A 491664-nucleotide genomic window follows, 5' to 3' on the forward strand; every position below is an offset into this window, starting at 1 on the left:
AAAGCTGTGGCGAGTGGCAAACGCAATAGCTAAACAGGAAGGTTTAACCGAACAAGATGGGAATATCGAGTGAAAAACACAACACCAAAGGTTCTTTTCAGAACCATCAACATATTCATAAAGAATAAACAGTAAACAAATCCATTTTTCAGGTAGATAGGTAGGTATTCACGTAGGAGAAGAGATAACACAATATATTTAAAATATATATTTAACAAACGCTGTCCCCTTTGTATAGTCCTACGTCACTCCGGTTATGTCCCCGACATTACCCACCCGTCTTTTTTTAGAACTGGCGTCAAAATCAAGAATCGGCTTCGACTACACGACAGACGGCACTATTGGCTTTTGTGGGATCGTTGTCAGCTGAGTTCTGGGCAGATACCAGCAGTTGAATTCCTAATAATGCTTTTTCAGTTAATGTATTCAACAAATTAACTCCCTTACGGCACAAGATGCCCAGGAAAATATTTTTTTTTGACTTTATTTTTTTTGTGGCTTTCATGCTGAGGAACAATACAAAATACTTTTGATGTGTGAATATAAATATGAAATTTGTATTCCCTGTTCAAAGAAAAGACGACACTCCTATAGAATAAACAGATAAATTTGAAAAAAAGCTTTTGATTTTTCAAAGATCGATTCTTTGGTACCGATTTAATCAATGGATCGATCCCTACACCGTTTGGAAAATCGATTCGACAAGATCGACCTTTTCATAAAGACGGGAAAAATCACGCGAAAAAATGCAAAACTGGCTCGATTACTAGCTTAAAAAACAATGAATTTTTGAATTTGAATCAAATTAAATTGTCTGAAACATGAGAAAAATGGACAGCTTCTAATGGCCATTAGTTTAAACAGAATATCTTAATCCAATCAAGAACAACAAACGCGTATTTTCAATTAAAAAAAAAATCCGGTTTCATATGTATACGCTTGAGAGTAGCAAACCATTCTCATTGCGCAAGGCTCGATGATTCCAGCCTCAAATAGCCAATAACGACACCGGCCACGTCCATATAGTCACTCGGGGAAGGGGAGGAATGTTAGTATCCACGGTCAGAAGGGCCACGTCTGTAACGTGGTTCCCTTGCGATTATCATGGAAGTGGTCACAACGCTGAGCTGTGTTATGTCCACTGAAACGAATACGGGAAAAATAGTGATAGAGGGGTTAAATGGATTCAGGTGTTTCACAGTAAAAGGTGTTCGTAAGATCGAGGCCGAAACTAGAGTCCTTACTCATTGCAATGATGTATTGCATGACACCTTTCCCCAAGGGAAACACTTATATTTATAGCAATGCTTTCGTCTGTTTCTGATCTGATTCTATAATCTGAACTGGATTCCTCGAGTCGAGAAAGACGCACCACGCTAGATATGGGGTACAGACTAGGGAGCGTTGCTGATTAATGGTCAGCTGCATCCCAATAGGAAGTAGCCCGTGTCGGGCACACGTATAGAGCATCGAAGACTGCAACATACCAATTATGAGAACACTTGTAATACTAACCTCGATCCAACCGCGAGTAATCGGTTACATATTACTAACATAGTTGTAAGACAAAAATTGTCAAAATATTGGACTCCCGGCCCCGTCAGGCTAACGCCACATGTGCCTTAATAAAAAATATATTTTGGAAAAAAAAAAAAATAATCTGAACTGTCATTTGACAGTGCATCTCAAGCTGGAGACAATTTCAGAATTTAGCTGGTTTCGGTTACTGGATTGTTCGTTGGAAAAATTGTATTGCTTCAGGAGGGGCTTATTTTGAAGGCGATAATATAAATTTAGATGATAAATAAAGTATAACTTAAATACTGGTAAATCGAGTCAGCAACAGAACATTATTTTAGCCGATTTTCTGTCGAGAGGGGTTCCCAGTGCTCCTAAAGGCAGTATTGTAAACGGTCGACTTTTTTGGTGACCATCACATACAGCCCTTGCGCGAAAGTAACGGCTCAATATGTACTGTGAACGTGACCAAGAATGCGTTGCTCGGTTCCAACAGTCGCATCAGGAGTAAATTCACAGCCGCAAACACGGCTATCAGTTGAACGTTTGAATGTTCTCTCTTTCTGTCGAACGCACCCAGAAAAGCGGTGAAAATATGCTATTTTCATTCTGCCATTCGTGGTTATAACCATGCTTTAATTCCGTCTAATTGACTGGAGTTATAGTGTTGTTTGACTTCTAGTGATATGCTTTCCCTCTCTATTTATTCTGCTTTCAAGCGCACACACTCGTACATCCACCTCCTCACACATCCATACACGGTGGATGGTACTTACGCGGTTTGCTCATATCAAAGTAACCGTCAAACTTTCCCCTATCAATTCCGAATGTATTGAATGATCGTTTTAGGCGGTGAGCGTTCCCCGTGAACACTATTGTTTGATTTCAGGACAATGAATATCTAATGAATAAGACGGAAAAAGGTTGAAATGTCATATGACATTTTTAGTACGACGGTCGTTTGAATGTTCATTTTATGATGTTCATTAATGACACAGAACATACGTCTCCATAAATAGTCATACGATGGTGGCCACTAGCAAGACTGCTCAGTGATGCTTTACGCTAAGCTGGAGGGAAATATTGCAACATAAGCACCACATGTTGGTAATTTGTTGCGACGATCGATTAACATTTCCTCAGGTTGGGAGAAGAGAATGCAAAACGGTTGCGCATGCGCTTAGACGTGGTGAATAAATAACGTAACGCTTAAAATCCTGATTTTGGACTATCGGTCCCCCCTTACGGAACGCAATTACTACCTCTAATACACAGAAAGTAACGCAACTTTAACCCCATCATAACACTTTGCCGTCGGAATTAATTTTCATTAAAAGAGATCCCTTCATCTTTCCACGCTAATAAGCTTTTGTTTATACCGAGTTTTCTTTCATTCATAGAAGCTCTCTATTAGTTCGTGAACAAGCTCACTAGACATTAAAATTCGTTCAGAAAAATTGTAAACTATCATTCATATTTATCAATACATTTGTTTTGTTCCTCTTAGCGATAAGATCACTCGCAATCGCACGCTGCATACGAACAAATCAGAAGTTAATTCCTTGGTATGGATACGTAATACGTTCTCCGATTCGGTATTGATTTATTTGTCAATGAAACTAATCGAGCGTAAAAATCATTTGCAATTTTTGTTCTAAGGGATAAATTACTTCCGGGTTGAGGTTCGTAAGAAAAAAAAATAGAAACAGATTATTGTCTCAATACAGCCAGCGAGCAGTAGCAGTTTTTTAGACTGAGAGTTAACTTTAAAAGATTATGATGTGTTGAATTACAGACGCTTCAGAACGAATAAAATAATTATACATATATAGGTAAACCTGTTGAGTTGTAGAGTTGTTGAGTTGTTGAGTTATAGAGTTATAGAGTTGTAGAGTTGTAGAGTTGTAGAGTTGTTGAGTTGTTGAGTTGTTGAGTTGTTAAGTTGTTAAGTTGTTGGGTTGTTGAGTTGTTGAGTTGTTGAGTTGTTGAGTTGTTGAGTTGTTGAGTTGTTGAGTTGTTGAGTTGTTGAGTTGTTGAGTTGTTGAGTTGTTGAGTTGTTGAGTTGTTGAGTTGTTGAGTTGTTGAGTTGTTGAGTTGTTGAGTTGTTGAGTTGTTGAGTTGTTGAGTTGTTGAGTTGTTGAGTTGTTGAGTTGTTGAGTTGTTGAGTTGTTGAGTTGTTGAGTTGTTGAGTTGTTGAGTTGTTGAGTTGTTGAGTTGTTGAGTTGTTGAGTTGTTGAGTTGTTGAGTTGTTGAGTTGTTGAGTTGTTGAGTTGTTGAGTTGTTGAGTTGTTGAGTTGTTGAGTTGTTGAGTTGTTGAGTTGTTGAGTTGTTGAGTTGTTGAGTTGTTGAGTTGTTGAGTTGTTGAGTTGTTGAGTTGTTGAGTTGTTGAGTTGTTGAGTTGTTGAGTTGTTGAGTTGTTGAGTTGTTGAGTTGTTGAGTTGTTGAGTTGTTGAGTTGTTGAGTTGTTGAGTTGATGAGTTGTTGAGTTGATGAGTTGTTGAGTTGTTGAGTTGTTGAGTTGTTGAGTTGTTGAGTTGTTGAGTTGTTGAGTTGTTGAGTTGTTGAGTTGTTGAGTTGTTGAGTTGTTGAGTTGTTGAGTTGTTGAGTTGTTGAGTTGTTGAGTTGTTGAGTTGTTGAGTTGTTGAGTTGTAGAGTTGTTGAGTTGTTGAGTTGTTGAGTTGTTAAGTTGTTAAGTTGTTGGGTTGTTGAGTTGTTGAGTTGTTGAGTTGTTGAGTTGTTGAGTTGTTGAGTTGTTGAGTTGTTGAGTTGTTGAGTTGTTGAGTTGTTGAGTTGTTGAGTTGTTGAGTTGTTGAGTTGTTGAGTTGTTGAGTTGTTGAGTTGTTGAGTTGTTGAGTTGTTGAGTTGTTGAGTTGTTGAGTTGTTGAGTTGTTGAGTTGTTGAGTTGTTGAGTTGTTGAGTTGTTGAGTTGTTGAGTTGTTGAGTTGTTGAGTTGTTGAGTTGTTGAGTTGTTGAGTTGTTGAGTTGTTGAGTTGTTGAGTTGTTGAGTTGTTGAGTTGTTGAGTTGTTGAGTTGTTGAGTTGTTGAGTTGTTGAGTTGTTGAGTTGTTGAGTTGTTGAGTTGTTGAGTTGTTGAGTTGTTGAGTTGTTGAGTTGTTGAGTTGTTGAGTTGTTGAGTTGTTGAGTTGTTGAGTTGATGAGTTGTTGAGTTGATGAGTTGTTGAGTTGTTGAGTTGTTGAGTTGTTGAGTTGTTGAGTTGTTGAGTTGTTGAGTTGTTGAGTTGTTGAGTTGTTGAGTTGTTGAGTTGTTGAGTTGTTGAGTTGTTGAGTTGTTGAGTTGTTGAGTTGTTGAGTTGTTGAGTTGTTGAGTTGTTGAGTTGTTGAATTGTTGAGTTGTTGAATTGTTGAGTTGTTGATTTGTTGAGTTGTTCAGTTGTTGACTAGAGATCGGTGTTGCTGTTGATCAGGCTGTGGACCTTTAGGCTCGGGGGATTTCTGTTATTGTTGCCATCATACGGAACTTCGTCTCGACACATTTGTTGTTCAGTTGTTCCTGGAGCGCTTGCTGCTCGATTTCATCGATTTCTTTTCGAGAGTGCATATCGTTGACCATATAACGTTCATGACGTTCATCGCATATTGATCAAGCTTCTCAGTGAACTGTGAATACACTTCCCTGAACATTGTGAGTATTCGAGGATTACTAACCAAGCAGTGTAGATGAAATAGGCTTAAATCACGTATCTGTTTCAGGTTTCCAGATGACCCTTTCTTTAATGATTACCACAGATCGTCGTCTGGCAGTCGCAACTGCCAGTAGTCTCCGGATTATTAGAGGTGTACCATAGGAAAGTTATCCCTTTCTCAGCTACAATCGAGCTCCCGGTATCGGAGTCAAATATACAGAAGCACTCTCCATTAAACGCCATGCAAATCGACGTGGTGCATATACCGAACAAAATTGCACCACTGTGTGCGATATCTATCATCTATTCTTCCTTTGTATCGAGCAGTTGCATCTGACATCAGCATTGGGAAAGATTGCTGACTGCTAGCTGGAGCGAAACTGTAACTTGAATAATGATGATCGTGGTTTGAATTAACTTCATGAATGGCGCACGTTACCCGTGCTTTTTTCCGTCTCAACGTATATTACCTAGCGTCATTTTTGTTAGTACAGGTCGGACTCGATTATCCGGAGACTCAATTATCCGGGATTCGATTATCCGGAATTTTAGACTCGATTATCTGGAGTATTTTATTTTTGATTTTCCGAAATTTTGAATAATTTGTATAATAATTCCAGATTGAATATCCAATATGGGTATGAAATGAAAGGGCTTGACTAGTAGAACATAGTTATTTATGAAAAATGCAAATCCAAAATAACCGCAACCACGAGATGGCGATATATACATTTTTTCCACAATCCTATCAATATGGATATCAAATGAAAGGGCTTGACTAGTAGAACATAGTTATTTATGAAAAATGCAAATCCAAAATGACCACCAAAATGGTGCCATATTTTTTTCAAAGCCCCATCAATATGGGTATCAATTGAAAGTACTCAATTGGTAGAATTGGCAATTGGCAGTACATCATGAAAAATCCAAATCCAAGATGGTTTGTGTTTGTAGGATTGTCCCACATTAATTGAAATTTGACCTCGTACCTGATCACTGATTGATCTGAAATTTGGAACATACCTTTAATTCTTCTGCCATTATTAAACTGCGTATTTCATGAACTTGAAAAATTAAATTTGGTCGCTGCTAAAAATGACTGAAGGGGGTCTCCGTAGCCACATTTGTTGCGCGTTCGCTTAGTAAGCGATCGATCGTGAGTTCAAAACTCAGGGCCCTCATTGACCATTTTTGTGTTGTTACAGAATAACTACGTCCACGCAACAATCATCAGCGATGGAGATCGATCCACGGTCGAAATAAGATCGATTCATCCATACAACTGCTCTGCTCTGCAAGAAACATCGGGCTACTGTTCTATAAATAACTCAACAATGATCAATTAACTGTCTCCGCTGTCCGGTCTAACTTGGATAATGGAAGAACAGATAGAAAACTCTTACGCCTAAATGGCTACTGTGTAAGTGTACCATATGTAATGGTATAGAAGGAATACTGGCGAATGGCAACCGTGTAATGTACTAATTATAGATATGATAACCATGTGACATGTACACGATTAAAATCTCTCTGTTACAGCTAAAATGCTAATGAGCCTAAAATAAATAAATGGGATAAAAAAAATGATTGAATGGCTTGGCTTGTAGAATACATTACATTATGAATAACATAAATTCGAAAAGGTCACCGCCACAAAACTATGTATTTTTTGCAATCCCCTTAGTATTGGTATCGAATGAAATGATTTGACTAATAGAAAATAGCACATCATCAAAATATTCCGAAGAAAGTTAGGAAGTAAAACTATAATAAAAAAAATTGAATGATTTTATTCTAGAGAATAATACTAATGATACAGATAATTTACTAAAAACTAGAAAATAGAATAAGTAAAAAAACCTTTAAGTTATACGGTTTAATGTACTAAAAGCTAGAAAATAATTAGACAAGTAGCAGTTAGTAGTTATCACATCCGTTCCTTCATTAATCTAGGGCAATGATGAGACTAAAATAAAATGGTGGGGTATATGATGAAACAACTAACTGTGGATAATGGAAATCTAACGTTTATGTCTTAATTAATTAACTAATTACCTAATTTTCTACGGAATATTTTCACTATGCACTGTATTCTATTAGTCGAATCAATTCATATATTGAGAGGATTGCAAAAAATACACAGTCCACCATTTAGTGGCGGCGACCTTTTTGAATTTATGTTGTTTATTATGTTTTGTGTTCTCCAAGTCAAGTCCTGTAGCCATTTTTTAACGGCGGCCAAATTGAATTTTTCAAGATCATGGAATACACAGTTTTATAATGACAGTAGAATTGAAGGTGTTCTCCAAATTTCAGATCAATCAATCAACAGGAACGGGGTCAGTTTTCTATTAATGTGGGACAACCCTACAAACATTCAAACATACATACAAACAGGTCAAGCTGAATGAAACCATTTAAAAAGTAATTAGTTATTTGGGGATTACGGACAGCTTGGATTTGGATTTTTCATGATCTACTATTCTACAAGTCGAGCACTTTTATTCGATAACCATATTGATGAGGTTATGAAAAAAATATATATGGCGCCATTTGGTAGTGGCGGCCATTTTTGATTTACATTTTTCATAAATAACTGTGTTCTACTAGTCAATCCCTTTCATTTGATATACATATTGATGGGGTTCTGAGAAGATATGCAATTCGCCATTTTGTAGCGGCCGCCATCTTGGATTTATATTTTTCACTAGCTAACCCGGCAAACTTCGTCCCGCCCATTTACTTGATTAATTCTCGAGTAATGCAGAAATTTGTGTTTTATTTGTATGGCAGCCACCCCTAAGAGAGGGGGGAGGGGTATCTAACCACCATAGAAACATTCATTGCACCCTAAAGTTTCCATACGCCTGATTTGGTTTAATTTGCTTGATTAATTCTCGGGTAATGCAAAAATTTGTGTTTCATTTGTACGGCAGCCCCCTCTAAGAGAGGGGGAAGGAGTATCTTATCACCATAGAAACATTTATTGCATCCTAAAACCTCCACATGCCAAATTTGGTTTCATTTGCTTGATTAATTCTCGAGTAATGCAGAAATTTGTGTTTCATTTGTATGGCAGCCCCCCCTTTGAGTGGGGGAAGGACTGTCTAACCATCATAGAAACATTTATTGCACCCTAGAACTTTCACATGCCAACTTTGGTTTCGTTTGCTTGGTTAATTTCCGAGTAATGCAGAAATTTGTGTTTCATTTGTATGGCAGCCCCCCCTTAGAGAGGGGGGAGGGGTCTCAAAATATCACGAAACCCTTCCCCGGCCCCAAAAACCCCTACATACCAATTTTCATGTCGATCGGTTCAGTAGTTTCCGAGTCTATAAGAATCAGACAGACAGACAGACATCACTTCATTTTTATATATATAGATAAATAATTGTAATAAATAATTCTACTGGTCAAGCCCTTTCATTCGATACCCATATTGCTGGGGTTTTAGGAAACCCATATTAATGAAATTTAGAGAAAATATGTACATGATCCGCCATTTTGTACCGGCCGCTATCTAGTATTTTCAAGATCATGGAATACGCAGTTTTATAATGACACCAAAGATAAACATGTGTTCCAAATTTCAGATCAAATGGTCAACAGGAAGGGGGTTAAATTTCTATTAATGTGGTACAGCGCTACAGACAAAGTCACAAAGTTACAAAGTCACAAACATACAAACAGGTCCAAGCTAGATAAAACCGTCTAATAAATAAGTGCAAATCATAATTATATTACGTTTACCGAGAGAAACTTGGCTTTTTTATGACTCGATTATCCGGAGTGAAAAAAAAAATCAATACTCCGGATAATCGAGTCCGACCTGTGCTTAGTTTAGTTTTCTTTTGTCAAATAACACGTCTTGAATGTATTTAAAGTGCCAAGCTCTAGAATACGCGTGTACCAGTGCCGGTCGTGAGAACATTCTTTGACGAAAAGTCAGAGCGGTAATCTAACCCGTGCCCCCGGCATGATAATGTGTGCGCATGTTTGAATAGTAGGGGCTTTACAAATAATTGATTAATTCGCCCTAGTCTTGAAACTCTCAGCTATTCGGAAAACCTCGCCTGTATGACTAATGAATCGTGAATGCTGTGAAATCGCGAATACCATGGAACGAACTACATTTTTCCGTCAATTTTTCAATTGACCATTGCATCTCTGAAAGAACATCTTATATTGCAAGGTATCAGAATTTCGATACATACATACATAGCAAAAGTGAAATGTTTTGAAGGCGTTATTTTTTAACGTCGGTGAAAACAGCTTTGCTAATGAAGTTAACCGAATGAAATCCGCTTAGTTATGATCCGCTAGTGATGACTATACCGCTAAAGCATTCAGCACTTCGTGTTGATGATGGACGTTATCTTCTGAGTCAACTACCGGCTTAATTGTGGAGAAGGCATTACGGTTTCTCACGAGGTTTCTTTTCCGGTTGAAATGTAATGACGTATTTGTAACCTGTAAATGTGTTTGAAAGGTTTGCTACACTTTTGGTTTTCAATAATTGAAACATCGTACTTACTCCACAGATACGGGAACCCTTATTCGGAACTAGTTTGTCGTCTCCGCAAAAATCAACCCAGCGCGACTGTAAATACGTTTCCGAGGGTATACGATAAAAGCTAACGCGAACATTTTCACTCATATTCGGGCAGCCTTTCACTGAGCAACACATTTTTAATGTCCACTTTTCCTGATATAACATTTCTCCGAACGAAATAAAAACAAACAAAGTCACAGTCACGTAAATGTTTACTCCTGCGATTTGAAAACATTCCATGAAAAGTGAAACGAAGAGTTGCCAGATGATTTAAAAAAAAAAAAGTCTGTAAAAATATGTGAAAGTCTGTTAAAATGTGGAAATGTCTGTAAAAGTGTGCGGATCTGTAGAAATGTCTTTTAACGTTAATTTTCATAGATTCATTCATATTTTGTACATCGCGATGCACTTAGATTGTATTTTGTATATTATTGTATATTTTGTATATGTATATTTTGTATATATACAGCCATACCATGCCAAACCGATATAGTGGTTCTCAGATTTCGATGAAAAGTGGTAGTTTTGTTCTTTATCGCAAATGATTAGACCCGTTTTTTTTTATTTTTTCGTTAGGGTGACCATTTCCATTTTAGGGTGGTCCGAAAAATAATTTTTTTCACATTTTTTCCCAAAACTGACTTTCTTTTTAAAATTCATAATTTCAGAGCCACTGAGCCGGTTTAGATTATCGGCATATCTAAATAAAGCCAATGAGCTAGCTTTTTATTAAAAAATATCGAATTTACAAAAAATTGATTTTGTTTTCGTAATTATCGAATGCGTTTGTTTTTTTATTGTTTTCATGGCTTTGGACTAAGGGGTGTTATATTTTTTATATTTTTCTTGAAAGATGAGGCTGTTTTACATAACTTATCTCGATTTAAGAGATGCTTTTTTTTAGTTTTTGAGATATGATTCTTCAAAGTTAGCATGTGGTCCGAAAACTAATTTTTCCCCTTGAGAACGCATGGAATGGCTGAGCTGACCCGGCGAACTTCGTCCAGCCCAAAATTATTGTTTTGATATGATTTCTTTAGAACCAATTTCTAAACTTTTCCTCATCATAACATTGCTCTATGGGTAGAATACAACAAATACAGCAAAATGAAGATGGCTTAAAAGAGACCTTTCCTTCATCGGATTTTGCGATTAGCAACACATTTGGCCTTCCATTTTGACAATGTTTATTTATATAGATAGATGGATAGAAGATATAGGAATGCGTTGTTTTGCATGAAAATCCATTTCCACTTTCGAACAAAGATCAACTTCGCTAGTGCAAATATCGAATGGCCTAACAACGCTCATCATGTTGTAATTTTAGGTGATATGGTAATTCAATTTTCCAAATTTTCCGACATTCTTTCAGAGTTTTCCGATTTTTTTTCGATTTTGCTCTCCACTATATTGATCTACGGGAAGAGACAAATACAACAAAATAAAGAATGCTAAAATCGGGCCATCCCTTCTTCGGGTTCTCCGTTTACGAACAGATTTGGCTTTCCATTTTTATTTATATAGATAGATATAGGCTTACAATGCGATGTTGAAGGGATACTCATGAACTGGGATGAAACGATCTCCGTTATTGCTTGGATGTAGTCAATCTTAATATTACTCAAAGATGTTCAGTCAGGGCTTTGAGAATCCACTCATTGTTGTTTGCTCAAAAGAGACCCCTCTAGTAGAGTCATTTTTAAGGAAATTAGCGACGCACATGTTGCCGTCCACACGTTTGCTAAAATATGATTCGCTTGGCGCCGGTAGCGCTTATTCGGATTAGTTTGTCGCCAGTCGTTTTTGACATTATCGGGCAATTACAATCTGTTAAGTTTTACCCATCTCATCGATAGTTCTCATAGGTTCTCGACTCTGTTCCCTCACAGTCATGAAATTTCGAAGTGTAGTATAGTAAATGTATAGCATGTATAGTAAATGAATGCAATTTTTCATTCATCGTGAAGAATCGTATCGTCTCTTTCGCCTGCAATGATGTCAGGGCAAAAGTACTTATGAAATCATAAAAAAACGCAGACGAGTACAAGTTATTGTTACCAAACGAAACACCAACAGAATGCAAAAGATACTGAAGTACTGTCGTCGGCCAATGAGCGATACTATGCTCACGACATCACTGCGGTGCGACCTATTTTGCGAACGTAACCACTGTGGTTACGCCGGACGGCAAAGTGTTAATGAATGACTCAAAAAATAGGTCTAACGTCATGTGTTTTGATTTAAACTAAATATTAAAACTGTTTATTTATTAAAACTATGGAAAAACATCATACGGTGATTAAAATATATTTGATGTGATGAATAGAGCCTCTCATTTTTCCTAAACCTGTGAAATATTGTTATATCCAAAAAGTCTGCAACAAAAATTAAAAGTATTTTACAGGTATGTCTGTGAATTTACAAACATATCTGTAAATCTGGCATCTCTGGTGGTATGAGAATTTATTGCAAGAAATCACTTGAAAAAATGCATGGATTTGCTTGAAAATGAAGTGAATTGAGTCCGCACCACTTAGGTTTATACTAATAATAAATTGAAAACGGATGGAGCTTAAATAGCAATATATTTTCTATCCACATTATCTGTGCCATGTTTCTTTCCAAAAAGTAGATAATTGTTTCAAAGGTTTTCGTTATTTTCATACATACAATTTCGTTAAATATAAAGTATCACAAGATGGGGCAACCAGAAGAGCCGCAGGTTCGGTATGGCTGATCTAGATGAATTGTAGTAAGTGAAATGTTGTACAAAATTCAAAGGTCCAAACACATCAAATGCATAAATTCTTCGTTGCAAATTTTTACCCTTTCTCCGTCCCAAATATTTTTCCTCCATTAGGACTCATTTCCGCAGTTTGTGGGCTCTCGTTCGTATGTTTACACATAAGCATCAGCAAGGCGTGTGGTGGTGGTGACTCCAGCTCGAGCCCAAGCGCCGCTCCCAGAAGTTTGCAGTAGTGCGCCGCGGCGGTGGCCACCAATACACAATCACTAGCACACCACGAACGATGTGGTTGGTGACTTTTTTTTGCCTTCTTCTTCTTCTTCCTCTGCTCCAGCATCCCTGCATCCCAGGTTTAACGGGCTCCAACACACAACACACACGCGGACCCCGGGGCTTCGGGTGTATGAGAAGTAAAAATTGGGTGAATCAAGTGGCGGCGCCCGAGAGAACTCCTCGGATACCTCGGAAGCTCGGAGGTGCGCCGACAGCGTGAGATTGGTGGAAAATTCGAATGGGGCTCGTTGTGTGGTGCCAGGAATTCCACATTTGTGTGTTTGTTTTCTGTTCTGTTTTTTTTTCTGTGTGCCACCGATTTTTCCTTTCTCACCCGCAGCTAGCAGCTATCAATGATGGCCGAACGACCGAACGAGTGGAGATTTTTCTACATTTCTGGGGTTTTTCCGCCAAATCCCTCCCAGTAGCCGCGCGGGCCGACAGGAACTGGGACTGGGTTGGACTACTCCCACATTTGGCTCACCGAAAAGCAGTGCCATCAGCGCAGCGGTGGCAACCAATTTCTGGCCGCGAGAAAAAAAAAACCCTAATGTTTATCTTTATTTATTACGTGTTGTTTATCCCGGCGAACGCGCGCTCAAACACTCGGCCACATACGCGGATCCCGGGGGCCGTTTGGGTCGTTGTCACAGCCGCGAAACTTCGTCATTCCCGTCGTCCCGTCGGTGGGAAAAATCGTCGTGCGATGGGGTTATACATAAATAATAAAATTTATACAGTTTTTTTCCTCACACACCGTTCATGGCGGTTTTATTTTTTATTTTTTTCGTTTGGGTTGGAGATGTCTACCGAGGCAAATTTCCACTGTCTTTTTTCGTTAGGAGCCATAAAAGTAAAAAATGATCGGATTTGGAGTAATGTGTTTGGGTGTGGGGGATGGATAACCGTTTGATGGCACCGGATCGCGTTAGGAAAATGTGGAGAGAGAGAGTGTGTGTGTAGGATTATTTCCGACGGCTTTTTGCCTCCGCTTTTGGTCATCCACTGGGTAAGTGGATTTAATTGTATGCGAAATTTCACTTCCATCAGCGAACGTAATTGGAGATGGGGTGTAATAATTATGGATATAGTGGTTCAGTATATATTCCACGCCATACTCCATTATTCAGCACGAAAAGTGCACCGAACCTCAAGGAAGAATAAATCGGGTAATGGTACCATAAAATATTCAAGTTGTAACATTCGTCGATCCCTGCCATAAAGTAATTCGTCATGGGTTCATTTTTCTGTAGGGGAACAAAACCTACGACCAAAACCCGACACTATTTGCATGCGGTTAATCCCGATGCGGGTTCATCATTTTCAGCTCCTCAAATCCTCAAATTTCCCCTCAACCCGTTGGGTCCAATCAGGGTGCGTGTAAAGAAAAAGAATTGCCGTTTTTAGCCGAAATACCCATTCAAATCACGCAATTTAATTTTCGAAACCCGATGGCATAAAACTAAACCATCACGATTCGGTTTGATGATTATGGTCCCCGAAGCCCCGGTCACCGGTTTCGTTCCACACAAACGAGTGTGTGTGTGTGTGTGTGTGTGCAAGAGAAGAAGGGGTTTCATATCCTTTGAAAACCAATTTACTCAAATTGCTTTACCCTTATTATCAACACCGGGCCTCCGCCGGGGGCTTTTGGTTCTAATGCCAATTTGAACGCCCGCGTGCTCGCTCTGTGTCCAGCGAATCCTGGGAGGCGGGGACGACGATGTGTGGACGATAAAAATCCTAATCAGCTTCAGCTTTGACCTAACCGCTTCTCTACGGTCGGCACGGAAACGGGGGTTGACAGCAGTAGCAGCTTGACCGTTTGCTCTCGAGGCGGCTGTGTGGGCGGAAGAACACAGAGCAAAGCTACCAGCAAAAGAAAATTAATTTTCCATCAGGCTATCCTTTCCAGGCAAGTAAAAGTCATGTGCACGAAGTCACACATGTTTGGATCGGGGGCGATGTATGGGCTGCTGGAGGGCGATTTTTCATCGTCTCATTTGGGAATCAGATTAAAAGTGAAAAATAATTTCCGTCCACATAATAAAATTCTCCTTCAATCTGGCCCAGCAATCGGGGCAAATTGTACACGTCCTGCTGGCGGAAGGGCCAATAAGGAACTGGCTTTCAGTGGGGGATTGTTTGCTGGTGGAGATCGGTTGCGTTAAAAAGGTTTACATGCGGTCGACAATTTTGTGATGTGTAGATTTTAAAAGTGTGGTTTCTTGTGTATATTCATTCCTCATATTTTATCGACACATTCTTGTTCCAATTAGTCTTCTTTTAAAAAATCGAGGCTTCATCATAATATTGTCCATCCCTAACCAACACCTTTTTTCGGGCAGTGTAAGAATTCCGCGTCGGAAAACCGGTTATGAGGCAACACACGAAAGGTATCCAATGGTTTACCTAATTATAAGAACGAAATTACTTGATCTACCAGACCGTGTGCCACTGTTCGAAATTGGTGACATTCAGATGGTAGACGATAATCTGGAGACAAGTTGAATCAGATGCCTCATTTCAACACTTACAAGTATATTTTGTCCACTTCCGCAACACCGTGTAGAACATTGTCATGTTGCTAAATCATTTTATCATTTCTCTCGCTATTTGCCAACCAATTGTTTCTCAATGACCGACTCGAAGGCGTCCAAAATCGTTTTTTTTTTCAAGGCAGAGAGCTTAGATTAAGTTTTCTAAATTGACCTTTTTCAAGGCAAGGGGTGAATGAACTGAAAAAATCTATAATTCAACTTTCTCTCCAATTTTAAATTAAATAAAAACTGCGTTAAGCTGCGTAAAATTTGATTTGTGATTTATTTTTTATTGATTTTTGTTATTTTTTGCCGGGAGAAATCTTGTGTGAATTTAGAAGTGCTTTTGTGCTTGTTGGTGACTTTTTCCTATCGATCATTCGAGTTTTGCGAGTTTGAGTGCGAGTTTCCGGCTTGAAAGTGGCGTCAAAATGCAGCCCATTTTAACCCGGGTGTGAAGAAAGTATTTTACAGCGGCGAGGGCCGTGTTCATCGTTTGAAAACTGAGGGTGGTGGAAATTTGTTTCGCTGCCTTTGCTGTCATCGTCGCTGCCTGCCTTCACACAACAGAATTGGTTCGTATTTTCTGTTGTTGTTCGGCGAAATGCGTTACACAGTATAATTTGTTGATTATTTTTTTGGGATTTATGGTTTCGAGAGTGTTGGAGATGTAATTTTGGTAGGAGAAACTGAGAAATTAGCTGGATATTCAATAGGCCACATGAATTGACATTTCTTGGTGTAGTCCTACCTCTATCCGATTATGTCCTCGATATTATCCAATCGTCTTCCAGTAAGGGTGCCAAATCCGAAAATATGTCGCGTTCATATGAAATAGTTTTAAAGTTAATAACTAATTTTTTTGCAGCATGCTATACATTAAGAATTTTTAAACCTCAAAAGGAATGACATATATCGGTGCAATTTTGCATTAGTTCTAATGCTGTCTGGAGGAGAGTGCCTCTGCATTTCAGCATCGTACGCACACATTGCGAATTTCAGCTTGATTTACTAGTATTCGAGTTTTGTGAGAACCGAACATATTGCCGTTGTTTTCATGTATTGCCGAAAGTGAATTCGAACTGGTTAAGAAATAAGGAAAAATGGTGCTGGTGCAACGAAAAAAGTAGATGGATTTGAGCGAAGAGCATGGACGGAAGCTTGACGTAGGACTGTGATTGTTGGAAGTAATTCAATTTAAGTTTAGATTTTTCATTGGTTGAAATCCGTAAATTCTACTCTTTTAATAATAATTCGATGACTCGAGATCATCTCTCCATTGATTTTGTCAATTGATAAATGCTTGCTGTATGCTAGAATAATTCGTTTCGACTCATCTTGTGACCTGATGCCCGAATGGTAGACAAACATATTGCTCGTTGCGTTGTGGAGGAAAGCAAGTGGCGAGTGAAATCAAAGCAATATACAGGGTTTTCATTTCGGGCTTCCGAAAGTATACAGCCCTGCGCTGACAACCGTTTGACATAGCTGTCAACCAAAGCGTCATATCGTTAGTTGAATGTCTGCCATTTTACAATATGGATCGTTTTAGCACCGCACAACGTGTTAATTTTGTTAAATTATACTATAAAAATGATGAAAAACCGGCAAATGTTTTTCGAGCATTACGGACGGATTTTGGTCGTCATGGACGGCCTACAGAGCACACAATCGCTAATGTAGTGCGTAAATTCGAACAAACTGGATCCGTAGCAGATATTGTGAAACCATTGCATCATCGTAATGTGCGTTCGGCCGAAAATATTGCTGCTGTTGCTGCCAGTGTGGAGGATGACCCGAATGTTTCGATTCCACGGCGTGCTCAGCAATTGGGCTTGTCAAACACATCATTGTGGCGAATTTTGCATTTGGACTTGCACCTACATCCATATGAAGTCCAACTGGTACAAAAATTAGAGCGTGGTGACCATGGAATGCGTCGGGCATACGTCGATTGGGTGAACGAACAACAGCAGCAAATTTTCTTCAGCGATGAGGCACATTTTGAGCTCGGTGGCTATGTGAACATCCAAAATTTCCGTATATGGGGCTCATAAAATCCACACGTGATTGTTGAGAGGCCATTGTATCCGCCAAAAGTCACTGTTTGGTGCGCATTATGGTCTGGTGGAGTCATCGGGCCGTATTTCTTTGAAAATGAGGACAGCGAGACGGTAACTGTGAATGGTGAGCGCTATGGCCGCATGTTAACCGAAATAAAACACACTTAGAATTCGAATTTCGATGAACCTTTTATTTCAAATTAAAGTTTGGTTTATGCCACCATGTGTGGAATACAACATCATTCAAATGTCCACCTAGGGCTTCCTCGCACACTTTGATCCGGAACAGGTAATTTTCGATGATTTTTCGGCACATATGGGGCGGTATCTCGGTCATAACTTCACGAATGTTGACTTTCAAATGTTCAAGAGTTTGCGGAGAGTTGGCAGAGACACGGTCTTTCGCATAACCCCACAAAAAAAGTCTAGCGGGTTCAAATCGCATGATCTGGACGGCCAATTGGCATCACCAAAACGCGAAATTATGCATCCCTCAAATTTTGTTCGCAATATGGCCATGTTCGATCGTGTTGTGTGGCACGTGGCGCCGTCCTGCTGAAACCACGTGTCATCCGTATCCATATCGTCAATTTGTGGCAAAAAAAAAATCGGTTAACATGCGGCCATAGCGCTCACCATTCACAGTTACCGTCTCGCCGTCCTCATTTTCAAAGAAATACGGCCCGATGACTCCACCAGACCATAATGCGCACCAAACAGTGACTTTTGGCGGATGCAATGGCCTCTCAACAATCACGTGTGGATTTTCTGAGCCCCATATACGGAAATTTTGGGTGTTCACATAGCCACCGAGCTCGAAATGTGCCTCATCGCTGAAGAAAATTTGATGCGAAAATTCAGCATTAGTGCTGCTGTTGTTCGTTCACCCAATCGACGTATGCCCGACGCATTCCATGGTCACCACGCTCTAATTTTTGCACCAGTTGGACTTTATATGGATGTAGGTGCAAGTCCAAATGCAAAATTCGCCACAATGATGTGTTTGACAAGCCCAATTGCTGAGCACGCCGTGGAATCGAAACATTCGGGTCATCCTCCACACTGGCAGCAACAGCAGCAATATTTTCGGCCGAACGCACATTACGATGATGCACAGGTTTCACGATATCCGCTACGGATCCAGTTTGTTCGAATTTACGCACTACATTAGCGATTGTGTGCTCTGTAGGCCGTCCATGACGACCAAAATCCGTCCGTAATGCTCGAAAAACATTTGTCGGTTTTTCATCATTTTTATAGTATAATTTAACAAAATTAACACGTTGTGCCATGCTAAAACGATCCATATTGTAAAATGGCAGACATTCAACTAACGATATGACGCTTTGGTTGACAGCTATGTCAAACGGTTGTCAGCGCAGGGCTGTATACTTTCGGAAGCCCGAATAGGAAAACCCTGTATTAAAAGAAAGTTCTCGACTAGTAGAACATAGTAGATAATGAAAAATCCAATTTCAAGATGGCCGCAGTCCCCAAACAACTAATTACTTTTTGAATGGTTTCATTCAGCTTGACCTGTTTCTATGTATGTTTGAATGTTTGTTGGGTTGTCTCATATTAATAGAAAATCGACCCCGTTCCTGTTGAATGATTGATCTGAAAATTGGAACATACATTTAATCCTATTGTCATTATAAAACTGTGTATACAATGATCTTGAAAAATTCAATTTGACCGCCGCAAAAAAATTGCTGAATGGTTTGATTTGGAGAATACACTACACTATGAACAACATAAATTCGAAAAGGTCGCCGCCACAAAATGGTCGACTATGTATTTTTTGCAATCCCCTCAATATTGGTATCAAATGAAATGATTTCACTAATAGAATACAGTACAGGTCGGACTCGATTATATACAGACTCCATTATATGTGATTCGATTATATACAATTTTGGAATACAGGGAAACTTCGATATAACGTACCCTCGTTATAACGTATCCTCGATATAACGTACACATTATCAAAGTCCAAAAAAATATTTTTTTGGATATTTTTTTTCTGAAACAAAAATAAATTATCTCTATTTTGATACTACAGCTTGTGTTGTAACTTTAACCTATCCCGAAATACAATTGTTTTGTGATTCCGGATTCTAAATGAATTAAACTTCAATCAACAGAACGAAGAGAAACATCATGAGAAAAGTTGGCTTCGTCTTCTAATTGAGTGCTTACTCAAACAGCAACACAATAAAGGAATATAAACTACGTTTCAGAGTTCTTTATTATGCTTCGATATAACGTACAATTCGATACAACGTTCAATTTTGAAAGTAAAATGTACGTTATATCGAAGTTACCCTGTATTCAGTTTGGAAAAAAATATTTTTTTTATACTTCTAATATGGCTCATTTCATGAAGAAATGTAACCTTTCAACGTTAAGGTGAAGTTTAAGTGGCTATTACATGTACAGTGGGGTAAAAATCGTTATTTTTGAAAATGTTACTTGAATTTTCAGCAGGAATTGTTTATATCGATATTGAAGCCAAGTTAAGAAAGATAGAAGTTATGCGTCAGAGAACAAATTGTGGAGCGTTTAAAGAACTTCATTTTAATTGATAGAAACAATCTAGTTTAATATAAATTTTTAGGATAAAATCATAATAACACATTAAAAATTATTAACTTTTAAGTGTTTCACTTCAAAATGTTATTAAAATTCACTAATTTAGTTGTTCCACTACTATATCCTGTACTAAATTTTCTCATCTTTCAAATGAAGCATCAGAATCGTCTTCCGTAGCGTACTTTTTAATGTAGAGCCAGTTTGAAGCAACAGAGTCCGAAACAAAAAAAAAAGTTCTGTAACTCTGTCATTGTTGAAATCCTAACATATGCGTAGGAGAATTTTTTTCATCAAATATGATCATCTATCACCTCCTGAGAGAATCTGGATAATTTTTTTTTTTCATGTGAGAAAGGCGTTTTCTGACTTTAAGCGGATGAATCGAAAATCAAATTCCTCTTTTATTTTCAAAAAACCGAATAATTCATGCAAAAAAAAACAAATGAGAAAAAAAATTTTTTTTGGCTCGATTATATTAGATTATATACAGTGAAAAGAATTTAAAAACTGTATATAGTCGAGTCCTCGCTGTACTCTGAAACGTATTCCTTCATCAACTCCTTTGTGGCTACTTATACACACACATTGTACAGGGTAATGTGGGTCCTCAAATTAAATCTCGTTATTATTTCTTAAATTCGTCAGAAAATTTGGTTTCATGAAATCATCTAACACTATTTTGAAAAGCCCCGAAAATTCGTGCGTATTGAAAATAATTTGGGATTTTCATTCTGGAAAAGCTTATTCAGTCGATTCACTACGGTCACACATATTGATAAAAAATGTTAAATACAGCTTTGTTACAGGAAAACTTTGACAGGAAAACCCAGTTTTTTTGACGTAGGACTACGTCTAACCGGAAGATATAGGGGGTGAAATGGAAATCTAGGCACTGAACAAGTAGGAAAAAATGCAAGATTTGGAACGCTTATAACTCGAGCATTTCTCAATAGATCGCAAAGGTTTTTGCATCAATTGATAGGAAATATATCTACGCATCTATCATAACGAATAACATTTCATTCTCCTTGAGATAAATAATTGAATAATTGTGAAATATCAAGCATTGTCAAAATGCACTATGTGCCCATTTTTGATTGGTCCATTTTGTGCTCCTCAAATCGTACCGACCAAAACGGGCAACCAGAGCAGCAGCGAAATAGAATGAAGCACGATTGGAAAGGAAAAAGAAAAAAATGAACGAAACATTGGTCGCAGTCTCACACATGCGTAATTCTCGAGCCAGCCAGTCAGCTTAAAAATCCCCGCTCCGCTGCCGTAACGATCATTCTTTGTGTGGATACCGACTGGACAACATCGTTGCTGGACGAGCTGGACGGCGAGGGATCGAGTGCCTTTCTCAAGGCAAGAGGGCGGAGGTGGTAGCGCTGGAGTAGAGTAATAGAGTAGAGTAGAGTTTTCAAAGGGCCTTTCTCAAGGCTAGAGACGAATGAACTGCAAAAGTTTAAAGTCTCTATAATACAAGACCTTCCTTCCTTCCGTAACGATCATTCTCATTCAAACCGTACACCACATCGGTTCGCATCACAACACATCAACAAACCAACCCAAGCAGCCATGTCTGGACATGGTAAAGGAGGAAAAGTGAAGGGAAAGGCAAAATCCCGCTCGAACCGTGTTGATCTGGAGTTCCCCGCAAGGGTAGCTAGGCCGAGCGCGTTAGTACCAGTGCACCAGTCCACCTAGCCGACGTTATATAGTTTCGGCCGCCGAAGTGATCGAGTTAGCTGGCAAAGCTGCTCGCGACGATAAGAAAACCCGCATTCGGAACAGAACACATTCGGTTCGGTGGACATCAAGACAACAGGCAGTTGCAGCGAGTGGCGAGTGGCAATCGCAATCGCAAAACGGCATCAGGAAGCAGAAGAAAAAAGTTTGTTCTTTATACAAACTGCTTTGGTGGCAAATCTAGAACAAGGCGGCATCGAGGGCGTTCGAAATGGTTTTTTTTCAAAACCACGAGTACTAAGTTTTCTAAATTGGAACCATTCCATAAAACAGCGCTTTTCAGGGCCATTAAACCTTCCAAAAAAGAGTTTAGGAAATACAGTTCAATGCTTTCTAAAACATTATCCAAAAAAATAATAAAAAACGAATTGATTTTTTCATAATTTGTTTGCCAGTATCTGATGAGTATGTGAATTTGGCAGTTGTTCTGAGCTTATTGATAGTTGGGGACTTTCCTGATTATTCAATTTTCACCAATTCTTAAATTATTTCCAGATTTAGGGTACAGTAATTTACAATTAGTTCGACATTTAGCTAATTGGACGGACATGTAATGTGACATATTTAGTTGGACATTTTTATAAACATAGATATCCAAATTATGACCCCACATTGAAAGTCGACACTGTACCACTGTCATCGCAAATGTTCAATTACAGGTTAAAATCGCCTCCAATGCGACACTGAGTGGCGCTTCGGCACGTCGCATTGAATTTAATTTACTGTACAACATGTCACAAAGCTGGATGGGAAGAAATTTTCCAACTCTGAAAGCTGTGGCGAGTGGCAAACGCAATCGCTAAACAGGAAGATTTAGCCGAACAAGATGGGGATATCGAGTGATAACAAAACAATAAACTCTTTAGGTTGAAGATAATTTTGTGATCCTGAAAAGGACCCTTTTTAGCCTGCATGTGAATCCAACGAGCGAACAAATCGTAATGAATGTATTTTTTTGCCATCGCTCCCTTTTAACGCTCCTTCGTTCGTCTCGTTGGACTCGCCCCTCTGGCTGAGTCTGCCGATTTGTCTCTATCTTGTGAGTGTGTACCGCTAGAGTATAAAACACGCGGACCCCAAAAAAATATCTTATTTTCTTTCAAACCGTAAACCCGTGTGGTGTAACAAAGGAGGAAAAGTTAAGGGAAAGGCAAAGTCTCACTCGTACCGTGCAGGTCTCCAGTTCCCTGTTGGTCGCATTCACTGATTGCTCCGCAAGGGTAACTAGACCGAACGGATTGGTGCCGGAGCACCAGTATACCTAACAGCGATTATAGAGTTTCGGCCGTCGGAGTGCTCGAGTTGGCTTTCAAAGCTGCTCACGACAATCAGAAAAGCCGCATCAAGAACAGAGCAGCTTCGGTTCGGCGCTCATCAAGGCAACAATTAGTTTCAGTGAGTGGCAAAGTGTTTCTCCGGCACGTCGCATTAAATGTAATTTACTGAACAACATGTCACAAGCTGGATGGGAAGAAATTTTCCAACTGTGAAAGCTGTGGCGAGTGGCAAACGCAATAGCAAAACAGGAAGGTTTAACCGAACATATCGAACATAAGATGGAAATATCGAGTGATAACAAAAACACAACACCAAAGGTTCTTTTCAGAACCATCAACATATTCATAAAGAGTAAACAGTAAACATCCATTTTTCAGGTAGATAGGTAGGTATTCACGTAGGAGAAGAAAATAAAACAATATATTTAAAATATATATTTAACAAAAGCTGTCCCCTTTGTATAGTCCTACGTCACTCCGGTTATGTCCCCGACATTACCCACCCGTCTTTTTTTTACGAATAACTTCCATTCCAATTTTGCGGTCTTCGAGAGGAACTCTTGCAATCGAAACGAGATATAAATTCTTGTTCAGTAATTTGTTCGAAAGTGATCTTACAGTAAGACCTTAACGTCATGATCACATTTCGTCAGAAAAGTTCTCGTAGATCTTTCTTGAGTGTTTCTTTGCTTCCAGATTTTGCTTCGCGCTACACTCTGGTACAATTTGTGTCTTGAAAAAAACCTCGAAAGCGCCTTCTTTGTTTTTTTTTTGAGTTTGAAAACAACAGAAAATGTGGATTAGAGAAATTCATAAGGTCAGTCAGCTAACAAGCGGATAATTCCGGATTTACATTCCAAGCTTCCTGGATCAATTCACGACGCGTTAGTTTATATCTGTTGTCGTTTTGACATCTGTCAATCCAATTCAAAATATCAAGAGTTTATGCAATAAGTGTTCGAAGATGCGAAACCTGTTAGAGGTGAAAGTTATCGGAAGCAATTGATCGAGTTGAATCCTGCTCTGCTCTAAAAACGACCTGGAATATCATGAAAGGCAACAAAAAGTGGTTTTTTGCTGATGAAAATGCCCTCTCGCATCGAGTAAGATCGACCAGAGAAACGTATGAGCTTCTCAAATGGGATCAACTACCACATGCGTCTTATTCATTATTATTGTTACTCTTTATGAGCAGAATTTTAATTCTTACGAAAATGTGCCAAAATCGTTCGATGACTGATTTGACTCTAAAAACATCCACGAATTGACTGACAAATGGGAAAATTGAACAGCTTCCAATGGCCATTACCTTGAATAAAATATTTTAAATAATTCGAGAACAATTATATAACGAGATTCATTAATTGGTTTATGATCAGTAGAAATCTAAACGGTTCCGCGATTATTAGAAAATGCGAAAAACATTGTGAGGTTATATTTGCGGTCTACTCGTTGCTGTTGCTGCAATGATCTGAATTAATACGGAGTGTGTTCAGCATGTGCGTCATTCTCGCTGATAAAGATAAGTTAACAACTAGTAAAAAAGTAAGATTACATTCATAAGGTTAGCGACCCAAACTCAATTCATTGGGGCAGCCAATCAAGTTCAAGGCTATTATGCAGTTTGAGTATCGCACAGCATCTCCTGGCGTTATCTACTATAAAATGGATATAAAAGATCAACAGTTTTCCAGTTTCTCTTTGGGAGATGAGAATATATTCCAAGATGTAAATTCGCCTCTCCCAACACTTCATCCCATTGAAAAAGAACCAATTCCACTAGCGAAAGAGAAACTGGATGATCTTAGAAAGTTGATGCCATTTATCAAAAATAAACAATATTACGACACGATGCTTAAGAATCTCGTGGTACCCAAACGTGGTAGGAAGAGGAAACTCGACAAAAATGACCACTTCGACGCGGATTTGGATGCAGACGATGAGGACTGGCCGGTGGAATATTTGGATACTGAACTAGACGATGACGAGTAGTCAGTTTAGAGGAGACTACCCACAACATACTGTCTCATCAACCTACATATTTAACATCTATCAATCGTTGTTCTCAACACATGAGATGTCATCAAAGATTATCCATATGTACCAATGTAAATATATTGTTAACAAAAAATTTCTTCCGATTATAAACTTTCTCAAAAAAAAAAATGTTCACGTTGATAAAATTGAGTTAAATCACAACTATTGCAGATCGCATATATCTGGTATGCTTTTACATAGACATAAGTTTCATATGCTTCCAGATATGGAACAACCCACGCATTGATCTGGTCCGTTGTTAATAGTTGGATACTCCATCCAGTCGACGTACTCTTTCGAATTCCATTTGGTCACCAAGTATACTCCTCTGTGGAATCGTTCGCTAGTGGCGTCAGGGCTTTACGGTGTAGTTGATTTCGAAAGGTTGCTCGTCCAGACGTTATAAAAAGCAGTATTGATGAAAATTTGCTGAGCTGCAATGAAGTTAAAAATTAGGATTCGAACAAAATTGTCTCTTTTTATATTAACGTCATGAGCAAGCAGAATTTTTAGTAATTTTTTTCCTTGTTTAAAGTACGGTTTAAGTAAGTATTCATACCTTTGATCGTTAATAGTAATTGGGTTCACCGCTCAAAGTATCTCGAAAAAGATTTAATTGAAATGTCAAATCTCAAAAGGGCACATCTTAAAGGGTCTAACTGAAATCTATAAGTATAAAGGGACTACATATTTATGTCTTCGTTCATTCCGAAAATTTGTGATGTTAGTGTTGGATTTTCGTACAGTGCCGTATCAATAATTGAAGTATACATTTTCGCGCTTACGTTGATGCGTCATTATGATTATAATTACGTTACTGTTTTAAATAGGATTTGCAAAAAAGAGTTGAATTTTCCAACCCATTTTTCTCGGAACTGTCACATTCGAGATAGGCCCTATTGACATGTTGCTCTAGATGTGTGATGAACAAGAAGAAGAGGAAGGCAGGCCGAGCCCTGCAAAAAACGAACGCAAGCATCATCTAATGATGCACGCGATGTTGGCGCACTGAACCGAGCCTTCGCGAGTGACACCGCAACGAACAACAGTGAAGTAGGCGACTTCGGCGCGTCAGTCGAAAATGTAAACGCCGTTACCCAGGCAGCAACCAAAATCAAGCTCCCCCCGCTGGTGGTGAAGGCGGTCGCTCTTGACAAACTCATCAGCGAACTCGCATCGATGGGTGTTACAGCAAAGTACAAGCTGTGTGGCATAATTCAGTATTTTTCCAAGCAGGGCTTCATTGGTGCCTTTGACATTGCATCAATGCATTAAACTGACATTATGGCGAAGCAGGCGTTAAGGTTGTGTGCCAAAAAAATAGTTAGGGAATACCAGGCATCTTGAATGTCGTACTGGAATGTTATAAGTTATTTGGGTTCCGGTGCCATTCGCAAAACTGCCCTCAACTAGGATTGCATTTGCGCTAATCTTGATCATAATGAAGCAATGCTACTGTTTTCGAGTTTGTTGATATCAACAAAAAGAGTTTATTTTGAATGTTTAGTCACCAACAAAAAAGTAAATGTCGTTCTGGAGTTTTGTATGTGATTAGGTTTCGGTTGCCAGTAGCAAAACTTCCTCCACTAAGGGTGGCAACTGTGCTTATCTCGAACATGAGAAAGTAATGCAACTTTTTTCGAGGCCAGTAATATTAACAGAAGCGTTTCTTTTGAGAATAGCGCAAAATGATGAGAAGTGTTTATATTCCTAGTAGCTTCAAGCCACCAATGTATGGCTCTGTATGCATGCTATGGCGAACGCTTGTTTGGCGCTTGGTTTACGTTATACGAACGATGCCTAGAGGTGCGATTCCACTGAGGCAATACTTTGATACTTGCAAGTGTTGTCATTGTTGTTGTTTCCATGCGTTGCCAAAGATATATTGATGTAGTTTGAGATGTGGAATAATGGTGCTGGTGCAACATATATATAATCGACTGTAGCCGAGTTTATGTCAATTGCGAAAGAGGCCACCGGAATAGCGTTCGAGTTAAATTTTCAATGCATTGACATGAAATAAATTGCGACATAAGATCAGCTAGTGTATTGTTCTGCGAGGGCAAGAATGAATCATCAATCAATTATCGTCAACTGATTCTACAATGAAAAAACCATTTCAGAGATTATTCAACTATGCAGTTGTTTCTAAAATTTCACTGCATTATAGAATAATATCCCAAGGTATAAACGAGCGACTTATATAAAATAACAGTGTAATTCTACGTCAACAATGCGGTCGTATATTGGATACAACCTCCTATAATTTTTTTGCACAGCTGTATTTATTCCTCAACATAGTATGTTTTGAGGTCAATACACTTGGTATAGCGAGTTTCCAACATTTCGATTCCCTTTCTGTAGTACGAAACGTCTAAGCGTTCGAAATATGCCTTATATGCCTTAGTGCCACTCTGCAGACTGCCTATAGAATTTAGCAGTGTGGTGATGAATACACGTTTCATGCATTGTCACAAAACGTCGAAAGAAGTCCACTCGATTACGCTTCAACAACGCCAAACTGGCTGTTGAATCTTCAACGCGCCGCTGTATTTGGTCGATGGTCAACAAACGCGCCACCCATCGCGCGGACAACTTTTTCATGTTCAAAATACCGTGCAAAATGTATGCCATTCATTCTTTTGAAATGCATTCGGCCTTAGCTAACTCACGTAACTTTACTTTACGATCGTTCAAAACGAGTCGATGCAGTTGTTTTACGATTTCTGGATTCGTAGCCTCTTTTAGCCTTGCAAAGGAAGGTGCATCTGCGATGCTCGTACGGCTCATTTTAATTTCAGTAAACCACCGTTTCAGTAAACTACAAACTTCTGCTAAAAGAAAAGATAAGACAAGCTTAATCGGATGTCCATTTATCCGTGTATGTGTTAACACCGCAGATCACTCACGCTCTTGACCGGTTATTTAAAAAGAGTTCCCTCTCAAACACATTCTCAGATCACAACTACACGTGTATTTAGCTAAACCACTACTCACATCGACTAAGTAGGTATCGCTAGATTCAGTGCAATGGGATGTATTACCTGAACATGTGTTGACAAGAGCCCCACGCACCATCCAGGTCACCAGCAACTGATGGTAGACCATAATTATAAACTGATTTCAAACCACACCTCCAAAGGATCCTCGTGCGCTGCATGTTAGGGGAAACAATAGTTCCCCATTAGGCAAAATTTTGCTCATCATCGTGGAAGAAAATTTGTTTTCGTCACAAGAAACCGCCCCCCCCCCCGATTTTTTATTAACCTTTAGTCGGGTAATCGGTTCATGTTTGGGATCGTGTTGACAAGCCTCCTTTCAGTGGACGCTGCTGGTATTCATAGTAAAATACTTTTTCGCGTAAATCGCATTACGACTTGAAACTGCGCTTTGCGAGGAATTCGAGTTATGTTTCATTTGTATCCTTTTTTTCCTGCGAAGATAAATCCGAACGATTTGCACTTATTTGCACAGATAATTATGTAATTTATCGCCAATTTGCAAGCAGAAAATCCTGAAAAAGGGACACTGTAAAACCAAAAAGGTTCTGCACCATAATTTGCCTGGCAATAAAACCGCACATAAGCCAACACCGTAGTGAACAGGTAGATCTCCGAGATGGACCGAGGTGGGGAACGAAGTAAAACAAAACTCCCATCGTTCTGGGCTCAAGGAACCAGGTATGGTTGCCAAAGGGTAAGCGCGCTCTAAAGCAAATTGTTTGTTATGATTTAAATTCGAGACGAACACAAAGCGAAAAAACATAAACATTTGCTGCCCACTTGGAATTGGTTTGTAGCATTTTTTGGCTAAGTGTGCTTCCTACCCGGATTTAAAAAACCAACTTTTCGGTGATTTTTTTAAACACAAATCGATAATTAAGAGCACTGACAATTATGGTTGAGAATGAGAACTGCCCACTAGGAATGAAGATGAATCAGTTTTACCTTGATTCAAGAAGCCATCATTTTGGTGGTTTGCTTTCCATCAATGGATCATTGAGTATACTTCCGATAATGTTAGGAGATGTAGTGTGAAATTTGAATCTTTCATACATATTTACATTTTCAAGTTTCAGAAAAAAGGGGGATTGTTCTTAACGAAACAATGCGAACCGACTCAAAACAACCATTCCGTAAATCTCGCAAAGCCGAACGCCAGTCGGCCAGTCATCAATTAGGTCGGCAAATCGTCGCACCCACGCGCGCCGTTCCGCGACCAGACGATAGTAATTCGCGGAAAATAAACTCACACCAGAAACAACGCAAACATTTGGCCACCAAAAGCCATTCCATTATGGCCGTTCCGATGGAATAGCCGTCGCGGCCGCTGCCACCGCCGCTGGGGTTCGACAGAGTCCACAAACCATCCGCGTGTAACCGCGCGTGAGATGAGCAGGGAATGTGTGTCGTTTTGGTGTATATATATGTTTGCGAAAAGCAAAACATTGGCTCATAAATTTTGATTACCCCTCGCGTCCCCTGTCCCATTGGCGGAGCAAAAATAAAAAGATGGAGGACATTTCGGAAGCGGCTGCTGGCTGCCCTGCCGCAATAGCGTGGCAGCGGTTTAAATATAGGTTGAATTTTTGCTCCTACGACTGTAAACAGCGATTAATCTTGGTCCGACTTGGTCTCGAATCTCTGCCGACCGGAATCAATGGGTTAGGGCTGACGACAGGAGAAGGAGGAGGATGAGTAGGTCTTTGAACTTGGCGTTTCAAGCATCACTTTTTTGAGGTCCATAAATTCCTCGCTTGCTTTTAATAATTTCAACAATATTCTTTCCCTCCGCCGGCTAAACACCCCCACCAAGAAAGAATCGGTTGTACAAGTTGCAAGAAGCGCTAGAACATATATCATCGCCTTTGTGCTCCCGAACCAGTCACAAAAATACCTTTAAATCGTTTAACACACTTCTCGACGAACCGAGCATGATACAATCATCAAACATATGCTGCCTTCCGCGTCCTTATGCTTCTTCCTCCACAAAAGACAAGACAAAGTCGTCGGCGAGAGGGCAAAAAAGATGAAGATTTGAAGTCGAACTTACACTTGCCTCGCGACAGCTGTGACATTTTACGACAGTCCCCTTTGATCTGTGTGTTGCCACGAGATATTGGAAGTGGCAAAGACAACACGTGGCCATTATGGCTTTCTCCCTCCTCCGCCTCCACCTCCCATTCCTCCGAAATACTTTGGAGTCGAACTTAATCACGGCACAGTCGTTGCCGTTGCCATTGCCATGATTGAGTTCGAGTTTTCCTACTCGACCACTGATCGTCTGTCGGCTTCATAAAGTAGCTCAACAGTAAGCAATGTGTAGGATTTTCACAATTATTTGTTAGGATGAACTATTGCTATTGTTACAATGTACAATGATTTCAAATCTCTAACGAAATATTTGTCTTAAATATTATATTGTAAATATTTTTTTCCCGAATCACTGAAAAGTGAAAAAAATATATTCAAACAAAAGTTACTCAAAGTTACCTTTTTACAAAGCTCCGATTGGGATCAAGTAGTACTTCAGTAGATGTCGACATTGCATTTCCGATATCGCGAACTTTTTTGACAGAACCGGCGATGACGCCACCCAGCAAACATTAAATCGTATAACTAGTGTATATACAGCATCATACATCCTATATTCTGGGTGGAATATGAAGCGCCTAACTGGGTTATACATGCAAAAGTGGAGGTGATATACATACATGACGATTGCTTGCGAAATAGTTTGGATGAATATACGACTTCGCATGTATCTTGTACGACTATTGTCATACGTGTATACGATTCACTAAAGGCAAACAAATAAACGAATGGCGGGAAATGTTCGTGAGGTTATATTTTTTTTAAAAACCTCACGAACCGCCATTTGTGTATATGACAACATTTATGTTCCTAAAAATAGATAGTTCAATCGAATACGTAATTCCTGGTCGTCTGTTGTATTTTGGTGGAAATGTTTTGAAATTTGTATAGAAATGGTCAAGTAAGGTACAGGGCTTAAGTGATCAAATAACATGAAGTACACATTTTCATTCAGATTGTACCAATTTAAAGCTGCTTTCGAGACTAATTTGTCTCCCTAAATCACCACCAGACATCGACACATTGATTCAATTTACATCTTCATGCGACTCACAAAACGGCATCACCCAGCAAACATTAAATCGCATAACAAGCGTATAAATAACATCATATGCCCTGATTTTGGTTGGCATATAATGCGCCTAACTGGCATATGCATGCAAAAGTGGAGGCCATATACATACATGGCAATTGCTTACCGAGTTAGTTTGGATGAATGTGCAACTTTGATCGGCCATAATAGCGATTATGTTGAAATTGAATTGCGATCTAATATGAATATATTTATGAATTGTCAACGCACCTAATACGACTTTTGCCATATTTATATACGACTTATTACAGATATAGAAAAAAAATGGCGCAAAATATTTTCGTAAAATGCTTATTATAGCCTCACGAATCTCCATTTTAATATATGAGTATTTATATTTGTAGAAATAATAATTATTTAATTTACTTGTGTTGGGAGTGCAGTAGGATCAATCATTCCTGGTTGCCGATTTTATTATTTAACTTTGTTCCAAAGAAATGGATCTTTGATTTCCCTATCATAGAAATCAAATATATAATATCATTGAACTGGAATAATCTATATATATATATAAATGGATTTCTGTCTGTCTGTCTGTCTGTCTGTCTGATTCTTATGGGCTCGGAAACTACTGAACCGATCGACATGAAAATTGGTATGTAGGGGTTTTTGGGGTCGGGGAAGTCTTATGATATCTTATGATATTTCCAGACCCAGGGGGGTCATACAAACGAAACACAAACTTTTGCATAACTCGAGAACTAATCAAGCATAAATTGGGATGTGAGGGTTTTTGAGTATAAGAAATGTTTCTATAATTTCTATACCCCTCCCTCCTCTGGACTGAAGAGGGGGTCCCATAAAAATATAACACATATTTCAACCAAAAATATTCCAACCAAACATGACAATTGAAAATTTTCGGAAAACTCTGAAGGAAAAAGGGAAAATTCGAAAAATTAAATTCCCATATGTTCTACAATTGCATAGTGACAAGTGCTGTTAGTCCATTTGATGTTTCCACTAATTGATCTTTGTTCGAAACTGGGAATGGATTTTAATGTGATGAAACGTACTCCTATATCTTCTTCTATCTATACCAAGAAAAAGGATCACCGGATGTGTTGATAAGAGCAGAAATGGAGGAAGGAATTGTCCGATTTAGGGCTGTCTTCATTCTATCATATTTTCTGTATAAAACATTTATTCCATGTAACGGAGAAACATGTTATTTACAAGTGGTTGAAATATCTTGAACGAGAATTGTGTCTGAAAACAGTCTGATATTATAATGATGAGTTTTGTTAGAAATGCTAGGTATTTTAGGGTGAAAGCTAAATTCAACGTGATTAAAAGCTGTCAGAAAGTCAATGGACAGTTCTGCGATTGGACCCATGGACTTGCTCATAGTAAGAAAACGTGCATGTTTGAAGGTATTGATAACAAAAAAACAATTTTTTGGCGGGACGAAGTTTGCCGGGTCAGCTAGTAAAAAATAAATGATTATCAATGAAACTATCTCAATTTTAAATTATTTTTATTGCAATTTTCACTGTACAATTTGTTTTCACAATCATAGCCAACTAAATTCTGATTACTGGGCAGCCTGCCCAGCAAACATTAAATCGTATAATTTTGCACGTGCCAAGTCTTACAAGAAATCCGAATAAATCATAATCGCATATAATATCAATCAAAGTATGTATCGTGTATATTTGAAATCGCATAAAATGTGAAAACTCGATTTTATATACCATTATCAAATTAAGTCGCAATTTGGTATAATAATATCAATTTTATGATGTACATTGTCGTAAAATATATTTGATCCGCATCATATGCGTATATAACGCTGATGCAGTTTGTGTGTCGTATAAGCGTGTAATTCAAATCGATTCAGTGCTGTAGTAAATCGTGTTGCATGCTGAAGAAAATCATGAAACAGTAAATCATATTAGATCCTAATAAAGAACATATTACGTCATATTGAAATGTCAATGAAATGCTGATGCACTCGAAATTGCTGATGATCGATGAAAGTAACAACGGCATCACTTCTGCTGAAACATGCAGCAAAACGAAGTGAACTACGCCATTGAACGGCAATCTTAGATATATACCACATCGAATTTGGCACATTGCATCGCATCGCTTTGCAAGATTGCCAGATTGATTTATTATATTTATTATAATAGTAATCAGAATTTAGTTGGATATGATTGTGAAAACAAATTGTACAGTGAAAGTTGTAATGAAAATAATTTAAAATTGAGATAGTTTCATTGATATTCATTTATTTTTTATTATTCCAGTTCAATGATATTATATATTTGGCTCCTATGATAGGGAAATCAAGAATCAATTTTTTGGGAACAAAGTTAAATAATAAAATCGGCAGCCAGAAATGACTGATCCTACTGCATAGAATGTATTAGGTTATATCATATCGAATCATATGTATGTGTTTTAACCGCTGTTGAATTAAATTTCAGATAGCCGTGCGAGATAGCTGGTGGACGATAATCCAGACAACCGGAGTTCGAACCCACATCGGAGCAGTTTTCATCCAAAAACAAAATCTGTGCCATTTTAAACATTTATATTCCACTCCCAACACAAGTAAATTAAACAATCATTATTTCTACAAACATAAATACTCATATATAAAAATGGCGATTCGTGAGGCTATAATAAACATTTCACGAAAATATTTTGTGCCATTTGTTTTTTTTATGTCTGTAATAAATCGTATATGAGTATGTCAAAAGTCGTATTAGGTGCGTTGACAATTCATGAATATATTCATATTAGATCGCAATTCAATTTCAACATAATCGCTATTAGAGCAGGTCAAAGTTGCATATTCATCCAAACTAATTCGGTAAGCATTTGCCATGTATGTATATGGCCTCCACTTTTGCATGTGTATGCCAGTTAGGCGCATGACATGTCAACCAAAATTTAGGGCATCTGATGTTATATATACGCTTGTTATGCGATTCAATGTTTGCTGGGTGATATGCGTTTCTGATTTCGTATGGATCGATTTTACGATAGTGTTTGTCATAAAACCGATGTTTGTTACACCTAATTGAGACTTAATCTGAAGTGATAAATAAAATCGACATTTTCGCATTTTATACGATTTTAGATGTACACAATGTATCCTTTGATCGACATTATATATGATTTTGGTTCGATCTTACTTCATATGCGACTTAGAAAATGCCAAGTTACGCGATTTAATGTTTGCCGGGCAGTACGGTGTAGACATCTGGATACGATATGAATTTTTAAAAAACTAACTACTCTCTCATATATTAGTCCAACGTAAAAAGAATAACAGGTAGAAGGAAGAAGAAGAATTAAATTTTAAAAATTACAGGAGGTTGTGTCCAAGGTACGACCGCATTGTTGACGTAGAACTACGCTGTTATTTTATATAAGTCGCTTGTTTATATCTTCGGATATCATTCTATAACGCTTTGGCGCACAATTTAACGTCTGCATCGCCATAACGTCAGTTTAATGCATTGATGCATCCTCAAAAGCACCAACGAAGCCCTTATGATGACGGAAAACAAACAATGTTAACTGCTTGGAAAAAGACTGAAATATGCCACACAGCTTGTACCCTGCTGTAACACCCTTCGATGCGAATTCGCTGATGAGTTTGTCAAGAGCGACCGCCTTCACCACCAGCGGGGAGAGCTTGATTTGGTTGCTGCCTGGGTAACGGCGTTTACATGTTCGACCGACGCGCCGAAATCGGCTACTTCGCTGTTGTTCGATGCGGTGTCACACTCGCGAAGGCTCGTTCAGTGCGAGCGCTTTTCACTGCACCAACATCGCGTGCATCATTAGATGACGCTTACCTCGAAATTTTATTGCCCCTGGCAATGCGTTCGTTTTTTTTTGCAGGGCTCGAGCCTGCCTTCCTCTTCTTCTTGCTCATCACACACTATGCGAAGTGTCCAATTTATGACGCGGAAAGAAAAACACATGATACGAATAACGCCAAAAACGAACTGAAAAAACCACACAACCATATCCAAGTTGGATTACCACTGGTGGGGTCCAATCTTAGATCGAAGCGCAGCGAAAGTAAAGTGAACTGGATTGCTCAACAGTCCGATGCCGAATGAAAGTTTGCCTCAGCGAGATCCACTGTTTATACTCTAAGCAAAAATTCCCCTTGGTAATGGTAATGGTATTGTATTATAGAGACTTTAAACTTTTTCAGTTCATTCGTCTCTAGCCTTGAGAAAGGCCCTTTGAAAACACTACTCTATTTTACTCCAGCGCTACCACCTCCGCCCTCTTGCCTTGAGAAAGGCACTCGATCCCTCGCCGTCCAGCCCGTCCAGCAACGATGTTATCCAGTCGGTGTCCACACAAAGAATGAAAAAAAAAATTCCCCTTCATTCTTCTACTTTTTCTTTGTTCACGGAGACTTGAAATCCTACGACTTCCCCTCCGTTGGTCGTCGATAAGTTGCTCGTTACTGACTGCTCTGTTCGGGAAAGCACACAAATGTACAGAACAAATGTATGGGAAAATGAAAACGCTGAAAGTTTTCATGATTTTTAACCATTTACAAACCTGGGAATTCTAATGTATGGCATATTAAAAAAATCTTACGGAATTTCCGATTCGTTTAATATGCAAATCGCCAAAATCCTTTCGTGGCAAAAATAGTTATTAACGTTGACTTTATTTCATAAAAACGTGACCTGTTTTCTGATTTGACACCCTTAATGAAAGACGTAGTTCTACGTCAAAAAATCTCGATTTGTTCAATGTCGTGAAATTTTTTGAACATTGTGTGTTATTGCTTGTTTCAAAACTAAGGAAAAGTGATCACATTTGAATTATCAACGAATGACAAATACGACAATGTATCGACTTTTCACTGCAGGGATCCCTTTTTATTTACTTCTGCAAAATATCGAAACGCATTCTGAAACAATAGCAGAACTGAAAGTGAAAAAGGAAGCAGTATATCTTTCCATCGTTTTCCGACAGACAATTCGTTGAGATGGAAACGGCTGTTTTTTTAGATGCGAAAGCCATATTTTTACCGACGAGAAAATTATAGTGCTTAAAATTTTAGAATGATCCTGATTCCAATTTAACTAATTATTCTTTTTTTCGATATTCCTACTAAAACCTACCATTTTAATAAAAAAAAATTACAGACACAATTTCCACCACCAGATTTTTCCACCACCAGCAAAAAAAAGTATGTTTTCCAGAGAAAAATGATTATATTCACAGAGTGAAGCATTGACACAAATCGTTCCCAGCAAACGTTAAATCGAATAACTTTTGCTCACGGTAGGTCACATATGTATTCGTATCGAACCACAACCGTATAAAATATCAATCAAAGTATCCATCAAGTGTATTCAAAATCGTATAATTTGCCAAGAAAACACGATTCTCTATATCGTCGATGGATTAAGTCGTGCATCGTAATATCGCCATGTGCAGCATTATTTACGTTCATTCTTTTCATTTTATATAACATTGTTGGGGCAAATTTCATATCATTGTAACATACATCGTAATATCGTCATATACGGCACTTTATACGTATATAATATGGCATATATGTACATACGTATATCGCTTCCAATATTTGAATTGATACGATCTAATGTTTGCTGGATTTTTTATGATCCAACATTGCATTAGCTTACATTGTACACTTATAGATTGTTGTTTGTTGACAAAATCGAAGCCACAGGCCTTCTTTTGCGGGAATACAGTAAAACCTGTTTTTGTGCGGTTTTCTGTTATTGAGCGGTGTATGAAAAGAAGCATATTTGACGAAGTTATCGTCCATTTAATTTTTTTCGATGGTTTATATGCATTTCAGTGCGGACAACGCATATTTGCTTCTCAATTATTCACTCCTGAAATCATTCCCTTCCTCTCATGACATGATATCTAACAGCAACACGTTTCGACATGCAACTAAGGCGGCTCGCACACCGAAGCAATAAGCAACTTGCAACTGTCAACATGCAATAAGCAATATTATCGCCAATGGATTTTTACATTTAATTTTTGTTGATCTCGCACACCGACGCAATACGATATCGCTGTCGCCTTTACAGAGCAACACATGTCGCTAGCAACACGGTGTGTCGGTTGAAGAGCAACTTATTGCCCATATTTTGACAAGTTTCGTACATTAAGCCGATTATTGCATAATGTCAGGGGTTTTCATTGCTCTGGTATGCGAAGAACAACAAAATATGTTGCCTGTTGCATATTGCGTATTGCAGTTTGCTAGTTGCTTATTGCTCCGGTGTGCGAGCTGCCTAAAAGCACAAAACAGCCACGCGCAACCGAAAAGGCAAAGTGTCCCATCGCAAAGCAGGGAAACAAAATGAAATTGAACGGTGAATGGCGTGGATTTGAGTTATTTTCTTGGGGGAAACTTTTTTTATGCGGTCCCTTTCTACCGCACAAAAAAAGTTTTTTTTCCAAAATGTGTACAGAACACGATTTTTTGAAGCTGCTAGTGAAGTTTTGCACGATTTTTTTTTACGACTTTCTTTGTGCGGTCCCTATCCCCCGCACAAAAAAGGTTTGCCTGTATATCACATTGTATTTATGTACACCGTGGATGATTTAGTTGGCATCTGGGACTTGCGGATAGATTCAAATTGGTTGTCAAAAATGAATCCAATAGAAATGTCAAAAGAGATCCAACAATCAGGAGGGGAAAAAAGTGATACTTTTCTGATAATACTCCACTTCTTAGAAAAAGTTTTGTTATTAAAGTCCAAAATAATCGAATTAATAAAATTGAACGAACTAAATTTTTTCATCAATTAATGCTAGCGTTCAAAATCATAAGAGCACAACTGACATTTTGACAGATACTGAAATTTCGGTATTTTTGACTTTCAAACTTCTCCAAACTTAATTAAAATTAAATTTTATTTCCCGCCAAATGTGAGATACTTATAATTCTGAATGCTAGATTTATATTGATTGAATTTTTGTCTATTAGAACATTTACTTCATTCGAGTTCATTCAAAACAGGTGCAGTGCATTATACTTGAATGAACATATTTCGATTGTCGCGCACATTTTTTTTTCTCATTTTCAGAAAAAAACGCTTCAAAATATGGCAGTTAGGTATATGAATTTAGATATTTCGAACGAACGATTCCTGAATTTTCGATAACTTCGTTAGCTAGACAATCTTTCTTGGGTGAATTCCGGTTCGGTCAAAGCGGTTAAAAAACAAAGCCCGAGTCACGAAAACGATTGTTCCTTTGATCGAAGAGCAGCAGAATTTTTTTTCGAGCAAAAAAAAAACTAGAAAAATAAATTCAATTGACTCCGCATGACCTAGGTTCGAACGTTTAAGCGAGAAAAAACAACAACAATCAATTGCAGTTATTTTAACATTTGACCGTCTTAATCCCCAAAGAAACTCTAACCTAATAATTTACTCAATCGATAGCCACCGATAACCGATTACTGAACTGTGTGGTTCATTGAAGGAGTGGGCGATTCATCATGACACGAATGATTTTCCTTCATAACGATAATCGGAATTCGGTTTAATGTGTGGCCATTGTTAAAGACCCATTGATGGTGTGGATTGACATTAGTGAATAATTATGGTGAGGCTTCTGTTGACGTTTTTTGTACTGTCAACCGATTGGAGTGAGAGATAAATGTTGAGTTGTAAGACAACTGGAAGGTCTGTAAAACACGGAGAAAGTATTAGCAACGTAACGAAACACCCACATCTCCAGTGATAGAACACTCACAGGTCGCCAAAGACAACTTCATCATCTGCCGATTTGGAACCACACCCCCAAAGGATCTGCATGTGCTGTAACGTAAGCCGATTAGCCGAATGTGAGTTGATAGAGTGTGGGGGAGGTTTATTATGACGAAAACATTGTTCCTCCCCAATGATGAACCAAACTCGGTTTAATGTTTGACCATTTGGTTCTGCACATGAGCAATCGTTGGAGGTGTGGTTTGAAATCAGTTTATACTTATGGTCTAGCTTCTGCGCTGGAGAACTGGATGGTGTGGCTGAATTTTTGTTCTCTGCTAATTCTGTCATAATTAGTTGGCATCCGAAATGCGTTGTCCGGAATGTTCCTGCCGATTTTTAGGAATAAATTAAAAAGTTTAATTTTTGTAGGCAAACGCACAATTATTCAATTGTACGACCACCTGCTGAGTCGGCAAACGTTGTTCTAATTTAATTCTAAATTAATTTAACTCTAAAGAATATTTTGGTTGGTACAAATAACGAATATATTTCAAGAGAGTTTGAATGTTATCGTTCTGATCTGTAAATTTGATCTAAATGATGATTTTCACTGCAGAACATACATATGCGTTCTTCTTATTTTCGTACCTTCCCTTTTTATTTTAAAAATCCTTGTTTTATATATAAAGCTATGCATAATCAACTTTTTCGATTTTTTTCAATCATCTCAAATATTTTCCAAAGTATTCTATCATTCTAATTTGTGTAAATACAAACTCAACGATATAAAAACGATGCAGATCTGATCAGCCGGTTTCCTGTGATGATATTTCACACGTACGTGTGAAAATCCATCTTTTATGTATATATATATATATATATATATATATATATATATATATATATATATATATATATATATATATATATATATATATATATATAGATTCCATGCCAAACCGATATAGTGGTTCTCAGATTTTCGGGAAAAGTGGTAGTTCTGTTCTTTATCGCAAAATATTAGACCCATATATTTTTTTTTTTTTCTATCAGGCTACCCATTTCCATTTTAGGGTGGTCCGAAAAATCAACTTTTTTTGTCCTTTTTCCAACACAAAAATTCCTAACTTTGGAACTAATGGGCCGATTTACATGTAATTAAAATTTATGAGATAGTCTTCTTTAAAAAATATTAAACTTTCGAAGAAAAAAAAGGAATTTTGTTTGTGTAATTATTAATTGTATTTTTTATTTTTATAGTTTGCTCGGGTAAAGATAGAGGGCGCTATATTTTTAAATATTTTTTCTGGAAATGTTAGGTTTTTTTTACATTATATAGGGGAACTGCGTGTAAAATGAACAGGTGGGGTAAAATGAACAGGTAGTCAAATGACCGAAAAAACAGTAGAAATTATTTCCAAATGCTTATCCACCCTGTCCTATAAGTATTTCAAGTCTTTTGGGCCACCCTGTACCGATCAAGAACTGTCAAAAAGTGAAAAAGGTAAACAAAACCAAAATCACCTGCTCAGTACTGGCTGTGATGTAAATTTCTGCTCGTGATTAATAAGCTTTTTTGAGGTGAAAAATTGATATCCGTTCAATTGGTTGATCCAGTTTTGTTCACACATCGTATTGTCGTTGATCTATCGAAAGAAGTCGTAGGTACTTAAGTATTTTCATCAAAAAAATTTTAAAAAAAGTTTTAAAAAAGCCCTTGAAAAAATAAATTGCTGCGGGGGCAAAATGAACAGTGAACGATGGGGGTAAAATGAACAGTGTGTCTAATCACAGATTCTTCTCCAGATGACTCGGGTCTACAAACGAAAAACCGAAAGGCAGAGTTGGACAAACACACAAATGGCAGCAGCAAAACATGCTGTTGGATGTGGAATGTCCGTAAATGCAGCATCCATCAAGTACCAGATCCCACGAATAACGCTCGCCAGGTGGATAGTGTCACCACAGAAGAAAAAAGGCCCGGGATCGAAAAAGTCGGTTTTCTCAGCCGAACAAGAGACGGAGCTGGTTCAACACTTGCTGTATTTGGAGGCCCGATTCTATGGGATCACTATGAAGGACGTACAAAAACTGGCGTATGAGTTAGCTGAGAGGAACGGTATTCCCCATCCATTCAACCACAAGCTGAAGATGGCCGGTAGGAACTGGCTTGATGGTTTCCTTCGACGGAATCAAACCCTTTCCTTCCGGAAGCCGGAAGCCACATCTGCAGATCGTGCACGGGGCTTTAACAAGGTTTTCGTGGGAGCATTTTTCGACCTTCTTCGGAGCACGCTGGACAGCCATCAGTTTCCGCCGGCGCGTATATTTAACGCTGATGAAACCGGAATAAGCACCGTAAGCTAGACAGCTTTTTTATACCTGCTCATAATTTACTTAACATAAATTTAACAATTACAAGTTCCTCCGAAAAAGCTAAAAATTGCTGCTAAAAGGGAAAGAAGCAAGTAGGTTCCTTAACATCGGCTGAGAGGGGCGTACTGACGACGGTTGTTATGTGTATGTCCGCAACCGGACAGCATGTGCCACCGTACATGATTTTCCCCCGTGTGCGCATGCACGATGCGCTTAAGAGTGGAGCACCGAATGGGACAAAGTTCAATTGTAACCCTTCCGGTTATATGACCAGTGAAGTCTTCCTCGATTGGTTCGACCATTTCCTGGAGAACGTGAATCCCACCAAGGAAAACCCTGCACTCCTAATCATTGATGGACACAGCTCCCATACGAAAAATCTGGCATTTGCCGAAAGAGCTCGTGCAAATTTTGTCACTGTTCTTGTATTGCCACCACATTGTAGTAACAAAATTCAGCCCTTGGACGTGGCGTTCATGGGGCCTTTCAAAAGGTACTACGCAGCTGCTTCTGAGAATTTCATGCGTCAAAACCCTGCAAGGACTATTGGACTTTACGACGTCTCTGAGCTGATGGGTACCGCGTTTCTCAAAGCAGCTTCTGGTAGTGTGGCAACGAGCGGCTTTCGTAAATGTGGCATTTGGCCATATAACAGACATGTCTTCAGCAACGATGACTTCGCTCCATCTGAAGTAACTGATCAACCAGAAGCCACTGTGATGCCAATTCCAATGGTAGTTGATGACTCCACTGTGCAGCAAGTACCTCTTCAGGTTTCTACCAATGTTTCAGTTACTCACTCAGGAAACCAATATTGTACTGATGAGGTTCAAACGGATGGACCCGATCCTGCTAGCGTTCAAGTTGGCCCAGTTTCTGAAATTTCTTCGAACACATCGTTCAATATTAACACCGTCGGAAATTTTACCTTTGCCGAAGATGTCAGTTCCCAGAGCAACGAAGCGAAAGCGCAAGTCGGAAAAAGCTGTGGAGATTACCGGCGACGTCTACCGTCAAAACCTGGCTTCTGCTGAGGCAACAAAAACTATCAAGTCCATCAAAAAAGGACGAAAGCCGTCAAAGAAGCGAGCCAAGGGTAAAACATCGGATGAACAGTGCGAGGATACTTTGTGTGAGCTGTGTGGAGATTGTTTTTCTGATTCGACCGATGGTTATGGCTGGAGGAAATGCCTATCGTGTCTTAATTGGTTCCATGCTCAATGTAGCAACGATGATGGGTTTCAATGCCGCATATGTAACTGATTTTTAATTGATTGTTTTGAGTTTCTTCATGGCAATAATTGCCTTGCAAATGATCGTCCTGTTATTTGAATTTGTTTTATGATTTTTGTTGAACGAATAAATGATTTTACCCCTGATCTTATGTTTTATTTCATCACATTTTAGAACACATTTGTCATCTCTATTCAGAACATTTTCCTAACGTCTTAATTATTTCTGAAAATTTCCGCCGAAGGTTTCCTTGTGTATTGTGTGTAATCTTAAGTGTATACATTCTTCTATACATTCCACGTTTGACGATAACAGTATAAAACAAAATGTTTGAATAACCCCTATCACATGTTCATTTTACCCCCAGTACCTGTTCATTTTACCCGCACAGAAAAAAACAGTATCGTTTTTGGTGTTGTTAAAAATACAAAAATTATCATTTAAAAAAGTCATTATTCAAACTTTGCGTTATGCATGCAATAAAAATAAGACTAGAACGTTAAATTTATGCGATTTCCGCAATGTTTTGTTAGTTTTTCGAAGAAAAAAGCCTAAAATTGCTTAGGGTGTTCATTTTGCCCCCAGTTCCCCTATCCTAAAATCAGATGGGCACTTTCTTGCGTTCTTGAGTTGTAATTTTTCAAAGTCACCGATGATTCAAAAATGATTTTTTTTAACTTTGAAAAATACTAATTCAAAAACAAAAGGAAAAACCTCTCGGATTTCTAGATATGTTATGTAAAAAAACCTCAGCTTTCAAGAACAAATATCTTTAACTGCGTAAACTATGAAAAACAAATACAATAAATAATTACGAAAACAAAATTGCTTTTTTCTCGCAAATTAATTATTTCTTTAAAGTAGACAGAAGACCAAAGAAGACATCTCATAGGCTTTAATTTGATACGTCAATCATCTGAATCGAAAAATACCTTTTTCCACTTTCTATACGAATGCTAAGGTAGTGACACTTAAACAACTGTAGTTTGTGAAAAAATAAACGAAATGTCACGAAACTTCACACATAAGGCAGTGACAGATGAACCGCTCGAAATGAATCTTGTTCATTTTTTAGTGGCGCCATCTGTTGAAAAATCTCGGGACTTTTCAGTCCATGTAAAGGGTGTGTCACATCAAATTGCATCACGGAAAAAACGCTGTAGAAATTCGCCCAGTAGACCGATCCTTTTGAAAATTTTAGACAGTAAAATAAAAACTATTAAACAACTTTTGGCATTTTCTTTTTATTCATACTTCGAGCCCAAGCCCGTATGCTCGCACCTTCCTCTTTACCCCGTCCATAAGGTTCTGTACAACGTCAGGTTGTAGTTTTTTTTTGAACAGAAATCCATTTTCTCTTGAAGTCCGCCTCCGATTTGACAACTTTTGGGTTCTACCGGAGGGCCTGCTTCATAATCGCCCAATATTTCTCTATTGGGCGAAGCTCCAGCGCGTTGGGCGGGTTCATTTCCTTTGGCACGAAGGTGACCCCGTTGGCTTCGTACCACTTCAACACGTCCTTTGAATAGTGGCACGAAGCGAGATCCGGCCAGAAGATGGTCGGGCCCTCGTGCTGCTTCAATAGTGGTAGTAAGCGCTTCTGTAGGCACTCCTTAAGGTAAACCTGCCCGTTTACCGTGCCGGTCATCACGAAGGGGGCGCTCCGCTTTCCGCAAGAGCAGGTCGCTTGCCACACCATGTACTTTTTGGCAAACTTGGATAGTTTCTGCTTGCGAATCTCCTCCGGAACGCTGAATTTGTCCTCTGCGGAGAAGAACAACAGGCCCGGCAGCTGACGAAAGTCCGCTTTGACGTAGGTTTCGTCGTCCATTACCAGGCAATGCGGCTTCGTCAGCATTTCGGTGTACAGCTTCCGGGCTCGCGTCTTCCCCACCATGTTTTGCCATTCGTCGCGGTCAGGAGCCTTCTGAACCTTGTATGTACGCAGGCCCTCCCGCTGCTTGGTCCGCTGGACGAATGAACTTGACAAATTCAGCTTATTGGCGACATCCCGGACCGAACTTCTCGGATCACGTCTAAACTGCTTAACTACGCGCTTGTGATCTTTTTCACTGACGGAGCATCCATTTTTGCCGTTCTTCACCTTCCGGTCGATGGTTAGGTTCTCGAAGTATCGTTTTAGTACTCTGCTGACCGTGGATTGGACGATTCCCAGCATCTTACCGATGTCCCGATGTGACAACTCCGGATTTTCGAAATGAGTGCACAGGATTAATTCACTACGCTCTTTTTCGTTCGACGACATTTTTCCAAATTCACGAAAAAATGACAGTGAAGCATGGCCAACGTGATCTATACACTCTTATACGATTATAAGCGAAAGCTGAAGATATAATTCCTAAAAATTAAATTTCTACAGCGTTTTTTCCGTGATGCAATTTGATGTGACACACCCTTTAGTACAAATGCTATGTCAGTATGGGAGAGTAGCGTATTTTTTTGTTATTTCTAGGCTCACCTAATGTAGGAGCAGTTGGGGCAAGACGGACATGTCAACAAACTTCAATTGTACCTTTGGGAACTCATGTTTTCCAAAACTTAAAAGTTCAAACTGGTTTTCGAAAAAATTGGCCAAATGTTTTATAAAAAATTGTTTTTTCATGTTTTTACTGAAAGCCGAAATGTAGAACATTTTATCGATGCGGGTATAATGGACATGTAGTGGGGGGAATATGGACAGGCTAATAATATACGAAGCGTAGAAGTTTATCGCTCGCGAGAGGAATAATTTCGCTCTCTCTCTCAGTGTTTGTGTGTCCAGTAACTGAAATAGAGCAAACAGAGAAAGCAATATGAAAAGTTGATGGGTCTGGGCCTAGGGGCACGGACGGGATCTTGACATAGGACTGTGATTGTATGTACTAATTGCCTTTGAACTGAGTTTTTTCATTGCTCAAAATCTGTATTTTTTATTTTTTGATACATTAAATGGTAGCCCATAAAAATATGTGTGAGTGTACCCTTTCGAACTTCTAAATCATTTTTTACTTAACCGATAACATGCTCGATATAATGACATCCTGGACCTGGATTAACAACCTGAACTTCAATCTGATAAAAGCTCTATCAACGTTTTACCTTTTGAGCCAGGCTCTTGTCAAATCTTTGGGGAGTATAGAGTGAAATCATCCAACATCATCTTCAAGATCATTCCCAGATCATCCCTCCATTGATTCTGACAACTGATAAATGCCTATTATCGGCAAACCGAGAATAATTCACATTACGCATCTAATCACATTGTGAGCTAATGCCGAATTGTAGGTAAAAAGATCGCTCGTTGCGTTTTGGGGGAAAACGAGTTGCTAGTAAAATCGAAAAATAACAATGAAACATAAATTTCTGCATTCCTCGAGAATTAATCAAGCAAATTGTAAGCGTAGAAGAGAAAGAAAAACAAAACTTTTGACAACCCCTCGAATGTGCAAGTAGAGTCAACCCTGAAATGTACACACCCCTGACTGTAAGGTTCCCCTCCATTATAAAATCGTTTGTCAGTCTGAGAAAATCATCCGAAGAGAATACATTCAAAATATAATATAACGTTGAAACAGTGTAATTTGTATTTTTTGAACACGAGTCTACAAAATGAAACGAAATTTGGCATATGGGGGTTTTAGGGTGTAATAAATGATTCCGTGGTGGTTAGATACTCCACCCCCCTTTCTAAGGGTAGCTACCATACAAGTGAAACACAAATTTCTGCATTGCTCGAGAATTAATCAAGTAAATGAAACGAAATTTGGCATGTGAAGGTTTTGGGGTGCAACAAATGACGCCATGGTGGTTCGATACTCCTCCCCTCTCTCTGGGGGGTTTGTACTCCTCCCCCTCTCTATGGGGGGCTACCATACTAATGAAGCATACATGTGTACATAACTTAAGAACTTATCAAGCAAACAGAACCAAATTTGGTATGTGGAGGTTTTAGGAGACAAGAAACGTTTCTGGTTGGTTGACTCTCCTCCTCCTGATAACGAAACATAAATTTTGGGCGGGACGAAGTCGCCGGGTCAGCTAGTATAGAATATTTGTGGAAGGATAACATTTGAATCTACCACAATAACGCACCTGTTCAGCTAATCGATCGATCATTTTGAACGTATTTTTGACCAAAAATGGCACGAATGTGATTGAACTGTACTCTCCAGATATTGTCCCGTTTGCTTTTTGACGTAGAACTACGTCTTTCATTAAGGGTGCCAAATCAGAAAACAGGTCACGTTTTTATGAAATAAAGTTAACGTTAATAACCTTTTTTGCCGTGAACGGATTTTGGCGATTTACACACCTAATGAATCGGAAATTCCCTAAGATTTGTTTGATATACTATACATTACAATCCCATGGTGTATAAATGGTTAAAATTCATAAAAATTATAAGCGTTTTCATTTTCTCATACATTTGTTCTGTCCATTTGTGTGCTTTCCCGGACAGAGCTATCAATATCGAGCAACTTATGGTTGAGCAACGAAGGGGAAATGTTTATGCCTAGACTTTCATTCTTCGTGAGGACAACGACTGAACAACATCGTTGCTGGGCGAGCTGGACGGTGAGGAGTGAAGGAGTAATACGAGAAAAAAGTAAAGTTTTCCAAGGGCATTTTTGAAGGTTAGAGACAAATGAACTAAAGAAGTTTAAAGTCTCACGTGTCTTAGTTTCGGATTGAGCTGTGGACGCGACCAAATTACTGACTCGCCGATGTCTCTAGCTTTGCAATAATTGCATCAAACTGACGCCATTGCATTAAGGTTCTGAGCTACATAATTGTGTGGGGAATCATCAAGCTTGGCTATTGTCAGCTGGAATCTGTGTCTGTGATTTGGTTTCGCATTACGGTAGCAAAACTCTTTCCACAGAGTATTACAGCTAAGCTAATCTAGACTGGCAATATTAACAAAAAGGGCTTCTGTTGAGAAGAGCGCAAAACGAAGATAAGTGTGTGTATAATTAATTGCTTCAAGCCATCGATATATGGATATTTGTGTGCGTACGTGCGTACGTTTTAAGGTATTGTGCTGTTGCGAGTGAACATGATCAATGAGGGGAGATAGCGGGAGGGAAATATTTGCGCTAGGGTATTAGTAATGAATCTCTACTGAGGCAAATATTCAACCTTTTTCCGAGCAGTTGACATTGTTTGTTTTCCGTCATCATGAAGGCTTCGTTGGTGCCTTTGACATTGTATCAATGCATTGAACTGGCGCTATGGTAAAGCAGGTGTTGAGGTTTTGCACCAAAAAATTATTTGGGAATACCAAGTTATTCAATAAGTTATAAATTTATTTGGGTTCGCGTGCTAGTTGCAAAACTAAAATTTCGTTGGTTCGGGTCGATCACGGAGAGCAACTACGAATTGTACAGTCAACCCAAGCTCAAGCTCAAGCTCGCGTGCTAGTTGCAAAACTCACTTCAACTAGTATTGCATTTGCGCTAATCTTGATCATAATGAAGCAGTGCTATTCTTTTCGAGGTTGTTGAGATTAACAGGAAGAGTTTACTTCGTTCATTTAGTCACCAGGAAAGTAACGACATTTGGAATTTTGTGTGTGATTTGGTTTCGCTTATCAGTAGCAAAAAATTCTCCGCTAAGGATGATAACTGCGCTTATCTCGAGCAGGTATTGTTCTGAGTGGACAAGAATGAATCATTAAACAATAATCGTCAAATGCTTCTACAATTAAAAAATAATACAGGGCGACCAAACTGGTAGAATGGTTATTTCTAAAATATCGTAACATTATAAAATAATATTCGCAGTTATAAACAAGCGATTTTAATTAAACTACAGCGTAGTTCTACGTCAACAATGCGGTCGGGTCTTGGACACAACCTCCTATAGTTTTTTTTTCCTTTTCCCGAAACTCAAACTACCAAAGGCAATTCCTGAATATTTACAGCTGTAAAAAGTATTTCGATGACTGGATTGTTAGTTGGATTTGGATTTCTTCAGTAGGGGGCCTTTTTTGAAGGAATAATTCAAATTCAAATGATAAATCAAGTATTTTCTTCAAAAACACAAATTCACGCTATATTTTCAACTGAATGTATAATGATCGATTTTGTTGCGATTCAATATCATTTCGCAGTTGGGGACTCGATCAAAAGGGATTTTTTTTTTGCGTTAGCTCGTATGGAACCAATTGAATAGGGCGTATAGAAAAAGGTCGATGAATTGATTCCAAACGATTTTCAGTGTAATTTTTAACTCAGTTGTCTCGATGACTCCTATCATCCAATCGACATTTTCGGCAATTTACAGTCCAGAGACCAATCATTGCGCTTCTCTGACATTAAACTTACCGGAAAGGAATCGACGAAACTAAAATTGCATCACAGTATCACGACCCTAAACTCCGTTCACAATTTTCGCTTTACCATGGGCTTACTTCATTAAAAAAAATAACTCGGAGACTATTGGAAAAAAAACTATTTTGGAAAAAAAAGATAAAATGAATTTTGAATAACTCAAAAACCATTCTTTTTTTTTCATTCGCCATCCCAAATGGAGAAATTTCGAAAAAGAAAACTTTCAATGTCTACTTTTGGTGATTTTTCGAAATTTACACTATTTGCAACAACAATTAAGTAATGTTATCATTGTGATTATCTCAAATCATAAAGGATTTTTGTTTCCCAAATGCTAAAAAATCAATTGGAACCGAGTACGGTTTACCATTTTAGAACGAAAGCTCTTTATACTCAGTATTGCATTATCGCTATTAAATTGCTCAGTCTACTCGTGTTATATGTTTCTATCCAGTTAAGTTTCACAATCCTGAACATTATCAAGTTATCAACGTCAAGCACAGTTATCAACGTGAAATGTCACAGGCAATTGGCATTCGTCAATATTTCAGCATCATCTATGCACAATAAGCTGCATAATTTCCAGAAGCCCAATTCATCCACGTCTTTGCTCTTATCTCCAACATCTTTATGCTCCGTCGGCGATCGCATCTCTCATAAATCAATGAACGAAGGCGTTTTATTTATCATTTCACTAATGATTAACACGTGTTTGTTTTTCACTCATGCTTCGCGAACAGAAGCAAGCGCAGATAGAAAATGTGCATCTGCCTGCAATGCTCCGCTGAATATTGCGCCCAATGCGTTCCGGGTTTATAGCTACTATGTGCCGATAGAGAAGGGTTCAGCAAATTGACCAACCCTGGAGGATCATCAGCATCGATTATTTCACTCCTTCCGGGAATCGATTGGTTCTGTTTGTTTTGAAAGGAACCGCCGAAAGTGTGTGCAGCATTTACTGCTCTGTGAAATTCACGGCCCCGAGGCAGATGCAATTCTTGGTCCAACGAACCAACAAAAATAATAACAACGGCACCCACAAATTCTTTTTTCCCACCAAAAACCCGAATCAAACCCAAACCAAAGGCAGGGAGGTTGGGTAAATTGAGTTAACCAAATACGCATTATATTGAGCATGAAATTTGCCTCCGATGAAGCTTACTTTCTTTCGGATACTCACCGAATCTATTGCGGATAAAATCGGGTTTGGCAAAAGCCCAAATCCCATGTCGTCGTGTCGATTTTTTTCCTGCTTCTTCTTATTGTCCGGAGTGTCACGGAGTAGCTTCAATAGCGTCGTAAAATTGATACTTTTCTTCGCATCTGGGAAGCTGGCTTGTGTGTGCTTTGGGAGCCGGAAAATTGATCAACTCGGTTCAACCCGTGCGAATCCCTCGAATGGGGATGACATCGCCAAGGTACAGCGGGAGGGAAGGGGAAAGCATGAAGACGAAATTGAAAATAATACCATTTCGATAGATAACGAAGATCAGCATACGCTTTTCATCGACTTTGGGGTTGGGATGCAGGGAAAGCTACCAGGGAGACAGAGAGAAAGGACCAAGCCAAAGGCGTAAATAAATTTCCCAGAGATAAGGAAGAGTCTCAATAAAATGCGAGTAGAAGATGGGAAAAAAAAGGAAAATTCGATTCCCGCCAGTAAACGGCGGTGGGATTCGTGGTATTTTTCCAAAGTCTTATTCGTGGCATTTTATCGCGCGCTATCTTTATCGAGATCGGTGTGCCTTCTTACCCAATTCCCCGGGTTTGGGGTTTTTTATTACAAGTTTGGATTCGCTTTGTTGGCTTCTATTCGCCCTCGCAGCAGACATAAACAAGATTACGCGGGAGCACGCACCTTCACGAGAATCTAGTAAATTTTCGCTTAAATCGAACAGAATCAGTGACTTTCGCAGCCACACTTATTGCATCTATTTCACCGTTGTATCCGAGATGACGATTGAGTTATACACAATTATTGAAAGTCAAGGGACATAGAGAACAAAAAAACTATTAAAATGCAAAGCTGCCTAATGAACCGTTCTCCGAATTCCTACGAATTCATCAATCAAACCACACACAAAAAATATGTATGGTATGACTCGAGAAATGTTTGCAAACTGGCACATGAATACATTTGTCATCATATGTTTCGCCACAGGATCACCCATGGCGAATTCGGTCAAATGGGTTTGGCACTTTTGGCACTGTCACTTTGGTCTAAATGGCAGCAAAATTACTTCCTGCAACGCTTTGTTCCTTCGATCACCCACAAAACTGCAGCCCTGTTGTGTCCTTTTGGCCAACTCCTCTTCAGCGTTTATGAGGGAGCGAAGAAATGCATTCCCGAGTGACATCAACAAAGGTCCATTGAGGAAGAAAGTTGCCAATAATTAAAAGTCAGCAACTGCTCGGTCAATGATATTCTTTCACACACTTTTGGCGAAACATTTCACTGCTCAATTTGGAGCGTCAGTGGTGATTAATTATTTCCATTTCCATGTTTTCGGAATTCCAGAAGAAATGCTGTCAATGCTGGATCAAAGATCGTTTTGCTATTGCTGTTCTCGGTATCCGGTTGTTCGAGTGCGCTCTGGTTTGCATGGGTGGCCACACACGGATACTCGACGGAGAGTATGCATTTTCACCGGTATTATGCTGTCGTTCTACGCATAGTTGTTCCATGTTACTTTTTGACGATTTTCACTTTTCTTTATAGAACGTTGTTTTTGACGTAGGACTACGTCTAACCGGAAGATATAGGGGGTGAAATGAAAATCTAGGCACTGAACAAGTAGGAAAAAATGCAAGATTTGGAACGCTTATAACTCGAGCATTTCTCAATAGATCGCAAAGGTTTTTGCATCAATTGATAGGAAATATATCTACGCATCTATCATAACGAATAACAATTCATTTTTCTTGAGATAAATAATTGAACAATTGTGAAATATCAAGCATTGTCCAAATGCATTATTTGTTCATTTTTGATTGGTCCATTTTGTGCTCCTCAAATCGTACCGACCAAAACGGGCAACCAGAGCAGCAGCGGACTAGAATGAAGCACGATTGGAAAGGAAAAAGAAAAAATATGAACGAAACATTGGTCGCAGTCTCACACATGCATAATTCTCGAGCCAGCCAGTCAGCTTAAAAATCCCCGCTCCGCTGCCGAAACGATCATTCTTTGTGTGGACACCGACTGGACAACATCGTTGCTGGACGAGCTGGACGGCGAGGGATCGAGTGCCTTTCTCAAGGCAAGAGGGCGGAGGTGGTAGCGCTGGAGTAGAGTAATAGAGTAGAGTAGAGTTTTCAAAGGGCCTTTCTCAAGGCTAGAGACGAATGAACTGCAAAAGTTTAAAGTCTCTATAATACTAGACCTTCCTTCCTTCCGTAACGATCATTCTCATTCAAACCGTACACCACATCGTTTCGCATCACATCTCATCAACAAACCAACACAAGCAGCCATGGTTGGATATGGCAAAGGAGGAAAAGTGAAGGGAAAGGCAAAATCCCGCTCGAACCGTGTTGGTCTGGAGTTCCCTGCAAGGCCGAGCGCGTTAGTACCAGTGCACCAGTCCACCTAGCCGCCGTTATATAGTTTCGGCCGCCGAAGCGATCGAGTTAGCTGGCAAAGCTGCTCGCGACGATAAGAAAACCCGCATTCAGAACAGAACACATCCGGTTCGGTGGACATCAAGACAACAACAGGCAGTTGCAGCGAGAGGCGAGTGGCAAACGCAATCGCAAAACGGCAGCAGGTAGCAGAAGAAAAAAGTTTGCTCTGTATTCAAATTGCTTTGGTGGCAAATCCAGGACAAGGCGGCATCGAGGGCGGTCGAAATGGTTTTTTTTTTCAAAACCACGAGTACTAAGTTTTCTAAATTGGAACCATTCCATAAAACAAGGTGCTTTTCAGGGCCACTAACTCTTCCAAAAAAGAGTTTAGGAAGTACAGTTCAATGCTTTCTAAAACAATATCCAAAATAATAATAAAACACAAATTGTTTTTTTCATAACTTGTATGCCAGGATCTGATGAGTATGTGAATTTGGCAGTTGTTCTGAGCTTATTGATAGTTGGGGACTTTCCCGATTATTCAATTTTCATCAATTCTTGAATTGCTTCTAGATTGAAAGTACAGTAATTTACATTTAGCTCGACATTTAGCTAATTTGACGGATCAGTAATGCGACATATTTAGTTGGACATTTTTGTAAACATAGAGTTCGGGGTCCAAATTATGACCCCACATCGAAAGTCGACACTGTACCACTGTCATCGCAAATGTTCAATTACAGGTTAAAATCGCCTCCAATGCGACACTGAGTGGTGTTTCGGCACGTCGCGTTAAATGTAATTTACTGTACAACATGTCACAAGCAGGATGGGAAGAAATTTTCCAACTGTGAAAGCTGTGGCGAGTGGCAACCGCAAATGATAAACAGGAAGCTTTAGCCGAACAAGATGGGGATACGAGTGATAACAAAACAATCAACTCTTTAAATTAAAGATAATTTTGTGATCCTGAAAAGGACCCTTTTTAGCCTGCATGTGAATCCAACGAGCGAACAAATCGTAATGAATGTATTTTCTTCTTCTTCTTCTTCATTGTTTTTGAGAGGCTTTAAACTTTGCAGTTCATTCGCCTCTAGTCCAGTGAAGAGCCACAATAAAACCAGCCCAGAGGGGACTGGCGAAAGGGAAACCAAAAACAAAAAATACACCCATCAGATCTGTCCGCTTGATTTTCGATTCAAGAAGAAGGTAGGAAGGAATCCTATGCTTCATAAGATATTTGAGGGGCTTAGAATGCAAGGGGTGTAAGTGACTTGATCGATTTCTCTTCATCAACTTTTTATTTAGATAATAACTCAACTGCAAAAACGTTCCAATTTAAGTTTGCTATAGAATCCGATAGATGAGGTTCTGACCTACCTTCCACATTGTGAAAAACAGTTGGGAATGTATTTGCTGCGAAGTTATGACCAAAAGAGAGAGTCGATGTAGAGAAATCGATCAAATCACTTACACCCCTTTCATTCTAAGCCCCTCATTTAATATATGTTGTAAAGGAAAGTAAATATTCACTGATCCGAGGACCAAAGCGGTAACGAAGCACAAGTGACCTAGATTTCAAGCGAATGGTGTGTTCCGAAATCCAAAAAAAACGGCCCTTCTCAGGAGGATAGGAAGAAAAGGAGTGGAAAAGATTTGGGTGGGATTAGAGGAGTGGAAATGTATTTTTTAGCCATCGCTGCCTATTAACGCTCATTCGTTCGTCCCGTTGGACTCGCCCCTTTGGCTGAGTCTGTCGATTTGTCTCTGTCTTGTGAGCGTGTACCGCTAAAGTACAAAATGCGTGGACCCGCTGAAAAATACATCATTCTCTTTCAAACCGTAAATCAATGTGGTTGTTTGGCATCGTTTCACATCGCATCGCATCACATCAACAAAGCAACACAAGCAGCAACGTGGACGTGTGGACGTGACAAAGGAGGACAAGTTAAGGGAAAGGCAAAGTCCCACTCGAACCGTGCTGCTCTGCAGTTCCCTGTTGGTCGCATTCACTGATTGCTCCGCAAGGGTAACTAGGCCGAACGGATTGGTGCCGGAGCACCAGTATACCTGCAGCGGTTATAGAGTTTCGGCCGCCGGAGTGCTCGAGTTGGCTTGCAAAGCTGCTCACGACAATAAGAAAACCCGCCTACAGAACAGAATACATTCGGTTCGGTAGCAACAACTAGTTTCAGCGAGTGGCAAACACAATCGCAAAACGGCAGCAGGTAGAAGAAGGAAAAAGCCAGCCACCGTACAACACGGCGCTTTTCAGGGCCATTAAACCTTTTAAAGAAGAAATTATTAAAAAAAATATTTTAAATTAAAAGTTATTCACAATACCAATGCATTCTAAAGTGACATAATATGGCATATAATATGAACTGATTTATTTTGTTTATGCTTGTTTTTGAACTTATTGGTGGTTGGGGTCTTTCAAATTGATCATTCAGTTTTCACAAACCCATGCATGGTTCCCGAATTGAAAGTGGCTTCAAATTACAACACTTTCTCGGTAGCAAGAACTGCTTTCTTTGGTTGATAACTGATGTTGAAAATTGACTGACATTACATCTGCATTGTATAACTAAGGAGCAACATGATGAGCTATGTATTTCTTTCTTCTTCTTCTTCTTTTTGGCTTTAAGAGGGTTTAAACTTTTCAGTTCATTCGCCTCTAGTATGTATTTCCTGCTGTTCTGTTCTTATTTTAAAGGACTTTAATCCGAAGGTCATCCGTCCCTGTATTCACTGTTGGTTTTTCAGAACGCTTATAGCTCGTCTTTTTCTCGACAGATCGTAGGTCGCCAAAACCTCAGTTCTTTTTCATTTTTATTTACATTGTTTGCGGAGACTACAAATCTTACAATTCATTCGTTTCCGAAACCACAGTTTAAGGTACAGTAATGTGCTCAATAGTGAAATATATGATAGTGAACGAGCTGAGGACCACTGTGCATTCCCTATCATAGCCATCATTTTGATTGTACGATATGTGCATACGCCAAAAGATGACCGGAGTTGAACACTTAATAAGTACAAAGCCTTCAGAAAAATATCAAGAAGCAACTATAAGATAGTGAGAAAAAATTGAGAAAGTTTGTAAAAAAACTAAAAAAACACAACATCAAATGTTCTTTTCAGAACCTCCAACATGTTCATAAAGAGTAAACAGTAAACTAATCCATTTTTCAGTTAGATAGGTAGGCATTCACATAGGAGAAGAAAAAAGACCAATATATTTAAAATATATATTTAGCAAAAGCTGTCCTCTTTGTATAGTTGAGGGTGGTACGAACAATAAGTTTTTCCCCATTTATTCCCAAAAATGACTTTTTTCAAAAACTCATCACTTTTGAACCACTGGACCGATTCAGGCATATAATATATCTATCTATATATATAAAAATGGATTTCTAAGGGGGAGCTGTCATACAAATGGAACACAAATTTCTGCATTACTCGAGAATTAATCAAGCAAATGGAGCCAAATTTGAGATGTGAGGGTTTTAGGGGCCACGAAACGGTTTCTATGGTGAATAGACAGTCCTCCCCTCTCTCTGAGGGGGGTGGACTGCCACATAGCATCCTCCCCTGTAAAGGAGAGGGGGTTCCATATAAATAATGCACATATTCCAACCGAACATGACAATTGAAAATTTCCTGAGAACTCTGAATGGGAATGGGAAAATTCGAATTTTTTTTTTCTTTATTATAGTGACTTTCAACACATTTCGGCTGGTTCGTCACTTCTACTTCCATTTTTGGAAGAATGTCGGGAGTGAGAATTGAACTCGTGATCTCTGCGTGAGAGGTATGGATGTTACCACTACGCCAGATCGTCTCCTCAATTCGAAAAATTCAATTCGCATGTGTTCTACAATTTCATTCGACACTCCTCCCCCCTCTCTAGAGAAGGGAGAGGGGTGGTTAGTTTGCATAACTCGAGAACTAATCAAGCAAATTGAACCAAATTTGGCATATGGAGGTGTCAGGGAACATTAAATGTTACAGGGGAACTTCGATATAACGTACCCTCGATATAACGTCACTCGATATAACGTACACATTATCAAAGTCCAAAAATAATTTTTTGAATATTTTTTTTGGAAGAACTGGAAGAACAATAAATTATCTGTATTTTGATACTAAAACTTGAGTTGTAACTTTAACCAATCCCGAAATACAACTGTTTTGAGATTCCGGATTCTAAATGAATCAAACTTCAATCAACAGAACGAAGTGAAACATCATGAGAAAAGTTGGCTTCGCCTTCTAATTTAATTTATTCATCAACCTTACTCAAACAGCAACACAATAAAGCAATATAAGCTATGTTCCAGAGTTCTTTATTATGCTTCGATATAGCGTACAATTCGATACAACGTACAATTTTGAAAGTAAAATGTACGTTATATCGAAGTTACCCTGTACTATGGTGGTTTGACACATCTACCCCCTGCCATACAAATGAAACACAAACTTCTGTATAGCTCGAGAAGGAATCAAGCAAATGGAGCTAAATTTTGGGCAGGACGAAGTTTGCCGGGTCAGCTAGTATGATATATAATATCAGCCATTCCATGCCAAACCGATACTGGTTCTCAGTTTTTCGTGAAAAGTGGTAGTTTTGTTCTTTGTCGCAAAACATTAGACCCGTATTTTATTATTTTTTCAGTAGGGTGACCATTTTCATTTTAGGGTTGTCCGAAAAATCAAATTTTTCCCCTTTTTCCAAAAATGACGTTTTTGAAAAAATATTACACCTGCAGAAAATTCGAATTCTGTTCTCGTTATTATTGATTGTATTCGTTTTTTATTGTTTTCATAGTCCATAGTATAGGACCAAGGGCGCTATATTTTTTCATATTTTTTTTCTGAAAAGCCGAGGATTTTTCACATAACATATCTCGAAACCAGAGAGGCTTTTTTTTCGTTTTTGTCAAATGTTTTGCGATGAAGAACAAAACTACCAATTTTCACCAAAATCTGAGAATCACTAAATCGGTTTTGGCATGGAATGGCTGATATATAACATATAACCTAAAAGCCAATTGTTACTTCAAAAGAATATTACAGTTTTTGAGTTATTGTTTTTCAAAGTTAACCAATGGTCCGAAAAATATTTTCCCCCAAAAAATTCCATAAATGGCGAAATTACATCTCTGATTTTCGGATATGTTATGTAGAAAAACCTCAGCTTTCAACAAAAAATATGAAAAAATATAGCGCCCTTCTTCCCGAAACCATGTAAACTATAAAAAACAAATACAATCAGTAATTAAGGAGACTAGATCCAATTTTTTGGTAAGCTTAATACTTTTTCAAAAAACTAGCCCATTTATTCATTATTTGATACATCGATCATCTAATTCGGTCCACTGGTTCAAAAGTTATGAATCTCCCAGGGAGTAATTTTTTGGAAAATTGGAGAAAATTTTGATTTTTTGGACCATCGGTTAAATCATTGCTCAAAAACCATAAAAATGACATCTCAGATTTTTGCATATGTTATGTACAAAAACCACAGCTTTTAAGAAAAAATATGAATAAATGTGGTCCCCACTATCTCTAAACCATGTTACCTATAAAAAAAACAAATACAATAAATAATTACGAAAACAAAACCAAAAATTTTTCGCAAATGTAATATATTCTCTTTTAAATGACTAGTCAATTGGCTTTAAGTTGATATGTCGGTTATCTAAATCGGTCCAGTGGATCAAAAGTTATGAATTTTTTGAAAAAAGTTATTGACGTAGGACTACGACTTTGATTTCTATATAGGGGGCTCACTCTACGAAAAATGTAACGTTTATTAAGAGTTTTCAAATGCATATCACGATATTACGATATATGTTATAATATATACCATTAGACGGAAAATTTATCCAGCATTTTTGTTGCCTTAGACATCAACAGTGGAAATAATAAAACAAATGAGCTATTTAACAAATAAAAGAGCTATGTTTTGCGAGCGGATGCGAAGGTAAATCATGTATTATGCATTCTCTCTTCCAACTTCGTTCCCATGAATGTTGTATGTAACACAAAATTGCGTGCAATAATTCGTTCTATCTTACAAATTAGCAAGATGTAAAGTAATCAGATGCAAGATTTCATGCATCATTCAAACTTCATGCAAGATTTCATCGAAGTAACCCATACAGTAATCGTTCATTAATTAGAGGGAGACAGCGATTATCATGCGAAGACTGATTGAGATCGGCATTACATCGCATCACAAAAATGAAACGAAATGAAATATTAATATTCTTCATAACTCATATTCATTCTATGATAGATTGAGCAATAGAACCAATACGACTTGATTGTGCTCCCGATGACTTAGAATAGGAATAAGACAATGGAAAGAAAACACAGTACCATAGCTATCCATTAAAATTAAAGTAACTTCATGATCTCATGTGTATTTTACCTCAAAATATTACGAAATCGTGAGTATTTTCAACTTGTTTTTTCGTTTCTTCCCCATAAATTTCGTATTCAATGTAATCACTCGTAATTGAACTTCCTGCGAGAAGCTTATTGTCTTTATTTGTTCGTTACAAACCGTTTGAAGGTTATGAGTACTCACAACAAACGGCCCTTTTCAGGGCTACTATTTAGAGTTTCAAAAGAGTCAAACTAACAGTTTTATGAACAATGAAAAGAATTACATTTAAAATAACCAAGTGTTCTGAACAATCACAGTTCTACGTCAAATTTCCGTCCGTGCCCATAGGCTCAGACCCTTCTACTTTTTTTTAGAAAAAATGGGAAAAAATGATTGTTCGGATTGCCCTAAAATCAAATTGGCACCCCAATGAAACAAATAATTCGGGTCTATTCATACATATTTATACATTTTATATTGACGTAGGACTACGTCTAACCGGAAGATATAGGGGGTGAAATGGAAATCTAGGCACTGAACAAGTAGGAAAAAATGCAAGATTTGGAACGCTTATAACTCGAGCATTTCTCAATAGATCGCAAAGGTTTTTGCATCAATTGATAGGAAATATATCTACGCATCTATCATAACGAATAACATTTCATTTTTCTTGAGATAAATAATTGAATAATTGTGAAATATCAAGCGTGGTCAAAATGCACTATGTGCCCATTTTTGATTGGTCCATTTTGTGCTCCTCAAATCGTACCGACCAAAACGGGCAACCAGAGCAGCAGCGAAATAGAATGAAGCTCGATTGGAAAAGAAAAAGAAAAAAATGAACGAAACATTGGTCGCAGTCTCACACATGCGTAATTCTCGAGCCAGCCAGTCAGCTTTATAATCCCCGCTCCGCTGCCGTAACGATCATTCTCATTCAAACCGTACACCACATCGGTTCGCATCACAACACATCAACAAACCAACCCAAGCAGCCATGTCTGGACATGGTAAAGGAGGAAAAATGAAGGGAAAGGCAAAATCCCGCTCGAACCGTGTTTAGTTTCGGCCGCCGAAGTGATCGAGTTAGCTGGCAAAGCTGCTCGCGACGATAAGAAAACCCGCATTCGGAACAGAACACATTTGGTTCGGTGGACATCAAGACAACAGGCAGTTGCAGCGAGTGGCGAGTGGCAAACGCAATCGCAAAACGGCATCAGGTAGCAGAAGAAAAAAGTTTGTTCTTTATACAAACTGCTTTGGTGGCAAATCCAGAACAAGGCGGCATCGAGGGCATTCGAAATGGTTCTTTTCGAAACCACGAGTACTAAGTTGTCTAAATTGGAACCATTCCATAAAACAAGGCGCTTTTCAGGGCCATTAAACCTTCCAAAAAAGAGTTTACGAAATACAGTTCAATGCTTTCTAAAACATTATCTAAAATAAAAATAAAACACAAATTGATTTTTTCATAATTTGTTTGCCAGGATCTGATGAGTATGTGAATTTGGCAGTTGTTCTGAGCTTATTGATAGTTGGGGACTTTCCTGATTATTCAATTTTCACCAATTCTTAAATTGTTTCCAGATTGAAAGTACAGCAATTTACAATTAGTTCGACAGTTAGCTAATTGGACGGACATGTAATGCGACTTATTTAGTTGGACATTTTTGTAAACATAGAGATCCAAATTATGACCCCACATTGAAAGTCGACACTGTACCACTGTCATCGCAAATGTTCAATTACAGGTTAAAATCGCCTCCAATGCGACACTGAGTGGCGCTTTGACACGTCGCATTGAATGTGATTTACTGTACAACATGTCACAAAGCTGGATGGGATGAAATTTTCCAACTGTGAAAGCTGTGGCGAGTGGCAAACGCAATCGCTAAACAGAAAGGTTTAGCCGAACAAGATGGGGATATCGAGTGATAACAAAACAATAAACTCTTTAGATTGAAGATAATTTTGTGATCCTGAAAAGGACCCTTTTTAGCCTGCATGTGAATCCAACGAGCGAACAAATCGTAATGAATGTATTTTTTTGCCATCGCTCCCTTTTAACGCTCATTCGTTCGTCTCGTTGGACTCGCCCCTCTGGCTGAGTCTGCCGATTTGTCTCTATTCTGTGAGTGTGTACCGCTAGAGTATAAAACACGCGGACCCCAAAAAAATATCGTATTTTCTTTCAAACCGTAAACCCGTGTGGTTGTACGGCATCGGCATCGTGGACGTAACAAAGGAGGACAAGTTAAGGGAAAGGCAAAGTCTCACTCGAACCGTGCAGGTCTCTAGTTCCCTGTTGGTCGCATTCACTGATTGCTCCGCAAGGGTAACTAGGCCGAACGGATTGGTGCCGGAGCACCAGTATACCTAACAGCGATTATAGAGTTTCGGCCGTCGGAGTGCTCGAGTTGGCTTGCAAAGCTGCTCAAGACAATCAGAAAACCCGCATCAAGAACAGAGCAGCTTCGGTTCGGCGCTCATCAAGGCAACAATTAGTTTCAGTGAGTGGCAAAGTGTTTCTCCGGCACGTCGCATTAAATGTAATTTACTGAACAACATGTACAAGCTGGATAGGAAGAAATTTTCCAACTGTGAAAGCTGTGGCGAGTGGCAAACGCAATAGCTAAACAGGAAGGTTTAACCGAACAAGATGGGAATATCGAGTGATAACAAAAACACAACACCAAAGGTTCTTTTCAGAACCATCAACATGTTCATAAAGAGTAAACAGTAAACTAATCCATTTTTCAGGTAGATAGGTAGGTATTCACGTAGGAGAAGAAAATAAAACAATATATTTAAAATATATATTTAACAAAAGCTGTTCCCTTTGTATAGTCCTACGTCACTCCGGTTATGTCCCAGACATTACCCACCCGTCTTTTTATATTCGGGTACATTCATTTATTCATTTTCTTTGAAATTGGGAGTTTGGTTGTAAGTTTCCTATCTTTTGGAAATAGTACATCTTCAATGTTCCCAAAGCTGTAATTCCCTCTGGAAAATCTTAATATATAAAAGAGAGTTTTTCTCACGTGCGTATAACTCATCATCACGGGAGAACGGCTGATCAGATCTACGTCGTCCATATATTTTGTGAGTTTGTCTTCGCCCAAATTAGAATGATAGAGAACTTTGGAAAATATTTGAGATGATTTGAAAGATTCTAAAAAATTGACTATGCATATCTTTAATTCAAATTTCTGAATTACTAAGGATATTTAAAATAAAAAGGGAAAATTCGAAAATAAGAGGTACGCATATGTATGTTTCGCTGTGAAGATCATAATTAAGATCAATTTGACAGATCCGAACGATAACATTCAAACTCCCTTGAAGTATATTCGTTATTTTTACCAACCAAAATATTCTCTATAAATACATTATATGGTAGAACAACGTTTGCCGGGTCAGCTAGTAAACCATAAAAATCAATTTGCTCTTTATTGGGTGTGCAACTTAATTCGTTCCAATGTTTTGGCACGAAAAACACATTTATTTAAATAGTACAATGAGTTAATACATTATTCAAAAAATTGACCATAGCTAGTCACTACTTTTTCTCATCTTCTTGGTGATTTCGGATTCCGTCGCGAAAGAAGCGTTCATTTGAAGCCAAGGATGAAACCAGCCAGTTTTTGATACCCTGGTCTGAAGTAAAGCTTATTCCATTAGTTTGAAGCGAAAATGTCAATGAATGGAAACAATTTATTCACCCGCCATATATACAGGGTGGCGCATAAGTCACGCAACGCTCGCTGAAGGAGAAAAAAATCACGATCGCGCGGCAACTATCGAGCGTGTTGGTTCCTAAGCGGTTCAGTTGTCGACTTTGTATCGTTTTTTATTCGAGAATAAAGATTTTGTATCATGAGATATTTTTTTGGTCGAATTGGCCTACGAACTGCTGCCCCATCGACCATATTCTCCAGATTTGGCCCCGTGCGACTTTTTTTTTTGGTTTCTATGCTTGAAAAAGTCACTCGCCGGACAGAAATTTAAGTCGAATGAGGAGGTCATCGCCGCCACGGAGGCCTACTTTGCAGACCTTGAGAAAACCTATTTTTCAGACGGATTAAAGAAGTTGGAGCATCGCTGGGTCAAGTGTATCGAGCTAAAAGAAGACTATGTTGAGAACTAAATCGCCACTTTTACAAAAAAATGTTTTTTTTTGTAGGCTACGACTTGTCGGACTGCCCTCTTACGTACACAGGTTTGCTTGCGAGAACTCGCCGCTTCCGACGGCGGGTCAGGAAATGGTCGACCCCATTACAGTGATCTCAGAATAAATTTTATCATGAAAAAAATAAATTCATAGTCTAAACTGCTATTCAGTGCCATAATACGTCTGTACCAAAATTGTCAGCTTTCTTTTAAGTAAACGGGCTGCGTCATCCATATGAATGTATAAACTTCATGATACGTTATAAAACTGCATTCTTTCACTTTCCATTATTTTGAATTTTTTTTATCCAACACCACTATTTCTCAAATATTTTTTTGAATGGAAAAGAACGAACAAGACAAATATGATCTTTATATAATACTCATCAGAAAAAATACACAAATACTTCCTAATAATAAAATTTGCGTATTATTCGAATATCCTTCTTTCATGTAAGTGTTACACTCGGGACTCCGTCGCATTCGGGTAAATGCTACAGTCGGGTAACTGTTACATTCGTGTGATTGTTGCATTCGGGTGAATGTCGCATTCGGGTTAAGTGTCAGTTCGGGTAGATGGTACATTCGGCTAGCTGTCGCATTCGGGTATTTGTTACATTCGGGTGAATGTCTTTCAGGAAACTGTCTTTCGGGCGAGTGGGTTTCGGGTAAATGGGACATAATCGCTTGAATATCCTCTTAACAGAGAAGCGATATTAGATGTGTACGGAAAATTAAATTCAGTGTGGATAATTTAAATTATTGAAATAATTGTACTGTTGGGGCGAAATGAACCGGGAAATGTTGAGATCACAACCCGTGTTGCTACATTTTCATCTGTACCAGAGGGTTAAAGGGTTCAAAGTCTTTCTAATCTGTACTTTTTGTTCCAAAAATATGTACCAAAAATCTGTACCATCGAAAATATTCGTTGTATAGAAAAAACGAATTTATTAGCATGAAAAAATATGCATTTATTTACTACAAATACTACATTTACGTGCTCCCGTGGCCGAGTGGTTAGCGTCATAACTAACATGCCGGGTGTTCGGGTTCGATTCCCGTTCTGGTCGGGGGAATTTTTCGTCAAAGAAATTTCCTCCGACTTGCACTGTGATCACGCGTATTCTAGAGCTTGCCATTCAGAATGCATTCAAGGCGTGTTATTTGGCATAGAAATCTCAACTAAGTACTAATAAAAATGACGCAAGTAATACTACGTTGAAACGGCGAAGTTCCTCTAGGAACGTTAGTGCCATTGAAGAAGAAGAAGAACTACATTTACATTTGCAAGTCATTAGTGTGTTAGTGTGTTTGATGACGTAGTTTTTCTGAATCAAGATTGCATATTATAATTTACTAAAACTTTCGAGTTGCCGCCACGATGTCGTATCGTTGCTGAACCGATTTCGAAGCTTATTTCTGTTCTGTGTTTTAGTGTACGGAATTAATTCTCCAGATCTTGTATATTTCCATCGTAGAATCCAGGAAACGCCTCTAACACATAGTTAATGCTTGTCAAATTGGAAAAGTTTCTGAGATTCGTAATTGCCGCAGTCTTGAGCATCGGATCATCAAAATAGATTCTTTTTCTCATTTGCTTGATCAGCTCCACGGAAAACTGCGGCAAATATATCTAAAAATGATCTGTCTTTCGTTGCCCATTGTTTTGATTGTTTCTTCTGCCGCTATTGTGACCTAAAAATTTATGCCGCTACTCAAATGGTCGGTGTTTAGTCAGACCGGATTAAGTAACATAATAATGATTTCGAGTAAGTCGAACCCAAAGTTTGTAGCGGTGTTGTTTCAGTAGCTTCCAATCATTCTCCCTGATTGTCTTTCTACAGTTCTTAGTTACTGTTTTAGACCAGTGATTTTCAACCGGTGGGGAACTCCCCCCTAGTGGGGATTTTGGTCATTAGAAGGGGGGAATTGTGCAAGGGAATATTGCACATTAGTTCGCATTGAAGATGACAATGATTAGCAAAAATTACCACAAAAATTCCAGTGGATACGCTAAAATTTGCGATTCTCGGCAAACATTTCCAAATCTGAAATGCAATGTTCAATTGAACAACTTTTTTTTACAACAAGTTAAACATGAAACATATTTTCCTTATTTCAAAGAACAAATTTAAACATGGTTTGAAATGCCTTCCGACTGTCAGTGACGAAAGTTTCGGATCAATTTCAGATTGAACTCATCGATCTACAAATGATCGATTCTAATTCTGATATGCGGAATAAACGTTACGAGTGTTGTTGTCTTTTGCGTAGAATTTATGTGAATCTGGATTTCCTACAATGCTGCTGATGGGAACAAAACACCGTAACAGAGTGGATATCGAAGACATGAGGTGTGCTTTTCGACCACGTTTTCAAGAATTACGATTTTAGCGAAAATCGTTCAGGCGCATGTGCTATACTGACTTACCATGCTTTATATACCTTTTTTGTAATCAGATACAAGTACACTCTGTCCAACTTCTATTAGGCTGTCAAAAAAGTCCTGCGGTATTTCCGCGAGGTGTCGTTGTAAGCGCGTAGTTCTAGTTGTATTCATTGTATCGAGTCATACTATAGCTTGTTAGAAAGGTATTTTTGCGCGCTATAATATTGACAGTGTTTTGTTTGGTTAAGTCGTTCGTAAGTTATAGTGTCGCAAATATGGAGCAAAATAAAGAGAAAATCCGACATGTTTTACAGTACTACTATGACAAAGGCAAAAATGCATCTCAAGCTGCCAATAAAATTTGTGCAGTTTATGGACCCGATACAGTTTCCATTTCCGCCGCACAACGATGGTTTCAACGTTTTCGTTCTGGTGTAGAGGTCGTCGAAGATGCGCCATGCTCCGGAAGGCCTGTCGTCGAAAATTGCGACAAAATCGCTGAATTAGCGGAGAATGACCGGCATAGTAGCTGCCGTAGCATCGGGGATAAGTCATCAAACCGTTATTAACCATTTGAAGAAGCTTGGATTCACAAAGAAGCTCGATGTATGTGTGCCACACACGTTGACGCAAAAAAACATCTTTGACCGTATCGACGCATGTGAATCGCTGCTGAATCGCAACAAAATCGACCCGTTTCTGAAGCGGATGGTGACTGGCGATGAAAAGTGGGTCACTTACGACAACGTGAAGCGCAAACGGTCGTGGTCGAAGCCCGCTGAAGCGGCTCAGACGGTGGCCAAGCCCTCATAAACGGCCAGGAAGGTTCTGCTGTGTGTTTGGTGGGATTGTCAAGGAATAATCTACTATGAGCTGCTTCCCTATGGCCAAACGCTCAATTCGAACCTGTACTGCCAACAACTGGACCGCTTGAAGGTAGCACTCATGAAGAAGAGGCCATCTTTGATAAACAGAGGCCGCATTGTCTTCCATCAGGACAACGCCAGGCCACACACTTCTTTGGTGACGCGCCAGAAGCTCCGGGAGCTCGGATGAGAGGTTCTTTTGCATCCGCCGTATAGTCCGGACCTTGCACCAAGTGACTACCACCTGTTTTTGTCCATGGCGAACGAGCTAGGTAGTCAGAAGTTAGCCACAAAAGAGGCCTGTGAAAATTGGCTATCCGAGATTTTTGCCAATAAGGAAGCGAGCTTCTATAACAGGGGTATTATGAAGTTGGCATCTCGTTGGGAACAAGTAATTTCTCTATATATTTCCATGTTTCCGAAATTGCGACCTTAAGCTCGTCAATCGAGGTGTGCCGTTTTCCCTCAGTGTAGATCCTGCGTACAAGGATTGCCCTAAGATTTTCAACAGGATTCAAGTCTGGAGCCAGTCCAAAAAATTGAGTTTTTGGTCCTTAATCCGTTGCTTAGTTTACTTGCTGGTATGAATAGTAGCATTGTTTTGCTGGAATGTGATTTTTTTGTGACGGTATCTACGCAAAAACGGTAGGAGAAAGAATTCCAGAACACGTGTGTAATTCTTGAATGATGTGAAACTATCTTGAGCTTCCCGGTTGCACTTAATCCCGCCCAAACCATGCACGAGCCTCCACCAAAATTCCTGGTTGACAAATACTGTTCCTTCTTCCATAAATCACGCCAGTACCCGTTGAAACCATGAGAACCATCCAAATTGAACTTTTTTCGTCAGTGAAGATAACCTATACATTAAAGAATTTTCTGTTAAAGTATATAGCAAAATGTATTCTTTTGGGAACATTTTTTGTCACAACATACCATGTCCCACTGTCGGTTCATGTGAGTTTTGGCAAACTCAGACGTCTTCCGATGTGAGATTGGGTAAGATGAAGAGTTTTAATCTTTTAAGCCCTCTTTACGTGAGAATATTTAACCAAAATTTGACGAATTATCACCCGAGCAGTTGATTAGTTGAAATATTGCCTTATTTGCACATGCGATTTTGAGGTATTCGAACCTGTAGCTATTTCCCGCTTATCCTGGTCAGAGAGCATAGATTTACGTGGAGCTCTCTCCTTCTTACCGTATACTTGAGGATTCGCCAAATACCAACATTTTCTTGGTGAAATGCATCGATTTGTCTTTCTTCTCTCTCCATGAGGACTTTTCCCTTTGGAATTTCCAGATTTAATTTATCAAAACAACTAAAACAACGGAAAACATAACTGGTCTTATAGAAACTTGACAGTTGAAAATACGAAAACATTCGTTTACGCTCAGCGCTTGCACACACACATATGAAAATCATGTAGTGTATGGTAATCACCAATATCTACACACTAGAATGTAAATTGAAGTATTGTTTATTTACAATGACACAAAGCAGCAAGATCATCACCTGGTCTTATAGAAGTTGGACAGAGTTTATAAAATCAAATTTGTTGCGAATATATCTTGAAAACCGTTTGTATGCTACAGACGTTCTTACAAGATACTGATAGGGATGAAGCACTGGGATTAATTTTCGTAAAGGGGGGAAACAAGCAAAAAAGGTTGAAAACCACTGTTTTAGACGAACCAGCCTACGGCTGAAAGTCTCTTAAATAAAGACAAAAAAAAGTTACTGTTTAGTAAGGTCCTATAATGGTATTATTACAAAAAAAAACTGTTCTATATCAATCAAGAGGATTTTATGAATGGGTATGTGTACTTGGTCCGGTGTTCCCGTGGTTCAGTGGTTAGTGTCATACCTAACATGCCGGGGGTTTGGGCTCGATTCCCGTTCTGGTCGGGGGAATTTTTGGTCAAAAAAAATTCCTCCGGCTTGCACTGTGCTCACGCGTATTCTAAAGCTTGCCACTCAGAGTGTATTGAAGGCGTGTTATTTGGCATAGGAATCTCAACTAAAATGATATAAATGATCAAACTGTGGGATTTCCTTATATTGCCAAAACCAGTTAAAATTCCACGATTTTTCCACAAGTACTCATATTAATTTTTATGACGTTAACCCGATTGTAAATTTTTGTAATTTTCGGGTACTTGCCCCAACCGTTCGAACCAATTTTGCGAGAACTAAATCTTATCTTGGTGTTCTCAACACCGAATAACTCCTCTTCCTGGAAAGCCTACAATCAGAAGCATGACCAAACGCTCCTGTTGCACACTTTATGGCAACCTTCATTGTCCCGCTCACTTCGGTAGTCGTCCCAAACTACTGTACATTCTCTCCCGTAATAAATTGCCATTTAGCAGAAACGATCGTCACCGGAGGGAATAGCAGTGGAAAGTAAACTCATCGATAGTTGCCTTTCCGTTTCCGAACGCCGAACCTTTCACCGGGTTTCGCTTTTTGCTGTTGCTGTTTCGCCAATTTAACTTTCCGACCCGATAGCTGCTGCTGCCGTTTACAGCTCAATCTGTCATCATATAGTTGTTACCGGTCCTTTTTATGGGCCCTTTTCCCAAATCTCTCACAGACACACACACACGCACCGCAGCTACAGCTCGGATTTTGGGCAACAATTTCAGCATGGTCCGTCCACAAGTCAGGAGTAGCAGCAGCAGTGGTTCGCCTCAGCAAGGGATGTCGTGTTGCGCCCGGGAACCAAAGTACAAGATCCTTATGGGTAAATGAATTTTCTTCTTCTAAGTTTGCACCATTCATACACAATCCGTTTGGAAAGTGCACGCACAAAGCGTGGAGAATTTCCCATCCACTGCCAAGAAGATGGCATGCTGACATTCGGCGGCACAAAAATCTCCCGTTGCGTGTTATGGCAACAAAGGTGATTGTTCGCTCCAAGTCAAATTATTGAGAAAAACTTCAACCGACCGGCGATCGTGTCGTCGGGTCCCGGGTACCTGGTGTGTCGTGGTGCAAATGAAATCAAGACATCTTGCTCGGGAGGGCTCCAGGATTCGTGGAAACTGCTAAAAGTCAACTTCAATCAGCTCCCGGGAGTCAATTGTATGAGTTTATTGCGTTTTGCTGTGCCCGCGAAGGACCACTTTTTTGCCACCGCTCCTCCTCCTCTCGCGACCAGAACACGTTTCTGTTCAATTTGCTTAACTAGCAGGACTAATTCAATTTTTCGCTTCATTAGCGAATGCAGCGATCGGAGGCGCAGTCACCGTCGCGTCAATTCCCACCAGCGGGATTTCCCTTTCTTTGGCATTGCGTTGGAAATGTTCTAATTTATGCAATCAGTATCGTGTCGCGGGAAACAGAATCCATGTGCGAGATTGTCGATTGGATTGGCAAATAAAAGATTTTTCCGAGTCCCGCCAAGTGATGAGGGGTGGTTTGAGCTGAACATTCCCAGGCAGTAACGCTACATCAAAGGTTGTATTCAATGATACAATCGGCAGAACTTCTCATTTTTTCAGTAATTGGTGCTATGTTAGCATTTGTTTATATCCGGAGCTACATTTGATGGCTTTCCCATCCTCAACTATTTCCATTCATCGCCAAGTCGAGTGCTACCGTTTTCACTCATATTCCGAACACTTAATTCTTAAATGTAAATTTACTGAACATTATGGTACAAATAACTAGCTGACCCGGCAAACGTTGTTCTGCCATATACATTATTTCTAGTTAATATTTTGGTTACTAACTAGAACTGAATGCATTTTGTGGAATATTCACCAACGACCTAGAAAAATTATCGAATGTGATTGATAAAATAAAACTTTAGGTTATCTATGAAACATTACGAATGAAACGAATGAATGAATACGTGGTAACATAACACTTTCGGCTCGGAGTTTACCATTCAAAATGGTGGCTTCGATTATGTTTTTTCATTAATTTTTAATAAACAATTTTTCAAATTTCAAAGTAAAACAACCGAATATCCAACTTTCAGTAGTAGATGCCAGGTGAATCCAGAAAATTCCAAAACTCTGATGGATAATTTGCAGCTACGTTGGTATCGCAACTGTATCGATCGATACCGAGTTGCCTGGCAGCAATTTGATGTTTGAAAAGTCGAAGTCCACATTTATTCCAATCGAAATTGCTCTTTCCACCACTTCATGATTTTTTGTATGGGCAATGAAAGCATTCTACGATTGTACAGAAATCAAAGAGCAATTTTTCTAATACATTAAAAACGCACTCACAAAATAGTGGGGAAGATAAAAATTTGGGGTCTCAGTCAAACCTGTTTTTGTGCGGTCCTGTTTTGCGTGATTCCTTAAAAAGATGATGATGGTCCCATCTCTTTCCCCTACAAAGGCTTGAGCGGGACGAGTTATCTTATTGATAATAATTGAGTTACTGAGTTTATTACATCATACTAACCAGTGAGCACATTAAATTGAAAAGAAAACGGACTGGTTATCCCGCAGACATAGATTACTAATCGATAGAACAATTTAAGCCTTTGTCTAAAGTATTCATTCCATGGCATGTCGAGAGAATTTCCAACCCGGGAAGACCCTGGACCGATCGGGAATTGAACCCCATGCCTATGTCAATATTAGCCATGAACTCACAAGGGAAATCCCACATTATCAGATCCCCGGTCACGGCCTGCAATTGAGATCGTTTCCGAGTTCTGGTAGCTGAGCAAACCCAAGCCTAATTCTAGCCAATACTTCAGGCCCATTACTTTACATATCCCAAGGCATGTCAAGAAAATTTCCAACCCGAAAAAATCCTTGACCGATCAGGAATTGAACCCAATACCTATGTCAGCATTAGCCTAGAATTTACAAAGGAATTCTCGCTTCACTGGATACCCGACAACGGTCTGTTAATCGTTTTCGAAACCAGACAGCTGAGCAAACCTAAGCCTAATTCCAGCCGATACTTCAGGCCCTACATTCAATCTGGGGTATAAACGTGTCAACCTGAATCTGCAATAAGATCTGCCACAACATAGAAAAATCTTGTTATAATTATCTATTGAGAAGATGAATTTACAAGTATTCCGATTGAGCTATCCCTAGCTTACCTCTGGTTTCCACTTTAAATCAATTTGAATGCTTTCATTAAAAAGAATTGTTTTTGCATATGTTCTATCTCAAGTTGTCTATGTGTGCTAACGCGCGCGGGCTCAAGCTATTGAAGATTTCACAAATATTGTTTAAGTTAACCATCATCATTATAGTCTAAAGATAAGAAAATACAAATATCCGTTAAACTTCGTCATCTTACACACTAACATTAATTATATGCAGGGTCAAAAATCTGAATCATGCTTCAAAAACTCTTTACAAATACTACGGAATATTCGAAGGCTTGTTGCTGTCTTTGCTTCATTTGGTAATGTGTTATACAGGCGATATCCTTTATAAAAAAGTGAGTTTTGGGTACATGACATTCGAAAGTTCATGGTTCTGAGGTCACTTGCTTGCCTTGTGTTATATCGGTGCATATCTCTTCCATACGTTATCGTGTTTTGTAAATAGTTCGGTGTCATGCCGCTAACCATCTTATATATGAACGTAAGAGTGCAAAATTTGATACGCTGTCCCACTGACATCCATTGTAGGCATTCAAGCATAAATCTTCGTGGAGTAAGTCGATCGCATCTCAATATCAAGCGCATGGCCTTTTTTTTTTTTTTTATTTAAATCGTTTATTTTTACAGGCTCAGTTACATAGGTTTAAAGGAGCCGAACTCCTTACTGTATTGTTACTAGTATATATATACATTTTTCCTTAATTCTAATGTTAATAATATAGGAAACCAATTACTCGCGGTCAACTCGAGTTTAGAAGGGTGACATATTTTCTTCAGGAAAAGGAGGGGATATGAGGATATGTTGACATTGATCACACTCACACTCTCAATCACACTCATCACACTCAATTCTTAAACCTATCTTATATCTAATATGTATTTACATTTCATCTTATTCTTAAGAAGGGATCCGATCTCTCACAAAGGAAAAGGAAAAGGAAAAACTAAGGGTATAAGGACAATCACACACGAAGATCGATAGCTTTAAGGAATACATATATTTGGGACATGTAATCAAGGTCTAACCGAGCCAACACGTCTCTCACCGGCACATTGGGCTGCCTTCCTCGGGCCCGAAGGGTGACTACTAAATTCGATCTGGCGACAAGATACAGCTCGCACGACCAAACAACGTGCTCGATGTCGTGGTAACCTTGGCCATAAACACAAAGATTGTTGTCGGCAAGATTAATACGAAAGAGTAGCGCATCTAACGAACAGTGATTGGACATGAGTCGGGAGAAGGTGCGAATAAAGTCCCGGCTCAAGTCCAGACTTTTGAACCATGGTTTGAGGCTAACCTTAGGGATAATCGAGTGGAGCCACCGGCCCAATTCATCTTCGTTCCATTTGCGTTGCCAGTTAACTATGGTATTTTTGCGGACTAAAGAATAAAATTCATTGAAGGCGATTTGACGCTGATAAATATCGCCTTCAATTGCACCTACCTTTGCTAATGAGTCAGCCCTCTCATTACCCAGAATTGAGCAATGTGAAGGGACCCAGACAAAGGTAATGACATAACAGCGTCTGGATAAAGCACTCAAAATTTCTCGTATTCTCTCAAGGAAGTACGGCGAGTGCTTTTCCAGCCTCACTGAACGGATAGCTTCGACAGAGCTAAGACTATCCGTTACAATGTAATAGTGTTCAACAGGTCGTGAGGCGACGCTGTCCAGCGCCCAATGAATTGCTGCCAATTCAGCAATATACACTGAGCAAGGATTCTGAAGACTGTGTGAGGTGCTAAAAAATTCGTTGAACACTCCAAATCCTGTGGACTCATTCATAGAGGACCCATCAGTAAAGTACATATTATCACAATTGATATCCCCATACTTTGCATCGAAGATCGTTGGAACGATCCTCGATCGAAGATAATCTGATGTTCCATGGATATCCTGCTTCATGGACAGATCAAAATGCACAGAGGAATTGATGTAGTCAGGAAAACAAACACGGTTGGGAATATACGAAGAAGGATCAACCTGCATGGAGACGAATTCATGATATGAGCTCATGAATCCAGAATGAAAATTTAGCTCGATCAGCTGCTCAAAATTTCCGATCACCAATGGGTTCATAACCTTACACCGGATGAGGAACCGAAGAGATAATAAATTGAAGCGATCTTTTAGTGGGAGTAGGCCTGCCAAAACCTCGAGACTCATGGTATGCGTTGAGGGCATACATCCCAACGCGATACGGAGACAAAGATACTGAATTCGCTCGAGTTTAATGAGGTGTGTTTTGGCAGCTGATTGAAAACAGAAACTGCCATACTCCATCACTGAGAGAATAGTTGTTCGATACAACATTATAAGATCTTCGGGATGGGCTCCCCACCAGGTGCCGGTAATTGTACGGAGAAAGTTTATTCTTTGTTGACATTTTTTACTCAGATACCTAATATGGGCCCCCCAAGTACATTTAGAGTCGAACCAGACCCCAAGATACTTGAATGACATAGCATGAGTGATCGGTTTACCCAAAAGTTGAAGCTTTGGTTTTGCTGGTTTATGCTTCCTAGAAAAAACCACCATCTCTGTTTTCTCCGTGGAGAATTCGATCCCTAGCCCAATGGCCCAGGTTGAAAAATTGTTCAAAGTATCTTGTAAGGATTCTTGCAGGTCGGATTCGTTTGATCCTACGACAGACACCACTCCATCATCTGCAAGTTGTCTTAGGCTGCAATTTTGTGTAAGGCAATTGTCAATGTCGCTTACGTAGAAGTTGTACAAAAGGGGGCTTAAACATGAGCCCTGGGGGAGTCCCATGTAAGAGACCCGACTTACTGCCGAATCTCCGTGAGAAAAGTTCAAATGTTTCTCACAAAGCAAGTTATATAACATATTATTCAATAGAGGCGGCAGACCCCGAGATTGTAATTTGTCTGACAGGACCTCTATTGAAACAGAATCAAAGGCCCCCTTTATGTCCAAGAATACTGAAGCCATTTGTTTTTTTTCGGCGTAAGCCAGTTGAATTTCTGAAGAAAGCAACGCAAGACAATCATTCGTCCCCTTGCCCCTGCGGAACCCATATTGTGTATCTGAGAGTAGGCCATTCGTTTCAACCCATCGATCAAGGCGAAACAAGATAATTTTCTCCAACAATTTCCGTATACAAGACAGCATTGCTATTGGGCGGTACGAATTGAAGTCGGACGCGGGTTTTCCGGGTTTTTGAATAGCTATAACTCGTACTTGTCTCCAATCATCTGGAACAATATTATGCTCCAGAAACCGATTGAATAAGTTCAACAAGCGATGTTTCGCCACATCAGGGAGATTTTTCAGCAAGTTGAACTTAATTCTATCCGATCCCGGAGCAGAATTGTTACATGAAAGGAGAGCAAGAGAGAATTCTACCATCGAAAACTCGGAATCAAGATCGCACCTATCTTGTGGTATATCTCGAATAATTCTTTGCACAGGAGCGGAATCAGGACAAACCTTCCGTGCAAAATTAAAAATCCATCGATGTGAATATTCTTCGCTTTCATTCGTTGAAGAGCGATTTCTCATGTTTCGAGCCACTTTCCATAATTTTTTCATTGACGTTTCTCGTGACAAACCTCCCACGAAATTTCGCCAATAAGCACGTTTTTTCCCTTTGATCAAGTTTTTAAATTGATTTTCAAGGTCCAAATACTTCTGAAAATTTTCAGGGGTTCCACGTTTCCGAAAAGCTTTAAATGCATTCGATTTATCTCCATAAAGCTTGGAACACTGGCCATCCCACCATGGATTGGGAGGCCTTCGACGAATAGTGGAACCTGGGATGGGTTTCGTTTGAGCGCGAACCGCGCTGTCATATATCAAACGAGAAATGAAGTTATACTCCTCCAATGGAGGCAAACCATCTCTGGAATTGATGGCTAGAGCAATCGCGTCCGCATATTTTTTCCAGTCAATGTGTCTTGTGAGGTCGTATGCCATGTTTATAGATTCAGAAGAATTCAACCCATTGGTGATAGAAATTTTGATTGGCAAGTGGTCACTACCGTTGGGATCCTGGATTACATTCCACTTGCAATCTAACGATAGTGAATTCGAGCAAAGCGAGAGGTCAAGAGCACTTGGTTTAGCAGGAGGTTTAGGTACACGTGTTGTTTCCCCAGTGTTCAAAACGGTCATATTGAAGCTGTTACAAAGGTCATATATCAACGATGAACGATTGTCGTCGTACTGTTCCCCCCAGGCAGTTCCGTGAGAGTTGAAGTCTCCCAAGATTAATCTTGGCTCAGGAAGGAGTGAGCACATGTCAACAAGTTGCTTGCGGCTAACCGCAGCTCTCGGAGGCCAATACAAGCTGACTATACAGAGGTCTTTGCCTCTGATGTTTGCATGACAAGCAACAGCTTCGATCCCTCCAATAGGTGGAAGGTCAATTCTAAAAAATGAGTGACACTTATTGATCCCCAATAGTACCCCTCCGTATCTGTCATCACGGTCCAAGCGTATTATATTAAAATCGTGGAAAGAGAGATCATTTTGAGTAGAGAGCCAGGTTTCGGATAGAGCAAAAACATCACAATTGAGTTTATGAATTAGAAATTTGAATGTATCCAATTTAGGGATAAGACTACGACAATTCCACTGTAAAACAGTGATATCTCCGACCTCTCTATTTAAATTAGACATCAAGAGAGATAATCATTGCAAGGAGGGGCCATGTTTGCATCAATTGCTGCAAAATTGTCTTTAGTACTGGAAGCATTGCGGTGACAATGGTTCTGATGGAGTCGGAAACATTAAAACACGTGAAGATTTGATCCACAAGGTCAGACAACTTTATAAATCCCGATTGGGAAGTTGAACTTGACGGAAAAACAGGGACAGTTGGGGTTTTTGATGTCCCCTCGAGTGCTGGGTCGTTCGAAGGTGAACTATTACCACGGAGGCCAGGAGGGACCTGATTTTGCTTATCCGCTGCACTCGATTTTTTGGGCAAGCTAACAGGGGGTATCACCGGAGGGACTTGTCCTTGAACTTTGGGAGTGGTCACATTTTTGCGCCGGGGATTCCCTTGAGAAATAAACGGCGTGCCCCCGTTAGCTGTATCCGCTTCCATTTCGTCAACTGGCAACGTAGCGAAGACATTGTGTGTATTGATTGGTTGTTGTTCTTGAGCCAGTGGAGAAGCGCCCTTCAAAATTTCTGCGAAAGTGCGTTTAGAGCGTTCCCTCAAAGAGCGCTTCTGTTTCTCCCAGCGAGCCTTGTATGTTTCACAAGCTGAGAGCACGTGTGGGGATCCCCCGCAATATGGACACTTATGCTCAGTCGCACTGCAGGATTTCCCCTCATGTTGTTCTCCGCAAGTGGCACATCGTTCTTTATTGGCACAATAAGCAGCCGTGTGACCAACTGACTTGCACTTTAGACAAGTCATTGGCTTTGGAATAAAAAGTCGCACGGCTAACCTCAATTTATCTACCATCACGTAGTCAGGGAGAGCTGAACCAGCGAAGGTGACTCGAAACGAGTTGGACGGCGTAAATTTCTTTTCTTCTCCTTCATGGGAGACTGTTCCGAGCTGGCGGCAACCCAAGATCTTAACAGTCGTCGAGGGCAGTTTTTTAAAACGGCCGGTACCTTCACTCGTAATGTATTCGCACGTCAAGCCCGTTTCGGTTATCACACCCTCAATTTCGACTATGTGAGAGGGTATGTAGACCCGATACTCAATTGAAAAATGCTGATCGACAACAATCTTGTTTGCGTCTTTTCGATCATTCACGACAACTCGCAATTTGTTTGGTCTAACCTTCGAAATTTCCGAAACGGAGGTATACCTTGCCAGATCTTTCGCGATCTGCATGACTCTCAACGCCTTTCCATTTGGCTTAGGCCTGAAGAAAACAACCCAGGGACCAGTTCCGGGCGCATCTTCTGGATAAACCTTTACACGGGGAGTGGGAATAACAGGGGGGGAAGGCGAGGACGGGGATTGAGAGTGGGAAGGCGAAGGTTGAGAAGAAGCGGGAAGAACAGAGGGAGAAGACGAGGTTGAAGGTAGAGTGGGATCGTTAAGGGCAGATGGGAGATTTGCTAGTTTTTTGGAGGGAGGCTTGGTAGGGTTAGCTGACTCGTCCCCAGAAGAAGTATCTTCCGTATTTGGAACACGTTTGAGTGACTTTTTTTTATCCGTTAGGAGGGAACTAGAGTCAGAGACCTCCATATCCGAAGGTCCCCCACTCTCTGCCATTTTAAATTTTCACTTATATTCTAAGTATTTTTTTAAACAATATTTCACAATAAAATAATTCACAAAAACAAAAAAAAAAAAAAAACTTATAATTATTAAATATTTTCTCTCAGTATATTCAATCTTATTCACCTATGAACGCACTCCAGTGCAGATGAACGGGAGCGTGCTGAAAGCTCGTTAGGTGGGAATGTGCCAACGACACCACTACACACAGTCGTCGGTGAAAGCTTACCCGCACTGTCACTGTTGGCACGATGACTCGGCGAAATCTCCAATGTCGGCGAAGCAGCGACAAAACAAAAACCAATGCTTGGCTTTCCGAGGATGAAAGCCTTTATCCACTTGCAGGCAGGGCACTTCACTCACTATCCAGATAGTGAAATGAACTCTTCAGCGGCAAAAAACAACAATCACGCGGTAACCGATAACGGAACTTGGACGCGACTTTCCTTCGTCTGGTTACTTCGGGCAATCGGCGAAGAATGAAGCGCATGGCCTTGTTTTGAACAATTTGCATTCTATTCATTTGCCTCTTATTTGCGAGAAATAGCACAGATGAACAATAATCGAAATGTGGAGCGATCAATGCTTTGTAGATGGTAATTTTACTTTCAAAGGTCAAGAATAGATTAATTCTACAAAGCACTCCATATTTTTGAGCTGCCTTCTTTATAGTATAGTTTATATGTTCGTCGAAGCGCAGCGTTTCGTCAAGAATAACGCCAAGATATTTGATTGAAGTCGTTCTTTCCACAGTTTGCCCATCGATAGTTATACTAAGACTATCACTGTCAAGATTGCGTGTCGATACTACCATATACTTTGTTTTGCTAATGTTTAACTTAAGTTTTTTTCCATCTCAAGCATTCGTCTAAGTTTTGCAGTTCACGGTTCATCTTGACGAAGCAATCTTGCAATGTCTCAGCAACAATGAATATCACTGTGTCGTCAGCAAACAAGTTTACGTCACTGTCATTTAACACCTGTTTGATGTCATTAATATAAAGCAAGAAAAGCAGCGGCCCCAGAACACTTCCTTGAGGTACACCCAGATTCACTGGTCCCGCCGATGATTCACTGTCCCTGTAAATAGTGATTTGTGTTCGCCCGTTCAGGTAACTTTCAAACCAGTTCAATACAGGTCCAGTTACATTATAATTGGAAAGCAAATCAAGTAATTTCATTCGATCTACTGTTTCAAAAGCCCTCTGCAAGTCAATAAATACAGCCAATACTATTTTTTTCGTTTCGATAGCCTGTTTCCATTTCAGGAGTAATAAATTGAGAGCCGTTTCACAAGAGTGGTTTTTCCTGAACCCTGACTGTTCCTCAACCAGAATTCCATTTTTCGTTATATGTTCCAACAGTTGGTCTTTGATAACGATTTCGAGGATCTTTTCGTATAATGGCAACATATTAACTGGTCTCCGGTCTTCTGGCTTGGACGATTTCGGATTTTTTGGAATCGGTATGACAACAGATTTCTTCCAACTATGAGGGCATTCGCCACGAAGCATAGATTCATTTATTATATATAGTAGATTTTCTTTGATTAGATCAAATGCATCTACTAATACGGTTTTATTGATATTCTCAACACCTGCACAGTTTTTCAAATCCATTACTACCTTCCTAAGAGTTTCCATGTTGATAGTTTTAAAGCATCTCAATTGTGAAGACAGGCCAGGGAAAACAAAATTCAGTCGATTTGATGGAGCTACAATACCATTGTGGATTTCTTCACACTTGAAGTGAAAAAATTGTTGAGTTTCTCTGCTGTTATATTGTTATTTTCCTTTTTACCGTCAAACTCAATGTCGATATCCTTGCTGCCGCCTGGATTACATAAAGATTTGATTTTTTTTCCATAGCTTCATTTTGGATAAATTTATTCTTGGAATGCTTAAGTTCACGTACATAAATATTTCTCCATATTCTGTACGTGCTCCAATTTCCAATAGTTTTTGTGCGTTTAGCTATTATTAAGTAATAATCTCTTCGTCTCTTTATGTTAGCCAACGTAGAGTTATACCAAGCTTTGTTACTAATATTTCTGAGTACTGGAACGGCAGTCTGACTACCGGCAATTATCTGTTTCATTGAAGAACAAAGCGCTTCTTCTAGATTTTTTGCAACATCATGAAGAGAGATTCGTTCTCCAATCGGATTTATTTTGTTCTGTAAAACAGATTGCAATATTCGTTTTGAATAATTGTTCCAACACTTATATGATTTTTCCTTTTTTATTTCAGAAAAGTCAACATCAGAAAATTGGTAGACCATTCCAATTGTTTCATGATCCGAGATTTTGCTATTGTAAAAAATTTCAATCACACCATCGTCGAAATTCGTAAATACTAAGTCAATGGTCGTCGAAGATGTTCTGGTTATTCTAGTGTGATCATTTATTCTTTGTCTGAATCCAGCGGCTTAGGTGATTCCTCGTTTGTGCGTTTTTTTTTGTACGATTTTATTATGACATCGGGTCTTGACAGTCACACAAATGAGAAATTGCACAAAAAGCAACCGCACAAAAACAAATAAGAAAAAGGAAATACGAATTTTTAGGACAGATTTTATCTACATTGAGCTACCCTAATCATCTAGCGGTATGAAATATATGTTACGACCTATTCTCATACGTATCAAATATAGACAAAAAATAAAAAAGGTCGAAAATGTCTAAGAAAATTGTGTCTGATTATATAATAAACAAAAGTCGCGTGTCACGGTCAGTGCTGAAAATTATCAATTCATTCATTTCAATTCGAACGAAAAATTACTATCAGTCATACTTGACAATATTTCTCTTCTCACGAATATCGCGGGCTCATGAGCTGCTTTGACGAATGGACATATTTCATTGATACGGATCTCTTCTCACTGTATCCCTTCCATCCGATTGAATAACCGCATCTGCATTCAAGTCGCTCGTTATGCTGTTATTTGAGATTAGCGTTTATCCTGGTGACCGAGACTCAATTGAGACCCGACGATGATTTGATGGATTGTTTCTAAAGAGAAACATACGAACAGCTGACGAGAGTGAATTTTTTGACGTAGAACTTCGTCTTTCATTAAGGATGCCAAATCAGAAAACAGGTCACGTTTTTATGAAATAAAGTTAACGTTAATAGCTATTTTTGCCGCGAACGGATTTTGGCGATTTACCCACCAAACGAATCGGAAATTCCCTAAGATTTTTTTGATATGCTATACATTACAATCCCATAGTCTATATATGGTTTAAATTGATGAAATTTGGAAGCATTCCCATTTCCTCATAAATTTGTTCTGTCCATTTCTGTGCTTTCCCGAACAGAGCTGAGCAACTTATCTCCGTGAACAAAGGAAAAGGAGAAGAACGAAGGGGAATATTTGCCTAGAGTATAAACAGTGGATCTCGCTGAGGCAAACTTTCATTCTTCGTGAGGAAATCGACTGAACAACATCGTTGCTGGGCGAGCTGGACAGCGAGGGATCAAATGCCTTTCTCAAGGCAATGGGGGTGGAGGAGTAATATTATGGATAAAGTAATGTTTTCGAAGGGCCTTTTTTAAGGTTAGAGGCGAATGAACTGAAGAAGTTTAAAGTCTCATGCAAGGAAGGAAGTCAAACTTTCAGTATCGTTCTGTATTCAGAGCAATGAATATCGCTTGTTCTTCCTTGTTTTGCGTCATCACATGTCTTCGTTTCGGATTGGGCTCTGGACGCGACCAAATTACTCACTCGTATATATCTGGCATTGCAGTCATTGCATCAACTGATGTATCTGGCATTGCAGTCATTGCATCAACCTTACGCTAGGGTATTGGTAATGAATCTCTGCTGAGGCAGATATTCAGCCTTTTTCCAAGCAGTTAACAGTGTTTGTTTTCTGTCAACAATGCATTGAACTGTCGCTATGGTGAAGCAGGTGTTAAGGTTGTGAACCATTTTGATTGGGGAACACCAAGTTATTCAATAAGTTATATTAAGTTATTAATGCTGCTTTCAACTAGGATTGCATTTGCGCGAATCTTGATCATAATGAAGCAGCGCTACTCTTTTCGAGGTTGTTGGGATTAACAGATAGAGTTTATTTCGTTTATTTAGTCACCAAGAAAGTAAACGTCGTTCTGAAATGCTGTATTTTTGGTTTCGCTTGCCAGTAGCAAAACTTTCTCCACTACGGATGACAGCTGCGCTTATCTCGATCACGTATTTTTCTTCGAGCACAAGAATGAATCATCAAACAATTGTCGTCAAATGATTCTACAATAAAAAAAACATATTTCAGGGTGACCAAACTGGTAGAATAGTTATTTCAAAATTTTCGTAGCATTATAAAATGATATCCGCAGTTATAAGCAAGCGACTTGAATTGAACTACAGCGTAGTTTCACGTCAACAATACGGTCGTGTCTTGAACACAACCTCTTATATTTTTATTCCTTCCATTCTTACGTATCTCGAATTACTGTGAGTAGAGACGTCGGTTAATCGTTCGATTAATTCAAATAACAGAATATCTGAAATTATAATCGAGTAATTTTGTATCGAATAATTTAAAATCAAAATATGAATACATCGAATAATTGTCACTGTAATCGCGATTAATGAAAGAGGGCATTTTTCTCAAGGTTAATGCATTTTTAGGTTAAGAATTAGGCTATATATTTTTTCTATCCAACATTTTTTTATCCAATAATGGAACATCGACAACTTCTGGACCACGCAACCAGAATGACAACATGATACGTGATTATTACAAGAAAAAAAATATTCGCTCGATTAATCGAATATTGAAAGACGATTATTCGAATGAATCGAATATTGGATAATTTCCCAACGATTAATCGATAATCGAATAAATGAAAAATTTAGACATCACTAACTGTGAGAGTGTGATGCTTACACATGAGTAGTGATCCCCGAATTTTGAAATAAATCGTTCATCAGATAATCGAATACTTTTCAGCAGTTTGTTATTCGATACGATTGATCGCCTAAAATAATCGATCAATCGATTAATCGTCACAATGAGAGAAACAATTAGTTAGAATAATATTTTTCATTCGATAGAAAGCCATCTGAAATCAAAAAAGTGTTCATTTCGCCTGAAAATCAACTATTGTCTTTTACGCTCCCCTGAACTTGTAAACGAAGCTCAATTCGCGTTGACTGCACTGAGCTTCGTTTACGAGTTTAGGGGAGCATCAAAAATAATGATTTAATTTCAGGATAAAACTGCAGCGGAAGTACATTTTGTCTATGGATTTGGATCGATTAATCGACGTAAATTATTCGTTCGCTTCGATTATTGGTTGCGCAGTATTCGTTCGATTAATAATTTATTTCTTTAGGAAGTATTCGATTAATCGATTAATCGAACGATTATCGGGGATCACTACAAATGAGTAAGGGGGCACTAGAAAATGCACTCCCATCGCTTGCTCTGTGTATGCTTTGCCTATATGGCAGTAAATAAACTAAAATCATGCTTCAATGTGGACAGGCGAGGTTGTGAAAATGAATTATTCGTTTGCGTTCTACTCAATACATTCATCACATTCAAATGAGAAGGATAGCTTTCGTTTGACAATAAACCCTTTCCACATTTCAAAAAAATTCAAACGATCGAGCAATGCTTTCTTTGATGACGAATTTTATTCCTTGTCATTATCGCCGATTTCTTTCGAATGAGATTGAGTTTTCACCGCATTTTTTTTGTTAATATATTAGATTATCAGACACAATTTACTTCCAAGATTTCTCTCACTTGCCGAAAATGTAATAGTTACATAGAACATATATTTAATATGGTAGAGCTAATTGACATTTATAATTTTTGTTTTAAATCCGTGTTTATTCCACCCAAAAATTCATTACCATTTTCGCTCAACAGATATGGAACACGAAGCTCAATGTCATCTATTTCGAATTGCAGGGCAAGGTTGCCACATTTGCACAACTCGATTGTACTTTCATCGAACTATTTACAGAATAAAACAAGAATACGGGTGAGTAGATGATCAGTAGAAGGATCTGGATTTCCCGAGAAAATTTCACTATTGATTTCCTCAGAGCGTATTTTGTCGACTAACCACCAAAAATGAATGTATAGGGTAAATTTTGCCATTGAACTGAATACTACCAGCAACGCGTGGGACCGCATAATGAATACGCGTAGTGTTGTAATGCTGCTCGTTAAGGACTTCATTTTTTGTTTGTATACACGTGCGGTAATGTCATGAAAATACATTGCGTTTTGATCTGGTAATATCAAAGGCTGTGTCGGCGTTACTCATGATACACTCTGTCCAACTTCTATAAGACCAGGTGATGCTCTTGCTGCTTGGTGTCATTGTAAACAAACAATGCTTCAATTTATATTCTAGTTTGAAGGTATTGGTGACTACCATACACTGCATGATTTTCATATGTGTGTGTGCAAGGGCTGATCCTAAGCGAATGTTTTTGTATTTTTCAAGTGTTAAGTTTCTATAAGACCAGTTACATTTTCCGTTGTTTTAGCTGTTTTGATCAATTCAATCTAGCAAATGCCGAAGGGAAAAGTCCTTACGAAGAGAGAAGAAAAACAAATCGATGCATTTCACCAAGAAAATGTTGGCATCAGAGAAACTTCTCGTAAGATTGGACCATCCTATCAATTAGTGCTCAATTATTTGACGAATTCTCGAGGATACGGTAAGAAGGAGTGAGCTTTACGCAAATCGAAGCTCTTTGACCGGGATAAGCGGGAAACAGCTAGAACAGGTTCGAATACCTCAACATCGCATGTACAAATAAAGCAATATTTCAACTATTCAACTGCTCGGGTGATAATTCGTCAAATTTTGGTAAAAAATCCTCACATAAAGAGGGCTTAAAAGGTTAAAACTCCTCATCCTACACCATCTTACATCGGAAGACATCTGAGTTTTGCCAAAGCTCACATGAACCGACAGTGGGACGCGGTATGTTGTGACAAGGAATTTTTTCAAAAGAATACATTTTGCTATTCATACCAGCAAGTAAACTAAGCAATGGATTAAGGACCAAAAACTTATTTTTTTGGACTCACTCTCTAGACTTGAATCCTGTTGAAAATCTTAGGGGGGATCCTTGTACGCAGAATCTACACTGAGGGAAAATGGTACACACCGATTGAAGAGCTCAAGGTCGCAATTTCGGAAAAAATGGAAAAATATCGAGAAATCCGTTCAGCTGAATTTGGTAAATTGTATTCCAACACGAATTTTCGAGATTATTAGTCGAAATGGCAAGGTTACTAATTATTGACATGTAAATCAGCCTATCGTTTTGAATTTTTCATTGATAATACTTATGAGTACCGTCTTGTGGTCTTATAGAACCTGGACAGCTGAAACTATCATATTTAAGCACAATAAATAAACAAACAACTCTTTTGAACAAAATTGACGTTAAATATACTTTATTCCAAGCATTCGACAATGTATTAATGTATCTTGTTGAAATTTGAACTGTTTGTTTGGTGAAACTCACCATATTATTTGCCCTATGGATGATTGTATTATAATGATCAATATATATTCCAGCTTTGGGCGAATTGGGGTTACTTACGCATGTGAGGATGAGCGTTGGAAAAAAGCTGACGTAGGACCATTTGTCATTCTTTAACGTAAATAAAAACTGAGCAAAACATTCAATGCGCATATTAATGTTGAGTTTTGCAAATCGGTGAAGATCAATTAATATACAGTATGCAGAGAAAGTTTACTCACCCCCAAACGGGTACTACGATTTAAGTGTATTTTAGAGAATTTTAGGGCCTTATTCCCGTATCCACGTACACTTACGTTCCCACTACGCTTACATCTCACTTCACTTTGTTGTACTTATTCCCGTTTCGTGAAGTGTAAAAATGAACTTCGTGTATTAAGTGGAGTGGATACCAAAATGACCGTGTCCATTTCCAATGTCGTTTCTAAGAGAAACGTCAGTTGTATTTTATTTTGTTTATCCTCGAGTTGTGTCGATACACCCAGAAAATGGATTACTAAAAAAAAGCTTCCAAATCTTTTGTAATTCAAACATTAGTAGATGTACATATTTTCTTTAAATATTACCAATCGTTTGTAAAATGAATGTCAGATGCAATACACATCCCTACCAACGATTGATTCATTTTACTTCGCGGTGTTAGTAACTTTTACGATTGTCATTACTGGCAACCGCGAAGAAAATGTGAATATAACATTATTAGTCTAATTACCGAGTAGATAATTGAGTTGAACGGCATTACTTTCCGATATTGATTTCTTCACAGAAGAAGGTCGAATTAACCCGAATTCAGTACAGGTAAGTAATATTCTTAAAAATCAATTCAATTTATGTTCTATAATTAATATTGATACATATTGGATAGCAATGATTCGTCCTCGTCTGCTGCGGGAGAATTTGAAGACATTACTTCAATAATAAGGAATCTGGGTACTTCGAAACACAAAAACGAACCCTGTCGAGTCCTAGATTCATCTTTATGCTATTGGATTTGGTCAAGGACAACTTCATAAACGCTTTGCAGATTGTGATAGGTGGTTCGATCAATTGGATGTCCTTAGTGTGTATTCTGGAACTTCCTTGAATGTAAACATTGTGTCTAGCTGTCGTTTAGTGCTTTTGAAGTTTTTGTGCTCGAAATTGAAAGTTATTTGTTGCAAAATGCCCAAAAAAAGCACAAATTTCGATCGGCATCAGAAATTATATTTTTGAACATCACAAAACTGGTAAAAGCTACCGTGATATTGTCGATATTGTCCAGCTTTACAAATATACGGTCGCTAGGATTGTGCAGATGCACACAAAGCGGGGTTCGACCTCACCAGCAAAGCGATCGGGGTGTCCTTCAAAGACAACTGGCCGAATTGACAGAGCTATCGCGAAGAAGGCGGAATTGGGCCGGGGAATATCCGCTCTGGCAATTGCGAAACAGGCTGAAAGCGAGTTTTCCATTCAACTGACATTACTAATCGTACGAAATCGTCCTCAAAAGAAATGTCTTAAGGGCATATTAGCACTGAGGAAGCCATGGTTGTTCGCAAAAAAATATCAAAAAAAGATTGAAGTGGGTTCAGGACTACATTTCATGGACCAGTGATGACTGGGATAAAGTGATTTGGTCAGACGAGACGAAAGTACTGCTGTTTGGGTCTGATGGTATCTCAAGAAAGTGACGGTGAACCGGTGGAAGTTTGAAAAAGGAGTGTTTGCAGCCTACAGTCAAGCAGGGCGGTTGTGAATTACTTTACCAACATTGATTTTCAAACCAACTGAGCATGACTTTGATTTTTTCCTGCTGGCACACACGCAAACCGATGAAAATAAAATTAATGTTTTATCAGATTTTCGACTTAAACGACTATAACATAATAACCGAATTTCTGAAGTACGTTTTAGAGATAATCGAAATCTAAATCTGTGACTCAAAAACAACGTGGTCCAATATGCTGAAAATTTGGGTAAAGAAAATTTCCTCCGACTTGCACTGTGGTCACGCGTATTCTAGAGCTTGCCACTCAGAATGCACTCAAGGCGTGTTATTTGGCATTGATATCTCAACCAAGTACTTGTAAAATAGACGCAAGTAATACTACGTTGAGACGGCGAAGTTCCTCTAGGAACGTTAGTGTCATTTAAGAAAAAGAAGAAGAAGAAGCAGAAGAAGAAGAATAATAATAATAATAATAATAATAATAATAATAAGGTTAGTTAAGCCTGGTGCACGTGTCTCGTAGTTCCCATTGCGACCTTCAGCCTCTGCCCAGGAACTCCGATCCCTACCTTCACGAGGTACTAGCTGAGATGCGAGCAACCCTTGGAAAGATCGGGTAACCAACCCCGGTGGGACCTTGGGTCGTATGCAAACAGGGAAGGGGGACTAGTGTAGCGTCTGTTCTCCATGTTAGGAGCGGCCCACAACAGCGTCTGTATTCCAGGTTAGGAACGGCTGAGATACCGTCCTTCAGGCAGGTTGAGGACTCTAAGAAGCAACCTGTGCCAACCCGTGTTTTCCCGGGAAAAGGAAAACTACCAATAATGCAATTGAGAAATCGGAGAATTATAGTAATGCGATCGCCTGAGGAGGGCCCCCGGACTGGAGCTGGTCCTGGAACGGGCGTACATGCGAGCGGCCAGCGGCTAGAGGAATTGGTGCAAGAGCGGACCCCTAGTCATCGGGCTCAGCCCGTAAACCGAACGCTAAACAGAACCCGCAGCACAAGAAATCACAATGGCAATGCTGCACCTGCAAATGATGCTGCGATTGGACGACGTCAGTCGCTCACATTGACAGGCCGCCAACGGCAACGAATCATGTGGACGAGAGAGATGAATGAATTCGTGATTCGTTGCTATTATGTCTGCACAAGATTGGAGACGGACATGACCGGCAGACCAAGAATGCTGGAAATGTTCAACGAGCAGTTCCCACGATTTGCCGGCCAACTAGATCGGAATAAGCTCTACACACGGAGACGAGCGATTTTGTCACACAACATGCTGTCCCCGGCTGAAATAGAGGCCATCAAGTTGGAAGTGCAACGAGAACTGCGTAGAGAGAGTGGAAGATCGAGCGATATGTCGAGAAGGAGCTCTGCTAGACTGAGTGCATCGTTCGCTAGTGAAAGGCGCGAATCTATTGCACCATCACCGGATCCAGTGGATGAGCCTAGAGGACAAGAGCCGGCAGAGGATCAACAACGAGGTCAACTAAAGAACGAATTGGCTTTCCACATGGATGCAGCAGTGACCCAGTTTTACGGAACGGACCCCTTAACCCGACACAAGATTCCGAAGTTGCAGTATTCCCACCGACTAACGAGTGCCGTCCAAGTACTCGACCAGGAAGTACTACCTGTGTACCTGGAAGTGGTAGAGAATCTAGAGGAGCTGCAATTTATCGTTTATTGTGGAACTGTAGCTGTTGTACGGACGTTAGGAATGCGCACCTTTCACCAAGACGATAGACAGAACCGCGTACTCTCCAAAAAACCGAAACCTGCTTGGATGAGACGCCTGGAAGGTCGTATCCAAACGCTCCGAGTGAAAATCGGTCGACTAACGCAGTACAAGAGGGGAAGTCGATCGCGAAAGCTGATTCGTGGAGTTGCTGAAATTGTGAAGTCGGCAGAGCTCTCTGATCTTAATGAAAACCGCATCATTGAGATCCTCGACACCCATGTACAACGGTTGGGTGCTCTATCAAAAAGGTTAAGACGTTATACGGAATGTACGAAAAGGCATGCGGATAATCGTATGTTCAGTATGCACGAAAGGGAGTTCTACAGCCGCATCAAAAAGAAATGCAATAATTACGATGGTGGTCTTCCTGAGATTGACGAAGTTACCCAGTTTTGGTCAGGCTTATGGGAGAACCCTATTCAACACCGAAGTAACAGGATGTGGCTGGCAGAAGAAGAGGAATATGGAAACGGACTTGAAGCAATGCCTGCCGTTATGGTAACCGCCCATGATATCAACGAAGCCATTCGATATTCCAGGAATTGGGCTGCGCCAGGACCAGATTTCGTGCACAATTTCTGGTACAAAAAGTTTTCTTCAACTCATGGGCGAATGGCAGAGTGCTTCAATAAGGTATTAGAAAATCCCCAAACAACACCGGAGTTCGTGACCAGGGGAATTACTCATCTGATGCCAAAGGATCAAGACACAGCGAATGCGGCGAAGTATAGGCCAATAACATGTCTAACGAGCCTGTACAAGCTACTTATGTCGGTGATTAATAAAAAGATACAAAACCATTGCGATGTAAACGAAAGATTAACAGAAGAACAGAAAGGCTGTAAACAGAACACGCGGGGCTGCAAAGATCAAGTCGTTATCGATGCAGTCATCGTCGGACAAGCAAGCCGAAACAGAAGGAACCTGAGTATGGCGTACATTGACTATAAAAAAGCATACGACTCAGTACCGCATACGTACCTGATAAAGGTACTAAAAGTGTACAAGATACATGATGGCGTCATCAGGTTTATGGAACACGCAATGGTAAACTGGAGCACCTCGCTTAGTATCACCGACGGAACAACTATGTTGAGATCCAGAACTCTCAATATTCGCAGGAGAATATTCCAAGGTGACACATTCAGTCCTTTGTGGTTTTGCCTTGCGATGAATCCCTTGAGCAGAGCACTCAACCGAAGCAGCCATGGCTACCATATCAACAGAACAACGACAATAAACCATACCTTCTATATGGACGACTTGAAACTGTTTGCGGAATCAACAGAAGCGCTACATAGTCTTCTACAGTGTGTTAGCGACTTTAGTTCCGATGTGCGGATGGAACTCGGAATCGAAAAGTGTAAGGCAGGGAAGGGAATCGCTGGTTTGGGCATTCGGAATGACTTCTGCTACCAAAGCATAAACAATACCACTGATATGCACGCTTGTATTGCCAGAATTGGCGATCCATGGAACATAACTGTCATTTCGCTGTACATTCCAAACAATGCGAACAACGAAAACCTGGTCAACGAGCTCAACGAACTCATAAGGACAAGTGAACCTCCTTACATAATCTGTGGAGATTTCAACGCGAAACATGAAGCTTGGGGTGCATCTACTTCCACTACTCGAGGTCGCAGGATTTTTGAATGGGCTGTTGATAATAATCTTGTCTCGCTGAACAATGGATCACCTACTCATATACACTGCACGTCAGGATCATTTTCATCAATTGATATTTCTTTTGTTTCTGCTGGCCTCGTGTCAAACTTTACATGGTCAGTTGAGCAAGACAGTTATGGAAGTGATCACTTTCCGATTCTCATACGGTCCCACAATACGCTCCGCAACATTTACTATGGCAAAAGATGGCTTTACAAGGATGCAGACTGGACTGCTTTTGAAATGATAATTGATGAAAAAATTCCAGCTGGTGCCACCATGTCGCTAGACAATATCACTGCTAACATTATCCATGCCGCATCACTTTCAATTCCAAAATCAAGTGGGAAAATCGGGAAGAGGAGCCAGTTTTGGTGGAACCAACAGATAGCGATGGCGGTAAAAAAACGAAGGAAAGCTTTGAGGAAACTCCGCAAATTAAGCATAGAGAATCCAAGCAAAGAAGCTGCGCGTTTGGAATATCTAGAAGCAAATAAGCATGCCAGAAAAATTATCACGGAAGCCAAACAATCATCTTGGGAACGATTCGCGGAAATCTTCAATTCGAATACTAACTCGTCGGAATTGTGGCAAAATTACAACAAACTTGCAAAGAAAAAACATACTGGAGCCCGTAGTATCTTCATCGACGGGAAACAAACGGATGACCCTCAGGAAATCGTCGAACACTTTGCCGAGTTCTTTGCGTCAACCTCATCTACAGCCAACTATTCAGAAGAATTTCAACAACTAAAACGAGATCGTGAAAAGCATAACTTGAACTACAGCTTTGAAGTATCCTCACCCCTAGACAAGGATTTTTCAATTGACGAACTACTGCTAGCCCTAGATAACACGAAAGGTTCATCAACGGGTCCTGATAACATCGGCTACCCGATGCTGAAACGGCTTCCACTCCATTGCAAATACACCCTTCTAAAGGCATTCAACCATATCTGGTCTCATGGAGTAATTCCGAATTCATGGAAACAAAGCATCGTGATTCCAATACCAAAATCGGGAAAAAGCAGCAAGGATTATAACCAATTTCGTCCCATTTCTCTGACCAGCTGTATAGCCAAAACCATAGAAAAAATGGTCAACCGTAGGCTGACTACCCACCTAGAAATAAACGGAGTATTCCACCCACATCAATTTGCCTTTCGTAAAGGTATGGGCACAAGTGATTATTTTTCGGAATTAGACCATGTGATAACGGAAGCAGCAAAAAATCGAGAACATTGTGAAATTGTAGTTCTCGACTTGAAAAAAGCTTATTATCGTGTATGGCACCGTCACGTGATGGATAGAATTATCAGCAACCACCTGGGGAAGAACATGACGCGATTCATAAGAAATTTCCTCGCAGAAAGAACATTTCAAGTAAGCTATGGAGGATCGTTGTCGCGAGCAAAAATTCAAGAAAATGGTGTGCCCCAAGGGTCTGTGCTTTCTGTGACACTATTCTTGTTGGCAATCAATCCTATCTTTGGTGCTGCTCCTAAGAACGTCCGTATGTTCGTTTATGCTGACGATATTGTGGTCGTTGCTACAGGCAAAATGGTCAAACACTTGCGCCTAAAGTTGGAGAGAGCAGTTCAAGCCATCTCGAAATGGGCTTCTAGCGTAGGGTTTGAAATCTCGGTCGATAAGTCTTCAACCATGCATTGCTGCAAACTACAAAAACACCGAAAATGGCACCTTGACGGAGGGAAGATAGACCTGGACGGAGTCGAACTCCAAAGGCCAAAAACCACAAAAATTCTTGGTGTGATATTCGACAGAAGATGCTTGTTCAACAATTACACCAAAAAGTTGATCGAAGACTGCAGAAGTCGACTAAATCTGCTGAAAGCAATTTCTCGGTGGGCTGACAGGAAAACCCTCGAAAGAATTGGATACGCTATTGTTCTCTCCAAATTATTTTATGGACTTGAAGTACTCAAGTGGCAAAACATCATCCAACTTACTCCAACCTATAATGCTGTCATTCGGATTGCATCAGGTGCCCTCCGAACAACTCCAATACAATCGATGATGGCAGAAGCAGCACGGCTCCCATGGGAATTTGTGGCAACCTTAACATTGGCAAAAAAGGCTTGTAGAATCATGGAGAGGGAAAACGCTACAACCAAAACAATATGGAAGAAAACCAATCAAGCACTTAATGCTCTAACCAATCAAAAACTCCCGATGATCACAAAAATCCACACTAAGCTAGGTAGACCCTGGTATGAAGCGTGTCCTAAAATCGACTGGTTTTTGAAAAAACGGGTCAGAGCAGGTCAAGGACGTCTGATAGCCCAAAAATTATTTGAATCACTAGTGGAAAAAAATACGCTGATTACGACCTTTGGTTCACAGATGGTTCGTTATCACAATCCAAAGTTGGAGTTGGAATTGTAGGCCCGAACTACCGGCTTAGTGGAAGCCTTGGTAATCAATGTTCCGTTTATTCCGCCGAAGCTTTTGCAATTGCGAAAGCTACAAGGCAAATACAAAATAGAAGCGTAATTTTCACAGATTCTGCAAGCTGCTTACAGGAGATAGAAAAAGGGAAGTTGCATCATCCTTTCATTCAAAAAATTGTAAAAGAGATGAAGGATAAACAAATCATTCTATGCTGGGTTCCTGGTCACCAGGGAATCGACGGAAATGAAAAGGCGGATGACATGGCTCGCGAAGGACGAAATGCGGAGGTGATTTGTTCCTCGATTCCCGCACAAGATGCAGTTAGCTGGTGTAGAAGGATTTTGTGGCAAAAACATCAATTTATCTGGAACAACGCAGATCCGAGAGGCCTAAAACTCATTAAAGGTACCATAACGAGATGGAAGGACAGAAAAACTAGGCGAGAGCAAATAGTACTGACCAGATTGCGTCTGGGACATACTTGGTACAACAAAAAGCATCTGTTCGAGAGGAAACCTCCCGCGATGTGTGACATCTGTAGCAAACTAATCACTGTGAACCATATACTACTCGATTGCTGTAAATACGCTATTGAAAGGAGACGAAATGGACTACCAAACAATATAAGGGATATATTAAGTAACAACAACAATATGGAAGAAAAAGTACTGAAATTTTTAAAAGACATCAAACTATACAATCATATATGAATTACTGTAAACTCACAAAATAAAATTGAAATACAGAGGCGAATGCCACATTAGGCAAAGTCTCTATAAAAAAAAAAAAAAAAAAAAAAAAAAAGTGTAAGGCAGTACAGCTCCACCCTGGATGATTGGTGGAGACTGAAGGATTCCGCATTAACGAGAGTGAAGTGATTCAAGATTTGGTGGAAGGTGAATCCTATAAGTACCTGGGATTTCTGCAATTGAAAGGGATTTGTCACACAAAAATCAAGAAGGAACTCCAGGAACAATTCTTGATCAGAATCAACCAGGTTTTGAAAACAAACCTCTGCGGCGGCAAAAAAATCAAAGCCGTCAATACGTTTGCCGTTCCTTTACCCACGTACAGTTTCGGGGTGCTGAAGTGGACGAAAACCGATTTAGAAACAATAGAAAGAGCAATGAGAGTGACGTTCACAAAGCACCGTATGCACCATCCAAAGTCGTCCATAGAAAGATTCACCTTGCCACGTGTTGAAGGAGGAAGAGGTGTCACTGACATTAGAGCGCTTCGCAGTTCCCAGATCCAGCAGTTGCGGAGTTACTTCGTGGAAAGTCAGACCCGTCACGATATCTATCGCGCTGTCTGTGAAACGGACCGTGGATTCAGTGCCCTGCATCTGGCGCAGGAACTTAGCTGCAATTTGCAGACCATAGAAGAAAAAACAACATCATGGAAGCAAAAGGAACTTCATGGGACGCACCCCCATCGTTTAGAGCAAGCACATATCGACAAAGTATTATCGAACACGTGGCTGGTGCGAGGTGAACTCTTTTCTGAAACAGAAGGGTTTATGGTAGCCATCCAGGACCGGATAACAGCGACTAAAAACTACCGGAAGTACATCTTGCACGAAAACGTTGTTGACTGTTGCAGAAAGTGCAATAAAGTAGGAGAGACGATTGAACACGTCATAGCCGGCTGTGGAGCGCTAGCCGAATCAGCTTATCTCAATCGTCACAACTCGGTTGCCAAGATTGTTCATCAACAGCTAGCATCAAAACGCAACTTGGTAAATCAGTTGGTACCCTACTACAAGTATATTCCGGATCCGGTTTTGGAAAATAGCTGCTACAAGTTGTACTGGGATCGCGAGATTATTACGGATGTCCGAATACCAGCTAATCGCCCTGATATTGTGGTCTACGATAAAAATAAGAAAGAAGTGCTGATAATAGACATTGCAATACCGTTAGACCACAATCTACAATCTACGTTTGCTGCCAAGATAACCAAGTATCACGACTTGGCAGAAGAACTAAAACAAATGTGGCATTTGAAAGGCATCCGTATTATACCAGTAGTGATCTCTGCTACTGGTTTAGTTCAACACTCTCTCACGCAGTCATTGGAGGAGCTGCAAGTAACAGAGCAGCTTGCGGTTATGCAGAAAGCGGTGATTCTTGGAACGTGTAACATAGTGCGACGGTTCCTGAATCACCATAATTAGAACACGATGATTGTGCAGACACTATTATAAAGAGAAAAAAAGAAAAAAAAAAGATACCACAGAGCCTAATCCCCCTTTGGCATTTAAGAAGCCCGGGGTAGGTGAATATTCCAGCTCAATGCTGAGAAGTGCCATAACTCTATATAATAATAATAATAATAATAATAAGAAGAAGAAGAAGAAGAAGAAGATACGTAATCCAATTCGGAATACCATCACGAGTATGTGTGTGGCGTTTCTTGAAACGACATCCTACCCTCACGAATCGAATGATAAATCCTGTTTCCAAAACTCGTGGGACCAACTGATAGTGGTTGGATGAACTTCGAAGTCTTCTACGAGTATATGACCAACGTATTCTATCCTTGGTTGGTCAAGAAAAATGTTGAGCTCCGGTCGTTATTTTTGTCGAGTGGTATCGGGCTTGCGACTTTGGACACGTTTTCAATTCTGTAGAAATCGCGACATTATTTTGGTCTGTCTGCCTCCTAACCTCACCAATTTTATTCTGTTACCAGTATTCCATTTTTCAAACTAATGAAAGCTGTCTGGGAAACTACACTTGTTAGGTGGCGTTCCGAAAATGGGGGTGCAATGATTTCAAAACAAGAATTCGCTTCACAGCTAAACAAAGCCTTAGAGTAAATGATAAATATAGATTAAATACTGATCAATGGATTTCTAAAGCGCGGTCTGCTCCCATGGAACGCCGAAGTCGTTTAATATGAAACTGGTTCCTGATTCATGATCAATTCTCAAAAATAAACTGCAAAATAAACGTTCTTCGTTGATTCCCGCAGATCATGTTAATAAGACTATCCCTGGCATAATATTTCTGCATATTTGTGCTCAGACAAATATAGTTAAAAATATTGTTAGTTTTTTCACCACGAATATGTATTTTTCAACCAATTGTATTGTACTCAAGTGAAAAACAAGGCTCAATTGTGTTCAAGAATCAAATTCACTCAGCGAAACAGTACGAAACAATATTCTCAATAATGAGACACTATTTGATGACTAACAAAGCTAAAGTGTTCGGAATTTGAGACAAAACGGTACACAAAGCCGCTGACAACTCGCACAGTCCGCGCTGTTTATTTTACCAACTTTGTTTGGCCACATGGGAAACTGCCTCTGCGTTTACGCGTTTTACGACCGCATCGCGTCTTGTTTGTAACCGAAAACCGAATATCAACCGACCGACCGACCGATTCGCGCGCTGCCTTCTCTTGTTGATGAATACCCTTGCGCGCAGCTCAGCTCTAAGGAAACGAGTTGAGCGCGCAAGATTGCCTGCGCTTGCTTCTGTTTATTTATCTAATCATTTGCCGTACTCAATTTACAGTCGTATTTACGATAATGGTTTCAGAGGCAGAGACCCGCGAGCAAGCGCTGCGCTGGCTGGGACTTTACGGTAATCATTAATCCCATACAATGCCTAATTTCCCTTTCATCTCGCGACGGCGCGGATCCGTTTGACGCGGCGCTGTTCGCCGCTGCCCTTCCGGGTCGTCCCTCGACCCCCTAGGCTTCACGAAACACCAACTGCATGTGACACGTTTAACGAGAGTGACAATGTTCTCAGCGACAAATGGGAGCAGAGGAAAAAAAATCATAACAAAGAACGATGCAATAATTCCCCTAGAAGCGGTCTCTTTAAGAGACTTGCCGGGAGAAAAAAATGGTTCAATTTATACACATAATTTTCCCATAAAAATAAGAAACGTGCGTGGCGTGAAGAGAGAGATTCGCTTTTCCGTATGCAACGCGGAAGAGGGGAAAGAAATTCGAAACTATGGGAAGAGGCTGAACGGTTTGTTGACTTGGTTTGTAATTGACGGGAAATGTCCGGATCGTGATTTTGCCATCTCAAAACGACTGTCACGGGTCTAATAGTTTCGAATAAGGTAAATGATGATGCCATTGGGCTAGGGATCGAATTCTCCACGGAGAAAACAGAGATGGTGGTTTTTTCTAGGAAGCATAGACCAGCAAAACCAAAGCTTCAACTTTTGGGTAAACCGATCACTCATGCTATGTCATTCAAGTATCTTGGGGTCTGGTACGACTCCAAATGTACTTGGGGGGCCCATATTAGGTATCTGAGTAAAAAATGCCAACAAAGAATAAATTTTCTCCGTACAATTACCGGCACCTGGTGGGGAGCCCATCCCGAAGATCTTATAATGTTGTATAGAACAACTATTCTCTCAGTGATGGCAGTGGCAGTTTCTGTTTTCAATCAGCTGCCAAAACACACTTAATTAAACTCGAGCGAATTCAGTATCTTTGTCTCCGTATTGCGTTGGGATGTATGCCCTCAACGCATACCATGAGTCTCGAGGTTTTGGCAGGCCTACTCCCACTAAAAGATCGCTTCAATTTATTATCTCTTCGGTTCTTCATCCGGTGTAAGGTCATGAACCTATTGGTGATCGGAAATTTTGAGCGGCTAATCGAGCTAAATTTTCACTCCGGATTCATGAGTTCATATCATGAATTCATCTCCATGCAGGTTGATTCTTCTTCGTATATTCCCAACCGTGTTTGTTTCCCTGACTACATCAATTCCTCTGTGCATTTTGATCTGTCCATGAAGCAAGATATCCATGGATATTCAGATTACCAACGATCGAGGATCGCTCCAACGATCTTCGATGGAAAATATAGGGGTATCAATTGTGATAATATGTACTTTACTGATGGGTCCACTATAAATGAGTCCACAGGATTTGGAGTGTTCAACGAATTTTTTAGCACCTCACACAGTCTTCAGAATCCTTGCTCAGTGTATATTGCTGAATTGGCAGCAATTCATTGGGCGCTGGACAGCGTCGCCTCACGACCTGTTGAACACTATTACATTGTAACGGATAGTCTTAGCTCTGTCGAAGCTATCCGTTCAGTGAGGCCGGAAAAGCACTCGCCGTACTTCCTTGAGAGAATACGAAAAATTTTGAGTGCTTTATCCAGACGCTGTTATGTCATTACCTTTGTCTGGGTCCCTTCTCATTGCTCAATTCCGGGTAATGAGAGGGCTGACTCATTAGCAAAGGTAGGTGCGATTGAAGGCGATATTTATCAGCGTCAAATCGCCTTCAATGAATTTTACTCTTTAGTCCGTAAAAATACCATCGCTAACTGGCAACGCAAATGGAACGAAGATGAATTGGGCCGGTGGCTTCACTCGATTATCCCTAAGGTTAGCCTCAAACCATGGTTCAAAAGTCTGGACTTGAGTCGGGACTTTATTCGCACCTTCTCCCGACTCATGTCCAATCACTGTTCGTTAGACGCGCTACTCTTTCGTTTCAATCTGGCCGGCAGCAATATCTGCGTTTGTGGCCGAGGTTACCACGACATCGAACACGTTGTTTGGTCGTGCGAGGTGTATCTTGTTGCCAGATCGAATTTAGAGAACTCCCTTCGGGCTAGAGGAAGGCAGCCCAATGTGCCGGTGAGAGATGTGTTGGCTCGGTTAGACCTTGATTACATGTCCCAAATATATGTTTTCCTTAAATCTATCGATGTTCGTGTGTGATTATCCTTATATCCTTATACCCTCCATTTCTTCCTTTGTGAGTAATTGGTCCGCTTGCTATAAACAGAAGAATGAAATGTAAATTCACAACTGATGTACGAATAGATTTAAGAATTGAGTGTGTGTGATTATCAACATTGTAATAATTTCCTTATACCCCATCCTTTTCCTGAGAAAATGTCACCCTTTTAATCTCGAGTCCACCACGAGTAATCGGTTTCCCACATTATTAACCATAGATTTAAGAAAATTGTTCATATATATAGTTTTAAAAATATATTTAAGATTTCGGCTCCTTTAAACTTATGTAACTGAGCCTGTAAAAATAAACGAATTTATAAAAAAAAAAAAGGTAAATGATTTTTGGTTTGTCCAGTCGAAAACTGATCATGGTTTGTTCACTTTTTTGAATGCTCTGGTTCAGGGCACCTGTGTCAAATCAGGTATTCGAATGTTTCAAATCATATAAATAAAATTGTCTTTTTCATGATTTACAGTAAGTTTATAGTATATTTTTATGGATTCGCATATTTTAAAGGATTATAAAATAATATTTTAAAATAACATTGATGAGACTAAAATAAAATCGCGGGGCATATGATGAAACCATCAAATGCGTATAATGGCATAATGGCAATCCAACGTGTTCCACGATTTTATTTTAGTCTCATCATTGTTCTTGACTTATGAAGGAAGGTATATGATAACAGCTAACTGCTACTTGCCTAATTATTTTCTAGCTTTTAGTACAATATCTGTATTATTATTATGTTTAATCGCAAAGGAACCGTTTAACTTTAAAAGTTTTTCTACTTACTTTCTTTTCAAATTTTTAGTACATTATTTGTATCATCAGCACATCTCTCTAATAAAATCATTCAACTTTTTTTGTTTTGACGTAGGATTACGTCTTTCGGGAACATATTAGGGTACAAATTGAAAATCGAAAATCGAGCACATCGTGAAAATTGTCCAATTTCAAACGCTTATTGCTCAGTCATTTCATGCTGGATTGATGAAATTTTTGTGTCAATCGATTTCGGCCCTCCATAACAATTTTTTATATTGAAGAAATTTATATATGTCATGAAACTAACTATTGAACAATTGAAAAATTTCAACCCCTATCCTAACGGAAATACCTACTTCTGATTGGTCGAAATTGACGACACATGCGGCGGGTCCCTAACAGAGACATCAAAACCAAGCTGCTCGGAGGAAATCGACATTGTAAATATATGAAAGTCAGGGGAATTTTTATATTGCAAGTAAGGTGAGTGAAACAATGAATTCTTGCAAATAAAATATAAAATTGGATCTTTAATGTTGGTTGCTTCGTGAAATTCCATATGAATGACTGATCGTGTATTGTGAAAAATTTAGCACAAGTGTAAGTGTAAAATTGTATATGGCAGCAGTTGTGTTGAAAATGACTTTATATAAGAAACGATTCATTTAAATTTTGATAAATAAAAACCAATCGCTCGAGAACGGGTCGTTTGGTTCAAGCTGTCTATTTTATTGTGTTCGCTTTCACTCATGGAAAGTTTATACGGCGAGAAAAATTGGAAAAGTTACGAAATATTAGAAAAAGTGATACATATAGTAATAGGTGTTGTTAGTCCAACTAAAATTCGCATTGGGTCGAATAAACACTCAGAAAGTAAAAAATATAAAAAAATACCTTTTCCATTTCAAATATGTTTTCTCTATGTTAAAGTAACATGTTTTTACTGATGAGAAAAAATGATAATTTTGTTCGGTATTGGTAATCATATTATATTACATTAGTGAGTTTATTATTCTTTATTTCATCCATACATATCACAGAAGGCATCGTCTACAATCACAGATGTTGGTTTTAGTCATATCTCGTTCCACTTCAGTATCTTTTATCTGGTACGCACCATCCAACGACTGTTTACCATCCTTCTGTCATCATCACTCGGTAAACACTGGCGGAGTGAACAAACAATACCCAACAACCAAACAAAACAGTCCTTCTCAGGAGGCCATCAAATCATTATCAAAGAGTTTAACGATGTAATTCTTCAAACATTTCCAAAATCAACAGATAGCCTAACGGAATCCTACGTCAACTATGCGGTCGTGTGTCAGACACAACTCTCCTGTGACTTTTTTTTAATTTTTTTTAATTACCTAATTTTCATCTGAATAATTTTTATGATGTACTGTGTTCTATTAGTCAAATCATTTCATTTAATATCGGATTGGATTTCAAAAATACATACAGACAGCTCAAGCTTAATGAAACCATTAAAAAAAGTAATTGGTTTTTTTGGGGACTGCGGCCATCTTGGATTTGGATTTTTCAAGATCTACTACGTTCTAATAGCACTTTCATTTGATACCCATATTGATGGGGTTCTGAGGGAATATGTAATCCGCCATTTTGGGGCGGCCGCTCTTTTGGATTTGCATTTCTTACAAATAACTGTATTTGATACCCATATTGTTATGATCTTGAAAAAAATATATATATATATTTGGCGCCATTTTGTGGTGGCGGTCATTTTGGATTTGCTTTTTTAATAAATAGCTGTGTTATACTTTCCAAGCCCTTTCATTTGATACTCATATTGATGAGTTTTATAAAAATATATATATTAAGCCGTTTTGTGATGGCAGACATTTCGAATTTGCTTTTTCGTAAATAACTGTGTTCTACTAATCAAGCCCATTCGTTTGATACCCATATTAATGGAGTTCTGAGAAAATATGTGATCCGCCATTTTGTAGCGGCCGCCATCTTGGATTTCTGTTTTTCATGTGTAACTGTGTTCTACTAGTCAAGCCCTTTGATTTGATATCCATATTGTTGGGTTTTTTGAAAAACCCATACTGATGGGGTTTTGATGAAATATGTGATCCGTCATTTTGTAACGGCCGCCATCTTGGATTTTCAAGATCATGCAATACGCAGTTTTATAGTGACTGCAGCGATAAAGGTATGTTCTAAATTTCAGATCAATCGGTCAACAGGAAGGGGGTCAAATTTATATCAATGTGGGACAGCGCTACAGACAAACATGTTACAGGATAAGCTAAATGAAACCGTTTGAAATCGAAAAATCTGCCGCATCGCGAAAATTGTCCAATTTCAGGCGCTTATTGCTCAATCAATTGCTGATGGATTTTCGAGATATTTGCCTCAATTGAGTTATGTATTCACTAGTAATTTAATACAATGACGAAAATTATATATTTTATGAAACTAACCATTGAACAATCGAAAAATATGAAGCATTTACTACACGAAAATCCTGCATGCTGGATGGTCAATTGGCATAAACAATTTGTACTCTCCCAGTTGCTTATTCAATACACAATAAATCACATAGCTCAGAAGATTTGGGCTGCAGAAGAAACTCTTGTGTTTCATACATCATAAAAGCTTCAAATCCATGGATTGTCTCGGAGGACTAGAAGTATTTTCACCGCATGGATCGTCCGAGAAATACGTTAAATAAAAAGATTAGGGTGTTTTGGTCTTTTGAAGTGCAAATCACATACAAAGTGTTTTTACTTATTTTTAACTCAAAAGAATGATAATGGTTTGATCATAATCGTAGCTGTGGCAGGTGTCCTGATTTTCAATTCAATATCATATCCTACATGATAGAGACGTGCATTAAGAACGATATGATCAGACAACAACCTTTCTAATGAAAATTTCTTTCAACTTTAACCAATTAAACCAGGCTTTCGTCGAAACATAGGGGATAATAAAGTGTCGCCATTTTCCAAGTCATCTCCTCTCCATTGATTCTAATATGTGCTTGCTATCAGTAAATTTTAATTCTTTTTTCTGATTTGATTTCCCAGTAGAAGGTTATTTGTTTATCCAATTCATGAATTGTCTCAGCTTTCCCCCGTTTTTTCCTGATAAACAGAAAGTATATAAATATTTCACACTAGCTAACCCGGCAAACTTCGTCCCGCCCATTTACTTGATTAATTCTCGAGTAATGCAGAAATTTGTATTTTATTTGTATGGCAGCCACCCCTAAGAGAGGGGGGAGGGGTATCTAACCACCATAGAAACATTCATTGCACCCTAAAGTTTCCATATGCCTAATTTGGTTTAATTTGCTTGATTAATTCTCGGGTAATGCAAACATTTGTATTTCATTTGTACGGCAGCCCCCTCTAAGAGAGGGGGAAGGAGTATCTTAACACCATAGAAACATTTATTGCATCCTAAAACCTCCACATGCCAAATTTGGTTTCATTTGTTTGATTAATTCTCGAGTAATGCAGAAATTTGTGTTTCATTTGTCTGAGACGAACCAGCCCAGGAGGCTGAAAGTCTCAAAAATAAAGAAAAAAAAAATGTGTTTCATTTGTATGGCAGCCCCCCCTTTGAGTGGAGGAAGGACTGTCTAACCATCATAGAAACATTTATTGAACCCTAAAACTTTCACATGCCAACTTTGGTTTCGTTTGCTTGGTTAATTTCCGAGTAATGCAGAAATTTGTGTTTCATTTGTATGGCAGCCCCCCCTTAGAGAGGGGGGAGGGGTCTCAAATTATCACGAAAACCTTCCCCGGCCCCAAAAACCCCTACATACCAATTTTCATGTCGATCGGTTCAGTAGTTTCCGAGTCTATAAGAATTAGACAGACAGACAGACGTCACTCCATTTATATATATATATATATATATATATATATATATATATATATATATATTTCACACTATATATATATATATATATATATATATATATATATATATATACATATATATATATATATATATATATATATATATATATATATATACATATATATATATATATATATATATATATATATATATATATATATATATATATATATATATATATATATATATATATATATATATATATGGCAGTATTCTAGTATAGAAATTGAAAAAAAATATTTTTTTTCCTTCATATTTCTGTAGTTCACACATTCAAGAATATACACCAGAAAGGACTTATCGAAAATCCTATTATTTACCGAGTTAGAGCCATTTTAGTGATGCGGTATCTAACCTGTTACGACCATAACAATGAACTTCAAACGAGTTTTTTTCAAACTGGCGTACACGATATCTCAAGTTCTACCAAACCGATTCATGTCGAATTAATATGGCTACAATCTACAGGCATCTCTCTATCGCATGAACCTCTAAAAAATAATATTTTGAAAATTTTATCATTTTTTAAAAATCGGTAAACATTAGAAAAAACGTTTTAAACCGTATTTTGTTTTTCAAACGGCCGCCATTTTGTTAAAAAAGATGTTTTTGACTTGTCCGAGGTTCATGCGATAGCGGCATCTGTACTGATTCAGAATCTGTTCGATTTTTCCAGATAACCAGAAGTGCTGGAATCGTGTACGCCATAGCACAACTTTTTTTGAACCCCCTCACTTCACTAGCTCTTAACTATTTTCGTAATGATTTTTTTTAATCCGTTCAACTTTTGTTTTATTGTTAAAAGATAGATGAACAAATAATGATAAAAAGTCACAGAAGGGTTGTGTCTGACACACGACCGCATAGTTGACGTAGGATTCCGTTAGGCTGTCTGTTGATTTTGGAAATGTTTGCAGAATTACATCGTTAAACTCTTTGATAATGATTTGATGGCCTCCTGAGAAGGACTGTTTTGTTTGGTTGTTGGGTATTGTTTGTTCACTCCGCCAGTGTTTACCGAGTGATGATGACAGAAGGATGGTAAACAGTCGTTGGATGGTGCGTACCAGATAAAAGATACTGAAGTGGAACGAGATATGACTAAAACCAACATCTGTGATTGTAGACGATGCCTTCTGTGATATGTATAGATGAAATAAAGAATTATAAACTCACTAATGTAATATAATATGATTACCAATACCGAACAAAATTATCATTTTTTCTCATCAGTAAAAACATGTTACTTTAACATAGAGAAAACATATTTGAAATGGAAAAGGTATTTTTTTTCTTATATTTTATACTTTATTCGACCCAATGCGAATTTTAGTTGGACTAACAACACCTATTACTATATGTATCACTTTTTCTAATATTTCGTAACTTTTCCAATTTTTCTCGCCGTATAAACTTTCCTTGAGTGAAAGCGAACACAATTAAATAGACAGCTTGAACCAAACGACCCGTTCTCGAGCGATTGGTTTTTATTTATCAAAATTTAAATGAATCGTTTCTTATATAAAGTCATTTTCAACACAACTGCTGCCATATACAATTTTACACTTACACTTGTGCTAAATTTTTCACAATACACGATCAGTCATTCATATGGAATTTCACGAAGCAACCAACATTAAAGATCCAATTTTATATTTTATTTGCAAGAATTCATTGTTTCACTCACCTTACTTGCAATATAAAAATTCCCCTGACTTTCATATATTTACAATGTCGATTTCCTCCGAGCAGCTTGGTTTTGATGTCTCTGTTAGGGACCCGCCGCATGTGTCGTCAATTTCGACCAATCAGAAGTAGGTATTTCCGTTAGGATAGGGGTTGAAATTTTTCAATTGTTCAGTAGTTAGTTTCATGACATATATAAATTTCTTCAATATAAAAAATTGTTATGGAGGGCCGAAATCGATTGACACAAAAATTTCATCAATCCAGCATGAAATGACTGAGCAATAAGCGTTTGAAATTGGACAATTTTTACGATGTGCTCGATTTTCGATTTTCAATTTGTACCCTAATATGTTCCCGAAAGACGTAATCCTACGTCAAAACATTCTTTGTTTTAGTTTTAGTTAGCTCGAAAAAACGTCCGAAATTTGTGTCTATACACTAGAATACCCTCTTAAATCAAAGCATTAATTCAAAAAATCTAATTTATTTGGAATGATGAATCCAATCCTAATTTTCAATTCAAAATTGAGCATGCATTAAAAATTAAGCCACATTTCACATGCGTTTTGCTAGTGAATTACTTCCACTTCATTCGTTAACAAACAGTTTCATCGCAATATCGTTGGTTCGAAGCTGCTTTGACGAATGGGCATATTTCATTCATCCGTTTTTCTTCGCACTGTATCCCTTTCATTTGATTGAATAACCGCTCCTTCATTCAAGCCGCCCGTGATGCTGTTGTTTGAAATTTATGTTTGTCCCTATCAATTGAACTAGTGACCGAGGCTAAATTGACACCCGACTTTGGTTTATTTTCAGTGAGAAAAAGTGGAACAGCTGGCGATAGTGATTTCTTCATTTTTTTCATTCTGTCGCTTCTTGCCAGAGATCGAAATTCTCGCTCAGCTGCGAGATAAGTATTCAGTATTCAGTATTCAATTAATCTAGTTTTCGATGAGTTGTGCTTGTTGAAATTTTCGTCTCTTCCTTTCCACCGATAATTTTTTTTCAGAGAAAAAGAGATGTGGGGAAATCTCTCTCTCTGAAGTTCAACGAGAATGCTTTTTCGTCTCTCATTCCGAACTGAAAATATGGAGCGAAAAATCATAGCTAACTTTACCAACGTTAGCTTGTTTAGTCTAAACGACCTGCATTTGGACTGCGTCTGAGTTGTACGCGATTCACTCGAAATTAGGCGATCAGTCGCGTAGAGTAAGAGTTCATTGTATTTGTTTTCGCTCGACTCAATACATTCATTACATTCACATGAGAAGAAATAGCTTTCGTTTGACAATGAACCTTGTCAGATCTCAGTTGACCAGGTTAACCAAGTTCCGACGATCGAACAATGCTTTCTTTGATGACGAATGGTATTTCTTGTCATTTTTGTCGAATTCTGTTCGATTGAGATAGAATTTTTATCGCACTAATGGGGAACGACCGTTCAATAATTTTGGCGAACCAATTCTTCCGTACCGTTCGCGAACGGTTTGTCCATCCCTACCATAGAGGCTAACGCTCGAATTGTATGCAAACCTGTTTGTTGCTTTTCTGTTGCGCATGTAGCGAGTACCATCTAGAAAAACATGTCTACTTTATTCGCTAAATTGTTTACCTGTTTGACTATCGTCACTATTTATGTTATAATAAATAAAATGAATAAATTCCTATGTAATGTCATATATTTATTTATTTATTTATTTATTCAACGTCTTTGAGAGTATCGAAGACGATGAATAAATATATATATATATATACTTACTTAGTTTATAACAGCTTGGTCTCGTTCATAAATTGGAAAACAGCGATACACTAGCTAACTTCAATGGAGCTGATTAATCGGCCTGTTTGGAATCGCGTTATTTTATCGTTGTCATTCAATCGAGGAGTATTCTCATCAGTAATCTAAGTTTGAAACACAGCCATATTGCTTCCTTTATTCATGGATGTTTTTATTACTCTTCGCCGATTTGTAGAACTCAATATTCATATATGCATATGAGTGATCGGATTTTACAATTCGATCGAAATCGACTTTTAGACTCTTAAATTCTTTCGCCTTGTCGCGAAACAATGGTCAAAATAAGTCATCCGTATTTGTGGTTCAATTTACTCTCTATCTGATCGGCATAATTCCGGAAATAATTCTAAATTGTTGAAATTTGAATGAAAATTATTATTCGATTTCGTTTGGATGCTATTTTTGCTTCATAGAAATGGAACATGGAGACCAATGTTGTTTACGTCGAATTGCGTGGCAAGGTTGTCACATTTGCTCAACTCGATTGGACTTGAGCTTGAACAGAATGCAAAATTGCGCTTTTTCTATTCAACAGAATACAACCAACAATATGTGGGGACGAATACGATCGAACTTCATTTTGTGTTTGAACACACGCGCAATGTCATGACAATGCATTGCGCTTTGGCCTGGCTATAACTAAAGCTGTGTCGGCGTTGCTCATGATAGTGTCTCGCAAGTGAATGTATTATTCCTCGCACCGCTTTTGTTGATTGTGTAGTAAGAGAATTGGAGTCGTTCAATCTCTACCTTCGCGTATATGTCGACCATAAATTGTTGGCACAGCTTACGATATCTTGAATTGGCGTTTCTTGACCATGTCAAATCACCATATGATAAACATAAAAATCCTTCGAGCGCGCCCTCTGTTTGTTTCGTCGCATGTTCATAAATAATAAATCAAAATGAGAAATGATGTTCATAATGAATTAAGTATCTGTGAAGGGGTCTCGTTGGTCTAATGTTTATGCAAGAGATTTTTCGTTAATGAAACCCTTCTGACTTGCACTGTAGTCACGCGTATTCTTGAGCTTGCCACTCCAGAATACATTTAAGGCGTATTGTTCGTCATAGAAATCTCAACTATTTACTAATAAAAATGACGCAAGTAGTACTACTTTGAGAAGGCAAACCTTGGGAACGTTAGTGCCATTGAAGAAGAACATAGCGAGGGTCGTACGAACGGTGAGTGTCAACGATGAATTCCAGATTATTGTTTTTTCTTCGCATTAAATTTCTCGTGTCACCGTGCTATCATGATTCCAGCAGCGCTTGTGCTTTGGATCTACACATGTGCTTTCCAGCTGATGTTTTGTCAAGGTTGATGGCAATAGCGTGATTGTCATTTTGTAATCCGAGCAAATGTGATTTGAAGAATTTCGATAACTCATTGTGCTCATTCAAAAAGGCTTCCAGCTCGTCGGAGATGCTCCCTGCTTTAGACGAATTGATGTTACTTGCGTATTTGTAGATGGATGTTCAATGAAGCGGGCGTTACGCCATCAGTCATTGAACAACTTAAATAAATTCGTTCTGTTGAAAAAACGAACAACGGTTAAATTATTAGAATATTTTTGACACAAAAATAATAAAATCGCAATTAAAAATAGAGAATTGGGGACAAAATTTAAGGTTATATATATGGTATGAAGTCAAATTTTCGAAAAAAGTATCCAGATCTTTTTTTCTACATAGAGCCACCATATTCGGTATTAAATGTATGGTTATCGGTATCCTACCGGTATCATATATAGTTTACAACCTATTCTCATACCTACCAAGTATTTTGAGTATACTTTCATCAAAATCGGTAGAGCCGTTTCGGAGGAGTTCGGTTACAAACACCGTGACACGAGATTTTTATATATATAGATATGTCATACATCACAATTTTGCACAATAAACATTTGAAATCCCTCAATTTTTCGTTACATTTCTCGTAGAGTGGCCCCCCTATATATAAATCGAAGACGTAGTCCAACGTCAAAAAATTTTATCATTGGGGTTTACACCAAAAATAACACTAATGACTTTGGGACGCTTTACCGGAATGCTACGTAATAAGTGTTATTTGAAGCCTCAACTTTACGAACTCTGTATTACCTCTCGCAACTCAAGAAAGAGTTACCCTAGAAGCTGTATAGCCTGGTTAATGAATACCAGTGGCATGTAAAGGTTTCAGCGAAGATGGCTAGGCCTCTTTGAAACAAACAATTTTCTGGAACCAAAGTGATCATTATCTTTTACTTGAACAACAGAACAGAAACTGTAATGACCTGGTGCATTAAGGAATCTTCATTCCATCAATTTTTGAATGATGTTTTCAATAGCAAAAATTTACCATAATACGACAAATCACAGATGATTATGCAGTTTTATGAACTGTATCGCGTGAAAAAAGAAAAAAAAATACGACAACTGGAGCTACCACCGCTCGCTTAATTTTTCAGCCAAAACTACACATAGCGTAGTATTTGTCGAAGACGACAACCCTTCCGTACCCACATCACCGCACCCGGAATCAACCCCAAACACCAGAAACACACCCAACCAAACCAAGCCAACCCAACAGCCAGCCCCTTGGTGTGGCAGCACATTTTCCGGCCGTAAAACAGTGGGCACAGTTGTGGGCTTAAAGATGTTGTACTTCCACACAGACGCAGCACGGGCACCCCTCTTCCCAAAGCGGTGGATGAGTTTTCCCGAAGCGAAACCCGAGCAAAAAATCGCATTATCCCTCCTGTGTGACCGAAAGTCGCCCAACCGTATCGTGGCACCCTTCGCCAGGAAGCATAATGCACCACCACCCGTTTCGCCAGAAAACGGCGGCAGCAAATGAAAACATAAATTTTCACTCACCGACCGATCGATCGATGTCTGTAATGCGCGTGATGGGCCCGATGTGTGTGAAATCAATTCAACGGCATCGGGCCCCTCGTCGCCAGCAGCCGTATCACCACCGCGTCTTTGTGCGTCTTTTTATTTCGGCTAATTCGATACCAGATGAAACATATTGCAGCAATAGGTTTTCCTTTTCCGTCGGGTTTGCCATCGAGACGGACGGGTTGCGAAGGGGCGTCCTAATCCGAGCAAAATAGGATATGCTATTAAAGTTACACACTTTCGCTACTGATTTGAAACATGATAGGGCCGACAGTTTGGAAAGGAGTAACAGTTTAAATCCCCGGCCCAGGACAAGAGAGGATGATGATTTGAGGAGAGCCCATTGATTGAGGGCTATAACGAATTAGGAAGGGTTGCGTGCGGAAGGGTGCAACGGACGATTTGTCGGAAGGATTTTTATTTTATTCGTCCACGTTCTTTAGAATCCCACCGAAGCATAATGGTGCTCATTAGTTTATTGAACGTTCAAATATTTGGCGCAATTAACGGTTCGTATTTATCACTTCGCTAACAGCCACTAGTGCGGCGCACAGTCAAGCATAATGGGATGGTTGTTACGGGATCCTTTCCGATGGAAATTAGTAACGCTGGTTATCACTGATTTGACAAATAGGTCTTCCGAATTCCTAGCGCAGGAAGCGGGAAAAACCGCGTGCTCCACCAATAGCTGTGGCGAGACGCACAGCCCAAATGCAAAATATGGGGATTTCTTTGGACCATTTTAATTATTATTTATTTTAATGCTGCCCGGGGAAGTGGAATTTATGTCTTAATTAAAGAAATTAAATTACGCACAACGTCTCGCGGCGTATCGTTTCCCCCGAAGGGGCGCACAGGAGTGGAGAGTTGCAAACGACGGCGCTAACTTTTGCACTGGAATCCCCCAAGTCTCTTCGCATCGGAAAGCGTCTTGGCGAGGGGAATATTTTCGCCGGTTTTGTCTTCTCGCCGCTTCGTGCTGCCAATTCCTTTGAGGAAAGACTTTTTAATTACTTTCAGTGTTAATGAAAATATTAATATTAGCGCACTTTTGCACCAGGACCACTTCTGTGGCATTAATTGATTGGGGTTGAGAGACACCGGAGAGGAGGGTGACTGAAGGGGATTGAAGTGAGTGCGAAACTGGGAGCTGTTGCTTAAAGCAGATGAGATGTGATAATCGCCTCCGCGGATGAATAAAATCGAGTGCGTGTTTGTTCAAAGATCTAGTCACTTAGAACCCGGAATCACTCCCCATTTATTGCAGCGCTTCTCGTGGTCGCTTTGCGTTGTATTAAAAGTGTTCCTTTTTTTCAGTGATAATTTGTTGTTTGATTAATTCTACAAGCTTGGAGCTAAATTCCATTCGCTGTTAGGTGAATACAATATTGTCCTGCCCAAACGCCAGAAGCGCTTCGCCGGAAAATGCAAGGAATCCGAGCATGTGGACATACTGCGGATAACAATATCAATCAGCACTGTGAATGTCGCAAAGTAACGAAATAACTAGCTAATAATACACACTTTGTCCCCACTGATGAAGCTGCACTGCGTTGAGCGCTCAATTACCGGCCCGACAAACGAGCAATTCAACATCATCATTATAATCAACCGTTGCTCTGCAGCACCCCGGACATAATCATCATCGTGCGTGCGTGAGTGTGCAGCATCAAGAGCATCATCCTGTGCCACCTATCAGTGTCTAATTCGACTCCTATTTATGTGCTGCATCATTGTCACGACTGTCCAATTTCTATGCCCTGGCACTAAACAAAATGTGTCGTAGGTGGTACCATGCTGCGCATCACCGACGGAAGTGAGGGAGGAGTGCGGTGGTGCAATAATTGCGAAACTACAACTGCATGCGTCATTGTTGCCGAATATGTAGAGCGGGACTGTGACTGTATCGAATAGACAGTCCGACAAGGATGCTGCTGGCTTGATTGCCGCAGTGTGCCACTATCATGTGCAAACAGTTCACCGAACCATGCACTACCAATCTGGTTCCGAAGGCCTGCATCACGCTCTCTGGAGTGGGAATGCGTAGTGGCAATGGAAAGGAAATGAGTCTGAATTTCCCGCCACGTTCTAACATTTCCGGTGCAAATGCGCCGCTGGGTGGGGAACAGTTTTTATTATAACTGGACAAGCATAATTTCTTTATATTTTGACGTGGGACTACGTCTAACCGGAATATATGGGGGGTAAAATGAAAACCTAAACACAGAACATGCAGGAAAAGATGAAAGATTCCGAATATTTATAACTCGAACATTTCTTACTGGATCGGAAAGATGTTTGCATCAATTGATAGGGACTTTTTCTACGCTTCTATCGCAATTAACAGAATGTTATTTTTCATTAAATAAACAATTGAATAACTGTAAAATGTTAAGCGTTATCTAAACGCCCTAACTGCCTCATTTTGATTGGTCGGATCTACGGTTTCCCTAACACAGCCATCAAAACCAAGCAGCTTTGGGTAAATCGGCATTGCAAATACATGAAAGTATGGGGACTTTTGTTCTCACCGAAATGTGTTCCCTAACACAGACTTCAAAACCAAGCAGCGTTGGAGAGATCGGCAATGCAAATGAAAATCGGGGGTATTCTTGCTCCGACTGAAATGTGTTTTCCTAACACAGATTTCAAATACATGGAGCTTAGGGAAATTGGCATTGCAAATACATGCAAGTCGGGGGTGCTTTCCCTAACACAGATTTCTTTCACAGAAATGTGTAGAACCAATGTGTCTGAAGAAATTGACATTGCAAATTAATACAAGTCGGAGCATTTTTGTTCCGACTGAAATGTGTTTCCCTAACACAGATTTCTAATAAATGGAGCTTAGTCAAATTGGCATTGCAAGTACATGCAAGTCAGGGGTTGTTTTGTTCCGACTGAAATGTGTTTCCCTGACACAGACTTCTAATTCATGGAGCGTGGGGAAATCGGCATTGCAAATACATGAAAGTCGGGGGTATTTTTGTTCCGACTGAAATGTGTTTCCCCAACACAGACTGTAGAACCAATGTGTCTGAAGAAATTGACATTGCAAATTAATACAAGTCGGAGCATTTTTGTTCCGACTGAAATTTGTTTACCTAACACAGACTTCAAAACCAAAATGTCTGGAAAAATGGGCCCAGCAAATAAATGCAAACTGCGAGTACTTTTGTACTCGCTTGCCTTTGTGCAAAATAGAATATGTTTCCTTAAAACGGTCTTCCGGGGGTACTTCTGCACTCGCATGTTTTTTTGCACTAAGAAAAGTGTTTTCCTAACACGGATTACAAAAGCGGCCGAGCCATGCTTTGGCTCGGTTATTCAAGATTGCATTGAAGGATATGCCTTCATATCTTCTGCTCACTGAATTCCTACGCATACCATTTGATGATTAGGCAAGATGTTGATAACCAATTGCTGCGATGACGCGATGACAATTAAACAATATGCGTTCGACGTACATGTCAAAATCGAAACTGAGTGTCTGAAGTTCATCAAATTAAGCAAATTTGCGGTTCGAGAAATACGATGCAAACTTCAGAGAAGGAAACGTAAAATAAAACAATCGTTTGATAATTCTTCCGTTCGCATATTTTGTCCTAGGCATCACACCAAACGTAAAAGGACTGTCATTAAATTTACTTGTAACGAAGACATAATCTATCACAATGCATGAATTGACCTTATATGGAATTATACAATATTTTTACTCACAAAGCAAATATATTGAATTCAATTGAATTCGGGAATTGTTTCATTCAATCAAAAATTTAATCAATACAAACGAATGATTGCTACGCTAAGGTAGTCCCACGTCAACCTTGCGGTTATATCATAGATACAACCCACCCTTTTTTTTTCTACGGGTATTTCAGATGATTCGACGTTTGTTGATTTCTCAACGTTTATTTCGGAACAGATGAGGAATCGTTTCAATTTAAAATGTTGGATCCTAGGTCATATGAATAAAAATAAAATTCAGCTTTACTTTACTACAATTGAGCAGTCGAGCATCGAGATTGAGTTTTTACTACGTTTGGTATGAATAAAAGTAACAACTAAGTATTTACGTGTCGGAAATGGAAGTTTGGATGATTTAGTGTGAATAAAACAGCATTTATCAAGTATTAACTTCGTAATTATCAAGTGTGCTCATGAGTATACTTTTGGTCTGAAAACACATTCATTCGTTTTGATGTCATATTCGATTTATGTTTAATGTTGTTATCTTGCGCTCAAAGTTAAACAAGTTAACATGTACCATGCGCGTCAAACATTCCGTTACCACTACTTTGTGGTATCGATCCTGAATTTGTCCACTACGTAGTGCAGCAATTTTAAGCAGTTGTATATATTTAGTCGCGAAAATGTATTTTTTTGACGTAGAACTACGTCTTTCATTAAGGGTGCCAACTCAGAAAACAGGTCACCTTTTTACGAAATAAAGTTAACGTTAATAACTATTTTTGCCGCGAACGGATATTGACGATTTACATACCAAACGAATCGTAAATTCCCTAAGATTTGTTTGATATTCTATACATCACCTGGTGTGTAAATGGTTAAAATTCATGAAAACTATAAGCGTTTCCATTTTCCCATGCATTTGTTCTACTGATTTGTGTGCTTTCCCGAACAGAGCTGTCAATAACGAGCAACTTATCGACGAGCAACGAAGGGGAAATCGTAAGATTTAAAGTCTCCGTGAACAAAGGAAAGGAAGAAGAACGAAGGGGAATATTTGCCTAGAATGTAAATAGTGTATCTCGCTGAGGCAAACTCTCAGTCTCGTTCTGTTTTCAAAGCAATGAACATCGCTTGTTCTTCCTTGTTTCGTGTCATCACATGCCTTCGTTTCGGGTTGAGCTGTACACTCGACCAAGTTATCCATTCGCTGATGTCTCTGGAATTGCAATCATTGCATCAATCTGACGCCATTACATTACATTACAAAATAAATGTTCTTGAATTTGGTCTGTGATTTAGTTTCGCGTGGCGGTAGCAAAACTCTCTCCACCAAGGATGCAGCTAAGCTAATCTAGAACGGCAATATTAACAGAAAGGAGACAGAACGGAGATAAGTATGTGCATATTTAGTCGCTTCAAGCCATCGAAATATGGATATTCATGTGTGCGGATGCGTGTTTCATGACCCTTACGTAAAAATAGTGCGTGAATCGACTGTATTTGAGCGTTCGAGGTAAATTTTCAATGCATTGACATGAAACAAATTGCGACATACAATCAGCTAGTGTATTTTTCTGCGAGGGCAAGAATAAATCATCAATCAATTATCGTCAACTGATTCTACAATAAAAAAAAATTCAGGGCGATCAAACTATTCTACTAAACAGTTATTTCTAAAATTTCACAGCAGTATAAAATAATATCCGAAGTTATTAACAAGCGACTTATAGAAAAAAACAGCGTAATTCTACGTCAACAATGCGGTCGTATCTTGGACACAAACTGCTATAATTTTTTTAACAAGAACAAAAAAGTTTTTCATGTCATTTATTTTCCTCAGGATTTAGTCACTAGAAAGTGACTAAAGTGTAATTGCTGTTGCATCGCCTCCAACGCTGCCTTTTTCCCGTACATGTGGTGTTTAGGATCTGGCAAGCAGAACTCTGCCCATTACCTCCAGGACATCCGCAAACACTGCATCCATTTTTTCTTATTTGGATAGGTTTTCTTCTTTCTGCCGCTATCATTACTTTCCGGTTGTTGGGAATCGGCTACCTGATCAACCGCTTTCCCGATTCTACCTCCGCTGCTGCTAATCGATTTCTCGACAGACACTCTGACTGTGAATTTAAGATTACAAATTACTATTTTTAGTTACATTTAAAAACTCAACTTTCACCATTGTTCACCAGAATATCTCAATTATCTCGATGTTTATGTAGTCAAAAATCATCCTAAATACACTGTCTGTCCAAAAAAAAAAGGTCACAGGAGGGTTGTATCCGAGACACGACCGCATAGTTGACATAGGATTCCGTTAGACTATCTGTTGATTTTGGATATGTTTGAAGAATTACATCGTTAAACTCTTTGATAACGATTTTGTGGCCCTGAAAAGGGCCGTTTTGTTTGGTTGTTTGGTATTGTTTGTTAACTCCACCAGATATCGAAGTGGAATGAAATATGATGCAAACCGCCCTCTGTGATCCTAGACGAGATGCCTCTTGTGATATTTATGGATGAAATAAAGAGAAAAACTCACCAATGTAATATAAGATAATCACTAATACCGAACACAATTATAATTTTTTCTCATCAGTAAAAACATGTTACTTTAATATAGAGAAAACATTGAAATGGAAAAGGTAATTTTCTTTTACAATTTTTACTTTCTGAGTGTTTATTCAACCAAATGCGAGTTTTAATTGGACTTACAACCTCAATACTATATGTACAAGATATGGGAAATCACTTTTTCTAATATTTCTTCACTTTTCCAATTTTTCTCGCCGTATAAACTTCCCTTGGGTGAAAATGAACTCAATAAAACAGACAGCTTAAACCAAACGACCCGTTCTCGAGCGGAAACACACCTTGGTTTTTAATTTTAGGAAATTAAAATAAATCGTTTCATATATAAAGTCATTTTCAACACAACTGTTACAATATACAATTTCACACTTACACTTGTGCTAAATTTTTCACAATAAACGATCGGTCATTGATATGAAATTCAACGAAGCAACCCCCGACTTGCCTATATTTGCAATGCCGATTTCCCCCTGGCAGCATGGTTTGGATGTCTCTGTTAGGGAACGCATTTCGGTAGGAACAAAAGTTCACCTTACTTTTATGTATTTGCAATGCCGTTTTCCCCCAGGCAGCTTGGTTTTGATGTCTCTGATAGGGATCCGCCGCATGTGTCGTCAATTTCGACCAATCAGGAGTGGGTATTTCCGTTAGGATAGGGGTGGAGATTTTTCAATTGTTCGATAGTTAGTTTCATGACATATATTATTTTCTTCAATATTGAAAAATTTTTATGGGGTGCCGAAATCGATTAACGTAAAAATATCATCAATCCATCATGAAATGACTGAGCAATAAGCGTTTGAAATTGGACAATTTTCACGATGTACTCGATTTTCAATTTGTACCCCAATATGTTCCCGAAAGACGTAATCCTACGTCAAAACAAAAACGAAAGGATCACAACACGGACAAGCAAAGTGACGTTTTGAAACCAAACCTAAACAATCAGTTGACAGATGTTTGACAAAGTAAAAACTACGTACGAAATTCGAACATGCGTAAAAATGAAATGAGATGAAATGAAACGGATTCAAGTAAATACTAGTTTACTTTACTTGGAACCGGACAGAATAAGTAAATAGTTTTTTTTTATTCACATGGTCTTGAGAAAGTTTGGGTATTTTCTTACAGATGACATTATGTGAATTATGTGTATGTCATTTTAAATGCAAGAGTATCTGTAAGGTTGTACAGTAAGTTATCTCTAATTTGGCATCTAGCTAATTGGAACATTGGACACGAATAATTGGACATTTTCGCCTCTAATTGGACATTTTTATAAACATCGAGTTTAGGACCTGAATTATGACCACAGATCGAATGTCGCCACCGGACGTCGCGTTGTGTCATCGTAAATGTCCAATTACAGGTCACAATCGTCTCTATTACGACACTGAGTGGTGCCTCGGTATGTCGAATTAGAGGTGAATTACCCCCCGCGTGGCGAATGACGTGGAATGGCTAAAGTCACGGTGTTCCCGAAGGCGAATGGCGTGATTATAGTTTGTTACTAAGTGAGATTTGAAGTCGTGTCCTCATATTTTATCGACTCGGGTATCAAATTGGAACTGAAAAGTAAGTTGGCTTCCACAATGAAGCGAGAAATTCTGCTGTCTTAGGTCATTCGCCGCGCGGAATAAAGAGGACTATACATGTTTTCGCTTGAGTGTAAATAACTTTTTACAGTGTTGATTATTCGGACCAAAGAAATCACTTATATCTCGGGTGTTGGCGAGATTTTCTGGATCTTTTAAGCAGATCACGTATCGTTGTTGGACACAGCTAGAAGCAATCAATTTATTCTTCATTTATTCATTCTTTTTATAACCTAACCTCTGTCTACTCATACTTCGTATCCGCTCTATTGAATCAACAATTTCTTCTTCTATGTCCTTAATTTCTCTTCTTTCCAGCCTACAATAATTTAATCAATTCAATCGCTCAATGATGCGTAATTTGAAATACTAACAGTCGATTTGGTAGCAAAAGAGATAATTATTTTTTATGTTTTACAGTTTCCCAATGAACTCACTTTCATATATTTTCTTTGTTTACGTTTTTTCCAGCATCATCTTTCATCATTGTTGCTCATCTAAATGGGCCATTGCTCTCGCGAGGTGACTTTCCACGGCCGGCCAAAGAAGCCTTAACATCGGGGATAGACAACATCATTTGAAATTCGATCAGAACAAACGTCCAAATAATTCATCGATATTTGGGAAGCGCTTTACATGTATGATGCAATCTGAATACTTTGAACACGTTGTTCCGCTAAAACTTTATAAATAACTAGCTGACCCGGCAAACTTTGTCCCGCCCAAAATTAGTTTTTCATTATCAATACCAAACATTCACGTTTCCTTGTGAAGTGCACGTTCACGGGTCCAATCGCAGAACTGTTCATTGATTGATGTTCTAATGGACCCCTTAAAATATCCTTTTGCTATAAAATTCCTAGTACTTCTACCAAAACTCGTCATTATAATATCAGATTATTTTCAGACATAATTCTCGTTCGAGATTTTTCAACCATTTGCCCCCTTGCCCTTAGAGAGGGGTAGGTGTGTCGAACCACCATAGAAACAATGATTGCACCCTTAAACCTCCACATGCTAAATATGGTACCGTAATTTTCGAATTTGTGTTTTATTTGTATACCAAATACACTTCCTCACCCCCCCCTCCCCTCGACATTCTCTACTATAAGTTACTCAGCGGTAGAAGCATTCCCTGATGTGTTCAACGATCTGGAATTTGAAACAGAACCTCGACCTATCCGACAAAAGATACCGCAAAGTACAAGGCAGTTATTATCTATAGAGAAAGTCGATATAGAGAAAAGATCAAAACAGATAGGTCCGATTGAAAAGTTAGGCGTGAATTGTTTGTATAAATAGTTATATATTTGCTTAATATTCCGTACGTTCTGCAATAAGAGAATTAACGAGAATCTGTACAATTGGCGCAAGAATAATCTTTTTGGAGAAATCGCTGTTCATTGATGAAATGGAAGCTATTTTCAGTTGTATGATAATATAAATAAACTATGGTATTCGTTTGACTGTCATCATTCGCAATAACAGTCCCCATTCCCGGTTATGTTTGTTTTTCGGAAGTGAAGTTAAGTTGTTATCACTGATCATGTGTTGAGTCGGATTGAATATGGTCGGTGTTAAGCCAGACCTGGACCATGCGACATTTTTATGATTTCGAGAAGAACGAACTTGTAGCATTAGAGATGAACCAGCCTTTGGCTGAAAATCTCTTTAATAAAGAAAGAAAAAAAAATCGCCACAGGAGGGTTGTGTCTGAGACACGACCGCATACTTGACGTAGGATTCCGTTAGGTTATATATCTTTTGATTTTGGATATGGTGACCCTGAAAATGGCCGTTTTGTTTGGTTGTTTGGTATTGCTTGTTCACTCTATCAGTGTTTACAACCGAGTGGTGATGACAGAGGAATGATAATTAGTCGTTAGATGGTGCGTATCACATAAAAGATGCCGAAGTGGAATGAGATATGATGAAAACCGCGCTCTGTGACCCTAGACGAGATGCCTCCTGTGTTATGTATGGATGGAATGAAGAAAAAAAAAATACTCATCAATGTTATATAAGATAATTCAATACCCAACACAATTATCAATTTTTGTTATCAGTAAAAATATGTTAATTTAATATAGAGAAAACATATTTGAAATGGAAAAGGTAATTTTCTTCTATAATTTTCACTTTCAACCCAATGCGAATTTTAATTGGACTAACAACACCTAATATTATATCTAGAGCATATGGGAAATCACTTTTTCGAACATTTGTTCACATTTCCAATATTCTCGCCGCATGAAATTTCCTTGGGTGAAAATGAACACAACAAAACAGACAGCTTAAACCGTTTCATATATTAAGTCATTTTTAATACATCTGCTACCATATACAGTTTTACACTTACACTTGCGCAAAATTTTTCACGATCGATCATTGATATGACATTCCACGAAGCAACCAACATTAAAGTTCCAAATTTAAATTTAATTTGCTAGAATTAGTCCCCTTACTTGCAATATAAAAATGCCCCCGACTTACATATACTTGCCAATGCCGATTTCCCCCAGGGAGCTTGGACATCAAGTCTCTGATACGGAACACATTTCAGTAGGAACAAAAGTTAACCCTACTTTCATGTATTCGCAATGTTGATTTCCTCCAGGTAGCTTGGTTTTGATGTCTCTGTTAGGGAACCGCCGCATGAGTCGTCAATTTCGACCAATCAGAAGTTGGTATTTCCGTTAGGATAGGGATGGAGATTTTTCAATTGTTCGATGGTTAGTTTCATGACATATATTATTTTAATCAATATGCACAATTATTATGGAGTGCCGAAATCGATTGACGCAAAAAATTCATCAATTCATCATGAAATTACTGAGCAATAAGCGTTTGAAATTGGACAATTTTCACGATGTGCTTGATTTTAGATTTTCAATTTGTACCCCAATATGTTCCCGAAAGACGTAATCCTACGTCAAAAACTTGTAGTTCAGTGCTCTGCAATTTTCAAAGCATTTAATTTTTTTATTAAATAGTATTCTCAGAAATGTTAGCTACTCTCTGGCAATACTTTGACGTATGATAATCGTAAAAAAACATCGAGCATCATGCCAAAAAAGGAACTTATTTAGCTGTCTATACGTACATGGTAAACTCTGACTGAACCAAATGGAGCGTTTTGACGTGGGACTACGTCTAACCGGAGTTTATGGCGGGTAAAAATAAAACCTAAACGCAGAACATGCAGGAAAAAATGAAAATTCCGAATGCTTATAACTCGAACATTTCTTACTGTATCGGCAAGATGTTTGCATCAATTATTAAGGAATATTTCTACGCATCTATCGTAATTAATAAAATGTTATTTATCATTAGATAAACGATTGAATAACTGTAAAATGTTAAGCGTTATCTAAACGCACAAACAACTTCGTTTTGTTGGCCCGATTTACGGGTTCCCCAACACAGCCATCATAACCAAGCAGCCTTGGGGAAATCGGCATTGCAAATGCATGAAAGTATGGGGATTTTTGTTCTCATCGAAATGTGTTCCCTAACACAGACTTCAAAACCAAGGTGTCTGGGGAAATTGGTTTTCCAAATAAATGTAAACTGCGAGTACTCTTGTACTCGTTTGCTTTTGTGCAGGCTAGAATATGTTTCCTGAACACGGTATAAGTTGAAGTTTTTGAATCATGCAAGCCGGGGGGTACTTCTGCACCCGCATGTTTTTTTTAAACTACGAAAAGACTTTTCCTAACACGGATTACAAAAATGGGTAGGAACACAACGCTTTGGCTCGGTTATTCAAGATTGCATTGAAGAATATTTCTTTATATCTTCTGCTCACTGAATTTCTGACACTGAGTACCTGAAGTTCATGAAATCAAGTAAATTCGCGGTTCGAGATGTACGTACACTTGAAAATGTAAAAATGTAAAACAATACATCATACCAAACGTAAAAGGACTGTCATTAAATTTACTTGTAACGAAGAACATAATCTATCACAATTCTTACTTATTTTCAAGACAATCTTTTGTCACTTAATCTGTCAAAAACAAAATATATGTTCTTCCACTCACCTAGGAAAAAAATCATCGTTTGTCCCGACCCAAAGGTCGGGGATAATTCAATTGGCAAGGTTAACCAGTTCAAATATCTTGGAATTCAGCTAGACACGACCTTATCATGGACACAACAAGTAAATTCTTTGGAGAGAAAGATTTCTTCACTCTATGGTTTATTAAAGAGAGTATCCCACTTTGTGGCCAAGAAAGCGTTAATCAATTTCTACTGTGCATGTATACACTCACTTTTGCAATATGGAATAATAGTATGGGGGCATGCATGTAAAACAAAACTAAAAAAAAAACATATACAGACTACCAATTCTTCATCCTACTTCGGACTTGTACTCTGACGATTCTCATAGTATACTGCCTCTTATTGAACTGCGCAAATAACAGACTGTAAAATTTATTCACAGCGTTATAAATGACAATAATATCCATCACAACCTGACAATACCTACAGCAAATCACCAACACTCCACACGACAAGACCAAAATTTAATGCGAAGTCGGGCAACAACCAATGTTGATCAACGGCGCATTTTGTTTTATGGACCGTCCCGTTTCAATGCTTTGCCACCGGAAATCCGACCAATAACACTTTCAGATATTTTTAAAAATAAATTGAAGCTATACCTAAAATCGATCATAAGAGTTTTCCTAGTATAGATTTCGGTCAACCACAATAATCCACCTCAGTGTTTAGCTTTCTTATTTTTGTATACTTGCCAGTTTTTCTTATAATCTTGTACAATCCATGTTTCATATTCAAATTTTTGTTGTTTCTATTTATCTTTTTACTATGTTATATTCTTATATTATATTGGATCCCTTAAAAGAAATACTATTTTCACTGGGATCCATACATCTTTGCTTTACATGTTATTGTCCGCTCACCTCGTACCTAAATATCTTGTTTTGTGCTGTGGAATTGTAAATTGTCTTAAAAAATATTTTTTTTTCAGCAAAAAAATAATTGGTGCCCAACTCTAGAAATCTCGAATAAGAGTTTCTTCGAGATGGGGGTGAGTGGAGGAAAAAAAAAGAAAAATAAAAATTAAAAAAAAAGAATAATGCATGAATTTACCTTACATTGCATTTATTCAGTCTCTTTACTCAAAAAGCAAATATATTAATTTCGAATTCGGAAATTGTTTCATTCAATCAAAAAATTAATCAATACTTTTTAATACTAATTTAATTGATTGCTAAGCTAAGCTAGTCCCACGTCAACTTCGCGGTTATATCATAGATATAACCCATACTTTTTTTTAAGATTGTTCACTATGACTGAATAATTTTGAAATATTTCTCAATCAAATACACTGAAGTCACTTTTTACGCGGCTTTTTATAATTTTGGTTTTGGTTTGGTTTTTGAAATTTACGCGGTTTTTTTACGTGGCACATATTAACCGCGTAAAAATTCAATATGCCAATTGATGTGACTTTTCACGAAATAAGTTTGGATTGTATCACTGTATGGAAGCTGAGAAATAAAAGGAGATACAGATATCATGATTGCAGCATGCAAAAAAATAAAATCAGTTAACCAAGTGTTAGAATATGGGTTGCATTTTAAGTTAATAACTCACTGTTGGTTAGATTTTTCAACGAATTTTGAAAACCACCCGATTTTTACGCGGATTTTGGAATTTACGCGGTTTTTGTTTACGTGGCACGTATCCCCCGCGTAAAAAGCGACTCCAGTGTAACAGTTGTGAGTCAAAGTGTGTCATTCTGTTATGAAAATTAGAGCGAGAAGGGTGTGAGATTGGAACTGGAACTAAACATTTGGTTGCGTTCAGCATAATAGTCTCTGCCATCTATATCTATAGGCATGAATATGATTGCACGGCAAACATGTTAAAGTATAAACTCCACATATTCAATCATCTTAGACAGTATTCGACACTCTGAAATAGTACATTTTGCGTTCATTCACACTGAACACCAACATTTTTCACTGATCCGTTTAGTCAGAGTGGACCAAGTTCATTTTTTAATATACTCAGAATGTGTAGATTTTACAAAAAAAATGGGTGGGTTATATCTATGATTTAACCGCAAGGTTGACGTGCCTTAGCTTAGTAATCACTTGTTTGTATTGATTGAGTTTTTGATTGAATGAAACAATTTCCGAATTCAACTGAATTCAATTTAGTTGCTGGTGTCTATTCTGTATTTCAATCGATTCGAAATATTTCGAACGACTTGGTAAATTCCATTCCCTGTTTCGTTCGAGGTGTTTTCAAATTCGAATACCTTTCGTTCGGACTGTTTTGTTTTCGAACATCTTTCATTCGAATCAAACCAAACGTCAAACCCACTTTGTTTATGAAGGAGTGAATAATTTCCGCAGCGGATGAGCGGTGAACTGCAAAAATGTAAGCTAATTTTTAATCATTTTTTTCTTTAAATTAATTTTAACGTTCAACAGGGAAAAAAACAAAAACAAAACAACCACTAAAAATCAGTTCGAGCGGATTGTGCTGCTTCTGGAGCAAGAGCCGGACATAGCAAAGGGTTTCTCCCGAGGAAATTCCGGACCCTTCTGGGATGATCTGGCGGCAGAAGTCAATAGTTTGGGACCGCCTATTCGCGATGGAAGTGGATGGAAAAAGGTATATACTAAAACGAATCCGAAACATATGTTTATAGTCTTATTTTTGCCCTGGTTTTCTGTGTAGGTTTGGGCGGACTATAAGTCCGGATTAAAGCGAAAACTCGCTCACAACAAACGGGAGCAGAGGGCGACAGGTGGAGGACCCAATAAAATTATCAATTTGTCCGAGCTGGAGGAGCAGGCAGTTCTACTAACTGGGTTACTTGCGACCGTGGAAGGAATCCCGGGTACCTCATCTCATGGAACACAGTTGGGTTCGCCTTCGGGTGAACCTCAAGCTGCAGACCAGGAAAATTTTATATATTATGGTACTTCCGACGAGTGTGACGGTATCAATAATACCATTCACTTCCAGCCCTCTCAGCCGAAAAAATCCAGACCTTCTACCACGAGGCTATTAGAGCTGCAAGTCGAGCAACAAAACAAATTTCACACCAATGTGAAATCCCTGTTAAAAAACAGGAAGTGGGTTATATCTATGGTATAACCGCAAGGGTGACGTAGGACTATAGTTGATTTAGAGATCATTTGTATGAAGTTGAATCTGAATTCATTCTGAATGAATGAATATTTGGAGAACTTCGAAAACGAGAGCGTTACGTTGGAGGCACAAGGTTTTATGCATCCAATATTGGATACGGAAATATCCTACTGATGAGGAAGAATAATCTTCAGAAGCTATCCTGTTGATTGCGATTGATTGAAAAATCACAAAACCTAATGTATTTGGTCACAGTGTTACATGGATAGAAAACATTAAAATAAACTCTTTCACATGAATATATTTTGAAAATTCCCAAAGGAACTGGCAGATTATTTTCCAGCAATGATTAGATCTTTCCGGAACTTTCTCGATGCTGAATGGCATCCTAACGGAAAGAGTTCTGCGCGTGTATGTGTCGATCCTTCGCCATCCACCTCCTCCAGCACGTTAGGCAACGATGTTGTCTTGTCGATGTCCTCACGAAAAATGAATGTGTCTCACCACCAGAATATCGCTTAAGTATGCTTTTTGTGTGTGATTGAATCGAGAGAAGGTGTGGTTTACGATGGCAATTTGGAAGGCAAGCTAGAGGGGAATGAACTCTCTGAGCTCGGAACTTTCGGCGACTGAGCAATAATCGATTGCGGGCGCATCCAATATTGGATACGGAAATATCCTACTGATGGGGAAGAATAATCTTCTGAAGCTATCCTGTTAATTGCGATTGATTGAAAAACCACAAAACCAAATGTATTTGGTCACAGTGTTACATGGATAGAAAACATTCAATTAAACTCTTTCACATGAATATATTTTGAAAATTCCCAAAGGAACTGGCAGATTATTTTCAGTAACGATTAGATATTTCCACATTTTCCTCGATTCTGGAAGCCCACCAGTGGTTAATGCCAACTCGATAACCACCTGTTAATAGCAATTGATTGAAACATATTTGGTCACAGTGTAACATGGATAGAAAACATTCAATTAAACTCTTTCACATGAATATATTTTGAAAATTCCCAAAGGAACTGGCAGATTATTTTCAGTAACGATTAGATATTTCCACATTTTCCTCGATACTGGAAGCCCACCAGTGGTTAATGCCAACTCGATAACCACCTGTTAATAGCACTTGATTGAAACATATTTGGTCACAGTGTAACATGGATAGAAAACATTCAATTAAACTCTTTCACATGAATATATTTTGAAAATTCCCAGAGGAACTGGCAGATTATTTTCAGTAACGATTAGATATTTCCACATTTTCCTAGATACTGGAAGCCCACCAGTGGTTAATGCCAAATCGATAACCACCTGTTAATAGCCGCGCGTGTATGTGTGTGTAGCGGTGTCTTCCCAGGGAACCGTTTGTGGCATCACTCTCCTCCTGATAGATTCCCTTCTGGCCTAGGGTGCACAAACAGGCTCTTGGTGACACCGTTCATCCGCGCTTTCATGATAAATAAAGAGCTTCACCGCAACAGCGACAACATGCTCCAATCGCTGTTCAATTAGAACTGAGTGGATTCCCGAGCGCCGCTCGCTTATATACCGATTGGTGATTTCAATAGCCTGTTTTGAAAGCAATTTTAAGACTATTGAAACAAGTTTTTGGATCAAAAAGTAACAAGTATATAACGCGTAGACATTTTATCTTTCGAATGAAGTGTTTATCATACCATTTCGTTCAGTTGTTTAGGAGCTATTAACGCTCAAAATCTCGGTCTCCGGCGTAACGCTTTCGTTTTCGAAACTTTGATTTTACACCCCGGTATAGAAATGAAAGACGTAGTCCTACGTCAAAACACAAACAAGAATTTGAGTGATCTGGTTCATTATCAGCGCCAATCAGCTCGAGCGATTCTTTCCGTGGATGCCACACTCAAAGAACATCTGAGTGAACAAAAACGACATAACCACGAGATGGAGAAGATCGCGCTGGAGAAATCAATAGCGACAAATCCTTGAAACGCAGATTGCGTATATTTCAGAACATTAGAATAATGTTTCAAAATATCAGTGATCTGATTTTTTATCTTTATATTGTAACTCAAGTATAAAAAAATGAAAAAAGTTCTAATCGTATTTTTATATCTTTCCATGGAAGAAAAATCTTACTTAATTTTTTCTTTGAAGTTTGTTTGGAATAGCATCAAAATTATATAAACTTTTTTAAAATTCACGAATTTCGCCTATAGTTTATGGAACTTCCTTAACCCCTTCACGTACAACATTGAACTTCACTCGTTGTTTCTCGATGTGAAATAATTACATAGCTTCAGGCATATGATGAGGATACCGACAACTGAAGATTATCAAATTTCCGTTATTTAAAAAAAAAATTGAATGAGCTAAAAATATAAAATATAATTTGAATATTATAATTAAAATAAAAACGAACGAGTTAGTACGTAGTAATAACTCCTTCGTTTTTATTTTAAACACAACATGTATTTGCTCATCATAGGGCACCCATGTTAGATACCCACACTCAGCAGAGTAGCGGAACGACTCGAAGTGCTCGTTTTGGGCCGTGCTGTTGGAAATTAAATCGTACAGCAAGGGGTTAAAACAACGCAAAAAGTATTAACAATGGTTATTTGAATACTTGGCCTGCTTACGAGAAATCGATAATGACATGTTCTCAAAGTGTTGGCAGGAATAAGAGTAAATAATTCTGCCGAAACCATAGTTAAGTAAGGAAGACACTTCCTTTTCCGGTGGTTGTTATTTATTTGAGCATTTGCAAACAAGTTAGATGAAATTTAACAGTCATAAATATTAATTTAAACAAAAGTTTATTATGTAAACAGCTGCATAACATATTATAACTACTGAGAACGACCAAATTCTAAGCATATATTGTGAAGTGCACAGCATACATTTATAATTTGAGCGCATTTAGTAGGATTGTAGTGAAGTTGTCTCGCGCCAAGGATGCATCTAAACCGATTTTTTAGTAAACCGATTGTCCGCTCGACGATAGCACGACCCAAGGCATGCCTGCGATTAAAATCGCTCTCCAAACTCCCTTCCTCCGCTGCTCTGAATGGCGTTACTAACCAAGGTTCCGATGGATAACCAGCATCACCTGAAAATATTTTATCACACAGTACATACAAGTATACTAAAATATTGTAGTTGAACATTACCTAGAATCTTAGTATTAACTTCACCATTTTGGTGAAGCTGCTCAAAGTGAGTTCTTGCAGGGCTTACACGCCATATATGAGAGTCATGATTAGATCCCTGGAAGGTAGGATCAACGAAACGAATCCTTTGCTGATCGTCACAAACCTATGTTGATAAAAAAGAGTATTTGTTCATTGATTTGTTAATTCAAATACTAATAATACTTACAATCAGAACGTTGAGACTATAAAATCCCTTCCGATTAAAAAACAAATTTCGATTCAGCTTAGGTGGAATAATTTTTACGTGGGTTGTAGAAGTGTAGTTTAGCACGCCGCTGTTCGTCTTCCGTCATATTTAGGGAAATCCATTTCTTACACAGTGTCCGCTCCAGAATGTTAAGCATTTCAGTCAGCACCTTGGAAAATGTGGGCTGTGCTATGGCAATGTGATAATCTTGCCCTGCTCCATGTTGATAATTTCCTTCAGCAAAGAATCGCAAACATGCTGCGAGTTTCACCTCCGTGGATAGACCACCTTTCCTTGTGGTAAGGCAGTTCTCAATTTCCTCTAAAACGTACCGAAAAGCTTCCTTACTTAGACGAAAACTTTTGATGAATCTGAATAAGGGCAAAATTAATCAATAAGAGAAACAAACATGGGATTTTTGAGACGGATACTTACGCTTCATCAGAAAGTTTTATGAAGTCGGTTGATTTTCGGTGGTTTCGCCGATGGTAGCAAGGCATTCCAATTTCTTCTTGCTCCGCCAAAATCGGTAACAAAACGGAATCCATTGAACGAGAAAATTTTCTCACAAATTTCTCTTAGGATCAAAAATTAACTGAAATTCAACTCGCACTCGCCGCTATTTAATACGGTGTTTCTTTTTGTTTATCGGTTTTTGACAGATCGATGCATATTCGAAATTTTCTAACACTTTCGTTCGAAACGAGCAAAACGATTGGAATAGGGAATGGTAAATTCGAAAACGATCGAAATATCACTTTCGAACGAAATAGAAATCCGTCGGAATACAGAATAGGCACCGCTGTGTGAGTAGAAAGACTGAATAAATGCCATGTAAGGTCAATTCATACATTGTGATAGATTATGTTCTCCGCTACAAGTGAATTTACTGACAGTCCTTTTACGTTTGCTATGATTCCTAGGACAAAATACATGAACGGAAGAATTATCACACGATTATTTTATTTTGCATTTCCCTCTGAAGTTTGCATCTCTCAAGTTAACGTACTTTTCGAACCGCAAATTTGCTGGATTTGATGAGCTTCAGGCACTCATTTTCGATTTTGACATGTACGTCGAACGCATAGTTTATTCAATAGGCGTTATCGCAGCAAACGGTTATCAACATTTTGCCTAATCATCAAATGGTATGCGTAGAACTTCATTGAGTAGAGGATATGAACCATATCCTTCAATGCAATCTTAAATACCCGAGCCAAAGCGTTGTGTTCGTAGCCGCTTTTGTAACCCGTGTTAGGAGAACGCTTTTTGGAGTGCAAAAAAACCATGCGGATGCAGAAGTATCCCCGGCTTGCATGAATCAACAACTTCAACTTCTACTTTTTCTACTATAGATGCTTTAAACTTGAATCTTCATTCGCCCCTAGTGTTTGCACGATTTTCCCAGGTTCTTAAGTCTAGAAGACCGTGTTAAGGAAACATTCTAGACTGTACAAAGGCAAGCGAGTATAAAAGTGCTCGCCTTTTGCAATTATTCGCAAAGCCGATTTCCCCAGACACATTGCCAATTTCCACACGCTCCATGGATTTGAAGTCTGTGTTATTTCAAACGGAACAAAAATACCCCCGACCTGCATAAATTTGCAACGGCAATTTCCACACGCTCCATGGATTCGAAGTCTCTATTAGGGAAACACATTTCAGTCGGAATCAAAATATCCCTGACTTGCATGTATTTACAACGCCGATTTCTCCAACGCTGCTTGGTTTTGAAGTCTGTGTTAGGGAACATATTTCGGTGAGAAAAAAAGTCACCCTGCTTCCATGTATTAGCAATGCCGATTTCTCCAAGGCTGCTTGGTTTAGATGACTGTGCTGGGGAAACCGTAAATCGGGCCAATCAAAACGAGGCAGTTAGGACGTTAAGATAACGCTTAACATTTTACAATTATTCAATTGTTTATCTAATGAAAAATAACAATTTATTAATTGCGATAGATGCGTAGAAATATTCCTTATCGATTGATGTAAACATCTTTCCGATCCAGTAAGAAATGTTTGAGTTATAAGCATTCGAAATCTTGCATTTTTTCCTGCATGTTCTGTGTTTAAGTTTTCATTTTACCCCCTATATATTCCGGTTAGACGTAGTCCCACGTCAAAAAGTTTTGTTGGTTAGAATTCGGCGCTTGGCTTGTTTATAGTCAAGAACAAATGATTGATACATGGTCCATTCTATCTGCACATGATATAGAGCAGAGGTGGCCAAACTTTTGGGCATCACGGCCGACTAATTGTTCAAATGGTAGGTTACGGTCTACCAACGTTGGCTTTATCAAAAAATCATTAGAAAATCAACAGACAATGAAACAAAGTTTTAACCAACCAGAACTCGCGCACAAAACTCGTATACTCGTATACTCGCGCACTGTGTCACCGACTCTGCGTGTCTCTGTAATTTAGTTATTGTGTATTTTAAGTCGGTATTTGTATTTATTTAAAGTAAGAAAAAATATAATTAAATGAAACAACTTCAGAAAATATTTTTTCTTCAACTTCATTCATTATCAATAATCACCAATTCAGCCTCTGAACCAAACTATTTATTCTCGATCTGTGAGATCGTTTGCTCGAGTATAGGAGAGTTGATTAAAGAAAAAACATGGGTCATACTAATAAATATTCAATGATACATTATTCCATAAAATAAAAATAAATATCGGTTGCTGAGAATTGATAAGTAATACTTTATTTTCTGTAAAATCTCATCAATCAATATCGTTGATTTTTCAAGTAAATAGTCATTTATGAACACTCAAGGCATCTATTTTCCATAAAAATCCGCCCAAGATGATTATTATATTCCTCAATTAGCTAAGATCTATCTATTGGAAATATTGGCCCCTATTATGCAAATTGAATCGAACGGTCAATTCGATCCCTATAACTGTCACACCGAGGAATCATCGTATTTTGTAAATCAATAGAATCTTATCGTATCGAGTTCTTTTTCTGAACGTCATGCGTTGCGAATTGCATATTTCGAAATGTTGCCGAAATGTTTCCCAAAGCAATATATCAGGAATGCAACAAGCAAACCAAACAGCTCGAAAAATTATGCCAACACCAGACTTTATCTATAACAGCAAAATTCATTTCAACTAATTACATAATAGGGCCCAATATATAATTTTAGAATTTCCTAATTTCTCACTCTGCACAATTAATTCACTTTACTTATCATAGCTTTAAAATTGAAATAACCATATTTGATTAAAACTCACATTGAAGGCGAAGTTTTTTTTTCAAAAATTTAGTTTTCATTGATGTATCATCATTATCCGATTTCGAAATCTTAAAGAAAGAAGCGATAAACAACAGATGCCGGAAAGCAAAAATAGAAGAAAAAACCAATCGCAGAATGTCAATTGATGTCAGAGTGCGAAGAGATTCTGAAGGTTTCAGTTGTTAAAAATATTTAAAAATAAAATACTAGAATAATTTTTGAATTAGAAATATTATTGTGAACCTCAATTTTCAACAAAAAGGCCTTCTTTATCATCTAAATATGTCTAGAAAACGAAATAAAATTTCGCAAAACATAGTTCGTATCTGCGAGGGGTGTTTTGGTTCTGCAAACAGAAGAATCATTCATTCGAACAACATGACAGAACATGTGAAGAGTTGTACTGAAGAAGAAAAACTTCGTGTTTTGGAAAGAGATTGGAAGAGTTCAACCACAAAGTTACCAAATACAATGCTCAGAGATGAATTTATGCAAATCATTCGATTTGTCTGACAAATTCACTATGATATCCGAAATATGGAATTAGTTTGCACACAATAGTCAATGTTGAGAATATTTCAATAGACGAGCAACTGTTCCCTTTCAATGCCTGCTGCAAATTCACATACTACATGCCAAATGAGTCGCACAAAGTAGGTTTGAAGTTTTGGTTGGCAGTAGATATTCAATTTAAATACGTTATAAATGGGTTACTGGAGGTGACACTATCCTAGACTAAGTGGCGGGCGCCTAGGAATACCTACGCGGGCGACCGGTAGACCGCGGACTACCGTTTGGCCATCGCTGATATAGAGCCATTTCGCCATGGTAAATGGTACATGGTCCGCTCTGACTGCATACTATGAGGGGTTTTCGTTGATCAATCATAACAATTTCGATCAATTATTCCCGCTGTATAATTTCCAAATCTGATAAATGTGGTATGTAACTTACATAATGCTCAACTAAATGTAATCAATAACTCGAAATTTTCGATTTTGCGTGTTGTTCCTCTCTGACTTGACACCGACCATATGATAGGCTGAGTCTAGGTGGAGTAGGTGCCACTTTAGTTTTGGTGTGTCGACAATCAACGTGGTGGAGATAGACCGACAAAAACAGGCGAGGATAAATAGTGGAAAAGTCTTTGGAAGTTATCAATGAAACCTGATGAACATAACAAATATCAAACATTAGAATATACTTTCGGAATGTTTCCAGATATTACCCAGAGCATGATTCATACAACCAGTAAATAGCTTTTTTTAAACGCACGTATGAATCGATTCGGGTCATCGAAGCCATTGATAGCGCAAGCCGAAAAAACACACAACAAACACTCCCCGGCACAGCCGGACACACCGAAAATCCGCCAGGGATCAAAAATCCATCAAGCGAAGCTTTGCTCAAGGGCCAAAGAATGCGTCTCTGTCGACAGGCGAACCCCTTGAGAAATCGCCAAACAAAACATCGGACGAAGAGGCAGTTGAAGCGGTGTATCCTTTTTGCCATTGTGTTGTCCCATTGTCGTAGGTAATGTCATAAAGCATGTAAATCTACTTACACATATCGATTGCATCAAATCCACCTTCCGAGGCAGAGTAAGCACGCATGATCACAGAGCGGCTTGGGATGCTGCAGACAACAACAGAAGACAGCGACAAAAAAAAACTCTTTCCCATGGATTGTGTGTGTGTTGCGGAATAGCAGCGCCCTCGGATGTCACCCTCCTCTGACAGTTGTGAATGGCTAAACTGTCGCAAAACAGACTAACAAAGGAAGACAATTGAAGTATTCGTTTACCTTGCCTCCCGTGCTCTGCACTGATATACTCTTCCCTTTTAAGCTGTTTATCAACGGGTTCCCTCGATATGCGACTTTCAAGTACCTTTTCTGTTCGAAATAATCTGATTCTCTCAAACAGAGATACATTAATCACAATGATTTCATCAACTGGGTAACTTTCTCCTTCTTCGGGCCCCTGATGTTGTTCGTTGCATCCTTCCGAAGGTGAACCTGGAGAAAGAGTGTGAGGCGCGCGCAAATGCACTTCTTTCTCCCCGGTTAGGCCGTAAGCAGACGGCGATCGACGGTGAGAGATACCGGCTGGATGTTTATTGAATAAAGGGATTTACCGATGGTCGGGATCTTGATATCGGGTCCCAGCATGGACTGAGGGATGAGGTTCAACGCAGTGCAACTGGTGACAATGGTTTAATGCTCTGCCAGTCCCGGCCATTTATCGGAAAACACAATGTCACATACGTGAAAAGATGTGATCGAATTAATCTTTTGAGTAAATATTTTGAAGTGGATTTCGACAATGGACAGAGGGCGACCCCGGCGATGATGAATAGCTCACATCTGGGCTGGTTTCGAATCCTTGGCGAGAGGGGGGGGTGTTCTGACAAAGCCTAGCGCACGAATGCAATTAAAAGGAAAACTTTCGCATATCCTTGCCGCTTTTCTTTCGCGTGTCACCGTTTACCTCAATAGCGCAAACGAAGCTGTCAAATATAAGCCCCAAATTTGGGCTTCACCCCATACCAGAGTGTTATAATTCTGCAGCGTTCGATCGAAAGACTTTTAGTCGGTAAAAATTCCAATTTCCGGCTGCCTTGCCTCAACCCGGTGGCCATGCATCTCTCTTCTGCTGGGTATGAATTTATGAAACCTAATATTCCAACCACCGCCACCGCCACTGCTGCATCGCGAAGAAATCGTCTTGAGTGACTTTTTGGGGAAGTGTGCCACTATCTTCGCGAGGGCAAGAAATTCCACAAAGCCGGAATCGGTGCCATGCCACTGTTCGGTGCTTGAAGCCTGAAGCCAAGACAGCCGCCGCCAGCCTTCGGACAGATCGGCGGAGGCGTTGGTAGCTGGGTGGCTCGCGAGAACGCGAGAACTCCTAGCCCGAAATGACAAATAATCAGTGAACCACGGAGGAAAAGGCCGACAACCAAACCAAGCATGCAACCGTCTCCGCTGCCTGCCGCCCGATACCCGTCCACCGTAGCTGGCACTGAACATCGGCCAAACTAACCGACAGCCGGAAATTGTAGGTGTGCGAAATGAAATTTGAACGGGGCTCTGCAAAATTAACTCTTCGCTCCGATGTTCCTGGGCTTTTGAGCGGAGACGATGACGACGCTGCAGCAGCGTCCGCATTTAGCGATTGCTGTTAGACCATGTTTACGGCATTGTGCTGTATAGTTAATGCCACTTGCAGTGACACATTGGCGAAAATTAGGAATGGCAAAACTGCAAAAGTCAATGCATTTAATAAGTCCGGACCAAAGTGATTAACTCAACTAGCGTAGATGCGGGAGTCTCACAAATATATTGATTGGTTATGTAAAGTGTTTTAATAGTAAAATTTCAAACGATTGAACTATTTCATGATTACAGTAATAATAATCAGCTTGAAGCTTGAATCAGGTTTTTTTTTTGTGAAAATCAATCCTTAAGGTGAAGGTGGAAGCTAGCCACAAATGGCTGCCACAATGGCGCTCATTTCTTTCATCTCCCTCCCTCACCTCTCGCCCGAAAATCAATCATTTTGCGAAACAGTCTGAAGATAATGATCGTTTTCGCACACTTCCCATCAAGTAATATCAACCAAACTCTAATCGATTACTCACAAGATATTAAATTTTCATCTGCTTTCGCACCGTATAGTGAAGAACGTCGGAAAACTCGAGCAAGTGCTCTGAAAGTTAAATTTTCGTTTTTCAATCTTCTGCAATGGTTTTGTTTGTATTGGTGGAAGCATCGTTATTTTTTCGACACTGATGCCAAACAACATCATCGAAACAGCTATAAAAACCACTCAATAAAATGTTATTCCGGAGTCATAGCGTCCCATGTCATGAAAATCAATAGAATAAAATTGTGTTGATATCAATACAATTATTATTTTTACGTTTAATGGGTCTATAATGTAAGTTTTAGCAACTTTAACATTGGGTAGGAAAATTGTATTGCAGAGCTCGGAACACTGCCACGGCTGCCTATGCTTTCAAAAACAGTAAACGGAAAAGTATTAAATTCAATCTAAATGCCTCGGCCAACGAAGAGAAGGGTTAAGGCTTTCCAACGTGAATATGTGAAAACAATACGATCAACGAAGGAAAATATTAAGGAATTATCAACATCGAGTTACTATGCGGAAGAACTTGTTAATACAAAAAGTGCCCCAATTCGCATGTGTTATAAATTTGCTCATGTTACGCTCGCGTATAATCAGAATCATATGCAAATGCACCTTCTATATATATTTATATTTGCAATTGTTCATCGGAACATATCGTTCATACATTTTACTTTAGTATTGAATTGTTATTTGTTTTTTTTTTTTCAAATGTATTCAAAGACTCGTGTCAATGAAGCGCCACACAGTCTGATAAGTGAATTGATCTATTTACGTGTGCTTTGCTCTTCTCTCACAAACACTATTACCCCATTTTTACACGAGGGTTTACCTATACTACTACAATGGCTAGCTTCCACCTTCACCTTAATCTTAGAAAACATCTTATTGAACGTATCGTTCTTTGTTAGCAAAATTTTTTTTCCATTTTACTGATAGGATTTCAATTCAACACTGAAAAACGACACGTAATTTGAGGCTACCCAAGAATTTCATTTTTATGGCATCTGCACAACAATGGAGGTCATGTGCCATTGATTATAATGAGTGATAATTTAAAATTGAAGTCTGTGTTAGGGAAATATATTTCAGTCGGAACAAAAATACCCCCGACTTACATGAATTTGCAATGCCAATTTCCCCACGCTCCATGGATTAGAAGTCTGTGTTAGGCAAACACATTTTAGTCGGAACAAAAATACCCCCAACTTTCATGTTTTTGCAATGCCGATTTCTCCAACACTGCTTGGTTTTGAAGTCGGTGTAAGGGATCACATTTCAGTGAGAACAAAAATCCCCACACTTTCATGTATTCGCAATGCCGATTTGCCCAAGCTGCTTGGTTATGATGGCTGTGTTGGGGAAACTGTAAATCGGGCCAATCAAAACAAAGTAGTTAGGGTGTTTAGAACACGCTTAACATTTTACAATTATTCAACTGTTTATCTAATGATAAATAACTTTTTTTTTATCCCAACAGTTTATTTTTTATTTGGCTCATTTAGCGATTCAGCTGTAACAGAGCCGAATTCATTCGTGTACATTTGTTATCTTAAGATAACTTTTGTTGTATATTACACTGTTACCATTTGTGAGGCGTACGAGTGTCGCTATCTATCGATAAACATTTGTTTTAACTATAACACAGTAGCCGTTTAGGCGTAAGAGAATTCCTAATTCTATCGATGCACAACGAAGACCCCCTGATAAATAACATTTATTAAAAAAAATTAGTAAATTGGTGTAATGGTCAGCACTCTCTGGACTTTGATAAATAACATTTATTAATTGCGATAGATGCCGGGTGTTCAGGTTCGATTCCCGTTCTGGCCGGGGGATTTTTCGTCAAAGAAATTTCCTTCGACTTTCACTGTGGTCACGCGTATTCAAGAGCTTGCCCCTCGGAATACATTCAAGGCGTGTTATTTGGCTTAAGAAATTGGCTTGAGACGGAAAAAGTTCCACAGGGAACGTTAACGCCATTCAAGAAGAAGATAAAAAGCGTAGAAATAATGCAACAGGAGCACTCTGTTGAGTGTTACAATATAGGCTTCTATCGACCTTGTGGCGTGTGACCTAGCGTTGCCGTGTTGAAAAATTTTTATATTGAGTCGGCTCATATAGTGACCGTTTTCTTTCACTACTCGATAGAAATACGTCAGTTTTAATCGATAGTGATTTCTCGCAATGATTCCGAAGATAATTGAAGCTAAAGTTGTATGTCTTTAGCTTCAATTATCTTCGATAAATTGAAGCAGTTGAAATTCTTACAAACACTCATTTATGGTACTAAACACGTCATGTGTAAAATGAAATTCGTTTCTACTTTAGCGAATACATCAGAAGCAAAAGAATATAGAAGTCTGTGGTGCGAGGTCTAGGCTACACGGTAAATAGGCCACATATCCAAACTAGTTGTGACAGAGAACAAATTTTCTCCGGACAGTTACTGGAACATGGCGGCGTGCTCATCCAGAAGACCTAATACGGTCATGGAGTATGGATCGTTTTGTTTCCCACATTGTTAAACTGATACATACAGTATCGATACAGTATCGTCGCTTGCGTTTAGCCTTAGGGTGTATGCAATCAACACACAACATTGGCCTCGAAGTCCTGGCAGGAGTTATAGCATTGCAGGTTCGTTTTTCAGAACTATCCTACACCCAAAGGTAATTTTTAGCACATGTTATGGCATCCCGATTTATTACATTAAATGAGCTGAAAAATAACAGAAAATGTTCTACTCCCCAATACATGTATATCATTTATTTTAATATATATGCTAGAGCCAAACAGCGAAGCGAAACAGAAGACACATTTAAATGAAAGCATATAAAATCTTTTCGTATAGTTTGCCAAAAACACGGCCCAGACAGAGAAAGATATATTCTCGTTCATGTTCTTCTTTATCCTCTTAGAAAACACTTTCCAACTTCATTTAATGATGAGGTGGAATATTATCACGCTTCTCTAGAACAGCACTAGCAGTTATATGGATTGCGTGGTCGTGTGAAATAGCTTTGCATTCCAGCCGGCCTTGGTTCGATCCCCATTGACGTCGTATGGACTTTTTTTTTGACACAATCCCAAATGAAATGAGAAAAGAAAACAGAAAGAGATGTCTGCTCGCATACATACAAACCATTTTTAAGCTTTTAAGGTGAAGCTGGAAGCAAGCCATTGTTGTAGTATAGGTAAAACCACGTGTAAAAATGGGGTAATAGTGTTCGTGAGAGAAGAGCAATTTATTTCGTTTGTTTTGATCTTTGTACGTCAATAGATCAATTCACTTATCAGACTGTGTGGCGCTTCACTGACACTAGTCTTAAAATACATTAAAAAAAAATAACAATTCAATACTGAAGTTAAATGTATGAACAATTGCAAATATAAATATATATAGAAGGTGTATTTGCATATGAAGTAAAATTCTGAGCGTAACATGAGCAAATTTATAACACAAGCGAATTGGGGCTCTTTTGTTATCAACAAGCTCTTCCGCACAGTAACTCGATATTGATAATTCCTCAATATTTTCCTTCGTTGATCGTATTGTTTTCGCATACTCACGTTGGAGAGCCTTAACTCTTCTCTTCGTTGGCCGAGGCATTTTGATTGAATATAATACTTTCCCGTGGCTAGCTTCCACCTTCACCTTAAAACAGCTCATTATTTGCGCATTTGACCCTCCAGCACACGCAATGGCATCATTTCTGCTAAAGATGAAATGTTTTCTGCCAACATTAGTTTGGGTGTACTGTCCTGTCCTATGATTTCCGGAGCGAAATCATGAACCAATTGGTAATTGAAAATTGTAAGAAGCTTCTCGAATTGAACCAACGGTCGAGATCCGTGGATCTGCACTCTCATTACATTTCTCAAGAAATAAAACTTTTAGCAGACATCTTCAATAATATTAGCTTCCCGAACTTCTGCAGATGTTCCGTTGGTTCCGATTTTTCAATGAAGGAAGTAATTCGAGACATTTCAGATCATCTTCGATCGTCGTTAAGCCCTAGTATTTTCGCTTCAAAATATAACCATATCAATTCTTCAAGAATGTTTTTTACTGATGGTTCAAGAAGATCCGTCGATTCTGGCTTTGGTATCTTCAATGAACATCACATTAGCTTCCATAAACTTGATGACCTTTGTTCAATGTATGTTGCGGAATTGGCTGCAATATATCACGCAATTAAGACCATTGAAACATTACCCCCTGATCACTATTTTATTTAGTATATCTTAGTAGTATGCCAGCCATTTAATCCTTTAAACATCAGACGAAAGCATCATATTTTCTTATCAAAATTAGGGATGCATCTTGTTGATAAAAGTTTCCGAATCACTTGCATGTGGATTCCTTCCCATTGCTCTATTCCTGGTTATGAGAAAGCGGATACACTCGCAAAGATGGGTAGTATGCAGGGCACAGTTTTTGAAAGACAAATAGCGTATCGAGAATTCTTCTCCATTTCCCGACAGCAGTCACTCACCAGTTGGCAAAACCAATGGAACAGAGATGATCTTGGAAGATGGCTATATTCTATTATCCCCAAAGTTTCAACGAAAGCCTTGCCAGAAATTTTATTATGACTATGTCCAGATTGATGTCCAATCATTTGGCGCTAAATGCGCATCTCTTTCGCATAGGTCTTGCTACTAACAATTTATGTAACTGTGGTCAAGGATATCATGACATCGAGCACGTTGTTTGGTCATGTAGTGAATTTTGCAATGAAAGAACCAAACTGGATTCCGATTTAGAGGCTCGAGGAGTACACTCACGAATGCCAGTAAGTAATGCTTTATTCTGCAAAAATGGTTACAGATTTAATATTCAAAGTATTGCCCATCGCTAGTCACAACTTTTTGGCAATTGACGGATCCCTTTGCGGATACAATCGGCCGGTTTGTCGGCTAACCACGAATCGATCCAATTTTTGACTTCATCTAAATTACAGAAGTGCTGGTCAACCAGGCCATGTTGCATCGATCGAAAAAGGTAGTAATCGGACGGAGCAATGTCTGGAAAATACGGCGGTGGGATAGGATCTTCCATTTCAACAAGCTCTTTTGTTATCAACAAACTCTTCCGCACAGTAACTCGATATTGATAATTCCTCAATATTTTCCTTCGTTGATCGTATTGTTTTCGCATACTCACGTTGGAGAGCCTTAACTCTTCTCTTCGTTGGCCGAGGCATTTTGATTGAATATAATACTTTCCCGTGGCTAGCTTCCACCTTCACCTTAAAACAGCTCATTATTTGCGCATTTGACCCTCCAGCACACGCAATGGCATCATTTCTGCTAAAGATGAAATGTTTTCTGCCAACATTAGTTTGGGTGTACTGTCCTGTCCTATGATTTCCGGAGCGAAATCATGAACCAATTGGTAATTGAAAATTGTAAGAAGCTTCTCGAATTGAACCAACGGTCGAGATCCGTGGATCTGCACTCTCATTACATTTCTCAAGAAATAAAACTTTTAGCAGACATCTTCAATAATATTAGCTTCCCGAACTTCTGCAGATGTTCCGTTGGTTCCGATTTTTCAATGAAGGAAGTAATTCGAGACATTTCAGATCATCTTCGATCGTCGTTAAGCCCTAGTATTTTCGCTTCAAAATATAACCATATCAATTCTTCAAGAATGTTTTTTACTGATGGTTCAAGAAGATCCGTCGATTCTGGCTTTGGTATCTTCAATGAACATCACATTAGCTTCCATAAACTTGATGACCTTTGTTCAATGTATGTTGCGGAATTGGCTGCAATATATCACGCAATTAAGACCATTGAAACATTACCCCCTGATCACTATTTTATTTAGTATATCTTAGTAGTATGCAAGCCATTCAATCCTTTAAACATCAGACGAAAGCATCATATTTTCTTATCAAAATTAGGGATGCATCTTGTTGATAAAAGTTTCCGAATCACTTGCATGTGGATTCCTTCCCATTGCTCTATTCCTGGTTATGAGAAAGCGGATACACTCGCAAAGATGGGTAGTATGCAGGGCACAGTTTTTGAAAGACAAATAGCGTATCGAGAATTCTTCTCCATTTCCCGACAGCAGTCACTCACCAGTTGGCAAAACCAATGGAACAGAGATGATCTTGGAAGATGGCTATATTCTATTATCCCCAAAGTTTCAACGAAAGCCTTGCCAGAAATTTTATTATGACTATGTCCAGATTGATGTCCAATCATTTGGCGCTAAATGCGCATCTCTTTCGCATAGGTCTTGCTACTAACAATTTATGTAACTGTGGTCAAGGATATCATGACATCGAGCACGTTGTTTGGTCATGTAGTGAATTTTGCAATGAAAGAACCAAACTGGATTCCGATTTAGAGGCTCGAGGAGTACACTCACGAATGCCAGTAAGTAATGCTTTATTCTGCAAAAATGGTTACAGATTTAATATTCAAAGTATTGCCCATCGCTAGTCACAACTTTTTGGCAATTGACGGATCCCTTTGCGGATACAATCGGCCGGTTTGTTGGCTAACCACGAATCGATCCAATTTTTGACTTCATCTAAATTACAGAAGTGCTGGTCAACCAGGCCATGTTGCATCGATCGAAAAAGGTAGTAATCGGACGGAGCAATGTCTGGAAAATACGGCGGTGGGATAGGATCTTCCATTTCAGCGTTTCCAAGTATGTTTTGATCGGTTTCGCGACATGCGGCCGAGTATTGCCGTGCTGCAAAATAACTTAATCGTGTCTTTGCTCGTATTGTGGCCGTTTTTCCTTCAGTGCACGGCTCAAACACATCAATTATCGTCGGTAGAGGTCCCCCGTAATGGTTTCATTCGGTTTTAGCAGCTCATAGTACACCACACCCAGCTGGTCCCACCAAATAGACAGCATAACCTTCTGGCCATGAATATTCCGCGCGGCCGACGATGGTGATGCATGGTCGGAGTATCCATACGTTGCCCGACGTATAACCCTTTCTTTTGTGCCGTTGGAGCAGTTGTTCGCACGTGAAAAAACGGCGTTCGACGTCTCGTGGCTTCTATTCATACGGTACCCAATGTCCTATCTTTCGGATCATTCCAATGGCATTTAAACGATCGGATATGGTTTGCTGAGTTACTCCAGGTGTATCTGCAAGTTCTTGTTGCGTTTGTGACGGATGTTCATCGAGTAAAGCCTTCAATTCTTCATCTTCAAATTTTTTTTCGTCTTCCAAGTCAAAATTACCTCTTTTAAACCGTGCAAACCACGTCTGACACGTTCGCTCTGTTGGAGCATGGTCACCATAAACTTCCACCAAAACGCGATGACTTTCCGCAGCTTTTTTCATTATATTGAAGTAATAAAGTAACACTCCCCGCAAAAACACTCTCGTTGGTACGAAATTCGACATATTCGAAGTGGCAAGTGGCTTGTTTACGCTTCATCTTTTTGACATATACTGAAAGAGACGCGTAATGACAGTAGCTTTCCAACGAATGTCTGGAAATTTGATTCACTGCAATAATAATCAAGTTACGCCATCTGTTGTACAACCGAAGAAACTTACCGGTACATCTAACACATTAGGACCATCGAGGTTGAACTTTTTTCGTCGCTAATGATCGCTAATATTATAAAAAAAAGTGACAGACACATTACTTGACTTGTAGATTTTTTAAAGACGATTATAATCACAACGAAGACTTAGGAAAATGATATTCATGTAAACCTACCATACCCCAATGAAGATTAATGTGAGTATAGTGAAACTCCATCGGTTTCCGATATGAAGTAGAGGCGAACGAACTGAAATGTTTAAAGCCTCTAGAATTCATCAGGTTCGTTCGTTCCGATATGAGAAATTAAAAATTAAGCTCCCATCTTTTTAGCTCTTTTGATGTCAGAATCTTTCAATAATCAATATTTGAAGAAAAAAAAAGACTTGAACGTGAAAACATTTTTTTACACATTATACAGTGGTCACAGTGGAAGTTCTGCTCGGCAAGTGCAGGTCCCATTGACACAAAAAAGGCTTGGTCTGCAGAATAAGATGGACGCGATAACGTTCCTGTTCTTACAATCTATAGGACTCTATATGGACTGTAAACGAGAACCGAAACATAAGCTTCCGATTCTGGCTAACTCTACTATATAATAGAGATGGGCGAACCGTTCGCGAACGGTTCGAAAGAACTAGTTCGCCAAAAAGAGTGAACAAGCAGTCGTTCTTTTGACGTAGGATTACGTCTTTCGGGAACATATTGGGGTACAAATTGAAAATCGAAAATCGAGCGCATCGTGAAAATTGTCCAATTTTAAATGCTTATTGCTCAGTCATTTCACGATGGAGATTGATGAGATTTTTGCGTCAATCAATGTCGGCACTCCATAACAATTTTCTACATTGAATAAAATAATATATGTCATGAAACTAACTAATTAAAATATGTCACCCTTCTAAACTCGAGTTGACCGCGAGTAATCGGTTTCCTATATTATTAACATTAGAATTAAGGAAAAATGTATATATACTAGTAACAATACAGTAAGGAGTTCGGCTCCTTTAAACCTATGTAACTGAGCCTGTAAAAATAAACGATTTAAATAAAAGTCACAGGAGGGTTGTGTCCGAGACACGACCGCATAGTTGACGTAGGATTCCGTTAGGCTATCTGTTGGTTTTGGATATGTTTGAAGAATTACATCGTTAAACTCTTTGATAATGATTTGGTGGCCTCCTGGGAAGGGCTGTTTTGTTTGGTTGTTGGGTATTGTTTGTTCACTCCACCAGCGTCTACCGAGTGATGATGACAGACGGATGGTAAATAGTCGTTGGATGGTGCGTATCAGATGAAAGATACCGAGGTGGAACAAGATATGATAAAAACCGCGCTCTGTGTAAAAACCGCGCTCCTAAACGAGATGCCTCCTGTGTTATTTATGGTTGAAATAAAGAGAAAAAAAACTCACCAATGTAATATAAGATAATTACCAATACCAAGCACAATTATCAATTTTTCTCATCAGTAAAAACATGTTACTTTAATATAGAGAAAACATATTCAAATGGAAAAGGTAATTTTCTTTTATAATTTTTACTTTCTGAGTGTTTATTCAACTCAATGCTAATTTTAATTGGACTAACAACACCTATTACTATATGTAGGGCAATCTCTTTTTCTAATATTTCTGAACCTTTCCAATTTTTCTCACCGTATAAACTTTCCTTTGGTGGAAATGAACATAACAAAACAGACAACTTAAACCAAACGACCCGTTCTCGAGCGGGAACACACCTTGATTATTATCATTCACCTTACTTGCAATATTAAAATGCCCCCAACTTTCATATACTTGCAATGCCGATTTCCCCCGGGATCCTTGGTTTTGATGTTTCTGTTACGGAATACTTTTGTTCCTACCGAAACTTTTGTTCCTACCGAAATGTATTCATGTATTTGCAATGTTGATTTCCCCCAGGCAGCTTGGTTTTGATGTCTCTGTTAGGGAATACATTTCGGAAGAAACAAATGTTCCCCCTACTTTCATGTTTTTGCAATGTCGATTTCCCCCAGGCAGCTTGGTTTTGATGTCTCTGTTAGGAACCCGCCGCATGTGTCGTCAATTTCGGCCAATTAGAAGTCGGTATTTCCGTTAGGATAGGGGTTGAGATGTTTCAATTGTTCGCTAGTTAGTTTCTGGACATATATTATTTTCTTCAATATAAAAAATTGTTATGGAGTGCCGAAATCCATTGACGCAACAATTTCATCAATCCATCATGAAATGACTGAGTAATAAGCATTTGAAATTGGACAATTTTCACGATGTGCTCGATTTTCAATTTTCAATTTGTACCCCAATATGTTCCCGAAAGACGTAATCCTACGTCAAAAAATGAAACTAACTATCGAACAATTGAAAAATCTCAACCCATATCCCAACGGAAATACCTACTTCTGATTGGTCGAAATTGACGGCACATGCGGCGGGTTCCTAACAGAGACATCAAAACCAAGCTGCCTGGCGGAAATCGGGATTGCAGATACATGAAAGTAGGGGGGACTTTTTTTCCCACCGGCATGTATTCCCTAACAGAGATTTCAAATCCTAGGTGTCTGGGGGAAATCAGCATGTAAATACCCTCGATATTTTAAATAACGACGCGCACAAATGGATAGTGTTCATTGTAACTAGCTTGGGCATTGCTGATTGCATACGTGCTGGCGAATAAGTTGGGAGCGATGAACGAATGTTTTTCCGTTCCAATAAGAATCTTTCGATGGGTTGATTGAAGAATGATGTTTCAATGAACTGAATAGAACTTATGCTTGATAGAATATAAATAAAATTGAAATTTGGAACTTTTATATTGGTTGCTTCGTAAAACTTTTAGCACAACTGTATGTGTAAAATTGCGTATGGTAGCTAATGTGTTAAAATGACTTGAAATATGAAACGATTTTTTGACGTGGGACTACGTCTAACCGGAGTATATGGGGGGTAAAATGAAAACCTAAACACAAAACATGCAGGAAAAAATGAAAGATTCCGAATGCTTATAACTCGAACATTTCTTACTGGATCGGAAAGATGTTTGCATCAATTGATAGGAAATATTTCTACGCTTCTATCGCAATTAATAAAATGTTATTTTTCATTAGATAAATAATTGAACAACTGTAAAAAGTTAAGCGTTATCTAAACGCCCTAGCTGCCTCATTTTGATTGGCCCAATCTACGGTTTCCCTAACACAGCCATCAATACCAAGCAGCCTTGGGGAAATCGACATTGTAAATACATGAAAGTATGGGGACTTTTGTTTTCACCGAAATGTGTTCCCTAACACAGACTTCAAAACCAAGCAGCGTTGGAGAGATCGGCATTGCAAATACATGAAAGTCGGGGGTGTTTTTGTTTCGACTGAAATGTGTTTCTCTAACACAGACTTCAAATCCATGGAGCGTGGGGAAATCAGCATTGCAAATACATGAAAGTCGGGGGTATTTTTGTTCCGACTGAAATGTGTTTCCCCAACACAGACTTTAGAACCAAGATGTCTGGGGAAATCGGCTCATCAAATAAATGCGAACTGCGAGTGCTTTTGTTTGCCTTTGTGCAAGTGCCTGAAGTTCATCAAATCAAGCATATTTTGTCCTAGGCATCATACCAAACGTAAAAGGACTGTCATTAAATTTACTTGTAACGAAGAACATAATCTAGCACAATGCATGAATTGACCTTATATGGAATTATACAATATTTTTACTCACAAAGCAAATATATTGAATTCAATTGAATTGTTTCATTCTATCAAAAATTTAATCAATACAAACGAATGATTGCTACGCTAAGGCTGTCCCACGTCAACCTTGCGATTATATCATAGATATAACCCACCCATTTTTTTTCTCCCAAGGAAAGTTCATGCGACGAGCAAAATTGGAAAAATGAAGGAATATTCGAGAAAGTGATTTCACATATGCTCTACATATCGTATTGGGTGCTGTTAGCATAATTGAAATTCGCATTGAGGCATGCAGCATCGTGTTCCGTTGGGTTTAAAACGAAAAGGAAATGGGTTGAATGAACACTCAGAAAATAAAAAAATTATGAATGAAATTACTTTTCCATTTCAAATATATTTTCTCTATACTATAGTAACACTTTTTTTCGGGTGAGAAAAATTGTGTTCGATAATGATAATTATCTTATATTGGTTTGATGAGCTTTTCTTCTTTATTTCATCCATACATAACACAGGAGCCATCTCGTCCAGGACCACAGAGGGCGGCTTTGGTACGTGATACGCACCATCTAATGACTGATCACCATCCTTCTATCATTATCACTCGGTTATGGACACAGGTGAAATGAACAAACAATACCTAACAACCAGACAAAACGGACCCAAATCATTATTGAAGAGTTTAACAATGTAATTCTTCAAACATATCCAAAATCAGCATGCAGCAGATAGCCTAACGGAATCCTACGTCAACTATGCGGTCGTGTCTTGGACACAACTCTCCTGTGACTTGTCATATGCCAATGCACAAGCGTACCTGTCCGTACATGTCCGTCTTACTTTTATGATATGTCCGTTTTACCCTCAACCTAAAATTGTTCTACTTTTCGACCTTTTCGGTAATACAACATTTGGAAGAACGAAGTTTTTCTTAACCTGTCCGTATTAACCTCACCTCACATTATAAATTTTATCAAACAAATTATTCCTGATTGGCACCTATCACGTTATAGCTTTCAGTCTACTCCTTCATCAATAAGTAGTAGATAAGCTTGAAGTGTAGTACAAAAAAAAGGTATACCACAATAGTTCAAAATAATAGACACCTGCTAAAATCGACTGAAACAATGGAGAGAGAGTTCTACAGTGAACGGAACGGTTTGAACCCAGTATTGACCGTAAACTATCAGAATAAGAGCCTGACAACTTCATGTTGATATACCGGTTACTACGGGTTTCTGTACGCAGTGTTCAAACAAGCGATTATAAATATGTCAACACAATCTTGTGTTTTAAATTATTGAATGTAGAGTTTAAACTTGCTGTTACCGCTAGGGCTACAGAGCACCACTGAGCTGATTTTACAAATAAAGGGTGTGTCACATCAAATTGCATCACGGAAAAAACGCTGTAGAAATTCGCCCAGTAGACCGATCCTTTTGAAAATTTTAGACAGTAAAATAAAAACTATCAAACAACTTTTGGCATTTTCTTTTTATTCATACATCGAGCCCAAGCCCGTATGCTCGCGCCTTCCTCTTTACCCCGTCCATAAGGTTCTGTACAACGTCAGGTTGTAGTTTTTTTTTTGAACAGAAATCCATTTTCTCTTGAAGTCCGCCTCCGATTTGACAACTTTTGGTTTCTTCCGGAGGGCCTGCTTCATAATCGCCCAATATTTCTCTATTGGGCGAAGCTCCGGCGCGCTGGGCGGGTTCATTTCCTTTGGCACAAAGGTGACCCCGTTGGCTTCGTACCACTCCAACACGTCCTTTGAATAGTGGCACGAAGCGAGATCCGGCCAGAAGATGGTCGGGCCCTCGTGCTGCTTCAATAGTGGTAGTAAGCGCTTCTGTAGGCACTCCTTAAGGTAAACCTGCCCGTTTACCGTGCCGGTCATCACGAAGGGGGCGCTCCGCTTTCCGCAAGAGCAGATCGCTTGCCACACCATGTACTTTTTGGCAAACTTGGATAGTTTCTGCTTGCGAATCTCCTCCGGAACGCTGAATTTGTCCTCTGCGGAGAAGAACAACAGGCCCGGCAGCTGACGAAAGTCCGCTTTGACGTAGGTTTCGTCGTCCATTACCAGGCAATGCGGCTTCGTCAGCATCTCGGTGTACAGCTTCCGGGTTCGCGTCTTCCCCACCATGTTTCGCCTTTCGTCGCGGTTAGGAGCCTTCTGAACCTTGTATGTACGCAGGCCCTCCCGCTGCTTGGTCCGCTGGACGAATGAACTTGACAAATTCAGCTTATTGGCGACATCCCGGACCGAACTTCTCGGATCACGTCTAAACTGCTTAACTACGCGCTTGTGATCTTTTTCACTGACGGAGCATCCATTTTTGCCGTTCTTCACCTTCCGGTCGATGGTTAGGTTCTCGAAGTATCGTTTTAGTACTCTGCTCTACTGTGGATTGGACGATTCCCAGCATCTTATCGATGTCCCGATGTGACAACTCCGGATTCTCGAAATGAGTGCACAGGATTAATTCACGACGCTCTTTTTCGTACGACGACATTTTTCCAAATTTACGAAAAATTGACAGTGAAGCATGGCCAACGTGATCTATACACTCTTATCTGATTATAAGCGAAAGTTGAAGATATAATTCCTAAAAATTAAATTTGTACAGCGTTTTTTCCGTGATGCAATTTGATGTGACACACCCTTTACGTATGTTACATGGAGTGAGTAAACTAATAGGATAGTGAACAACAAAAAAGGGGGTTTGTTTTGGAAAGAAGTTTTCAGTCAGATGAGCTATAGATAGCAGGATATCACACCGAGGTCAAACTGAGCCAAAATTTTTGAGTTGGGATTTCATGTCATGGAAAGGCTTCTCTTGTATCGATTTCACCCAGAACGAACTCTGAAAAGTACGTGGAACTTCTGGAAGACATTCTGGTATCCTTCACAGAAGAGTTCAGGCCAAAAACCTTAATTTTTGAGCAATACAATACGCCAGTTTATGTCATTGAAAGAAGTATGCAATGATGTTCGGAGCAAGACATCAAGGTTCTAGACTGACCAGCACGTAGTCCAAACTTAAATCCGATAGATAACATTTGGGGAAACTTCACGCGATGCATGTACAGCGGTAGAAATTAGTTTTATAGTTTTTGTTATACTTCTCAAAATAAAAAAAATATGATAAAACCTGACGCTCTGACATAACGCAGACCATCTATGAACTGTTAGCTCTCTATATCTTTTAGACTGTGCCTGTGCTCTTTCCATAGCTCCACGATATACTCAATTACTAGGGAAAAAAATTAAGAACAGTAAAAGTTACCGTCGATTAGTTGGTAAACCGTTCACCTGTTTACACACAATGGCCCCTTCTTGCCAGAGCGAATCTGTCAAAACAAAACAACACCAACAATGCAGCTGCCGCGTTGGGCGCAAAATGGGCGAGGGAAAACAAAACAACAAAGCGAAACAACACACAGCCCCAATCATTGGTGGCACGTGAAAACTGTTCACGCTTGGGTGTTCCGTTCCGTGACACGTCGCGCAGCCACTTCCGCCGAACTCAAGAACCGAAACACCGTGACGCGCGGTTGACGTTTCTGGGCAAAGGTTCGCGCCCACGCCCAACGCCCGCTTGGCGGTGGCGGTTGGTGGCGTCCGTTACACCGTTGCCTTGCCGGTGGTTGTCTTTGGGTGAGTGCGGGAACAGTAAGGCACAAAGAGCGAAGACAATCGACTGTGTTGGGGGCGGTGCCCCGGTACCAGCGAAAAAAGAGGTGAGCGTTTTTCCGCACAATTAACACCGCAGCAGAAGTTTGACGTTAGAATGGACCCTTCGCCAAATTGGGGGGAGCTGCAAACGCAAAGCGTCTTGGATCCGATTTGGTACTGGGATCAGCTATTGCAACGGGTAAATCCAATAGTTTTTGGTGCAACCATGCGAATAGCCTAGCGTTACCTTACCTCTTATGATATTCGCCACTCTTTAGAAAGAATCAGAAACAAACAGAACGTCACTAATATTCAATTATCATCTCCCGGAGGCCTCCAACCGTGGCCGTTTTGCTCGGCTCTTCCCTATTTTCCCGTGTCGCTTTCAGTGGTTAACAGCGGAACGCATCCGAGCGCTAACGAAGGTCTAATTATGAGCTGCCGACCGGAGAGGGAAGCTGCAAAAAATAAAGGAGTGTTAAAAAAATCTCCTAATTATTATTATACCCTGCGGAGTGGCGGCGGCGGCTCACTCAGGCTCACAGAGGATATGCCTCAGTGGTTTCACTCGGTGGCAACCAAGAATGGGTATCGTTTTGAGAGTGAGTGTTCGAAAACAAAGCAAAGAAATATATATCGGTGAAGTGCCGGAGGAGAAAAACTTTTAATCCAATTTTTAGGATCATATTTTACCTGGCTGAAAGATGGGAGCAGCGATGATGATTGCTTTCCCTAGGAAGCGGTAATTAAGATGTAAAGAAGGGTATTGTGTGAGAATTAAGAATTGCATGAATCTTCAGTTTTTGTTGGTGGTTCCGTTTTGTTCAAACAAATTAAGAATAATTATTAAAATAACTGTTTAATTGAGATATAATAAATTTCACATAGCGCTTTGCCTAGAAGTATTTTTTTTTAATTCTTTATTTAAGAGGCTTTCAACCTCCTGGGCTGGTTCGCCTCTGCCTAGAAGTAAGATTGGACGCATATAATACATATCGAGTTGTTATTAGAATATTGAAAAAACTCTATGAATGACTGTAGTTGAATAATAATGTTATAAACGGTAGTATTTTCTTTGAATTCGCATGCATTAAAGACTTGAAGAATTGCGCTAGTATGAGTAAATTGATAACATTCTCATCAAGCTGATCAAGTTATGGAAATGTTGATCTCTCTGTAGTCATCACAAGAAAAGGTTGAATTGTGTATGGCGTCTATAAGAAACACAGTAAAAACAACGAACCTGCAATGTGATCGATGGTTTCATCAACCAATGATCTTTCTGTACAAATTGGTAAAGTTTACGAAGTTGGAGTGTATTCTAAAATAGTCCAATTTTCCAATACTCCAATTTTCAGATTTCAATAATCAGTTAACTTACCTTTTAGGTGAGGTATTGTGATATTCCCACAATCAACAACACACAACACTATCAATTGTTCAAAAACCGACATCCATTTCTCTGAAAATGTAATAATCAACACACTCGTGCTGTCATACCAATTACACTCTAAATCTAGAATACCACATCCTCCCCTCACATTAAAAATAACGATACCAGAAAACACTGTACAAGAAACCTTATTCATTCATCGGCTTGATCGATCATATTAAAGAATCTCTGGGGTTTTCTGATCTGCTACGTGTCAAGGCGCTTCGTGATTGATTCTCCGTTATCTGGTAATGCACCTTCAGACGAACAGGATTTCTTAGGATCCTTTGTTAGTGATTCATGTGTTGTCAAAGTGACTGCGATATCTTTATGTTGATTCAGGAACTTCCTCCCGCGCTGTTTGTATAAAAATAAGGGTAAATTTAGAGAAAAAAACAAAAAAAACTTCGCTCGCATGTTTTCTTTAAAAAAAAATTTTTTTTTTAAAATCATCTAATCCGCCGAATTGTTTAATTTCTCTCGTTAACTTCTATCCGAATATAATAAAAGTTGTTACCATTCGCCGTAATCCGTTCCAAATCATTCTTAACTATATCGTTCATCTTAAAGTTTCGTCGCGATCTCCCATGCAGAACATCTGATCAGCGTTTGAATAAATTCTTCCTTACGTTGCTCTGATTCTGCTCTGTGTACATTGAGGGGTGAATTCTCTTAAAAAGGCTTGAACCGCCACGAACCCGATAGCACTTTTGATGCCGATTTTCCCTGCTTAACCTCAATCACTTTTGTTTCTTCCAAAACTCTACGCGATATACCGATCTCCACTAAAGTGATTCCTGGCCTTTCTCCATTCTCAACACTTTCCAGTTCTTCACTTGATTCCTCCGAAGACGAAATATCACTCACCCGCCAAAATCCACTCATATTTAGCAATTTTGAAATTAGGTTGAACGTCAACGCTGCTTATTTTCTCTTGGTTCATTTCATGAGCGGCAGTGTGGCTGTTTTCTTTAATTATATAATTATTTCAATTAATTTATTTTTAATGTTTGTTCATTTCTTTTATCTATTCCCTTGTATATGCTGCTATTGTGCATTACCCGACTCAGCTGTTTTGTTGTAAACAAGTTGGTCTTGCGCTTGACCCGACTCAACTGTTCCTTGAGTTACATTCAATAAATTTTGATTGTTTTATTTTATTTATTTGTTCTTAGTACAAGTTGGCCTTGGGCTTGATCCGACTCAACTGTAACCGAAACACGATGTATAATGTTTCTGTACAAGTTGGTCTTGGGCTCAACCCGACTCAACTGTTTCGGCCTAGAGCTATACTCGACTCAAAACTTTTAGAAAAAGTTGGCCTTGGGGTTGACCCGACTCAACTGTTTTGACCGTGATTTATATTCAGTGTGATGCTTTTTATTTATAAGATGGCCTTGGGCTTGACCCGACTCAACTGTTTTGATCTCAGTAAAATCATTTTTTTGGCATCCCTTCTCGTCAGTTTAATTTCGAAACACTGGAAATGAAGGTAATGAAGATAGTGGAGCAACGAGAGACATCGCATGCACTGCCATAACCACCTTTCACATCGCAACGTCAATACTTGTGTCTGTTTCTTCCCTATTCACAATAACGCCATCACATTTTGCTTACCAATACTGATATACTTCTTCTACTACTCCACCTCGATTTCTAACTCATTGTTTTCATTTGTTTCCCCGTCCAAACTAGAAACAAAATTATTATTTATCGTTTCTCTTGTTATCATTTACCAATCTGAGAATTTGAATAAAATCATTCTCCTATCCAGCGAATCTAGTATGGCAGGATCGCCAATGTGATATTCCCACAATCAACAACACACAACACTATCAATTGTTCAAAAACCGACATCCATTTCTCTCTAACTGTAATAATCAACACACTCGTGCTGTCATACCAATTACACTCTAAATCTAGAATACCACAGGTATTTAAAAAAAATCGATTGAACATGATATGATGTTCAATCAATTTTGCAGAACAGATTTGTTCATATTTTCACATGCCTTCGAAATTGCTGTCTCGAGCTCATCTACAATAGGTTATTGCGTACCCTTCGGAGCCGTAATATTTAGAACTAGAATCCCCCTAAAGCATTCCACTCGGTTCAAGTTCGGCGAACGAGCTGACCAATCCAGCTAATCCATTTGTATCGTCACCGAACCCTGAACCCTGAATAAGTTAGAATAATGAACACTTAGGAAAATGCTATTCATGTAAGCCCAACCTAATGTTACATAAGGGGATTTCCCTTTTTTCCTTTCGATGATAGGCCTTGCGGCCAACACTTGACAATGTATCTCGCGAGAAACGTTTAACATCAAATACTGTTTGATTAACAACTGTGTTTTCTAGAACTTTTATCCAAAAAAAAAAAACAAAATATACTGGATAGTGGCGTGTGCTCCCGTGGCCGAGTGGTTAGCGTCCCACGCTATCATGCCGGGGGTTCGTGTTCAATCCCCGTTCTAGCCGGGGGATTTTTCTTCAAAGAAAATTCTACCGGCTTGCACTGTGGTCACGCGTATTCTAGATCTTGAAATCTAGTACTAATATAAATGACGCAAGTAATGCTACTTGAGAAGGCAAAAGTTCCACTGGAACATTAGTGCCATCCAACAAGAAGTAGATAGTATCCAACACTCGAGCGCTTTGTTCACGTAGGACTACGAGATTATTTTTTCTAACTTGTTTATCTCCTGATTGTGGCTCTGAAAAGGGCCGATGGTATGCGTGGATTCGTAGAATCAGCTGAAGATGTTTGATTCATAATTCATTTAACGAATCATCCATGATAATAACGCAACTCAAATCATGATAATAACGAGGAAGCAATCATAACGGTGATGGTATCACATTTCTTGACCATGTCATGAATTGCGGTCGACTTTCTGGTCCAATCTGGGGTCACCAGAACCGGGTTTATGTCTACTTCTTGGCAGATCTTCCAGGGAACACTGATTGTTAAAGTTTTCAATTATTAAATACCAAATGTGCAAAACTTTTTTGACATGGGACTACGTCTAATCGGAGTATATGGGGGGTAAAATGAAAACCTAAACACAAAACATGCAGGAAAAAATGAAAGATTCCGAATGCCTATAACTTGAACATTTCATACTGGATCAGAAACATGTTGGCATCAATTGATAGGGAATATTTCTACGCATCTATCGTAATTTATCAAATGTTATTTTTCACTAGATAAATAATTGAATAACTGTTAAATGTTAAGCGTTATCTAAACGCCCTAACTACCTCGTTTTGATTGGTCCGATAAACGGTTTCCCCAACACAGCCATCATAACCAAGCAGCCTTGGGGATATCGGCATTGCAAATACATGAGAGTAGGGGGAACTTTTGTTCCCACCGAAATGTGTTTCCCTAACACAGACTTCAAATCCATGGAGCGTGGGGAAATTGGCATTGCAAGTTCATGCAAGTCGGGGATATTTTTGTTCCGGCTGAAATGTGTTTCCCTAACACAGACTTTAGAATCAAGTTGTCTCCGCCCAGAGAGGTATCTGAGCAGAGTTCTAGTAGTAGAGATGAGAGTAGACTGGCTACCCGTTGATGCAGATAAAATTTGATCGAAAAAAGTCAAGACGGTTGAACTATACTGATCGATGAGTTTATTGCGACTGACCATGTACTGAACATTTCTTGCCCTATTTATACGATTGGCCCATTGTCATATGAATAGGCTATAATTGCGATTGATTCTTTGGTCGGGTTCCTTCTCGAATGTTCGCTATAATCAATACGCTTTGTATAGCGGATTCATTTCCATCCGTTCCTATCCTGACAATTGGGTTGTTATTGTTTGTGTGTTGTTATTGTTCACATATTGTTTGTTGTGCTGTTGTGTGTTGTTCGATAATATGGTATGTATTATGTGTGATACAACTAATCAATATTCTTTCCAGGTGATTGTTCCTGGTAATCGAGGTAAGTAAGAATGAATATTTCGATATATCTATACTAACAATTTTCCTTGTCTAGATGCGGATCCAGGCCTGTTGCTGTTGATTTCGTGTAGTGTATTTAGTGTTAAGTGTTTGTATTTTATTTATTGTGTCAATAAAGTGTTTTTTTTTCTGTATTATAGTGACTTTCAACACATTTGACTGGTTCGTCACTTTTACCTTCCATTTCGGAAGAATGTCGGGAGTGAGAATTGAACTCGTGACCCTTAGCGTGAGAGGTATGGATATTACCGCTACGCCAGATCGCCTCCAATAAAGTGTTAAGTAATAAAATTTTGTGTTTTCTTTTTTTGTGTTCGGCTTGGGCCGTAACACAAGGAGTCTGGGGAAATCGTCTTTGCAAATAAATGCAAACTGCGAGTACTTTTGTACTCGCTTGCCTTTGTGCAGACTAGAGTATGTTTCCTTAACACGGTCTTCTAAACTTAGGAACCTGGGAAAATCGTGCAAACATTAGAGGCGAATGAACTTTCAAGTTCAAAGCCTCTATAGCATAAAAAGTAGAAGTTGAAGTTGTTGATTCATGCAAGCCGGAGGTACTTCTGCACCCGTATGTTTTTTTTGCACTCCGAAAACTGTTTCCTAACACGAATTACAAAAACGGGTACGAACACAACGCTTTGGCTCGGTTATTCATTAGGTACGAAGAAGTACGTACACATGAGAGATGTCAACTTCAGAGAGAAAAGTAAAATTAAATAATCGTTTGATAATTCTTCCGTTCACATATTTTGTCCTAGGTATCATACCAAACGTGAAAAGACTGTCCTTAAATTCACTTGTAACGAAGAACATAATCTATCACAATACATGAACTGACCTTACATGGCATTTATTCAATCTCTTTATTCACAAAGCAAATATATTATATTCGATTGAATTCAGAAATTGTTTCATTCAATCAAAAATTTAATCAATACAAGCAAATGATTGCTAAGCTAGTGTAGTCCCACGTCAACCTTGCGGTTATATCATAGATATAACCTATTCTTTTTTATTGTCAACTCGATTAGCGGAATCTTGGAAAAAAAATTGCAAACGTAAACAAGTGACCTGCTGTTATGTTTTTGACAAGTATTAACAAGTACTTGTGTGAACTTATTGTGTAACGTATCAAATCGTGAACCGTGAGCGAGTCAACACGACAATTCGACAACGACACGACAATTGAAAACAATTTGTGTTGCTCAAATGAATAATCCAGTTAGGAACTTTAATCTACTTTTGCCAAAGCATAAAGCAATAAAATGTGCGCGTGTGATGCAAAAAATACCAAAGCACTCTCCACCAGAATCCATGAAAGCCGACGGTTTGTATCATATTTCATCGTGTTCCACCTATTTGTGATGTTGCGAATAAAATTGCACCGCGATTTCATCCATCGACCCTCCGAAGGGAGTCTGCTTTTGAATTTCGTGTCAAACAAATATGTGTAAATCACGATGCGTGATTTTTGGGGCCATCAAAAATTCCTACCAAAGAGAGAGTTGATTATCAAACTTCCTAAGATATCAATTCTCCGAATTAGATCCAATAATTTCGTAGTCCTATGGTAACAATGCGGTCCTATTTTGGACAGCATCCTCCTAATTCTTTTTAGAATTAGAATGCCTTTGACCATTTTTTTGACGTAAGCCTACGTCATTCTTTTCTATACCGGGTTGTAAGTTCAAAGTTTCGGAAACGAAAGCGAGAGCTGGCGATGTGAATGGTAGCCCAATCTTCAGTGGTTGCTTCAGGAGTCTTTAGAAAGAACTTCTTTGGTAGACCCTCGTTCCCCGATTTTATGGAGGCGCCAGATTCAAGCATGCTTATGTCGTAAAGTACAGCATGCAGAATAGAAGTCAGCACATGAGTAAGGGGAAGGTAAATGGTGGCAAAATGTAGGCACCGACATTGCATTAATTGAAATAAGCTTTAGTAGCGATTAGTACATAAATACCTCGCTACCTCGCTACCTCGCTTGACAACGCTTTAGTCGGTCACAACAATGAGAGTTATACTTCATGTACATCCTGGTGGAATTGAAACGGCTGGTACTGATGTAAAACAGGTCAAAAGCATCCATGTAACGTTTGCAATAAAAAATAATGGACAAAAATTGCCGATTTTCCATGGGTTTACCTTGACACGTACTGACGAAACTACCCATGCAGCATCAATCATAGTAACCGATGGGTCAGCAGAAAAAACAGCTCTATTAGTCGAACTCTAATTCGCGACTACGAAGCTGAATTTGACAGCTTGTGTGCGTGAAGCGAATGTCAACAAAGAATTGCAAAAAGAATGTGATTTTTAAACGCACCGTTTTTAACGTTTTTTGCAGAAATTTTCGTAATGGTGAGTATGTATCGAAAGAACTATCCTCTAGGATGCTAATTTAGTTAAATCACATAAATTTACTGCAGGGGAAAACGTTTTCTTACCGCATCCAAAGGACACTGTCTTTACTTGTGAAAAATTAAACAAACTTTCAGGATACTAAATTTTAATAAAAAGTAATAATTTTGTGCAAAATTTATCTTCCAAACGGTTGGAAAATGAGTTTTCCTTATGCAGTGAAAAAAACTTTGCCGTAGCTTAAGCTGAATTTATCTTATAAGTGTTTTTCTGTGACCTTGTTTCATGCATTATCAGGAGCCATCAGTCGGAGAAAATGAAACCTGCTACGTGGCTGTGGAGTTTGCGGATGTGTTCGATTACGCTGCGGGTGGAAGCCGTTTAGTCGTCGAAGGCGAAAGAGTATTCAAAGCTGGACATCTTTTAATAGTTGGTGTTGAAGAAGTTCACGATGAAGGCTTCAGTATTTTCTCGTCCTGCCTCCAGTCAACATCTCCAAGCTCGGAACCCCATACAATAAAAATTCGTACGAAAATCTCCTTCTCCAAATGGTTGTTTTCGTGTTCCTGTAAAGCTGACAAAGGGAAGTGCAAACACGTCATGGCTGTTTTGTATCATTTGCTTTAGTATGTTTTATTTTATTTCTTTATTATTGCACATTTTGCACCAAGTTGGACTGTTTCACACTTTTTCAAAAGTGCGAAAATGTGAATGTGAATACTTGGAGAGTAGAAGTTCGACACGGTGAAATGGAGGCTACAAATACGGGAGGTTTTTGTAGGTTCTATCTTTAGCCGTAGTCGTTAGATCCAGTCTAGATACCGCGATTTGTCCGTTTTCGGAGGGAAGGCATGAAAAGAAATTCCGGGCGATATCTCTGCTTACATCCGGGGACGACACAAACAATACGGCTTTTGAATTTTGCAGATTGTTCGGAGTCAGCTTCAAGCAAATTTCGTCCGACTTGCATGTTCTCCGGGCAATTTGCGCAGCTTTTGACGACCATATTTCACACGTTCTAAGGAAAATATTTTGAAAAGTATTAGAGCACTGCTTGAATAGAAGCCAGATCTTTGTATTTTAGGTATTTTATGAACACTAAACGGATATTTTTATATCAAATATCATTAATTCGGTTTACCTCTCTCGCAGGTAGATTGACAGAGGATGTACTTCAACGGCTTTTTTTCACTACTAAATGACAATACATTTTGGTTCGGAGCATCGAAACAGCTAAGAAAAACTATTTTTCAACAATTTCCACTAATTGTAAGATAAACACGGTACAAGTTTTCGAGAAATCAGTATATTAATTACAGACAAAATATGCAACGGTTTGTTTACATATTTTTCACTCACACGCGAAACTTTCATAGGTGGCGACACCGTACCTTCGATGACGCGAATCGTGATGGCGAAAACAGTGAAGCTATTCCGTTCAGAAGTGTGAGCGTTCAAAGAACGGTACCTCGTCGCGTCAAAAACGGACATCGTGCGGCACTTTGTGGATGCCGGATACGCCCGTTCCGGCATCTACAACATCTTGGCGCTATTGGTCAACAATCAGAGCATCGAAAGAAAGCCCGGTTCCGGACTGCCGACGACCTTGTTCGGAAAAGTTTTTCCGTGTAAATGTGCCCATCGTCCGATGTGTGGAAAACTTGGTGGAAATTTTAAGGGCTATTTATATCTATTTTTTCAGAATTTTAAAAGCATATGTTTTAAAGAAAAAATTAATTTTATTTTTCAAAACATTTTTTTTTCAATTAAATTTTTTTCCAAAAAATTCTTTGATAATTTTTTATGAAAACCTAAGTAATTTCCTACATTTCATTCTATGATCAACTTTTTGTAGATTTTATAGTTTTTAAATTAAGATTTTTCGAAAAAAAGTTGGAAAAACTCAAAACTAAAAAAAAACTTGAAAAAAAAATCTATCAGACCTACAAAATATTAGTCCAAAAATGGAATGTAGGAAATTATTTTAGTTTTCATTAAAAATTATCAAAGATTTTTTTAGAAAAAAAATTCATAGAAAAAAAATATTTTGAAAATTCAAATTCATTTTTCTCGAAAACATATGCTTTTTAAATTCTGAAAAAAATGATATAAATAGCCCTTGAAATTTCCAACAAGTTTTCCATACATCGGACGATGGGCATATTTACATGGAAAACGGTTTTTCGAACAACAACTTTTTCATTTTGTTTCTTTGAAAAAATACTATTAATTATTCGTAACATTTTTATGTATAAATTATCGCAATTTACATGCTCTGTTAACCTTTCTCTATTTAGAAACATGTCAAGAACATGTCAAACGTGAGAATTTATACACAAAAATGTTACCAGCAAAATATATTTTTTTCAGGACTCTTCATACAAAAATGACTTCTATTCCAAAAACTATAAAAGTTAGAAAGTTGATGTCTTCGACAAAAGTTTATATTTTAACTAGATCTAAAACTTTGTCGAATACACTATATCGCTATCTTGACTTTGAAAATGTTGTTGTTCGAAAAACTTTTTCTCTGTAAAAGTACCCATCTTCTGATGTATGGACGACTTGTTGAAAATTTTAAGGGCTATTCATATATATATTTTTGGGAATTTAAAAAAAATACATTTTTGAGAAAAATAAATTTTAATTTTAAAAAAAACTTTTTTGACAGCGAAATTTTTTTCCAAAAAATGTTTGGTATTTTTTTGTAAGAATTTCAACAATTCCCTACATTTCGCCCTTTGACAAGAATTTTGTCGGTATCATAGTTTTCAAATTATAATTTTTTGTAAAAAATTAAGAAAACAAAATTGTCTTTTTCCAAAAAGTAGTCTAATTTTTTCTCGAATATTCCAAGTATGGAAAGTTGCTTAAATAGCTTTTACCAAAAACCAAAATATTTATTATATTTACTAATTATTTTGCTCAGCGATTTAGTGCGACTTTGTTCATTCAGCTATTTGAGTGATATTCAAAAATATAAAAAATGTAATAATGAAACGAAAGTGAAACAGGACGTTCCTTGCTTGTAATAAGACGCTTGTCAACCGAAATTATTTTTCAAAATTATATTTCTATATACCGCATACAATTTTTGTATAAAAAAAATTAAAATGAGAAGTCACAACCTTCGTGCAATCATGATATTTTTCTTTCTCTGTTCTACATCTCAATTACAAAAACCCGTCCGAACCTATTCGGAAGGCTCGAGCTTCCAGAAAAGGCAGAAAAAACATCCTTTGAATCGACCCGCCGCAACACGCGTAAACAAACAGGGCAGAAGTGTAAATATCGAGACAAAAGAAGGCAAAATCTGTCACCCCGACGAGGCGACTTTAACATGAAACATTCTTTCACTTCGTTTTCATCTCAAACCGACGTTTTTTTATGCTTTCTTTCTCTCCAATAGGTATATCGATTCACAATCAAATGATAAATGTTTCTTCTATTTCACAGCTTCGGATGCTCGATTTGTTCTTTTTTTTTTCAAATGAAGTCGTAAACGACAAAATATTTTCGGTAGGGTATGGTAGCGAAAGAACACCTTTCGTAAAGTAAACAAACTTCCTTACAAGTCATGATGTCTTTTTCTACTAGCTTGAACCTTTTGGAGGCTCTTGTGAAATTGCAACAAAACAGGAGAACCCATTTATTCGTAAATTATCAGACGATTAATGTAGGGAGAGTAACGTCCAAAACATTTATTATTCGCAAATACTGTGAAAACATTCAGGGCTCCGGAGTTGTTGCCAATAAATATTATCAGTTGCCATTGCACATGAGAGAGCGCTGATTAAAATCGCGGATAACACAATGGCAACACTTTACCCTCACGCCGATGATGATGAATTAAATCTCGCACCCCCTGTTGTGCAACGTTCGTCCCTAACCCATAAGAGGCTCGGTAAACCCATAACAAATCCGCGCCAGTTGGGAAAAATTAAATAAACAATCGTAAAACTGCATCCATTTATCCAGCGCTCAAGCGCGAACAAAAGATTTTCCCCGATTCTCGATACTCAGCCCCTATCAAAGCACAGTCAGGATTCTATATTTTCCTCTTTTTTTTCTGTGGGCTTTTGTTTTGTCCCACTCTCCGTTTCTGCCTGCAAATAATAACCGACCGGATCGCTGTGACAGAGGGCACCAACATCAACAACACAACTGTCAAATAAGATATCACCGCACGGAATGGTTGGTAGTCTCCGGTTGAAAAATGTGTCGAAAGCTGTTTGTGCCATCCGCTCGAGCAGGAGCAGACCGGGGACGATATAATAAAGGAAAAATTAATAAATCACACCATGTCGAGGCCGAGAGCCGAGCCAAGGAAAAGGGCGAAATGCGCTTCCTTTCATTCAGTCAATAAATAGTAGGCAGTCAGCTGAAAGTCATCGGCTAAAGATCCTTTATTTTTTCATTTTTGAAAAATGGAAAACGAAATGGTATCACGGTGGCAAGAAATATTCCGGTCGAAAGCAGTGGCCCAAAAGGGCGAGTGATGTTTATCATTTTTTGGGGGATTTTAATGATTTTTCGAAACCATTCGGTCTTCGAGAGCGCGGTGTGGAAACAGACCGAAATGTGTCGGCCACAGCCGGGGGCTGAGGGACACGCGTTGGTGGTGAGAGATCCTGAGTATGTTTTGTTCTTTTCTTTGGAGCAATATATTAAGTCCAATCCTTTTTGCATTATCATACTACCGATATAATAGATTATTGGAAAACGACTGTCCGATATAGTTACACCGTTAACGTGAATTTCAATCGACGAATTTCATGTCAACTCGACTGGTCATTGGCAGCAATATTTCAGATTGCAGTGAAATGTTGTGGGTGTGAAGGCATTGGTCATTTAAGCAACTTTGCATACTTGAAATCTGTGAAAAAGAATTAGGCTCCTTTTTGAAAAGGGCGAAATTTATTATCTTTATTTTTTACAAAAAATTAAACTCAAAAACTACTACAATATCTACAAAATTCTGGTCAAAGGATGAAATATTGTAAATTGTTGTAATTTTCTTAAAAATATGCCATTTTTTTGACGAAAAGTTACACTGGAAAAAAAATATTTTAAAAATTTAAATTCATATTTTTCAAATACGTTTTCTTTAATACTTAAAAAAACTATGTGAAAAGCCCTTACAATTTCCAACAAGTCATCCATATATTGGAAGATGAGCATTTTTATAAGGAAAAGTTTTTTTTAACAACATCTTTTTCATGTTTTTTTAACACACCTACTTCTTATTTTGTTTAATGTCAAGATAAAGATACATCGTATTTGGCAAAGTTTTAGATCTTATTAAAACTTTTGTCGAAGACTTCATCTTTCTATCTTTCATCGTTTCTGAAATATATGGCATTTTTGTATGGAGACTCCTGAGAAAGTAAAGTTTTATTCGTAACATTTTTGTGTGTAAATTCTCGCGTTGGACACGTTTCTGAATAGATTTTCTGACACTCGAAAGTTTGGGGTTGATGGTCCCGGATGTAATGAAAATGTTACTTTAAAATCCACAGGTACATACAGTCTGCCAAACCTGATATTCGAAAGTGAACTTTGCATGAAATCGGGGTTTTCAGAAAAATATGTTGATGCCAAATGTTTTAGAATTGCAAGAAACGTCATGATTTATTGTCTTTTCTTCTTAAATGCAGTTTTATTTACATTCGTTTTGATACATGTACAATGTTTTTACAGACTAAGTGAGACCTTGTGGTTTTCATCTTCACTTTAATTATATACTACTAAGTATGTAGTGAATTTGAAAATAAAATTATAAAATAAATTTGTTGGTCAAATGTTCAGACATTTAGTGTTTCAAAGTATTAATTATTAATAAAAGAGCTACCTACTTAACCTAACTTAACCTACTATTTACAAATTTGTATTTAGAAATTTTGTATTATTACATGTTCAGAGGTTGAGCACCTCTCTCGATATTTCTGGATATAGCGTGTAAATTTTACCTCTAGGGTATCCAGGGAGGCCCTCTCATGCACCTCACTTGTTCTCGTCCAGGGTGGCAGATCCGAAATCATTTTTAAGATCTTATTTTGAACGCGCGGAGCCTCAATCTGTGTGTTGCAGCGCAGCTCTTCCAAACGGGGACCGCGTATTCAATCATTGGGTAGATTACCTGTTTGTAGACAGCCAACTGATTCTTCAAGTTCAGTTTCGAATTTCTGCATATAAGAGGATACAGAGACCGGATGAGTATGTTACACTTATTAATTATTTTATAAACCTGAGACCTGAAGATCAGTTGCCTGTCCAATGTAAGTCCTAGGTAAACTATATCTTCGGACCACTGAATAATGGAGTCGCCAAGCCGAATTCTACAATCATCAGCCGGGACAAGTTTTGGCGATTTTGAATGTGGATACAAAATAGCCTGGGTCTTCGCCACATTAACAACAATTTTCCAACTCGTGAAGTAATCAGCTAAAGCATCCAGACCTCTTTGCAGCTTACGGATGAGTGCACATAAAACACGACCTTCGGACATGATAGCAGTATCATCCGCGAATTGAGACAAGACACCACCACCTGGAAGAGGTGGGATGTCCGATGTATATATATTGTACAGAATAGGCCCAAGGATGCTTCCTTGAGGCACATGATTTATTGTTAATTCTGTTTTTTTTTGTAAAAAGATTACTTTGGCGCTTGGTCGTTTTTACGTCTGAAGAGTAAATTTTGGACAATTTTTTTCTTTCAAATAGCTCAAAAATAATAACTATTACATCTCTGATTTTTTTTTATCGCTTCTCGGCCTAAAGGCTAAGATCAAAAAAAAAAAAAAAAAATCTCTGATTTTTTGATATTTTATGTAAAAAAACCTCAGCTTCCAAGAAAGAATATAAAAAAATATCGTTCTGAATCATATAGCTTCATATTTCGGACGAGTGTAATAACATGAAATACTTAATGCCCTGATGATATAACTAGAGGGTTACTCTGAAGAATCAATTGTGATATTGATTTTAAAGTTATATCATCAGGGCATTAAGGGGGTATTCTAGTCTAGAGACACAATTTTCGGACGGTTTTCGAGCTCCGTAAAAATAAAACAAACAATACTTTTACCATTCATTATATCATCATTTGTTCATCTATCTTTGAACAAAAATTGAACCGAGAAAAAATATTCATAACTAGAATAGTTACAAGCTGATGAAGTGAGGAGGTTAAAAAAAAGTTGTCTCATAGCGTACACGATTCCAGCTTTGAATCAGTAAAGATGTCGCTATTGCACGAATCTTGGGCATAGCAAAAACATCATTTTTGACAAAATGGCGGCCGTTCGAAAAACAAAAAACGGTTGAAAACGTTTTATATTACGTTTCCCGATTTAAAAAAAAATAGTATAATTTTAAAAATATCATTTTTAGAGATTCATACGATTGGGAGATGCCTGCAGATTGTATTCATACATGAATCGGTTCAGTAGAACATGAGATATCGTGTACGCATAGTTTCGAGAAAAACGCGTTCGAAGTTCATTGTTATGGCCGTAACAGGTTAGAAATCGCATCACTAAAATAGCTCGAACACGGTAAATAATAGGATTTTCGACAAGGATATAGTCTTGAATGCCCAAACTACAGAAATATGGATTTTTTTTTGTTTTTCTCAAATTTCTAGACAAGAATACTGCCTTAAGTATTTCAAGTTATTATTACAGAGTGTCCGAAATATGATTCAGAACGGTGTATAGCACCCACTATATTTAACCATGCAAACTATGAAAAAAAAACAAATACAATCAATAATTATGAAAACAAAATCCAATTTTTTCACGATTCTGAATTTTGTTTTCAGAGAAAACTTGCTGATAGGCTTCAATGCGGTTCAAAATTTATGAATTTTTGAAAAATGTCATTTTTGGAAAAAAAATAGGGGGTTGTATTCAAGACATCATCAGGGTTGCCAACTATAATTTTCAAAAAATCAGGAAGAATGAAAATGAAAATCAGGAAGAAATCAGGATAGCTCATATTGGGTTGTCCGGAAAGTTCGTGACGATGTTTGAGGAAACGAAACCATCATTTTTATGGACAGACAAATGCACAATTTTGTTCCGCAACCGTTTGGCATCTTTCATGTGGCTTAAAAATTTTCTCCTCCCAGAATGTGTTTGCTTGTACATCGAAAACTGTTCACGGTACTTTCTATGCTGTCCATAGAGTCGATGTTTTTGGCTCTGAAGAGAATTTAGCAAGGACATGAACCTAATGAACCAACGTTTCGATTTGGTATTCATCTGAGGTTGCTTTCCAGACAACTTTATATATATTAATCAATATCTTTATTTCAAAATGTTTCATATACCGATTAGAGGTATTCAAATGTTATTTGCTGCGAAATATAACTGAACCTGTATCTTTTTTTGTTTAGGTCTACGTAATTTTTAATGGCTAACATTCCTTCCATTGTTTCCGTTCCTAGTCTATTCTTTTAATCTTCGTTTGATTAAGATTCAATTGAGAGAAATATAAATATATAAATATATAAATATCAATATGTTAATTGATGTGACTTCTCGCGAAATAATTTAGTATTGTATCACTGATTAGTAGCTGAAAAATAAAAGAAGATACAGATAGCAGGATTGTAGCATGAAAAAGATATCAGGTAATCAGTTGTTAGAATATGGTTTACATTTTAAACTAATAACTCACTGTTTGTTAGATTTTTACACGGATTTTGAAAATAACCCGGTTTATTTATGCGCGGATTTTGGAATTTACGCGGTTTTGTTTTACGCGGATTTTGGAATTTACGCGGTTTTCTTTTACGCGGCACGTATTCCCCGCGTAAAAAGCGACTCCCGTGTATCTTATTATACCTACATTGAAAACAAAATAATTCTCTTGGGTAATTTCACACTCAGAAGCGCATCATCCTCACTAAGGGAATGTTGTACCTCAAACTTAATATCGTTATAATTCCTTAAGGTGAAGGTGGATGGAAGCCATTGTAGTAGTATAGGTAAAAGCCCATGTTTTCAAGGGGCAATAGTGTTTGTTAGAGAAGAGTAAATCACACATTTTGTTTTGATTTTCGTACGTTAATAGATTAATTCACTTATTAGACTGTGTGGCGCTTCACTGACACGAGTCTTAGAATACATTTGAAAAAAAAAACAAAAATTCAATACTGAAGTAAAATGTATGAACGATGTGTTTCGATGAACAATTGCAAATATAAATATCTATAGAAGGTGTATTTGCATATGAAGTAAAATTCTGATCATACGCGAGCGTAACATGAGTAAATTTATAACACATGCGAATTGGGGTTCTTTTGGTATTAACAAGTTCTTCCGCATAGTAAATCGATGTTGATAATTTCTTAATATTTTACTTCGTTGATCTTTTTTTTTTCTTCACATATTCATTTTGGAAAGCTTTAACCCTTCTCTTCGTTGACCGAGGCTATTTGATTGAATGTAATACTTTTCCGATGGGGGTCTCCGTAGCCACATTGGTTGCGCGTTCGCTTAGTAAGCGATCGATCGTGAGTTCAAAACTCAGGGCCCTCATTGACCATCTTTGTGTTGTTACAGAATAGCTACGTCCACGCAACAATCATCAGCGATGGAGATCGATCCACGGTCGAACTAAGATCGATTCATCCATACAACTGCTCTGCTCTGCAAGACACATCGGGCTGCTGTTCTATAAATAACTCAACAATGATCAATCCAACTGTCTCCGCTGTCCGGTCTAACTGGATAATGGAAGAACAGAACGAAAACTCTTACGCCTATATGGCAACTGTGTAAATGTGTACCATATGCAATGGTATAGAAGGGAATACTCTAACGCCGAAAACATGGCAACTGTGTAATGTGCTAATTATAGATATGATAAACATGTGACATGTACACGATTGAAATTCGACTCTGTTACAGCCAAGATGCTAATGAGCCTGAAATAAACAAAAGGGATAAAAAAAAATACTTTTCCGTTCACTATTTTTGACAGCAGAGGCAGCCGTGGCAGTGATCCGAGTTCTGCAATACAATTTTCTTAACCAGTGTTAAGGTTGCTAAAACTTACATTATAGTCCCATTAAACGTAAAAATAACAATTGTATTGATATCAACAGAATTCTATTTCATTGATTTTCATGCCATGGAACGCTATGACTCAGGAATAAGATTATATTGAGTGGTTTTTATAGCTGTGTCGATGATGTTGTCTGGCATCAGTGTCGAAAAAATAACGATGGTCTCACCAATACAAACAAAACCATTGCGGAAATTTGAAAAATTAAAATTTAACTTTCAGAGCACTAGGTCGAGTTTTCCGACATTTTTCATTATACATTGCGACGGCAGATGAAAATTTGATATCTTATGAGTAATCGATTAGAGTTTGGTTTAAATTACTTGAATTACTTGAAGTGTACGAAAACGATCATTTTCTACACACTATTTCACAAAATTATCGATTATCGGGAGGGAGATCAAAGAAGTGAGCGTCATTGTGGCAATCATTTGTGGCTTCGAGCAGAAAAATAATTTTCCTTGTAAGCTGGCGATGATAACTCAGATTGATTTTTTCCTACTTAACGTGGCGAAAAACGTTATAATTGCGCCTGTACTGCCGTGGCTCGGTTCGCTGTGTTGATTGCAATGCCAGCTCCACAGCGAGTGAAATATTCGCTCGCGTCCACAGCTCGAGGCGAAACGAAGATGACACAAAATGAGCAGAATGAGAAAGACGATCAATTCGCCGGCAACGATGTTGCTTCGATGACCACCAAACGGGAAGTCGGATGGCAGTTTTCCTCAGAGGATATGCAATATTTATACGCAAACTACAGGGTGAAGTGTAGGTCGTAAATATTCCCTTTGCGTTATACCCTTCGTTGTTTCTATTTTCGCGCGTAAAATACTTGATATTGATAGCATAATTAGGTAAGCACACAAATGGACAGATGGAATGGAATGTACGGGAAAATGTGAATGCTTCTAGTTTTCGTCAATTTAAAGACTTTATGCGCCAGGGGCTTGTAAGGTATAGCATATCAAACAAATATTAGAGACTTTGCGATTCGATTGGTATGCAAATTAATTATTAACGTTAACTTCATTACATAAAAACGTGACCGTGTTTTCTGATTTGTCACCCTTAATGAAAGACGACATCAAAAAAAAAAAAAAAAGAAAAACATGATTTTTCGAGCCATCGGTTAACTTTGATAAATCATAGCTAAAAAATAAGAAGTGGGTTATATCTGTGATATAACCGCAAGGTAGACGTAGGATTACCGTTGGCCCGGCAATCATTTATTTGAAATTGGATCTGGATCAATTCTCAATGCATGAATGAATGAATATTTTGAAATATTGCTGAAAGTTTTTCTAGTTAGTTATTTCTTGTTAGTGTGTGGAGTATGAAGTTAGTGTGTATAAGTATGGAATTGTTATTAAAATAAAATTCAATTCTTTCGAACTTGTTGGTGGTCCCGAAATGAACTAATGGAATTTGAGTGGTCTTGTAAAAACAACTGAAGATGTTTCATACATGAGTAATTTTTATTTTCGTGAGAATGACACGAGATTTTCCATGATCACTCCATACGCAGAATAGAAACTGAGGGCGCCATTTCACGGTGGAAACGAAAAAAGTCTATATAACCTTGCATAAAATTCATTTCGTTTTTATCGTGGTGTGACAATTCTTCATGGCAATTCCATGCGTAAGCAGAATAGAAACTGATGCTATTGGATTGCATCACGGGAACACCAAGCCGAATGCGTAAATGGGTGCGAATATTCCTTCGCTAGGACGCATTCACACGCATACAATTTTTCATGACTGTTCCATTCGAAAGCAGAACAGAAAGTGATGCGAGTGGAAGTACTCACGCCTTGCGTGTGTCCGCTATGGTTTCCCAAACACTAATGCAAGCGAGCAAAACAATTCACAGCTTGCATGTCTCCGCTATGACGGTTTATCCAGGTGCCTAGATTTAGCGTCCATGTTCGGGAACACATTGCGATCACCAATCATCATCAATGTGCTAGATTGTTATGATTTCAATAGCTTGCTTTGAAAACAATTTTTAGGCTATTGAAACGATTTTTTTGGACCAATAAATGACAATCATATAATTCGTTGACATTTTATCTTTCGGTTGAAGTGATTATTATACCACTCTATTCAGCCGGTAAAGAGGTATTAACGTTCAAAACCTTGCAGTCCAGCGTCACTCTCTCCTTTTCGAAACTTTGAACTTACACCCCAGTACAGAAATGAAAAACGTAGTCCTACGTTAAAACTTGGCTCAGTGATTTTTGGATGTATTGAAAAAGGCTATATAATTGCCTCTAATTTGATATGACGATCATCTGAATCGGCTATTAGTTCAAAGGTTGTGAATTAAAAAAAAGTCATTTTTGGAAAAAAAAATGACTTTTCGGGCCACCCTAAAATAGAAATGGTCACCCTAAAGAAAAAAATATGTATAATATTTTACGATAAAAAACAAAACTACTGAGCACCACAACATCGGTTTGGCATGAAATGGCTGTATGAATGCCCATACAAATACCAACAAGTCATCCGTACATCGGAAGATGGGCACTGTTACAGGAAAAGAGTATTCCTAACAAAACCTTTTTCGATTTTCTTTGAAAAATTATTATTAATGTTTAACTCGTAACATTTTTATCGCGATTGACATAAATAAAAATAAAAATGGAAGGCCAAATTTGTTGGTAAGCGCAAACCCCGAACAAGGAGTCGTCCGTTTTGAACTGTCTTTATTTTGTTGTATTCGTCTCTGCCCGTAGATCAATTCTCTATGATGAGAACAAAATTTGAATTCTTTCAAAAGCATTGAGAGAAAGTTCCAAAAACATTAATTCCCATATGTTCTACAATGACATCGTTGTTAATCCAATTGGATTTCGCTTTTGCGGGATTACACTTCGTGTTCCGTTGGTGTGAAGCAAAAATGGCAATGAACTCTCAGGTGGAATTACGCGCTTTGAAAATAAAAGTTATGGAATCAATCAAGAATCTTGAGCAAAAATTGTATCTGAAAATTAATTTATATTATAGTGCAAAATATTTATCAGAAGTTTCACGATGCCACATTTTGTGTGTATTTAAAATATTGGATATTGTGCCTATGAACTACGATCTACGAACATAATCTATTTTGATGTAGGACTACGTCTTTCATTTCTATACTGGGGTGTAAGTTCAAAGTTTCGAAAACGAAAGCGTTACGCCGGAGAACGAGATTTTGAGCGTTAATAGCTCCTAAACAACTGAACGAAATGGTATGATAAACACTTCATTCGAAAGATAAAATGTCTACGCGTTATTTGCTTGTTACTTTTCGTCCCAAAAACTTGTTTCAATAGCCCAAAAATTGCTTTCGAAACAGGCTATTGAAATCACATTAATCGGTATATAAGCGAGTGCCGCTCGGAAATCCACTCAGTTGTGATTGCGCAACGATTGAGGTACGATCGCTGGAATGGATGAATGTTTCCCTTACACAGCCCTCAAAATCATGAACCTTGGGGAAATCGGCATTGCAAAATACATGCAAACTGGGGGTACTTTTGTACTCGCTTGCATTTCTGCAAATCGAAATGTTTCCCTAGCACAGACTTCAAAATCATGGAGCCTGGGAAAATCGGCATCGAAAAATAAATGCAAACTGCGGTTACTTTTGTACTCGCTTGCTTTTCTGCAAATCGAAATGTTTCCCTAACACGGATTTCAAAAACATGGAGCCTGAGGAAATTGGCATTGCAAAATAGATGCAAACTACGAGTACTTTTGTACCACTTGCATTTTTGTAAACCGGAATGTGTTGTCCCAATGCAGATTTCGAAACCAAGAAGTTGGGAAAAGCGGCATTGCAGATACATTCAAGTCGGCAATACTTTTATACCCCTAAGCATTTTCACACTCCAGAATTCGTTTTGCTATTACGATCTACAAAAGCGGGTACAGATGCAACGCTATGGCTCGATTATTCAGGAGTGCATTGGAATATATCTCTTCATGTCGTCATCTCACTGACTTCCACGCATACCGTTTGATGATGAGGCAAAATGCTGATAACTTTTTGCTGCGATAACTACTACCATAATGCATGATTCTACTCAACTTGGGATTTGTTTGCAATTGAATTCGTAAATAGTTTCATTCATTCACTAGTTTAATCAATAATTTTATTAATACACACAAAGATAGCTCTACGCAGCGGCGATATCATACCCAATGAGGAACATCTAAGGTGGGATTATTGCCAATTGAAGAAATACAATTGATTACTAAATCAACGGCAGTCCTACGTCAACCTTGCGATTATATCATAGGTATAACCCATTCATAGTTTTTTATATTTTTTTCTCGAAAATGCTAAGTCATACAAAAAAGTAATCTAAGAAAGAGTTTTAGGAAAATAATTGAATTTTCAGGAACAAAATTGTTTTTTTTAAATGCTACACCGAAAAAAATCGATTCCATAAACTAAAAGGCGATTTTCTTAAAATGGTCATCTCAGATTTTGATGAAATGGTAGATAAAAATGTGCCCTACAACTCTTCCATACATAGCAACTTGTGCATATTTAAGGCAAAAAAGTTTTTCTAACAAAAACTTTTTCAAAATTTGTTCTGGAAAATTTCTATTTGTTTTTTTTTGGTGAATAGCTATAGAAAAAATCAATAATAGGTAGAAATGGATTTATGGTGGTCCTTGGGTGTTAAGGTACAGTTTTCAGCTATTTGACTTTTTCACAAAAAGTCAAATACAATATGTTTCAATTCAGAGAGCAACAGCAGCTCTCAACCAATAGCCACCTGCCAAAAATCTCTTGATCGGTCGGTCAGGTATCGAATAGATATTGTAGATTTAGGTATCTATTAGGAGTCACTGTAGATATGATAATGAGAAATGGATTGTATAGATACCTATAGGATGAAGAAAATGGCTCTGCAGTTGTTTGAAAATTACCAGTCGTGGCCGGCCGCAAATGTAAAGTGGCGGCAAAGAAATAGCATTATTTGAATGTTATCGATACTTCTTAATTCATGGTCCTCAAACAAAATTGCGGAAGAGTTCAATGCACCATTGTATATGTTTAAGCAAATGAAAAAGTAGTGCAAGATCAGCGCATTCTTTGTAGTTCTAGTGCACAATGTGGAATTGGAATTGATGGAACAGATAATCATAATCAGATAATGAAAATGGAAAATTAATGGAAAACAGCAGGGTTGCCACATACAATTATTAAAAATTTTTAGAAAAAATCTGTATATCTGTATAAAAAATCTGTATCGAAAAATTCAGGGGAAAACGAAAATAACGGTCTATTTTCATTTTGAATTTATTTTTATTATTTATGGGTTGTTAAAGTCGTATCAATACAACAAAATCATGAAAAGATTTTTTCTCATAATCCCCTGAATTGTATGATGTTTATACATGGTTTTGTTGCCTTTTTTCAATTTTTCCCTCAATTTCATTCTTAAAACTTCTCCTTGAGCCATTACATAGTTCTGCTCTATAAAAATAGAATCTCTAATTGTGGGGGCCAACGGATTTCCGGATTTTGTTTCGTTGGCACTGTAAAGCGAAAATATTCACTGAACACACGCAGATTTATATTATCAAAAAGTGTCTTACAAACGATTTCTTGACATCCAACAGCTGGAATATGAGTTTTCGCCCCATTAGATTCCTCTTGAGTAGCTTGAATTCTTTATCCAATCTTTGTCTATTACCTACTTTAACGAATTGAGGAAATTGGCGCATCAAATCACTAAGGTTTGGTAGCTTGACGAAATTTTGAGGATTTATCAAAGTCGCAGTTTTGATAACCGGATCGCTAGAATAAAATCGCTTTGAAACATGTTTCACGAGTTCAATATAGAAGTCACAACAAATCAATTTGAAGGTCAGCTTCCTAGCTGCATCCAATCCTTTTTCAGCTTCTTCTGCATAGATACCAACGTAAAAATCCTCTGGCTTCTTCAGAAAGTCTTCAAAATCTTTCACATCAATGTCAGCATCAGCGAATCGTTGCACGTAGCCCTTAAAACATAAGTTACCCAACATGATCAGCGATAACATTTTTGTTTTATTATAAAGTTCGTAAAATTGAGAACCTTCTGATTCAAAAGTGCAATTGACGTTATTGATGATCGGTAGAACATAGTTTAGGAACAGCATAATCGGTTTAGTCTCATTTAAATGAGTCAATATACGATTGGTGGATTGATTATGGTCATACTTAACTTGGTGCGAAAAGAATATTTTAAGCTCTTCAAATCGCTCAAGATTTCGCTTAACAACTGCCTCCAATGAAAACCATCTCGTTCCGGTGCGATCAACATTTTTATGAATCAAGGTATCTATGTATGCACTGTAATATATTCAAATTTTTAGAATTGAACCAAAAATAAATCTGTACATTCGGTATCTTTGCTAAAAATCTGTAATTCTGTATATACAGATTCTGTATCTAAAGTTTGGCGAAAAATCTGTAAAATATAGAATATTCTGTATATGTGGCAACCCTGGATAACAGCTTGAGAACGATTTCGCATACAGAAGTTCCAAAACGAACGATAGATTGGCATTTTCGTGCTTGTAAGGATGGTGTTCTCAAAACATCAATTCATGAAGAAACAACTCTGCTTTTAAAGTAAAGCGGAAAAGAAGAAATCGTTTTTCGACAATAGCTGACCACAGACCGTTGCAATTTGGAAATGATCAAAAAACCAATCGATGAATTTGTGCCGTATTTCGTTAATAAAGTAGACAAACTCCTAGAGAATGACTTTATTTACAATCAGCAATCTTCTTTTTTAGCGAAATGAAAAATAATATTTGGAGCAAGGAGAAATAATAGTAATTTGTGATTTTTCAGAGAGTTATTCATTCGGAATTCAAAATGCAGCACAGGGTTATCACTGGAATAACTCGCAAGCAACTATTCACTCATTTGAAATATACTACAAAAAAGATGGTAAACTAGAAAACGCAAGTGTTATCCGGAGTACGAAATACAGGCGCGACGATTGACGTCCCAACGAACGATTTTTGAGGTGATTCGATGGGAGATAGAAAAAAACACATGCGACGTGGTTGAAGAATTCAATATAACTGCTTTATTGTTTGCGTATAGAAAGTTCAGCGATAATTTTAATAATAAAGACACTTTTATAGCACTTGATCGATTGGTGATGGATCGTCCATGAATTTTGCACCACCATAAGCCGCCCACCGAATTGCGATCAGCAATTCCTTCTTTTAAAGGGTGTGTCACATCAAATTGCATCACGGAAAAAAACGCTGTAGAAATTCGCCCAGTAGACCGATCCTTTTCAAAATTTTAGACAGTAAAATAAAAACTATTAAACAACTTTTGGCATTTTCTTTTTATTCATACTTCGAGCCCAAGCCCGTATGCTCGCACCTTCCTCTTTACCCCGTCCATAAGGTTCTGTACAACGTCAGGTTGTAGTTTTTTTGAACAGAAATCCATTTTCTCTTGAAGTCCGCCTCCGATGTGACAACTTTTGGGTTCTTCCGGAGGGCCTGCTTCATAATCGCCCAATATTTCTCTATTGGGCGAAGCTCCGGCGCGTTGGGCGGGTTCATTTCCTTTGGCACGAAGGTGACCCCGTTGGCTTCGTACCACTCCAACACGTCCTTTGAATAGTGGCACGAAGTGAGATCCGGCCAGAAGATGGTCGGGCCCTCGTGCTGCTTCAATAGTGGTAGTAAGCGCTTCTGTAGGCACTCCTCAAGGTAAACCTGCCCGTTTACCGTGCCGGTAATCACGAAGGGGGCGCTCCGCTTTCCGCAAGAGCACATCGCTTGCCACACCATGTACTTTTTGGCAAACTTGGATAGTTTCTGCTTGCGAATCTCCTCCGGAACGCTGAATTTGTCCTCTGCGGAGAAGAACAACAGGCCCGGCAGCTGACGAAAGTCCGCTTTGACGTAGGTTTCGTCGTCCATTACCAGGCAATGCGGCTTCGTCAGCATTTCGGTGTACAGCTTCCGGGCTCGCGTCTTCCCCAACATGTTTTGCCATTCGTCGCGGTCAGGAGCCTTCTGAACCTTGTATGTACGCAGGCCCTCCCGCTGCTTGGTCCGCTGGACGAATGAACTTGACAAATTCAGCTTATTGGCGACATCCCGGACCGAACTTCTCGGATCACGTCTAAACTGCTTAACTACGCGCTTGTGATCTTTTTCACTGACGGAGCATCAATTTTTGCCGTTCTTCACCTTCCGGTCGATGGTTAGGTTCTCGAAGTATCGTTTTAGTACTCTGCTGACCGTGGATTGGACGATTCCCAGCATCTTACCGATGTCCCGATGTGACAACTCCGGATTCTCGAAATGAGTGCACAGGATTAATTCACGACGCTCTTTTTCGTTCGACGACATTTTTCCAAATTTACGAAAAATTGACAGTGAAGCATGGCCAACGTGATCTATACACTCTTATCTGATTATAAGCGGAAGCTGAAGATATAATTCCTAAACATTAAATTTCTACAGCGTTTTTTCCGTGATGCAATTTGATGTGACACACCCTTTAGTCTGTCTAGCTGGTACAAACTCATCTTCATCAAGAGGAATGATGCGCACCTTCCTCACGTCACGCCGAGTGAGACCCGTAGAGGTTTTAATTGAAACTACTCGTACTAGTCCATCAGTTCCTGGAAATATTTCCATAACGCGGCCCATTGGCCACTGCCTTCCCTTTTCATTGGTGTCCAACAATAAGACGAAATCGCCAACAGATATGTTCGGTGATGACCTCTGCCATTTCGTCATTCGCTGAAGAGCACGGACATACTCCGTTTGCCATCGGCTCCTGAAGTCCTGTGAAAGCCTTTGCACGAACTGCCAACGAGATAAAGAACTGATTTTCCTTTCTAGCAGATTTACTTCCGGAACAGTAGTGAGCGACCTCCCAATCAAAAAATGGGCAGGCGTAAGCGGCTGATGATCGGTAGGTTCAGATGAAATTGGGGAAATTGGCCTGGAATTTATAGTTGCTGTAATTTTAGCCAGGAAAGTCGATAACTCCTCAAAAGTGAAAGTTTGATTCTTCGTGAGATTTCTGAGTAGCTGCTTAGCGACTTTTATCGCAGATTCCCACAAACCGCCGTGATGTGGTGATCTCGCTGGAATAAAACTCCATTCCACACCCTTATCAGTAAGGAAATCCGTAATAGTATTGTTGTGCTCAGTTGAATTGATTAACTTGTAGATGCTGCGAAGTTGTTGAGCTGCAGATCGAAAATTTGACGCATTGTCGGAGTACATTTTAACAGGTAGACCATAACGGCTCGAGAAGCGAGTAAAGGCGGCCAAAAAAGCGGCTGTGGTCAGGTCTGAAACCGCCTCTAAATGAACTGCCTTTGTTGAGAAACAAATAAACAGTGCTATATATGCTTTGCTTACAATCGCCCCACGCGCTCGGCGCCCGACGGTGTCGAGAGGACCAGCGTAATCGACACCGGTAATTGAGAAAGGTGGATGAGGCTGAACACGATCAGAAGGTAGTTGACCCATCTGCTGGAACACTGGAGCTGGTTTGGCTTTAGCACAAATGATGCACTGACGGTATACCTTTCTAGTGGTACTGGCACCGCGAATAATCCAAAATCGTCTCCTTGACACCGCCAATAATGTTTGTGGTCCGCAGTGGTGGTGTGTAGCGTGAACATACTGCAGTATTAGGAAAGTCAAAATTGATTGTCGCGGTAACAAAATCGGGTGTATAACGTCATAACTGAGACCCGAGTGCTGAAGCCTTTCGCCCACCCTGATTAAACCGCATTCATCCAGCATTGGTTTGAGCTGATTTAGGGAGCTATGACGAGAAACTTCCCGTTTCTGTTGCAGACGCAGTAATTCGCTTCCAAAATGTAGTTGTTGAATATGCTTCACGTATATTCTCAAGGCGCGTTCAATTTCATAGGGCAACAAGCGTGAATTTTCTCTGGAGTTGTAATAACGGAAACGGAGGAGACGAGCAGTAACTCGCAACAACATTTGCAGGTCTGGATAAAATCTGGTCATCATGTTGTCGAGGAAAGAGTTCTGATACGCGGCGATAAGAGAAACGGACATTGTTTTTTGTTCTCGACCGATTTGCTGTGCTTCTTGAAGCGTAACAGATGAAACATAGGAGTCGGTTGATTGAGAATGGCCCGATTTTGGACTCCAGACAGGTCCATTCCACCAGAGTGAGTTGTCCCTAAGCTGCTCTGGTATAGCTCCACGTGATATTAAATCAGCAGGATTCTGCTGAGTGTTGATGTGATCCCAATTAATGGCTGGAAGATGTGTTGTAATTTCCGCCACCCGATTGGCAACAAAGGTTTTCCACTTAGAGGCGCCACCCTTCAGCCACGCCAGAACGACTTGTGAGTCGGTCCAGGCGTGTATTTCGAATATAGTTACATTGATGATACTTTGAACATTTGCAATAAGCCGAGCGAGTAACACTGACGCGCAAAGCTACAAACGTGGGAGTGTTGTTCGATGGTTTCCGATAGGCGCAAGTTTGGACTTCGAACAAAGTAAGTGTGAAGATAAATTGCCGGCTTCATCAATGGTCCGGATGTAAACGCAGGCGCCTATTGCCCTCTCGGAAGCATCACTGTAGCCATGCAGGTAGATTCGGTGTGGCTTGCATCCGCCAATTACTCTCCGGGGAACCTGAAAATTATTGAGAACCGACAGATGTTGCACAAAAGAATGCCAATAGGTTGTCAACTCACCCGGGGGATTCGCATCCCAGTCCACCCTCAGCTCCCACAATTTTTGCATCACTAACTTCGCCTTCACAATGACGGGGGCCAGTAATCCTAGTGGGTCAAACAGGCTGGCAATTTGAGACAATATGATAAGTTTTGTGGGCTGAGAGATCTCGGGTTGATGAAACACGAACTTGAACTCATCGCTGCACGGCTGCCAGTGCATTCCGAGGGCTTTGATTGTAGTGGAGTCGTCAAGATCGATCGCTGTGTTCACTTCGATGTCTAATCTGGGTACGCCAGCTAAAGCCGCTGTACAGTTGGACGCCCATTTTCGTAAATGGAAACCACCTGATTCAAACATCGTTGATAACTGCATTCGAAGTTCCTTGGCCTCCTCTACCGTATCCGCCCCGGTGATTACGTCATCGACATAAATTCCTTTCGTCGACTTCTCGACAGATGCAGGGTAACGATGCTGGTACGAGAGTAGCAATTGTTGCAGGCACTTAGTAGCGAGGTACGACGCACTTCTGGTACCGTACGTAATTGTATTTAGCTGATATTCTTCGATGGGCTCGGTGGCGGACCAACGCCACAGGATTCTTTGATAATTCCGATCGTCTTTGTGTAGCTGTACCATACGGTACATTTGCTGGATATCGCCAGTTAAAACGACTGCTGGGAATCTAAATCGCAGTAAGATGTTTATGAGTGAATCTTGCACAATTGATCCAAGCATTAGGATGTCATTTAACGATTTGCCGCTACTAGTTTTACTAGAGCCGTCGAAAACTACTCGACATTTTGTTGTTGAACTTGACTGCTTTATCACGCAATGATGCGGAAGAAAGACGCAATTTTTGGAGTCAGTAGTAGATGCACGTGACATGTGACCTAGGTCGAGATACTCGCGTAGGAATGAATGATACTGCTCCTTAAGTAGCAGATTCCTGTTCAGTTTTTGCTCGATGTGGCATAAGCGCTTCACTGCAATGTCACGCGAATCTCCCAAGACGGATGGGTTTTCTGAGAAAGGTAAACGAACAGTGAAACGGCCGGCACTGTCACGAGTCGTATGCGCTTCAAAATATTCCTCACATCGCTCCTCTTCTTCGCTCAAATGTAAGGGGGGGATTGACATACTCTTCTAATGACCAGAATTGTTGCAACTGCTTGGAAAGAGCGTCATTGGTAGTCGTCATGAAGCAGGAACTAGGTTTTGTCATGAACGATTGAAAGCCTTTCTTGTACGCCCCCGAGAAAACCCAGCCGAGTTTTGTATTTTGCATAATTGGGAGAGTATTATCTGGGCTGAGGTTAATTGTTCCAGGCTCTAGCAGTTGAAAGAACAATCTATTACCAAGCAGCATACTGATTTTACCCGGATGATTAAACTGTGGATCGGCGAGATGGAGGTCATCGGGAATAGGCCAATCCGTTATCTCAAATGGTTTCAATGGTAATTCCGACGTTATTTTTTCTAGTATGACACACGGAACAATGTCTTGATATGTTGAACAGCGTGATGAAAAGGTGACGAGCACACCTTTGCTTGAAAATCCACCGGATCCTGATATACCACCAAACTCAAAAGCGATGTCTGTTGTGGGCAGCCCCAAAGTTGCACACATGTCTCTGGTTATAGCTTGCATGGGATGCGCAATCAAGTACTGCGCGGCAAGCATGAGGTCTCCCATATTTATCCAGCACGTTTATAGTAACCGTCAGAAGCAGGACGTTGGTATCAACCAAATCCGTTGCTAGATTGAACGATGATATTAAAGACTGGCATACAGGCGCTCTGGTTGAATCTGTTCCGGCTGCAGCCATGTCTACGGTGGAATTTGAATCAATCGACTCTTGCACTGTGAGTGGAACGAAAGCGTCATGTAAAAGAGTATGATGTGATTGACAGCATCTTCTGCAGTTGCCGGATTGGCATGGCTCATTCCGGTGTTGTTTGAGACAATTGAAACACAACCTTTGCTTGCGAACAAAACTTAAACGTTCAGTAGCACCAGAGTGGTTGAATTTACTGCATTGGTAGAGCTGGTGCGGCGACTTAGCGCAATACTGGCAGGACATTCTCGTAGGTTGTTCGGTTAAAGAAACGAGCGTAGAAGTTCCTTTCGGGTGATATTGAGAGAACTTGACGGCTACCGAAGGTCGATGGCGGATATGCTGTACAGCACTGAGTGCGCTACCCTGAGCGTCAATAAACTTGAGAAAACGGTGGAGTGAAATTTCGTTATCCTGCAATTCAGCTCTCTTCTGGCACCATAACTGCTTCGTTTCATGGTCAAGTTTCTCAACGAGGATGTAGAGCAGCCAAATGTCCCGATCCTCTCGTCCCATTGCCTTAAGAGCTCGAACCACTTCATCAGAGACATCGTGAAGCAAACGTAACCTATTCGCGGAGGGTGATGTCATCATAGGCTGACTTAGGAAACGCTGAATGTGCTGTGCGGCGATGCTGAGAGGTTTATTGTACCGTTCCTTCAGTTTTGCGAGAGCCGGCGCATAATTGGCATCTTCAATCCTCAGGTGGGAAACAAGAGATGCTGCTTCGCCAGCCAAATTTGTCTTTAAGAAATACAATCTTTGGCTGTCCTGTAGAGAGGGATTCCTGTCAACGGCACTTTCGAACAAATCATAAAATGAAGGCCAGTCAAGAATATTTCCGCTAAAAACTGGTAAGTTCATTCGTGGTAGTTTAATGTCCGGATGCGGCAAAGTTTGTGAGCTCCCAGCTGCGGATGTGAAGCTACTGTTAGAAACAGCCGGTGCGTTGAAATGGATGGACATTCTACGGAAGAAATCAGCTTGCTGGTCAGCCAATTGTTTGATGGCGTTTCCATTGTTTTCCGTAGCTTCATGGTGACTAGAACAAAGGTCTAACCTTTTTAATTGTTTTCGGATACTATTCTTCTTAGATATGACGCGACGATCAAAGGTTTCAAAATGACTTAACACTTCCTCTTCTTCTTCGTCAGTACAAATCTCCAACATCTGCTTATGCACGATAAGATACGCTGCCCAGATTTGCTCCAGACTGTCCAGCTCAGTGAGAAATTCAACGTCTTCCGTATTTTCGCTAGTCTCCAGAGCTTCTACATTCTGGCTAACCCGCTTAAGTCGAGCCTCGAGCGTTTTCCTTTCACGGATTAGCCTTTTCATGGCGGATTCGAACAATAAAATAAACTTTCGACTGGTGAGAACTCCGGATTACGAATAACGCGGCGGGAGGGATGAAGTATGGTAAGACGCACACTAGATCACCGATTTTCCCGGATCCGGTTCGCGAAGGACCAAAATGTTATCCGGAGTACGAAATACAGGCGCGACGATTGACGTCCCAACGAACGATTTTTGAGGCGATTCGATGGGAGATAGAAAAAACACATGCGACGTGGTTGAAGAATTCAATATAACTGCTTTATTGTTTGCGTATAGAAAGTTCAGCGATAATTTTAATAATAAAGACACTTTTATAGCACTTGATCGATTGGTGATGGATCGTCCATGAATTTTGCACCACCAGCAAGTTTTATAGTTATTTCAGAAGTTTTAACACACGACACTGTGGCAGTGCAGTTGTTTCATAGAAAAATTGCTAGAATTTGTCAGAAAAATAATTGATTTTACTAAAATAACTTTCATGTCCGATGGAGCAGCAGCACACTTCAAAAACAAAAAGAATTTCGCAAGTCTGTATAATTTCAAAAAATTTTACGGACTAGAAGCAGAATGGCATTTCTTTGTCACCTCCCACGGGAAAGGTGACAGGTTGTGATGCAATACGAGGGACTCCGAAACGAATAGCAAACAGAGCAAGTCTCGCCCAAGACTACGGAAACACAATCCAAACAGCACTAGCACCGTATGATTGGGCAGTTAAACAAAATGACAAATGTATCACGAAATTGAATTTCTGTTACGTATCCAAAGAACAGCATACAAAAAAGACGAGTCAGCTAGAGGAACTATTCAATCTCGCGAAAACAATATCGGGAACACAAAAATTAGATGTAGATGAAAACAAAATCGCAGCTAAAACTTATAAAATTCAGTAGATGATCCCAAAATCTTCCAAATGTTAGATAAAAAGGAAAGATATGATGATTGTATCTCTTAGAATGTAAGTTAACATAAACATGGTATAAGATTAGATGAATAAAAATGAATTTGATGTCAAAAAATGTCATAAGTTTTGACGTAGGACCACGTCTTTGATTTTTATATAGGGGGGTCACTCTACGAAAAATGTAACGTTCATTAAGAGTTTTCAAATGCATATTACGCAGAATCGCTCTTACGATATATGTATAATATATACCATTAGACGGTAAATTTATCCAGCATTTTTTTCGCCTAAGACATCAATAGTGGAAATAATAAAACAAGTGAGCAATTCAACAAATAAGAGAGGTATGTTTTGCAAGCGAATGCGAGAGTAAATCATGTATTATGCATTCTTTCTTTCAACTTTTGTTTCTTTTCCATGAATGTTGTATACATAAAACATAAAACATAAGATTGTATGCAATAGTTCGTTCTATCAAACAAATTAGCAAGACCTTTTCCGAATCCAGTTGAAGATAGTCCAGATAGTGAATGACTTCTGTATATGACGGAGCGACGATCATCTTAAGCGAGTGTTTTCCGAGCTGTGGAAACATGGGCAATTGTACATCGAAAAATGATATCAATACCCTAGTATTGAGATAATCATTTCAAGAAAATCGTCTTTTAGCTTTTGAAGTCGATTTTTTTTCAGTGTAGGATTTCAAAAAATATTTTTTCAGTATTTCGAATCCATTCGTTCAAAATTCTAATTGACAATCCAACGCTTTCTACATACACTCACACACTGTTTTTTTGGATCCTACTGACTATAATTATACATCTTCCAACTGTTAATATACTCATCAACTAAACCATCGAAAACATAACCGATTTCGGTTATTCCTGTTTCCGAACCTGCTACCTTTGAATAAAAAAAACTCATTATCTCATTCCACCAGTCCATACTTCCGATCCACCTGACCAATTCTCAGCCACACGTTGTGCAGGAACTCCGGTGTTTCCCGCGAGCAATTACAACACACACACACCCCCTCCGAACATCGTCCCGACAGTTGCCACAGACAAATGATATCCCCCTACAAACGGCGATTCGCCGCGCATCCCTTCCATTCGAACGTTGAGCGCCCATACCCATAGCCGCTAACAAATTAGGTGAAGCTAAAGATCGTTAATGAGCGGTAAAACAGCGCTGCCCAGAAGAAATGCATCCGGAGGAGGTCACAAGCCTGCGTTCCTCCTGCGTTTGATTGATCCAACAACCCTTCTATTCGCTGTTGCGAGTAGCAACTGGTGGCTGGAGCCATCTGCTACTCGGGCGCAATCAGTCATGAAATTTTCGAAAAATAAATGTTTTATTTCGCTGCCATCCCATATATCATCCCGGGGCTTGTGGGAATAAAATATTTGGACATCAAATCAAAAAGGCGGTTGCGTCCCTTCGTCGCTCGAAAAGAGCAGAGAGAAGAACATAAAACCGGACAAAGCGAAACATCTTTTATGCCGTTTAAAAGTTACAAATTTTCGGAAAAAAAAACCTTTTGAATCGGATCCTTGTGTGCATTACACAAAATTGAAATGTTATCGATTATTGTTACGAGCTCAAATTTATGTACATGGCGGCTTTGTTGCAGTTTTTGGTGACTCGTAATAGGGCTGCCGAGGGCTGTTTGTTTGTGCCTCCAAACATTGGTTAGCCGACCGGAGAGGAGTACAAATTTCTTCGGAAAGTGTTTGAAACAATGTGGTGATGCTGCACAAAAGCCGACCGGCCAAAAGATAGCCCATTTTTTCTCGGCCAGAAAATGAGAGGCACACGAAACCAGGGCAAAGCATCCCTTTGTCTCACTGCGAATAAGTTTACCTTCTCCTTTATCTATTTTGACACATCTTTTTTAGAGAATTTCTATTAGTGCGCAAGTTTTTTTGGTCCGTTCGCCTTTGGGCTGTCATGCATTACGACACAAAAGAGGATCGGATAGCCGAAATGGGATTCCGTTGCACAATGTGTTCAATGTACGATGCCTAATTTGTTGATCGCACCAATGATCTTGAGTGAAACGTTCCGATGGCTCCAAAATTAGATTTTAGAAAAACAGAAATTCCCACTGAGGCGCAAATGTTTGAGTGAACCACCTAACAACCAAATGACAGAAATCACCATGTGTGAAAACGAAATTGTAATTTTCGCCAGAGTCGATAATACTCCCCCCATTTTCTCTGTAAGCGCGAAACTGAATTGTAATCGATTATATATGTAGAAAAACTACATCACGCAACGGCAACGGAATGAAGGCAGTGAAGAAAAAAAAACACAACATAAAACACTAACGTATACAAAAAAGTGTCAGTCACTTATGGTGCCGTCACGCGATCCTGTCAGAAAACCACCCGACCGCATAATATGTGTGTTTTGTTCTTCGCCACTTACTTTGCACCCTTTTTCCGGTCAATCGGACGGACGGGCGGATGAAAAGGGATGGGAGGTACTGCCCGAATCGGTTGATTTTGTTTCCTCTGGCCATCCCCCTTCCAATAATGTTTTGCTGTTGATTTGTGATGCGCACCGTCGGAGCATTATGTTGTGAGTCAACGGGTGAAGAGGCCCAACATTCGCGGTTCTTGATTAGATTAGCTGTTAGTATACGATGATGTATGTAATGTAGACGTGTATTCCGGAAGAATGCAAGATCACAAATGTCGAGAAGCTATTAGATTTGTATTGTCGAAGGAATTCGAAAATCTGTAAAATCTATATATTACCATTCAATCTCAACGGACGAAACAAATTTGCTCTGAAATATGCGATTTTCTAAGAAGAATCAAACAAACATTTATGTCTCGTAAAAGGGTTGTTAGTTGAGAATAATCTTCCGTTTGTTGAATACTTCCTGTACATCAGAAAAGCAAAAAAAAAATGCTTACAATTATCAAATTAACAAATAAAATTTAAATTTGGAATTTTAATGATGGTTGTTTCGTGACGTATCAATGATCGATCATGAAACATTTAGCACAAGTGTAAGTGTAAACTTTTATATGGTAGCAGTTGTGTTAAAATGACTTGAAATATGAAACGATTTATTCACACAATTTGTTTCATAAACGAGAATCAATGCGTGTTCCCTTTTGTCATATTCACTCGGTTGTAAACTCTGGTAAAGTGAACAAACAATACCCACCAACCAAACAAAACGGCCCTTTTCAGGGACACCAAATCATTATCCAAGAGTGTAGATTTTCAAACATATCCGAAATCAGCATGCAATAGATAGCCTAACTGAATCCTACGTCAACTATGCATTAAGTAAAATTTTAAAAAATATATAAAAAAATGTATTGGTTCATGCGATGGAAAGATGTGTAAAGATTTATTCACATCAAACCGGTTCAGTAGAACTTGAGATATCGTGTACGCCAGATTGGAAGAACTGCTTTCGAGAAAACCGCATTGAAAGTTTTTTTTTATCTAGGTCGTACAAGATTGGATACCGCAGCATTAAATTGGTTATAACTCGGTGAATAATGGGATTATCGAAAAGTTCTTTCTAGAGTATATTCTTGAATGTCTAAAATTCAGAAAAATTCAGAGGTCTGTATTAGGATTGAGCGATCTATAGAAAAAGATCGATCTTGACGGATCGATTTACTACACGGTCACTGATGCCGATTTACACAAAAGAATCGATCTTTAAAAAATCGAATGCCTTTTTTCCAATTCATTATTTTGTGATTGGTCTTTTTTTAAAACATAGAAAAAAATATAGGAGGTTGTGTCCAAGACACGACCGCATTGTTAACGTAGAACTACGCTGTTATGTTGTGCAAGTCGCTTGTTAATAACTTGGGATATTATTTTAGAATGCTGCGAAATTTTAGAAATAACTGTAGAATTGTTTGGCCGCCCTGAAATAGTTTTGTTTATTGTAGAATCAGTTGACGATGAACAATACACAAGCTTTTTCGCTATTGACATATACGTGGCTACAGGCGATTATATTCTTGTTTACAACATTGTTTTTATTTATTCGACAAATCAACGGGTATACAGAACCCAAATGACGCTTACGTACTAAATTATAATTAAAAACTTAATAACTAGACGGAGTATTTGTGATCGAAGAGATGTATCTCTTTCTAAGTGATGTGCGTGATATCCCGAGGTCAAAATAAATACTGTGTCTATTGAACTCTCGACACATACTCGACATTGGCTCGTAGTATCCGTAATTCGTGCGTGAAAACGGTATCTGGAGGAAGTTATGAGATCTCAGATTCTTTTGCTGGATATTAAAGTTCACAAGTTGTAAAAGCTCTGAACAGTCTATGTGCGACAGTATCAAGTCGGAAATGAAACATATTCTGGCAAGGTTGCGGCGATTACACAAAGAATCAAGCCCGATGAGTCTGCAGCGATGTTCGTAACTGGGAAGGTTGCTGGTATCACTCCAAGGTAGATTTCGTAGAGCAAATTTAACGAATTTGCGCTGGATAGCTTCTAGCCGCAGAATGCTGTTTTGATAGTATGGTGACCAAACAATTGATGCATACTCGAGTATCGAACGAACGAGGGAACAATATACGGCCTTTATGCAGTGTATGTCCCTGAAGTGTTTTGTTGCACGAAACATAAATCCGAGCATTTTGGATGATTTCATCGTTATATATGCAATGTGCTCACGAAATGTAAGCCTAGAGTCGAGCATAACTCCTAGGTCCTTGACACAATTGACTCGTTGTAATATACAGCCCTGCAACTTGTAATTGAAGTGGACTGTAGTGCGTTTACGCGAGAATGAAATAATTGAGCATTTGGTGGGGTTTAGAATCATTCTATTTTTGTCACACCATGCAGCAAATGCATCGATTTGCGACTGTAGAAATGCTGCATCATTTTCACTATTAATTAAATAGTACAATTTAAAGTCGTCTGCGTAAGACAATTTTTGACAATCCAAAACAAAATTGATGTCGTTCAGAAATAGCAGGAAAATGTATGGTCCTAAGTGACTTCCTTGGGGAACACCCGAAGTAACACTGAAGGTCTTGGAAATAGTGTCACCAATTTTAACAGACATCTGTCGATTTACCAGATAGGATTGCAACCATTTAAGAAAGGAGCCGTTGAAACCGAGACGATTAAGTTTGGCAATTATTAACTGGTGATTGATGGTATCGAAAGCCGCCGAAAAATCGGTAAACTGTAACTGCATCTATTTGATAACGCGACTGTAGAGCACGAGCAATAAATGATGTGTAAACAACTAGGTTTGTAGTTGTTGATCGCTTCGAAATAAATCCATGTTGTTGTTCAGCTATATAGCTCTTGCATGTGTAGGAGATGTAATCCAAGACGATGAGCTCTAGTAGCTCAGATATTGCACATAAGCAAGCGATCCCTCTGTAGTTCTGCACTTCTTTCTTGCTGCCTTTCTTAAAAACCGGGAAGACATAAGCCTTTTTCCATATATCTGGAAATATGCCAGAATCTACGGAGAGATTGAAAAGGAGACTCAGTGGGTAAGACAAACTATCGGTACACTTTTTCAAAACAATGGAGGGGACTCCGTCTGGTCCAGGGTTGGAAGAACGTTTCAGCTTATGGCAGGCGTCTTTGACGATGTTCTGGTTAATTATAGGTGGTGATCCAAACGTTGCAAGATGAGGTATATTAGCGGTTGCGGAGACAATTTGCTCATGATTAAGACATTCCTTGACGAAAACACTCTTGAATTGGCACCGGAACAGCTCACAGATACTTTCTCTGCTGGAAGCTACTACATTTCCACGTGTCATCACAGTCGGTAGACCGGACTCTCTCTTTTGGTTGTTGACAAATTCCCAAAATCTCTTGGGGTTACATTTTAAAGTGGATTGCACGCGGTTCTGATAACTGGCAAATAAAACTTTGTTAAGACGTTTGTAATTGCTGTTGGCCAGCGCGTAACGGGTTTTCCAATAATACGAGCGAAATCTAGTGAAATTTCTCAAAGCGGATCTCTTCGCTGCTTTCAAATGTTTCAGATTACGATTTGACCACGGAGGTTGCTGAATATTATGGATTCTTTTCTTCGGGACAAACTGGTCAATTGCATAGAGCAACACATTCGATAAAGCAAGAGAGCCAGATTCAACATCACATGCATCTAAAATGGCGTTCCAATCAATGTTCAGAAAAAATCTATTCATTGATAGAAAGTCAGCCTTGTTGAAGTTGTAATGGACCGATTCAGCTGTGCTTGCAAACATGAGTGGTGGCGAGACACGCAACGAAATGAGGAGCGGAGGGTGATGATGACACACTTTCACCAAAGGAAACGGTGACTCGATCACTGTTGTGTTTGAAATGAGCTCAGTATTGGTGAAGCATAAGTCAAGTATGCGGTTGTTTGCATTGACGATTCCATTCAATTGACATAGTCCAGCGAAGCTAAAACTGTCGAGTAGACACTCGGTCTGGCGGTGCATAGTCGAATGCAGGATATCAGGGTGATAATAATTCGATGTGTTGAGGATCCATTTAATGCCTGGTAGATTATAGTCACCCAGCAAGATAATATTGTCTTTAGGTTTCATTTGTTCAGTAATCCAAATTAACGATGAAATATGTTGTTCAATCACTTGTTGCACCAACACCACTATTCCACAGCTCATAACTACATCAATCTTTATTTGGCACCGAATCATGCTACATGTTATTCAGCTTGGCTTGAAACGACTGAGAATATAAACACTATTATTTTGCGCTATTCTCAAAAGAAACGCTTCTGTAAATATTACTAACCTCGAAAAAAGTTGCATTACTTTCTCATGCTCGAGATAAGCGCAGCTGTCATCCTTAGTGGGGAAAGTTTTGCTACTGGCAAGCGAAACCCATGCACATACAAAGTTCTAGAACGACATTTACTTTCTTGGTGACTATATAAACGAAATAAATTCTGTCTGGTAATCTCAATAATTCCAAAAAGAGTTGTATTGCTTCATAATGATCAAGGTAAGTGCAATGCCATCCTTGTTGAAGGCAGTTCTGTGATTGACACGCGAACCAAAATAACTCCCTTCATTCCAGTACGACATTCACTATGGTTTAACATGATATTCCTCAAATAATTATGTGGCGCACAACCTTAACGCCTGCTTCGCCACAGCGTCAGTTCGATGTATTGATGCAACGAAGCCCTTATAATGACGAAGAACAAGCGATGTTAACTGCTTCGAATAAAGAAAAAGTCTGAATATTGGCCTCAGCAGAGATCCATTATTCATGCCCTAGCGCAAATATCCCTCTTCCGCTACATCCCTGTTTGTTTATATTTATTATCGTGGCTGCATAATTTGCACCACTGAACAATCATCCACTATAGCATCAAAATATTAGGTGATTTTTGCATCGCGACAAGACCAATTGACACAGGATCAGATACAAATGGGGTTTCATCATAGCGGGGATGTACTATTTTCACGTACGTTTTATGAAGCAACTAAATATACACACACTTATCTCCGCTTTGCGCTCTTCTCAACAGAAGCCCTTTCTATAAATATATTCGGTCTTGATTAGCTTAGCTGTCATCCTTGGTGGAAATATTATTGCTACTGTCATGCGAAACCAAATCACACGCAAAATTGCTGAACAATTATTTTCTTGATGATACAAAAAAAAAAGAAGAACTAGCGATGTTCATTGGTTCGTATCTAGAACGATATTGAAAGTTTGCCTTTCCATTCTTTGTTTTTGAGAGGATTTAAACCTTGCAGTTCATTCGCGTCTGAAAAGTTTGCCTCAGTCAGATCCAATATTTATGCTTTAGACAAATATTCCCCTTCGTTCCTCTTCTTTTCTTTGTTAACGGAGACTTTAAATCATTCCCCTTCGTTGATCGCCGATAAGTTACTCGTTATTACACGGCATGGGTAGGAAAGCTCTGATTCATTTGATATGTAAATCGTCAAAATCCGATCACGGCAAAAATAGCTATTAACGTTAACTTTATTTCATAAAAACGTGACCTGTTTTCTGATTTGACACCCTTAATGAAAGACATAGTCTTACGTCAAAAAATATTTCAAATATCTATTCAGACATCAACGGCATTTTACTTTGACTCACAGAATGAATGTCCTAAAAAAACTTGGAAACCCTGCATAATTGTATTTTCCAGTCCATTCATCTTGTATCGTCATGGAATTATTTATTAGAAATTCAACAACTGATATTCATTAGGAATTCCCCTGAAAATAAACCCATAAAATCCAACCGTGCCATATGCCGTTTATTCGAAATCTTGGTAGTTATTCCAATTATAGGAAATTTTCAGTGTCTGCTTAGTGGAAGTGATTTTGTAAATATAACTTGTGACCACTTGCCTTATAATGACCAGGCTTACAAAACTGCTTCTTCTAAATTTACTAAAGGGTCGTTGACTGCCTTGAAAAAGATTCAATGTTTATGAAATTTGTCAAGTGGTTTTTGGTGAGATTTAAAAAGAATGTTCACTGAAAAACAAATTTACGAAAACTATTCTACGATCAAAAAGATCGAAAAGATCGAAAGGAAAAAATCGATCTTCGCGATTTTTTAGACTACAAAGAATCGATAAAAAAATCGGAATTCGGAGAGGAAAAGGTCGATCTTCTAAAAATCGATCCAAGATCACCCAATCCTACTACAGGTATACTTCGATATAACGTAATTTGATATAACGTCATTCGGTATAACGTACACTTTCTCAATGGACGAATCCGGGCCATCTTGAATTGCAGTGAAACGTTGTGGGTGTAAAGACATTGCTCAAATGAGCAACTTTACACACTCGAAATCTCCAAAAAAGAATTAGACTACTTTTTGGAAACTCATTTTTCTTATTTTGACGTGGGACTACGTCTAACCGGAATATATGGGGGTGAAATGAAACCTAAACACAGAACATGCAGGAAAAAATGAAATATTTCGAATGCTTATAACTCGAACATTTATTACTGAATCGGAAAGATGCTTGCAGCAATTGATAAGGAATATTTCTACGCATCTATCGCAATTAATAAAATGTTATTATTCATTAGATAAACAATTGAATAACAGTAAAATGTTGAGCGTTATCTAAACGCCCTAACTGCCTCGTATTGATTGGCCCGATTTACGGATTCCTCAAGACAGCCATCAAAACCAAGCAGCATTGGGGAAATCGGCATTGCAAATACATGAAAATATGGGGACTATTGTTCTCACCGAAATGTGTTCCCTAACACACTCTTCAAAACCAAACAGCGTTGAAGAAATTGCAAGCACATGAAAGTAGGGGGAGCTTTTGATCCCACCTAAATGTGTTCCCTAACAGAGATTTCGGTGCCTGGAGAAAATCGGTATTGCAAATTTATGCAAGTTGGGGCTATTTTTGTTCCGACTGAAATGTGTTTCCTGTGTGATTCTGCTGGCTATAGAGAAAGGGACTACTGTATGCGTCTTACCTACTTCACGGCTTGTCATCAAAAAGGGCAGGATCAATCGCGGTTGTTGCCATGTGCTTGTAAAGTGGGCACTCACAATGAGTGCCCGTGCGCAGAAATGTCATGTTACATTCAGGACACTTCACACTTTCTGGAATCAGTTCAGTCTGCACCACACATTTCCCTAACACAGACTTCAAATCCATGGAGCTTCGGGAAATAGGCATTGCAAATTCATGCAAGTCAGGGGTATTTTTGTTCCGACTGAAATGTGTTCCCCACAACAGACTTCAGAACTATGGTCACCCCTATTCTGCATTCCGTCGGATTTGCATTTCGTTCGAAACTGCGATCTCGAACGAGTTATAATTTTGCTTTCCCTATTTCGAACGTATTGCTCATTTCGATCGAATTATTTCAAACTGTTCGAAAGAAATTCGAACAGTTCGCGTTGACGACTCACCGATGCTGCCACCTGCAATCAATTGCTCTGTTTGTGGGATTGCTGTGAACTATTTAAATTACTATGGCAAAAGACTGTTTTCAATTCAAAAGTGGTCAGTGAAAACTGTTACCATATGTGTTTTAAATGATTGCAATATGCATTGCGATTCCTTTACATCTATTTCATATACAATATAATCGAAATGAAAAGAAAAGTTTATATTAATATTAGGAACCATCATAAATCGCTATTTATGCAAAATTTTATTCCACTAGTTCGTAGAGAACTTGTCAAACTATAGTGTAAAATACATTTTTAATACAGCCAACTCAATTTTCTTTCATAATTTTTGTTTCGATAATTTATATTCATTACGAATGCATCATTTTGTTCAGCATAAAAATGGCCACCTTACGCAACTATCCTATATGTTTTGACATAATTAGCATTGGAGAAGATTACCCTTTCGTTTGATACTTACTTTTATTATTTGTATCACCAAAATCATACAAAACTGCACGATACAAAAGTATCGATTTTCATATGTTTTCCTCACAAATACCAAACGTCAAAACTCAATGTCGTCGAATGGCAAAATAAGCAAAATAAACCTAAAAGACAGTTGTGCCGGGTGCTGAAATTTAAATTTATTTGAATTGTTCTTCGGTGTGAATAGAAAATAAGTGAGAAAATAAATTAGCAAAATGGATTCCGCCTTATTGTCGGTATTGGCAGTGTATGAAGAAATCGGAATACTTCGTTATAATCGACGGAATCTGCGCACATCCGGTAATTTAATGGAGCTTTCAGACGATGCGCAAGTAAAATTTATTTGTCTCTGAATTTCTTAGATTTTTTATTATCGATTTTCCTCTACTATGCAGATTCATTAAAAGCTTTCGTTTGAATAAAGAGGCATTCCGATACGTTTTGGGGGAAATTGAACACGATTTTTCCAACACAAAGAAAAGTGGCATTCATGTTAAGGAAAAGCTGGCGGCGTGTTTGAGATTTTTCGCTGAGGGAAACTACCAGCTTGGAGCGGGAAAAGATTTCCATATTGCGATGGCACAGTCCACTTTTTCTAAGGTGTTATCTGAAATGCTGAACATACTGGAGCGAAGATTATGTTCTAAGTGGATATCATTGGAAATGTCGGAAAATGAACAGCGACGTGCCAAGCTTTATTTCTATGAGAAATCTGGAATTCCAGGAATAATCATGTGTGTTGATGGAACACATATAAAAATAATCCCCCCTAATCAGAATCGAAATTTATTTTATAATCGAAAGGGGTTCTACAGTCTGAACGTTCTCATTGTAAGTACAGCATGCATTAAATTAAAAAATTGTATTTAATTTTTTTTTTGGCATTATAGGTTTGTGACGATCAGCAGAGGATCCGTTTCGTTGATCCTAGCTTTCACGGATCTAATCACGATGCCCATATATGGCGAATAAGCCCTGTACGAACGTATTTCGAGCAGATGCATCGAAACGGCGGAACACAAACTAAAATACTGGGTAAACAAAATTGTTTAAATTTCCTAGATGTGCATGATAAAATTGTTTCCCACAGGTGATGCAGGCTACCCATCGGAATCATGGCTGGTAACGCCATTCAGAGCTCCGGAAGAAGGCAGTTTGGAAAGCGATTTCAACCAGAGGCATGCTTTAGGTCGAGGCATAGTCGAACGAACAATCGGTGTTCTTAAAAATCGTTTTAGATGTTTACTTGGAGCGTGACAACTACATTATACTCCTACAAAATGTGCTCAAATTGTGAATGTGTGCTGTGCACTTCATAATATATGTTTGGAATACGGATGCTCTCAGTAGGGGGCATATTTTGATGAGTCATATCAATAAATTTTTATTCTCTCCAATACTAGCAACTATCATCTATTTTTACTTTTTGTATGCGATAAATAAAATAATACGATTTGGTGATCTAATGTCTAAATCTTGTGTTTATTTTTATAATGCAATATTTGAATGTTCGGAAAAATGTTCTATTTGCATTTCTAATATTCATTTTTTAACCTCCAGCTTCTCTCGAGCGATTTTTTCCATTTCGCGGTTATGTCGATTTTGTTCTTTTAACATTTCTTTGAGACCAGTATCTATTGAGTTGATTGCTTTGGCGAATTGGCGTTGGTAATGTACCATATCATTGAGGTTTTTGTTTGAGGTACCCAACAGCGATTCCATTTCCGAGTGAAATTTCTGTTGTAGTTCAATTTGTATTTGAACTAAATTGAGGGCAGATAGCCTAGGTCTATTTGGTTGGGAGCATTGAGGAATAGCCATATCATTCGCATCGTCGGACTCGTCAATTGAATCGCAACTTACATCTGCATTAACCTCGTTGTTTTTTCCCTTAGGTGTTCCTTGTGAAGAACAACCTGGTATTCCTTCTACGGTTTCCAACAGTCCAGTTAGCTGAACCGCTTGCTCCTCTAGCTCAGACAAATGTATCGTTCTGTTGGGTCCTCCTCCAGTTGCCCTTTGCTCTCTTTTGTTGTGAGAGAGTTTGCGCTTCAACGCTGATTTATAATCCGCCCACACCTGCCGGACATTAAAAGTGAAATACATATGTATTATTTCGGAATAGTTTCAGTAAATACCTTTTTCCATCCAGACCCGTCACGGATGGGTGGTCCCAAACTGTTTAATTCAGCAGCACAATCGTTCCAAAATGGTCCGGAGTTACCACGTATAAATCCTTTTGCGATGTCGGGGTTCTTCTCCAAAAGCTGCACCAGCCGCTCAAACTGTTTCTTTGTTGTTGTTATGTTTTTGGTTTTATCCCTGTGAATAGAAATTTGATTAAAAAATCAATTAAAAGCAACCGATGTAAAACTTTACATACATTTTTTTAGCAATCCGCAGTAAAAAAAAAGTCACAGGAGGGTTGTGTCCGAGACACGACCGCATAGTTGACGTAGGATTCCGTTAGGTTTTCTCTTACATGTTGATTTTAAATATGTTTGAAGAATTACATTGTTAAACTCTTCGATAGTGATTTGGTGGCCCTGAAAAGGGCCGTTTTGTCTGGTTGTTAGGTATTCTTGGTTCACTCCACCAATGTCCATAACCGAGTGATAATGATAGAAAAATGGTGATTAGTCATTTGATGGTGCGTATCACTATGGAAGATGCCTAAGTAGAATGAGATATGATGAAATCCGCCCTCTTGGGCTCTGGACGAACTGGCTCCTGTGTTATGTATGGATGAAATAAATAAAAACAAACTCATCAATGTAATATAAGATAATTATAATTATCGAACACAACTATCAAGTTTTCTCACCAGAAAAAAATGTTATTTTATCATAGAGAAAATATATTTGAAATGGAAAAGGTAATTTGATTTATAATTTTTACTTTCTGAGTGTTTACTCAACCCATTTCCATTTTCGCTCTAAACTCAACGGAACACGATGCTACATGCCTCAAGGCGAATTTCAATTTGGCATTGATATCGGTCATTGATATGAAATTTCACGAAGCAACCAACGTAAAAGTTCCTAAATTTAAATTTTATTTATATTCTATCAAACATAAGTTCTATTCAGTTCATTGAAATATCATTCTTCAACTAATCCATCGAATGATTCTTATTGGAACGAAAATTAAAAAAAACGCATTCATCACTCCCTACTTATTCGCCAGCACGTATGCAATCAGAAATTCCCACGCTAATTACAATAAGCACTATCCATTAGTCGTTAGTTAAACTATCGACCACGAGGGTATTTACATGCTGATTTCCCCCGGACACCTTGAATTTAAAATCTATATTAGGGAATACATTTCGGTGGAAACAAAATCTCCCCCTACTTTCATGTAATTGTAATGCCGATTTCCCCCAGGCAGCTTGGGTTTGATGTCTCTGTTAGGGAATACGCTTCGGTGGGAACAAATTTCTCCGTATCTTCAATTTCGGCCAATCAGAACGAGGTATTTCCGTTTAGAGATTTTTTGATTGTTTGCTAGTTAGTTTCATATGATATATTGTTTTATCAATTTTGATGAATTGTTATGGAGTGCTCAGATCGATGGATGCAAACATCTCGTAAATCCATCAGGAAATAACTGACCAATAATTGTAAGTACATGAGCCGCCGCATGTGACGTCAATTTCGACCAATCAGAAGTAGGTATTTTCGTTAGGACAGGGGTTGAGATTTTCCGATTATTCGATAGTTAATTTCATGACATATATTCTTTGATTCAATGTAAAAAATTGTTATGGAGTGCCGAAATTGATTGACGCAAAAATCTCATCAATCCATCATGAAATGACTGAGCAATGAGCGTTTAAAATTGGACGATTTCCACGATGTGCTCCATTTTCAATTTTCAGTTTGTACCCCAATATGTTCCCGAAAGACGTAATCATACGTCAAAACGATTTCATTAAAAATATATTATTTAGTCCTTCGATGCTTATTTAAAACTATATTTGACGTAACTTTTATCGATGTCTGGTCAACGAATATTCGCTCGATTGATCGAATACTTATAGACATTTCCTCGAATGAATCGGTTATTGCAATATGCCCCTACGAAAATTTTAGACATTTCTAGACGTGATATGATGGTTCCCTGTTAGTTGTTAGTAGAAAATGTAAAAATAAACAGTATTTTTGATCATAGTTTTATATAGTTTTTGTGGTAAGTGGGAAACATTAAAATAAACTCTTTTGTTTCAAAACAAATTGATAGTCCTGAGAAGGACTGGAATGGTTTAATAGGTTGTACAGATCTGCTGCGTTTCAGTCGGATGTAGCAGTTTAGTTTTGGGAGCGGTAGCTTTTACGGATTCGCTGATGCTTTCGTTGACTTTGGCGCCATCGGCTTCTGTGCGTCGATTTGCGAGGGTTTGATTGGCACCACCACGACGAACTAAACGACGGATAGCGGGTATGATACGATGCGATGCAATGCACTTCGCTCCTCTGCCTCCTTTGCCGCATCCAATTGTTGATGTGAAGAGGAGCGCACCAGCAATGCACACTAGATTTATTTCGATGCTCTCCGCTGCTTCCTCTTCTTTGCTCCCTTTGCCGCACCGCATCCATCGTTGGTTGCCGATGGCTTCCTCTCCTTTGCCGCACCGTATGGTGTTGGTTGATTTGTAGAGCACTGCACACTAGAAGCCCAGATGTTTGCCGATCTGAACGTTGAACGAGAATGAGAAATCCAAGGAAGGAAGGAAGATCTTGTATTATAGAGACTTTAAACTTTTGCAGTTCATTCGTCTCTAGTCTTGAGAAAGGCCCTTTTAAAACTCTACTCTACTCTATTACTCTACTCCAGTGCTACCACCTCCGCCCTCTTGCCTTGAGAAAGGCACTCGATCCCTCGCCGTCCAGCTCGTCCAGCAACGATGTTGTCCAGTCGGTGTCCACACAAAGAATGTGAGAAATCCAAGGGGAAGGAAGGTATTGAATTAGAGAGACTTTAAACTCTGAGAGTTCATTCGTCTCTAAAGAGAAATCCAAAAATGCCACCATCCTTTTATATCAGTTGGTATGTGAGAAATAGGCGCTCCCCACTCGCTCGACATGCAAATATTTGACTTATCGGGGAACGAAAGGAGCGAAGCAGGCGAAACAGAAATGACGTCAATTTCGACCAATCGGTACCGTTTGGATAGGGGTTGAGATTTTTCAATTGTTCGATAGTTTATTACATGATATCTATTATTTTATTCAAGGTGAAAAATTGTTATAGAGTACCGCAATGTTTTGATGTAAAAATCTCATCAATCCGTCATGAAATGACTGAGCAATAAGCGTTTGAAATTGGACATTTTTCACGATGCGATCGATATTCGTTTTTCAATTTGTACCCCAATATGTTCCCGAAAGACGTAATCCTACGTCAAAATATCGAGAGAAATTCGACTGCAAACCACCACTCGAACGAAATAAAGAAAGGGTTTGACATTCGAGTAGCGTCGAACGAAAGATGTTATACAATTCAAACGGAATACAGAATGAAATTTTTCAAGTCGTTCGAAATATTTCGAATCCTTCGGAATACAGAATCGGGGTGATGGTGTTTGGGGAAATTGGCTTTGCAAATATATGCCAGACGAAGGCGACTGAAATGTGTTTGCCTAACACAGACTTCAAATCCAAGGTGTCTGGGGAAATCGACCTTGCAAATTAATGCAAACTGCGAGTACTTTTGTACTCGCTTGCCTTTGTGCAGATTAGAATATGTTTCCCTAGCACGGTCTTTTAAACTAAGGAACCTGGGAAAATCGTGCAGACACTAGAGGCGAGTGAACTTTCAAGTTTCAAGCAAATTCGCGGTTCGAGAAGTACGTACACTTGAGAGATGTAAACGTTAGAGGGAAATGTAAAATAAAAAGTTGATGGGTCTGGGCCTGAAGACACGGACGGGTTCTTGACATAGGACTGTGATTGTGTGTAGTAATTGCATTTGAATTGAGTTTTTTTTCATTGTTCAAAATCTGTATTTTTTTCTTTTTTGATTCATCAAATGGAATCCCTGAAAAATATGAGTGAGTATACCCCTTCGAACTTCTGAATCAGCAGCCAGTTAAATTCATTAATTGCATTTTTACACAACCCAACAACATGCTCGATTTTTTTTTTGTATTATTAGATTTCAAGAGTAGTAGTCTTCAAAAATTGTATAAGCTTTGTTTCGTTATCGGTTTCATGGGATAGGATGTCGTGCAGAGAATGAGCCAGACGAAATTGTTGTCGATGTTTTTCGTAGGCTCTATATTCGACGAGCATGTGTTTAACAGTGAGCTGCACTCCGCAGGTGATACAAACTGGCTGTTCAGTTTTATCGAACAGGTACCGATGCGTCAACTTTGTGTGTCCTATTCTACAACGAGTAAGAACTCGCTGTTCCACTCTGTCGGGTCGGTCCTTCCAGCGTTTGATAGATTGTTTTACTTTCCGAAGTTTTGTGTTTGCCTGGTTCCAGATGCTCTAGCTGACAATCAACATGTCTGAAAATGACTTCGGAAGGAATGCCGGTGTCCCAGATCTCTTTATATCGCCCAATATTAGCCAGCCGGTCTGCGAGTTCGTTTTTTTTAAATACCGACATGACTGGGAACCCAAACAAGTGTGTAAACCATATTCACGGCGTGAGTTTCGGCTGCTTGAATGAAAGGGTGTTTGCTTCTCCTACTGTCTATTGCGAGAAGTGCACTGGCTGAATCCGAAAAAATTGCCGTAGGTCCATCTGCTCTGCTAATTCCGTATGATAAGGCCGCTGCCTCTGCTGAGAAAATAACAACATGCTCGATATAATGACATCTTGTTCCACAATTCCATAAATTGTTGGTAGCCAGACCTGCACGATAAAACGTGAATTGAGCACAAATTGATTGAAGAACGTCCTGAACTTCAATCTAATAAAATCACTATCAACGTTTAACATTTTGAGAGAGGCTAGGTGAAATCATCCAATATCATCTTCAAGATAATCTCTTCATTGATTCTGACGCAAGGTAGTCCCACGTCAACCTTGCGGTTATATCATAGTTATATCCCCATCCATTTTTTTTTTACAAAAATTTCTTCAAAACTCCAAAACTATTATACTAAAAAACAAACTAAATTTTGGTCAAAGAATGAAATGTAGGAAATTGTTTAAATTTTCATGTGAAAAATACAGAAATTTAATCACACAGAAAAAAAATCTTCCAATGTATGGGAGACTTGTTGGTAGTTGTATGGAATATTCAACAATGATATTAATGTTTTTTAGAAAAACAAATTTAAATTTTCAACATAATTTTGATTTATTTTTAGTTAGTTTGAGATTTGATGAAAGCTAGAACAATTTCCAACAATATTTGAATGTCTGCCCAAAATTATGTAGTTCTTATAATTCTAAAGTTGGAATTTTTGGAAATTTTAAGTTATTTTTAGCTTTTCTCGAAAAAAATTAACTTTAAACCTTTAAGACCAACAAAATTTTAGTCATAACATGAAATATAGGAACTGATTTAAATTTTCATGAAAAAATACAAATAATATAAACATTTCGCCGAAAAAATATATATATAAAAATTAAATTATTTTTTTCATAAAAACAATATTTTTAAATTTTGAATAAAATTTATATGAATAGTCTATACAACTACCAAGAAGGCTCCTATACATTGGAAAAGGGGCACTGTTACAGGGAATAAACAAGTTAGCGGTCATTTCATCTATTTAACCTCAATCAACGGTATGAAGGGAAACATCATGAGAAATGTTGGCTTCACCTTCTAGTTGGATTTTGTCATCATTATTTACTAACTCTATCCAAACAGCATCACGATAAAGTAATATGAGCTATATTACTGAGTTCTTTATTATGCTTCGACACAACGTACAATTTTGAAAGCGAAATGTATGTTATATCGAAGCTGCCCTGTAGTCTGTATCAATGATACTTCTTCAGCATGTTTGTTTTAGGAGGCTTTTAACATTGCAGTCCTTTGGCCTCTGAATCGATGATAGAAATCGGGTTTCATACGCAAGCCTCAAGAACGGATTGTCCGACCTTTTGACAAAGTAAACTATTCACGGCGAGAAAAATTTGGAAAACTTTACAGGAGAATTTCGAGAATACGATAAGAAATCGGATTTCCTTATTGCGCTACAAAATTCCCCTACTAACGATTTCTTATTATTTCTTAGCCTCTTTACAGATACACGGTGGACCACTCGACCAGCACACATGAACCCAGTTTCGAAAGCTCACCAGCACCGTCATCTCATGTAGGGTAAATGATCTTGGTTTGTCCGATTTGGGGTGTTTTTACGCAACTAGTAAATGCAAATCGATTTTTCTTCATGAAAGTCACATGTAATCGATACGAGTTTGGGTTTGTTGAAAAGCCCCAAGCCTCTAGTTGCTAGCACTACCATAATGTGTTGAAATTATTCAAATAGGGTATATGATCTTGGTTTGTCCAGTCGAAAATATGATCACGGTTTGCCCACTTTTTTGAATGCTCTAATTCAGCGCTCCTGTGTCAAATAAGGCCTTCGAATGTTTCGAAACATATAAATGAAATTTACATGATTTATAGTAGTTTGATAGTATATTTTTACGAAATCACATGTTTTAAAGGATTATAAAATACACCTTCTATTTGTGTCAATGCGCCCCTCATTCGAGCTAACTTTTAATCGATCACCAGATGATTATTTGGCACGTATTCAGACCTTTTCTGGATTACAACACTTATAAATATTGTAAACATCATGCTTGCTCACCATTTGTATCGGATTTACATAGCTAAACCATTAAATTAACGCATTTTGATGAACTCAATTCTGATCATGAGTTGTCCAATTCAATAATGTTGTTTTGTCCACATGATTTCTATGGCAACCGCTTGGCGCGCTGCAGTTTGTTTATGTTTGTTTATGGTGTGCTTCGCGCATAGCAGAAGTATGGTTTTTCTGTGTTGATTGTGTTGAGGTGAACACTTCTAAAATGCCCAAGAAAAGGCAATATTCTGAAGAAAGCCTAAATTATGAATGAATCAATATGATGACAGTAAACTCAAGCAATGATAAATGCAACATCTACTTGTGAATTCGAATGTTTTCATTCAAAAATGGAGATTTCTAAAACCGAACAAACCATGATCATTTTTTTGGGCAAACCATGATCAGAGGTGGTCAAACCATGATCATAATTCTTCTTTAAGGAAAATCGTTAAAAAACATAAAAATTTGAATAATTTCAACACCTTATGGTAGTATTAGCAACTAGAGACTTGGGGCTTTTCAACAAACCCAAACTCGTATCGATTATGTGTGATTTTCATGAAGAAAAATCGAATTGCATTTACTAGTTGCGTAAAAACACCCCAAATTGGACAAACCAAGATCATTTACCTTATTTATGTTTTTTAACGATATTCCTTGAAGATGATCATGGTTTGTCCGGTTTTAGAAATCAGCATTTTTGAATGAGAACATTCGAATTCACAAGTAGATGTTGCATTTATCATTGCTTGAGGTTACTGTCATCATATTGATCATCCGTTCATAATTTAGGCTTTCTTCAGAATATTGCCTATTTATTACCACTCAACACAGAAAAACTTTATTTCTGCTATGCGCGGAGGACATGGAATGCTGACGAAGTGTTTTGTGATTAATAAAAGCTTTTGGAAAATAAAATCTAGTTAGTTCTAGTTAGGACCTGGCGCAGTCAAGTGTTAGTTTTTTAAAAAAACCCGAACGTTGCCCAGCAACTATAACTGGCGCGTGTCGGTAGTTGGTGTTAAAAGTTGTTTTTCCAGCGTTGCAGCTATTTTCGGCGGATTACTGAAAATTTGTGGAACAACAACGAGGCACCCGAGTCACGCTCTATCAGCCACCGCGACGACAGCATATCGCCAAGGTGAGCAGTAATTTGTAAGTAATTTATTAAGATTAAAGGGTGTGTCACATCAAATTGCATCACGCTGTAGAAATTCGCCCAGTAGACCGATCCTTTTGAACATTTTAGACAGTAAAATAAAAACTATTAAACAACTTTTGGCATTTTCTTTTTATTCATACTTCGAGCCCAAGCCCGTATGCTCGCACCTTCCTCTTTACCCCGTCCATAAGGTTCTGTACAACGTCAGGTTGTAGTTTTTTTTGAACAGAAATCCATTTTCTCTTGAAGTCCGCCTCCGATGTGACAACTTTTGGGTTCTTCCGGAGGGCCTGCTTCATAATCGCCCAATATTTCTCTATTGGGCGAAGCTCCGGTGCGTTGGGCGGGTTCATTTCCTTTGGCACGAAGGTGACCCCGTTGGCTTCGTACCACTCCAACACGTCCTTTGGATAGTGGCACGAAGTGAGATCCGGCCAGAAGATGGTCGGGCCCTCGTGCTGCTTCAATAGTGGTAGTAAGCGCTTCTGTAGGCACTCCTTAAGGTAAACCTGCCCGTTTACCGTGCCGGTCATCACGATAGGGGCGCTCCGCTTTCCGCAAGAGCAGATCGCTTGCCACACCATGTTCTTTTTGGCAAACTTGGATAGTTTCTGCTTGCGAATCTCCTCCGGAACGCTGAATTTGTCCTCTGCGGAGAAGAACAACAGGCCCGGCAGCTGACGAAAGTCCGCTTTGACGTAGGTTTCGTCGTCCATTACCAGGCAATGCGGCTTCGTCAGCATTTCGGTGTACAGCTTCCGGGCTCGCGTCTTCCCCACCATGTTTTGCCTTTCGTCGCGGTTAGGAGCCTTCTGAACCTTGTATGTACGCAGGCCCTCCCGCTGCTTGGTCCGCTGGACGAATGAACTTGACAAATTCAGCTTATTGGCGACATCCCGAACCGAACTTCTCGGATCACGTCTAAACTGCGTAACTTCGCGCTTGTGATCTTTTTCACTGTCGGAGCATCCATTTTTTGCCATTCTTCACCTTCCGGTCGATGGTTAGGTTCTCGAAGTATCGTTTTAGTACTCTGCTGACCGTGGATTGGACGATTCCCAGCATCTTACCGATGTCCCGATGTGACAACTCCGGATTCTCGAAATGAATGCACAGGATTAATTCACGACGCTCTTTTTCGTTCGACGACATTTTTCCAAATTTACGAAAAATTGACAGTGAAGCATGGCCAACGTGATCTATACACTCTTATCTGATTATAAGCGAAGGCTGAAGATATAATTCCTAAAAATTAAATTTCTACAGCGTTTTTTCCGTGATGCAATTTGATGTGACACACCCTTTAGCTTATGTAAAAGTGCTAGTGTTAAGTTTTCCCCAACCGTGTGAAAATTGGTTGTATTTTTTTTTTGTGCAGAAATAATTGATTACTGATTGATTGATTTAGAGTGTTAGTTATTATTACCGAATTGTGTGAATTTAATCAATTTTCGAAGAAAAATTTTGCAGTGAATGTAATTAGTTGTAATTATTTTATTCAACGATTTTTTTTGTGAACTTCGTGAATTATAATTAATCAATTCAAATTTTCCGGTGAATTTCGTGAATGGCATTAATTTTTTTTTAGTTTCTGAATGAAACATTATCTTTTTTTTTTTAAAAAAAGTGAATTCAATTAAATTTCCCTTGGTGAAAAAGTTTTATTCATTCTGAAATAAACCACATACGGTCTGTTTGTTTTTTGTTATTCAATAAAAGAAATTCAGTGGATTCCTCGAAGTTTTTTTTTTTTTGTTTGCTTTTACTCACCAGTGCATTGAATAGTGGGAATTTATCAATTTTGTTCTCCGCACGCAAACGTTCCAAAGCATTATTACTACTGATATAAACAAAACTCCAATTTTGAAAAATGGATCCTTACCAGCTCCAACAACGTGTAGCTGAATTAGAAGCCGCGGTTCAGGACCGGGATGACCACATCCAGCAGCTTGAAATAGAAGCAGCAGGTGCCGCTCACGCTGTGCAAGCTGCTCGCGTAGGTCAAGCAGCAGCAGCAGCAGTACCTAACATTAATCAAGAATTATCTCCAGTGGAGAGGATTTTGAAATCCTTACAGACTCCACAGATAATTAGGGATTTGCCATGCTTTGATGGCAACCCAGTTAAACTTCATAGCTTTATTAAAGCAATTGATAATCTTATTCCTCTACTTGAAGCCGCTAGGAATACCCCCGTGTATAGGGGCTGGATACAAGCAATAAGAGCCAAAATTCAAGGCGAAGCAGACAATGTACTCGAACTTTACGGGACAAATTTAGACTGGCCCGAAATAAAAAACAACTTGATAACGCATTATAGCGACAGAAGGGACGAAGTGAGTCTTAGCAGAGACTTGTTCAAACTCTGCCAAACGACCACTGTCGAAACCTTCTACGGAGAAGTGTGCAACATTATCTCTCTTCTAATCAATCTGTTGAACTTGAGCACAAATAATGAAGAAGTTAAAGCAGCAAAAAGTGCGCTTTACCAAGAAATGGGATTGAAAGTGTTTTTAGCAGGTTTAAAAGAACCTCTAGGACCTATAATAAGGGCCCAATCCCCAAGTTCTTTAAAAGAGGCTCTAAGATTGTGTCTTGAGGAGAAGAATTACAACTACATAAAGCACCCTTTTAAACAGACACCAGTGGTTCCCCCGAGACCAATTGGTACACAAAACAGAATATTTCAACAACCCCAGCACGTCTACCAACCCCCATGAAGGAACTTTCCGCCACCCGGTCTAATGCCATCGACATCTCAACCGCCTCCAAGGCAATTACAACCTTACCGATTCTCTCAACCACTTCCAAGAAATTTACTCTCTACACAGATCATCAGCCATTGACATATGCCATGAATTTGAAGACCCCCAACTCTAAATTAGTACGTTGGAGATTGCAACTCTCGGAGTTTGATTTTGAGATAAGACATAGGCCAGGAAAGCAAAATGTCGTGGCAGATGCTTTGTCCCGAATCGTACCTGAGATGGATGAATTGAATATAAACGACACCTCTTCCGACAATGCAACAGTACACAGCGCTGATACGGATGATTCCGAATTCATAGCCTGTACTGAACTACCTGTAAATTTTTTTCACAATCAGATTATTCTTCGAATCGGAGAAGATTCTGAGACATACGAAGAAGTTTTTCCGAATGTCCATAGAAGGACCGTAACGAAAGTAATTTTTGGAGTCCCCGCAATTTTAACAATTTTCAAAGAATGTATGGATCCACGAAAGACGAATTGTATTCACTGTCCTGAAAGATTAATCGGCATAATTCAAACTGTCTATAAACACTATTTCAGCAGGTGCAAAGCATTTAAGGTAAAAATTTCGCAAAAATTATTACACGACGTTCAAGATGAAGCCGAACAAGACCAAATTATTGAAGATACCCATGAGACTTCTCATCGAGGTATAAAGGAAAATCACAGCGAAATTATTAAGCACCATTATTTTCCAAAAATGAAGGCGAAAATCCGAAAATTCATCATTCTATGCAGTATTTGCAATAGAATGAAATATGATCGGAAACCATACAAAGTGAAATTGGGTGAAACACCAATTCCCAAGCAACCCCACGACATTGTTCATGTCGACATTTTCATTTCGCAACCGAATTTATTTTTGAGTCTGGTAGATAAACTATCAAGATTCGGGTTTCTAATTCCAATAAAATCCAGGACAACGATGGACATTAGGAAAGCCATCGTAAAATTCATTTCACAGTATGGGTCGCCGAAACTTATCGTTTCGGACAATGAACCAGCCCTGAAATCAATTGAAATCAGAAATATGCTGGATAAATTAGGTATTCAACAATATTTCACTCCAACAGATCGCAGTGAAGTAAATGGAATCGTTGAACGCTTCCATTCGACTTTAAGCGAAATTTATAGGTGCAACAAACACAAGTACGAAAACGTTTCTAGTAAAGAAATGTTTTTAATATCATGTAGTCTATATAACAATACCATCCATAGCTCCACTGAATTGAAACCAAGAGAAGTGTTTTATGGAATAAGAGAGGGTGAAGAAAGGCCCCTTGACCGTGGCAGACTTCTAGAATATCGCGACAAATTCTATGAGGAAACAGCAAAACAAATTACGAAAACACAGACGACGCAACACAAACAGCATAATGCCTCTAGAGAAGATCCCCCACCATTAGGAATTGATCAGGTAGTCTATAACAGACGAAAAGGCATTAAAGCTAAAACCAAGAATTGGTTCGAAGCTGCTCTTGTAACGGAAGACAAGAACCAAACCTACATAGACGAAAATAACAGAAAATTACACAAAGCAAAAATGCGAAGAGTAAGAGAATAGCGAGAGTAACCTTTTCTCATTAAAAAAAAAAAAACTATCATAAAAACAATTATAATATCAAACTTACTTCCTCGAACAACATTATAATGTTTTTTTATTTTATAGGCGACGATAATCATGGACATCAAGCTAATTTTATATCTTGTACTTTGTAGTAGCCCACTATGAGCAACCAAGATGGTTATCACGGATCTTAGCAACAATCCCGGATTGCTCATATTGGTAACAGGAAATAGCTTTTTAAAAGACGGCGATCACAAAATCTATCATATGATAGACTTAGAGGACTTTCGGCCAAGTTTCGATAAACTGCAAGTCATTATCGATGGACTCGCCTCGTTTAAAGACTATTCAGAACTTACGAATATTTTAAAAACTAAATTTAGTAATATTCAAAGTCTCTATTTCGGCCTTCCTCCAAGAAAACGTACCAAAAGAGGATTACTAAATTTTGTAGGAACAGGAATAAAGGAAATCACAGGAAATATGGATCACGAGGACTTCAGAAAACAACAGGCAAATAAAAATCAATTTAAGGATGCAAGATAGAACAAACGACATTATAAAGCAATTGAAATATCAGCAGGCATTGATAACAAAAAAATTAGTAGGGAGTAGAAACGAAACAGGCTACAGTAGGGATTTGAAAGTACTCAAAGAAGTGCTCAATATCAATGTAAACCTCGATCATTTGAAATTCCATATTGAATGCATCATAGAATCGATTCATTTAGCAAAACAAAAAATAATATCAAAACACATTTTATATCCAGATGAATTAGAATTTGCTTTAGAAAAATTAGAAGAAAAGGGAGTTGCTATCAACAACTATGAACAAATTTATGATTTTCTAAATATCATCGCTTATTTTAATCAGTCAAAATTAACATTTGTTATAGAAATTCCAGTAATTGAAAAAGAACCTTATAGTTCTTTAATTTTAGAAACAATACCAAGAGATCACAAGACACTTAAGTTACCATCGAAGATTGCCATCATCAGCACAGGAAAGACATATTTCATCACGAAGGAATGCGAACAAGTCGAAGGAAACAAAACCTGTACTAAAAGTAGCGTTTGGACTTCAGCAAAGATAATTGCTTTTCGAAACTTCTACGTGGATTACCAGGTAACTGCACTTTTGAACCATGCAGCACGGACAATGTGATTAAATCCATAACAGATAATCATGTACTAATCAAACAAGGAACTTATTCACATGTGACATCCACCTGCGGAATTACTGGAAGAAACCTAACAGGAACGGCCCTTATCGAGTATCATAATTGTTCCATTCAAATAAACGAAAACGACACTAAGTTCTCAAGCCTAGAATTTACGGAGAAAAATCAGCCATTCGTTTTACCTCTCCAAGGATTGCAAATTTCCGTACAAAAATTCGAAAAAACGAAAACGATAGATGACCTGCAAAATGAAAATAGACATTTTTTAGAAGATATAACACAAAACCATAAGCAACATACTATAGCAACAGTGGGGATTTCCACATGCAGTTTTATGCTCGTTATAATAATTGCAATTTGTTTATTGAAAAACAATAATCGCAGAATCAGGATATTTACACAAAAATCCTCAAATAATAATCAGGAGCCACAACTCAATATGGAACTATTGAATCAAACGCATCGGGACGTTGCGTCTCCAAGGGGGGGAGTAGTTACGGACAGGTGTGTCAGAGAACCCTACAATAGATTATCAACAGCAGCTGCATTGCCGCCACCCATGGCGGTATCAAATTCGAACGGCATAATAGCCGCCGGTAGAACGTAGCCTAGGTAAAGGTGGACAGCATCAGAAAGCAGGAACAATACCTCAGTCATGATTTAGACACTAGTGTTTAAGTACCTTTTTGTAAGGATTATAAGAATAATAAATGCAAAATTTATTTCCTTATAATGTGATTCTATAATTATATGGATTTCCCCCTCTCTAAGGGGGAGCTGCCATACAAATGAAAGACAAATTTCTGCATAATTCTAAAACTAATCAAACAAATGGAGCCAAATTTGTCATGCGAATGTTTTAGAGGACACGAAACGTTTCCATGGTGAATAGACACTCCTCTCTCTCTCTAAAGGGGAGAGGGAGGGGGGTGGTATACTGCCATACAAATGAAGCATACATTTCTGCATAATTCAAGAACTAATCAAGCAAACCGAACCAAAGTTGGAGGTTTTAGGGAGCAAGAAACATTTCTAAGGTGGTTCAACACTTCTCCCTCCTTTCTGAGGGGGGGGGGAGAGGTCTGCCATACAAACGAAACACAAACTTCTGTATAACTCTAGAACTAATCAAGCGTAATTTAGGATGTGAGGGTTTTTGGGTATGATAAATGTTTCTATAATGGTATGACACCCCTCCCTTCTCTGGTATGGAGAGGGGGTCCAATGAAAATATTACACATATTTCAACCAAACATGACAATTGAAATTTTCCATGTTCCATGTTTTCGGAGAAACATGTTATTTGCAAGTGGTTGAAAAATCTTGAACGAGAATTGTGTCTGAAAATAATCTGATATTATAATGATGAGTTTTGTTAGAAATACTAGAAACTTTATAGTAAAAGGTAAATTCAACGGGTCGAATATAAGATCAATCAATGAACAGTTCTGCGATTGGATCCATGAACTTGCTCATAGTAGGAAAACGTGAATGTTTGAAGGTATTGATAACAAAAAAAAAAAAATTTTGGGCGGGACGAAGTTTTCCGGGTCAGCTAGTATACTATAAAACTACTGTAAATCATGAAGAAAAAAACAATTTTATTTATATGTTTTGAAACATTCGAAGACCTTATTCGACACAGGAGCGCTGAATTAGAGCATTCAAAAAAGTTGGCAAATCGTGATCATATTTTCGATTGGATAAACCAAAATCATTCACCTTACACCTGCGTGGTAAACATCTTGTGATATATAACAAGACTTGTAAAAACATTTGTGATCGATCTACCAAAACATAATCATTTAAAAAAAAAACAAAAACAGGGCCGAATAAAAGCAAGTGCATCTCGTGAAGTTGACGTGGACATTAACATAAAATGGCTCAGCATATCCATAACTAATGGTAACATGAATTGTTTATATTTTATTATGTTCTCTCTAGTGAATTTAAATTGAGGATTTACATATAACAATAACCTAAATTGGACAGAAAAAGCTACAAAAGATCAAACCTAGAAGGGATGAACGTAAGTCGGTAATACAAATTGTAATTTATGTAATTTATTGTAATTTAATTTGCAGAAATTTACATTTATATTATTACGTTGTAACTTAAATCGACAATCTTCGGATGTTTCACATCGTTTGGCTTATTTTGGAAAACACATCGAGCCGTGAACCTGTAGGTATTTTACAATAATTTCTTCACAATGTCCTTCCAAATTTGAGTTCTTCTCTATAGTTTGTTTTGGGGTAAAGTTTAAATAGTATTACATTTTGCTCCCTTTCTGTTACTATTTGGCTTTTTCTTTTTTCACTTTTTGAATTCGGAAACTAATCTTGATAAACTGCTACTCTCTAGGCGATTTCCACAACTATCAAACTGGAATAGACACAAACCTTACACTCGCAGGTGAACTGCCCTCTGTGAACATTATTTCCAAGCCGTAACGAAGAGAGGGCAATCCTCTCACATCAGGAGCATAATTTGTTTACTCTTCTCATTTTCTCAGTTTTCATTCCAGCGTTTTCCACTGCTTCGCGAGAGCGCGAGAGTACCCACATATTTATGCAGCTTGAGACAATGAGACGGCAGCATGAAAAATCCCACCACAAGTTCGGCGCGCCTTTTGACAGCGTGGAATGGAAAACATGTGTTACTCGGAATGGTTTCATATGGAAAATGTTTCGCTGCGCTCGCATTCACATTCACATCCTCCCGCTTCTTTGTTTGCGACCGACTTTCGGACGGCTCTGTCGGCATATGCGTTTTCCATACTTCGGAGCAGCAGGAGTTCCAGTTTTAATGGTCATCGCGCGGAAAGTGCGAAGAAGAAATGGCCACCGAAACAACAATATGCACAGCTGAATTGCCCACCCACGCGCGGTGGCGGCGGCGGGCCGTGTTTTACGATGTTAACCCGCAAAAAGGCGGCCGTCGCCGGGTTTCGGCACGCCGGTGTCCTACGGTGAGCGGCGGACAGTGTCGAATGACGATCGGGGCGATCCTTCATTAAACATTTTATGACTATGTTTGGAATAAATTGCTAATTTGCTTTTCGTCACGGAAGCTGAAAATTGCATAGAACTGCATAAGCTCCCAGAATGCTAATTACGATGTTTATACCCAATCTTGCTGCACACAACAATGCTAAACACAGCTAATCCTATTAGCTGTCTTTGTTTCCTTTGAAGAGGGCGCCCATCCTCGGAATTCATCGCTGCGGGGTTTTTATGTATGTTTCCATGGATTATCCTTTTACACTGTGCTCTAGTGGCAGGAGCAGCAGCAGCAATTGTATTTTGCAATCGCCGTGAATAATGAAATTGAACTTTGTTCAACAGTCTTTTTTCGCTGACCATTCTCAAGTCTAGTAATGAGCGAGTGATGAGCTTGTTTTTCAGCTGGCTATGGGAGGCAAATGGACCACCCGCAGCTGCCCCGAATGTGTGCCGGTTTTGCCAAAAAACCCGAAACGGTTTCCCATCACGCCTTTGGTAAATCTGATCCGTGCGGCTGCTGTAGCCGGACAACGGATTGCAAGGAAAAGGAATCTAATAAATCAGGAAGGAGTAGCGCTATGGAAGTGAGTGCATGGGTGGCCCGCAGACGCCTTAATGTCTGCCAAAACCGACTGTGTCCCGGTGGCCGTGTCTCCAGGCCGTCTGAAGATGTTGCGCAACTTGACACCTCGACCAAGCGGGGCGGGAGAATCATTAAGAGTTGTCCGAAAAAAGGGAGTGGATGGATAATCGATGGTACGATGGACATCATCTCATTGTCGGATGGTTGCCACTGGTGTCAACATTACCGGGGGACAAAAGAAAGTAGTCATATGGAAAAAGTGGTGACACCCAAGTTGTTTTCATTATTCTGTTTTGGACTGCATTCGGTGGATTTTTCCATGCGTGTTCTCGTAACAAACAAGCACTGTCGTAAGAATGAGTTATTCAATCCCAATTTGAAGCAAAAGTCAGTAATCCGACAATAAATTTGCAGACCAAGTAATTAAAAGTGGTTCTGATTATTTGTGACTTACGAATATTACGAAACGTTCATTCTGAGGGTCCGGTTAGCATTTTGTACATCTGGTACAATTTGCGATGAAGTGCTACAAACTTTGAACGATCGGTTAAAAAAACCAATGAGCGTTTAAATGTGAATGTTCCTAAGGTATCTGGCAATACTCTATTTTTTTTAGCTGCTAAAAATGTACGATATTAATGTAGGAGTCATTTTTATGTAACAAAACCACGATTTTAGAGCGCCGGCAGAAAATTCTGTTTAAATTCGTTGAAAATGCAACAAGCTGATAAGTTTTTCACTGGAAACGTACTATTTAGGATCTACTGTGTAAGATCATGCAGTTTTTTCAATAAAATAAATGGTGTATTTGATGAAAAACTCATTTTTTTTTTCTTTGAATACAGAGTTATTAAAAAAAAACAGTTTACTAGAAATATCATTTTGATTTTTGCATATCCAAAGGCACAATTCAGTGAATTTAGAAGGCAGTATTTATGGGGTTAACGGGCCGTGGCAACAATATTGTTTCAATAGTTAATTTTTTTCCAAAGGTAAGTACCGTTTTGTCTCATGTCTCATTAAATATAAATTTACTTAACTTTTATGTTATGAATGATTGAATAATTATAACACAGAAATTATTTGAGGTATAGGCTTCATTTTGACATCATTTACAGCTATCAACACAGCCTATAATTTATAATATTAAGCATTTGCAAAAAAGCGATAGTCAAAACCAATGATAAAATGTTCCGTAAAAAAACAAGCATCGTTCATTTTTCAGTTTTTGTTGTTGTTTCAACTATTATGATTACTGTTTTCATATTAAGTGCTAGTAAATGTAAGAACCTATGATAACTGGGTGAAAGAAATGATATTTTATGCAGAAATCTTCATTAAAATTGATATTGAAGTAGTGTTTGGAATATGAATCGAATTTCTACGCATGATACAAATTCCGAACACTTTAGTTTCAAATGTAAATTTATTGAACTTTAATGTTATAAATAATTGAATAATCAAAACCCTGAAATTCTTTGGTTTTTAGCCTTCATTTTAACATCATTTACAGGTATCGATACAGCCTATAATATATAATTTTGAGCATTTGCAAAAAAGTGACAGTCAAAACCAATGATTAAATTTTACGTTTGTAAATTCTGTAACAAACAAGCATCGTTAGTTTTTCAGTTTTTGTAGTTTTTTCAACAATTTGTTTGTTATTTTCATGTTAAGTGCTAGAAATGGTAAGAATCTACAATAAATGGACGTAATAAAATGATATTTTATGCAGAAATCTTCATTAAAATTAGTGTTCGGAATATGAATCGAGTTTCTACGCATGATTCAAAATGCGAACACTCCATTTTAAAATGTGAATTTAAGGAACTTTAATGTTTTAAATGATTTAATATTCAAAACCCTGACATTCTCTGGGTTATGGATTTCATTTTAACATCATTTACAGGTATCGATACCGTTTAGCGCCCTTGGTCCCGAAACCATGTATATTATAAAAAACACATATAATCAATAATTACAAAATCAAAATCCATTTTTTTTGCGAGCATTACATTTTTCCAAAGAAGACTAGCTAATTGATTTTAATTTGATATATCGATCATATGAATCGTAGTTTAAAAGTTATGATTTAAAAAAAATGCATTTTTGCTGTTCGGAATTTGAGACAAAAGTGATTAAATATATTTTTAGTTTTTCACCATGAATATGTATTTGTAAATCAATTTTATTGTAGTCAAATGAAAAAGAAGGCTCTATTGTATCCAAAAATCAGATTAATTTCGCGAAAAAGTACCATTTTGCGTAATAAGACACTGTTTAATGGCCATCAAAGCTTAAGTGTTCGGAATATGAGACAAAACGGTAATACAATTGCGGTTATACAATACACTAAAAGCGTTCCAAGGGGTTCAATGTGAGTGAAGCTAGGGATAGCTCAACAGGAATACTCGTAATTTTATCTTTTCAACAGATCATTATAACGAGATTTTTCTGTGTTATGGCGGATCTCATTGCAGATTTCAGGTTGATACGTTTATACTCCAGGTTGGATGTAGGGCCTGAAGTATCGGCTGTAATTAGGCTTAGGTTTGCTCAGCTGTCTGGTCTCGAAAACGATTAACAGACCGTTGTCGGGTATTCAGTGAAGCGGGAATTCCTTTGTAAATTCAAGGCTAATACTGACAAATTATCCAGTATTCAAACCAGACTTCATGAGTGACCGTTTTCAACTGATTTTATTGTTCAATTTATTTCTTCGCGCACCCATGGTTAGCGATCGTTGCTTATCTTAGTAAGCTAAACAAAAGATAGCATGCTAACGCGGATTCCGCATTTGTTATTGTTACAGATCGTATTTCGATCTCGGTCTGACCGTTCTATTGTGGATGTTTGTAATGCTTTTATGTTAGCTACCGTAGGGTGGCGTTATATTGATATTCGGTACATTATAATTTGTAAATACAAATCTAAAGATGTATGTGTGTGATATACAGTGTAGGGATTCATATGTATGTGTAATCTATAGGTGTGTGTGTGTTCTAACTCCTCCCCATTTAGATTGGCGAATCCTCCTGGCATTCGTCTATTCCTCTTATTCGTCTAATTTTTGTATTTAGATCTTTCAGTTTTATAGTAGTCTCTATTTTTGTGCGTCCAAATTTTATTTTAATTATAATAATTGTGACGATTAGACACACTATTATGGTTGTCAAACTAAATGATACGATGTGAAATTTAAAATGAAGGCTCTCTGTTTTAAGTTTAATATAATTTAGTTTCTCTCTTTCAATTTCTTTTTCATTGATTATTTTGTTATAGGTTGTGTTTTTGTTCGATTGTATTATTTTAAATTGATATTGTGCCTCGTGTACGATAAATGTCTTGTTTTCAATACACATTTCTTCTGTTATTTTCAGTATTTTAGGTGGAAAAATTGTAATTTGACCTTGAATGGTTGTAATGTTTGTAGGTTTTCTTATAATAATCAATGTGTCAGTATAAATATTTTCATTGATTTCTTCGTCCTCAGTACATTTAGGGGCTAGTAAATATTGGTTACATTCATATTTTTCCTGTGGTGTACAACTATTCCATAGTGTACCATTTTTGTCAATCAATCTGTACTCTCTTTTCATATTTTCGATAGGTAAAATTCTATAAAGTTGAATTTTATTTATTTCCCTTGGAACTTTGTATATAAAGAGCATATTTCTGTTGTTAGAAGTAATTTTGACTGTTCCAAAGTGAATTATCTCTGAGATTGATAAATTACTCTTATTTTCTATTTTCAATAATTCATTTTTTGTAAATATGTCTGGATATATTACTTCTTGTTTTGCGAATGAAATTGCTTGTGTTATATAAACTAATTCCTGTATCAAATATTCCAGATTGTGGCTCAGCTTGAGATAAAAATATATCATGTTTTTTTTTGTATAACTTCATCTATTTGTGTCTGTAAGCCATTTATTCTTATCGTCAATTGATCGTTGATTATAACTTGTTTATTTTCTTCTGTTATTATGTTGTTCATTGTATTATTGATGATTCTTAGGTCATTGGCATCAGGTGAACCTGATAGCCATTTCCAAACTTGTCCTAAAATTTCCCATCTTTTGAATCTTGGGGTGTATATTTTGAAAAATAAATCTTTTAATTTTGAAAGTTTATCCTGTTGTTCATAACTAAATGTTGAATTAATACCTCGTGTCATTGTTACGCATTCGTATTCCCCGATTACATGTTTTATTTGTGTAATGTTGATTTGATGGATTAGAATAACTTCACCATTTGAGACGATACATTCCTTTTCTTCATAAAGTAGATACGCCTTATCCTTGACGTCGATTATTTCTATTCCTAGGATGGCGGTTATTAGGAATATCCACGTGAGTTTCACTGAAAAGATTTTGAATTTATTAGTCGTTTATGGATTTTACGGTTATTCGTATCAACTATATATGAGGGGTGATTTTCCTTTACATAATTAATCCTGTATCTGGGTTTATTTTTGTCTATATCGTTTGTTTTTTTCCCATATTTCTTGTCCTTGATCTAAATTTGGATATTCTTCTAATACTTTCTTGTACTGCTCTTGTAGTTTTTCTAAGTCCTCTTCTGTCATGTTATTGAACCATAACTCGATCGGTTTATGTCCGGTGACTTTATGAATCGTGTGATTGTATTTTCGATAAGCTTGTGCAATTTCCATTTTACTTGGTTTATTTTCTTTCTTTGTACAGCGTAGAATATCCCTTACTGTAGAGTGGACTCTCTCTATTTGGCCGTTGGTTTCACTTCTATGCACTGGTGTTGTTGTATGATTAATTCCAAGCTCTCTGAATAGAAGTTGAACTTTTTGTGTTAAGAATGATGATTCGTTGTCTGTCATGATATGTTCAGCTTGAGGAAACTCATTTAACATTTCTATGAAAGCTTCTTCAACATCCTGTGTGTTACGTGTGTTTAGAAATCTGAATGTAACATATTTTGTCAATTTATCAATTACATTCATTATAATGTTGTTGTCAATGAAGACTAAATCAGCATGTAAATGTGTTCCTTTCATTGGTACTGGTGTATTTGTAAGTTTCTCCTGTATTGGATTACGATCATATTTTTGTAGTACACATATTTTACATGTTTTTACATATTTTTCAAATAGTGTCCTCATTTTTGGGAAGTAATAGTGCTCGAGTGCCTGTTGAACGTTTTCTCTTGCATTGCGATGAGCGTAATCGTGAATTTCTTTAATTTTTTTCAATTGGTCTTCTTCATCAAATATTTCTTTTACTTCCATTGGTGCGTAGTATATTTTTGTTTTGCTATTAGAGAGATGTTCCTTGTAAGTTTCTTGTAATAATCCAATAATTCTCGTAGGTGCTTTGATTCCAGTTTTTATTCTGTCTTGTATGATCATTAAAAATTCTTCCTGTATTTGTTTATCTGTTTTTCCTTCAAAATTCACATAGATGCGTGTTCTGCCATCTTGTGTTGTATACGTAGCTTTTTCACCCTCAATATACACGATTTGTAATTTGTTGACATTAATAGGAGCAGTAGAACTTGGAAGAAAATATTCGTCTGAGTCTTCTGCGCTATGAGCAGTCATTGTATTAACAGAAACTCTACTCAATGCATCTGCGACTTTGTTAGTATTGCCTGGTTTGTATTTTATTTCTATCTTATATGTTTCAATTGTCGATTTCCATCTTCTTAACTTACTGTTATCATTATTTTGTGATATTGTATAAGTTAATGGTTGATGGTCAGTGAAAACAATTATTTTTTGACCATAAATATAATTCCTTAAATTTTTCAAACTCCATTTTATTGCTAATAACTCCTTCTCTATTGTGGAATAATTTTGTTCACTAGAGCTCAATGTTCTACTGATAAATGTTATGGGCTTTTCGCCTTGCTCTGTTTTTTGTGAAAGTACAGCGCCTATAGCAATGTTGCTCGCGTCTGTCGTTAATAAGAATTCTTTCGTATAGTCTGGATATTCTAATGTAGCGTCGTTAGAGATAGCGTTTTTAATTGTTTCGATAGCTTGTCTAGCTTCATGGGTGAGATCTATTCTTGTGTTATTATCTCTTCTGTTGTCAATACCTTTCAAGTAATTGGTTAGTGGTTTGCAAATATGTGCATATCTGTGGATGAATTTTCTGTAATATCCACTAAATCCTAAAAATGCTCTGAGTTCCTTCATTGTCTTTGGTTCGGGATACTCATTTAATGCTTGTAGTTTCTTTGGGTCCGGTCTAATTCCGTCAGTAGAAATAATGTGTCCTAGGAAATTTACTTCTTTCTGTAAAAATTGAGATTTGTCAATTTGAATAGTAACTTTGTGCTCAACCAAAGTTTGGAATATTTTACGTATATTTTGTATATGTTCCTGCAATGTTTTTCCATATATGATGATATCGTCAATATATGCAAAGCATATTCTATTCAGATGTTCGCCCAATATTTGGTTGATTGCGTGTTGAAAGATCGCCGGCGCATTCTTCAAGCCGAACGGCAATCTTAAACATTCGTATTTCTCAGTTCCTGTGCTAAATGCTGTTTTTTCAATATCTCTTGTATCTAGTTTAATTTGATGAAACCCATTTTTTAGATCAATAACTGTAAAATATTTTTGTCCTTTCAACTGAGACAATATACTATTTATATCTGGCATTGGAAATTTATATTCGATTGTATTATCGTTTAACTTTCGATAGTCGATGACCATTCTATATTTTTGAATCTGACTGGTATCGATCTTCTTAGGAACGATCCATAACGGGGAATTATATGGTGATTGAGATTTTCTAATGATTCCTTTGTCTAATAGTTCTTGAATTTGTTCTTTAGCTTCGTTTCTCATATTGTGTGGTGGATTATAAGGTCTCGTATAGATAGGAAAATCGTCCTTAGTTCGAATTTTTGCTGGAATGGTTTTCATAGGTTCATTATTATCTTGAAATAATTTGAAATTTTCGCTAATTACTTCTTGCAGTTTATACTTCTCTTCCTCATTTAAATGGGAAGTTTGGATCATATGTATTGCATCAGAGTCATTTTCGTCGTATTTGAGGAATCATTTTGTTTTGGGGAGTATAATAGTGTTATTAACGGTGTTAATAATTGCACCAATTCTTTGTAAGGTTTGAATTCCTATAATCCCGTCAAATTTAGTTAAAAGTGGAAGTATATAATATTTTTGATTCTCGTTAACAGAAGGTATAATATTTAAATTTGCAAATTCATTTATAACATTTACACCATTTATGGATTCAACATGAAATCTATTTCGTAGTAGAAATGTTTTATCAACAATTCCTGGTTTGATAAAATTATATTTTGATCCTGTATCAATTAGAAATTTTCTTGTTTTTATTTTTCCTTGAATTTCCAAATATGGAAGGCCTTTTTTATTTAGGGTAAATAGTTGACATGAACTTGCCTCATTTCCGTGTTCCTCGCATTCTTCTATATTATTTATTAGCTGGTTTCTGTTTTCATAATTCACATGTCGTGATCGTATTGAACGATCGATTTCCATCGGCTCCCCTCTCGGATTATTTCTTAGCTCTCGATCACGCTGAAGTTAGTGCTGGAACTGTTGGTTCTCATGTTGCTGTTGTTGGAATGGTTGGACTTCTCGTTGTTGTTGTAATTGTTGTAAATCTCGTGGTTGAAATTCTCGTTGTTCAAAACCTCGTTGTCTTTGAAATGGTTGAAATTCTCGTTGCTCAAAACTTCGTTGTTGTCTTTGAAATGGTTGAAATTCTCATAGCTCAAAACTGTGTTGTTGTCTTTGAAACGGTTGGAAATCTCGTTGGTGTTGTCGTTGTTGGTATGAAGTACCTTGTTGTTGATACTGAAATCTTTGATCTTGTCTTTGTTGTTGAAAATTGTTAATCGGTTGGTTGGATAATCTTCTTTGATAATTTCTTGCTGGTACTTGTGGAACGTTCGTAATTTCGTCCTTCAATCTTGTGTTAGCTTCCATTGTAATTACATGATGATATGCTTCTTCAAGTGTCTTTGGGTCATACCCAGTAATAATTAATCCATTTATGCCATTTAATCCACGAAGATATGCCGATACAGCTTGCATTTTGTATTGTTCAATTAATGGCTTTGCATTTTGATTGCCGTATTTCAGAATTGTAGAAGATATAAGTTGGTTTAGTCGAGTCGTAATGTATTCATAAAATTCGTGATTACTTTTTCCATGTTGCTCCGCTGTAATAATCTCATACAATAAATGCTCAATTTTCTTTTTTTCACCGAACGCCTCAATAAGTAACTTCTCCATTAGTGAGAAATTTGCTTCGTAATTATTTTTTGCAAGCACTTCCTGTGCAGGTCCAATAATTTTGGATTCTAGTCCAAGCAGAAATGTGTAATAATGACCCTGTTTTTGTTGAGTATCCGAATCCGTTGCAAAAAAAATTTGGTTGATCCTCCTCGCTTTGTTCAGCCAATGGTTAAGGAGATTCGGGTTTCCATCGTAGTATATATATATATATATATAGATATGCTACAAATTTGGCATCTGAAGGTATTAGGGGCAAGAAACGTTTCTATGGTGAGCAGACACTCCTCACCCCTCTCGAAGGGGGGGGGGGGATGCCATACAAATGAAACACAAAATTTTGCTTAACTCGAAAACCAGTCAAGCAAATGAAGCTAAATTTGGCATGGGAAGGTTTTAGGGAGCAAGAAACTTTTCTATTGTAGGTGATTTGATCCAGGGTGTGTTTCATCGAAAATAAAATAAGTAAAAAAAAACCTTTTTAAGTTAAACGGTTTCTTTGTGATTAAAAATAATAATAATACTGAAACAGATAATGTACTAAAAGCAAGAAAATAATTAGGCAAGTAGCAGTTAGCAGTTCTTATACCCCTTCCTTCATTAATTAAGGACATTTATGAGACTAAAATAAAATCGCGGGGCATACGATGAAACCATTAAATGCGGTTAATGGAAATCCCGGAATCAATAAATTGCGCAAAAATAAATAAATACATCAGATGGTTCTTCCCGATCATTCAATGAACTCACACCTTGGTAATTCGATTATTTGTATTATAAATATGCCGGATTTTATGCAACAATCATGTCACTGTTCCATTTCTAATAAGAATTAGTTCATCTGCGGATTCGTGTTCGATTCCTATATAGAAAAGCAGACAACTCATTACCATTGCGTAGAGTTACTTTGGACACATTTTTAGCTGAAGCTGCTGTTTTTGACACTGTTGCAAAACGAGGAAGTAATCGCTGGACACTGATTTTGACAGCTTTATTTGCGATGCGCTTAAAATTAAAATTTGAACATTGTGTAATAATCATATAGTGTTTTAAGTTTTGATAAAACTCACAATCCAGTGAATATAATAGGGGAGGCGCAGATAAGATGGACAGTGGGGGTAAGACGGACCGGACCGGATCCGGATCTCCGGCGGTAATGAGCGCAGTCTGGTGGTGAATAAAAAAAAGTGTTTTAGTAATGTAGTAACAAATGTCAGATGCCAAAAACCCAAAATATCTGTGTTTTTTAAAAAAAATCAAGTTTTGTTGTTTTTGAAATCTTGAATATTTTTCATGTGCGCCTTTTGAAAATCATCAAAAATCGAATATTGAGCTGATTTTAAATACTAAAGCTGATTTGGATCGAGAAATTGATGTTCTTCAACGAATGCGAGTAAGTGTATCGAGATTTTAATCACAAATTTCATAGATTTCATTCCAAAGTGAAAATTCGGTATGCGGGTAATTTGGCACCCCAATGTAAACATAGCGTTGATGATACACTATGCTAAGTATTACATGCCCATGCAGCAAAATTAAATTTCACCCGATTTGGGGATAAAAACCCACCCGGTCTGGCAACATTGTTTTTTTTTCGCCGCAGATTTACATTGATAATGATGTGAACATTATTATTATATTATTATTGTTTTGTAAAATTGCATGCTTTTTCGTCAAAGTTGAGTTAATTTACGTAAGATAGTATACTTCACTTCTATTTTGTATGAAAATGTCAAAAAATACATTTTCCAGTGATTTCAGGACGATTCTTTTAATTCGAAAAAATAAAAAAATAAAAATAGGGTGCCAATTCGAATTTGAGTTGTTTCACTTCTATGCTCAAAGCTCCGAGCCAAATCAAGATTTTTGAAATCGGGTTGCGGGGAAATGTCCGCAATAGATCCCTTCATAAGCTGACGTAATATGAATAAATTTCGAGCATTGACCAAGAGCTAAGTCCAAGAAAACAAAAATGGGGTACCGAATTTGTACCTGTAATGATAGTAGAAATATTCTTCGTTTATTTTTTTCGGATCTTGAAAAACGTTCGAAATTCGTTCCTCTACACTAGAATACCCCCTCAAGGACATATTCGTAACTCTCCTATACTCGCGCATTGGTCTGTCAGACCGAGAAATCAATAAATCGTTCATTTCTCAGAAAATATCAACACTACGACTTTGCGTTTCTCTCTAGCTTCGTTATTCGTCGTTCGTCACCGTTTAGCGTATCGCATGTGTTGGTACAAAGGGGACGTGTGTCACTTTTTTAACACTTTCGGTCTGACACACCGACGCGAGTATAGGAGTAACTTTTTTGGACAAGTGCCTTTTTCATATTCTAGAATATTGTTGAATGGAATGTATAAATTAATGTTAGTGGCGTGGAATATTTATTGTATATAATGCATAAGATCATTACCGGACTATTCTTGTTTGATTTCAGTTCCTTTTGTAACTGGATTAAACGGATCCATATATTTACTATTCGCCGATATATTCGTCGTTAGATTCATACGTTCAATAGCAAAATATAAATGTTTGACTTTCGTATAGTCATTCGATAAATATAATGGTCATACATATGTGCTCCCGTGGCCGAGTGGTTAGCGTCATAACTAACATGCCGGGTGTTCTGGTTCGATTCCCGTTCTGGTCGGGGGAATTTTTCGTCAAAGAAATTTCCTCCGACTTGTACTGTGATCACGCGTATTCTAGAGCTTGCCACTCAGAATGCATTCAAGGCGTGTTATTTGGCATAGAAATCTCAACTAAGTACTAATAAAAATGACGCAAGTAATACTACTTTGAGACGGCGCAGTTCTTCTAGGAACGTTAGTGCCATTGAAAAAGAAGAATGGTCATACATTTACATACTTGTGAAAGAATTTCACTTGTGGAAGAATTGTAAACAGTAAACTATAAACTAATCGGTGGCTTATGGTAATTTTTAACAGTTACAGTTTCGGGGATATTTTTTTAAAATGAACAATATGAACAAAAAACAAGAAAAAGGAAAGGAAGTTCCTAGAAATCCTTTTACAGGTAAACTTCGATATAACGTACATTTTACTTTCAAAATTGTACGTTGTATCGAATTGTACGTTATATCGAAACATAATAAAGTACTCACAAACGTAGTCTATAATACATTATTGTGTTGCTGTTTTTGTACAGTTAATGAATAATTTCAATCAGAAGACGCCAGCCTTTCTCATGATGTTTCCCTTCGTACTGTTGATTAAAGCTTGATTCATTTAGAATCCGGATTCACAAAACCAGCTGTATTTCGGGATTGATTGAAAGTACAAAACTTGTTTTAGCATCACAATACAGATAATTCATTGTTCTATCAGAAAAAAATATTGAAAAAAATTTTCCTTTACACTTTGGAAATGTGTACGTTATATCGAGGTAAAATGTACGTTATATCGAGTGACGTTATATCGAGGGTACGTTATAACGAGGGTACGTTGTATCGAAGTTTCCCTGTATATCATCTTTTTATGCCCTATCTATAAAAAGGCATTAATTCTTAGTTTACAAAAAGTACAGAGACAAAGAATATTAGAAATATGCAAACTTTAGATTCCATAACCTTTATCATCTGGTGATTATCTAGAAGGTCGTTATACATTCTTCTCTTCGATAAAAGACCTGAAAAACACGCAACAACTGCATGAAATGTAAAAAATATGTTTGTTTCGAGCATGCAGTTATGGTATGTTCTGATTCTTACTCCAATGAAACCACAATCGATAAATACGTTTTTATGTTATTTTATAGTTCTTTATACTTCCATGAATTATATTCAGTTGCTTACTTTTAATTAATAACAGTGAAAGTTTTTTATTTGTGTTGGAGTATCAAAAATTACTCTGTTTTGAGGAGGCTGAATTAGATGACTATTGAAACATAATAAAGACGAAGAAAAGTATTTTTTGGAGTTTTTTCATTTAATCATACCCTCTTCTTAAAATAAATGCCAATACAGCCTGAAAAATACCCAATGGCAACATTACAGAGAAGTTCAATTTTCGGTCTGTGGCACCGTGCGCGAGTATACGTGTTATGATTTTGCCAATTTCTGTCAATTTCTAGACTGGGTATAAGGTCATACCTTGTAGTTCGTACTTACATCATAAATATGCCGGAATATATGCAACAATCATGTTATTATTCATTCTAACAAGAATGAGTTCCGCTGCGGATTCGACTTCGATTCCTATTTGAAAGGCAGACATTTCGTTATCGTCGCGCGGAGCAACTTTGGACAAGTTTTCAGCTGAAAGGCTACTTTTTATTTTTTTTTATCCCTTTTGTTTATTTTAGGCTCATTAGCATTTTAGCTGTAACAGAGCCGAATTTTAATCGTGTACATGTCACATATTTATCATATCTATAATTAGCACATTACACAGTTGCCATTTTTCGGCGTTAGAGTATTCCCTTCTATACCATTGCAAATGGTACATATTTACACAGTAGCCATTTAGGCGAAAGAGTTTTCTATCTGTTCTTCCATTATCCACAGTTAAGACTGGACAGCGGAGACAGTCGTTGATCCATTGTTGAGTTATTTATAGAACAGCAGCCCGATATTTCTGCAGAGCAGAGCAGTTGTATGGATGAATCGATCTTATTTCGACCGTGGATCGATCTCCATCGCTGATGATTGTTGCGTGGACGTAGTTATTCTGTAACAACGCAAAGATGGTCAATGGGGCCCTGAGGCCCTAAGCGAACGCGCAACCAATGTGGCTACGGAGACCTCCCATAACTTTTTACTGAACGGTTTTATTTTGCTTGCCCTGCAATATGTTTGTATATCTGTACTGCCGTTCTACACATAGTTGTCCAATGTTCCATAATCAGCAACTGAGAAAAACGCATTCAAAGTTTTCTAGAATATTTGTTTACCATAAGCTTTAAGCGTTTCAATTTAGCAATACACAGGGTTTTGACGTAGGACTACGTCTTTCATTTCTATACCGGGGTGTAAAATCAAAGTTTCGAAAACGAAAGCGTTACGCCGGAGACCGAGATTTTGAGTGTTAATAGCTCTTAAACAACTGAACGAAATGGTATGATAAACACTTCATTCGAAAGATAAAATGTCTACGCGTTCTATACTTGTTACTTTCTGATCCAAAAACTTGTTTCAATAGTCTTAAATTTGCTTTCAAAACAGGCTATTGAAATCACCAATCGGTATATAAGCGAGCGCCGCTCGGAAATCCACTCAGTTCTAATTGAACAGCGATTGGAGCATGTTGTCGCTGTTGTGGTGAAGCTCTTCATTTATCATAAGCGCGGATGAACGGTGTCACCAAGAGCCTGTTTGTGCACCTTAGGCCAGAAGAGAATCCATCAGGAGGAAAGTGATGCCACAAACGGTTCCCCGGGAAGATCTCGAAGCAGCCGCTACACACACACACACACACACACACACACACATACACGCGCGGAATTCTTTCCGTTTGGATGCCATTCAGCATCGAGAAAGATCCGGAAAATAATCTGCCAGTTCCTCTGGGAATTTAAAAATACATTCATGTGAAAGAGTTTATTTGAATGTTAGCTATCCATGTAACACTGTGACCAAATATGTTTCAATCAAGTGCTATTAACAGGTGGTTATCGAGTTAGCATAAACCACTGATGGGCTTCCAGTATCGAGGAAAATGTGGAAATATCCAATCGTTACTGAAAATAATCTGCCAGTTCCTCTGGGAATTTAAAATTACATTCATGTGAAAGAGTTTATTTTAATGTTTTCTATTCATGTAACACTGTGACCAAATACATTTGGTTTTATGATTTTTCAATCAAGCGCAATTAACAGAATAGCTTCTGAAGATTATTCTTCCCCATCAGTAGGATATTTCCGTATCCAATATTGGATGCATAAAACCTTGTGCCTACAACGTAACGCTCTCGTTTTCGAAGTTCCCCAAATATTCATTCATTCAGAATGAATTCAGATTCAACTTCAAACAAATGATCTCTAAATCAACGATAGTCCTACGTCACCCTTGCGGTTATACCATAGATATAACCCACTTCCTGTTTTTTATAAGCAGTAAACTATTGTTTGATTGAATGTGAAATGAGGGGAACTCATTAAAACAATTAATCTAGAGTACGGGTTTAAAAATTTGAATTATCATTAATCTAGGGCATTGGTGAGACTAAACTAAAATCGTGAACACCAACTGTGGATAATGGATATCCGACGTGCCCCACGACTTTATTTTAGTCTCATAAATGCCCCAGATTAATGGAGAAATGAGTGCGATAACTTCTAACTGCTACTTGCTGAATTATTTTTAAACTTTTAGTACTATTATTAAGTTGAATCACAATGAAACCGTTTAACTTAAAACGTTTTTTTCTAGGAGTTAACTGAATGCTTTATTCAATCGTGTGACAGTTTTCTCTTTTTCTAAACGAATTTGATTGTTTAGTAAATCTATTTACGAATTAATACGGTGATTCTATGAATAATAGATAACGGTACTCGGTGTAAACAAAAGATTATCAGCCTAGGAAGATTAGACGATCTTTTTCAAGGTAAATTAATACCGACCGCAAAAGGGTTAACACAAAAAAAAACCGAAAAGAATGAATTGAAAACGCGACTATTTTTAAATTCTTTTTCCTTCCTTGTTTAGTTCTAGGAAGTCTTGGATAGTTCCGAATCATGTCTAGGAACATCACCAAATGAAATACTTTTTTCCAACTGAAAGTTTTGGATTTTATTTTTGCTTCAAGGTCGATGGCATCTTCATTATGTTTTTTGAGGCCCGCGATGTTCCATCCAAATCGAATTCCATGCTTCCAGATGACAGCAGACCAGCGACTTTATAAAATTTCCACGGTATGATTTCACCCTTCCTGCCTTGTGTCAGAAGTAGTCTCACAGTATGGAACTCACTTCAGACTTTTGGTAGTGTTTCGTTAATCATGACATTTTCTGGTGTTATGATAAGTAACTATTTCAGAAGAGCGATCAAACAATAAGCTTATGCAAATTGGGAAGTGATTTCCCTCATCCTGGCACTACATTACCGCCAAATCTCGTCCTACCGAGACGGCTGCCTGCCGTCTGTCGTTTTGTAACCGACGAAGATCCTCCGGCCCGTAGCGCGGAGGAACGGTCCGAGAGTGGTTATTTGAAATTAAAAGGATGGAATGTGGTTTTAATTTAAGGAATTTTTGCCTTGTTTTGCCAGAGCCAGATGGAAGCTAATGTTTGCAAGTACACTCCTCTTCGTTTCGTTGATGAAAGTGCTAAAAAGGGCACCCTTTCCCATGCCACGAAGAGGAGGACCACGGTTGAAGTCATGGTTTTACTTTCCCGACTGCTGTTGACTTCAATGAGAACACTTCAACCCTGGCGAAAGTGTAAACGTTAAGAAGGAAACCTTGCCATCGCGCTGACCAGTATTTAGTCCGATTCGCCCGGAACCGCATCGAACGACGCTCGGTCAACACAGCCGGACACAAGCTCAGGGTTTATTTTTATTGAAATATTTCAGATGCTGACCGTTTGGCCGAAAAACGAACCGAAAATGAGAAGGGTTAGACGTGGCTTAACAAGGATTTGAAAAATGACTTCAAAGGCGCTTGCTGCAGTAAACCTTTCGGAGCTGGAAATGCTTTCATCCCCGACCATCCGAAGGATGGTAATTTCTGGAACCGAGATAGAATGCAACAACAGCAGCAGCAGCAGCAGCAGTAGCAGCTCATCCGTTGAATAGTCTCGTTCCCATTCCTTGATCTTCCGGCACACCCAAAACCAGCAGATTCCGACTCCCGAAGATTTCCATTATTTATTCCTTCCCCTTGCAGTTTTTTACACATCACGTAATTTTTTGCCTCGTTAATTATTCAACGAACCGGTTGCACATACATTACACGGTGGTGGTGGCGGCGGAGAGTCTTAGCGGTGGTGCTCGGAAGGACATGAATAACACAGGTGCACACCCGTACGCAACACACGGGTGGGTGAAACTTTTTCCGAGCCCTTTCCCGGAGGTGCCTTCCGCTACCGAGCGTAAGATAAGTTGGTCGCGTTTTTCTCGCGGAACAGGGGGCATCTGTGTTAGAATGTAAAAAGTGTGGATTTCCGCGTGTGTTGTCAGAGCATGAATTTTTCGTGATGTGAATAATGTATTAGAACGGATCCTAATGGATTGAATGATTTTCGTTCCGGTGCAGCAGGAACCTTACGGTTGGTGGAATCCAAATTTTGTCTGAAAAATATTGTCACATGAACTATTTTCCTAACAAACGATATTTTAAGAATGAACAGAACTGTCCTACATAACATCCCACACTTTTTTGTTATACTTTTTCCTTTCTTTATTTAATTAGTTTAATTAAATTTTTTTATATAACTAGCTGACTCAACAAACGTTGTTCTGCCATATAAATCATTTCTAGTGAATATGTTGGATGGTAAGCTCAAAACAACTAATGTATTTCAAGTATGTTTAAGTGTTTTAACGATCCATAAAATTGATCGAAAGTAGTCGATGAAATAGAACGAATGAAACGATTTGAACGAAAGTGTGTTTGATCTTTATGCTGCCAGAAATGGCGGTGCGACCGAGAAATGGGACGCCAAGTTGAAGAACGCGAAAAAAAAACAAACCATTCCATTCATTTATTCAATATGTTATTTGTTCGATTTGAAAAAAAAATCAAATGTATAGTGGAAATGATAATATACTTTTGTCGTCAAGTAGAACAATGAAATGAAGAAATTAATACAGGGCGGACTCGATTATATACAGTTTTCGATTTCTTTTCACTGTATATAATCGAGTCAAAAAAAAAAGTTTTTTAATTGTTTTTTTGGTTTTTTTGAATAAAAAAGAAGAATTTCATTTTTGATTCATCCACTTAAAGTCAGAAAACACCTTTCTCATATGAAAAAAAATAATTTTATACAGATTCACTCAGGAGGTCAATCTATTCAACAATCACGATTTTTACCCCATTGTACATGTAAAAGCCACTTAAATTTCACCTTAACGTAGAAAGGTTACATTTCTTCTTGAAATAAGTCATATTTGGAACAAGAAAAAATATTTTTTTCCAAACTGTATATAATCGAGTCCAACATTGTATATAATCGAATCACATATAATCGAGTCTGTATATAATCGAGTCCGACCTGTATTAAGCTCGTTCAATTGCTGTCTCGTTAGTGAAAAAGTTGATGGGTCTGAGCCTAGGGGCACGGACGGGATCTTTACATAGGACTGTGATTGTGTGTAGTAATTGCATTTAAATTGAGTTTTTCATTGTTCAAAATCTGTATTTTTTTCTCTTCTGATGCATCAAATGGATGCCCTGGAAAAACCGTTTCCTGTATGTACTTGTATCCTTTAAACGGGTTAGATGACATAACGTGGTAGAATTCGGTACCGCATTCTGTTCAAAAATGTACACAAAAAAATCATTACAGCCATTACTACCCTTTTCTTCTGTTTATTCAATCCTGCGAAAGAAGACAAAGATTCATCATGTATCATTTTTAAACACAAGACTAAATAGTTAAGATGTACATACATATAAGACTGAGTCAAATCAATCTATGACTACAAAAATATATTATAAAAAAAGCATTATCTCCTTCGTTACCACGTTGTCCGGAACATTGTTTGTAATAACTTTATAGCCCTGTAAGATCGCGACTACTCAAGCTATCATAATCTGATTTACGTGGATATACCCTTTCGATCTTCTAAATCAGCAGCCATTTAAACTCATTTATTGCATTTTTACATAAGCAAACAACATACTCGATATTATACTACTAACAATTTATGACACTCACACAAATTGTTAGTAGTGAAACCTACACGATAAAAGCATGAATTGAGCACAAATTGATTGGACAACAAACAATATAATATTGGGTTGGGGAGAAAGAAATGTCGTATTTCTGATCGAAATTTGACGCTTTATTTAACATTCTTAAAATTATCCAATTTAAGTCAAATGTGCGCCGTTTTGTTCGCAAACTTGTTGCCATTTAGAAATCAACTTCTTTGGGCCGGCTCACCATGCTTCGACCACGACTTTTTTCGCTTCAGGTTGTCGTACGTGATCCACTTTTCATCACCAGTCACCATCTTCTTCTTCAAAACTGGGTCGAGTTCGTTCCGTTTCACCAGTGCATCGCAGGCGTTGATTGGGTCCAAAAGATTTTTTTTGCGTCAACTCGTGTGGCCCATATATATATCCAGCCTTTTTTGGAATCCAATCTTCTGCAAATGGTTCCAAACGGTTTTATGCAGGTGTATGGCACGATTCTCGCTATCTCATTCTACCTACCGTCACCGCCTATCTCACTATTCCTCTGCTGAAAAAGTTCATCATCGACATCACGATATGTCAGTTTGTGGTAAATTGGTAATTCGCGACGACAGTGGTATTGTGTCCACGTCTGGTGGCGACTTCGAATTAGGGCCATAATTTGGGTCCCAAACTCGTTTGTGTGATCTCTATCAGTTTGGAAGACGCGAAGCCGGTTTTTAAATTTTAAAATTTGAATGAAAATTTTCACATCATGTTATTTAATTACTTGAAACATGTATTTCTGACTTTCATTCAACCATATGGCTATACAATTCCAACATTGTAACTGAATTTTTTTATTATAATATAAAGTTATCTTCACAAACAATTTTCGTATGAGACCTTTTCCCCACCTGCAATTCAAGTGTTTTTAATTTAAATAGAATACTAATTTGATATAGAAAAGCTAATTTTCATTCATAATTTTAATTCTGAAAGTGTTCATTCCGACTGAAAATCAGCTATTCTTTGACGCTCCCCTAAACTAGTAAACGAAGCTCAATACCGTCAACGCGGATCGCTGTTTTGAAGAAAACAAATACTTTTGACGTTGGAGATGTTGTCACCAAAAACATGGCGGGTGTCATACGGCTGGTTTTATGGTCTATACCCAGTTCCTGGCCAATCGAGCGAGTGCTCACATGCCGGTCTACTTGGATGATTTCAACGATTTTATCGGTTTCCACGACGATTGACCTACCAGTACGGGGTGTATCTTCGGCAGCACCTAAACCAGAACGAAATCGATCAAACCAACGCTGTGTTGTGCAAATCGTTACAGTATCGGGTCCATAAACTACACAAATATTTTCGGCCACCTTCGTTGCAGTTTTACCTCGCAGGTAGTAAAAACGTAAAATATGACGAATTTCTTGCTTGGTGGACTCCATCATTGACGCGTTATAACTTGAGACTGAAAAGGACAATCACAACACTGTCAAAACGACACTTGTAGCACAGATTGTCGTCTTTAAATAACCGTATAGTATGAGCCGATGCGATAAGTACAACACAAGATATGTTTAAGTGTTGCCATATACAGTCGAATTTCACTCGTTGCACTAAGCTCTTAGCCCAATTTGTGAAAGACTTTCACTCGTTGGGCTGAACTGTCAAAGTCGAAAATCGATCGAGGGTCACACCGATTGTTTGTTGTTATGGGAAACGCAGAAAAGTTTTCACATCACTGACGTTTATTTCATTCGTGGTTGAGTTTCGTTCTAGGTTGGATTAATTGGTAAGTTCTTAATGAAGTTTGATATTAAAATTAGCGTAGATTTAATATACGTTCATTTCGATCGCCAGGCTCAAAATGGATGGTTTGCAAGGATCCAGTACGAACGTTAACCGGAAACGGAGGAGCAATTTCCTGACGCTGGTGGAGAAGGTTCGCATAATTGAAGATTTTGAAGCAGGAGGTGGTACGCATGACTTTCTTGGGAAGAAGTACGGCGTAGGATCTTCTACGGTCACGAGAATAATCCAAAAGAAAGAAGCAATTCGTGAGGCGGTGGACAAGTTCAAGGAATATGGTGTAAATAATCGAAAAACATTGAAAGAGCAGACGTTCCCTTTGCTGGAAGAAGCTATTTACATCTGGATTTTACAGCAGCGGCAGTCCAACATTTTGTTGACAGTGGATATTCTTAAAGCAAAGGCGGAGCTGCTGTTTAAGATGTTCCAGGACCGGGGGCTCTATGCGGTGCACGGTTTTTCTGCTTCGGATGGCTGGATGCATCGTTTTAAGCAGCGGTTTGGATTGCGCGTGAAAGCCGTAACAGGAGAAAAGGCATCGGTAAACGTTGAAGCGTACCTAAATTTCAAGAAGGTTCTACAGAAGAAGATTCAGGAAATGCAGCTATCACTATCCCAAGTCTTTAATGCAGATGAATCTGCCTTGTTCATCAAGCTCCTAGCCACACGCTCTGTTGTTACCTGTGATGAGACCGTGGCAAGCGGACGGAAGCAAAACAAGACAAGGTATACGTTTATGCCTTGCACCAACATAGATGGTTCCCTAAAGCTTCCGTTGTATTTCATTTACACTGCTGCAAAACCACGAGGAATCAACATCGAAGAACTTCCCGTTTCATATAATCATTCCAAAAAGGCTTGGATGACCAGACTGTTGTTCCGTCAATGGTTCCACGAAGAGTTTGTCCCCGCTGTTCGAAAATTTTCGGCCGAGAGAGGATTGGAGCCAAAGGCATTGCTGGTTCTTGATAATTGCACCAGTCATTATGACGTTGACGAATCTCTACAGAGTGACGATGGACTGATTCAAGTGATCTACTTCCCACCAAATGTAACTGCTGAATGCCAGCCGATGGACCAAGCGGTCATCAATGCAATCAAGCGAAAGTATAAAAGAAAACTGATGCTCGCATTAATTCTGAAAAACGAACACTTAAGGTAAATTTCCAAATATTAAACATTAAATTTTTGTAATTAATTCCAAATATAAACACAAAACTATGCGCACGATAGTTTTTCGTCTGTGCTTTTTCAAAATTTAAATTCAAATTCTATTTGAGGTTTTATTTATGTACTTTCCTCTTTAGTTTCGAAGAACGATTGAAGAAGATTAATCTTCAACAGTGTATTTCGTGGTTGGCAACCTCTTGGGAGGAGATATCTGACAAAACTATACGTAATTCGTGGAAGAAATTGATCGATGGTTTGCCGGAGGATGCTGTTAATGTAGACTCGAAAGCGGCCGATGATGACTTCAAAGCGCTTGTGTCCAGGATTGACAGTTTGGCAGGAACAAAAACATCTGAGCAAGATATTGATCTGTGGATCAAAGATCAGGTGTATGATGCTGATCATAATCCAGATTGGGTAACCAGTGAAGTGTTCTCTGATGACGAGATTTTGTCATCAGTTCTCAAGAAAGATCAACCTGAAATGCAAGAAGAATGGTTGGTAGACACAGAAGATGGAAGTAATTCGTTTGATACTTCCATTACTAGTACCGGAGATCCTGATTTTGGTGATGCAATCAAGTCAATTGATTGCCTAGTTCGCTATATGAAGCATGATGTTGCAGAAGTATGCCGTTTGAACGCGCTACGTTCGAAAATCACTGAAGTTGAATGGCTAAAACGAGCATGTTGAAGAACTCTACCATTTTGTTGAAAATGAATTTACGTGGTTTGTTTAATTTTGTTTGGAACGTTTAAAATAAATATTGTTTTTGTTGAATAATATTCGATTTTATTTATTTCAATGATTCATTTAAAATTTATTTTAAACCTAAAAACACCATCCACGAGCCCCTCGAAAAAAATTTTACGTTGTCAGAATTGACGTTTGTCTTCGATTTAGTTGGGCTATAGCCCAACGAACGGGAGCCCAACTAAATCGAAGCCCAACTAAAGATAGCCCAACGAGTGAAATTCAACTGTATTGACAATATACGACATTTCTTTTTCCCCAACCCAATATTTTATTCTTCTCGAAGTTTACCATTTTTATATAATAAGGGTATTCACAAAGCGCAACGTAAATAAATGATCCCTGGTAACCGTTCAAACTTCCATTACACAAGTCAACAAACGTGTAAACTTCAGTCCAGATTGTTTCATTCATATCGATAGCTTGGAAGTACAATATCGTCGAAAACTGATACAAACAGGTAAATTTGAACAAATCCATATTGTAGTTACAATTATTACACAAAAATGGTTATTTTTAGCTGTTCTTACTGTCAGAAAGGCCAACGATTCTCATGCCTCGGGAAATCAAAACGGACGGCTCGCCGAAAGATCTTGATTGACATCAAGCAAGAGCAAAAATCATAAATCATCCATAACATCCGCGGAGTTGGTCCAGTTTTCTAATGGGACGAAACATGACTATCCCGAGAAAGATATTCCGTCAAATGAAATCGGGAGCGCAGCACTATCAACATTTCTAATGAAAAACAGGAAGTGGGTTATATCTATGGTATAATCGCAAGGGTGACGTAGGACTATCGTTGATTTAGAGATCATTATGTGAAGTTGAATCTAAATCCATTCTGAATGAATGAATGAATGAATATTTGGGAGACTTCGAAAACGAGAGCGTTACGTTGGAGGCACAAGGTTTTATGCATCCAATGTAGGATACGAAAAACCTTGTTCTGAAGAATAATCTTCAGAAGCTAACATGCTAACTGTACTTGATTGACAAATCACAAACCCAAATGTATTTGATCACAGTGTTACATGGAAAGAAAACATTCAAATAAACTCTTTAACATGAATATATTTTGAAAATTCCCAAAGGAACTGGCAGATTATTTTCAGTAACGATTAGATATTTCCACATTTTCCTCGATACTGGAAGCCCACCAGTGGTTAATGCCAACTCGATAACCACCTGTTAATAGCACTTGATTGAAACATATTTGGTCACAGTGTTACATGGATAGAAAACATTCAATTAAACTCTTTCACATGAATATATTTTGAAAATTCCCAAAGGAACTGGCAGATTATTTTCCAGCAATGATTAGATCTTTCCGGAACTTTCTCGATGCTGAATGGCATCCAAACGGAAAGAGTTCTGCGCGTGTATGTGTCGATCCTTCGCCGTCCACCTCCTCCAGCACGTTAGGCAACGATGTTGTCTTGTCGATGTTCTCACGAAAAATGAATGTGTCTCACCACCAGAATATCGCTTAAGTATGCTGTTTGTGTGTGATTGAATCGAGAGAAGGTGTGGTTTACGATGGCAATTTGGAAGGCAAACTAGAGGGGAATGAACTCTCTGAGCTCGGAACTTTCGGCGACTGAGCAATAATCGATTGCGGGCGCATACAATATTGGATACGGAAATATCCTACTGATGGGGAAGAATAATCTTCTGAAGCTATCCTGTTAATTGCGATTGATTGAAAAACCACAAAACCAAATGTATTTGATCACAGTGTTACATGGAAAGAAAACATTCAAATAAACTCATTCACATGAATATATTTTGAAAATGCCCAAAGGAACTGGCAGATTATTTTCAGTAACGATTAGATATTTCCACATTTTCCTCGATACTGGAAGCCCATCAGTGGTTAATGCCAACTCGATAACCACCTGTTAATAGCACTTGATTGAAACATATTTGGTCACAGTGTTACATGGATAGAAAACATTCAATTAAACTCTTTCACATGAATATATTTTGAAAATTCCCAGAGGAACTGGCAGATTATTTTCAGTAACGATTAGTTATTTCCACATTTTCCTCGATACTGGAAGCCCACCAGTGGTTAATACCAACTCGATAACCACCTGTTAATAGCACATGATTGAAACATATTTGGTCACAGTGTTACATGGATAGAAAACATTCAATTAAACTCTTTCACATGAATATATTTTGAAAATTCCCAAAGGAACTGGCAGATTATTTTCCAGCAATGATTAGATCTTTCCGGAACTTTCTCGATGCTGAATGGCATCCAAACGGAAAGAGTTCTGCGCGTGTATGTGTCGATCCTTCGCCGTCCACCTCCTCCAGCACGTTAGGCAACGATGTTGTCTTGTCGATGTCCTCACGAAAAATGAATGTGTCTCACCACCAGAATATCGCTTAAGTATGCTTTTTGTGTGTGATTGAATCGAGAGAAGGTGTGGTTTACGATGGCAATTGGAAGGCAAACTAGAGGGGAATGAACTCTCTGAGCTCGGAACTTTCGGCGACTGAGCAATAATCGATTGCGGGCGCATACAATATTGGATACCGAAATATCCTACTGATGGGGAAGAATAATCTTCTGAAGCTATCCTGTTAATTGCGATTGATTGAAAAACCACAAAACCAAATGTATTTGATCACAGTGTTACATGGAAAGAAAACATTCAAATAAACTCTTTAACATGAATATATTTTGAAAATTCCCAAAGGAACTGGCAGATTATTTTCAGTAACGATTAGATATTTCCACATTTTCCTCGATACTGGAAGCCCATCAGTGGTTAATGCCAACTCGATAACCACCTGTTAATAGCACTTGATAGAAACATATTTGGTCACAGTGTTACATGGATAGAAAACATTCAATTAAACTCTTTCACATGAATATATTTTGAAAATTCCCAGAGGAACTGGCAGATTATTTTCAGTAACGATTAGTTATTTCCACATTTTCCTCGATACTGGAAGCCCACCAGTGGTTAATGCCAACTCGATAACCACCTGTTAATAGCACTTGATTGAAACATATTTGGTCACAGTGTAACATGGATAGAAAACATTGAAATAAACTCATTCACATGAATATATTTTGAAAATGCCCAAAGGAACTGACAGATTATTTTCAGTAACGATTAGATATTTCCACATTTTCCTCGATACTGGAAGCCCACCAGTGGTTAATGCCAACTCGATAACCACCTGTTAATAGCACTTGATTGAAATATATTTGGTCACAGTGTTACATGGATAGAAAACATTCAATTAAACTCTTTCACATGAATATATTTTGAAAATTCCCAAAGGAACTGGCAGATTATTTTCAGTAACGATTAGTTATTTCCACATTTTCCTCGATACTGGAAGCCCACCAGTGGTTAATACCAACTCGATAACCACCTGTTAATAGCACATGATTGAAACATATTTGGTCACAGTGTTACATGGATAGAAAACATTCAATTAAACTCTTTCACATGAATATATTTTGAAAATTCCCAAAGGAACTGGCAGATTATTTTCCAGCAATGATTAGATCTTTACGGAACTTTCTCGATGCTGAATGGCATCCAAACGGAAAGAGTTCTGCGCGTGTATGTGTCGATCCTTCGCCGTCCACCTCCTCCAGCACGTTAGGCAACGATGTTGTCTTGTCGATGTCCTCACGAAAAATGAATGTGTCTCACCACCAGAATATCGCTTAAGTATGCTTTTTGTGTGTGATTGAATCGAGAGAAGGTGTGGTTTACGATGGCAATTTGGAAGGCAAACTAGAGGGGAATGAACTCTCTGAGCTCGGAACTTTCGGCGACTGAGCAATAATCGATTGCGGGCGCATACAATATTGGATACGGAAATATCCTACTGATGGGGAAGAATAATCTTCTGAAGCTATCCTGTTAATTGCGATTGATTGAAAAACCACAAAACCAAATGTATTTGATCACAGTGTTACATGGAAAGAAAACATTCAAATAAACTCTTTAACATGAATATATTTTGAAAATTCCCAAAGGAACTGGCAGATTATTTTCAGTAACGATTAGATACTTCCACATTTTCCTCGATACTGGAAGCCCATCAGTGGTTAATGCCAACTCGATAACCACCTGTTAATAGCACTTGATAGAAACATATTTGGTCACAGTGTTACATGGATAGAAAACATTCAATTAAACTCTTTCACATGAATATATTTTGAAAATTCCCAAAGGAACTGGCAGATTATTTTCAGTAACGATTAGATATTTCCACATTTTCCTCGATACTGGAAGCCCATCAGTGGTTAATGCCAACTCGATAACCACCTGTTAATAGCACTTGATAGAAACATATTTGGTCACAGTGTTACATGGATAGAAAACATTCAATTAAACTCTTTCACATGAATATATTTTGAAAATTCCCAGAGGAACTGGCAGATTATTTTCAGTAACGATTAGTTATTTCCACATTTTCCTCGATACTGGAAGCCCACCAGTGGTTAATGCCAACTCGATAACCACCTGTTAATAGCCGCGCGTGTATGTGTGTGTAGCGATGTCTTCCCAGGGAACCGTTTGTGGCATCACTCTCCTCCTGATAGATTGCCTTCTGGCCTAGGGTGCACAAACAGGCTCTTGGTGACACCGTTCATCCGCGCTTTCATGATAAATAAAGAGCTTCACCGCAACAGCGACAACATGCTCCAATCGCTGTTCAATTAGAACTGAGTGGATTTCCGAGCGCCGCTCGCTTATATACCGATTGGTGATTTCAATAGCCTGTTTTGAAAGCAATTTTAAGACTATTGAAACAAGTTTTTGGATCAAAAAGTAACAAGTATATAACGCGTAGACATTTTATCCTTCGAATGAAGTGTTTATCATACCATTTCGTTCAGTTGTTTAGGAGCTATTAACGCTCAAAATCTCGGTCTCCGGCGTAACGCTTTCGTTTTCGAAACTTTGATTTTACACCCCGGTATAGAAATGAAAGACGTAGTCCTACGTCAAAACCTAGTGATTCTGCTAGTTCTGAAAGCTTAATTCAAGCACTGCAGTAGGAGGTATCGGAGAGCTATAGAGAGCTTCAGGAAGCTTAACTCCGAATTACCGAACCACAATTTCCCCTAGGTTTTGAACTAAATAAATTATCTTTACGCAGCAATGAATAAAGGTATACATTTAGCTAAAATACAAAAGAAATAAACTTATTTAGACAAATTCATTGTACCGCTCCATGATACTTGCAAAGCTAACACGTCACAGCCTCACTGTTACTGATGCACTAGTCAGTCCAGACTACCTTTTCATAAACGTACCCTGGTCTTGACCATAATAATGCGATGACTAGCAACATCCCACATTCCGTTTTGCCTGCCAAGATCGGGTCGATGAAATGTCAACAATCGACCTCAAATGCTGCCACCTTGCAATCGAGTTATCGACCTTTCATATGCATTCATCGAACAACTTGACGCCACTTTTTCGCCAACATGTGCAAGGCGTCGACCTGCTTGCAGCGCTGCTTTCAGCACTGCTTGCTGCTTGTTTGTATTGGTTTGTTATTGAAAATGAAAAGGAAATACATTAATCGATTTTAAACATTTTATTGAAAAAAAAATCCATGTATAATAAAAATAAGGTATATAATGGAATCGGTGCATCCGGGTTGTCTGGATTGACGATTCAAATCCGACTGAGTACATTGATGAATACCTCCTTGCCCTTGATGACACAGATATGTGGCTGAGGAGGATTCTTCAATGTGCGTGAAGCACGGGATCTCCGATGGGGAAAATTGCTCGAAATACTATCGATGGCCAGGTCCTGCTGCGGTTGCTGTTGATGCTGTTCCCCGGAATAGCACCCTGGACTTAAAGGATACTGCTGCGGGAAAGCTGATGCTGTTGGCTGGTGTGACAGAAGTGGAAATAAGCAATGTGGTGATGAGGGAAATCATCTTTCTAATTCGCCGATTGATTGAGTCGGATGTATTCATAGCTGAAACAAAATAAAATGATTAGTAAGTGAAAAGCAGAAATGAATTCCCTACTCACCAGTTGTATGATCCGGATAAAAATGCGAACATTAAAATATCATGCGAATACGTTCGCTAACCTCGCCTATTTTCATTCTACTATACAACGGAATCAGTGCATTCGGGTTCCTCCAGGGTGGTAATTCAGCTGAGCAAGTTGATAAATACCTCCTTGACGTTGAGTTTTCGTGTCTGAAGAGGATTTTTGAATGTGCGCGAAGCACGGAACCTCTAATGGGGAAAGTTCTTCGCAATACCATACCATGGTCAAATTCTGCTGCTGCTGCTGTTGATGCTGTCCCCCGGCATTGCCAACAGGGGTTGGAGGTTACTGATGCAGGAAAACGGATGTTGTTGGCTGCTGTGATAGAAGTGGAAATCCGCACTGTGGTGATGGGAGAAATCATCTTTCTCACTTACCGATTGATGGAAGCAAACGAGTCGAATGTATTCATAGCTGATAAGACAAGATAAAATAATTAATAATTAAAAAGCCGAAATATATTTCATACTCACCAGTTGTATGATCCATTTGTTTTTGTTTGAGATGACAGTTTAGCGGAGTGGAAAAAAGAACCACCAGTGATGCCATTTGGTTTGTTTAATTATTCAGTATTTTCGACTAACGAACTATCCGCGTTGACGATATTGGGAAATAGGCATGACAGTATGGATTTGCAGAAGGAATCAATACACTTTTAAAATGAAAATTATGAATGAACATGATTTTTCCTTAATCAAATTAGTACTCTATGTAAGTGAAAATCACCATTGCCTGCAAGTGGTGAAAAACAGGAAGTGGGTTATATCTATGGTATAACCGCAAGGGTGACGTAGGACTATCGTTGATTTAGAGATCATTTGTTTGAAGTTGAATCTAAATCCATTCTGAATGAATGGATAAATGAATATTTGGGGGACTTCGAATAATCTTCAGAAGCTTTCCTGCTAACTGTACTTGATTGACAAATCACAAACCCAAATGTATTATATGGATATTTTATGGATAGAAATCATTAAAATAAACTCTTTCGCTTGAATGTAATTTTTAATTCCAAGGGGAACTGGCAGATTATTTTCCAACAACGATTAGATATTTCCACATTTTCCTCGATACTGGAAGCCCACCAGTGGTTAATGCTAATTCGATAACCATCTGTTAATAGCACTTGATTGAAACATATTTGGTCACAGTGTTACATGGATAGAAAACATTCAAATAAACTCTTTCACATGAATGTATTTTTAAATTCCCAGAGGAACTGGCAGATTATTTTCCAGCAATGATTAAATCTTTCCGGAACTTTCTCGATGCTGAATGGCATCCAAACGGAAAGAATTCTGCGCGTGTATGTGTCGATCCTTCGCCGTCCACCTCCTCCAGCACGTTAGGCAACGATGTTGTCTTGTCGATGTCCTCACGAAAAATGAATGTGTCTCACCACCAGAATATCGCTTAAGTATGCTTTTTGTGTGTGATTGAATCGAGAGAAGGTGTGGTTTACGATGGCAATTTGGAAGGCATACTAGAGGGGAATAAACTCTCTGAACTCGAAACTTTCGGCGACTGAGCAATAATTGATTGCTTACGCATACAATATTGGATACGGAAATATCCTACTGATGGGGAAGAATAATCTTCAGAAGCTTTCCTGCTAATTATACGTGGTTGAAAAATTACAAAATCAAATGTATTTGATCGCTGTGTTATATGTTTAGAAAACATTAAAATAAACTCTTTCACATGATTGTATTTTTAAATTCCCAGAGGAACTGGCAGATTATTTTCCAGCAATGATTAGATCTTTCCGGAACTTTCTCGATGCTGAATGGCATCCAAACGGAAACAATTCCGCGCATGTATGTGTGTGTAGCGATGTCTTCCCGGGGAATCGTTTGTGGCATCACTCTCCTCCTGATGAATTCCCTTCTGGCCTAAGGTGCACAAACAGGTTCTTGGTGACACCGTTCATCCGCGCTTTCATGATAAACGAAGAGCTTCACCACAACAGCGACAACATGCTCCAATCGCTGTTCAATTAGAACTGAGTGGATTCCCGAGCAGCGCTCGCTTATATACCGATTGGTGATTTCAATAGCCTGTTTTGAAAGCAATTTTAAGACTATTGAAACAAGTTTTTGGATCAAAAAGTAACAAGTATAGAACGCGTAGACATTTTATCTTTCGAATAAAGTGTTTATCATACCATTTCGTTAAGTTGTTTAGGAGCTATTAACGCTCAAAATCTCGGTCTCTGGCGTAACGCTTTCGTTTTCGAAACTTTGATTTTACACCTCGGTATAGAAATGAAAGACGTAGTCCTACGTCAAAAACGTCATAAAAAATATGTTTTGAGATAATTTTATATTATAATGACAAGTTTTTTTGAGAATATCTGAACGTCTATAGAAAATAATTCAAATTAGGGTCATGACAACGTACTTTAAGTAGAAAAAATTATGCCAAGAAAAAAATTTCATACAAATTTTAGCAAATATAAACTGATTCGGGCCGACTAATATGATAGAGAATAGTTTGCCTCATACAAACTAATGCCGTATCCAGATGTCGATACCTATCGTCGTCATCGTGAATAGGTAACAGCGTTACGGTCGTTGTTAGGTCGATGTTTTTTTCGTCGATTGGATTGTGGGATGCTTTGATCGTCAGAGCACTTTGACAAACCATTCATCAGCAAACAGTGAATAACTTGTTTTATGGGTTTGTGTATTGTTGCACGCCATTCGAAGGTAATGTTGCAATGGTCGTCATAGTAGCCAAAATATGAGCAGTGACAGAAACAAATTTTAGCTTTGCCAACAATATACTTCATAATTGGGCTTATATATTTAATACAGATTGGTACCGACAGTGAAATTAAGCGCCGAGAAAGATGGAGAAAAAGGAACAACTGATTCTGAAAAAGACACGCGGTTTTGGTTCAACAAATAGATAATAACGTATGGTTCGTTCGTGTTACAGTTAAAGTGTGAGATATTAGGCTGTCCAAAAAGTCCTGCGGTATTTCCGCGAGATGTCGTTTTAAGCGCGTAGTTCTAGTTGTATTCATTGTATCGAGTCATACTATAGCTTGTTGGAAAGGTATTTTTGCGCGCTATAATATAGTCCTTGACAGTGTTTTGTTTGTTTAAGTCGTTCGTGAGTTATAGTGTCGCAAATATGGAGCAAAATAAAGAGAAAATCCGACATATTTTACAGTACTACTATGACAAAGGCAAAAATGCATCTCAAACTGCCAATAAAATTTGTGCAGTTTATGGACCCGATACAGTTTCCATTTCCACCGCACAACGATGGTTTCAACGTTTTCGTTCTGGTGTAGAGGTCGTCGAAGATGCGCCATGCTCCGGAAGGCCTGTCGTCGTAAATTGCGACAAAATCGCTGAATTAGCCGAGAAAGACCGGCATAGTAGCAGCCGTAGCATCGGCCAAGAGCTGGGGATAAGTCATCAAACCGTTATTAACCATTTGAAGAAGCTTGGATTTACAAAGAAGCTCGATGTATGGGTGCCACACACGTTGACGCAAAAAACATCTTTGACTGTATCGACGCATGTGAATCGCTGCTGAATCGCAACAAAATCGACCCGTTTCTGAAGCGGATGGTGACTGGCGATGAAAAGTGGGTCACTTACGACAACGTGAAGCGCAAACGGTCGTGGTCGAAGCCCGCTGAAGCGGCTCAGACGGTGGCCAAGCCCTCATTAACGACCAGGAAGGTTCTGCTGTGTGTTTGGTGGGATTGTCAAGGAATAATCTATTATGAGCTGCTTCCCTATGGCCAAACGCTCAATTCGGACCTGTACTGCCAACAACTGGACCGCTTGAAGGTAGCACTCATGAAGAAGAGGCCATCTTTGATAAACAGAGGCCGCATTGTCTTCCATCAGGACAACGCCAGGCCACACACTTCTTTGGTGACGCGCCAGAAGCTCCGGGAGCTCGGATGGGAGGTTCTTTTGCATCCGCCGTATAGTCCGGACCTTGCACCAAGTGACTACCACCTGTTTTTGTCCATGGCGAGCGAGCCAGGTAGTCAGAAGTTAGCCACAAAAGAGGCCTGTGAAAATTGGCTATCCGAGTTTTTTGCCAATAAGGAAGCGAGCTTCATTAACAGGGGTATTATGAAGTTGGCATGCCCTAATGTAACTTAGATAGAAAGCGCTAAAAACAGCTTTGTGGGAGATATTTATTCTTTAGACAAAACTTTTTTCTATGTTTTTTTATGGTCACCCTAAGTTGCATTAGGGTGACCATAAAAAACGAGATTTTTTGTTTTAACTTTTATATTTCAAATTCTAAATCAAAACTGTCTTCGTACGACTTTCAGAGATTATCAATACCAACATTTTGCGATGTAGAATTTGTCAATATCTTAATCCTACTCAAAGTTATTGATGTTTTTTACCCAAAAATTCATGATTTCAATTTTAATTTACTCAAATACGAAAAATAACATAGTTTTGGAAATCACACATCATGTAGAGTGAAATACGCTCTTTCAAATGCCGCCAATTGCATTTGTTTGTGTTTGACCCAGAAAGAATGACAAACAGTTGAAGAGAGCGTATTTTTTGAGAAGAAAGATCAATAACATTGAGTGAAGTTGAGATATTGACAAGTTCTGCATCGCAAAATGTTTGTATTAGTAAGCTCTAAAAGTCTTTCGAAGACAGTTTGCATGTAGAATTTGAATGATAAAAGTTAGAGCAAGAAAACAGTTTTGTTCATGGTGACCTTAACGTAACTTAGAAAAAAGGCGCTATATCGATTATTTCAAGAGATAGAAAAAAAAATGTGATGAAATTGATGCACCTAACGTGCTCCAGATGGTGAACTTTTGCGCTCCCAGTCGCATCCTACGATCCTCGTATTTGCTGCAACCGCTCCCGCATCGTACATCGTTTGGTTATCATGACCCGATTACGGGAATGATAAGGACATTTCCGTTAGTAGAGGAATTTTTCGATTTTGGAGAGACGTCACTACGCTTCAGAAACAGGATAGAGAAGTCAGATGTGCTTAAGGTGAAGGTGGAAGCTAGCCATTGTAGTAGTATAGGTAAACCCTCGTGTAAAAATGGGGTAATAGTGTTTGTGAGAGAAGAGCAAAGCACACGTAAATAGATCAATTCACTTATCAGACTGTGTGGCGCTTCATTGACACGAGTCTTTGAATACATTTGAAAAAAAAAACAAATAACAATTCAATACTAAAGTAAAATGTATGAACGATATGTTCCGATGAACAATTGCAAATATAAATATATATAGGAGGTGCATTTGCATATGATTCTGATTATACGCGAGCGTAACATGAGCAAATTTATAACACATGCGAATTGGGGCTCTTTTGGTATTAACAAGTTCTTCCGCATAGTAACTCGATGTTGATAATTCCTCAATATTTTCCTTCGTTGATCGTATTGTTTTCACATATTCACGTTGGAAAGCCTTAACCCTTCTCTTCGTTGGCCGAGGCATTTAGATTTAATTTAATACTTTTCCGTTTACTGTTTTTGAAAGCATAGGCAGCCGTGGTAGTGTTGCGAGCTCTGCAATACAATTTTCTAAGAAGATAAGAAAGTTATATTTAGTATTTCATCGATAAGTTTGGTCACCCTATTTTCGATAACATAAAAATGAGCGCTCTATCATATGCAACAACTTTGTCTAAGACAGTTTTGACGTAGGACTACGTCTTTCATTTCTATACTGGGGTGTAAGTTCAAACTTTCGATAACGAAAGCGTTACGCCGGAGAACGAGATTTTGAGCGTTAATGGCTCCTAAACAACTGAACGGAATAGTATCATATACGCTTCATTCGAAAGATAAAATGTCTACGCGTTATATGCTTATAACTTTTTGATCCAAAAACTTGTTTCAATAGCCCTAAAATTGCTTTCAAAACAGGCTATTGAAATCACACCAATCGGTATATAAGCAAGTGCCGTTCGGAAATCCACTCAGTTATGATTGCGCGACCATTGAGGTACGATTGCTGGACTGGATGGTATTTCCCTAACACAGTCTTCAAAACCATGGAGCCAGGGGAAATTGGCATTGCAAAATAGATGCAAAGAGCGGGTTTTTTTGTACTCGTTTGTGTTTCTGCAAATTGGAATATTTCCCTTACACAGACTTCAAAATCATGAAGCCTGGGAAAATCGGCATTGCAAAATAGTTGTGAGCTGCGGGTACTTTTGTACTAGTTTGCGTTTCTGCAAATTGGAATGTTTCTCTAACACAGACTTCAAAATGATGAAGCCTGGGGAAATCGACATTGCAAAATAGATGCAAGCAGCGGGAACTTTTATACTCGTTTGCGTCTCTGCAAATCGGAATGTTGCCCTAACACAAACTTCAAAACCATGAAGCCTGTGGAAATTGGCGCAGCAAATTAGATTCAAGCAGTGGGTACTTTCGTACTCGTTTGCGTTTCTGCAGATCGGAATGTTTCCCTAACACAGATTTTAAAACCATGGAGCCTGAGGAAACTACTTTTGTACTCGGATAGACTATAGATTTGATAGTAAAGAATACGATATGATATGATGTAGCGGATATGATCGAAGTGGATATTATATTACATATTGAAGAAATCAGATTTATAAAAGCAGCGTTATAAAATTATTTGTTCACGAATGGTGCAATCGATCGTCGTTATTGGGAAGTAGGAATTAATAATTCTATTCCGGCTAAACGAAGTGGTTTGATAAATCTTCATTCGAAAAATGAAATGTCTAAGATTTATATGCTTGTTACTTATTGATTGCTAAGTTAACGTTAGTCCTACGTCCGGTTATATCAAAGATATAACCCACTTCTAGTTTTTGTCTAGAGAATAACCGTCGAGCTCTAAATGCTAATTTCCACTTACATGCATCTCCTGGACCATTGTGCATTGTCCTAAACAGCTACTTTCCACATTTCTGAGACCCTAATCATAGATTTTACTATGGAAATACTGGCCAGCACTCTGTCTTGAACATTTTTGAATTCACCGAAACTGTACAATTCCGCCTGGAGCTTTACTACTTGTACGAATCTTCAGTCGATTCGTCGATTCTGATGATATTTCTGATCATCCTGAATAGGTAACAAAAGAATCCTCGAAAGATGGCTGATGGCACTTTCTAACTTTTTTGCTTTTTTCCTCGTCGCCACGGTTATTGTTATTTTCGGGAGCTGAGTAAGAAATGTGGGTGCTCTCGTTGATGGTTGAATCAAGGCGCCTAGAAGTATATCCTAAGGTGAGGCCGTTTCGTCACTAAGTTGGTCAGGGGAGCGGTATATGAAAACAGTACGGAAGAAAGAAGAAGGGGCATTATTTGCTTGAAGCGTGTAAGAGACAGACTGATCAGGAGCGAGCTTCAGCACTAGCGTATTGTATTTTGTTTACAAACATAACACAGTAGACTTCCAAGATGGCTGAAGAGTGCTTTTAGCAAGTTGGCCCACCTTAGGATATACTTCTAGGCGCCTTGGGTTGAATCTTCAACTGACTTTCTTGTCAAACGTCACTGACATCAGGCGTTACCTGCGTTACGAACGGAGTCCAGCTTCGACTACACTGTAACAATGTTTCATAATAAAGGTAGACACAACATTCGGCACAGCACTCCAGCCCCAAAAACCACCGCTTGAGGTATGAAATCAAACCCAACGACAGCGGGAAAGTTAGCCATCGGAAAAGAAAAACAACTTTGTGCCACAGCAATTTCCCACCGCTGCTCTCCATCTCCGAAAGTGAGGAAAGATATCCCAAACCACTCTGACCAGCATCATAACCGAAACTTAGGGGTCGAACCGAAACCAAACCTCTCTGCTGGTGCTGCTGCTGCTGCTGCAAAGAGAGCCCGCAAATAGCCTACACACTTCAACCGACCGACTGCGGTTGATAAAAGTTGATTCGATACTCGGACGGCTCTACCATATGTCGGCGAAACAGGGGTTGGGGAGGGCCAAAAGAGCTTAAGGATCGTACAAATTTAGGAGAGCATCCCCAGAGTACACACGCAACAGTCCTCCGCACAACACACAATGGAGCAATAAAAATCCAGATCGGCCGAATGTAACGGATGGACGGGGAAGGGGGGCAACCGTAGGCTTACCGTTTGGCCAAAGTAATTGCTGCAATCTGTAAATTTCATCTCCAAATCACAGCATCCAGGGTAGGTGTGTGGGTTGTGGGTCTGCTCCAGCTACTATCATCTCCCGGTGGTAACAACATCGAGAACACACATCATCATTATCATGATTGGGACGAACTTCCGGTGGCCCCATAGGCCTAGCGAACAGAGCTTTCGTTCCATGCTCCGGTGCTCGAGCATCAGCTCCCTCTGGCTTTTATGGTCAGTTCTGTGGAAAACTTACTTTTGCGTCAAGTGCTTTCGGTGTCCGGAGTGTCTGATGTGTGGTGCTCGAGAGAAGGCAAATATTTGTCGAATTTATATTTGAATCACTTTGCCACGGAGAACGGATATGAAGAGAGCGGCGACTGTAATATTGTACCACTTTTCGACAAGCCTCTGTTTACAATTTTACAATTAGTACACATGTGCTCAGTTGATCTTTTGCCAGACCAGTAAATCGTGTGTCCAATCTGTTGCATCGGAAAATAAATGATCTTTTGACGATAGGAAATTTTCCATTCGCATCAATTAGATTTAATTTACGATTTGCTCAATCCACAACTGACTTGTTAACCTCTCTCTCTCGGGCCATTCCGGGGATTTACGCTCCGGAAACATCGTCCATTTCCACATTCCGTATGTGCACTTCAACTTTATTTAGTTATGGTGCGGTTCCCACCGGTTAATGCGAAACGTATGAAACATTATGGTGCCATAATCAAACTCCGGGCCCCGAGAACTATATTAGGATGTTCCGTAGTTGGTCCGTAGGTTTCGGTCGTTCCTTGGTCGTTTATTTCCACCGGTATTAGCCAAGCCCATGTGCCCGTGTGTCCGTCTGTCTGGTCTGGTGCCGCTGATGTGGGAAGGCGGAAGTTTTTGGGGGGGACGAAACTTGGGCTGGCTTGGACGCACCACAACCGAACGATGAGACCAGAGCCATTGTGGAGAACTTCGACCATCAGCCCCCGGTGGGCAGTAGTTTGGTTCGCATGTAAAAATTCCGGCCTTCCTTTCCTGCTTCCGGCTATGCCGCATTGCCGTGGCCGGCTCCAAGTAGGCGGAATACCGAAAGCCAACGAACGAAGTGTTTGGAGAGGGTGTGAAAGTATATACAACTTGGCAGAACGAAAAAGATACACATGCCTCTCTCACATGTACTATTGCAGTACCATAGAACACCCAGTAGCGCACCCTATGGCAACCCAATGATGACGATGACGATGGCTTTCCGAGTAAGCCACGTAGAATTGAAGCCACTAAATGGACCACCGATAAGACCTCAGTATGGTTATACACTACACAATGAAAGCACATACATACGCATTAATAAACTCGCCCAAAGAACTCGTCACTCTAGTATTTCGTGATTTTAGTGTTGTTTGTGTGCGGTTCGATTGTCAGTGTTGCGAGCAATGCATGCTTTCATTTATCAGAATGAAAAAAGTTGTAAAAGTAGTGAAAAATAAATAAATTATTTTTTCATACACACAACCAGGGCTCGGCATAGTCATAGTCAACTGAGGATAGTCAGCTGACTATCTGACTGACTGTATCCGTATTCAGTCGGGAATTACTTTTGGCTTCTTCACGCAGTTTCTCCGCCAAAACGACTAAAGTGCGATTCACATACAACATCCACGCCACGTTCACTGCGCCACACATGGGGCACATAAGGACAAAAAAAGCAATTAAAAAAATATATTCATAAATTCTAATAAACCATTCGTAATCTCATCAACGCATACCTCTAACACCGTCATATGATACGTTGATGCCCAAATAACAACCAGGATGCTTTTCAGAATTGTTTGTGAAGTTTACAAAAGATATTAAAAATCAAGGAAAAAAAAGTGTCCGAATGTACCCCCTCTCCATTACTTTTTAGGCACAAGTGCCGCAGAGTAAAATCAGATGTCAAAATAAGGCAATGTTGTCAATCCGTGATGACAGTGTCACAGTATCGACGTTCGGTGGCAGAATCCGATTGATGAGGAAAATTAATCTCTATTAGATACGCAGGCCAGAAGGCTGTTACAAAATGTTGAATCTTTGAATTAAATTTTTCCCTTCAAATAACTCAAAACACATAATTTTGACTCTTACTTAACCATTTGTGTATAGATTTTCCGATATCTACACTAGAACTCATCTCTATAATATAGAATTATTAGCAGACACAAGTTTCGTTAACATATTTTTGACAATTTGCGAAAAATCGTATCACTCTATCACATACAATACATATTCGATACGGAAAAGTTAATTTTCATTAGTATTTTGCGAATTGTAACCGCACCCAAACTAGCGTCGGCAGAAAACATTTCTACTTCGGCAGAAAAAATGCTATTTCGTGTCCTGAAGGGTGACATTAGCAAATAAAATCATCTGTTTCAAAAGCTTTTAAACGTTGGTATGTATGGGAGCAGACATCTCTTTTTTTTCTTCTTCTTTTTCCATCTCTTTTGGGATTGTACTGAAAAAAATGTCCAAACTGTGTCAACGGGGATCGAACCAAGGCCGGCTGGAATGCATCGCTGTTTTTCACGACTGTTGCATAATGCTTAAGGTGGGACCAGAATGCCGCGCTATGCGTCGCGTTGCGCAAATTGTGCTTTGACACTCCATTTTAAATATGTGTGTTTCCATTTAGTCGAACACAATAATGCATTGCGTCGTTAGCATCGTTGTACTAAACGCTAACATTAGTTCTAAACTGCTTGCGCCGAGTTCGCGATGACAGTGGCATGGTGTCGACGTCTGGTGACAACTTCAAATTAGGGTCATAATTTGGGTCCCAAACTCATTAGTGTAATCTCTATCAGATTAGTAGACACGAAGCCGGTTTTTAAATTCTAAAATTTGAATGAAAATTTTCACATCATGTTATTTGATTACTTGAAACACGTGTTTCTGACTTTCATTGAACCATATGACTAAACAATTCCAACATTGTTGCTGAATTTTTTCATCATAATAAAGGGTGTGTCACATCAAATTGCATCACGGAAAAAACGCTGTAGAAATTCGCCCAGTAGACCGATCCTTTTGAAAATTTTAGACAGTAAAATAAAAACTATTAAACAACTTTTGGCATTTTCTTTTTATTCATACTTCGAGCCCAAGCCCGTATGCTCGCACCTTCCTCTTTACCCCGTCCATAAGGTTCTGTACAACGTCAGGTTGTAGTTTTTAAAAAAAAAACATTTTCTGTTGAAGTCCGCCTCCGATTTGACAACTTTTGGGTTCTTCCGGAGGGCCTGCTTCATAATCGCCCAATATTTCTCTATTGGGCGAAGCTCCGGCGCGTTGGACGTGTTCATTTCCTTTGACACGAAGGTGACCCCGTTGGCTTCGTACCACTCCAACACGTCCTTTGAATAGTGACACGAAGCGAGAACCGGCCAGAAGATGGTCGGGCCCTCGTGCTGCTTCAATAGTGGTAGTAAGCGCTTCTGTGGGCACTCCTTAAGGTAAACCTGCCCGTTTACCGTGCCGGTCATCACGAAGGGGGCGCTCCGCTTTCCGCAAGAGCAGATCGCTTGCCACACCATGTACTTTTTGGCAAACTTGGATAGAAACTATCTTGCGAATCTCCTCCGGAACGCTGAATTTGTCCTCTGCGGAGAAGAACAACTGGCCCGGCAGCTGACGAAAGTCCGCTTTGACGTAGGTTTCGTCGTCCATTACCAGGCAATGCGGCTTCGTCAGCATTTCGGTGTACAGCTTCCGGGCTCGCGTCTTTCCCACCATGTTTTGCCTTTCTTCGCGGTTTGGAGCCTTCTGAACCTTGTATGTACGCAGGCCCTCTCGCTGCTTGGTCCGCTGGACGAATGAACTTGACAAATTCAGCTTATTGGCGACATCCCGGACCGAACTTCTCGGATCACGTCTAAACTGCTTAACTACGCGCTTGTGATCTTTTTCACTGACGGAGCATCCATTTTTGCCATTCTTCGAAGTATCGTTTTAGTACTCTGCTGACCGTGGATTGGACGATTCCCAGCATCTTACCGATGTCCCGATGTGACAACTCCGGATTCTCGAAATGAGTGCACAGGATTAATTCACGACGCTCTTTTTCGTTCGACGACATTTTTCCAAATTTACGAAAAATTTACAGTGAAGCATGGCCAACGTGATCTATACACTCTTATCTGATTATAAGCGAAAGCTGAAGATATAATTCCTAAAAATTAAATTTCTACAGCGTTTTTTCCGTGATGCAATTTTATGTGACACACCCTTTATAGAGTTGTCATCATGAACAATTTTCGTATGGGACTTTTTCACCACCTGCAAACAAAAATGTTTTTCATTTAAATAGAATACTAGTTTGAGATATAAAAGCTATTTTCATTCATAATTTAAATTTTGAAATCGTGTTCATTCCGACTGAAAATTAGCTATTCGTTCACTCTCCCCTAAACTAGTAAACGATGTTCAACGCCGCCGTCAATGTGTTGTTTTTAAAAACATTCAACTGATCCGTATACACAACAAGAATAAGATTTTCATACGAACTTTATTTTGTTTTTGTTTACATGAAAAGTGGTGACGCGAATGCTAGATTGTGACTGCAAATCAACAGACTGCGTCGGGCGAATGTTTTAGTACAAAACGCAAGTAATGACTGCTGATGAGAAGCAACGCACAACGCGGCATTCTGTTTCCACCTTTATTATAAAAAAAATTTTGAAAGTGTTTTCTAAGAGTAAACAGGAGAGCATAAACGTGAATCTATATCTTGTATTGGAGAGTGACACATTTTCTGTTATTTTTAGGATTATTTAATGTAATAATTCGGGGTGCCAGAACATGTGCTAAAACATAATTTTGGGTGCCATTTCAAATGAATTCGAACTAAAAATGCAGATTTTAAAAGCTTGTATTTTTGATTCCAACAAAAGTTTGTATTCCGTTTGGGTTGGAGGAAATATAAATTTTAAAAACACGACAAACATATTGAAAGAGCCTATCTCTATATATATATATAAATGTTCTGTTCGTTTGTGTACGCGTCAAAAACTCGAAAAGTACGGAACCGAATGAGCTCAAAGTTGTACACAATATACAATCCACTTCAAGGAGTGTTGTTACGGCATAAAAAATTGGAAAATTGGAAGAAACATGATTTTATATATGACCAGAGTGCGTTTCTGAAATTGAGCTTCTAATGAAAATCGACTATTCAGTAATAAATATGTGTTCTATGTGAAGGAAACATCTTTTTTCCAAGTGTTTGTCAAAATCTTGAACTGAAATTGTGTTTCGAAATGATTTAAAATTTATCGGTTTCTCTCATCTATCTCTATCTCTATATATATAAAAGTTTTCTGTTCGTTTGTGTGCTCGTTAAAAACTCGAAAACTACGGAACCGACTGAGCTCAAACTATGATACAATATACAAAACAACCAAACACATCTAGGATTGTTGTGTAAAAAAATTAAAAATTCAACTCAACCATGCAATCACAATGAGCCACAGCAAAGCGTGGCAGGGTACAGCTAGTTCACTATAAAAAAGAGAATAAATTAGAAATATTGTTTGATATTTAAAACAATATTTATATTGATATTTTATACAATATTTAAAACAATATTTCTAAGAATGGTTGCATTTGGAAGGCGATCGATAAAAAACTTTTTTGTTTTAAATCACATCAGGATTCATAATTTGTACCTAAAAATGATTGTTAACATACAAAACTTTCAAGTTTCGAAAATTCATAAAAATATAATGTTCCACAAAGTTCGTCAAATATATTTTAACCCATTTTTTCAATTTTCCACATGACTTCTATTTTATATGAAAAAATGAAAGAAACCAAAATGTATTTCAGATATTGCTAAATAAAGTTATTTTGTAAATAAAAAAGGGTACTATTTTTTTCTCAGTGTATATTTTTTTCACATTTGGACAACAATACTCTATAACTCTTTCTAAGTAGGACTCATAGTTTTTGGAGTATAAATTATCAAAGATTTCTCTTACTAAAATCGATACGCCCTTTTCAAAAGTTACCCTTGAGTCTAACAATTCCAAATGCTGTGGAAAACTCATATTTCCTCCAACCCAAACGGAATACAAGCTTTCATTCGAATAAAAAAAAACCCAAAATTGTAACAAATTGTGAACAAAACTACGGAGTTCAACACGCTATCTTGTTTGAGTAATTTTATATATGATACAAATAATCTAGCACACCTTTGGTAAATGGTAACCCATTTTGACCCACATGTTCTGCGGTGAGAAGTTCGTCCAATCGGAATTCGATTCTTCAATTGAAATTGACGTGTTGACAGCATTGAGCATCGTGTTCCGTTATTGAGAAACGAAAAGCATTTTCAGGTAAAATGAGCAGTCTTTCATAAAAAAAAAAGTGAATGAAAACGAACTTGTGCTTATCGCGTCTGTAAAATGTATTCTACATATTTTTTGTAAGCGGGGATAAATCTCGAAAAAACTTGTCTCAGATAGTGATTTTATATTATAGTTAGAATTTTCAACAAAATTAAAATTGAAAGTAAGGAAAAAACAGAAAAATAATTTCTCTTGAAATCTTAAAACCGTTTTATTTTCAGTGGATGAAAATTGCACTTATTTCCATTGTTGAAGCTGTCAAGTGGACCAAACAGCAGTCTTAATTTTAGTCCTTGGTTCGGTATCTTCATAAGTGAAATTTTGCACGATTGCGGACTATTTTTTCATGTCACACACACCGACAATGTGGGTCTTGAAGATGTCGTCATGGTATTGGTGAGATAATGAGAATTTGTTTGCTCCTGTGAAAGTGAATATGTAAAAATAGCACACAAAAATATAATTTTCGCTTCTGATTTTTCGTCACCTGCAAAAAAAAAATGTTATTCTAGTACATTGGATACATATTTGATACGAGAAAGTTAATTTACTATTCAATACATAAATATGTTTTTGCAAGTGTTGAAAAATCTTGAACGAATGCTTGATAATGATATTGTTTTAAAATGATAGGTTTTAATTGAAATATTAGGTACCGTCGTTGGGGGCGTGAATAGATCAAAAAAGGAAGTTTTCGATTTTTTGTTGATTAACTATCGTAAATTAAAGTGGAACACATTTCTGGTTATGTACAGGTACAGAACGTAGAACATACCTCTCTTATAATGAATTTACCAGTGTTCAGGAAATAGCTATTCAACTATAATTTTTTTAAATTTTTCACTAAATTGAGATAAAATGAAGGTTGACCCAATCTCCCCCTTTGAAAGGGTGACAATCGGTCAAAGTACTGAATAATGTTTTCCTGTAAGAATTATGTTAAGAAATCAATTTTTGAACAAGTTCAAGATAATTTGACAACATGTAAGTGTCTTAATGATTAAAACATTCAGTTTAGTGTCAAAAATGTGTTGTTTTTAAAAACATTCAACTGATCCGTAAACACAACAAGAACAAGATTTTCATGCGATTTTTGTTTTGTTTTTGTTTACATGAAAAGTGGTGACGCGAATGCTAGATTGTGACTGCAAATCAACAGACTGCGTCGGGCGAATGTTTTAGTACAAAACGCAACCAATGACAGCTGATGAGAAGCAACGCACAACACGGCATTCTGTTTCCACCTTAAGTTTGCAGGGTCTGCAAGTTTTGTATGAGATTACATTGGATTCTTTTTTTACGCGATTTTGTTGAAATTACGTGATTTTGCATTGTCTGATTGGCGCCTCTTTGAGAAGAGAATTCCTGCGATGGTGACTGTGACGGATTACGTGTCAAGTTGGAGAGCAATTCAACGGATACTTGCGTTATTAACGTAAGCTCTACAAAACTTGGTAAAAATCATGACCATCCGAATTTTCAAGTAATCAACCGAAAGAGTAAGGTATCTGATTATTGAAAACTGAAAATTGGTGATTTTGAAGCTATTGCTTCATTAAAAGGAGTAACATTCAAAATGGTCTTAGAGCAACTTGTAAGCCAAGATAAGTATATTCACGCCTCAAAAGACATTGTACGATTGTACGAAATTGGTGTTGATTAAGTGCTACTTGAAGCACATTCCATTCTTTGTGTTTGAGAGACTTTAAACTTTGCAGTTCATTCGTCTCTATACTTGAAGCACTAAATAAGTGCTTAGCCTCATCGCCCGATGGTGTCAGTATCGCAAGAGAGATTACTTTTCGTGTAGTACATTCTCGTAAATGGCTACTGTCAAAATTTCAGCTGAATCGGACTCGTAGTGTGTGGAAGCGGGCGTGTCCGCGGATTTTAGAAGAATGGATAAAAAATGGAAATTCCGTCGTCGCCACGGCCAAATTGATCGAATTGCACTTCGAACTGCTGCCGCATCCACCGTATTCTCCCGATTTAGCCCCGTGCGACTTTTTTTGTATCCAAACTTGAAAAAGTCACTCGCCGGGCAGAAATTTGAGTCGAATGAGGAGGTTATCGCCACCACGGAGGCCTACTTTGCAGACCTCGAGGAAATGTATTTTTCAGATGGATCAAAGAAGTTGGGGCATCGCTGGGTCAAGTGTGTCGAGCTAGAAGGAGACTATGTTGTGAAATAAATCGCCACTTTTCCATAATCTTTGTTTTTTTTTTGGTAGGCTAAGTACTTATCGGACTGCCCTCGTACAATCGTTCTTATGGAAGTATACGGTAATCTTATCACCAATCCGAAAAACTTCCAACCCTTTCCCAGTAATGGTTGCCCACGTTACTACCAGCGAACACTTAACAGTTCACAGTGCGGATTTGGGTGTCCAATTCCGCAACCGTACGAATTCGGTCAACAGATGATGGCTAGTGCTGCTTCTGCCCCAAGTGGAGGTGGAACATTCACACGGAAGCTGCCGCTGCTGCTGATGCTGCTACCTCTGTTGGAATGTTTATGCTCTGCTCGGCGGAATCGGCAAGTAAAACGGCAAACCCGGAAAGCCAGAAAGTACATAAACATAAACGACGACCGCCGAGCACCGAGCGTTGGCACATATAACAGCTCTAATTTTGGGTCTGTGTACGACCACACACATCGGTCTTGTAAAAGCCAAATAGCTCAAAACAACAGCACCGGGTCGGCCGGAAGGTGCTGCTGCTACCCTCTCCTGGTGAAGCACCGCTGGGATCGCCACAGAGTGAGTGAGCGAGAGAAAACTGTACCGATTTTGCTCCACAGAGACTCGAAATAATTTAATTTTGAAATAATTATGTGAGAACTTTGAATTATATACACACCCATCATCATCGTCAGTAGCGGCAGCATCAACGTCAGATTTGGAGTCGGGAAGGGGGTCGAGGAAACCAGGCGCCTACATATGGTCCTCTACGTTCCCCGACCTCAAATCTTATAAGATCCCAAGATTACAGCATCCCGCCGTGAAGGCGAGAAAGAGAAATCCGTTTTTCATCCGATACTGAGAGTGAGTTTGTACATATGTTTTTCACTCCGGACTCCGCCTCGAACACGTGTTTTTTGTCCTGCTCGGGCACACGCTTAACCCTTCTTCTCGGTTTGCTCGAGCGATAGAGAGAAAACGAACAGTTTTCCACGGGAAGCTCTCCTCCCCCTCGCGATCCGGTTGTTATCAATGGAAAACGTGTGTGCGCTGCTCTCTCTCTCCGTGAGAATGCTGTGAAAAGCGGAGAAAGAGCGAACGAATGGATGAGTGAGTGAGAGAGAGCGAGAGAGTGAAAGTGCATAATAATAACATCTTGCCCGAGGTAAACCCAACCCAGTTTAACCGCAGAGCAGCGGAACCTCTTAGTCCACGCAGAGTGGGTTTTGTTTTTCTTGTGTCATTTTTTGTTGTTCACTTTTTTTTCCTTCTCGCTGCTTTTCGCCCGAAAAGGGGTGTAAATAAAAAGATATAAGGTGACGTGGGGTAAGGAGCAAGAGGTGCGCAGAGGTGGCATTTGTGAGGACATTAGGGGGATCGGGAGGTGTGAGGTTCCTCGAGCGGTTTCAGCTTGCATCTTATTGATTTTTCGCAATTAAATTCAGTCGTAGCAGCGTCTGTTTGGGTTGGATTTTCCTGGAATTAATGTTCCTTCTGCTGATGGAATGTGTTCTGAAGTCCTGCGAATATTTTGAACGCAATCCTGTAATTAATTTCGAGGAGAGCTTAGGTTTTCATCAACATCATCAACATCTAGTTGAATTTGAAATTTATGCAAACATCCATAAGTTGCCAGATTAAGGTGAAATTGAACCAATGAAAAATAATCAGTGGATGCCAAATATGATCGTTGTTTTCATCGACGTTTCCTATTATCTTCAAATTTAGCTTTACTATCGCCTAAAATTAGTTAGATCTGGCCAAAACGTCACTAACCATAATAGGACTTTATGTTGGGAGAAGTTCGATTTGTTCAGTTTTGTATAATTCCGAACTCATAGTCATTCGACATAAATCCTCGGTTTTCTTGTCGCAACTACAGCTCTCTTGCCGAAGAACTGAGATAAACATGTACTGAGTTAGCTTCACGATTCATATTCATATTTGACATACCGTTCTGAATCATATTTCGGACACTTAAGGCATTTGATACAGAAAACAGACCAAAACTTAATACACAGGTATTATTTGGTTGATATTTTGAATAAATTAGTTCAATACACTTTTAAGTTTCCTGCTATCAATCAATATCGAATAACAACGTTTTCCAATTGAAGCGAATAAGAATCAAACTTCGGACACTATTTATGAAAAAAAGTCTAATTTCGGACACTCTGGTTGCATAACGGTTTCGTGTGGTTTTAAGCTGAATTTATATTTCTATACAATCACTAATGTAAAGAAATGATCAAACATACAAAAAAACCAACGACTTGGCCTTTCTAAAAGTGTACTGAAACCGTCCATGCCCACACAAATGTCTTAAAAATTGTCTACAACCATTGAGGGCTTGTAAACTTGTAATAGATATTTTTTCACTCGTTATTTTAAATTAACTTGAAATAATTTTAGCCTGTAAAAATAAACGAATAATAAAAAAAAAAAAACAGGAAGTGGGTTATATCTGTGGTATAACCGCAAGAGTGACGTAGGACTATCGTTGATTTAGAGATCATTTGTTTGAAGTTGCATCTGAATCAATTCTCAATGAATGGATGAATGAATAAATTGCAAGATTGGTGTAAGTTTTTCTTGTAAATCTGTGAGCGGATGAGTATATGTATGAAATTATCATATATATTTAGAAAACACCAATTGAACTCTTTCAAAGTTGTGAAGGGGTCCTGAAAAGAACCGGTTTGGTGTTATATGGACCTAAAATGAGTGATTGCCGGATGGTTTGATAGGTGAGCCCATGTGCGGATCTGGAAATAAATAATTGGTATAAATAAACTCATAACAAGATCTATGTAAAATGTGTGTGTGTCGGCTGCTTCAATGCATCAAACGGAACCAATTTTCGATATTGGTACTCTCTTGGTTGCCTTCCCTTCTCTTCATGATGGATCGGTTCTTCTGCGCTCCCTCACAGTTCGAAACATACTGAATGTGTTTCAGGTCAGGTTAGGTAATGAATCACTCGATCCCTCGCCGTCCAGCTCGTCCAGCAACGATGTTGTCCAGTCGGTGTCTTCACGAAAAATGAATGCGTTTCACCAGAATATCGCTTAAGTATGCTTTTTGTCCGTGATTGAATCGATAGAAGGTGTGGTTTACGATGGCAATTTTGAAGGCAAACTAGAGACGAATGAACTCTCTGAGTTTGAAACTTTCGGCGACTGAGCAATAATCGATTGAAAATTATATGATTTTCTCGATGCGAAACATTTTCTGTTGCGCGCGCATCCAGTATTGGATACGATACGAAAATATTCTACTGATGGGGAAGAATAATCTTCAGAAGCTTTCCCGCTAATTGCACTTGATTAAAAAATCACAAAACCACAAATCACAAAACCAAATGTCGCAGTCGCAGTATTATATGGATAGACAACATTAAAAAGAACTCTTTCGCTTGAATGTATTCTCCAATTTCAAGGGGAACTGGCAGATTATTTTTCAGCAACGATAACATCTTTCCGGATTCTTCTCGATGCTGGATAACAACCAAACGCAAGGAGTTCCACCCGCGTATGTGTGTGTGGCGGCTGCTTCGATGCCTCAAGCGGAACCAATTTTCGATGCTGTAACTTTCTTGGTCGCATTTTCAGTGGCATCACTCTCCTCCTGATGGATTCCCTTCTGCCCTAAGGTGCACAAACAGGCTCTTGGTGACACCGTTCATCAGCGTTTTCATGATGAACGAAGAAAGCTTCACCACAACTGCGACACCACACTCCAATAACAATTATAACTGAGTGGATTTCCGAGCGCCGCTCGCTTATATACCGATTGGTGATTTCAATAGCCTGTTTTGAAAGCAATTTTAAGACTATTGAAACAAGTTTTTGGATCAAAAAGTAACAAGTATATAACGCGTAGACATTTTATCTTTCGAATGAAGTGTTTATCATACCATTTCGTTCAGTTTTTTAGGAGCTATTAACGCTCAAAATCTCGCTCTCCGGCGTAACGCTTTCGTTTTCGTAACTTTGATTTTACACCCCGGTATAGAAATGAAAGACGTAGTCCTACGTCAAAAAAATAATTTTATTACAACCTCTTTTGTGACATTTGCAAGCACCCTTCCCCTATTTTCCTTCAAAATGCTTTTCGTTAATAGATGTTTCTTGATGTTATCGCTTCATGGTTTAAAATAGGATCGGGCGATCTCGGATCGATTTTTAGAAGATCGATCTTTTTCATTCCGATTTCCGATTTTTTGATGTTTGAGTAGAAATATGAAATTTGTATTGTCTGTTTAAGGAAAACACGACACTTCTATAGAGTAAGCAGATAAAGTGGAAAACGAGCTTTTGATTTGTCGAAGATCGATACTTTGATACCGATCTAATCAGGGGATCGAACCCTACCCCGTTTAGAAAATCTATTCGACAAGATCGATCTGTTTATAAAGATCGCCCAATCCTGGTTTAAACTGCCGTACGGGTTATATTGCTCAAATTATAGTTATATATTTGAATCCAAGTTATTTGTTGTTCAAAGTAATAAAATAATTCAAGGTTATTCACAGAGCTTGAATCTTGATTATTAATTTTTGTTACATAGTTTCATCTATTTTGTCATTATCCTTTTGTGTACCTTCTGTACTTTCTTAATTCGTGAATTTGCAGCTTTTTTTGCCTTTTCCAGTTCTTCAAGTTTTTCTTGCTGCTTCATCCGTTATTCTTACTTCCTCAATTTAGGTTCTACGTCTTTACTCAAGACATCCTATGACTCGGTTGTTGCCACTGCAGGAATACATGGCAACATAGAGAGAGAGTTCAACGTCCCTTCTGTTAGAAGTTCATCCAGCTGCACATTGTCCATTAATTATTAAGTGTGTGATGGTGATTATTGTTGACGAATGATCACTTCTGGTTGGTCAAGATTTTACAGCAGATTGATATTATCCATACGTAGCAATGTTGGTTACTTACAATGATTGAGTGGTCACGAACTTTTCAGACAACTGATTTCTAGAAACTCGGGTAGTCGAATATCCGGATGAAACCCGAATGTCGTCTACTGACTCAGGGCTTTCGGTTGTGGCTCCCACATACGAATAAGACGAACCAGCTAGCCAGCTTATTACTAAACGATGGATTTGGTCCTTTACGGATTGTACTGCAAAAACGTGGTTAGATCACTGGAAATCGCTTATCGCATACTGTAGATGGTTTCACGATGGTTTGCGCTCCGGTTAAAAACTTCGTACATAATCTTGATGATGTAGTGTGGAAAACTATATGATGGCTTTTCTACAATTTTTTCCATAGCATATCCTATCTAAATTTGTTCGTTCAGCCGCAACTCAACTTTTAACCAAAAGAGAGAAAAAAAGGTGATGTGTGAAACACGCTTTTAAATAGAGAAACTAATGAATATTCGCTACACGGCAAACGTTCAGCCTGACCTTTCCAACATCATTTTATAATGAGGTTATTATTGTCACGCATTTACCCAACAGCACCAGTAGCTATGTGGATAGCGTGGTCGTGTAATACAGTCTTCCATTCTTAGCCGGCTTTGGTTCGATCCCCCCGTTGACATCGTTCGGACTTTTTTTTCTGTGCAAGATGAAAAAGCAAAAAAAAAAAAAAGAAGAAAGAGATGTCTGCGGCCATACATACAAACATTTTAAAACTTTTGAGACAGATGATTTTATTTGTTCATTTGACGCTTCAGGACACGAAAAGGCATTTTTTCTGTCGAAAATGAAACGTTTTCTGGCAACGCTAGTTTGGGTGTAGGATCATAAGCAACCGACTTATACTTATGCTCATACTCATGGCGAATTCTATGGATTATAAATTTAGAGATCGCTATTATCTGGATTGACTTGACAAACATAAACAATTAATTTATTTTCTTCTTTCCACTAAGTGTTTCTCAGATACTAATAATCGAGAATAAAACAAAGTGTATATATTAGGCTGTCAAAAAAGTCCTGCGGTATTTCCGCGAGGTGTCGTTGTAAGCGCGTAGTTCTAGTTGTATTCATTGTATCGAGTCATACTATAGCTTGCTGGAAAGGTATTTTTGCGTAATATAGTCCTTGACAGTGTTTTGTTTGGTTAAGTCGTTCGTGAGTTATAGTGTCGCAAATATGGAGCAAAATAAATAGAAAATCCGACATATTTTACAGTACTACTATGACAAAGGCAAAAATGCATCTCAAGCTGCCAATAAAATTTGTGCAGTTTATGGACCCGATACAGTTTCCATTCCCACCGCACAACGATGGTTTCAACGTTTTCGTTCTGGTGTAGAGGTGGTCGAAGATGTGCCACGCTCCGGAAGGCCTGTCGTCGAAAATTGCGACAAAATCGCTGAATTAGCCGAGAAAGACCGGCATAGTAGCAGCCGTAGCATCGGCCAAGAGCTGGGGATAAGTCATCAAACCGTTAATAACCATTTGAAGAAGCTTGGATTCACAAAGAAGCTCGATGTATGGGTGCCACACACGTTGACGCAAAAAAACATCTTTGACCGTAATCGCAACAAAATCGACCCGTTTCTGAAGCGGATGGTGACTGGCGATGAAAAGTGGGTCACTTACGACAACGTGAAGCGCAAACGGTCGTGGTCGAAGCCCGCTGAAGCGGCTCAGACGGTGGCCAAGCCCTCATGAACGACCAGGAAGGTTCTGCTGTGTGTTTGGTGGGATTGTTAAGGAATAATCTATTATGAGCTGCTTCCCTATGGCCAAACGCTCAATTCAGACCTGTACTGCCAACAACTGGACCGCTTGAAGGTAGCACTCATGAAGAAAAGATCATCTTTGATAAACAGAGGCCGCATTGTCTTCTATCAGGACAACGCCAGGCCACACACTTCTTTGGTGACGCGCCAGAAGCTCCGGGAGCTCCGGGAGCATTAGCATTGAGCAAGTTGCACAATATCGTAGGTGGTACGAATTCAAAACTGTTATGTTAAAAAACAAGCCTCCACCCGTTGCTGATGATTAGTAATATCTCTTAGGTGAAAGTATGTTTTCTCCAACAGTTAAGAATTGTCCTGGCCACGTCCTTGCAACTGCTAAGGAAAGGGAAGGAATGTTAGTTCGACATTTACTTAAGAGAGATGCAGAGAACTCTACAACCTCTCATAAATGTCTCGGGAAGTTAGGAATATGTTAGTAGGGAAGGTAAGCCATAGGATACACTCAGCCAGTGTTACTGGCAAAGCTTGTTATTACTATTACTATTACTGTTACTATTACTATTACTATTACTATTACTATTACTATTACTATTACTATTACTATTACTATTACTATTACTATTACTATTACTATTACTATTACTATTACTATTACTATTACTATTACTATTACTATTACTATTACTATTACTATTACTATTACTATTACTATTACTATTACTATTACTATTACTATTACTATTACTATTACTATTACTATTACTATTACTATTACTATTACTATTACTATTACTATTACTATTACTATTACTATTACTATTACTATTACTTCAAGTGATATCTGCTGAAAGAATTGGTCAATGAAATTCTATGATATTACATTGTAGAATGATATAGATGCATTCCGGCCTTCCGATCGTTGTCATGTTCAATCTGCGGGAGTGAATGTGTTTCAATTATCAATGCGAGACTAAATATGAAGTGTCAAAAGTCCTCTTCGGTCTTCCGATCGTTGCCACGTTAATTGTTGCGTTAACCACATCTAGAAATTGGAACATGAATTGAGAAAGACACTCAGAAACAGAAATATGCGTCCAGCCATGTTCATGAATCTCGAACGGAATTGGAAACATTCAACACGAAATATGCTTCACACGACGAAATATGCTATAGTAAAATAAAATATTATTCAAATAAATAATAAATAAATTTAATATGTATGAAATGAATTAAAAATGAATGAATATTGATCTACAGTAAGCTACATTTAAGTTGACAGGCCGAGGCACCACTCAGTGTCGCATTGGAGGCGATTTTGACTTGTATTTGGACAATCGCGATGACAATGATACAGTATCGATGTCTGGTGGCGACTTTCAATGTGGGAGCATAATTTGGGCCCCGAACTCAATGTTTACAAAAATGTCCAATCAGATGTAAAAATGTCCAATTAAACGATTCGCATTACAGGTCTGTCCAATTAGCTAGATGTCGAATTGGATGCAGCTTACTGGATAACAATAACATAACAAATAACAATATTTCGAACAGAACTCTCCAGAGAATGAATTACACATATATGTAAATATTTTGATATACTCAATGGCTCTGCAACACGAATTTGAAAATAAAATAATGTTGCCACAAGGGCTGGTTTGATATAAAGGTTTCCTTTTTTTTAAATCACATTTTATTTTTATCGAATAATAGAAAAACCTGCTGGAGTGAGAATGCTTTAGCTTCTAACATGAAAATAATGTTGAACATGAATATAAACATTACATTTAAACATACTATCTGCGATATGGAATACAAAATCAGAACCATATAATCCATTCGCCACTATCTGCCTCTGGAATGTGAATTCAGAACTTAGCCACAAAAGAGGCCTGTGAAAATTGGCTATCCGAGTTTTTTGCCAATAAGGAAGCGAGCTTCATTAACAGGGGTATTATGAAGTTGGCATCTCGTTGGCAAATTTCTTCGAACAAAACGGCGCATATTTGACTTAAAACAGATGATTGTAACTAATTTTATGAACAAATGAAAATTCAAAAAAAAATACCGCAGGACTTTTTTGACAGCCTAATATAATAAGTTTATATGGTTCTGCCAAAACGAACCAAGCGCCATTTTTTTCAAAATTGAGTTACTTACACCAACGGATGCAGAAAATGATAATCTATCGACTATAAAATTACCGTGTCATTTTGACAGCTGACAACAGCTCCAAAACAAAAATTCTGTGTAGCTGTGAAAAAAAAACCAAATTGCATTCTGCCAGAGAGAACCATAAATCAAGAACATGACATCGGGGGATAGTCTTCCTTTTCTCCAAAAATGCAGTTTTTCCTATGTATCCGATTCTTTAACGGATTTTTCTGTTTCGGACAGCTCTTGGAAACAGATGTCTTCGAGATCTGATAAGTAAGACAGTCAAAGGGCTGCCATGAAGGGTAAAACCGTGTTCGAAGGGCTAATTCGTATTTTTCGAAATTGCGTTCAGTCACAACGAACCAAGTGTATTGTATTTTCAAATCAATTTATTTTCATTTATTGAGATACCAATTTGTCGAAAACAGCAAAAGTGAGTCAAGCAATTCCAGAGCAATTACAAATGAAATCGATAAATGACAAAATATTAGCATTTTTTTGAATGAAAGTTTGTGTTCCGTTTGGGTTGGAGGAAATATGAGTTTTCCACAGAATTTCGAATTTTTTTGACTCAAGCGTATCTTTTGAAAAGGGCGTATAGATTTAAGAAATCTTTGATAATTTATATCTCAAAAACTATGAGTCGTAGCGAAATAGTGTCTTAGAAACAGTTATAGAGTATTGATGTTAAATTGCGAAAAAATATACACTGAGGAAAAAAATAGTACTCTTTTTTTTAATTGCAAAAAAACTTTAATTTACAATATCTAAAATACCTACTACTTTGTGGAACATCGATTTTTTTATGAATTTTCGAAAGTTGGAATTTTTGTATGTCAACAATAATTTTTAGGCGCAAATTATGAATTCTGATATGACTCTGATATGTGGAACATCACAAAGTTCGTCAAAAATAGTTTTACCATCTTTTACCCATTTTTAATTTTTTTACATGACTTCTATTTCATATGAAAAAATTAAAAAAAATGTATTTTAGATATTGCAAATTAAAGTGTTTTTTTCGTAAATAAAAAAAGTACTAATTTTCAAAAGTTACACCTGAGTCAAAAAAATCCCGAATGCTGTGGAAATCTAATATATTTCCTCCAACCCAAACGGAACACAAACTTTCGATCGAATCAAAAATGCTCATGTTTTGTCATTGGTCGATTTCATTTGGAATTGCTGCATATGGAAGCTTAGGCGATCGAATTTTATATCAGTTTTTCTCTGTAGAATCTGGGGGTTCTTTTCTGAGATCTATTTTGCTCTCTCCTCGATTTTTCAGAAACAATTAATAAAAATCTAGATTTGAAGGAACAATTACAATAAAAAAATAAATAATTGTACATCGTCATTATTTTTTTTAATTGTAATTGTTCCTTCATTTTTGAGATATCACAGAAAGTTAAAGGGAACATATTTTCTTCGGGTCGATCTAGGGTCCTTTTCAAATCATCATTAAACTTCACGATAGGGAATGCGATTTTACTACTAAATTTTACTTCTAAAAAATATTTAAAACTATCAACAACATAGTGAATCCATTGATAATGCTATCAACCTAGGTATTTGCATCCATTCTTAATTTGCAGACATTCATTAATAAAATAAATAGCTGATGTTGGGTTGTCTGCTCGTTGGGTTGGAAATGGGAACTAAGGGAAGCGATATTATGGTATGCATAGTGTGACATTGAATGGATTTTTTGTCAGAACACTTCATTGAACACCCCCAACTCCTTGAGGTACGATCCGCCCTAGCCACAATAGTCATGTGAGCCACGTGAAACATTTCTTCAAGTGTATTATGAAATCACAGATCCCGTCTTAAAATGAAAAAAAAATGAAAATGAAATCTATATCGGTAAAGTAATTTTATATTTTGAAATGTAACATTAGTATAAACGCTATATAGGGTAAAGAATTGCAACTGCTAATAGAATCATATTGCTAGGCGTCAGTTTAATCATAAGTTTAAAGTTAAATGTCTTTTTAAAAATTCGATGTTGGGCCAAGCTGCAATCAATATTTTTTGCCTGCTTCCACACTCTGAAACACTCCAAAAATAAAATATCCAGTATCAACGAGTGTTTCCGTGATGGAAGCTACAGCGGATGATTACAATCAAATACCAAATATTTCAATAAATATCTGTGACTTTCAACAGCAGACGTCACAAAAAGGTGTTTATTGAATTAACTCGCTCCTCGTTGATATCACACACACGCTCTTGAAACCACACGTGCTCTAACAGTTAAACATTCCCTAATCTCGAGTCTCTTGAAAATATACAACGATACATGTTGTATCATTCTTCACCCTCTTTTGTGTAGTGATCACTTTTCTTCATTTGCTCGTTAATTCGTCCATACGCCCACTCATTCATTCATTCATCCGTCTCGGTTCTCAAAGCGAACCCTTTTCCACACACACGCACGGTCGCGTTGCCGAAACTACTGCCGCAGCAGTAAAACCTTCAAAATTTTTATTAAACAATTTCCCGAAAAATCCCGCCACTTTCACAACTGATTTCATCCCGACCCCCGGCGGCCAGTCGTTGTTGCTGTTTTGGGAAGAGAAGTATCATTACTCACCCGTTCCACACTTCTGCTTGGATCAGGAGATTTTTATGAAACAAATACAAAATGTTACGTTGTCAAAGAGCTCTCGAATGTTTCCTGGACTGTGTTTAAAGCTCCTTTTTTCAACGCTTTCATTCAAAAATCAATAAACATATTAGCTCACGATCACTGACCTACCTTCTTTTATTTTTCCGCTGTCCGGTGCTACTCGGAATAAATTTTTATAAATATAAAACTCTAACCCTTGGTTTGTTTTTCTTTTTTTTTTGCATGAGGGCTAACCGGTTTTGACCCGCTCCACGCCTCCGTTCCAAAGTCAGACGGGGCTGGCTGCAAAAACAATACGAATCGGTACGCGTCCCCGCGTACGTATCGTCTCGCATCGTGGCCGAGGATGTGTGGACGGACCATCGGACCGCCACCCGATCGGCAATGGACAGCTACCTATGCTGGAGGGATTTCGGTGGAAGAGCGCACGGCACAACTTTGCGCGATTTTCCTCCGCCGGTTTCGATTGTACACTCTCCTAATGGCGTAGGAGAAAAGGAGTTTTTTGGGTCTCCGATGCCAGGGAGGGATTGTGTTGATGATGGTTTGGGCACAGCGATCGGTGTCATCGTCGTCGTCGTCGTCATCGTCATCATCAATGCGGAGTGTCTGTTACGTAATTGGGACTGGACCGAGTAATCGTTGCATTGTTAGGGTAAGTGAGAATGTTGATGCTCTGAAAAGAAGAAAAGAGAAAAAATTATTTAACTATTTCATTTCAGGATTTTTACTATCTGTCAACATAGGAAGGTAAAGGATGTCGAATGGAACTCTAAAAATTGAACATGTAATAGAATTATGAATGATTTCGAACGCTTATAACTCGGTTATTTCTTGGTAGAAAATGTCATCCAATGAAATATTGCTGTCAATAATGAAATCTACAATCCTTTTAACAGAAAAATCTTACTAGTGACGGGAGAGCTTTTAAGTTTAAAATCTCTATGATATAAACAAGAAAAGGAACAGAAACATCACTGGTCAATGCACCAGCGAACAGTCAACAGATTTTCTCAAAGCATCCCAAATGACGTTTCTCACGACATCGAGATACAGTTTCAGTTTTCTATAAACTGTCTTCTTCGAGGCTGCAAGCGAGAGAATTGAAAAGTTTAAAGCCTCTATAATATACTAACTCTAACAACCGGTAGAGTAAACTTACGCTCGGCGTGTGATAAGCTCCGTTTCATGCCAGTGATTTTACAGGCTATCACCCTTATTCCTCTTTACCCCGTCCATAAGGTTCTGTACAACGTCAGGTTGTAGTTTTTGACGTAGGACTACGTCTTTCATTTCTATACCGGGGTGTAAAATCAAAGTTTCGAAAACGAAAGCGTTACGCCGGAGACCGAGATTTTGAGCGTTAATAGCTCCTAAACAACTGAACGAAATGGTATGATAAACACTTCTTTCGAAAGATAAAATGTCTACGCGTTCTATACTTGTTACTTTCTGATCCAAAAACTTGTTTCAATAGCCTTAAAATTGCTTTCAAAACAGGCTATTGAAATCACCAATCGGTATATAAGCGAGCGCCGCTCGGAAATCCACTCAGTTCAAATTGAACAGCGATTGGAGCATCTTGTCGCTGTTGTGGTGAAGCTCTTCGTTTATCATGGAAGCGCGAATGAACGGTGTCACCAAGAGCCTGTTTGTGCACCTTAGGCCAGAAGGGAATCCATCAGGAGGAGAGTGATGCCACAAACGGTTCCCCGGGAAGATTTCGAAGCAGCCGCTACACACACACAAACACGCGCGGAATTCTTTCCGTTTGGATGCCTGGATTTCTTTCCTGGCGTTTGGATGTTTGGATGTTCAGCATCGAGAAAGATCCGGAAAATAATCTGCCAGTTCCTCTGGGAATTTAAAAATACATTCATGTGAAAGAGATTATTTGAATGTTTTCTATCCATGTAACACTGTGATCAAATACATTTGGTTTTGTGATTTTTCAATCAATCGCAATTAACAGAATAGCTTCTGAAGATTATTCTTCCCCATCAGTAGGATATTTCCGTATCCAATATTGTATGCGCAAATTCCCATCGTAAACCACGCCTTCTCTCGATTCAATCACGCACAAAAAGCATACTTAAGCGATATTCTGGTGGTGAGATGCATTCATTTTTCGTGAGGACATCGACAAGACAACATCGTTGCTGAGGGTGCTGGACGGCGAAGATCTGCCCTGAAACGCAAGCAGTTTGTTTGAAACTGTGAGGGAGCACAGAGAAGCCGATCCTTCAGGAGAAGAGAAGGTGACCATCGAAGCAGCCGCTACACACACACATACACACACGGAATTCTTTCCGTTTGGATGCCATTCAGCATCGAGAAAGATCCGGAAAATTATCTGCCAGTTCCACTGGGAATTTACAAATACATTCATGTGAAAGCGTTATTTGAATGTTTTCTATCCATGTAACACTGTGACCAAATACATTTGGTTTTATGATTTTTCAATCAATCGCAATTAACTGGATAGCTTCTGAAGATTATTCTTCCCCATCAGTAGGATATTTCCGTATCCAATATTGGATGCATAAAACCTTGTGCCTCCAACGTAACGCTCTCGTTTTCGAAGTCCCCCAAATATTCATTCATTCAGATTCAACTTCAAACAAATGATCTCTAAATCAACGATAGTCCCACGTCACCCTTGCGGTTATAACATAGATATAACCCACTTCCTGTTTTTTTGAACAGAAATCCATTTTCTCTTGAAGTCCGTCTCCGATTTGACAATTTTTGGGTTCTTCCGGAGGGCCTGCTTCATAATCGCCCAATATTTCTCTATTGGGCGAAGCTCCGGCGCGTTGGGCGGGTTCATTTCCTTTGGCACGAAGGTGACCCCGTTGGCTTCGTACCACTCCAACACGTCCTTTGAATAGTGGCACGAAGCGAGATCCGGCCAGAAGATGGTCGGGCCCTCGTGCTGCTTCAATAGTGGTAGTAAGCGCTTCTGTAGGCACTCCTTAAGGTAAACCTGCTCGTTTACCGTGCCGGTCATCACGAAGGGGGCGCTCCGCTTTCCGCAAGAGCAGATCGCTTGCCACACCATGTACTTTTTGGCAAACTTGGATAGTTTCTGCTTGCGAATCTCCTCCGGAACGCTGAATTTGTCCTCTGCGGAGAAGAACAACAGGCCCGGCAGCTGACGAAAGTCCGCTTTGACGTAGGTTTCGTCGTCCATTACCAGGCAATGCGGCTTCGTCAGCATTTCGGTGTACAGCTTCCGGGCTCGTGTCTTCCCCACCATGTTTTGCCTTTCGTCGCGGTTAGGAGCCTTCTGAACCTTGTATGTACGCAGGCCCTCCCGCAGCTTGGTCCGCTGGACGAATGAACTTGACAAATTCAGCTTATTGGCGACATACCGGACCGAACTTCTCGGATCACGTCTAAACTGCTTAACTACGCGCTTGTGATCTTTTTCACTGACGGAGCATCCATTTTTGCCGTTCTTCACCTTCCGGTCGATGGTTAGGTTCTTGACGTATCGTTTTAGTACTCTGCTGACCGTGGATTGGACGATTCCCAGCATCTTACCGATGTCCCGATGTGACAACTCCGGATTCTCGAAATGAGTGCGCAGGATTAATTCACGACGCTCTTTTTCGTTCGACGACATTTTTCCAAATTTACGAAAAATTGACAGTGAAGCATGGCCAACGTGATCTATACACTCTTATCTGATTATAAGCGAAAGCTGAAGATATAATTCCTAAAAATTAAATTTCTACAGCGTTTTTTCCGTGATGCAATTTGATGTGACACACCCTTTATCTGTAAAACACTTTATTTTTGTTGTAGACTTTTTGGATATAACAATATTTCACAGGTTTTTGAAAAATAGGAGGCTCTATTCATCACATCAAAGACATTTGACTCACCATATGACATTTTTCCATAGTTTTAAGACAGAAAAGTTTTTTTTTATTAATTCGTTTATTTTTACAGGCTCAGTTACATAAGTTTATAGATATATCTATAATATCTATAAACTATTTTCCTTAATTCTATTGTTAATAAGGTAGAAAACCGATTACTCGCGGTAGACTCGAGTTTTCTAAACTTATGACATATTTTTCTCAGGAATAGGATGGGATATAAGGATATGTTGACAATGTTCACACTCTCACTCACACTCATCGTACTCAATTCCTAAACCTATCTTATAACTACTATGTATTTACCTGCGGCCCGGCAGACTTTCTGGTTGGCCCATCTGGTGTGTATAAAGTTTGGAACTCATACACATAAGTACTTTTGCCCTGACATCATTGCAGACGAAAGAGAGGATACGATTATTTATAATCAAAGAAAAATTGCATTCTCTGCAGGTAGGGAAAAATCTTGAACGAAACTTGTCTCTGATAATTATTTTCTGTTCAGGCTAAGATTGTTTTGCTGAAATTCAAGGATATTTATAGAAAAATAGTTAAGTTAGGGTCTGGACTATGTCTTCTGAGTATTTAAACAACATCGAATAACAATTTTCATTCTATTTTCAACAACTTACATTTGCTTTCGGGTCTGCTTATGACGAAATATGGGTTACTGTTCGATATTGTTACCACAGACATGGTTCATGGCTGTGGCGGATGGAAAATATACACTGCATTTTCTTATAAACTTCACCAACGACAAGACCGCAAACCTTGGTGGATGTCCAACATATCAACGAAGAAATATTGATTTTTATAATTTTTTTTTTTTAAACACACATACAACACATAACTTATTTTTCATTTTACAACTAACATATTCACTAGAAATATTTTTTATGACAGAACAATGTTTACCGGGTTTATAACAGCCATTCCATGCAACCGATATAGTGGTTCTCAGATTTTCGTCAAAAGTGGTAATTTAGTTCTTTATCGCAAAACATTAGATCCGTATTTTTATTTCTTCAGTAGGGTGCCCATTTCCATTTTAGGGTGGTCCGAAAAATCTTTTTTTTTTCCACTTTTTCCCAAAAATGACAAATGAAAATTAATAACTTTTGAATCACTGAACCGATTTAGATAATCGATATATAAAATTGAAACTAATGACCTAGCCTTTTATTAAAAAAATATTTAACTTGCGAAAAAAATAATTATATTTTAGTAATTTTTGATTGTAGTCGTTTTTGGTTTTTTTTTTTGACTTTGGAATAGAGGGCGCTATATGTTTTATATTTTTTCTTGAAAGCTGGGATTTTTTACATAACATATCTCGATATCAGAGATGCTATTTTTTCGTTTTTTAGATGATTTGAAAAATCATTTTTCCCCATTTGTACAAATATAACTTTCTGCAAAAAATCATAACATTTGAATCACATTTAGATGATCGATATATTAAATTGAAACCAATAAGCGAAATTTGAAAAAAATATCACACTTGCAGGAAGATTGGATTCTAGTCGCATAGGTCTAGTTTAGTCACATAGGAATATTGATCGAAGACTTAAAGCATGTTAAATTTACAAAATTATAACTTAAAAACGATAACTATAGCATCTCTGATATCAAGATATGTTAGGTAAATAATCCTCAACTTTCCATAAAAAAATAAAAAAAATATAGGATTCCTATCTTTAACCTAGAAAACTATTAAAATCTAACGTAATCTAAAGTAATATTTTTTCAAAGAAAAATAACTCGTAAGCTTCAATTTGATATGTCGATGATATGAATCGTTCCAATAGTTATGACTTTTTGTAGTGGGAAAAATGGGGAAAAATTGTGTTTCGGACCATCGATTAATTTTGAAAAATCATTTTTCAAAAACGAAAAAAATTACATCTCTGATATCGAGATATTTTATGTAAAAAATTCTCAGCTTTCAAGAAAAAATATAAAAAAATATAACGCCCTCTAGTCCAAAACCATGAAAACATTAAAAAACGACTACAATCAATAATTACGAAAATAGGATCCATATTCTCTGCAAGTCCAATATTTTTCAATTAAAGCTCATTGGCTCATGGGATATGTCGATCATCTAAATCGGTTGCGTGGTTCGAAGGTCATAAATTTTTGAAGAAAATCATTTTGGGAAAAAGTAGAAAGAAATTGATTTTTTGGATCACCCTGAAATGGAACTGGGCACCCCAATGAAAAAAATAAATAAATACGAGTCTAATGTTTTGCGATAAAGAACAAAATTACCACTTTTGACGAAGATCTGAGAGCCACTATATTGGTTTGGCATGGAATGGCTGTATATATACAAAATACAATCTTACGTGAAGACATTTCTATAGATCTGCACACTTTTACAGAATTTTTCCACATTTTTTACAGACATTCACATGTTTTTACAGACTTTTTTTAAAAATCATCTGGCGTCTCTTCCTTCCACTTTTTATAGAATATTTTCAAATCGCAGGAGTAAACATTTACGTGACTCTGACTTCGTTTGTTTTCAATTCGTTCGGAAAAAACCGTTATGTCAAAGAAAGGGGACATTAAAAATGCTTTGCACAGTGGAAGGCTGAGATGCTCTTTCAGAGATGCAATGGTTAATTAAACAATTGACGGAAAAATGTAGTTCGTTCATTTTATAATTTTAATTATTTTTGCCGTTGACAACAATACCTCTTTTAAAGTGTTGATTATCATAAAGAAATAACACTCCTGATCGTTGGATCTCTTTTGACATTTCAATTGGATCTTTTTTGACAGCCGTTTTGATTCAGTCCGCACTACCTAGGTTCGAACGCGCTAATTCGAACACGTACGTAGAAGGTATCCACCCCAATTCTGTATTTCGATCGATTCGAAATATTTCGAACGACTTGATGACATTCCATTCTGTATTCCATTTGAATTGTTTTTGCATTTCGTTCGATCTGTTTCTCATTAAACATTGAATGGACAAACGATCGAAATATGGAATGCGAATTTATAACTCGAACGAAATTGAAATCCGTCGGAATGCACAATAGGGCTGATCATTGGTTTCGTACGAATTCGTTCTAACGAGACTTTTTACGAACATAAAAATGTCGAAATAATCAGATCCAGGATTTCATGCATCAAATTTCATGCAAGGTTGCATCAAAGCAACGATGAAAGTGTCACCCATACAGTGAGCGTTTGTTAGCTTGGTCGGAAAATCATCCCAATTATAAAATTTTACTCGGTAACAGGGCTGCAAAACAGCAAAAGCAATACTTGAAATTGATGATGAAAATAATAGATTGATACATAACTGCTTTGAAGTCCAGTTAACGCACGCCCTGTTAATTATAAGTACAGTTTAGGAAAGTCCAGTATGCAAACGACTACTGTATATGGTGTCGAACGTGTTAAGCCGGTTGCAGCAACATGGGCAATTGTTCAGCGAAAAATGATATCGATACTAGAGAATGGCAGCGACCAGGGATGCCAACCTTCCTGATTTTTCAGGATTTCCCAGACTTTTTGGCACGTTCCCTGATATCCTGACAAACAGTCAGTTTTGCCTGATTTTTCTGAAATGATCCTGATTTTTCTTGATTTTCGAATACTTTACTTGATTGGTATAAAGATTATCCGTACTAAATATAGTGGGATTTCTGCCAAAGTTTTTTCTGTAAATCCGAAATGTCATAATATCCTACATAAATGCTTTCCGTTTCGCACTTCTATAATGCTTACTCTTCCTTTCGTTCATGGACTATCTACTCCGAAGTGATTCGCGTTATCCTCCCGATATTGTCGACATTAACTATATCTATATCGCTAGCAAAGAATGAATCTGACAAGCTGCTGAAGGAAACAAAGGAAGGATTTTCATTACTTTCGGTTTAGATTAGAATTCCTCAGTTCTCACACGATTGTGCGTAATCCTGATCCAAGAGAACCAATCAAGTATTTAAGTAACCAACAGAATGAAGGGTCATAGTGGAAGCTGATCAAAGACGTTGACTGCCTTGGATTATTCCTAATCTCGGACCTGTTCAACATTTTCGATTACACGTGGGCGATCTGAACGGGGCAAGTCCACGTAACTCGTATCTCTTCGGAACCTAAAATACCACCTTCTGCATGTTGTCCTATTAACTACTGGCCCGTAACAATTACGGATGGAAGGGACGGGTTCGTCCACCGTGTAATCCGAGTAATGTTATATCGAAAAACAGGAAGTGGGTTATATCTATGGTATAACCGCAAGGGTGACGTAGGACTATCGTTGATTTAGAGATCATTTGTATGAAGTTGAATCTGAATTCATTCTGAATGAATGAATATTTGGAGAACTTCGAAAACGAGAGCGTTACGTTGGAGGCACAAGGTTTTATGCATCCAATATTGGATACGGAAATATCCTACTGATGGGGAAGAATAATCTTCAGAAGCTATCCTGTTGATTGCGATTGATTGAAAAATCACAAAACCTAATGTATTTGGTCACAGTGTTACATGGATAGAAAACATTCAAATAAACTCTTTCACATGAATGTCAGCTTATTTAATGTAATAAATTGGGATGCCATAACATGTGCTAAAAATTAACTTTAGGTGTATCTTTCAAGAAGGGTTACTAGCAGCGAAGCTCTTTATTGCCCTTTATTGAAATGTGGTAATTTGTGAAATGCTCTTCTATGGGTTGGAACGGAAAGTTCGTGCCGCCATTGATGTCAATCAAATCGAGGAATCCATGAGGAATAATATTCGGTACACGACAGATCAATTAACAGATTCACTACAAATATCCAAAAACCACCGTCCCTGAGCATCTGGTGCAGCTAGCAAATTGCTACAGCGTATGGGTTCCACATTATTTGACCGAAATAAACTCAATGAATCACATCTTTATTTGCGACTCGTTCTATAAACATTAAAAAACTCCGTTTTTGTAAAACTTCGTGATGGGCGATGAAAGTCTTATAATTTACAACGATTTTGAATAGAAAATTCTTGGGATAATCGACATAAACGCTTATCTATTCACAATGTCAGCCCTCACCCGCAAAAGGTCATCTTCTGTGTCAGGAACAGCACATCCCTGTCAAATTCCAAAATTGCTTGCCAGATTGTCGAGGGAACATACGGTCTGACGTTCCTGTTATGAGCTTCTTACAAACATTCAGTCGATAAATTTCAATAAAAAATCGATTTGACAACCATGTGGTCGCAACTATCAAATACACTTACTGTAGCATTTGTGGACATTCGACAAGCGTAAGCTTTAAGAAAGTGTGATCAGGAGTTGAGTTAATTTGCGACTTTTCTGATCTTGGGATGCTGGTAGAACGGGAGCTTCGCACAAACGAGAGTAGAGCAATTAACTGCAGACCATTTCGTGAATTCATAACGAAATGGCTGAACAATTTCGAGATGCTGAATGTATACGCATTATCAGGAACAGTTGTAGCATTATTCTTTTTCATGCACAGAAGCTAACTGTAGACAACATAAATGGATACAAACAACTTACCGATACTTAATGATAACTTAATCGCCTTAATAACTTACCGGGTAATATTGAAGAAAGAAAAGAATAGTGAATAGATCGATATTATGGCATTGTTCACAAATTGCTTAACGCCAGAAAATATGGATTTATGGACCTCCCTCTTCCTTGACGTATAGCAAGCTATACCCCTGAAGCATAACAAGTAACACCATCTCGCCCCTTGATTATTTCACGATGATGATGTTCGAATCTAGAATCTCATCATGTTCGAAGATATTCAAAATCAACATACAACAAATATCGTAACGTAATCCAACGTCAACTATGTGGTCATGGTTCGGATATAACCCTACAACTTTCTTGGTTTTCCAGAAAAAAAATCGATTTATTCTCCAAAAAAGATAGGAATGTCCACGTGGACAAAGAGGGGAGGGGTATAGGAAATGACCACGCTGGTCCACGGAGGGGTAGGGGGGTGTCAAAAATCGTACTTTTTCTGTCCACATGGTATATGGACAGCCCCATATATGTATGTCTGATGTGACCTCATACATTTGGCTGTAACTTTCCAACAAAATCAAATATCGAAAAATCTTTTTAGTACAACATTTCTGAGGGCATAAGCTTCCCAAAAATCCAAACAAAATCGATTTTCCAGACCGGGCTCCCCCCTTAAGCTGCATTACAGTTGGAACAGCGTGGAGAAGCAATAGCGCAGGAATGGCCATAGCGTAGACCACGGGCGACTTTTTTGTTTATAACGACTTTCATTTAAGGTAAATGATTTTGGTTTGACCAGTCAAAATATGATCATGGTTTGTCCACTTTCTTGAATGCTCTAATTCGGCACACGTTTGCCGAATCAGGTATTCGAATGTTTCAAAACATATAAATAAAATTGTCTTTTTCAAGATTTACAGTGGTTTTATAGTATATTTTTACGGAATCACATGTTTTAAAGGATTATAAAATACACCATCTATTGGTGTCAATAAGCCCCTCATTCGAGGTAACTTTTAATCGTTCACCAGATGATTATTTGGCACGTATTCAGACCTTTTCTGGATTATAACACTTACAAATATTGTAAACATCATGTTTGCACACCATTTGTATCAGATTTACATAGCTAAACCATTAAATTAACGCATTTTGATGAACTCAATTCTGATCATGAGTTGTCCAATTCAATAATGTTGTTTTGTCCACATGATTTTTATGGCAACCGCTTGGCGCGCTGCAGTTTGTTTATTGTGTCCTTCGCGTACAGTAGAAATTAAGTTTCTGTGTTGAAGTGAACACTTTGAAAATGCCCAAGAAAATGCTATATTCTGAAGAAAGCCTAAATTATGAAAGGATGAATATGACGACAGTAAACTCAAGCAATGATAAATGCAACATCTACTTGAGAATTTGAATGTTCTCATTCAAAAATGGTGATTTCTAAAGCCGGACAAACCATGATCATTTTTTGGACAAACCATGATCAGAGGTGGTCAAACCATGATCATAATTCCTCTTTGGAGAAAATCGTTAAAAAACATAAAAATTTGAATAATTTCAACGCCTTATGGTATGGGGCTTTCTAACAAACCCAAACTCGTATCGATTATATCTGTTTTTCATGAAGAAAACTCGATTTGCATTTACTAGTTGCGTAGAAACACCCCAAATTGGACAAACCAAGATCATTTACCCTATAACTGACTAACATCTATGAACATGGAGCAATTGAAGTAGATTGCGTCAAGTTTCGGGTGGAAGAATTCTTCAGATGTTGGAACAGAGCAACTTGTAACAAAGGTGGAAGTGCTCAAGACGCAGATGAAGGACCTTGTTGCTGCAGAGGCACATTCGCTGGTGACCCTATCTTCTTCTTCTTCTTCTTCTTCAATGGCACTAACGTTCCTAGAAGAACTTCGCCGTCTCAACGTAGTATTACTTGCGTCATTTTTATTAGTACTTAGTTGAGATTTCTATGCCAAATAACACGCCTCGAATGCATTCTGAGTGGCAAGCTCTAGAATACGCGTGATCACAGTGCAAGTCGAAGGAAATTTCTTTGACGAAAAATTCCCCCGACCAGAACGGGAATCGAACCCGAACACCCGGCATGTTAGTTATGACGCTAACCACTCGGCCAAGGGAGCACGGTGACCCTATCTGCAATCATCTAATCCCACTATGGAGATCCAACGACATTTCTAGGCAGACCACGTCAAAGCATATGAACAATAGAAGGCATTCTGCCAATTCATAGAATTAAAGAGCGTGCTTTATGAAAACTCGTGGAACTACCTTTTGATCTTTAATATATAAAATACACTGGTAAATATAGTGCTACAAATTAGATATATTGGGTTGGGGAAATAGAAATGTCGTATATTGTCAATATATGGCAACACTTAAACATATCTTGTGTTGTACTTATCGTCATACTATACGGCTATTTAAAGACGACAATCTGTGCTACAAGTGTCGCTTTGACAGTGGTGTGATTGTCCTTTTCAGTCTCAAAGTATAGCGCGTCAAAGATGGAATCCACCAAGCAAGAAATTCGCCATATTTAACGTTTTTACTACCTGCGAGGTAAAACTGCAACTAAGGAGGCCGAAAAAATTCGTGTAGTTTATGGACCCGATACTGTAACGATTCGCACAGCACAGCGTTGGTTTTTCGTTCTCGTTCTGGTCTAGTGGCTGTCGAAGATACACCCCGTACTGGTAGGCCAATCGTCGTGGAAACAGATGAAATCGTTCATATCATCCAAGTAGACCGGCATGTGAGCACTCGCTCGATTGGCCAGGAACTGGGTATAGACCGTAAAACCGTTTGGAACCATTTGCAGAAGATTGGATTCCAAAAAAAGCTGGATGTATGGGTGCCACACGAGTTGACGCAAAAAATCTTTTAGACCGAATCAACGCCTGCGATGCACTGCTGAAACGGAACGAACTCGACCCATTTTTGAAGAAGATGGTGACTGGTGATGAAAAGTGGATCACGTACGACAACCTAAAGCGAAAAGAGTCGTGGTCGAGGCGTGGTGAGCCGGCCCAAACCATCGCCATGCCCGGATTGACGGCCAGGAAGGTTTTGCTGTGTGTTTGGTGGGATTGGAAGGGAATCATCCACTATGAGCTGCTCAACTATGGCCAGACCCTCAACAATGTTCTCTACTGTGAGCAGCTTGACCGTTTTAAGCAGGTGATTGACCAGAATTGGCCAGAAATGATCAATAGGAATGGTGTTGTTTTCCACCAGGACAACGCTCGGCCTCACACATCTTTGATGACCCGCCAGAAGCTACGGGAGCTTGAATGTCCTATTGCACCCACCGTATAGTCCGGACCTGGCTCCAAGTGATTATCATCTCTTCCGGTCCATGCAAAACGCTCTTGGTGATACTAAGTTGGCCTCAAAAGAGGCTTGCGAAAACTGGCTGTCTGAGTTTTTTGCAAATAAGGAGGGGTGGTTTTATAAGGGGAGGATAACGAAGTTGCCTTCTACATGGCAACAAGTTTGCGAAAAAAAAACGGCGCATATTTGACTTAAATTGGATAATTTTAAGTATGTTAAATAAAGCGTCAATTTGCGATCAGAAATACGACATTTCTTTTCCCCCAACCCTATATAATCATCGCTATCGGAAGACCCGTGTGTTTCCATTGATTTACACGAACGGACCTATTCCCTGATCTGAACTCTTCGACGCCTTTGGGCATCTTGAAGATTATTCTAAGATATTCTCTCGAAGAATTTTAATCCATCGTAAGCAAAGTAAGGCAAAGATTAGACTAGAGAATAAGTGAAGCTGGTAATGATATTTCTAGCCTTCTAAATACGAATAAACTGCTCATAGTGGACATTGGTAGGGGAACTGCGTGTAAAATGAACAGGTGGGGTAAAATGAACAGGTAGTCAAATGACCAAAAAACAGTAGAAATTATTTCCAAATGCTTATCCACCCTGTCCTATAAGTATTTCAAGTCTTTTGGGCCACCCTGTACCGATCAAGAACTGTCAAAAAGTGAAAAAGGTAAACAAAACCAAAATCACCTGCTCAGTACTGGTTGTGATGTAAATTTCTGCTCGTGATTAATAAGCTTTTTTGAGGTGAAAAATTGATATCCGTTCAATTGGTTGATCCAGTTTTGTTCACACATCATATTGTCGTTGATCTATCGAAAGAAGTCGTAGGTACCTAAGTATTTTCATCAAAAACCGTTTTAAAAAAGCCCTTGAAAAAATAAATTGCTGCGGGGGCAAAATGAACAGTGAACGATGGGGGTAAAATGAACAGTGTGTCTAATCACAGATTCTTCTCCAGATGACTCGGGTCTACAAACGAAAAACCGAAAGGCAGAGTTGGACAAACACACAAATGGCAGCAGCAAAACATGCTGTTGGATGTGGAATGTCCGTAAATGCAGCATCCATCAAGTACCAGATCCCACGAATAACGCTCGCCAGGTGGATAGTGTCACCACAGAAGAAAAAAGGCCTGGGATCGAAAAAGTCGGTTTTCTCAGCCGAACAAGAGACGGAGCTGGTTCAACACTTGCTGGATTTGGAGGCCCGATTCTATGGGATCACTATGAAGGACGTACAAAAACTGGCGTATGAGTTAGCTGAGAGGAATGGTATTCCCCATCCATTCAACCACAAGCTGAAGATGGCCGGTAGGAACTGGCTTGATGGTTTCCTTCGACGGAATCAAACCCTTTCCTTCCGGAAGCCGGAAGCCACATCTGCAGATCGTGCACGGGGCTTTAACAAGGTTTTCGTGGGAGCATTTTTCGACCTTCTTCGGAGCACGCTGGACAGCCATCAGTTTCCGCCGTCGCGTATATTTAACGCTGATGAAACCGGAATAAGCACCGTAAGCTAGACAGCTTTTTTATACCTGCTCATAATTTACTTAACATAAATTTAACAATTACAAGTTCCTCCGAAAAAGCTAAAAATTGCTGCTAAAAAGGGAAAGAAGCAAGTAGGTTCCTTAACATCGGCTGAGAGGGGCGTACTGACGACGGTTGTTATGTGTATGTCCGCAACCGGACAGCATGTGCCACCGTACATGATTTTCCCCCGTGTGCGCATGCACGATGCGCTTAAGAGTGGAGCACCGAATGGGACAAAGTTCAATTGTAACCCTTCCGGTTATATGACCAGTGAAGTCTTCCTCGATTGGTTCGACCATTTCCTGGAGAACGTGAATCCCACCAAGGAAAACCCTGCACTCCTAATCATTGATGGACACAGCTCCCATACGAAAAATCTGGCATTTGCCGAAAGAGCTTGTGCAAATTTTGTCACTGTTCTTGTATTGCCACCACATTGTAGTAACAAAATTCAGTCCTTGGACGTGGCGTTCATGGGGCCTTTCAAAAGTTACTACGCAGCTGCTTCTGAGAATTTCATGCGTCAAAACCCTGCAAGGACTATTGGACTTTACGACGTCTCTGAGCTGATGGGTACCGCGTTTCTCAAAGCAGCTTCTGGTAGTGTGGCAACGAGCGGCTTTCGTAAATGTGGCATTTGGCCATATAACAGACATGTCTTCAGCAACGATGACTTCGCTCCATCTGAAGTAACTGATCAACCAGAAGCCACTGTGATGCCAATTCCAATGGTAGTTGATGACTCCACTGTGCAGCAAGTACCTCTTCAGGTTTCTACCAATGTTTCAGTTACTCACTCAGGAAACCAATATTGTACTGATGAGGTTCAAACGTATGGACCCGATCCTGCTAGCGTTCAAGTTGGCCCAGTTTCTGAAATTTCTCCGAACACATCGTTCAATATTAACACCGTCGGAAATTTTACCTTTGCCGAAGATGTCAGTTCCCAGAGCAACGAAGCGAAAGCGCAAGTCGGAAAAAGCTGTGGAGATTACCGGCGACGTCTACCGTCAAAACCTGGCTTCTGCTGAGGCAACAAAAACTATCAAGTCCATCAAAAAAGGACGAAAGCCGTCAAAGAAGCGAGCCAAGGGTAAAACATCGGATGAACAGTGCGAGGATACTTTGTGTGAGCTGTGTGGAGATTGTTTTTCTGATTCGACCGATGGTTATGGCTGGAGGAAATGCCTATCGTGTCTTAATTGGTTCCATGCTCAATGTAGCAACGATGATGGGTTTCAATGCCGCATATGTAACTGATTTTTAATTGATTGTTTTGAGTTTCTTCATGGCAATAATTGCCTTGCAAATGATCGTCCTGTTATTTGAATTTGTTTTATGATTTTTGTTGAACGAATAAATGATTTTACTCCTGATCTTATGTTTTTTTTCATCACATTTTAGAACACATTTGTCATCCTTATTCAGAACATTTTCCTAACGTCTTAATTATTTCTGAAAATTTCCGCCGAAGGTTTCCTTGTGTATTGTGTGTAATCTTAAGTGTATACATTCTTCTATACATTCCACGTTTGACGATAACAGTATAAAACAAAATGTTTGAATAACCCCTATCACATGTTCATTTAACCCCCAATACTTGTTCATTTTACCCCCAGTACCTGTTCATTTTACCCGCACACAAAAAAACAGTATCGTTTTTGGTGTTGTTAAAAATACAAAAATTATCATTTAAAAAAGTCATTATTCAAACTTTGCGTTATGCATGCAATAAAAATAAGACTAGAACGTTAAATTTATGCGATTTCCGCAATGTTTTGTTAGTTTTTCGAAGAAAAAAGCCTAAAATTGCTTAGGGTGTTCATTTTGCCCCCAGTTCCCCTATAAGTGAGCAGTTTTCACAAAATATCACAATCTCAAAACTAGTGAAGAAATCTAACAAAGCGGTACTTTTTGGGGCTCACTACGCCACTGCGCTGAAGTAATGAATGTGGAGAATGAATTGACCGCCATACATAAGTCCGTTATGTTTAGCAACTGCGCGATTGTCGACAATTCATTGGCCAGGACTATAGCTCACGAGCGTGCAGATTCGTTCGTTCCGCAGAGTCTAGTCCCTCTTCACCTCTTGCAGTCTTAGATATGTGGAGCGAATGTTCGGATTCCGGTCTAGAAATTTCAGCCAGCACGATTGGAAGAAACTGATACAGCACGAACGCAGTACATATTCATCAATATAAACATGATTTCAGTCGACAATAAGATTTTCAGGGATTTAAGGAATACTTCAAACACTCCTAGTTTGGTTTTCAAAACAATCAAATTTCCCCAGTCTAATCACACTACTCTCAGGCTTTCCTTTGCAAAGACGATCGGCGCTGATGCTGCTACTGCTGGCCTTCGTCATCGCCATCATCACCGTCATCGGCCAAAGAAAAGGGTTGAACCCTGGTCGAGAGGATGCGCCGCGCGTTGTACCTAGTACATCTGTCGGATTTTCGCGTTGGCTGCTGCTGCTGCTGCTTGGCTTCTGACCGGTCGACACTTGGGAACAGAGTTGGCGGAGGTGGTGGGTGGTAGAGAAGCTGGGGTAAACGCGTGGACTGTGTTATTGTTGTACGAGATTGGATACATGCTGCTGCTGCTGCTGCTGGATTGCGCTGCTAGAGCGAGAGCATAAGCAGCAACACCATTAACATCCTCCGGTTAGGGATGGTGAGGGGGTGGCGACAGGAGGTGAGGGCGGAAGACCGTTTGAGGTGTAGTATCGGATACATGATTATGTATAAATAACCCCAACACACGCCATGGAATGGAAAATGAGAGCAGAACCGGTTTGAGAGTGAGCCCCCCCGATTCCGTTGAGAGTGGATTTTGTGTACGCTCCGGTTGTTGTTGTTGTTGTTGTTGATGTTGTTGGTCGGTCGGTCGGTTGGGTGGCGAAACTGCGCAACCAATGTGCTTAGCTCTTACCCCGTCCGTTTCGCGCGGGGGGTAGCGCCAGGAGATGTGCTCCGTGTGTGCATCTAATTCAACTTGTTGTAATTATAGCGACCAAGAGGAAAACGCACCCGAGTCAGGGCTTTTGTGCGGGGGGCCATCCCGTGTGTGAGTATATGGCGTGCCGGAATCCCTTCACCAGATCGAGAGGCCAGAAGAAAACCATCAAAGCGAATTTAGTCTAAAACTGTACTTGGCTGACTCTGGAAGCAGCTAGCGAAAGCTCCTCGACCGATACGGTTTATTTTGCCACCTGGCAGAGGACTTGTCCACATGCCCAAAATCATGCGGTACCAAATCAGTGTTAACGATCAAACCGATTGGGTGGAAAAAAATTGACAACATTTTCGGCGCGAACCAAAAAAAAATATAGCAAAACAATACTCCGGCAGTGTGGGATTGACCAGCGGAATAAAAATCGCGTCCATTACGGAGTCCTTAATAGAGTGAAGTGGTTGTGTTGTTTTTTTTTTGTTCATCGGTCTCTCACTCACCGTTGGCTTGGCTGGGTTTTTGGCCAACCTCCCCCGGTTTGTAATCGTGTGACCGTGTGGAACCGAGGGAAAAAAAGTGACGCCCTCGGTGTGTGTGGCCACTGGAGCATGCCACTCTGGGGTTCAGCCCGCGGTGGTTAAAAGCTTTCTCCTCGCCAAATTTCGGTTTGGGGGTTTTTCCCTCGCTTTTTTTTTCTCGGTTTGTTTCGTTCGCATACTCTCGCTCTCCGTTTGGTGGTGCAATTCGAATTCGGCGGCGCGAATCCCCAACGCGTGACAACGATGATCATAATGGCGGAGGCAGCAGTGGGAAAATAGCCGGGTGCGAACAGGACCATAAAAAACACACACACGCAAAAACGCGCCGCCAACACGCGATTACCAGTGATAGCCGGTGGGATTTTTTCCGCCACCAAAAGCTGAATGAGCGAGGCGGCAAAAAACGCGCCCTCTGACAAAAATGTGAAGTGTTGAAGCGTACCAACGTAAAAAAAGAGGAAAACTTGTGAAAATATATTTATTTGTGATTTGATACGGACACCACAGAGTGGCGGTGGGGGCGCGTGGTCTGCGGGGTGACACACAATTGTGTGCTAAGTGACGAGTCCGAGTGAGAAGAGAGAAAGAGATATCAGCGGGAAATGAAAAAAAATAAATGAATCAAATGAAATAAAATAACCAAACGCGTGTTTTGTCGTTGTTGTATACGAACACGGCCACGGAAACCTCGACACGGAGGTCACACCATTCCGCCCCAAAAATGTCCACAACAACTGCGGCGGCGGGTTTCTGATCCAATCCATCGCTCGATGGCGGCGGCGGCTCGACGACGAGATAAAACTCCAAACCACAGTCGAATGTGTTGTACACTGTTGATCAACCGCGGCCCAGGGATCATCCGACGCGTTGAGTTGAGTGTATGAAGTGAACGAATTGAAGTGATGAAAAAATTGAATTGCCCCATGTTGGTGGAGGCGGTGGCGGCCAGTGACGCAAGACAGATTGAATAGAATAATTTGGGGAATACCAACGAAAAACCGACAGCGAAAAGCCAACGACGAAAAGCCACCCCGTGGACTGGTTTATAAATGTAACAAGTGGACGGGGAGGACGACGCGGCCACAGCAGGAACCGTGAGTAAGTGAGTTGAATTGCCGAATATTTAATTAAGTAGCGGAGTCAGTTAAATCTGTTTCAACCGCACACACAGAGGCACACGTTTGAGTGTTTGACCGCGTGATAACGGTGGCAGCGGCGACCATCCAGCCACGTGTGTTTTTTTGGGGGGTGTTTTTCGGAAAATGTGGATTGTTTTATTTGTCTCTGTGTTCAGAAGAATTATTGATTTGTAATCTGTTGGATGGAAAAACGTTAATATTTCTGCATCACTCCAGAAGCCGTTTGTCAATGAGATTATTCAGATATTCAACCTTGTTGTTAATATTACCTTGACAAATTTTAAAGCCACACTAGACTGTTTTCCGCAATAAAATCACATGTTACTGGACATTTTCTATGTTTATTACTGACATTTTCTAAAATTTTTTAAAATGGTCATCAAATTTATAAACTTTGTATTTGAGGGTTCAGTCGAGTCTAGTGTTTTAAGATCCATTCCTCACGTTGAAAATAGACAGTCATAACGTACAAGCCTTCATAACTACTTGATTATCCTTGTATTTGACGTTGCACAGAAGTTGACTAATTTTTGTTTGATTGTACCCGAAATGAATTCCCAGAATGTGAGTTCTAGTAAGGGAATGCATTTTTTAATTGTAATACTGAAGGCACATAATATTTTTATTTAGGGGAAAAAATTAAAAATGTTACGACCAGTAGAAGTTTATCACGAGTCAATGAATCGAAACAACAACAAAAAGCATTTAATGGTATGTTACACCACGAGAGGGGATGTAACGTCTGACAAATATATTCCAACATACTTCATGTAAGTTTATACAGTGTTACCAGTTCTATTTTATCTCTTGCCTGATGAATTGTAGTTTCCAGCTTCTGGATTGATCAAATGTCACGATTATCAGCGTGAATCCGTCGGAGCATCATTCCCCAGAGGTTTTAAATCGGATTTGACTGGCCGCTGGCAGTACCATCTCATTTAGTAGTGAAACGTTGTGTGTGTAAAGAAAATGGGCATTTAGGCAACTTTGCATAGGGGAAGTGGGGGCATAGTGGTCACCCTAAGGAATATGCTCATTTCCAGCGCCCACATACCGATTTAATTCCCGTTTCTCGAAGAATATTATAGTTCAACTCATTGTTCTTCAAGATAGCAAACGGCTTTTACTATAAAAATTCCAAATTGTACACTTTTCATCATTAGAAAAAAAAGGTGAAAATCGAACTTTTTTTTTTACTTGGAGGTAAAGTGGTCACTTTGTGGGGGCAAAGTGGTCACCCGCACTTATCAAGCTAAATGGGATAGATTTATGCGTTTTTGTCGTCCAAATTTGTTCAAATTCACCTAGGGTCTCAATTTAAATGTCCTTAGTGAGAAATACATAACGTTCCGCATAATGAGGCTTGGTTTAGTTGGAGTGGCATATTTATCCAGGGTCAAAGCCACAAAAGGATATTCTATAAGAGCAGAATGTGATGATGTATACCAGCTCCAGTAAACAGAACATTGTAAGTTGTTATTCACCTATGACCACTTTGACCCCAAACATCAATATAATTTCTATGCTAATTAATCGCTGAGATTGAACAAATTATCTGTTCATCTCTCCTAGAATATGTGAACAGTTGTCCAAACTGATGATTTGTCTAATATATCAGATTGAATCGACTGAATTTCACGATATACCTCAGATACCATGCGCACAGAACTACAGCCGAATGGCTATTGAGAGAGCAATTTCTGTATTTATTTGTATTTTGACATGCGACAGCTCTACTGAAGTACAGGCTGACTCAAAAGTCATGAAATTCTTCAAACATAAGGTGACCACTTTGCCCCCCATGACCAATTTGACCCCACTACCCCTACTTGAAATATTCGAAAAATAATTAGACTACTTTGTGGAAAAAGCCATTTTTTTTCTTAATTTTTTCAAAAAATTATAATTTAAAAACTATGATACCTACAAAATTTATGTCAAAGAAAAATATGTAGGAAATTGTTTAAATTTTCACAAAAATATACCAAATTTTTTTTCGGAAAAGACTGACTAAAAAGTTATTTTAAAATTCATTTTTCTCAAAGAAGTATTTTTTTTTAAATTCTCAAAAATATATATATGAATAGCCCTTAGAATTTCCTACAAGTCGTCCATACATCAGAAGACGGGCACTTTTATAGAGAAAAAGTTTCTAACAAACAACTATTTGATATTTTCTTTGAAAAAAATACAACTTATCCTAATTTTGTTTGAAGTCAAGATAGCGATATAAAGTATTCGACAAAGTTTTAGATCTTGTTAAAATATAAACTTTTGACGAATACATTAACTTTCTATCTGTTATAGTTTTAGGAATATAAGTCATTTTTGTATGAAGACTTCTGAAAAAAAACATGTTCTGCTGGTAACATTTTTATGTGTAAATTTTCACGTTTGACATATTTTTGACATGTTTTTGAATAGCGAAAAGTTTGAAGAGCATGTCAATTGCGATAATTTATACATAAAATGTTACAAATTAAACCTTAATAGTATTTTTTCAAAGAAAAAAATGAAATAGTCACAGGAGGGTTGTGTCCGAGACACGACCGCATAGTTGACGTAGGATTCCGTTAGGCTATCTGTTGATTATGGATATGTTTGAGGAATAACATCGTTAAGCTCTTTGATAATGATTTGGTGGCCGCCTGAAAATGGCCGTTTTGTTTGGTTGTTGGGTATTCTTTGTTCACTCCACCAGTGTTTACCGAGTGATGACGACGGAAGGATGGAAAACAGTCGTTTGATGGTGCGTATCAGATAAAAGATACCGAAGTAGAACGAGATATAATGAAAACTGCCCTCTGTGATCCTAGACGAGATACCTCCTGTGTTATGTATGGATAAAATAAAGAAAAAAAACTCACTAATGTAATATAAGATAATTACCAATTCCGAACACAAATATCCTTTTTTTCTCGTCAGTAAAAACATGTTACTTTAATATACAGAAAACATATTTGAAATGGAAAAGGTAAATTTCTTTTATAATTTTTACTTTCCGAGTTTTTATTCAACCCAATGCGAATTTTAATTGGACTAACAACACCTAATACTATATGTAGAGTATAGGGGAAATCACTTTTTCTAATATTTCTTAACTTTTCCATTTTTTTCGCCGTACAAACTTTCCTTGGGTGAAAATGAACACAACAAAACAGACAGCTTAAACCAAACAACCCGTTCTAGAGCGGGAACGCACCTTGGTGTGCTTATTTATGAAAATTTAAATAAATCGTTTCATATATTAAGTCATTTTTAACACAACTGCTACCATATACAATTTTACACTTACACTTGTGCTAAATTATTCACAATACACGATCGGTCATTGATATGAAATTTCACGAAGCAACCAACATTAAAGTTTCAAATTTAAATTTTATTTGCAAGAATTAATCGTATCACTCACCTTACTTGCAATATAAAAATGCCTCCGACTTATATATTTGCAATGACCATTTCCCTGTTAGGGAATACAATTCGGTAGAAACAAAAGTTCTCCCTAGTTTCATGTATTTGCAATGCCGATTTCCCCCAGGCAGCTTGACTTTGATGTCTCTGTTAGGGACCCGCCACATGTGTCGTCAATTTCGACCAATCAAAAGTGAGTATTTCCGTTAAGATAAGGGTTGAAATTTTTCAATTGTTCAATTGTTAGTTTCATGACATATATTATTTTCTTCAATATAAACAATTGTTATGGAGTGCCGAAATCGACTGAAGCAAAAATTGCATCAATCCATCATGAAATGACTGAGCAATAAGCGTTTGAAATTGGACAATTTTCACGATGTGCTCGATTTTCGATTTTCAATTTGTACCCCAATATGTTCCCGAAAGACGTAATCCTACGTCAAAAGTTGTTGTTCGAAGAACTTCCATGTAAATGTGCCCATCTTCCGATGCATAGGTGACATGTTGTAAATTTAAAGGGCTATTTATTTCTCCTTTTTTCAGATTTTCAAAAACACATGTTTTCGAGAAAAATTAATTTAAATTTTCAAAATAATTTCAATTAATTTTTTTCCAAAAATTTGTTTGATATTTTGAATGAAAATCTAAGTAATTTTCTACATTTCATTCTCTCACCAACATTTTTTAGGTGTTATATATTTATATATTTTTAAAATTAGGATTTCTCGAAAAAAAGTTGAAAAAACTCAAAATTTAAAAAAAAATATATATCAGGCCTACAAAATTTTAGTTAAAGAATGGAATGTAGGAAATTATGTTGGTTTTCATTAAAAATTATCAAAGAATTTTTTGGGAGAAAATTTCATTGAAAAATATTTTGAAAATTAAAATTCATTTTGCTCGGAAACATATGCTTTTAGAATTCGGAAAAAATATATATAAATAGCCCTTAAAGTTTCCAATAAGTTTTCCATACATCGGACGATGGGCACATTTACATGGAAAATATTTTTCGAACAACAACTTTTTCATGTTTTTCTTTGAAAAAATGCTATTAATGTTCAATTCGCTACATTTTTATCTATAAATTATCGCATTTTAAATGCTTTGCTAATTTTGCTCTATTTAGAAACATGTCAAGAATATGTCAAACGTGAGAATTTACACACAAGAATGTTACGAGCAAAACATCATTTTTGTTCAGGAGCTTTCATACAGAAATGACTTATATTCCAAAAACTATAAAAGATAGAAAGTTGATGTCTTCGACAAAAGTTCATATTTTAACAAGACCTAAAACTTTGTCGAATACACTATATCGCTATCTTGACTTTGAACAAAATTAGGATAAGTTGTATTTTTTTCAAAGAAAACATGGAAAACTTTTTTTTCTGTAAAAGTGCCCATCTTCCGACTTGATGGAAATTTTAAGGTCTATTCATATATATATATTTGGGAGTTTAAAAAAATACGTTTCTGAGAAAAATTAATTTTAATTTTTAAAACAACATTTTTGTTAGCGTAATTTTTTTTCCAAAAAAATTTTGATGTTTTTTTGTGAAAATTTCAACAATTTCCTACATTTTTTTTCCTTTGACAATAATTTCGTAGGTATCATAGTTTTCAAGTTATAAATTTTTGTAAAAAATAAAGAAAAAAATTTTGCTTTTTGCAAAAAGTAGTCTAATTCTTTTTTTTTGAATATTTCAAGTATGCAAAGTTGCTTGAATGATCCAGGTCATTACACCCGCAACGTTTCACTACCACCTGAGATGGTGCTGCCAACTCCTAAGACGAGTTGGCATGAAATTCATTTATCGAAATGAACGAAATATCGTTCATTTCGTTCAAATTAGGCGTCCCAAACACGATAGTACGCTTAATTTGTTCCAAAAATTTCACAGAGGTCAGAGACCCAGAGATGTATCAATATTGCCTTTCTTGAGCCGCAAATCATCTACCGATGCAGTGCAACCAGTCTTCAGAAAACAAACGCAGCGCTGCGCTTGAGTTTAATTTTCATCAGCGCGCGCTCAAAGAAAACTCGTATTCTATCTTGGTGCAAAGAGCACAAAATTCATAAGCACGACAGCGCAAAATGTACCCGGCGCAGAACTCAGATAATAAACATTTCTTCTCACTTGTGTGATGCGCGTCTCATTCTATACACACACACATACACACATCAAATTCTAGCGCCCGCTTTGTCTTCGTTCGTTCTAAGCAAAGCATAAAAACAACAGCGCGCCCCCATTTGAACCGTATACGCTTGTGTGAAGAAAAATATTTCAACAGAGAGAGCAATCCAGTTTGAAGCATGCAGTATAGAAATACGGCGCGAGCACGGCGCAAATGTCAGCGTAAAACTCAGTTTAACACTGGGCGCAAATCTCTGCGTAAGAACGGCGCTGACAACCAAACATTTCATCTGTGTTTCGGAGCGTGCTCATTCGCCAGAGCGCATGTGTGCACAAGGAATGAGAGCTCAACTGGGTACAAAAATCTTGTTGCGCATCAGCATCGAGTTGCATTCTGAAGACTGAGTGCAACTATTATCCTCTCGCAAGAATACTACCAGCTCTGACCAGCATCTACAATCAGTAGAACAACAGAACGTAAATTCTAAGTCGAATCAGATGGATTTTTTCTGCCATCATCCGTTTTTGAATATTTATGCATCTCGGACGAACTATGATGCGAATGAGCTAATGATCAGCATGTGCAAAATTTTCAACAAATGCTATCACAGATTTGACTACAATCTTCCTCGTGCTAGCTATAAGTATATGTTTTACGTTATTTTATCACCTTGACCATCGAATGTTAGTATTATGAACAAGTTAGTTTGAGAATGGTTGAGAAAATAAATGTAAGAAATGTATAAGTGAAAAAATGTAAATGTAACACATTATTCCTTTCTCTTGGATTTTCTACCGAGAAGATTCTCAGTATTTTCGACGGATTACTTTCCCATTTTATTTCACAAGTGAAACGTTTTGTAATACTACGCCATATCTTGTAAAACTCGTATCTCCAACTATGGTTGCTTTTTGCCAGAGATGTTTAGTGTCCTTTCAAAATTCTACATTCTGAAATGCTGTTAATTATATTATTTAATTAAAATTCTTCAACATAAAAGGAGAGAAGAGTTTTTGACTAGTGATGTGCAAAGTGTTCTTAAAAGTCTAGTTAATTCAGGTGAAATACAAGAGGCTAAAAACTAAACATTTTAGGGTACTGCGTTGGAGTACATTGAAAAAATGGAAGTCTAGGAAAAACTCAACAAAGTAAATGATTTTACCATTCCTGAATTGGCAGAGATTTAACCCATTAACGACCAAGCTGTAAAAATTATTTTTTTGACGAAAGCCATGGTTGTATTTTCGATTACTAACGCTAAAGGAACTCCAATGTTCAAGAATTATTTTTTTCCCATCTTCCATTTTCCGGGAAATGACTGTTCGAAAAATCGAACATTGGCCGAAACCCGCACTTTTTTTTTGCAAGTACAAACATACTGCGAACTAAAAGTCACTTCAATTAGCAAATATACGGTATTCATAAATGCATCAATTTTGGATTCCCGGAAGAACAAGAACAGGAGAATGGAGGTCTCTTAGTATAAATCCAAATTAATCCACCTAAGGTGAGATGTGGCATTTCTTATTTGATGTAATTTTAATTTATTACTGACAGGATTTTTCTTTTAAACGAAAGCATATGCTGGTAATTTTATTGTTAACAGTGGAGAAATGTCAATGCTTAAAAACTAGTCTCTCCAATTATCCATTTCCCGAAAAAATCGAACATTTTCCAAACCTGCAAAGTACCAAGGTACTGCTACAAAACAATGTCATAGATAGTTGGGGTGTTATTATTCGGCCCGGCGGAAGAATATTCACACAAACAATCTCATTAGAATCCTCGTTACACGTACTGATAATTTCCTCCAGCTCCCCCACAAAAGAAATTCTACGGGCCGCCATCACCTAAGGTTGTTACGGACAAAAAATCATACAGATTTTCAATAATATTTGCTAAATTAATCGATATTTGCAAACATTCACAACTGAAAATGCAAGAATAAATGAAAAACCTTCCGTCTTCTAAAGTAAACAAATCAAAATGCGCAGCGGAGGTTAGATGGGTTGGTGTTGATTCAGCAGAAAAAAATGTTCGTTATGGCCAACGTTCGATTTTTCGAACACTCAATTTCCCCGGCTGTTATTTTCCTGTATGCGGCTCAATCGAATGATTTTCGCTCTATATCACAATGTATGTTCTTTTATCGAAGTAATACTGTAGAAAACTTCACATATTTTTGTATTTTATTGGGGTTTTTAATTGAAATTGAAAACACCTTCCAAACACACTTTAAAATCGAATTTATTATCCAATAAAGTTACTCAAAATTGAATGAAATCGATATAAGTGGTAGCTAATAAATTAAGCTATCTTTTTGTTGCAAAAACATTATCATATGGTTTCTGTCCAAAGACATGAAAAATTATCAAAGTTGCTGTTCGATTTTTCGAACGCTTGGCCTAAAATGGGTTAAAGTAGCGTTAGTAAAAGTCTTCCTGTTCAGATAGATGAAAACATTTGAACCATGATTGGAGGAATTGTAATTAATGAGATAAAAAGGTAGAACCAAAAAAACCGTGTCTGATGCAAATCGTTGGAACATAAGGAATTCATAAAAAAATGCTGAGCTTTGATCTGAAATGTGACCAATTTCACGATGGAATTTCCCAAAATCATAACCTTTTTCGCAAAATTGTTTCATCATCTAAATATTCCTTCGTTGTAGAGAACAAAGCAGGTACATTGAAGAATGTTCGATTTTTTGGTTTTATTCTCGGTTTTATACACTCGATAAAAAAATACCATAATACAGCCATTCCATGTCAAACCGATATAGTGGTTCTCAGATCTCCGTCAAAAGTGCTAATTTAATTCTTTATCGCAAAATATTAGTCCCGTATTTTTTTTTTTTTCGTTAGGGTTACCATTTCCATTTTAGGGTGGTACAAAAAATAATTGTTTAGCACTTTTCCCCAAAAATGACTTTTTTCAAAAATTCATGACATTTGTACCACTGAACCGATTTAGACAATCGATATATCAAATTGAAGCTAATGATATTGAACTTGAAATTTTCAATTTTTTTTCGTAATCATTTATTGTAGTCCTTTTTTTTATTGTTTTCACGGCTTTGGACTAGAGGGCGCTATATTTTTTTATATTTTTTCTTGAAGCTGAGTATTTCTTACATAACATATCTCGATGTCAGAGATGCTATTTTCTTCGTTTTTGAGGTATGAGAGACGAGAGAAATATATGAGGTGTATTTCAAATTTTACCGGTGGTCGAAAAAATCATGTTTCCCCGTTTATCCAAAACGACTTTTTGCAAAAACTCAGAACATTTGGATTCTAGTCGCATAGGTCTAATCTAGTCACATAGGAATATTGAACAAAGACTTAAAATATGTTAAATTTGCAAAAATAAAAACTCAAAAACGAAAAATAAAACGTCTCTGATTGTCAAATATAATATGTAAAAAAAACCTCAGCTTTCCAGAAAAAATATAAAAAGATATAGCGCCCTCTATCTTTAACCGAGAAAAATCTGGAAAACCAACTCAATCAGTAATTACAAAAACGAAAATCCATATTTTTCACAAAAGTAATATATTTTTTTAAATAAAATTAACTCATTAGCTTCAACTTGATATGTCGATCATCTGAATCGGTCCAGTAGTTCAAAAGTTATAAATTTTGGTAGTGAAGAAAAGGGGGAAAATTGTTTTTTTCGAACCATCGGTTACCTTTGAAACATCATATCTCTAAAACGAAGATTATTGCATTTCTGATATCGATATTTGTCATGTAAAAATTCATCTTTCAGGAGAAAATATAAAAAAATATAACGCCCTCTAGTCCAAAGTCATGGGAACAATGAAAAACAACTACAATCAATTATTACGAGAATAAATTCCGTTTTTTTTGCAAGTTCAATGTTGTTCAATAAAAGATCGCTCATTGGCTTCAATTAGATATGTCGATCATCTAAATCGGTTGAGTGATTCAGAAGTTATGAATGAAAAAAGTCATTTTTGGGAAAAAGTGGAAAGAAAAAGGTTTTCCGGATCACCCTAAAACGACAACGTACTCTTCAGATATAGCCCCATGTGTCTTTTTCTTTTATGCGAAACTCAAATGACCGCATCGTGGGACCCGGTTTGACAGCATTGAAAACATAAAAACGAGTTCGCTGCTTGAATTGCCCGAACCTGAATACAGCTATGAAAGTTTTTCGATGACTGGATTGTTCGTTGGAAAAAGTCCATTGCTTCAGAAGGGGCATATTTTGAGAGCGTTAATATAAATTTAGGTGACAAATAAAGCATTTTCTTTGAAAACACAAATTCCCGGTATATATAAGACAGAATGTATATCGAAAACATATGCCTCTTCTGAATTTTCGATATAGCCGAATTTCATGCCAACTCGTCTTAGGAGCTGTCAGCTCCTAAGACTTTTTGAAAAAAAGTCATTTTTTTTTCTTTTTTTTTTTCAAAAATTTATAACTCAAAAATTATGATACCGGATAAGTTGTATTTTTTCAAAAAAAAACATGAAAAAGTTGTTGTTCGAAAAACTTTTTCCCTGTAAAAGTGCCCATCGTCCGATGTATGGATAACTTGTGTGAAATTTGAAGGTCTATTCCATTATATATTTTTGGGATTTTAAAAAAAATACGTTTTTGGGAAAAATGAATTTTAATTTTTAAAATAACTTTTTTTTCAGTGAAATTTTTTTCCAAAAAATCTTGGTATTTTTTCCTGAAAATTGAAACAATTTCCTACATTTCATCCTTTCATGCAAAATTGCTCAATTGACCCATGTCTTTACACCCACAACGTTTCACTGCTATCTGAGATGGTGTTGCCAACTCCTAAGACGAGTTGGCATGAAATTTGTCTATATTGTATGCAAAAGGCTCAGTTTTCTGGAAATCATTTGAAAAACTAGGGTCTTTTGGTCTTGATACCTTAAAAAACTTAAGCAAACATATTTTTTGAAGGTTTCACCCGAATGAACACATTTGAGGTTAAATATAGCATTTTACACACCAATTCAAATACTTTTCACGCGCTGATTAGAGACTTAAAATCTGTCAACAGTCAAGCGGTTTTCATAAATGGGTATATTCGGCAAAATTGGTAAAAAAAAAACGATTATTTGGGCCATCCTAATCCAGTAAGGTGCACCCTAAGGGTAGAATATAAGAAAATATGAGTCCAAAATCTTCCGACAACAATTGAATGTAAATGGTGTGTCAACTTATTGTCAAAATTGTTTACGGCTATTTCTCTGAGTGATTTATTGAAGATCAATTTTTGGTACTATTAGGAAAAAGTGTAATTTCCGAGAAAATAGAAAGTAAAATAAGTTCTAATTCTAATTAAATGGATACCAATATCGAAATAAAAAATTCTATTTCCGTTTTTCTGCCATTGAGCACATTTGGCGAACATCGTTCGCGATCCCCAACCATACCTCTATGAAGTTAGTTAAATAATTAATTTGTGTATTTTCATCAATTTTCTTGGAGTTGAGGTTGCATAATGTAGGCCTTCGAGCTTCGCGAATTCTAATCTAAATTTCACAAATCTCGCGGAGACTATCGGCGAGATGAAACAATTATTTCGGGTATTTTCAACGCTTTAAACTTTGTCTGGTTATTTCCGAAAAGTAGGAAAAAAGTTAATAAATCCAGTGAACGATTAACTCCACACTATATCATTATGTCGAGTTTATTTCACCCGAGTCTCATTTTCTGCACTGCGGTAGTAATGACCAAACGCCCGCTTTAAGAGGTACCTCTACTGAATCGATTTAATGGCAGCTTTGTTGAAAAAAAACATACTGTCCGCAGTGCGTATGAAGCAAAAAACAAAAAAGAAATGAAATAAATTAACATATTTCATTTTTATCCACACTCCCGTTACAGTTTCCACCCGCGCCCCGGGCGGACACATATTTAAAAACATTATTATTACTATTATTATTGTTATTATCTCTTTCATCCATTTTAACCCTTTCTTCTCGCAATCGATTTCTGGCGGTGCTTTATTATAATGAGCTGTGGCGTTTATGATACTGGAAAACAACAAACGCGTACAGATTTTAATTAAAATTCAAAATGAAAATGAGATATTTTTTGTGCCGCAGTGACAGCAGTTGCAACTTATAGCAGCAATGACTACAAAAAAAAACTTCGTTTGCCCAGTGGTGAAAAAACATAAAAAAGTAACACCAGCATCAGCAATAACGACCGGGTGTCTACCAAAAAAAAAGTCACAGGAGGGTTGTGTCCGAGACACGACCGCATACTTGACGTAGGATTCCGTTAGGTTATCTGTTTATTTTGAATATGTTTGAAGAATTCGTTAAACGCTTTGATAATGATTTGGTGGCCCTGAAAAGGGCCGTTTCGTTTGGTTATTGGGTATTGTTTGTTCACTCCACCAGTGTTTACCGAGTGATGGTAAACAGTCGTTGGATGGTGCGTATCAGGTAAAAGATAACGAAGTGGGACGAGATATGATGAAAACCGCCCTCTGTGATCCTAAACGAGATGCCTACTGTGTTATGTATGGATGAAATGAAGAAAAAAAAACTCACCAATGTAATATAAGATAATTACCAATACCGAACACAATTATCAATATTTCTCATCAGTAAAAACATGTTACTTCAATACAGAGAAAACATATTCGAAATGGAAAAGGTAATTTTGTTTTATAATTTTTACTTTCTGAGTGTTTATTCAACCCAATGTGAATTTTAAATGAACTAACAACACCTAATACTATATGTAGAGCATATGGGAAATCACTTTTTCTAATATTTCTTCACTATTTCAATTTTTCTGGTGGAAATGAACACAGCATGACAGACAGCTTAAATGAAACGAGCCGTTCTCGAGCGGGAACACACCTTGGTTTTTATTTATGAAAATTGAAATAAATCGTTTCATATATCAAGTCATTTTTAACACAACTGCTACCATATAAAATTTTCAACTTACACTTGGGCTAAATTTTTCACAATACACGTTCGGTCATTGATATGAAATTTCATGAAGTAACCAACAAACTTTAACTTTAACCTTTAACCAAATTTAAATTTTATTTGCTTGAATTAATCGTGTCACTCACCTCACTTGCAATATAAAAATGCCCCCTACTTGCATATATTTGCAATGCCGATTTCCCCCGGGCACCTTGGTTTTGATGTCTTTGTTAGGGAACACATTTCGTTAGGAACAAAAGTTCCCCCTACCTTCATGTATTTGCAATGCTGGTTTCCCCCAGGCAGCTTGGTTTTGATGTCCCTGTTAGGGACCCGCCGCATGTGTCGTCAATTTCGACCAATCAGAAGTGAGTATTCTCTTTAGGATAGGGGTTGAGATTTTTCAATTGTGCGATAGTTAGTTTCATGACATATATTATTTTCTTGAATATAAAAAATTGTTATGGAGTGCCAAAATCGGTTGACGCAAAAATTTCATCAATCCATCATGAAATGACTGATCAATAAGCGTTTGAAATTGGACAATTTTCGCGAGCACATGGGAAACAGGAGTGCTCGATTTTCGAATTTCAATGTGTACCCCAATATGTTCCCGAAAGACGTAATCCTACGTCAAAAAACATGGAGTGTATCACTTTTGTAAATATTTAAAAATTTCCAAGTGATGACGTGCAGCATAATGATGAGCGCGTTTGAGTCCAGGCGATCAGTGTAAGAAGTCAACATCGTCTCAATGCAGTCTCTAAGTAAACCATCTTTGTAACTCAAGAGCTTGCATGATCATGGCGATGAACTGCATCACATACTGAGCAATGAATGTATATTTTCGTTCACAGAATTCAACATTCATCACTGGCTTTCCATCACATGGGAAACAGGAGATCAAATTGAGCTCCGAGTCATTTGGGGACTTACCCTCGGCGGCATGGGATTTAAAATATAAATTATGTTGATGAATTTACTGGACCTTCGACACCTCAGTCCTTGGTTTCCCTGGGATCGTCGAGAAACATACACACATGGACACATATGTACATACCCACACATCAGAGGGCTCCCAAGCGAAATTCCGCGTGCGATGATTAATGAGAACCTCTGTTGTCCTGGAATCCCCTCCCTCCCCTATCATTCAGTCACTCTGACCCCCAATACGAAAACAGAAAAACATCGTTAATGTTGTATGCAGTTATTGTTTTCGATTTTCCCCCCGCAGGTCCCGAAACACCCCTCACACCCCACTGGTATGCGGTGGGAAACCGGGAAAAAAAACTCCCCGGTTCTCCTCACAAAACCAATAAGCGTCGGTCAGGGTTCGCGCGCTAGACGCAGCCGATCACAGCTGGTCCTCTCCCAGAGGTTGTGGTGTAATTGTGTTACTTTCAGTCGAACCATGATTGTTGATCCCATCGAACGTCAACGTTCCGTCGGACCGCTGCCGTCGGGTTGTTGGTGGGTCCTTGCCTTCGCAAGCAAGTAAGCCAATCGAAAGCAGCCGACGGTGAGACCACCAGATGTAACGCGTGGGTGTGTGTGCGTTTGTGCGCGTGTTTTTGCATAGTTTGTCAAGAGTATTTACCTTTTTCTCGTTTTGGATCCACTTGCCCTTGCAGGCACAGTTTGGTGGGGTCGGCCACCGTTGGCATGTAATTCCGTGTTTGCGGCGGATGTCTCCGTCGGCAGGTTAGTGGTTTTGCGTTTGCGGATATTTTGGGGGCATCGGTGCATTGATTTATGGAATCGACGAAGTTTCGGTTTTTGTGGAGAGACAGGAGTGTTCGCTTTCTTTAGGGGTAGTTGAATGAGTCTTACAAGACATAGACTGCAATGTTGAATTTAATTGCATGTAATTTTTATATTCCACGTGTTTTTTTCGTGAAGGTAATTTAGGACAAAATCATAATTCATAATCTCAGGCGTAGTTCTGGACAACAATTGCCACAATTGCACAGGTTATCATTCATTTCAAATGTCAATTTCAATTGTTCCAAAGATGTGTATTATAGTGCAAATATAGTGATTCAATTAATGTCGCTTGAAGATTCCTTGTCACGTTTGATAGAATTTTCTCAAGTGATTCTAACGAAAATGGTGATCGATTTTTATGTTGGCGATATGTATATTGTATTTATAGGAATACCTCTGGTGTCACAGTTCAACAATCGTCTATGTTAGTTTCAAAGCGCTACGATAAATGATCACAGAAACCGTTCATATGATACGATGTGTGCATTGGAGTGAGGCTTAGATTCATAAAAGCGTTATCAAATGGTATAAAACATTCCGCGTAAGTGAAGGAGAGTCGAAGAGGATCCGTGGCGAGGTCTAGCTTCAACAGTCCCCAAACCAAATCACTAGCTGTATGGCAAATATTGTATAGGATATTGAATAAGAAATATTGACGGTTTATTTGAATCCCTATGTGGTTCAACGTAGGATCTATAGTGAAAAACGTACTTTTTCGTTAATTTCACGTCATCCTCAAAAGCTTCGAGATAACAATTTGAAAAAAATACTGAATGTGCATCTCACTACGGTGTATCAAGAAAAATTATCAAAAAAAAAAATTCATCAAAAATTGAAGTACTAAAAAAATATTGAAATTTTGATTTTTTTTGGGATTTAGAGATTCAGTACTACTCTAAGTCATATATAAATGTGTTGCCAGGGCTTTTCTAGATATGTGTGATTTTTTTCAGATTTTTTTTCAGTGTTGCACTGCATAAATTTTGTTTTGTTTTATATTTCCAAAGGGTCTGGCTGGGTAAGGGAGTAAAAAGTCCCCCAAACTAAATCACCAGTTGTATGGAAAATATTGTATAGGGTACTAAATAAAACATTTTGGCAGTACAGGTCGGACTCGATTATATGTGATTCGATTATATACAATTTTGGACTCGAAAACTGTTTGAAAAAAATATATTTTTTTTGTATAATTCAAATATGACTCGTGGCTATTATTAGTAAGATGCGTAAAAATTGCGGTTTTTGTAGATTTTGCTTGAATTTTGACTAGGAATTGTTTATATCGATATTGCAGCGAAATTAAGAAAGTTGGGTGTCCAAGAACAAATTGTAGAGTGATTTGAGAGTTATTATTTAATTGATAGAAACAATAAAGTTGAATATGAATTTTTGGGATAAAATGAATTTTATTACAAATTACTAACTTTTCAATTTTTACTTTCAAAATGTTATTTGATTCCACTGATTTAAATGTTGCACTACTATACCCTGTACTAAATTTTCTCATCTTTCAAATGGGAGCAACAGAATTGGCTGACGCAGCGTACTTTTTAGTGTAGAGCCAGTTTGAGGCAACAAATATGATTATCTATCATCTCCTGAGAGATTCAGGAAAAATATTTTTTTTTTCATGTGAGAAAGGTGTTTTCTGACATTAGGGGGATAAATCAAAAATTAAATTCTTTTTTTTTATTTTCAACAATCGAAAAATATATGCATAAAAAAACGAATAAAAAACCATTGCTTTTCTGACTCGATTATATACAGGATTCGATTATACAGGGTGGGCCATTTAAAGTGGAAGCATCTGGCAACCCCATAACTTTTGACAGAGATTTCAGATTAATAAATGTCATACCGCGTTGGAAGCGTCATTTCAGTACAATTTTAACCATGGAACAATACACACCTAAACAACGCGCTGAAATTGTTCAGCTGTACATTCAAAATAACTTCTCAATTGTGTTAACTAAACGTGCGTGGAAAAATAAAAATAAAGTTAAAACATCGCCTGGAGACAACACTATACGTCGATTATATGCCAAATTTATATCGTCTGGTAGTGTTGGTTATGCCAGTCATCTGTCCTGACAACGACCAAGACGTTTCGACGAGAATATTGATGCCGTTCGAGCCAGTGTTGCGGGAGCGTTATCGAACAATGATAACCGATTGTTTATTGCCATTTGTTCGTGAAAATGAATTGGACAATTACTGGTTCCAACAGGACGGCGCTACATGCCATACAGCGGCTGCCACGACCAAATTATTGCGTGAAATGTTCCCCGGAAGATTAATATCGAAAAACGGCGATTATGACTGGCCACCGAGATCACCTGATTTGACGCCTCCTGACTTTTTTTTATGGGGATATTTAAAATCCAAGGTAAAGGGTGTGTCACATCAAATTGCATCACGGGAAAAACGCTGTAGAAATTTAATTTTTAGGAATTATATCTTCAGCTTTCGCTGATAATCAGATAAGAGTGTATAGATCACGTTGACCATGCTTCACTGTCAATTTTTCGTAAATTTGGAAAAATGTCGTCGAACGAAAAAGAGCGTCGTGAATTAATCCTGTGCATTCATTTCGAGAATCCGGGGTTGTCACATCGGGACATCGGTAAGATGCTGGGAATCGTCCAATCTACGGTCAGCAGAGTACTAAAACGATACTTCGAGAACCTAACCATCGACCAGAAGGTGAAGAACGGCAAAAATGGATGCTCCGTCAGTGAAAAAGATCACAAGCGCGTAGTTAAGCAGTTTAGACGTGATCCGAGAAGTTCGGTCCGGGATGTCGCCAATAAGCTGAATTTGTCAAGTTCATTCGTCCAGCGGACCAAGCAGCGGGAGGGCCTGCGTACATACAAGGTTCAGAAGGCTCCTAACCGCGACGAAAGGCAAAACATGGTGGGGAAGACGCGAGCCCGGAAGCTGTACACCGAAATGCTGACGAAGCCGCATTGCCTGGTAATGAACGACGAAACCTACGTCAAAGCGGACTTTCGTCAGCTGCCGGGCCTGTTGTTCTTCTCCGCAGAGGACAAATTCAGCGTTCTGGAGGAGATTCGCAAGCAGAAACTATCCAAGTTTGCCAAAAACTACATGGTGTGGCAAGCGATCTGCTCTTGCGGAAAGCGGAGCGCCCCCTTCGTGATGACCGGCACGGTAAACGGGCAGGTTTACCTTAAGGAGTGCCCACAGAAGCGCTTACTACCACTATTGAAGCAGCACGAGGGCCCGACCATCTTCTGGCCGGATCTCGCTTCGTGCCACTATTCAAAGGACGTGTTGGAGTGGTACGAAGCCAACGGGGTCACCTTCGTGCCAAAGGAAATGAACCCGCCCAACGCGCCGGAGCTTCGCCCAATAGAGAAATATTGGGCGATTATGAAGCAGGCCCTCCGGAAGAACCCAAAAGTTGTCAAATCGGAGGCGGACTTCAAGAGAAAATGGATTTCTGTTCAAAAAAAACTACAACCTGACGTTGTACAGAACCTTATGGACAGGGTAAAGATGAAGGTGCGAGCATACGGGCTTGGGCTCGAAGTATGAATAAAAAGAAAATGCCAAAAGTTGTTTAATAGTTTTTATTTTACTGTCTAAAATTTTCAAAAGGATCGGTCTACTGGGCGAATTTCTACAGCGTTTTTTCCGTGATGCAATTTGATGTGACACACCCTTTATACACTGGTAAACCAAGGACCCTGGCTGCGCTGAAAGACAATATCCGACAAGAAATTGCTGCCATATCGGCCGAAACATTGGGCAAAGTGATGGAAAATGCCGAAAAAAGGGCACATTTTGCGGTCAAGGCCAGAGGCGGTCATTTACGAGATATCATAATCAAAAAGTAGTTAGAACAAATCTCCTTGGACCAAAATAAATGAATTTCAAAAAAAATTTTTTAAATTCCACTTCTTTACTTTGCTATTGCAAAAACAAATCCTTCCACTTTAAATGGCCCACCCTGTATAAGAAATCGGAGAGAAATCGGAGACTGTATATAATCGAGTCCGCGCTGTAGTACCATATATTTGAGTCTTTATATGGTACACCATAGAATGGTGGAAAATGCACCTTTTCATCTTTTTTCACGACATTCTCAATAGCTTTGAGACAAGAATAAGAAAAAAATACTGAAGGTACATCTTACTAAGGTGTATCGATAAATATCTTTAATCAATTTTTTCATCAAAAAATCTAATAATAAATAAAAAAAATTAATACACGCGGTACAAAAAAATTTATATATTTTCTGGCATTTGAAAATTCTGAAAAAATATAACTTTGAGACCCACTTCTGCTCTAATTTCTATTTGAATGCGTTCGTATGTGTCTTTTTTTCTACATGTGGCGTAATTTTTCTTGAATTTTTAAGAGCATTGCGAGACACAAAAATAATTTTCTTCATCGTCTTCATTATTATTATTATTATTTTCTTGAAATCGATTATTTGATTGTATTCGTGGTTTTCAATTGTAAGATTAAAATAAGAAAATTGTAACAATTTGGATTTTTTTAGTGTTCTTCTCATTAATCCGAATGATCTTTCCACTTTATTTTATTTTTTTCTCACAGAGCTCTATCGTACTGTTGACTCCTATGAATTTGGTAAACCATCTAAATTCAATGTAAAGATAATCTCATATATTCCAAGATACGAGAAAAAAAATCGTGGTACAGCGCAAAATTTTTTGGCGCAATCCTCTTAAACATTCAAGAAAAAATTACGCTACATGTGGAAAAAACAACACATACGAACACATTTGAATAAAAACTAGATTAAAATTGGGTCTCAAAGTTATTTTTTTTTTTTCAAAATTTCGAAATGCCTGAAAATATATATATTTTTTTGTACCGCGAAAAACACTCTAAAAATTCTGAAAAAAACACATATACCTAAAATAGACGTAGGAAGAAAATTTAATACAAACTAGGGTAGTACTGAATCTCAAAATCAACAAAAATTAAAAATTAACTTATTATTAAAATAAAAATTAATTTAATTTTTTTTAGTATTTGATTTTATAATGAAAAACTTGTTTGAAAATATTGATCGATACACCTTAGTAAGATGTACTTTCAGTATTTTTTTTCATATTTTTGTCTCGAAGCTATTGGGAATGGCCTGAAACAAAAGGAAAAGGTGTATTTTTCACCATAGATCATATGGTGTACCATATAAAGACTAAAATATATGGTACTTCTGGCAAAATGTTTTATTTAGTACCCTGTACAATATTTTCCATACAGCTGGTGACTTGGTTTGAGGGACTTTTGACTCCCTTATCCAGCCAAACCATAGAGAGAAATATAAAATAAAAATTTGTACCACGCAACACTGAAAAAAATCACACGTATCTAGAAAAGCCGTAGGAACAAATTTAAATATAAATTAGAGCAGTCAGTACTGAATCTCTAAATCCCAAAAAAAAAATTTTCAAAATTTCAATATTTTTATAGTATTTCAATTTTTGATGAATTTTTTTTTTGATAATTTTTCTTGATACACCGTAGTAAAATGCACATACAGTATTTTTTCTCAAATTGTTATCTGGAAGCTCTTGAGGATGGCGTGAAATAAACGGAAAAGTACGTTTTTCACTATGGATCCTATTTTAAACCACATAGGGGTTCAAATAAACCGCCAAAATTTCTTATTTAATATCCTATATAATATTCGCCATACAGCTGGTGATTTGGTTTGGGGACACTTTTTACTCCCTTACCCGGCCAGGTCCTATGGCATATACAGGGAAACTTCGATATAACGTACCCTCGATATAACGTACACCTTTTCAAAGTGTAAAGGAAATTTTTTTTCAATATTTTTCCTGATAGAAAAATGAATTATCTGTATTGTGATGCTAAAACAAGTTTTGTACCTTCAATCAATTTCGAAATACAGCTGGTTTTGTGATTCCAGATTCTAAATGAATCAAGCTCTAATCAACAGTACGAAGGGAAACATCATGAGAAAGGCAGGCTTCGTCTTCTGATTGAAGTTATTCGTTAACTTGACTAAAACAGCAACACAATAATGTATTATAGACTACGTTTGTGAGTACTTTATTATGCTTCGATATGACGTACAATTCGATACAACGTACAATTTTGAGAGTGCGTTATGCGAAATGTACGTTATGTCGAAGTTTACCTGTATAGGTTTTAGGATGCAATAAATGATTCTATGGTGGTTAGATATTCCTCCCCTCTCTCTGAACGGTAGGGGGCTGACAAATGAAGCATACGTTTCTGCATAACTCAAGAGCTAATCAAGAACCAAATTTGGCATGTGGAGGTTTTAGGGGGCAAGAAACATTTCTAAGGTGGTTCAACACTGCTCCCACCACTCTAAGGGGCATATGGAGGTTTCAGGGAGTTTTTTATGGTGGTTTGACACTCCTTTCTCCTCTCTAAAGAGGAGGAGGGAAGGGTACTGAACAACTCGAGAACTAATCAAACAAATGGAATTAAAAATAGAATATAGAGGTTTTAGAGATCGATAAACGTTTCTATGGTGGTTCGACACTCCTCCCTCTTCTCTAAGGGGAGGCTACCATACAAATGGAACACAAGGTTCTGCATAACTTGGAAACTAATCAATCAAATGGAGCCAAATTTGGCATGTGAAGGTTTTCGAATATGAGAAATGTTTCTATGATGGTATGACAAACGCCCCCCCCTCCCCTCCGGTGAGGTTCAAATAATACACATATTCCAACCAAACACGACAATTGTTTTTTTTAATGTGATAAAACGCACTCCTATATCTTCTTCTATATATATAAATAAAAATGAAACTGTCCGATTTAGCTGTCTTTATTCTATCATATTTTCTGTACCAAACATTTATTCCATGTAACGGAGAAACATGCAATTTGCAAGTGGTTGAAAATCTTGAACGAGAATTGTGTCTGAAAATAATCCGATATTATAATGACGAGTTTTGGTAGAAGTACTAGAAATTTTGTAGTGAAAGGTAATTTTAAAGGGTTGATTAGAAAATCAATCAATTAACAGTTCTGCGATTGGACCTATGGACCTATGAGCTTAGTAAAAAAACGTGTGGAATAGTGCGGGGCAAAGGTGCGCATTGGCCATTTTCAAGCAAACGAGCATAAATTTTAGACAAAAGTGTAGTCTTCTGATACATTATTACACCAGCAGTTCACAAATATAAAAAAAGATACATTTCATGAAAGTGGCAAGTTAAGAGATAAAAAGAGTTTTGCGATGTTTTGATTTAATTTTTTCAGTTTTGGAGATGACGATTTACTTACCTCAAATAACTGGAAAGTTCGAAACTACACTGTCAAGGAAACCTTCATTCTATAGTAGATGATAGTGCGTATTCGTTTTTGTGAAAATTTCAAGAGCATTTTTTAAAAATTCGATTAGTTCAAAAATTGCTCTGCGGAGCAAAGATGCGCAGTGGCTGTGGTGCGAATGTTCGCACCAGAGTTTTGCAATGAAAAAAAAATTCTAAAATGTTTTCAACCACATTTTTAACGGGACCCACAAGACGGAAACTGATTTGAAGAAATGCACTCCAGAAATGCTCAAATGGCCCGACAGAGGTTTTGGGAGGGATTCTTGAAGCGTCGGATTGCGGCAGACCTCGATATTTCCGATATGAGCCTCTTCTCTGAGGATGAGGCTCATATCAGAAAGTGATTTAAGATTCGAATCTTCTTTTATTGACATTTCTACTTCTGCTGGGATGTGTCAGCGAGCACCTAGGGTGGTTCAGATAGGTATTTACGAGAGAGCAGTCTGATGATCTGGCGGACCACTGCAGCGCACTGAACAAAGCTTTCTATGGTATGACTCTCAAAGATTTACGGCGTCTGGCGTTTGATTTTGCGGACGACAACAACCTCCAACACGAATTCAACCAAGTTGCAAAACAAACAGATTTTGATTCTAGTTTCATGAGCAACCATCGTCTGTCTCTTCGAACCCCACAACAGTACAACGAAGCATCAGCACTCCAAGGCAAAGCGTCGAAATCCTCAGAACCGAAATCCAAGATGAGGAATAAAAATAAACAATTGCTTAAAAATAATTCAAAATGAATTTCAAATGAAAAATGTTTTTATTTTCACCATGCATTCAATTCAATAACGGTTGTGTTTCGTTTATGTTTAGGTTTTTCACAATATTTGTATTTATAATGTATTTATAAACTTGATCTATATAAATAAAAATGATCTGGTGTCCGTTCCTCATTATTTAACTGAAGAGCGGAGAAACGGATTTAAACAGCCAGTATCAGGACTGATGCGTCTTAGTCTGCATCAGGTTTATATGTCAAAAAAGAAATTATATACCGTGAGTATAGATTACGTACATAAAAATAATTTCTGTGGGAACTTGAGTGTTCGAAATGATTTATATCAATATATCAATTGTGGGTGGGACGAAGTTCGCCGGGTCAGCTAGTTTGTTAATAAAAACGAATTCTGTTTCAAATGTTGGACATTTTCAGTTGGGCTTTATATTGTCAGTCTCCTCCCTCCCAAAAATTTCCACGTAGCATGTTCGATCATAACATCCACTCTTCTCACCCATAAAAAAATAAACCATAGAACACCCCCTCCTGCCTACTGGACGGTTCCTACACTCTCTAGTAATGATGCTTCTCCCGCTTCTGATGCTAAAACATTTATTTTTGGTATAAGTTATCTCAGAAGTTCAATTCAATAAGTGCGCACCTTTGCCCCCACTATGGGGCAATGGTGCGCATTTGTTTTTTTTGTATTAAAATAGGTATTTGTCTAATCACAAACACAACTCGAGAAATGCTTGTACTACGTTTCGAAGGTAATACATATAGTAACAATTTGGTAAGCAAACGGAATTTTATTTGCTTTTATTTCAAGAGCTGTTGGACAACAACAATTAGCATTACTCTACGTGAGAACGAAAAATAAAATTTGGGCGGGACGAAGTTTGCCGGGTCAGCTAGTATTAACGTAAGAATGTATTTATTTCTCCCCAAAATGTAATCCTTGTTTTTTTTCAATCGATTATTAATAGTAGTAGTACAATCGTAAGTTCTTCTCAGAGCTAATTTCCGAAAGGACTTCGGCTGTTAATATTGCAAGTTCAAACGTTCAGAGGCACGTTTCCACTGGAGAACCGTGCACCATCCGACTACAGCAAACGTATTTCCATTTCCTGATGAGTTCGATATCAGGAGTGTAGAAGGGAACCTCGTTTATCAAATTATGTGGCGCAAAATCTGCCTGCAAGGCCGTGTTTATCGTAAAAGGAAGTCAGTGAAGAGATTCGTTCAAAGCAGATAGCACCATTCCAGTTCAAACGGCTAGAAAAAGTATACATTTGAATATTTTTGAACTGAAATAGATTATTTATTCGCAAATTTCTGTAAGTTGGTGACATATCTCCTTCATATTTGGTTAACCTACCCCATGCAATAAAAAGATATACACAGAAGAAAGTGTTGCCTTTTTTGTCGAGTACAATCTTTAAAATAATGTTGTAGTTCTCAGTCAATCATACCTATGAATTTTTGATATGTTGTGTTCTTGAAACTGCAATGAGGAACATTTATTTTACCTCAACCAGTTTTTGACGTAGGATTACGTCTTTCGGGAACATATTGGGGTACAAATTGAAAATCGAAAATCGAGCACATCGTGAAAATTGTCCAATTTCAAACGCTTATTGCTCAGTCATTTCATGATGGATTGATGCAATTTTTGCTTCAGTCGATTTCGGCACTCCATAACAATTGTTTATATTGAAGAAAATAATATATGTCATGAAACTAACAATTGAACAATTGACAAATTTCAACCCTTATCTTAACGGAAATACTCACTTTTGATTGGTCGAAATTGACGACACATGTGGCGGGTCCCTAACAGAGACATCAAAATCAAGCTGCCTGGGGGAAAACGGCATTGCAAATACATGAAACTAGGGAGAACTTTTGTTTCTACCGAAATGTATTCCCTAACAGGGAAACGGTCATTGCAAATATATAAGTCGGGGGCATTTTTATATTGCAAGTAAGGTGAGTGGTACGATTAATTCTTGCAAATAAAATTTAAATTTGGAACTTTAATGTTGGTTTCTTCGTGAAATTTCATATCAATGACCGATCGTGTATTGTGAATAATTTAGCCCAAGTGTAAGTGTAAAATTGTATATGGTAGCAGTTGTGTTAAAAATGGCTTGATATATGAAACGATTTATTTAAATTTTCATAAATAAGCACACCAAGGTGCGTTCCCGCTCTAGAACGGGTTGTTTGGTTTAAGCTGTCTGTTTTGTTGTGTTCATTTTCACCCAAGGAAAGTTTGTACGGCGAGAAAAAATGGAAAAGTTGAGAAATATTAGAAAAAGTTATTTCCCATATACTCTACATATAGTATTAGGTGTTGTTAGTCCAATTAAAATTCGCATTGGGTTGAATAAAAACTCAGAAAGTAAAAATTATAAAAGAAATTTACCTTTTCCATTTCAAATATGTTTTCTTGAGCTTGAGCTTGAGCTTGGGTAGACTGTACAATTCGTAGTTGCTCTTCGTGATTGACTTGAACCAACCAAATTGCACAAAGAACACACAGAATGACGCTTGGGACTAGCAAATCATTCTCGTTGTGCAATTTTCGGTGATTCGAGCTTTAAATTGTCAATAACGACGCCGGCCACGTCCTTACAGTCACCAGGGGAAGGGAAGGAATGTTAGTATGATAACCGCCGCCCAAAGGCCAGAAGGGTCGCCTCTATAGCGTGGTTCCCTAGCGATTATCATGGAAGGGATAGTTGTTAGTGGGAGGAGGTAGGAATCAGGATTCACTGTGGTAAGTGATGCGATTATGTAAACGCGAATTATCAGCCACTCGACGAAATGAAATTCTGAAAATTCTACTTGTCACAACACGCGGTAAAGATTATCTTTAGGTATCCTGATAAGGAAAGCCTTTGTTGTTAATATTTATAGCACGTACTTTGATAATTTTAGACAATTTGAAAAAAATTCTATGATCATTCTATGAGTTTCTACGAGTTTCATCATCCTTCGAACGAAGTGTATGAATATCGCACAATTATATCCACATATACCATAAATAACTACAGGTAAACACACAAATCGATGACCGTCCGAAAGGAAATATGAGATTTGGGAACACAATATAAAAAACTGAATTAGGAAACTGAAGTCTGAATAAGGATCAAGAACCATTGACAGATAATAACAGGAGCTTCTAAAACCTCTATATACACAAACACACGAAAGGAAACGAACGATCTGTCGTTACAGTAAGTTCCCAGAATGAAGCACGTCACGACACATCGTCTCCCTCCATTCGGCGGTGGACGCCCGGCAATGTAACACAATGCAGAACATTTTCGAAGTTTCCTCATAAACCACAAAAATGCTCCATACTGCATCACACCATCAAGCAACCACCGAAATACAAGAAATGGTACATCGTGACGCATCTCACTTCGAAAACTTACTGTTAATACATTACAAATAAGTGAAGAACTTTACAGATTTCCTGTTTGCAAAACGATTAATATTTAAAAAAAATCATCTGGCATCTCTGAACATCAAACGCACGAACACATAAACACCTATGGAGGAGAAACCAAATCTTCCGACCTGAACCAAACACAGGGCGCAGCGATACAACCAGATTACTATTACATATGAACGCAGCAAGCGTCCTATAGTGTCATATAGTACCACTACTACTATAGTTTACGTGTTTACGTGTTTACACACAAACACAATCCACGCCTTTTTCTGTGCGCTTATCATGACCCCTGCTCAACACTCAAATGCGATATTTTCACTGCAGCAAAAACTTCCTATTGAATTTGGATCAACACTTAAAACACCTTTTGGAATGAGCGAACGTCTGCCATTAACCATACACTCGCGATTCAAAAACACGTCACCTCCATTTCAAATATGTTTCCTGTATATTAAAGTAACATGTTTTTACTGACGAGAAAAAATGATATTTGTGTTCGGTATTGGTAATTATCTTATATTACATTGGTGAGTTTTTTTTCTTTATTTTATCCATACATAACACAGGAGGTATCTAGTCTAGGATCACAGAGGGCGGTTTTCATTATATCTCGTTCTACTTCGGTATCTTTTATCTGATACGCACCATCAAACTTTGATAATGATTTGGTGGCCATTTTCAGGAGGCCACCAAATCATTATCGAAGAGCTTAACGATGTAATTCCTCAAACATATCCATAATCAACAGATAGCCTAACGGAATCCTACGTCAACTATGCGGTCGTGTCTCGGACACAACCCTCCTGTGACAATTTTTCTTCAAAATCTTACTAAGACAGAGCTGATTGTACGATTCCGGATTCGTGATACGTGTTCTTAGTGCTAAAACGCATCTTGCATACCACTACCTTACTTTCGAGTTCTGTGTTTCGTATTTTGTGTATGATAATTTTTCTATTTACACCATCGCAAGCGTTTTGCGGAAATGATTCGGCCGAATCAAGATGACTACTGGGTGGTCCATTGCTGTATACAAATAAACATTAGCTGTTATTATTACGCTTCTACTTCTCCGGCAGATTCGAGGTGGCTGGATAGTGGTACATACATTGGACAGCACCGAGGCAACGTGTGTTGCCTCCAACATTTCTCCGCTGTCATGAAATTTTAACGACAACCAAGACGCTGTTGCTGTCGGCAGCAGATTTACGATGGCAGCTTTTCTTGGGGGACACTCCGGGCCCTTTCCTGCCAGATTCGCCAGACAATGATCGTGAGCATGCGAAACCGCAGAAGAAACCCAGACTCACACTCACATGATGCGATGTCGACATTATAGCCATGTTAATTTCGGCCCAGCCACAACCAGCTGGATCATCGCCGGCAAGCGAAACGATTCCGATTCCAAGTACCTTAACTCAACCCTCAACTCGAGTAAAACTTGAGGAAAAACTTTTCGGCTCCTTGCGAGAGCAGCAATAGAGTTATTATGGCGAAGAAGTGACGACGCTAACGCGGCACCGAGAGACAAAAGAACACAGAACAAGAGTCGCTCAACCATAAAATGATCCGTTTTTAACTCGTTAACGAGGTAATTAGAGGGGACTGTTTACATGATTTATGATTTTTGAGTGGCTAGAACAGGAACGCGCTCAAGAAATTGTCGTCGGTCGGCTGCTTGGAGAAAATTTCCACACCGGATGAGTGAGGAAAAAAAAATAGCGAAACGGTTCGTGCGTGTGGCCGCAGAATGTGCATATCGTTTCCACCCACGCGCGCACGCATCGGTGAAATGGGAAAATCAATAGCGGAGGGTTATAAAACTGGGTAATGATTAACTGGTGGCACGAACGCGTTTCACGGTTCATCGGCGATCCTTAATGCACATCCAGCGGAATGTTTATTTGCTGTTGCTTGAGGGAAATAACAAAACTACTTTGTTGCGACTGTCAACCATTGAGCTCACAGTAATCATGGTAATTTCGAACGTTACACAAAAGCTATACGGCGCAACTTTCGTGGAAAGATAAAATCTTCCGTAATCAAACATATTATTTCATTGAATGCCCTCCCTGTTTGGAGTGTCGCACTTTTCCGCTTCGATTGCCGTTCACCATCAATGGCATCCCGCAGCACCCCGAGCGCAGCCCTTCATATGGTTTCATATGGATGAAAGTAAATCCAAGTGTAAGCCACTTGTCAGCAACGCCCCGCCACCCCACCACCAGGGAGCGCCCCCTATTTGTCGCAGCGGGGCAAATGATTGCCACCCTTTCGCCAACCCGTTCCCGTTCAAAGTGTGTCGAAAATCTTAAGGTGTCTATTATTTTTATTTCCAGCCATATCCAAATTTACATATGTACATCATTAGCTGGCATTAACGGGCTTCTCGAGAGCGAATCCCTTTCGCATGCCAACCCCGAAAGTGCTGCTGCTCTCGAGTGGGAAAAGTTTTCGAAACAGCGAAACAACCTTTTGAAAATTGAGGATGCTCCCAAGACGATGACACCGAGCATATGGAAGTGTTTTGTTTGTTTGTTTGTTCGCTTGTTTTATTTCATTATCGAAACCGGTGTGTCAGTGTTACCGCCGGCGGATCCTACCAAGTGTTCCGTTCCGTTCCGCCGAATTCCCTGAACTCGCAACACCGCCTGGCGGCAGAGCCTTTCGCGAAAGCTAAGTATATTTGCACGCTGATACGGAATAAATTAACTACGATCCGAATATTCGTCTTGGGAAAGGAGAATCGCTATGGAAACAAATGAGAGAAGATTTCTTATTTTGTTTTTCGCTTGTTGCCATAAAGGTTCCTCGGGGAAGGGGGGAAGGGGGTAGAGCGAATATGATATTTATCATCAGGGGAATATGTGTTGCGTTTGAATTTATTTAGCACTCTCGTGTACGATTGTGTAAGGACTTTTCACCGAGCAGACAATAAAATGAGGCATGAGCAACGTCTTTTGCTGCCGACTAGCGCTGGAGTAGGAATTGGAGTTCCGCTGAAGGACGAGAAGATTTTTGCCGGATAAGTGCGAGAAAAGGGTTGTTCGGATGGAATTGGTTATGCATACAACGTCTTTGTTTGCTTCGTGTGTTTTATGGGTAATGATTTCTTTGCGCTCTGTTGCTTTGGCAGGAGCAGGAGCAGTCGGGTCTGGGCGGGGGAGATGGAATTGTAACGATGATTTTTATTAAACAAGTTACCCGCTGAAGGTGTTTAATGAAACAACTTTCAGTTTGTAGTGCTTTGTTGTCGGAGATATATTGAACGAAACATGATAATGAGGCAACAGTTTTGAAATCGAGCCTGCATGGTTTTTTCACCCCCCCCCCCCTCTTTTTTTGACGTAGGATTACGTCTTTCGGGAACATATTGGGGTACAAATTGAAAATCGAAAATCGAGTACATCGTGAAAATTGTCCAATTTCAAACGCTTATTGCTCAGTCATTTCATGATGGATTGATGAAATTTTTGCGTCAATCGATTTCGGCACTCCATAACAATTTTTTATATTGAAGAAAATAATATATGTGATGAAACTAATTATCGAACAATTAAAAAATCTCAACCCCTATCCTAACGGAATTACCCACTTCTGATTGGTCGATATTGACGACAAATGCGGCAGGTCCCTAACAGAGACATCAAAACCAAGCTGCCTGGGAGAAATCGACATTGCAAATACATAAAAGTAGGGGGAACTCTTGTTCCTACCGAGATGTGTTCCCTAACAGAGACATCAAAACCAAGCTGCCTGGGAGAAATCGACATTGCTATTACATGAAAGTAGGGGAAGCTTTTGTTCCTACCGAAATGTATTCCCTAACAGAGACATCTAAACCAAGGTGCCCAGGGGAAATCGGCATTGCAAATATATGCAAGTCGGGGGCATTTCTATATTGCAAGTAAGGTGAGTGATACGACTAATTCTAGTAAATAAAATTTAAATTTGGAACTTAAGTGTTTGCTGTTTCATTAAATTTCATATCAATAACCGATCGTGTATTGCGAAAAATTTAGCACAATGTTAGAAAAAGTGATTTCCCATATGCTCTACATGTAGTATTAGGTTTTGTTAGTTCAATAAAAAATCGCATTGCTCAGGACTTCAAAACCGACTTGCGCTTCCAAACTTCCGCGGTTATGACGCTGCAGGAGGCTTATTCGAAGATATCAATTTGTGTGCTATCCATGCAAAACGCGTCACATCATGCCCAAGGACATTCAGCTGGCCCGTCGAATCCAAGGAGAGCGTGCTATATTAGCTTAGCATATAATCAACAGCCCTTTTCAGGGCTCCAAATTTGATGGATTAGAGTTCAGAAAAGTTTTTTACAGGCCGAACTGAAAGGAGCATTTAGCGAAAATCGTGGTGTCGATGATAATTCGATACCGATAGGTGTCTTGGATATGGATTTCATAATGAAAAATATGAAATATATGACATGATGTAGTGAATATATCCCCATATCGAAGAAATCACTTTGATGAAACTGTTTACCGTTTGTCGTTTTTAATTGTTGGGAAAGGGCATTATTTCTGCTGAGTAAAATCCAAGAAAAAATCCATTCCTTCTTTAAGCGTGATTCATTCTGCTTCGGATCAACGGAACAGTGATAATCATTTCATACAAAAGATAAAATGTCCAAGAGTTATATGATTGCTATTTATTGAGTCGGAAAATTGTTTCAATAGCTTAATGATAGCTTCGAAAACAGGTTATAAAATGACGCTTCCTTTGCTTTCGTTCATTTCTTACTCTACTCTCGCACCGTGACGACTCGTTTGTTTGGGACCAAGCAGATAGAGAGTTAGTCTTTCAGTGGTAAGGCACACGAAAGCAGCTCGGATAAGCGCACCAGCCGCAGGATAGGTGAAGAAGCCACATCGCTATCGACCGGGAACTTTGCGTGAAATTCATCGCTATCGGAAGTCGGCCGAATTGCTGATCCGCAAGCTACCTTTGCAGCTTTTGGTTCGTGGAATTGCTCAGGACTTCAAAACCGACTTGCGCTTCCAAAGTTCCGCGGTTATGACGCTGCAGGAGGCTTATTCGAAGATACAAATTTGTGTGCTATCCACGTAAAACGCGTCACATCATGCCCAAGGACATTCAGCTGGCCCGTCGAATCCAAGGAGAGGGTGCTATATTAGCTTAGCATATAATCAACGGCCCTTTTCAGGGCTCCAAATTTGATGGATTAGAGTTCAGAAAAGTTTTTTGCAGGCCAAACTGCAAACGAGAATTTTCGTTTGGATGCCATACAGTATCGAGAAAATTCCGGAAAGATCTAATCGTTGCTGAAAAATAATCTGCCAGTTCCCTGGGAATTGTAGAATACATCCATGCGAAAGAGTTTATTTTAATGTTTTCTAATTATATGGCGAACACAGCGACCAAATACATTTGATTTCGTAATTTTTCAATCAAGTGTAATTAGCTGGAAAGCTTCTGAAGATTATTCTTTCCCATCAGTAGGATATTTTCGTATCCAATAATGGATGCATAACATGAAAACCGGAAAATGTTTCGTATCGCCAAAATTATATAATTTTCAATCGATTATTGCTCAGTCGCCGAAATTTTCATACTCAGAGAGTTCATTCTCCTCTAGTTTGCCTTCCAAATTGCCATCGTAAACCACACCTTCTCTCGATTCAATCACGCACGAAAAGCATACTGAAATGATATTGTGGTGGTGAAACCCATTCATTTTTCGTGAGGCGTCGTGCACAAATTACGTAACGCGATAAGGGGGGGGGGGGGGGTAGATGTTGCTTTACTTTCTGTTTATTAGAGATAGGAAATTGCGTTACGAAAGGGGGGGGGGAGGTTCAAAATCCGGATTTTTGCGTTACGTAATTTGTGCACGACGCCTGAGGACATCGACAAGACAACATCGTTACTGAACGAGCTGAACGGCGAGGGATCGAGGTATTAATTACCTGGCTTGACTTGATCTGAAATGCAATCAGTTTGTTTTAACTGTGAGGGAGCGCAGAAAGGCCGATCGATCAGAAGGAGAAGAGAAGGTGACCAAGAGAGTATCAGCATCGAAATACGGTTCCTCGGGAAGACATAGAAGCAGCCGCCACACACACACACATACACGCGCGCAACTCTTTTCGTTTGCTGGTTATCGAGAGGAAACCTGGAAAGAAATGATCGTTGCTGAAAAATAATCTGCCAGTTCCCCTTGGAATTGAAAATTACATTCAAGCGAGTTTATTTTAATGTTTTCTATCCATATAATACTGCGACCACATACATTTGGTTTTGTGATTTGTCAATCAAGTGCAGTTAGCAGGAAAGCTTCTGAAGATTATTCTTCAGAACAAGGTTTTTTGTATCCAATATTGGATGCATAAAACCTTGAGTCTCCAACGTAACACTCTCGTTTTTGAAGTCACCCAAATATTTATTTATTCATTCATTCAGGATGGATTTAGATTCAACTTCAAACAAATGATCTCTAAATCAACGATAGTCCCACGTCACCCTTGCGGTTATACCATAGATATAACCCACTTCCTGTTTTTTTTTTTTTTTTTTTTCTAAAAATGACTTTTTTCAAAAATTCACAACATAATTCATAACGTGCTACTACTATGCCGGTCTTTCTCGGCTAATTCAACGATTTTGTCGCAATTTTCGACGACAGGCCTTCCGGAGCGTGGCGCATCTTCGACGACCTCTACACCAGAACGAAAACGTTGAAACCATCGTTGTGCGGTGGAAATGGAAACTGTATCGGGTCCATAAACTGCACAAATTTTATTGGCAGCTTGAGATGCTTGAGAATATGTCGGATTTTCTCTTTATTTTGCTCCATATTTGCGACACTATAACTCACGAACGACTTCACCAAACAAAACACTGTCAAGGACTATATTATAGCGCAAAAATACCTTTCCAACAAGCTATAGTATGACTCGATACAATGAATACAACTAGAACTACGCGCTTACAACGACACCTCGCGGAAATACCGCAGGACTTTTTTGACAGCCTAATATATATATGAATTTTTTTTGGGAATATTAAAAAATACGCTTTTGAGAAAAATTAATTTCAATTTTTAAAATAACTTTTTTGTCAGCGAAATGTTTTGATATTTTTTTGTGAAAATTTCATCCTTTGACAAGAATTTTGTAGGTATCATAGTTTTTAAGTTATAAATTTTTGTAAAAAAATAATAAAAAAAATTTGGCTTTTTCCAAAAAGTAGTCTAATTATTTTTCGAATATTTCAAGTATGCAAAATTGCCTAAATGACCCATGTCTTTACACCCACAACGTTTCACTGCTATCTGAGATGGTGCTGCCAACGGCCAGTCGAGTGGGCATGAAATTAGTCATGGAACTGATACTATAATATTCCGATGAACTCCAAACTAAAATTGAAGGAGGTAAGCAAACGAATTGAATGAAATGTTGTCTTAGTCCTACGCCAACAGTGCGGTCGTGTCCTTGACAAAACTTCTTAAGAATTTTAGTTACTTTGTATCTTTTTTAATTCTGTGTTATACCAACTTTCCCCGCTGCGATTGAATTTAATTACTGTAAGGGAACATTTAAGGGGGTATTCTAGTGTAGAGACACGAATTTCGGACGCGAGCTCCATTAAAATAAAGCAAAGAGTATTTTTACGATCCATTATAATAATGATCTCTATCATTATAATCTATCTTTTAACAATAACAAAAGTTAAACGGAGAAAAAATATTCATAACTAGAATAGTTACAAGCTGATGAAGTGAGGGGGTTCAAAAAAAAGTTGTGCCATGGCGTACACGATTCCAGCCCTTCTGGTTATCTGAAACGAAAAAATCGAACAGATTCTAAATCAGTAAAGATGCCGCTATCACATGAACCTCGAACAAGTTAAAAACATCTTTTTTTGACAAAATGGCGACCGTTTGAAAAATAAAATGCGGTTTAAATAGTTTTTTATTGCGTTTCCCGATTAAAAATAGTGAAATTTAAAAAAATATAATTTTTTAGAGGTTCATGCGATAGAGAGGTGCCTGCAGATTGTATCCATATAAACGCCATGAATCGGTTCAGTAGAACTTGAGATATCGTGTACGCCAGTTTGGAAAAACCAGTTTCGAGAAAAACGCGTTTGAAGTTGATTGTTATGGCCGTATCAGGTTAAATACCGCATCACTGATATGGCTCTAACACAGCAAATAATGGGATTTTCGATTAGTCCTTTGTAGGGTATATTCTTGGATACCTAATAACAACTACAAACTAATTTTTTTCAAACTTCTAGACTAGAATACCGCCTTAAGTTATCCGTTTATATACAGAGTTTTCACCCAGTCTTCATTCATACATAACGAAGTGTGTTTTTGAAATCCTTTTAAGATTTTTCAATATTCAATGCAAACATTTTTCAAGGTTTAACACTATAGTTCTGCTTAGAGCACAGCAAAAACAAAAAATGGGTGGGTTATATCTATTTTTTTTTTTTATTAAATCGTTTATTTTTACAGGCTCAGTTACATAAGTTTAAAGGAGCCAAACTTCTATTTGTATAGTTACAAGTATATATAAACATTTTTTATTAATTCTAATGTTAATGAAGTAGAGAACCGATTACTCGCGGCTTGCTCGAGTTTAGAAGGGTGACATTTTGTTTCAGGAAAAGGATGGGATATAAGGATATGTTGACAATGTTCACACTCACATTCGCACTCACATTCATCATACTCAATTCTTAAGCCTATCTTATATCTAACATGTATTTACATTTCACCTTATTCTTGTTAGTAAGAAGGGATTTGATTTCTCGCGAAGGGAAAGGAAAAGGAGAATATAAGGATATAAGGACAATCACACACGAAGATTGATAGCTTTTAGGAAGACATATATTTGGGACATGTAATCAAGGTCTAAACCAGCTAGCACATCTCTCACCGGCACATTGGGCTGCCTTCCTCTAGCCCGAAGAGAGTTTTCTAAATTCGATCTGGCAACAAGATACTCCTCGCACGACCAAACAACGTGTTCGATGTCGTGGTAACCTTGGCCGCAGGCACAGATATTGCTGTCGGCAAGATCAAAACGAAAGAGTAGCGCGTTTAACGAACAGTGATTGGACATGAGTCAGGAGAAGGTGCGAATAAAGTCCCGACTCAAGTCCAGACTTTTGAACCATGGTTTAAGGCTAACCTTAGGGATAATTGAGTGAAGCCACCGGCCCAATTCATCTTCGTTCCATTTGCGTTGCCAGTTAACGATGGTATTTTTACGAACTAAAGAATAAAATTCATTGAAGGCGATTTGACGCTGATAAATTTCGCCTTCAATTGCACCTACCTTTGCTAGCCCTCTCATTACCCGGAATTGAGCAATGTGAAGGGACCCAGACAAAGTTAATGACATAACAGCGTCTGGTTGAAGCACTCAAAATTTCTCGTATTCTCTCAAGGAAGTACGGCGAGTGCTTTTCCGGCCTCACTGAACGGATAGCTTCGACAGAGCTAAGACTATCCGTTACAATGTAATAGTGTTCAACAGGTCGTGAGGCGACGCTGTCCAGCGCCCAATGTATTGCTGCCAATTCAGCAATATACACAGAGCAAGGATTCTGAAGACTGTGGGAGGTGCTAAAAATTTCGTTGAACACTCCAAATCCTGTGGACTCATTCATAGAGGACCCATCAGTAAAGTACATATTATCACAATTGACACGCCCATACTTTGCATTGAAGATCGTAGGAATGATCCCCGATCGATGATAATCTGGAATCCCATGGATTTTCTCCTTCATGAACAGATCAAAATGTACAGAGGAATTGATGTAGTCAGGAAAACAAACACGGTTGGGAGTATACGAAGAAGGATCAACCTGCATGGAGATGAATTCATGATATGAGCTCATGAATCCTGAATGAAAATTTAGCTCGATAAGCTGCTCAAAATTTCCGATCACCAATGGGTTCATAACCTTACACCGGATGAGGAACCGAAGAGATAATAAATTGAAGCGATCTTTTAGTGGGAGTAGGCCTGCCAAAACCTCGAGACTCATGGTATGCGTTGAGGGCATACATCCCAACGCAATACGGAGACAAAGATACTGAATTCGCTCGAGTTTAATGAGGTGTGTTTTGGCAGCTGATTGAAAACAGAAACTGCCATACTCCATCACTGAGAGAATAGTTGTTCGATACAACATTATAAGATCTTCGGGATGAACTCCCCACCAGGTGCCGGTAATTGTACGGAGAAAGTTTATTCTTTGTTGGCATTTTTTACTCAGATACCTAATATGGGCCCCCCAAGTACATTTGGAGTCGAACCAGACCCCAAGATACTTGAATGACATAGCATGAGTGATCGGTTTACCCAAAAGTTGAAGCTTTGGTTTTGCTGGTCTATGCTTCCTAGAAAAAACCACCATCTCTGTTTTCTCCGTGGAGAATTCGATCCCTAGCCCAATGGCCCAGGTTGAAAAATTGTTCAAAGTATCTTGTAAGGGTCCTTGCAGGTCGGATTCGTTTGATCCTACGACAGACACCACTCCGTCATCTGCAAGTTGTCTTAGGCTGCAATTTTGTGTAAGACAATTGTCGATGTCGCTTACATAGAAGTTGTACAAAAGGGGGCTTAAACATGAGCCCTGGGGGAGGCCCATGTAGGAGATCCGACTTACTGTCGAATCCCCATGAGAAAAATTCAAATGTTTCTCACAAAGCAAGTTATATAACATATTATTCAATAGAGGCGGTAGACCCCGAGAGTGTAATTTGTCTGACAAAACCTCTATTGAAACAGAATCAAAGGCCCCCTTTATGTCCAAGAATACTGAAGCCATTTGTTTTTTTTCGGCGTAAGCCATTTGAATTTCTGAAGAAAGCAACGCAAGACAATCATTCGTCCCCTTGCCCCTGCGGAACCCATATTGTGTATCTGAGAGTAAGCCATTCGTTTCAACCCATCGATCAAGGCGAAACAAGATCATTTTCTCCAACAATTTCCGTATACAAGACAGCATTGCTATTGGGCGGTACGAATTGAAGTCGGACGCGGGTTTTCCGGGTTTTTGAATAGCTATAACTCGTACTTGTCTCCAATCATCTGGAACAATATTATGCTCCAGAAACCGATTGAATAAATTCAACAAGCGATGTCTCGCCACATCAGAGAGGTTTTTTAACAAGTTGAACTTAATTCTATCCGTTCCTGGAGCAGAATTGTTGCATGAAAGGAGAGCAAGAGAGAATTCTACCATCGAAAACTCAGAATCAAGATCGCACCTATCTTGTGGTATATCTCGAACAATTTCTGCACGGGAGCGGAATCGGGACAAACCTTCCGTGCAAAATTAAAAATCCATCGATGTGAATATTCTTCGCTTTCATTCGTTGAAGAGCGATTTCTCATGTTTCGAGCCACTTTCCATAATTTTTTCATTGACGTTTCTCGTGACAAACCTCCCACGAAATTTCGCCAATAAGTACGTTTTTTCCCTTTGATCAAATTTTTGAACTGATTTTCAAGGTGCAAATACGTTTGAAAATTCTCAATGGTTCCACGTTTCCGAAAAGCTTTAAATGCGTTCGGTTTATCCTGATAAAGCTTGGAACATTGGCTATACCACCATGGATTATGAGGCCTTTGACGAAAAGTGGAGCCTGGGATGGGTTTCGTTTGAGCGCGAACCGCGCTGTCATATATCAAACGAGAAAGGAAGTTATACTCCTCCAATGGAGGCAAACCATCTCTGGAATTGATGGCTAGAGCAATTGCGCCCGCGTATTTTTTCCAGTCAATGTGTCTTGTGAGGTCATATGCCATGTTTATAGATTCAGAAGAATTCGAACCAATGGTGATGGAAATTTTGATTGGCAAGTGGTCACTGCCGTTGGGGTCCTGGATTACATTCCACTTGCAATCTAACGATAGTGAATTCGAGCAAAGCGAGAGGTCAAGAGCACTTGGTTTAGCAGGAGGTTTAGGTACACGTATTGTTTCCCCAGTGTTCAAAACGGTCATATTGAAGCTGTTACAAAGGTCATATATCAACAATGAACGATTGTCGTCGTACTGTTCCCCCCAGGCAGTTCCGTGAGAGTTGAAGTCTCCCAAGATCAATCGTGGCTCAGGAAGGAGTGAGCACATGTCAACAAGTTGCTTGCGGCTAACCGCAGCTCTCGGAGGCCAATACAAGCTGACAATACAGAGGTCTTTGCCTCTGATGTTTGCATGACAAGCAACAGCTTCGATCCCTCCAATAGGTGGAAGGTCAATTCGAAAAAATGAGTGGCACTTATTGATACCCAATAGCACCCCTCCGTATCTGTCATCACGGTCCAAGCGTATGATATTAAAATTGTGGAAAGAGAGATCATCTCGCGAAGAAAGCCAAGTTTCGGACAGAGCAAAAACATCACAATTGAACTTATGAATTAAAAATTTGAATGTATCCAATTTAGGGATAAGACTACGACAATTCCACTGTAAAACAGTGATATCTCCGACCTCTCTATTTGAATTAGACATCAAGAGAGATAATCATTGCAAGGAGGGGCCATGTTTGCATCAATTGTTGCAAAATTGTCTTTAATACTGGAAGCATTGAAATGACAATGGTTCTGATGGAGTCGGAAACATTAAAACACTTGAAGATTTGGTCCAAAAGGTCAGACAACTTTATAAATCCCGATTGGGAAGTTGAACTGACGGAAAAACAGGGACAGTTGGGGTTTTTGATGTCCCCTCGAGTGCTGGGCCATTCGAAGGTGAATTATTCCCACGGAAACCAGGAGGAACCTGATTTTGCTTGTCCGCTGCACTCGATTTTTTAGGCATGCTAACAGGGGGTATCACCGGAGGGGCTTGTCCTTGAACTTTGGGAGTGGTCACATTTTTGCGCCGGGGATTCCCTTGGAAAATGAACGGTGTGCCCCCATTAGCTGTGTCCGCTTCTATTTCGTCAACGGGCAACGTGGCGAAGACATTTTGTGTGTTGATTGGTTGTTTTTGTTGGGCCAGTGGCGAAGCGCCCTTTAAAATATCCGCAAAAGTGCGTTTCGAGCGTTCCTTCAAAGAGCGCTTCTGTTTCTCCCAGCGACTCTTGTAAGTTTCACAAACTGAGAGCTCGTGTGGGGATCCCCCGCAATATGGACATTTATGCTCAGTCGCACTGCAGGATTTCCCCTCATGTTGCTCTCCGCAAGTGGCACAGCGCTCCTTGTTGGCACAATAATATGAAGTGTGACCAACTGACTTGCATTTTTGGAAAGTCATGGGCTTTGGCACGAAGAGTCGCACAGGCAATCTCAATTTGCCCACCATGACGTAGTCAGGTAGAGCGGAACCAGCAAAAGTTACTCGAAACGAGTCTGACGGCGTGAATTTAGTTTTTCCCTCTTCTTGGGATACTTTTCCTAGTTGGCGGCTGTCCAAAATTTTAACACCCACCAACGGGAGTCTTTTAAATTTACCAACTCCTTCTTTTATCATTTCGCACGTCAGACCAGTTTCAGTTACCACCCCCGAGATTTCTACGTCATGGGAGGGCACGTAGACGCGATACTCTAGGGAGAATCTCTCGTCGATCACAATTGCATTCGCGTGTTTCCGATCACTCACGACAACACGCAGTTTGTTCGGTCTAACCTTAGAGATTTCGACCACGGAGGAATATAATCTTGCCAGATCTTTCGAAACCTGAATGACATTAATTGCCTTTCCTTTTGGTTTAGGCCGGAAAAAAACAACCCATGGACCAGCTCCAAGTGCATCGTCTGGATAGACCTTGACACGAGGAGAGGAAACAACTGAGGGGGAGGACGAGGTCGATTGTTGAACGGGAGCGGTATCAGTAGGGCTGGGAGGCAAGTTCGGTAGTAGAGCGGAAGCGGGAGCGGGAGATTGAGGGGGCGAAGAGGAAAAGTTTGCCAATTTTCTTGAGGGGGGCTTGTTAAGGTAGATTACCTCTTTCTCTGAAGAGATATCTTCTGAGGGGGGAACGCGTTTAAGCGACTTCCCAGCCCCCGTTGTAGCTAGTGAGGAGGAAACAGTAGTTTCAATCTCCATGTCAACATGACCTTCTGCCATTACGGCAGATATAAAATAATATAATTCTTATTTTTTTTGTATTTCTAAACCTAATATATATTATACCTAAATCGCACACCAATGCGAATGAAATGAAGCGGTGTGCACAGATGCAACGGTATATCGCACCACATCACGATGATGGAATCGATGACGATGCTAAAGCACACACAGCGATGATACGGCACACGCACCGCGTCCGCCGTGGAGGACTTCTTCCTCACGCTGGTAGTGATTGCTGCTCTCCTCACTCGCGCAATAAAGAGAACCCCGTTAGGGCGAAATAACTTCACCAGCCACGAACTGATAACGGTATAATCTCCACTTTATAATAGACGCGAACAAATTTGCGACCGATGTCTTCGGACTGCGCGAGCTGAATGGGTTATATCTATGATATCAATCATTTGTTTGTATTGATTAAATTTCTGATTGAATGAAACAATTTCCGGATTCAATTGAATTCAATACATTTGTTTTGTGAGTAAAGAGATTGAATAAATGCCATGTAAGGTTAATTCATGCATTGTGTTAGATTATGTTCTTCGTTACAAGTAAATTTAATGACAGTCCTTTTATGGTATGATCTTCTTCTTCTTCTTCAATGGCACTAACGTTCTTAGAGGAACTTCGCCGTCTCAACGTAGTATTACTTGCGTCATTTTTATTAGTACTTAGTTGAGATTTCTATGCCAAATAACACGCCTTGAATGCATTCTGAGTGGCAAGCTCTAGAATACGCGTGAACACAGTGCAAGTCGGAGGAAATTTTTTTGACGAAAAATTCCCCCGACCAGAACGGGAATCGAACCCGAACACCCGGCATGTTAGTTATGACGCTAACCACTCGGCCAAGGGAGCACAAATTTTATGGTATGATGCTTAGGACAAAATATGTGATCGGAAGAATTATGAAACGATTATTTCTTTTTGCATTACCCTCTGAAGTTTGCATCTCTCAAGTGTACGTACTTCTTGAACCGCGAATTTGCTCGATTTGATGAACTTCAGGTACTCAGTTTCGATGTTCATCGAACGCATATTGTTTAATCAGTAGGCGTTATCGCAGCAAATGGTTATCAACATTTCGCTTAGTCATCGAATGGTATGCGTAGAAATTCAGTGAACAGAAGATATGAAGAAATATCTTTCAATGCAATCTTGAATAACCGAGCCAAAGCGTTGTTTTCGTATCCGCTTTTGTAATCCATGTTAGGAAAACACTATTCGGGGTGCCAAAAAAAACTTGCATGTGCAGAAGTACCCCCGGCTTGCATGAATCAACAACTTCAACTTCTACTTTTTATACTATAGAGGCTTCAAATTTGAAAATTCATTCGCCTCTAATGTATGCTCCATTTTCCCAGTTTCCTAAATTAAGAAGACCGTGTTAATGAAACATTCCCAGCCATTCCATGCCAACCCGATATAGTGGTTCTCAGATTTTTGTCAAAATTGGTGATTTTGTTCTTTATTGCAAAACATTAGACGCGTATTTTTTTTATTTTTTTACTAGGGTGCCCATTTTTATTTTAGGGTGGTCCGAAAAAATTATTTTTTCACTTTTTCCCAATAATAACTTTTTCAAGAATTCCTAATATTTGAACTACTGAACCGATTTAGATGATCGATATATCTAATTGAATCCAATGATAATAAGCCTTTCATAAACAAATGTTAAACTTGCAAAAAATGGATTTTATTTTCTTAATTTTTTATTGTAGTCGTTTTTTATTGTTTTTATGGCTTTGGACTAGGGGGCGCTATATATTTTTATATTTTTCCTGAAAACTGAGGATTTTTGAAATAACATATCTCGATATCAGAGATGCTTTTTTCCGTTTTTGAGATATAATTTTTCATTTTTAACCGATGGTTCAAAAAGCAACTTGAAAAACAATAAAAAACGACCTCTGCTTACAAAAATATAAAACATATAGCGCCCTCTAGTCAAAAGTCATGAAAACAATAAAAAAACGGTTACAATCAATAATTACGAAAATAAAATCCATCTTATCATCGATATTTTTTAATAAAAGGCTAGCTCATTGGCTTTAATTTTATATGTCGATCATCTAAATCGGTTCAAAAGTTATAAATTTTTGAAGAAAGTATTTTTGGAAAAAGTGGATTTTTCGGACCACCCTAGAATGGAAATGGTCACCCTAACGAAAAAATAAAAAAAACCGGTCTAATATTTTGCAATAAAGAACGAAACTACGTCTTTTCATGGAAATCTGAGAACCACAACAGGTAATCTTCGATATAACGTACATTTCTCTTTCAAAATTGTACGTTGTATCGAATTGTGCGTTATATCGAAGCAAAATAAAGAACTCAGGAACATAGTTTATATTATTTTTCTGTGTTGTTGTTTGGGTGAGGTAAATGAATAATGATGAAAAAGTTCAACTGAAAGATGAAGCCAACATTTATCCCGATGTTCTCCTTCGTGCTGTTGATTCATTTAGAATCCGGACCATAACGAAATGTAAGAAAGTCTCATTTTCACGGCGGCTCGACAAAATCAATTATTTATACAAAATCGGAAACAACACGTTGGAACGGGTCGAGTCCATACGCGATCTGGGCGTCACATTAGATTCAAAACTACGATTCCAAGATCATGTCTCAGCCACTGCAGCCAAAGCATTTGCATATTTCAGTCGGAAGAAAAATGCCCCCTACCTGCATGAATTTGCAATGCCAATTTCCTCAGACACCTTGGTTCTGAAGTCTGTGTTGGAGAAACACATTTCAGCGGGAACAAAATTGCCCCCGACTTACATGAATTTGCAATGCCAATTTCTCCACGCTCCTTGGATTAGAAGTTTGTGTTAGGGAAGCACATTTCAGTCGGAACAAAAATACCCCCGACTTTCATGTATTTGCAATGCTGATTTCTCCAACCCTGCTTGGTTTTGAAGTCTTTGTTAAGGAACACATTTCGGTGAGAACAAAAGTCCCCATACTTTCATGTATTTGCAATGCCGATTTCCCCAAGGCTGCTTGGTTATGATGGCTGTGTTGGGGAAATCGTAAATCGGGCCAATCAAAGCGAAGCAGTTATGGCGTTTAGATAACGCTTCACATTTTACCGTTATTCAATTGTTTATCTAATGAAAAATAACATTTTATTAATTGCGATAGATGCGTAGAAATATTCCCTATCAGTTGATGCAAGCAACTTCCCGATCCAGTAAGAAATGTTCGAGTTATTAGCATTCGGAATCTTTCATTTTTCCTACATGTTCTATGTTTAGGTTTTCATTTTACCTCCCATATATTTCGGTTAGACGTAGTCCCACGTCAAAACAAAAATACCAGGCAAACATATTATTGACACTTAGAGAAACTTATTTCCTCGTGACTCCGAGAGCGAACGAACTTTTGGTAGAGTCACTGACCGAACTTGTTTCTTCCAATAATTGATGTACACAGATGTAGAGTCGTATGATAAGAGAGAGCTTTAATGACCTACTTTAGGCTTTTATATAATTTCACGACACTAATATGGAGAGGAAACATATGAAAATAAAATAATGAAATCCATAATGTTCAAGCTAGTACAATTCAAGCTCATTGGATTCGAAGTTATTTAAAGGTTTATAGCAGGCACTGAATACTATTGAAAGTCAATACTGTGGTCGAACTGAGATTCAAATTGTTCGCGTACATATTGATGCGCATGAAAAGTTTTGAAAATAACACAATCACTTATTTTTAACAATTCTTAAAGAATATTCAGTAAATTGGAAATGCTTCATAGATATCATGCATTATGTATCCGATAATTTCCCACTAGATTCATCTCTCATAAAGTGTTGTAAATTTTCGCTCAGAGGCGAAAACAACTTGCTTACTTTCGCCCGCTCGGAGCAGCACTACACACTATGTATGTAAACCAACACCGAGAAAATCTCCACACTGCTAATGACTGCGATCATCGTCATCATCAGCGACGGAACGGAGGAGCAATGATGCTGCGAAGCACGCGTCTCCACCTTTCGCTGCTGTTGCTTGAGCAATACCGTCAGGCAGAAACAGCTGAGAAAATCGCTCGAAGGAAACTCGAGGAGAGAAATTAGGGGTTTTCCACCACGACTTTCCACTGGTCGCATTCGCTCGCTCATCCGTTCGTTCTTTCGTTCGCAATCTCTCGCTCGCTCGCTCGATTGCTCTCGCTTTCGGTGGCATCGTCCTGTTTCACTCGAGTACATGGACACGACGCCAAGCGTCCTTTCCTTCGGTCGGTTTCTTCTCCAAACACACATATGTGCGGCTGTGTGGCTGCCACTTTTTGCTCTGATTATATGCCGAAGGAGTTATGGATGGTTCAGCTCGGCTCAGTACCGTGCCAATGGGGGAGGAGCAGGAAATGTTCTAATTCCGCCACAGAGGGCACACACAGCTCAACCCAAGTCCTGGTGGCATCCAACCAGTTTCCAGGATCCGTCCGCACTATCTTGCCACACCACACATCGGTCGGTTGGGTTTGGTTAGCTCCTCTCCTTCCTTGGCACGGCGGGTTGAACGCACCCCTCGTACACACGTACACACGTACGATCGAACGAAAGAACGCGCGGCGCGAGCGAGTACCGGGCAGCCTTTCGGTCTGGCAAGTTTTGTCCGAAGCCGTGGTGCCGTGTTCGCCTTGAAGTCACACATCGCGACGGGCAATCGACACGGGTCTCTTCCCGTACGCCTCGCTGACGGTAGTGAGCCTCACGCGGAATACTGCGTTAGACAGGGGGCACTGAACGGGCAAACGGTCATCAGTAAATAAGCGTTATCGATACCTGTGTGTGTGTTGTGAGTGCGTGGCGTCGGTGGTGGACCCCATATCCGGCCAAAAGAAGACCGTAGCGGTTTGGTGCGTGGGCTTCTGTAGGACCGAACCCCCCACCACCTGTCTCCCGCCCCGTTCTTTTATGAGTGAAAGTTAACCGTGATAACCGCGAGGCAGCGACTGTGTTTACCTTTACCTTGGCATCCAAGCGATGGCCCGGTTTTGATTTCCCGCATCCCCCGCCGTTGTGATGGCTTAGATCGAACGTAACGATGGCCGCATGGTAAAGTGCTTTCAATTTTTTGTTTCTTGCTCGCGGAACTCCCATCGGTCGGTCAGATTTGGGGCCGCTGGTTTTAATCGAAATAGCCACCAGATGCGGACCGAGCCAGCGGCTTTACAAGTGATTGGATATTGGCGCTTCCTTTCCCCCGAGCATAGTGTAAACATTAGGAGCGCTCGCTTGGTGTGCTGTATGGTTTTGAAGGATGCTGCGATCAGATTGTGGATTTAAAGGTGGACGTGTGGATGAGTTGTAAAAATTGTACTTGTTCCGAGAAGAGTGCAGAGAAGTGTATTATGCTAGGTAAAGTAGCGTGGATAGAAGTGTATTAACTCCGCTTGAATGGTACCATGGATTTCATCAACTGTAAACTGCGGTATTGGTGAAATAAGTGACTGATAACGGTAGGTAGAAGGTATTTTCAGTAGGTTGGATGTCATTGGAATACTTGCTTTTGTTCTAGAATGTTTTACAATGCATATTTACGGTTGACTCTGAAGTGAAGACTTGTTGAATATACAATATTGAGCAAACCATTTGCATACAATTATGCACAATTATACGCTGTGTATTATTTGATATTGACAAGTCACTCAAAGGAAAAATCATTGCAAATATTTAGAAACAGTGTCAATCAGGCTGATTTGGGTATAAAATTCAGTATTCGTGTACACCAATTGATGGGATCATCAAGTGCAAAAAAACTCATTTTCGTCCTGGTGGTTGACAATAAAACAGGATGGATCGAATCCCAACGATTTCTTTGAACAATCGATCCTTATTTCGGACACCTTCATGATCTATTCAACGATTAACGTTATTATCTTTGTATCAGGCCCAATGATTCTCGAATACACTTCACGGTGGAAACGAAATAAACGGCACGCCATTGAACTACGTTTTACGAGTTAGTAAAGTGTCGAAGATAATAATGAGTTTTCAGGCAGAATGAACACTTTTCAAATAAAAAATCATTAATGAAAATTAACTTCTTCGTATCAAACTGGTATTCAATGTGAGTGGAAAACTTTGTTTTCTTCATGTGATACAATAATCTCACACAAAAATTTCGTCTGAAGATAATTTGATATTATAATGATAAGTTTAATGGGAAACTAATCTCGTATCCAGTTGTCGACACCGTACCGTTGTCAACGCGGATACGTTTCATTCCGTTTCCACCGTGAAGTGTATTCAAAGTCTATTCGAGATTTTTTTTTTTTTTTTTTTTTTTTCCCAATGTCAAGTTTATTCATTGTATAAAAGTTGTCATTATATGTTTACATCTAAATAAAATTCTAAGGCTGCAGTATCTATCAGCCCTTCTGTTTCATTTATGAATTCCACATAATTCGTGAAGGTTTTCAGTACTTGAATTCGTTGGCTTTTTGTGATGTTATTTAATGACGGCCGTAATAATTCTCCGAAAGAGGGACGTTGCCATCCTCCTAACATAACTGCAAGTTTTTGCTGTATTAGTCTCCAAGATGCCGCTACTCGAGGACACTCGCTGAATTTGTGCGTTATTGTTTCCACAGCTATATTACAATGGAGGCAGTTTGCTCCATCTGCCCGCTGTATAGTATGCATAAGTTTCCGATGTTGTGTTTTTCCATTCACGATGAGGTACAGACCACTGCGCTGGCTTGATGAAATTTGTCTGCATGCGATATTACGCCATATTCGTCGCCAGTCTGACGCTGGGTGCTTGCGCTCTATCCTAGGCTGCTCTGTCTGCTCAATGAAGAAATTATGAATCAGCACGCTGGATGGGTTTCGTTGTATTTGAAGTGTTAATAGCGGTAATTGTTCCCGTATTTGTCTCAGACACGGGAAATCTGCCGGTGAAGGAGTTGTTTGTACGAAGAAAGAACTATAAAACGGAATGTAAGCGGTTTCTTTCAGATGTCGATTTATGAGTAACGCCTTGCATTTTAATGCTGGAAGCTGTAGTTTCAGTCCGCCCTGTTTTTCACTTCTCGCAAGTTGCTGAATTGGTACCCGTGCTGGTAATCGTTTCCACAGAAACGACCCCATTATCGATGTTATTTTAGCTGTGTGAACAGTATACGGTGGAATGACCGATGCCACATACCACATCCTCGAAAGGACGAATATATTTAATAGTGTTACCTTCTGCACCAAATTAAGGCTCCTGAGTGAATGAAGCCAGATTTTCTGCGCTACTCGAGAGACGAGCGCATCCCAATTAAGCTTAACCATCTCCCGTATGGAGTTTGCAAAAACAATGCCAAGGATTTTAACCGTTTCCCTTGTTTGTATCCGTGGTACTATTAATCGATTTTCATCCACCACTCCCACATCGATTGAAATCGTTTTCTGTCGATTCAGTTTCGCCCCTGCGACGTTTTCGAATTGGAGGAACAAATCATCAATAAGATCAATTTTCTGGGTGGATGTGACCACCACACTGACATCGTCCGCGTATGCCACGCACAGGTCACTGCCGCAAATGCGCTCGAGTCGTGTAAGAAGTGGATGAAGGTATAACGCAAATAGCATCATTGAGAGCGGATCGCCTTGTCTCACCGATCTCTCGATGGGGAAGACACGCGATAGATGCCCGTTCATCAGTAGCCGAGAGGTAGATCTCTCAGCAATACGCTGCAGAAGCCCGACGAAGCACGGGTTTACACCGAGCGATAGCATCGTACGGTGAAGGAATGAGTGCGATACCCGATCGAACGCGTGTTCGAGATCGAAGGAGATGAGCTTTCCGTTCCCCTTTCTGGCGATTAGTTCTGCTATTCTATCCTTCAGTCCGAGAGTGGCTTGGAAAACGTTACGGCCGGGATTGCAGCACTTTTGCGCTTCGCTCGGTAGTCGGTTGTTTCGTAGCACGTGTTCCAAACGGGCTCTCATAATTCTGCTGAGGATTTTAAAGTCCATATTAAGGAGCGTGATCGGCCGAAAAGCTCGAGCGGTGTCGCCGTTGATTTTCTTCTTCACTAGTACTATAGTGCCCCTTGCGAATTCGGGATAGAAATGTGTCGTTTTTGCTTCGTTTATTACCAGATTGAGTTCTCTATGTATGACGTCAAAGGCTTTCTGGTAAAACTCTTTTGGGAGACCATCGGACCCTGGCGATTTTCTCGCTGTTGCTGTTTTGATCGATGTACATATTTCTTCCGTTGTTATCTCTCTCATCAGAGAGGCGTTTGTTTCATCGTCTGCCGGTATTACTTGATCACACTCAAACGTGTTCACAACTTCATCGCTTCGCTCCGTCGCTGAGTAGAGTCCCCTGAAATATTCGAACATGTGATTTTCGATTTCTGCAGGATCTCGCAAGAGCTCTCCATTCTCAGTTCGTATATTCGTAACAGTTGTTTTTTTCCGTCTCCTTTCTCCCAACTGAAATGTGGAAATGTTTTCGCCGGCCACTATCGTGGCATTGATGCGCATGAATTTTTGCGCGAAACGTCGTTGATGTTCGAGCATTTGCGCTTTTAATCGATTGATGGTCGTTAGCATAACAGGATTCTGGTAATAATTGTCGTATGCCATTTTGAGTTGGCCATATAATCGTTGTTGTTCATTGTGAAAATCGCTGTATTCTTCTCGAGATTTCCAGCGGAAGAACGAAGAAATTTTAGGTTTTGCGAAAAAAAGCCACCATGCCATCCAGTTACTGTAATTCCTTCGCTGACGCGTCCAAAATTGCCACCGGATCCGAAGTTCATAAATATTTTGTGGTGTCAAGATATGTGATCGTAAGCACCAAAATCCTTGCCCTAGCGCGCGACCGAGGTGAGGAAGGCAAATTCGTGTTGTTAGTGCTTTGTGATCTGAGAAAGAACACACATGTGTAGCGGCACTCCTCAAATGCGCACAAAGTCCATTGCTGACGTATATGCGATCGAGCCTGGATGTCGCATTATGGGTGATATACGTTGGTGCGGGGGTTGATGGGTACAGCTTAACCCATAGATCATGTAGTTGTAGTTGCCGAACCGTCGCATTTAAAGCGGGACTCATGTTGTAGTGTGTAGCATCGCTCGGTAGAAGCACACAGTTGAAATCTCCGGCGAGTATCGTATGTTCGGTGTTGTGTCGAAGGTAGTAGGCGATAGTGCCATTGAAAAAACGCTCTCTTTCGGCACGCAGCGCTGCTCCTGAAGGAGCATAGACGTTACAGAGTGTCGTGTTTTGCACTCTCAATGCGATCAGGCGACCATCCAGGCTCTTCTCGACATGCGAGTACTGGATGTGTTCTTTCAACGCTATTGCCGTTCCTCTCCTCGCGTGGTCCACATTACACAAGACGTTATATCCGGAGATAGTAAGGTGCTCATTCTCCACCTCCTGTAAGAAGACGATGTCGAGCTCCATCGTACGTATAAAAGTCCTGAGGGCATTTAGCTTGGTCGGATTTGTGATGGTGTTAATGTTGATAGTAGCGATGTTATAGCTGGCGAAACGATCCATTAGAGTGTTTGTTCTCCACGCTCATCATCGCTATCCTCTCGCCGTTTCTTACCCGGCGGTCTTGTGCGAAGTGTTCGGGTAGCGGTCGAGACTGACGACGAATCTGTTTCGTTGCCATCGGATTTACCACTAGCAGTTTTGCGAACCACTCCACTGCTAGCAGGGGGGCGCTGACCTTGTGTATCGATCAGTGACCCGCTGTCCGATGGCTGAGCCGCACTTGGAGGTGCGAGAAGCGCTGTTACATTTGTCACAACACAAGGGTTTCTGTTGGTGGCTGACTTCATCGGAGAAAAGATTTCGTTGCTCCTAGCAGTTTTACTAATCACTCCGCTGCTAATGGAGGGTCGTTGACTTTGGGTATCAGTCATTGACCCGCTATCCCACGGCTTATTCGCACTGGTCGATGCTTGTGACGCTGATAAATCTGGCATCGACCCATGCTGTTTTGAGGCTCTTGGTGGTGGCATGGATCTTGATGGATCTGACGGTTTCGTCGGCAGCTTCGGTTTCTTCGCCGCTCGTGTTGCTGGGGCAGGCTGTTTCGCAGCATCGGCATACGACTTCTGCACCAGCATTTTTTTGTTTTGGGCGCAAGTGATTCCATTATGGATATAATCCCGACAATGACGACATGTTTGCTGTTGTCCGAAGTAGGATAAGAGAGTGAGCTCTCCATCAATCGTCACCCACGATTCGATGTTCCTCTTTACCACCATTTTCGCAACACGAGTACCGGTAGAGATACCTGGGAAGAATAGGTCAGAGCCACAAATTTGCTCCTGTACGGAGATAACGTCTCCGTAAGCGCTTAGAAAATCAACGATTTTTTGGTCAGTAACGTGTTCGGATAGGTCGAATAATTTCACTTCGACTGCTCCGTCCTCCATCGTGATCCGCAGACGGTATATTTTCCCATCGTGGTTCACCTCGTGTTTGTTGTCGTGCTCTTCACACACCTTTCTCGCGAGCTCGGGGGTAGAAACTTTAACAAACGCGCATCCAAGTGTTCTGCTACACTGAATTCGCGTCACTTCTCCTTGTTTTAGACCGAGAACAGTTCCACAAAACACGTGGATTTTAGAATAGTCGGGTTTTTTTGGTAGACCCGCATATCCTATGCGGAACGTGTTTTCGCGACGATTCATCGCGGAGTCGCTGCGCACGATGACACAGAACGGTTCACCGTTGCAGCGAAAATCAAAACGTTTGTAATAGCTTTTGATGTAGTTTGAGATCGGCTTTCGCGACAGCGATAACAAAGAGCGTCTGCTCGTCACGAAAGTTGAATGCTAACTATCAGAAAAAGTGGGAAAAAAAACATTCGATTGGCATATTCCACAGTGCATAGGAGAAAATAAGAGATACTTCTTAATGTATTTCACAATCATAGAGTCGTCTCTAGGGTTAGTGGAGCGTGGCCTTTCATCTCTGTGGTCAAAAGCAATCTTTCCGCTTGGAAGAAACTTTGCTCATACCCTTGATGTGGTCCTTTTTTTCACGCCATATGTGTCACAAATCGCTTTCTGTGAAAGTCCGAACAGATTGTAACCCGCGACGCCGGGAAAGCGCGCGAGTTTATCGCGACCGGAGGGTTATCCGCAGGTAAGCGGCTGGCTTTAGCGCCACTCCCGCGAGGGAGACCAACCGCCGTGTTCTTGCTTTGCCCGGCAATGAGACACCCAACACCTGAGGGCGGGTTTTTCCTTCGTTCCAAACCCCGGTTTGCTCCGCGACTTGCACCTGCGCTAAGAAGGACCCGCGACACTGTTTGTCCGCGTTCCACAATTCAAGTAACAGAGGCACAATACGGTTGTTTCCAAATGAACACCGTTTATGCCAAGCTTCTCATCATTGAACCTACGCAATGATGCCAAACTCACCCACCTTGAAGTTTCAGAGGACGAGGTGCGGGGGTTGAAAAGTTGTCCACAACAGATGAGGAGCCCCAACCCTGGGCTCGTGACCTATCAGGGAACTTAATCGGGTTTTTAGGCTACACCGCTAGCCAGTAAATTGCACAAAGTCTCGTCTACTTTACATTAACACTAAACTAATCACGGAAACATTTATTCACTTAATTTAACAACATCATCATCTATTCCCACAAATCTATGCTATAACATCTATCTTATATACGGCATAATTACAACAAACCATATCCAACGAAAAATAATTTATGTTAAATTTATTTTATTCATCACGGGTTTCGAACATCGGACCCTCGATTCACGCCCAGCGATCTTCCTATCGAACCTAATTCCGCAACTTGTGTTACCCTGAACTGGTAGCGATCAGTATGTGCGGGCTGTCGATATTGTTCTACGCTTCGATTGCGTGTGGCATTGTTGTGTGGCGTTGTTAGTTGTGTGTGGTTTTATTCTTTGGATATGATCCCTACATGCGCATGTTAAACTCAGGGCTAAAAATAGGTTTCTACTCACACTACCTAGGTTTTACGTGGAGAATCTACCTTATCGCCGTTCCACACAAAAATGAAACTTTATCACACTGACTAGCACATGTAGCCTTTCACCAAAATCTACCTTTGGATTTCAACTCGCGACACCAGAACAAACTAATCCGCTCCTGCCTTTTTCACTTTCGAAGTCGGAATGGCAAGCATATCTCAAGATCCTCAGATCAGCGAGACATTCATTGGAACCGGAATTACGTAATAGTTAACGATGTTAACTATTTTGTATTCATACCGAAATTCCCCTGCGCTTTCATTGGTCGCACATTCAAGCATTCGCGGGCGATACCCTTTAACCTCCCGAGCAGAGTTCAAGTCGAAGCGCTCGCCGGGTTTTGAAATTTGAAGAACAAGAAAACCCGGCCGAAAGACTCTGCTATTTGGGGGAAATATCCAACCGAAAATAGCGAAAAAAGGGAAAGCATGAGTCTTTCGGGTGTGTTGGTATTAGGATTGGGCGATCTTTATAAAAAGATCGATCTTATCGAATCGCTTTCCCAAACGGCGTTGGGATCGATCCACTGATTAAATCGGTACCAAAGAATCGATCTTTGCTGAATCGATCTTGGCCGAATCGATTTTTGAAAAATTGAAAACTTTTTTTCGATTTATCTTTGTATTCTATATGAATGCCGTCTTTTCTTTAAACAGGGAATACAAAATTCATTTTTCTATTCAAACATCAAAAGCATTTTGTTTTGTTTCTCAGCATGAAGACCACAGCCACAGGACATTCACCTTGTGCCGTCAGGTAGTCGTTTTTATTAAATAAAGTAATTGAAAATAGCATTCTTAGAAATTGAACAATCGCCCAGCATTCAGCCGACAATGATCTCATAAAAGCCAATCGTGCCATACATCTGTCATTTAGTCGAAGCCGATTCTTGATGTTGGCACCAGTTCTAGAAAACAACCTTTCGCCTGTAATTGATGTCAACATCAGATTCAGTGATCCTATCCGCAACCGGTTACAGTTCACCCCCTCAGTAGCTGCCGCTAGTTCAGTCTCTGTAAGCATTTTTACAGAAGTAAATCGTAGAAGAAGTGATCCAAATGTTGACATTATGTTTGAAAAAATGTTTGGTGGCCTTTGGTAAGATAAAACATCGATATATACTGAAAAACAAATATACAAAAAGATCGAAAAGATCGAAAGCAAAAAAATCGATTATCTCGATTTTCTCGAGTACGAAAGATAGATCCAAAAAATCGGAAATCGGAATGGAAAAGATCGATCTTCTAAGAATCGATTCGAGATCGCCCAATCCTAGTTGGTATAGGGGTATCTTGGCTAAATCAGCCGCCGAATTGCATCCAGCGCCCATTATGGCAGGTCGCTCAAATATAAAATCGGGAGCGGCACTCGTGTTGCCAAACATCCAATACATGGAGAAAAGAGAGAATCCCAGATCCACACAGATGAGATTGTGTTGGATCTGAATTCCAAAAACTACGAAACGAGGGGCTTCCAAAAGTCGAAATCAGTACCGTGCTACAAGATATTTATAGCTTTCTCTCTTTATTACAATTCATAGCAGAAGGCTGTGAATGCTTGGTTTGATGAAAAACATATTTGCATATTTCGAATTTTTAACTTCAATTGAAGAAGCAAGTAAAATGATTGAGTTTGGATTTTAGATTACTGAGGTTTAATAACTTACTGAATAACTGTCAAATTTCGGACGCATATTGCCCAATAATTTCTTAATGGATATACCCGATTTTTACATCAATCAATTTGTATACACAATTATAATCTATTGCAATTTACAAAACAGCAAATTTTTCGATAGTGAATTTGTTAAAATGATAACTTTTAATTTTCTCTGTTCCGTGTGCGTTCTATACCCGTCAATAACGAATAACTAGTGTAGCGGCGAGGCAAAGTTTTTATATACAGTGTCGGACAAAACATTAAGACCATTGCTCAAGAAAAAGAAGAAAGTGACAACAAAAATTGAGAGAAAATAATCCAATCCAGTGCTTCAATCCATTTATAATAATTCATTTGCATTGTTCGATTAAATTTATATCATCTGTAGTTAAAACAAAAGTTATTCAATAAAAATGAGTTTAAACATACTTAACTAAAATGACGCAACAAAAATGAAGACCGGTTTCAAAATTCATGGAAAAAAATAAAAACAAGAATATTCATACCGTGAAAGTTTCTAGGGTAAGTGCTTGGTCGTGAAGCCTTTGTTACGCATCACTTCACGCACCCAGTTCGGCATGGATTCCACCAGCTTCTGGCACGTGGTGACCGGAATGGCGTACCAACAAGCTTGGATCCTATCCCACAGTTGTTGATTGTTCTTTGAATTCTCCGTGTACACTGACATTTTCACGATCTCCCATAGGTTCTCTATAGGGTTTAGATCCGGTAACTGCGCTGGCCACTCCATGACGTCGACTTTGTTATCCTGGCACTTTTTGGTGGTTTTGGCGGTGTGCTTCGGACCTTTATCCTGTATGAACTGCCATTTCATGGGCATCTCCCACTCGGCATGTGGCAGCGTAACATCCCTATGGATTTGGTTGTAGAGGTACTGATCCATGATGCTATCCACCCTTCAGCAGTAATGGGACCTTCCGGGTGTTTTTACCACCTAGCCCCTGCTCCACTAGCCGCGCTGAGATGTCCGGGAACTCACGGATAAGTTCAGTTCGTCCCGGATCTTTTTTGGAGGTGTGATATTCCGACATACAAGACACACAACACTATTAAATACTCAAAAACCAATATAAATTTATAACTCAATTTAGTAATCAACACACTCTAACTGTCATTCCAACTAAATTTAGGATACCACATCCTCCCCTCACATTAAAAATAACGATACCAGAAAGCACCGTACAAGAATGATCTTTTTTATTCATGAACTTCATTGCTCACATTAAGAAATCTCTGTGGTCTTCTGATCTGCCACATGTCAAAGGGCTTAGCGATAGATTCTCCGTTATCTGGTAATGTACCTTCAGACAAATAGGGTTTCTTAGGATCCTTTGTGAGCGATTCGTGTTTTGGCTGAAATTCGTGAAAATGGCTGCCAGATTTTTGTGTTGATTCAAGAACGCCGTCCCTTCTTTCTTTCTTTAAATGGCATAAACATTCCTAGAGAAACTTCGCCGTCTCAACATACATATTACTCGCGTCATTTTCATTAGTACTTAGTTGAGACTTCTATGCCAAATAACACGCCTTGAATACATTCTTAGTGGCAAGTTCTAGAATACGCGTGACCTTCTTCCCACGCTATTTGAATAAAAATGAGGATAAATTTAGAGAAAAGAAAGAAACAGTCACAGGAGGGTTGTGTCCGAGACACGTTGGGTATTCTTTGTTCACTCCACCAGTGTTTACCGAGTGATGACGACGGAAGGATGGAAAACAGTCGTTTGATGGTGCGTATCAGATAAAAGATACCGAAGTAGAACGAGATATAATGAAAACTGCCCTCTGTGATCCTAGACGAGATACCTCCTGTGTTATGTATGGATAAAATAAAGAAAAAAAAAACACCAATGTAATATAAGATAATTACCAATTCCGAACACAAATATCCTTTTTTTCTCGTCAGTAAAAACATGTTACTTTAATATACAGAAAACATATTTGAAATGGAAAAGGTAAATTTCTTTTATAATTTTTACTTTCTGAGTTTTTATTCAACCCAATGCGAATTTTAATTGGACTAACAACACCTAATACTATATGTAGAGTATATGGGAAATCACTTTTTCTAATATTTCTTAACTTTTCCATTTTTTTCGACGTACAAACTTTCCTTGGGTGAAAATGAACACAACAAAACAGACAGCTTAAACCAAACAACCCGTTCTAGAGCGGGAACGCACCTTGGTGTGCTTATTTATGAAAATTTAAATAAATTGTCTCATATATTAAGTCATTTTTAACACAACTGCTACCATATACAATTTTACACTTACACTTGTGCTAAATTATTCACAATACACGATCGGTCATTGATATGAAATTTCACGAAGCAACCAACATTAAAGTTCCAAATTTAAATTTTATTTGCAATAATTAATCGTATCACTCACCTTACTTGCAATATAAAAATGCCCCAGACTTATATATTTGCAATGTCGATTTCCCCCAGGCAGCTTGGTTTTGATGTCTCTGTTAGAGACCCGCCACATGTGTCGTCAATTTCGACCAATCAAAAGTGAGTATTTCCGTTAAGATAGGGGTTGAAATTTTCCAATTGTTCAATTGCTAGTCTCATCACATATATTATTTTCTTCAATATAAACAATTGTTATGGAGTGCCGAAATCGACTGAAGCAAAAATTTCATCAAACCATCATGAAATGACTGAGCAATAAGCGTTTGAAAATGGACAATTTTCACGATGTGCTCGATTTTCGATTTTCAATTTGTACCCCAATATGTTCCCGAAAGACGTAATCCTACGTCAAAAGAGGTCGCCGCGTAGAAAAAAAACGAAGGTCTGTGTGTCCGGGGTGTCCGTGCGTGTGACAGTGGGGAGTGTTACCCGAGTGAGCTGTGGGAGAGTTTCCCACTCGACACAGGAGGACCGAGCTCAAGGATGCAGTGTCAGTTTCCCTGAGTTTCCTTCAACTCGGAGCCGCAACATCCGGTGACTGGCAGTCTCTACCAGAGTGCCGTGAGTAACCTTTATTCAGAAGGGATCAACAAAAGCTCTATACCCGCGAAAAGTCGTCCTTCCCCCCTTCTGAGTTGTGGGTAGGAACGTCCACAACTGTGCAATGAACCCGTATGGTAGAGGGTGTTTGAGACCCGTGAACAGTCCGCCCTGCAGGTCTCTAGCAGGACCTCTGTCTGGTAACAGCCTTCCTCGGCGTTAGTGGCTTGTCACGGCCAGGGAACGTTCGTTACAATCTGTACCGTACAGAATCTGTACCTAAAATAAGGAAAAAATCTGTACCTTTCCAGGGGCAACACTGCTCGTGATACAAAGCTCAATGTTGTCAACGTCAATTTACCTTCTCGCTCCAAAAACAAAAGTGGGATCAAACCGCATAACATGCAACAGTAAAGTTTATAAGTAACGCTTGGGTGTATATGTGTGTGAAATCAGTATTAGGAATAAATGATGTCCCCTCGTTTTGCTGTGCTTGCTAACTCGCTTGCGACTGTGAATTCCATTCCATTCCATTTTTGGTTGAATGAGCTTCTTCAGCTCATTCGCCTCTAGCTCTGAGAAAGGCCCTTGTGGAAAGAACTCTACTCCATATTCCTTCGCCTGTCTAGAGGGAGACAATTCATTCTCGTTCGACGCTCTCCGGCAACGATGTTGCTTCGATGGCCACCAAACCAGGAGTGATGTGATTCCAATTCACAGATGGCTTTTTATGCTAAATAAGTTGGAAACGGGCAGAGGCAAATGTATTGGTTGCTGGTGGTTGACGGTACGGGAAGCTAACCACAAAAATCGCCAGAGCAAATGTATGTGAAAATGGGAATGCTTGCAGTTTTCATAAATTTATACCGTTTAGGAATTAGGGAATTGTAAAGTATAGAATATCAATCAAATCTTAGAGAGTATCCGATTCGATTGGCCTGCAAATAATCAGCGAAAATAGTTATTAACGTTAACTTTATTTCATAAAATCGTGACTTGTTTTTGGTTTGGCACGCTTCCTGAAAGACGTAGTTCTACGTCAAAAAAATATTGTTAGCTTTGTGACACCTTCCATTTGACCCTACTAAAATTCGATAGGTAGCGTTATTACCAAGATCCAAGGAACAGTCGGTTCAGGAATACTGGTTGGATTTAGACCATCTTCCCCTTGATTTTCATTGAGTTATGACTATTTGAACATTAATCAGATTTCTCTTGTGTCACTTTTTCTGACTACTATCAAAACTGACTATTGTGTGTTTGTCCTTTTTAATGGATGAATTCCAAGAAGTGTCAGTCAATCAAAAAATCAAACGTAAAATTGTGTTTAAGTAGTGTGCGTCTCGTTTTCGGGCTGCTAATATACCCATTATCAGCTTACTGTAGACTAGAGTACACTCAACAGCATAAGCGACAGTGATACATAAAATAGCGCAAATGATTTGAGCAAAATTTATTGAAAATCTCCACCGGTCCAAATCCTTGCCTGACAGATTAGCATCGTTTCTCCAGCGTGTCGGACACATTCTAAACGCTCTCGCAAGGGGGCTTATAGCTCGTACGTATAAATCTACCGATGAATTATTCCTCTGATGAAGCCAGTGAGGAGCGTATTTATAAACAATGTTTTATACACACGCACACATTTTGTCGCCGCCGGAATGTGTTTTATTATTCGACCTGGTCATGGCCAGGATCCAGTAGCGCGCACACACACACACACGCACACAGCCCGTTGGGACGCCGCCCGACGACTGAACCTCGGCTCAACTAATATTTTGTTTTATGGGCTTTATGGTTTTCAAAAATAATTAATAACATTTACACAGATTTCATGTGGCGACCGTAAGTAGGAAATCACACTTGGGGCCGAGGGAAACGCATGAGGTGCGTGTCAACCGGGGCGCCCCAAACCTCCGATTGCTAAATATATGACAAACTAGGATTTAACGTTTCGGATCCTGGCCGCAGCACACGGAGAGTGCACCAGCAGCCCAAAGTACGTGTGCGTATGACCGGCTGAAGGAATAATTCACTGCAATTCATATGACCATAATTTAGAGGGAGATCTATTATATGGCCCTCCCGGATGGGATGTGTGGCGCTACGCATGTTGTGCGTATGTGTGCTTACACACGCACACGTCCAGTTGTCCAGCAGCATGTCGGTTGCAGTGTGTGGCGCTGCGGTTGGTTTTGGCACCGAAAGTCTTGCTCTGGCTTCTCTCTCTTCATTTCTCGGTCACTACATTATCGGTTTCCTGTTATGGTTAGATTCAATTCCTGTTTGCATTCGGGACCACCTCCGGCCTCAAAAGCTGCCGTCGACTGGCGTCGTTCTGCTGCCGGGATTTCGCTCGACGATGGCCGTAACGTATGCAGCTGACATTGCACCGAACGCCTCCGGGGCACTTAACACGTCGTCAGAGAAAAGTCCTGGGAAGATTACCGTACCGTTTCACCGGGCGGAAACCCCCATCCCATCCAAATTCGCGCGCGCTCTGTCCGACATCGATAGCGAGAATTTATCGCCGTTTAAGCCAGTTGGTAGAACAAGAATAATTTAATGAATTTTAAATGATTAATCACAATTGAATTAAAACACGGGTGCTTAAAGCCATTCCGTGCAGCCGTGATGTCGTTTCTCTCAGCCGGGACAACGAACTGACAATGACATACATCGCCTTTTTTTGCGCTGATTTTGTGGACACGTCCTTGTCCAAAAGTCGCGCCATCCGTGTGTGTCCATCCGAGTCCATTAGGGAACAAAGAGCGGTCGCCCAAATGGAGAATGATGGACAAAAGTGTCCAGGTTCACCTCATCTTCGCACGTGACGCTGCGTTGGGCGACAAAAAAAAATCTCGCGCGCTATCCAAAGGAAAAGCGTGAAAAATCAGTGGGTAGCAAAAAAGGACCTTCGATGGTTTTTTTTTCGTTGTTCGAGTTGGCTCTTCAAAAGTGACATCGTGTCGTACATTTATCAGCCATGTAACCACGTCTCTGGCCGTTGTTGTCATTTGGATTTTTTTTTCGCTCTCTTGTTCCAGCGGACAATCCATTTTTCCGCTAATGTTCGTTGCGATTTTTCAACGGGGTGTGGGAAGGTATCGTTCCTGGTCTTCGAGGGCCTCTTGAGAGGGTGGCTTTCTTGCGGGAATGGTGTAATTAAAAGAATCGTAGGACACTTGGGTATCTATACATTTTTGAGATCCAATCAATCGATTCGAACGTCTGAATTTGGCTACGCACAAAAACCCTGCAAATCCAATTCTCTACGGCTCTACGCACGAATTGTCGCATAAGCGGATATCGTACGACGAGAGGACAGTTTATTGTAGAGACAACACACGTCATGATGTCGTTTACGGTTGCTTTTGCTCCACCGCAATGTCGCACGTCGGGATTGCTGTTTATCATCGGGTGCTGCGTAGAGGAAGGAGAGGGCGGAGATGCCAAATATGGCCAGTTGGCAAACGAGCACGACTGGGATAGAGCCTCGGCTAATGCGTAGCTTGTAGCTGCCGACAACGCAATGCTCGAGAGCAAGGGATTACCACCGGTTTTCACTTAACGTCCTCTGCAAGGGTAAAGGCGTCCACTTATATGACCAACCGGAAGAGGATGACCAAATGTTTGGTTGTCGGTTAATCTTTTATTTTTCAAATATTTGAATTCTAATCATTGACATGCGAAATTCCAACGAAATATAAAATCAAGAGGTAGTATCGCAGATAACATTATAGAACAATATTATGGCCTTTGTTTATGACTTTTATGAAAAAATATTTATTTTTACTAAACATCGGGTATTTCCTCTCGAAACAACCTAAAAACTAAACAAGAATGACTACGCCATGATCGCTTTTCTGATGTAGTCCTACAGAAATATTTCATCCAACACAATCGTTTATTGTTTCGGATGGAACAAAATTTAGTTTCAATTCTTGATAAAAGGCCAAATAAAGAAAAACTAAATATCACTCCCTCTGTCGAAGTCTTGAGGAACGCCATTTACAAAACTTAAGATTTTATAAGGGGGGATAATGAAGTTGCCTTCTAAATGGCAACAAGTTTGCGAACAAAACGGCGCATATTTGACTTAAATTGGATAATTTTAAGTATGTTAAATTTCGATCAGAAATACGACATTTCTTTTTCCCCAACCCTATATATGTATTAATGGCTAAGTGGGGGTAAGACGGACATGACTTTGATTGTATTTTAAGAAAATTATGTTTCCCGAATCTTAAATGTCGTTTTGGGCAGTATACTGTTTTTCGAATTAATCTGTCAAATATTAGGTGTATCGGTATGTTTCTTCGGTTTTACAACAGATGGCGTAACTTGATTATTATTCCAGTGAATCAAATTTCCAGACATTCGTTGGAAAGCTACTGTCATTGCGCGTCTTTTTCAGTATATGTCAAAAAGTTGAAGCGTAAACAACATAGTTTTTGCCACTTTGAATATGTCGAATTTCGTACCAACGAGAGTGTTTTTTGCGGGGAGTGTTACTTCATTACTTCAATATGAAGAAAAAAGATGCAGAAAGTCCTCGCATTTTGGTGGAAGTTTATGGTGACCATGCTCCAACTGAACGAACGTGTCAGACGTGGTTTGCACGGTTTAGAAGTGGTAATTTTGACTTGGAAGACGAAGAACGTTCCGGATCGCCAAAAAAGTTTGAAGATAAAGAATTGGAAGCTTGATCGAGTACAAGATCCGTCACAAACACAACAAAAACTTGCAGATACACTTGGAGTAGCTCAGCAAATCATATTCGATTATTCAAAAGCAATGGGAATGATCCGAAAGATAGGACATTGAGTTCCTTATGAATTTATGCCACGAGACGTCGAACGCCGTTTTTTCACGTGTGAACAACTGCTCCAACGGCATAAAAGAAAGGGTTTTTTGCATCGAATCGTTACTGGCGATGAAAAGTGGTTCCATTACGACAATCCTAAACGTCGTGCAACGTATGGATACCCCGACCATGCATCAACATCGTCGGCCGCGCGGTATATTCACGGCCAGAAGGTTATGCTGTCTATTTGGTGGGACTCGGCTCGGTGTGGTGTACTATGAGCTTGAGCTTGGGTAGACTGTACAATTCGTAGTTGCTCTCCGTGATTGACCTGAACCAACCAAATTGCACAGAGAACACACAGAATGACGCTTGGGATTAGCAAATCATTCTCGTTGTGCAATTTTCGGTGATTCGAGCTTTAAATGGTCAATAACGACGCCGGCCACGTCCTTACAGTCACCAGGGGAAGGGAAGGAATGTTAGTATGATATTCGCTGCCCGAAGGCCAGAAGAATCGCCTCTATAGCGTGGTTCCCTAGCGTTTATCATGGAAGGGATAATTGTTAGTGGGAATGGTTAAGAAATATCAGGATTCACTGCGGTAAGTGACTTGATTATATACACGCGAAATTGGATGTGTCCCAACATGAGATAGAGATTATCTTTCGGTATCCTGAGAGGGAAAACCTGTACAATTGAATGGACCGAAATGCAATTGCGACGGCGGAGAAATACTTGTGCGCATCCTGAGAAGGTTACAGAGAGAATATCTCTAAATCCGAATCCAAACAGAAAACAGTAACATATACGTCATAAAAACATACGTCATCCTCCGCAGCACAAACAAAAAGGCAAATAAAATAACAAAATAACACAGAGAAAGACTTTAAAACTTAGTTTGTTTGTCCGTCGTTCCGCTCATGTAGTTTGAGCACCTGTACCTGCTCGATGATACTTGATTCTCTGCATTACTCTGCATTCACTTCACTCAGCAAGTAGCACCACACAACAGATACGAATCCAGAGAGCAGAGGAACGGCATCCTCTCTCGCATATCGTTACAGTTCTCCACGATTTTGTACGCACCGCCGCGTTTAGATTTAAATATAGCCGCACTCTTCTCACTAAGTCTTTCTAACGTGAATAAGAAGAAAGAGAACAATGGAAAAAACGAACACATCTAAAGTGGGCACGCAACGCGGAATTTATTTGCTGTTGACATCTCAGCTCGAATACGTTTATGATTACGTAATCCATATTCATGGAAACAACAAAAAGAACTGTAAGCCACACCTCCACACAACCCTGCCAAAAACTGTTTCGGAATGTTTTGGAAACATCATTTCTGCAGCACAACACAATTTTTTTTCCACCATGACTAAAGAAAAAACACAAAACCAAGAAAGGAGCTAATGACAAACACGTCTTCTCGCGACGACTGCTCACACGAGACTGGTGTGTGGTGTACTATGAGTTGCTGAAACCGAATGAAACTATCACGGGGGACCTCTACGGACGACAATTGATGCGTTAGAGCCGTGCACTGAAGGAAAAACGGCCACAATACGAGCAAAGACACGTTAAAGTTATTTTGCAGCACGACAATGTTCGACCGCATGTCGCGAAACTGGTCAAAACCTACTTGAAAACGCTGAAATATCCGTCCGATTACTACTTTTTTCGATCGATGCAACATGGCCTGGTTGAACAGCACTTCTCCAATTTTGATGAAGTCAAAAATTGGAACGATTCGTGGTTAGCCGACAAACCGGCCAATTATTCCGCAGACCAAAAAGTAGAATATCTTCTGTGGTGCGGGTGGAGCGGGTATGTGGTGGGGGTAAGATGGACATGTAATGTAATATACGAAGCGTAGAAATTCATCGCTCTAGAGAGAGGAAAAATTTCATTCAACCAAGGTAGAATTTCCTTAATTGTTGAAAAAACCAATTTAACCCACATAGAATATTTGGATTTTTTGACGTAGAACTACGTCTTTCAGGAAGGGTGCCAAATCAGAAAACAGGTCACGTTTTTATGAAATAAAGTAAACGTTAATAACTATTTTCACTGTGGACGGATTCTCATGACTTGGATACCAATCGAATCGAAAATTCTCTAAGATTTGTTTGGTATGCTATACATTACAATTCGCTAATCTCTAAACGGTTTAAATTCACTAAAACTGGAAGAATTTTCTTTTTCCCATATATTTATTCTACCGATTTGTGTGCTAACCCTGCCCGTATTTTGAATGCTTATAACTCGAACATTTCTTAATAGATCGGAAAGATGTTTATATCAATTGACAGAAAATATTTCTCCGCGTCTATCACAATTAATAAAATGTTATTTTTCACGAGATGAACAGTTGAATAACTGTAAAATGTGAAGCGTTATCTAAACGCCCTAACTGCCAAGTTTTCATTGGCCCGATTTACGGTTTCCCCAACACAGACTTCAAAATCGATGTACCTGTGGAAATCCGCTTTGCAAGTATACATGCAAGTCGGGGGTATTTTTGTTCCCACAGAGCCGTGTTTCCCTAACACGGACTTTAAAATTAATGTGCCTGGGGAATCCGCTTTGCAGATACATGCAAGTTGGGGGTATTTTTTGGTGTTGAGTACTTGTCGTTGTGCAGACCGGAATATGTTTCTATAAACCCATGAGCGCCCAGCGTATGAAATTTAATACGCAAGAATGTTCGTTTTTGAAAAACCGTTGACAGTGTTGACATGACAATTTAAGAGTGTTTTTTTATGTCAGTGTCATTTTTGTTGTTTTGTTGTGTATTGAAGCTTGCAAAGTTCGAGTTTAATGGAGTCGCAATAGTAAACATACATTTATCAAAGTTTTACCTCTCAAAGGATTCTGAATTGCTCAAATCTGTGACACAACACTACTAGACGAGTGTAAAAAATGATATCTAGCAAAAAAACCGAAGAAAATTATGAAACAGCAATAAATCCATGTTTACTTTTGAGCGTATGAAATTTCATACGCTGTGCAACTACGGTATATTTTTTCTCAATAGGATATGTCAGTTTCCCGATAATCCGGAGGAGCTGTACAATTATCTGATTGATTTGGACGAAGACGCTTTCGAAAATCTAGTGTCAACAAATGATATTGACTCTGTCATCGTGCCCCCAAGCGGTGGACACAGCGATGTGGATGCTGGAGATAGCGACTCGGAGGACGGCCCTTCCGGTTTTGGCAAACAAGTGAATGTCGAGAGCAGCATTGAACGAGGCCAATCACAAGAATGCTCCTCGGGCAGCAGCAAGAAGCGGAGAGCCAGACACTGGGAAAACATTACCTTAAATTCGAATGCAGATGCAGCCGTTGTTCTTGAAGGACATTCACCTGATCTTAGTGATCTCTGCTCGAAACATAAATGGTCTGCCGTTCAAATGTTCCATTTCCTAATTGACGTAGATGTCGTCGAACTAATCACCACAGAGACAAATAAATACGCACTGCTAAAAGGAGATACAAGATTCCGTGTGACCGTACCGGAAATGTACAAATTTCTAGGAATTGTGCTCGTTTCCGGATACGTAAAAGTACCAAGTAAGCACCCTTCGGAGAGCTCTTTCCGGTACCATATTCAGTGTCACTACATCCGATACACTGCCGTTCTACGCATAACTGTACTATGTTCACGTGCAGTATAGTACAGTGCAGTACACGAATTTCTAATAAACCATGAAAATTGTTGTTGAAGTTGAATTTAATGAAATAAAACCGTTTTGTTCGATATTCAATTGCGTTTCCCCCCCGTTTCGGGACAAACCTAGATGGACTAGAAAATTTCATGCCATTTGGATCAAGTTCTTGTACACCTGGGCAGTAATGTAGAACAAAAGCATCTTTGTAGAACAAAGTTTTTTTTTCTATCTCTTGAAATAAACAATATAGCGCTTTTTTCTAAGTTACGTTAGGGTTACCATGAAAAAAAACTGTTTTTTTTTTCTCTAACTTTTAGATTTCAAATTCTATATACAAACTGTCTTCGGAAGACTTTTAGAGCTTACTAATACAAATGTCAATATCTCTACTCCACTCAAAGTTAATACGCTCTCTTCTATTGTTAGTCATTCTTTCTGGGGCAAACATAAACAAAGTGAATTGACGACATTTGAAAGAGCATCAATTACTTTAAGTAGGATTAAGATATTGACAAGTTCTGCATCGCAAAGTGTTTGTATCAGTAAGTTCTAAAAGTCTTCCGAAGACAGTTTGTATGTAGAACTTGAAATATAAAAGTTAGAGCAAAAAAACATTTTTTTTATGGTGACCCTAACGTAACATATATATCGGTTACTAGCTAACCCGGCAAACTTCGTCCCGCCCATTTACTTGATTAATTCTCGAGTAATGCAGAAATTTGTGTTTTATTTGTATGGCAGCCACCCCTAAGAGAGGGGGGAGCGGTATCTAACCACCATAGAAACATTCATTGCACCCTAAAGTTTCCATATGCCTGATTTGGTTTAATTTGCTTGATTGATTCTCGGGTAATGCAAAAATTTGTGTTTCATTTGTACGGCAGCCCCCCCTTTGAGTGGGGGAAGGACTGTCTAATCATCATAGAAACATTTATTGCACCCTAAAACTTTCACATGCCAACTTTGGTTTCGTTTGCTTGGTTAATTTCCGAGTAATGTAGAAATTTATGTTTCATTTGTATGGCAGCCCCCCCTTAGAGAGGGGGGAGGGGTCTCAAAATATCACGAAAACCTTCCCCGGCCCCAAAAACCCCTACATACCAAATTTTCATGTCGATCGGTTCAGTAGTTTCCGAGTCTATAAGAATCAGACAGACAGACAGACATCACTCCATTTTTATATATATAGATATATATATAGATATATATATATATATATATATATATATATATATATATATATATATATATATATATATATATATATATATATATATATATATATATATATATATATATAGATATCGTAACCGCTATATCGGTTATTTCAAGAGATAGAAAAAAAAATTGTTTTACAAAGATGTCTCAAACAACTGACACTACAACATTGTCGAACTATATTTACTTCTCTCTATAAAGATAAGAAAATTAGATTTTTTATTTCATCGACAATTTTGGTCACCCTATTTTTGATAACATAAAAATGAGCGCTCTATCGTATGTAACAACTTTGTCGAAGACAGTTTTGTCTAGAGAATAACTGTCGAGCTCTAAATGCTAATTTCCACTTAAATGCATCTCCTGGACCATTGTGCATTAATTAAGAAAAATGGTCAAATAACAACTTCCGAAGATCGCTAAAAGATTAAAACTTCTAAATTGATGAGCACCGCACTATCATTTTGCTGTACCGGTCTCTGAATGAAATACCCATGAGTAACATATAATCATATACGTGAATATTTTTCTTCGTCCACAGTTAATCATGGGAATAATAAATGTCCTACTCAATTGACTACCAAATAACACAAAATCCCATTCGGTGTCATTAATATCCTAGCATTAGAGCGCAGTACGGCACCAGGTAAAGCCAACTGCAAACAAAAAGTTCACCCAAGGATAACCGATCTGCGGTCCGGCGGATTAAATGACATTACGAACCAGATTTGCCAGTTTGATTAAATCCGCCGCCGGATGGATTCTTTTTGCCACGTTTCTGCTGGCCCCAGTACGGAACGATACCGTCCGGGAGTCCCCGAGTTCGCCGGGGTAGGATGTGGTAGAATCTGTGGCCGATGAGTGGATGGCAGTGGATTTTTTTCTGCCTCCTTCCATGATGCTTACCCTCAACTCGTCCGTTATCACCAGTGGATTGGTCCTACCTAACAGGATTTTATTATTTCACAACCGGGTGAATAGTGGTGAACCCAATATATGCGTTTGGGTGCGGCTCTTGTTGTCGTTTCACGATTTTTTTGCTGCCATCCATGAAGTGTTACTCTTGTTTATTTTCACCAGACTGGTTTATCTAAGCCCACCAAACTGACCAACGTGTAATTGGCGATTATGTGTGTTACTGGTCGTTATTGGATTGCATTTTTGTGCGTCTCCCCGTGTCCCGTGATCCCGGCAGACTCCGCTGTCAGGTTGGCCTTTTGGCGTGCCGATTGCGTTATGTGCGCTGTTGCAGTGAAAATTTATAGACGATTTTATGGTCAACCGAATAAACCTAATCTGCCGCCCTGATTACTGCTGGTGGCCTCACCAGTAGTGCCATGTCAAATTATTGATCGACTCCGGCGCGTCCGGGGTGGGGGACAAAGTATTTAAAACTTTTCCTAACGGGAAACTATGCTTAAAACTGACAGAGGGAAAACCCCGGACGGTGCATATAAAAGTTTAAGGTCGACCCGGTCTGACCGTCCGCCGGTTATATCACTCCTCGTTTATCTAATCCCCATACATGAATGTGAAAATTAAATAACAAAGGAGTGTCTGCATCCTTCATTAAGCTCTGAAATTAAATTGTGCCGATCCTGGCGGGCCTACCGGAAAAGATTCATCCCCAGACGGAGGCGAGAGAGTCTGCCCCTTCCATCCGGACATGTGTGTGGATGTGTGGGGGAACGAAAATCGCCATTCAAATTGGAGTTGAGGGAGGAAGCTGTTTAAGATTCTAACTTACGTTGTGAAGCAGCTCATTAATTTAATCGGTCATCGCAAAGCAGGGAAAAGTGTTCTTTCCTGAGAAGGGGTTATTTGATGAGAGCCTTTTGTCGTGGATTTCGTAGTGGGGAGGGAGATGTGAGGGAATAAAAATCGTACACTGAAGATTTTCTGATTGTATGAAAATGCAAAACATGTTTACATCCGAGGTGCAATGAAACCTGGGAGTAGAATTATGTGTCGTTTTTTGGACAAAGAGTTCCATGGTGAAACTGTTGATAATACTAACCAGGTAACCACCAAGCATTAGTATTAGCAGTAAATCAATTCTTTATAAGCATTCGAACTGCTTGCTGCTGTAAATGAACATTTTTAAGCATAGCTGATGCAAATCAGCATATACAATACTGTTTTAATACTCCTTGTCATTAAACAGCATTCTAACTGCACAATGGCCGTGAATAAGCATTGTGAATGCTCTCAAGTATTCCGAGAGTAGTGCTTCTTAAATGCCACGGAAATGCTATTGTATGATTTAAAAATTTGGAGTGTTCAAAATCAAGTGCGCTACTAGTGTATATGCATTAGTAGTTACATCACTATTAGCACATAAGCAATAATAAGGTAGATATATCACCTTTGTCAAATTAGACCTATAGATCGACGTATCATTTTCATTAGAAATTAGTTTAAACTCCATACCTAAAACAACATACTTTAAAATATCTGTAAACCAAGCTCGAAAATATATGCACTATTGGAAATCTTTCGTAAACTGATAGCCATCTCTGTTAATGAAAAAAACTGTATTTATACCCCTTCATCAGAGAATAATAAATAAATAAATAAGCATACATAAACACATTACATTTTATTTTAATTCATATGAATATAACATTTCGAGATCTATTATTCCATCGATTCATGTCAATCTTTTATTACATTAATTCAAACAATAAACTGAATCAAAGCTGAGAATCATTCAATAATAATTGAATTTCGATTCTTTTTAGTTTCTTTTTCCTCAATATTAGATTTTGTATTTCGTGATTCTGAATCCTGAGGTTTGCGCTAAGCTGCTGTTGGCTTCCTTGTACCACCGATATCTCAAACCTCGGTGCAAATACTCCTTACATTCAGCAAATGAAAAATCAGAATCCAAATGGAGAACAAACATGGAACATGGAAAGAACAAATTGATCACTTTCTCATATTTGCAGAACGGGATCTTCCGCGGAATTTGCTCATGGTCATCAGATTTGCGTCCTGTTCCAGTCCAAGAGCATTGAAGGAGAAAATTACGATCAAAAGAATTATCCACGATTTGGAGACAAACACTGAAACCCTTTCCTGTATATCGTACACGGCCGCAAAACTGACCAATTGAAGCAATAACCGATTCCATAAATTTGTCGCCCTTGTATTTTCCTCCAAATCTTTCATATCTTTAACATTCTACACTGGCTCCAGGTTAATCTTACTAATAACCACTGGTTGTGCTACGTGGTTGCACTGTAAAGATGTGGTGGTACCCAAAGCTTCTCATATAGCATTTGCATATGCCAATAATTCCAAACATTTATTCAGTTTTGATTCCGAAATGAGCTTTTCCTGGTTAGTCTGTGTAGTTGCATCAGAGAACATTTTCTCTTTTTCATTTTGTAGAGCCTCGGACAACGCTGTTACAGAATGCTTATTCGTGGCATTTCGTTTCGCCATTACGCCTGCAGACATATTATTTATTTATATTTACATGCAAGATAGATATAATAGAAACTTACCGGCTGAAAGTTATTTGCACTGCAAAATAAACACGCAGAAATTAAATGATCCACCACCAAAGTACGTAGAATAGAAGGTAGTCTCCTCCCTGCTTTGTTCAAGTAGTGGTAGGCAAAGGAAAAAAGCAAAAAATTGTAATAAACCATCCATCGAATCCATATAAATTCGAACATTTTTGATTTTTTTTTAAATTGTAACAAAACTGTCTCAAAATATGTTTCTAAATGATGAAATAGCAATTTACTTAATCATTTTAAAATAGAAAAAAGTGGAATTATCGCACCTGTGTTATGAAAATAACCCAAAAATAACCGATGAACAAATGTGTGGAGAGGTTATATCGAAGCAGTTTCGTTTCGTGTCGTTGATAGTATGATGAAAGATTAACTCCCACACTGCTGATTTTTTTCTCTTTTATTGAAGCAGCTATCAAGAATCATCGCGACGCTTTCAATGGTTTCGGTTTGGAGTGTTCAGCCGTTCAGCCGGGACTAAATTGGCGTTTCTGAAAAACGAGAAAAACATTTCCTCCACGCCGGGTCATCTTCCGAATTGATTGCAAATAAATATTTTGCACTTTCGCAAGAACTTAATGTATAAATTTGGAATTTTGTGTGAAATCATTGGAACGGAACGTTTAGGAAGATCCAAGAAGCGAATGCATTGGATAGCTGAAAACATCTCCGATTAGTTTATCTCATCACAATTTATATAAAACACACTTACCTCCAGTACAAAGATGTCTTCTTTGCTGATTATAGGTTAAAACAGTATCCCCAAATTTTAAAATTTTTCTGCTCCGGCATCGCGGGACGTGGCACTTTGACATATTGCTGAAGTAAACAAACCCTGTTCAGTATGAAATCGATAAAAAAAATCACATCAAACCTTACCTGCAGTGAAAATGCGGTACACTATCGTGTTTATCGTCGGGTCGACTTACGATTTTGTCACTTTGTACGATTTTTTGAACTTTTAAAAACAAGAAATATTGAAAAAACTTCCGAACATCGAACAAATTGAGGATAGTTTATTCCTAATTTCTTTGTGTGTGTATCACATGCGCGCTCCGTGTGTATGCACAGAAAATATCACTTACCTTCTATTCTACGTACTTTGGATCCACCACATCGATTCACTGTTAGCAGAAATATGTTTCTCATTCCGTGTACTGTGATTGAAACAGGGATATGGAAATAGTGTCCTTCATTAACGCGCTACATCGCTACATATACATCAAAATCGTTTTTGTGTACGGTGTGCGGGAGAATAGAAGAAAACGAAACATCTCATCACAATTCGCTCTAGCCAAAGCGATGTATGTGGTAACGAAGTGTCGCTCGCTCAGAGAGGAAATGAGAGAAATATAATGCCGCAAGGAGATGGAGTTTATGAAGGGTAAATTTCACTCGTTCCTTCATGTCATCCACAGGTCATTGGATAGGGGCAACGCATAGGAGAGTGCTCCCTTGGCCGAGTGGTTAGCATCATAACTAACATGCCGGGTGTTCGGGTTCGATTCCCGTTCTGGTCGGGGGAATTTTTCGTCAAAGAAATTGCCTCCGACTTGCACTGTGGTCACGCGTATTCTAGAGCTTGCCACTCAGAATGCATTCAAGGCGTGTTATTTGGCATAGAAATCTCAACTAAGTACTAATAAAAATGACGCAAGTAATACTACGTTGAGACGGCCAAGTTCCTCTAGGAACGTTAGTGCCATTGAAGAAGATGAAGCATAAGATCAATACCGGACTATTCTTATTTGATTTCAGTCCCTTTTGTAACTGGATTAAACGGATCCATATATTAATTGTTCGTCGATATATTCGTCGTTAGATTCATAAGTTCAAAAGCAAAATATAAATGTTTGATTTCCGTATAGTTATTCGCTAAATATAATGGTCATACATATACACACTTTTGAAAGAATTTCACTTGTGAAAGAATTGTAAACAGTAAACTTTAAACTAATCGGTGGCTTATGGCAATTTTTAACAGTTACAGTTTCGGGATATTTTTTTTATAATTGTTCATTATAGAAAAAATATCCCGAAAACAAGATATCGACAAGAAAACAAGAAAAAGAAAAGGAAGTTCCTAGAAATCCTTTTATATCATCTTTTTATGCCCCATCTAAAAAATGGCATTAATTCTTAGTTCACCAAGAATACAGAGACAAAGAATATTAGAAATATCAATCTTTATATTCCAGAACCTTTATCATCTGGTGATTATCTAGAAGGTCGTTATACATTCTTCTATTCGATAAAAGACCCGAAAACACGCAACAACTGCATGAAATGTAAAAAATATGTTTGTTTCGAGCATGCATTTATGCTATGTTTTGATTCTAACTTCAATGAAATCACAATCGATTAATACGTTTTATGTTATTTTATAGCTCTTTATACTTCCATGAATTATATTCACTTTTAATTATTAACAGAGAAAAATTCGAATTTCGTTATTTGTGTTAGAGTATCAAAAATTACTCTGTTTTGAGAAGGCTGAATTAGATGATCTATTAAAACATAATAAAGACGAAGAAAACATCTTTTTTTGAGTTTTTTTTTCATTTAATAATACCCTCTTCTTCAAATAAATGCCAATAAAGCCTGAAAAATACACAATGGCAATATTACAGAGAAGTTCAATTTTCGGTCTGTGACACCGTGCGCGAGTATACGTGTTATGATTTTGCACGTGAGCACAGGAGGGTTAAAGAGGACACTTGAGGTTCTATTTAGTATCGTTTTCTATATACCTCTCATTAACTGTAAATTCAAGCAATTAAGTAACATTCAAGCGAATCGAAAGTAACCTTTTTTTAATAAAATCGACGGAAAAGCTAGGAACGATTCAGCTCACAAGCGAAATACAATACAATCTTGACCTTAAGGTATGATCCTTAAAAAGTATGAGATTTCCAAAAATATTATAAAAGTTAGGGTTCAAAACTCAAAACTTCAAAACCTTTAATATAATTAAAATATCTTCTTTTAGACGAAACCCCGTCTAAAAGAAGATATTTTAATTATATTAAAGTTTGTTTTTTTTTTCCTGGAAGGTTCGGATACTGTCTTCGTTGTCTTTGCCTGTCTTTGCTTTTCTACCACTTACGGATTTCCTGCGATCGTAAGGCGTTCTGAAAATTATTCTAGGATATTCGGAACCGAGAATCAGGAATGTGCACCCGTGGCCGAGTGGTTAGCGTCTCACATTATCATGCCGGGTGTTCGGGTTCGATTCCCGTTCTGGCCGGAGGATTTTCCGTCAAAGAAATTTCCTCCGACTTGCACTGTGGTCACGCGTATTCTAGAGCTTGCCCCTCGGAATACATTCAAGGCGTGTTATTTGGCTTAAGAAATCTCAACTAAGTATTAATGAATGACGCTAGTTAATGCATATGTTGAGACGGCAAAAGTTCCACAGGGAACGTTAACGCCATTCAAGAAGAAGAATCAGGAATAATTGAACATTCCATCCAACTAAAGAGCGAATACTTCAAAAAAAATTTCATTGCAAGCGTTCATACTTGATTAGCGAAGCACTTATTTCAGTGATGTAAGCAAATTAACTTTTCCTGACAACAAATGCCTTTTGTGATTCTATACACTCTTAACGTGATTCTGTGAACCTAAGAAAATTTTATTATGTTGTGTTCAATAATCAGCTCTTATCTCTAAATATTTAAAAATCTCGTGTCACGATGTTCGTGGTCGAACTCCTCCGAAACGGCTCGACAGATTTTCATGAAATTATGCACAACAAAACTTGATAGGCATGAGAATTGGATGTATACTATATATGATACAGCTAGGGTACCGAATACCATATGTTTAATACCGATTCCACCCTAATCGGTATTAAAAAAAAAAAAATGCAGAATGCTATGCAGAGAAAAATCTAAATGATTTTTATTCTATTTTTTCTTAAATTTGGCATAAAAGTACATATAACCTCAAAGGTTCACCCCCATATATTGTTTATAATCACGATTTTAGTATTTTGGTATAAGTAATATCCAAATAATCGACCCGTTGTTTGTGTTTCAAAGAGAACGAATTTACGAGGGTCGTTCAAAAAATAAATTTCAGTGCCTCAGAAATCGCGGAAAAATAAAGTTGGGACAAAAAATAAGGTGATTTTCGTAATCTACGTTTTATTTTCTATTTTTCTACATAATCGCCGTAACGTTCGAGGCATTTTTCATAGCGTGCACGAGTGCGTAGTCCAACTTTTTGAAGTACGATGTAACTGCGTCACGAATTTCTTCAGTGTTATCGAATCGTTGACCGCCGAACGCCTGTTTCATCACCGTACTATTGTGAAGTTTTGGACCGATTAAGAACAAAGGTCAGGTATTGACGAAAGGAGTGTTCCTCATCCACGATAATGCACGGCCCCATTTTGTTCGCGTAACTTAAAAGCAATTGAAAAAATGCAAATGGACTGTGTTCAAGCATCCTCCTTACTCCCCAGACCTCGCCCCTAGCGACTATCACTTATTGAAATTCTTCATGTCATACATGCTCGATTTGCAAGGTGACAATCACGTTATTGTCATCAATTCTAATAAAACACCGACTGGAGACCCGTGTATACATTCAATGCGTATGTTGTTGAATACATTGCTGGAATCATGATAGGCGACTGCACAGCGACACGATAAATTGTGATTCGAAGGAGAAACAATAATATGGAGTTCATCGTTGACACCCACCGGTAAAACGACGCTCTCCATCTTCTTCTTCAATGGTACTTATATTCCTAGTGTTCCAAACGTTCACCATCTCAATGTAGAGTGACTTGCGAACGATATAGAGGTAGAGAGTGAATGACTGCGATTCCAGACAATCAGAAGCGTTGTGAGGACAAATACACTCACTTGCGAGACGCTATCATGAGCAACGCCGACGCTGGCTTGGCTATTGTCAGGTCTAAACACTTGCATTGTCATGATATTACAATACGTGTGTTCAAACAAACAAAAAATGAATGAAATGTAGAATGAGCTTCATTACAACGTTACATGTATTCAGTTCCACACGTTGCAGGATGTGTTCGGTTGGATGGCAAAAGCGATATGTACATTTTTGATTTGGATAGTCGACAAAATACGACAAAATGTGCAATTTCCTCAAAAATTCCGGATGCGTCTATTGATCAACTACTCATCCGTATTCGGAAATCCGATCGAGTCAAAATTATCCGAATCGATTGCGATATCAGATTCTGACATTTGTTCGACTTCGACGGGTTGCATATAAACGTCATTGAGCTTTGTACTTCATTTCTTTGAAGCGTAAATTGTTATGAATTTTCGAGTGAAATAAACACTGAACAAACAAAAATTTTAAATGAAATATGGCTGTATTGTGTGTTCTGTGTAACAAAATAACACATTCTCTGAAGTTAGACAGAAATCTTGAAGGAAAATTGTATCTGATAATTATTTTATATTCAAAATATCATGGCTGAAATGCAAGGAGATTCATAGGAAAATAGATAAGTTAGGGTCAGGACTATGTCTTCTAAGTATTTAAACAATATTGAGCAAAATTTGTCATTTAAATTTCAACAGCTTAAAATTGCTTTCGGGTCTGCTAATTACGGAAGATGGGTTACTGTCCGATATTGTTACCACAAACATGGTTCATGGCCTTTTATAGCCTGGCAGATGGAAAATGCACAATGTGTTTTCCTAAAGATTTCACCAACGACACGACCGCAGTGCCAAAATAGCCTCAGCTGAACAAAACATTCAATGCTCACATTAATGTTGAGTTCTGTGGTTCGATGAAGAGCAACAAATACATTTGCAAGCGAAATTTTATATTGATTTTCTTTATTTAACTTTACATTTAACGTTCAAGAGAACAATCATTTCAGATTCGTTAATGAAATATGGCATATAAGGAATTGTTTGTGGTTTTTTGACGTGGGACTACGTCTAACCGGAGTATATGGGGGGTAAAATGAAAACCTAAACACAGAACATGCTGGAAAAAAATGAAAGATTCCGAATGCTTATAACTCGAACATTTCTTACTGGATCGGAAAGATGTTTGCATCAATTGACAGGGAATATTTCTGCGTATCTATCGCAATTGATAAAATGTTATTTTTCATTAGATAAACAATTGAATAACTGTAAAATGTTAAGCGTTATCTCAACGCCCTAACTACCTCGTTTTGATAGGCCCGATTTACGGTTTCCCCTATACAGCCATCATAACTAAGCAGCCTTAGGGGAATCGGAAATGCAAATACATGAAAGTATGGGGATTTTTGTTCTGACCGAAATGTGTTCCCTAACACAGACTTCAAAACCAAGCAGTGTTGGAGGAATCGACATTGCGAATACATGAAAATAGACAATCCTGACCTTAAGGGATGATCCTTAAAAAGTATGAGATTTCCAAAAATATTATAAAAGTTAGGGTTCAAAACTCAAAACTTCAAAAACCGTTCTATTTGGGGTTTCGTCTAAAAGAAGATATTTTAATTACATTAAAGTTTGTTTTTTTCCTGGAAGGTTCGGCTACTGTCTTCGTTGTCTTTGCCTGTCTTTGCTTTTCTACCACTTACGGATTTCCTGCGATCGTAAGGCGTTCTGAAAATTATTCTAGGATATTCGGAACCGAGAATCAGGAATAATTGAACATTCCAGCCAACTAAAGAGCGAATACTTCAAAATTTTCATTGCATGCGTTCATACCCGATTAGCGAAACACTTATCCCAGTGATGTAACCAAAATAACTTATCCTGACAACAAATGCCTACTGTGATTGTACACACTCTTAACGTTATTCTGTGAACCCAAGAAAATTTTATTATGATGTGCTCAATAATCATCTCTTTATGGGCACCTTAAACGATCAAACTGATTGACAATAAGTGTCTTCAATATCGTGACAGCTAGGGTTTCGACATCCGATCTAACATCAATCAATGTTTTTCCACCTTACACGGTCAATATCGCCCTCAACCCGAGACAACGAAAATATCTGCGATGGCTAGTGGCGACATTCGAGTTTGGGATCCAAACTATTCTCCATCAGATTAGAAGGCTAAAAGGCAATTTTCTATTGGTAAAATTTGAATGAAAATATCTACTTGGTATTATTTAATTAGTTGAAGCGCGTAGTCCCACCTCTAACTTAACCTATTTTCTATGAATTTTCAGATATTCCTACTAAAATTTATTATTATTATATAACGTCAGTTTCAGATACAATTTTTGTATGGGATTTTCTCACCACTTGCAGAAAAAAAGTGATTTGCATTCACATAGAATACTAATTTGATTTGGAAAAGTTAATTTTCATTCATAATTACACTTTAAAACTCGTTTTTCCTTCTAAAAAACACATCATAATACTCGCTTCACAAATACAGACTGATCCTTTCAGTTTCAGGGATGCCAGATTATTTTAGATTGCGAAAATATATGCAAATTATATTATCTGCAAGCAAATGTTTTTATTCGATAAATAATACTATGACAGTAGAACCCCGATTATCTGTATCTGTATCTGTATCTATTTCTGTATTGATAAAACATAGTTTCTATGTTTAAACATCATCCCGACTATTCGCGGATAATCGGCATTCTACTGTAACTTGAATTAACACGTGATGTTTTTTCACCTGTGATTTTCCCAGATCTTCTCATTCTCCAAATTTTATAGCGGAGTGTGAAGAAACACACAACTAGGACTAAAGTGGCTGCCCCGCTTGCTAGCGCAAAGAATGACCGAGTTCAATGTTAAAAAATTCCTAAGACGTTGTTAATTTTCATTCACTCTCTCACCATCACATTGTTAGTTTACTTTGAGGTTTTGATTTGTATCGCGAAAAGTACTGTATTTTGCTATTTTAGGTACAGTAATTTACATTTAATGCGACATTTTTCTAATTGGACAGACCTGTATGCGACACGTTTAGTTAGCCATTTTTTGTAAACATCGAGTTCGGCCCAAATGATGGCCCCACATTGAAATTCACCGCCAGACGTCGACGCTGTACCACTCTCATCTTCAATCTTCAAATCGCCTACAATGCGACACTGAGTGGATCCTCGGCATGTCGCATTCAATGTAAATTACTGTATCAGTTTTCCAAACCAAAAGCTTTCATTTATGATTCCTACAATTTCAGAAGTTTATAAATTTTAATTGCAATCGCAAAAAAGGCTAACAAACATTAAATGTCCGCTTGCAAATCTGGCAACTCAGTCTGGAAGTCCGTGAGGTAAAACGTCATCATCATGCATCCATATGAAATGTCACGATATTGATGCCCGAAAATCAGAAAATCCGGATTTCTGCGTTGTCGGCCATGTTCAGCTGTCATTATGCTCTCAAATGTCATCATATTGTCAATAAATTTAACCGTGTAAGGTCCGCTTTAGGATTATAGGATTATTTGGGCAGAGTGATTGTATTATTTCTCTATATCTGCTTAGTTACCCAACAACTTTGCCGAAAACTGTATCTCAATCTGGTGGTTTGCCATGTCATAATTCTCAAAGAAAAAAAAGTCAGGAACCAGCCGAAATGTGTTGAAAGTCACTATAATAAAGGGTGTGTCACATCAAATTGCATCACGGAAAAAACGCTGTAGAAATTCGCCCAGTAGACCGATCCTTTTGAAAATGTTAGACAGTAAAATAAAAACTATTAAACAACTTTTGGCATTTTCCATTTTTCATACTTCGAGCCCAAGCCCGTATGCTCGTACCTTCCTCTTCACCCCGTCCATAAGGTTCTGTACAACGTCAGGTTGTAGTTTTTTTTGAACAGAAATCCATTTTCTCTTGAAGTCCGCCTCCGATTTGAAAACTTTTGGGTTCTTCCGGAGGGCCTGCTTCATAATCGCCCAATATTTCTCTATTGGGCGAAGCTCCGGCGCATTGGGCGGGTTCATTTCCTTTGGCACGAAGGTGACCCCGTTGGCTTCGTACCACTCCAACACGTCCTTTGAATAGTGGCACGAAGCGAGATCCGGCCAGAAGATGGTCGGGCCCTCGTGCTGCTTCAATAGTGGTAGTAAGCGCTTTTGTAGGCACTCCTTAAGGTAAACCTGCCCGTTTACCGTGCCGGTCATCACGAAGGGGGCGCTCCGCTTTCCGCAAGAGCAGATCGCTTGCCACACCATGTACTTTTTGGCAAACTTGGATAGTTTCTGCTTGCGAATCTCCTCCGGAACGCTGAATTTGTCCTCTGCGGAGAAGAACAACAGGCCCGGCAGCTGACGAAAGTCCGCTTTGACGTAGGTTTCGTCGTTCATTACCAGGCAATGCGGCTTCGTCAGCATTTCGGTGTACAGCTTCCGGGCTCGCGTCTTCCCAACCATGTTTTGCCTTTCGTCGCGGTTAGGAGCCTTCTGAACCTTGTATGTACGCAGGCCCTCCCGCTGCTTGGTCCGCTGGACGAATGAACTTGACAAATTCAGCTTATTGGCGACATCCCGGACCGAACTTCTCGGATCACGTCTAAACTGCTTAACTACGCGCTTGTGATCTTTTTCACTGACGGAGCATCCATTTTTGCCGTTCTTCACCTTCCGGTCGATGGTTAGGTTCTCGAAGTATCGTTTTAGTACTCTGCTGACCGTGGATTGGACGATTCCGAGCATCTTACCGATGTCCCGATGAGACAACTCCGGATTCTCGAAATGAATGCACAGGATTAATTCACGACGACATTTTTCCAAATTTACGAAAAATTGAAAGTGAAGCATGGCCAACGTGATCTATACACTCTTATCTGATTTTAAAGCGAAAGCTGAAGATATAGTTCCTAAGAATTAAATTTCTACAGCGTTTTTTCCGTAATGCAATTTGATGTGACACACCCTTTAGGAGAAAAAAAAAATCAAAGAAAAGGTCAGATAAATTAAAATTCTAACCATAATATTAATTCATTTCATATGTAAAATGGCGTTATGGCCAGCATTGTATGGTGAAAGGTTTTAAGAAAATTGAAAGGGTCTGAGGTGATTCATAAGATTCGAAAAACTGAATATTTGGCTGATTTTTAGATATGATTTTGCAATACTGCGACGCTATTTGTTTATTTACAAATATATAGTTTGGCAGGAAGCTTCAACGGGATCGCCAAATACTTCAGAATAAAAGTTTCAAATTATTACTTCAATTCAGTTCAAATTCAACTGAACCCCCAATCCCCTTAATTCAATCTCAAAGGGAGCAGCTAGAGTGCTAGAGCAAGCTCGTGCTCCCCCATAATACTCAACTGCATTCACATCGAGTTCCTCTTCGGGGTGCTGCTGATCAGCGGAATGTGCGAACGAAATATTATAAAAATGTTTTTCAATCGCGATTCTAACATGTGGGTATTGAAATTTCGCGCACCTTTGCGCACACGATACACGGCCAACAATTTTCATGCTTGTTTCCTGCATTTTTGTTCGATGCAGCCCAGTCGGATGACAAGCATAACTCATGCTTTGCATAGCACAAAGTGTGAGCAGATTGCCAAGAATGTCTATTACCTTCCGTCAGATTAAGCCGTACGATTAACGACACATACACATATTTTGCTCTCTCTTCGTTCGCAGATAAACAATCTCTTCAATATGGCATCGGATCGTCGAATGGAAAGTCAATTAAAATGTCGAAATAAACTGTAACATATTGACCGAAGTGCAAGTAGAGGAAAAAAATACGACATCGAATAAACAGGCGTGAAAAACAAGTGGGAAAGCGCGAGTGAGATAAAAAAAGAGAGACATAAATCAAAGGGTATCGATATTAAAAATGCATTTGACTACGAACAATTCAACGACAAACAGTGGCAACACGAGTGGAAACAATGTTAGCAGCAATAATAACAGCGGTGGTGGTGGCGGCGCCGGAAATGGTGGCGGAGGAGGAACCAACAGCACGAGCAGTAACAACAACAACAGCGGTAGCAACGGTAGCAACAACAATAACAACAGCAGTAGTAATAACAACAACAACAGTGGCGGCAGTGGCAATAACAATGGCACCGGCGGCGCAGCAGCTGGAGAAAATGGTCCACCGTCGGCCGCCAGCATACTCCAGGACACCTACACAAAGATGACGTCCGATATACTGGCCGAACGGACGCTGGGCGATTTTCTCTCCGAGCACCCGGGCGAACTGATTCGAACCGGGAGTCCTCTGTTTGTTTGCACGGTGCTGCCACCGCACTGGCGATCGAATAAAACACTTCCGGTTGCGTTCAAGGTCGTCGCGCTCGGTGACGTCGGCGACGGGACGATGGTGACGGTGCGCGCCGGCAACGACGAGAACTACTGCGCCGAGCTGCGGAACTGCACCGCCGTCATGAAGAACCAGGTGGCCAAATTCAACGATCTCCGGTTTGTGGGGAGAAGCGGTCGAGGTAAGTTTTTTTTGTTACACAGGGAACTTTCCTACTCGGAACATTGCTCATTTTCACATCGACACCCTGCCCTTATCCCAAATTCGTTCAAATCATCCTTAATTAATTTGATGTCAGCATTGTCCCCGCAGAAGTCTACGAAAAACTTCCAGACATCGCCATCAGCTTGCGACGACGTCTTTTTTCCCACGCGGTTATAACCTACCTCAACAAGCGAGGATTCTTTCTTTTTCCAGCCCAAAGACGCAACCGGGTGGCGGAATTTTCCTTCTTTTCTAGCCTCCAGAGGGGGGGGGGGGGTTTCTTTTTGCGAAGAACAGCTGCGCCTGTCGATAGACGACTCGTTTCTCTTCCCCGCGAGTAATACTTCTGCCCTGTTTCTTCTCCTGTGGGGTGCGGCCGCCTTCAAGCGCGCGAAAAAAGGACGACGGCCGCCGCCTGGGTGAGAAAAACTCGTCTGTGAAAATCTTTTTTTTTTTCTGCGCTGCTTACCGGGGGAATGGTTTTGCTCGTTTTGAAGAAATGACAGACAGAGTGATGTTAATGCTGGAGAAACGGGGAAAGTTGTTTATTGTTGTTGAAATACGCGATGAAGATAAACTTGTTGTTTTAATCTTATTCTAAGCTATGAATATTCAAACAAAATTAACTTTCTGTGAAAAGCGATTTGTGCAATTTTTCGTTCACTTGTTATTTGAACCAATGACTTTATTAGCTTGATTGAAAGAAAACAAATCTATTTTCTATTCGCACGGTAACATTTCCAATTTTTACGATGATGAGCCTTAACCCTTTGCGGTCGTATTAAATTTGGACATGGGTATCGTACTGATCGGAATTATTTTTCCTTGAAAAAGCAGTAATACATGCAAGATTATTTATTTATTTATCACCGTCTTCGTCCTAGACGTACAGACTGAATAATGGTTAGTAATCTATACTATATTCTTTATCTTAATTTTAAATGTGCTTTTGGACATATTCAGATCAAATTCGTCTCTGATTTTATTAAACGCACGAAGACACGATTCGAACGGATTGTTGTAGCCGTAGTTGGTTCTATGACGGGGAAGTGCCAACAGAGACGAACTCCGGAAACGTCGAGGTGGAACATACACTGTATCAAAAAATTGTCCGTACAGCTACGACTTTTTCAAAAATAAGCAATGTAAATCTGTCACTCAACACAAACAGCATCCGTTACGTAGCAAAGAAGTGCGCTCCAGTGTTTTTAGTTGCAAAAACGGTAAAATCTTCAAAATTTGGTGTTTATTTTAAGTTACAATACGATTTCTACGTTTGTTTTTAGAAAAAATCGCCGTTTCCCACAGTAAAATCCCAGTTGAGATTCGCAAACTGATCGTGGATCTGAGAAATGAAGGCAAAAACTTGTCCGAAATCGCAGATGTTGTGAATCGACCACGATCGTCTGTTCAATATGTGCTTCAGAACTTCAAGAAAACTAGTTCTTTGGAAACAATTCCTGGAAGAGGACGCAAGCCAAAGCCCACAGACCGTCACCATCGCATACTTCTGCGGGAAATCAAACAAAATCCAAAGTTGAGTGCTCCTAAGTTGACTGACAGCTTGTCACAAAACGCCAACATCAAGGTTAACCCTCAAACAATACGGAATGTCCTCCATGACAAAGGGTATCGAGGATGCGTTGCACGAAAGAAGCCATTCATATCAGATAAAAATAAGAAGAAGCGTCTGGAGTATGCCCAGAAGTACGTGGTTAAACCAGAGGAGTTCTGGAAGAACCTGATTTTCACGGATGAGAGCATGTTTAACAATTTTAGTTCTGATGGACAAGTTAGAGTGTGGCGTAAACCGAATACCGAATTGAAATCAAAAAATTTGCGACCAACAGTCAAGCATGGTGGTGGTCATGTTTAAGATGCTAAACTATAGGTGTTTCGTTCTAGACACTTTCATGACAATACGTGAGACGAGTAGCGAGACGTAGCATTCTGAATTATTTACTTTTTTTTTTTTTGGTTGGGTGGTTATGGTTTCATACCAACTCGCTGAGGAAAACAACTGAAGGAAGAAATAAACAAATATATATATTCGTGAAAAATAGTGTGCTATAGCTGCAATAATGTATTTATATTATATATTATTCAATATTTTTGGGGGACCGTGACGATTTGATGAGCTTGTGGGTGTTATAAAAGTGCTATAAGTCTAAGAAATCTGTTGTCCAACTCCTCCACAGATAATCGTTCATCTCGCGGTTCTCTATCATGCCAAAATTATATTGTAAATATTTTATTTACTTCAGATGCCGTATTATTGTGCAGTAAAAGGATGTGGAAACAAGGTTCTCATAACGAAAAATAACCCGGACATTGTTTACCACACTTTCCTCCGAGATGGAGATAAAAATCAAGGTATATGATCACGTCATTTCCATAGCAGCAGCTACGATGACCGACATCAAATGCGCCATGAACTTAATGGTATGATATATGATATATAGGATGTTCAATTCCAAAGTTAAACCTTTTTTTCTGCCTTATATGTATCAGCCATTCCATGTCGAACCGATATAGTGGTTCTCCGATTTTCGTGGAAAGTGGTAGATTTGTTCTTTATTGTAAAATATTAGACCCGTCTTTTCTTGTTTTTTTTTTATTAGGGCTGTGTGGTATACGTTGCAAATCGTGAATATTGTCACCGGATTAAGGGCATTGTAGTGATGTAGAACGTTGAACTTTTGACTAGTCTGAAATTGATCCAAGTCCGCAACAATAAGACATTTCTCACCGTGCAATTTTTCGAAATGACTGGTATACTCATCGGCAGTGCGGAAATACTATCGGCATACAAAGCAGCAGCGCAAAGAGGGGTCCAAATTGTGTTTCAGCATACGTTCCACCGCAGTCACATATCGAATTTCCGATAGAAGTCGATTCGCCACTACCATCTCTTTAATTTCCTTCAAAACTTTGTCGTTTTGTAAAATTGCATCCAGCATACGCAGGAATTTGTTTTGCTTTTTGGAAGTCAACTCTGAAAAATCAACAAATATCATTCATTCTTTAGCGGAATAAATATATCAAACCGACCCACCAGCGTGATTGTTCTGTACGTGCTGCTCCAGTAGGTTTCGCAACCGCTCCATGTTGAATTTAAAATGATTTGGTCGATTACCATTGGCATGCTGTTGGATTGGCTCATTACGTGTTATCAAATTGTGGTTCATCAGCACCCAGCCCAACTCGTCCATTTTGATACGAGTGTTGCGGCGCAGTTTTATCTCTTCGAAAAGTTTCTCGCGTAGTTTCCGTTTGATGATGCCTCCGTCCTTGATCAGATTGTGCCGATAAATTCGTACCACGTACGATTCTATTTCATGCTTTTGCCCTGATTTTTTTCTTTATTAAATCGTTTATTTTTACAGGCTTAGTTACATAAGTTTAAAGGAGCCAAACTCCTGACTGTATTGTTACAAGTATATATAAACATTTTTCCTTAATTCTAATGTTAATGGTGTAGAAAACCGATTACTCGCGGTCTACTCGAGTTTAGAAGGGTGACATATTTTCTTCAGGAAAAGGAAGGGATAAAAGGATATGTTGACAATGTTCACTCTCACATACATTACACTCAATTCTTAAGCCTATCTTATATCTAATATGTTTTTACATTTCACCTTATTCTATTGTTAATAAGAAGGGATTTGATTTCTCGCGAAGGAAAAGGAAAAGGAGAATATAAGGCTATAAGGACAATCAGACACGAAGATCGATAACTTTTAGGAAGACATATATTTGGGACATGTAATCAAGGTCTAAACCAGCCAACACATCTCTCACCGGCACATTGGGCTGCCTTCCTCTAGCCCGAAGAGAGTTTTCTAAATTCGATCTGGCAACAAGATACTCCTCGCACGACCAAACAACGTGTTCGACGTCGTGGTAACCTTGGCCGCAGGCACATATATTGCTGTCGGCAAGATCAAAACGAAAGAGTAGCGCGTTTAACGAACAGTGATTGGACATGAGTCGGGAGAAGGTGCGAATAAAGTCCCGACTCAAGTCCAGACTTTTGAACCACGGATTGAGGCTAACCTTAGGGATAATTGAGTGGAGCCACCGGCCCAATTCATCTTCGTTCCATTTGCGTTGCCAGTTAACGATGGTATTTTTACGAACTAAAGAATAGAATTCATTGAAGGCGATTTGACGCTGATAAATTTCGCCTTCAATTGCACCTACCTTTGCTAGCCCTCTCATTACCCGGAATTGAGCAATGTGAAGGGACCCAGACAAAGTTAATGACATAACAGCGTCTGGTTGAAGCACTCAAAATTTCTCGTATTCTCTCAAGGAAGTACGGCGAGTGCTTTTCCGGTCTCACTGAACGGATAGCTTCGACAGAGCTAAGACTATCCGTTACAATGTAATAGTGTTCAACAGGTCGTGAGGCGACGCTGTCCAGCGCCCAGTGTATTGCTGCCAATTCAGCAATATACACTGAGCAAGGATTCTGAAGACTGTGGGAGGTGCTAAAAAATTCGTTGAACACTCCAAATCCTGTGGACTCATTTATAGTGGACCCATCAGTAAAGTACATATTATCACAATTGATACCCCTATATTTTTCATCGAAGATCGTTGGAGCGATCCTCGATCGTTGGTAATCTGAATATCCATGGATATCTTGCTTCATGGACAGATCAAAATGCACAGAGGAATTGATGTAGTCAGGGAAACAAACACGGTTGGGAATATACGAAGAAGGATCAACCTGCATGGAGATGAATTCATGATATGAACTCATGAATCCGGAGTGAAAATTTAGCTCGATCAGCCGCTCAAAATTTCCGATCACCAATAGGTTCATGACCTTACACCGGATGAAGAACCGAAGAGATAATAAATTGAAGCGATCTTTTAGTGGAAGTAGGCCTGCCAAAACCTCGAGACTCATGGTATGCGTTGAGGGCATACATCCCAACGCAATACGGAGACAAAGATACTGAATTCGCTCGAGTTTAATGAGGTGTGTTTTGGCAGCTGATTGAAAACAGAAACTGCCATACTCCATCACTGAGAGAATAGTTGTTCGATACAACATTATAAGATCTTCGGGATGGGCTCCCCACCAGGTGCCGGTAATTGTACGGAGAAAGTTTATTCTTTGTTGGCATTTTTTACTCAGATACCTAATATGGGCCCCCCAAGTACATTTGGAGTCGAACCAGACCCCAAGATACTTGAATGACATAGCATGAGTGATCGGTTTACCCAAAAGTTGAAGCTCTGGTTTTGCTGGTCTATGCTTCCTAGAAAAAACCACCATCTCTGTTTTCTCCGTGGAGAATTCGATCCCTAGCCCAATGGCCCAGGTTGAAAAATTGTTCAAAGTATCTTGTAAGGGTTCTTGTAGGTCGGATTCTGTTGATCCTACGACAGAGACCACTCCATCATCTGCAAGTTGTCTTAGGCTGCAATTTTGTGTAAGGCAATTGTCAATGTCGCTTACATAGAAGTTATACAAAAGGGGGCTTAAACATGAGCCCTGGGGGAGGCCCATTTAAGAGAACCGACTTACTGCCGAATCTCCGTGAGAAAAGTTCAAATGTTTCTCACAAAGCAAGTTATATAACATATTATTCAATAGAGGCGGTAGACCCCGAGAGTGTAATTTGTCTGACAAAACCTCTATTGAAACAAAATCAAAGGCCCCCTTTATGTCCAAGAATACTGAAGCCATTTGTTTTTTTTTCGGCGTAAGCCATTTGAATTTCTGAAGAAATCAACGCAAGATAATCATTCGTCCCCTTGCCCCTGCGGAACCCATATTGTGTATCTGAGAGTAGGCCATTCGTTTCAACCCATCGATCAAGGCGAAACAAGATCATTTTCTCCAACAATTTCCGTATACAAGACAGCATTGCTATTGGGCGGTACGAATTGAAGTCGGACGCGGGTTTTCCGGGTTTTTGAATAGCTATAATTCGCACTTGTCTCCAATCATCTGGAACAATATTATGCTCCAGAAACCGATTGAATAGGTTCAACAAGCGATGTTTCGCCACATCAGGGAGGTTTTTCAGCAAGTTGAACTTAATTCTATCCGATCCCGGCGCAGAATTGTTACATGAAAGGAGAGCAAGAGAGAATTCTACCATCGAAAACTCGGAATCAAGATCGCACCTATCTTGTGAAATATCTCGAACAATTTTTTGTACAGGAACGGAATCGGGACACACCTTCCGTGCAAAATTTAAAATCCATCGATGTGAATATTCCTCGCTTTCATTCGTTGAAGAGCGATTTCTCATGTTTCGAGCCACTTTCCATAATTTTTTCATTGACGTTTCTCGTGACAGACCTCCCACGAAATTTCGCCAATAAGCACGTTTTTTCCCTTTGATCAAGTTTTTAAATTGATTTTCAAGGGATAAATACGTTTGAAAATTCTCAATGGTTCCACTTTTCCGAAAAGCTTTAAATGCATTCGATTTATCCTGATAAAGCTTGGAACATTGGCTATCCCACCATGGATGGGGAGGCCTTCGACGAATAGTGGAACCTGGGATGGGTTTCGTTTGAGCGCGAACCGCGCTGTCATAGATCAAACGAGAAAGGAAGTTATACTCCTCCAATGGAGGTAAACCATCTCTGGAATTGATGGCTAGAGCAATCGCGTCCGCATATTTTTTCCAGTCAATGTGTCTTGTGAGGTCATATGCCATGTTTATAGATTCAGAAGAATTCGACCCAATGGTGATGGAAATTTCGATTGGCAAGTGATCACTACCGTTGGGATCCTGGATTACATTCCACTTGCAATCTAACGATAGTGAATTCGAGCAAAGCGAGAGGTCAAGAGCACTTGGGTTAGCAGGAGGTTTAGGTACACGTGTTGTTTCCCTAGTGTTCAAAACGGTCATATTGAAGCTGTTACATAGGTCATATATCAACGATGAACGATTGTCGTCGTACTGTTCCCCCCAGGCAGTTCCATGAGAGTTGAAGTCTCCCAAGATCAATCGTGGCTCAGGAAGGAGTGAGCACATGTCAACATTTTGCCCTGATGATAAAACAAAAAAAATAACACTTTTTTTTAAATGCTCAATGAAACCACGTACGATTAAAACGCTGCTTGCTTGGAAAGAAAAGCATTGATTGCGCGGCTAGAATGTAAACTATACTCAAAACATCCTTCTGCACTGTTTTTAATTCGACCGCTGATTGTAGATATCTGAAAAAGTAGAAGCAATTATGAGAAATTGTTATACGAAAAAATCCAGAAAATTACCTGCCTACAGTAAAGCGCGAGCAGCTATTTTGCCAACGAATGCATTTGTCAGCAAAAGATATGATTTGTTTTGTAAACAAATTTGTTTTTTCACGAGCAATGACCGAACAGCAATTTTGACATTGCGGTCCACCTATAGTATAATGCCTTGGTCATGTTACGGTATGAGGTGCGTTTAGTGCATGTGGTCCTGGAAACCTGACGTTTATTGAATCGACTATGGATCGATTGGTTTACTTGGACATTTTGAAGACGCATTTGAAGGCTAGCGCGGAAAAGTTGGCTCATGGATCCAATTATCAGTTCGTTCAAGATATTGATCCAAAACAATCGTCGCATCTTATCAAGGAATGGCTCCTCTACAACGTCAAGTCAACACTTCCCCATCCTCCCCAGTCACCCGATCTCAATCCGTACGGACAATTTTTTGGCGTCTTTATTTAACAGTTTTTTGTTTTTATCGTTTTTCAATAAGTGGAATGAATTCTAACATGCTTTCAATTATGCATATGCATAAGGGAGTGTTTTACTAGAAAGCGAAATAAATATGACATTTCTGTTGATTGATTAAATACGTGTTTAAGCTTATTTTTCATTGGAACAGCAACTGTACGGGCAATTTTTTGATTCACTGTAGAACGAGATTTGTTCCAGAAGTTCAGAACAGTCAATATTGCCTCGTAGCAAGACGAAGACGAATAAGCGCTGCATATTGACCCTCCTGCTGGATAAGGTCTCCAAGTCGATCAGTTGGCAACGGTCGGAATATGGAGGAAGATCGATAGGATCATTCCATAGAAGTTGACGTAGTGCAAACCGTATGAACTTCCCCTGTAGGCGTTCAATACTGATTATGTGCGATGTGTAGTATGGGCACCAGACAGTAGCAGCATACTCCAGTGTACTGCACACCAAAGAACAGTAGATCAACTTCAATGCGTGTATATCGGTGAAATCGGAGGCGTGCCAGGGGATAAATCCAAGAGTAACAAAAGCTTTAGCGGTAGTGATTCCTACGTGTTCGTTGAACCTGAGTTGGGCGTCAATGGTCACTCCTAAATCACAGATAGATTTGACCCGGTCAAACGAGTCCGCTTCCATAAAAAATATACGTGATAAGTAATGTTGTAACGGCGACTGAAGGATATGATCTTGCACTTCTTACTATTGAACTGCATGCCGTTATCGCTTTATATTTTCTTGCAAGGCGACATGATCCAGGGGCGAGGTGATGCACCAATAAAATTTCAGATCGTCGGCAAAAGAAAGCTTAGAAGAAGAGAGCAGTGAAGACAGGTCATTGACAAAGAGGTTGAATATCAGAGGGCCAAGAACGCTACCCTCAGGTACGCCAGACGTGATACTGAATGGTCTAGATTTTGTATAATTAATCATTACGTACGCGGAACGATCCGTCAAGTACGACCATAACCACTCCATAAACCAATCGGGAAAGCCCATGTGCTTCATTTTGTTGATAACAGAAATATGCGGAACAGTGTCGAATGCGTTCGAGAAATCAATGTACACCGAATCTACCGAATCGTACTAACTTTTCGAAGACCTTGCTCAAACAACTCGGTATTGATATTCCACGATAATTGCTGACATAAACGCAGTTTCCGGATTTATGGATCGAAACAATACAGGCACGTTTCCATGCAGCCGGGAATGATCGGTCGCGCAGAGAGCGGTTGAATATAAGAGCGATGGGCCCCGCCAAGGTGGAAGAGCAGTTCTTGAGAAGCAAGGGAGATATTCCATCTGCACTCGATGCTTTCTTGGTGTCAAGTTCCTTAAACTATTTCATGAAAAATAAACATTTTTTTTACTTTTTTGTTGTCAACTGTAAATATGATTTTGTATAAAAATTATATTTTTCGGATGTCTTCGTGTGAAATCGTTCGAAACAGTCTCCAAGAGTAAATCGTATGAAATACAATCAATACATAATTTTATTTTTGTTATGCGTTGAATATGAGACACTTTTGCCATTGATGCAATAAATGTGTAATAAATGCCAGCAATGTGTACACGAAAAGATCAGCATTTTTCACTTTTAACAGATTTTTTTACATGTGATTATGCAGATGACATAAGACATTTAGGCAAACAATTATTCTGCTCTTTAAAAACAACTGCTTCAACATAGGTTAAGCTAGAAGTTACTCAAATAATGATTTCTGCGTATCCGAAATGATCACAACTTTTCACTTAAGATGATCAAAGATTTTGTCGCTTAAGACTATTATGCGATTATTCAGATAACATGAGACATTTATGCCAACAGAAGTTCTGATACTTATGAACAATCTTTTCCATCACATTCAGTGTTGGCTAAATTCTGCTGTTATGATTTTTGTCTCACATTCCTATGCATTGACTGCACTGTGCGTTGTCTTGTGTGGGTGACTACTTTGTTTGATACTAAGTACACCCAGGTTTTTTTTTACGCAGAGGATACGTACCTCGTAAAAAAAACCGCGTAAAAAACCGCGTTTATTGGAAAATCCGCGTAAAAAAACCCGCGTTAATTGGAAAATCCGCGTAAAAAAACCCGCGTTAATTGGAAAATCCGCGTAAAAAAACCGCGTTAATTCGAAAATCCGCGTAAAAAAAACATGTCAGCTAATAATAGATATCAAATGGGACTATATTTACGTAGAACGGAAGTAAAAAGTTGAGTGTTGCTCGCTTCCGAAAACCCGTAGTTTTTTCCTGCAATTTCGTTGGTTACTGGTAGCTATAGTTCGGTTTTTTTCACGAATGAGGACATCAGATTTGTACACTCTACTACCGATGCACGTGCAGTACCACTGTTGGACCGTCCAGAGCTAAGTAGACAGGGAAAGACATTCACGAATAGCTGCCCGTAAAACCCCGTCCCGTTGTACCGCCCGGCGAGCTCCCCGTTACCCAACACCTAAAATCCACGTAAGGATCGTGATAAGGTGCGGCACTAAGCGCTAAACTCCGTTACAAGCACTAATTACCGTAATTTGCTCTGAGGGAACGTGAGAGAAAAATGTGAGCTGAGGGGGAGATGTGATATTGCACTGGTCTTTTTTACGCGGGTACCGCGTAAAGAAACCTCGTTAATTGGAAAATCCGCGAAAAAAGAGCGTTAATTGAAAAATCCGCGTAAAAAAAACCGCGCAAAAAAACCACGCAAAAAAAAAACCGCGTGAAAAAAACCTGGGTGTACCGTTATCTATTACTCATACGAGCACCGTTTTGATTCGTGAACATTAGAAAGCAAGCTTCGTTTAGGAAAAGCATAAACTGATACTTGGTTGAATAAAATATAAGATTAGCATGGTTTCTTGCTGTGGTGGCTGAGAGCAGACAAACGACCACAAAGAGTTAATAAACCGAAGGAGACGTTTCTACAGGCACTTTTCTCAATACATTTTCGATCCCTTTATCTTGTTTGTGGGTGCACCCGTGGCCGAGTAGTTAGCGCCCACATGATCATGCCGGGTGTTCGGGTTCGATTCCCGTTCAGGCCGGGGGATTTTTTCGTCAAAGAAAATTCCTCCGACTTGCACTGTGGTCATGCGTATTCTAGAGCTTGCCCCTCGGAATACATTCAAGGCTTGTTATTTAGCGTAAGAAATCTCAACTTAGTATTAATAAATGATGCTAGTTAATGCATACGTTGAGACGGCAAAAGTTCCACAAGGAACGCTAACGCCATTCAAGAAGAAGAATGTCTTGTTTGTGACGAGAACCTTGATTTTTTGTCCACAGCTGCAAATCCCTCTCCAAATCAAGAACTTCCCAGTAAATTTATCAGCGAAACCGAATTTAAATTCGAACATTCCCTCTGATAGTATAGTACCCTTAACTCTTGTGACAGAAACCTTGGTTTTCGCTCCACAGGTGCAAATCATGAACTTACAAGCATAGAAGAACTATTGAGACCTCAATTGAAAAATATAGGAACAACTAAAAAGGCAAATTTTTTTAAAAATATTCATAAAATATGTAAAATTTATCATGCGAAGTAATGATGTTGTTGACATAATCTCATTGAATTTCGAACTAGAAAACAGAATGTAAATAATTATTTTATGATATCTTTTTGACTTTTGAATAATGAACAAATTTTACATGTAAAAAACATTATTGAAGAAGTTTTTATCAAAATAGCAAGTAAGAGGAGAAAATAGATGGTGTTACACGTACAATGATAATAAGTAAGACTTGTCGAAGAAAGACATGCGGGAAATAACAGCTGCTGTCGGAAAAGCCCACTCTACAGTAAAGAAAATCATAAACAAGTGGAAATACGAAATACGAAATCGCAATCAGTTCGCTTCTACCATAAAACCTCAAAGTATAGATCAAAATCCTATCGTAAAACTAGACCACACGAGCCACACACAAGGATCGTGCGTGGGAGATGTATTTATTTACGCTCGAGCGTCTCGATCCCATCGTAAACTAGACTTCATCTCGTTTAGCATAAACAAAACGAAATATGAATCACGCGATCCGTAAACAAGGATCGTGCGATGAAGATATATTTACAGGGTTTTCCAACTTTAAATTCCGAAAGTAAATTGAAATAAAACACACTTAGAATTCGAATTTCGATGAAACTTTTATTTCAAATAAAAGTTTGGTTTATGCCATTATGTGTGAAATACAAGATCATTCAAATGTCCACCTAGGGCTTCCTCGCACACCTTGATCCGGAACAGGTAATTTTCGATGACTTTTCGGCACATATGGGGCGGTATCTCGGTCATAACTTCATGAATGTTGTCTTTCAAATGTTCAAGAGTTTGCGGAGAGTTGGCATAGACACGGTCTTTCGCATAACCCCACAAAAAAAAAGTCTAGCGGGTTCAAATCGCATGATCTGGACGGCCAATTGGCATCACCAAAACGCGAAATTATGCGTCCCTCAAATTTCGTTCGCAATATGGCCATGTTCGGTCGTGTTGTGTGGCACGTGGCGCCGTCCTGCTGAAACCACATGTCATCCGTATCCATATCTTCAATTTGTGGCAAAAAAAAATCGGTTAACATGCGGCCATAGCGCTCACCATTCACAGTTACCGTCTCGCCGTCCTCATTTTCAAAGAAATACGGCCCGATGACTCCACCAGACCATAATGCGCACCAAACAGTGACTTTTGGCGGATACAATGGCCTCTCAACAATCACGTGTGGATTTTCTGAGCCCCATATACGGAAATTTTGTGTGTTCACATAGCCACCGAGCTCGAAATGTGCCTCATCGCTGAAGAAAATTTGATGCGAAAATTCAGCATTTTGCTGCTGTTGTTCGTTCACCCAATCGACGTATGCCCGACGCATTCCATGGTCACCACGCTCTAATTTTTGTACCAGTTGGACTTTATATGGATGTAGGTGCAAGTCCAAATGCAAAATTCGCCACAATGATGTGTTTGACAAGCCCAATTGCTGAGCACGCCGTGGAATCGAAACATTCGGGTCATCCTCCACACTGGCAGCAACAGCAGCAATTTTTTCGGCCGAACGCACATTACGATGATGCACAGGTTTCACAATATCCGCTACGGATCCAGTTTGTTCGAATTTACGCACTACATTAGCGATGGTGTGCTCTGTAGGCCGTCCATGACGACCAAAATCAAATGCTCGAAAAACATTTGCCGGTTTTTCATCATTTTTATAGTATAACTAGCTAACCCGGCAAACTTCGTCCCGCCCATTTACTTGATTAATTCTCGAGTAATGCAGAAATTTGTGTTTTATTTGTATGGTAGCCACCCCTAAGAGAGGGGGGAGGGGTATCTAACCACCATAGAAACATTCATTGCACCCTAAAGTTTCCATATGCCTAATTTGGTTTAATTTGCTTGATTAATTCTCGTGTAATGCAAACATTTGTGTTTCATTTGTACGGCAGCCTCCTCTAAGAGAGGGGGAAGGAGTATCTTAACACCATAGAAACATTTATTGCATCCTAAAACCTCCACATGCCAAATTTGGTTTCATTTGCTTGATTAATTCTCGAGTAATGCAGAAATTTGTGTTTCATTTGTATGGCAGCCCCCCCTTTGAGTGGGGGAAGGACTGTCTAACCATCATAGAAACATTTATTGCACCCTAAAACTTTCACATGCCAACTTTGGTTTCGTTTGCTTGGTTAATTTCCGAGTAATGCAGAAATTTGTGTTTCATTTGTATGGCAGCCCCCCCCCTTAGAGAGGGGGGAGGGGTCTCAAAATATCACGAAAACCTTCCCCGGCCCCAAAAACCCCTACATACCAATTTTCATGTCGATCGGTTCAGTAGTTTCCGAGTCTATAAGAATCAGACAGACAGACAGACATCACTCCATTTTTATGTATATAGATTTAACAAAATTAACACGTTGTGCGATGCTAAAACGATCCATATTGTCGGAGTTTCGAAAATTTATAAAAATTTGATGTTACACAAAGTTTATCAAAAATAGTTTTACCATCTTGGACTCATTTTTAAATTTTCTACATGACTTATGTTTTATATGAAAAAATAAAAAAAAATTATAAAAATCCATATATAAATTTAAAAAAAATAAAACTAAAAAAGGCAATAAATTAGAAATGTTTTTTTATTAAATAACTCGAGAATGGCGGCATTTAGAAGGAGATTGGTAAAGAACTTTTTTATTTTCTTCCTTTTTCTACGGCAGTTTGCTCCGTCGAAGTGTTACCGCTGAACGGAGCACTGCACCGAAAAGTATGCATATCGCGCTGGTGTGATCGATGTACTGTATCACCCTGATGTCGTCTATAGACGACGATCGTACACACAGCTCATCGCGTGGATGTCGTCTATAGACGAAACTCGTAAATTTTTTTTTATCCCATTTATTTATTTAAGGCTCATTAGCAATCTAGCTGTAACAGAGCCGAATTTTAATCGTGTACATGTCACATGGTTATCATATCTATAATTAGCACATTACACAGTTGCCGTTCGCCAGTATTCCTTCTATACCATTACATATGGTACATTTACACAGTAGCCGTTTAGGCGTAAGAGTATTCTTTCTGTTCTTCCATTATCCAGTTGGACCACCGGACAGCGGAGACAGTTGATTGCTCATTGTTGAGTTATTTATAGAACAGCAGCCCGATGTGTCTTGCAGAGCAGAGCAGTTGTATGGATGAATCGATCTTATTTCGACCGTGGATCGATCTCCATCGCTGATGATTGTTTCGTGGACGTAGCTATTCTGTAACAACACAAAGATGGTCAATGAGGGCCCTGAGTTTTGAACTCACGATCGATCGCTTACTAAGCGAACGCGCAACCAATGTGGCTACGAAGACCCCCTAAACTCGTAAATTGTTAACATACAAAAACTCGAAGATTCAAAAAGTTATAAAAATTCGATGTCCCACAAAGTTCGTCAAAAATATAATAGTTTTACCATCTTGAACTCATTTTTTGAATTTTCTACACGATTTATATTTTATATAAAAAAATAAAACAAAAATTTAAAATTTTTTTTGACCGTTGCAATAAGCTGTCAAAAAAAATATTCCTAGTATAAAATAAATCATACTCCGATGTCTACTAGTCTATACTAGAGACGATTGACCATCCATATTTCCAATGAAATAATCTGCTCAGTTAAAGAATATTATCGGAGGACCTACGAAATTTTGTGAATTTGAACTTATTTGTTCCATTTGAAAAATGCTTACGTCAATTTATGAGAACAAGCGATCGCTTCAATCAACATTTGTTCACATAGTTTTACGATATCCGCTTCAATTGAAAAACATTTTTATTCAATCATTGTTTATGTTTTTAATCAAATAGGCACCAAAGTAGAAAGCTTAAACACTTATTGAACTAATTTAGTAAAAATATCAACCCAATAGTACTTCTGCATAAAGTTTAGATCTGTTTTCTGCATCAAATGCCTTAAGCGTCCGAAATATGATTCAGAACGGTATGACTTTTAGTGTAACATAGGTCGAGGGTTGTGTCGTTGGAATGTCATTCATTTGACCTATACTAGTGCTGCTGAAGCACTAGTGTTTGATCTCGATTTCAGTCTCCAAGCAAGAGTATTCGGTCAATCAATATTCAATGGTTGTGTATTCAGGTGGAATGTAAGAAATTTCAAAAATCAATTTCGCATGACTGAAGATCTCTGTGGAGATAACAGGTATTAACTTTATGTACCGTTCTGAATCATATTTCGGACACTCTGTTCTAATATCTTGAAATGCTTAATGCACTGATGATATAACTATCAAATTAGTATAGCAATTGCTTCTTTAGAGTAATCCCTTGGTTTCTCTATCATTTCATATGAGAACTATATTTAAATTATAACATAATCGGCAGATATCTTACAACACTACTCATTATCGTTTGTGTTTGACGTTTCCTTAGCGTGAGCACGTAGAATTTACTCGTTCATAAATATTTAAATTTCTCCAGTGTTTCATCAGTTTTCATCATTGTTAACAGTTTACTGTGATTGCTTGGTAAGTGTTTCGCAGTTGACTATAAAATATAATCAAGTGTAATGTAATTTTCGTCCAAAAAATTACAAAATAAAGTGTCTGAAATTTGATTTAGTGTCCGAAGTTTGATTCTTATTCGCTTCATTCGAAAAGCATTTTATTCGATGATTTTTTATGTTTTCAATCCAATAGGTACCAAAGTACAAAGCTTAAAAGCATATTAAACTAATTCATTAAAAATATCAACCAAAAAATATCAAAAAATGTGCATAAAGTTTAGATATACCTTAAGCGTCCTAAATATGATTCAGAACGGTACGGCAAGTGTACCAATAGTGGCGCATTTAGTCAAGACAATCAAAGAAATCAGTCAAAATCAAGCAAAATCTATATAAATATTTATGTTGCAATACATCATTAGATTCAAAATTTTATTATTTTTTCAATGGTAACTATTTTTAACACTAAAAATGCATGCATTTTGAAGGAAATAAGAGTTTTGTAAATAAGATTGTTTATGTTCCAATAGTGGTGGCATGGTTCCTATAATGATGACACTGCGTACCTATAGTGGAGGTATATTCAAAGGTATATCTGGGTTTCTAGTAAAACTTATATTAAATACTTTTTTTTGGCTTTTAAACACGGTTAAGATGGCATGCACTAATTAAGGAGTATTCATTTAGTACGTCAGGCAACATTTAATGAAAATAAACTTTCCTTCCCTTCACCCCACCATGACAACTTTCTTATATCTTTCATATTATTTATGACGAATTGAAATACCCTCCCTTCCTACAATGTGACGTTATTAATGGATAGCTCCCTAAGTATTGCAATTTGTAGCTGCATAGTTAATGGTTCTCTCCATAGAATTTTTATTGGAAATACCAGCGTATTATGGGACAAAACGCATGGCTTGGATTTATTATATAAAGGGTGTGTCACATCAAATTGCATCACAGAAAAAACGCTGTAGAAATTCGCCCAGTAGACCGATCCTTTTGAAAATTTTAGACAGTAAAATAAAAACTATTAAACAACTTTTGGCATTTTCTTTTTATTCATACTTCGAACCCAAGCCCGTATGCTCGCCCCTTCCTCTTTACCCCGTCCATAAGGTTCTGTACAACGTCAGGTTGTAGTTTTTTTTAAACAGAAATCCATTTTCTCTTGAAGTCCGCCTCCGATTTGACAACTTTTGGGTTCTTCCGGAGGGCCTGCTTCATAATCGCCCAATATTTCTCTATTGGGCGAAGCTCCGGCGCGTTGGGCGGGTTCATTTCCTTTGGCACGAAGGTGACCCCGTTGGCTTCGTACCACTCCAACACGTCCTTTGAATAGTGGCACGAAGCGAGATCCGGCCAGAAGATGGTCGGGCCCTCGTGCTGCTTCAATAGTGGTAGTAAGCGCTTCTGTAGGCACTCCTTAAGGTAAACCTGCTCGTTTACCGTGCCGGTCATCACGAAGGGGGCGCTCCGCTTTCCGCAAGAGCAGATCGCTTGCCACACCATGTACTTTTTGGCAAACTTGGATAGTTTCTGCTTGCGAATCTCCTCCGGAACGCTGAATTTGTCCTCTGCGGAGAAGAACAACAGGCCCGGCAGCTGACGAAAGTCCGCTTTGACGTAGGTTTCGTCGTTCATTACCAGGCAATGCGGCTTCGTCAGCATTTCGGTGTACAACTTCCGGGCTCGCGTCTTCCCCACCATGTTTTGCCTTTCGTCGCGGTTAGGAGCCTTCTGAACCTTGTATGTACGCAGGCCCTTCCGCTGCTTGGTCCGCTGGACGAATGAACTTGACAAATTCAGCTTATTGGCGACATCCCGGACCGAACTTCTCGGATCACGTCTAAACTGCTTAACTACGCGCTTGTGATCTTTTTCACTGACGGAGCATCCATTTTTGCCGTTCTTCACCTTCCGGTCGATGGTTAGGTTCTCGAAGTATCGTTTTAGTACTCTGCAGACCGTGGATTGGACGATTCCCAGCATCTTACCGATGTCCCGATGTGACAACTCCGGATTCTCGAAATGAGTGCACAGGATCAATTCACGACGCTCTTTTTCGTTCGACGAAATTTTTCCAAATTTACGAAAAATTGACAGTGAAGCATGGCCAACGTGATCTATACACTCTTATCTGATTATAAGCGAAAGCTGAAGATATAATTCCTAAAAAATAATTTTCTACAGCGTTTTTTCCGTGATGCCCTTTATAAAAAGACTGTGCATCGTGCACATTTGATTACAAATTCAATTCAGTATTAAGAGAATCAATCATTGACTACAAGTCTCATTGATAAAGAACGAACGAAAAATAAACTCTATGTAAAAAAATCAGAATAAGCAGACAGAAGCTTAGTTATGTTGTTTCAGCTTCAGTGCCTCAATCACCTCCAACTTTTGCTGCTTCTGTCGGTTATATTCTGCCAGTTTACTCTGATTCTTGTTCTCTTTTTCCTTCTTTCGTTGTTGCACTTCTTCTTGCTTCTGCTTTCGGAGTTTCTCTCTTTCAATTTTACGTTACTCAACTTCTTTTTGTGTCTGCTTTCGAATCTCTGCTACCTCTCTCTTCAGTTCTTCGGCTCTAGTTGTCGCTAGCTCCCTCTCCTCTGCTTTGGCTTTCTTCCTCGCTACTTCGTTCTCCTTTTCTTCTTCAAGTTGGCGAATTTCCGCAAGCCGTTCCGAAGCTGTCAAGACTGGGTGAAATTTCTTTTCATAATTTCGGCGACTGCTGCTTCTTCTTGAAGTTGGCGGCGTCTGAAGCAGTTCCGAGATGCTCATTTTACGTCTTGCAATGCTGTCTCCATTTACTTACTTCACTCTGAGTGGTGTAATGTTACGCTCATCCAACTCATAGCAATCGTCCCACATCTGCTCGACAAATGCTGAATCCTCTCCAGGGATAGAGTCTTTAGTAATCGGCACCTCAGGAATCAAGTAGGAGGCTCCCATATCAAATATCATTAGCAACATCTCGTAAAGCTGTCGAATGATTTCTTCTTCTTCGGATTTGACTGAGTCGTCATTGAATTCGTCTATGCGTTCTATCGCAGATTGGATCGTTGACGTTGGAATGATAATCGAATCTTCCAGAACATCTTGGCCAAAAATATATTCATTTAATCCATGACCTTCGACCACAACGGATGCTACAGGATCCTTATGAACTGTCTCGGAAGCATCAGATACTGACGGACTAGCCTCATTCTCGCATACTGTCCTAGCAATGCCATGATTGTCCTCAATCGCATCGGATGTAACAGGATCCTTCTCAGCTGCTTCATGAGCATCGGATACTGTAGGACGGTCGTCATCCTCAGTTACTGTCCTGGCAATGCATTTCTCGTAGTCAACATGATCAGCACCAAAAAGAACAGACCGCAAACTTTGAATCCGTTTTTAATGCTTTCCTCTTTGATCTCTTTATTTATCGCTTTTTGCAACACGCCGGGAAAGTCCTTCAGCGAAAGATCACACCTCCGTTGTTCATCCGCCATTTCGATATGGCATCTGACCCAAATATGGCAACGCCTGCCGGCTGCGTAATACGCATGTTATTTGGGTATAACGCAATCAATACGATACCCAAATCCAAACAAAGTTCGGCCACCTCCGCAGCCGTATGGGAGGAGTGTCCATCCACAAAGTACAACATCGGTAATTGAATGTTATTCTTCAGGAGATGTGGATAGAAAACATTCCTGATGTATTACATAAAATGGGTAGTATCCATCCATCCCTTTGGGCTTTTACCGATACCCCAGTCGTCAGGAAAACTCCGCACGATCTCCACAGATAAGCGCTGCATAGGAAGTACAACTGATCCATCCGCACCAAAAGAAAACATGACGGTTATGCTTTCTTGTGACTGCCTGCATGTTCAACTTCGTACACATTTTTGCTGCCGCGAATAGCAAGCACGGCTTTTGTCTGCGGATGTAGGTAGAATGATGTTTCATCGCCGTTGAACATGCGACTTGGATCCAATGCTGCTGCCATGAGATTGTTATTCTCCAGATGGGAGCCAAGGTCCGCGAAATATCCGCGAATGTCAGCCTCTTTGGCCTTTGCACTGGCGGACGATACTGCTTCTGCTATTAATCAAAACTTTCACTGTCTATGATTTGTTTACGACCGAACCTGCGACTGTCATTTGTAAACTTTGCGATGTGCCGCTATAGGAACAAGCATGTTTCTATGTGCCTGTAATGGCACAAACGGGAAAAGCAGGAAAAATAAGTAATTTTATATTAAAACACTTTCCATAACTTGAAATAAGTCATGTTCTTGATAAAAAAAGACGGGTGGGTAATGTCGGGGACATAACCGGAGTGACGTAGGACTATACAAAGGGGACAGCTTTTGTTAAATATATATTTTAAATATATTGTTTTATTTTCTTCTCCTACGTAAATACCTACCTATCTACCTGAAAAATGGATTAGTTTACTGTTTACTCTTTATGAACATGTTGATGGTTCTGAAAAGAACTTTTGGTGTTGTGTTTTTGTTATCACTCGATATTCCCATCTTGTTCGGTTAAACCTTCCTGTTTAGCTATTGCGTTTGCCACTCGCCACAGCTTTCACAGTTGGAAAATTTCTTCCCATCCAGCTTGTGACATGTTGTTCAGTAAATTACATTTAATGCGACGTGCCGGAGAAACACTTTGCCACTCACTAAAACTAATTGTTGCCTTGATGAGCGCCGAACCGAAGCTGCTCTGTTCTTGATGCGGGTTTTCTGATTGTCGTGAGCAGCTTTGAAAGCCAACTCGAGCACTCCGACGGCCGAAACTCTATAATCGCTGTTAGGTATACTGGTGCTTCGGCACCAATCCGTTCGGCCTAGTTACCCTTGCGGAGCAATCAGTGAATGCGACAAACAGGGAACCGGAGACCTGTACGGTTCGAGTGAGAATTTGCCTTTCACTTAACTTGTCCTCCTTTGTTACGTCCACGATGCCGATGCCGTACAACCACACGGGTTTACGGTTTGACAGAAAATAAGATATTTTTTTGGGGTCCGCGTGTTTTATACTCTAGCGGTACACACTCACAGGATAGAGACAAATCGGCAGACTCAGCCAGAGGGGCGAGTCCAACGAGACGAACGAATGAGCGTTAAAAGGGAGCGATGGCAAAAAAAATACATTCATTACGATTTGTTCGCTCGTTGGATTCACATGCAGGCTAAAAAGGGTCCTTTTCAGGATCACAAAATTATCTTCAATCTAAAGAGTTTATTGTTTTGTTATCACTCGATATCCCCATCTTGTTCGGCTAAACCTTTCTGTTTAGCGATTGCGTTTGCCACTCGCCACAGCTTTCACAGTTGGAAAATTTCTTCCCATCCAGCTTTGTGACATGTTGTACAGTAAATTACATTCAATGCGACGTGCCGAAGCGCATTGGAGGCGATTTTAACCTGTAATTGAACATTTGCGATGACAGTGGTACAGTGTCGACTTTCAATGTGGGGTCATAATTTGGATCTCTATGTTTACAAAAATGTCCAACTAAATAAGTCGCATTACATGCCCGTCCAATTAGCTAAATGTCGAACTAATAGAAAATTACTGCATTTTCAATCTGAAAACAATTTAAGAATTGGTGAAAATTGAATAATCAGGAAAGTCCCCAACTATCAATAAGCTCAGAACAACTGCCAAATTCACATACTCATCAGATCCTGGCAAACAAATTATGAAAAAATCAATTTGTGTTTTATTATTATTTTGGATAATGTTTTAGAAAGCATTGAACTGTATCTCCTAAACTCTTTTTTGAAAGGTTTAATGGCCCTGAAAAGCGCCTTGTTTTATGGAATGGTTCCAATTTAGAAAACTTAGTACTCGTGGTTTTGAAAAAAAAAACCATTTCGAACGCCCTCGATGCCGCCTTGTTCTGGATTTGCCACCAAAGCAGTTTGTATAAAGAACAAACTTTTTTCTTCTGCTACCTGATGCCGTTTTGCGATTGCGTTTGCCACTCGCCACTCGCTGCAACTGCCTGTTGTCTTGATGTCCACCGAACCGAATGTGTTCTGTTCCGAATGCGGGTTTTCTTATCGTCGCGAGCAGCTTTGCCAGCTAACTCGATCACTTCGGCGTCCGAAACTGTATAACGCCGGCTAGGTGGACTGGTGCACTAATACTAACGCGCTCGGCCTAGCTACCCTTGCGGGGAACTCCAGATCAACACGGTTCGAGCGGGATTTTGCCTTTCCCTTCACTTTTCCTCCTTTACCATGTCCAGACATGGCTGCTTGGGTTGGTTTGTTGATGTGTTGTGATGCGAACCGATGTGGTGTACGGTTTGAATGAGAATGATCGTTACGGAAGGAAGGAAGGTATTGTATTATAGAGACTTTAAACTTTTGCAGTTCATTCGCCTCTAGCCTTGAGAAAGGCCCTTTGAAAACTCTACTCTATTCTACTCCAGCGCTACCACCTCCGCCCTCTTGCCTTGAGAAAGGCACTCGATCCCTCGCCTGGCTGGCCCGACTGGCTGGCTCGAGAATTACGCATGTGTGAGACTACGACCAATGTTTCGTTCATTTTTTTCTTTTTCCTTTCCAATCGTGCTTCATTCTATTTCGCTGCTGCTCTGGTTGCCCGTTTTGGTCGGTACGATTTGAGGAGCACAAAATGGACCAATCAAAAATGGGCACATAGTGCATTTTGACAATGCTTGATATTTCACAATTATTCAATTATTTATCTCAAGAAAAATGAAATGTTATTCGTAATGATAGATGCGTAGATATATTTCCTATCAATTGATGCAAAAACCTTTGCGATCTATTGAGAAATGCTCGAGTTATAAGCGTTCCAAATCATGCATTTTTTCCTACTTGTTCAGTGCCTAGATTTCCATTTCACCCCCTATATCTTCCGGTTAGACGTAGTCCTACGTCAAAAACCGTAAAGGTATGGGGTAACATTATTTTATTACAGGGTGGGCCATTTAAAGTGGAAGCATCTAGCAACCCCATAACTTTTGACAGAGATGTCAGATTAACAAATGTCATACCGCGTTGGAAGCGTCATTTCAGTACAATTTTAACCATGGAACAATACACACCTAAACAACGCGCTGAAATTGTTCAGCTGTACATTCAAAATAACTTCTCAATTGTGTTAACTAAACGTGCGTGGAAAAATAAAAATAAAGTTAAAACATCGCCTGGACTATACGTCGATTACATGCCAAATTTATATCGTCTGGTAGTGTTGGTAATGCCAGTCATCTGTCCAGACAACGACCAAGACGTTTCGACGAGAATATTGATGCCGTTCGAGCCAGTGTTGCAGAGACTCCATCGACATCAGGTCGCCATCGTTCGCAAGAGTTAGGCATCGCTCGAACCACTCTCCGACGCATAATTCGTGTTGATTTGAAAATGTTTCCGTATAAAATTCAAATGGCTCAACAACTTAACCTATCTGACTTACCACGTCGACTTGATTTTGCGAAATGGACCATCGAAATGGCCAAAAATGAACGTGGCTTTTGGCAAAAAATCATAATGTCTGATGAGGCGCATTTCAACTTGAATGGAGGAGTGAATACACAAAATTGTCGGTTTTATGCTACTGAAAACCCTCAATTCATCGAAACGCAACCTCTTTACGACCAAAAAGTTACTGTGTGGTGTGGCATTTATGCCGATAAAGTCATCGGCCCGTACTTCTTTGAAAACGAAAATGGAGCAACGGTAACCGTGAATTGGGAGCGTTATCGGACAATGATAACCGATTTTTATTGCCATTTGTTCGTGAAAATGAATTGGACAATTACTGGTTCCAACAGGACGGCGCTACATGCCATACAGCGGCTGCCACGACCAAATTATTGCGCGAAATGTTCCCCGGAAGATTAATATCGAAAAACGGCGATTATGACTGGCCACCGAGATCACCTGATTTGACGCCTCCTGACTTTTTTTTATGGGGATATTTAAAATCCAAGGTATACACTGGTAAACCAAGGACCCTGGCTGCGCTGAAAGACAATATCCGACAAGAAATTGCTGCCATATCGGCCGAAACATTGGGCAAAGTGATGGAAAATGCCGAAAAAAAGGGCACATTTTGCGGTCAAGGCCAGAGGCGGTCATTTACGAGATATCATAATCAAAAAGTAGTTAGAACAAATCTCCTTGGACCAAAATAAATGAATTTCAAAAAAAAATTTTTTAAATTCCACTTCTTTACTTTGCTATTGCAAAAACAAATCCTTCCACTTTAAATGGCCCACCCTGTACTAGCAAAAGCGTTAAGCAAAATTGGTATTCGGTTAAAAAAATCATAAGAAATTGGACAAATTTTTGCGACGAGTTTTGAAAACAGATTTTTCTGAATCATTTTGTATCATAAAGACGTCATTAATACCTCAAATGTGACGTAAATACCCAGTGATCGTCCTGTTTTCAATTTATTTGCCTTAATTACCATTAAATTTGATATAAAACGACTTTTATTACTATACAACCACTATTGGTACTACCTCCACTATAGGAGCATGATAGGGCACATGAGGCTTGAATTTTCATATTATAGAGCTGGCGGAAAAATTGAACTAATCCAGACCACCGCGTCCGTTTATGCAACGCGTTCATTCTACCTGAACACTTTACATTACAACGTCAATGATTAGTTTCCGCGATACCACTGAACAGAATGCGCGTTTGCTAATCATCTAAAAATCCATCTCTTTGAACACTCGATTCCTAATGCTTTTGATATCGACTGGAGCGATCTAATGCATTTCCCCCTAACTGCGAAAGTTGGTCGCCCCCTATTCCATCATGTTAATGCTTTTAATTTCCGTACCTGGAGCGGGAAGGCTCCCCAAGGCACACACCTCCCTTCCACCGCCCCTTCCCCCCCCCACACACACACAACACATACAGTCGTGCGCCGCCCGGTTCCGAAATCCTTTTGCTATATTTGCGAACATTTGCAAAACCGCCGGCATGGGATTACATTATCTTTACTGTGGCGAGGGGTGGTGGCGGGGGCGAGAGCGATGGCCGCGGATCTACTCGGCAATCAATGGATCTATACCCTCATATAATAAAATACATGTGTACACGCACACCAGTCGCGTTTCACCCACGCTTCTTCCGCTCATATAAATAAATTCCACTTCTGTTCTTTGTCCGCGGCCGGTTTGATTTCGCATTTTTCGGGCGGCTCACTGCCAACAACACCATCAGAGCATCAGCATCATCAGCAGGAGCAGCTCTCGGAGATTTCATGAAAACTCAATTAGAGCGAGCAATGGGTGAAAATTAGGCTCTCCCCCTGAGCAGGCTCCCACCTTCGTAACGAGCCCGATCCTTCCTGCGGTGCGTGATCTTCACAGTTGGCCAGACAACAATGCATTAGCGATAAAATTGGAATGTGTTTCGTCGAGTGAGCGCACCTTTTGGATATCTCCTCGCGAAATATCCTGAATCCGCGCACACACACACACACACACACACACACACGGACACGCATTCAGTCAATAGTGCTCGAAGGCCCATCGGCTACCAATTTACGCGGACATGAAAGTTCGCATCGATGCATTATTTTAATTTCCCAAATTGGCAACCGGTGGTAAATTCGGCAACGGAACAGCAATTTATCGGCAATGATAATGCACAAGGTGACTAAAATATGTATCGATGGTTACTACGGGCCGTGGCAAGAAGGGGTGCGTGGGTGTAGCGGCGGCCGGTCGGAAAAGCTCATCATAATTAACTCATTGTGTGTCGCTATCCACTGCGAAAACGGAACGGAAGGATCAGTTTATGATTCCTACCTCAATCGGATAATAAATCATCGGGCCTGTTGCGGTGAAATTAGTGTGATTCTGTCTATAAATATTGGAGTAATTTGTTATCACCTGGCAGCGGATTAGAGGATCCGACAGCGCTGGAGTTCTAGTATTTCGCTATGGTGATAATGTGCACACTAGTTAACATAGTGGGTTTGAAACCTGGATTTTTTACGTAGAACTATGTCTTTAAGTAAGGGTGCAAAATCAAAAAAACAGATCACGTGTTCATGAAATAAATTTACTATAACTTGATCAACTATTTTGGCATCGATCGGATTTTGATGACTTGTATCTCGCTTATCGAATAGTTCAAACTAATACCACTACGAATCCTCTCGATGTCAACTCGCTCACACGGTCTGAGCGTAAAACCAGATTTTGTTTTATAACTCAAAACATCATCATCATCTGCTTCGCCCCTGTCACAATGTTTCTTATTCAACCTTTCACCAAGTAGAAGAAGTTAATTTAAGAGTTCTTTTCGGAACTATTTTTTTAAATAGATTCCACTATGGTGTCATTTGGTTCGGTGGAAGCACCGAATCGATTTTCTTGTTGTCTAGTTAAAAGTGCTTCTGTATTTCTGTATCACACTTTATTTATTTATTTGCACATCTATATTTTGTTTACAAAATATATTTTGGAAACATCTACGCTATAGACAAATTTCCTAGTAAAATTCTGATCAAATTTCCTAGTAAGATACTGATCCTAATGTTGATGAAGGCGTGTTTGGGTAGCATCGTCTAAGGTCCCGTCGTCTCCTAATGTAAACTACTGGAACAATTTCATTCAGAATATGCCCTAAGATTTCCTTCTGCCGTTTCACAGCCACGGTTATTCAAGATGAACAATTTCGTATCCCTTACGTATTGAAACATAATATTTCCAATAAAACACACTTCAAAAAGTACTTTATCTTTTCATGCCTCTCCCGAGTATAGTAAAACACAACTCACTTCAAACATCACAAGTATAATGAAACTATATGCTTTATTTAACTCTTCTTTGTACAACTTGTTCTCGACACTATTGACTTTGAACAGAGAGTCTCCGACTTAACTCTAGTTACATGCTTTAATAACTTAATTCTATTATCGAAGAGGAAACCATTCAAATAAAAATAAACATTCATTCAGCGTACTTTGAGTCGCTGTGAACGGGGTCAATATCGAAGTTATGTTTACTCACACTTCCGAGTGAGCGCGATAAAGCGGGGCGAGTGCAATGTGTCATTATTTAATTTCACATAGCACTCGATTCATGAGGAAATAGCTGCGCGCGAGTGAAATAACAATGCAGCGCGAGCGTTCTAGATTTTATGTGTTGTGGAAAAATGAAATGTGGGCAGCGCATGCCCGTTTCAGTTAAGTCATAGGAAAAATATAAAAAGAGGTATTGATGAGTTAGTCATATGGGAGTTACTTGAAGTTTATGTTTGGGTATGACTGATTTACTCATCGGGGAAACGATTTTGAAAGGATATTAAAACTGCGTATTGCTTACGCAAGAATGGAATAAAAATGAATTATAGAAGTGTGTATTGCTCAAGCATGGATGCAATGGAATTCGAGATAGAAACAAAGGGGGTAATTCTTGGTATGCTACACCATCCCTCTTTAGGAGAATGAGGTAATGCAATGAAATCATTCTTGGTAAAAAAAAAAACTAAATTAACTGGGAATTTTGGCTTCTCTCGATGTTACAAAAATGTTTGCTTACGACTAAAGGTATATAATTTTTGTAGTAAATAATGTATTCAAAATGAAAAAGTTTCTGTTGAATATATTTTAATTGATTTCGTTTGAAATGAAATACTAATTGTTCATTTTTATTTTTTTTTGTTTAGATTTTTATTACTCTATTTTTGTGTACTATTGCTGTATGGTTTGTTCTTGGGTTTAAAATTTTACAATTTGGATCTAATAATTCCTGCACTATATATGGTCCATCGTAGAAAGGGTCTAATTTTCTTCTGTTTTCTACTTTCAAATAAATTTTGTCATTAATATTTAAATGAATTGGGTTACTATCGTTTTCTGAGTTGCTTTGAATTTTCTGCTTAATTAACTTGTCTCTTGCTATTTCATTAGAACGTTGTATTTTGAATTTTAATTCTTTACTATATTGTTCAAAATTGTATATTGGTTCTGTTCCTTTTTCGAATAATTCTTGTGGTAGTTTAGCTTTATTTCCAAAAATAAGTTCATGTGGGGTAAAACCATGGTCTGAATGTGGGGTTGTATTATAATTGAAAGCATAGAATTTTAGCCATTCATCCCAATCAGTTTGATGTTCATTAACGAAAGATCTCAGGTATTCGTATAAACACCTGTGATTTCTCTCTAACGATCCAATCGTCTGAGGGTGATAGGCTGTGCTGAATTTTTGTTCGATTTTAAGCATTTTACAGATCTGTTCAAAGACTTCATTATTGTATTCAGTTCCTTGATCAGAGCGTAAAGTTAAAAATGTTCCATAAGTTAAAATAAAATTGTCTACTAATGCTTTAGCAATTACATTAGCTTCTTTGGTGGGTACTGGCATCAATACGACATATTTTGTCAAGTTGCATTGAATACTAACTGCATATCTATTGTTGTTATGACTTCTAGGTAAAGGTCCAACAGTGTCTATGGAAATAACTTCGAATGGGTACGATGACGTAGTAGTTACTACTTGATTTTCCTTGGTATGCTTTATGATTTTGTTTCGCTTGCATAATTCAAAGGCCTTAATGAATTCTGCAATCGATCTTTTCATATTGCTCCAATTGTATATTTCTCTTATTTGAAGGTATAGTCTATGTTGTCCAATATGTCCTCCCGTAGGGGTGTTATGATAATCTTTTAATACTTTCTGAATATCTTCCCTTTTTATTAAAAATGCTGGTGGGTTGTAAATAATAATTTCTATTAGACGCACTTGTGCATTTGCTAAAATTTTAAAATTCTCGATTGATATCTTTGTAAATATTTTATCTTTCGTTGACAGCGCTAATTTCTTTTGGTTCATTTTAATCATTGATTCTTCTATTTCTAGCAGTGCAGATTCTAATGCCTGACTCCCATTAAAATTTGGTTGATGCACTTGCGCAACAATTTTATTATTTTTCTTCAATATAAATTTCATGTAATTTTTGTCAACATGTGTTTCAAGCTTAATTAATTTGTTAGTTTCCGATGGATTGTTTGTCATGTACGTAGAGAAGTGATCAAGTTCTCTAGGTACAGACATTTCTTTATCAGATGATGTTACTATACTAGCATCATTTCGTATGTTGCGAGTCATTGCTCTTGTGCTTACTCCTAATATATTTAATTGTTTTAGTTCGTCAGAGGTTGTTACTATTCGTGACAAAGCATCAGGTCCTACATTCGCTTTACCTGATATATACTCAATTGTAAAATCATATTCTTCTAAATCAAGACGCATTCTAGTTAATTTAGATGTCGGGTTTTACATTCCGAACAGATAAACCAACGGTCTATGGTCTGTTCGCACTAAAAATTTTCTACCGTATAGGTAAGGTTTGAAATAATTAATAGCCCAATGTATGGCTGTTAATTCCTTTAAAATAACTGGTTTATTCTTTTGTGTAAATGGTGTAAATGTTTTGCTTGCAAAAGCTATAGGTAAGTTTCCGTTTAATGTTTGTTGGGACAATACGGCTCCACAATCAATGTCAGAAGCATCTGTTGTTAATATAAATTGCTTCATAAAATCTGGATATTGCAGTAATCTTGGTGACATTAAAGAATTTCGTAATATGTTTCGTAATATGCATTTTGACAATCATTCGTCCATATAAATTTTGAATCCTTTTTTAAAAGTTGGTCTGTACAAATTTTCGATAATAATTACAAAATGCTACGAATCTTCTGACTTCATCTGCATTTTTGGGGATTGGATAATTTTGAATTGCTGAGAATTTAGAATCATGCGGTAACATGCCATGTTCTGTTATTTTATGACCTAGAAAAGTAGATTCGGTACTAAAAAATTTGCATTTCTGAGCGTTGAGCTTCAGGTTATAAAATCTTAATCGTTCAAAAACTTGAGTCAAGTTTGAAATGTGATGATTCACTGAACATCCAGTGACGATAATATCGTCGATATAAATAAAAGATATTTCTGGAGTTAAACCTGCCATCGCAATGGTCATCATGCGTTGAAAACTGTTTGGACTTATGTTTAATCCAAACGGTAGTCTCGTAAATTGGTAATGTCCATTTTGCGTTGAAAATGCTGTAAATTTTCTAGACTCATTGTCCAAAGGTATTTGATGAAAACCTGACATGAGATCTAAAGTTGAAAAATATTTTGCTCTTCCATTTTGATCTAAAATATCGTCAATTCTTGGTAGGGGAAATTTGTCAGCTAAAATTTTCTTATTTAGCTGCCTGAAATCGACAACTAGACGCCATTTCTTATCATTATCATTGGATTTTTTTGGTACTAGGAGAATTGGTGAGTTGTAAGGCGAAATCGAAGGTTCAATTACATTACTTTCTAACATTGTATTCACCTGTCTATTTATTTCATCATGTTGAGCATGAATCGTCTTGTAATTAGGAATATATACAGGTACTTTGTCGTTAAGAACAATATTCTGTGAGTAGAAATTGTTTCTGGTCACATCCTCCTCCGGAAGACAAAATATATCTTGATATCTGTTAATTAATGTTTTAAATTGATCTTTAGCGTATGTAGGAATTTTTTCCATATCAATAGTTTTAAAAATTGCTTCGAATCTATTGTTATTAGATTTTTCGTTATTAACATTAAGTATTGTGTCATACTAAAGTAGGCTTAAATTCTGAATAGTGCATATACAAAGGTTTGTTCGTGGTATTTACAAATTTTACATAAGGTTTTGCTGGACACCCTTAGTAAAAGTTGTGTTTTTCGTGAATTTCACAATAAATATATAGATATCTCATCACAAATTGATGGTCTAGGTCGCTTGAAATAATAAAATTTATCTTTGAGGCAGAAATTTTTAAAAACGGATGTGACCGGCATCATTTGAAAAAATAAGATTGAGTCGGGAAAGATGTATACTTGGCAGGAAAGATGGACGCTAGGGTGCCAATGAATGTATGGGAAAAAATCGACCCTAAAATTTCAAAAAGTTACCCTATACAAAATGTTCACTACCTCGAAAAAAACCCCAATGCCGAATTTCAGCTCAATCGAACTTAAGGGAGAGTGGCGCAAAGCGGTCAAAGTTTGAGTTTTTTGAAAGTCGAAAAATCAGGAAATCGGGGTTTTCGAAAAAAAAATTTTGATGCCAAATGTCTTAAAATTGCATGAAACGTCGAGATCTAACGTCATCTCGGAATTTTTTTTTGTCAAAAATCGGCATTCTGGGACTTAGTTATTTTTTCCGAAGTACGAAATGAAAAGTATGGTTTTGGGTGCCAATAAAAATAGTTATCTCGGTCATAAACGTAAAAATTTGTGTTTTTGGAAAACCGAAAAATCACTGGAAATAGGGCCTTTAAAAAAAAAATGGTGCCAAATGTCTTAAAATTGCATGACAAATCAAGATTCTCAGTTATCTAAAAAAAATTTTTTTTGTCAAAAATCGATTTTTCACGCAAAAAAAAACAACTAAGCGCCAAAAAACATTTTTTTTGCAAAAAAAAAAATTCGAGATAATTGTAAATCTCGACGAGTAATGCAATTTTAAGACATCTGGCATCATATTTTTTTTTGAAGACCTCGATTTTGGGTGATTTTTCGTTTTTAAAAACAAAACTCAAATTTTAACGGTTGTGGCACCAGTAAATGAAACCCGAATGAGCTAATATTTTGCCTAGGGTATATTATCGTGCAAATCAACATTTCGTAGCTAATTCCTCTAGATAACTATTTTTATTGGCACCCAAAACCATACTTTCCGTTTCGTACCCCGAAAAAAACTAAGTCCCAGAATGCTGATTTTTGACAAAAAAATTTTTTCGAGATGACCCTAGATCTCAACGTTCCATGCCCCTTTAAGACATTTGGCATCAAATTTTTTTTTCGAATTCCCCGATTTCCTTTTTTCGATTTTCAAAAAAACTCAAACTTTGACCGCTTTGCGCCACCTTCCCTTAAGTCCGATTGATCTGAAATTCGGCATAGGGTGTTTTTTCGAGGTGGTGAACATTTTTTATGAGGGAACTTTTTGAAATTAGAGATAACCATTTTCATTGGCACCCTAATGGACGCTAACTAAAAATTCAAGTTAATGTACTCGATAAGTTTTGGAGGTCTTCAAATATGCCTTAAAAATGATCTAACAAAAAGGCTGGACTAAAATCTCCTAGAAGGGCTTGTATTTTTTTTTTCATTTTTTCATGTCTAAAAAGCATCCGGCATTCGGCATTTTCGTTTTTAAACGTTTACGTTTTAAAAGCCACTCTGCTGATTGGTCCATGATATGTGGATGCATTTGCAAACGTAGTTAGTAAGCATCTGTTAACAAAAGAAGGAGGAGATAATCAAATTGTTTTCAAAACAAAATGTTTGTTCTTTGTCGGTGAAGTGTCCTTCTTACCCGACTTGAGTAGTATTTTATTTTTATCAATACTTTTGGAGTAAAAATAAGAAAACTTCACCGCTGGTTCGGTAGACTGAAAGAGAAGTGATGGTAAAATATTCATGGAAAATACCCATTCTGCTCTTTGTAGATTATTTATTTACAATTGTAACAAACAGCCTGCTAGGTGTAAACAGTAAGTGTCAAAGGTATTGATATACTGTGTTGCAAGTCTGTACACGATTGAAATCTATATCTATAAAAATGGATTTCTGTTTGTCTGTCTGTCAGATTCTTATGGACTCGGAAACTACTGAACCGATAGACATGGAAATTGGTATATAGGGTTTTTTTGAGGCCGGGGAAGGTTCTTATGATAGTTCGAGACCCCTCCACCCTCTCTAAGGCGGAGGGGGGGGGGGTCTGCCATACAAATGAAACATGAATTTCTGTATTATTCAAGAATTAATCAAGCAAACTTAATCAAATTTGGAATCCAAATATGGCATGTGGAGGTTTTAGGGTGCAATAAATGTTTTTACGATGGTTAGACACTCCCCCCCTCTCTAAGGGGGGACTGCCATACAAAGGAAACACAAATTTCTGCATGACTCGAGAATTAATCAAGCAAATGAAATAAAATTTGGCATGTGAAGGTTTTAGGGTGCAATAAATGTTTCTATTGTGGATAGACAATCCACCCACCTCTCTAAGGGGGGGGGGGCTGCCATACGAATGAAACACAAATTCCTGAATTAATCAAGAATTAGCAAATGCAAATGAAACGAAATTTGGCATGTGGAGGTTTTAGGGTGCAATAAATGATTCTATGGTGGTTATATACTCCTCCCCCTCTCTTAGGGAGGGCTGCCATAGAAATGAAACACAAATTTGCGCATTACTTGAGAATTGATTAAACAATTGTAGCCAAATTTGGCATGCGAAGGTTATAGGGGACACGAAACGTTTCTATGATAAATAGACACTCCTCTCCTCTCTCTGAACAACTCGAGAAGTAATCAATCAAATGGAATCAAACTTAGCATAAAGAGGTTTTAGGGATCGATAAACGTTTCTATGATAGTTCGACACTCCTCCCCCAACTCTAAAGGGGGGCTCCCATACAAATGAAATACAAACTTCTGCATAACTTGAGAACTATTCAAGCCAATGGAGCCAAAATTGGGATGTGAGGGTTTTTGGGTACGAGAAATGTTTCTATGATGGTATGACACCCCTTCCTCCATTGAAAAGGCAGGGGGTTCCATAAAAATAATGCCCATATTTGAACCAAACATATTCCAACCAAACATGACAATTGAAAATTTTCGGAAAACTCTGAAGAAAAAAGGGGAAATTTGAAAAATTCAATTCGCATGTGTTCTACATCTACATATTGACAAGCGTTGTTAGTCCATTTGATGTTTGCGGTAACAAAATTGATCTTCGTTCGAAAGTGAAATGGATTTTAATGTGAGAAAACGCACTCGTATATCGTCATCTATCTTAATAAATAAAAATGGATCACTGAATGTTTTAATAAGAACAAAACTCGAGAAAGGAATTGTCCGATTTAGGGCTGTCTTCATTCTATCATATTTTCTGTATCAAACATTTATTCCATGTAACGGAGAAACATGTTATTTGCAAGTGGATGAAAAATCTTGCCCGAGAATTGTGTCTGAAAGTAATTTGATATTATAATGTCGAGTTTTGGCAGAAGTACTAGAAATTTTATAGTAAAAAATAATATAAAAGGGAAGATTAGAAGATCAATCAATGAACAGTTCTGCGATTGGATCCATGAACGTGCGCTTAGTAAGAAAACGTGGATGTGATGACGAAAAATAAATTTTGGGCTGGACGAAGTTTGCCGGGTCAGCTAGTTTAAAATAAAAATTTAATTTTTCAATCATACATAGGTGTTCATCTTTCCTGACCTTCCCCTACATATCATTTTTTTTTCATGTGACATTAAACCGGGAAATGTTATCGCACCCACCGTATTTGCAAGACCTGGGCCCCGTCAGATTATCATATTTTTGCTAATGGGACATGTACTTGCAGAGCAGCATTTTGCCGAATATGGAGATGCTGAAATGGGTCGGCGAATGATTTCCATCGAAATAGAAAAAAAGTTTTATCGGAAAGAAATCAACAGTTTGCGAAATGTATAGAATCAAACGAGGATTACTTCAAATGAAAATTTTTCGAGGTCATCTTCATCGAAAAAACGGACATTTTGAACTTTCAATCTAGTTCGACGCGATATACAAATGGTTTACATTATCTTCTGAATAATGATGTTTTTTTTCAATCCTCTCATATTTTCATACACCTAAAGTTAATTTTTAGCACAAGTTATGGCATCCTGATTTGTTACATTAAATGAGCTGAAAAATAACAGAAAATGTTCTACTCCCCAATACATGTATATCATTTGTATAATCCAGGGTGCGGCAGCATAACTTCCTTTTTTCAAAACTCAATGAAAACTATTGTATGCATCGGAAAATATTTATTTATTTTTTATAATGTAGGTACATGTCAAAAATTTTTTATTTACATTGTTTTGAAGATCAAATCTGTTAGGTGACGTCCCCCATTCTCCATACATTGCGTAAACCGATTTCTGGCGTTTGTCATGACTCTTGTTAGCATAGCAGGTGTTATGTTGGCAATTTCTTCTTGGATGTTGGTCTTCAAATCTTGTAGCGTTCTTGGACGGTTCACATAAACACGGGATTTCAAAAAACCCCATAGAAAAAAAAAATCACAAGGGGACAGATCGGGAGAGCGTACCGGCCATTCCAAACCGCCTCTAATTGAGATAAGGCGCTCTGGAAAGTGTAACCTCAAAACAGCCATCGATGCTTTTGAAGTGTGTGCTGTTGTACCGTCTTGTTGGAACCAAGTGTCCCCCAAATCCAAATTTTCTAGCCGTGGGAAAAAAAATTGTAGCATATTTACATACCGGTCCGAATTCACTGTCACTGTAACCTCATTTTCCTCAAAAAACCAGGGACCAATAATTCCAGCTGAGGAAATTGCACAGCATACTGTGGCTTTGGGTAAATGCAAAGGATTTTGATGCAATTATCGAGGGTTGGTGTCAGCCCAGTAGCGCATGTTTTGTTGTTAACCGACCCACACAAATGAAAATGGGCTCTATCGCAATAACCGAACATCCGCTTGAAAAGTAAACCTCAACGGCAAAGGCACGCTCCTCACTATTCCAACGCATGATGGCGACTGAGCCGTGTCGGGACAAAACTTCACAGTATCCCCTCTTGAACGAGACCACTAGCGCTCCGCCATGACATCAACTATCTGAGTGGCGCGCATTTTAAAAAAGGAAGTTATACTGCCGCACCCTGTATATATGCTAGAGCCAGTATGAGCGAGCGAAACAGGAGACACATTTAAATGAAAGCATATGAAAGCTTTTCGTATAGTTTGCCAAATACACGGCCCAGACAGAGAAAGAATATTCTCATTCATGTTCTTCTTTATCCTCTTAGAAAACACGTTCCAACTTCATTTTATGACGAGGTGTAATATTATCACGCTTCAATTTAACAGCGCTGGCAGCTATATGGATAGCGTGGTCATGTGAAACAGCTTTGCATTTCAGCCGGCCTTGGTTCGATTCCCATTTACGTCGAATGGACTTTTTTTTTGGCGCAATCCCAAATGAAATGAGAAAAGAAAACAAAAATAGATGTCTGCTGGCATATAAACAAAACATTTTTAAGCTTTTAAAACAGCTCATTATTTGCGCATTTGACTCTCCAGCACACGAAATGGCATCATTTCTGCCAAAGATGAAATGTTTTCTGCCAACGCTAGTTTGGGTGTAGATGGACGATTAGTTGATGTTTGTTTTATATACTCAATGATATCTACTTTTTTTTCCAAATAATAATTAATTTCTGATGATGAATTCAAGCATAATTGGCACAGATTTTACATAACAGAAAATACCGATGCTACTGTACAGCGAAAACTTAAAGGCAACCGCTTCGCGATTCCGGAATAGTTGTTACCCAAGAAACATAATTGAGAAACGTTTAAAATTTCTCCGGCTTTGGACTTGAAGTGATTTGAATTTTATCTCAATGTCCAAATCATGCGCTGCTTATCCTTCCCTTCCAAACGACGAACCCCTCACAATTGTGCCCTAGTCGAAGGATAAACATTAGCTCCCGAAACAATATACATAGACCGCCAGAGCAGAAGAGATTTTTATTAAAATTCTCTGCGGTTTTTTTCCTTTTCGTCGTCATCATCATCGCCGTCCTCGTCGTTGGCTGCTTATAAAAATATGCACAGGATACAAGCCGAAAGCACAACACTTCTCCGGAAGGGAAAACTATCGCATCAATGCAAAATTGAAAGAGTTTAATTAAATTCGAGTCCCGAGTCCGATCGTCACAGCCGACGCACTTAATCGATCTATTTTATCTAATTTTATCTATTCATTTATCTTCGTTATCTTTGTGCCGCTGGCTGGCGGTGCCGATGTTTGCGTTCAGACGGGTTTAATTAATCGCCATTGGAATTTTATGAAATCGACCGATGTAAAATTTATTCTGTGCTTCCGTTTTCAGGCGCGGGAGGGGGAACACGTTTTTTGGTCGAGTCGTACCTACATCCTTGCGGGATAAGGCGAAAGATTTTCCCCCATGCACACACATACACTGTGTATGGGTCTATCTAGCTAAAAAAAAGGGTTCTCCGAGCATACCTTTTTCCAACGAGACCCAACCTCACAAATTTGACTGCAAAAGATCGAAGTCTAGGACACATTTCTGACTTTGGGGGGCAAAAAAATCCTACACCAGATTTTCCGTATAAACTTATTTCGTTCCTTTGTTCTCTATCAACCCATGGCGGGGCGTTTTATGTCAACGGGACAAAAACGAGGCGATTAATTTAATTTCTTCCTTTTAAAATGTTGCCTTTCTTTGACGATTCGGCACAGCATAAGTGACACGTGTGTGGATGTTTGTCTGTATGGTATAATCACCATGTCGGTGGCGGTGTTCCGGGGGGTGGGGGGGAGTGCTTTGTTTCGCTTTCGCAATGGGAAGCACGAAAAGTATGTGGAAAATGTGACGCCGCCATTTGTTCAATAATTAATCTTCTATTCAGGATTAATGATGCAAGTTTTCGTTACATTGTGAGCGAAGTCCAAATTTGGAGCATTGTAACATGTTACATATGCGCATCATTAAACAAGATAAATAATGACTAATAAAATCTAGCTATTTTGACGTGGGACTACGTCTTTGATTTCTATATAAGGGGGTCACACTAAGCAAAATGTTACGAAAAATTAAGAGTTTTCATATACATATTACGCAGAATCGTTCCTACGATATATGTGATAATATATACTATTAAACGACAAATTTATCCAGGATTTTTTTCACTTGACACATCAATAGTGGAAAAAGTAAAACAAGTGAGCAAATCAACGAATAAAAGAGGTTTGTTTCGCGAGCGAATGCAAAGGTAAATCATGTATTATGCATTCTTTCTTTCAACTTGGTTCCCGTGAATGTTGTATGCAACACATGACCGTGTGCAATAATTCGTTCTATCAAACAAATTGGATATCCAGTCATTGTTTGGGAACAAGTGTGATGTAGATGGAGTGGCTTAATAAGATGGCTGCAATTTCATAGAAATTTATTGGGCTTCATTGACGAATTTACGTTAGAATTGCAACCGGATGGCACAGCGAGTGAAATGATGATGTTTTGTTTTTTTTTTTTTTTGGTATGGAATTGGTTTGATTTGTTTTGAAAAATCAGAAATATTCTGCAAATTTCCCGGATTCAAGTATTCTTTCTACGCTGAAAAGGTAAGAAAATCATCATTTTACATTGTTTCATTCATAACATATGACGAATGATTCGGTACAAGTGTTATAATTTACATTTTTTCACTAGGCAAATGATGGGTGGCATTTGTTGCGCTTTAAATATTGCAGATCCTTCTCGTATCGGCCGAAAGGAAGCCCCTGCATAATCAACTATATCAACCAACTTGATATGATATGGATTGCATCGTCATAACCTATATTCACTATCAAACATAAACATTTCGTAGATTATCTATGACTTTGGTTCAATCGGGTGTTGAGACCATTGTAAATAGACAAAAATATAACCTTCTTACCATTTACTGATGACATTTAATGGCTAAAATGATTTTAAATTGAAACTAATGAAAATAATCACGACCGAATCGCGCTGAAAGCGCAGAATAAACAAGCATCATCACTTTTGTAGCTCTGAGCTCTAGAACCACGAATTGACGAATTTACGCAAGACTGAACTAGCTCATGCGACACCTACATTAGAGCTCAGAACCACAAAAGTGAAGATTTTTTTTATTCTCCGCACTTAGAAGCAAGATTTGGTCATGATTACTCAATTCATTTCTATTTAGACCATCAAACGATTTGACCAAAGTCATAGATAATCTTCGAAAATTTAAAATTTGATAATGCATACAGGTTATGAATTCTGTGGATAATCGCAACACATGCTGCTGATGGTTTACCTAGTTTAAAAAAAATAAGAGTTACAACACATATACCAAGTCATTCTTAATAATAAATGATGATTTTTTAAACTTTTCAGCGTGGAAAAATACTTGAATTTGAAGGAAAATTCGGATTTTTTGCACAAATTTCAATAAATTTAATACAAAAAAAATCGGGGGGTTCTATCCGAGACACGACCGCTTAAGACGTAGGACTACGCAATCTTTTTTTTTATTTGTTAGTTTATCATTTCGGATATTATTAGCGAATACGTCGAACTTTCATAAATAACTTTTTAGTAAAAAGTTCCGAGGACCGTGAAAAGGTTAATGGCTTGTGCGTGGTTTTGTAGAATCATTTGGAGAAGCAACGATTCTTTCTTTTCTTTGCGAGAACAATACACTAATTGTCATATGCCGCAATTTGTTTCTTTATATCAATGCAAGCAATGCACTGAGAATTTAACGAGAGGCATATTCCGTACATCGCCGTTCAACAAGAATCAAACACGCGTCTAACAGATAAGAGGCGAATGAACTGAAAAGTTTAAAGCCTCTTTAATCCAACATCATCATCATCTAACAGATGCAAACAGTTGCAGAGATAAAAATGAAACATCGAAACACACTTTATGTGAAATATTCGCTAGCGTTCACAGCTCGAAGAGAAACATGAAACACAAAACGAGCAGAACAAGCGAAATTTGTTGTTTCGGGCACAGAAAGATTCTAAGAATTTTCCTCAGAGGAGATGCAATACATATACGCTAGCGACAGCTTACATTCTATGCAAGGGTGTTCGTTTACTTCGCAAATATTCTCTTTTCACTATCCCCCTTCGTTACTTCTATTCTAGCGGCTGCATAAGTTGCCCTATATTGACAGCTCTGTTCGGGAAAGCACACACATGAACAGAACAAATGTATGGGAAATGGGAATGCTTCCAATGTTCATCAATTTAAACAATATACAGAATATGGGATTGTAATGTATAGCATATCAAACAAATCTTAGAAATCTTCCGATTCGATTGGTATGCAAACCGTTAAAATCCATTCGCAGCAAAAATAGTTATTAACGTTAACTTTATTTCATAAAAACGTGACCTGTTTTCTGATTTGGCACCCTTAATGTAAGACGTAGTCCTACGTCAAAACAAAACATAATCATTTTACTCGCAGCGCCATCTGGTTGTAAATTTGACATAAATAAGTTCGTCAATACACTTCACCGTGGAAACGAAATTAGTGTATCCGCAACGATAACGGTGCGGTGTCTACATCTGGGTACGAAATTAGTTTCCCACGAAAACTTATCATTATACAGGCAAACCTTTTTTTGTGCGGGGGATAGGGACCGCATAAAAAAACGCATTAAAAAAATCGTGCTTTAAAAAACCGTGTTCGGTACACATTTTGAAAAAAAACTTTTTCTGTGCGGTAGATAGGGATCGCATAAAATAAGTTTCCCCCAAGAAAATAACTCAAATCCACGCCGTTCACCGTTCAATTTCCTTTTGTGTCCCTGCTTTGCGATGGGACAGTTTGCCTCTTCGGTTGCGCGTGGCTGTTTTGTGTTTTTAGTTGCATGCCGAAACGTGATGCTGTTAGATATCATGTCATGCAAAAAGTTAGAGATTTGATGGGAGGAGGGGAATGATTTCAGAAGTGGTTATTTGAGACGCAAATATGCTTTTTTCGCACTTATGCATTTAAACCATCGAAAAAAACTAATTGGACGATAACTTCATCAAATATGCTTCTTTTCACATACCGCACAAAAAAATCGCACAAAAAAAAACCGCACAAAAATTGGCACAAAAAAAATTTTGCACAAAGAAAACCGCACAAAAACCGGTTTTACTGTAATATTAAATTATCATCAGATACAATTTTTGTAAGAAATTATTTTACCACATGAAAAACCTGAAGTTTTCCTTTCGCATTGAACACTAATTTGATACGGATAAGTTAATTTTCATTCATAATGAACGTGGTTCAATGACGTGCCGTTCATTTCGTTTTCACCGCGAAGAGTATGCGGGAATAACGACCATTATTTCTTAAAATCATTCTTTCAGCGACACAATGGTGATATTATCACGGTCCACAGTGTCAGTGTTTGTGACGTGAAATATAGTCTGCAAATGAACATTATTTCACGGAAAAAGCTACTACTTTACAACATTTCTTGTTTCTACTTCATATTCAATGTAATTAATGGCGATATAATTTTTTTGTTCACCGATCCGCATATACTTTGTCTACCATTCCACCCTGTTATGTGTCACACTTATATTAATTAATCATTTTAAGATAGATTGTTACACAGTTGAGCTTCAGGCAGGAAAGCTAATAATGTTTTTTGTTCGATAAAAAAGCATGCACCCATTGGACGGTTAAGAATACATATAACAAACGACCCTTTTCAAGGGCACCATCTGGAGTTTGGAGTTTCTGAGCAATGTTAAGAATTATTCAAAAAAAAAAATAAAACAATTGTTCCGAACATTCACAGTCCTACGCCAAACTTACGTCCGTACCCCTAGGCTCATACTTTTATTCATAGATGGGGAAGCGTCATACTTTTTCGATTGATTATCTTCAACAGTGTCGGCACTCATTAAAAAATGAGAACCAGCCGTAAAATTGACAGTAGACCTTCATGAATCAGACACTCCGTGGCGAGAGAAATCATTAAAATCCCCAAGGCAACACAGTGGACTAATTTGAATTCATTGACTCGCTCTTTAGCCCATTATTTGGTGTATATATCACTGCCATATCCTCCCCTTCCCCCAACATGTGTCCCTACTTGTACACAAACACACACATACACACACACACATATGTTTGGGTGCGTGTGTGTGAGTGTGCATGTGTGCGATGGCGATCGAACTCAATTTGTTGCCCTCGAACAGGAATATTAGGAGGGCGATAGTTGTAGCGAAAAATTAATTAATTATTTCACAATCCGGATAGAATAAAAGCCAATTCAATTAATAATAATTTCGCGCAGTTCTGCGTCATTTGATCGGCCCGAGCCTGCCCGCCCTACCCTGCACACTGCGACCGAGGCTCGCGAGAAAAAGGACACCTCTGCGGCACGACCGAAAGAGAGAGAACCACTGTGGACAAGGCGTAAACATGCGTGCACAATCAGAGGCTGTGGCGAGGACAAAATAGATGACACCCGCGGGACGCTTGACGCGGGTCACTCCGACGACCAAACGGACGGCGGAATAATTTTGCTGATTGAAAATAATTCTACTCCAATGTATTAATGAAACTCGGCGGTTTCTATTAGTTGATTTAGGAATCAGACGGTTTCGTGTGGCATTGATTAGCCACACTGTATATAGAGCTTGTGAAAATATAAGACAAAGGCGTCATAAAAAAAACATTAAAATAGTCTTTGAGACACAATAGACTTTGAGATTCAATACAATTTATTTTGAAACAAACATAGTGTTTCTCGAAGTCTACACTTTGAAAAATTAAAAAATGGAACAGAATGGTTAAAAAACTATTTTGGAGGATACTTTACACCAATTTCCCAACAACACAAGATGACACGGTTATATAACACTATCCCGAATATCATACACCCGATACACGATTAGCCGAATGTAACATTTACTAGATTGGAGAAGAGAATTTCCGAAAAAAAAACAGATTGTTGGGAAAAATTTGAAGGTTGTCGGCAAAATACTCAAATTTTGCTTTCGATTTAAATTAAAACGTTTTATTCAGGAACACAATTGCAACAACAATCCATTTCTTTATAGTTCAATTCAATTCTATTCATAATTCATTCTAGGACTACAATTACTTGACTATTGTATTTCAATAAGCTTCCTATCATTTTATCAACTTTTGAGTTTTCTACAGTACATTAATCGCACATACAATAACCAACAAGTCATCCATACATTGCATGAACGAAACAGACTGCAGGGAAACAGTTTTCCTAACAACAACCTTTCATGTTTCTTCAAAAGTTAATATACACAACCATTCCATGCCAATTCGATATAGTGGTTCTCAGATTATCGTGAAAAGTGGTAGTTTTGTTCTTTATCGCAAAACATTGAACTCGTATTTTTTGACGTAGGACTACGTCTAACCGGAAGATATAGGGGGTGAAATGGAAATCCAGGCACTGAACAAGTAGGAAAAAATGCAAGATTTGGAACGCTTATAACTCGAGCATTTCTCAATAGATCGCAAAGGTTTTTGCATCAATTGATAGGAAATATATCTACGCATCTATCATAATGAATAACATTTCATTTTCATGAGATAAATAATTGAATAATTGTGAAATATCAAGCATTGTCAAAATGCACTATGTGCCCATTTTTGATTGGTCCATTTTGTGCTCCTCAAATCGTACCGACCAAAACGGGCAACCAGAGCAGCAGCGAAATAGAATGAAGCACGATTGGAAAGGAAAAAGAAAAAAAATGAACGAAACATTGGTCGCAGTCTCACACATGCGTAATTCTCGAGCCAGCCAGTCAGCTTAAAAATCCCCGCTCCGCTGCCGTAACGATCATTCTCATTCAAACCGTACACCACATCGGTTCGCATCACAACACATCAACAAACCAACACAAGCAGCCATGTCTGGACATGGTAATGGAGGAAAAGTGAAGGGAAAGGCAAAATCCCGCTCGAACCGTGTTGATCTGGAGTTCCCCGCAAGGGTAGCTAGGCCGAGCGCGTTAGTACCAGTGCACCAGTCCACCTAGCCGCCGTTATATAGTTTCGGCCGCCGAAGTGATTGAGTTAGCTGGCAAAGCTGCTCGCGACGATAAGAAAAACCGCATTCAGAACAGAACACATCAAGACAACAACAGGCAGTTGCAGCGAGTGGCAAACGCAATCGCAAAACGGCATCAGGTAGCAGAAGAAAAAAGTTTGTTCTTTATACAAACTGCTTTGGTGGCAAATCCAGAACAAGGCGGCATCGAGGGCGTTCGAAATGGTTTTTTTCAAAACCACGAGTACTAAGTTTTCTAAATTGGAACCATTCCATAAAACAAGGCGCTTTTCAGGGCCATTAAACCTTCCAAAAAAGAGTTTAGGAGATACAGTTCAATGCTTTCTAAAACATTATCCAAAATAATAATAAAACACAAATTGATTTTTTCATAATTTGTTTGCCAGGATATGATGAGTATGTGAATTTGGCAGTTGTTCTGAGCTTATTGATAGTTGGGGACTTTCCTGATTATTCAATTTTCACCAATTCTTAAATTGTTTCCAGATTGAAAGTACAGTAATTTACAATTAGTTCGACATTTAGCTAATTGGACGGACATGTAATGCGACTTATTTAGTTGGACATTTTTGTAAACATAGAGATCCAAATTATGACCCCAAATTGAAAGTCGACACTGTACCACTGTCATCGTAAATATTCAATTACAGGTTGAAATCGCCTCCAATGCGACACTGAGTGGCGCTTCGGCACGTCGCATTGAATGTAATTTACTGTAAAATATGTCACAAGCTGGATGGGAAGAAATTTTCCAACTGTGAAAGCTGTGGCGAGTGGCAAATGCAATCGCTAAACAGAAAGGTTTAGCCGAACAAGATGGGGATATCGAGTGATAACAAAACAATAAACTCTTTGGATTGAAGATAATTATGTGATCCTGAAAAGGACCCTTTTTAGCCTGCATGTGAATCCAACGAGCGAACAAATCGTAATGAATGTATTTTTCTTCTTTCTTCTTTCTTTGTTTTTAAGAGGCTTTAAACTTTGCAGTTCATTCGCCTCTAGTCGTATTTTTTTGCCATCGCTCCCTTTTAACGCTCATTCGTTCGTCTAGTTGGACTCGCCCCTCTGGCTGAGTCTGCCGATTTGTCTCTATCCTGTGAGTGTGTACCGCTAGAGTATAAAACACGAGGACCCCAAAAAAATATCTTATTTTCTTTCAAACCGTAAACCCGTGAGGTTGTACGGCATCGGCATCGTGGACGTAACAAAGGAGGACAAGTTAAGGAAAAGGCAAAGTCTCACTCGAACCGTGCAGGTCTCCAGTTCCCTGTTGGTCGCATTCACTGATTGCTCCGCAAGGGTAACTAGGCCGAACGGATTGGTGCCGGAGCACCAGTATACCTAACAGCGATTATAGAGTTTCGGCCGTCGGAGTGCTCGAGTTGGCTTGCAAAGCTGCTCACGACAATCAGAAAACCCGCATCAAGAACAGAGCAGCTTCGGTTCGGCGCTCATCAAGGCAACAATTAGTTTCAGTGAGTGGCAAAGTGTTTCTCCGGCACGTCGCATTAAATGTAATTTACTGAACCACTTGTCCCAAGCTGGATGGGAAGAAATTTTCCAACTGTGAAAGCTGTGGCGAGTGGCAAACGCAATAGCTAAGCAGGAAGGTATAACCAAACAAGATGGGAAATCGAGTGATAACAAAAACACAACACCAAAGGTTCTTTTCAGAACCATCAACATATTCATAAAGAGTAAACAGTAAACTAATCCATTTTTCAGGTAGATAGGTAGGTATTCACGTATTCAAAATAAAACAATATATTTAAAATATATATTTAACAAAAGCTGTCCCCTTTGTATTGTCCTACGTCACTCCGGTTATGTCCCCGACATTACCCACCCGTCTTTTTATTTTTTCAATAGGGTGACCATTTCTATTTTAGGGTTGTCCGAAAAATCAACTTTTTCCTCTTTTTTCCAAAAATTACTTTTTTCAAAAATTCAACATTCAACTACTAGGCCGATTCAGATGATCAATATGTCAAATTAAAGCCAATCACCTGGTCTATACCTTGAGAAAGATTGAATCCTGCTCTCGTTAATATTGATTGTACTCGTTTTTTATTGTTTTCATAGTCTCGGGACCAAAGGCGCTGTATGTTTTATATTTTTTCTGGAAAGCTGAGGATGTCGGAACCAGAGAGGCGTTTTTTCTCGTTTTTAAGTTGAGATTTTTCAAAGTTAACCGATGGTTCAAAAAATCATTTTTTTCTTTTTTTTCCAACACAAAATTCATAACTTTTCATCAACTGGACCGACTCAGATGATCGACACATAAAATTAAAGCCAATTAGATAGTTTTTTTTAAAATAAAATATTAGACATGCGAAATAAAAATGGATTTTGATTTTGAAATTATAATATATATATATATATATATATATATATATATATATATATATATATATATATATGTTTTTATGGCGATTCGACACTCCTCCCTCTCTCTAAGGGGGGGGGGGGCGCTGCCATACAAAATAAACACAAAGGGTCTGGCCGGGTAAGGGAGTAAAAAAATCCCCCAAACCAAATCGACAGCTGTTTGAAAAATATTGTATAGGATATTAAATAAGAAATTTCGGCGGTTTATTTGAAACCCTATGTGGTTTAAAATAGGTTCTATAGTGATAAACGTACTTTTTCGTTTATTTCACGCCATCCAGCTTCGAGATAAAAATTTGAACAAAAATACTGAATGTGCATCTTACTACGGTGTATCAAGAAAAATTATCAAGAAAAATTTCATCAAAAATCTAAGTACTAATTGGAATAGTGAAATTTTGATTTTTTTTTTTGGATTTAGAGATTCAGTACTACTCTAATTCATATTTAAATGTGTTCCTATGTCTTTTCTAGACATGTGTGATTTTTCAATTTCAATTTTTTCAATTTTTTTACAGTGTTGCGCGGTACCAAAAACTTATCTTTTAAATTCCAAAGGGTCTGGCTGGGTAAGGAAGTAAAAAGTGCCCCCAAACCAAATCACCAGCTGTATGGAAAATATTGTATAGCGTACTAAATAAAACATTTTGGCAGTGTTGTACCATATACTTGAGTCCTTATATGGTACACCATAGGATCTATGGTGAAAATGCACTTTTTCGTTTTTTTCACACCATTCTCAATAGCTTTGAGACAAAAATATGAAAAAATACTGAAAGTACATCTTACTAAGGTGTATCGATAAATATCTTCAAACAATTTTTTCATCAAAAAATCTAATAATAAAAAATTTTAAATACGCAGTACAAAATTTTTTTATATATTTTCTGGCATTTCGAAGTTTTGAAAAAAAAACATCTTTGTGAGACCCACATCTGCTCGATTTTTTATTTAAGTGCGTTCGAATGTGTCTTTTTCTTCTACATGTGGCGTAATTTTTCCTGAATTTTTGAGAGCATTGCGGGACACAAAAATAATTTTCTTTATCGTCTGCATTATTATTTTTATTTTCTTGAAATCGATAATTTTATTGTATTCGTGGTTTTCAATTGTAAGATTAAAATAAAAAAATTAAAATAATTCGGATTTTTTTAAGTGTTCTTCTCATTGATCCGATTGATCTTTCTACAAGGACTTATTTTTTTCTCACAGAGCTCTATCGTACTGCTGACTCCTATGAATTTGACAAACCATCTAAATCCACTGTAAAGATAATCTCTTATATTTTAAGATACGAGAAAAAAAAATCGTTGTACAGCTCAATGCTCTAAATATAACGACAAAATGAAGACATATGATAAACAAAATTAAAATATATATTAGAGCAGTCTCTAAATTTAAAATAAATTAAAAATGCGTAAAGGCCAAACATATTTCTTTTTCGCGCAATCCTCTTAAAAATTCAAGAAAAAAATACGCTCCATGTGAAAAAAACAACTCATACGAACGCATTTGAATAAGAATTAGAGTAAAATTAATATATAATATTTATATATTTAGTAATATTTTTTTTTCGAAATTTCGAAATGCCATACAAATTAAACACAAATTACTGCATTACTCGAGAACTAATCAAGCAAATTAAACCAAATTAGGCATATTAAGGTTTTAGGGTGCAATAAATGTTTCTATGGTGGCTAAATTATCCACCCCCCTCTCTGAGGGGGGGCTACCGTACAAATGAAACACAAATTTCTGCATTACTCGAGAATTAATCAAGGAAATGAAACCATATTAGGCATATGGAGGTTTTAGGGTACAATGAATGTTTCTATGGTGGTTAGAATCTCCACCGCCTTCTCTAAGGGGGGGCTGCCATAGAAATGAAACACAAATTTCTGCATAACTCGAGAACTCATCAAGCAAATGGAACCGAATTAGGAGTATGGAGGTTTTAGGGTACAATAAATGTTTCAAACTTCTGCATAACTTGAGAACAAATCAACCACAATTTGGAATGTGAGGGTTTTTGGGTATGAGAAATGTTTCTATGATGGTATGACACCCCTCCCTCCTCTGGAATGGAGAGGGGGTCCTATAAAAATATTACACATATTTCAACAAACAATATTCCAACCAAACATCACAATTGAAAATTTTCGAGAAACTCTGGAGGAAGAAAGGAAAATTCGGAAAATTAAATTTGGGGCCGGGGAAGGTTTTTACGGTAGTTCGTGACCCCTCCCCCCTTTCTATGGAGGGGCTGCCAAACAAATAAAACACAAATTTCAGCATAACTCGATAATTAAACAAGCAAACGGAACTAAATTCGACGTGTGGAGGTTTTAGGGTGCAATAAATGTTTCTATGTTGGATAGACACTCCTCCCACCTCTACAAATGAAACACAAATTTCTGCATGACTCGAAAACTAAACAAGCAAATGGAGCCAAATTTGGCATGTGAAGGTTTTAGAGGGCACGAAACGTTTCTATGGTGTATAGACACTCCTCCTCCCTCTCTAAGGGGTGGTGAAACTGCCATACGAATGAAGCATAAATTTCTGCATGACTCAAGAACTAATATGTTTAGGGGGCAGTAATTTTTTCTATGGTAGTTTGACAATCCTCCCGTCTCTCCGAAGGGGAGAGGGGCTGAATTACTCGAGAACTAATCAAGCAAATGAAGCCAAACTTGGCATAGAAAGTTTTTAGGGATCGAATAATATTTCTATGGTGGTTTGACACTCCTCCTCCTTCTCTCAGGGGGGGATGCAGCGGAACTCGAGAATCAATGAATACTAATAATATAAGGGGCAAAAATTTTTCTATAGTGGTTTGACACCCGCATAACTCGAGAGTCAATCAAGCAAACGGAACCAAATTTGGGCACGAAATGTTACTATGGTGGTTCGACACTCCTCTCCCCTCTCTAAGGGGAAGGGAGTTGCCATACAAATGAAACACAAACTTCTACATAACTCGAGAACTAATCAAGCAAAAAGAGCTAAATTTGGGATGTGAGTGTTTTTAGATACGAGACATGTTTCTATGGTGGTAAGACACCCCTCCCTCCTCTGGAATAGAGAGATATTACACATATTTCAATCAAACATGGCAATTGAAAATTTTCGGAAAACTCTGAAGGGAAATGCGGAAAATCGGAAAGTTCAATTCCCATATGGTTTATAATTACATAGTGACAAGCGTTGTTAGTCCATTTGATGTTTGCGCCCACGAAATTGATTTTTGTTCGAAAGTTGAAACAGATTTCAATGAGATAAAACGCACTCCTATATCGTCTTCTATCTATATAAATAATAAAGGATCGCTGAATGTGTTGATAAGAGCAAAACTCGAAGAAGGAATTATCCGACTTAGGACTATCTTCATCCTATCATATTTTATGTATCAAACATTTATTCGATGTAACGAAGAAACATGTTATTTGCAAGAGATTGAACAATCTTGAACGAGAATTGTGTCTGAAAATAATCTAATATTATAATGACGAGTGTTGGTAGAAATCCTAGGAAATTTATATTAAAAATAAATTGTAAAATGTCAATTAGAAGATGATTCAATGAACAGTTCTACGATTGGACCCATGATCGTAAGTAAGAAAACATGAATGTTTGGAGGTATTGATAACAAAAAATAAATTTTGGGCGGGACGAAGTTTGCCGGGTCAGCTAGTCACGTATATTTTACTTCCGGGCTTTCCAAGGTAGTTCTCACATGCAGGAACCATGCATTTTGACGTGGGACTACGCCTAACTGGAATATATGGGGGGTAAAATGAAAACCTAAACACAGAACACGCAATTAAAAATGGAAGATTTCGAATGCTTATAACTCGATCATTTCTCACTGGATCGGAAAGATGTTTGCATTAATTGATAGGGAATATTACGCATCTATCGCAATTAATAAAATGTTATTCTTCATTAGACAAACAATTGAATAACTGTTAAATGTTAAGCGTTATATAAACGCCCTAACTGCCTCGTTTTGATTGGCCCGATTTACAGCTTCCCCAATACAGCCATCAATACCAAGCAGCCTCGGGGAAATCAACATTGCAAATACATAAAAGTATGGGGATTTTTGTTCTCACCGGAATGTGTTCCTCAACACAGACTTCAAAACCAAGCAGCTTTGGAGGAATCGGCTTTGCAAACACGTGAAAGTAGGGGGAGCTTTTGTACCCACTGAAATGTGTTCCCTAACAGAGATTCCAAAACCATGGCGCCTGGAGGAAATCGGCATTGCAAATACGTGCCAGTCAGGCGCATTTTTGTTCCGACTGAAATCTATTCCGTTTCCGAAGTACGTACACTTGAGAGATGCAAACTTCAGAGGGAAATGTAAAATAAAATAATCGTTTGATAATTCTTCTGGGTATCGAATAATAAATTGATAATAAATCTGGGTATCGAATTCTCTGCGGAGAAAACTGAAATGGTCGTTTTTTATAGGAAGCACGAACCCGCCCAATTCCAGCTTCACCTATCCGGCAAAACGATCCAACACTCTATGTTTTTCAAATACCTGGGTGTATATTTTGATTCTAAGTGTACCTGGGGGAGACACATACGATGAGTCTCGAAGTTTTGGCAGGAGTACCCCCGCTTACTGTTCGGTTCACAGAATTATCCTACAGATTTCTCATTCGTTGCAAGATCATGAATCCATTGGTGAGTGATAACTTCGAAAATCTGCTCCAACTGACTCCTCAGTCAAGTTTTATGTCTTTATACCATGAGTACCTTACCCACGACGTGCACCCTTCACCAGGCATCTCCAACCAAGTTTGCTTCCCATACTTCTGCAATTCCTCTGTCATTTTTGATCTGTCCATGCGACAAAAAAATCCATGGAATCACAGATCACCTACGCTCCGATTCTATTCCGCCGATATTTTCGGCAGAATATGGGAAAGTTAGATCGGATAAAATGTTCTTTGCTGACGGATCATTCATAAACGGGTCCACTGGCTTTGGCATCTTCAATGAAAATTCCCTCTTGCCTCTTTCAAACTCAAAGATCCTTGTTCCGTGTATGTCGCTGAAATGGGTGCGATATACTACGCTCTAGGGATCATTGAAACATTGCCCATCGACCATTATTTTATTTTTTCAGACAGTCTCAGCCCAATAGAGGCTTAATGAAGGTTGATAAACGCTCATCTTATTTCCTAACAAGAATAAGACAACTATTTAGTGTTTTGGTCGAAAAATTATTCAAGATTACCTTAGCATGGGTTCCCTCTCATTGTTCGATTCCGGGGAATGAGAAAGCGGACTCGCTAGCTAAGGTGGGCGCTTCAGAAGGCACACTTTTTGAAAGGCAAATTCCCTATAATGAATTTTTTCACATTCCTCGTCAGGACACACTCGTTAGTTGGCAGTGCATGTGGAGTGAAGATGAGTTCGGTCGTTGGTTACACTCGATTATCCCTAAGGTCTCGACGAGTGCTTGGTTTAAGGAATTGAATGTAGGTCGTGATTTCATTCGCGTGATATCTCGGCTCATGTCCAATCACTACAACCTCAACGCGCATCTCTATCGCATTGGGCTCGCAGCAAACAATCTTTGTGATTGTGGCGATGGCTACCACGACATCGAGCAGTTGTCTGGTCGTGCATCCGGTTCCATGCTGCTCGCTCTCAGCTCTCTAGAGCACTGAGAGCACAAGGCAGACAATCGGATATCCCCGTCCGGGATATCTTAGGTAGCCGGGATCCTGATCTTCTGCTTCATCTATACCTGTTCCTCAGAAACGCCGATGTCAACGTTTAATGATGTTTCCTTCGTTGTGTCCCCGTTTCATATCCCTCCTATCCGATCGATAAACTTTTACTTAGTCGCGGCAATACATACACACACTCTTTACAGATGCACGGGCCGAAGGTTGTGCAGTCCACTGATCATTCAACAAGAGCCAAAGGTTGTACCGCTCATGACAACTCTACACGAACTGATGATTGCGCCGGCTAGTGACCATTCTATCCTGGATTCCTCGAGTCGAGAAAGACGTACCACGCTAGATATGGGGTACAGACTAGGGGGGCGTTGCTGATTAATGGTCAGCTGCATCCCAATAGGAAGTATCCCGTGTCGGGCACACGTATAGAGCATCGAAGACTGCAACATACCAATTATGAGAACACTTGTAATACTAACCTCGAGCCAACCGCGAGTAATCGGTTACATATTACTAACATAGTTGTAAGCAAACATTGTCGAAATATTGAACTCCCGGCCCCGTTAGGCTGACGCCATATGAGCCTTAATAAAACTATATATATATTGGATAAAAAAAAAATTCCGTTCACATATTTTGTCCTAAGCATCATACCAAACGTAAAAGGCCTGCATTAAATTTACTTGTAACGGAGAGCATAATCTACCACAATGCTTGAATTGACCTTACATGGCGTTTGTTCAATCTTTTTACTCACAAAGCAAATATATTGAATTCAATCTAATTCGGAAATTGTTGCATTCAATCAAGAATTTAATCATTACAAAGTCCCACGTCAACCTTGCGGTTATATTATAGATATAACCCACTCATTTTTTTAGCCTGTTTTTGATTGTGCTCTCGAATTTATAATCTTTTCATAATCTTTTATGATTATAACATTTGGCTCGGTAGCGGTAAGTTTGCAGATGAAAAAAATTGCAATCCAATTTATTTTGAACGAGAAACCAGTTTTCAATTTTCTAGCTGCCAATGATGGCTTTTTGATTATCAAGAGATGAGTTGAGTAACGAAAAATCAATGCACTGTAGCGCTCAATTCAGCAATGCTGCCAGAACCAGAAGGAAAAACTGTATGTGCGTTGATAATTGATAAAAATAACATAAGTTCATTGATTCGTGCTTGTCCCTGTGTACTTGAATGCCAGCCGGAATATGTTCACTCTTTCTTCTTAATTAGAGAGATGCTAGTTACAGTGAATGGACAACTGCAAATTGGATGTAAATATTGTATCAAGAAACAGGCAGAACTAGAAAAAGGCTAGCTCTCACGACTTGTGCACAATCTGAAACACAACATAAAACTCATTGGAAAGTAAACCACACCAATCCATCTTCTTGTCACCGGTGGTGACAAACGTGGCTAACAGAACCATTTTCGGCCCGAAACAGTCTCATAGCTTACGTGTGAGTAGTAGCAAGTAAGTAGCAATCCATCCAGCCAGCCACCCGCTCCGACTCCGACCGCTTGGACACGATGTCCATCTGTGGCCAAGGGGTAAAAGCTTTTCTTTACCGACAGTGTCACTGTGTGACTTGACACAACCGCCGCGATGTCATCGCACAATTGCAGCGGCATAAATAAAATCGGATGCACACACGCACCACGCGAAATGCATCTTTCGAAGTGATTCCGCAGATTTCACAGATTTCGGTTTGCTGCACACACGCAATCCAAACGACCCACTCCAGCTCCACTCTCTCTCGACGGAATCGCAATCTCCGAACACACACATGACTAACCTCAAACGCCTGGTCTGGCGGTTGGTTATGCGAAGCGTCGCGTGCGAATATATGGACTCCACGCGAAACGCGATCCTTTATTTGGTGCCGCGCGTCTCGCCACGAAAAGTTGTTCCGCATCAAGCGGACAGATTGTTGGGCGCACAACTGTCAACTGTCCAGTCATCATCCGGCATCCAGCCGGACTCAATTGCACTGCTGGTCGCTGGTTCCCGTTCCTATTCGCGCTGCATCCCGAGAACGACGATGTCCGTCGGCTACGGCTGCTACTTTGCGTACGCGAGCGCGAGATTTAAATTATATCCTGCTTAATTTAGTGCGGACTGGCGCGCCGGACGATCGTTCGTGGATCCCGTGGACCCGTCGTGGACGTTGACCGTACGCAATGGTGTATGCGGTCTGGTTGCAGGATTGCGGCCGAAACAAGATTGAAATTGATATTCTGGCGCGTGGGTGTGGGGCCGCCGGGGCGGTGGCAAGTTGCTGGTGGCTGGTGGCTGAGGTAATTGCGAAGATTTGAGCGAATGTTTACCGCGCGCGCACCGGATACGACTATATGCGTCCGCTTCGCTTCGGACACGTCTTTCGGGAAGCAATTATTATTATTGACATCTTGCTCGGTTTTCATAGCATACACACACTCGCGGCACACGGTACTAGTTTGGTGACCACCCACGAGAACCAATACTGTCGGATGACGGCTAGGCTTTGAGCCCGCCGATGGTTAATTGCTATTTGAGCATTTCGTCTTTCCCGCTTGTCGCGATAATTAACATGTTTTCCACGACCGGGAAACTCTGATGTTGATTCGCGGGTGGATTTCGAAGGAACAATGCTAGCTGATTCCATTAGCTATACATGAAGGAGATACTAACATAGTTTTGGTGAAGTTTATCAAATTTTATTGGAAACTAGCTGACTTGGCAAACTTTGTCCCGCCCAAAATTTGTTTTTTGTTATCAGTACTTCAAACATTCACGTTTTCTAACTAAGCGCAAGTTCTTGAGTTCAATCGCAGAACTGTTCATTGATTGATCTTCTAATCGGCCCCGTTGATTTAACCTTTTACTTAAAAATTCCTAGTACTTCTACCAAAACTCATAATTATGATATCAGATTGTTTTCAGACACAATTCTCGTTCAACATTTTTCAATCACTTGCAAATAACATGTTTCCGTTACATGGAAGAAATGTTTGATACAGAAAATATGATAGAATAAAGACAGACCCCTCCCCTCTTCTCCCCTTAGAGAGGGGGGAGGAGTGTCTATTCACCTTAGAAACGTTTCGTGCCCCCTAAAATCTTCACATGCCAAATTTGGCTCCATTTGCTTGATTAGTTTTCGGGTTATGCAGAGATTTGTTTTTCATTTGTATGACAGCCCACCCTAAGAGAGGTGTCTAACTACCATAGAAACATTTATTGCATCCTAAAACCTCCACATGCCAAATTTAGTTTCGTTTGCTGGATTAGTTCTCGAGTTATGCAGAAATTTATGTTTCATTTGTGTGGCAGGCTCGCTAAGAGAGGGGGTGGAGTTTCAAACCAACGTGAAAACTTTTATTGCGCCCTGATACCTCCATATACCTAATATGGTTTCGTTTGCTTGATTTATTCTCGAGTAATGCAGAAATTTTTATGGTGTTTTTTCGGGAATTTCGGCCAAAAAGTTTTTTAATCACGTTAAAAGTGTGCCTCATATGTTGAATCTTTCAAATCCAGTGTAGATTGCATCAACATTCGAGGTCAGATTTCCAAAATTAAAAAAAAGAAAAAATGGTTTGTTAGGCGGAGGTTTCTTTATTCTCGCGTGTGTTAGTGCGATCACGTTATTCGTTCGTTCGATTCCGGGCTCGGGTTTTGTGCGTTTCTCCTTTCGTCGCGTGTTCATCATATGTGTGTATGTGTATGAAATAGATTGCTGCCGTCGTGTCGAATCATGTTTTAAAATTTGTTATGAAAATAGTCGAAGAGTATAGTATCGTGTATAGTATCGTGAATTCGAGAAAATGCTCCAGTTAAATGCAAATTCAACTAGTTTAAAACTTAGTATAACGTTCTGATTTGTGTAAAATCCAATTGGTGATAAATATGCAGCGTGAGAGAAAGAAAGAAATTGTGTGTAATATCAAATATTCTCCGCCTGCTTCTATTCCATTTATTTTAATTTTTTTCGAGAGTGATATCAGTGCACGGGTATTATTCTGCCATAATCTCGCAAAGTGACGCAAGCGCCAACATTGACATTTCACGTTTTTTGTTATAGATCGAAAAAGAACACCAAATCCTTCCAAACAACTGTGAAAATTTACAAAAATGTAAAAAAATGACCACGTGAAAGCTTGAAAACGGAGTGACGCAAGCGCCATTTCCACTGTGATGGGGCGCAAGCGCCATTTTCCCTATGTTGTGACGTGATTTCATAGTGATGCGATGTGATTTTTTTTATCTGTTCTGATAGAGTACGATGAACGAGCAGGGACAGCAATATTCACATAACATCTTCTTCCGTAATGAACGTTTAGCATAATAAAAGTCACATGCCTTCTTTCTTGTAAAAAAACACTTTTCCGAAAAATTTGTCATGCCAAGTATTTTAATCAAAAACAGTCCACCCCCATGTAATGTTACTTTTATAATAGCAATTTTGTTTCAGAATTACAAATCATGTACTAAGAAGTCACAAAACCATGTATTTTAAATTCATAAAATCAAGCTCATCTTAAAGTAAAGTTATCCTAGATCGAAGTGTATTGCTGTTCTCACATATAGCTCATAAAGATTAGAACTAAATAGTTCAAAATCATCAATTTAATTGTTGATTACATGGATTCCCTAATGTGTAGTGTCTTTTTTCTTCAGGTATCAAGGGACAAAGCTACTTGACGATGTTTACGTTCCTCGCCTGTTCAATTTCTCTTTCGGATAAATTGAAGCTAAGTGTTGATTGAAGGATAAATGTCGGGTTTGGTGAACAGCTGCACTCTTCTAAATGCTCCAAACGAAACGAAACACATCTTGTAACAAAACTCAAAAAATTCCTCGCGTAAACTGTATCTGTTTTACTTCGGATAATTTCGGACGGCATTATATTATTTAACACGGATGGTTTAAATTGCATTTTGAATTCGAAAAATCAGTGCTGTCCATAATTATTACAATCGGGTTCTCAACTACGTTAACCTGCTCGACTATCCGTTTCAATCTTGCCAGCAGCAATCTCTGCGTTTGTGGCCAAGGTTATCACGACATCGAGCACATTGTTTGGTCGTGCGAGGTGTATCTGGTCGCCAGATCGAATTTAAAAAACTCCCTTCGGGCCCGAGGACAACAGCCCAATGTGCCGGTGAGAGATGTGTTGGCTCGGTTAGACCTTGATTACATGTCCCATATATATGTTTTCCTTAAAGCTATAGATCTTCGTGTGTGATTGCCCCTACATCCTTATACCCTCCTTTCCTTCCTTTGCGGGTAATTCGTCCCCTTGCTATAAATAGTAGAATAAGTTGAAATGTAAATACACTATAGATATACGAATAGATTTATAAATTGAGTGTTCATCAACATTGTTACAATTTCCTTATATCCCATCCTTCTCCTAAAAATATGTCACCCTTCTAAACTCGAGTACACCGCGAGTAATCGGTTTTCCACCTTACTAACCATAGATGTAAGAAAATTGTTTATATATATAGTTTTAAAATTATATTTAAGAATTCGGCTCCTTTAAACTTAAGTAACTGAGCCTGTAAAAACAAACGAATTAAAAAAAAAAACCTGCTCGACTCATGCTACAAAATTGGGAAAGTATGTGAATTCTTCTCCCTGCTGCTTCGCTCAACGCAGCATGTTGGAGAAAATAATTGGAAACAGATTCTGACATACTTTGATGGATGAACGCCAATCGGTTGTGGAAACAGCGATTTAAATTTGCTGTTTCCAAAACAAATTGGCGTTGGTGGCATAGCTTAAATAAAACTGCATTTTTTCAAAAATCAAGCCGATGGCAATGTTTTTCCATCAACAATACACATTTTATACAGATCAGATTTTCGTTATGTACGCGTATGCTGATAATACATGCAATTTTACAAAAAGTCTCGTACTGAAAATTCCTACCTCTGGCGCTTGCGTCACTTTGCGAGATTACGGCAGTATTGCAAGCAGTGAATCAGCGGAGATTTATTTGCCACTCTCATCGATATGCACAGTGTTTCCAGGTTTGTCGTTTTAGAGCAGCAGGAAAATATTGTTTTTATACAGTGAAGGAACGAAGAAAGAAAAAAATGTTGCAATGATACCATACCGAGAAAAGAATTCGCACACTGCAGAACAGCTGACTTCCAGGAACATCGGATTTTACTTCCTTCCCACGCATTTGTAACCTCGAAAATAATTACTTTCTATTTATAAATTTCATTCGCGGTTATCGATTCTGTCGACTTTTTTAAAATCTTTTATCTTTTCAAAAACATTGATAAAGAGTACGCTCTATGACTCTATTCTATGAAGCGTACTCGGTTACCTTCTCAGGTTTCCCAAAGTTATTTTTTCTGCGATGAAATTTCGACAAAAAAGGCAACCCTTCTGGCTTTCGAGCGGCGAATATCATACTAACATTCCTTCCCTTCCCCTGGTGACTGTAAGGACATGGCCGGCGTCGTTATTGACCATTTAAAGCTCGAATCACCGAAAATTGCACAACGAGAATGATTTGCTAGTCCCAAGCGTCATTCTGTGTGTTCTTTGTGCAATTTGGTTGGTTCAGGATAATCACGGAGAGCAACTACGAATTGTACAGTCCACCCAAGCTCAAACTAAAGCTCATCCAAGATCGACTTTTTGAAAAAAACCATAATATTTGAACCACTGTACCGATTTCAATGTTCGGCATATTAAATTGAAGCCAACCTTCTTTGAAAAAATATAACACTCGCGGGAAGATTGGATTCTAGTCGCATAGGTCTAGTCTAGATAGGAATATTGAACGTAGACTTGAAACATGATAAATTTGCAAAATAATAACTCAAAAACGAAAATTAACACCTCTCTGATTTTCGGATATATTATGTAAAAGAAACTTTCCAGCTTTCTAGAAAACATATAAAAGAACATTGCGTCCTCTATCTTTAACCGAGAAAGCTATGAAAAACTAACTCAATCAATAATTACAAAAAGAAAATCTGAATTTTTCGCGAAAGTAATATTTTTTCTAAGAAAACTAATTCATAAGCTTCAATTTGATATGTCGATCATCTGAATCGAACGATTTTTTGTGGCGAAATAAGGGCGAAAGTTTGTTTTTTTCCGAACCATCGTTTTACTTTGAAAAATCATAATTCAAAAAAATAACATCTCTGATATCGAGATATGTTATTGTAAGAATTCTCAGTTTTCGAGAAAAAAATATTAAAAAACTATAAAAAACGACTACAATCAATAATAACGAAAATAAAATTCCTTTTTTCTGCAAGTTTGTGTTTTGCTATAAAGAGCAAAATTACCACTTTTGACGAAAATCTGAGAGCCTCTATATCGGTTTGGCATGGCTGAATATGAAAATGTTGAATGAAAATCAGACACATTTAAAACATTTAAAGTTAAGGGGAAATTTAATTGGCTATTACAAGCACAGTGGAGTAAAAATCGTGATTTCTGAATAATTTTAAAAATCGTGATTTCTGAATAATTTACTTGAATTCTCACCACGAATTATTTATAACGATATTTCAGCGAAATTAAGAAAGATAGAAGTTGGATGTCCAAGAACAAATTGTAGTGCGGTTAGAGAACCTTAATTTGGTTGACAGAAACAGTCAAGTTTATTGTGATTTTTTGGGGTAAAAGTACAAGATGGACTCGATTATATACGGTCTCGGTTTAATTTTCACTGTATATAATCGAATCCTGTATATCATTGAGTTGAAACAAGAATTGTTTTAATTCGTTTTTTTATGCATATATGTTTCGTTTTCCGAATATAAAAGGAAAATTTAATTTTTTATTCAACTCTCTTTTATCACATGAAAAAAATAAATTTATCCTAAATCTCTCAAGGAGGTGATAGACAATCATATTTGATGAAAAAATGATATGAGGTTGTGTCCAACTGATGTAATGATGTAATGATTGCAATGTCAGAGACACCAGCGAGTAAGTAATTTGGTCGCGTCCACAGCTCAATCCGAAACGAAGACATGTGTAACGCACAACAAGGAAGGACAAACGATGTTCATTGCTTCGTATCTGTCGTTTGCCTCAGCGAGATCCAATATTCATGCTTCAGGCAAATATCCCCCTCCATTATTCTTCTTCTTCTTCTCTTCTTTATTCACGGTGACTTCAAATCATTCCCCTTCGTTGAGCGCCGATAAGTTGCTCGTTATTGACGGCACGGTTTGGAAAGCTCACAAATAAACAGAACAAATGTATGGGAAATGGAAATGCTTCTAGTTTTCATCAATTTGAACCGTTTACACATCAGGGGATTGTAATATATAGCATAAAAAACAAATCTTAGGGAATTTCCGATTCGTTTGGTATATAAATCGTCTGAATCCGTTTGCAGAAAAAACAGTTATTAACATTAACTTTATTTCATAGAAACGAGACCTGTTTTTTCTGATTTGGCACTTTTAATGAAAGATGTAGTTCTACGTCAAAAAACCTTCTACGCACATGTTTGAATTTCAACAATGACAGAGCAAGGGGGTCTTCCTAGCCTAATTGGTTGCGTGCCCGATACTAAGCGAACAATCATGAGCTTATAACTCAGGGCCCTCAACTGACCATCTTTGTGTGTTATTCTAGCTACAACGTCTATGCATCAATCATCATGTGATGGTGATCCCAGCCTCTCACTCCATATACGATCGATCTGCTGCATCGGTAATTGGTGCTATTTATAAACACAACAATGGAAGCCTCATATCAACAGTCCCGCTGTGTCCAACTGTGGACATTCGAACAATAGGAATATTTTTACGCCTAAACGGCCAATGTGTAATATACAGGGTTTTCCATTTCGGGCTTCCGAAAGTATACAGCCCTGCGCTGACAACCGTTTGACATAGCTGTCAACCAAAGCGTCATATCGTTAGTTGAATGTCTGCCAATTTACAATATGGATCGTTTTAGCATCGCACAACGTGTTAATTTTGTTAAATTATACTATAAAAATGATGAAAACCCGGCAAATGTTTTTCGAGCATTACGGACGGATTTTGGTCGTCATGGACCGCCTACAGAGCACACAATCGCTAATGTAGTGCGTAAATTCGAACAAACTGGATCTGTAGCGGATATTGTCAAACCTGTGCATCATCCTAATGTGCGTTCGGCCGAAAATATTGCTGCTGTTGCTGCCAGTGTGGAGGATGACCCGAATGTTTCGATTCCACGGCGTGCTCAGCAATTGGGCTTGTCAAACACATCATTGTGGCGAATTTTGCATTTGGATTTGCACCTACATCCATATAAAGTCCAACTGGTACAATAATTAGAGCGTGGTGACCATGGAATGCGTCGGGCATACGTCGATTGGGTGAACGAACAACAGCAGCAAAATGCTGAATTTTCGCATCAAATTTTCTTCAGCGATGAGGCACATTTCGAGCTCGGTGGCTTTGTGAACACCCAAAATTTCCGTATATGGGGCTCAGAAAATCCACACGTGATTGTTGAGAGGCCATTGCATCCGCCAAAAGTCACTGTTTGGTGCGCATTATGGTTTGGTGGAGTCATCGGGCCGTATTTCTTTGAAAATGAGGACGGTAACTGTGAATGGTGAGCGCTATGGCCGCATGTTAACCGATTGTTTTTTTGCCACAAATTGAAGATATGGATACGGATGACATGTGGTTTCAGCAGGACGGCGCCACGTGCCACACAATACGACCGAACATGGCCATATTGCGAACGAAATTTGAGGGACGCATGATTTCGCGTTTTGGTGATGCCAATTGGCCGTCCAGATCATGCGATTTGAACCCACTAGACTTTTTTTTGTGGGGTTATGCGAAAGACCGTGTCTATGCCAACTCTCCGCAAACTCACATTTGAAAGACAACATTCATGAAGTTATGACCGAGATACCGCCCATATGAGCCGAAAAGTCATCGAAAATTACCTGTTCCGGATCAAGGTGTGCGAGGAAGCCCTAGGTGGAGATTTGAATGATGTTGTATTTCACACATAATGGCATAAACCAAACTTTAATTTGAAATAAAAGTTTCATCGAAATTCGAATTCTAAGTGTGTTTTATTTCAATTTACTTTCGGAATTTAAAGTTGGAAAACCCTGTATGACATGAGAAAAATTAATAAACGATAAATTCTGCTCTGTTACAGCTGAATTGCTAGATGAGCCTAATAATAAAAATAAACAGATGGGATAAAAAAAAGCAGAGCTATAGAACCTTTTTTATGTTTCGGACTCTGTTGCCTTAAACTGGCTCTACATTAAGAAGCAGGGGAAAGTAGGTAAAGACGGACACCCTAAGATGTAATCTCAATTTTTACACATATATAGCTTTCATGATCGCAGTTGTTGTACAAATTGAAACTTCAGGTCCTTTTCTATCATAATTACCGTTGATACTAGTAAATTTATTCCTACATTGATGTATTCTGGGTAATTGAAAAAAAATGCATCGACATACTATTTCTTCACATGGTCGGGAAAGACGGACATCTGGAATGGGTAACACGGACACTAAGGTGGGAAAGATGGACACTTACGGAAAAGTTGTAGTTTTTGTACGTATTTTAGTGTTTTCAGCATTGGGGAGTGTTCTTGAATTACGCTACGATTCGAAAGGCTACTCATGTTGTTCGTGGACAGTTTCATCCTTGGAAGGGAACGACAGAAGAGGTCAAATAGATACACTCCATGCAAAAATTTCTGGATTTTTGCGGGCCATTGTCCTCGCAAAGGAAGGAAAAGGATCTGAAATAGCCAACAACCTTTCCACGTATATTTTAAATGACCTCCTAGGAAGACGATAATTCATTTGTAAAGTTTAATGATACACTTAAAAATATTTCAAAACGGAAGTTTATTTATAAAGCATTAAAAACAATTCATCGATGGTTTAAGTTCATTTGAATATTTAAATGAATTCAATTTTCAGTGGGAATAAAAAAACAAGAAAAAAAGAAGAATCAAGAGCAGTTCTGACAAATAGTTGCAGCAGAAGTAAAGCATTCAGCGTGGAAACATGAAAGGCATTGTAAGCATATTGTCCAACCTGTCCCGAAATCTGAATCAGAAAACTGGCTTCCGCATTTCTCGCATAGATTATCAGATGAGGTGTTCCCTTTGCCATTATTTTGCTTAGGCTTCTTCTAAGAGCGTTGTTTTTGTTCTTTTTTGATGGATTTAATGTCTTTCGATGCTTTCGCCTTCTTCAAAGTGTCAGCGTATTGAGCAGACGTTGTGTCAGCTCCCTTTTCTGCTTGGCGTTTTCTCTTCGTGACTCTCGGGGTGACCATTTTCGGTAACGGAAGTATGATCGACGGAGATATTTCAAACACCGGGTTATTGGCCGTTGAGATGCTGTGCGGTTCTGCGAAATCAGCCATGATGTCTTCGGGAAGCACTTAAACTTCTTTATCCTCACAGGAAATGCGATTTACGGTCGATTGACTAGGCGCACCTTCAAGATGCAATCGAAACGTCTCTTCTTCACGAAGAATCTCAGGATCGGGTTGATCAGTCACCGTGGCCGGGGCAAAGTCATCATCGGAAAAAATATTGCGATCAAATGGCCAAATTCCTGTTTTTTCGAACCCATTCTCAGCAATTTCCGTAGTAGCCGCCTTGATGAATGCAGGTTTCATGAGCTCGGCAACGTCATATTGGCTGACGACTTCACCTGGATTCTGTTGTAGGAAACGCTCTACTTCCTGTGCGTAGTACGTCTTGAAAAGTGCCATAAAGGATACATCAAGCGGTTGAAGTTTGTTGCTAGTGTGAGTTGGTAAAACTAGAACCTTAACAAAGTTAGCTCTAGCTTTCTCGGTAAAAGCTAGGTTCTTCGTGTGCGACGAATGGCCATCAATTATGAGCAAGGCAGGAGTGTCTTCAGAAGGTTTTACATGCTCCAAAAGTGATCGAACCACTCATTGAATATTTCGACAGTCATGTAACCCGATGCATTACAGGCAAATTTGCTTCCACGTGATGCCCCTTTCTTCAAAGCTTGGTGCATCCGCATGCGAAGAGAAATGAAGAACGGCGGAAGGTGCTGTCCGGTTGCGGACATATGCACATTACTGCCGTAGCTGTTTCTCCGCGTTCCGCAGATGTAATACCACCAACCTGTTTTTTGCCTTTCAATGACTACCTTAGACTACCTTAGACTTCTTCGGAGGAACCTGTAAGAAAGTATGAATAAAAAATTAAACTGATTTTTAAACTAACTACAATGCCAAAACAAATACTAACGGTACAAACACTAGTCTCATCGGCGTTCAAAACACGATCTGGCGTCAATTTGGGATCTTTCAGCGCTTCTTTCAGCAAATCGTAAAACGCAGATACTGCTGGCTTATTGAAGCCTCTGGCTCGGGCGGCGGTAGCTTCAGGTTTACGGAACGACAATTTGGTATTTCGTTTCAGAAAATTGCTTAGCCAAGCTTTTCCAGACATCTTGGTAGACTTGTTGAACGGGTGTGGCAATCCATTTCTTTCGGCCAGATCAAAAGCAAGCTTTCGAACATTAGTCATCGTTATTCCATAGAACCTCTTTTCCAAATCCAACAGATGTTGTACCAGCTCCTCTTCTTGTTGTGAATTGAATACGGAATCAAGAGGTCCTAGCCGAGTTGATACAGTTGGACTTGTGAGGTGGCGAATCAGCGTGGATCTTGGAATTGCGTGACTTCTTGCTGCTGTCTTCACCTGCGATCCACTTTTTACAGCCTTAATGGCTTGTTCCAACTGATGAGCGGTCCATGACTGCCAGTTACTCTTGCGCTTGTAATTTGTAGGCATCTTTATAGTAAAACCAAAAAGTTTTGTTAAATACCCTAGGAAAATACTAGTGTCCGTCTTTCCTTACCTTAATGTGTCCGTCTTGCCCGAAATGGCAGCTTTTTTTTTCGAATGACCGTAGCTCTTCCTATAAGCGTTGAAAAACCTCTGATTTATCACGGGATAGTTAATGATGGACTAAAGAAACACTTACCCGTTGGAGGAACACGTAAAAAACAAAAAAATCACGAACTTTTCGCTATTTTCTACGGAGTGAAAATTACATCGAACGGTGCACCCGCGAAGATAATTTTTGTTTTGTTTACAAGCTTGACAGTTCGCTCGCTGGAAATCAACAGTGTGTCTCGAAAGTATTGATACACTTTATTGAAAGTATTTGCATAACTAAAATATTTCAAAAAATTTTAGTTAATGAAATATTAAAAGTGTCCATCTTACCCGCAGTGTCCGTCTTTACCTACTCTCCCCTACGCTACGGAAGACGACGCTGGTGCTTACATTTGAAAGATGAGAAAGATGAGAAAATTTAGTACAGGATGGAGCATCTAAATTAATAAGAATAAACAACATTTCGGAAGTGAGAACTTAAAAGTTAGTATTTTTTCAATAATTTTATCCTAAAAATTCATATTAAACTTGATTGTTTCTAACAATTGTAATAAATATCTTTAACCACCCTACCATTTATACTTTGACACCAACTTCTCCAAATACAAGCATTACAACCGAGTGCTCTATGCCCGCTATGTAGAACGGAAACAAAGAAACCTGAAAAAAAAATCCCAATAGTTTTTGGGCATTTGTAAATGAGAAGCGAAAGGAGACCGGGTTGCCGATGAGCATGTTTTTAGGGAGTGAAACGTCTACTACAACTGAAGGAATATGCATCCTATTTGCCAAACATTTTACCAGTGCATTTGATGATACGGTAATTACTCAGGATCAAACTGACAGTGCTGTAGGGGACGTGCCTCCAGGAGCGATGAGTTTGAGTATTAGTGAGTATGATGAGGAAGATGTTCTCGATGCCATAAGGAAAATGAAGTCGTCTACCATACCTGGACCGGATGGGATTCCTTCTATTGTTCTTATTAAATGTGCTCGGTCGATCTGTGAGCCGTTATGATCCATCTACAACAAGTCGCTTTCGCAAGCAGTATTCCCACAATGCTGGAAAAAATCCATTATGTTCCCAGCGTTTAAGAAGGGCCACAAGAATGATGTAATGAATTACCGCGGGGTGACTTCACTATGTGCAGGATCCAAATTATTTGAAATTCTGATAAGCAATGAAATGTTTCGAATTGCAAAATCATATATTTCCCAAGATCAACATGGTTTCTTTCCGGGGAGGTCTACAGCTACGAACTTAGTACAATTTACCTCGTTGTGCTTGAAATCCATGGAACAGGGAGGGCAAGTCGATGTGGTGTACACGGATCTAAAATCTGCGTTTGACAGAGTGAACCACAAAATCCTTCTGTCCAAGCTAGACCGCCTGGGAGTTGCGACGAATCTCGTAAAATGGATGCAATCATACTTGACGAACCGTCAGCTTAACGTTAAGTTAGGGACTACCGAATCTGAACCGTTTACTAACCCCTCCGGTGTCCCACAAGGTAGCAATCTTGGACCATTATTGTTCTCCTTGTTCTTCAATGATGTCTGCTATGCCGTGCCACAGGGATGTCGAATCATATACTCCGATGATTTCAAAATATATTGGCACGTGAAGTCTGTCGATGACTGCAGGATGTTGCAAACGATCATTGACATTTTTGCGAGTTGGTGCAGGCGAAACTATCTGATCATAAGCGTGAAGAAGTGCACAGTCATCTCATTCACTAGGAAGAAAACCCCTTTATCTGGACCTACCGCATAGGGAATGAACTATTGGAAAGGACACGCTATGTGAAGGATCTCGGTGTAATGCTGGACTCAGAGCTAAACTTCCGTGAACATTATGACTATGTCATCAACAAAGCCAACCGAAACTTAGGGTTCATCTTCCGGATATCCGCTGAATTCCGTGACCCATACTGCTTAAGATCTCTGTATTTCAGTTTAGTCCGGTCCACATTGGAAACAGTATGCGGTATGGATCGAAAGGATTGGGAGAATAGAATCGAAGTTTCTGAGATACGCATTGAGATTTCTGCCTTTTTTTTTTATCCCAATTTTTTATTTAAGGCTCATTAGCATTTTAGCTGTAACAGAGCCGAATTTTTTAATCGTGTACATGTCACATGGTTATCATATCTATAATTAGCACATTACACAGTTGCCATTCGCCAGTATTCCTTCTATACCATTACATATGGTACATTCACACAGTAGCCATTTAGGCGTAAGAGTATTCTTTCTGTTCTTCCATTATCCAGTTGGACCACCGGACAGCGGAGACAGTTGATTGATCATTGTTGAGTTATTTATAGAACAGCAGCCCGATGTGTCTTGCAGAGCAGAGCAGTTGTATGGATAAATCGATCTTATTTCGACCGTGGATCGATCTCCATCGCTGATGATTGTTGCGTGGACGTAGCTATTCTGTAACAACACAAAGATGGTCAATGAGGGTCCTGAGTTTTGAACTCACGATCGATCGCTTACTAAGCGAACGCGCAACCAATGTGGCTACGGAGACCCCTTCGAGATTTCTGCCTTGGCAAAACCCAAATGAGCTCCCATCTTATGAAAGCCGATGCCGTCTGCTGGGAATGGATACACTGGAGAAGAGACGGAACATAATTAAAGACACATTTGTCGGAAAACTTCTTCTTGGCGAGATCGATGCCCCATGGATTCTCGCTCGAATCAACATTAACGTTGTACCACGACCACTCAGACAGCGGAGTTTCCTTCGACTTCCACCACACCGAACAGATTATGCTCAGCACGAACCAGTTTCATCTATGTGTGTTCTTTTTAATTCTTTTTATTATTTGTTTGATTTCGATGTGAGCTGTAAAGTTTTCCGTGATCGAATTTTAAATGTAGTTTAAGTGTAGTATTCATGTAGACTTTGAAGTCCGATGGATGAATTGTAAAACAATAAACAATAAACAATAAACAAACAATAAACAATTCCTGGTGAAAATTCAAGCAAAAATCACGATTTTTACTCCACTGTACATATAATAACCACTTTAAGTTCACTTTAACGTTGAAATATTACATTTTTGCTTGAAATCAGTCATAATTGAAATGTTAAATAATTTTTTTAAACTGTATATAATCGAATCATATAATCGAATCATATAATCGTATCCGACCTGTAACACCTTCAAAGCTAGTAACTTTAAAATTTTTCACTTCCAAAAAGTTATTTAAATCTATATTAATGGATGAAAATTATATGTTTCACATCTATCCTGTATTATTATCTTTGAATATATGTATAAAAAACGAATAATTTTTGTTTTGTTTTTTGACTCAATGAGGGGCCTCAAATGAAAGGGTGTAAGTGACGTCATCGATTCATTTACATCGACTCTCTCTTTTGGTTATAACTTAGCTGCGAACACAATCCCAGCTGTATTTGACAATGTGTGCTATGGTTTTTCGCTAATAAGGACCAAGACCTCTATGATAGAGACATTATGAAGCTACCTCTAGAATGGAAACAAATTTTCCACCGAAACGGTGTATATTTGACCCAGATCGGACAATCCGATGCGTATTAAAAATAGTTTCGAATTTGACCCAACAGTAATGGATTACTTATCCCCCAACCTAATATGTCGCTAACAAATTACACAAGGATTTTACCAAAATGTTTTTAGATCTTCAAAATCTTCAAATTCTTCAATGGATGATTAATCAGTTGTATACCACATCTATGGAATGAGCCATAGTGATAATGCAAGAAAAGCTGATTATCATCAGCACAGATGAGGTTGTTCTAGTTATGACGAAACATTGAAAAATAGTATCCTGCGATGTGAGACATTGCTGAAAAATATCTTCTCGTTTTTCCATCATCATACTTTGTCGAGGAAGGCTTCGTTGAGGTTACAGACAACGCGAAACCGAAGGAACCATTTGAGAATCAACGAACGCGGAGATTTAAGACTTTTTAACTAACCAATATTGAACCGTATATTGATATTTCGGTAGTTGTGGATAGATTGGTTTGCGATATGAATGTATTTATAGTTTGTGAGTAATTTGTATTAATAATTATTTGTTACACTAGATATTTACAAAATTTTATCTCTACATATTTTGGTGAATATGATGAGAAATTTTTTTTCTGTATTATAGTGACTTTCAACATTTTTGGCTAGTTTGTCACATTACTTTCATTTTTTTGAAGAATGTGAATTGAACTGATGACCTTTTGCGTGAGAGGTGCGGATGTTACCAATACGCCAGATCGCCTCCGTGAGAAAATAATGTCAAGTTTATTCATTTAACCAACTGCAATGTTTTCCAATTGATAATTATTCAGTAAGAAAAAAAACTCAAGATATGATTTTCGATAAAATTTGGCTATGGGAGTGCATGACTTGATTCTGGAAAAGGGGTCTCTTGTCCAGAACAGTTTAAGAACCTCTTCAAACATGAAGAAAAAAATCGGTTTTTCCAAATTTCTAGAAAAGTATATTCCCTCAACCGATAATTTAGATATGATCAGGAACAGATTTTGAACGAATGAGTCTACTGAGTGGAAACAATACGAAAACATTAAGCGATTCACAAACCATACAAAACAAACCACTCATCAAAATTTGCATGATAATCAACCGTTAAACTCACCTGATAGTGAATGATCCAAACCAAACATCGCTCGCCAGGTCACACAGGGAAGCAATCCGAAGTGTACCGGAGCGCAAAACCCGAATTGCGCCACCAGGCAGCAGTTTTGGTTTGATTTGAGGTTAAATATGGGTGAACCATAAACACACGCACACCCACACTCACGTACCCATATTTTTTGGAGTATCCTTCACCTGCCGGAGTATCAATTCGTGTCGCTTCGCGTCCACAAAAGCCGCTGCTGGATTTGTGAGCTCCGGCGATTTTTTTTTTGCTCCTGTCTAGAAAAATGGGGTAAACACAAAACACAGAAGCACAAAATTTATGGTGCTTGGTGTGAGCTGTTTTTTATCGTGATTCATTCGACGACGGGCTGCGGAATGCGATCAACTCATAAATAGAAGTTAGGCCCACTGGTTGAGGGGGGAGGGGCAAAAATAAAACTTTGACGCGGTATGTCAAAACGTTTAGTAAATTTACTAACATCGGTTTGGTTTTGCGGCTTGGCGTTCGCAATAGTTTCGGGATGTTGAAGTTGGTTAACCGACGCACGATTTGTCGATTATTGTTTTTTTTTTGCCTGATGAGGGCTGAAGTGGAAGGGAAGCTATTAAATTTCTTGTTGCGTCCGCGAACGAAAGCACATTGTTCGAAAAACGAAAAAAACGGGTCGAGAGAGTATTGAAAACAGTGAATCGAGGTGGCACATTACTGTTTTCCAAATATTCCGCCGTTTGCAAATTCCGAACAGTGTGCTTTCGTTCCGCCCAAAAAAAAAATACCCAAATGAAAAGCGTGAAAATGAAGCAGTTCCCCATTCTCGTTTCGACCTTGCTGGTTTAAAAACGCATTACATGTCGGAATCATTGCAGGAAAAAGTTTCACCCTCACCATCATGGTGTCGACGAGTCCGCCCCAGCTCGCAACGTACAACAAGGCCATCAAAGTGACCGTCGATGGACCACGGGAACCCCGGTCGAAAACAAGTAAGTCAAAAGTCTCTCCCTATCATCTCCAGACACACTCTTGAATCAATTAAATTTCCCCACATGTGTGACCCTCTTCACAATCCAAAAATACTACCTGAGGAGGACCGTATCCGTCTCTGTTGACGTATGAATTATAACACTTCACCCGCATTAGACCCTTCCTTGGCCGAAACCGAAAACGCTTCCGACACGAAGGAACGAAAGGCTGTTGAGTATTTAATTTAATTTCATATCCGGTGGGCACCGTTTTGCGGGGCAACTCCCGATGTCGGCTCTCGGTCTGAATTTAAATTTTGCAAATTTCCCAAGAGAGTTGACCTCCGAAATGAAGTATACACCTCCGAGTGGGTTGGCCTTCAGCGCAGAACATCCGTGATTCAGTAGCCGAAATAAATCTGTTTCGAGGCGACTGGATTTGCCATCACCAGCAGCATATCCCGGAAAGTTGGAGTGAATCTGTTCTTAAAGATGTCAGAAACATTGTTTCTACCGACGGTGGCGTACAATGTGTCTCATTCTCGTGCACATATAGGGAACTAGGCGGGGAGCAAAATGTAAGCCGGCAAACCGCAGGAAACTTTCTTTAGGATACGTAGCAGCTGTGATGGTCACATGGCCGGGTTTTTTGGGTGCATTCGTCGAGACATTGTTGTTCCATTTAGTGACTAAATTTCATTCATTCCAATACCCGCATATACCCGCTATCGTTTTATTTTCAAAATTAACGAAACTATGCGGCCGGAAAAAAAAGTTTGAATTCGATCGAAAATTTATCAATTTGAATAATTCCTCAAATATTTTGCACACTTCGTCACACCGAAGGCCGCCGTTTGATAAAATAATTGGATTCGCCCCGAAATTCCACTGCAAGTGTATACTTGGCATCGAAGCCCCCGCCGAATCGGCGTCATTTATACAGTTCCAATCGGCCTAAACTCATTTCCATAACCGCAAAGCTATGTGCCGCGTGGTCCTTCCAAATCAGTCGGACAGCAACATTGTCCTACTAAATCAGATTATCATTCACACCCGGTGTCAGTGCTCAGTTTCTGGAAGCACACACTCACCGGACAGATATCACATTCCACCTATCAAACAGGACCACATAATTTGGTCCCACTCTGACTCCCTCTCCGGAGACCCCACCCTCGGAACCGACCGACCAAATACTCATTCATTCGTCATTTTATTGTGCATATATTTCGATTCATCATTATCACCGCCAGCTAACTAAAACGCTTCTTGCCTCTTTTCTCTTCTCCTCCATTTTTCAACCCCCAACCCAACCCGCCATCAACCAACCACCCACCCAATCTTCCACCCCACCCCACGCCCACATATGCCCCCCTTCCGCTGAATCGCTGTGATGTCGACGAACACGAACAAAACACACGCCCTCCACCCCCACCTTTCTTCACAAACCAAAAACACTGAACTCTTTCTCTCTCGCACGCACGCAAATCCTACCTCTCTCTAACGCTTAGTGTTACCGTCACTTCTAGGACAGCAGCAGCAGTTCCACTTCGCCTTCGGCCAGCGCCCGTTCCACTTTCCGGCCGATCCGCTGTCCAGCTTCCGGATGCCACCGATCGGTAAGTTTGGTTGCACTCTGACACACACACACTCTGTAGATTGATTGACAACGCATGCAAAATATTTTCTGTGTTGTATAATGGATGCGTGATCGACGAAGTATGGATGCGTTTTTTTCGGGGTTTTATTACACCAAATAGAGCATGTACTCGAAAGATTGATGGACCCGCTACTGAAATGTATGGGATTTCAGGAAGTTTACATGGGGGTCATCCAGAAATAATTGTCTGAATTCTCTAATTGTAGTGTATATCATGTCCTGTTTGTTGTTAAGTTTTGAAAAGAAAACGATTAGGAAATTCATATTTCCAAAAGATTTCAAAAAACACTGTCTTTTTCTTAATAACTGTTTTCACGTAAGACTACATCTCTCAGTAATAATATATCGGAAAACATGTATTTATGAAATAATATTAACATACAAACCATTTTCGCCACGAATGAACGTTGATGATTCGCACACGAACCGATTCGAAAATTCCTCAAACTATATTTGATATGTTATGCACTACGTTTTCCTAATCCTTAAACAGTTTAGTTTTACGAAGAATGCGTTCCCATTTTCCCACACGTTCGTCGGTTACTCACGATTCCGTCATCAACGAACAACTAACACATCGGTGGTTTACTATATATAATGTGTAGAGGGGAAATATTGCGATTTAGGCTCTGCCCGTTTTCAACTTATTGGGTATAAATACGCCATAAGCGATTTCGATTCACAGTCTCATCCCAGCCTGTGAGCAGACAATATTCTTTCAGAGGTTTCGATCGATACAAAGGCAAACCGGAAACAGTGATGCAACATCGCGTCGATTTTCAGTGAATATGAGCAAATGAACTTTTGTTCTTCAATATGTTTTGAAGTTTATTTTTCCACCCAATGTCATTTTCATCTTGATCATTCAAGATGCCAGAATTGAATTTCATTCTAGCCAAATTAATATCAGCTGTTGTTTACTTTTAACCTGAGGCAGCTGTGTGCGGTTGGTTTTTATTCATGCTGTTGTTACCGTCTTGTCAAACAAAATTCTGCGCGATTTCTTGTAAAGATCGTTTCATCGAACTCTGACGTTTCCATTCTGTAAATGGTCCAGTCTGACAATTTTTTTTTATTTTTGAATTTTTACTCAAAATCAATGCCAGAACGAATATCGTTTCGAATGTGATGAATATCAATTTGTTGCTTTTGATATTCAGAGCCTTCATAACAGCGAAGTTATGAACCCCACATTTCATTTCTGCATTACTCGAGAAATATGCAAGAATCTGATACCAAATTTGACATGCGGAGGTTTAAGGGTGCAATGAATGTTTCTATGGTGGTTAGACACTCCACCCCCCTCTCTAAGGGGTGGCTGCCATACAAATGGAAAACAAATTTCTGCATAACTCGAAAATTAATCAAGCATACTGAACCAAAATTTGGCATGTAGAGATTCTAGGGGGCAAGAAACATTTCTAAGGTGGTTCAACACTCCTCCCACCTTTCTAAGGGCTGCCATAGAAATGAAACACAAATTTCTGCTCGAGAACTTTCGAACTCGAGAACTAATCAAGCAAATGGAACCAAATTTGGCATATGGAGGTTTTAGGGAGCAATAAATGTTTTTATAGTGGTTTGACACTTCTTTCCCCTATCTAAAGATGGAAGGAGAGGGAAGGGGGGGGAGGTGCTAAACAACTCGAGAACTAATCAAACAAATGAAATCAAACTTAGCATACAGAGGTTTTAGGTATCGATAAACGTTTCTATGGTAGTTCGACACTCAACCCCCTCTCTAAAGGGGGGCTCCCATACAAATGAAACACAAATTTCTGCATAACTCGAGAACTAATCAAGCAAATGGAGCCAAATTTTGTATGTGATGGTTTTTGAGTACGAGAAATGTTTCTATGATGGTATGATACCCCTTCCTCCTCTGGAAAGGAGAGTGGGTCCCATAAAAATAATGCAAATATTTCAACCAAAAATATTCCAACCAAACATGACAATTGAAATTTTTCGGAAAACTCTGAAGGAAAATGGGAAAATTCGAAAAATTCAATTCGCATATGTTCTACAATTGACAAGCGTTGTTAGTCCATTCGATGTTTGCGGTAACGAAATTGATCTTCGTTCGAAAGTGAAATGGATTTTAATGTGATAAAACGCACTTCTACACTCTGTCCAACTTCAATAAGACCAGGTGATGATCTTGCTGCTTTGTGTCATTGTAAAGAAACAATGCTTCAATTTATATTCTAGTGTGCAGGTATTGGTGACTATCTTACACTGCATGATTTTCATATGTGTGTGTGCAAGCGCTGAGCGTAAACGAATGTTTTTGTATTTTTCAAGTGTCAAGTTTCTATAACACCAGTTAAATTTTCCTTTGTTGTAGTTGTTTTGTTCAATAAATCTGGAAAATGTCGAGAGGAAAAGTGCTCACGGAGAGAGAAGAAAGACAACTCGATGCATTTCACCAAGAAACTGTTGGGATCAGAGAAACTGCTCGTCGGATTGGACGATTTCATCATCAATTATTTGGTGAATCCTTAAGTATACGGTAAGAAGTAGAGAGCTCCACGTAAATCGAAGCTCTCTGACCAGGATAAGCGGGAAATAGCTAGAACAGCTTCGAATACTTCAAAATCGTTTATGCAAATAAAGCAATATTTCAATTTAAATGTTACTTGGGTGACAATTCGTCAAGTTTAGGTAGAAAATCCTCACATAAAGAGGGCTTGAAAGATTAAAAGTCCTCATCTTACACCATCTCACATCGGAAGACGTCTGAGTTTTGCCAAAGCTCACATGAACCGACAGTGGGAAATGGTATGTTGTGACAAAGAATGTTTCCAAAATAATACATTTTGCCATATACCGTTCTGAATCATATTTCGGACACTCTTTAAAAATAACTTCAAATGCTTAATGTCCTGATGATATTACTAAAGGGTTACGCTAAAGAATAAATTGTGATATTAATTTTATAGTTATATCATAAGGGCATTAAGCATTTCAAGTTATTTTTAAGAAGTGTCCGAAATATGATTCAGAACGGTACCATAACGAAAAGTTCTTTAATGTATAGGTTATCTTCGCTGACGAAAAAAAATTCAATTTGGATGGTCCTGATGGTTTCAACAGGTACTGGCGTGACTTACGGAAGAAGGAACAGTATTTTTCAACCAGGAATTTTGGTGGAGGCTTGTGCATGGTTTGGGTGGGATTCTGTGCAACCGGAAAGATCAAGATAGCTTTCACATCATTCAAGGATTACATACATGTTCTGGAATTCTCTCTTCTACCGTTTTTGCGTGGATATCGTCACAAAAAAATCACATTCCAGCAAAACAGTGTTACTATTCATACCAGCAAGGAAACTGAGCAATGGATTAAAGATCAAAAACTTTTTTTTTTTTTTTGCACTGGCCGGCTCGCTCTGCAGACTTGAGTCCTGTTGAATATCTTAGGGGAATCCTTGTACGTAGAATCTACACTGAGGGAAAACTTTACACCACGATTGAAGAGCTCAAGGTCACAATTCCGGAAGAATGGAAAAATATCGAGAAATCTGTTGCAGAATTTGATAAATAGTATTCCAACACGAACTTTCCAGGTTATTAGTCGGAATGGCAAGGTAATTATTAAAATCAAATTAACCGATTGTTTCGATTTTTTTTTCATTGATAATACTTATGAATTTTGATGGGGTCTTATAGAAACTGGACAGCTAAAATTATCATATTTAAGCACAATGAATAAACAAACAATTCTTTCGAACGAAATTGACATTAAATATACTTTATTCTAAGCATTCCACAATGTATGAATGTATCTTGTTAAAATTCTTACTGTTTGTGTTGCAACTAAATAGAATCAGGGTGGTCTTATAGAAGGGGGACAGAGTGTATTCTATCGTCTTCTATATATATATGAATAAAAATGGATCGCCGAATGTGTTGATAAGAGCAAAACTCGAAAAAGGAATTGTCCGATTTAGGACTGTCTTCATTCTGTCATATTTTCTGTATAAAACATTTATTCAATGTAACGGTGAAATATGAAATATTAAACGGTAGATTAGAAGCTTAATCAATGAACAGTTCTGCGATTGCACCCATGAACGTGCACTTAGTAAGAAAACGTGGATGTGGTAACGAAACATAAGTTTTGGGCGGGACGAAGTTTGCCGGGTCAGCTAGTTACAAAATATAAATCAATGAAACCATTTTTTTTAAATACTGTGTTCATTAAGCATTCAACAAAAATTATTCGACGCCCTGCCAGATGACCTTATTGCAGTTGGCCGGAGCTTTAGCCATGACCCGTGAAAAGATGGATATCGGAATGTTCTTCAGCTTTTTATTGGCCTTGTTGATCACCTGATTCTCAGTTTTTCCCACGACATTGTTGGAGTAGGTCCTCCGTTTGAAGTTCCTTCATTTTTTTTCTATCTGTCACAACTGGGGAACGTTAGAATGGTTGGCAGTCTTCGGTACAACGTTTATCTTCAGCCGGTCCATCTCCTCCAATGATCTCTTGGCATATTGGTTCGAATCCAGGTCTGGCCAAAAGACCCCACCTTCCTTCACATGACACTTTTCGGTGAAAACGGCAATTTCAGGCAGGAACCTCGAACTGTGCATATATTAATCTGTAGTGAGTTGCCAGAAACTTCGGGAGCTTGGTTGGCGGGTTTTCTTGCATTCACCAGATAGTCCGGACCATGCAACTCAAAAAAGCGGTTAATCAGTTATTATCAATGATAGAGAAGAAAACTTTGTTCTACAAAGTTGCTTAACATAACTGGGGCTACAACAATGTCGAACTATGTATACTTCTATTTATAAAGATAAAAATGTTGGATTTTTCATTTTTCCTAAGATTTAGGTCAGCCTATTCTTGACAACATTAAAATGAGTGCTCCATCATATATAACAACTTTGTCGAAGACAGTCCTACATCAACTTTGCGGTTATATCATAGATCTCACCCATTTTTGACGTAGAACTACGTCTTTCATTAAAATCAGAAAACAGGTCACGTTTTTATGACATAAAGTTAATGTTAATAATTATTTACCGCGAACGGATTTTGGCGATTTACATGCCAAACGAATAGGAAATTCCCTAAGATTTGTTTGATATGCTATACATTACGATCCCTTGGTGTGTAAATGGTTAAAATTCATGAAAACTATAAGCGTTTCCATTTTCCCATACATTTGTTCTGTCCATTTGTGTGCTTTCCCGAACAGAGCTGTCAATAACGAGCAACTTATCGACGTGCAGCGAAGGGGAAATCGTAAGATTTAAAGTCTCCGTGAACAAAGGAAAAGAAGAAGAACGAAGGGGAATATTTGCCTAGAATATCAACAGTGGATCTCACTGAGGCAGAGTTGCCAATAATATTTTTCAAAAAACTGGAAGATGGCTCCTAAAAAAACTGGATCCTGAAAAAATCGTTTTATTTTGAGAAGTTCTGCTTTGAGTTATTCAAAACATATTTTTTATCTATTCCAGTGCTTGAGAAGTGCTTGTGCTCCCTTGGCCGAGTGGTTAGCGTCATAACTAACATGCCGGGTGTTCGGGTTCGATTCCCGTTCTGGTCGGGGGAATTTTTCGTCAAAGAAATTTCCTCCGACTTGCACTGTGATCACGCGTATTCTAGAGCTTGCCACTCAGAATGCATTCAAGGCGTGTTATTTGGCATAGAAATCTCAACTAAGTACTAATAAAAATGACGCAAGTAATACTACGTTGAGACGGTGAAGTTCCTCTAGGAACGTTAGTGCCATTGAAGAAGAAGAAGAAGTGCTTGAGAAATAGACCTTACCTTACTTCGAAGCTTCGTGTAATATTTACATGTAGCTCATGAATAGCGAAATGAACCATTAATTAACCATTCGAGCAGATCAAAATAACGTTTCCCACCACTCGAACATTACTGTGGAACAATATTCGAGGAATTTCTAGTGGTTTCAGAGGATTTCTCTCGGTAATCTTCTCAGGTTACCTGAAGATAACTCTCCTTCGTCGCGATTTAATTTCTATAAAGCTAGAACATAGCTCCGGGATGATTGTTTCTAGAGGAGTTCTCTCGGCTTCTCAGAAAGATAACTATGTCCCTTCGAGATGGAAATTCAATATAGTTGAATAACGGAATATAACGCCGATCCGACTGATTTTAGAATTCTTCCGGTTATCTTTTCATGTTTCCCAAAGATAACTCTCCGCCGTCGCGAATGGAGTACTATAAAGCCATGAATAACGTATTGCCGAGACGATTGATTTTAGAGAAGTTCTCTCGGATACCTTCTCAGGTTTTAATTGTGAGAAGCTTTTTTGGGTTGGATGGAATGGATTTCGATTGAGGAAGATACAGCCGGTCTAATTAATTTTACAGGTTTTCCTTTTTAGGTTACCTAAAAATAATCTTTGCCGCATGTTGTGACACATGAGATTTTCGGATTTTCATTTCGTTGTATAACATATAATGCTTATATAAACTCAAAGTCAGCATAGCACGCGGGCTCTATGAACCATTTAGGGTTAGATTTCTTGCTATGAACATTGCACTAGTCGTTGTTGAAATGGTAGATCAATTGGTGTGAACTTCAGCATGTTTTGGAGGACCTAGAACATATAATATGCATATAAACCTAGAACGTTGCTGCTTGGGTAGACACCACACGCTCTGCGCACTAATCGTATTGGATTCGGAAGTGTAAGGAGGAGGAAAATAATACTGAGAGTGTGTAAGAAAAGAAATATCGATCCAAGGCAAATACCCCTTTGATCGATGGAACGAATAATGTCAAAAAACCAAATTGGTTAAGTAATAGAAAGGGTGAGGGAGGGATAATATTTATACATTGTGAATTTATTTCACATAAAATTGGTGAAACTGAAGCACAATATAATAAAACTGGATAAAACTGGACAATATTTGAAAAAACTGGAAGATTTCAAGGTTTAACTGTTTGACTGGATCGAAGAAAAAAACTGGAAAAATCCGGTTTAAATTGGAACATTGGCAACGCTGCACTGAGGCAAACTTTTAGTGACGTTCTGTATTCAAAGCAATGAAGATCGCTTGTTCTTCCTTGTGTTGCGTCATTACATGTCTTCGTTTCGGATTGAGCTGAGGAATTAGTCACGCACTGATGTATCTGGCATAGCAATCACTGCATCATACTGACGCCATTGCATTTTAAGCAATTAGGCAGCCGTGATAATGAATATAAACAAGGAGGGGAGATAGTGGGAGAAAAAAAATTGCGCTAGAGTAATTAGTAATGAATCTCTGCTGAGGCAAACACTCAGTCTATTTCCAAGCATTAACTGTTGTTTGTTTTCCGTCATCATAAAAGCCTTGTTTGTGCCTTTGCCATAGTATTTGAACGGTATTGAACTGACGCTATGGCGAAGCACGCGTTAAGGTTGTACACCAAAGAAATATTTGGGGATTACCAAACATCTTGAATGTCATAGTGGAATTTTATAAGTTATTTGAGTTCGCGTACCAGTCGCAAAGCTGTCTACTTTTTCGAGGTTGTTGATATTAACAGAAAGAGTTTATTTCGTTTATTTAGTCACCAAGAGAGTAAATGTCGTTCTGCAATTTTGTATGTGATTTGGTTTCGTTTGTCAGTTTCTTTATTTTTTTCTCCACTAAGGATGATAGCTGCGCTTATCTTGAGCATGAGAAAGTAATGCAACTTTTTTCGAGGACAATAATGATGATGAGATAATGATGAGAAGTGTTTGTATTATTAGTACACCCAAAATTGATTTTTAGTTCATGTTTTGTCATCCCGATTACATAAAATGAGCGTAAAAATGACAGAAAATGCCATGACTCACAAATACTGGTAAGCATTTGTATAATATATTCGGCAATATAAGATTAATACGAGCGAGCGAAACAAGATACACGTTACAAATAAGCACGCATTACTTGGCCACGGCCAGACCGAGATGGATATAAATCTCCTTTATACTGGAAAGTGTTTGGTAGGAGTAAAATTAGAAAACACTTTCCAACTTCAATTTGTAATGAAATGTAATGTTATCACACTCCACCCCAACATCATCATTAGCTATGTGGATAGCGCGGTCGTGTAAAACAGTCTTGCATTCCAGCCGGCCTTGGTTCGATTCCCGTTGGCGTCGTTTTGGACTTTTTTTTTTGGGTGCACTCTCAAAAAAAGGAAAAGGAAAAAAGAAAGAGATGTCTGCTTCCATAAATACAAACATTTTGGAGCGCTGGGGGACATATGACATTATTTGCCTATTTGACGCTTCAAGGCATGAAATGACATGTTTTCTGTCGAAAATGAAATGCTTTCTGACAACGCTAGTTTGGGTGTAGCTCCAAGCCACCAATGTATGTCTCTGTATGCATGCTATGGCGAACGTTTGTTCGGCGCTTGGTTTACGTTGTACGAACGATGCTTAAAGGCGCGATTCCACTGAGGCAATATTAAATAACATGTAGCATGATATTTTATACTTGCAAGTATTGTCATTGTTGTTTTTTCCATGTGGTGCCAAAGATATATTGATTTAATTATGAAATGTAGAATAATGGTGCTGGTGCAACAAGTATATAATCGACTGCAGCCAAGTCTATGTCAATTGAAAAAGGGCTACCAGAATAGCGTCCGAAGTTATAAACAAGCGACTTATATAAAATAACAGCGTAGTTCTACGTCAACAATGCGGTCATATCTTGGACACAACCTCCTATATTTTTTTGTAATTCCAAAAAAGTTATTCTCTATATCATTTCATTCTTTCGTGGTCGTTTTTTACATTATTTCACATATTAACATGAATGAAAAAATAAATTAATGAAACTCGCAATTTTCAATGCTATATCAATAATTTTAGAATATAGATTTTAGAAATATCTAACAAATAAATTTTCTTGAATTATGGGTTTATTGTTGTGTGTACGATCTATTGTCTAAAATCTACCCAGGCAATATGTCGTAGACTACAATAAAGCCAGAATTCAAGAAAATTTAAGAGGGATCTTGAACCTCGTTCAGTATGCTAGATCATATTGCATCAATAGATTCTGATTTCAAATTATCAATCTCAAATAGAATACATCGTAAGGTTGGTCCAGATTTAGAATACATACATCAGATTCACATTCGGAATTGTAGTCTGAATAGCGTTTATTATGTAAGTTGGGAACAAAATTTTAGATTCCAAAATTCAGATACCGACTGCATATTCTGATTCCAATTCCATATTGAAATTCCCGTTTCCGCATTCCTAACGCCGATTCTAAATTATGGTTGCTAGGTTTTCAAACGAATATTTTAGATTTATACTCAGAGATGAAGATGGCGATCTTCAAATATTTTCCGTTGATGTGAACAAGCTCTCAATTTTCTAAAAGAAAATATGTTTGAAGTAGGAAAACTTGTATGAAAAGTATCCCCAGAGAAACTGATATTGTGTTCCCAGGAAATGTTCGAAAGAGTGTCTCCGTATTCAAAAACACATGCTAATTTGGCCAGTTCCGGGATCGAAATGATCGCCGACCTGAAACCAGTTCCAAAAACCCGGTTACCCGTGCACCACCTCCCCAGTAGAGCATCCCCCGCGGACGCGGACAGTGTGGCGCACTTGTGCAACCAATGATATCAACCCACGCGAGCGAACACAAGTGGTGCTAAATTAAAAATTTACTGCAAACAAGGGGTGGTTGTTTTTGCGAAATAATGTTTTGATGCTGATATTGTTGCCGCTGCCACGGAGGGGCAGGCCGGATGGTCCCATCGGTTGCCTGACAGAGGTGGACTGGCGGTCAAATACGGATACTGTTTTGGAATCGTTTATCGTGACCGACAAGCCGTGGCCATCGAGCAGAGGAGTGCTGGTGCAATGCAAGTGTACACGAAAGAGTCCATCCCTCCCCACCCCGTCGGAAGCCCGGCGGTTAGTTCGATAGATGGCGCACGACAAAGCGGCCTCCCTGACCAAAGCTCAGCGATCTGGTTAGCGCCGCATAAATGGAGGCGCGTTTTGTGGTTCGCTAGTTCATGCTCTTGCGAGGGGGAGGCCGGAGCATGGGGGAGGGGAAGGACAAAATGAACATTGGGTTCAATGAGTGGAGAGTTGCGTTTTTTTTCGCGTTGGAGACCACCGTAATGGAATGAGCTGAGGGTTGGGTTATGAACAAAGCGACCAACGAGTGAACATGTTGAAATCACAACAAAAAACCACATGAAAGTGTCATAAATATCGAGAGTACATGGAACTAGTTATGTTTCACTGCACTGTTACACACACACTGTGCGCTGTAAATTTGGGTAAACATTTTAGGTGGTTGTTAATCGCACTGTCATCGTTTTGGATGATCGTCCTTCGAGAACGACTTAATTAGGTACTGTCGATTCTGTCAGTGTTCAATTCACATTTGATTTAATCTTTATATTCATTTTATTTCATGTCACCAAATGGAAGCTGATTGATAATGTTAATTGGATTTGCTGTTTAGTTGGTTAGCAAAAAAAAAAGTGTTAGTCCACAAAATCTTTGGAAAAACAGAAAAACAATGCTTTCCCGGCATTGTAGTCCTCTACACCTACACACACCAAGATAGAAATATGTATGTAAAATATTCTAATACTTGAAAGTTTTGGCTTCCAAATGATGTATATCTCATCGATATGCGTTAATTTTTCACGAAGTTACTGCATGTCAAAAATCGCTTAAAATATCCGACTTCGCACTTTGTTTCTCTAATTTTTTTGTCGAGTGGATTATACAAAGGATATATCGGAATGGGAGAGTAGCGCATTTTCTGTTATGTTTAGGCTCATTTAATGTAATAAACCGGGATAACAATGTGCTAAAAATTAATTTTGGGTGTAGCTACTGTGACGGACGCAATAATAATTTTTAATGTGAGGAGCTCAGAAGGAAAGGAGTGACCTGATCGATCCTCTCTTCATAAACTTCAGCTGCAAAAACGTTACAATTTTAGCTTACTATAGAAACCGATAGATGAGGTTCTGACCTATCTTCCAAATTGTCAAATACAGCTAGGAATGTGTTTGCAGCTAAGTTATGACCAAAAGAGAGAGTCGATGAAGAGAAAATCGAACATGTTAATGTCACTCCTTTCCTTTTGAGCTCCTCAACTATTTTCACGTCCTCAATTAAAAACGAATGTTTCAAAAAAAATTGGTCTTTTTTTTTTAAAAAAAACACCAATTGATCAATGTTCTTGAAGTGTTGTGAATCCAATCATCAATATTGTTAAATTTTGAAAATGTAAATAGGACAATCAGCTCAGGTTCTTTGGGAAAAGGTTTATTAGAAAATGTTGGTTAAAGGCTAAGATTATAGGGGTATTCTAATGAGAGATACGAATTTCGGACGTCTCTTCGATCTGTTAACAAATAGATTAAAAAATATTTTAAGCATCCATTATTTTATTTTTTGTCTATCAATTTTTTAAACATACAAAAATAGTCGGACGTGAAAAAAATTAAATACAAAAAAATTACAAGCTGATGAAGTAAGGGACCCAAAAAACAGCCTTCTGACGAAAACGATTTCAGCCCTCCTGGTTATCTGGAACCAGAAACCAAGATGATATGAACCTCGGACAATATTTTTAGGCTAAATGTCTTTTTTTTTTATCCCATTTATTTATTAGGCTCATTAGTATTTAGCTGTAACAGAGCCGGGTTTAATCGTGTACATGTACATATGTTTATGTTTCTATAAATTGTGAATTACACAGTAATTAGTAGTAGCCATTTAGGCGTTATGTTTTCTGTTCCATTACATTATGGTAAATTACACAGTAGTAGCCATTTAGGCGTAAGGGTATTCTTTCTGTTCTTCCATTGTTCAGCACAGCGGACAGCGGAGACAGTTGATATTGATGATCATTGTTGAGTTATTTATAGAACAGCAGCCCGATGTTTCTTGCAGAGCAGAGCAGTTGTATGGATGAATCGATCTTTGTTCCACCGTGGATCGATTTCCATCGCTGATGATGGTTGCGTGGACGTAGTTATTCTATAACAACACAAAGATGGTCAATTGAGGGCCCTGAGTTTGAACTCACGATCGATCGCTTGGTATGCGAACGCGTAACCAATTGGCTACGAAGACCCCCTAGGCTAAATGTCTTGAAAGAAAAAGAAATTGAGTTCGTTTTTTTAATAGTAAACCTAAAAATAGATTTTTTTTGTTGGTTCATACGATAGAGGGATGTAGAAAGATGTATTCATACCAAATCTACTATATTGGGTTGCCCGAAAAGTGATTGCCGATTTTTTCATTACAAATCAAATACAATTTTGTTGTACATAGAATGAATGAATAAAGATGGAATGTACATCATTCTAGAGGTTAGACTCTCTCTACGAACAAATTTTCATCTTGGTGTGTGTAGCTAAGACAAGACGTGACAACTGGCTTCTTACTCTTCTTTCTGCATTTTCGCCGACCAAGTGCAAGATGTGAAGGTTGCCAAATGTTATAAAATTTCGGGAGATTATTTTCCCACGAGAGAAATATGTGTTTTTTATATAATCTATTTTCTGAGCAGTACCCTTTTTTGTATTAATCATTCAACCGAATGTCACCTATTTTAAACAATTAGAATTTTCCTGTAATTTTTGTACTTTGGTAAAAAAAAATAAATGTGGAGAGAACAAAGAAAATTAAGAAAAGTAGATTTGATAGCAGGAGTATATGTTGAAGTACATGAATTAAATTTATGGTTCATTCTATTTATCAAGAGATCGTATACACTTCACAAATAAAATGAAATGAACGACACGTAATTGAACGTCGTTTTACGAGTTAGCGAAGCGTCAAAGATAAAAATAGGAACATAAAAACATTTTTAAATAGAAATGAAATTATGAATGAAAATTAAATTCTCCGTATCGAATTAGTGTTCAATGTGAATGGAATTTTTTTTATGTGGAAAAAAATTTCTTACAAAAATAATATCTGAATATAAAATTATTATAATGATAAGTTTTAGTGGGAATATCGGAAAGTGTATAGAAAATAGGTTAAATTAGGGTAAGGAAGACGTGCTTCAGGTAAATAAATAACGCAAAGTAAAATTTTTCAGTCAGATTTTAACAATTCAAAACTGCCTTCGGGCCGGCTAATCTGATAGAGAGTAGTAAGCATTGTTAAAAGTTATTTCGTATTCAGATGTCGACACCGTATCGTTATCAACGCGAATACACTTCATTTCGTATTCACCGTGAAGTGTATAGGAGAACAAGGTCCTATAATTCAACCCTGTTATCGTTCAAATACTATCAGTATTGAAATATCGATAAAATTATACAAATTATACATGCCACTGCTATTATGCTATGATGGGTGGCAGGAGAATCACAAAAATTCTCCTTCTTTATCTTCTTTATCTTCTTTATCTTTTCTTTATCTACAGGAATTGGACACAGGACGCAATAGAAACGAAAATATACAACGAAACAATAATAGAAATGTTCACTAAATCTAAATGTGCAACTTTTATTCAATTTTGAACATATTTGGCAACAATGTAAAAATGTTGGAAATACCATTTTTGTATATTTATCTTTGTTAATTAATTTCCTCATCAACCAATCAGGAGCCGAGTTGCGAGTGGTCCGGGTATGACAGAAAAAGTGGTCTTGAATCGGCCCCTTATTGTCATATCTCGTCTCAGGTGTGTAGATGTAGTGGACAGAAATATCGGGAAGAAATCAAAAGTCGATTTCTTTCTGGTTTTCCAAAGATTTTATGGATTAACACAATTTTTTGCCAACTAACTAAATTGCAAATCCAATTATCCTTATCAACCAACGTTCATGTAATTCTTATAACGTTCCGATAGGAGATATTTTTGTTTGAATAAAAAATTTCTCCTTCGTCTTTGATGATTGGTTGTTCAATCAATTTGAACAAATCAAACGGCAGTTTTGCACAACAGGTTTAATTTTCACTGCGTAGAAAATGTCGGGTTTCGTAAAGTTCCAGAAAGATGGAAAGTTGTAGTAGTTGCTAGCAGGGACCAACATTTCCGAAGGCGAAACATGTATATCGATTCTTCGCTCAGTCGCTTCGTTTCGACTAGGACTACTTCGGCATTCGCCGTCAACATGACTTGAATAGACTAGAAATGATTTGACGAGCGTTAAGAGTGAGGATGACTGACGAACTATTCTAGCAAATGGTTATTCCAATTGACGTATCGAATGAATACCCGCGTACATAATCTTATTTTAACGTCAATATATAGGGTTGGGGACAAAGAAATGTCGTATTTCTGATCGAAATTTGACGCTTTATTTAACATACTTAAAATTATCCAATGTAAGTCAAATATGCGTCGTTTTGTTCGCAAACTTGTTGCCATTTAGAAGGCAACATTATCCCCCCCTTATAAAACCCCCCTCCTTATTTGCAAATAACTCAGACAGCCAGTTTTCGCAAGCCTCTTGAGAGGCCAACTTAGTATCACCAAGAGCGTTTTGCATGGACCGAAAGAGATGATAATCACTTGGAGTCAGGTCCGGACTATACGGTGGGTGCAATAGGACATCCCATCCGAGCTCCCGTAGCTTCTGGCGGGTCATCAAAGATGTGTGAGGCCGAGCGTTGTCCTGGTAGAAAACAACACCATTCCTATTGATCATTTCTGGTCGCTCCTGGTCAATCGCCTGCTCTAAACGGTCAAGCTGCTCACAGTAGAGAACCGAGTTGAAGGTCTGGCCATAGTTGAGCAGCTCATAGAGGATGATTCCCTTCCAATGCCACCAAACACATAGCAAAACATTCCTGGCCGTCAATCTGGGCTTGGCGATGGTTTGGGTCGGCTCACCGTGCTTCAGGTTGTCGTACGACTTTTTTCGCTTTAGGTTGTCGTACGTGATCCACTTTTCATCACCAGTCACCATCTTCTTCAAAACTGGGTCGAGTTCGTTCCGTTTCACCAGTGCATCACAGGCGTTGATTCGGTCCAAAAGATTTTTTTTGCGTCAACTCGTATGGCACCCATACATCCAGCTTTTTTTGGAATCCAATCTTCTGCAAATGGTTCCAAACGGTTTTATGGTCTATATCCAGTTCCTGGCCAATCGAGCGAGTGCTCATATGCCGGTCTACTTGGATGATTGCAACGATTTTATCGGTTTCCACGGCGATTGGCCTACCAGTGCGGGGTGTATCTTCGACAGCCACTACATCAGAACGGAATCGATCAAACCAACGCTGTGCTGTGCGAATCGTTACAGTATCGGGTCCATAAACTACACGATTTTTTTCGGCCGCCTTCGTTGCAGTTTTACCTCGCAGGTAGTAAAAACGTAAAATATGGCGAATTTCTTGCTTTGGTGGACTCCACCTTTGACGCGCTATAACTTGAGACTGAAAAGGACAATCACAATACTGTCAAAACGACACTTGTAGCACAGATCGCCGTATTTAAATAGCCGTATAGTATGATCCGATGCGATAAATACAGCACAAGATATGGTAGTGTTGCCATATATTGACAAAATACGACATTTCTTTTTCCCCAACCCAATACATTGAAACGAATACTTGATTTCTGATACAAACAAGTGGTTACACCATTAATGGACGGCTCTATTGTTAACCAACCGCGAACTCAAACATCGATACATGCATACATGATACATGATAGAAAGAAACGAATTCAGTCTAGGGGGACTTCAATTTGTCGTGAAGTCCATTTGACGGCGAGGGATGGAATGAGACGGAACTTCGTTGGAACAGATAGTGGCGAGAGGGTCCGAATGACTGTTGATTCAACTGCTGGAAGAAGCAAAAACACAATTCCAATTGAATGCGAAGACCGATGGCTTCATAGTCCTCTGACTATTCCCAGTTAAATATGTCTTTGCTGAGCCCTGGTTGCTAACGTAGCTAATGCTGTGAATAATGTGTCAATTCATTTGATTATTCAAATGAATGTGACTTGGATCCTAACAAAACGGAACGAATAAGGTTGCACACCCAATATGTAATATACATACTTTACACTAGCAAGCAGAGAGAAAATGCCTTTGAAATTATAAATCGTACTAGCTGATCCGGCAAACTTCGTCCCGCCAAAAAATTGTTTTTTGTTATCAATACCTTCAAACATTCACGTTTTCGTACTACGAGCAGGTTTATGGGTCCAATCGCAGAACTGTTCATTGATTGATCTTCTATTCGAACCCGTTGAATTTACCTTATACTATAATTCCTAGTATTTCTAACACAACCCATCATTTTAATATCAGATTTTTTTTTACTCATTTTATTTTCTAGTTTTTAGTACATTATCTGTTTCAATATAATATTTCTCGGGGAGGCAAAAGCCTTAAGTGCTACGCCTCTTAAAATCTTACAAAAAATATAATATTTCTCTACAATGAAACCATTGTACTGTATTCTATGAGTCAAATCATTTCATTTGATACCGATATTGAGTGGATTGCAAAAAAATACATAGTGTGTTCTCCAAGTCAAGTTCATTCGTTTGATACACATATCCCAATCAACATTTTTTCAGATAATATGAAATCAGCTATTTTGTAGCGGCGGTCAAATTGGATTTTTCAAGGTCATGGCATCAGCAGTTTTAAAATGACAGCAGAGATAAAGGTGTTTTATGAATTTCAGAACAATCGGTCAGTTCATATTGGCCAAATTTCTATTAATGTTGGACAACCCTAGAGACATATATACATACATACAAACATTTAAAGTTGAATAAAAGCGTTTAAAAAAGTAATTTGCTATTTTGTGATAGAGGCCATCTTGGGTTTGGAATTTTCAAGTTATGTGATCTACTATTCAAGCCCTTTCATTTGATACCTTTATTAACTGAGCCTCGAGAAAAATATATACAGCCCGGACTCGATTATATACAGTCTCCGATTTCTTTTCACTGTATATAATCGAAACCTGTGTATAATCGAGTAAAAAAACAATGTTTTTTATGAATTTTTTATGCATATATTTTTCGATTATTGAAAATAAAAAAAGAATTTTATTTTTGATTCATCCCCCTTATGACAGAAAACACCTTTCTCACACGAAAAAAATATTTTTTTTCCAGAATCTCTCTGAAGATGATAGATAATTTGATGAAAAAAATCCCCCTACGCATATGTTTGAATTTCAACAATGACTGAGTTATAGAACTTTTTTTTGGTTTCGGGCTCTGTTGTCTCAAACTGGCTCTACACTAAAAAGTACGCTGCGTAAGCCAATTCTGTTGCTTCCATTTGAAACATGAGAAAATTTAGTACAGGATATAGTAGTGGAACATTTAAATTAGTGGAATTAAATAACATTTTGGAAGTGAAAATTGAAAAGTTAGTAATTTGTAATGTGTAATTATTCATTTTATCCCAAAAATTCATATTGATTGTTTCTATCAATTAAATAATAGCTCTCAAATCACTCTACAATTTGTTCTTTGACACCCAACTTCTGTCTTTCTTAATTTCGCTGCAATATCGATATAAACAATTTCTGGTCAAAATTCAAGCGAAATCTTCAAAAATCGCGATTTTTATGCCTCTTACTAATAATAGCCACTTAAATTTCACATTTACGTTGAAAGGTTACCTTTTTTATGAAATAAACCATATTTGAATGATAAACAAAAAATATTTTTTTCAAACTGTATATAATCAAGTCCAAAATTGTATATAATCGAATCACACATAATCACAAGTCTGTATATAATCTAGTTCGACCTGTATCGCTATTTTGTGGTGGTGGTCATTTTAAATTTGCATTTTTTTTCATGAATAACTGTGTTCTACTGGTCAATCCCCTTCATTCGATACTCATATTAATGGGGTTTTGAAAAACAATATGTTTGTTGCCGTTTTGTAAAGGTGGCCATTTTGAGTTTGCTTTTCAAATGAATAATTGCGTTCTACTAGTCAATTCCTTTCATTTGATTGATGGGGTTTTAGGAAAAAATATTTTTATCGCCATTTTGTAGTGTCAACTATCTTGGATTTGTATTTTTTATAAAAAAAAACTGTGTTCTACTAGTCAAGTCCTTTCGTTTGATACCCATATTGTTGGGGTTTTGTGATGGAGTCCGCCATTTTGTAGTGGCAGCCGTCTTGGATTTGCATTTTTTCATAAATAACTGTGTTCTACTAGTCAAGCCCTTTCACTCATATCATACCCATATTGGTTCTAATAAAATATGTGATCCGCCATTTTGTAGTGGCAGCCATCTTGGATTTTTAGGATCATGAAATACGCAGTCTTATAGTGACTGCAGAGATAAAGGTGTGTTCCAAATTTCAGATCAATCGGTCAACAGGAAGGGGGTCAAATTTCTATTAATGTGGGATCGATGTGGGGCGCTACAGACAAACACGTTACAAACATGTTACAGGGCAAGCTAAATAAAACCGTTTAGAAAGGATTTAGTAATGTAGCGGCGAGGCACAATTAATTGGGCAACATTGGGTTTTTTTCTGCGAGTTTTTTGTGTCGTTCTAAATGATGAGCAGTCAACATTATCTGATAAGGCTGAGAGTTAATTAGACAAACTTACAGATTGGCCTTTTGTCACTCTGCTGCTTTGTCAATCATTCGCGCCGCACAGTGCAAACATTCATTGCGCTTGCGCATTACCTGCACTATATGTATGGTAGTAGTAGTAAAAAGTTTATTTATTTACATTGATTTATGTTCGCATATAATTTACATTTCAAGTGTTTAGTCTGAAAGGCCTGTCAGCTATGATTAGAAAATTTTATATTTGAGTAACTAATAGTCCCTGTTATTCAATTGGAAGTATACCAACATTTGGAAAATTTTCTCCTCAACAGGAGATGATTAAAGTGAATTTGAATGTTAATATCCTACCTAACTAAAACTAACTTAAAACTAAGTGAGATCATTAATGATGCGATGATCCGATCTTCGACAAGAATCTCTGAACCTAGCCAGAATTAGTACTTTCCTCTCTTCCAACAATTGAAGACCAGCCAGTCGATGGATCTCAGAGTTTCTCGTCCTTGGAGGACTGTCTAGAACCATTCTGAGCAATTTATTTTGAGCTATTTGCAATTTTGCACGATGTGTATTTGCGCACGACTCCCAGACTGGCAAAGCGTACTCCAATAGAGGAAGAAATATTTGCTTGTGAATAGCACATTTATTTTTAACGACAATGCAGATTTCCTGTTGATAAGGGGATACAATGCTTTCATAAGAATATTGCATTTGTTCAATGTTTTGTCCACGTGGGAACGGAACAGTAGTTTACTATCGAGGGTGAGACCAAGGTAAACTACTTCCCTTGACCATTCAATGGGATTGTTGTTCAAGTGAACAAAAACATTGCTAGGCAGAACAAGTATAAGTGAATTTGAATGCGGAAACAGGATGGCTTGAGTCTTAGTCGCATTGATACGAATTTTCCAGCTATCAAAATAGTCGGACAAAACATCCAGGCCCTCCTGAAGTCTTCTCGCCAGAGCACGGATCACTCGACCCTTAGAGATGATGGCAGTGTCATCAGCGAATAATGACAGAATGCCGCCACCCGGAAGGGGAGGAACATCTGATGTAAATATGTTGAACAGGATAGGTCCTAGAACACTACCCTGAGGAACACCGGCATCAACTCTGAAGGTATCAGAATGGGAATTCCTCAAGAAGACCTGGAACGATCTGCGCGCTAAATAACTGCTGACGATCTTCACAAGGAAGATCGGGAAATTGTATATATGCAGCTTAAACACAAGGCCATCATGCCAGACATTGTCGAACGCCTTCTCGACGTCCAACAGTGCCATCGCCGATGTTTTCGAAACATACTTGTTCCGCCTGATGATATTAGTAACCCGTGCGAGCTGGTGAACAGAGGAGTGACCCTTCCTGAACCCAAACTGCTCCTGGAGGATGATGTTGTTCTGGTCTGAGAACTCCAGTAAGCGGGATACAATCATCTTTTCGAATAATTTCGAGATAGAGGAAAAGAGACTGATTGGACGATAGCTTTTGGCATTGGTGGGGTCTTTACCATGCTTGTGAATTGGAATAACTTTAGCTGACTTCCATTTAGAAGGAAAGTAGCCAAGTTCCAAGCACTTATTGAAGACTGCTTTCAGATGATTGAAGAAGTCAACACTCAGGTTTTTCAACTCCAGATTGACTACTCCATCAATGCCAGCAGCCTTCATGTTTTTGGTGAATTTCAGAGCCGCAATCACCTCATCAGCTGATATTTTTGAATCCTCAGGTAAAACTATTCGTTGTTCAGCAATTCTTGTCACCACCTCTGCTACAGCAGGCTCATGCGGGCTAATCATGGCGCGACCTAGGTTGTGAGAATTTACAAAGTGCTGACCAAATTCATTGGCCTTCTCAACAGGTGTAATGAGCATAGAAGAATTCGAATTCTGGTTAGCGGAGGAAAGCGGAGGGATAGGTCTTGGCTTATTTTTTAGAATCTTCGCTAGTTTCCAAAAAGGCTTTGCGCAATCTGGAAGAGAGCGAAGATGATTTGCAAATTGCCGATTCCTGAGATCCATCATTCTAGCATGAATTATTTTTTTGAGACGATTACAATGTGTCTTCAAATGAGTCCAGAACGCTGGTACTGTCTTCTAATGGTGTTACGGAATCTAATAAGCTCTTTGGTTGTACTGTCTAGGTTCAGAGATTTACTCACCAGTTGGGGTGTGGGAACATGTTGATCTCTAGACCGGGATATCGCATCATCAATCTGTTGCAGGCACTGGTCGATGTCATCAATTGACTCAGGCAAGGAATCATAATTTACAAAAGAGTCGACACACTGTTGAAACCTCGCCCAGTCGACACGGTGGTAGTTGCGTCGGTAAATCTGCATTCTATTAACAGAGGAACCCACTTCAGCCACCACTGGATAGTGGTCTGAGCTGAGCTCCTGATAGACGACGGGATCAGAGATGTTCGTCATGTTGGTCATAAAAATGTCGATGATAGTCTCTGTTATGATGGCGATGTCAATACTCTTTTCATTTAGGAAATCAACTAGTTCGAAATTTTTGTTCTTTACAGAACAAGCATTACAATTTAGGATCTTGATGGTGTCTTCAGGGTCCATATTTATTCATAAAGTTTAGCAGCACTCTAGAGGCGGCATCAATTTGATCTTCCTTAGAACGGCACAGGCGCAGCTCTCTGTACATGTCCCGGACGAACACCATCATTTGATCCGGGGTAAAAAGAGAGTCATCATTAGACGGTAGTGCAGAGGGGGCGCTAGTACCGGGGGAACTCCAAGATGAAGTTTGATCTGCAGGCACTGGCTGAACAGCTGCTGTGAGCCGTAGCTGAACAGAGGTGGTTCGTTGATTGTTTTCCTGTCGATGATTCAGTGGGAGTGGTGTCAGATTTGGTACGTTGGTACGGAGATGGGGGTAATTCTCGATTGTCATCGGGGGATGCTGTCGTCTCAAACGCCCATTCTGATTTCTGGTGGACGCATGTTTACGAATACTAATAAATTCTGCTCTCATGGGACAGGCACGGTTATAGCCCTCATGGTTGGCACCACAATTGGCGCATTGTGACTCGGAGTTTATCTCCATTCGATCGCATTTCGATGTTTCGTGAGAACCAGCACATTTTCCACAACGCGATTTCATGTGACAGTTCCTAGAGCCATGACCGAAGGATAAACAGTTTTCACATTGAGTCACTTCAATGTGAACTTCGGGCGATAGTGCTCCCATTCAACAATGATGTTGAAGAGCGCTTTAATTTTGCGGAGGTCCGTCATGGTAACAGAGCCTTTTTCCAGGTGTGCCAAGTAGAGAAAATCCCTATAGTTTTTGCCTTCAGCACGTTTAATTCGAAATACCTTTATCGGTTTGATTTTGACTCGTTTCAGCTCGTTGATGATTTCATCCGAAGTAAATTCCGAATGACCGCGGATTATCACCTTAAATGGCTTGTTCCCTGGAGCATAATAGGTGAAATACTCATGCTTTTGCGTCTGGAGATACTTTGTCGTTGTATCGAAGTCCAATTTATTGGAGCAGATAATTTTCGTGCCTATGCTGCAGAGCTTGAGGAAAGATGAATCTGCTTCGCAGCAAGCTCATTCCTGAGCGTAGCTATTTCCTTCGTGGTGGTAAAAAACGGTGGAATTTTCACTTTTTTCGGAATCGACGGCTCTGTGACAGCTTGCACTGATAGTTCAGCAAAATTATTACTCGCTAGAAGTCTAGTGTTGTGATCTTGTGTATCGACCTCGTCACTTCGCGGTCTTTTCGAACCGGAGGCCCGTTTATTTAATGCACTATTCTCTGCAGCAGATGCACTCGTTTTTTTTTATTGCGCGTCATCGCAACAGATGTCAATGATGGTGGCTTTACTGCTAGCCTTTTCAGCTCAGTTTTAAAGCTGGCCACCTTAAGTAGGTGGCCTAGCGCCGGAGAAATATTATGAGACCGAACAGAACTCGCGGGAGAAAAAACAGTGCAATTTGCACAATTTATATAACGAACGAAACGAAACGAGGTTAAAAACGAACAAGTTTAAACACGCCTGGCTTGCACGAGTGACAGACGAACAATGACTATATGTATGGGAATAATGAAAAGTAGTTAAGGTGAAGGTGGAAGCTAGCCATTGTAGTAGTATAGGTAAACCCTCGTGTAAAAATGGGGTAATAGTGTTTGTGAGAGAAGAGCAAAGCACACGTAAATAGATCAATTCACTTATCAGACTGTGTGGCGCTTCATTGACACGAGTCTTTGAATACATTTGAAAAAAAAAACAAATAACAATTCAATACTAAAGTAAAATGTATGAACGATATGTTCCGATGAACAATTGCAAATATAAATATATATAGAAGGTGCATTTGCATATGATTCTGATTATACGCGAGCGTAACATGAGCAAATTTATAACACATGCGAATTGGGGCACTTTTGGTATTAACAAGTTCTTCCGCATAGTAACTCGATGTTGACAATTCCTTAATATTTTCCTTCGTTGATCGTATTGTTTTCACATATTCACGTTGGAAAGCCTTAACCCTTCTCTTCGTTGGCCGAGGCATTTAGATTTAATTTAATACTTTTCCGTTTATTGTTTTTGAAAGCATAGGCAGCCGTGGCAGTGTTCCGAGCTCTGCAATACAATTTTCTTACCCAATGTTAAAGTTGCTAAAACTTACATTATAGACCCATTAAACGTAAAAATAATAATTGTATTGATATCAACACAATTTTATTTTATTGATTTTCATGACATGGGACGCTATGACTCCGGAATAACATTTTATTGAGTGGTTTTTATAGCTGTTTCGATGATGTTGTTTGGCATCAGTGTCGAAAAAATAACGATGCTTCCACCAATACAAACAAAACCATTGCAGAAGATTGAAAAACGAAAATTTAACTTTCAGAGCACTTGCTCGAGTTTTCCGACGTTCTTCACTATACGGTGCGAAAGCAGATGAAAATTTAATATCTTGTGAGTAATCGATTAGAGTTTGGTTGATATTACTTGATGGGAAGTGTGCGAAAACGATCATTTTCTTCACACTGTTTCGCAAAATTATTGATTTTCGGGCGAGAGGTGAGGGAGCGAGATGAAAGAAATGAGCGCCATTGTGGCAGCCATTTGTGGCTAGCTTCCACCTTCACCTTAAATGAGATATGCATTTGCTGATTCTTTTTGCATGCGACCGATCCGCACGGGAACAGAGGTTTAGAAGACGATTGAATTATTTTTCTATTACAGAGATTGTAAACAACAAGGTTCATGCGCATCCAGCATTGAAATTGCCAGTTAGGAGATCACTCAAATGACGATCTGTCCGTTCCTTTTTCATTTATAAGGAACTTTAAGCCATTTCTCTCTGTCTACGATTCGTCCTACAGAAGATGTACTATTTGTACCTTAGCGAAAGCGTGATATTTGTACAAGGGGGGAGCTTAAACCAATCTCATGAGAGATTGTCACATCATGTTTTTTTTTATCCCTTTTGTTTTGTTTAGGCTCATTAACATTTTAGCTGTAACAGAGCCGAATTTTAATCGTGTACATGTCACATATTTATCATATCTATAATTAGCACATTACACAGTTGCCATTTTTCGGCGTTAGAGTATTCCCTTCTATACCATTGGAAATGGTACATATTTACACAGTAGCTATTTAGGCGTAAGAGTTTTCTATCTGTCCTTCCATTATCCAGTTAAGACTGGACAGCGGAGACAGTCGTTGATACATTGTTGAGTTATTTATAGAACAGCAGCCCGATGTTTCTTGCAGAGCAGAGCAGTTGTATGGACGAATCGATCCTATTTCGACCGTGGATCGATCTCCATCGCCGATGATTGTTGCATGGACGTAGTTATTCTGTAACAACACAAAGATGGTCAATGAGGGCCCTGAGTTTTGAACTCACGATCGATCGCTTACTAAGCGAACGCGCAACCAATGTGGCTACGGAGACCCCCTTCACATCATGTTGTACCGGTAAAAGATTGTGTGGAGCGCATGTCATCGCCTTGGAGTTGCCTCAGTGGAAACCCGGCTTTCGATATTACGAAGTTTGTGCAGTATTTAAACTTATGAGATACAGTCAATATTAACCTAATGAGGCTCTATAACTTGTTGCTAGGATTAATAAAGGTATATGATTATTATCTATCTCCTCTATAAATCCATGTTTAATAAATTCTGTAATGTATACTTCTACCATTAAGAGGACGGCTGTTATATCTTTCCCCCTACTGTTTCCACCAATAAGCCTAACAGTAAATCGTCACTCAGATTCGTCGATTTTCAACACTCAGCTCAATCAAGAGGTACTGCAGCAATATCATGGGACTGGGCAAAAAAAACACACCCCAACCACTCCGAACCAATTCGTTGAACATTGTGCAGGCGTATGTTCAGCCCACCAAACACCACCCGAACGAGGTTGACCATCATGCCCCAAGTACTGCTGGCTAACCGCCGTTATTGGTTTGCCGCGCGCCGTACCGCCGGAAGAGCATGTCAATAGCGGCTAGTCACGATAAATCAATTCTTCTTTTGCGACCTTTGCGAGCGAGCGAGAAGGTGGACAAAAGTCCGAATTCATCTGTGCCCAATCGCCACGGCCGCCGCGACCCGGCCTAAATTATGGTTTCCAATATTGTTATTTTCCTGGTTTTCGAAGCTCGTTCGCCGGGATAGAACCCACAGTCTACGATCGATGTGCGTTTGGTTTTTTTTTTGTCTTCCAACCGATGGTACACAAATAATTTGCTGCGGATGTTTAGAGTCTAGGCCCTGGCGGAGAGTGGATCAGCTCCGGCGGTATGGTTAAAAAAAACGTACCACTTGTGACAATCCGCCATCAACTGGGGATCAACTACACGAATTGAATGAATGCGCGGAATGTTAGGGGAATGGGATCTGTCGTCCCGTTGCTGGATGCTTCAGTTTTTTTCACGTTACAATTTCGTCGGAAGGTTTGCTTTTTTGCATTCTCTAAGCACCGGGGCTTGTCTAGTTCAGACGAGAGATTTACAGTTGAAAAGCAGTCGGACGGTTCCGAGGGCTGGGATTCCAGTCAATGTAAATCGCATGACACACGATGCTATTCTGACTTAATTGCATGAACAGGTCGGTGGGTGCACGCAATTGTGGTGTGGTTTTAATTTCGCTGTTTCACGGAATAATTGAGTGAGAGTGGGTGCGATCCGAGTGATTCGATGCGCTGGAGAAGTAATGTTTTTTTTTGTGTTTTATTTCATCGTATCGTTCCAGACATGACCCAGTTCGGTTTGGGGACAGCAAACTCGCACTGGAGCTACAGCTCAACCGGTCCGTACTCACCGTATCTGACTTCCTGCGCGACTCCAACGGCAGCCCAATTCAACAATCCCGCGCTGGGTTTCAGCTGCTCCAGTGGGGAACAGAATGCCGGCCAGGATTTTGCCGGAACCGGAAGAGATTGCGTTCCGAGTAAGTTTAGAGCCTAAGCCAGCGCCGCTATTGCAGACCGATAAAATGTTCCAATTTTCCCCAACAGTGCTCCCAGACTCCACGGCAGCCGATCTGGATCAACATTTGAGCAGCCTGGTGGGTTCCCAACAGACGGCCCAGATGACCCATCCCAGCCTGATGAGTGCCAACGCGAGCAGTAATACCCCCGGATCCAACGGAAATGGAGTGTCCTCGCAAGCAAACCCAATCAGTACGACCAATGGATCGAACGGATTGTTGGTTCCTCGCTACCAAAGCAACGCCACCACCAACGACTACAGCCTCCACACGAGCCAAAGTGGCCCGAGAAGCTTGAGTGATTCCTCCCAGGCGGAGTCACCCGTCCAGGAGGACCTCCTCTCGTCGAACACTCCGAATCTGGGTGGCAGTGCGAACCAGAACTTTTCCAGCCTGGTGGTGAACCAAAGTCAATCCAACTACGGATCGGGCGGAGGTAGCTGCAACGGATCACTCTACCCGGTCCTGCCGGCGAGTCTACTCTACTCCCAGCTGTACACGGCGGCCAACCAAACCCATGGATTCCACAATCACCACCTGCAGAACAGTCACGCGACGGCTCAGAACTCTTCCATGCACGCAGGGGAATTGCAGAGCGTGATGGATCACCTAACGTCCACCACGACGAACGGTGGCCGCCAGCATCCGAACCTGATGAGCAACAATCCCCACACGGATCTCTCGCTGATCGGTAACTGTGGCGCAATGGCTCGGGGTGCGCTGGACGAACCCGGAGCCCGGGCGCTAGCTGGCACACGGGGAGTTCCACCCCAGGGCCAGGTACAGACCGAGAACGGGAACTCCGTCTGGAGGCCATACTGAGGAAAGCTTCAACCGTAGGGCTAAAGGTGCAATAATACGTTTCACACACAGAACCACATCTCACACTGTGTTGATTGTTTTGTTTAGGTCATTGTTTGATTCATTTAAGAAACTCGTTTATTGTAAATAAATTCCGTTTACCCCAGAATAGCATTTGAAACCCACGGTTGATGTCACCTAAAAGGCAGAATAGATGTTATCCCTTCTAGCAAAGAAAACAAACCACAACATAGGGAGAAGAAAAAAAATAACATGATGCTTAGAATAGTTCAATAAGCTTCGTACGGAGAATCCGTCAAATGTTTAAAACATGATGATGAAATGTATACTTCAAACTGACAATGATACGAACCTTAACCCGCGCGACCGACGGATGCAAAGAAAGTTCCGGTCCAAAAGTGTCCCCGATACTTTTACTCGTAAGTACTTGTAGTTACCAATGATTAGCAACTAGCTGTTATTAAATAAAGCCAAAGTGATTTTCCAACTTCCAAGCATCCCGCCGATGGGATGCGGGGGTCTGGTGAGCCGTAGCCAAAGTGTAGGAATATGGAAACAGAAAAAAAAATGCTTACCGCCATCTTGTTGTGAACCGTTGCACAGAGTCTGCGGGATACCAGTAAAAAAAAAAGAAGCAAATAGAAAACATATATTTCCTCTCTGGATGTGGAACTCTTCGATTACAGTAGTGTTATGTGGAAAAAAAGGCGCGGTGTATGCAGCGAAAAGGGTGTCTGAACGTAAATAGATATGAGAATACCACAGCAATTGTTTCTGGTCAAGAGGTTACTCTCGATAGGGATAGTGAATACTCTACCTTGTAAAAACAAACGAATGATGAAATGATGAATAAATAAATATTGAAAATTAACTTGAAAACAGATTGTTTCTTTCGTTTTATTTATTTTGTCAGTCTTCGAAACGGTCTCATCCCTTGATTGCCGCGAAACAAATAGCGAGGACAGTTTTCTTGGCTATAATGGTGAGAATTGTAAGTATTCAACTTAAACCGTTGGAATGAGATAAGTTTTATCGACTATCATTGAAGGAAGCAACGAAAACAATGGGGTTTTTAGCTATAAGATCGTTTCGGATCGTAAGAGGAATGTTTCTTTACTCTTCTCGTTGATTTAATTAGGTTGATATTCACGATGCGGCATTCGTTTGAAACTTCAAAACATACTGTTATCCTATTCAACCAAGCCTTGGCCCATTTCCAGGTACTTTACATTTCAGTACATTTGAGGTATTTCTGAAATTTTTTGTTAGATTTATACCTGACTATTTTTGAAATCAGTACTGGTGCTAAGGCCACAAAACGTTAAGAAATGTTTTGTTGAAAAAAATCCTTGAGTGTTAATTTGGAAAATTTTTAGCAGAAAATTTCAAAATTTGGCTTCGGGGTGAAATTGATCAATCTATGATATTCAGGATTTTCTAGTTTCATATGCACAAAAATGTATACAAAATCAATTATTACCTACGGTCATTTGAATGATAATTCAAGGGTTTGAGGATACAAAAACCTAATTGAATCCACCTAAAGATGTGGTCATGCCTGTTGAGATTTCCACCTTGAATTATAGTTAACCACTATAATTAATATACAAGAGTAAATTGGTTTTCAACTGATTATATTTTATTCGCCTAAATTATCCTAAGTGGTCGAAAGACAACATGTTGTTGTAGTGATACATTATTACTGATCATACTAATAGTTTACAATTATTTGATCTGGCCGCACTGCCAGATTCAAGTATAGAAACAATGAGCCAACTCATGTGCCACAGTTGATTTCTACTTCTACACACTTGTGTTCTCACAAGGAACGGTTGAAAATGGAATTGTTTACAAACACATCGTGATGGCCTCACAATATTTATTAGATATAGTGTTTCTTCGAAAGTGAGATGTGTTTTTCAACACTTCCCCCCAATTCGAAGATTCAAACGTTCCAGTAAAAATCTATGCTGATTCTTCGGCAGTCCTTTGGTGAATGCATCTGCCGGCTGTTCTCCTGTAGGAATGTATTTCACCTGTAGCTTCCCGGTTCGGATCGTCTCGCGGAGAAACATGTACTTTACGTCCAAGTGCTTCATTCGTTGATTACTTCTTGGTTCCTCAGCGCATTTAATGCATGGAATATTATCTTCCCTGATAATAAACGGTATGCATTCCACATCCAATTCGCTCAGAAGATTTGTTATCCACAAACCTTCCTTAACGGCTGAAGAGAGTGCAATTAATTCTGCTTCTGTAGATGACAAACTAACTGTTTGTTGTTTTCTGGTGGACCATGAAACCAGATTCCCATATACTAGAAAAGCATAACCAGATACGGATTTTCTATCATTTTGATCATTAGCAAAATCCGCATCCGCAAATCCTACTACTGTGCATTGCGTATCTCGCTTTGCATAAGCAATTTTAGTATCCATTGTGTCCTTCAAAAAAGACGGGTGGGTAATGTCGGGGACATAACCGGAGTGACGTAGGACTGTACAAAGGGGACAGCTTTTGTTAAATATATATTTTAAATATATTGTTTTATTTTCTTCTCCTATGTGAATACCTACCTATCTACCTGAAAAATGGATTAGTTTACTGTTTACTCTTTATGAATATGTTGATGGTTCTGAAAAGAACCTTTGGTGTTGTGTTTTTGTTATCACTCGATATTCCCATCTTGTTCGGTTAAACCTTCCTGTTTAGCTATTGCGTTTGCCACTCGCCACAGCTTTCACAGTTGGAAAATGTCTTCCCATCCAGCTTGTGACATGTTGTTCAGTAAATTACATTTATTGCGACGTGCCGGAGAAACACTTTGCCACTCACTGAAACTAATTGTTGCCTTGATGAGCGCCAAACCGAAGCTGCTCTGTTCTTGATGCGGGTTTTCTGATTGTCGTGAGCAGCTTTGCAAGCCAACTCGAGCACTCCGACGGCCGAAACTCTATAATCGCTGTTAGGTATACTGGTGCTCCGGCACCAATCCGTTCGGCCTAGTTACCCTTGCGGAGCAATCAGTGAATGCGATCAACAGGGAACTGGAGACCTGCACGGTTCGAGTGAGACTTTGCCTTTCCCTTAACTTGTCCTCCTTGGTACGCCCACGATGCCGATGCCGTACAACCACACGGGTTTACGGCTTGAAAGAAAATAAGATATTTTTTTGGGGTCCGCGTGTTTTATACTCTAGCGGTACACACTCACAGCATAGAGACAAATCGGCAGACTCAGCCAGAGGGGCGAGTCCAACGAGACGAACGAATGAGCGTTAAAAGGGAGCGATGGCAAAAAAATACATTCATTACGATTTGTTCGCTCGTTGGATTCACATGCAGGCTAAAAAGGGTCCTTTTCAGGATCACAAAATTATCTTCAACCTAAAGAGTTTATTGCTGCAATCGATATCCCCATCTTGTTTGGCTAAACCTTCCTGTTTAGCGATTTGTTGCCACTCGCCACAGCTTTCACAGTTGGAAAATTTCTTCCCATCCAGCTTTGTGACATGTTGTACAGTAAATTACATTCAATGCGACGTGCCGAAGCGCCACTCAGTGTCGCATTGGAGGCGATTTTAACCTGTAATTGAACATTTGCGATGACAGTGGTACAGTGTCGACTTTCAATGTGGGGTCATAATTTGGATCTCTATGTTTACAAAAATTTCCAACTAAATAAGTCGCATTACATGTCCGTCCAATTAGCTTAATGTCGAACTAATTGTAAATTACTGTACTTTCAATCTGGAAACAATTTAAGAATTGGTGAAAATTGAATAATCAGGAAAGTCCCCAACTATCAATAAGCTCAGAACAACTGCCAAATTCACATACTCATCAGATCCTGGCAAACAAATTATGAAAAAATCAATTTGTGTTTTATTATTATTTTGGATAATGTTTTAGAAAGCATTGAACTGTATTTCCTAAACTCTTTTTTGGAAGGTTTAATGGCCCTGAGAATCGCCTTGTTTTATGGAATGGTTCCAATTTAGAAAACTTAGTACTCGTGGTTTTAAAAAAAAACATTTCGAACGCCCTCGATGCCGCCTTGTTCTGGATTTGCCACCAAAGCAGTTTGTATAAAGAACAAACTTTTTTCTTCTGCTACCTGATGCCGTTTTGCGATTGCGTTTGCCACTCGCCACTCGCTGCAACTGCCTGTTGTCTTGATGTCCACCGAACCGAATGTGTTCTGTTCCGAATGCGGGGTTTCTTATCGTCGCGAGCAGCTTTGCCAGCTAACTCGATCACTTCGGCGGCCGAAACTATATAACGCCGGCTAGGTGGACTGGTGCACTGGTACTAACGCGCTCGGCCTAGCTACCCTTGCGGGGAACTCCAGACCAACACGGTTCGAGCGGGATTTTGCCTTTCCCTTCACTTTTCCTCCTTTACCATGTCCAGACATGGCTGCTTGGGTTGGTTTGTTGATGTGTTGTGATGCGAACCGCTGTGGTGTACGGTTTGAATGAGAATGATCGTTACGGCAGCGGAGCGGGGATTTTTAAGCTGACTGGCTGGCTCGAGAATTACGCATGTGTGAGACTGCGACCAATGTTTCGTTCATTTTTTTTCTTTTTCCTTTCCAATCGTGCTTCATTCTATTTCGCTGCTGCTCTGGTTGCCCGTTTTGGTCGGTACGATTTGAGGAGCACAAAATGGACCAATCAAAAATGGACACATAGTGCATTTGGACAATGCTTGATATTTCACAATTATTCAATTATTTATCTCATGAAAAATGAAATGTTATTCATTATGATAGATGCGTAGATATATTTCCTATCAATTGATGCAAAAACCTTTGCGATCTATTGAGATATGCTCGAGTTATAAGCGTTCCAAATCTTGCATTTTTTCCTACTTGTTCAGTGCCTAGATTTCCATTTCACCCCCTATATCTTCCGGTTAGACGTAGTCCTACGTCAAAAATAATATCTTGCTCGTAACATTTTTGTGTGTAAATTTTCACGTTTGACATGGTTTTAAATAGAAAAAACTTAGCAGAGCATGTAAATTGCGATAGTTTATACATAAAAATGTTACTAATTAAACATCAATAGTATTTTTTCAAAGAAAAAATGAAAAAGTTGTTCGAAAAACATTTTCCATGTGAATGTACCCATCTTCCGTTGTATGGGTGACTTGTTGTAAACTATAAGGGCTATTTATATCCATTTTTTTTTTCAGAATTTTAAAAATACATGTTTTCGAGAAAAAATTAATTTTTATTTCCAAAATATTTTTTTTTCAATGAAATTTTTTTTCCAAAAATTTGTTCGATATTTTTTAATGAAAACCTCAATAATTTCCTACATTTCATTCTCTGACCAACATTTTGTATAGTTTTAGTTTTTAAATTAGGATTTTTCGAGAAAAAGTTGATCAAAACTCAAAATTAAGAAAAATCTCACAAAAAAAATCTATCAGACCTACAAAATTGTCTTTACACCCACAACGTTTCACTACTATCTGAGATGGTTTTGCCAACTCCTAAGACGAGTTGGCATAAAAATCGTCACAAGGATAATTTGTTACTTTTACGAAAAAAAATTTATTTTAATTTATTGCATCAATTTAAAAAAGGTTTTCATAGTGTTTCACAAAATCCACTGTAATTCTGCAAATATCGCAGTTAGTTCTAATGTTTGGAGGCAAATTTTTAGCCTAGTGTATTCCCCAAACATTCGTGAACGTTTCGCATTGATACCTTCAGCCGTTTTTCAATATTTGGAGTAAATTATGTTGTGACGGTACTCAATAATTTAACACTTTTTCACATACTGGTAACTATTTCAAACTTTCAATCCAGTAGTGAAACTAGGGATACTACAAATTAGAAGAGCATTTGACCGCAAATCGTACCAGAAGTGCAAAATCCAACGCGACTCTCAGAATGAACGATTCGATAACACTGGGAAAAACTAAAACAAAAACAAAAATCCAAAACTCAAAAATATCTAAGAAAAGAACTAGAAGCCTAAAGTCCAAATATTGAAAATCTAAAATCAATCAATCTCAATATCCATTACATTCGATGCAATAACTGTCTATAAACTGTAGAACTCGTTCGTCGCCCAACGCGACACGACTTAGTTTCTCACAGAGCCCAACATGCGAATAAATTATTAATTGAATCAATCTTTTATTTTATACAACTTTTACATAATCTGGCAATATTTTCTTCAATTTTAAGACGAACTAACAGCAATAACACATTTTTATGGATTTGATTTAATGATTTTTCTACACATTTTAAACTTATATTTCGCTACCAATTCGATCAAATTGGATTTAAAAATCCTATTCAATTTGAACGAAGAAAGTGTCACCCGTATCCGAGCGACGAACGTGTTAATCTAAACTGAATTGAATGAAAGTTATTCTCTAGACAAAAACTGTCTTCGACAAAGTTGTTACACATAATAGAGCGCTCATTTTTATGTTATTGAAAATAGGGTGACCATAATTTTCGATGAAATAAAAAATCTAACTTTCTTATCTTTATAGATAGAGTTAAACATAGTTCGACAAAATTTTAGTTCCAGTTATTTAAAACATCTTCGTGGAACAAAGTTTTTTTTTCTATCTCTTGAAATAACCGATATAGCGCCTTTCTTCTAAGTTGCGTGAGGGTCAAACTGTTTTTTTTGTTCTAACTTTTATACTTTAAATTCTACATACAAACTGTCTTCGAAAGACTTTTAGACCTCACTAATACAAATATTTTGCGATGCAGAACTTGTCAATATCTCAACTTCACTCAAAGTTATTGATATTTCTTCTTAAAAAATACGCTCTTTCCTATTGCCTGCCATTCTTTCTGGGGCAAACATAAAAAATGTTTGTTGACGGAATTTGAAAGAACAAATTTCACTCTATATGAAAAGTGATTTTCAAAGATATTTAGTTTTTTGAATTTGATTAAATTTAAATTTAAATCATGAGTTTTTGGGTGAAAACCCATCAATAACTCTGAGCAGAATTAAGATATTGACAAATTATGCATCGCAAAATGTTTGTATTGATAAGCTCTAAAAGTGGTACGAAGACAACTTTGATGCAGAATTTCAAATATAAAAGTTAGAGTAAAAAACCGTTTGTTTCATGATTACCCTAATGCAACTTGGTTAAAAATCAACTTTGTGGTAGATATTTATTCTTTAGATAAAAACTGTCTTCGACAAAGTTGTTACATATGATAGAGCGCTCATTTTTATGTTATCAAAAATAGGGTGATCACAATTGTCGATGAAATAAAAAATCAAACTCTTTTATCTTTATAGATAGACATAAACATAGGCAATGTTATAGTCCCAATCATTTTAAACAACTATGTAGAACAAATCTTTTTTCTATCTTTTAATATAATCGATTTAGCGCTTTTTTTCTATGTTGCATTAGGGTGACCATGAAAAAGCGAAGTTTTTTGCTCTAACTTTTATGTTTCAAATTGTACATTAAAACTGTCTTCGCACGACTTTTAGAACTTATCAAGTCCAACATTTTGCGATGCAGAACTTGTCAATATCTTAATCCTTCTCAAAGTTATTGATGGTTTCTCACCCAAAAACTCATGATTTCAAATCACACATAATATAGAGTGAGCTATGCTCTTTCAAATGCAATAAACTTTGTTTATGTTTGTCCCAGAGAGAATGACAAACAATTGCAGAGAGCGTTTTTTTTTTGGGAAGAAATATCAATAACTTTTAGTGAAGTTGAGTGAATTGATAAGTTCTGCATCGAAAAATATTTGTATTAGTAAGCTCTAAAAGTCTTTCGAAGACAGTTTGTATGTAGAATTTAAATTATAAAAGTTAGAACAAAAAACTTTTTTTTTTCATGGTTACCCTTAGGCAACTTAGAAAAAAAAAAACGCTATATCGGGAGATAGAAAAAAACTTTGTTCTACAAAGTTTTTTTTAATAACTGGTACTACAATATTGTCGAACTATGTTTAACTCTATCTATAAAGATAAGAAAGTTAGATTTTTTATTTCATCGAAAATTATGGTCACCCTATTTTTGATAACATAAAAATGAGCGCTCTATCATATGTAACAACTTTGTCGAAGACAGTTTTTGTCTAGAGAATAACTGTCGAGCTCTGAATGCTAATTTCCACTTAAATGCATCTCCTGGACCTTTGTGCAATGTCCATTAGATGCAATGCAATAAAATTCTATGATAAAAAATGTGAAAATGTCAAATAAAAAATTCAAAAAACGAAAAATTTGAAATCCAAAAATCATAAAAAAGATCTAGATCTTCTTTATGATTTTTGGAATTTAAAAAATTAAAAAAAAAATTTCAGTTTAGAAAATTGAAAAATAAAAAAAAAACAAAAATATACAATTCAAATATGTTTAAAGCCAAAAAATGAAATATAAAAATCTTCAATATGAATTATGATTATCACAACATGAAGTGCAAAAACCTAAAATACAAAAATCTCTAATTGAAAATTCAAAAACTTTAAGTCCAAAAAAAATTTGAAACTCTTATATATACAAGTCAACAAAACCTTAGCCTAAAAAATTTTCAAAACAAAACTCATAAGTTCTGGAAGTAAAACAGAAAAATCCAAAGACCTGAATTTTAAAATTCTAACATCTCAAAAATGTTAAATGAAAAAAAAAGAAAAGTCCAAAAATAAAAAAAAAGTCTAAAATAAAAAAAATATTTTGGTTCTCAAATGGGGATCAACACTAGGGTAGGAGCCTACCTGTTGGTCTCAAATGTTCCTATCTCACGCCTCCACGAAGATCATATGACGACATTTTTAGATCGGGCGTGAACTGGAAACACACACCTGGTCTTGGCTCCGAGAACGGGTGTCGAAAGTGGCTAAGTGAGGGGGTGCGAGCGAGTCAGAGCGCTATATCTCTCCCGGGGAAGGCCTCCCGGGTCATGGAGGCCTTGCCAACCCGCTGTCTCCCGGGCAAAGGAGATACACCCAATAAAATGGAGCTACGATCACGAAGAATAATTAGAATGCGATCACCCGAGGAGGGTCCCCGAACTGGAGCTGGTCCTGGAACGGGCGTAAGAGCGAGCGGCCAGCGGCTGGAGGGCGATGTGCAAGAGCGGGCCACCAGCCGGGTTCAACCCGAAGAGCTACCGCCACACGGAAACAGCAGCCATCGACATCACCCAAGAAACGCTGCGCCTACGAGGCGTGTTGTGACTGCCAGACGGCAGTCGTCCACACTCGTGGGTACCACTAGGCGCCGGATCATGTGGACACACGAAATGAATGAATTCGTGATCCGCGCCTATTACATCTGCACTGCTTTGGAGACGGACATGAGTGGTCGCCCTCGAATACTAACAATGTTCGAGGAAGCGTATCCAGAGTTCGTTGGGAGGCTTGATCAGAACGCGATGAACGCGAGGCGTAGAGCGATAGTACGCAACAACATGCTCTCCCAAACGCAAATCGACGAGATCAAGCAGCAGGTGCAGAGAGAAATAAGCTCCAGGAACAACAGAGCAAGCGATGTGTCGAGACGAAGTTCAGTACGGCTGAGCAATTCATTCGCGAGTGGGGCACGCGAATCAGCACCAGTGGAGGCCACAGTACAACAACCCCCTGAGCCGGAAGACCCACAGCCAGATCAACAACTACTAAGCGATCTGGTCTTCCACTACGACGAGGCGATCTCACAGTTCCGCGACACAGACCCATTATCGCGCCCCAGGATCCCGAAGTTGCAGCATTCCCGCAGGCTGACAAGTGCAGTAAAGCTCATGAACGAGCACGTTCTTCCGCTGCACTTGGTTGATGCTGAGAACATGGAGGAGCTGCAACTGAAAGTTTACTGCGCTGCTATGGCGACCGCCAAAAGTTTAGGATACCGTATTAGGCCAAGAGGCGGACTGCTCCAACATCTCCGTGAAAGGCGTGAGCCTCCATGGCGAAGGAGATTGGAGCAACGGATCCTAAACAAGCGCGCCGCAATTGGAAGACTGATGGCGTACAAAAGAGGCAACAGATCGGCGAAATTATGTCGCCAAGTTGCTGTGATCGTGCGGCCTACTGAACTTCGCCAGCTGGGAGCTCACCAGCTGACGGAAAAACTCGACACACTGGTACAGCAATTGAGCGTCCTAACTAAACGGCTGAAACGTTACTCTGACTCTGCAAAGCGCCAGGAACAAAATCGGATGTTCAGAGATAACGAAAAAGCGTTCTACGACCACATTAGCGACGAGAAGCCCGACTACCGCGAAGGTTTGCCAGATATTAGCGATGTGACGAACTTCTGGGCTGGTATTTGGGAGACCCCAGTACAACATCGCGACGGGCAAATGTGGTTAAGACGGGAGGAGGAGAGTTGTGGTGAAATTGGAGAGATGCCAGCTATCATCGTCGAAGAGAACGATGTCCGCGAAGCCTCGCGGTACCTGAGGAACTGGGCAGCACCGGGCCCCGATGGTGTTCAGAACTTCTGGCACAAGAAGCTGACCGTCGCACATCAAAAGATAGCTGAGTGCTTCAACAAGGTGCTACGTGACCCACACAACCTCCCTGAATTCGCCACCCGTGGCGTCACATTCCTCCTCCCGAAAGACAGCAACACATTGAACCCATCAAAGTACAGGCCGATAACGTGCCTATCGAGTCTGTACAAGATATTAAGCAGCATCATAACCGCCAAAGTTTCTGCCCACTGCGAACAACACCATATCATCGCAGAAGAGCAGAAAGGATGCAGGAAAAATACGAATGGCTGCAAAGACCAGGCCATCATCGACGCAGCCATAGTCGGCCAGGCGGTATATAACCAGCGGAACCTAAGTATGGCCTACATCGATTACAGGAAGGCTTATGACTCCATACCTCACTCGTTTCTCGTCCGGGTATTGGAGCTATACAAGATTGATCCCGTCGTCGTTAGGTTCCTGCAGCATGCGATGAGGCAGTGGAGCACGTCTCTGCACCTCAGTGATGGGGAAAATGTGTTGCAGTCTAGAACGCTGCAGATAAAGAGGGGGATATTCCAAGGCGACTCTTTCAGCCCGCTTTGGTTTTGTCTGGCACTGAACCCCCTCAGTAGGACGCTCAATAGAAACGGTCATGGCTATAAAATAAGGTATGGCGACGGCGCCCACGAAGAAGTGACCCATACCTTCTACATGGATGATCTCAAGGTCTACGCTGATTCACGTCAGCGTCTAGGTGTAACTATCCGGGTTGTCGAAGACATAAGCAGGGACATCTGCATGGAGTTCGGCCTCGACAAGTGCCGCTGTGTCCACCTGCTTAAAGGACAACTTACCGAATCCGGAGGCTACGAGGTCTATGACGGCGAGTTTATAAGATACATGGTTCGTGGCGAATCCTATAAATATCTTGGATTCCGACAGCTCACCGGGATTCGCCACTCCGACATCAAGACGGAGCTGCGAGACAAGTTCTTGAGTCGAGTGAACTGTGTCCTGAGGACTTTCCTCAACGCGGGGAACAAGGTACGCGCGATCAACACATTCGCGGTTCCCCTGCTGACCTTCAGTTTTGGTGTAGTCAAATGGAGCAAAACTGACCTAGAGGACCTTGAGAGGAGGATGAGGAAAGCATTTAAAGAGGCCGGAATGCACCATCCTCAATCGGCACTGGAGAGAGTTTCACTGCCACGCAAAGAAGGGGGACTTGGAATAGTCGACATATCTGCACTGTGTGTTGCCCAGGTACGACAACTCCGCGAGTACTTCGCAGAACGCGCCAACCAAAACGCGCTATACCGGGCTGTCTGCGCCGCCGACAGAGGATACAGCGCTCTGCACTTGGCGCAAGCGGAGTACCAACTCAAGTGCAATCTGCAGACAGTGGAGGAGAAGATTGCAGCTTGGAAGCAGAAGGCAGTGCATGGTGCTCACCCCCATCAACTGGACCGGCCACACGTCGACAAGGCCGCATCTAATCTGTGGCTAACGCGTGGTGAACTCTCTTCAGTAGTAGAAGCCGACATGATAGCCATCCAGGACAGGATAATGCCGACGAGAAACTGCAGGCGGTACGTCTGGCATCAAGACGTTGATGACATTTGCCGGATGTGTCATCAACCAGGTGAAAACATAGAGCACATTATGGGAGGCTGTCCCGTTTTGGCCAACGCAGCCTACACCGAGCGCCACAACAACGTGGCCCGTATTGTTCATCGACAACTGGCGCTCCAATGTGCTCTACTGGAAGACAACGTACCAAACTACCGGTACCTGCCTGCACCTGTCCTGGAAAATGACCGTTTCAAGCTGTACTGGGATCGCACTGTTCTGACCGACCTCTCGATCCACCACAACCGCCCAGATATAATGGTTTACGACAAGAGCGACCGCAAAGTCACCATCATCGATGTCGCTATTCCACTGAACCAGAATCTGGAGGAGACCCACGGTCGCAAAATCTGCAAGTACCGACCATTGGCCGTGGAGCTCAAGGAACTGTGGGGGCTAAGGGAGGTCCCAAGAATTGTTCCAGTCGTTCTCTCTGGAACTGGAATTATCCCGAAGACACTTCTGGAAGCGCTAAAGGTGTTGAACATCGAGAAGGAATTGGCCGGCATCCAAAAGTCGGTCATCCTTAGCACCTGCGCGATTGTCCGACAATTCCTCGGTCAGGACTAAAACAGCACGAGCATGCAGATACGTGCATTCCGCAGAGCCTAGTCCCCCTTTGGCATTCAGAAGCCCGGGGGCAGGTGAAAATTCTGGCTAGGTTCGCCTAGTTAAGAAGTGAGATAAGTCTGCCAAAAAAAAAAAATAAAATAAAAAAAAATTTAAAGAAAAATAAAACATATTGAAGAAAATCAAATTCAATACTGCAATAAAATTAATATATCGAAAATCCTAAGTCCAAAAATATAAAATACAAAAATCGTGAAAACCAGAAATCCATAATTCAAAAATCTTTATTAAAAAAATCCAAAAAATATTGAATCCGAAATCTGAAGTTCAAGAATCTAAAATCTAAAAATCTTTAAAGTAAAAAATAATAAGTCTTAAAATCTAAAATCTAAATAATTTAAATAACAAAATTAAAAAACCTTAATCGAAAGAAAATATTAAATCCGAAATCTAAAATCCAAAAATCCTCAAAATAAAAAAAAAAGTCTAAAAATCTAGAATCTAAATAATTTAAATAACCAAATTAAAAATCCGTAATCGAAAATCAAGAGACGAAAATTTAAAACCAATAAATCCTTCAAACCAACAGATTCAAATCCAACAATATAGAAAATATATTTTTTTTTTAACCTAAAACCTGAAAGTTTTGGATCAAAAATCAATTAATCCTTAAAACCAAAAAAAGGAAAATCTAAAAATCTAAGATCCAATAATCTTCAACACCAAAACTAAAAAAATTAGAATCAAATGTCCAAAATTTAAAAATCTGAAATCCGAAAATCTCAATATCCGCTCCATAAAGTTCTATAATCAAATAATCACAAATGGAGAAAAATGGAGAATTGGAGAAATGGAGAAATTGAGAAATTGAGAAATGTGGAGAAATAGAGGAATGAAGAAATAGAGAAAAGGAGAAATGAAGAAATGGAGAAATGGAGAAATTGAGAAATTTAGAAATGGAGAAATGATGAATAGACAACTAGAGAAATGGAGAAATGGAAAAGTGAAGAAATGACGAAATGGAGAAATGGAGAAATGACGAAATGGAGAAATGACGAAATGGAGAAATGGAGAAATGGAAAAGTGAAGAAATGACGAAATGGAGAAATGGAGAAATGACGAAATGGAGAATTGGAGAAATAAAGAATTGGAGAAATGAGAAAATGGAGAAATTGATAAATGAAGAAATGGAAAAATAGAGAAGTGTGGAAAAATAGAGAAATGAAAGAATAAAGAAAAGGAGAAATAAAGAAATGGAGAAATGGAGAAACAAAGAAATGTAGAAAATTAGAAATGGAGAAATGGAGAAATGGAGAAATGGAGAAATGGAGAAATGGAGAAATTGAGAAACGGAGAAATTGAGAAATTGAGAAATTGAGAAAAGAAGTAATGGAGAAATAGGAAAATGTGAAGAAATAGAGAAATGGAGAATGTGCTCCCGTGGCCGAGTGGTTAGCGTCATAACTAACATGCCGGGTGTTCGGGTTCGATTCCCGTTCTGGTCGGGGGAATTTTTCGTCAAAGAAATTTCCTCCGACTTGCACTGTGATCACGCGTATTCTAGAGCTTGCCACTCAGAATGCATTCAAGGCGTGTTATTTGGCATAGAAATCTCAACTAAGTACTAATAAAAAATGACGCAAGTAATACTACGTTGAGACGGCGAAGTTCCTCTAGGAACGTTAGTGCCATTGAAGAAGAAGAAGAAGAGAAATGGAGAAATGAAGAATAGAGAAATAGAGGAATGGAGAAATGAAGAAATGGACGAATGGAAAATGGAAAAATGGAGAAATGGAGAAATGGAGAAACGAACAAATGCAGAAATGGAGAAATGATGAAATTGAGAAATGGAGAGATTTAGAAATGGAAAAATGGGGAAATTTAGAAATGGAGAGATTGAGAAATGGAGAAACTGAGAAATGGAGAAATGGAGGAATGGAGAAACAGGAAAATGTAAAGAAATAGAGAAATGGAGAAATGAAGAATAGAAAATTAGAAAAATGGAGAAATGAAGAATGTTAGAAATGGTGTAAAGGAGAAATGGAGAAACGGAGAAATAGTGAAAAGGGGGAATGGGGAAATAAAGAAATGAGGAGTGTAGAAATGGAGAAATTGATAAATGGAGACATGGAAAAACAGAGAAATGAGGAAATAGAGAAAAGAAAAAAATGGAGAAAAGGAGAAAAGGATAAATGGAGAAATGAGGAAACGTAGAAATGGAGAAATGGAGAAATGGAGAAATTGAGAAATTGAGAAATGGAGAAATGTAGAAATGGAGGAATGAGAAAATTGAAAAATTGATAAAAAGAGGAATGGAGAAACGAAGAAATGGAGAAATAGAGAAGTGTGACAAAATAGAGAAACGAAGAAATAGAGAAAAGAAGAAATGGAGAAATGAAGAAATGGATAAATGAAGAAATGAGGAAATGTAGAAATGGAGAAATGGAGAAATGGGAAAATGGAGAATTGGAGAAATGGAGAAATGGAGAAATGGAGAAATAGAGAGAAGGAGAAATGAAGAAATGGAGAAATAGAGAAATGGAGAAACTAAGAAATGTAGAAACGGAGAAATGAAGAAATGGAGAAACGGAGAAATAGTAAAAAGGGAGAATGGGGAAATGGAGAAATGAAGAATGGAAAATGAGAATTGTATTCATGAACTTCATTTTCATTAGAGTTTATTATTTAGAATTGATTAGAAATTTACGAAAAACAAATATATTTTTATTATCATTTACCATTCCTTGCAAAAACAAGCCTTCCGTTTCACCGGGGAGCACTCGTCGCACATATTGTAGCAATCGCTCAAATTAAACGCGTTAGCTCACGTACCAGCTAATTAAAATCATCAATCATTTTCTAATAAACACATACGCCTCAGCGTAAACCCAACCAGCTATCGCCTCCGTAACTAAGCACGCATGGAGGCCAACTCGGCGTGGAAGACGGGGCTTCATTATAAATTGAAACGTATATCTTCCGTCCTCTCGACCGAGGGCGCGCGAGTCCTGTTCTACCGCACGCGTTACGGTCTCGCGTTTATAATCCCCATCGTCGTCGCAATCGGCAAACAAATGCGTACGAATGATTTGCAAGAGATGCGCTACCGCTGCCACAATCCGCGCTGCTGTTAACGAGAGGAAAATTTTCCAATTTGAATCCGAACGGTGCAAGTTAATTAGAAAATTCACGTTTTCCATTCGTACGCAGCGCTGCGTGCAACGAATGCAGCAGGCAGTAGTCTGGTGAGGTCAGGTGAGGCTCTGTAATCTGAATCACATGATGATGCGTACACGGTAAATCGCAGCGAAGCTGCGTTTCGAGATTGGAAATAAAAATTCGAAATAGATTCACAAATAATTTTGGTGGAAATTTGTTTCGGAAACCACATCAAATCACACACAGTGTTGATTGGATAATTCCCAATCGTAATTCGTGTGCACTTCCTGGCATAGCTTGGTACAATGCATTGTTTCAAATGTAAGTGGGTTCGTGCCGACAGTGAATGCGAAACATTTGCGTCGAGTTCCGCATTCTTCTTCGATCGGTGAGCGTTACACACCTGATTTGCATCCCCCCCACCCCCACAAAATGCGACGACAACGACAGTGGCCTGCGTATGGCACACATTCTGAGCGCAATTCCAGCCTTCACACTTGTCTCATTTCACCTGGCTGCCACTTACAGTGTACAGGATTTAATTTCCGATTTTAATTAAATATCATCGTTATAATTACTTGAGCCAGTCTTTCGGTGAAGGCGTGCGTGTGTGTGTGTGTGTGCGTGTGAGAGTGTGTGGAAATCAACGGCTTTTCACCCCCAGGTAATACCACCGTCACCGTTGTCAGGGGCGCGCCGAACGGAGTGACACTCGAGACAAAACAATCAAATCGCAGTTATTCATTATTGATTTTCACACGTGCTGCTAATTGTAGCGCATTCTCACACCGATGATTTTGACACCTGAATGCGAACCATGCGCGTTTGGGTGTGCGGGAGTTGTTTGCGGTGTGCGTATGACGAGCGCCGGGATGTGAGAGTGATTGCTGAACCATAAGGATACTGCAGCTGTACTGACCTGAACCGTAAGGATACTGGATGGCGACGAACAATGATGAGGTGCAATCTGTGCGTTCCATCCGCGCGAATGCATGCGCTTGGTTGCCTAACTTGAGTCGACCAAACAGTTCGTTAATTAGCGAACATCTCGGGTTCGACAAGTGGTACAATTTTGAAGTTTGATTGATATGGTGATTTGTTTCTCAGATGCGTTTCATTCGTTGTTTATCTTCATATGAATTGACTCTTTCAACCAATGTTGTTTTTTCTTCAGCGATCTGTAAAATAATTTTAATCATGACGAACTTAAAATCAATCTACCATGATTTGGAATTCAGGAGTATCGTTTGGACAAAACTTGCCGATTTTTCTTGGGTTTACCTTCACACGCACTGACGAAACTACCCATGCAGCATCAATCATAGTAACTCACGAGTCAGCAAAAAAAAATTGACAGCTCTATCAGTCGAACTCTAACCGTGATGGCGAAAACAGTGAAGCTACTCCGTTCAGAAGTGTGCGCGTTTAAAGAACGCTACCCCGCCGCGTCGAAAACGGACATCGTGCGCCACTTTGTGTGTGCCGTTAGACAACTAAAGGGTGTGTCACATCAAATTGCATCACGGAAAAAACGCTATAGAAATTCGTCCAGTAGACCGATCCTTTTGAAAATTTTAGACAGTAAAATAAAAACTATTAAACAACTTTTGGCATTTTCTTTTTATTCATACTTCGAGCCCAAGCCCGTATGCTCGCACCTTCCTCTTTACCCCGTCCATAAGGTTCTGTACAACGTCAGGTTGTAGTTTTTTTTGAACAGAAATCCATTTTCTCTTGAAGTCCGCTTCCGATTTGACAACTTTTGGGTTCTTCCGGAGAGCCTGCTTCATAATCGCCCAATATTTCTCTATTGGGTGAAGCTCCGGCACGTTGGGCGGGTTCATTTCTTTTGGTACGAAGGTGACCCCGTTGGCTTCGTACCACTCCAACACATCCTTTGAATAGTGGCACGAAGCGAGATCCGGCCAGAAGATGGTCGGGCCCTCGTGCTGCTTCAATAGTGGTAGTAAGCGCTTCTGTAGGCACTCCTTAAGGTAAACCTGCCCGTTTACCGTGCCGGTCATCACGAAGGGGGCGCTCCGCTTTCCGCAAGAGCAGATCGCTTACCACACCATGTACTTTTTGGCAAACTTGGATAGTTTCTGCTTGCGAATCTCCTCCGGAACGCTGAATTTGTCCTCTGCGGAGAAGAACAACAGGCCCGGCAGCAGACGAAAGTCCGCTTTGACGTAGGTTTCGTCGTCCATTACCAGGCAATGCGGCTTCGTCAGCATTTCGGTGTACAGCTTCCGGGCTCGCGTCTTCCCCACCATGTTTTGCCTTTCGTCGCGGTTAGGAGCCTTCTGAACCTTGTATGTACGCAGGCCCTCCCGCTGCTTGGTCCGCTGGACGAATGGACAAATTCAGCTTATTGGCGACATCCCGGACCGAACTTCTCGGATCACGTCTAAACTGCTTAACTACGCGCTTGTGATCTTTTTCACTGACGGAGCATCCATTTTTGCCGTTCTTCACCTTCCGGTCGATGGTTGGGTTCTCGAAGTATAGTTTTAGTACTCTGCTGACCGTGGATTGGACGATTCCCAGCATCTTACCGATGTCCCGATGTGACAACTCCGGATTCTCGAAATGAATGCACAGGATTAATTCACGACGCTCTTTTTCGTTCGACGACATTTTTCCAAATTTACGAAAAATTGACAGTGAAGCATGGCCAACGTGATCTATACACTCTTATCTGATTATAAGCGAAAGCTGAAGATATAATTCCTAAAAATTAAATTTCTACAGCGTTTTTTCCGTGATGCAATTTGATGTGACACACCCATTATTAGACAACAATCAGCGCATCGAGAGAAAGTCCGGTTCCGCACGGCTGCCGACCCTGAGCGACAAGAAACTCCAAAGGGAAGATCGAGGGAAAAGTGGCAAACTGATAGGGATAGGGATAGGGATAGGGATAGGGATAGGGATAGGGATAGGGATAGGGATAGGGATAGGGATAGGGATAGGGATAGGGATAGGGATAGGGATAGGGATAGGGATAGGGATAGGGATAGGGATAGGGATAGGGATAGGGATAGGGATAGGGATAGGGATAGGGATAGGGATAGGGATAGGGATAGGGATAGGGATAGGGATAGGGATAGGGATAGGGATAGGGATAGGGATAGGGATAGGGATAGGGATAGGGATAGGGATAGGGATAGGGATAGGGATAGGGATAGGGATAGGGATAGGGATAGGGATAGGGATAGGGATAGGGATAGGGATAGGGATAGGGATAGGGATAGGGATAGGGATAGGGATAGGGATAGGGATAGGGATAGGGATAGGGATAGGGATAGGGATAGGGATAGGGATAGGGATAGGGATAGGGATAGGGATAGGGATAGGGATAGGGATAGGGATAGGGATAGGGATAGGGATAGGGATAGGGATAGGGATAGGGATAGGGATAGGGATAGGGATAGGGATAGGGATAGGGATAGGGATAGGGATAGGGATAGGGATAGGGATAGGGATAGGGATAGGGATAGGGATAGGGATAGGGATAGGGATAGGGATAGGGATAGGGATAGGGATAGGGATAGGGATAGGGATAGGGATAGGGATAGGGATAGGGATAGGGATAGGGATAGGGATAGGGATAGGGATAGGGATAGGGATAGGGATAGGGATAGGGATAGGGATAGGGATAGGGATAGGGATAGGGATAGGGATAGGGATAGGGATAGGGATAGGGATAGGGATAGGGATAGGGATAGGGATAGGGATAGGGATAGGGATAGGGATAGGGATAGGGATAGGGATAGGGATAGGGATAGGGATAGGGATAGGGATAGGGATAGGGATAGGGATAGGGATAGGGATAGGGATAGGGATAGGGATAGGGATAGGGATAGGGATAGGGATAGGGATAGGGATAGGGATAGGGATAGGGATAGGGATAGGGATAGGGATAGGGATAGGGATAGGGATAGGGATAGGGATAGGGATAGGGATAGGGATAGGGATAGGGATAGGGATAGGGATAGGGATAGGGATAGGGATAGGGATAGGGATAGGGATAGGGATAGGGATAGGGATAGGGATAGGGATAGGGATAGGGATAGGGATAGGGATAGGGATAGGGATAGGGATAGGGATAGGGATAGGGATAGGGATAGGGATAGGGATAGGGATAGGGAAATGGAGAAAGAGAAATGGAAAAATGTAGAAATAAAGGAATGAGAAAATTGAAAAATTGATAAAAAGAGGAATGGAAAAATAGAGAAGTGTAGAAAAATGGAAAAGCTTCAAAATGTTTATGCTGGGTCTCAGGAGAAAGTATTTGTAAACAAACTGCTGTCAAAGTTCCCAGAACCGACCCTCAGGAGCGCTGTATTGGACTGAAAAGCCTACCAATTCAAAATAGGCAGAGCTTTGTTTATAATTTTTTCCATCACTGTATGCTATTATGTGAGCAAGTAATACTATCTGACGCAAAAAGACGGAATTGAGATTGCATCCATTTTTACGAATTCAACTCTCACTTATCATTTCTATCCAATTGCAAACAGCAAGCGGACGAAGTTTCCCGTGTCAATTATTTGACGTTGAAACTAACGTTCCACCCATTTAGACAACATAATGAAATTTGCATTGTAGCGAACCGTGTCGAGCCTTCTTCCGTTCAGCCAAACATTTCGTTTCACTCGTATTTGCACTTAACACAAATTTTCGGAAAAACCAACCTGATGTGTCTGTATTGCTGATGTTGCTGCTGCTGCTGCTGCTGAGATATCATTGGAGGAATCTTATTTTTCCGACTCGGTGAGTGAGCAAACAGCGCTCGCTTCTCCTACACACACACACATACCGAGGCCATAAATTTTGCATCACTTCCAGAGGCAAATAAAATAAAACTCATGAGACTTGCTTCAACAATTTTGTGGTTTTGCGAACCGTTTCCAAGGTTCCAATACGAAAGCAGTAGAGCTTCGAGCAGTAAGCTGCTACTGCACGAGGCGGCGGTGGAAGAAAAACCCGCCCATTTACCCATCCCTCCCCTGCCAAGTGGGACAAGAACAAGAAAACCCAACCGTTGCTGGCTCGATGGCCAAATAGTTTGTGCGTCGAACAGAGGTAGGGAGATAGTTTGTGAGGGGACAACCGGGGCTTAGCTTAGATAGACTGAGAAGAAAGGTTCAACATTCTATGCTTTCGTGTTATATTTTTTTTTCCGTCCTTCTTAAATCCTCTTCCATCGTCGCCAGCCTCCCGATCTTCGGGAGATCGTTTGCTGGATGGAAGCTGGATGCTTGAATGTTTCTAAATCCTGCAGTACACAAGCGCCTCATAGCAAACCGACCGGAGAGGGTGTAAATTTTCCATGGACAAGTCCGGTGGACGTTCCGGTTCTCAGAGATGCTCATTTATTGTGAGATTCATTGAAGGATAATCTCCTCGGAGAAGTGGTTCTGATTGTTTTATCGGCCCATTCAACTGTACATTTTATGTAAATGGTTCGACAGTCGAAGTGATGAATGCTTGTTGCATCGAAGAACCGACGTTCCATCTTTTGTTTTCGACATCATGAACATCACTACCGGATAATTTTTACTGCTCTTTAACCTTTTTTACCGGTTGGCCGGTACAAACAGAAACCCCCGGCGCACTGAAGAAAAAAGACCGATCTCTTCTCTGCAGCTGTAAATCACCAACGGAAAACTCCCATCTAGTTTTTCTCGCCCAACGCTGCGCTTAATTTTACCCCTTATTCCGTGACCCATGCACCTCTCGTCCCCCCCACCCTCGGTCACACACCGAACTCGTGTGTATTTATGCTCGGAATCCGGTCTCCGATTCTTCATGTGGGGTCTGTGCATATATTTATTCGCTTCCATAGTCTTTCATTAAAAAGTGAACGAACAAAGCGATAGCGAGCAAGAAAAGGGATAAATTTTATAGAAAATAAAATAATTTAAAGTATATCTAAATGCAGCCGCTCTTTTGTTCTTTGTGTGCCATGAATTATAGAGCAGGGTCCCTGGGAGTATGAGCACGTTTCTTGCGAAGCGTGTGTCCGGAGCCGGCAAATCCGACCCGAGCTGGCCAGCCGAGCGTCGGTGCGGTGTTCCTGTGGAAGCAGAGATACCATCCCATATCCTCTCCCCTCCCCATATTTCCCCTGCTCCTCTTCCACCTTTTTTGGCGGGGGTGTTTTTCAATTTACGAGAACGGCTGCCCTGCGTTCCCTGTGAGCACCAGATACGACGTCTTTGAACACATCGCAACAAACGCCGCCCCCCCCATTTCGGATTAAATATCATCAATTTTGGATGAAAGGAACTCGGCTCGGCTTTTGCTTATCGGGAAGTTCTTTCGATGCAAAACTTAAGCCAATGTACCATTCCGTGAGTGTGGGGACCGAAAGATTCTGTCATTAATTGAACGTGGTGATAATAAATTAGCTGCCGGATGAGATGCTTTGAAAAATGGTCACATGCTTCGAGCGGGGCTTAATTGACTTATATTATATTTGGACGAAGAAAGCATCGGTGATGGAAAGATTGGGATTTTGAAATTGGAAGTGCTCCAATTTTGATTGTAAAAGATTGCTACGAAACTATCAGAATAAATATGTAGCAATTTCCTATCAAATCAAGTTTCTTTGGTTACATTATCCTTTCTTAATGAAATAATATATTGATACAGCCGTAAAACAAAAGTGACCTTTCTATATGAAATCAGTCCGTAAAACCGTGGTTTGGCGACAAAAAACCGAACCAGGCCTCCCTAAAACCTACACTCTAGATCAGCTATACTCAACCTGCGGCCCATCTGTTGTTACTTTATATCAAACTATTTTGTATTTCTAACAACAAGCCTAAGGAATAATAACTTAATTTTTTTTTTTGAATTAATGTGAAATATCATGAAATATATTATTAAATACAGGGTTTATCAAATCGTCTTTCTCAAGGTCGAAAGTTCAGTTTAGTTATCAAAACTTGCGTTTTTTTAAGCATGGAAGCGAGAAACGTAATGAGCAATTTTGAAAGCTATGATTCAAACCAGGATCATTATTCAAATCACAGCTTCGCTCTTGCTAGCAGACAACAGTCTTTCTCAATGCTGTTTGCCACAAAGCTGTTTTGCTGAATGAAGAAATGAAGAGTGGAAGACAGATAACGCACAAAGTGTTGTTTGTCGCTCAACATTGTCGTGAATGATCGATTTTCATCACCCGTCACGAATTGCTTCAAAACAACCCAGCAAACATTTAATCGTATAATGTTTGCGCATGTTAGGTCGCATATAAATTCGTGTCGATCACAATTGATATTTAAATCAATGTATGCATCACGTGTATCTAAAACCGCATAAAGTGCAAAACTGCGATTTATGCGATTCAATGTTTGCTGGGGGTTTTTTTCGTCGCATTCATGGAGTGAGTCGCAGTTGGAGATGCAATCCATCGAAGATTTTTCGGTCAAATAGTGTGCAACCCACGCATCGTAACGATTTCATGCATGAATTCAGCTTCGTGATCAATTGCGAAATATTATCTATGAACGCAATTCAAATTTTTGAAATGTGTGTTTAAAAACTTGTAAGAATATTACATATTTTTGTACGGATTTTTAATTGGCGATCTAACGTACAAATCTACACCTAGGCGGCGCTGCGGTGAAAGTGATGATGGTTTTAAATTTTGCCATGTGAGCTTATGGAAGGTTTGTAGTTCTTTCCACAAATTACAATGTTATAATCATAAAAGAATATTTGATTGCGATGAGTTTGTGAGAAATTTAATTCTGCGCAATGTTATATATAACATGTTATTTATTTACCTCTTTCAGTAGTGAAAACTATAAAAATGTTGACAATGGTTGAATTAAAGAAGGAAATTCGAGAGCACAATCAAACACAAGTAGAAAAATGCACGATTCCTGCATGTGAGAACTACATTGGAAAGGCCGAAAGTAAAATATACGTGATTTGTTTTTTGAGTTTTAGGTTACATTAGCATTATTTCCTTAGTTCCAAAACAAAATCCAGATGTCTCACCGATCGTTTACGTTTTGCGTTAGAACTGCAATCATCCATACTTAACAGTTCGGCTGAAAAGTTCATAAGGTTGACGTCTAGATGGCGCCTCTTGCATCTTTCATACGAGTCCAAATTTGATAGCAATCGGTCGATTGGCTCGTGAGTTACAGCATTGATAATGAAACAACTTTAGTTTTTGTGAAAAAAAATTGAAAAAATCCGAATTGCTTCCGCATCCACCGTATTCTCCAGATCTGGCCCCCAGCGACTATTTTCTGTTCGCAGACCTGTAGAGAATGCTCGCTGGCAAGAAATTCAAGACCGATGATAGAGTGATTACCGAAACTGAGACCTATTTTGAGGGAAAACCGAAAGAGTACTATAAGATCGCTATAATCGCTGTTTCACCCTCGATGGCAATTATGTTGGATAGTAAAATTGAATTTTGCAAAAAAATTGTTTTACTGTGTTACCTTATAAACTTTTCAGCCGAACTGTTAAATATTATATATAAAGAATCTGCAAAATGTCTGTAGATCTGTCATCATTTTCATATGTTTCCGGGGGAGAGAAAAAAAGGTCCAGCCAGATTATCGTCAATGTTCATTCGTTCAATTTGCTTTGAGGACATTATGAAGCGAAATCGTAATGGATTTTCAGTTGAGTTAAACGTGTTTGTTAAATAGAATTTATGAATGAAAATTTTGATTATTTATTTTACGTAATAAAGGAATACATTTTTTCGCTAGTTGTGAAAAGTATTTCTGTATCAGATAACTTTATATTATAATGCTTAGATTTTGTGGAAATACCTGGAAATTTATACACAAATGGTTGAGTTAGAGTCAGGGCTACGTGTTTCAAACCTTCGAAAAAAATCATATAATTATTTTCATTCAAAATATAACGATTTCTTTCGCGCCAACTTCAAGCTTTTATTCTTTTCGACACTGTACTCGCGATAATGCGAATCGTTCCGGGATAGACAGACCGGAGAGTTTTTTATGCTGGCTTTTATGACAGGAAAGCTTTGACAGGAATCCCAGTATATTTATTACGGATGATTTTCATTCGAATAAAGTAAAAAGTTCAAGTCTTTTAAGAAAAATCAGGCAAAATTGAGTGTTCGCCAGGTTATCAGGGAACATTCCAAAAATCTGGGAAATCCTGAAAAGTCAGGAAGGTTGGCATCTCTGGTGGCTGGGATAATAATGATGATGATGTTTTGAACTATGGAAGGTTTTCCAGACTCTCAGACTTCCTCAGTTCATTTGCCTCTGACCTTAAAAAAAAGGCCAATTTGGAAGACTGAACAAAACACTCGGCTTTGAGAGAGGTCATTTGGAAAGCTTCGTTGCCGTTGTCATCTGGTCGCTAGAAGGATGATTGATAATTCGCGAATGACTTATTGGTGACTTTATCCGATCGATCAATTATTTTTCGTGAATTCGAGCATTGTTTCCGAGTTAAAAGTTGTGTTAAAGTGCAGATCATTTCAAGTTGGATGTGAAGATGGAATTTTTCAGCTGTGAGAGCTTTTGACACCATGATTAATGCGTGTTTGAAAAAAAGGCTGTTTATACTTCTTCTTTCTTCTTTCTTCTTTCTTCTTTCTTCTTTCTTCTTTCTTCTTTCTTCTTTCTTCTTT

General features: G+C 38.9%; 6 protein-coding genes and 1 long non-coding RNA gene across 12 annotated transcripts; 4 read left to right on the top strand and 3 right to left on the bottom strand.

Moving 5' to 3' along the window:
* Positions 1–123508: 123508 nt before the first annotated feature.
* Positions 123509–126355, top strand: LOC129761594 (uncharacterized). The gene is made up of 4 exons (XM_055759330.1): positions 123509–123658; positions 123712–123895; positions 123962–124366; positions 126230–126355. Coding segments are annotated over exons 1-4 (717 nt in total). The 5' UTR covers positions 123509–123656.
* A 66572-nt stretch (positions 126356–192927) lies between these two features.
* Positions 192928–193840, top strand: LOC129761595 (putative nuclease HARBI1). The gene is made up of 3 exons (XM_055759331.1): positions 192928–193414; positions 193474–193618; positions 193674–193840. Exons 1-3 carry the CDS (start codon positions 193160–193162, stop codon positions 193838–193840), a joined length of 567 nt encoding a protein of 188 aa, XP_055615306.1. The 5' UTR covers positions 192928–193159.
* Positions 193841–194125: 285 nt separating this feature from the next.
* Positions 194126–208707, bottom strand: LOC129761596 (uncharacterized). The gene is made up of 3 exons (XM_055759332.1): positions 208574–208707; positions 194722–194905; positions 194126–194662 (listed from the first exon to the last, which is right to left on the bottom strand). Exons 1-3 carry the CDS (start codon positions 208705–208707, stop codon positions 194126–194128), a joined length of 855 nt encoding a protein of 284 aa, XP_055615307.1.
* A 10467-nt stretch (positions 208708–219174) lies between these two features.
* LOC129761597 (probable serine/threonine-protein kinase dyrk1) lies at positions 219175–219709 on the bottom strand. The gene is made up of 2 exons (XM_055759333.1): positions 219611–219709; positions 219175–219552 (listed from the first exon to the last, which is right to left on the bottom strand). Exons 1-2 carry the CDS (start codon positions 219707–219709, stop codon positions 219175–219177), a joined length of 477 nt encoding a protein of 158 aa, XP_055615308.1.
* An 8417-nt stretch (positions 219710–228126) lies between these two features.
* Positions 228127–467063, top strand: LOC129777427 (runt-related transcription factor 2). Of its 6 annotated transcripts, none has more exons than XM_055783719.1 (6): positions 228127–228145; positions 366865–367673; positions 437653–437766; positions 439254–439361; positions 465163–465360; positions 465428–467063. In XM_055783719.1, exons 2-6 carry the CDS (start codon positions 367064–367066, stop codon positions 466219–466221), a joined length of 1824 nt encoding a protein of 607 aa, XP_055639694.1. In that variant the 5' UTR covers positions 228127–228145; positions 366865–367063; the 3' UTR covers positions 466222–467063. The 6 variants fall into 6 exon arrangements, with proteins under 6 accessions (XP_055639694.1, XP_055639670.1, XP_055639662.1 ...); XM_055783695.1 differs by lacking the exon at positions 228127–228145 and adding an exon at positions 285093–286529; XM_055783687.1 differs by lacking the exon at positions 228127–228145 and adding an exon at positions 285093–286525.
* LOC129761598 (jerky protein homolog-like) lies at positions 231596–233400 on the top strand. Its single transcript, XM_055759334.1, has 2 exons — positions 231596–232695; positions 232845–233400. Exons 1-2 carry the CDS (start codon positions 231596–231598, stop codon positions 233398–233400), a joined length of 1656 nt encoding a protein of 551 aa, XP_055615309.1.
* Positions 239071–240112, bottom strand: LOC129777466 (uncharacterized). Its single transcript, XR_008743244.1, has 3 exons — positions 239998–240112; positions 239501–239938; positions 239071–239444 (listed from the first exon to the last, which is right to left on the bottom strand). It is a non-coding gene; the product is annotated as an uncharacterized LOC129777466 (long non-coding RNA).
* Positions 467064–491664: the final 24601 nt, after the last annotated feature.

This window comes from Toxorhynchites rutilus, chromosome 1, assembly GCF_029784135.1.
Source record: "Toxorhynchites rutilus septentrionalis strain SRP chromosome 1, ASM2978413v1, whole genome shotgun sequence".
Taxonomy (NCBI): Eukaryota; Metazoa; Arthropoda; class Insecta; order Diptera; family Culicidae; genus Toxorhynchites; species Toxorhynchites rutilus.

What these genes read in the sequence shown, in the direction of transcription:
- LOC129761598 (XM_055759334.1), top strand. Translation starts at nt 231,596, where the DNA reads ATGGATGGTTTGCAAGGATCCAGTACGAACGTTAACCGGAAACGGAGG. An exon ending in CTGAAAAACGAACACTTAAG is followed by an intron (nt 232,696 to 232,844) that starts GTAAATTTCCAA and finishes TTTCCTCTTTAG; the next exon opens with TTTCGAAGAACGATTGAAGA.
- LOC129761595 (XM_055759331.1), top strand. Translation starts at nt 193,160, where the DNA reads ATGGCACAGTCCACTTTTTCTAAGGTGTTATCTGAAATGCTGAACATA. An exon ending in ACAGTCTGAACGTTCTCATT is followed by an intron (nt 193,415 to 193,473) that starts GTAAGTACAGCA and finishes TTGGCATTATAG; the next exon opens with GTTTGTGACGATCAGCAGAG. An exon ending in AACACAAACTAAAATACTGG is followed by an intron (nt 193,619 to 193,673) that starts GTAAACAAAATT and finishes TGTTTCCCACAG; the next exon opens with GTGATGCAGGCTACCCATCG.
- LOC129761594 (XM_055759330.1), top strand. An exon ending in ATGGAAGTGGATGGAAAAAG is followed by an intron (nt 123,896 to 123,961) that starts GTATATACTAAA and finishes TTTTCTGTGTAG; the next exon opens with GTTTGGGCGGACTATAAGTC. An exon ending in TGTTAAAAAACAGGAAGTGG is followed by an intron (nt 124,367 to 126,229) that starts GTTATATCTATG and finishes GTTCATTATCAG; the next exon opens with CGCCAATCAGCTCGAGCGAT.
- LOC129761597 (XM_055759333.1), bottom strand. Translation starts at nt 219,709, where the DNA reads ATGCAAGCTGTATCGGCATATCTTCGTGGATTAAATGGCATAAATGGA. An exon ending in TTGAAGAAGCATATCATCAT is followed by an intron (nt 219,553 to 219,610) that starts GTAATTACAATG and finishes ACGTTCCACAAG; the next exon opens with TACCAGCAAGAAATTATCAA.
- LOC129777427 (XM_055783719.1), top strand. Translation starts at nt 367,064, where the DNA reads ATGCATTTGACTACGAACAATTCAACGACAAACAGTGGCAACACGAGT. An exon ending in TGTGGGGAGAAGCGGTCGAG is followed by an intron (nt 367,674 to 437,652) that starts GTAAGTTTTTTT and finishes GAATCATTGCAG; the next exon opens with GAAAAAGTTTCACCCTCACC. An exon ending in CGGAAGAGATTGCGTTCCGA is followed by an intron (nt 465,361 to 465,427) that starts GTAAGTTTAGAG and finishes TTTCCCCAACAG; the next exon opens with TGCTCCCAGACTCCACGGCA.
- LOC129761596 (XM_055759332.1), bottom strand. Translation starts at nt 208,707, where the DNA reads ATGACTGAGGTATTGTTCCTGCTTTCTGATGCTGTCCACCTTTACCTA. An exon ending in GCTGCTGTTGATAATCTATT is followed by an intron (nt 194,906 to 208,573) that starts GTAGGGTTCTCT and finishes TTCTATTCACAG; the next exon opens with GGATAAAACCAAAAACATAA. An exon ending in ACGGGTCTGGATGGAAAAAG is followed by an intron (nt 194,663 to 194,721) that starts GTATTTACTGAA and finishes AATGTCCGGCAG; the next exon opens with GTGTGGGCGGATTATAAATC.